At 44.4% G+C, this 576716-nt stretch overlaps 2 protein-coding genes and 1 pseudogene across 4 annotated transcripts; 1 reads left to right on the top strand and 2 right to left on the bottom strand.

Moving 5' to 3' along the window:
- Positions 1-70138: 70138 nt before the first annotated feature.
- Positions 70139-72525, top strand: LOC309550989 (ubiquitin carboxyl-terminal hydrolase isozyme L1-like; annotated as a pseudogene). Its single transcript, XR_014226180.1, has 2 exons — positions 70139-70256; positions 71801-72525. The product of XR_014226180.1 is annotated as a ubiquitin carboxyl-terminal hydrolase isozyme L1-like (transcript).
- Positions 72526-101477: 28952 nt separating this feature from the next.
- On the bottom strand, positions 101478-354014 carry NCK1 (NCK adaptor protein 1). Of its 2 annotated transcripts, XM_082249625.1 has the most exons (5): positions 353787-354014; positions 260229-260272; positions 208440-208683; positions 130172-130881; positions 101478-102733 (listed from the first exon to the last, which is right to left on the bottom strand). In XM_082249625.1, exons 3-5 carry the CDS (start codon positions 208663-208665, stop codon positions 102539-102541), a joined length of 1131 nt encoding a protein of 376 aa, XP_082105751.1. In that variant the 5' UTR covers positions 208666-208683; positions 260229-260272; positions 353787-354014; the 3' UTR covers positions 101478-102538. The 2 variants fall into 2 exon arrangements, with proteins under 2 accessions (XP_082105751.1, XP_082105752.1); XM_082249626.1 differs by lacking the exons at positions 208440-208683; positions 260229-260272; positions 353787-354014 and adding an exon at positions 168800-168937.
- A 48778-nt stretch (positions 354015-402792) lies between these two features.
- SLC35G2 (solute carrier family 35 member G2) lies at positions 402793-467255 on the bottom strand. The gene is made up of 2 exons (XM_082251771.1): positions 466891-467255; positions 402793-404089 (listed from the first exon to the last, which is right to left on the bottom strand). The coding sequence occupies exon 2, from the start codon at positions 404071-404073 to the stop codon at positions 402838-402840; it is 1236 nt and encodes a 411-aa protein (XP_082107897.1). The 5' UTR covers positions 404074-404089; positions 466891-467255; the 3' UTR covers positions 402793-402837.
- Between the last annotated feature and the right edge of the window lie 109461 nt (positions 467256-576716).

Below are 576716 nucleotides of genomic sequence, written 5' to 3'. Positions count from 1 at the left end.
TCACTAATAGCAATGTAGCAGAGGAGAGGTTCGGCAAGAGCGGATGATCCGGTAGCGGGATACAGGGATCAGCGCAGCGTGGTTCCGACAGCGAGGTATGCTTGCAAGCATGAGAGCTTCAAGACAGGTTAGCATCAAGGCACAAAGCAGTTTGAACGAACACATGTGAGTGAGAGCCGGCGATCTAAATAGCCATCCAGTCCGGCGCTCAGTGATGACAGCATCAGTCTTAAAGGTGTATGCGCACCTTACCAAAAGAGAATGGTGGGGCGCATACACTTATTAAAGAGTAATTAGGGTACCCAAAGGTAGCAGAACATTACATGATGCTGCACACCTGAATATATCTTTTACCTGAAGAGTTTCAGTCCTTGCCCTTGTGTTTGTGCTCCAAGGTGCATCTCTGCTAACAGTCTCCTGTTTTCAGTGTTCCTCTGTGTATGCCCTGGCTTGGCTGACGACTCTCCTGGCTCTCGACTCCGCACTATCGGCTTCTGGACTCGACCCTGGGTGACTACCCGCTTTTGGACTTGACCCCGGCTTGTTCCTGATCTCGCTTCCTCACTCTTGCTGTGCGTTTATTGTTGTTTGCTTCAATAAACTGCTTTATTTTACCTGCATTCCCGTGTGGTCTGGTTTCCTGGCGCCCTGACACATTGTTAACCAGGTTAAAAAAGACACAAGTTCATTTGTTCAACCATAAGAAAATACAAAAAAAAATAGAAAACCTCCATGTACACAATCCTATTCCCACATTTGATCTAGAGGAAGGCAAAAAATCAAATAAAGCATGATCCAATTTATTCCAGCAGGGGGAAAAAATGTCTTCCTGATTACCCAGGAGGCAGTTTGATATTTCTTGGATCAGTTATCCCTAAAGTTATTACCTATAAATGTTAATAGCCAGTTATATTTTGTGCATTTAGCAATGCATCCAGCTGTTTTTCAAAACAACTTTCTATGTTTCTAATTTACCGAGTTGGCCAGAACAAGTTCCTATAATTAAGTCTTAAGTTTATCAGTAGGGTTGAGCGGACACCTAGATGTCCGTGTTCGACGGGTTCGGCCGAACTTTAAAAAAAAGTCCGGGTCCGTGTCCCGGACTTTTACCGAACTTTTCCCGGACACCGAACCCCATTGAAGTCAATGGGGACCCGAACTTTAAGGCACTAAAATGGCTCTAAAACACCAAAGGAAAGGGCTAGAGTGCTGCAAATGGCAGCAAAACGTAATTAAGAGCATGGCAAGTGCTCTGCAAACAAATGTGGATAGGGAAATAACTTAAAACAACAAAAAAAAACAGAAAAATAAAACAATGTTCTTCTTCATCTCTGAAGGACGAGGCCCATATGGAGTAGGAGGGAGGTTGAGGTGGTGGTGGATGTGGCGGTGACATAGGCGTGTGCACAGGGTGTGCTGGGTGTGCCTGGGCACACCCTAATCACCTAGGGCACATAGCATTGCCAGTGAGGAGATGGGAAAGATCTCCCTGGGACCTGCTCTGCTCTATTTCTCCTTGCCTACAGGTACATGGCCCCGATACATTACTCTCCCTGCTGGCAAACACATGCATGTGTATTTCAACTTTGGGGTGCACACCTTAATGCAATAGGCTGCGCACACCTATGGGCGGTGTAGGTGGAAGCGGCGGTGGAGGAGGACCAGGGCCGGATTAACAGCATCATGGGCTTGGTGCTGAGGATTTTGAAGGGCCTTAGGGCCGTGCCTTGCCATGCACCCAGAGGAGGAAGGGTGCAGCCATGCATGCCTAATTCAACATGGGATGCTGTCTCTGAAGCCCATAAACACATCCATGCATCGCCAACTGTCCCTCCTTGTCCGGCCTTCACGCTGTGTGGGGAGGTTCTGAGGGTGCTGCCTGGGGAAGCGAGCATAGAAGCCAGACTTCTGTGTTTACAAGTGACAGAAGAGCGGTAACAGTGAATATGGCCAACCCGGGGCCTATATAAAAGGTAGGGGCCTGGAGCTGCAGCTCCAATAGCCCCTACATTAATCTGGCCCTGAGGAGGAGGACGAGGTAGCCAACACTGCTTCTTTTCACAAATTTTAAATGAGGGTACACCCCAAAAGAGTGAGAAAGAGCAAAAATGGAACAATGGGTGGGTAAGGTCGGTATCCATTGCTATTCTGCATAAGGTACGGAAAAGTCCCGTGGGATCCATGCCTGGTTCATTTTAATGAACGTGAGCTTGTCCACATTGTCTCTGGACAGGCGGCTGCGCTTGTCTGTTATAACGCCCCCAGCCGTGCTAAATACCCGTTCAGATAATACACTGGCTGCAGGGCACGCCAGCACCTCCAAGGCGTAAAGGGCAAGCTCAGGCCATGTGCCCAATTTGGAGACCCAGAAGTTGAAGGGGGCAGACCCGTCATTCACTACATGTAGGCGTGTGCACACATACTGCTCCACCATGTTGGTAAAATGCTGCCTCCTGCTAAGACGTTCCATCTGAGCTGCTGGTGCTGCTGTTTGTTGTGGCGTGCTGACAAAGCTTTTCCACATTTCGGCCATGCTAACCCTGCCTTCTGAGGTGCTGGCGGTGCCCTGGTTGCGTTGGCGACCTCCTCCTCCTCCTCCTCTGCCTTGTGCTTCCACTGTGGCCCCGCTGTCAGATGGGAATGCCAGCAGCATGGCGTCTACCAGCGTGCGCTTGTACTCGCGCATCTTGCGATCGCGCTCCAGTGAGTGAATTAAGGACGGTACGTTGTCCTTGTAACGGGGATCCAGCAGCGTGGCCACCCAGTAATCAGCACAAGTTAGAATGTGGGCAACTCGGCGGTCGTTGTGGAGACACTGCAGCATGTAATCGCTCATGTGTGCCAGGCTGCCCAGAGGCAACGAAAGGCTGTCCTCTGTGGGAGGTGTATGGTCCGTGTCCTCTGTATCCCCCCAGCCACGCACCAGTGATGGCCATGAGCTGGCCTGGGTGCCACCCTGCTGTGAACATGGTTCCATCTCCTCCTCCAGCTCCTCCTCCTCCTCATCCTCCTCATCCTCCAGAACTGTGCCCCTGCTGGACAATTGCGTCCCTGGCGTTTGCGTGTGCAGGAACCCACCCTCGGAGCCCCTTGCGAATGACTGCCCTGAAAGCCTTGGAAATGTTACCTCTTCATCCTCCTCCTCCTCCTCATCCTGTGCCACATCCTCTTCCATCATCGCCCGAATTGTTTTTTCAAGGAGGCATAGAAGTGGGATAGTTAAGCTGAGAACGGCGTCATTGCCACTGGCCATGTTGGTGGAGTACTCAAAACAGCGCAACAAGGCACACAGGTCTCGCATGGAGGCCCAGTTATTGGTGGTGAAGTGGTGCTGTTCCGCAGAGCGACTCACGCGTGCGTGCTGCAGCTGAAACTCCACTATGGCCTGCTGCTGCTCGCACAGTCTTTCCAGCATGTGCAAGGTGGAGTTCCACCTTGTGGGCACGTCACATATGAGGCGGTGAGCGGGAAGGCCGAAGTTACGCTGCAGCGCTGCCAGGCGAGCAGCAGCAGGGTGAGAACGCCGAAAGTGCGCACAAACGGCCCGCACTTTCTGCAGCAGCTCTGACATATCGGGGTAGTTTTTAAGGAACCTCTGCACCACCAAATTCAGCACATGCGCCAGGCAAGGGATGTGCGTCAAACCGGCTAGGCCCAGAGCTGCTATGAGATTTCGCCCGTTATCGCACACCACCAGGCCGGGCTTGAGGCTCGCTGGCAGCAACCACTCATTTGTCTGCTGTTCCATGCTCCTCCACAACTCCTGCGCGGTGTGTGGTTTGTCCCCCAAACAGGCAAGTTGTAAAACTGCCTGCTGTCGTTTACCCCTGGCCGTGCTGAAGTTGGTGGTGAAGGTGTTACGCTGTCCGGATGAGGAGGCGGTAGAGGATGAGGAAGCGGAGTAGGAGGAGTTAGGAACAGGAGGCAAACTGAAGCGCCCTGCAATCCTCGGTGGTGGAAGGACATGCGCCAAATTGCTATCCGCCTCAGGCCCATCCGCCACTGCATTTACCCAGTGTGCCGTTAGGGAGATATAACGCCCCTGACCGTGCTTACTGGTCCACGTATCCGTAGTTAGGTGGACCTTGGCACAGATGGCGTTGCGCAGTGCACACCTGATTTTTTCCCCCACTTGGTTGTGCAGGGAAGGGATGGCTTGCCTGGAAAAGTAGTGGCGGCTGGGCACGACGTACTGTGGGACAGCCACCGACATAAGGTTTTTAAAACTGTGCGTCTCCACCAGACGGAATGACAGCATTTCAAAGGCCAATAATTTTGAAATGCTGGCATTCAGGGCCAGGGATCGCGGGTGGGTAGGGGGGTACTTCCTCTTCCTCTCAAGTGTTTGGGAGATGGAAAGCTGAACGCTTCCACGGGACATTGTGGAGATGGTTGTTGGTGACCCAGGTGGTGGTGTTGCTGACAGATCGTCTGTTTGCGGGGTGGCAGGTGCCGGTATCACTACAGATGTGGCTGGAGCGGCCGAGACTGCAGCAGAAGAGGAAGCAGGATGAGCCAGAGACGTTTCTTGGTTTTGAAGGTGTGTACTCCACTGCAGCTCGTGCTTTGCACTTAGATGCCTGATCATGCAGGTTGTGCTCAGGTTGAGAAGGTTCATGCCTCGCTTCAAGCTCTGATTGCACAGGGTGCAAACCACTCGTGTCCTGTCATCAGCACATTTTCTAAAGAACTTCCACGCTAGAGAACTCCTTTGAGCTGACTTTGGTGCGCTCGTTCCCTTGCTGCGTTGGGCAGTAGCGGGCGTAGTGTCTAGGGCACGGCCGCTCCGCTTCTGCACCCTGCTCCCTCTTCTGCTGTGCTGGTGGCTCTGTGCGACCACCGCCTCTTCCTCCAAACTACTCAGTTCACCTGCATGACGTTCATTCCATGTGGGGTCGAGGACCTCATCGTCCTCCACATCATCTTCCACCCAGTCTTCACCCCTGCCCTCCTTGTCGGTCTCCACAATGCTGAACGCCGCAGCAGTTGGCACCTGCGTTTCGTCATCATCGGAGACGTGCTGCGATGATCCTTGCATGTACTCATCTTGAGAAATAAGTGGTTGGGCATCGCTGCACTCAATCTCTTCCACTTCTGGGGCAGGGCTAGGTGGATGGCCCTGGGAAACCCTGCTGACAGAGTCCTCAAAAAGAATAAGAGACTGCTGTATGGCTTGGGGCTCAGACTGCTGGCCTGATTTGCAAGGGGGTGAGGTGAAAGACGGTTGGACATTGGCTGCAGGTGCCAACTCTGACCTTTCTGCAGTAGACTGGGTGGGAGACAATGTGAAGGAACTGGAGGCACTGTCAGCAGCAAACCAATCTACTATCGCCTCAACTTGTTCTGGCCTCATCACTTCTAGGGGCGTTTGATGCCCTACCAAATACTGATGCAGGTTCTGTCGCCTACTCACACTTGAGGAAGGTGTTTCACTTGTGCGTGTAGCTGGCACAGATCGACCATGTCCTCTCCTTGCAACAGGAGCTCTACCAGCAGCACCACGACCCAGGCCACGGCCCTTATTTGACGGTCTCCTCATATTTCTGTAATTTAAGATCTTGCCCTAGAAAGGTTTTTATTGAATAGCGGAATAGAAAATATGATCCAAAAAAAGTGTATGTATATCACACGTACACAACCACACTAGGCCCCAATTACTATTGTTTGTACCCCTAAAAGGCTAGATGAGGAGTAGGGGGAGTATGGAACAGGCAGCACCCTCAAACCTTCAGAAGTATGAGATGAACCCCAACAACTTGGAAAGGTGGATCTCTCTCACACGTACCGACACAGACTATCCCGCAATTCAATTGATCCTCAAAGGTTTTTATTGAATAGCGGAATAGGAAATATGATCAAAAAAAGTGTATGTATCTCGCACGTACACAACCACACTAGGCCCCAATTACTATTGTTTGTACCCCTAAAAGGCTAGATGAGGAGTAGGGGGGGTATGGAACAGGCAGCACCCTCAAACCTTCAGAAGTATGAGATGAACCCCAACAACTTGGAAAGGTGGATCTCTCTCACACGTACCGACACAGACTATCCCGCAATTCAATTGATCCTCAAAGGTTTTTATTGAATAGCGGAATAGGAAATATGATCAAAAAAAGTGTATGTATCTCGCACGTACACAACCACACTAGGCCCCAATTACTATTGTTTGTACCCCTAAAAGGCTAGATGAGGAGTAGGGGGGGTATGGAACAGGCAGCACCCTCAAACCTTCAGAAGTATGAGATGAACCCCAACAACTTGGAAAGGTGGATCTCTCTCACACGTACCGACACAGACTATCCCGCAATTCAATTGATCCTCAAAGGTTTTTATTGAATAGCGGAATAGGAAATATGATCAAAAAAAGTGTATGTATCTCGCACGTACACAACCACACTAGGCCCCAATTACTATTGTTTGTACCCCTAAAAGGCTAGATGAGGAGTAGGGGGGGTATGGAACAGGCAGCACCCTCAAACCTTCAGAAGTATGAGATGAACCCCAACAACTTGGAAAGGTGGATCTCTCTCACACGTACCGACACAGACTATCCCGCAATTCAATTGATCCTCAAAGGTTTTTATTGAATAGCGGAATAGGAAATATGATCAAAAAAAGTGTATGTATCTCGCACGTACACAACCACACTAGGCCCCAATTACTATTGTTTGTACCCCTAAAAGGCTAGATGAGGAGTAGGGGGGGTATGGAACAGGCAGCACCCTCAAACCTTCAGAAGTATGAGATGAACCCCAACAACTTGGAAAGGTGGATCTCTCTCACACGTACCGACACAGACTATCCCGCAATTCAATTGATCCTCAAAGGTTTTTATTGAATAGCGGAATAGGAAATATGATCAAAAAAAGTGTATGTATCTCGCACGTACACAACCACACTAGGCCCCAATTACTATTGTTTGTACCCCTAAAAGGCTAGATGAGGAGTAGGGGGGGTATGGAACAGGCAGCACCCTCAAACCTTCAGAAGTATGAGATGAACCCCAACAACTTGGAAAGGTGGATCTCTCTCACACGTACCGACACAGACTATCCCGCAATTCAATTGATCCTCAAAGGTTTTTATTGAATAGCGGAATAGGAAATATGATCAAAAAAAGTGTATGTATCTCGCACGTACACAACCACACTAGGCCCCAATTACTATTGTTTGTACCCCTAAAAGGCTAGATGAGGAGTAGGGGGGGTATGGAACAGGCAGCACCCTCAAACCTTCAGAAGTATGAGATGAACCCCAACAACTTGGAAAGGTGGATCTCTCTCACACGTACCGACACAGACTATCCCGCAATTCAATTGATCCTCAAAGGTTTTTATTGAATAGCGGAATAGGAAATATGATCAAAAAAAGTGTATGTATCTCGCACGTACACAACCACACTAGGCCCCAATTACTATTGTTTGTACCCCTAAAAGGCTAGATGAGGAGTAGGGGGGGTATGGAACAGGCAGCACCCTCAAACCTTCAGAAGTATGAGATGAACCCCAACAACTTGGAAAGGTGGATCTCTCTCACACGTACCAACACAGACTATCCCCCAATTTAACTGATCCCCAGAGGTTTTTGATTAAATAGCGGAATAGAAAATATGATCCCAAAAAAGTGTATGTATATCACACGTACACAACCACACTAGGCCCCAATTACTATTGTTTGTACCCCTAAAAGGCTAGGAGTAGGGGGAGTATGGAACAGGCAGCACCCTCAAACCTTCAGAAGTATGAGATGAACCCCAACAACTTGGAAAGGTGGATCTCTCTCACACGTACCAACACAGACTATCCCCCAATTTAACTGATCCCCAAAGGTTTTTGATTAAATAGCGGAATAGAAAATATGATCCCAAAAAAGTGTATGTATATCACACGTACACAACCACACTAGGCCCCAATTACTATTGTTTGTACCCCTAAAAGGCTAGGAGTAGGGGGAGTATGGAACAGGCAGCACCCTCAAACCTTCAGAAGTATGAGATGAACCCCAACAACTTGGAAAGGTGGATCTCTCTCACACGTACCAACACAGACTATCCCCCAATTTAACTGATCCCCAGAGGTTTTTGATTAAATAGCGGAATAGAAAATATGATCCCAAAAAAGTGTATGTATATCACACGTATACAACCACACTAGGCCCCAATTACTATTGTTTGTACCCCTAAAAGGCTAGGAGTAGGGGGAGTATGGAACAGGCAGCACCCTCAAACCTTCAGAAGTATGAGATGAACCCCAACAACTTGGAAAGGTGGATCTCTCTCACACGTACCAACACAGACTATCCCCCAATTTAACTGATCCCCAGAGGTTTTTGATTAAATAGCGGAATAGAAAATATGATCCCAAAAAAGTGTATGTATATCACACGTACACAACCACACTAGGCCCCAATTACTATTGTTTGTACCCCTAAAAGGCTAGGAGTAGGGGGAGTATGGAACAGGCAGCACCCTCAAACCTTCAGAAGTATGAGATGAACCCCAACAACTTGGAAAGGTGGATCTCTCTCACACGTACCAACACAGACTATCCCCCAATTTAACTGATCCCCAGAGGTTTTTGATTAAATAGCGGAATAGAAAATATGATCCCAAAAAAGTGTATGTATATCACACGTACACAACCACACTAGGCCCCAATTACTATTGTTTGTACCCCTAAAAGGCTAGGAGTAGGGGGAGTATGGAACAGGCAGCACCCTCAAACCTTCAGAAGTATGAGATGAACCCCAACAACTTGGAAAGGTGGATCTCTCTCACACGTACCAACACAGACTATCCCCCAATTTAACTGATCCCCAAAGGTTTTTGATTAAATAGCGGAATAGAAAATATGATCCCAAAAAAGTGTATGTATATCACACGTACACAACCACACTAGGCCCCAATTACTATTGTTTGTACCCCTAAAAGGCTAGGAGTAGGGGGAGTATGGAACAGGCAGCACCCTCAAACCTTCAGAAGTATGAGATGAACCCCAACAACTTGGAAAGGTGGATCTCTCTCACACGTACCAACACAGACTATCCCCCAATTTAACTGATCCCCAAAGGTTTTTGATTAAATAGCGGAATAGAAAATATGATCCCAAAAAAGTGTATGTATATCACACGTACACAACCACACTAGGCCCCAATTACTATTGTTTGTACCCCTAAAAGGCTAGGAGTAGGGGGAGTATGGAACAGGCAGCACCCTCAAACCTTCAGAAGTATGAGATGAACCCCAACAACTTGGAAAGGTGGATCTCTCTCACACGTACCAACACAGATTATCCCCCAATTTAACTGATCCCCAGAGGTTTTTGATTAAATAGCGGAATAGAAAATATGATCCCAAAAAAGTGTATGTATATCACACGTACACAACCACACTAGGCCCCAATTACTATTGTTTGTACCCCTAAAAGGCTAGGAGTAGGGGGAGTATGGAACAGGCAGCACCCTCAAACCTTCAGAAGTATGAGATGAACCCCAACAACTTGGAAAGGTGGATCTCTCTCACACGTACCAACACAGACTATCCCCCAATTTAACTGATCCCCAAAGGTTTTTGATTAAATAGCGGAATAGAAAATATGATCCCAAAAAAGTGTATGTATATCACACGTACACAACCACACTAGGCCCCAATTACTATTGTTTGTACCCCTAAAAGGCTAGGAGTAGGGGGAGTATGGAACAGGCAGCACCCTCAAACCTTCAGAAGTATGAGATGAACCCCAACAACTTGGAAAGGTGGATCTCTCTCACACGTACCAACACAGACTATCCCCCAATTTAACTGATCCCCAAAGGTTTTTGATTAAATAGCGGAATAGAAAATATGATCCCAAAAAAGTGTATGTATATCACACGTACACAACCACACTAGGCCCCAATTACTATTGTTTGTACCCCTAAAAGGCTAGGAGTAGGGGGAGTATGGAACAGGCAGCACCCTCAAACCTTCAGAAGTATGAGATGAACCCCAACAACTTGGAAAGGTGGATCTCTCTCACACGTACCAACACAGACTATCCCCCAATTTAACTGATCCCCAGAGGTTTTTGATTAAATAGCGGAATAGAAAATATGATCCCAAAAAAGTGTATGTATATCACACGTACACAACCACACTAGGCCCCAATTACTATTGTTTGTACCCCTAAAAGGCTAGGAGTAGGGGGAGTATGGAACAGGCAGCACCCTCAAACCTTCAGAAGTATGAGATGAACCCCAACAACTTGGAAAGGTGGATCTCTCTCACACGTACCAACACAGACTATCCCCCAATTTAACTGATCCCCAGAGGTTTTTGATTAAATAGCGGAATAGAAAATATGATCCCAAAAAAGTGTATGTATATCACACGTACACAACCACACTAGGCCCCAATTACTATTGTTTGTACCCCTAAAAGGCTAGGAGTAGGGGGAGTATGGAACAGGCAGCACCCTCAAACCTTCAGAAGTATGAGATGAACCCCAACAACTTGGAAAGGTGGATCTCTCTCACACGTACCAACACAGACTATCCCCCAATTTAACTGATCCCCAAAGGTTTTTGATTAAATAGCGGAATAGAAAATATGATCCCAAAAAAGTGTATGTATATCACACGTACACAACCACACTAGGCCCCAATTACTATTGTTTGTACCCCTAAAAGGCTAGGAGTAGGGGGAGTATGGAACAGGCAGCACCCTCAAACCTTCAGAAGTATGAGATGAACCCCAACAACTTGGAAAGGTGGATCTCTCTCACACGTACCAACACAGACTATCCCCCAATTTAACTGATCCCCAAAGGTTTTTGATTAAATAGCGGAATAGAAAATATGATCCCAAAAAAGTGTATGTATATCACACGTACACAACCACACTAGGCCCCAATTACTATTGTTTGTACCCCTAAAAGGCTAGGAGTAGGGGGAGTATGGAACAGGCAGCACCCTCAAACCTTCAGAAGTATGAGATGAACCCCAACAACTTGGAAAGGTGGATCTCTCTCACACGTACCAACACAGACTATCCCCCAATTTAACTGATCCCCAAAGGTTTTTGATTAAATAGCGGAATAGAAAATATGATCCCAAAAAAGTGTATGTATATCACACGTACACAACCACACTAGGCCCCAATTACTATTGTTTGTACCCCTAAAAGGCTAGGAGTAGGGGGAGTATGGAACAGGCAGCACCCTCAAACCTTCAGAAGTATGAGATGAACCCCAACAACTTGGAAAGGTGGATCTCTCTCACACGTACCAACACAGACTATCCCCCAATTTAACTGATCCCCAGAGGTTTTTGATTAAATAGCGGAATAGAAAATATGATCCCAAAAAAGTGTATGTATATCACACGTACACAACCACACTAGGCCCCAATTACTATTGTTTGTACCCCTAAAAGGCTAGGAGTAGGGGGAGTATGGAACAGGCAGCACCCTCAAACCTTCAGAAGTATGAGATGAACCCCAACAACTTGGAAAGGTGGATCTCTCTCACACGTACCAACACAGACTATCCCCCAATTTAACTGATCCCCAAAGGTTTTTGATTAAATAGCGGAATAGAAAATATGATCCCAAAAAAGTGTATGTATATCACACGTACACAACCACACTAGGCCCCAATTACTATTGTTTGTACCCCTAAAAGGCTAGGAGTAGGGGGAGTATGGAACAGGCAGCACCCTCAAACCTTCAGAAGTATGAGATGAACCCCAACAACTTGGAAAGGTGGATCTCTCTCACACGTACCAACACAGACTATCCCCCAATTTAACTGATCCCCAAAGGTTTTTGATTAAATAGCGGAATAGAAAATATGATCCCAAAAAAGTGTATGTATATCACACGTACACAACCACACTAGGCCCCAATTACTATTGTTTGTACCCCTAAAAGGCTAGGAGTAGGGGGAGTATGGAACAGGCAGCACCCTCAAACCTTCAGAAGTATGAGATGAACCCCAACAACTTGGAAAGGTGGATCTCTCTCACACGTACCAACACAGACTATCCCCCAATTTAACTGATCCCCAGAGGTTTTTGATTAAATAGCGGAATAGAAAATATGATCCCAAAAAAGTGTATGTATATCACACGTACACAACCACACTAGGCCCCAATTACTATTGTTTGTACCCCTAAAAGGCTAGGAGTAGGGGGAGTATGGAACAGGCAGCACCCTCAAACCTTCAGAAGTATGAGATGAACCCCAACAACTTGGAAAGGTGGATCTCTCTCACACGTACCAACACAGACTATCCCCCAATTTAACTGATCCCCAGAGGTTTTTGATTAAATAGCGGAATAGAAAATATGATCCCAAAAAAGTGTATGTATATCACACGTACACAACCACACTAGGCCCCAATTACTATTGTTTGTACCCCTAAAAGGCTAGGAGTAGGGGGAGTATGGAACAGGCAGCACCCTCAAACCTTCAGAAGTATGAGATGAACCCCAACAACTTGGAAAGGTGGATCTCTCTCACACGTACCAACACAGACTATCCCCCAATTTAACTGATCCCCAAAGGTTTTTGATTAAATAGCGGAATAGAAAATATGATCCCAAAAAAGTGTATGTATATCACACGTACACAACCACACTAGGCCCCAATTACTATTGTTTGTACCCCTAAAAGGCTAGGAGTAGGGGGAGTATGGAACAGGCAGCACCCTCAAACCTTCAGAAGTATGAGATGAACCCCAACAACTTGGAAAGGTGGATCTCTCTCACACGTACCAACACAGACTATCCCCCAATTTAACTGATCCCCAAAGGTTTTTGATTAAATAGCGGAATAGAAAATATGATCCCAAAAAAGTGTATGTATATCACACGTACACAACCACACTAGGCCCCAATTACTATTGTTTGTACCCCTAAAAGGCTAGGAGTAGGGGGAGTATGGAACAGGCAGCACCCTCAAACCTTCAGAAGTATGAGATGAACCCCAACAACTTGGAAAGGTGGATCTCTCTCACACTTACCAACACAGACTATCCCCCAATTTAACTGATCCCCAAAGGTTTTTGATTAAATAGCGGAATAGAAAATATGATCCCAAAAAAGTGTATGTATATCACACGTACACAACCACACTAGGCCCCAATTACTATTGTTTGTACCCCTAAAAGGCTAGGAGTAGGGGGAGTATGGAACAGGCAGCACCCTCAAACCTTCAGAAGTATGAGATGAACCCCAACAACTTGGAAAGGTGGATCTCTCTCACACGTACCAACACAGACTATCCCCCAATTTAACTGATCCCCAGAGGTTTTTGATTAAATAGCGGAATAGAAAATATGATCCCAAAAAAGTGTATGTATATCACACGTACACAACCACACTAGGCCCCAATTACTATTGTTTGTACCCCTAAAAGGCTAGGAGTAGGGGGAGTATGGAACAGGCAGCACCCTCAAACCTTCAGAAGTATGAGATGAACCCCAACAACTTGGAAAGGTGGATCTCTCTCACACGTACCAACACAGACTATCCCCCAATTTAACTGATCCCCAAAGGTTTTTGATTAAATAGCGGAATAGAAAATATGATCCCAAAAAAGTGTATGTATATCACACGTACACAACCACACTAGGCCCCAATTACTATTGTTTGTACCCCTAAAAGGCTAGGAGTAGGGGGAGTATGGAACAGGCAGCACCCTCAAACCTTCAGAAGTATGAGATGAACCCCAACAACTTGGAAAGGTGGATCTCTCTCACACGTACCAACACAGACTATCCCCCAATTTAACTGATCCCCAAAGGTTTTTGATTAAATAGCGGAATAGAAAATATGATCCCAAAAAAGTGTATGTATATCACACGTACACAACCACACTAGGCCCCAATTACTATTGTTTGTACCCCTAAAAGGCTAGGAGTAGGGGGAGTATGGAACAGGCAGCACCCTCAAACCTTCAGAAGTATGAGATGAACCCCAACAACTTGGAAAGGTGGATCTCTCTCACACGTACCAACACAGACTATCCCCCAATTTAACTGATCCCCAAAGGTTTTTGATTAAATAGCGGAATAGAAAATATGATCCCAAAAAAGTGTATGTATATCACACGTACACAACCACACTAGGCCCCAATTACTATTGTTTGTACCCCTAAAAGGCTAGGAGTAGGGGGAGTATGGAACAGGCAGCACCCTCAAACCTTCAGAAGTATGAGATGAACCCCAACAACTTGGAAAGGTGGATCTCTCTCACACGTACCAACACAGACTATCCCCCAATTTAACTGATCCCCAAAGGTTTTTGATTAAATAGCGGAATAGAAAATATGATCCCAAAAAAGTGTATGTATATCACACGTACACAACCACACTAGGCCCCAATTACTATTGTTTGTACCCCTAAAAGGCTAGGAGTAGGGGGAGTATGGAACAGGCAGCACCCTCAAACCTTCAGAAGTATGAGATGAACCCCAACAACTTGGAAAGGTGGATCTCTCTCACACGTACCAACACAGACTATCCCCCAATTTAACTGATCCCCAAAGGTTTTTGATTAAATAGCGGAATAGAAAATATGATCCCAAAAAAGTGTATGTATATCACACGTACACAACCACACTAGGCCCCAATTACTATTGTTTGTACCCCTAAAAGGCTAGATGAGGAGTAGGGGGAGTATGGAACAGGCAGCACCCTCAAACCTTCAGTATGAGATTGTGTTCACTGTACCCCACAAAGATTGAGTTCACTGCACCCCACAATGATTGTGTTCACTGCACCCCACAAAGATTGTGTTCACTGCACCTCACAAAGATTGTGTTCACTGTACCCCCCAAAGATTGTGTTCACTGCACCCCACAAAGATTCTGTTCACTGTACCCCACAAAGATTGTGTTCACTGCACCCCAAAAAGATTGTGTTCACTGCACCCCAAAAAGGATGTTGTTCACTGCACCCCAAAAAGGATGTTGTTCACTCCACCCCAAAAAGATTGTGTTCACTGCACCCCACAAAGATTGTGTTCACTGCACCCCAAAAAGATTGTGTTCACTGCACCCCAAAAATGATTTTGTTCACTGCACCCCAAAAAGGATTTTGTTCACTGCACCCCAAAAAGGATGTTGTTCACTCCACCCCAAAAAGATTGTGTTCACTGCACCCCAAAAAGATTGTGTTCACTGCACCCCACAAAGGATTTTGTTCACTGCACCCCAAAAAGATTGTGTTCACTGCACCCCAAAAAGGATGTTGTTCACTGCACCCCAAAAAGGATTTTGTTCACTGCACCCCAAAAAGATTGTGTTCACTGCACCCCACAAAGGATTTTGTTCACTGCACCCCACAAAGATTGTGTTCACTGCACACCAAAAAGGATTGTGTTCACTGCACCCCAAAAAGATTTTGTTCACTGCACCCCAAAAAGATTGTGTTCACTGCAGCCCAAAAAGATTGTGTTCACTGCAGCCCAAAAAGATTGTGTTCACTGCAGCCCAAAAAGATTGTGTTCACTGCAGCCCAAAAAGATTGTGTTCACTGCAGCTCACACACAGAAAAATGGATGTGGATCACTGACACCTGCCTATCTCCAATCCCACACCACACAGCAATATCGATTGTAGTTTGTAGAACACAGTTTCCCTAAAATTCAGCAGACTCTGTCCCTAACAGGATTGAGAAGAGATCGTAGATCAGGATTGAGTGCAGACCCCACCCCCCACACAGCAATATCGATTGTAGTTTGTAGAAGACACTGACCCTATATAATTCAGCAGACTCTATCCCTAAAATGCCTACAACTCGCCCTGCCTAAACACTCCGACCTGTCCCTCAATTCTATCCGGACACAAATGGTTTTTTCCTGCCTATCTTTCCCTAATCAGCAGCCAGCACGTTGATGTGTGCTCTGTCCCTGAATCTAAGCAGCATAATGACGCCGCTGCGGCTGCCTCGAACTTATAAAGACTTGGTCACATGCTTCAGACGGCCAATCACAGCTACTGAGACATTTGCAGCCATGGCTGGGATGGCTTAAGGCACACCAGTTAAACGATTGTTGATTGGCTGTTGAAAGCCCGCCATGAAAAGAGCGCCAAAGCATGCAAAACCCGGAAATAAAACGACCGAACACGGATTTTTACCCGAACATACAGTAAAGTGTCCGTGTCCGTGTTCGGGTACAAAAAATCCAATTATTCGGTACGAACACGAATAATACAGTCCGTGTTCGCTCAACACTATTTATCAGAACACCCAGATCCTTCTCAATCATTGACTCCCCTAGCTGTTAACCTCCTAGTTTTTATGATTCATGCATGTTTTTAGCTCCCAGTGCATAACTTTACATTTATCATAATAACACCTAATTTGCCACATAGTTTCCAATTAAATAGTGCATTAAGATCTGCTTGTAAACTGGAGACATCCAGCAAGGACATTATTCCATTGGATAGCTTGGTGTCATCACATAAATTGTACTTTTAATTCTAAACTCTATATCATTTATAAACTGGTTAAAAAGTAAGAGTCTCAACACTGAACCTTGTGGTTACACCACTAATAACCTTAGACAATTCAGAGTATGAATCATTAATCACTACTCTCTGAATATGGTCTGTTAGCCAGTTTTCTATCCATATACTGTACAAAGAGAATTTCCTAAGCCTGTAAGATTTAAACTGACACATTAGCCACGTGTAGGGAACTGTGTCAAACGCTTTTGCAATACCCAAGTATACCATGTCCACAGCCATTCCTTTGTCTAGGTTTTTGGTTGACAACTTCTGGAGGCTGTCTATTGCATAAAAATATGTTTTCTAGCAACAACTATTGTGGTCCTTTATAAGCTCTCTAGTATCTTCACAACTATAGAAGTTGAACTAACTGGTCTGTAATTTGTTTTCAATTTTTACAGTCTGTTTTGATTTCCTTTTTTACATAATCTGATATATTTGTTGTAACCGAAATGATGATAGTGTTGCTTCATATTTATATTTTTTAAATGTATATATTTTTTTATCCTTGGGCGAGAACCACATAGGTTTTTTTTTTATTGTACTGGAAGGAGGTGGTGCTGTGGCTTGGGGACATTACATGCATACAGGTAAAAAGTCACAGGGGCATGTGCAGTGTGGTGACACAATGGAGGTCCAAGCAAATTCACAAGAGTAGGTGCTGAATACCAGTTGCAAAACGACCCAGGCAGACCCATGTTGACCCCTGTGGGGAATGTAACTGTAAGAAGTATGCTCCAGGCATCCTTAAAAGGCAAGGCCCTTACTGCAGTGGTGATCCAAAAGACACACTGTGGCTCCCACAATGCAGAGAAGCTTAAGAGTGCCAGCCTTGATCCAAGGTAATACCATTCAGACAGTCCAGTCTTTGAGCCTATAAAGGCTCACTTGATTGTTCTCAGACCCTTACTATGGTTATATAACTAGGTTATACCAAAGGTCTCCTCTACCTTCCATTTCAACTGGGAATTGGTGCTTCCTACATTTCTATCTTCTTCAATGCTAGAGGAAAATCAGTAGTGTACACCAGACCTAGTATGCCTTATTTCAACTTGCCTATTGAGGTCAAAAGTCCTCTGGAAGTCTGATAACCCTTTGTGTTGCCTAGTGGGTCTAAGAAAGGGTTTAAGGCTCCATCTTGTTTTATTATCATGGATCATAAAGGCCTTTCAGTCTAAATAAAAGTTTCTGGGCCTTTTCCCCTCCTATTAAGTTAAGAATACATTCAGCCAGGGGTGTGGTGACATCCTGGGCTTCCTTTCCAAGGTTTTGGCAGGGGTGGTTTGTAAAGCTGCCAGCTAAAGAACACTAAATATTTTATTCAGGACTACTAATTGTCTAAATAATAAACTGTTTAGTTGTAATGATGGTGTGTTCTTTTCAGTGTTTGCCCCTGTAGTGAGATATTGACATTTTATCCACATATTTCATGCCAAAAAATGTAATGTAATCTAATGTAATTAGAATATGTTTTAGCATTATTATGTAGCAGTTAAATGGCTTACTATATAGAAATTTGTATTTTTATTATTTGAACTACCCTCACATATTATGGTGTATATTACCAGAGGAAACAAAACTTCACTTATAGAAGTCATAAGCACATATTCTGCTGGTTAAGGTAACAAGGGTTCAGTGATGGAAAGTCATAAACATGTTTTGGCATAAGAAACAATAGTTCCAAAGCCAAGATAACTGTCTTCTAACCTTGATATGAAGGAGGCTAATCTAGACAAAAAAAGCTGTCAAATGTTCCTGCCAAAGTCTAATAAAGGCTCTTGCACCCCGTGCAGTGCAGTGCTTTTTTCTGCATCAAAAACGCATGGAAAGTAGGTTATATGGGTCCCACTGGCATAGTTCACACCAGTGCAGTGCATTTCAGTCAGTTTAGTTCCAGAAAAAAAAGTACAACATGCTGCTTTTTTCCTGCATAGAACTGTACTGGGTCACGAAAAAAAGCATCACAAATGCATCAAAAACACCTAATTCAGTGAAAAAAAAAACAGGAAGAAAGAAGAAAAAAAGCTTCTGGAACACACCCTGAAATGCATCAAAACAAACAAAAAAAAAAAAAAAACAAAAGCACATATGTGAGAAAGCACCTAGAATGGATCGGGAGGATGTTTTTTTTTTTTGGGAAAATAATTTCAATTGATTTTGCACATAATGTTACAAAACAGTGCTTGCGAGTCAAACAAACAGCAATGCGCTGTCATTAGGTACAAAAATAAAAATATGTACAACCAATTTCACCTGTGACCTTTACAGCATGCTCCACATCCCATGGATAATCAAGGATAAACACCCTCCCTACCTGCAATACATCAAGATAGGCTAAGGTTCAGTTCACATTTATGCAAATTGGGTGTGTTTTAAAGCTCACCCGATTCGCATGACATGTGAACCGAATCGGCTTTCTATGGAGCTGGTTCACATATGTCTGGGCCAGCCGCAGTCCATTTTAAAAGAGTCCTGTGCTAGTCTGGTTCAAATGCGAATTCAAGTGTCATATACTTTTAAATTTGCACCTGAATAACACCCGAACCGGTGAATGAAACCACACTGGACTCCTGTGAAAAATCGCAAGGAAACCATGCCTGGACACATGTGAACCCACCCTAAAGGCAGACTCCACACATCGCTCATTACAATGTAAAGGTTTGCAGGATCACATATTCGCAGATAGTTAGCCAGAGCAAATTCTAGCAGCAATTCACTTAATTAATTGCAAGTAACTTGGAGATCTATAATCACAACAGGGTAGCAGCTAGTGAGAAACCATAAGTAGAGACTCAACCCATCCTCCCCACACGTTATCAAATTTCCGAGGTGCCCCTCTATTGGCCCCTCTATTGGCCCCCTATCGACTCCTCTATTGGCCTAGGTTGCTTTGTAGAAGTGAACAGCTCTATTCATCAGGCCCCCAAGAACAGCGCCACCGTTTTCTTTCAGGAAAGAATAATGAGTTTCCTGGTGTAATACAATAGGAGGAGTGAACACATAACTCTAGTCGGAGCCAGTCCATCTACTGAATTTAAAAGACATGTTGTGACTGAGGGTCTTAGGTGTATAGTGGTGACAGACTGGATACACTGAAGTATGTCCACCCAGTACACTTTGGTGGGCATTCACAAAGGATGTGTTTAAAGTCTGGTCTCTGGAAGAAATAACACCAGCATGAGAAGGAATTAGACTTTTTAGTACTCTGTAGTAGTAGTTTAGCTGGGGTTATCTAACATTCTGTGCAAAAATGTATAGTGAATGAAGTGGTCATAAATCCATACATCCTGCCAATCCTCATCATTCAAACCATATTGAGGAAGAGATATTTATAAATTGATGGACAAAGTCTTAGAAAGGTCGTCATCCCACAACAGATATTCCAATTCAAAAGGACAGAAGGAGGCCTGTGCAGGGCCAAATTGAGCATAATATGCATTTCTCAGTTGTAGATAGCCAAAACATTGAGAGTTTGGATGGCAATATAAAGATTTAAGATCATCAAAGGACTTTAACATACCATTATCAGTAATATCACCCAGTGTCTTTGAGAGTTTGGAAGGCAATATGAAGATTTAGGATTGTCAAAGGACTTTAACAAAGCATTATGAGTAATATCACCTAGTGTCTTAGCCCATATCTGGCCCACACTACTGGGTCCTCGTAAACATAAAAGTGAGAGAGTTTTGAATTCTTCCATAGAAGTGTGTGAGGTGACATACGAAACTGGCCCTCCAAACTCTATTCTGTGGGTCACCCCCCAGGACGTATGACAGATCTCATAGAGCTGGTCTGGATGTGAGGGGACTGGGAACCTCTATGCACTAAATGGGTCAATGCTTCATAAGAGCCTACTACAGCTGCTTCCAAAGGCACCGTGGCATCATTTGAAGAGCCTGTCAGCCACCTGTGTGCAAACACCAATTGCCCAGCGAGAAAATACTTGTAAACATTTGGGACTGCCAGGCCCCCCTCCCTCCAGGGTTGATGCAAGGCACTGAGGCAGATCCTTGGATGTGAGCCCTACCACAGGAAGTCAGAAATAAGCCTGTGAAGGTACTTAAAGACATTCTTGTGGATCCACACTGGGGAGTTCCAGGCAATATACAGGAATAGAGGCAAAAATGTCATTTAAACTCGATTCCTTCTCCTGATCAGCGAGAAGGGAATATTTCTACCAGCATTAATTTTATGTTTGAGATGGGCAATGAGAGGGAACACATTAGGTTGGATAAAATCCCAAAATACCTCCTCTGGCTTTAGCTGCTGTACCGTCCCCCTAGAGCGCAGGTCCACACAAATGACCGGCTCTCTGCTTCCTTTCCTCTGCCCTGGCTGTTGTATGCCTCAAGGCTGTCTGCTTTCCCCTAGCTTGTGTGCCTTAGCCTTGGTGCCACTGGCTTGTTTTGATTTGGGGGTCTCCTGAGGTTCGAGGCTTGCAGCTGGGGATGCTAGAGTAAAATATATCATTGTATGTGGATGACACCTTATTGTGCCCTAGTGATGTGGGCCCAACCCCAACGGTAGTGCTGCACATATTTGACACCTTTGGGTCCCTATTTCCTTTTTTCTTGAGGACGAAACATGTGTAAGCTCTTTTATATGGAATGGCTAAATCCACCCTTTGACTCCCCGCTAAATAGGGAGAGCTGGCCCTGCCTAATTTTCATGTTTACCACTGGGCGGCGATGCTATTTTCTGTGTATTGGTGGTTTAATTTAGTTTACAGAGGGCCCAAAGCCTACAACTTGGTTCCAGGTGTGACCCGTGCCACCTGAAGGGTAGGGGGGTTGCCCGCAGTCGTTTTTTGTGTCTGAACCAGTGGTCTCCTGCTCCTTCCCTTCTCCAGCTTCGTGCCATTCCTGATCCTCAAATCTGGGCACGTAAGAGCATAAAAACTCTGGCAGATATCATGCCCTCTGAGACTCTTTTGTCTTTAATGCATCTGTCCAGAAAGTTCTACCTACCAGTTTGGATGCAATTATGATACTACCAATTGCGTCACACTGTTAGGACCCAGTTCCCTAAGATGCCCCTTCTCCAGGCTGATCCAATGAGGAATTGCTCACTCAGGGTCATATTGATAAACCTCCTTCCACTATATAGGGGGCTCTCCCCTAAGCTACAGCGTGTATGGGAGATGTGGTGAGATGACATCCCTCCCCTGATAGGGAAAGCTGGGAAACTGTTTGGAGGGTGGTTTTAGATTGATAATTTCTTCCAGGGACAAATTGATCCAAGTCAAGTTTCTGCAAAGTGTTAATTACACCCTTGTGAGGTTCCATAGGATGTACCTGGCACGTGGCCCAATGTGTCCTCAGTGCCGTGTTCACCTAGGGTCCTATCTGCACATGTCTTCGGATGTTTTTGAATTAATTCATCTCAGGTGACAGTTGTCACTTCCTGCTTTCCTGGAGTTGGCTCTTCTGGGGATTCATCAGGATGAGCAGCTAATCTCTTATCTCCTATATTATGCAAAAAAGGAAAGCCTCCTTCAGAGGACTTCTTCAACTCCCCCTGTGGTGTACTCCTAGGAAGCAATGGTGGATGCAGCCCTGCCTATGTATAAAATTACCTATATCAATCGAGGTAGTCCCTGGAAATATAAAGTATGGTTTCTTTGGACCTCGAGTTAAGCTTTGCATAGCTATCCCTCCTGCCTCCCCCTAGTTCTTTTCTCCTTCCCCTTCCCTTCTCCTCATTCTTTCCCATTCTCCCCTTATTTTTCAAGACCCCTTATATTTTTCTTTTTTTCTAACCCCTTAATCTCCTGCTTAGATGGTCTAAGGATGGATAGTTCACCAGGTTTTTTTCCACATCTCATGCATTAGTGCTGAGACTCTCTGTTCTTTCTGTAAGGATATGTGGTATAAGCTCTACTGCATTTTATGTTTGGGTCTTTATTAACCTGTTTCTAATTGTCAGTTATGTATGGCACTCTAGATTGTCTATGGGACTATTTATTCTGTACTGCCCTTGTTCTCCAAAAAAGCACTGCTGATTTGTAAAAAACAAAAAAAACAAAAGTTGGATAAAATCTGACATGATTTTCGTAATATTGAGGCCCAGATATTTAACTTGAGATATTCATTGCAAGGGTGTAGCAGTAAGAGAGTTAGAAGGGTTAGTTTTATTAAGTGGAAGAACCGTGGACTTGTGCCAGTTTACTCGTAAGCCTGTAAATGAGGACTTTTGGTCTAGTAAGGCTAGGGCAGACGGAAGATAAAACTCAGGGTCCTCCACAAACAACACCATGTCGTCCGCATATAAGGGCATTCTTTCTTCAAGGCTACCCATCTGAATCCCATAAATAAAGTTGGAGGTGCTAAGGGCAAGAGCAATTGGCTCCATTGTGAGGGTGAATAGCCTAGGGGACAATGGGCAACCCTGTCCAGTATCCCAGCCCACTGAGAAAAGTAAAAAGATCCACTGAAGGAACACCTCTCTAAATCCCATATGGATCAAAACGTCCCTCATATACACCTAGTCCACTGAATCAAATGCTTTCTCAAGGTCCAGAAAGACCAAGGCGTAATTGTCAGGGTTATCAGAGTACAGCCTGGTGTTGGTGAAAAACCTCCTCAGATAGATGTCAGTGGCCTTGCTGGGCATGAAACCGGTCTGATCTGCAGAGACCAAAAGAAGAAGTATTTTAGTAAGTCTAATAGCTAGTATTTTCATGAGGATCTTAAAGTCTAGGGTAAGAGTAAGGCAATAGGCTTTGAGGATAGGATTGTAGAGGATCCTTATCAGGCTTAGCCAACAAAACGACATGAGCTTCATAAAATGACGGGGGAAGAGACTGAGATCATAGGCATTCCATATATAAATACATTAAACGTGGGGCCAGATCCTCAGCGTAAAGTTTGTACCACCCCTCCGGGAGCCCATCAGGACCCAGAGAATTACAGGATCCAATAGCAGCTAGGTTCTCCTCCACCATCAACGGGGCATCTAACAGTCTTAGCGTCCTCAGGGTGTGGGTCAATGTAAGATTATCAAGGAAGATATGGAGGGTATTGACCTCATAGGCTGGGATAGGAGAATACAGTGTTTCGTAAAATTCAAGGGAGTGATAGTCAGCATGAACTTGCGCACAACTGTGTTCTCTATCTTGCAACATCTTAATGGCCAAAATATGTGCTCCCTGCGTAACTGCCTTAAAGGAATCCCAAGACAGTTGGGGTGTGGAGGAGTCCAGATTGGTCAGCCAATAGGCAGTCTGTTTCACCATTAGCAGGATGAAGGCGCCAGATGGGAGGGCATTGGGTTTCTGACAGTTGCAACATTATTTGAAGAGTAGTGTGATCTGAAATGCCGCTACTGAGATACGTGGCATCTAGTATCCAAGGGAGAAGAGTTGCATTGGCATAAGCCATATCAATCTTAGAGGAGGATTGAAAAATGAAGGATAGGCATGAAAACCGTCGGTGAGTGTTGTGGAGTCAGCTCAGGAGATAAGGTCCAGATTAGGGGCCCTGGAGGGGCTGGACTTCTCTAACGAATATTTAAAGCCCCGTACACACGCAACGATTATCGGCCGACCGATCGTCCGTCTTTTGTCCAGAGTTGTGTTTTGTTGGTTGGAATGTGCCTAGACTGCACATGAATTTTCTCGCCCAACAAAATTCTACTTCAGAAGTGATGTCATGTGTTGGTTTGCTTTCTTTGTGTTCTTTCTTCTATGAACATGCCCAGACTTGCTCATCAGATTTTTCCCTGTCGAAATCTGTACTGACTGCACAAAAATCGGCCGTTGTGTTGACGGCCAACAAAAATTTTATAGTCTGCACACCAGATTTTTTTCGGCCGAAAAGTCGGAGTTGGTTGTCAGAAGCATCATACTAACAAGCCGAAAATCGGCAGATCAGTCGTCGGACAAAAATTCCCTGCCGATTTTCGATGCGTGTGTACGGGGCTTAAGGATTTTGTTAAACTCCCCTGCAATAAGAATTTTCAAAGACATAAGAGGGACTAGTTTGGTTAAAATTGTATATAAAACAGCACTTTGAAAAGGCGGTGGGACATACACATTGACCACCGCTAACACCATTTGACTTTGTCTTCAGGATGACAGTCATGTATCCCCCGTCGGGGTCAGTGAACACTTGATTAAAGAACAGTGGAAGATGTTATTGTGGTGTGAACAGGCACTAATAGTACAGGGTGGCATTTTTATATGCTTTTGGAGGTAATTCAAGTTAGTACATATGGTTTGTTGTTCAAAATATTATAAAAAAGGGTCTACAAGCCCATATTCTTTGAACTTGAATGTTCCCAGCCGAGTTCCTGCCCAATGTCAATCCTTTGTGTATTTTACTTCACCCCCTTAATAGATAAGGATATAGGGATTTATTAAAACAATATTTATTACAACTACGTAAAAACAAACCCAAAAACTTTTTCCCCTCCATGTTTGTGCATATGACGGTGGAAGGGGCAGCACTGGGGTACTGAGGTAAAATGTCTATAGGTGCTGGAAGGGTTAAAAAATGTGTCTTAATTCAATGTAAAAATTTGATTTAGCTACTTAATAAGAAATACCTCAAACTTAGGAAATACCTAAGGCAATAAAGTGCTTGTCAAAATGGGTTAACAATACACTGTCATCTTGCCCATGCAATGTCTCCACAAAAGGGCCTCAATCCCTTATACTCTCTAGTCTCTAAACTTTCCAATTTAAGGGTCAGTCTACTGCCCTTCAGACTTTAGGGGGGGGGGGGGCAGATTAGGGCCAGTTGGAATAGAAAATGTCCTGGCATCCAGTGGGAGTAAACAATGTCCTATCTTCCGTGTCAGTGGGAGGACTAATGCCCCATCGTTGGTGTCAGTGGTAGGAATAGTGCCCCAGCGTTGGTGTCAATGAAAAGAATTGTGCCCCATCATTGGTGTCAGTGGGAGGAATAGTGCCCCACTGTTGGTGTAAGGTATAGTGCCCCATTGTTGGTGTCAATGGAAGAATTGTGCCCCATCCTTGGTGTCATTGTCTACCTTAAACAGTACAGATGCAGGAATCCTGCCAGCTATTTTTAGACAGTTTTGGTTGTTTGAATACCCGAACAGTGACTGCATCTAATGCTGCTATGGTTTGGCCAATAATTTTCAACCAGCATAATAATTTTAGTTGAAGTTTGTCGCGCCAGCTTAACGTTTCCCTGCATGGGTAGGTGACAGCATCTCTTTAAAGTGGCACTAAACTCTGCAATACCTCCCTTCAATGGTTCAATGTCCCTCACTGGCACCAACATCTTCTGCCTAGCTTCCTAGCTTCTTCCAGATGCTGGGCTGCATTCGTCTTCATTGGCCAGCACAGGGTGACATCACTCTTGTGAAGGCGAAGGAGTCCAGTCATCCCGACACACAGGCACTGAAGACTGCAGGCAGGGTGTTAGGTTTCCTTTATTACAGAAGAGACTGCATGTCTCTTCTTTGGTATGTGCATAATATACTTTGCCTTTACACCCCCATGAACTTTAATGGCATTCCAGTCTTAGTCTGTAGGGTTCAATATTGAGTTGGCTCACCCTTTGCAGCTATAACAGCTTTAACTCTTCTGGGAAGGCTGTCCACAAGGTTTAGGAGTGTGTCTATGGGAATGAGAAAAAAAAAAAAGATCAATGTATGGGCTGCCTTTTGCCTGGTACACACAATGAGATAATGGACGAACGATTGCCGATCGCACGCATTTCAGTCGCACTGATATGCGGCTTTGAAATTATGCGATTTCACGTGAAGTTGCACGATTTCAAAGCCAAATTTAGTGTGAACCTAGACTTAGGCTGGGTTCACGCTTAGGCAGTGGCATAGCGTGGGTTGTCAGCGCCCGGGGCAAGGTAAGTAATTTGCGCCCCCTACACAAATCTATTAGACCATTACACAGACCACTACACTGACACCTACACTGACCTACCTGACCACCACAGAGACCTACCTTATACCTACACTGACACCCCCCTACACTGACACCTACACTGACCCCCCTAAAATGACCCCCTTACACTGACCCCACACACTGACCCCACACACTGACTCCCCTACACTGACCCCCCTACACTAAGACTTACACTGACCCCTACACTGACAACTACACTGACCCCACCCATACACTGACACCTACACTGACCCCTACACTGACACCTACACTGACCCCCCCATACACTGACACCTACACTGACCCCCCATACACTGACACCCTCTACACTGACCCCCCCCCCCATACACTGACACCTATAATGACCCCCCATACACTGACACCCCCTACACTGACCCCCCCCCCCATACACTGACACCTACACTGACCCCTCCATACACTGACACCTACACTGACCCCCCATACACTGACACCTACACTGACCCCCACTCATACACTGACACCCCCATACACTGACACCTACACTGACCCCCATACATTGACACCCCCTACACTGACCCCCCCATACACTGACACCCCCTATACTGACACCCCCATACACTGACACCTACACTGACCCCCCCATGCACTGACACCCCCTACACTGACACCCCCTACACTGACACCTACACTGACCCCCCCATACACTTACACCTACACTGACCCCCCCCCCATACACTGACACCCCCTACACTGACACCTACACTGACCCTCCCATACACTGACACCTACACTGACCCCCCATACACTGACCCCTACACTGACCCCAACACTGACCCCAATACACTGATCACCCATACACTGACACCTACACTGACCCCCCCCATACACTGACCCCCCCCCCATACACTGACACCTACACTGACACCCCCATACACTGACACCTACAATGACCCCTACACTCCCCCCATACACTGACACCCCCTAAACTGACCCCCCCATACACTGTCACCCCCTACACTGACCCCCCCCCATACACTGACACCTACACTGACCCCCCCATACACTGACACCTACACTGAACCCCCCATACACTGACACCTACACTGACCCCCCCCCCATACACTGACACCTACACTGACCCCCCATACACTGACACCCCCGTACACTGACACCCCCTACACTGACACCCCCTACACTGACCCCCCATACACTGACACCTACACTGACCCCCCGATACACTGACACCCCCTACATTGACACCCCATACACTGACCCCTCCCATACATTGACACCTACACTGACCCCCCCCCCCCATACATTGACATCTACACTGACCCCCCATATACTGACACCTACACTGACCTATCTCCCCCCCTCCCATGTCCACTTCCCTGGGCCCCCGGGGCAGGCAGCGCATCACTCAGCTCTTTCTGTGTCCAGACACTGGGGACTCGAGGAGGCGATCTGGAGCAGAGGAGAGACACAGCGTGTCAGCAGCAGCAGCAGCCAGCGTGGAGGCAGCCGCCCAGACAGCAGGGAGAGACTCCAAGAGCGTTGCTGCACATGCACCGAGCCACCGGCTGCCATCTTCACCCATGACCAGCCCCGCCCCCTGGCCGCAATTGACACCTTCAGCGTCCACCACTCGTCCTGCACAAAGAGACAGTAAAGGAGCCAAATGCAGGAAACAGTGGGCGGGCGGACCGCTGGACGGGGAATTGTCACAATAAAGGGATGGGGGACACTATTATCCCGCAGATGGCGGGCGTGGGATACGCCCCCTAAATGTTGCGCCCGGTGCCAGTGGCCTCCCTCTGCACCCCCCACGCTATGCCACTGCGCTTAGGCGATGTGGGGAACCACAGCAATTCATGTGCAGGTTCCCCCATCGCATGAGTGCACAATGCTCTCTGCGAACCGCTGCGGGTGGCAATGTAAAGTTAATGACACTTCCAAATCGGTTCGCAGAACACAGTGTGAACTGTGAAATAGGATGGAATCGGATCGCATGGGTCTGGACATCCATACGATCCAAATCCAGTGCGGACCCAAAAAAGAGTCCTGCATCATTTTGGTTTAATGCATCGCAATTTCAGCTGCATGGCTGAATTTGCATCACACCGACATTGCATGTGATGTGCACAGCAATGCAGTGCGAATCCCATGCGATGTCTGGCATCGCATAAGTGTGAACCCAGCCTTAGCAAGAGACTTAACTCTGTTAGAAAATGCTTTCTTTGCAATACATTGATATATAGGAAATTGGTCATTAAAAAGCAGATTTACTACTACAGGGCGGCCTCTGTGCACAGGATCACGTATATATATATATATATATATATATATATATATATATATGATCCTGCACTTTCAGTTAGAGAGCGCGAATGTGTGCCACCGGCGACTCACTCCTCCTGTGATTATACACAGCGGGAGCCGATCAGCGGGTACCGCAGACTCTGTGTCCACCGGGACCCACCGATCATCCTACACAGGGGCAGAATGGCAGTCTGCCTATGTAAACAAGGGAAATTGCTGTTCTGACAGGAGGGAAGGCATGGGTTCTGTGTCTCTGCAAAGCATGGACATGGATCCATGTCTTCCCCTAGTAAAAGCACCTCCCGCACTGTAATAAAACACTGGCTAGGCACACAGTTAACCCTTTGATCGCCCCCGGTGTTAACCCCTTCCCAGCCAGTGTCATTAGTACAGTGACAGTGCATATTTTTAGCACTGATAACAGTAATAGTGTCACTGGTTCCCAAAAAAGTGTCAAGTGTCAGTTTGTCTGAGGCAATGATCGCCACCATTACTAGAATAAAAAAAATATATAAAATTAATAAAAGTTTCATAAATATATTCCATAGTTTGTAGACGTTATAACCTTTGCACAAACATCAATATCCGCTTGCTGGGATTTTTTTTTTACCAAAATAGTGTAGCAAAATATATTTTGGCCTAAACTGATGAAGAAATTAGATTTTTTACATTTTTATTAGATATGTTTCATAGCAGAAAGTAAAAAATAAATATTTTTTTTTTTAAATTGTCGGGTTTTTTTCGTTTATAGCTCAAAAAAGCAAAACAAAAAAAAAACGCAAAGGTGATCAAATACCACCAAAAGAAAGCTCTATTTGTGGGGAAAAGGACATATATATTTTTTTTTTTTTAGGTGTAGCGTCGCACGACCGCTCAATTTTCAGTTATAGTAACGCAGCGCTGTATTGTAATCAAATGGCCCGGTCAGGAAGAAGGGTAAATCTTCCGGAGCTGAAGTGGTTAAAATTCTGCTGTGTAGTTAGAGCATTGTCCTCCTTTTTGTCTTCAGTGGTAGGCATGGCTATACACAGCGCAATCATTCGAGCCAAAGAAGATTCCTAGACAATAGAGAAGTGATCATTAAAAAAAACTGCTGTCAATCAGCTCCAAAAACTCCACACAAAAAAGTTTAGTGTAGCCTAAGAAGGGTTAAGTTACTGGTTACATTTCTGTAACCTGCTCACTGTATTTGTCACTAAAAGTCCTTCTAACTACTAGAATATAACTCATGGGTTAAAGTGTGTATAATATATTTATATAACTTTTATATTTATACAACTTTTAAAAAAGACAGGGTTTATTCAATGTAAGGATTTTTTTTAAATAAATAACTACAATTACCCTATCTTAAATGTATAATCAAAAAAAAAAAAAATCAGATGCATTGGCCGGGAATCGAACCCGGGCCTCCCGCGTGGCAGGCGAGAATTCTACCACTGAACCACCAATGCTCTATATATCAGCAATCACCTTGATCTTAGAATTGCTGTATCTTTTGGTATACGGCGGATAGACCGCAGACTATACTCAGAGAATATTCTGAAAATTCAAGTTCCCAGCAGCCCGGCTAGCTCAGTCGGTAGAGCATGAGACTCTTAATCTCAGGGTCGTGGGTTCGAGCCCCACGTTGGGCGCAAACTTTTTTTTTCTCTTTCTTTAAATGTTATCTGTTAGCTGAAGGTTTTGTAACATTAAACTAAATTATAGTTTGTAAATTCTGCTAAAGACCATATCTAATGTAACTTGTATTCACTCTCCCAGCATGAATGTAAAAAAGTTTACACTGTAGTAATGAAACTAATTATTTTTCGTTAGCCTGTGTAGGAAAAAAGTAAAATACAAGAACAGTTCCGCAAAACCTAAATGAAAACGCAATTCCACTTTTGCAGTCAAGTATGAAAAAATGCCACTAAATATTTATTATATTTCCCTATTTACACAGCACCTAAAAAAGCACCTATTCACCTAAAATAAAAATAAGTAAAAAAATAAAAAAATGTCGTACTTTTAACATAGGTGTCAAATTATTTCTGGACAGTCTCAAGTGTCTCTGTCCTCATACCATGCTAACACACAATGCAAAAGTGCGCTTTCTAAGGGCGCTTTCACATTGATGCGTTTTTTTTCCTGGCAAGAAAAACGCAGGAAAAATGTGTCCCTTTATTCCCTATGAGAATTTTCACACCCCTGCGTTACAGGTGCAGTGCGCTTTGAAAAGTCCTGCATGCTGCATCAAACCGCACCAAAATCACAGCTTCTCATTGAAATGAATGGAATTTGTGGTAAAATCATGGTTTGTCCATTTGATTCTATATTATTTGTATTTTACTTATAATTATTTAATTGTTATTGGTAGCTGTTGTTTCCCGCCAATAGATGGTGCCATCAGAGTCCTCTATTGCCGGTTATGGAGATGTCACATATTTATTTATTTAGGAATCCAAATCTGGCATACTATTCATTCTAGCCATTTTTTTGCTATTGGATTCTTTGTACTATATATTGGCTTTCGCTTTGATGCGGCGAGACCCAGTGTTTGTATCTTTATATATTTTTTATTTATTTTAATATTTTTTATGATTTACCGCTATTTTTGGCCTTCTTCATGGAACGCATTTGCATAAGTAACAAGGATGTTGTTGGGTCCTATATGGAACGCATTTATATGACTTCCGATTAAGGTGCTGGGACATGTTTGTCTACGGAATATCGTTACATTATTTCTGGTTCACCTGTGTTTACATCAATGCAGTATGCGGCGTATTTACGTAATTTCCGGGTTGGACGAGGCTTCTGGAACTGCTTTTTGTTGATTTGCTCTTGTTTCTCTATGAGTTGATTTATCATTTTTGGCCACTACCCTATACAATTATTGATGGTTGTGTACATTGCCTCTGATGATGTCTGTTTATGACAAAATGCATTGGGTGGAGCTAGGTCATGTGATGTTGCCAGGCTGGTTAGTAGACCATACTGTTGGGTGGAAACATCGGCTATCGTATGAGGACTTACATGCAGTTTTATGCTTCTGTTTGTGACTATTTTGGATCTTACCAATAAATAATTACTTATGAGTAATACTGCACAATGAGGTTCTTTTCTGCTTATCCCTACATATATCTATCATGAGAATCTATATATGGTGATATATGCCAGTTTATTCATGTGATATCACTATACTCAGGAGGAGTAGCAGAATTCGTTTTAGGGTGTATAGCATAAGAATGCCTATGGCGTGTGTTAGAAATCTTTTAACCACTTTAATACAGGGCACTTCCCTCCCTTCCTGCCCAGGCCAATTTTCCCCTTTTAGCGCTGTTGCATTTTGAATGACAATTGCGCGGTGATGCAACACTGTAGCTACACCAAATTTATGTCATTTTCCCCCCACAAATAGAGCTTTCTTTTGGTGGTATTTGATCACCTGTGCGATTTTTACTTTTTGGTAAACAAATAAAAAAAGACCGAAAAGTTTGAAAAAAAAAAAAGTTTTTTTGTTTATGTTATACAATTTTGTAAATAAATAAGTTTTTTCCTGCACTGATGAGCACTGATGAGACTGCACTGACAGGCACTGATGAGGAGGCACTGATGGGGTGGCACTGATGGGGTGGCACTGATGGGGTGGCACTGATAGGCGGCACTGATAGGTGGCACTGATAGGCACTGATATGTGGCACTGATAGGTAGCACAGATATGCAGCATTGGTGGGCACTGATAGGCGGCACTGCTGGGCACTGATAGGCGGCATTGATGGACACTGATAGGTGGCACTGACGGGCACTGATAGGTGGCACTGACGGGCACTAATGGGCACTGATAGGCGGCACTGGTGGGCACTGATGGGCACTGATGGGCGGCACTGACGGGCGGCACTGATGGGCACTAATGGGCACTGATAGGCGGCACTGGTGGGCAATAATGGGCACTGGTGGGCGACACTAAAGGATGGCAATGATGGGCACTTGTGGGCAGCACTGATAGGGGGGACACTGGTGGGCATCACTGATGGGGAGGGCAATGGGGGGCTCCCTGAGCCCTGATTGCCAACCCTGGTGGCCATAGTGGGCATCCCTGGGGTCATAGTGTGCATCCCTGGGGTCATAGTGGGCATCCCTGGTGGATCTAGTGGCATCCCCCCCCCGAGGGTCTGCACTGGTAATCAATGATCTGATTACCAGTGCCGACCCCCCCCCCTGTCAGGGGAGCCGCCGATCGGCGCTCCTTTACTCGTGCCTGTCAGGCACAAACTAAGGAAAGCCGATCAACGGCTGTTCCTGTTTACGATGTGACCAGCCGTGATTGGACACGGCTGATCACATGGTAAAGAGCTACGTCAGTAGTCTCTTTACCGAGATTGGAGGTGCAGACTGACACCTCGCATCACCGATCACCGCTCTGCGCGCCCCCGGGGGGCGCCCAGAGCTGTGTTATCCTGCCGCTGTCATATGACGTCCGGTCAGGATAACACAACCACATTCCCGCCGTCATTCTGTTATAGGGCGGGCGGGAAGTGGTTAATAATTGAAAACTTGTGTAAAAAATATATATTTTTGTTTTCTTTTCTGCATTTTCCAAAAACATGTGGCAAAAAATGACATTTTGTGGATGTTTCCACTGTTCTGGTGCTCCAGGGCCTCCAAAAGTGAAATTGGTAGTCAACAAATTAGATGCCTAATTCCTGCTCCTTGGATTTTGGGCCTCTCTATGCATCTAGGCTGTGAAAAAGTCTCACACCTGTGGTATCCCCATACACAAGAGACATAGCAGAATGTCTTTTGGGGTGTAATTATAAGTATGCCTATGCTGTGTGTGAGAAATACTTTGACACAAAAAATTGATAAGTTTGTCAATAAAATAAAGGGCTTATTTAATTTCCTAATTTTCTATAAAATTGTGACATAAATTACAACTTCAAATAACTTACTACACCTCTTATTAAATATACGTTGGACTGTCTACTTTCCAAAAAAGGCTCATTTGTGGGGTATTTGTACATACTGCCCTGGCATTTTAAAGCCTCAAGAAATTAGATAGGCATTTAGTACATCAGGATCGATCAATTTTCAAATATACTGTATACAGTATACCATAGTTTGTAGACTCTATAACTTTCACACAGATTAAATAATATACACTGATTTGGGGTATGTTTTACCAAAAAATGTAGCAGAACACATTTTTTATGAAGAAAGATTATTTATTTGCAAAATTTTATAACAGAAACAAAGAAAAAAACATTTTTTTTTTCTAAATTTTACTTCAATTAACCCCTTACCCGCTGGAGGATTTGGCTGCTAAAAGACCATTGCGCGGTCGTGCGACACTGTACCTAAACGAATTTGACGTCCTTTTTTTCCCACAAACAGAGCCTTCTTTTGGTGGTATTTGATCACCTGTGCGATTTTTTGATCATGCGCTATAAACAAAAAAAGAGCGTCAATTTTGCAAAAATAACAATATTTTTAAATTTTTTTATATGAAATTCCCCCAAAAAAATGTAAAAATCAAAATTTTTAACATTTTCGGCCAATTTGTTTTATGCTACATATGTTTGGTAAAAAAAATCGCAAAAAGCGTATTTTGATTGGTTTGCGCAAAAGTTATCGCGTTTACTAACAAAGGGAAAGATTTTTGTAATTTTTTTTGTTTTTTGTTTTAACGCGTAATGGCGGCGATCTGCGTTTTTTTTTTTGCGGTACTGCGACATTGGGGCGGACAGATCGGACCCTTGACTGACATTTTTGACACTTTTGGGGTTACCAGTGACATTTCTACAGTAATCAGTGCTATATATATGCACTGCTACTGTAAAATTACACTGGCAGTGAAGGGTTAACTTTATTTGAGAGGGAGGGGCTGTGTGTGTCCCTAGGGGCGTGCTTTCTACTGTGATTGGCTGTGGCTATTAGTGTAGGAACAGTGATCAACGGTCCTACATAGTAGAACCGTCTGATCACTGTTTCTACACAGGGGAGAATGACAGGCGGCTTGTTTACATCAGCCGCCTGACTTTCTCCCTCTGTACCGACGATCGGCGAGTGACCTGCTACTCTTTTAAAAAAGAAAAACTGAAATATCACATGGTCCTAAGTATTCAGACCCTTTGCTCAGTATTTAGTAGAAGCCCCCTTTTGATCTAATACAGCCAGGAGTCTTTTTGGGAAAGATGCAACAAGTCTTTCACACCTGGATTTGGGGATCCTCTGCCATTCCTCCTTGCAGATCCTCTCCAGTTCTGTCAGGTTGGATGGTAAACGTTGGTAGACAGCCATTTTTAGGTCTCTCCAGAGATGCTCAATTGGGTTTAAGTCAGGGCTCTGGCTGGGCCATTCAAGAACAGTCACGGAGTTGTTGTGAAGCCACTCCTTCGTTATTTTAGCTGTGTGCTTAGGGTCATTGTTTTGTTGGAAGGTAAACATTCGGCCCAGTCTGAGGTCCAGAGCACTCTGGAGAAGGTTTTTGTCCAGGATATCCCTGTACTTGGCCGCATTCATCTTTCCCTCGATTGCAACCAGTCGTCCTGTCCCTGCAGCTGAAAAACACCCCTACAGCATGATGCTGCCACCACCATGCTTCACTGTTGGGACTGTATTGGACAGGTGATGAGCAGTGCCTGGTTTTCTCCACACATACCGCTTAGAATTAAGGCCAAAATGTTCTATTTTGGACTCATCAGACCAGAGAATCTTATTTCTCACCATCTTGGAGTCCTTCAGGTGTTTTTTAGCAAACTCCATGCGGGCTTTCATGTGTCTTACACTGAGGAGAGGCTTCCGTCGGGCCACTCTGCCATAAAGCCCCGACTGGTGGAGGGCTGCAGTGATGGTTGACTTTCTACAACTTTCTCCCATCTCCTGACTGCATCTCTGGAGCTCAGCCACAGTGATCTTTGGGTTCTTCTTTACCTCTCTCACCAAGGCTCTTCTCCCCCGATAGCTCAGTTTGGCCGGACGGCCAGCTCTAGGAAGGGTTCTGGTCGTCCCAAACGTCTTCCATTTGAGGATTATGGAGGCCACTGTGTTCTTAGGAACCTTAAGTGCAGCCGAAATCTTTTTGTAACCTTGGCCAGATCTGTGCCTTGCCACAATTCTGTCTCTGAGCTCTTCAGGCAGTTCCTTTGACCTCATGATTCTCATTTGCTCTGACATGCATTGTGATCTGGAAGGTCTTATATAGACAGGTGTGTGGCTTTCCTAATCAAGTCCAATCAGTATAATCAAACACAGCTGGACTCAAATGAAGGTGTAGAACCATCTCAAGGATGATCAGAAGAAATGGAAAGCATCTGAGTTAAATATATGAGTGTCACAGCAAAGGGTCTGAATACTTAGGACCATGTGATATTTCAGTTTTTCTTTTTTAATAAATCTGCAACAATGTCAACAATTCTGTGTTTTTCTGTCAGTATGGGGTGCTATGTGTACATTCATGAGGAAGAAGAATGAACTTAAATGATTTTAGCAAATGGCTGCAATATAACAAAGAGTGAAAAATTTAAGGGGGTCTGAATTCTTTCCGTACCCACTGTATAATATTACTGTATTAAAAATACCAATTCTTTCTCTAGTGGATCTCATCTGTATTCTGTTGTAATCTTCGGAACATGAGGATTTGGTATTATGTGTTGAAACTGGGGTAGGAAGCCCCCCCCCCCCAACCTTCGGATATGGTCTGAATTTAGCAGAGGATGGAGGGAGATTGAATAGGAACCCTCCTTTGCCTTTTTTGAGGGAGCATTTCCTTTTGAGCCTTCATCAGCACCTTTACTTTGTAAGTGCAAATTATTTTTTTCTTACACTTTGGGAATCCCATCTTCCTATTCCTCAGAATGATCTCCAGGTTTCCAGAAAGGTTTCAGTTCAACAAAGGATAGCGCAAAGCCTGGACTTTGAAGAAGGATCTCCCGCCTTAGTTTTAAACCATACATCCTTCCTGAAGTTATTGATTAATGTTTTAGCCATTGTACACATTAACACTGATTAAGCATCTAGCCAACATCCAATGTACAGGCCACAAATGTGACTGCAACAGAAGGCTTGATCGCACTTGCGGTCTTCAAAAAAGCCTATTTTTTACATTGGATTGTGCAGGACTACCATTTACTCCAAAAATTAGACACGTAAAACTAGCCCACATCAGCAAAAGGAAACCGATTTTTACACTTGATGAATAAACAGGCATTTCTAAAGTTCCTTCCAATAACTGCCATCATCTCTCACAAGGCTTGGTAAATTGGGAGGAGCAACCCTCCTCCCGAAACCTCTAGTATATGTGGTCACTGGCACAGAAGAGGCTATTCTTTTAAAAGATTTGAAGAGTGGGTGGGACTCGGAGGTGGGCGACATTGAGGACGAGGACTGGTGTGAGGCCCTGGAGACGTGCCAGAAGGTGTCTCCTAAATTGTCAGACAGGCTTACCCAACTATTCATAGTCCACCGTACCTACCTCACCCCTGTTAGGCTGACGCGCTACAGACCCAATCTCTCTCAGGACTGCCCTATGTGTCACTTGACCCCAGGTACATTTTATCACTTACTCTGGCACTGCCCCCGGATACAGGTTTATTGGCAACAAATTGTGGCCTTCCTACATGACACAATGGGATCTCTTCTTCAGCTAGACCCCAAGCAATGTCTACTGGGTATATACCCGGACGAAGACCTAGATAAATTTACGAAGACCTTCCTTCAAAACACACTTTTTATTGCTAGGAAACTAGTGGCTAGGCAGTGGATGCGGGAGAATCCCCCTGATTTCCAATTATGGTTGAAAGAAGTTAACTCTATATTGCCGTACCACAAAATAATGTATAAGAACCGGGGATGTCCCGCCAAATACAATAAGATCTGGGACCGATGGCTCCAAAATTCCGACACCTGTGGCCAATGATTGTCAATATGTTGCTACGATTATGTCTTGTACTTAATTGGAATGTATGGACTGCATTATTTCTCCCTATGCATCTCGCATTTTATTATCCTCCATGCCAGCACCACAATGACTGTTAATGTTTAAGTTTGGATTTCCTATTTTTTTTTTTCAATAAAATCTCTGTTTTGCAAAAAAAAAAAGATTTGAAGAGTGCTTGTTTTTTTTTTTTTTTTACATCCACATGGACCACACATACTTTGTATGTGTGCTTTGTCCTACAGTTCCTACACCTTTTCTTTACAGATCTCTTACAGATCTCCCTCCTCAATTGAACTTAGGGGAATGACCTTGGATCTCTTTTCAGAGGAGCAGCAGTGCAGGCTGCACCTGTGAATAAGCCCTTAGCTGCATTTGGCTGCAGCACTCTTAGGGCTTGTTTACACATAAAGAAGAGGGGTGGAAACACCCTGCAGTTGAGTTACGATTTTACCACCCCCAATCCCTACCCCCTTTAGCTGCTGAGGTAGCCAAAGTTGTTCACATGCTGCAGCAGAAATCAAGCCCCCTATTGCTTTTAGTGGGTGCTACCACCTGCCAATTGTGACCTATTCAAGTAAATGAGGACACTCTGCAAGTGCCCTGCAACTGCATGCTTCCGAGGGGTCCAAGGGTTAAAGCAGGTGGTGAGAAGGCAACACAATGCTGCCTAATTAACCCCTTGTTTGCTGTACTACACAAGGTTGCAGGCAGGGCACTTGCAGAGAGGCCTCATTCACTTGATTGGGTTATGCTTTGTAGGTGCTAAACCCACCAACCATGACAGGGTGTATAACTCCTGCTGCGGCTGCAACATTGTGGCTGCAACACTGCTGTGGCTGCACCCCTGGTCACTGCAGCTAAAGGGGATGCAGTTGGGGTGGGGGTGAAATAAAAAAACACATCTTAACTATTGGGTTTTACCACCCACCCCCCACACAAACTGCAAATATAAATGAACCCTTACTGTTCTGAGTCCCCTATAAGGCTGCTTTCACACTGATGTACTGCGGTTTACCTGCACCGTGGGTGCAGTGTAGTGCATCTGCCACTTTCCTGGTTTAGCTGTGTTTTGCCATAGACTTTTATTAGATCCTGCAGGTATGGTGCACTTTCTGAAAGCGCACTAAAACTCTTGCATTCAGAAAGTGCACCAAACCCTCAGGATATAATAGATGTCTGTGGCTAAGCACAGCAATCCCGCAGTGTGGGTAAACTGCAGTAAATAAATGTGAAAGCAGCCCTGCCCTATACTATTATGCCCAGTGTTTTGCTTCACACACTGACTTGAAAATCTCTTCTTTCCTGCTGCTGGCACCACTCTGGAGACCACTAGCCAGGATAAGAGGGGGAGTGCAGTTGGTATCACTCTGTGTGAGACAGGAACCAGCACTACAGAGGAGGCATCGGGTTTTTTGGCTCTTGCTCCCTATTACAGCTCCAACTTTACAAGTAGTCCCTCTGTTTGGTGCTCTGAAATGGCGGGTCAGCAAGCCCAGACTGTGATCTACCAGTCACCGGTCTACGATCTACAGGTTGCTGACCCCCACTCCAGATTATGCAGTGGGAACAAAAAACTGGATTAAAAGGTAGTTTATGCCATAAATTATTAGAGAGCACTGTAAGTCACCATGAGGAGGACATAGGTTATTTAAAATATAATGCTTTGTAAAACCTGCAAAACTATTTTATATACTTTAAAAAAATATTTCCCCAAATTTAGTGTACTTTATTGAGATATTTCTATACTGCATATACTGTAGGTGCCATCCAAGAAAGTGCACTTGTTACTTTTTTATTACCACTTGGAGGCGCTGTGACATTGCCTATCGGTAAAAATTAAATTTCAGTTGATTAAGCTAGTAATAAAACTGAAAAAAATGCAACAAAACACAGCAGAGCACATACTCTAGTTTAAATAAATGTTTCCAAAATGATTTCCACTAGAGATAGCTATAAACTGGGAACTACAAAATCCAAAAATCCATCACACCTAAGGCTTTTTGGAGATTCCTGAATAAATGGTTACGTCTGTTTTGTTGGAGGCCATTTTTTTTTTTTTTTTTTGGGGGGGGGGGGGGGTTCCAAGACAATAGCGAATTAACCGTTTGTAATATAAAAATCATAGCGTATGAATTTCTGCCTAATGAAAGGATGGTTCCCTTTTATTTAACCGGTGACAGATTTGTAAGCCTGCAGAATACTGTATGTAATGGCCCGTACACACGATCCGAAAATCGGGCGAAAAATAACACTTGTGAAAAGATCGGACGATAATCTGATCGTTAGTACACAGCTTACGAGAGGCGATCACGACAGTTCGCCCGATATTATCCGGTCATGCAATCATAAAAATTTTGATCGTGTGATAACACATCGTACGATAATTGTATTATCAGTATGTTGTTCGTCCGAAAAAAATGGTGAGCAGTAGACTGCGCATGTGCGGAAACGAAAGATCGACCCGGAAGTAAACCAGGGAAAGAAGAAAAATCGTTTAAAATCACACAATGACATTTAATACGATTAAAATAGGAGGTTTTCTGTTCTTTGAAAAGCAATCCAAGTTGTAAACGCTAAAAAAGTTATAGATGGAAATTTGTGCAAAAAAGAAAATAATATATAAAGAAATGAACATATAAAAAAATATACACCTACATATACACACACACATATATATATATATGTTACGCATACCGGAAGCTAAGAATCATCGTCCGAGAAAATTCGTATCGTAAGTAACCTCTCCCGTTTGTGAATATTATTGAGAGTTGCTAGGAAACAAAAAAAAAATGGACGGAACGTCGTTCGATTTTCGGATCGTGTGTACTGGGCATAAGCAATTGTGTACACCTACAAAATTAAAAGAAACATTTTCTACGCAGGACTGCCCACCTACCCCTCAATGGTTTAGCAGGGAAGAAGTACAGAGGATGTAGGGGTGGACAGAGCAAAAAGAAAAAGAGTGTTAGAAGAAGGGATTTTAATCTGAGTGATGTATTGTTTACAGAAAAGGAACTTTCAGTATAGAATTTAAGAATAAAATTTGTCCTGGATAAAAATTGAATTGAACACAATTCAACAATCAATCCATTTTTAATCCCAAAGTGGGGGGTAATCACTTTATGGACGTTTTTAAGGCAATATTGGAATATGATATAAAAGGTATAACATAGAATCCAATTAGAGATATAAAGGAAGTATTGGCAGGCATTGGGGAATTAGAAGAGAGGAAAAACATTGTTATAAGACCGACGGACAAAGGAGGGAGAATTGTGGTCCTAAATAAAGTGGAGATATCAGTAACAAATATAAAGGAAACCTTGAGAAAATGATAAGGAAAGGCCAGAAAGAGGGCAATCTAATTCAGATTTTAGGGGTTGTACCCATCAAGGATGATTACATTTTGAAGACTGTGGACTCATTATATACTAAAATAAGGCAGTGAGACGCTCTTGAGGCAGTGAAATGGGCATTACACAAGTTGGGTTTCAAAAGCAAACTAATACATTTTATAATGGAAGCCTTGGAACTAGCTATGGGTAATAGATTTTTTTCTGGCACAATAAGAAACTTTAGGGAGAGAAGAAGGGCATTCACATGGAAGTCAAATATGCTCTCAGTGTTGCTAATATTTTTATGAGCAGATGGGAGTAGAAAGAGATCTATGGAAAAGCACGCCCACATCCAAAATATTACAAGAGATATATAGATGACATAGTCATCATATGGAAAGATTCAGTAGCATCTCAAGAGGAATTCATGAAGAAGATATAGTAAAAAAAGGTATGACATTTCCTCCACAGAAGGGTGGAATAGAGAAGATATAAACTTTATGGACCTGGTAGTATATAAAAAGAATGGCAAATTTGGTACCTACACTCATTTCAAAGAGATGTATTGGAATGGACATATTTCTACAGCAAGCTGTCTTTACCACAGATGATTAGGGGGAATGTCAAAAGGGCAGCTCATGTGGATTAGAAACTGTGAGGAATAAGAGGATTTTGAATTACAGGCTGGTATTCTATTAGAAAGGTTAAAAAACAAGGGGTACAAAAACTATTTCCTGGAAGATATAAAAAAAAAGAAGAATTCCTGAAGAATAATTTAGTAAAAAGGGATGATTATGGCATAGAGTTTTAATAAACATCCAAAAGAATTATAAAAAAAAAAAAAAAAAAACATTGGCCAATACTGCTTAGAGATGAAACGTTAGCAAATATTCTCCCTAAAAGGCCACAATTCATCTATAGGAAAGCCCCCATGTTGAGAACAGACATGTTCATAACCTTCCTGACACCCGCAAAAAAATTGTCACCTTGTTGGATCAGAAATCATTCTTTAGATGAAGGTGGTCTATCCCCTGTAGAACATGTACACATGTGGGAAGTGTATCCCCTTTAGAGTATGTACAGTGCCTTCAAAAAGTATTCATACCCCTTCACATTTTCCACATTTTGTCATGTTACACCCAAAAATGTAAATGTATTTTATTGGGATTTTTTTGTGATAGGCCAACACAAAATGGTACATAATTGTTAAGTGGAATGAAAATGATAAATGGTTTTCAAAATGTTTCAGCCCCACCAAGTAAATACTTTGTAGAATCATTTTTCGCTACAATTACAGTTGAGTCTTTTTGGGTATGTCTCTACCATCTTTGCACATCTAGAGAGTGACATTTTTGCCCATTCTTCTTTGCAAAATAGCTCAAGCTCTGTCAGATTAGATGGAGAGCGTCTGTGAACAGCCAATTTCAAGTCTTGCCACAGATTCTAAAAATGGATTTTTGTAAAATCTTACCGTAAAATCCTTTTCTCTTAGCTCATTGACAGACGTAGTCCTCGGTGATACAGCACCTTCGGGTTATGTTGCCTCCACAGGAGTAGGACTAGACAGGAAATAAAATGCTCTGGCCACACCCTAGGGGCAGTCCCAGAGGGTATATCCTCTCTCTCTCTGCCTCAGCAAATCAGTTATGTCATTAAAAGCAGTCTTTAGAGAATTTAACCCAACCCAACTCAAAAAAACAGAGGGGCGGGTACTACGTCTGTCAATGAGCTAAGAGAAAAGGATTTTACGGTAAGATTTTACAAAAATCCATTTTTCTCTATCGCTCATTGACAGACGTAGTCCTCGGTGATACAGCACCTTCGGGAAGTCCCAGAGCAGTATCACAAATGAGGGGTGGGAAAATGGAAATCAAATCCAAATCTAGAAGGCCCAACCGGTGCCAACTAGAAGTTTACAATGCTCATCCTTAATGATGAGACTCAACAAAAAAAATTTTCAAACAGAAAAAAACCCTCGAGGTAGACCACCGGTCTCCTCAAATTGCGGCCTGCAAAACCTTGCGGCCAAATGAGGCATCCGCCGATGCCATCACATCAATTTTATAAAATTTTGTAAAGGTATGTACCGACGACCAGGTGGCCGCTTTACATACCTGGACCACTGACGCCTGATGGCGAAAGGCCCAGGAAGTACTGAGCGCTGGAGTGAAGTGCGCCCTAACAGGGAACGGAGGATTCCGACCCTTAATAGAATAAGCCTGTACCACCGTCTGACTGATCCATGTAGATATGGTCGCGGCAGACACAGGCAACCCCCTTTAATGGCTATCCGTGATCACAAAAAGTGAGTCCGTCTTACGAAAACCACTTTAGGAAGGAAGGATGGATTCGGAAGAATAACCACCTTATCCCTATGAACCACCAGATCTGGGGAACGACAGGATAATGCGGCCAGTTCTGACACCCTGCGTAGAGAAGTAATGGCCACCAAGAAGGCCACCTTCTGGGAATGTAAGCAAGGGAATCTCCCTAATATCTTCAAAGAGAAGTTTCTGAAGAACCGACCACACTAAATTAAGATACTAGGCGGTAAGGGTGCGCGCACTGGCGGAGCCAGATGTCGCACCCCCTGGATGAAATTCCGCACCAAGGAATGATTAGCCAAAGGTTTCTTGAAAGAAGATTGCTAACGCCGAAAACCTGACCCTTGATCGTGCTCAAGGATAGTTTCTGCTCAACCCCTTGTTGCAGACAGACCAAAATTCGGGTCACTGAATAGGTCTGTGGGGGAAATCCAATAGATTCACACCATGCAATATAAGACTTCCATGTGCTGGAAGTCGCTTTCCTTGCTTTAACTGGAGGTAGGAATAACTGAAGCTGACACTCCCTTGTCCTTCAGTACCTGGGTCTCAATGGCCAGGCCATTAAGCCAGCGACTGTAAAGCAAGATGGAAGATGGGTCCCTGAGACCGCAAATCCTCCCTGAGAGGAAGTCTCCAAGGAGCGTCCGCGACTAGCCTCGCCAAGTCGGCGTACCAGGCTTGACGAGGTCAATCCAGAATAACTGGAATTCCCTCCACCTCTATCCTGCGAAGAAGTTCCCGCAGTAACTTGAGAGGATGGAAGGCATGCCGTAGCTGATACTGCCCCCACGGGGCGATCAGCGTTTCTGCTGCGTCCGCTAGAGGATCGTGGCGCGAGCTACAAACCTCCGCACCTTCCTGTTAGGCCAAGGTGCCAACAGATCCACATCCGGGATGTCCCAATGAAGGGACAGCTAGGGAAAAAACCTCTGGATGAAGAGGCCATATGCGATTGGATCCGAATCGGACTGCTCTTTAGCTGCTCGATCAAGTAAATCAGACAAAATCTGATCGCTCTCAGTTCCGATACCCTTATTGGTAATCTGGATACTATCGGAAGAAATGACTTCCCCTGGTTGAGCATCGGAGACTTCCTGGTCCGCTCGCTCAACCGGATCCGATTGTCCAGGGAATCGGAATTCTGATTCCATTAAAAAAGAATCTCCTTCAGGAGAATTCGGGTATGAGACTGGGTATACGGTACTGCCTCTAAGAAGGCCACCATCAGTCCCAGCCAATTGACGGACAGCAACATCCGAATCGTTGACTGAACCTTCTGGAGTTTCCCAGCAAGGAGAAACTCTCTTGCCCAGGATGTATCCAACCTTAGGCCCAGATAGTTCAGTCTCCTGGTGGGAACCAGGGATGATCTTTGGGAAAGCGAAAAAACGCTGATGTCCTGCGATGATGGGGATATAAAGATAGGCATCCTATATGTCTATGGACGCCAGGAAATCTCTTTTATGCAGGGAGGCCACCACTGTACGGATGGACTCTATTTCTTCCCAAGTCCAGATTTGGACGCACCTTGCCCTCTTTCCTGGGCATTGTGAATAGGTTCGAATAGAACCCCTGAAACCGTTCAATGTTAAAAGGGCAGAATCGCACCGGTGGAAGTGATCGAAACTCGATCCTGTGTCCTCCAGAAACCGGTGAAGACATCCCCCCCCCACCCCAGAGATGGGTAGGGGCGCATCAGGCTATATTCTTCAGGCTTGGCGGACTCTTTGTTTACCCGACCAGCGCCCTTTGAAACCCCTCTAAAGGGGCTTTGGAGGGTTTCGCCTTATCGCCCGCCCTCGCGGAACGAACAACTCTATATGAGCAGAAAAGGAAGGTCCTCGTTAGTTACGAGGTCTTTTTATCCTAACAGTCTGTGGCAAGACAGCAGGTGGTACCGTCTATCCTATAAAGAGGAATTCCTCAAACGGATAGCACCTAGCCATGCGTTTGGAAATAACAGGGGTTCGTTTCAAAACGACCCCATTTGGGTAAAGGAAAATCCTTCGCCCTTTTGGTAGGCTAACAAGTACCAAAAAGGAATCTCAGTCTCAGCTACCTCTGCCGGTGTAACCTCAAGACTAAAGGTTTCCCGGACGGACACAACTAGTGCATCCACCACTCTTGTGCTATGGTGGAGGCAGAAACGTGCTCCTCACTGCTGAGGAGATATTACCTGAGACAACAGCCCCCTAAGAGGGACCTGCAACTGCATTGACCAGTTCCGAATCCGTATCTGAAGTATCTGATAAACAAAAGGGGTAGGCGGGGGTCGCTACTTGACCCCCGTCCCTGACAGGCCACCTCCACCCGGGATACCAAAGACTCCAAAATTGCCGATAATGCATTAAAAACAAGTGGGGTACTGGAGGGTCCTGCGGCCACCTTGAGGGGATCAGGTGGGGATACCTATGCGGCAGGGTCAATGATTATACAAGACACTTGCCAGCGACAAAAAATGACAAAGTAAAAAAAAAAAAACTTTTTTTTTTTTTGTCCCCCAGTCGCAACAGCGCCCCTCAGTGTTACCTGCCTTTTTGGACCCCACAGAGAGAGAGACAGACCCCAAGGCTCATCCCTGATGCACAGAAGTTTTCATCAGCTTGCTCAGTGCTTGTCTTGTTACAGACAGGAAGTCTTTGGCCCTATTTCCTGGGTAAAAGAGGCGGCTCCGCCCCTTAACACGCCTGCCGGCTCCTCCCCCTGGCTCCATGAGGTGTTTGAGTCACCTCAAACATGGCCGCCCCCATGCTGGAGACACGAGGCTACACCAAAATGGCGGCCTCGTGCGATCTACCAGACAATGGCGGCGGCCTGCACAGAATAGCGGCATGTCTGCAGAAGGATCTCGGCCTCACAACCCTTCACCCTCATGGTGGTCAGCGTGGTCGGAGGTACCGGACCCTAGCGGGCCGTATGCGGTCCGCTGCTTAGCTGGAGGAATGATCTGGAATGCAGTATACATGTATAGACATCGCCCTGTGGCTACTGACAGGTAGGATACCTTATACTATCACAGTAAAGTTCTAGTACTGCCACTGACTACAATCATTTACACATCTTTACAATTAGATTGTCAGCTCCCAAACCAAGCCTCCTGGCTTCTTGTACACAAAAATCACACTCAATTAGGGGGATCTGTGACATGTTGTAGGATAGAGGGGAACCCATCCTTACCATTACAGAGAGGGGCCCGCGTTCACCACAAGACCCGTCAGGGGGAAAGGGGGAACATACTACTCACCATACCGGAACCAGGCGGGCGCCAACTCCTGACAGTACCCCTCTCCACCGAGGTAGGAGGGCTGTCGACCAATACGGGCGCCGTGACTCATGGTCTTTGGCGTTTCAGCGAGACGTTTAACTCGCAGGGTCAGTCCCCGTCCAGTGGGACTATGTCGCCGCCGACCCAGCGCGGAGCTATGGCCTGCACGCGCTCGTAGGCTGAACTGGGGTGACCACTGGATCTCAACATCCAGCCCGTCGCCCAGTTCAGCTTTCTTGCTTGAAGATCTCACAGGAACACTGGAGAAAAAAAGCTGTCTTAAAAAATTATTTTCTAAGAAAAAAATCCTGCCAGGACCGAAGATCCCAGCAAGGTATCTAGGTCCTTACTCCTGACTAGACAGAAAAAAACTGATTTGCTGAGGCAGAGAGAGAGAGGATATACCCTCTGGGACTGCCCCTAGGGTGTGGCCAGAGCATTTTATTTCCTGTCTAGTCCTACTCCTGTGGAGGCAACATAACCCGAAGGTGCTGTATCACCGAGGACTACGTCTGTCAATGAGCGATAGAGAAATTAGATTTAGCTCTGGACTTTGACTGGGCCATTCTAACACATGAATATGCTTTGATCTAAACCATTCCATTTTAGCTCTGGCTGTATGTTTATGGTTGTTGTCCTGCTGGAAGGTGAACCTCTGCCCCAGTCTCAAGTCTTTTGCAGACTCTAATATCTTCTAAGATTTCCCTGTATATGGCTCCATCCATCTTCCTATCAATTCTGACCAGCTTCCCTGTCCCTGCTGAAGAAAAGCATCCCCACAACATAATGCTGCCACCACCATGTTTCATGGTGGGTATGGTGTGTTCAGGGTGACGTGCAGTGTTCGTTTTTTGACACACATAGCGTTTTGCTTTTAGGCCGAAAAGTTAAATTTTGGTCTCATCTGACCAGAGCACCTTCTTCCAAATGTTTGCTGTGTCCCTGACATGGCTTCTAGCAAGCTGCAATGAAACGTATGGCTTTCTTTCAACAATGACTTCCTTCTTGCCACTCTTCCATAAAGGCCAGATTTGTGTCCTGTGGACAGATTTTCCCACCTGAGCTGTGGATCTCTGCAGCTCCTCCAGAGTTGCCATGGGCCTCTTGGCTGCTTCTCTGATTATTGCTTTCCTTGCCCAACCTGTCAATTTAGGTGGAAGTCCATGTCTTCAAAGGTATGCAGTTGTGCCATACTTTTTCCATTTTCAGATGACGGATTGAACAGTGCCCTGTGAGATGTTCAAAGCTTGGGATATTTTTTTATAATACGAACGTTTGAGATATGATCCTGAATATAGTGATGCCACATACCATAAATTAGGTAAATGGAAAAGGAGGGGGGGGAGGGAGATAATTCCATCCCCCTACAAATGGTAGGACTTTAAAGGCATACACTGATTAATCTCATAAAAAAAACGTACAATCTTGGGTAATATATATATATATATATATATATATATATATATATACAAATTAATTGTAAAACAGTATCATAAAAACCATCACATACTGCTCTATGACTATTTAATTACATTTGTGTGATGGTTTTTATGAAACGTTTTTACAATACATTTGTTTTTATATATATATATATATATATATATATATCACCCAAGATTGTACATTTTAATATGGGATGATTCAGTGTATGCCTATAAAGTCCTACCATTTTTAGGGGGATGGAATTATCTCCTCTCCCCCTCCTCATTTTCCATATTTTATCATAACCTAACCATGCTTTAAACTTCTCCAACTTTATCCCTGACCAATCTGGTGTGTTTCTTGGCCTTTATTATGCAGTTTGTTCACTAAGGTTCTCTAACAAACCTCTAAGGACTTCACAGAACAGCTGTATTTATACTGAGACTAAATTACACACAGGTGACTTCTGAAGGCAATTGGTTCTACTAGATTTTTAGTTAGGGTTATCAGAGTAAAGGAGGCTGAATATAAATGCATGCCACACTTTTCAGATATTTATTTGTAAAAAATTTAGAACACCATTTATCATTTTCCTTCCACTTCACAGTTATGTGCTACTTTGTGTTGGTCTAGCACTTAAAATCCCAACAAAATACAGTACATTTATGTTTTTGGTTGTAACATGACAAAATGTGGAAACGTTCAAGGGGTACGAACACTTTTTCAAGGCAATTTACAGTGGGTACGGAAAGTATTCAGACCCCCTTAAATTTTTCACTCTATGTTATATTGCAGCCATTTGCTAAAATCATTTAAGTTCATTCTTCTTCCTCATGAATGTACACATAGCACCCCATACTGACAGAAAAACACAGAATTGTTGACATTGTTGCAGATTTATTAAAAAAGAAAAACTGAAATATCACATGGTCCTAAGTATTCAGACCCTTTGCTGTGACACTCATATATTTAACTCAGGTGCTTTCCATTTCTTCTGATCATCCTTGAGATGGTTCTACACCTTCATTTGAGTCCAGCTGTGTTTGATTATACTGATTGGACTTAAATAGGAAAGCCACACACCTGTCTATATAAGACCTTCCAGATCACAATGCATGTCAGAGCAAATGAGAATCATGAGGTCAAAGGAACTGCCTGAAGAGCTCAGAGACAGAATTGTGGCAAGGCACAGATCTGGCCAAGGTTACAAAAAGATTTCTGCTGCACTTAAGGTTCCTAAGAGCACAGTGGCCTCCATAATCCTCAAATGGAAGACGTTTGGGATGACCAGAACCCTTCCTAGAGCTGGCCGTCCGGCCAAACTGAGCTATCGGGGGAGAAGAGCCTTGGTGAGAGAGGTAAAGAAGAACCCAAAGATCACTGTGGCTGAGCTCCAGAGATGCAGTCAGGAGATGGGAGAACATTGTAGAAAGTCAACCATCACTGCAGCCCTCCACCAGTCGGGGCTTTATGGCAGAGTGGCCCGACGGAAGCCTCTCCTCAGTGTAAGACACATGAAAGCCCGCATGGAGTTTGCTAAAAAAACACCTGAAGGACTCCAAGATGGTGAGAAATAAGATTCTCTGGTCTGATGAGACCAAAATAGAACTTTTTGGCCTTAATTCTAAGCGGTATGTGTGGAGAAAACCAGGCACTGCTCATCACCTGTCCAATACAGTCCCAGCAGTGAAGCATGGTGGTGGCAGCATCATGCTGTGGGGGTGTTTTTCAGCTGCAGGGACAGGACGACTGGTTGCAATCGAGGGAAAGATTTATGCGGCCAAGTACAGGGATATCCTGGACAAAAACCTTCTCCAGAGTGCTCTGGACCTCAGACTGGGCCGAAGGTTTACCTTCCAACAAGACAATGACCCTAAGCACACAGTTAAAATAACGAAGGAGTGGCTTCACAACAACTCCGTGACTGTTCTTGAATGGCCCAGCCAGAGCCCTGACTTAAACCCAATTGAGCATCTCTGGAGAGACCTAAAAATGTCTGTCCACCAACGTTAACCATCCAACCTGACAGAACTGGAGAGGATCTGCAAGGAGGAATGGCAGAGGATCCCCAAATCCAGGTGTGAAAGACTTGTTGCATCTTTCCCAAAAAGACTCCCGGCTGTATTAGATCAAAAGGGGGCTTCTACTAAATACTGAGCAAAGGGTCTGAATACTTAGGACCATGTGATATTTCAGTTTTTCTTTTTTAATAAATCTGCAACAATGTCAACAATTCTGTGTTTTTCTGTCAGTATGGGGTGCTATGTGTACATTCATGAGGCAGAAGAATGAACTTAAATGATTTTAGCAAATGGCTGCAATATAACAAAGAGTGAAAAATGTAAGGGGGTCTGAATACTTTCCGTACCCACTGTACTTCTAATCCAGCACCATAAGGAAGGAAAATTAAATAAAAGAGATTCCTGTGATAGGACTCATGTTACCTACCTGCTTGGAATTCCCTTGTGGGCTCCAGCATATAGGCATAACAACGAGAAAAATAGGGGCATATGTAGGAGAATATACAAATAATATAAAGAGGCTTCCATATTCCCAACATTTGTAAGCATTTTAGATTGTATCATAATAAAGACTATTATCCTTTTATGGCATTGACCAAATAGAGAAACATTGTAGGGGTACTAAATCTGCTGGATCCATAAACTGGGCACACGGATTCCTGAGGAACTGAATGTAGACAAAGACCTTAAGGCTCCATTCACACCTGGGCGTTTTCAGCTCCAAAAACGCTCAAAAGAAACGCTTCCAAAACGCCCAACAAGTAAAACCCCATTCATTTAAATGGCCCCTGTTCACATCTGAGCGTTTTGCAAAACGCCTGTAGCTGAAAAAAGTACATGAGCTTCTTTTTGGGCTGATTACCAGCGTTTTTGATAGATGTCAATGAAAAACGCCGGAAAAAATCGCGGTAAAATCGCGGTAAAAATCGCTGTAAAAATTGCAGTAAAATCGCGGTAAAAAAACGCTACGCTCAAGTGTGAATGCAGCCTAATTGTTTTATTTCCAAGTATTAGATTGATACACCTTATTTAGTCATGACCATTATTACATTTTTTTTTATTCTGCTGTTTTAATTCTAATAATAAAGGCATATAATATTGTGATATAATATTTTAGGTATTGTAATGTTATGGGACAGATAGCAATTTGTTACGTGTGCATTAGATTGCACTGTTTATAAGAAAAGTGAAGCTATCATTAGAGTACTTTATAGTCTAGTGTCATCTATCTATTTTAGCCCAATAGGTGTTAACAGGTCTGGTCAAATCAATTTTTAGTTATACTGAGGAAGAGAAAGAGAAATTACTGTCAGTTTTTAATGGTCTTAAAGATAGGGGGTGATAATTAGTCTCATTGGGTATAGTAGGTAGGGTTTTTAGCATATATAATATTGAGCAGAGGTGAAAATGGGAGTATCTGCTCTTGAGGATGTTGCATATTGATAATGAAACGCGTAGGTTGGGACTTCCAGGTGACGCCTCATTGGCTCAGTTGCACACACATTGAGTATAGTAAGAGTGGCGCTTCCTGCTTTACATGCGATCAGTGAGAATTTTTATGTAAGTGTATCGGCTTTTAACATTTTCATTAATAAAGTAGTTTTAACTAAAACGGGAGCATTTAGAATCTGGTGGAGCAATGCGTAGTAGACAATCTGCTTCTAACTTCAGCTTGTTCTAAGCACAGCTGCACAAGATTTTGCACTCTCCAGTTTTAGGAAATCCCAACTTGGTGTAAATTATTTTTTGTGAGTGTGGGGCAAAGTTGGGGAGGGTTTAAGAAGGCACACACATGGAAGACAATACGCGGATGAAATACATATGCTGCACTAATGTCGATGTGCTTTGGAGTGGTGGCACAAAACACTATCACAATTTCTGGACTTTGATCACTTTGATAAGTTGGACTTGGTTACAACATTATATGTACTTCACAAGTATTTATATTTGTTGGTTATATTTTATATTTTTAACCAAAAAGTGGAACTCTCTGCTCTTTTGTTTCCTCCCCTCTCCGGTGCCACATTTGACACCGTCCCTCGGAAGCTCGGCCCCTTCCTCCCTCCTCTGCCGCCGAGCATGCACAGTAAGGACCCGCCCGTGAAGCCGCAAGGCTTCACTGCTGGGTTCCCTTACTGGCAATGGCAACACCCGACAGCTGATGGAAACATCGGCTGCGTTGCCAACATCGCTGGGCTCCAGGACAGGTAAGTGTCCTAATATTGAAATTCAGCAGCTACAGTATGTGTAGCTGCTGACTGTTAATTTTTGGAGAGGGTGAAGGGGGAGGTGGAACTCCGCTTAAAGTTATTTTTACAGCTCTGTAACCTTTTTATTTTAGTGACTGACTACCATGTTTTGTTTTATTGCAATTATTTTTAATTCTACACTTTCTCCCAGCACTGTATTTTGCACCTTATATAGGGCTATATACAGGGCTTTTTTTTCTCAGAGAATAGGTGCAGGAACTCCCCCCTTATGAGTCACTTCTTGTCTTCACGCCCTTACCCACCTCTGAGCAACACCCCGTGGTTCCACCCCCTACCCACCTCTCAGTACCGCCCCTTTTAGAGACTACAGATTTAAGTATCATTTTGTGGTGATAAGTAATTTGTATGGAATTTGTTAATCATAGCAAGAAAAGCAGTACGGTAGATCCCCAGCAGCAATGGACTCTTCCCCATAACAATAGATTCCCCCAGCAACAATAGACCCCACAGAAACAATGGATCCCAACAACAAAAGACCCCGGTAGCAACAACAGTTTTCCTCGGCTCAGCATCAGTGGACTCTCCAGCAGTGAGCAACAATAGACCACTCCCTCAACAGTAGATCCTTTCCAGTAACAATTGACCTCCCCCCCAGCAACATAAGCCCAACCAACAACAATGGACCTTCCCCAGCAACAATAGACTGCTACGCAAATTTAGGTGCCCTCCAGTAACAATAGATCCCTATAAGCCAGCAGCAATAGACCCCTCCCTCAACGGTAGATCCCTTTCAGCAACAAATGAACCCTCCCAGCAACATAAACCCAACAAGCAATAGTTCCCCCCCACCAGAAACAAAAGACCTCCCCAGCAACAATAAACTGCTACCCAGACATAGATGCCCTCTAGCAACAATAGATCCCGCAACAGCAAGCGACAATAGACCCCTCCCTCAACAGTAGATCCCTTTAGACAATAACTTACTCCACCAGCATCATAAGCCAACCCCCAGAAACAATATTAGACCTCTGCCATGCAAAAATAGATCCCCCAGCATTAATAAACTCTCCAGCCCACCCTAGTACCCCTTGTCATTACACTCATTTAGTGCTGGAGGTGCCGAAACTGCTTTTCTGCAAAAAAAAAAAAACCCTAGTTATATATAACAAATTGATATTATGAGGGAACGCAACACACAGATATGCATAGTCCATCTCTCCATACAATGCCTATAATACTTTACTTTACAAGCTCAAATCCTACTCTCCACAATGCACTGCACTCCTTCTAGACTGATGGTCATATCCTTCAACCCACTCTCCAAATTGACAGCCATCAATCTTACTAGCCATGCACACTTAAACCTCAGCAAACTGCGTGAACCTTTAGATCGATGAGACATATAAATTTTTATATATACTCTTACTCACACACATTTATTTTCTGCCTTTTTTACTTCATTACAGAGTTGATCTGCACAGATTGCTTCCATAAGTATGCTGTGTTTTTTACCTTATGCTTTTTTTTCCCATGCTCTGGTCCCTACTACCCCCACCTTTGTGTTCACGCAAAGAATTTCAAAGATAAAAGTACACTTATTTTTCTTAGAGTGCTTTCCCTTCTTCTAGTATAGTTTAATCAAATCTGAAATGTCGCCATCCAGTAAGCATTACTGTATGACCTGCCCATCAGCTGGGCAGACCAAACAGCGAGGGTCACTGGGGAGCTGCACTGTAGGTCACTATGATACATATAACCAAAAATGCAGTGCAGACCTGTTTTTCACTGCCACAGTGGGAATCTGATTTAGGAATGCCTGCTTTGGTGCGCAAGTATAGCTCTGGGCTATAGTGATAAATGGGAGAACTGACAAGAAGGCAGCTCTCCCATTCATCTGTATAGCCCACACCTTAGCACTGAAGGTTGTAACCGGCCCTGCTCGTCACTTCCGGTGCAGGCGCGTCATTCCCTGCTAAACGGCTTCTGGGTATGCCCAGAAACTGTGCAGGGATGACGCGCCTGCACCGGAAGTGACGAGCAGGGCCGGTGCAGGGCATTCTGGGACTCCGACGTCCCCGAAGAGGACGCTCCGGCTTCAGCTGCCAACACCTGAGATGGCAGCGCTGGACAAGACATTTTCAAGGTAAGTATTTCTTCTTACAGGTAAGTGAAATGGGACAGTTCAGAGGCTGTCATTGCTTAAATGCACTAGCCCCGACTATCCCAGGGTTATTTTTATCTAAAAAAAAAATTTCAGGGTGGAACTCCGCTTTAAGAACATCTGCACTAAAGCAAGGTATACATGGGGAGTTTTCTTTCGTTCAACTAGCAGGTTGAATGACAAAAGGCTCAAAGATCCCCACATCCACACAAGTGATGCAGATGCCGGGATCTTCCCCCACAGCGCTATTGTATTCTGACATCAGGGGCTCCCCTCTCGTCAGAATACACAGATCAGCGATGCAGCCATTGGCAGCAAACACTGATTGAACACTAGTTTTCCACCATTACCGTTTGATGGAAGCGGGCTGTTAGTTTTCTGTTGAACAGACACAGAGAGAAATTCAGCCGGTTCCTGCTGAACTGGTTGACTTTCGGTCCATGTTTAACAGTCTTCAGCTTCACCTCATATGGCCCTATTACGAAACAATGGAAAGAACCACAGGCATGAGTACATACGCAATTGAAAATGGAGAACACATGGGTTTGAGAGTGTGTGTTCCAAAACAAACATCAGAGACAGTAGAAACTATTTGAGCACTGCATACAAAATGGGAAACTTGATAAATGAAAACTGGCTAAACGGTTTCTTACCTGCGTAAACATGCTCACAAAAGCTACTGCTCCACTTCAAATTTTAGTGTACATTACCAAAAATCAGTAACACCACCACACTAACCCACACAATGTCATTTGTAAGTCAGCAAGGATTCTTAGATTCGGTTTTAAATGATCAAGGACTTCTAGAACTCCCCTTAAAGAGGAACTGCAGTCTGCTCACATTATTTATAATAAAAACAATTTTACCATTCTGAAGCTTCCCTCCAACCACTTTGCATATTATTTTATATGTACTGTAATTCTGTACTTGCTAAATATGCTGCAACAATCTCCCTCTACTAAGTCTAGCTGCAACCATTTTAACTGTGGGCAGCTGAAGCTGCTGCCTGTTCACTTCCTGGATTTACACAGACACACACACACACACACACACATACAGCATCTCACAAGAGTACACCCCTAACATTTTTGTAAATATTTTATTATATCTTTCCATGTGACAACGCTGAAGAAATTACACTTTGCTACAATGTAAAGTAGTGAGTGTACAGCTGGTATAACAGTGTAAATTTGCTGTCCCCTCAAAATAACTCAACACACAGCCAATAATGTCTAAACCACTGGCAACAAAAGTGAGTACACCCCTAAGTGACAATGTCCAAATTGGGCCCAAAGTGTCAATATTTTGTGTGGTCACCATTATTTTCAAGCGCTGCCTTAACCCTCTTGGGCATGGAGTTCACCAGAGCTTCAAAGGTTGCCACTGGAGTCCTCCTCAACTCCTCCATGAAGACATCATGGAGCATGTAAATGTTAGAGACCTTGCGCTCCTCCGCCTTCCATTTGAGGATGACCCACAGATGCTCAATAGGGTTTAGGTCTGGAGACATGCTTCATCAGTCCGGCACCTTTACCCTCAGCTTCTTTAGCAAAGCAGTGGAGCTATGTTTGGGGTGGGTATCATGTTGGAATACTGGCCTGCGGCACAGTCTCTGAAGGGAGGGGATCATGCTCTGCTTCAGTATGTCACAGTACATGTTGGCATCCATGTTTCCCTCAATGAACTGTAGCACCCCAGTGCTGGCAGCGCTCAAGCAGCCCCAGACTATGACACTCCCACCACCATGCTTGACTGCAGTGCCAGGACAAGGTCATTCAGTGCCCAGGGTGAAGATGGAAAACTGTGACCCCCCCAGGTCTCCCCTGCTGAGCTGTTCTCTGACAGTGGGAGGCTCCCCTTGCCAGAACACTCCAATCAGCAATCTTCGTAATTGGGTAAGAGAGCTGACTGGGAGCCAGTCAGCTGCTGGTTTTCCATCATGCACGCCATACACACGGGCCAAATGTTATCTAGTTTTTTTTTAACTAGCCGTTGTTCCCTGATATTTGGTCCGTGTTTACTTGGCTTAACTGACACTTTGTGGGAACTGACTGACTGCCACGTCACCAGTGACACTAATACCGTGATAATATTATGCACTATCACTGTACTATTGACACTGGCTGGGAAGGGGTTAACATCTAAGGGTAATCAAGAGGTTAACTGTGTGCTTAACAATGTGTACAGTGTGCTGCTTTTTACTACAGATTGATTTGTTTATTTTCCCTCTGTAAAGAGCCCTGTATTGAATGTCAACACAGAGCTCTGGGATGTGATTTGACACAACTGCTCAACAGGTCCCAGCCATGAATCATTGGCTGGGATCTGCTGACAGTCTCCTGCTGTGTCAAATCACAGGGAAGTAGGTGGGAGGGGGGGTTCTATCAGAATACCGCTACCTATCAGATTCTGCAACTGGAAGTGACATCAGGCCGAAAACAACTTACTGCACATGCGCCATGCGTTTCAACATGACCGCTTAGCGTTCCAATAGGTTTCTTAATGTGACAGAACACAAAGCAGCGGCGGACACCTTAAACCCACGCAAGTCTTGTAACCTCTAGCAACCAGTCCGTGAGCAGTAAGGATAGACTGTATCCTCTGGCAACCAAATGCAATCACTGCATGATCTGCTGCAGTAAACTGATTTTGAGTCTACCTGCTATTTTTATGTATGTCCAAGAACGGAGGTGGGCCCAAGAAAACTTTTGCCCAGGGCCCAATCAATATTAAAGACGGCCCTTGTAATATAGTAAATATAGCGAGAAACCTGCAGGTAGAAGGTGGCGACGGCCATCTTGGTACACTCCGCACTGCTCAGCGACAAACTGATTATATAGTGAAATAGACTATTTCACTCGGTCGTGGTGAAATAGTCTATTTCAGTATACAAGGTGAGTTTACTGCTAAAATAAATGTAAAATCCAAGACTTGCATAGGTGTTATGCTGGCCATACACGCTCAGAATTTTGGCCGTTTGCAGACTGAACGATTATTCATCGGTCGAAAGCGAATTGGCCACTAAGTGACAGAATAAACTCTTTTACATAATTGTTTTCATGATCATAATGATCATAACTAATATTTCAAAGACATGCAAAATACGAGTCAGAATATTATTTTAATTTCAATTTTACCATACACGTATAAACTTTCGTTGAAACGATAAAAGTTTTTGCTACGGATCCATCGACATTAGCCGGGCACATGATCAAAATCATGATTTTCGAACGATCTTTCCTAAAATGACCATTTTCGGCCGAAATTCTGTGCGTGTATGGGCAGTATAAGATGTCCGCCGCTGCTTCGTGTTCTGTCACATTAGGAAACCTATTGGAACGCATAGCGGCCATGCGCAATAAGTTGTTCTCGTCCGAATGTCACTTTTCGGTTGCAGAATCTGATAGGTAGCGGTATTCTGATAGAACAGGGGCATACGCCAGAAACCCTGTAACAGGCAGCTACGTCCACCTGTTGCTGCCACCCTGTCGCAGTATATGTACTGTGACGGGTTGGCAAGTGGTTAATTACCAATGGTATTTATATTATGCAGCATGAGGGGGTTAATGTATTGCCACTGGTCAGTCAGGCATTAGTGACCGACCAGTGGCAGTTAATTAATCCCTTTGTGCTGCATTTGTGGCATCAGTGTCAGTGTTATTAACCCATCCAGCTTTGCAGCTCTCCTTCGCTGTCCTATGACTCACCCCTTCTCTCTTGCTGGCAAACTCTCACAAGAGTGAGAGAGGGAACTGTGCATCATGTCATTAGCCTAGGCTAATTACCAGACAAGAAAGAGGAAGTGGGCTGTATAAGGTATTTACTGGCAGAAAAAAATGTTTTACTATGCAAAGTTAAAACAACAAGAGCAGAAGATTTAATAGAGGGAAAGATGAAAAAATGACTTAAGGTTCGCTTTAAGGAAAAAAATGAAATGTAAATATTTCGTAGAGATATCTGTCCGGATTGGAAATTTCTTACACACTGCATACATAAATATCCTTGATACCTAGACAGCATACATTGGGAAACTAGGTATGTATTTTCATTCTTGGAGTTTGTACGTCTTTTGAATTTTCATCTATGTTTGGTCTCAATGCGAGTAAAACAAACATCAAGTGATACAAAGGAAAAAGAAAAAATATTTTTGACTTACCTGTAAAATGTATTTATTGAAGTACAGTTTAGGACACAGGCTTAGTTGTAGATGACTGGGTTATTTGCAGCTACCTCCAGGTGATTGGAACCTTGCAAACCTTGCTGCTAGGACCCCTATATAACCCCCCACACTATACAGAAACCCTCAGAGATGAGAGGAACCTGTTTCCTGTACTGTACTCCTTATGCTTGTGTAACATCAGGAAAGGTTCCTTACAAGACAGAGCTGCCAGTTCGGATACTCGCCTGGTGGAGGTGATAGTAGAGAAAACCACCTTGCGAGATCAACCAAGGGAATATCCTAGACTCAAGGGAGGCGGCTGACATGACTATATTGAGATCCCACTGTGTCATCAGAGAGTGTCTGAGGGAGCTATACGAGTGACAAAGGCATGAGAAGCCAGCGATTGCTTAAATAGAATGGCTAAAGTTGAAATCTGCCTTTTGAGGGTATTTGAGGCGGACCCATACTCGACTGGGGAAAAGCCAATATATATCCCATGGAATATCGTCTAGGATTGAACTCTGTTTAGACCACACAAATTAAGCCTTCCAGATGTAATGGTATATTTTATGAGAAATTGACTTCCGAACATGGTGAAACCTAAGATTACCAAATCTAACAAGCCTGTCTTTAGAGACCTGAGATTAACAGCCAAACTGTCAAAGCCAGCGACTGAGAAGGATGGTTGACTGGACCTTAGGGCAGAAGGTTTGAGCAATCTGTGCTGGTTTGGTCCCACAAGAATAACTGGAATGTCCTCATTGCTCCTCTCTTATTCAGCAGAACAGTCGTGAGAGAATCTTAGCATAGATCATAGAGAACTTATCCCACAAAGTCAAAAGCGCACCTACAGTGAATGTTTGGGGATCCCTGGATCTGGTGACAAATCTGTCCAGTTTATTGTTGAACAGGACCACAGCCAGATCCTGCACTTGAGAACAACAGCCTGAAACACCTTTGGGTGAGGGGATCACTCCCCCTTTTTCATACACTGACCATTAAGGAAGTCCATCTGCCAGTTTTCCTCTCCGGATCAAAGTACCATGGTCAGGGCCAGAATCAAGTCCATCACCCTTCGACTGACACAACTTCTTGTGCTCCCTTGATGGTTGATGAAGGACATAGCTGGCATTGTCTAAATTAACTCTCACTAAGAGCCCCCAAAATTTAGGAAATCCAAAGCCGAAGGAACAGTTGAATGGTTTCAAGTTTCATAATGTTGATGGGGAGCTTGGATTCCACTTCTGACTGAGTTCCCTGGGCCTTTAAAGTCTGAAGGACCCTCCTTCCCACCCCAGCAGACTGGCATCTGTCATGATTATCTCCCATAACATTGGAAAAATTACTTTTTTAATTTCAGCGCTAGCCTGGAAATCCACCACATCAGAGAGAATCGGGCTCTGAGAGACAGACGCAGAGACTGGATCTGCTTGTCCCATGCAGTCAAAGTACTAAGTTGTAGTGACCTGGAATGGAAGTGGGCATAAGGCACAGCCTACCATTAGCCCCAGCACCCTCATGCAAATATATACACATACCCCTTGTTCAGAGTCACCAGGTTTCTAATACCAATGTAATAATAGGGGATTGTAACTACAAGTATTACATTTGTGGACTGGCTTCATCAGATAGGCTACTGGGAATATGAAGCGTGAGAAACCTCATAACATCAGTTATCCAGCATCCACTGGCCAGAACTGTGGGATTTCGCTCTATAACAAAAAAACTACTGTGTAATGTGATATTTTTAGACAGGACAACACATGACCAGCAGTTTTACATAACATACCACAGAACACTGAGAGTTAAATGCAGAACAGTAACTGAAAGAAATACATATCCACAGTTAACGTGTAACGTCTCAGACATGCATGAAGGATGAGAGCAGCAACTCTTGCAGGCTTTAAACAGGACTGTTAACTTGGCTAAGAACTAAGAGCGACTGTGGAATCCAAAACAAGTTATACCTACTAGAAAGGTATATTTCCTTAGTCCCTTTATTAACTCACATTGCCATTGTGTCTTTTAGTGTTCTACACTAATTTAAAGTAAGTGCACTGTTGTAAACTAGAAGCAGCCATTAAATAAGCCACTATATAAGAAATAAGTAAGAAAAACAGCCTGTCAGCATACAAGGGAGGATTTCAGAACTTGCCTAAAGAGTTCTGTATTCCAGAGACCCGGTACAGTGCCTTGCGAAAGTATTTGGCCCCCTTGAACTTTTTGACCTTTTGCCACATTTCAGGCTTCAAACATAAAGATATAAAACTGTAATTTTTTTTTTTGAAGAATCAACAACAAGTGGGACACAATCATGAAGTGGAACGAAATTTATTGGATATTTCAAACTTTTTTAACAAATAAAAAACTGAAAAATTGGGCGTGCAAAATTATTCAGCCCCCTTAAGTTAATACTTTGTAGCGCCACCTTTTGCTGCGATTACAGCTGTAAGTCGCTTGGGGTATGTCTCTATCAGTTTTGCACATCGAGAGACTGAAATTTTTGCCCATTCCTCCTTGCAAAACAGCTCGAGCTCAGTGAGGTTGGATGGAGAGCGTTTGAGAACAGCAGTTTTCAGTTCTTTCCACAAATTCTCAATTGGATTCAGGTCTGGACTTTGACTTGGCCATTCTAACACCTAGATATGTTTATTTGTGAACCATTCCATTGTAGATTTTGCTTTAGGTTTTGGATCATTGTCTTGTTGGAAGACAAATCTCTGTCCCAATCTCAGGGTTTTTGCAGACTCCATCAGGTTTTCTTCCAGAATGGTCCTGTATTTGGCTTCATCCAACTTCCCATCAATTTTAACCATCTTCCCTGTCCCTGCTGAAGAAAAGCAGGCCCAAACAATGATGCTGCCACCACCATGTTTGACAGTGGGGATGGTGTGTTCAGGGTGATGAGCTGTGTTGCTTTTACGCCAAACATAACATTTTGCATTGTTGCCAAAAAGTTTGATTTTTGTTTCATCTGACCAGAGCACCTTCTTCCACATGTTTGGTGTGTCTCCCAGGTGGCTTGTGGCAAACTTTAAACAACACTTTTTATGGATATCTTTAAGAAATGGCTTTCTTCTTGCCACTCTTCCATAAAGGCCAGATTTGTGTAGTATACGACTGATTGTTGTCCTATGGACAGTCTCCCACCTCAGCTATAGATCTCTGCAGTTCATCCAGAGTGATCATGGGCCTCTTGGCTGCATCTCTGATCAGTCTTCTCCTTGTATGAGCTGAAAGTTTAGAGGGACGGCCAGGTCTTCGTAGATTTGCAGTGGTCTGATACTCCTTCCATTTCAATATTATCACAGTGCTCCTTGGGATGTTTAAAGCTTGGGAAATCTTTTTGTATCCAAATCCGGCTTTAAACTTCTCCACGACAGTATCTCGGACCTGCCTGGTGTGTTCCTTGTTCTTCATGATGCTCTCTGCGCTTTAAACGGACCTCTGAGACTATCACAGTGCAGGTGCATTTATACGGAGACTTGATTACACACAGGTGGATTCTATTTATCATCATTAGTCATTTAGGTCAACATTGGATCATTCAGAGATCCTCACTGAACTTCTGGAGAGAGTTCGCTGCACTTGAAGTAAAGGGGCTGAATAATTTTGCACGCCCAATTTTTCAGTTTTTTTATTTGTTAACAAAGTTTGAAATATCCAATAAATTTATTCCCAAGGCTAAACAGTAGCCAAACAGGCAACAGGAGCTCAATCAAAACAACTGGAGCCCACCTAAAAAAACAATACACCCTCAAAGAGGATCAGGTCCTCTCAACAGCAGCCTGCAAAACCTTTCAGACAAAAAAAAGCATCCGCAGATGCCAACACATCCACATTATACAAATTTGTGAAAGTGTGCACCGACGACCAGGTGGTCACCTTGCAAACCTCACTGATGCCTGACAGAAGGCCCAGGAGGCACTAAGCGGCCTAGTAGAGTGCACCTTAACAGGGAAAGGAGGAACCTGACTCTTGATGGAATAAGCTTGACTCACTGTCTGTCTGATCCATCTGGAAATGATGGCAGAAGAAGCGGACAACCATTTACGAGATCCATCCATGAGCACAAACCGTGAGGGACCCCAAGGGGACACGTTGGTCGCCCCTACTCTTTAGTGACAATCCTGTCAAAATAGGAGGGGAAAGGGAATACTTTTGCCGCTGGATGGCTTGTGAGTGCCAAAGGGAACCTGCACTTCCTTCGCAGCTGCGTCCTCCATCTTTAAGGTCTCACGCGCAGATACCATCAGTGCATCCACCAGCGCCTTTTCGTGCGCAGTTGCAGAAGTGGAGAAATCCCCCTCACTATCTGAGAATTCAGGGCGCATGGTCGCAGACCCAGCAGGGTGACCATGTCTGCGGCGGCCGAATTAGATTCAAGATCTGATGAGACAGATGAGGCAGGGGAAGGCTGGGGGCACTTTTTTCCAGCCCGTCTCCCAAAAGCCACCTCCACCTGGGACACAAAGGACTCCAGGACCACTGTCAGAGAGGGGATCAGGTGGGGAGATGTGCGCCAAAGACTCCATGAGTCACCGGGGGGACCCCCACCAAAAAAGTGTAAAACACAGCTAAGGGACAACTCCCACCGCTCTGGCAGCACCACCCGGTTGCCAGTCACAGAGTACCAATCGATCTTCAGCAGAGAGGGAGTGGACCCCCCAGACTCATCACCCCACAGAAACCAGGCACGGCAGCCACCAGGAGAAGCCACACTGCACGTGCAGCAATCAGGAAATGAAAGGATCCAGGAGTCAGCACCAGGGGATGAGGATGGGCTCCCAGCGCCGCTGTTTAATATGGCAAACCAATGCAAAATGGCCGCCAGATTATACAAACATGGCCACAGTGAACTGCAGCACAAGGCTACAACAAAATGGCGGCACCCTGAGGCTCCCAGGAGGGATCCCTAGGCCTCAAGGACAGGCACAGGCAGGACAGAGGGTCCTGGCAGGAGCCCCCACCAGGTACAGGCCCCCCTGCACAGCCAAACATCCGGTCGCCGGAGGCGCAACCCCCCATTGCCAGCATAACAGGAGGTGGACCATACCACCCACACAGCCCCAGCAAGGAATTAGGGGGGTAGGATGGGGGGACAGATGAGGGGGGTGCCAGACAGGAAGGAGGGGAACCCGGGGTCTGACCATCCCATGGAGGGGCCACATCCACCCCAAAACCATCCAGGGGAAGAGGGGGGACAGCTACTCACCATACCAATAACCAGGTTGGCACCACTCCAGACAGAACCCCCATCGAAAAGGGGGAGTGTGGTCAAGGTGGAATGCTGCAACTCGGGCCGAGACCCGGTCGTATGCGAGGTGTTTACCTCACAGACCAGCCCCCTTCCAGTGGGGCTATGTCGCAGCCAACCTAGCGTGGAGTTGATTGTAGATCTCACAGGAAAAAAAATCTATGTAAAAAGAAAAGATTTGCCAGGACCAGAGATCCCAGCAAGGAATTTGGTCCTTACTCCTGACTAGGAAGAAAAAAAAAACGTAGTACCTATAGCAGAGAGGGGGATTATCCCCCCTGGTACTGCTCATAGGCGTAGCCAGACTTTTTCTATGCCTAGTGTCCTACTCCTGTAGGGGCAGGGCCGGCGCTACCACTAGGCAAGTTAGGCAGTCGCCTAGAGCGCACTGCCGCCTAGGGCGGCAGGCCGCTGATTTCCAGTCTCTCCCTCTCCCCTGTGCTGTGCTGACTGTGCAGCCAGCCGCTCTGGTCTCTGTATCATCACTTAGTGATCGGCAAGTGAGTCGGGTCCACCGCTAACATTTTTTTGTGCTTCAGTCAGTCTGATGTCTGTCACTAGACCCTCTCTCACCCCCCTTCTCCCTGCAGATGTGACGGCTCGGTCAGCCTTGGCTCCTGTAGTGTAGGTCCGTCCTCTGTGCTGCGGAGTGATATCATCGGCATTGGTCACTGGGACTTGGAATGTCAGTGCTTGCAGAGGCCGCCCAGCGTGGGAGAACAGGCAGCCAAGAGGAAGCGTGGAGAAGTTAGTGGAGTCTATCCTGTGGAGGGAGGGAGTGTCAGTGCAGTGACTGAACCGAGGAGGAGAAAGCAAGAAAGGATTGGAAGGTGTGTGCTGGAGCCTGGAGGACTCAAGATCGTAATTTAAAATATGTTTTCTACATACAGAATCTATATTTCACTATTGGTTTAGAAGCGATCAGGGGGAGGGAGGGTGTAAGGTGGTTATTTCTGCTATTAAGTGCCAGTTCACACTATTGCGATGACAGACATCGCATGTGATTCAGAGCGCACTGCTCCTAAAATCAAATGCAATGTCTGTTAAGTGCGAATTCAGCCATACAGATTTTTTGGCTGAATTTGCATCTGAATCGCATTTAACTCGCACAGGACTCTTTTTTGCTCCTGCACTGTCAGATCGCACTGCGATATGCGATCTGATCTGGGGGTGTCGTTAACTTTGAATTGACACCCCCAGTGATTCGCATATGGCAGTGTGAACTGCCTGTGCTGCGATTGCGATGCAGGAACACGCTGTATATTCGCAGTGTTCCCGCATCGCAATAGTGTGAACCAGCACTAAGTTAGACATTTGATCTCAGTAAAGCTGGCCATATACAGTACTTAAAGATTTTTATTTGTTTAGCTTGCAGACTTAGTGCCAGTTCACACTATTGCGATGCGGGAACACTGCGAATCTACTGCGTGTTCCTGCATCGCATTTGCAGCACAGGCAGTTCACACTGCCACATGCGATATGCTGTGGGTGTTAATTCAAAGTTCATGACACCCCCAGATCAGATTGCATATCGCAGTGCGATCTGACAGTTCGCACAGAATCGGATCGCACTAGTGTGAACCACCATGTAATCAAATTCTGCTGCAGAGCAAAAAAAGAGTTCACTGCAATTCAGATGCAAATTCAGCCATACAATCTGTATGGCTGAATTCGCACCGCACAGACATTGCATGTGATTTTAGGAGCAGTGCACTCCGAATCACATGTGATGTCTGTCATCGCAATAGTGTGAACCGGCACTGAATAAAAAAAAAAATCTAAATTATTTCTTTATTCACTCAGCACCCACTCAGGGGATTTCGATCAGTGCATTGCCAGCTTTAAGTTTAATTAGTGAACATTTCCAAAACCAAGGGAAACACACTTGTGACAATCACAAGCGATCTCTACCCTGCGCCAGATCACAAATAAAGTATCAAATGAATGAATATGATTTATGCAAATTTATTGTGTTCCCAGGTATTGCAGACATCTCAAGTCTCCCGCATTTCGCTCTGCACTCAAGGACACCCACGAGGGCGATATCCCGGCAGGGCTGAGGGCAGCAATGTCAGAGGCGAGCTCAGCTGTCATGACTAAGAATGGAGCCGCTTTTTCCTCTGTAGTACCGGCTCACAGGCGGAGGGATATCAAGTGCACTTCGCTTGTGGGAGGAGGAGCCATACAGAGGAAGCACGTGGCTCTGCTCTCTACTGCAGCTGTGTGCTTCCTCTGTATGGCTCCTCCTCCCACAGGGGAAGTGCACTTGATATCCCCCTGCCTGTGAGCTGGTACTATGAAGGAAAAAAGCGACTCCATTCTCAGTCTTGACAGCTGAGCTTTGACAGTGCCGCCCACAGCCCTGCCGGGATATCCACAGCATACCACAGAGACCGGCACCACAGAGCCCGGCATACCACAGAGCCCGGCATACCACAGAGCCCGGCATACCACAGAGCCCAGCATACCACAGAGACTGGCACCACAGAGCCCAGCATACCACAGAGACTGGCACCACAGAGCCCAGCATAGCACAGAGACTGGCACCAAAGAGCCCAGCATACCACAGAGACAGGCATACTACAGAGCCCAGCATACCACAGAGACTGGCACCAAAGAGCCCAGCATACCACAGAGACAGGCATACTACAGAGCCCAGCATACCACAGAGACAGGCACCACAGAGACAGGCATACTACAGAGCCCAGCTATGTTTTGCATGTGAGAAAATGTTTACAATTAAAATCAACTATTTTAAAATTAGCTGGTCTAGCAAAGCGTTGTATTCAAAATGGTAGCAGTCAAAATGTTAAAAAGGTGGGGTATACATGTGCAGGACAAAGGGGGTGGAGTCAGGGCGGAGCCAAGGGGCGTTGCCAAGAGGGCGGCAAAATGAGGTTTCGCCAAGGGTGTCAAAAATCCTTGCACCGGCCCTGTGTAGGGGGCAGTATAACCCAATGGTTAAGAAGATCAGAAGCTGTGTCAATCAATGAATGAAAGAGAAATATATATTTTATACATTTACAAAATGCAAAGAGAGTGAACAGAAGCAAAATCTAAATCAAATTACTATTTGATGTGCCTATCCTTTGGCTTCAAGCCAGCATATGTTCTTACACTTGCATACTTTGTACACTAGCAAAAAGCCAGGGAATATTGAAGGATTAGAGTCAGGTTTATGATTAACCAAATAAACCAAGCAGATGTCAATGATCATTAATCCCATATGTAGGTTAAAACAGTGTCATTAACTGCAATAGAAACGGCTGTGTAGAAGGCTTAAAACTGGGTGAGGAACAGCTAAACTCTGCTGCTAGGGTAAGGTTTTGGAAGGAAGTTTCGTATCACAGGTCATACACCATGGCAAGGCTAAGCACAGCAACAAGACATGAGGTAGTTATACTGCATCAGTAAGGTCTGCCCCAGACAAAGATTTCAAAGCCGAATAAGGTTTTGATATGTGCTATTCAAGCTCTTTTGAAAATGTACAAAGTAATGGGCAACGTTGAGGACCGTAGACGAAGTGGTCGGCCAAGGAAACAATGCAGCAGGTGAAAGACACATCATACTTACTTCCCTTTGACATCGGAAGATGTCTAGCAGTACCATCAGCACAGAACCGGCAGAAACTAGTGGGACCCAGGTACACCCATCTACTGTCTGGAGAAGTCTGGCAAAGAGGTGGTCTTAATGGAAGAATTGCAGTCAAAAGCCATGCGTCCTATGTGGAGAAAAGGCTAAGGGACTCAACTATGCATGAAAACCTAGGAACTGGGGTGCCAAAAAATGAGGGTTTTGAACTGATAAGTCAATATTTGAAATATTTGGCTGTAACAGGAGGTAGTTTGTTCGCTAGAGGGCAGTGCAATGAGTGTCTGCAGGAAACAGTGAAGCATGGTGGAAGCTCCTTGCAAATTTGGGGCTGCATTTCTGCAAATGGAGTTGGAGATTTAGTCAGGTTTAATTGTGTTCTCAATACTGAGACATCTAGGCAGATACTTATTCATCATGACATACCATCAGGGCGGCATATCATTGGTTATTATTATTAGGACAACCACCCCAAACATACAGTCAGTGTCATTAACCACTTGCCTACTGGGCACTTAAAGCCCCTTCTTGCCCAGGCCAGTTTTCAGCTTTCAGCGCTGTCGCACATTGAATGACAATTGCGTGGTCATAAAACACTGTACCCAAATTACATTTTTATCATTTTTTTTCACACAAATAGAGCTTTCTTTTGGTGGTATTTAATCCCCACTTGGTGTTTTTTTTTTGCTAAACAAAAAAACAAAACGAAAAATTTGAAAAAAAAAAAAAAAAACAGTTTTCATAGTTTGCTATAAAATTTTGCAAACAGGTAATTTTTCTCCTTTATTGATGTGCGCTGATGAGGCAGCACTGATAGGTGGCACAGATGGGCAGCACTGGTAGGTGACACTGATAGGCAGAACTGAAGATGAGGCACTGACTGGCAGCACTGATCGTCACTGATAGGCAGCATTGGTAGATGGCACTGATGAGGCGGCATTGTCTATCACTGTTCAGGACCAATGTCCCTCTGACAGAAGCTGATTACCGGCTTGGTTTACATCACGTGATCAGTTGTCCTTGGCTGACAGCTGATCACTTGGTAAAGGGAACGGGATTGTGCACGGGAGGACGTACATGGACGTCCTCCTGGCAATTTAGGCCCGCGGTGTAGCCGTGTTTCAGCTATAGCGGGGGCAGGAAGAGGTTAAGAAATATCTTCAGCATATAGAAGAACAAGGAGTCCTGGAAGTAAAGGTCTGGCCCCCACAGAGCCATGATCTCAACATCAAGTCTGTCTGGGATTATACGAAGAGACAGAAGGATTTAAGGCAGCCTACATCAACAGAAGATATGCAGTTAGTTCGTCAAAATGTTTGGAACAACCTTCCTGCCAAGTTCCTTCAAAAACTGTGTACAAGTGTACATAGAGGAATTAATGCGGTTTTGAAGGGTGATTTAGATTTCTCGTCTGTTCATTAACTTTCCATTTTATTAATTGATAAAAAATTAATTAATAACACTTCTATTTCTAAAAGCATTCTTAATGTAAAGCATTTTTTTTTTCAAACTGGCTTAAATCTTTTGCACAGTAGTGAATATGTGCATTGTTCTTTTCTAGTTTGTGTCTGTACGGTAGGGGCCCACCGTACTCTCCTGTAACTTTTTTTTGCCAATATGGGACTTTCGTAAATCCTATTTAAGAATCTACTTCTTGGTGTGCTGTTTTTTTTCTTTGAAGCCAGAAGTAAAAACACAACAAAAATTTTACTTTTCCCCACCATCCTGAGGTTAGATTTTTGGCTGCCTTCTGAAAGTTAGACCTGTAGCATGCATGCAGCAAATAAGGTATTTTGACATTTTCAGGCTTTAAACTACTTCTAGATCAGTGATTTGGCATGACAGAGCATTAGCATTTCAGAAGATAGGCAGGATTAATTTTTCGCATTACAGGTTTCCTTTAATACACTGCATTATCGTGGCTGGTTGTTACCATTAGTTGGTTTCTTTGTGCATATAAAAGTACAATAAAGAATATTTCCTTTTAATAGTAAAAATACAAATCCACATTAGGCCATAGCAACCATATTTGTACAATACACTGCTACAATCTAATAAATGGCTTCCAAAGTCACTGCTTTTGGGAAAACTATTATAAAATTAATCAGGCATATGAAAAGAATAATGGAACTCTTAAAACAAAAAAACTTTTGTGCAGGTAGCAATGATATCTCAATTAAAAGTACTGCAGATCTTGCACACTGCCCCCCAACATTCACTATGTAGAGCCTGTTCAAACTGAGCAATGTAAATCCTGACGACACTTCTCGTACTGATCTGCAGAAAGGAGCTCTGAGAAGATTAATAGTTATTGGATGATTCAACAGTATTTAATATGTACTCTAATACATGGATTTTGTTTTTAAATAATTCCTCTAAGGGGTTGCATTGAAGTGTAAAAAAAAGAGAACCTTGCATTATTAAAAAGGAATACCAGAAGACAACATTATCATGAAAACTGAAACCACTTCTGGCATCCTCTGCTACATCATTATCAATCTTAATAACTATAAAATATAAAGTATAACCACTTTACTGCCAGCGCTAAACACAGCAATGAGCCATTCAAATAAAAACATAACAGGGGCTATAAATATCCTAAGCAAGAATAAACTCTGCTGCCTGCATATAAAATGTATACACATCACATGGGTTTAGTATTACACCAGTATTTTAATATAATCTTTGATGTGCAATACTTGTATCTGTTAGTGTCTCCCACTATTAAATATAAGATTTAGACTCCGTTCACACTAGTGCAATTTTAGATGCGTTTCGAGTCACTCAGAATCCTATAACAATAGAAATCCCATTCCGCTGTTTCGAAATAACGAGAAGAAAAGAAAGCAAGTGACACAGCATGGCTCTACCACCTACCGAAATCAACCCGGAGATGCTGAACAAACTTCTGGAGAAGTTTGGTGTTTTCAGCTGTAAATACATTGCTCAACAAAATTAAAGGGACACATTTTAATGTATAGCATCAAGTCAATTAAACTCCTGGGATTTTGATCTGGTCAGTTAAGTAGCAGAGGGGGGGGGGTTGTTAATCAGTTTCAGCTGCTTTGGTGTTAATGAAATTAAAAACAATTGCACTGGACGGGCAACAATGAGACAATCTCCAAAATAGGAATGGTTTTACAGGTGGAGGCAAATTACATTTTTTTCCCTACTCATCTTTTCTGACTGTTTTTTACTAGTTTTGCATTTGGCTAGGGTCACTGTAACTCCTGGTAGCATGAGGCGATACCTGGACCCTATAGAGGTTGCACAGGCAGTTCAACTCCTCCAAGATGGCACATCAATACATGCCATTGCCAGAAGGTTTGCTGTGTCTCCCAGCACAGTCTCAAGAGCATGGAGGAGATTCCAGGAGACAGGCAGTTACTCTAGGAGAGCTGGACAGGGCCGTAGAAGGTCCTTAACCCATCAGCAGGACCAGTATCTGCTCCTTTGTGCAAGGAGGAACAGGATGAGTACTGCAAGAGCTCTACAAAATTACCTTCAGCAGGTCACTGGTGTAAATATCTCTGAACAATCAGAAACAGACTTCATGAGGGTGATCTGAGGGCCTGAGTAGTGAGTCCTATGCTCACTGCCTGGCACCATGGAGCTGAATTGACATTTGCCATTGAACAGCAGAATCCAACACTGGCACACTGTGCTTTTCACAAATGAGAGCAGGTTCACCCTGAGCACATGTGACAGACATGAAAGGCTCTGGAGAATGTTATGCTGCCTGTAACATCGTTCAGCATGACTGGCTTGGTGGTGGGTCAGTGATGGTCTGGGGAGGCATATCCATGGAGGGACGCATAGATCTCTACAGGCTAGACAATGGCACCCTAACTGCCATTAGGTATCGGGATAGAATCCTTGGACCCACTGTCAGACCCTACGCTGGTGCAGTGGGTCCTGGGTTCCTCCTGGTACATGACAATGACCAGCCTCATGTGGCGAGAGCATGCAGCCAGTTCCAGGAGGATGAAGAAATCTATACCATTGAATGGCCCCCAGGCTCGCTTCACCTAAATACAATAGAACACTGCTGTGACAATATGTTTCGGTCCATCTGACGCTGCCAGGTTGCAACTCAGTCTATTCAGGAGCTCAGTGATGCTCTGTCCAGATGGGAGAAAATACCCCAGGACACCATCCTTCGTCATATTAGGAGCATGCCCATATGTTATCAGGCATTCAAACAAGCACGTGGGGCCCATACAAACTACTGAGTGCAATTTTGAGTTGCTACAATGACATTTCAGCAAAATAGACTAGCCTGCTGCATCATTTTTTTTCACTTTGCTTTTTGGGGTGTCTTTGAATTCAGCTCTCTGTAGGTCGATCATTTTCATTTCCATCAAATGATGTGGCATCCTTGCGTTCCTAACACATTACACAGTCCATATCAGTATAGATATGCAGCACGATATTTTCCCTATTGAGATCTGATGTGTTTTCCTTTAATTTGTTTGAGCAGTGTATGTGGATGTATTGGGTTTTGAACTGGACTATCTAAAAACTTTTTCCAAACCGGTTTGTGCTCTAGTCCTCACCTTCCCATAAAGGCTGAAGCTTAAAGAGCTCTGAAATAAAAAAAGCTGAGTAACAGAAGGGCAAAGAGCTGAACTCTGAAGTGTATTACTTGAAGCAGACACTTGAAAACTCTAGTGGACTTTGCGCTTTGATTCACACTGTAGCAAACAACAAGGATATTGTGAGTTTTGCTGACAATTCTTCACTGAAGAGCTATATTGATAAGTCTGCTGCTGCCTCACCTGAGGAAAGGAGAAAGCTGTTGGAGAAAAATGAGGCCTTGTCAGATTATAAGTCTGTTACAGCTGAGGGGTTTGTCAGGCCCGATTAAGGTGACCACTGCAATTCACTAGTGCTTGTTCCTGCAAATAAGCACCTAAATGAGATTGATGGGCACCTTGAAAGACCTATTGATCACAGTCCATTATGTGAATCCTTCCCAGAGAACGCAGTAAAAGTTTACAGTTAAAGTTTGTACACTGAGCAGGCAGAAGATGAAGTGCGTTTTTCAGATTTGGCTCTTGTCAAGGATGCATAATATTTTAAATGTCAGGCTTCCCATGGTTCTGGTAATAATGCACCTTTGTTTACCTGACACTTAAGCTTTTCAGCTAATGTTTTACTTGCTTGCCATTCCAACAAATCTTAAGTGCTTTTTAAACTGTTCACCTACCTACAAAAATGTGTCTCTCTTGATTACTTGTTTTGCACTTCTGTTCAGTCGTTCTGAATAAAATATTTTGAAAACTAAAAAAAAAACACTGAAAAGCTCACAAAAAACCTACTCCCATTAAACTCAATAAATGCTTTCACACTGGGGTGGTGCGCTGGCGGGGCGGTGAAAAAAATCCAGCAAGCAGTATCTTTTGAGCATGTTTGGAGGGCTTAAAAAAAAAAGCCTCCTCAAAAACACCCCTCTGGCCTTTTTGGCCCTATAGACTTCAATCCGAGTGCCAGTGAATGCATTTTCATCTGAAAAGCTTCTCTCCTCCCCGATCAGCATGCAATCATATTCATAAACAAAGTATCCCAGTGCTGCTGACTGATGCGAACCAATAAAAAATGTTCTGCCCTGGTCGATCCGAACTAGATGAAGTCTAAATCTACCAAAAAGGGAAATTCAATTTTTTTGTTGATTTGTTTTAACCACTTCCGGACCGGAAGGTTTTTCTATCTTAATGACCAGGCCATTTTTTGCGATTTGGCACACTGCGTTACTTTAAATGACAATTACGTGGTCGTGCGACACTGTACCCAAATACAATTTATGCACTTTTCCACGCAAATAGCTTTCTTTTGGTGGTATTTGATCACCTCTGCAATTTTTCTTTTTTGCGCTATAAACAAAAAAGAGTGACAATTATGAAAAAAAAATATATATTTTTCACTTTCTGCTATAGAACACTCCCAATAAAAAAATGTTTTAAAAATCGATTTTTTTTTTTTTTTTTTTTTTATCATTCTAGGCCAATTTGTATTCTGCTACATATTTTTGGTAAAAAAAATCCCAATCAGTGTATATACTTGTTTTTTGTATATTTTTTACTAGTAATGGCGGTGATCAGCGATTTTTAGCAGGACTGCGACATTTTGGCGGACAATTTGGACACCTGACTTTTTACACTTTTGGGGGGGGACCAGTGACATTACTACAGTAATTAGTGCTAAAATATGCACTGTTACTGTACTGACACTGGCAGGGAAGGGGTTAACACCAGGGGCAATCAAAGGGTTAAATGTGTCCCTATGGGGGGGGGGGGCTTTCTAACTGTGTGAGTGATGGGCTTATAGAATGAACACCGGGAATCAGTGTTCCTCAATGGGAGGAACACAGAAGCCATCTGTGTTCACTGCTGAAAGAACAGCGGTCTGCCATGTTTACAACTGCAGACCACCGTTCTGTCTCCATGGGAAGAGACTGTGGGTGCCTGGCAGCAATTGCGGCCGCCCGACCTGAAGATCAGCTTTCCCTCTGGCGAATGGGCACACATGCGTGTGCGCCCACCCCCACAAAGCGATGTATGGGTACATCTTTTCGTGGGAACCTGCCACAGTATATGTATGGTAGCTAGTCAGCAAGTGGTTAAACAAATCACAGATCCAGAAACAAAGCGAGAATGGCCATCATAAGACTTTCACATTGGTGGGCTAAAGCAATACAGGAAATATTTGTCTCTTTTTAACCCCTCTCTTCTGAAACCCACCAAACCCTCTTGTTAAAGCATATCAAGCAAAAAACATTGGTTTCCCCGCTGTCAGAATACAATGACCATTGCGGGCATATATAGCCGCCAGCAGTGACCGTACAAAAAAAAAAAACAGGCTAGTTGTACTGAAGCTGATCAATAGATCAAACAGTAAAACCAGCCTGCCCATAGACGGATCAAAATTCAGCTGGTACCTGCTGACTTAACTAAATTTGAAACTGTTTATGGCTGGCTTTACTTTCTTTCCTGCAGATAACAATTTGAGCAGACAGGAAATAAGGGACGATCTGCCAAAAAGGACACCAAGAGAAGTAAAATCTTACAGGGGTTTACACCTTTCCCAACTTTGCTAAACAAAATCATTTTAAATTCCCCTCTGATTTGTCCTTGTAACGTCATACTCATTTCCCATCTGCTAAAAAGCTGTCAGCAACAAAGGAAGCGAGAGGGGAAATCTTTCCAACTCAGCCTTAGCTGGCAGTAAAAACCTGACAGGAGTTTTAAACCTCCCCTACACTATTTAACCATCCTCTTATGTTAGAATTCTGTTACTATCCATGATGTTTAGGGTCGGTTTTGACCCGTGTTTTAAATCAGCCATAAAATACCCTCTGAATAATTATTTATCATCAAATTTGTTTCTTACCTCTTGGTTACCTTGTTAGGCTTCTTTATCCTTGAAAAGATTGGTTTTAATATTTTGGTGTGACCCCTAGACCTTTCTTTTGATAGCATACCTCTCATTTTCAAATTTAAAAAATGGTAAAATAAAGTCAGCAACTCTAAAATGAATTTGTCCTATGTTTCTTCACTTTATTTAGAGAAGCAGACAAGCAGGAAAAGAGATAGGCCCCTCCCTAACTACAGCTCACAGGGTTGAGAGGTGATTGGCTGTCAGTGTTACTAAGCAGTGAGAGTGTTTATGATTTCAGTTTTGGCACTTATTAGTGTCCTAAAATCCTATATTATAACTGGGTCAGAATTGACCCTAACACCATGAACGTCTTAATTTTCACCACAGTATTTTATAATTTAGTGAAAAGGATTCTTTTTCTATTACATTGTTTAAATAGAGGTTCCTGACAAAGTAAAAAAATCTTGATGCAATAAACAAATTTATGTGATACTTATAGACATTCAAAACCTGAAAACGGGTCAGTTCTGACCCTAACATAAGAGGAGGGTTAAAATGTAGAACCAAAAACTTTTATAGGGTCAGTCCAAAAAAATAAAAGTATTTTGGATCTGAACAGAAACCGGTGAACCAAATAATCCTCCCTCTTCATTTTATCTGTCCAGGACCTCAATGACAATATCTCCATACAGGATTTCCCACCTCTTTCAACCATGGCTTGGAGTCTCACTCGTTTTGCTGAAGCTAGAAGAGTTTCTCTATAATTTTAAATGCACAGTAAATCTAACGGAGGATGAGACCTCTCAGAGTCATAGGGAAGACCAGAAACTCGATTTCAATTCAGCACTGAAACCCACATAAGAGACAAAGTCAGAGGACAATACAACCTATAGCATATATCCAAAGCTGAAATAGGAGTATTCAGATAACCAATCCTTTAAAAGGGTTAGTCTACCTAAAAAAAAAAATTTTTTTGTTAGATGCTAAAAAATTAAACCCCCTGGCAGTTTCTCGACTCTCTACAGGATGCTATTTATGAGGTATCTGGGTCTAAACACCTGCTGTGGCCATTATGAGGCCCATAGAGACTGCTGAAGAAGGTGCTCAAACAGGCAAATGGGGAACCAAAGTTTGAGACATATCAGGAGAGCTCACTTTTGGCATTTTCAAAGCATTTAAAGTGTCAAACCCATAGTCACCCATGCACATATATGATAACATAAAACAACTAAAGCAAATATAATTAAACATTTCCTTGTAGCCTAAAATGGTTTAAAACCTTAAGTTTTTTTTCCCTAATGCATGCACTGCATTAAGTTAAAAAAAAAAAGCCTTCTTGGTCCAGCTTCCCCACATACTTACCTGAGCCCAATCTTATTCCAGCAATGTACATGAGAGCAGAGGCTCTCTCGCTACTCATTGGCTCAGACACAGTAAGGGGAGCCATTGGTTCCTGCTGCAGTAAATTGCCAGTGCAGAGTGAGCAGGGGCAGAGCTGAGCCACACTGTCTTATGGACACATACAGCCAGCATGCACGGGTACCCCAATATTCCCAGAGAAAGCTGCTTGCTATGGGGGCACTTGGCGAGAGGGAGGAGCCAGGAACACCGGTGGGAGACCCGAGAAAAGGAAGATCAGGGCTGCTCTGTGCAACACCATTGCACAGAGAAGGGCCAGGATGGCATGTGTGTTATTTAACCACTTTACGTCTGCTCGCGGTAATACTACTGCGGCAGAGTGGTTCGTTATCGTCTGACGACGTAGTATTAACGTCGTCAGACACTCCCCCTTCTGGGCGGCGCTTGCGCGCCGCCGGAGGCTCGCTCCCGCTGTTTTCATTCACAGCGGGAGTCGGGCCAGGGGAAGAGCAGCGGCGATCGACGCTGCTCTGCCCCGATCGCCGGGGATCTAGTGTGGAGATCCGCCCGCCTGTGTAAACACAAGCGGACGGATCTCCATAGTGACAGGGAGTGACAGATCGGACTGTTCAGCATAGCTGGACATCCGATCTGTCCATGACTCACTCAGTCACCTCCCCCCCTACACATCAGTAAGCACCAGGCATACATTAACCCCTCCCTCTCCAATAAAATTAACCCCTTCCCTGCCAGTGTCATTTTTACAGTAACAGTGCATATATATATAGCACTGATTACTGCAGTAATGTCACTGGTACCCCCAAAAGTGTCAAAAATGTCAGTCAAGGGTCCGATCTGTCCGCCGCAATGTCGCAGTCCCACAAAAAAAAAATCGCAGATCGCCGCCATTACGCGTTAAAAAAAAAAACACCAAAAATGACAGAAATCTTTCCCTTTGTTAGTAAACGCAATAACTTTTGCGCAAACCAATCAAAATACACTTATTGCGATTTTTTTTTACCAAACATAGGTAGCAGAAAACAAATTGGCCAAAAATTTTTTTAAAAAAATTGGTTTTTACATCTTTTTTGGGGGGAATTTCATATAAAAAATGTTAAAAATATTGTTATTTTTTCAAAATAAACGCTCTTTTTTTGTTTATAGCGCAAAAAGTAAAAATCGCACAGGTGATCAAATACCACCAAAAGAAAGCTCTGTTTGTGGGAAAAAAAGGACGTAAATTTCGTTTGGGTACGGCGTCGCACGACCGCGCAATTGTCAGTTGAAGTCGCACAGCGCCGAATCGCAAAAAGTGGCCTGGACGGAAGACAGCAAAATCCTCCGGTGGTAAAGTGGTTAAAAAAAAAAAATTGGATTTTTGTACTTACCGTAAAATCCATTTCATCGACGGACACAGCACTCCATAAATCATAACTAGTGGGTGATATTGCCTCCTCCAGAAGTAGGACTATGCCCATGGGCCGTCCTCAGCTGGTATATAACCCCCCTCTCTGCTCTAGGAAATCAGTTTAGTAGCAAGCAGTATTAGAAGTATCAGAATTCCAAAGAGGGGTGGGTGCTGTGTTCATCTATGAACTCAGAGAAATGTATTTTACTGTAAGTATAAAAATCCAATTTTCTCTTTCGTTCATCAAAGGACACAGCACTCCATAAATCATAAGTAGCGGGACATCCAAAAGCAGTTCAAAAAGGAAAATGGGGGGTGGGGAAAATAACCCAAGGCTAAACATAAGAGCTCTTAACCAGGACACAGGAGCTTGGTCTGAAAAATAAAGGTTTAAAGAAAAAAAAAAGCGCCTCTTAAACAGCAGCCTGCAAATCTTTGCAGCCAAAAGAAGCATCCGCAGATGCCAAAGTATATACCTTATAGAATTTTGTAAAGGTATGCACGGAAGACCAAGTGGCCGCCTTGCAAACTTGCGATATTGAAGCCTGAAGATGGAAGGCCCAAGAAGCAATCAGTGCCCGAGTAGAATGCACCATGACAGCATAAGGTGGAACCTGACCTTTAATGGAATAGGCCTGAGTAACCGTCCGTCTAATCCAGCTGGAGATGGTAGCCGAAGAAGCGGCCAGCCCTTTTCTCAGTCCGTCCATAACCACAAAGAGTCTGACCTCCGAAAAGACTCAGTAGCTGCCAGATACATCCGAACCACATCCAAGGTATGCAAGGCAAGTTCCTTGGGATGAGGCAGCTTGGGACACAAGGAAGGCAACACAATGTCCTCATTCAAATGGAAGTCAGAGACTACTTTGGGCAGGAATGATGGACATGGACAAAGAACCACTTTGTATATAAATGAAAAAGTGCGCTGATAAATGCGAGTGTGCTGCTACCAAAGGTGTATAAATGAAATAGTGTAAAAAAGTCTGGTGCGCTACTAAATTGCAATAAAAAAGCAATGTCAATCATGCATACAAAATAGTGTACAAACAATTTGAAACAAATGAAAATGTGAGTGAACAAAGTCTCTGGTTTCTCTTGCAAATCAATATAATGTGTTTTCTGTGAACAACTCCACCAGAAAAAAGCTAAATAGATGAATGTGCAAATGAAGTCCAGTGTTCATGAAAATTCCAAAAATAATCACTGGTGGCCGTGAGAAAACCAAGTGCTGCTGCAAAGCAATGAACGTGATGTGAAAATCCCATCACCTGGTGAATTCACTGCTTACCAGCTTTAAGTAGATTCAGGGCAGATAGACAGAATATGAATCCAAAGGGACCTCTGTAGATAACCAAAAGGGAGTGCTGTTTTGGAATCCACCCTCGTGTGGGACAGGGGAGGGGGGGGGGGGGGGAACTGCTTACCAGATCACACTGTTTCCAAACATATAATGAATGTAGACTCTCTCTGGATATGTAAATGAGGGACTCCTGGTGTTTCCTGGTTCTTCTCTAGGAATGACACTCATATAAGGTGCACCATAAAAATGAGGGAAGAGACTAATAGTGCATTACCTTTTATCACATTTATTAGAAAAGTAAAGATTGCACTTACAGGAAAAAACGAAGATACAAGTTCTGTCTGGAGAGCGGCGGCTGCCTGCAGTGGAAGCCGTGGCTATTGTGATTGACGGCGCGACTCCTCCTTCGCTCTGACGCGTTTCCTCCCGATTGGGCGTCCACGGAGATAGGAGGGGAGACTGCGATCCCAGGTGATGGGATTTTCACGGCACGTTCGTTGATTTGCAGCAGCACTTGGTTTTCTCACGGCCACCAGTGATTATTTTTAGAATTTTCATGAACACTGGACTTCATTTGCACATTCATCTATTTCTCTTTTTTTCTGGTGGAGTTGTTCACGGAAAACACATTATATTGATTTGCAAGAGAAACCAGAGACTTTGTTCACTCACATTTTCATTTGTTTCAAATTGTTTGTACACGGTTTTGTATGCATGATTGACATTGTTTATTTTATTGCAATTTAGTAGTGCACCAGACTTTTTTACACTAAAGAACCACTTTGTCCCTATGGACCACTAAATAGGGACTGCGACAGGATAATGCCACCAAATCGGATACCCTTGTGGGCCAAGGTAATAGCCATCAAGAATGTCACCTCCTGGGATAATGTAGGCAAGGGAATCTCCCAAATATTCTCAAATAGAGGTTTCTGGAGAACTGAAAGTACTAAATTTAAATCCCATGGCAGCAAAAGAGACCGTACAGGTGGAGCCACATGTCGAACCCCCTGAATAAAAGTACGAACTAAAGAGTGCATGTCTAGGGGTCGCTGAACGAAGATTGCCAAGGCAGACACCTGGACTCTTGATTCTTTGCAGGAACTGCGGAAGAAGCCTTAGCCGAGGATGATATTGACCTTACTGTGGCCCTTGGACGGCTGCGGCATCTATCAGTGAACCCCATGACCTTGTCATGAACTTCGGTATGCTCCTGTGGAGCCGAACCTGCTAACAAAGCTGCATGTAAGACTGTGCAAACAGAACGGTCTTGCAGGTGGATACCACTAGACTCTGAACCTGTATGCAAAATGGGAGAGAGAACTATCTGTGTGACAGCAGCCGGTGAATCACAGCCAGTGGTCCCTGAAGTTTGTGCAGAGGAAGGACCACCCTGGTCAGAAATAGAATCAGACCTACATAAAATCAATTCCCTGGACAGAGATAGGGTGGACCTTAGGTAGTTCAGATATCACCTGAACCTTTTCAGGAATTAAATCCACACAAGGAAACTCAGAAACTAAAAAGCCTGAAAAGGACAAGCTTTGTCCCCCTTTCTGGGTACCCCCAAAAATGGAATTTTTGGAAATTTTTCCTGTAAAATTCCTTTCTCTGAGTCCTCCGACAGTCACCGCCTCCTCTAAGTCATCACTGTTGGGTATTGTCTTCCTATCCGTAGGAATAGCTAGGCATATAGACTTAGTCCAAAGACAAAAGAAATTAGCATATACACACCCATGGGGCTGTCCCATCTGGTCAATACCCCCCTGCATCACCACTCCCAACTCAGTTTGGTAGCATAGCAGTAGGTAATAAGAACCCCAAAAGAGGGGCGGGGCGGCGACTGTCGGAGGACTCAGAGAAAGGAATTTTACAGGTAAGATTTTACAAAAATTCAGTTTTCTCTTATGTCCTCCAACAGTCGCCGCCTCCTCTAAGTCATCACTATTGGAATGTCTCAAAGCAGTATAGACATGAGGGGTGGGAGACGCAACCGTAGAAAAGGCAACGCAGTACCCACATCAGAGAAAGGAATCTTACATGCACTGTAAGAGAACCAACTGGGCAACAGAAAAAAACAATGCTCAACAGGAGCAACAGCCCAGGAAAGCAAATGCCAACAGCCAGGGACCCGGAGAAAAAATTCAAGGGTCCATCATGGCACTGCCGCACTGAGAACTTTGCGGCCAAAAGAAGCATCAGCTGATGACAGAACGTCTACTTTGTAGAACTTGGAAAAAGTGTGCACCGACGACCAAGTCGCCGCCTTGCACACCTGGGCCACCGAGGCCCGATGCCAATAGGCCCAGGATGCACTCAAAGACCTGGTAGAGTGCGCCTTAACAGGGAAGGGCGGAACCCGTTCCTTCAAGGCGTAAGCCTGCTCAATGGTCTGTCTGATCCATTTGGCAATAGTTGCTGCGGACGCAGCCATGCCCTTCCGAGATCCCTCAGGAAGGACAAATAGGGAATCCGTCTTCCAAAAGGATTCCGTAGACGACAGGTAAACCCTGATCGCCCTGACAACATCCAAGGAATGCAAGGCAATCTCCTTTGGATGTTTAGGCTTCGTACAAAGCGAAGGCAGGACAATGTCCTCATTAAGGTGAAATCCAGAGATCACCTTGGGAAGGAAGGATGGGGGTGGTCGCAAAACCACCTTATCCTTGTCAATTATCACGTAAGGAGAGCGGCAAGACAACGCCACCAGCTCCGACACTCTGCGAGCCGAAGTGATCGCCACCAGAAAAACAACCTTTTTTGACAGCAGCGGCAACGATATCTCCCTGATGTTTTCAAAGGGAGCACGCTGTAACGCGGACCGAACCAATTTCAAGTCCCATGGAGGTAAAGGCTCCTTCCTGTGAGGAGCCAGATGTCGCACATCTTGAATGAAAGTGCGCACCAAGGAATGAGACGCCACAGAGCGTTGGAAAAGGACAGCCAATGCAGACACCTGGCCCTTTATCATGGCCAGCGCCAGGCGCTGATCCACTCCAGACTGGAGGAAAGCCAAGATTCTCGACACCGAGTAAGAACGAGGGGAGAACCCCCTGGACTCACACCAGGTGAAATAGGCTTTCCAGGTACAGTAATAGATCTTACCAGAGGAGGATTTCCTAGCCTTGATTAGGGTAGGGATAACCTCAGGGGATAGACCCTTGTCCTCCAAGACATGGGTCTCACCAGCCAGGCCATTAAAGCCAGCGACTGTAAAGCAGGACGGAAGATCGGACCTTGAGACAGGAGATCTTCCCGCAGAGGCAGACGCCACGGAGGCACCACTGCCAGGTGAACAACGTCGGAGTACCAGGACCGGCAAGGCCAGTCCGGCGCCACCAGAATCACCATGTGCGGTTCCGAGACCAATCTGCGAAGGAACCGGGATAGTAACTGAATCGGAGGAAAGGCGTACATCAGCCGATACTGATGCCAAGGGGCCACCAACGCATCCGAGGCATCCGCCAACGGATCGCGCGTTCTTGCCACGAATCTTTCCACCTTTCGATTTAGCCGGGATGCGAACAGATCCACGTCTGGGGATCCCCACCTCGCACACAGCATCTGAAAGACCTCCGGGTGTAGGGACCATTCCCCCTGGTCCAGGGTCTGGCGGCTCAGATAGTCGGCCTGCCAATTCTCCACACCCGGAATGTGAACTGCCGAGATCGCCGGGACATGAGTCTCGGCTCAAGACAGAATGTCGGTCACCTCCCGGGCCGCTCGAGCACTCCTGGTGCCCCCCTGGTGGTTGATGTAAGCCACCGCGGTAGCATTGTCCGTCTGTACGCGAACAGGCAGGCCCTGGAGACGGTCCGACCACTGGAAGAGACAGAGTTTTATCGCTCGTAGTTCCAGCACATTTATCGGGAGGGAGGACTCCTCCTCCGATCAAGTGCCCTGGGCAGACAGGTTGCCCAGGACTCCACCCAAGCCCGACAGGCTGGCGTCCGTGGTAACCACTGTCCACACCAACGGACGGAAGGAAGGACTTGCCTTCCGCCACCGATGGGGACTGGATCCACCATAGAAGAGCCAATCTGGTCTGGCGACTCAAGGAGACATCCAGATCCAAGGACTGAGGAAGTCTGTCCCACCTGGCCAGGATCTCCGTCTGGAGAGCCCACGTGTGGAACTGGGCAAAGGGAATCGCCTCGAAGGCCGACACCATCAACCCCAGGCCCCGCATGCAGGTCCTGAGTGACGAGGACGGATTGTCCCTGAGGGACCTGAGTTCGTCCCGCAAAGTCCGGAGCTTGTCCTCCGGCAAGAACACCTTTGCCTGAGCAGAGTCCAGAACCATTCCCAGATAGGTAAGGCGAAGCGATGGAGACAACGCTGATTTTTGAATGTTGATGGTCCACCCGAACTCCTGGAGCGTCTGTACCGTGATAGACAGATCGCGCACAAGGTCCTGACTGGCACGCGATCTCAGAAGCAGATCGTCCAGGTACCCCAGGACCGCAATGCCCTGGGCCCGCAGCAGGCCCAGGACCGGTGCCAACACCTTGGTAAACACCCTTGGTGCCGAAGCGAGACCGAAAGGTAACGCCACAAACTGGTAGTGGTCCTCTGCGATAGCAAACCGAAGGTCCACTGAAGGAATTCGATCTTGTAACCTGATCGACGATTTCCTGAACCCACCTGTCCAATATCCGGAGCAGCCAAGGTTGGAGGAAACCGCGCAAACGTCCCCCCACCCCTGAAACGGGTGAGGGCGCCCCTTCAGGCAGAGGCGGATTGTCCCGCCGACCCGGGAATTGCCGGCCTTCTGCTTACCCGCCCAGGGTTTCTTCTGGTTGCCCTGGGCCTTGCCCTTGGATTGGTTCTGAAAGGCACGAAAGGACCCCTGATTGGATCTAGGCGCAGAACCCCGCTTGCCTCGGAAAGACTTGTTCTTCGGGTTCTGGGGCAGCATAGTGCTCTTGCCCCCCGTGACACCTTTCACCAGGGTATCCAACATCGCCAAAAAAGGCGAGAGCCAGCATAGGGAAAATCAGCAACTGTTTTCCGTGAGGACTGGTCGGCCGACCAGCTCTTCAGCCATATCAGTCGCCAGTTAAGTACTGCGACACTAGAGAGGCGAGCCACCAAGGGGGCCTCATTTAAGGCTGCATCACACAAATACATGACTCCTTGGTGGATCTGATCCACCATTTCCAGCCGGGCAGGCGGCACGTCATCAGACACGAGATTGCCTCTAAGCATCTTAGTCCAATCAGCCACCGCCTGAGCCACCAGAACGGACACGAAAACGGGTTTTAGCAACGAACCTGCCACCGTATAGGAATGGCGGGCTAGAGACTCCAACCGCCGGTCCGTGGGATCCCGGAAAACCGGGGTATCCTCAGTAGGAACCAAGGTAGCCTTGTTCAACACGGCCACAGTGTGGTCCACCTGTGGAGGCACACCCCAACGTGATTCCGTAGACGGCGCAAAAGGATAAAGCAATTTGAAACGAATTTCAAACGAGGACACAACGGCCCGGAGGACAGGGCTCATCCTCTAAATGCAAGGTTTCTTTAACAGAAACAATTAACTCATCCATGGTTGCCCGTTCTTCAGGTGACCCTGGGGAGTATGTATCAACACCCTCCAGTTCAGCCTCCCCCTCAGACCCCGGGGGGTCAAAGGATGAGCGGGACCCTGAAAAGGGCACGCTCGCAGCAGCAGCAGCCATATCCCCATCTGAATCAGAAGAGAGAGACAACCTGGGCCTCTTTCTCGCAGCCCGTTCAGACATCAGCATCTCCATATTTACCACCAAAGTCGCTACTACAGCAGCCAGATCGGGTCGCAGCGGGGCCACAGGAGAACTGGGGCCCCCCACTAAAGCTGGAGGAAACTTGCTTTCCTGAGAATCCATGGCTCAAGTTATCAGACCAAACTACAGTGCAAAAAACGGTGTACTGTCCCCTTTAAGAGCGCTGCGGTGTGCGCAGCCCACCGCTACTGTCTCAGTGATGAAAGACCCCCCAAAGGAGAAAAGAAACTGAGCCAGAAGCGATATACAGAGGGAAATTGAGAGTGATAACCTGCAGAGCCCACAGAGCGTTGCTACCAGTGTCCTCGCTGCTGATGGAAAGGAAGTGCTGCTGGAGAGGGCTGGACTATATGCCCGACCCCGGGAAAATGGCTGCCCCATAGGGATGCATTGGAGGCTACGCCAAAGTGGCCGCCGACATGCGGCCGGACCGATCGTTCCACCGCCCACAAAATGGCGGCGGATGGCGCCAAAATGACATGATCGCCCCAGAGGAGCCATACATGTGTGCCCACAGTAAAGATGGCGGACCGCGCGAAAATGCACCGCTGCGTTCACCGCACAAGCACAAAACGTCTGCACCCCCAACATGCACCTAAGGTGACACAGGGACAGGGACCCCCAAGGCAACATACAGATATGCACAAGTGAACCCCGCAGGGATCGCACAGGCACAGACACGGGGAACACACAGCAACACAGACTGCCACCCCAAACAGAGGCCCCACACAGAAAAGTACTTACCTGTACCAGATGGCGTGGGGAGCCTCCATGCACGGAAAACCTCTGTCCTCATCTGACAGGGAGTGCCGTGAGCCAGGGACATGACGCTGCAGCACCGCAGACTAGTCCTGTGAGGTAGCCACCTCACGGCTGCATCCCTGCAGCGAACAGGGATGGGTCGTTCGTAATGCCAGGGCGAACCATAGCTGAACGCTCGATGGCGGGCTGGGGGTCCATCTGACCCTTTTGCTCTGGAGAACCAGGGTGGCCAGTCCGAATCCCAGCACCGCATGATCCATCTTCATCCGAAGAGAAGACTAACACTAGAAGCTGACAAAATAAACAGCTAGTAAAGTAAGAGAAAAAACTGACATTTTCAAAGAAAATCAAATAAAAGATTAGGAAGGCTGAGACTGAAGCCCCAGCACAAGGTAAGCCTGACTATTCCTGACGCTAGGCAGATTAAAACTGAGTTGGGAGTGGTGATGCAGGGGGGGTATTGATTAGATGGGACAGCCCCCATGGGTGTGTATATGCTAATGCCTTTTGTCTTTGGACTAAGTCTATATGCCTAGCTATTCCTACGAATAGGAAGACAATACCCAACAGTGATGACTTAGAGGAGGCGGCGACTGTCGGAGGACGTAAGAGAAATAAACATTTCACAGATCTCCTTGACGTCCACAGGGCCGGAATTCAGCGAAGATGTCCCCCCACCCAATAATGGTGCTGAAGGAGTCGTGTCTGCTGGTCTGTGGAAGCTAGCTCTAGGCTTACCAGACCAAGGTTGCTTGGAACTTCCTGCGGAAGATTTAAAAGATCTATTTCCCTTAGTCATAGTCCAAGAAGCACGAAATAATTTTCTATGGGCTGAGGAGGGCCCCCGTCTGCGGCGAGGCTCATTCCCTTTCCTTGACTGTGGCAGGTAGGTACTCTTCCCTCCCATGTGACCCATAATGATGTCATCCAGGGTAGCCCCCAGCAATCGCCTTGAAAGGGAAGATCAGGGAGAGCTTTCTTAGAGGCTTGGTCTGCGGACCAATACTTAAGCCACAGCACACACCTAATCACCACCGCTGAGACAGAAAGTTTGGACAGCACAGGAGCTGTATCCAAAGCTGCATCACAAATAAACGGTAGCCCATGGACCAACTGGTCTGCTAAATCAACATAAGCAGCGGGGACCTGCTTATCCCCCAGGCCCTGGCGCAAAAGCTTGGCCCATTCATTTAGGGTCTGAAACACCAGTGCTGAAGCAAAGACTGGCCGCAATGCCGAACTAGCCATAGTAAACATGCTGTGTGCCACAGCCTCCGCTTTGTCAGCCGGGTCCTTAAAGGACGGGGATTCCTCGACTGGGATCATGGTTGCTTTATTCAACATGGAAACAGGAGTCCCCAAAAGGGTAACGTACAGCAAAACGTTACCCACAAAGGGTCATTTTGGTTGTTCCCATTTCTTACAGGAAACCCTGTCAAAATAAGACACGTAAAGAAACATCTTTGGAGTACGAAGCGACTTATGCGTACCAAACGACACCGCAACATCCGTGGCTACATCAGCCGCATCCTCCATCTTTAAAGTCGCATGCACTGCAGTAATAGGTGCGTCTACCAGTGGCTATTAATTCACTGCTCCGACAATGGAGGAATCATTCTATGGCATGGGTCAGGAGGTGTGATATTAGGTCCCCAAGATGGGCAGCATCCAGCTCAGAATCGGATGGGACAGACTTAACAGGGGAAGGCGGGGGATGCTTTCTTCTGGGCCTTTGCCACTTCCTCCTGGGATAAAGAATGCAGGACCGCCGTAAGTGCAACCATGGGAAGCTGGGGTTCCAAGGGACCCGCCACCTCCATGAGGGGGAGATGTGACCCTGAGGCTTCATAAGGAAAGGAAGACCTTGCCGTACAAAACAATCTTTTGGCACCACTAAAAGGATCCCCCCAAGGCTCAGGGTACCTATCAGCAGAGAACGATAACAGAGAACCCCAAAGACTCACCCTACTGACCGGAGGAGTGCCGAGAATTCAAACCCAGCGTCATCACGGACGCTATAACTGTTAATATGTCCCCAGGCACAGGAAGAGGAAACTAAGAAGGAATATGAGGAGCTTCGGCATCCCCACGAGGCTTCAGTTGTCTTCAGCATCTTCCAGACTAAGGGAAAATTTCCCCCGTGATATTATCCGGCTACACAAACATGGCTGCCAACCAGAGACCAACCAGGCTAAGGGAAAATGGCCCCTGAGACATCATCTGACTACACAAACATGACCACCAACCGGAGACCAGCCACACTAAGGGAAAATGGCCACCATCAGCTACAAACACTGAAGCATGCTGCCAGGATCTTTCCTGCACCCTCTGCAATGGGACCCCCCCTGAAGGTAGGACACAAATTTAGGGGAGACTCTGCTGTGCACTCTGCACTGGGACTCCCAGCACTATACCCACACTGCAAACAGCAGGTAAGGCACCTAGGGGTCTCCTACACTGGGACCCCTCCAGACCACCAGTGCAGGACACACACTATCCCAAAACCCTTACAGAGTGGGGATAGCGGGGGAGGCCCCAGGTGTGTCTGCTGCATTCTCTGCCCTGGGACCCCCACCAGACTCTAGGTCCAGACAGGGGGGAATGGGAGTGGGGGAAGCCCAGCTCAGTGAGAGATTTAAGGATGGGAGGAAGGAACCTGAAGGTAGGTCAGACTATCCCTGGAGGTTACCCGCCTCCACCGCCAAAGAAAACCACCAAAAGGGGAGAGGGGACTGTACTTACCCTGCCACAGTGCGGGTAACGCTCCAGACAGAACTCCTCGCCACCGAAGTAGGGGACCTGTCGGCAAAGGGACTGCTGTGACTCAGACCCAAGCCCAGTCGTATGCGACCCTGTGAGACATATGACTCGTGGGCAAGCCTCTGTCCATGAGGCCGACCTAGCGCGCAGCTGTGGTCTGCATGCACTTGCTGGCTGGGCTGGGGGGACCACTGGATCTAGATTATCCAGCCTATTGCCCAGCCCTGCAGTTAATTGTAGATCTCCCAAGAGAAAAAAAAAAAAAAAGATGTAAGGAAGGAGAAAATTGCTAGGACCAGAGATCCCAGCCAGGAGCCTAGGTCCTTACTCCTGACTAGACAGATTAAAACTGATTACCTTGAGCAGAGAGGGGGTTATATACCAGCCAAGGATGGCCCATGGGCGTTCTGTTGTAGTCACTTGGTTTCACTGAAAACAAACAGTACGGTACATTTCTTAAAAAAATAATTAACTACTAACTCTTAAAACCATTATTCATCCCAAATGAACAGCTTTAATACAATTCATTAAATAATATTCTAACCCAGCCTTTTTCAAACAGGGTGCCTTGGCAAAATGCCTAAATATTGCCCAAAAATGTATACAAGCCAGTAGGTGGATCAATCCCGCCATTTAGTTACACAAAGCCATAGGTTTGTATTGTGCACCATTTCAATCTTCAAGCCACCGGCATCCAATCAATGATGTCATCAGTGTTGATAAGAAGGGTATTGATCGCCTACACAGTATCCTTTTTTGCCCCTCCCCTGCCCCTCTCAGTCAACACATTAGCTGAGTGATGGCGTAAAACTGAGGGAAAGGAGAAAAACTAGAATACTAGTCGGTACCAGTGTGCAAAAGGGTATTTGCTTTGGAATAATAAATCACCTCTAATGTTGGGTGTCCTACGTGTGTTGATGCTGCCGCATGATGTAAAACTATTAGAATAGCTTTACTTTTTAGAATAGTGGGCCTTGTGACGGTTCATAATTTAAAGGGTGCCTTGAGATTGTCTAAAATTTTAAAAGGTGCCTTGACTAGAAAAACAGTTTTGTTTCAAAGCAGTGTCAGAGAAAAGCACACCAACCCACTCAAAAAATTAGAGGGGCGGTTACTGCGTCTGTCAATGAACCTAGGAGAAAAGGTCAGAAATCCAGTTTTCTCTATCGTTCATTGACGGACACAGTCCTCTGATGCATATCAGTAGGGACGTCCCAAAGCAGCACAAAGAAAAAACAGTCCCCAAGGCCAACATGGCCAACCAGGCATAAAAAAAAAAATTACTTTCCTGCCAGGACCAAAGATCCCAGCAAGGAACTAGGTCCTTACTCCTGACTGGGTAGATTAAAACGGACATCCTATGCAGGAAGAGAGGGTATACCCCCAGGGACTGTCCATAGGCGTAGCCAGAAATTATTTCTGCCTTGTGTTCTACTCTTATAGGGGGCGGTATTGCCCTACTGATATGCATCAGAGGACCGTGTCCGTCAATGCACGACAGAGAAAAAAAAAAATTAAAAATCTAATTTTTTTCATAATTTTAGGCCAATTTGTATTGTGCTACAGATTTTTGGTAAAAAAGAATCCCAATAAGCGCATTTTGATTGGTTTGAGCAAAAGCGATCACATCTACTAACTGGGGGAAAGACTTATGTCATTTTATTTACTTTTTTTATTTTTTTTACTAGTAATGACAATGATCTGCGGTTTTTAGCAGGATTGCGGCAGACAGATCGGACCCCTGACATTGACACTTTTGGGGGGACCAGTGACATTACTACAGTAATCAGTGCTAAAAAAATGGATTTTTGTAAGAACTTACCGTAAAATCCTTTTCTCTTAAGCTCATTGACAGACGTAGTCTTCTTGATTCTCAAGAGCTGGGTTATGTTGTCTCCGCAGGAGTAGGACTAGGCAGAATGACAAAACGTTCTGGCTCCACCCTAGGGGCAGTCCCTGAGGGTATATCCTCCCTCTCTCTGCTACAGGGAATCAGTTCTGTTTAAAGCAGTACAGAGAATTTAACCCAACCCAACTCAATGATAGAGGGGCGGGTACTACGTCTGTCAATGAGCTTAAGAGAAAAGGATTTTACGGTAAGTTCTTACAAAAATCCATTTTTCTCTATCGCTCATTGACAGACGTAGTCTTCTTGATTCTCAAGAGCTGGGACATCCAGAAGCAGTGCCACAAATGAGGGGTGGGATTGACAAAATCAAATCCAATCTAGAAGGCCCAACCGGTGCCAAACTAGAAGTTTTAAAGGCTCATTATAAACAAAGAATGAGGCTAAAGAAAAAATTTTCCAACGGAAAAAAACCCTCGAGGTAGACCACTGGTCTCCTCAAATTGCGGCCTGCAAAACCTTGCGGCCAAATGAGGCATCAGACGATGCCATTACATCAACTTTATAATGTTTAGAGAAGGTATGCACCGACGACCAGGTAGCCGCCTTGCACACCTGGACCACTGACGCCTGATGGCGAAAGGCCCATGACGCACTAAGTGCCCGAGTGGAGTGCGCCTTAACAGGGAACGGGGGCTCCCGACCCTTAATAGAATAAGCCTGCACTACCGTCTGTCTGATCCATCTGGAAATGGTCGCGGCAGATGCAGGCAACCCCTTTTTGGGTCCATCTGGGATCACAAAAAGTGAATCCGTCTTGCGAAACGAGTCTGTCGTTTTCAAGTATACCCTGATCGCCCGGACCACATCCAAGGAGTGCAAAGCAAATTCCCGAGGATGACTGGGCTTAGGACACAGGGAAGGTAATACAATTTCTTCATTCAGATGAAATTCTGAAACCACTTTTGGTAGGAAGGATGGATTCGGACGAAGAACCACCTTATCTCTATGAACCACCAGATATGGTGAACGACAAGATAATGCGGCCAGTTCTGACACCCTGCGTGCAGAAGTAATAGCCACCAAGAAGGCCACCTTCTGGGACAACGTGGGTAGAGGAATCTCCCTAATATCTTCAAAGGGAGGTTTCTGAAGAACCGACAACACTAAATTAAGATCCCAGGGGGGTAACGGCGCGTGCACTGGCGGAGCCAGATGTCGCACCCCCTGGATGAAATTCCGCACCAAGGAATGAGTAGCCAAAGGCTTCTGAAAGAAGATGGCTAATGCTGAGACCTGACCCTTGATAGTACTCAAGGCCAGTTTCTGCTCAACCCCTTGTTGCAGAAAAGCCAATATTCGACTAATCGAATAAGACCGAGGACGGAACCCCAAAGTTTCACACCATGCAATGTAGGACTTCCATGTGCGATGATAAATCTTTCTGGAAGTCGCTTTCCTTGCTTCAACTAGAGTAGGAATAACTGAAGCTGACAAACCTTTGTCCTTCAGCACCTGGGTCTCAATAGCCAGGCCGTTAAAGCCAGCGATCGTAAAGCAGGATGGAAGATCGGTCCCTGAGACAGTAGATCCTCCCTGAGAGGAAGTCTCCATGGGACGTCCGCCACCAGTCTGACCATGTCGGCGTACCAAGCTCGACGAGGCCAGTCCGGAGCTACCAGGATTACTGGGATTCCTTCCTCCTCTACCCTGCGAAGAAGTCTTGGCAGTAACGCGAGAGGAGGGAAGGCATATATTAGCTGGTATTGCCCCCACGGGGCGATCAGTGCGTCTGCGGTTTCTGCTAGAGGATCGCGGGAGCGAGCCACGAATCTCTGAACTTTCCTGTTGAATCGTGATGCCAACAGATCCACATCCGGGGTGCCCCACCGTAGGCACAACTGGTGGAAAACGTCTGGATGGAGGGACCATTCCCCCTGATCCAGGGTCTGACGGCTGAGATAATCTGCCTGCCAATTCTCCACCCCCGGAATGAACACCGCAGAGATTGCTGGAACAAATCGTTCCGCCCAGCGAAGAATGCAAGCCACTTCTTTGGCCGCTCGGACACTCTTGGTGCCCCCCTGATGATTGACATAAGCTACGGCCGTGGCATTGTCCGACTGGATCCGAACCGGGCTGCCCTGGAGCTGCTCGGTCCAGTGAATCAGACAAAGTCTGATCGCTCTCAGTTCCAATACATTTATCGGTAACCTGGATTCTTCCGGGGACCAAAGTCCCTGGACAGATAAATGACCAAGAATTCCTCCCCATCCGGATAGACTGGCATCCGTGGTCACTATCGTCCAATATATTGGCAGAAATGACTTTCCCTGGCTGAGCATTGGAGACCGAAGCCACCAAACCAGAGACTCTCTGGTCTGTTTGCTCAATCGTATCTGATTGTCCAGGGATTCCGGATTCCGATTCCATCTGAGAAGAATCTCTTGCTGAAGAATTCGGGTATGGGACTGGGCAAATGGGACTGCTTCGAATGAAGCCACCATCAACCCCAGAACCCTCATGCACGTCCGAAGGGAAGACCAGCTGTTGGACAGTAACAACTGGACTGCTGATTGAATCTTTCGAAGTTTCCCTACCGGAAGGAAAACTCTCGTCCTGACTGTGTCTAGAATTAGACCCAGATATTCGAGCCTCTGGGTGGGAACCAGAAATGACTTTTGCTGGTTCACCAGCCACCCGAATTCCTGTAAAGAAATCATAGTAATTTCTATGTTTTGTAGCAAGGTCTGAGGAGACTCTGCATGAAGCAGAAGATCGTCTAGGTAACCTAGAATCGATATACCTCTTTGGCGCAGAAGTGCCAACATTGGGGCCAACACCTTTGTGAAGACCCGCGGAGCCGTGGCGAGACCGAAAGGTAACGCCACAAACTGATAGTGGTTCTCCTCTACGGAAAAGCGTAGAAAACGCTGATGTCCTGCGAAAATGGGAATGTGAAGATAGGCGTCCTTGATGTCTATGGACGCTAGGACATCCCCTGGATGCAGGAAGGCTGCTACCGTGCGAATGGACTCCATTCTGAATCTTCTTATGTTGACGAAAGAATTGAGTGCTCTTAAGTCCAGAATTGGACGCACTTTGCCCTCTTTCCTGGGTATTGTAAACAGGTTTGAATAAAAACCTTGAAACCGTTCTGTCCAAGGAACGTGGACTACCACTCCTTGTTGTAGTAAATCTGTGACTGCTCTCCGCAGATCTTCTAAACGATCTGCGGATAGACGGATATTGGAAGGGAAGAATCGCGCCGGTGGGAGAGATCGAAACTCGATCTTGTACCCTGACCTTATGACTTCGCAAACCCATTTGTCCGGGATTCTGGAAAGCCATGGATCCGGGAACCGGCGAAGACGTCCCCCCACCCCAGTTATGGGTGGGGGCGCACCTTCAGGCTTTGGATGGTTTATCTTCAGGTCTGGAGGGGGCGGGCTTTTGCTTGCCCGACCAACGACCCCTGACGCCTCCTGCAGGAGCTTTGGAGGACTTCGTTTTTTCACCCGCTGGACAAAAAAACCTCTTGTGAGCAGAAAAAGAAGGCCCTCGTCTTTGACGAGTTCCTCTACCTTTAAAATTTTGCGGTAAAAAGGTGCTTTTTCCACCGGTGAGATCCTTAATGATCTCATCTAAGTTGGCTCCAAATAGACGCTCTCCTGAAAAGGGGATATTAGCCAATGCTTTTTTGGAACCTTGGTCGGCTAACCAACCTTTTAGCCACAGTGTACGCCTGAGAACCACTGCTGAGACTGATGCTCGCGCCATTAATGGAGTGGCGTCTAACGCCGCATCACATACAAACTGTAACCCCTGTATCATTTGTTCCAACAAATCTGATACCGCCTGAGGGACTTCTTCTAAGTCCCGGCGTAACCACTTGGTCCATTCAGTTACAGCCTGCGAAACCAGACCAATAGCAATTATTGGTCTGAAAGCTGATCCAATCAAGGAAAACATGGTGCGAGACATAGCTTCTATCTTGCGATCCACTGGATCTTTAAAAGACGGAGCGTCTTCTAAAGGAATAACCGTGGCTTTATTCAATCTAGCAATAGGTGAATCCACCACAGGTGGTTCTGTCCATTTCTTAATAAGGGTTTCCTCAAACGGATAACGCCTGTCAATGCGTTTAGAAATATTAAAAGTGCGTTTTGGCAGACGCCATTCTTCTTCGATTGGATTGCCAAAACATTTGGGCAATGGAAAAACCTTCGCCACTTTGATGCGCTTTTTAGTCCCAAAAGGGATCTCAGTTTCAGCTATTTCTGATGGAATACCCTGTAACCTTAAAGTCTCTTGAACAGATACAATGAGTGCGTTTACCAACGCTTCCTCTCGGGCTATGGCGGATGCCGAAACATCCTCCTCACTGTCTGAAGAGACAGGACCCGAGACACCAATACCAGATGAAGTACCTGCAACTGCAGAAATAGGCTCAGAGTCTGAATCCGAAGTTTCAGATAATAAGGGGTTAGGCGGGGGTCGCTTTCTTGCGCCCTGTCCCTGACAAGCCACTTCCACCCGGGACACAAAAGTTTCCATAATAGCTGACAAAGATTCAATTGTCAATGGGGTGCTGGAGGATCCCGCAGACCCCTCGAGGGGATCCGGAGGAGATACATGAGTGGCAGGGTCCATGTTAATAATACAGGACACCTTTGCCAGCAAAAACAAAAAAACTTTTTCCTTTTTTTTTTTTTTTTTTTTGTGTGTCTCCCCCTAGCGCAATAGCGCCCCTCAGAGTACCTGCTTCTCGATCCCAGAGAGAGAGAGAGGGACCCCCAAGGCTCACCAACCGATGCAGTGCAGTTTCCAACAAACTGCAGTCAGCGTCTGTCTTACACAGACTGGAAGGAGCTGTTTGCTTTTTCCCGGGCAGAAGGCGTGGCTCCGCCCCCTGTGTACGCCCTCCGGCGTTCCCAGCCCTCCACGAGGTAGCTGGGCTCACAAAACATGGCCGCCCCCATAGAAGAGACATAAGACTCCAAAAACATGGCGGCCGGCGTGACCTGAGGACATACATGCATTCGGTCTACGGCAAAATGGCGGCGGACCGCCGATATCGTCTTGCCAGCACATCCACCTGCACTCTGCTAAGAGGTGACATATGGATCTACAGAGATACACTGCACATAAGGTAGGATTATACCTCCTATGTCTGCTGTAATGTTACAGTCTGCTGGGTAGAGTGTTAGCTCTTGAACCAAGTCCACTTCCCACAAACACATGCTGTATTACAAGGGGGACTTGTAAGTATCAGATATATACTGACCATATATGGAGGGGCCCATAATATATACTGCCTCATAATGAGGAAAAAAGGGAACGTTTACTCACCATACCGAACCGACAGGCACCCTCTCTTCACAATACCCTCTCCACCGGGGTGGGGGTTTGTGTACGCCTCGACTCTCTGGTACCTGGCGTCCAAGCGAGCTTTTAACTCGCAAAGTCAGTCCCTTTACTGGGACTCCGTCGCGGCCGACTCAGCGCACTGGTCTGCACGCGCTCTTAGGCAGAAACCGGGGTGACCACTGGATCTTAACATCCAGCCCGTCGCCCGGCCCCGCATACTTACTTGAATATGTCGCGGCCGACCAAGCGCAATGCCATGGTCTGCGCGCGCTCGTAGGCCGGCTGGGGTGACCACAAGTGTCGCCCAGTCCGGCATTTTTGCTTGAAGATCTCACAGGAAAAAAACACTGGAGAAAACTACCTAAAAAATGTATTTTTCTTAAGAAAAAAAGTCTTGCCAGGACCAAAAGATCCCAGCAAGGAACTTAGGTCCTTACTCCTGACTAGACAGAAAAAAACTGATTCCCTGTAGCAGAGAGAGGGAGGATATACCCTCAGGGACTGCCCCTAGGGTGGAGCCAGAACGTTTTGTCATTCTGCCTAGTCCTACTCCTGCGGAGACAACATAACCCAGCTCTTGAGAATCAAGAAGACTACGTCTGTCAATGAGCGATAGAGAAATATGTACTGTTACTGTAATAATGACACTGGCAGGAAAGGGGTTAACGCAGGGGCGATCAAAGGGTTAGGGTATGCCTAGGGGGTGTTTTCTAACTGTGAGGATCACAGGCGCTCTGTGCTCATTCCAGAGAGAACAACGGTCTGCTGTGTTTACAACAGGAGACAGTCTTGTTCTCTATACGGGGAGCGATCGCGGGTGCCCGGCGGCAATCGCGGCCACCGATCTCATGGATCGGCTTCCCCGCTGCCTAATGGGGGCACGAGCATGCCTCCAGGGGTGTGTGCACTGCCCCCAGGAGAAATCTTGCGAACCGCCGTACAGGTATGGCGGTTCGCGCAGCAGAGCCAGCCTGCCGCAGTCAGCAATTGGTTAAAACGCATGAGATCTCAAAGAGGAAAAATATTATGTTGGAAATCTATACTAATATGGACTGGGTAATGTGTTAGGAATGAAAGGATGTCACATTGTTTGATGGAAATTAAAACTATCAACCTACAGAGAGCTGAATTCAAAGACTCCCCGAAAATCAAAGTGAAAAAAATGTTGCAGCAGGCGAGTCCATTTTGCTCAAATTGCATTGTAGCCACTTAAAATGGTTCTCAGTAGTTCGTACGGCCCCCACGTGCTTGCATGCATTCCTGCCAACGTCGGGGCATACTCCTAATGAGATGACGGATAGTGTCCTGGGGTATTTTCCTGCAGCTCTGGACCAGGGCTCCTGAACAGACAGAGGTGCAACCTGGCAGCGTCGGATGGACCAAAACAATGTCTCAGAGGTGTTCTATTGGATTTAGGTCAGGAGAGCATGAGAGCCATTCAATGGTATCAATTCCTTCATCCTCCAGGAACTGGCTGCGTACTCTCGCCACGAGGCCAGGCATTGTCATGCACCATAAGGTACCCAGGACCACAGCACCAGCGTAGGGATCTGACCATGGGTCCAAGGATTTCATCCTGATACCAAATGGCAGAATGCCATTGTCGAGCCTGTAGAGGTCTGTGCATTCCTCCATGGATATGCCTCCCCAAGCGATCCCTGACCCACCACCAAACCAGTCATGCTGAACAATGTTACAGGCAGCATGATATTCTCCATGGCTTCTCCAGACCTTCACCTCTGTCACACGTGCTCAGGGTGAACCTGCTCTCAGTGAAAAGCACAGTACGCCAGTGGCGGACCTGCCAATTCTGGTGTTTAATGGCAGATGCCAATCGAACTCCATGGTGCCAGGCAGTGAGCACAGGGCCCATTAGAGGATGTCGGGCCCTCAGGCCACCCTCATGAAGTTTGTTTCTGATTGTTTGATCAGAGACATTTACACAAGTGGCCTGCTGGAGGTAATTTTGTAGGCCTTGCAATGCTCAACCTGTTCTTCCTTGCACAAAGGAGCAGATATGGGTCCTGATGATGAGTTTAGGACCTTCTATGGCCCTGCCCAGCTCTCCTAGAGTAACTGCCTTTCCCCTGGAATCTCCTCCATGCTCTTGAGACAGTGCTGGGAGACACAGCAAACCATCTGGCAATGGCACGTATTGATGTGTAATCTTGGGAGGAGTGGAACTGCCTGTGCAACCTCTATAGGGGCCAGGTAACGCCTCATGCTACCAGTAGTGACACTGAGCCTAGCCAAATGCAAAACTAGTGAAAAACAGTTAGAAAAGATGAGTAGGGAAAAAAATGTCATTTGCCTCTACCAGTAAAACCATTTCTATTTTGTAGGTTGTCTCATTGTTGCCTATCTAGTGCACCTGTTTTTACTTTAACACCAAAGCAGCTGAAAATAACTAACAGCCCCCTCTGCTACTTAAATGATCAGATTAATATCCAAGGAGTTTAACTGACTTGATGCTATACACTCTGATTAAAAAGTGTTCCTTTAATTTTATTTTGCTCAGCATAAATGAGTACAGCCCATCAGATTTGTCTAGGGATGCACCGAAATTTCGGCCACCGAAATTATCGGCCGAAAATGAGCCCATCTAATTTCGGCCGATAATGGGTTAACATTGCCGAAAATAAATATGGCCGCCGTGGGGAAGGAGGAGGGCGCAGCGCAGGGCAGGTTTTAAAAGTCCCGCCTCTGGCCGGCCGTCCGCCTCTCAATGACGTCCCTACTACGATCTGTGCATTATGAATGGACATACCAGGCGGGGGGGCGGGGCGAGCAGCCGCTATAGATAGAACCATGTGAATTATCCCTGTCAGCTCAGCGCGACTATGTGTGAATGAGAACAGAACTGACCTGACACCGGGCGGGGGGAGCGGCCGCTATTAGCTGTAACTATGTGAGCCTTTCACTTCCTTGTCAGGCATGTATCTCCGCTGACAGGGAAGTGAAGCTCTCACATAGTTACAGCTAATAGCGGCCGCTCCGCCCGCCCCCCCCCCCCGCCCGGTGTCAGGTCAGTTCTGTTCTCATTCACACAGTCGTGCTGAGCTGACAGTGAAGGATCACATTAGTTCTATCTATAGCGGCCGCTCGCCCCGCCCCCCCCGCCTGGTATGTCCATTCATAATGCACAGATCGTAGTAGGGACGTCATTGAGAGGCGGTGCCGCCGGCCAGAGGCGGGACTTTTGAATGAAGGACACCCGAGGAGGGGGACGCTGAGGCAGTGGGGGTGGGGGGGAGATGGGGGAGAGCTGATGCAGCTTTCCAATGGTATTTGTATTATGAAGCATGAGGGGTTAATATATTGTCACTGCTGGTCACTCATCTATTAGTGATCGTCCAGTGGCAGGTAATTAACCCCTTTGTGCTGCATTAGTGCAACCAGTATCAGTGTTAATTAACACTGGTTGCACTGATACTGGTTGCACTAATGCAGCACAAAGGGGTTAATTACCTGCCACTGGTCGATCACTAATAGATGAGTGACCAGCAGTGACAATACATTAACCCCTCATGCTTCATAATACAAATACCATTGGTAATTAAATTAACCTCTTGCCAACCCATCACAGTACATATACTGTGACAGGGTGGCAGCGACAGGTGTACGTCACTGCCTGTTTTTGGTGTATGCCCCGGTTCTATCCATTTTAAATTTTTTTGGGGGAAAAAGTAATTTTCGGTTTTGGTTTTCGGCCAAGGGCATCCTGCATTTTCGGTTTCGGCCCAAAATTTTCATTTCGGTGCATCCCTAGATTTGTCAGAAAACCTTTACTTTTCTTTCAGAATTAAAATTTTCTATAGCACACTATACTAAAAAATACTCCACACAAAAAAAAAAAAAAATTCTTCCCTAACAAATTCATTCAAGACCATGTTGCAAAAATGAATACACCCTAACGAAAGTCTTAGGAGCAAACTAAATTTTAGACAACAAAACCCTAATTACCATGAATTCAACTACAATAAACATTTAATTATTCATTAAACAGGTGTCCAGCAGACAGTGGATTATAAAAGGGCGTTATTTAACAAACAAAAAAAACCCTTCCCATTTCATGCTGTCAGCAATGGCACCACATGTAATATAAATGTCACAAGGCATGAGAAAGACAATTTCTTTACACAAGAATGTTGAAGGCTACAATTAGATCAGCAAAGCTTTACTTATGAGTCAGAATACTGTAGCAAAAATGATACAAAAAGATGGAACTGCAACCATCTCACAGAGACGTTCAAGCAGTCCATGGAAATTAGCACCTCAACAGGAACGTCTTCTGATGAAAAGGGTTGAAGAAAAATTGCCATGCAAGTTTACTGCAGTTAGCAAAAGAAGTAGAAAGCCAAACTGGGGTGATCATTTCCCGTGACACAATATGTCGTACACTGCAGAGGAATGCATGGGTGTTGTCCACGAAGGAAGCCTCTCCTAAAGCCCATGCAGAAAAAATCCCGCCTAGAATTTGCCTGGGCCCATGCTAATAAAATAAGACGACTACGAGGACGTTGTATTCTGGAGTGATGAGACCAAGATAAATGTTTTTGGAACGGATGGCGTCAAAACTGTATGGCGTCGTAAAGGTGAGTACAATAAAAACAAAATGCATGGTGCCTACAGTGAAACATGGTGTTGGCAATGTCCTTCTGTGGGGCTGCATGAGTGCGGCTGGTGTCTGGGAGCTGCATTTCATTGATGGTATCATGAGCTGAATACCTATGGAGAATTCTGAAGAGACAAGTTGAGCATCACTTTCCATCCAGACTCTAAAAGAGGTTGTTCTCAAAGAATGGAAAAAGATAGATGTTGCAGTATGTCGCCAACTTGTTTATTCCATGCCTAGAAGACTTGGTGCTGTCCTTAAAAATTATAGATGTCATACAAAAAATAGCTGTAGTCGTTTTTGTTGTTGAGTGTATTCATTTTTGCATCAACTAATTTGAGTAAAACGGAAGATTTTGTAATCTAAACTATATCATTAACCTTACTTTCATGTAATGGAGCTAAACAAATGTACTATAACACTCAGTTTTGTCAAAATTTTGAGATATTGATTAAAATCTTACTTTTTAAAAGGGGTGTTATCATTTATGCTGAGCACTGTATATATACACACACAAATCATTTTTCGAGGTTTATTGACACTTTAAGAAGCCAAGGGCAAACTTAGCCTACTACGCTACACCAGTATCTTAACTAGAAATTTTGATGGACTGACACTTAAAAGGGCCACTAAATTTAAAATGGGTCACAATATGTGAAAGCGCAACACATTTCATTCATTACTACTGGTATAACATGGGTATTGAAAAAGCACACATTCCAAGTCCAAGGGTGCTGGTAAAGGCAAAGACTATAGAAAAGAGAAACGATAACTGCTCTCCAGTGAAAACGTTCAATAGAACTTCTCTTCTGTTATCAAGCACATGAAACCACTGAATAAGAGTTCTGTCAGAGTTGGACATCTGGTGAATTCTGTTGTTCATCCTTCTGCTTTACGCAAGACACACATTATGCAACAGGAAACAAAACACCAGTAGACAGTTTTTTTCTATGGCATTTACTGGACAGGAAGTCAGCCATGTCTCTTAAAATACTGATCTTAACAAAGTTACCTTCAGTTTAAGTGTTTTCAGTTCTAATAATATAAAAAAACTTTAAATATTTGTCCATGAATATTACTAAATTCTCATTTACATAAACAGCTAAGGAAAAATTTTTACAGTTTATGTATTGTGGCCATTTAAATCTCTTTGCTAAATCCAATAGCTCCTATTTTTCCTCCCTTCAATTTTCATAAATCAGTCTCTGAGACCTGTAAATCCAATAATCAATTACCAAAATGAAGCTAACTAAAGCAGACCTATAGTCAAAGTAAGACCCCACTGCCCACTGTCCAGCTTGTGCCGTTCAAAGTCCTAAAAGGTAGATAGAAGTAGTACTAAAATATTTGCCTAAGCTTCAGAAACCACTTCATAGGGATCACACCAAATCCAGTCTCAATATCGATCTTTGCTGAACAGGAAATTTGAAAAGGACAGGACTGGCTAAAGCTGGCGATACACTAGAATTTTATTAAAAAAGTTTTATCATAGCATTTGTTTTTCTTATCAATAGGGTCAAATCAATCTTTGTTTTCAGCCACAGCGACCGAACAGGATGGAATTTTTTTTCAACAAACTTCTAACAGAATATGATTTTCATTCTCAATTTAGTTTCGTTCAAAATTCGTTCCCAAATCGAATGTTAAAAGCAATCAAAATTTTCAAGTACTTTTGAACAACATTCGTCAAGTCATCAAATGTACCGATCAGAATTCTTGGACAAATGTTCGTTCAAAAATCTACTAGTGTACGGCCAGCACTACTCTTCTTTTCAGTAGCGGATGCAGGTATTGGATTGCAGAGCAGCAGATTCTGCTGAGACGGAAAGTACTTCTGATCCCTTTTATTACCTTAAATGAGCAAGTTGGACAGGGCAGCAAGGGACTTAATTTAATTATGGGTTTGCTTCAGGAGAAATCAACCATACACAGATTGCAATCGCATCGCAGTCAGCAGAAAAGTAAATGACTGATAGAATATGACATTTTATGAATAGGACAACATACAGCATTTGGCATGACTACTTGGTAAGTGGGTGCATTAAATATTTGAATATGCAAATAACCTGGAAGGCAATGAACATTTTGTAAACAAATAAATATGAAATGTCCCGGATAGGAACAGATGGAAACAATCAGTCATACACAGTGCCAATCTGATAAACAGCAAGTGCGACAAAGAACAAGGCTAACTAAATCCACAGTGAAAACAGCATTCAGTCCAGGCCACAACACACCTTTCAGATTCACAGTCCAAAGCACAGAGTGGACAACACAAAAAGCAGCACAAAGATGTCATTGTGGAGTTCTGGTGTCAGATGGTAAACCACAATCCCATCACTTAGAACCCCAAACGTAGATAAGAAGATACATGTTGTTGATACAAGTCTTTGATATGTTACAATAATAAGGCAGAATGTAGAAAATAAGGAGGGAGATGTACAGGGGTGGAAGTGTGTAAAGCAAATAGAAAATAAAATGATAGCATAATCCGATTCATAATGAGAGAAAGGTAACAATACAGGTAATGTCCTTCTCAGCAGGGCCAGGAGATGCCTTTGGTTCACTAGTGGGGTTACCAGTCTATACAAGTCCAGTCTTTTGGTGAATGCACCTAACCTGGAGTTTTACCCCTCACTTCCCACAAGTTGCTCTCAAGACAAAGGCTTGATTAGATAAAGTTTCTCTCCATGCTCGCTGGTAAAAATTGGAGCCTTTTTGTAATGTTCTACCAATTCCTCCATGGTGGTAAACTTGCGCTGGCCGATGCAATACACATTGTCTTTCATCTGTACTTTGAAATGCTTGTTCTTGCCTTGAGCTTTCAGTGACACAGAGAAGTCATTTGGCTTTAAAGAAGAAAGGGAAAAATATTAGAATATTCAACATCAACTGCAGGACATTTGTTAACATAAATCACTCAAAGCCAATAATAGCAAATAAAACTCAGCGGGATTCCCCTCCACAAATACATTTGTTTATCATAAGATTATTTGAATTGCTCAGGTTTGCAACAGTTGCTTTAAGGCCTTGTTCACACTATGTGCAGAGACATGAGTTTTTTTTAATGCGTTCTACGAGGGTTGAAAGAAAACCTTTGTTCTCTATGCGCCCTATTCACACCATAACTCTAGCATCACGCAGACTTATTCTATGCAGGAATCTGCAATGTGTACGCAGTTTTCTGCACAGGAAAAAAAGAAAACTGACATGACATCAACATTATGGTGTGAACAGTGCAGAAGTGCAAGTGATGACACACACATATGAAAACTGATGCCAAGGAGTATAAACACACACATGAAAACTGATGCCAATGAGTATAAATACACACATGAAAACGTATGTCAATGAGCAAAAAACCTCACTGAAATGTGCATGAAAACTCATGTCTCTGCAAGTGAAATCTGCAGTTTTTCCCATCAGTTTTTATGCACGTATGGTGTGGATGAGGCCTAAAACACTCATTTACATTTTGAATATTGATCTTAAAGCCCAACTCCAGGAAATTAAAAGATCTCCCTTGTAGTGGGGCTGCACCTGAACTGGTCTGGATGACATTAGAGACCATACACCACCAGCATGCAGGGAAGAACTATCAGAAGGGAGGAGCCTAAGGGAGGGGAAGATTAGGTAAAACTAGACAAACACACAAATAACCCTGGCAGTATAGGTGCAGCACCACTGCAAGGGAGGTTTTTGTTTTCATAGAGTACAGCTAAGTGGTTGTAAAGTCGAACATTTAAATCAGCATTCTCCCTTTTAATTTTGGGCTCTTATAGTGGCAGTGTTTTTTTTTTTTTTTTATTAAAGTGTCTAAATACCTTTTCCATGTATCCTGATATAACAGTCACATGATTTATTCTGCTCCCTCTCTCCAGCTGCAGGACTGATATGAGAGGGGCTGCTAGTCTTGTACTGAGAGGACTCCATAAACTTTGACCTTGTGTCTGATTGGCAGTGAGCCAATATAGAAGGAGATTCTGCACTCAAGATCCAGCTTGCAAAGACATGAAAGCAGTTAACCCCATAAATGCCGAGCAGCATTTGGGGCATTGGGGATGCAGCCAGTGGCGTACTAACGGGGGGGGGGGGGGGGGGGGGGGCCGTCCGCGCACTGGGGGGGTGTCAGGCTGCTCGGAATATCAGTCAGTGTGAAGGAGCTGCAGCTCCTTTAGTCCGCGCTGCTCGCGGGGGCGGCGGCCAGCGGGAAGAAGGTGAGCACTGAGCAGCCTCCTTCTGTGTGACTGTCTGGACTGGAGAGGAGATGGGACAGCTGGATATAGAGGGATTCATCTTTCCGTATTTTGCTGCCGTTGAATGGCCGATTCTCCTCTCCCATCTATATGCAGCTGTCCCATCCCCTCTCCTATACAACTTGCTGGCCCCCTAGTGCTCTCCAGCCCCCCCTCCCCTTGCTCTTAACCCCCCCGCTCTAAACACCCCACCCCCCTGCTCTAAACACCCCCCCCGCTCTAAACACCCCCCCCCGCTCTAAACACCCCCCTGCACTAAACACACCCCCTGCTCTTAACACACCCACTGCTCTTAACCCCTCAGTGCTCTTGCCCCCCCCCCCAGCGTTCCTTAGCCCCCCAGTGCTCTTCAGCTCCCCGCAGTGCTTTTCATCTCCCCCCTATGCTCTCTGGCTCCCCCAATGCTCTCCACCCCCCTGTGCTCCCTGCCTTCCCCCTCAGTGAGTTCCAGTTCCCCCCATGCTCTCCATCCCCCTGGTTTTCCCTGTCCCCCCCCCCCAGTGCTCTCCACCCCTGCGCCTTCCAACCCCCCTACAATGCTTTTCAAACCCCTCTTAATTCTCTCCAGTCCCCCTCCGCGCCCTTCAGCTCCTCCAGTGCTCTCTGCTTGCCCTGTGCTCTCCGGCCCCCCTAATACTCTTCTATCTTCTATCATGTCTGCAGTCTCTGACCTTCTTTTGTATCATGTCCGCAGTCTCTGACCATCTCTTGTATCATGTCCGCAGTCTCTGACCATCTCTTGGATCATGTCCTCAGTCTCTGACCATCTCTTGGATCATGTCCTCAGTCTCTGACCATCTCTTGGATCATGTCCTCAGTCTCTGACCATCTCTTGGATCATGTCCTCAGTCTCTGACCATCTCTTGGATCATGTCCTCAGTCTCTGACCATCTCTTGGATCATGTCCTCAGTCTCTGACCATCTCTTGGATCATGTCCTCAGTCTCTGACCATCTCTTGGATCATGTCCTCAGTCTCTGACCATCTCTTGGATCATGTCCTCAGTCTCTGACCATCTCTTGGATCATGTCCTCAGTCTCTGACCATCTCTTGGATCATGTCCTCAGTCTCTGACCATCTCTTGGATCATGTCCTCAGTCTCTGACCATCTCTTGGATCATGTCCTCAGTCTCTGACCATCTCTTGGATCATGTCCTCAGTCTCTGACCATCTCTTGGATCATGTCCTCAGTCTCTGACCATCTCTTGGATCATGTCCTTAGTCTCTGACCATCTCTTGGATCATGTCCTTAGTCTCTGACAATCTCTTGGATCATGTCCTCAGTCTCTGACCATCTCCTGTGTGTTGTCTGTAGTCTCTGACCATCTCTTGTATCATATCCTCAGTCTCGGATTTCTCTTGTATTGGGTCCGCAGTCTCTGACCATCTCTTGTATCATGTCTGCAGTCTCTGACCATCTCTTCTATCATGTCTTCAGTCTCTGACCATCTCTTCTATCATGTCTTCAGTCTCTGACCATCTCTTCTATCATGTCTTCAGTCTCTGACCATCTCTTGGATCATGTCCTCAGTCTCTGACCATCTCTTGGATCATGTCCTCAGTCTCGGATTTCTCTTGTATTGCGTCCGTAGTCTCTGACCATCTCTTGTATCATGTCCTCAGTCTCTGACCATCTCTTGGATCATGTCCTCAGTCTCTGACCATCTCTTGTATCATGTCCTCAGTCTCGAATTTCTCTTGTATTGGGTCCGTAGTCTCTGACCATCTCTTGTATCATGTCCTCAGTCTCTGACCATCTCTTCTATCATGTCTTCAGTCTCTGACCATCTCTTCTATCATGTCTTCAGTCTCTGACCATCTCTTCTATCATGTCTTCAGTCTCTGACCATCTCTTGGATCATGTCCTCAGTCTCTGACCATCTCTTGGATCATGTCCTCAGTCTCTGACCATCTCTTGGATCATGTCCTCAGTCTCTGACCATCTCTTGGGATCATGTCCTCAGTCTCTGACCATCTCTTGGGATCATGTCCTCAGTCTCTGACCATCTCTTGGATCATGTCCTCAGTCTCTGACCATCTCTTGGATCATGTCCTCAGTCTCTGACCATCTCTTGGATCATGTCCTCAGTCTCTGACCATCTCTTGGATCATGTCCTCAGTCTCTGACCATCTCTTGGATCATGTCCTCAGTCTCTGACCATCTCTTGGATCATGTCCTCAGTCTCTGACCATCTCTTGTATCACGTCCTCAGTATCTGATTTCTTTTGTTTTAGGTCCGTAGTCTCTTACCATCTCTTGCATCATGTCCTCAGTCTCTGACTATCTCCTTTAGCATGTCTCCAATCTCTTACTCAAACTTAAACACATTGATAATAGTATTAGCTATCTGTCTATGCCAAAGGTAGGACTGTGCAGGGGAGGCAGAGAGTGCAAAAGGGGAAACTGTGATTAGAGAGACAGGGGGGGGGGGGGCAGACTGCAAAGGGCACTGTGATAGGGGGGCTGGGAAATTTGTGCAATAAATATTCTTGGAGACATTACAAATTTTTTGCGGGTGTTTTTACATTTTAAAGTGTGGGGGGGGGGGGGGGGGAGGTGCCAGATATAGGATCCGCCCCGGGTGCCAAATGCTCTAGGTACGCCACTGGATGCAGCATTTCACAAGCAGGAGAGAGCAGAGTGACTGTCAGAAATCATTACAGAGCTGACACTTCTGGCTTATCTCTACTAACGGGTGGGGGAGGGAAATAGTGCCTTTCACTTTCATCATTGTCAACAGAGTCAGTGGAAGACAACACACAGATATAACCCCACAGCTGCTGGGGAGGGACCTGAGCAGGAGGATCACAATGAACCCCTCAATGACTAGGCACTTTCACTATGTAACCAGTAGCCACTCCTTGAAGCCCCTCACTTATTTTCAACCTGAAATTTCATAGATAAATACACGTATACATACATGCATGGGCATGCACAAAGCATACATGCATAAAAGTAAAAATGGCGAGGACCAATGCGCTACCCGGAAGAAAATCTGACCCCAAAAAACGCAGGTGGAGTGTAGATAAAAACACAGTAAAAATATATAACCTAAAACGATGTGCAAATCCGCAATCAGAACAAGCAGCCAATTCTAATCAGTGTCCCCACTGTAAATATCAATATATATAATATATAAAAATCGGCGCTAATTCAAATAAAAATCTTTATCTGGAAAAATGGTAAAAACTGTGTAAAAATTGGAGAGGACATAAATAGTGTTCCTAAAAAAATTCCATGCAGGTGGACAATTGTGTGCAATAAAATAGAAAAATATCTTCAACAATAAAATCTAATAAGAGAAGATATGAAGCAGAATAATACCGGATTATCCTAATACAAGTGAATGGTACAGATGGATAAATGGGTGAAGGTTGTGGTGAATAAACCAAATTATTATGTGTCCTATGTGCTGGTTAGAAGTGTAGAATAAATGGATCCAAACAATTAGTGCAAATAAGGGGATAGTGAAAATGTGTAAAATAAGATGTACAGATGGATAAATTCTCAAAAAATAAACTATTCGTACACATCCATAATAAATCGGTCAATCATAAAAACTTCAAATAAATAAATATAGTATGTAGTCCATAAAGTGAACAAACAAGTGATTTCCCAATACAGGAGACTAGAACAAATAAATCTTCGTGAATCCACACCCAACAATTCATGCAAGACAATGTCTGGTGATCGTGAGCTCAAATCCAACAAAAGTGTGCACTAGCCGCTCACCTCACTGCACACTCAACAGAGCGTGTCTGAGAATAATCTCATTCAGATAAAGGATTGCCTCCGGGATGGATCACCTCCGGATGGATGGACAAATGGATGGTTGTCACAAGGGATCCTAGCTTCTTAGTATATCCTCTCTTTCTCCTCTATGTGTCCTTCCAAGACAGCGGACTCGCTAATAATGATCAAATGGCTCCCATTCCATGTAAATACTCTCAGATAGGGGGATTTAAATAAATGCCATCATGGTGCAGTATGTATATAACAGACTAGTTTAATAGATAAAATTGCACTTACATCTGAGTAGAACATAAACAGCAATAAACGAAGAGACCGCGGATGCGTTGTCAAACACAGGATACCTCCGGCCGTAAACCGAAGTGACGTCACCTGGCTCCTCCCGACGCGTTGCGTCACCAACACACGTGACTTTATCAAGGGATCTTGATAAAGTCATGTGTGTTAGTGACGCAACGCGTCGGGAGGAGGCGGGTGATGTCACTTCCGGCCGTAGCCAGAGGTATCCTGTGTTTGACACCGCATCCGCGGTCTCTTCGTTTATTGCTGTTTATGTTCTACTCAGATGTAAGTGCAATTTTATCTATTTAACTAGTCTGTTATATACATACTGCACCATGATGGCATTTATTTAAATCTCCCTATCTGGGAGTATTTACGTGGAATGGGAGCCATTTGATCATTATTAGCGAGTTCGCTGTCTTGGAAGGACACATAGAGGAGAAAGAGGATAGAAGAAGCTAGGATCCCTTGTGACAACCATCCATTTGTCCATCCATACGGAGGTGATCCATCCCGGAGGCAATCATTTATCTGAATGAGATTATTCTCAGACACGCTCTGTTGAGTGTGCAGTGAGGTGAGCGGCTAGTGCACACTTTTGTTGGATTTGAGCTCACGATCACCAGACAACATTGTCTTGCATGAATTGTTGGGTGTGGATTCACAAAGATTTATTTGTTCTAATCTCCTGTATTGGGAAATCACTTGTTTGTTCACTTTATGGACTACATACTATATTTATTTATTTGAAGTTTTTATGATTGACCGATTTATTATGGATGTGTACGAATATTTTTTTTTGAGAATTTATCCATCTGTACATCTTATTTTACACATTTTCACTATCCCCTTATTTGCACTAATTGTTTGGATCCATTTATTCTACACTTCTAACTAGCACATAGGACACATAATAATTTGGTTTATTCACCACAACCTTCACCCATTTATCCATCTGTACCATTCACTTGTATTAGGATAATCAGGTATTATTCTGCTTAATATCTTCTCTTATTAGATTTTATTGTTGAAGATATTTTTCTATTTTATTGCACAATTGTCCACCTGCACGGAATTTTTTTTAGGAACACTATTTATGTCCTCTCAAATTTTTACACAGTTTTTACCATTTTTTCGGCTAAAGATTTTTATTTGAATTAGCGCCGATTTTTATATATTATATATACATGCATAAATACACATATATATGCATACACATACACACAAATGCATGTATACATACACGCATGGACATGCATACACACATGGACACACACATACATTAAGACACACATGTACACATTCACATAAGCATATATACACGCATTCACATGCACACATAAATATACATATACATACACACATACAAAGATACACATACACACACACACGTAAACCTATACATGCACGCACACACAAATGCACGCATGCATATATTCATACAAACGTGCATTCATAGATACACACATCACATGCAATACTCAGTATCAGTAGGACACATGGAAGGATCAGTAGGACACATGGAAGGATCCGTAGGACACATGAAAGGCAGGAAGGATCAGTAGGACACATGAAAGGCAGGAAGGATCCGTAGGACACATGGAAGGCAGGAAGGATCAGTAGGATACACGGAAGGCAGGAAGGATCAGTAGGACACACGGAAGCTAGCTGCTCTCTCCCTCCATATTACACTGTGTGAGACAATGCAGCTTTTACTACGAGAAGGGGGAGGAGCAGCTTCAGGTACACTATATAGTGAACGAAGGCAGTAGTAGAGCAGTGGAGAGGGGCGGGGCGGGCAGTGGATGACATCGTATTCCCGAAACGGACTACAGGGAGAGGCGCACCAAAGAGAGCTGCAATGACAGAGGCATGTATTCAGACCATGATTTCATAGCTCAGCAGCCATGATAAACATGATTAGCTCTCAGGGGGGAGGTCAGGACCAGGCAGGATTAACCAGGTATTGTAGAAGATAGAAAGGGGCAATTGAAAAAGCTAAAGCACTGTTCTATACAGCTTGTACTTTTAAAGGGACAGGAGCATCATTTTTTTTTTTTTTTTTTTTTGAGGGGTGTAACAATCACTTTAATGTAAGTATTGGCTGTGCAATGCTAAACATTTTAACAACAAGTGTAAAGCTACAACCACCAATCATACCTTTATTTAAAATATAACTAAAGGCAAAACTTTTTTTAAATTTTGAATAGAGTGGAGAGGGATTAGAACATCAGTTTTTATTGCTTGTCTGTGTCCCTATTAAAGAGATTCACCCTCCCTATTTGTCCTGTTTACCATTATCATTAAAGGGGAAAGTAAAAGAAAATCCCAAATTTTGGGCTGTCCCCAGAAAAGTAAGAGAGACAATCTTCCAATGGGGACACTAGTTTGTGTGACCTGGGGGTCTCCAAGGAATTCCCTTAATTTTGAGGGATTTCTGCTCACCTACTGTTTGGCTATGGGACAGGAAATGAAGGGAAATGTCCGCAATGGGACACAGATGGGGGGGAAAAAAATCTGACAGGGGTTATAAACCCTCCCTTACTCTATCCAAAACAAAAAAAAAATGTTTTGCCTACAGTTCTACTTTAAAAATCTCAGACTTAAGTTAAAGAACATCAGAGAAATTAAGAGTTCAAAGAAAGCCGCTAGAACCGCAGACAATTTGGAAAATCTTGCCAATTCAGATATATTTCAGCTCATATTTCAAGCTAAGAATAAATAATGCTCATGGCTACAAGGCTCCAGAATGATGTATTGAGATGCTGAACAGCCAGTTGCTCTTAACATTTCGAGAGCCTAGTCTGCTTCTAGCTGGAAAAAGACTGTAGTCAAATAAGATAATTTTAATGAAATGCTCCCTTAACCGCTTGCCGACTGCGCACAGTATATTTACTGCGGCAGTCGGCCCCGGCCAGGCAGAGTGACGTAGGTCTACGTCGCTCGCCTGTCACTCCTTCCAGAGCCAATAGCGGGCGGGCGCGCGCCCGCCGAGGCGCGCGCCCGCCTCGGCTCGTTCACGGAGGAGTGCGGGAGTGTGACTGGCGGACCCGATGTCCGCCGGTCACACTACGATCGCCGGTACAGCGGGAGAAAGACAGAGCGGCTTGTGTAAACAAGCCACCTGTCAGTTCTCCCTGTGTAAAAGTGAAGATCAAACAGTTCTACTATGTAGAACTGTTGATCTTTGTTTTTACACTAGTAGACCTGTCCCTACACAGTTAGAATCACGCCCCTAGGACACACTTAACCCCTCCCTGTCCAATACTGTTAACCCCTTCCCTGCCAGTGTCATTTTTGCAGTAACAGTGCATATATATAGCACTGATTACTGTAGTAATGTCACTGGTACCCCCAAAAGTGTCAAAAATGTCAGTCAAGGGTCCGATCTGTCCGCCGCAATGTCGCAGTACCGCAAAAAAAAATCGCAGATCGCCGCCATTACTCGTTAAAAAAAAAAACACCAAAAATGACAAAAATCTTTCCCTTTGTTAGTAAACGCGATAACTTTTGCGCAAACCAATCAAAATACGCTTTTTGCGATTTTTTTTACCAAACATAGGTAGCGTAAAACAAATTGGCCGAAAATTTTAAAAAATTTTGATTTTTACATTTTTTTTTGGGGGAATTTCATATAAAAAAAAGTGAAAAATATTGTTGTTTTTGCAAAAATTACGCTCTTTTTTTGTTTATAGCGCGTGATCAAAAAATCGCACAGGTGATCAAATACCACCAAAAGAAAGCTCTGTTTGTGGGAAAAAAAGGACGTGAAATTCGTTTAGGTACAGCGTCGCACGACCGCGCGATTGTCCGTTAAAGTCACGCAGTAAAAAATCGCAAAATAACCCCTGGTCTTTTAGCAGGAAAATCCTCCGGTGGTAAAGTGGTTAACATCAGCTACCCAGAAATAGGAAGATTCTTACTACACTGCAGTCATGATCCCAGTCCTTTTTTTTTTTTTTTTTTAGCCCCAGCAATTCTCTTTCTAGTAAAAGTCATCCATTGAATATTTTTTTTTAGGTGGCAGAAGGGCGTACCCTCTCCTGCTACCGCCTTTACTTATCTCTCTTGTCCAATTGGGGAGCCCACTAAGGATGCGACAGGCAGCTTCTAGTTCTGGGCACACAGTGAAAGGAAATTATGTTCCTCCCACTGTGTAAAGTCAGCAACTAGAAGCGACAAGGATTGTGTGACTTTCGGTTTCGGTCTCTGTTAACAAGCCATTACCAGTTGTGAAAGCATCTGATCTTCGTTTGATCCAATGCTTTGGAGGCCAGAGGAGAGTTCTGGGGTCTAGCGTGTCATGGGCTACCACAAGGGATATTGTTCATCCCTTGTGATAGCAATACAACATTTAATGTACAGTGTTAAACATTAAATAAAATAAATACTAAAATAAAAAAAAAAAAAAGATTAAAACACCCCCGTACAAAGGCAATTGCATGAGTTCCACACACATATGTAAGTGGCGATCACACCACACATGTGAGGTATCACCGTAATGTCAGAGTGAGAGCAATAATTCTAGTGCTAGACGACCTATGCACACAGGACAGACTCCGTAATCTGCATCACAGAGGATCGATCTGCTGAGCAGGTGAACGACAGGTCTGAGGTTCTCTATGGAGCGGTCGAATGGAAACTGATTAATTTGTCAGTTTCCATCCGCATGTCATCCGATCCACAGGATTTTTGTCAGACAAGATTGGATCCTGGCAACTGTTGCCGACATTCACCTCTCCATAGCAAACAATGGCTGGTCCAATCAGGTCAGCCTGGAAAACAGATGGACCTGATTGGACAAACATGCCTATACTTACCTGCTATGCGTAATGGTTTTGCATAGAGCAGCCCCGATCCTCCTCTTCTCTGGTCCCCTGCAGGCGTTTCTGGCTCTCCCATTCCCCTATTGAGTGCCCCCATAGGAAGCCACTTCCTACGAGGGCACCCGTGAGGACTTGCTCCTGAGCCAGGCTGTTTGGATCCATTCAAACAGACAGTCCAGCTCAGCCCCACCCTCTCCTCACAGGTTTTGACTGATGGCAGCAGGAACCAATGACTCCCACTGCTCTCAGCCAAGCCTGTGAGAGGGGCTGCAGATGGAAATATTGCTGGAGGGAGATCAGTATCAGGTGAATTTTTTTTTTTGGGGGGGGTAAAGGTTTTTCACTTTAAAATAGAACTATATCCAAAATTAAAATTAGTTTTTCCTAGAGTAAGGAAGGGTTGTAGCCCATGTAAGATTTTTATTTTTTTTTCACCATCAGTGTTCCATTGTGGAGACTTCCCTTCACTTCCTGACAAAACAGGAAGTGAGAGAAAATCCTTGCACCAGAACTAGTGTCCCCATTGGAAGATTTCCCCTTTATTACTTTTCTGGGGACGATTCCAAGATTTGGGCTTTTCTTTTACTGTCCGTGATAATGGTAAACAGGACAAAGAGAGGTTGAAACGAGGGCACAGACAGCAAAAAACAGACAGGCCTACTAATTACTCTCCACTTTATTCACAACTGAAAAAAAAAAAAAAAAAAAAGTTTTGCCTTTAGGTATACTTTAAGGCCACATGCACACTGGACATTAAAAAAAAAAAAAAAAAAAAAAAAAAAAAAAGCCAGTAGCATTAGCTGTAGAAAGCTGTAGGAGTTTTGCAGCGTTTTTTTTTTAGCAAAACTAGACTCCCACAAAAGCGTATGGCTCAAAAATACTCAACGCCGAATAGCTGCGTTTTTCTGAGTTAGAGCTTTTTTCCCATCTGAAAAACTCCTCTACAAACCCACTAGTAGTTTTTTTTTCCAACCAGAAAACAAAAACGCTTATAACAGCCTATGTGTGCATGGACACATAGGATAACATGCTGGGGAGTATACTGGCTACAGAAAAAAACTCCTGAAGCCAAACGTCGAGAGTGCATGAGGCCTAATGCATAGAATGGTTAAAATGGGATTTTTGACTTACCGTAAAATACATTTCTCTGATGTCCACTGACGGACACAGCTCCTGATTCTTAACTATTGGGTTATATACTGCCCCCTACAGGAGTAGAACACTAGGCAGAAAAAAGCTTGACTGCGCCTATTGGCAGTCCCAGAGGGTATACACCCACTCTCAGCTATAGGCACTTCGTTTTGTTACAAGCAGTGTCAAAAGAAAGCCAACTCCACAGAGGGGGTGGGTGCTGTGTCCATCAATGAACATCAGAGAAATGGATTTTACGGTAAGTCAAAAATCCCATTTTCGCTTTCATTCATTGATGGACACCGCTCCCGTTTTCTTCTTAACCATTGGGACATCCCAAAGCAGTGTTAAACATGAGCGGTGGGAAAAAACATCAGAAAAAAATTCCCAAGGCTAACCATAGCCAACCAGGTATTAATGGAGCTCAACCATAAACAACTGGAGCTCGCCTGAAAATAACAATACACCTTAAAAGAGGACCAGGTCCTCCAAACAGCAGCCTACAAAACCTTGTGGCCAAAAGAAGCATCCGCAGATGCCAACACATCCACTTTATAAAAACTTTGTAAAAGTGTGCACCGACGACCAGGTGGCCGCCTTGCAAACCTGCGTCACTGACACATGATGAAAGCCCAGGTAGCACTAGACGCCCTAATAGAGTGTGCCTGGACAGGGAAAGGAGGAACCTGACCCTTGATGGAATAGGCCTGAACCGCTGTCTGTCTGATTCATCTGGAAAGGGTTGCAGAGGAAGTGGACAACCCTTTGTGAGGTTTGTCTGAGCAGAATAATGAGTCTGATTTCCTAAAAGACTCCGTAGCTGCCAGGTACACCCTAATTGCCCGGAACACATGCAAGGCAATTTCCTTCGGATGTTTAGTCCTGGGACACAGGGAAGGCAACACAATGTCTTTAGTCAAAAGAAAGTCAGAGACCACCTTAGGAAGGAATGACGGACAGGGGCGAAACACCACCTTATCTTTGTGAATCACCATAAGGTGAATGGCAGGATAAGGCCGCCAGTTCTGACAGCCTGCGCGCAGAGGTGAAAGACACCAAATAAGATCCCAGGGCGGCAACAGAGCCCGCACTGAAGGAACCAAATGTCAGACACCCTGAAGAAAGGTACGCACCAGTGAATGTGTGGCCAAAGGTCGTTGGAAAAAAAAAAAACGTCAAAGCTGATACCTTGCCCTTGATGGTACTCAAGGCCAATTGCTGTTCAAACCCCCGTTGAAGGAAGGATAAGATCTGATCCACGGAGGAGCGAGGATGAACCCCAAAACTCACCCCACGCAATGTATGCCTTCCACATACAACTGTAAATCTTCCTAGAAGTAGATTTCCTAGCTTTCAACAGCGTAGGAATCACTGATTCAGACAAACCTCTATGCTTCAGCACCTGGGGTTCACCAGCCAAGCCGTCAAAGTCAGGGACTGTAAAGCAGGATGGAAAATTTGTCCTTGAAACAGCAGATCTTCCCTGAGAGGAAGTCCCCAAGGAGCATTGGCGATCAACCGTGCCAGATTGGCGTACTAACACCGGCAAGGCCAGTCTGGAGCCACTAGAATGACCAGAATCCCTTCTGCCTCGATCCTGCATAGGAGATTGGTGATTGACCGTAGCCTTGTCCGAATGAATTCCTACCGGAAACTCCTGAAGACAAATCATTCAATGAGCCAGACAAGTCTGATCGCTTGGAGTTCCAGTACATTAATTGGCAGTCTGGACTCTGCCAGAGTCCAGACCCCTGAGCACATCAGTGCTGAGGACGCCTGCCCACTGGGACAGGCTGACATCTGTGGTGACAACCGCCCTAAAGAGACCCCAGAAGCAATCTGGGGACAAGTGCAGGTTGTCCTGTACCAGGGAGGTCCATGGATCCGAAAAACAGCGAAGACATCCCCCCCACCCGAGATACGGGTGAGGGCGCCCCTTCATGCAGAGGCAGCCTTGTCCTCAGGTGGGACTGCTACAGGTGGGGCCGTCCACCTTTTAAGCAGGTAGTCCTCATAAGGATATCGCAAGGTAAAAACGCTTAGGAACCACTGCAGTTTGGACAACCCCACTGTTTTGTGACAACGTTGTTAAAAATGGAAAGGGGGGACACCCTTGCTGCTTTGAAGGGCCTGTGGGTGCCGAAAGGAACCAGCGTCTCTCACGCAGCATCAGCCGCAACCTCCATTTTTTTTTTTAATTTACGCAGACACAAAAAATTGATCCACCAGCGCCTTTTGATGCACGGCTAGAGAAGCAGAGGAATCATCCTCGCTATCTGAGCACTCGGTGCGTGGATGCAGACCCAGCAGGGTGACTTGTGTCCGCTGTGGTCAAAACGATTTCAGGATCTGATTTTACAACCGGGGGGGATGGCTGCCAACTGCAACCCCACAAAGGAGACGCCGACCGAGGGCCCACCAATGGACCACCTACTGGACTCCGCAAAAAGGGCACAAGTAGGTCGCCCTCTGCGCCCCTTTAAAGAGGCCCGCAAAATAGGAAATAGCCCCCTTAAAAGGGTCCGCCCCGCCATGACGTGGACGCGCAGGCAGGGTACCCTGATGGTCCCGCAGCACTAAAAAGGGGCAAGGTGCCCCACACAATAATGGCAGCAAGGCTGTCAAAAAATTAACTGACACCCCTACCAAGGGACACGCCAAGCTGACCTCAAGGCCTAGCAGACCGCAAGCTGCGGCCTAAATTTTCGTGGAGACCCAGCCGCAAGTGTACGGATCCAAGTTCGGCAGATGCCAAAAAAGGAAGAGTGGGGGCTTCAGCCAAACTCACTGGGGCCGCCCCTAAGGATGGTGCTCGACTCGGCCGCATGGCCTAGTAGGCCGCAAGCTGCGGCCTAAATTTTTGTGGCCGCTCAGCCGCCTGGACACGAGCCCCAGCGAAACCGACCACCCAGGGGCAGCAGAGGGAAGGGCGGATGCTCAAACAGAAGGCAGTGGCTATCGGAGGAAAGGCATAAATCAGGCGATACTGATTCCAAGGCACCACCAGCGCATCCGAGGCGACTGCCAGAGGATCGCGCGTTCTTGCCACTAACCTTCCCACCTTGTTGGTTAGCCGAGAGGTGAACAGATCCACATCCGGGGATCCCAGTCTCGTACACAGCATCTGAAAAACCTTCGGGTGTAGGGACCATTCTCCCTGGTCCAGGGTCTGGCGGCTCAGAAAATCGGCCTGCCAATTCTCCACACCCGGACTGTGAACTGCCGAAATCGCCGGGACTTGCGTCTCGGCCCAAGACAGAATTTTGGTCACTTCCTGGGCCGCCCTGGCACTCCTGGTGCCCCCTTGATGATTGATGGAAGCCACCGCAGTGGCGTTGTCCGTCTGGACCCGCACAGGGCGGCCCCGAAGATGAGCCGACCAACAGAGCAGGCATAATCTGATCGCTCGCAATTCCAAGATGTTTATCAGCAGGGAGGATTCCTCCTCCGACCAAGTGCCCTGGGCAGACAGAATGCCCAGAACGCCACTCCAGCCTGACAGGCTGGCATCCGTGGTGATCACCGTCCACAACAATGGGCGGAAGGATTTTCTCCCCGTCAGAGCCGGGGGACAGGAGCCATCAGAGAAGATCCTCTCCGACTTGGCGACTCAGAGATATCCTCCTTTCCAAGGATTGAAGATGCCTGTCCCACCTGGCCAAGATCTCCGCTTGAAGAGATCGCTTGTGGAACTGTGCAAACGGTATTGCCTCGAAGGCTGACACCATCAACCCCAGGGACCGCATGGAGGCCCTGAGCGAAGAGGAATCCTCGTCCCGGAGGGACCTGACCTCGTCCTGTAGAGTCCGGAGCATGTCCTCCAGCAGAAAAACCTTTGCTTGGGCAGAGTCCAGGACCATTCCCAGATAAGGGAGACGAACAGAAGGGGACAACTTCGACTTCTGAACGTTGATGGTCCATCCGAACTCCTGGAGCGTCTGAACGGTAGTGGACAGATCGCGTAAGACTCGGGCTGGCACTCGATCTTAACAGGAGATCGTCCAGATATCCCAAGACCGCAATCCCCTGCGCCCGTAACAGGGCCAGAACAGGAGCCAGCACTTTGGTAAACACCCTTGGACCCGAAGCGAGACCGAAAGGTAACGCCACAAACTGATAGTGATCCTTCGCGATTGCGAATCGGAGGAACCTCTGATGACCCGCGAACATGGGGATGTGTAAATACGCATCCTTGAGGTCGATGGAAGCCAGGAAATCTCCTGGACTTAAGGAGGCCACCCCGAACGGAGGGATTCCATGCGGAACTTTTGAACCCGCACGAAGCGGTTCAGAGCTTTCAAGTCCAGAAATGGACGTACCTTGCCCTCCTTCCTGGGCACAGTTAACAGATTCAAGTAAAACCCCGAAACCTGTCCCGATGAGGCACCGGGACGACCACCCCTTGGGCGAGGAGATCCTGAACCGCCCAATGAAGATCGTGCAACCGATCTGGGTCAAATGTAGATTTGAGGGAAAGAATCTGTCTGCTGGCTGCGAAAGGAATTCGATCTTGTATCCTCGGATCTAATGATTTCCTGAACCCACCTGTCCGGAACCTGGAGCAGCCAAGGATCTAGGAAACCGCGCAGACGTCCCCCCACCACCCCTGTAAAGCGTGAGGGCGTCCCTTCAGGTGGAGGCAGAAGGACCCGCCGGGCCGACGTGGGTGGATTTTTGCTTACCCACCCAGGGCTTCCTCTGACCACCCTGGCCCTTAAAGGGTTACCCCTTGTCCTGTGCTTTGAAGGCCCGAAAGGACCCCTGATTTGGATTAAAGGAAGGGCCCTGCTTACCGTGGAAAAACTTACCCCTTGGGGTTCTGGGGCAGCAGAGCGCTCTTGCCCCCAGTGCCCCCTTTAACCAACTCATCCAGGGAATCCCCAAAAAGACGATTCCCCTCATAAGGGATGTCAGACACCGTCTACCTGGAAGTCTGGTCAGCAGACCAGCTCTTCAGCCACATTAAACGATGGAGCAGCACCGTGACACCAGACAGCCGAGCTCCTAGAGGAGCCTCCTCCAAGGCCGCGTCACACAGGTACAAAAACCTGCCAGACGCATCTGCTCCACCATATCCACAGTAGTCGGAGGGGCGGAATCCTCCAGAGTGCGTTTGAGCACTGAACACCAAAGAATCCTAAGAGGGCATGAGAGTGGCCTTGTTTTACTTGTATACTGGGTGGGTGATCCACTTTAGGGGACATGGTCCATCGCAAATCCGTAGGAGACTCGAAAGGGCAACGGAATTGAAACCGTTTTGGTACCACAAAAAGGCGCATTAAATTACGCCATTGTTCGTTCACCGTTTCGTGAAACTCAGCGGGACAAGTAAACACCTGTGCCGCTATTTGGTCTCTGCGAGTCCCAAAGGAAGACTGCTTACCTGGTGGGTTGGGCTCATCCTCTAAATGTAGCGTGTTCTTTAGCCGCTTCAGGAGAAGGATCATCCTCCTCCTCTCCCTCCACCTCCACATCAGCATGAAAGGACTGAGACCCCTCAGGGGGTAAACTGTCCAGGGCAACCATATCAGACCCAGAATCAGAGGACATCAATAATTCCACCTTGAACGCTAAAGTCGCAAGTGCAGCAGCAAGAGAAGGTGAAGATTCAGGAGTACCTGAATCATTCACCAAGGCTGGGGGGAATTTGCAGTCCTGGGACTCCATGAGAAAAATACTATGGCGCTGGCCATTTAAGACACGATCGCGGCGACCCACCGCAATGCACCGCAAGGATTACACTAAGGTACCCCCCTGAGATGGGAAAAACACTGAAAACAGAAGAATATTCCCCAAAACCAGCAAAAAGAACCCCCAGAAGAGTTCCCACGCTGCTGGAAACGATCTCTGCATACAGGAAAGGAAGCGATGTTACCTGCTAGAGGCCGAACAGGAACTTGTCTAAGGGAAAATGGTTGTCAATGCATCTGAATGGGAGGCTCCGGGAAAATGGCTGAATTGGGAATGAGGCTAGCCAGGGGGTATTGGACCAGAGTGGCAGCCCCCTGTAGGTGTGTCTACGTAAATTGCTTTGTTTTTAACAAGTCTTATGCCTAGCTTGCTCCTGTGGATAAGAGGTCAATACCCATTGGTAAAGACTGTATGAGTGGCCGGCGACTGTCAGAGGACGTAAGCAAAAGACCGTTTCCAGCTCCGAAACCCTCGGTGCAGAAGAAAAAAAAAAAAAAACAACAACAACAAGAAAAGGCTACCTTCTGGGACAATGTAAGCAGAGGAATCTCGCAAATATTTTCCAACTACGGTTACTGAAGAACCGACAGCAAGTTGAGATTCTACGAGGCAAACAGAGACCGTACTGGGGGAGCCAAGTAGCGAACCCCCTGAACAAAGGTGCGGACCACAGAAGGCATTGCCAAAGATCGAAGAAAGCAAACCGCTAATGGTCAAACTTGGCCCTTGATGGTACCCGAGGCCAGGTGCTGCTCAACACCTCGTTGGAGGAAATCAACTCGGAATCACCGAAAAAGAGTGGGAGTGAGCCCCAGGGGATTCACATCCGCAAAATACGTTCCTCAAAGGTGATGGTAAATCTACATAAAAGTAGATTTACTAGCTTGCAGCAGCATGCCTTCAGCACTTGGCTTTGACAGCCAAGCCGTTAAAGCCAGCGACTGTAAAGCAAGATGGAAGATTGACCCTTGATCCAATAGATCTCCTCTAAGAGGAAGTTACAAAGGAACATCAATGACCAACCGTAACAGATCTCCGTACCAAGACCGGCGAAGCCAGTATGGAGCCTCTAGAACGGCCTTAATCCCTTCTGCCTCAAGCCTACGCAGGAATCTTGGCAGAAGTTCCAAAAGAGGAAAGCCGGATTTCAGATGCCACCGGCCCCAAAAAGGAGCCACCAGTGCATCTGTGCCTCAAACCCAAACACCTTCCTGTTGAAATGACAGGCCAAAAGGACCAACTCAGGAGTTACCCACCAGAGACACCACTGATGAAACACCTATGGAGGAGATGTCAGTATATCGATCGGTATTCTGGATGCTTCCAGAGGCCAGACCCCCTGAACACAATCAGTGTCAAAACACTCCCACCCGGATAGGCTGGCATCCATGGTGACCACCGCCCAAGTACAGAAAAATTCACCCTTTTGAAGCACCAGAAAGCAAGCAAAGTCACCAAAGCAGGGACCTTCTCATACCCCGGCTCAACAGGATTGTCTAGAGACTCTGGATCCTCGGTACACATAGCAAGTAACTCTCTTGCAGAGGTCTCGTGTGGACAGATTTTGGAACTCGTCGCATGGGAGGAACATCATGGCTGAGGTCATGTCCAGAACAGACCCAGATAGTCCAACAAGGTGGATGGAACCAAAGCCAAAAACTGGAAATGTTATTTGTAACCAACTCTTACAGAGTCCGGACAGGTTCTCCCAGTTGTCCGTCAGAACAGTAGGAACATTAGGAGACACTGCTCGTCGAACACAATCACCCAGGTACTCCAGTACCACAATCCCCCGCAGACGCAACAACACCAACACTGGGGCCAACTCTCGTGAAAGCCCGAGAGGCTGAGGTGAGACCTCGACAATGCTCCTTGCCTATGGCAAGGGAAGGAAGCGCAGATGACTGACATAACGCAAAGCCTTGTTAATAGCGATAGAGGCCAGAAGATCCCCCTGAAGTAGGTATGCCAGTAGCGTATGAATGGACTCCAATCGAAACATCTGTAACAGCACAAAACTGTTCAGAACTTGAGGTCCAAAATTGGACGTACGGCACTTTCCTTCCTAGGCTCTGCAAACATGTTTGAATAAAAGCCATGAAACAAACGTTCCAATTCTGAGAGCGGTAACAATCACCCCTTGTATTATCAAGTTTTTCACCGCCCCAAAGAGACCACGCAGCCAGTCTGGGGATAAAACGTAGGTAGAAGGAGAGAAGCGCATTAGAGGAGAAGATCAAAGACTCGATCTTGTAGTCTGGGTGATCAACTCATGGACCCACCCATCTTAATCAGGGAGGTCCAAGGGTCCGGAGGAAGCAAAGAGGTCTTCCCTCACCCCAAACATGGGTGAAGGCGCCCCTTCAGGCAGAAGAGGCCCTGTCCGCAGGTTTGGAAAGACCCGCTATCAGCATACCAGACCGGGTCCACAAAGGAACCTCCAGAGGAGGACCTTCTAGAGAGGCCCAAAAACAGGCCATTCCCCCCAATTCAAGATCACATAAGGCCTTCTAGACAGCCTGGCCCGCAGACAAGTATATTAGCCATAATCAAAAAGCCTGCCAGTTCCACAAAGGCAGGTGGTGGCTGTTCCCCTTTCCAGAACCTGGCACAAAAAAAAAAAAAAAAAAAAAAAATTGCCCATTTGAGAATGACAGGGACACCAATGCTATGGTGAACACCGACCACAGTAAAACATATGGCGGACCTAAATCTCGGCTCTCCTGTCAAAAGGGTCTTTTAGAACCCGGAGACTCCTACACCAAAATTATGGTGGATTTATTCAGCCTGGAGACCTGAGTCCCCCTTACAGGTGGGACTGCCCACATACTCAACAGAGACTCAAGGGATACTGACCATCGAAACACTCAGGCACCGCCATATTGCCTTTAGAATAACTCTACTGACTTGTGAAAAACTTGTCACAGTAGGTAGTGGGAAAAAACTTCTCCCGCATTAACGGCTGGATCCCAATATTTAAAATTACCTGCACTGATACATTCAGTGCATCCACAAGTGCCTTTGCATACGCAGTAAAAAAGGAATCATCTTAATCGTCAGAGCACCCAATGTGCGTGGACGCATACCCAGTACTCACCCTGAGAACATAACCAGCAGGGGAGGTCGCTGACCACAGTCCCGCAAGGAGACGCCGGCTAAAGGTCCACAAAAGGACCACCTACTAGGCCTAAAGGGTTGCCCTCAATAGAGGACATAAACATAATAGGACATAGCCCCCTAGAGTGGGGGGAGTAGCCTCACCCACACAATAATCGCTGATTCCCTGCGCTTAAAAATGCAGCCAGTTCAAGGGGAGCGCCAGGCAGACCATATGTACTACTCTGGAAAGTGATATTTGCATATAGCAAGGAATATCATTGCTATAAGCAAGAATTTTACTAAATGAAATTGATTTTAATTCAGTTTGTTTTAATGTAATTAGCTGTTATTGGCCAAAGCTGATCACATGGCACAGATAGGCTGTGATTAGCCCAGTCTGTACTATGTGATTACTTTGACCAATCACAGCTAGGAACAAAATTGTACACAACGGATGGCTTGAAAGGAAGCCACCCACCCATTGTTAACAACTCTCGTGACCTGCTGTGATTGGTTACAGTGGTCACATGGGACTGGCAGCGGACTGGTACAGTAATCAGTCATTGGCTGTATCTGGTGGACAAGTCCCGTGACAGTGTGCTGCAGTGCAGCCCCGCAGACGCCTGCGAGACACGATCCGGGAGATCATCATTTGATATCCACCCGGATGGACGAGATGCCCGCTCAGCCTTTGCCTATAGGCTGGCCGGGTAGTGGTTAAAGTGCCTTTTTAAAAAAAAAAAAAAAAAAAAAAAAAAAGAACTTGCATGAAAAAACTGCAGTGCATATACTAATAATTAAAAAAAGTAACGCCCACCATTGTATTCTCTAGGACCTCTGCTTAAAAAAAAATATATAATGGTTGGGGGTTCCAAGTAGTTTTTTTTTTTTTTTTTTTAGCAAAAAAAAAAAAAAAGCAGATTTGATCAAAATTGGCCCAGAACAGAAGTGGTTAAGATGTATAATTTACCACACATTATTAAATATTTAAACTGTAACATGGCCTGTCAGCTTTGTAAAACATCTCTAATGCACCAAAAACCTGAGCTCCACATAGCCAAGTTTGCATATACAAGCTCTAAGGGGATTTTTTCTGCTTTGCTTCTCCAAAAACTTGCCGGGAAGAATTAGTAGTAGGTGCCCTGATGTCTGGCTACTGCTGCTTCTTTTCCTGCCATTGCTGGCATTAAGTTGTTTTTTTTTCAAAATTAGAAGTGCTGGTTTCACTACAGATAGACAACAGATGCTTCGCTCTGAACAGAACTTCTGAATAAAGTTCATGAATGGGATCTACAGATGGGTGCTTTGGCTTCGATGTCCTCCAGACAAGTGAGAAAGCAAATCCAGTAAGCGAGCCAGCAACTCCAAATCCATATAGAAAATGTATTCGTTACATGTAAAGACTAAACACCTTCCTCCAATTGGTTTGCTCCCCCGACTTAGCTAGGGTTAGCAAAACCGAGCATACACAGAGCGCGAAGTGCGCAAGCCGTTATAGAAAACTTGGTAAGCACACTTGGATGGAGGTAAACCACACCTCCTGACCTTTTGACCCCTGAGGCCATACCTCCGGTCCGGGTTATGGAGGTAGTCCATAACCCTAATTCCAACCCTCCTCAGTGTCTGCACCGGCAAGAACCTTAACCCCTAACCTTGAACTTTGACCGTAAAATCAAAAAAAAAAACCCCAATTTTCCTATGTAAATCTCCACTTAGTGACTCTACCACCCTTAAACCCCTACCTTTCCCAGAACCCACTTGGTTTGTTGGATTGGGAGGAAAAAAACACTCTTGATCAAGGCGGTTTGCCGAAACAGGTTAGCCTTCCTGTAACAAATACATTTTCTATACGGTTTTAGAGTTGCTGTCTCACTTACTGGATTTGCTTGCTGGTTTCACTACTGCAAAGCAAAGCATACAAAAAGTTTGGCAACCTGTGCAGTGGATTTTGGTCTTGAAACGTTGTGACACAACAGTTGTCACTCTAAAAGACATGCTCTGTTGTCAGATAATTTATAAAATATATATTCAGCATTTCTGACATGCAGTGAACACTGCAATAAATATGATCTACTGCAACATGCAGAGAAATCTGGGTCCTTGAAACTGCGGCAGAAGGCAGTACAGAAGGGCATTATCTCAGGATTTGGATATCTAAATTTCCCAGCATGTAGTGAGGCATGATTACATAATCCCCTGTGCCTCCTGGGGACGTCAGAAGCCAGGTTCCCAGGTAAAGGTTTTCTTTCTTAAAATGGTGCGTTTTTGCCCAGTCTTCACAGTGCCTTAATAAAATATTCAGAAAAGGGAACGGCTAGTGAATGGAGGAAATGCCGGATAAGACCCACATCCCTAGTGCAAAGCAAAAAGAGAGGAGGGAACCAACACCCCCCCCCCCCCTCCACAATGGAAATTTAATGGTCTTTATCCTATTGGTTGTAAAGTGACCCATTGAGTTAAATATAGTACAAAAAGTAAAATGAACTACATATTTATTATTACAGACAGTGGTGTATTTAGGTTTTGTGCTGCCCTAGGCTGGACTAAACTCGTGCACCCCCTAATTTAACTATGACCCACCCCTTCCCGTTTCAGACCTGCCCTGTCATCTGTAAACCACACCCCTTCCTCTTTAGGCTCCACCTCTTCCTCTCTGTACATTAAAGTGGGTACAAAGTGCCTACTTGTATATTTTGTTGTTTTGCATCAGTACGTTGGTTTGTGGGAGCACTTCTGGGGGTCCCCACTAGGCAGCGGGGATGCCAATCCACGGGGCCAGCGGCCGCAATTGCCGCCGGGCACCCGCAAACGCTCCCCGCTGAGAGAGAACGATGGTCTGCTGTTGTAAGCACAGCTGACCGTTTTTCTTTCTGAAATGATCACAGAGCGCTTGTGATCCTTCTATATAGGAACACAGGTCTCTATGGTCATTTCACAAGCCCCTCCCCCATACAGTTAGAAAACACCCCCTAGGCTCACACCTTACCCTTTGATCACCCCCCCCGGGCTAACCCCTTCCCTCCCAGTATCATGATTACAGTAACAGTACATATTTGTAGCACTGATTACTGTAGTAATGTCACTGGTCCCCCCAAGTGTCAAAAATGTCAGTTAGGGGTCCAATCTGTTCGCCGCAATGTCGCAGTCCCGCTAAAAATCGCAGATTGCTGCTATTACTATTAAAAAAATAAAAATAAAAATGACAAATCTTTCCCCTAGTTTGTAAACAAAATAACTTTCGCGCAAACCAATCAATATACACTTATTGGGATTTTTTTTTTAACCAAAAATATGTAGCAGAATACAAATTGGCCTTAAAGGATGACAAAATTTGATTTTTAAACTTTTATGGGGGAATGTTATATAGCAGAATGTGAAAAACTATTTTTTTTCCCCGAATTGTTGCTCTTTTTTTGTTTATAGCGCAATAAATAAAAATTGCACAGGTGATCAAATACCACCAAAAGAAAGCTATATTTGTGGGAAAAAAAGGACATTCATTTTTTTAGGGTATAGTCTCACAGGACTATGCAATTGTTCTTTAAAGTAATGCAGTCCTGAATTGCAAAAAATGGCCTGGTCATTAAGGGGGAAAATCTTCCAGGGCTGCGGGAATGGTGCAGGGGCTGCGGGCATGGTACAGGAGATGCAGGCATAGTGCAGGGGCTGCGGACATGGTACAGGAGATGCAGGCATAGCGCAGGGGCTGCAGGCATGATACAGGAAATGCAGGGCTGTGGGCAGCATGGTACAGGAGATGCAGGGCTGTGGGCAGCATGGTACAGGAGATGCAGGGCTGTGGGCAGCATGGTACAGGAGAATCTCCTGTACCATGCCCGCAGCACCTGCATCTGCTGCGGAGGAGTCTCACTTACCTTGAGGCGCCTTAAATTTAAAAATGGCGCCGCCCGGCGCCATTACGTCACCGCGCATGCGCCGCCTTCCCGGGAATAGCCGAACATGTACAGGCTTTCCCGAGCCGCGGCGGCACATGCGCGGTGCGCATGTCGGGCCGGCCGCGGCCATTTTTTTTTCTTTCAGGTTTTAGCAGCGGATCAGGGTTTTTTTTCATGCGGGGGGCGCCCCCACAAAGTGCCCCCCTAGGCCTAGGTCTTGTCGGCCTAGGCCCAAATACAGCAGTGATTACAGAGGTACAATAAATAGAACATACAAAACAAAGATGGCAAGCCCTAAAAAGACCTCATCAAGGTTGTCAACCCAGACACGAATGCATAAATGTGCAAATAGATTACTCAGAGCAGCATAGCACAACTGACGCGTTTCTGGATATTATTCCTCCTTCCCGGGTGTATAAATGTTGTAGTCCAAGACACTTATGATGCAGAGAGTCACACAATCGCCAACATTAAAATAAAATCAACATATTGTTATACCCATCCCAGTAGACCGGAAGGAGTAGCAACCAAGACTGCGCATCCAGATGTCCCAGACAATGGAGCCCAACAAGACCTGGCAGAGCGCCCAAGCACAAACCGCGTGCAGAAAGAGCAAAACGCTCGGTACCAGGATAGAGACCCACAGAGCCTTTGGCCCCCATTGGACTCCAATGATGGCCGAAGGCTCTGTGGGTATTTATCCTGGTACTGAGCTTTTTGCTCTTTCTGCACGCCGTTTCTGCTTGGGCGCACTGCCAGGTCTTATTGGGCTCCATGGTCTGCGACATCTGGATGCGCAGTCTTGGTTGCTGCTGCTTCCGGTCTACCGGGATGGATATAACAATATGTAGATTTCATTTTAATGCTGGCAATTTTGTGACTCTCTGCATCATAAGTGTGGTCTTGGACTACAAAATGTATACACCCGTGAAGAAGGAATAATATCCAGAAACGTGTCGGGTGTGCAGCTATGCTGCTCTATCAGTAATCTATTTGCACATTAATGCATTCAGGTCTGTTAATATATTAGCAACCTTAATGGAGTCTTTTTAGGGCTAGCCACCCTTGTTTTGTATGTTATATTTTTTATACCTGTGTAATAATAAAAATAGGTTATTCATTTTACTTTTTGTACTATATTTAACTCATTAAATCACTTTACAACCAATAGGATAAAGATCATTAAAGTCCCATCAGGGGGGTTCCTCCTCTTTTTCCTAAAAAAGTATTCATACCCATTGAACGTTTCCACATTTTCTCATGTTACAACCAAAAACATAAATTTATTGGGATTTTATGTAACAGACCAACACAAAGTGGCACATAATTGTGAAGTGGAAGGAAAACGATAAATGGTTTTCAAATATTTTTACAAATAAATATCTGAAAAGTATGGCGTGTGTTTGAAATAATCCCCAGAGTCAAAACTTTGTAGAAGCACCTTTCACTGCAATTACAGCTGCAAGTCTTTTTGGGAAAGTCTCTACTAGGTACATCTAGAGAGTGACATTTTGAAAATAGTTTAAGCTCTGTCAGATTGGATGGAGAGCGTCTGAACAGCAATTTTTAAGTCTTGCCACAGATTCTCAATTGGATTTAGGCCTGGACTTTAACTGGGCCATTCTAACACATGAATATGCTTTGATCTAAACCATTCCATTGTAGCTTTGACTGTATGTTTAGGGTCGTTATCCTCCCGGAAGGTGAACTTCTGCCCCAGACTCAAGTCTTTTGCAGCTTCCCTGTCCCTGCTGAGGTAAAGCATCCCCACAACATGATGTAGCCACCACGTTTGACGGTGGGGTTGGTGTATAGAGTTAGTTTTCCGCCACACATCACGTTTTGCTTTTAGGCCAAAAAGTTAAAATTTTGGTCTCATCTGACCAGAGCACCTTCTTCACGTTTGCTGAGACCCCCACATGGCTTCTCGCAAACTACAAATGTGACTTCTTATGGCTTTCTTTCAACAATGGCTTTCTTCTTGCCACTCTTCCATAAAGGCCAGATTTGTGGCGTATACGACTAATAGTTGTCCTGTGGACAGATTCTCCCACTTGAGCTTTGGATCTCGGTAGCTCCTCCAGTTACCATGGGCCTCTTGGCTGCTGCCCTGAATAATGTTCTCATTACATGACAAAATGTGGAAAGGGGAATATTTTTTTCAAGGCACTGTATATGCCTTACCTTATATAGGTGTTGCAGGACTGTCATGTAAACTGCATTTACCCTTTTTAACTGCTTCCTGCCCTGCCTATACTAATATGACAGCCGAGCAGGAGCGCTGCTATCATGGGTGGATGTCATGACGTCCTCCCAGGATCCAACTGCGCTGTGGGGCCATCTTTCACCTGCTGTGTCCACCAGACACAGCAGATGACAGACTAGTGTAATGGGCAGCTGCCAGTACTGTGCAATCACTGTGACCAACAGCAGATCACTTGACAACTTTACACAATGCATGGTTTCCATTCATAGCCATACATTGTGCACGCTTGTGTAATTTCTGTGACTGGTCACACTGATCACATGGTACACACAAGGCCAATCACAGTGCATCTGTACCATATGATAGCTGTGGCCAATCACAGCTTTACAATAGTACACACTGGATGAATAGAGGTCATTCATAAAAAAATGATTTAGCTATATATACACACACACCATAAATTGTGGACTCTATAAACTTTCCTAAAAATTAAACATACTGATTTGGGTTATTTTTACCACAGAATTTTAGCAGAATACTTTTTGGCATATATTTATGAAGATAATTTATTTGCAAACCTTTAAAACAGAAACAAATTATTTTTTTTGTTTATTTAGCAAAAAATAAAAATCCCAGAGGTGATTAAATACCACCAAAAGAAAGCTCTATTTGTGTGAAAAAAATGATACACATTTCATTTAGGTACAGTGTTGCATGACTGCACAACTGTAATTCAAAGTGTGAAAGCACTGAAAGCTGGAAATTGATCTGGGCAGGAACGGGGTGAATGTGTCTGTTACTGAAGTTGTTCAGGGCCGCTTAATTTAAATTCATAAAAACTTTTTACTTCACCTCTAAATTATTATTTTATTTTTTAACCAATGGGCTACTAGGGCAAAAAAAAATAAAATAAAATGTTTTCTTTATTATTCCAGTGAGTAGAGTAGAAATCCATGAAGAATGCTTAAGCTAGTGAGAAAGCTCCAACAGCCAGAAGGCACTTTACAGAACCTGGTAACATGGGCTTTTAGCTTTATGAAAAAGCTTTTAAATTTGGGCTTCATTTGTAGTTCTTTAGGAGCTTACAGGCTTCCAGCAGTCTGTCAAGCTCTAATGAATACAGCATGAAAAGCAGATTGTTATTACTTACCGAAGATTCACTATCTCTGATTAAGAAGTCCCCCTCATTTCCTCGTTCATTGAGTGCCATTTCTGCCTGGTGCCGTGTAACTTTTCCATAATACCACGGATGGCCAGCAAAGCGTCCAGAGACAGAAGGCCCTATATAATCACAGCGGGGTGGCAATGGCTCATAACCTGAGCTGGGCTGAAAGTTCTGCATTATAGTGACGTAGTTCTTTGGTACAAGACCCACTAGGCCATTACTCTTTCGGCATTTCCACCATTCAGGATCATTCTCTGGCTTCTCAATCACATCCATCATTTCGCCTTTCTCGAAATTAAGCTCTTCCTCATTGGATGAGCTAAAAGGATACAAAGCCTGGACCACATGAAGTGAGCGACCATTGTTGAGATTGTTGACAACTGCTGCCAATTTTTCCGACAAAGTTCCTACTTGGTCACCAGAGGGGCTATCATTCTCCTCAGTCACGTAGTTGGAAGGGAACCAGCCTACACGTCCATTGTAACTGCCCCTCCACCAGCCATCACTGCACTTTTCCATTACAATCACCTTCGTGCCTTTCACTAAAGATAGCTCATCCTCTCTTTCGGCTGCGTATGTGAACTTAACATAAGCTGGCATGTTAAGGTCGTACAGACGTTCTGTATCTGAGAAGCTTTCATCTGCTGTGGAAGAGGAATCGGGCATGTTTGTTTTCCTCTTCACTTTTCCAATACCTGTAATAAACAAGATAAAATAATTCAGAACAATACTTTAACAAATGCTCTTAAATTATATCTAAAGCTTCACTTTTTTCTTATGTATACAGTAGGGAATTGGTAAAACCCGTCGGTTTTTTGGCCATAATTTTGGATTTTTAAGAGGGTAAATCCCCTAAGAGTGGAACCAACCCTCATCGAATTAACTGATCCCCAGTTACATTAAAGACATGCCATGAATAATTCACATAATATATTCACAATAATAAGTCACACGTGCTTGTGTGTCAACTGTCAAGTCATCAAAGTGGCTAATATAACTGATCACATGTGCAACACAACTAAACTGCTGATCAAACTGAGGCTAAGATGGCAGCTTCTTTGGCTGTAAATGAGAGGAAGGTTTAGTTCTGCTTTAACAGGGACAGAGACAGCAATACATTCCAAAAAATTGTTTTAAACCCTCAGCCCTCTATAGGAATCTAAAAGAAAATAAAATGGCTTTGGGTATACTTTAAAGGCAGAAGGTTTTTTATATCCGAATACATTCTTTGCATTAGGATAAAAAAAAAAAAACCTGTGTGCAGCAGCCCGCCAGCCCCCCTAATACTTACCTAAGCCCGTCTTTATCCAGCGATATTGCAGGTGTATCTCAGCTGCCCGGGACTCGACTCCTCATTGGCTGAGACCACAGTGTTGCGCGATTGGCTCCCGCTGCTGTCAAAGTCAGTCAGCCAGTCAGGAGATCGTGCAAGGCCTGGGTTGCAGCTCCGTGTCTGAATGGACACAGGGAGCGGTGACTTTGCTCGGGTGCCCCCACAGCAATCTGCTTGCTGTGGGGGCACTCAACAGGAGGGAGGGGGCAGGAACACAGAAAAGGGACCCAAGAAAAGGAGGATCTGGGCCACTCTGTGCAAAACCACTTCACAGAGCGTGTGTAAGTAGAACATGTTTGTTATTTATTTTTTTAAAACGAGACTTTACAATCACTTTAAACTATCCATCAGAATTGTAAAGCACAGTTATAGAGTGTGTTTAAACAAGGATTGGCTAAAAGTAGGAGTCTCTGGGCAACAGTAACATGGTCAAAATGTCTTCACGATTACCAGATAACACCAAAAATAAATCAAAAGTATTGGGGCATCTGCCTTTACACGCACATGATTTAATGGTATCCCAATCTTAGTCCATAGGGTTCAATATTGAGTTGGCCCACCCTTTCTTGCTATAACAGCTTCAACTCTTCTGGGAAGGCTGTACACAAGGTTTAGGAATGTGTCTATGGAAAAGTTAGACCATTTTTCCAGAAGTGCATTTGTGAGGTGTTGGACGAGAAGGCCTGGCTCGCAGTCTCTGCTCCAATTCATCCCAAAGGTGTTCTATCAGGTCGTGGTTAGGACTCCATGCAGGCCAGTCAAGTTCCACCACCCCAAACTTCTTCATAGAAGAATGGTCAAACATTCCCATAGATACACTCCTAAACCTTGTGGACTGCCTTCCCGGAAGAGTTGAAGCTGTTCTAGCTGCAAAGGGTGGGCCAACTCAATATTGAACCCTACGGACTAAGACTGGGATGACATTAAAGTTAACGAGTTTAAGGGCCCATTCATAATACAAATGTTAGCATTAAAAGGAAAGTAGGGGAATGTTTTTTTTTTTTCATTTATAGAATCATATTTGCCTAGCTGGATGCAGCACACTTGAACACTGGGCTGTGGAGGGGGCAGGAGTGCCTGGCTCAGGCTCTTAGAGGCTTGCTAAGGAGGCTGAGCCGGGTGCCGGACCAGGCATGTGGGCCCCGTGACATCCGGCTACACAAGCATGGCTGCCATGGAGACCAGCCAGACTAAAAGAAAATGGCCACCATCAGCTACAAACACTGAAGCATGTTGCCAGGATCTTTCCTGCACCTTCTGCAATGCTGCGCCCTCTGCAAGGGGACCCCCCCCTGAAGGTAGGACACATGTTAAGGGGAGACTCGGCTATGCACTCTGCACTGGGACCTCCCTGCACTATACCCACACTGCAAACAGCAGGGCATACACCTGGGGGTCTCCTACAATGGGACCCCTCCAGACTACCAGGGAGGGACACACACTATCCCAGGACCCTTACAGAGTGGGGATAGCGGGGGAGACCCCAGGGGTCTTCTGCTGCATTTTCTGCCCTGGGACCCCCACCAGACTCTAGGTTCAGACAGGGGGAATTAGGGAAGCTCAGCTCAGTGAGGGATTTCAGAATGGGAGGAGGGAACCTGCAGGCAGGTCCGACCATCCCTGGAGATTACCCGCATTCACCCCAAAGAAAACCACCAAAAGGGGAGAGGGGGGACTGTACTTACCCTTCCATGGTGCGGGTAGCGTTCCAGACAGAACTCCTCGCCACTGAAGTAGGGGAGCTGTCAGCCAAGGGACCGCTGCGACTCAGACCTAAGGCCCGGTCGTATGCGACTCTGCAAGACGTTTAACTCGCAGACCCGCCTCTGTCCGTGAGGCTATGTTGTGGACGACCTAGCGCATAGCTGTGGTTTGCACGCGCTCGCTGGCTGGCAGTTGATTGTAGATCTCCCGAAAGAAATAAAAAAAGTGTAAGGATCGAGAAAATTGCTAGGACCAGAGATTCCAGCCGGGAGCCTAGGTCCTTACTCCTGACTAGACAGATTAAAACGGATTACCTAGAGCAGAGATGGGGGTTATATATCAGCTGAGGATGGCCCATGGGCGTAGCTAGGCGTTTTTTGTTCTGCCTAGTTCTACTCCTAGAGGAGGGAAAATAAGCGACTAGTTAGGATTTATGGAGTGCTGTGTCAGTTAATGAACGAAAGAGAAATATATATATTTTTTTCAAAATTGTGTTTCTTTTTTTGTTTATAGCGCATAAAAAAAATAAAAAAACAGCACCAGTGGCGTCACTAGGGTTGGTGTCACCTGGTGCGGTAAAACATGGTGTCACCCCCCCCCCCCTATATTCGGGCCGGGCAGCAGCTCAGTGTTGGCGTTTTTTGAAGCAGGTTGCGACGGTCAATAAGGCCTACAGGATAGCAAATTGGGCACTTCCTAATGGCTCAGTCCCTAGGAGCAGTAACGGATAATGGCTGACAGGCCATCCTGCCAGACCTAGCAAAATTGCAGTAGTGATCCCTCCGGTTATACGTTCGCTCCCTCTGGGTTAACCAGGCTGACTTTGGTCAGTAGTGTATCCCGTCTGTACCCTGGCAGTGTCACAGTCTCTCTCTCTCTGGTGGTGCTGGGCAGTGTGGCTCTCTCTGACTTCCCCCCAGCACAGTCCTCTTTATGGTGGAGCACTCCCTCCCTCAGCTTTTTCCCAGGTTCCCAGTCCTCAATCTCTCCCCCCAGCAGAGTGCATTCTGGGGCTGTGGTCTGCTCCCTGTGGACAACAAATGGGGCCGCCAATCTTCCGGGACTACATGTCCCATGATGCCCCCTAGTCTCTTCTGATGGGCCCTCCGCGGTGGCCAGCGTGAAGGGAAACAGACCGGGCAGTAAGCTGGGCGGCAATCAGATGAGAGCCGCTCTCTCTTCTCCTGCACTACTGACAGGAGAAAAGAGGGGGGAAGTTGGGAAGATAAACTGACAGCCCGCAGCTCGCTACCTGTTCTCTGGTGGACTGAGCGAGGAAAAGAGCCTGCTGTCACCGCTTAATCATACCTCCCAACTTTTTAACTTCACAATGAGGGACACTGGAGGAGTGAAAAGACCTGCGGCATGCTAGCTTGCGGTAAATTGTGGGAGGGGCTTAAGGGATATGTTTAAACAAAACCCAGGCTTCCTTGTACCTATAAAATATGCTTCAATTGCTTTGTCTGAGCCTACCTAAAGAATAAATTCAATAAAATAGTCAGCGACTGCATAGCAACCAGCAACTGTTGAGACAATGAAGACTTTGGTGAGAAGTATATAATGTACAGTATTGTGTATATAGTGCAGGAGAGTGTAAAGCAGAACACAGGGGTTGGGGAGTGCTGCATCCAGTGACGGGTTTAGGATACATAGTGCAGGCTGCAGGGGTCCAGGGTGTGTAATGTAAAGGGTTCAAGATTTAGATGAATGTAATGCACAGAGGGCTATAGCCAGTTCCAGGTTTAGGAGTACATGATACACACAGAGAGCATGGTCCAGGAGTACATAATGCACAGAACGCAGGGCCCAGGAGTGTGTAATGTATAAATATAGGGGTGTGTAACTCACAGTGTAGGGGTAAGGAAAGGGCAAAATTCCTCCCACATACAAGAGATGGTCAGAGACTACTGACATGATACAGGAGATGGTCAGAGACTGCGGAAATAATACAAGAGATGGTCAGAGACTGCGGACATGATACAAGAGACTGTCAGGGACTGCAGACATCATACAAAAGACTGTCAGAGACTGCGGACATTATACAGGAGATGGTCAGAGACTGCGGACATTGTACAGGAGATGGTCAGAGACTGCGGACATTGTACAGGAGACGGTCAGAGACTGCAGACATAATACAGGAGACGGTCAGAGACTGCAGACATAATACAGGAGACGGTCAGAGACTGCAGACATTTTCCAGGAGACGGTCAGAGACTGCGGACATTTTTCAGGAGACGATCAGAGACTGCGGACATTTTTCAGGAGACGGTCAGAGACTGCGGACATTATACAGGAGACAGTCAGAGACTGCGGACATTTTTCAGGAGACGGTTAGAGACTGTGGACCTTATACAGGAGACAGTCAGAGACTGCGGACCTTATACAGGAGACAGTCAGAGACTGCGGACATTTTTCAGGAGACGGTCAGAGACTGCGGACATTATGCAGGAGACAGTCAGAGACTGCGGACATTATGCAGGAGACAGTCAGAGACTGCAGACATTTTTTAGGAGACGGTCAGAAACTGCGGAGACATTATACAAGAGACGGTCAGAGACTGCGGACATTATACAGGAGATGGTCAGAGACTGTGGACATTATACAGGAGACGGTCAGAGACTGCGGACATTATACAGGAGACGGTCAGAGACTGCGGACATTATACAGGAGATGGTCAGACTGCGGACATTATACAGGGGGTGTTGGAGATTGCGGACATTATACAGGGGGTGTTGGAGATTGCGGACATTATACAGGGGGTGTTGGAGACTGCGGACATTATGCAGGGGGTGTTGGAGACTGCGGACATTATACAGGGGGTGTTGGAGACTGCGGACATTATACAGGGGGTGTTGGAGACTGCGGACATTATACAGGGGGTGTTGGAGACTGCGGACATTATACAGGGGGTGTTGGAGACTGCGGACATTATACAGGGGGTGTTGGAGACTGCGGACATTATACAGGGGGTGTTGGAGACTGCGGACATTATACAGGGGGTGTTGGAGACTGTGGACATTATACAGGGGGTGTTGGAGACTGCGGACATTATACAGGGGGTGTTGGAGATTGCGGACATGCTTCTGTAGTGTACAAGAGACTGGAGGCATAGTACATGATATATTACAGCAGCACTCTCCTAAAACTTAAAATACTGTTGAAGTTCAATTTTTTGAAGTTAAAAAGAACATGGATGATCCCTTCCAGTGATAATGTGCCAGCAGTGGAAGGGTTACCTGCAATTTGTCTCGTCCTAGCTTCTCTTATCCTGATGGAGTCTGAATGCCATTCAAGCAGCGTGGTGTGGTGTGCCTCCTCCCCCCTCCTCCTCTGTACACTCAGTCAGGAAGTAAACATGATCACAGCAAGAAGAGGAGGGGCGGATTCAGTGAGTGAACTCCGTACACACAGTGACAGAGAAGACTGCAGGCAGCTGGAGAGACATCCCGGCGTGTAGACAACCCGCTGCCCGCACACGCTGCGGGCATTTCAGGAATGTTGGGACTCTTAGGCTTAGGTGGTGTCACCCCTCTGGCGGGTGTCACCCGGTGCGGACCGCCCTCCCCGCACTCCCCTAGTGACGCCAGTGAACAGCACAGGTGATCAATACCCCAAAAGAAAGCTCTATTTGTGGGGGGGGGGGAAGACATCAATTTTATTTAGGTACAGCGTTGCACAATCGCGCAATTGTCAGTTAAATCAAAGCAGTGCTGTATCACAAAAAATAACTGAATTTTTGTAAAATCTTACCTGTAAAATTCCTTTCTCTGAGTCCTCCGACAGTCGCCGCCTCTTCATATTCGTCACTAATGGGGTTATTGACCTTTGCTCCGTAGGAGTAGCTAGGCAACAGAATATATTAATATCAAAGCTTTTAGCATATCCCACCCCCAGGGGGTGGTCCCCTCAGTCCATACCTCCCTGCTTCCTGCATTTCCAACTCAGTTTCAGTAGCATAGCAGTAGAGTACATAAACAAACCCCAAAAGAGTGGCGGGGGCGGCGACTGTCGGAGGACTCAGAGAAAGGAATTTTACAGGTAAGATTTTACAAAAATTCCGTTTTCTCTTACGTCCTCCGACAGTCGCCGCCTCTTCATATTCGTCACTAATGGGGACGTCCCATAGCAGTGTAGACATGAGGGGTGGGAAAAAAGCAGCCGCGCCTTAAGCAACGCAGTACCCACATCAGAGAAAGGCATCTTACCAAAGTAAGAGAACCAACTGGGCAACAGGAAAAACGTGCTCAACAGGAGCAACAACCCAGGAAAAAACAAGTAACCTAGGGGTAAAAACACCCCAACAACCAAGGGCCCAAACAGGGGACCCTAAGGCACTGCCGCACTAAGAACCTTGCGGCCAAAGGAAGCATCTGCCGATGCCTGAACATCCACTTTGTAAAATTTCGAGAAAGTGTGAACGGACGACCAAGTCGCCGCCTTACACACCTGGGCCACAGAAGCCCGATGACGATAGGCCCAAGACGTACTCGGAGACCTGGTAGAGTGCGCCTTCACAGGAAAAGGAGGAACCTTCCCCTTCAAAGCATAGGCTTGCACAATGGTCTGTCTGATCCATTTGGCGATGGTCGCAGCCGACGCCGCCATGCCCTTCCGAGGTCCCTCAGGAAGGACAAGGAGAGAATCCGACTTGCGAAAGGATTTAGTCGAAGACAGGTAAACCCTGATCGCCCTAACATCCAAGGAATGCAAAGCCACCTCCTTCGGATGCTTAGGCTTCGCGCAAAGCGAAGGCAGAACAATATCCTCATTGAGGTGAAATTCCGAGATCCTCTTTGGAAGAAAAGATGGGTTAGGTCGCAAGACCACTTTATCCAAGTGAATCACCAAATAAGGAGATTTGCAGGACAAGGCCGCCAACTCCGACACCCTGCGAGCCGAAGTGATCGCCACTAAGAAGGCAACCTTCTTGGACAACAGAGACAACGAGATCTCCCTGATACTTTCAAAAGGAGCATGTTGCAACACGGACAGAACAAGGTTCAAATCCCATGGAGGCAAAGGCTCCCTCCTAGGAGGGACCAAATGTTGCACCCCTTGAACAAAGGTGCTAACCAAAGAGTTAGACGCCACAGGGCGTTGAAAGAGAACGGCCAGCGCAGAAATCTGACCCTTAATCGTGGCCAACGCCAAACGCTGGTCCACGCCCGTTTGAAGGAAAGCCAACACTCTCGACACCGAGTACGAGCGAGGGGAATACCCCCTGGACTCACACCAGGCAAAGTAAGCCTTCCAAGCACGGTAGTAAATCTTCCCCGAAGAGGCCTTCCTAGCCTTGATCAAAGTGGGAATGACCTCAGGGGAGAGACCCCTATCCTTCAGGACCTGGCGTTCAACAGCCAGGCCGTTAAAGCCAGCGACTGTAAAGCAGGATGGAATATCGGTCCTTGAGACAGGAGATCTTCTCGAAGTGGCAGACGCCACGGAGCATCGACCGCCAGATTCACGAGGTCTGCGTACCAAGACCGGCGAGGCCAGTCCGGTGCCACCAGAATCACCGTGCGCGGTTCCGAGGCCAACCTGCGAAGGAGCCTGGACAGCAGCTGAATCGGTGAAAAGGCATACATCAGGCGATACTGATGCCAGGGCGCCACTAACGCGTCTAAGGCGTCTGCCCGAGGATCGCGCGTCCTTGCCATGAACCTTTCCACCTTGTTGTTTAGACGAGACGCGAACAGGTCCACATCTGGGGACCCCCACTTCGCGCACAACATCTGGAAGACATCCGGGTGAAGGGACCATTCTCCCTGGTCCAGGGTCTGGCGGCTCAGATAATCCGCCTGCCAGTTTTCCACCCCCGGAATGTGAACTGCAGATATCGCCGGGACGTGCGTCTCGGCCCAAGACAGAATGTCGGCTACTTCCCGAGCCGACCGGGCACTCCTGGTGCCCCCTTGGTGGTTGATGTAGGCCACCGCAGTGGCATTGTCCGTCTGTACCCGAACTGGACGGCCCTGAAGCCTGTCCGTCCAACGCAGAAGACAGAGATTTATCGCCCGCAATTCCAGAATGTTGATCGGAAGGGAGGATTCCTCCTCCGACCAAGTTCCCTGGGCGGACAGAACGCCCAGAACACCACCCCAGCCCGACAGGCTGGCATCCGTGGTGATCACTGTCCACGACAAAGGACGAAAAGACTTGCCCCCCGACACCGCCGGGGACTGGAGCCACCACAAAAGACCCCTTCGGGTGAAATGGCTCAACGACAGCCGCAGATCCAGAGATTGCGGACGCCCGTCCCACTTGGCCAGGACCTCCGCCTGAAGCTCCCGTGTGTGAAACTGGGCGAAGGGAATCGCCTCGAAGGCCGAAACCATCAATCCCAGACACCTCATACACGTCCGGAGGGACGAGCACTGATTGTCCCTGAGGGACCTGACTTTGCACTGAAGTGTCCGAAGCTTTTCTTCCGGCAGGAAGACCTTCGCTTTAACAGAGTCCAGAATCATCCCCAGGTAGGGAAGACGAACCGACGGACACAACGTGGACTTTGGAAAATTTATCGTCCAGCCAGGCCCTGACTGGTCGCGGACCGAATCAGAATATCGTCCAGATACCCCAGGACAGAAATGCCCTGGGCCCTCAATAAGGCCAGAACCGGCGCAAGCACCTTGGTGAAAACCCGCGGAGCCGAAGCGAGACCAAAGGGTAACGCCACGAATTGGTAATGATCCTCCGCAATGGCAAATCGAAGATACCTCTGGTGACCCTCGAAGATGGGAATGTGAAGGTATGCATCCTTCAAGTCGATGGAGGCCATGAATTCCCCCGGAACCAGGGCAGCCACCACCGATCGCAGGGATTCCATGCGGAACTTGCGAACCCGCACAAAGCGGTTCAGAGCTTTCAAGTCCAGAATCGGACGTACCTTGCCCTCCTTTCTGGGCACAGTGAACAAATTGGAATAGAACCCCCGAAATCTGTCCCGATGAGGCACCGGGACCACCACTCCCTGGGCCCGCAGGTCCCGCACCGCCAGGTGCAGATCCTGCAAACGCTCTGGAGACAGCTGAAGATTTGAGGGGAAAAATCTGCCCGCCGGCCGAGAGAGAAACTCGATCTTGTATCCAGATCGAACGATTTCCTGAACCCACCTGTCCCGAACGCGGTCCAGCCAGGGTTGAAGAAAACCGAGCAGACGTCCCCCCACCCCAGAAACGGGTGAGGGCGCCCCTTCAGGCCGCATTGTTATGGGCAGCGGAACCGGACTGGCCGGACTTCTGCTTACCCGACCACGGCTTCTTCTGGGAGCCTTGGCCTTTGAAGGGCTTGCCCTTATAGTGCGACCGAAAGGCACAAAAGGACCCCTGAGAGGGCCTAAACGAGGCATTCTTCTTACCATGAACAAACATATTCCTGTGAGATTGGGGCAAAAGAGTGCTTTTACCCCCAGAAATACCCTTTATCAGAGTATCCAAAGATTCGCCAAAAAGGCGAGATCCCGCGTAGGGCAAATTAGCCAAAGTCTTGCGGGAAGATTGGTCAACAGACCAACATTTCAGCCATATCAGGCGACGGTTCAAGACCGCCACACTAGAAAGACGCGCAGCCAAAGGGACCAAATCCAGGTCCGCATCACACAAATACATGACACCCTGATGAATCTGATCCACCATAGCCAAAGTTGTCGGCAGGGCAGAGTCAGCCACCAGGGTACGCCTGAGCACCTGCGTCCAATCCGCAATAGCCTGGGCTGCCATAATGGAAGCAAAAATAGGCTTCATCATAGAGCCAGCAACCGTATAAGCATGACGGGCCAGAGATTCCAACCTCCTGTCCGTCGGGTCCCGGAACACCGGGCTATCCTCAGCAGGAATCGCGGTGGATTTATTCAAAATCGCCAACGCGTGATACACCTGAGGCGGCACACACCAATGCTCATCAGTAGCTGGTGTAAAGGGATACCGCAGCTTGAACCTACTCGGCACAGCAAAAGGCTTCTTTAAATTGTGCCATTGCTCATCAACCGCGCGCTGAAATTCCGTAGAGCAAGGAAAAACCTGCGATGTTTTGCGTTTCCTTTGCGTCCCATAAGAGGACATCAAAGCAGGAGGACATGGTTCATCCTGCAAATGCAGCGTTTGCTTGATAGAAGCAACCAACTCATCCATGATTGCAAGCTCTTCAGACGAGCCAGGGGGAGAATTATCAACCCCTTCCACCTCAGCCTCCCCGTCAGACCCCACAAGGTCTAGGGATGAGTGAGACCCTGAGAAGGGCACTCCAGCCATAGCAGCCCCATCGCCCTCTGAATCAGAGGAAATAGACACCCTGGGCCGTTTTGTGGATCGATCAGCCACCAGCATCTGCACTTGAGCAGCTAAGTTTGCCACAATAGTGGCCAGATCAGCCCCCTCGGGGGAGGCAGCAGCCCCTTGGCCCCCCACCAAGGTGGGAGGAAACTTGCAATCCTGAGAATCCATGCCCCAGCAAAATAATAAAGGGTACTGCCCCTTTAAGATCGCGGCAAGCGTAGCCCACCGCACCCACTGAATACACCGACCCCCACAGGGACACGAAACTGGGCAAGGAATACAGGAAAAATGGGAAGATAAAAACCTGGAGAGATCACACAGGCTGCTGCACCGATCGCTGTCCCAGAGCAAAAGGAAGTGATGCAAGACTGACCGCCCCTATGAAGCCTATGCAAGGCTACACAAACATGGCCGCTCGGCTGAGGAATCCCAGGGCAAACAGAACATGGTGCCGACATGTGGCCGGATCGATCGCCGCTCAATATGGCGGCGTTTGGCGCCAAAAACGCCGTGCAGTACCTCACAGGACCTGCCACCATGATATTGCCCCAAAAAAATGGCGGATCGCCATTTTGATCGCCTCACAGCATGCTGAAAATCTGACTGCTTCACAAAGACACCCAGCAGAGCGGGAGAGCCCCCCCCCCTTCACAGCCCACACACACAGGCAGCAAGTTCACACAGGAACTGACAGGGAGCACAGCAGCCACACAGACATGCAGGGTCACACAGTCCCAGACTGACACCCAAATAGACAGGTCCCCACATAGAGTTACACTTACCAGTCCGGATGGCGTGGGGAGCCTGCTCCAGCGACCAAACCACTGCACTGAGGACAGGGAGTGTCGCAAGCATGACGCAACGGAACCGCGGTGCGAAACCGCAATGGCGTCCAGTGAGGTAGCCACCTCACCGATAGCATCCCTGCAGCGAACAGGGATGGGTCGTTCAATGTGCCAGGGCAAAACCTAAGCTGAACGCTCGATGGCAGGCTGGGAAGCCCCTGGCCCTGAGCCCTGGGAACCAGGGTGGCCAGACTGAGACCCAGCACCACACAATCATCTTCATCAGAAGAACTAACGCTGAAAATAAAACAGCTAAGTAAAAGAAAGAGAAAAAACTTCAAATAAAATCAAAAAGAGAAAAGAAGCTGAGACTGAGAGCCCCAGCACAGGAACAGCCTGCATACTCCTGAGCTAGGCATAAGAAACTGGGTTGAAAATGCAGGGAGGTATGGACTGAAGGGACCACCCCCTGGGGGTGGGATATGCTAAAAGCTTTGATATTAATATATTCTGTTGCCTAGCTACTCCTACGGAGCAAAGGTCAATAACTCCATTAGTGACGAATATGAAGAGGCGGCGACTGTCGGAGGACGTAAGAGAAAAAACCTTTCCGGAGCAGGAGTGGTTAAAGATCTGAAAGTGGCTCATTAATTTAGTAATAGAAACTTAGCAGAGCTGACAACATTCAGTCCACAAAAAAAAAAAAACGTGTTGTCAGCCACCAACTTGGCTTTAGAGAGGAAGAGCTTTCAGAGGATATTTCTGTACTTGCAGGACGTTAAAGTGATAAAACAGAGGGAATGATGCATGTATTGACATACTGCCTATTTTTTTTTTATACACACTTTAATGACCTAATAGATACGCAACAAAGTGCCTCTACCTATGAAATCTATGCCAGCTCTGAAGCAATCCTCTCGAAGAGCCATTAATCCTGCCACTCCCTGACTTGTGATGACAGGACTCTCAGCAGTGTTCCTACAACTGATAATCGCACACTAGAGATCGTGCCTCCGTGTCTTAATGACGCCGGATGCATTTCAGCTGTTTAACATTGGGTTGCTGGAATTATTTCAAACATTCTTTCCTGAGACTTTAATGTCTTTTTCCTGTTGTGCACAGCAGCATCCTGCTAAAATCTTCTTACAAAACACCTCCTAAGAGGCACAGTCTTATTTCTAGCTTGCAGCTGAACCATGTAAATATTACCTTCTGCACATACAGTTTGAGAGAAAACAAAATATCCATTCCACGTTCTAAGTGACCATGTTAGGCCTCATGTACATTGCAGCTGCTAAACAGACGTTTAGGAGCAGTTGGGCATTTTTTCAGCAGCCCCTGAACTCTCCTCTATGTTACCTTATGTGTTCATGTACACACAGTCATTTATAATAGTGTAGAGGCAGTTCATGTTACTGGCAATTTTTTGAAAGCAGAAAAATCGCGTTCACAACTGTAGTTTACTGGCATTTCAAACGCCAAATGCTTGTAAATGCGATAACCCGCGTTTATGCGTGTTTGCGTTTAAGTGTTTTTAAAGAGGAAAACTTTTCTGACAATTTTTGAACATATAAAAATGTTGAAAAACACATTTCATCACATGCTGTTGCCTGTGTCAATGGATATGTTTAGTAACAATGAACTCTGGTCCTCTCACGCAGTTTTCTATGTCTTCTGAGCCTCAGCAACATCAGGAGCATTTTCTCACACATTCTCATGATGGAATCCATGGTGAAAACACAAAAAATAAGACCGCTATCTACAAGAACACTGCTCTCTCTGCTGCTGCTCTCAGAGAATAGCTGAAATAGTTAATAATTTACTTGTTTTTCACGCATTGTGGGCATTTGAGAGGGTCTCATGAGGTTATCTTTAAAACGCTTTTAACCTAAAATGCTCATAACTGCTGCTAAACTCAAAAGCCAGCGTTCAGAAGCGGTTTTCAACTGCCCTGTGTACAGTCTTTAGGACTTTTTCCACAATACCATGAATCTTAAAATCGCTGCATAAAATTGCCACTGATACAGAGGGGAAATGTATTTGATCTTTTGCAGATTTGGAAGTTTGCCCACTTTCAAAGAAATGAAGGTTCTATCATTTTTATCATAGGTGTATTTTAAATGATAGAGACAGAATATCAACCAAAAATCCAGAAATAAAACTATACAAATGTTATAAATTGAGTTGCAGTTCAGTGAGTAAAATAAGTAATTGATCCCCAAGCAAAACACGACTTAGTACATGGTGGGGAAACCCTTGTTGGCAAGCACAGAGGTAAGACATTTCATGTAGTTGGTTACCAGGTTTGCACACATCTCAAGAGGGATTTGGGTCCACACTTTACAGATCTTCTATAAATCCTTAAGGATTCTTGGCTGTCGCTTGGCAACTTAAAGTTTCAGCTCCCTGCATACATTTTCTATAGGATAGAAGTCTTTTTTCCCTCAAGGTCTGGAGACTGGCTAGGCTACTGCATGACCTTAACCACTTCTGGACCGGAAGGATTTGCCCCCTTAATGACCAGGCCATATTTTGCGATTCGGCACTGCGTTACTTTAACGGACAATTGCGCGGTCGTGCGACGCTGTACCTAAATAAAGTTGATGTCCTATTTTTCCCACAAATAGAGCTCTCTTTGGGTGGTATTTGATCACCTATTTGATTTTTTTTTTTTTGAGCTATAAACAAAAAAAGAGTGACAGTTCTAAAAAAAAAAAAAAAAAAATTATATTATATATATATATATATATATATATATATATATATATATATATATATATATATATATATATATATATTTCACATTCTGCTAAATAACATTCCAAAAAAAAAATGTAAAAAATCTATTTTTTTTTACATTTTAGGCCAATTTGTTTTCCACTACACAAAAAAAAAAAAAAAATCGCAATATGTGTATTTTGATTGGTTTGCGCAAAAGTTATTGCATCTACTAATTATGGGAAAGATTTAGGTAATTTTTATAAATTTTTTTTTATACTAGTAATGGCAGCGAACGGCGATTTTTTGCGGGACTGCGGCATTGCGGCAGACAGATCGGACCCCTGACTGACATTTTTGACACTTTTGGGGGGGACCAGTGACATTACTACAGTAATCAGTGTTAAAAATATGCACTGTTACTGTAATAATGACACTGGCAGGGAAGGGGTTAACATTGTGGGTGATCAAGGGGTTAAATGTGAGCCTAGGGGAGTGAATCTAACCGTGGGGAGGGGGCGTGGCTTGTGAAATGACCAGAGACCTGCGATCCTATATAGAAGGATCACAGGGGCTCTATGATCATTCCAAGGAGAACGGTCAGCTGTGTTTACAACAGCTGCCCGTCCTCTCTCAGCGGGGGAACGATCGCAGGTGTCAGATGGCAATCGGAGCCGCCTGCCCCGTGCATTGGCTTCCCTGCTGATGAGCAGGGGCGGGAGTGCAGCGGCGCGCTCGCCCCCTAGCTCCCTACTCACGCAACCGACATATACCTAGGGTGTTTTCACAGGAGCAGTTGCCTGCCACAATATAACTGCGGCGGGCGTTCGGTCGTAAAGTGGGTATTGTGCTTCTTCCTGAGCCAGTCCTTTGTTGGACTGACAATATGTTTTGGGTCATTGTCATGCTGGAAGACTCTTTGGTCTTGTCCATGATGGTGAGGTTTGAATGGAAGAAAGATTCTGTAGACAGGTGTCTTTTAGACACAACGAGTTGTCGTTAGGAACACCTTTTTAAATTGACAGGACTAATCTGTGTACCACATGAGCACATAGTGTAGCCAGTCTGTGGGAGCCAGAATTATTGTTGGTTGGTTGGGGATCAAATACCGTATTTATCGGCGTATAACACGCACTTTTTCCTCCTAAAAATGGAGGAAAAAGCAGCAGTGCGTGTTATACGCCGATATTAAAAAAAAAAAAAAAAACAGCCAGGAAGCATTGCCGAGAGCAGAAGGGGCGGGTCGGGCCGAGGAGAAGGAAGGAAGAGCCGTCATAAGAGCAGAAGGGGGCGGGCCGAGCCGAGGAGAAGAGAGAACGAGCGAGCGCAGTCATCGGAAGTCCCGCCTATGACAGACGTCACACGTCTCGGCAGAGGAGGCGGGACTTCCGATGACTGCGCTCGCTCGTTCTCCCTTCTCCTCGGCTCGGCCCGCCCCCTTCTGCTCCTATGACAGCTCGTCCTTCCTTCTCGGCCCGGCCCGCCCCTTCTGCTCTCGGCGCTGCTTCCCGGTCTTTTTTAAAACATATGAGGTCAGTTCCAATGGCGCTTGCGATGCTGCATATTTGGACATTGCGCTTGCTAGGCTGCTTATATGGACACTGCTGGTGGGCTGCATGTATGGACACTGCTGGTGGGCTGCATGTATGGACACTGCTGGTGGGCTGCATGTATGGACACTGCTGGTGGGCTGCATGTATGGACACTGCTGGTGGGCTGCATGTATGGACACTGCTGGTGGGCTGCATGTATGGACACTGCTGGTGGGCTGCATGTATTGAGGCTGCATTTATGGACACTGCTGATGAGGATGCATTCATGGGCACTGGTGATATCATTTGATTTAAAAAAAATAAAAATGTTCTGAGTTCAAAGCTGTTTATGTTAAATTTAAGCTTTTTTCCTAAAATTTCTCTCCAAATATTGGGGTGCGTGTTATACGCCGGCGCGTGTTATACGCCGATAAATACGGTACTCATTTTACTGTGAACATTTGAATCATGTGTTTTTTGTTTTTAGATGTTTGGCTGATATTCTGTCTATAATTTAAAACACACCTATGATAATTATGGACGCTTCATTTATTTGTAAGAGGGTAAACTTACAAAACCTACAGGGGATCAAATAATTATTTTCCCCACTGTAAATACCAATTATAAAATAATATATAACTTGTCCTCATTTTCCTAACCTGTTGGTTTTTACTCCTGGAGAGTGTGGTGCTTGTATAATGTCAAGGAAGCAGCACTATTTCCAGGGGTAATGTGATGATGTACCCTCTAGTGCAAGGATCCTCAAAACTACGGACCTCCAGCTGTTGCGGAACTACACATCCCATGAGGCATTGTAAAACTCTGACATTCACAGACATAACTAGGCATGATGGGAATTGTAGTTCTTGAACAACTGGAGGGCCATAGTTTGAAGACCTCTGCTCTAGGGTGTGTCTAGGACAGCCTGAGCTCATAGGTTGGATGAGAATGGACAGCATTCAATCTGGAAGAGGACTTGTGCTGGACAACAGAGTAGTGAGTCTTCAAGGGACAGGGGATTATTAGTTCACGCAAACAAGCATTTTTCACAATTCTGTATAAAAGGTACAAAATGGTATCTTCTTACCCGGCATTTTCTATGCAAAACTTCTGAACGCATAGGAACAAGTAGAGTTTTAGATACAATTTGGGTTAAACTCCCGCACCCAACCATTTGAGTAAAAACATTGAAAGCTTTCTACTGTTAGTACAGGGGTAATACAACTTTGATCCAGGAGCTGTTGGACATGAAGCTGGGAGGAAGCAGAGTGTGAAACTCCAGTTTGTGGCCCTTGGAAAGGACTCTCTGGACCCAGGCATTTAAAATATTCTGGGACCACAAGTCCAATAAACATCCCTTTACTTAGAGAAGGGAGGGTGATCCATCACTGTGAAGTGACCTTGGCACTAGCACTGGCTGGTTTAGCAGGCCATGTCTTCTTATGAAAGTATGTTTCCTGGCTTAAAGTGATCAAGCATTTTTTTTTTCTTTAAAAATAACAAACATGTTATACTTACCTGCTCTGTGTAGCGGTTTTGCACAGAGCAGCCTGGATCCTCCTCATTTGGCTCTCACGCCAGCACTCCTAGCCCCTCCATTCTGTTAAGTGTCCTCACAGCAAGCAGCTTGGTGTGTCCATTCAGACACAAAGCTGTGGTTCAGCCCCGCACCCCTCTCTCCTCATTTGCTAACTGATTGACAGCAGGGGGAGCAAAATGCACCACTGCTGTGTCTCAGCCAATCAGGAGGAAGAATCCCGGATGGCCAAGGCACTTCTGCACATCGCTGGATCCAGATGGGGTTCAGGTAAGTATTAGGTGGCTGTTAAACACTGAAGGTTTTTTTTTTATCTTAATGCATTGAGATAAAAGCAAACATTTAGCCATTAGAACCAGTTTAAGCAGTACTCGCCACTAGTTTTTTTTTTTTGTTCAACCCAGCCGGTTGAATGAAAAAAAAAAAAAACCCAAAAAACACTACACTGACAGCTCAGGTGAGAGCAGCTGTACTAATAATCCAACGTTGGTACAGCGATCTCCCCTGCTGAGCTATTGTGTTCTGATTGGGGGACGGCCCCTCCCGTTAGCACACCAGGTTGCCGGCAGACCTTTTTTTTTTAGGTGGCTTCTGTCAGACTGGCTGACATACACACGGGCTGAATTCAATAGGAACCGGCCGATGCCTGCCAACTGTTGGCCCATGTGTAATAGGCTTAAGACTCTACATTAGGCCTACAATTGCAGAAGTAATATCCAGAGTGCATATTCAGTGCTCTTATGAGTAGGGTTGAGCGAACCCGGACTGTATTGTTCGGGATCGTACCGGACTTTTGGGTGTTCGGTACCCGGACCCGAACATTTCACTGTATGTTGGGTAATTTATTTCCTGTTTTGGCGTGGTTTTAATGGCGCGGTTTCAACAGCTGCAAGGCAGCCAATCAGCAAGCGTTTAACTAGTGTGCCCTTAGAAGCCATCACAGCATCACAGACATCACTACTAATGGCATGGCTGTGATTGGCCAGTGCAGCATGTGACCCAGCCTCTATATAAGCTGGAGTCACATAGCGCCGCACGTCACTCTGCTCTAACTACTGTAGGGAGAGGTTCCTGCTGCTGCTGCTGAGGGAGAGATAGGAGATAATTGTAGGGGCAGGCTAGAGATTGCTTTCAGGGAAAGAATAGGAAGAATCTCCTTTAATCAGACAGCGATCTACATTGATTTTATTGTGTGGGGGTGCAGTGCACGATCTTTTTGCCCTGACCTGAGCCCAGTGAGGAGGGGGGAGAAAAAACGTTTTTTTTTTTATCAGTCTGTTAGGTGGGCGGCGTGCAGCAGCCATGTTATGCAAGCTCAGTGCATATGTGTCTGCTTAAACCGGATTTAAAAAAAACAAAAAAAAAAAACAAAAAAAAACACGTTTTTTCCTTCATACTTTACTGTGACTTACAGCATTTAGACACTGCAGTTCTAATCTGCTATTCAAAAAGCACCAATTAAAAGGGAAAAATAAACATTTTTCATTCATACGTTACTGTGAGATACACCCGTTGGATACTGTTGTTCTATTCCGCTTGTCAATAAAAACCCATTTAGGGGAAAAAAATTAAACTGCAGCCTAGTCTGCATTTGTTACAGTGAGGTACACCCATTGGATACTGTTTTTGTATTCCCTTTTTCAATAAAAACCCATTTAGGGGAAAAAAATTAAATTGCGGCCTAGTCTGCATATGTTACAGTGAGATACATCCATTGGATACTGGAACACAAAAGGATAGAGGAAAGTGGGGCTTTGCGGGCCAGTGGGAGTAGAAGGATCACGCATAAACCAATTTCTAAAAGTATTTTACATTTTATTAAACTGCCTCATAAAAACCATGGGCATATAAGCACATGTTAACACAAACAAAATAACATAGAATAATGTTGATAAAATAAGTTTTAGAAGAGTCATGATCCTCACAGGCTCTGAGGAAGCCTTGAGCGAAACGCATCAGCTTGCTGGGGACCTACATTGACCGTATTCCATCAGAGACCTACTCTTTCAATACTATACAGGCTCTTGGTTATTTCTCCCCTCTGGGATGTATTTCTATTAATGACTCTTCTAGAACTGATTTTATCAACATTATTCTATGTTATTTTGTTTGTGTTAACATGTGCTTTTATGCCCGTGTTTTTTATGAGGCAATTTAATAAAATGTAAAATACTTTTAGAAATTGGTTTGTGCTTGATCCTTCTACTCCCACTGGCCCGCAAAGCCCCACTTTCCTCTATCCTTTTGTGTTCTTATATCAATTAGGGGTAAGGGCCTATATGCACGGTACCTTTTGTCTTGATCCATTGGATACTGTTGTTATATTCCGCTTGTCAATAAAAAACCATTTAGGGGAAGATCCTAAATTAGAGAAATAGGAGGAGAAGGTCAAATAATGGAGGTGGCCTGGGTCGTGGTGCTGCTGGTGGAGCTCCTGTTGCAAGGAGAGTACGTGGTCAATCTGTGCCAGCTACACGCACAAGTGAAACACCTTCCTCAGGTGTGAGTAGGCGACAGAACCTTCAGCAGTATTTGGCAGGGCCTAATGGGCCTCTACAAATGTTGAGGCCAGAACAAGTACAGGCGATAGTAGATTGGGTTGCTGACAGTGCCTCCAGTTCCTTCACATTGTCTCCCACCCAGTCTACTGCGGAAATGTCAGAGTTGTCACCTGCAGCCGATGTCCATCAATCTTTCACCTCACCCCCTTGCAAATCAGCCAAGCAGTCTGAGCCCCAAGTCATGTAGCAGTCTCTTCTTCTTTTGATGACTCTGTTAGCATGGTTTCCCAGGGCCATCCACCTAGCCCTGCCCCAGAAGTGGAAGAGATTGAGTGCACCGATGCTCAACCACTTATGTCTTAAGAGGAGTACATGGGAGGACCATCGCAGCACATCTCGGATGATGATGAAAGACAGGTGCCAACTGCTGCGGAATTCCAAATTGTGGAGACCGACAAGGAGGGCAGGGTGGAAGATGATGTGGAGGACGATGAGGTCCTCGACCCCACATGGAATGAAGGTCATGCAGATGACCTGAGTAGTTTGGAGGAAGAGGCAGTGGTCGCACAGAACCACCAGCACAGCAGAAGAGGGAGCAGGTTGCAAAAGTAATATCCAGAGTGCATATTCACCCTAGACACTACGCCTGCTACTGCCCAACGCAGCAAGGGATCGAGCATACCAAAGCCAGCTGAAAGGAGTTCCCTAGCGTGGCAGTTCTTCAGACAATGTGATGATGACAGGACACGAGTGGTTTGCACGCTGTGCAATCAGAGCCTGAAGCGAGGCATAAACCTTCTCAACCTGAGCACAACCTGCATGACCAGGCATCTAAGTGCAAAGCACGAGCTGCAGTGGAGTAGACACTCTCAAAACCAAGAAAGGTCTCTGGCTCCTCCTGCTTCCTCTTCTGCTGCTGCAGTCTCGTCCTCTTCATCCACCTCTGTAATGACAGTGGCACCTGCCACCCCGCAAACAGAGGATCTGCCAGCAACACCACCTGGGTCACCAACAACCATCTCCACAATGTCCCATGGAAGCATTCAGCTTTCCATCTCCCAAACACTGGAGCGGAAGAGGAAGTACCCCCCTACCCACCCGCGATCCCTGGCAGTGAATGCCAGCATTTCAAAATTCCTGGCCTTTGAAAAGCTGTCATTCGGTCTGGTGGAGACGCAGAGTTTTAAAAGCCTTATGGCGGTGGCTGTCCCACAGTACATCATGCCCAGCCGCCACTACTTTTCCAGGCAAGCCATCCCTTCCCTGCACAACCAAGTGGGTGACAAAATCAGGTGTGCACTGCGCATCGCCATCTGTGGCAAGGTCATCCTAACTACGGATACGTGGACCAGTAAGCACGGTCAGGGACGTTATACCTCCCTAACAGCACACTGGGTAAATGCAGTGGTGGCTGGGCCTGAGGCGGATAGCAGTTTGGCGCATGTCCTTCCACCACGAGGATTGCAGGGCGCTTCAGTTTGCCTCCTGTTCCTAACTCCTCCTACTCCACTTCCTTATCCTCTACCGCCGCCTCATCAGGTCAGCGCAACACCTTCACCACCAACTTCAGCAAAGCCAGGGGTAAACGACAGCAGGCAGTTTAAAACTTGCCTGTTTTTGGGGAAAAACCACACACCGCACAGGAGTTGTGGAGGGGCATTCAACAGCAGACCGATGAGTGGTTGCTGCCAGTGAGCCTCAATCCCGGCCTGGTGGTGTGCGATAACTGGCGAAATCTCGTAGCAGCTCTGGGCCTAGCCGGTTTGACACACATCCCTTGCCTGGCGCATGTGCTGAATTTGGTGTTGCAGAGGTTCCTTAGAAATTACCCCGATATGTCAGAGCTGCTGCAGAAAGTGCGGGCCGTCTGTGCGCACTTTCGGCGCTCTCACCCTGCTGCTGCTCGCCTGTCAGCGATGCAGCGCAACTTCGGCCTTCCCTCTCAACGCCTCATATGCGATGCGCCCACAAGGTGGAACTCCACCTTGCACATGCTGGCCAGACTGTGCGAGCAGCAGCAGGCCATAGTGGAGTTTCAGCTGCAGCACGCACGTGCGAGATGCTGCAGTGTCTCCGCAACGACCGCCGAGTTTCCCACATTGTAACTTGTGCTGATTACTGGGTGGCCACGCTGCTGGATCCCCGTTACAAGGACAACGTACCGTCCTTATTTCCCTCACTTGAGCGTGATCGGAAGATGCGTGAGTACAAGCGCATGCTGGTAGACGCGCTGCTGGTGGCATTCCCACCTGACAGCGGGGGCACAGTGGAAGCACAAGGCAAAGGCAGAGGAGGAAGAGGTCGCCAACGCAGCCAGGGTACCGCCAGCACCTCAGGGGGCAGAGTTAGCATGGCCGAAATGTGGAAAAGCTTTGTCAGCACGCCACAAGCAGCAGCACCACCAGCTGATATGAAACGTGTTAGCAGGAGGCAGCATTTCACTAACATGGTGGAGCAGTATGTGTGCACACACCTAGACGTACTGAATGACGGGTCTGCCCCCTTCAACTTCTGGGTCTCCTAGTTGGGCACATGGCCTGAGCTTGCCCTTTACGCCTTGGAGGTGCTGGCCTGCCCTGCAGCCAGTGTATTATCTGAATGGGTATTTAGCACGGCTGGGGGCGTTATCAAAGACAAGCGCAGCTGCCTGTCCAGAGCCAATGTGGACAAGCTCACGTTCATTAAAATGAACAAGGCATGGATCCCACAGGACCTGTCCGTACCTTGTGCCGAATAGACATGTATACCGGCCTTACCCAGCCATTGCTGTATTTGATCTCTCTTAATCTTTTGAAGTGTACCCCAATTTAAATTTAATTAAAAACCAAAACTAGTGTTGGCTACCTCGTCGTCCTCCTCCACCGCCATATCCACCGCCACCTCAACCTCCTACTCCATATGGGCCTCGTCCTCCTCCAATATCATTCAAGATGATTCCTTTTTATTTTTATGTTTTTTTTATGTTATTTTAAAGGAGTAGTCTGAAGCCCCATTCCACAAAATGCCAGAATTTAGCCAATTGAAATACCTTTTCAATGTCGCCACTTTCAAGAAAATCGGCCCAGCGGTTATTCTTTTATTCCCTCCCGAAGTTTTCAGCACTTCCTGGTTTTCTTCTATCGCCGCCATGATAAAACTACCTCTCCCAGCATGCCCGCTCATCTCTTCCGGTAATCTCCTGCCCTCCCCCTGTGACTCCTCCGCTCGGCCCCTCCCTAAATTATAATATTACACGCCCCCAACATCGCTCCAATCGGCGTTTGCTGAGCTTAGCCAATGACAGCTCAGCTCAGCGCATATATGAATAAATTAGGTCAGGGGGAGTATTCGACTCCGGGCATGGAGGCCGGCGCAGCCCGCAGTGACTCCTGGGAATCGATGAGTCACCGGGCGAAGATGGCGGCGGATGAAGAAGAAAGAAGTCAAGCGTCACCAAAAGACCCAGCTTCCGGCCGGAGAGAAACACGAGGAGAAGACCAGGAAGAAGACCATAAGGAAGACGTGAGTATATTTGAATGTGTTATAACTTTGTGTGATGCTCTATTTCCCCCAGAAACACTTTGCTTCAGACTACTCCTTTAAGTTATTTCCCTATCCACATTTGTTTGCAGAGCACTTGCCATGCTCTTAAGAAGATTTTGCTGCCATTTGCAGCCCTCTAGACCTTTCCATGTGTTTTTTAGAGCCATTTTAGTGCTCAAAAGTTCGGGTCACCATTGACTTCAATGGGGTTCGGGATCGGGGTAAAGTTCGGGTTAAGTCCAGGTCACGAACGCAGACTTTTTTTTTTCCAAGTTCGGCCAGACCCACCGAACCCGGACATCCAGGTGTTCGATCAACTCTACTTATGAGCACTCTTTCGCACTAGTTCAAGGCAAAAAAAATTCCTTTATGCAAAAATGGAAATCATGGGTAGCAATATACCATCTACCTATCATCTACACAGAAGCTACCTTAGCAGCTTTGCGGGCAACAAGACCTAACAGGGTACCAATATTTTCCTATTGAGTACGAACCACTGTATTGATACTTTTTGGATTCTAAGAGGGTAACCCTCAATGTTACGACCTGTACCTTTTCATTGTATATCTTACTTTGATGTGAACTCTATGTACCGATGATCATTTTCTGTACTTGTTTAAAATTAAAAAAATAATTAAAGTAAAAAAAAAAAAAAAGACTGCATTGGAAGACTAAGAGGGGTGAAAGGAAACCTTCCTAATCTCAGGAGTAGAAGACCTACTGGTAGAGGCACAATCCATTTCTTCTGGGGGTTGCATGGCAAGACGCACCAAGGCAAGGATAGCCATAAGGTGGGCCTTATTTTATCTACCTTGTCTGAACAGGGGATTATTCTTCATGGGCTTGGTGTAAGCATCTGCGGGCTGCAAGTGTTGCTAGAGTAAACTGCCATCAATGTGCCCTAAGGGCAGGAAACCAGGAGATGTTTGGCCAGTCCAAAAAGAAGGAAGAGCACAAAAATGCAGCATCTTACACTAGAACAAAGCGGCACAGGTACCGAAGGAACGTTGGGCTGTGTAGGCACAGTATTGCTCATTCACTAAGGCTCAGTAATGCACCACCCATGGAGAGAATGGGGGTGGACAGGGGTTTGGTGTGAAAATGTTGATGCAATAACACCACATAAGGCGTGTTTCAAATAAAAAATAAATAATAATAATACGTTGCCAATACCACCATTAAGTCCAGGCATTCTGGAGCTATCATCACCTCCAAAATGGAGACAAATGGCCACCCTAAGATAAATGATTAAAAGGGCTTCTTCCCTGTGCTCACCATTCAGTAGCAGGAATAATTAAGGATAAACTCCTCCCTGGCTTCTCCCACCACGGAGGGTCTTTAGAGACTGGGCTCTGCACCAGACAGACCATAGTTCTGGACCTGTAAAGCACCTTGCTGCTAGCTCCAGATGTTACACTACAGATGAAAAGGAGTGCACACAGCAGGAGCCAATGCAAAACAACATTACAGGCCACCCCCACACACACACCTTGCATCCGGTGGGCGAAAGACTTAGCAGAGGACTCCGCCAGTCCAGAAGCTGTAGAAAAGCCAAGGATCAGCTTGAAATATATTCCAAAGAAAGGCAGAGTAGAAAAACCACTATAGAAGATGGTAAGCTTATTTTAGTTAAATGAAGAGGTCTATCACCTGAGGACACTAGTAAAAAACAGGCTAGCTGGGATTAGGAGGGGTTATATTGTGGGTATTCCAGCCTATAACCTAGTTGTAATGGTTTTAAGAGGCCTGTGCCCTGTGGTGTGAAAAACACAACCTCAGGATCTGAAGTTGCTCTTTGCACACTAGAATGGCCAAGCTTCAGAGATCCTAAAGCGGCAAGTGGTGTATATGCAGGAAACAATAGCTAGGAAAACCCAGCTTGGCCAATCAAGTTCATCAGATTTTAGATGCCCAGAGAGAGTCTGCAGAAGTCATTTAGCGGCCCACAGAAATTAAATTACTTCACCTGCAGTTTGCCTTTAAAGCGTTGTATATGGCCAGAATTTAAAATCACAATAATTTCCACATTATAATTCAATTTCTTATCTACTCCTATTAATATAAATGATCTTGAAGTTTGTAGACCAACTTTATAAAGACACATTTTCAACAGAAAATGTAATTGATATTTTTAATAAACAATGATGGTTCTAGTTTTTTTTTTGAGATACAAGCCAGAGAGTTCTGGAGAGCAGAGAGTCCATATAAGGAGGAGGCACAGAGACAAGTCTAAAGGTACTGAGGAGGTGTATGACCCCTTAAAAGGGGGAAAGCGATGTGTAAACTCCTCCACACAGGTCGAAGCTTTCAGGTTAGAGCAGAAGGTGATTAGTAGTGGATCACGTGGAATTCAATACATTTGGAATAGTTCATTATCACCGTGGATGAATGAAAATTGGGGGCGCTGTCACATTTTGCAAACAAGTGGGACTGATACATGGTACACACTGTGCTATTCATTTATATGAATGTGGTTAAAGGAGTTGTAAAGTCAGAAGGTTTTTTTTTATCTTAATGCATCCTATGCATTAGGATAAAAAGCCTTCTGTATGCAGCAGTCCCCCTCAGCCCCCCCAATACTTACCTGAAGTCTATTTCTGTCCAGCGATGTCCACGAGTGTCTGGGCTGTCCGAGACTCTCCCTCCTGATTGGTTGAGATACAGCAGCGGCGCCATTGGCTGCCGCTGCTGCCAAAGTCAGTCAGCCAACCGGGAGAGAGAGGGGGTGGGCCGGGCTGCAGCTCCATGTCTGAATGGACACACGGAGCTGTGACTTGGCTCGGGTGCCCCCATAGCAAGCTGCCTGCTGTGGGGGCACTCACCAGAAAGGAGGGGCCAGCAGCATAGAAGGACCTGAGAAGATGAGGATCCAGGCTGCTCTGTGCAAAACCACTGCAACAGAGCAGGTAAGTATACCATATTTGTTATTTTAATTGGAAAAAAAAAAAAAATGAACCTTTACAATCACTTTAATATCAGTGCATATTACATTTGCAGGTTTAAAAATTTTCCAGCATGGAGGTTATTTTTTAATAAAGATCTTTATTTATGGTTTGCTATATATTATATACACATACATATATTTGGTTTATGAATTGGATGATCATTACTGATCTATATTTGTAAGGTTGAGTTTTTTTTTTTTTTTTTCATTTTTGGGGGTGGGGGGTGGGGGGATTTTCTGTTGTCAATATATGTATTTCTGCACAGCACTATTTATACATTATCAGTTTGGTGGTGTGAACACATAACTGGGCAAGCAGCAGTTCAATATTAATTTGTGTCCTTCAAAGGATAGGGGGGATAACGGAGTAGAGGTTTTCTTGTCTTATTACTTCCACACATTACTAAGCCCTGTGATTAGGCACTCCTGTGTCACACAAATCACAGAGACTATGGAGGTGCTTGCAGGCAGTAAGGTATTATGGGACATGCAGGCCTTAGAAATTGAATGTAAACCGCAGATGAGAAGCTGCAAAGCATGCAGGGAAGTCATGGAAAGAGATCGCCAGCAGACTGGCAGCACCCACAACATGAAAAGCAATTTAAGTGAACATTGGGTTGTAAAAAATGAGTATGGCTTTTACAATGTTGATGTTAAAAAATTAAAGTGTATGCTGCGATCATAGAAACTCCTATAGGGCAGTAAAGTGTATGCTGCGATCATAGAAACTCCTATAGGGCAGTAAAGTGTATGCTGCGATCATAGAAACTCCTATAGGGCAGTAAAGTGTATGCTGCGATCATAGAAACTCCTATAGGGCAGTAAAGTGTATGCTGCGATCATAGAAACTCCTATAGGGCAGTAATGATACACATCTACTTCACCGTTCTTCACTATTCTGCTGCCTAGAATTTTTAACCTCAACTGCACAACAGCAGCTAAATTCTAGGTGTCCAGATGTAAAAGAAAATATTGAACTTGGGAAGAATTAGAACAATTCTCATATAAAAATCCCCCCCCCAAAAAAAACTTCATACCACATCACCATCTGAGTTCCTCATTAGAAGCAAAGCTCAGCAAAGATTGAATTATGGGAACTCTTTACTCCATCTGTGCTGTGGGCTAAACTGACATATGACCTCAACCACTGAGCTCCAAAGGATTAAAAGGGTACAACTTTCTCATGTCCTCTTGACAGTGTGCTGACACTGGGGTAAGCAGACTCTTTAGAAAGCCACTGGAACAACTTAAAGGAGGATTACAATTTTCTAACAGGGAAAATGTAAGGAAGCCAACAGAGGTTGACATAGCAATGTTTATAACCACAGACCCACCTGAATAATAAAGACTCATCACAGATTTATATTATAATAATGTTTATAACCACTTAAAAAAAGAAGAAAAGAGCCACAGACCTGTGGATATATATATATTATATATATATATATATATATATATATATATATATATATATATATATATATATATATATATATATATATATATATATATATAAAATTAACTTTTCAAATAAAAAGTACAAACAATCAACACAGAGCCTTAGATTTTTGTATCACAGGCAACAACATTCTGAAGATGATGGTAACCCTTGTGTCATAGGAACCTCTCTTCCCCAACTCCCTAACAGGTTGTTATGGAGGGTTAGGGAGTCTAAATTTCCCAATGTTACACTCTCAAAAATATTCAAAACTATCTCTGAACATTGAAAACACACAGTGGCTAAGCGGGTAGCACTTCCCCTTAGCAGCACTAGGGTTCTTGGTTTGAATCCCAACCATGGCACTATCTGCAGGGAGTTTGCATGTTCTCCCAGTGGGTTTTCCTCCCACACGCCAAAGACATGCTGCTGGGATGAGGAGGGATGGCCTTTCCAGTCGTTCACAAGTTTGACACTCTACTGCCCTGTGAGGATCCAAGATGAGCTTTCATTATTATTATTATTATTATACAGGATTTATATAGCGCCAACTGTTTGCGCAGCGCTTTACAATACGAGGAAAGAAAATACAGTTACAAAACAATTCAATACAGGAGGAATTAGAGGGCCCTGCTCATTAGAGCTTACAATCTAGAAGGGAGGGTCAATTGAAACAAAAGGCAATAATTGTGGGGGATAAGCTGATGGAGAAAATGGAAGTACGGGTCTTAGGTGTGGGTAGGATAGGCTTCTCTGAAGAGGAGGGTTTTCAGGGATCGTCTAAAAGCTAATAAGAGAAGGAGATAATCGGAGAGATTGGGGTAAGGAGTTCCATAGGATTGGAGAGGCTCTGGAAAAGTCCTGGATGCGAGTATGTCGGCCACAGAGAGCCGTCAGATCTTCTGCCAAGGCTTGTGAAAAGCTGCTACACTCCAGTATGCTGGTGCGATAGGGGCTGCATGATCATTGGATTGGCTATAATGTATTGTGTAATGTGTTTATCTAGTAATGTCTGGAAATCCTTACGTAAAAGCTGCAACTGTTCATTTTGAGGCACGTAGAGCTGCATATTTACTCCAAAAAAAGCGAGTTGGGATGTAATAAAGCCACTGGATACACAAGACAGCTAGCATTTTCCAGAGCAAAGCTTAGCAATGAAGGCCTACATTTTTAGCGTTGACAACATGGAGAGAACTTCTGGTCTACATACCTGACCCAAAGTATCGAAGTCACTGAGCCATCATGTCAGCCAGAAAACGTCAGCAACAGCAGGCACAGCTACAGTTGTGCTCATAAGTTTACATACCTTGGCAGAATTTATGATTTCTTGGCCATTTTTCCGAGAATTTGATTGATAACACAAAAACTTTTCTTTCACTTGTGGTTGTTTTGCTGAAGCCATTTATTATCAATTAACTGTGTTTACTCTAATAAAATCGTAATGACAACTACCCAAATGACCCTAAGACCCCGTTCACACTGGGGCGACCTGTCAGGCGACCTGGTCGCCTGACAGGTCGCCTTCCATAGAGAAGCTGCGGACCCGTTCTAATAGGAGCGACACAAGTCGCTCTGACTTAGAAAAAGGGTCCGGAGCTTCTTTGGAGCGACCCGGAGCGACCTGCATAGACTTCAATGTTATGAAGTCCGTGCCGGCCGCTCTGAGGTCGCCCGGCAAAGTAGCGTCGCCCCAGTGTGAACGGGGCCTGATCAAAACTTTACATACCCTGGTGATTTTGGCTTGATAACATGCACACAAGTTGACACAAACAGGTTTGAATGGCTATTAAAAGGTAACCATCCTCACCTGTGATCTGTTTGCTTGTAATTAGTGTGTGTGTGTATAAAAGGTCAATGAGTTTCTGGACTCCTGACAGACCCTTGCATCTTTCATCCAGCGCTGCACTTACGTTTCTGGATTCTGAGTCATGGGGAAAGCAAAAGAATTGTCAAAGGATCTGAGGGGAAAAGGTAGTTAAAACTGCATAAAACAGGAAAGGGATATAAAAAGATATCCAAGGAATTGAGAATGCCAATCAGCAGTGTTCAAACTCTAATCAAGAAGTGGAAAATGCGGGGTTCTGTTGAAACCAAACTACGGTCAGGTAGACCAACTAAAATTTCAGCCACAACTGCCAGGAAAGTTGTTCGGGGGGCAAAGAAAAACCCACAAATAACTTCAGGTGAAATATAGGACTCTCTGAAAACATGTGGTGTGGCTGTTTCAAGATGCACAGTAAGGAGGCACTTGAAGAATGATGAGCTGCATGGTTGAGTCCCCAGAAGAAAGCCATTACTACGCAACTGCCACAAAGTATCCCACTCCAAACAGCACAGAGACAAGCCTCAAACATTCTGGCACAAAGTCATTTGGAGTGATGGGACTAAAATTTAGCTTTTTGGCCACAACCATAAACACTACATTTGTAGAGGGGTCAACAAGGCTGTTGATGAAAGGTACACCATTCCTACTGTGAAACACGGAGGTGGATCGCTGATGTTTTGGGGATGTGTGAGCTACAAAAGCACAGGAAATTTGGTCAGAATTGATGGCAAGATGAATGCAGTATGTTATCAAAAAATACTGGAGGAAAATTTGCATTCATCAGCCCGGAAGCTGCGCATGGGACGTACTTGGACATTTCAACATGACAAGGATCCTAAACACAAGGCCAAGTCGACCTGTCATTGGCTACAGCGAAAGTGAAGGTTCTGGAGTGGCCATCTCCTGACCTGAATATCACTGATCCACTCTGGGGAGATCTCAAACTAGGGATGCACCGATCCGACTTTTTTGGACCTGATACCGATACCTGGCATTGTGAAATCGCTGATACCGATCCGGTAAGCGGCTGCAGTACAAAGCAAAGCCGCTGCTTCATGTGTGTGGCTCCTCCATTCACAGGCGGAGTGCATCTGATATCACTCCGCCTGTGAGCCGGACCTATACAGGAAGTAGCGGCTCCCATCCCATACTACTACTGCACCTAGTAAGGGATGGCTGAGCCGTTACTCAGCAAAAACCAGATCGGCCAGTGGATCGGTCAATGTTACCGATCCATCTAAAATGGCCATATCAGCGCCCGATTTCCGATCCGAATATCGGATCGGTGCATCCCTATCTCAAACGTGCAGTTCATGCAAGACAGCCTAAGAATTTAAAGGAACTGGAGGCTTTTTGCCAGGAAGAATGGGCAGCTTTACCATCTGAGAAGATAAAGAGCCTCATCCACAAATACCACAAAAGACTTCAAGCTGTCATTGATGTTATAGGGGAAATACACGGTATTAAGAACTGGGGCATGCAAACTTTTGATCAGGGTAATTGTAAACACAGTTAATTGATAAAAAATGGCTTCAGCCAAACACTAACCATGAGTGAAAGAAACGTTTTTATGTTGTTATTCATATTCTCTGAAAAATGGCCAAGAAATCATAAATTCTGCCAGGGTATGTAAACTTATAAGCAAAACTGTATCTTTCCCTGGTATACATGATTATTGTTATTTACATAACATGTAATGTATGACTGAATTTTGCAATGATTTTTTTATTTGCTTTACAGACTGCTCTAAACACAGTATGCTTAGACTGCACTCATAGTATTCATGTACTTTATAATGGCAATACCAAATGGATAACACAAATGCAAAGAGCTGACTTGATTAATAAGATCCAAGCACAAAGTGAAGTCCAAAAAATGTTGAAATTAAAAAAAGGTTACATTAAGAAAACTCATTGTAGTCATGTCAGACCTTCTGCTGCACTGTAAATACGAACCATTATTTATAGGCTATAAATGAAACTATTTTGAAGACTAGAAAACAAACTGAGCTTCTGTCCACACTCTGTAAATTGATGCTCAGATCATCATGAGGAAATCTATTATGTCATAATGGAGACCATTCTCAACAGAGGGGAGGAGGGGAATGGCTGTCCCAGCTGAGTGATCCCACATTGTAACTCCTTTCCTGAGACATACAGATGTTTCCTGTCACCTAGATAACCCATTACTGGTTACTTGTACCCAACTTAGGCTGTGCAACTGGTGGTGTGTTTATGCTCATGCCACAATTGATTGTGATAACGGAAGATACTACTTTAAATGGACCCATACTCAAAAAGTGAAGATATGCTGTCTTCTGGAGAACATCCAAAAATGTTATTGTGTCCAAACAGTTCCCTGCAACATATACCTTCGTTTCTGGAATTCCTCCTGAAAAATATAATTGAATTTCCTGTAGGCATTGTTCTTTGAGTCTTGCAGTTCAAGGTCATCTAAAAAGCTCTGCGGTTTCATGCTACTAGTTTGAGATTTGGTGATGTCACTACTGTGCTGACCACCATTTTCCTTGCTGGAAAGAAAGCTATACAGGAGTACCTGCAGTTCAAGGATCTCCCTGCTTCATCCATTTTGTAAATCTGTGCTTTCTGCATCTCTGCTGTCGCTTCATGAATGTTCCCTCACTGATCAGACCAGCAGTCATCAGGGGGCAGCTCTGATATGAAGAATCAAAGTCCCACTTCTACCAATATGGCCTCATTCACACAGACACAGTGCAAAACACCACCTGGTAAATCAGTAATATGGTAAGACCAAACGTAATACTGAGGACAAGACCATTCGCCCAGGCGTGCCTTTTATTAGACATATTGTTCAGAATTCAGTTCCTGTTTCAAGCGGAAAACCAGCTGATTCCTAACTAAGCTTAAATCTGTTCCTACCCCTTCTAAACCCTATTCTATCTACCCTGTGAAAGGAAGCTGTGTATACTTACTTATTCTGAGAGTGATCTGGTCTAGTCACATGATCAGCTGTCAGCGGCGGCTTCAGGGTAGACATAGCTCCCAACTGTCCCTGATTTTGAGGGACTGTCCCTCATTTGGAACAACGTCCATCTGTCCCTCCTTCCTCATTTTGTAATAATCTATATAGTTTTATATAAAATGCACTATTTATCTATCAAAAAATGTTTCTCAATGCTAAAACTTTCATCCAATTTCTAAATTGCTGCATTTGCAAATTTTTGCTCATTCTGTTGCCCTCCAGCTGTTCCGAAACTACAGTTTTGAAGTCCCATGAGGCATTGCAAGGCTGACAGTTACAAGCATGACGGGACTTGTAGTTCCGCAAAAGCTGGAGGGCCACAGGTTGAACACCCATGGAATAGAATTTTGAAGGGGGAGTAAACAGGTTTAATCTTAGACAGAAACATGATGGACTTAAACATCAGAGAGGAGCTTCAGGCTCCTTCAGAAAAAAATTAAAGTTAGCAGCTACAAATACTGTAGCTGCTGACTTTTAATATTAGGGCACTTACCTGTCCAGGCATCCGGCAGTGTCCTCTCCCAAGCCGATTCTTTAATCGGCTATTGGGTGCTAGCGCCGCCATCTTGACTAAGTGAAGCCTTGCAGCTTCACAGCTGGTTTCCTACTGCGTATGCATGAAGACCGCTGCGCTTTGTAAATGGGTGGCAGTCACCTGCGACCTGTGAAGTGCCCCAGAAGGCTGCATGGAAGAAGGGGGGTTAAAACTTCTAGCTCAGTTCACTGTGGCGACCTGTACCAGAAATGGGTACCTGTCAAAACCAGGTATCCGTCCCCCCAAAAAAGCACCAAATGTGGCGGCGAAGAGAGAAGGATGCAGACAAGCAGAGTGTCGCCTTTTTGGTGGAGCTCCACTTTAAGTATCAGGTTACTTTTAATAGCTAGGTAAGGTAATGTGCAAGCATAAAGCAAATACAACAAACTTCAGTTATTTCAAACTCAAACTGCCAAGCAAAAAGAGAATTACTTGGCTCAGCCATCAGATCACTCCTAAATCTACCCAGATCCCAGAAGTAACTTGTTGGTATGGCACAAAGGACAGTTCAGCAAGGAAACCGCGTTCAGAATGAGGTAGTGTTTTGTGACTCCTCCACTGGAGGAAAGCCATATGTTACAAATTACTAATCTGGTTAAAACTTCCTCACTGCAGCATGTATTATCATGAACTGGATGAAGCAGAGAAAGCCCTTAATCCTAAAGAGGCAGACACAAAAACTTGCTTAACCCCTTCTCTGTGCCTCTTAATCCTGCTTGGAGTTTTGACTTCACATCCATTTCCGGTCCACAACTGGTTGCCAAAAATCTACTGGAGCCTTGTGACCCAGCTTTGTTCATAGTGCCTGGAGTCTAAGTTTAACGGATATGATTAGACACAGCGTTAACCCCTGCAACATTAGCATACAGGCCTACCAAGCCTTGACTAATCACATGGAACCATTTCAAAGATTGCTTCAATTCGCTTTGACAACCCAAAAGGCCAACTGTACTTCTAGCACATGAAAACTACAATGCAATCCGAAAATTCTACAAATGAACTTGTCATTCTGCGTTTACAATGCATAAATATATTTTAAGGAAACTTTTCACAATGGAAAGGCATGAACAGACATGGCTTCACACTTTTCTGTCTTTGTAAATTTCCACTTTCATCCCTCCTCCTCCCTCACCCTGCTTATCCTTCTCCGGAGCCAGCTGCCACAGAAGCCATGAATGAACGAAGGCACAGCAGTCTCCAATGTCAGTCCTAACTATTGGTAAATCCAATTTGTTCCCATCTTCATAGAAAACAGAATGATTTTTGTAGTGCCAACACTAAATGTCACACAGAGCTGGCACAAGTAGTCATAGCAGTACCCGGCATACAGCCACTATTCAAAGGATGACCACAGCCCTACTCTCTAATATTCTCTACACTTCTTAAAGGGACAGTAAACTACATCCGTCTCATAAAAAATACACACATCTACTTAATAGCCCTGTAATCTATTTTTTATTAAATTGTTTTAGGTTTTTCAGCCTCCCTGTGAGGTCCACTTGAGCTCCCAGACCTCTCCTTTCCCTTCTAACTTTAATGTCAATATAACAGTTCATCTTGGGCCTCATTTACATTGACATTGCTCTGTACTCTCAAAAGTCTGTCTTTACTCGCACGGGAGGCATGGGTGTTTCGTGCAGCCAGCCTGGTAACGTCAGTGACAGAAGGACAGCTTCACCAATCTCCAAGCACATCCTGGAGCGTACATCCATACAGCACCAACACACAGATCAGAACTCAGACTTTGTGATCTGCATATTGCTCCTGCATGGATGTACACTTGGTAATCCATGCAGCCGTCCGTCTGTCACAAAGTTTATCAGGCTGCCTGCATGGAACATGTTCCTCTTGTGCGAGTAGAGAACCCTTTGCACGGGAGTACAGCACAGAAAGCCAGTGTGAAGCTAAGCACTGCCAGCTCCACAAGCCAAAATAAAGGCCTTATATTCCAAAGCAGCAAACTCAACTGCTGTTATTTCCCACAGCTTTTTCAATCAGTATTCTCATACTTTATCAAGAGTATGTGATTGGCTAACAACAGTCTAAGGCCTCGTGAGCATGGCGCACCAGTCCTTACAGAGGCATTTGCTGTCAGCAAGATCCTGCTTAAAAAACGTGCCTGTACCATGTACACATGTAACTATGTTAATCTGTATAATCCTCAATTGTGGATGTCTACATTCTGACTTTGAGCAGTGGCCAATGAGGTCCATGTACTGTATGCATGTAAACATTAGCACAAACTTTTACATCCATATAATTGGCAAACATGGGCCTGCGTGCATGGGTCTTTAGTATGCAATAGTGCTGTGTTAGTCAATGAAGACACTGTGGCTGTATGGACTAATCCACACCTCATGCAGAGACAGGTGCAAGGCCCCAGATGCATGTTGATGCAGGTTTGCGTTCGAATACGTACACCCGTCCCTATGTAGCTGTCAAACCCAGATGTGTCAGTGAGCCTGTATTGTCACCAAGTCTGCTCCAGACTCAAAAAGCTGTACAAGCCTATGTGCCCATGTGAATGGGCTCTTAGATAGAGGGAAAGGTTAGAACAGCGGTCAGCAACCTGTAGAGCACGAACAGGTGACTGGTAGATCATGGTTTGGGCTTGCTGAACCACCATTCCAAAGGATAAAACAGAGTGCAATGCAGACTACTTAGAAAGTTAGAGTTGTAGTAGGGAGCAAGAGCAGCATAAGCCGATGTCTCCTTTGTAGTGCTGGCTCCAGTCTCATGCACAGTGATACCAACTGTAATCCACTAGTGTGAAAGCAGCCTTATAGGGGGCTCAGAACAGTAAGGGTTAATTTACATTTTCAGTTTGGGGGGTGGTGAAACCCCATAGTTCGAATGTGTTTTTTATTTCACCCGCACCCCCTTTAGCTACAGTGGCCAGGGGTGAACACATGTTGCAGCCGCAGCAGGGGTTCTACGCTCTATCATGGTTTGTGGGTTTAGCACCAACAAAGCATGACCCATTCAAGTGAATGAGGCCTCTCTGCAAGTGCCCTGCAATCTTGTACAGTACAGCAAACAAGGGGTTAAAGCAGGCAGTGTTGTGTTGCTTTATCACCACCTGCTTTAACCCCTTGGACCAAGCAGAAGCATGCAGTTGCGGGGCTCTTGCAGAGTGGCCCCATTTCCTTGAATAGGTCGCAATTGGCAGGCAGTAGCACCCACCAAAAGCAACAGGGGGTTTATTTCCTGCTGCGGTATGTGTACACCTTTGGCTGCTGCCTTAACAGCTAATGGGTTAGGGATTGGGGGCAGTAAAACCAGGACTCAACTGCAGGGTGTTGCCACCCCACAACTTTGTGTGAATGAGCACTAAGGATGCCGCTGTGGAATGCAAGGGCTCATTCACAAGTGAAGCAGGCACTACTGTTCCTCTGAAAAGCAATCTGAGTGTGTTTGACAGGTGGTAAGGGGGGGGCGATATGTTGCCTCCACCACCTGAAATAAACCCATGATTGTGGTGAAATGCACACGATTATGACACAGTAGTACGGCAATTAGAGGTTTAAATCAGGTGTGAAGAGGCGACACTGTGCCCAGTTATATTTGACTTCTCCCATGTTGTTCAGGGAGATTGCCCCTCTTTAAGGTTGCCTACCCCTGGTTTAGAACCTCTTTCACAAGATTCACCTGCCAATGGAGTCATTAAAATAAAATCCAAGATAACCAAAATTTCACAGAGGTCACCAGAACAAGGATGAGGACATTTTTGTTTTCAATGGGGGCAACTGTGAGCAACAACTTTTTAAAAAGGGATTTTTTCCCCATTTCCTGTTGTGTTTTCCTGGGACAGGAAGTGAAGAAAAATCTCTCCAATAGGACACAGACGGTTAAAAAAACAGCCACACTCAGTGAATTAGATTGCCCACAAATTTAAAGACAGTATGCATATTAGTGATGTGAACACTACACAAAGTTGGCTTCTATACAAAATTCAGACTTATTCAATGACTGCAAAAGGGGCAGTATTACACCGCAATCACAGATTACTGTAGCATGACAAGAAGCATGCTTTGATGCCATGAATTAGGCTAGATTAGCAAAGTGAAAGGATAAATTCACCTTTCCTAACATGTTACACCCAATATTCAGGGTGTATTATGTTACAGGTTATGAAAGGACTTGTTCCCGCACATATGTTAACACACGCACCAATTTTGACGATGGAACATGCCAAACATATGTTTTAGGGGTGTCATTAAGGATAAATGGGACCACAATGCACATATACCCCCGCATTACCATGTGTTGCAGTAAATTGAACTTTGCTACCACAGACCTCTTGCTCGGTAGCTACAGGGTCACTCATTTACATTTTTGCGTTGCATTAATGTATGTTGCGTGAAAGCAGTGCCTTGAAAATACTGGGCTGCCAACACAGCAGAACGTCTCAAAAATTGTACGTCACAAACTTTGTACTACAATGCACTGCGACACACTATGGTGCATTAAGTGCCATTAATAATGAACAGCCCCGCAATGCATGCAATAGGCACTGCTGTTAATTACTGCAACGCATTCGTTTAAATGGGTCCCAACGTCAATTTATGAAATATGCCTGCTATTCATGTGGGCATGGATCTCTTCATACAAGTTTTAGACCAGTTTCTGTAGCTTATAAGGAAATACAAAGTGATCTGACAATTGAGTAAGAACCGTATCACTTCTACAAACACATAGAGACATGTTTAATAATTAAACGCTTCTCAACTACAAGTTGTTCAAACTTCCACCCTAAGTACCCAGGAACAGGTACAGAAGAAATGAAAGTTCACCTGCACTGGAGCATGCCACCCAGAGAGTGATATCCTGTGCAAAGCACTGAAGGAGGAGGAGGAGGGACTGTTCTCGGGGACAATGCACTGGGGAAGCAGAGATTAAAAAGCAGCATTGTCCTAGCAGAGGGAAGGAGACGAATACTGAGAACCATGCAGGACACACTTACTGAACCAGTGTCTGAAGAGGTTCCGAAGATCCATTCTTTTCATAGACAGCCTTGCTTTCTGGAACTTCTACCTCTCCGGAGTCCACCCTAAAATTTCCTGCCCCTATGGTGGGGGAAGCTGGATAGAAGGAGTCACATGACCGGGCCCTTCCTACGGAAACAAAGTCACTGCTTTGGCCAGTCCTCCCTGTTCCTTAACCCTTTGGATTCCAGAACAGCTAGCAAACCTCCCCACACAAAACAATGATTGGGAGCAGCAGGTATAGACCATCTGCAACTCATCCACAATTCTTTAATGCCTGAGGCTATGCTGGCACTAGTAGTTCCACACAATCTAAAAAGATTTAATTTATTTAGGTAGTCTGTCTAAACAGAACATGAGAGCAAAATCTAAAAACAATATTGTTGAAAGAGACAGGAGTCACCCAGCTGAGAAACCACAGAAAATGCATTTTGTATTCTGCTCAGCGCTGTAAGCTCACACATATCTGGTGTTACACAAGTATTCTGTGCAGGGACAGAGACCTGTATACACACACTGCTATATGGTACTAGCACTATTTCACAGAAAGGGTCTATTTTGGAATAAATTGGGCAATCATAAATGGTAAAAGGGCAGGTTACCTTGTTAAAACATATCTAGTTAGTTCAACATTATCTTGCCAGTAACCTAGTTCTGGTTGTTCACCCATGCACAGTACTACAAAATACCTTTCCATATGCTCAACTCCATATTATAGACCAGAGATAGGAGGGAATAATGCTAACTGATAACATTCAGCACCAGCAAGCACAGGAGGGTTATTATAAATTACATAAAAAGTCCATATGCAGCGCTAAAGCACATAAATGTACACAGTCCAAAAAGTCTACTGAAAGGAAGAGAGGAGACCCCCGCACCAACTTCCAGACTACTAGAAGGCAGCGCAAAAAGTCTACTGAAAGGAAGAGCTGAGACCCCCCCCCCCCCCCTAACTTCCAGACGGCAGCTCAAACAGGCAGTGTAAATAGTAGGGATGCACCAAAATGAAAATTCTGGGCCAAAACCGAAACCGAAAATGCAGGATGCCCTTGGCCGAAAACCGAAAAAGAAAATGACTTTTCCCCCCAAATAATTTTAAAATAGATAGAACAGGGGCATACACCAAAAACAGGCAGTGACGTACACCTGTAGCTGCCACCCTGTCACAGTATATGTACTGTGAAGGGTTGGCAAGTGGTTAATTACCAATGGTATTTGTATTATGCAGCATGAGGGGGTTAATGTATTCCCACTGCTGGTCACTGATGCATTAGTGACCGACCAGTGGCAGTTAATTAACCCCTTTGTGCTGCATTAGTGCAACCAGTATCAGTGTTAATTAACACTGGTTGCACTAATGCAGCACAAAGGGGTTAATTAACTGCCACTGGTCGGTCACTAATGCATCAGTGACCAGCAGTGGCAATACATTAACCCCTCATGCTGCATAATACAAATACCATTGGTAAGCTCGCCTCAGCTTCTTTCCCCCCCCCCCCCCCCACTGCCTCAGCTCCCCCCCCCACCCCATCCCAAGATTGCAATCTCCTTACTCTCACTCAGCTCCTCCTGTGTCCTTCCTTTCAAAAGACTCGCCTCTGGCCAGCGGCCCGCCTCCCGGTGATGTCACTACTACTACGATGTGCATGAATGAACTAACACACCGGGCGGGCGAGCGGCCGCTAATAGCTGTAACTATGTGAGCCCTTCACTTCCCTGTCAGAGGAGATACCCGCCTGATAGGGAAGTGAAGAGCTCACATAGTTACAGCTATTAGCGGCCGCTTGCCTGCCCGGTGTGTTATGCCCCATACACACGTGCAGATTATCTGCAGACTTTTGTCTGCAGACTTACCAAAACCATATAATATGAGGTCAAACCTAAACACTTTCAATTTGTATGCAATCCGGCAGGCCCTTGCACTACATAGAAAAGGTAAGTCTGCAGATAATCTGCACGTGTGTATGGGGCATTAGTTTATTCATGCACATCGTAGTAGTAGTAGTAGTGACATCACCGGGAGGCGGGCCACCGGCCAGAGGCGGGTCTTTTGAAACCTGCGCCCACGGCAGCCATCTTTAACCCATTTTGGTTGCCGAAATTTCGGTGCACCACTAGTAAATAGTATAGTGAAAGGAAGAGATGAGACCCCCCCACCAACTTCCAGACTACCAGAAGGCAGCTCAAACAGGCAGTCTAACAAGGATCAATGAAACATTGCAAGCATCCAGCAACGAGTGGATGGTTCCACAGCGTGATCAACCAGTGGAAAGGCTCTTACCAAGTCAAGGTTCAAATAGAAAAAAAAGATATATCCAATAATCGTCCTCCACTTTGCTCGAATCTCTAAACACAAGGAATGAACCCAAGTGACAAACATAAAGAAGCGCATAGTGAAGCACGTTTAAACAGGTTAAAACGTTTATCAAGAATGTACTTCCAAAACGTATAAAAATAAGCATGAATAAATAATATTTAACGAGTGCCATGGATCATAGCATGCTTGTGTCTCCAGGGAACCGCCTAATGCGTTTTGACCAATAGGACACTGCCAGAGGCGTTAGGAGGGTTATTACCTTACTGGATTTCTGGCAGGAACTACAAGTATTTATTTTAGTTATAGAACAGATAAAATAATTGTTTTTATTGGTATATTTCACAGACCAAACAAAAAGAGTAATGTACATACACTTAAGGCTTCGTTTCCACTATTGCAACTTGCTGTGCGACTTGACACATGTCAAAAGCCATTGATTTCAATTCGGCCCGTTTTCACTGCCGCAACTTGAGTTGCGGCGACTTCAAAAGTAGTTTGTGCACTACTTAAGGGCAGACTTCAGTGCGACTTCCCTCTATAATAAGGGACAAGTCGCACTGAAAGCCGCAAATAACTTTCACTACGAAGTCGCGCTAGAAGTAGCACGACTTTGTAGCCACGGTAGTGGAAACGGAGCCTAAAAGGCTCATTCACATGGACGTTCAGCCCCATGCAGCGTGTAGAGCAGTTTGTTACATTTTTTGTTCTATTGCTGAGCTGCACGCAGACAGCCCATAAAAAGTGAATAGACATGCATCAGTTGTACTGACTCCAACACACAGTGGGAATTAACCACTCGCCTACCGGGCACTTTTACTCCCTTCCTGCCCAGGCCAATTTTCAGCTTTCAGGGCTCCCACAATCTGAATGACAATTACTTAGTCATGCAACACTGTACCCAAACAAGATTGTTATCATTTTGCTTTTTTAAACAGATACAGCTTTCTTTTTGATGGTATTTAATCACCGCTGGGTTTATTTTTTGCTAAACATACGAAAAGGAAACGTTTTGAAAAAAAAAAAAAAAAAACCTATATTTAACGTTTTCCTTTTTAGTTTTGGTTATAACATTTTGCAAATAAGTATTTTTCTTCTTCATTGGTGTGCACTGATGAGGCTGCACGGTTAGGCTGATGGGCACTGATGAGGCTGCACTGATGATCAGTGTAAACCGCGTGCTGACAGCCTTGTCTGTTATCAGCGTTTCTTTTCTCCCACAGGCACAGCACGTGAGCAAAGGACTGTTGATACCAGGCAAGTTTGTTTACATGTGATTAGCTGAGATTTGACATAGCTAACTAATCACATGGTAAAGGACCGCAGTGATTGGCCCTTTACTGTGATCAGCTGTGACCCAAAGACACAGTGGTCACAGAGCATGCCGAGTGTGCACCCCCAGGGGGGGGGGGGGGATGTGGTACTAGGGGGAGGTCCATGGTTGCCCCCCCAAAACAAGAGTGGCGTGCTGTAGCAGTCTTTTGACTGGTCATGAGGTAGTTAAACATGCTACAGGTGGTTGCCAGCTATTACCTTGTAAATTTGTGAATTATTACCTTCAGGGCAATGTGTAAAGCAAAAGCTAAACATAGTGAAAACTTTGCTGGTGCTATTTGCATACAATTATTGATCTGCTTATTAATATGCTTTTACCGGCTATTACCTTGTAAAACTGAAATTCCAACATTAACCATAAATGTATATTAGCTTTAAATGACAATACATGCATGAATCAGTGCAGTACACCAACTACAAATCCACTTCCACCAGTCCATATTATAAAGTGCTTGTGCTATGTAAAACTTCAGTGTCCAATATATAAACAGTCCAAAGAAAGTGCTTTCATTATTGTAGTTGGTGTACAAACACTGCACTGAATCGAATACAGTATATATTGTCACTAATTGTATGCAAATTGCACCAGCAAGGTTTCCACTATATTTCTTAGGTTTTGCTTCACACATTACACTGAAGTTAATAGCTCACAATTTTACAAGGTAATAGCTAGCAACCACCTGTAGCAAGTTACATTTCTCTTACGTCCTCCGACAGTCGCCGCCTCTTCATATTCGTCACTAATGGGGTTATTGACCTTTGCTCCGTAGGAGTGCTAGGCAACAGAATATATTAATATCAAAGCTTTTAGCATATCCCACCCCCAGGGGGTGGTCCCCTCAGTCAATACCTCCCTGCTTCCTGCATACCAACTCAGTTTCATATGCCTAGCTCAGGAGTGCAGGCTGTTCCTGTGCTGGGGCTCTTAGTCTCAGCCACTTTTCTCTTTTTTTGATTTTATTTGAAGTTTTTTTCTCTTTCTTTTACTTAGCTGTTTATTTTCAGCATTAGTTAGTTCTTCTGATGAAGATGATCGTGCGGAGCTGGGTCTCAGTCTGGCCACCCTGGATCCCAGGGCTCAGGGCCAGGGGCTTCCCAGCCTGCCATTGAGCGTTCAGCTTAGGTTTTGCCCTGGCACATTGAACGACCCATCCCTGTTCGCTGCAGGGATGCTATCGGTGAGGTGGCTTTGTTGCTCCTGTTGAGCACGTTTTTTCCTGTTGCCCAGTTGGTTCTCTTACTTTGGTAAGGTTCCTTTCTCTGATGTGGGTATTGCGTTGCTTTAGGCGCGGCTGCTTTTTTCCCACCCCTCATGTCTACACTGCTTTGGGACGTCCCCATTAGTGACGAATATGAAGAGGCGGCGACTGTCGGAGGACGTAAGAAAACTGAATTTTTGTAAAATCTTACCTGTAAAATTACTTTCTCTGAGTCCTCTGACAGTCGCCACCCCTGCCCCTCTTTTGGGGTTTGTTTGTATACTCTACTGCTATTCTACTGAAACTGAGTTGGTATGCAGGAAGCAAGGAGGTATTGACTGAGGGGACCACCCCCTGGGGGTGGGATATGCTAAAAGCTTTGATATTAATATATTCTGTTGCCTAGCACTCCTACGGAGCAAAGGTCAATAACCCCATTAGTGACGAATATGAAGAGGCGGCGACTGTCGGAGGACTCAGAGAAAGGAATTTTACAGGTAAGATTTTACAAAAATTCCGGTTTTTTTTATATTCCATATTTTTGAGTTTAGTACATATTTTTGTTTAATGTTATGCACCAACGCAACTATATTTGAACTGATGTACATCATCCAGCCTGTTCCAGTTAGAGGCACACAGCACGCCACCAGACAAAGCGGATTGCGGATCCCCAATCACTATGTGATAACATGATTACAATGTCAACAAACCTGATATGAATGAATTTCTGAGTGAATTTTACAAAGTGATGTGGTGACTGGCCCACAGCTATCAAATGGTAAATGGTACCATATGATTTGCTGTAGCTAAAAAACTGATTTTTATTATTATTATTATATAGCGCCTACAGTTTACGCAGCGCTTTACTTGAGGGTAGACAGTACAAATACAATACAATTTAATACAGTAGGAATCAGAGGGCCCTGCTCATGATAGTTTAAAACGTTGTTACAGTGATGATCATCATTGTAACAGCACTCAAAGTGTAAAAAAAAAAAAAAAGGAATCCATGCCAAAGACATGTAGCAGAACACAATTTGGTCTAAGTGCCGGGTCACACTTATGCGAATTCGCAGCCTGTTCCCGCATCGCAAACGCACATCTGGCAGTTCACACTGCCATATGCGATACGCTGGGGGTGTCAATGAAATGTTAACGACACCCCCAGTTTGATCACATATCGCATTGCGATCTGACAGTTCGCACAGGATCGGATCGCACAAGTGTGAACCACTGTGCGATCCGATCCTGATGCGGCTGAAAAAATGCCTCGTGCGACTTTTGTGCGGGTGCAGTGCGAATTTAGCCATACAAAGTGTATGGCTGAATTCGCACTGCACATCCGATCGCATGTAATGAAGGAGCAGTGCGCTCCGATATTACATGCGATCGCAGCACACGCGGAAGTGTGAACCGGCACTAAATTTGTGAAAAACTTTGATTTTATTGGATACGTTTTATAATAGAAAGTAGAAAATATTGGGGGGGGGGGGTTTGTTTATATAATAACAAATAAACCTAATGGTTATCAAATACCACCAAAAGGAAGCTCTATTTCTGTGAAAAAGTTACATAAAATAAAATTTGCGTATAGTGTTGCATAACCACGCAATTGCCAGTAGAAAGTAGCACAGTGCTGAAGAGCAAAAAATGTCCTGGTCATAAAAGGGGTAAAACCTTAATAGAGGTTAAGTAGTTAACGAGACAATGCATGTATTGCAGAAATGTGCTGAAAGTGGTTTCTCCACCTTAATACATGTAAACAGCAGCAGTCAATTTACAAATTTCCCATCCCGTCCCAATATAAATGTGACATACTGTCATATTTTTTTCCCACAAGTACATGGAGACTTCGCAAATGAGCTAAAGCAGTAGTCTCCAAACTGCAGCACGGGGGACATATCCAGCTCTTTGCTTGCATTCAGCCCTTTGAGCACTATCTCATCCACTAACGCCGACGGGGCATAATTCCTCCCAGTGACATCAATAGGGCCTAATTCCAACCAATGACACCATAAATGGGGCACAGTTCCTCCCAATTCGGTAAACAAACTTGCGCTATGTGATAAAGGACCGCTCTGCAGAGTATACAATACAAGCCTCTTTCAGGTTCACTGCAACTTGGCGTGCGCTTCACAGATTGCAGAAGTGACATGATAGGGAACCAGAAATTCCGTCAACGCGTTTCTGCACGCCCACAGGGTGTTATCAAAGACCCAATGACACCAAAGATGGCGCACGATTCCTCCCAATGACATCGCACAATTCCTCCCAATAACACTAATGATTGGACATGAATCCTCCCAATGACACCAATGATGGGGCATAATTCCTCCCAATGACAACAATGGGGCACAATTCCACTCACTGACAGCTAGAGCTGCACGATTCTAGATAAAATGAGAATCACAAATTTTTTTGGCTTAGAAGATCCCACTTTTCTCACGATTCTCGGGGTAAAATCTTTTACATTATACAATAAATTGGGCTAACTTTACCGTTTAGTTTTTTTTTAAATTCATTAAAGTGTTTTTCCCAAAAACCTGCATTTGAAAGACTTCTGCACTAACACAGGGTTACATAAAATATTGCAATGGTTGCAATTTTATTCTCTAGGGTCTCTGTTAAAAAAAAAAAAATATATATATATATATATATATATAAATGTTTGAGGGTTCTAAGTAAAAAAAAAAAAAAAAAAGAAAAAAAAAAACGGAATTTTTGTAAAATCTTACCGTAAAATTCCTTTCTCTGAGTCCTCCGACAGTCGCCGCCTCTTCATAATCTTCACTAATGGGGTAATTGACCTTTTCTCCACAGGAGTAGCTAGGCAACAAGATTTGTTAATATCAAAGCTTTAAGCATATCACACCCCTAGGGGGTGGTCCCCTCAGTCAATACCTCCCTGCTTCCAGCATTCTCAACTCCGTTTCAGTAGCATAGCAGTAGAGTACATAAACAAACCCCAAAAGAGGGGCGGGGGGGGGGCGACTGTCGGAGGACTCAGAGAAAGGAATTTTACGGTAAGATTTTACAAAAATTCAGTTTTCTCTTACGTCCTCCAACAGTCGCCGCCTCTTCATAATCTTCACTAATGGGGACGTCCCAAAGCAGTGTAGACATGAGAGGTGGGAAAAAAAAAACGCAGCCGCGCATAAAGCAACGCAGTACCCACATCAGAGAAAGGAACCTTACCAAAGTAAGAGAACCAACCTGGCAACAGGAAAACGTGCTCAACAGGAGCAACAACCCAGGAAGAACAAGTAACCCAGGGGTAAAAACACCCCAACAGCCAAGGGCCCAAACAAGGGACCCTAAAGCACTGCCGCACTAAGAACTTTACGGCCAAAGGAAGCATCTGCCGATGCCTGAACATCCACCTTATAGAATTTTGAGAAGGTGTGAACGGACGACCAAGTCGCCGCCTTACACACCTGGGCCACAGAAGCCTGATGACGGTAAGCCCAAGACGTACTCCAAGATCTGGTAGAGTGCGCCTTCACAGGGAAGGGAGGAACCTTCCCCTTCAAGGCATAGGCTTGCTCAATGATCTGTCTGATCCATTTGGCGATGGTCGCAGCCGACGCCGCCATGCCCTTCCGAGGTCCCTCAGGAAGGACAAAGAGGGAATCCGACTTGCGAAAAGATTTAGTGGACGACAGGTAAACCCTGATCGCCCGGACAACCTCCTTCGGATGCTTAGGCTTCGCGCAGAGCGAAGGCAAGACAATGTCTTCATTTAGGTGAAATTCCGAGACCACCTTATCCTTGTGGATCACCAGGTAGGGAGAGTTGCAGGACAAAGCCGCCAGCTCCGATTCCCTGCGAGCCGAAGTGACCGCCACCAAAAAGGCAACCTTCTTGGACAACAGAAAACGAGATCTCCCTGATCTTTTCAAAGGGAGCCTGTTGTAACACGGACAGAACCAAGTTCAAGTCCCATGGAGGCAGAGGTTCCCTCCTAGGAGGGGCCAAATGTCGCACCCCCTGAACAAAGGTGCTAACCAATGAATTTGACGCCACAGGGCGTTGAAAAAGAACGGCCAGCGCAGAAATCTGACCCTTAATTGTGGCTAGGCTTGTGACGGTATCAGATTTTCATGCTGCGATTAATTGATTAAGGTTTTGCCACGGTATACGGTATTATCACGGTATTCTATTATTAAATTATTAAATTTCCACCTCACTTCAATTTCATTGCTGAATTTAGGGGCTTTGGTTCACTTATGCACATTATTATATAGTCAGTCAGTACAGACTCTGTGAACCAGGCCTAAAATAGGTCATCAAGCAGTGTCTGGCCTAACTGGTGATAACTGGTCCTGGCGCTCGGCTCTGATCCGATGGCCTGGTCATTAAGAGGGCAAATCCTTGTGGTCAAGAAGTGGTTAAACCTGAAGGAGGTGTTGTTAATAAATGACTTTACTATTGTTTTAGGCCAGGTTCACATGTATGCGGGTTGGTGGTTCACATGTATGCGGGTTGGCGGCCCACATTTGCACAGGCATAGCAGCCCATTGATTTGAACGGGCTGCTATGCCCTCATTTTCTGCAGAAAAAAGGTGCATGCAGCATTTTTTTAAAATTCAGTGGCCTTGAAATCCATCCTGCTTTTGCACCATGCGACTAACCTGCAGTTCCTGCTCTGGCAAGCTTTCTGCATTTTCTGTAGACACTGCTTGATGGCTATATAATAATGTAATGTGGGCTGCTATGCGTGTGTGTGTGTGTATATATATATATATATATATATATATATATATATATATATATATATATATATATTTATTAGAGCTGCACGATTCTGGCCAAAATGAGAATCACGATTTTTTAGCTTGGAATAAAGATCACGATTCTCTCACGATTCTCTGTGTAACAAAAAAAAAAAATTGGGATAACTTTACTGTTACGTTTTTTTTTTTTTTTTTATTCATTAAAGTCTAATCATTGCGTTTGAAAGACTGCTGCGCAAATACAGTGTGACATAAAATATTACAACAATCGCCATTTTATTCTGTAGGGTCTCTGCTAAAAAAAAATATATAAAATGTTTGGGGGTTCTAAGTACTTTTCTAGCAAAAAAAAAACTGATTTTAACTTGCAAGCAACAAGTGTCAGAAAAAGATCCAGTCTTTAAGAGGTTAAACTTCCTTTCTCCCTGGCAGAGGGAAGGAAAAGATACAAATGTAATCATTTTTGTTTATAGTTAGGAGACTTAATGCTGAAAGGCTTAGCTGTGTGAGTGAATGAGTCATCCAGCTCACTGAAATGTATCAATTCACAAGTCAGGCAGACTTGACAGAGAAACTCTGTATTTTAAAAATGCCACAATAACAATACCGTGGCTATGCAATACCGCGATGTATCGAATTACCGAAAACCGGCATATGTCTAATTGTGGCCAGCGTCAAACGCTGGTCCACTCCAGTTTGGAGGAAAGCCAACACTCTCGACATCGAGTATGAGCGAGGGGAATACCCCCTGGACTCACCCCAGGCAAAGTACGCCTTCCAAGTACGGTAGTAAATTTTTCCCGAAGAGGCTTTTCTAGCCTTGATCAAAGTGGGAATGAGACCCCTATCCTTCAGGACCTGGCTGTCAACAGCCAGGCCGTCAAAGCCAGCGACTGTAAAGCAGGATGGAATATCGGCCCTTGAGACAGAAGGTCTTCCCGAAGCTGCAGGCGCCACGGAGCATCGACTGCCAGATTTACGAGGTCTGCGTACCAAGACCGGCGAGGCCAGTCCGGTGCCACCAGAATCACCGCGTGCGGTTCCGAGGCCAATCTGCGAAGCAGCCTGGACAGCAGCTGAATCGGTGGAAAGGCATACATCAGGCGACACTGATGCCAGGGCGCCACTAACGCGTCTGAGGCGTCTGCCTGAGGATCGCGCGTCCTTGCCACGAACCTTTCCACCTTGTTGTTCAGACGAGACGCGAACGGTCCACATCCGGAAGACCCCACTTTGCGTACAACTTCTGGAAGACATCCGGGTGAAGGGACCATTCTCCCTGGTCTAGGGTCTGGCGACTCAGATAGTCCGCCTGCCAGTTCTCCACCCCCGGAATGTGCACAGCCGTTATCGCTGGGACGTGCGTCTCGGCCCACGACAGAATGCCGTTTACTTCCCGAGCAGCACGGGCACTCCTGGTGCCCCCTTGATGGTTGATGTAGGCCACCGCTGTGGCATTGTCCGTCTGAACCCGAACCGGACAGCCCTGAAGCCGTTCCGACCAATGCAGAAGGCAAAGTTTTATCGCTCGCAATTCCAGAATGTTGATCGGAAGGGAGGATTCCTCCTCCGACCAAGTTCCCTGGGCGGACAGAACGCCCAGAACACCACCCCAGCCCGACAGGCTAGCATCCATGGTGATCACCGTCCACGACAAGGGACGAAAGGACTTGCCCCCCGATACCGCCGGGGACTTGAGCCACCACAAAAGACCCCTTCGGGTGTGGCGGCTCAACGAAAGCTGCCGATCCAGAGATTGCGGACGCCCGTCCCACTTGGCCAAGATCTCCGCCTGAAGACCCCGCGTGTGAAACTGGGCGAAGGGAATCGCCTCGAAAGCCGAGACCATTAGACCTAGACATCTCATACATGTCCAGAGGGACGAGCACTGAGTGTCCCTGAGGGACCTGACCTCGTCCTGAAGTGTCCGGAGCTTGTCTTCCGGCAGGAAGACCTTCGCTTGAGCAGAGTCCAGGATCATCCCCAGGTAGGGAAGACGAACCGACGGACACAACGTTGATTTTGGAAAATTTACCGTCCAACCAAACTCCTGCAGAGTCTGCATCGTGGTGGACAGGTCGTTTACCAGGCCCTGACTGGTCGCAGACCGAAGCAAGATATCGTCCAGATATCCGAAGACAGAGACGCCCTGGGCTCTCAAAGCCAGGACCGGCGCAAGCACCTTGGTGAAAACCCGCGGAGCCGAAGCGAGACCGAAGGGTAACGCCACGAATTGGTAATGATCCTCCGCAATGGCGAATCGAAGGTACCTCTGGTGACCCTCGAAAATGGGGATGTGAAGGTACGCATCCTTCAGATCCATGGAGGCCACGAATTCCCCCGGACTCAGGGCAGCCACCACTGAGCGTAGGGATTCCATGCGGAACTTGCACAAAGCGGTTCAGAGCTTTCAAGTCCAGAATCGGACGTACCTTGCCCTCCTTTCTGGGAACAGTGAACAGATTGGAGTAGAACCCCCGAAATCTGTCCCGATGAGGCACCGGAACCACCACTCCCTGGGCCCGCAGGTCCCGCACCGCCAGGTGCAGATCCTGCAAACGCTCCGGAGACAGCTGAAGATTTGAGGGAAAAAATCTGCTCGCTGGCCGAGAGAGAAACTCGATCTTGTATCCAGATCGAACGATTTCCTGAACCCACCTGTCCCGAATGCGGGCCAGCCAGGGTTGAAGAAAACCGAGCAAACGTCCCCCCACCCCAGAACCAGGTGAGGGCGCCCCTTCAGGCCGAATTGGCATGGGCAGCAGACCCAGACTGGCCGGACTTCTGCTTACCTGCCCACGGCTTCTTCTGGGAGCCTTGGCCCTTGAAGGGCTTGCCCTTGTATTGCGACCGAAAGGCACGAAAGGACCCCTGAGAGGGCCTAAACGAGGTATTCTTCTTACCGCGAACAAACTTATTCTTGTGAGTTTGGGGTAAGAGAGTGCTCTTACCCCCGGAAATTCCCTTTATCAGAGTATCCAAAGACTCACCAAAAAGGCGAGATCCCGCGTAGGGAAGATTAGCTAGAGTCTTGCGAGAGGATTGGTCAACCGACCAACATTTCAGCCATATCAGGCGACGGTTCAACACCGCTACACTGGAGAGACGTGCAGCCAAAGGGACTAAATCCAAGTCCGCATCGCACAAATACATGACACCCTGATGAATTTGATCTACCATAGCCAACGTTGTCGGCGGAGCAGAGTCAGCCACCAGGGTGCGCCTGAGCACCTGCGTCCAATCCGCAATAGCTTGGGCTGCCATAATGGAAGCAAAAATAGGCTTCAGCATAGAACCAGCAACCGTATAAGTATGACGGGCCAGAGACTCCAATCTCCTGTCCGTAGGGTCCCGGAACACCGGGGTATCCTCAGCAGGAATCGCAGTAGATTTATTCAAAACTGCCACCGCGTGATCCACCTGAGGCGGCACACACCAACGCTCATCAGTGGTGGGTGTAAATGGATAACACAGCTTGAACTTACTTGGCACAGTAAAGGGCTTCTTTAAATTGCGCCATTGCTCATCAACAGCGCGCTGAAATTCCGCAGGGCAGGGAAAAACCTGCGCTGATTTGCGTTTCCTTTTCGTCCCATAAGAGGACATCAAAGCAGGAGGACATGGTTCATCCTGCAAATGCAGGGTTTCTTTTATAGAAGTAATCAACTCATCCATGAGTGCAAGCTCTTCAGGCGAGCCAGGGGGAGAAGTATCAACTCCTACCTCAGCCTCCCCCTCAGACCCCACAAGGTCCAGAGATGAACGAGACCCTGAGAAGGGCACTCCAGCCATAGCAGCCCCATCACCCTCTGAATCAGAGGAAATAGATAACCTGGGCCGTTTTGCGGATCGATCAGCCATTGGCATCTGCACCTGAGAAGCCAAGTTCACTACAACAGCAGCCAGATCAGCCCCCTCGGGGGATGCAGCAGCCCCTTGGCCCCCCACCAGGGTGGGAGGAAACTTGCAATCCTGAGAATCTATGCCCCAGTATCAACTGAAATAAAGGACTGCCCCTTTAAGACCGCGGCGAGCGCAGCCCACCGCACACTACTGTATGTACCGACCCCCGCAGGGATAAGGAGCACTGAGCAAGGAAATACAGGATAAGGAAGGTAAAAACCTGGAGAGAGCACACAGCTGCTGCCACCGATCGCTGTTCCAGTGAAAAAGGAAGTGATGCAATGACTGACCACCCTATATAGCCTATGAAGGCTTCACAAACATGGCCGCTCGGCTGAGGGAATCCAGGCAATAAGAAAATGGCGCCGACATGTGCTTGCAGGAGCGATCGCCGCCAAAATGGCGGCGTTTGGCGCCAAAACACTGCGCTGTACCACACAGGGCCGTCACCACAGTTGCCGAGAAAAAAAATGGCGGGCCGCATCAGCGGTCACCGCACAGCATGACTGAGCCCAGTCTGCCCCATACATCTCACACAGCAGAGCGCGGGAGAGCCCCCCCCCCCCCCCGAAGCCCACAGAGGCTATCACAGGAATCTGACAGGGAGCTCAGCACTTAGACATGCGGGTCACACAGTCACAGACTGACACCCAAACAGACAGGTCCCCACATAGAAATTTACTTACCATGCCGGATGGCGTGGGGAGCCTTCTCTAGCGACCAAACCGCTGTGCTGAGGACAGGGAGTGTCGCAGCCAGGACGCAGTGGACTGCGGTGCGAAACCCCAAATGGCGTCCGGTGAGGTAGCCACCTCACAGGCAGCATCCCTGCAGCGAACAGGGATGGGTCGTTCAATGTGCCAGGAAAACCTGAGCTGAACGCTCGATGGCAGGCTGGGGAAACCCCTGGCTCTCAGCCCTGGGATCCAGGGTGGCCAGTCCGAGACCCAGCTCCGCATGATCATCTTCATCCGAAGAAAAACTAAACTAATGCTGAGAAAAAAACAGCTAAGTAAAAGAAATAGAAAAATACTTGAAATAAAATCAAAAAGAGGATAGAAGGCTGAGACTGAAAGCCCCAGCACAGGAACAGCCAGCTACTCCTTAGCTAGGCAATTGAAAACTGAGTTGAGAATGCTGGAAGCAGGGAGGTATTGACTGAGGGGACCACCCCCTTGGGGTGTGATATGCTAAAAGCTTTGATATTAACAAATCTTGTTGCCTAGCTACTCCTGCGGAGCAAAGGTCAACTACCCCATTAGTGAAGATTATGAAGAGGCGGCGACTGTCGGAGGACGCAAGAGAAAAATTGAATTTTTAACAATGTAAAATCCATTTCTATGATATTCATTGACGGACACAGCTCTTGATGCTTCTTAACCATTGGGTTATATACTGCTCCCTACAGGAGTAGGAAACTAGGCAGGAAAAATTACCAGGGGGTATACACCCACTCTCAGTTATAGGCACTCAGTTTTGTTTCTTCTGACAGCAGTGTCAGAAGAAAGCCAACGCCACAGAGGGATGGGTGCTGTGTCTGTCAAACATCAGAGAAATGGATTTTACGTTAAGTCAAAAATACCATTCTCTTTCGTTCATTGACGGACACAGTTCCTGATGATTCTTAACAGATCCCAAAGCAGTGTTAAACATGAGAGGTGGGAAAACATCAGAAAAAAATTCCCAAGGCTAACCATAGCCAACCGGGTAACAGAGCTCAAACCATAAACTGGAGCTCACCTGAAAAACAATACACCCTTAAAGAGGACCAGGTCCTCTAAACAGCAACCAGCAAAACCTTGCGGCCAAAATAAGATGCCTACACAACTATTTTACAATGAACTTTGTAAAAGTGTGCACCGACGACCAGACGGCCGTCTTCCATCAATGACGCTTGAAGACGGAAAGCCCAGGAGATACTAAGCGCCCTAGTAGAGTGCGCTTGCAAGCCCGGAGGGATGACCGTCTGCTGAAGAAAAGAAGCTGAATTGCCTCCTGCAATGTATGGAGCTTTCTCGAGGAAAAAACACTCTGGCTGAGGCCAAGGCCAAAGTCAGACCAAGATAGTTCAGTCTTTGTGGACAGAACCAAAGCTAACTCCTGAATGTTCAGGATCCAACCAAACTCCCTCACAGTTCACAGAGCAATCTCCAGTAGTCCATCAAAGCAGTTGGAGACTCCACTCGCAGAAGATCGTCCAGGCACCCCAGTACCGCGATACCCTGCTGACTCAATGCCAGGACCTGGACAAACACTCCTGTGAAGACCCAAGGTGTGGAGGGCAGACCAAAGGTCAGCACCACAAACTGATAATGTTCCTCCTCCATGGCAAAAAAAGAGGAAGCGCTGTTGACCAGCACATATTAGAATGTCCATGTCGTCGACAGAAGCAAGAAGAAATCCACCTGAAGTAGGGACGCCGCTACCATGTGAATAGACTCCAATGCACAACTTCTGTACTCGCACAAAGCAGCTTAGCGCCTTGAGGCCCAGAATTGGACTTACCTTGCCTTCGTTCCTTGGGACTGTAAAGAGGATTGAGTAAAAACCCATGAAAATGTTCCGAAGTCGGAACCATCACCCCTTGAAGTAAAAGGTCTTGCACTGCCTCAAAGAAACCCCCGGAAGTGATCTGGGGACAAGTGAAGGTTGGAAGTGAAAAAACTTTTCCGGAGGACAAGACCGAACTCCATCTCATAGCCTGACTGAATACCTTTGTGGACCCACTTTTCCTGTACCAGGGAGGTCCATAGATCCGGAAACCACCAAAGACGTCCCCCCACCACAGATGAGGGTGAGGGCACCCCTTCATGCAGAGGCAGCCGCGAATGCAGGTCTGGAAGAACCTGCTCGTGGCTTGCCAGACCAGGTCCTCCTGGAACCTATGGTGAAGATCCTGACTTCTGATCCCTTGTCTTGAGACCAAGAGGCCGCTTAGGAGCCGAGCAGAATGGCAGACGTCTACGACATGGCTCCTAGCCCTTGGTAGCATGCAGATGAAGAGTACTCTTCCCCCCTGTGAGACACTTAAAGTCATCCAAGAATGCGCCAAACAGGCGACCCCCTAAAAGAGAGAGATCAGATAAGGCCTTCTTATGGAGTCTAGTTCGCAGACCAGCATTTCAGACAGACAAAACGGCGAAGGACCACTGCTGATACAGACAGCCTACAAATCAAAGGTGATGCGTCCAAAGAGGCATCACAGACAAACTGTAGCCCCTGGACCAAAGAGTCCGCCAGCTTCCCTAAGACAGGGGAAAGCTGTTCTCCCTCCAGGTCCTGGCGTAAAAGCTTAGCCTACTCGGACAGAGTTTGCGACACCAGGGAAATGGTAATAACCGGCCTAATTGCCGAACCTGCCACAGCACACAATTTTTGTGAAGCCCAGCCGTAATTGCACGGATCCTTAAGCCCGGCAGAAGCCCAAAGGAAGAGTGGGGGCTTCAGCTACACACACTGGGACACAGCTCCTGGTATTCATAACCATCGGGACATCCCAAAGTAGTGTTAAACATGAGGGGTGGGAATAACCAAAAATTTCTCAAGGTTAAACATTAGCCAACTAGGCAAAGGGAGCTCAACCAAACAACTGGAGCCCATCTGAAAAAAAACAATACACCCTAAAAGAGGATCAGGTCCTCTTAAACAGCAGCCTGCAAAACTTGCGAACAAAAGAAGCATCCGCAAATGCCAACACATCCACTTTATAAAACTTTGTAAAAGTGTGCACCAACGACCAAGTGGCCGCCTTGCAAACCTGCGTCACTGACGCCTGATGACGGAAGGCCCAAAGCGCCTTAGTAGAGTGCACCTTTACAGGGAAAGAATGAACCTGACCCCTGATGGAATAGGCCTGAATCACCGTCTGCCTGATCCATCTGTTAATGGTCGCAGAGGAAGCGGCCAACCCTTTTCTAGGTCCATTTGTGAGCGCAAATTGAGAGTCTGACTTCCTGAAAGACTCCGTAACTGTCAGGTACACCATAATTGCCCAGACCACATCCAAGGCATGCAAGGCCATTTTCTTCAGATGTTTAGGCCTGGGACACAGGGAACGCAACACGTCTTCATTCAAATGAAAATCAGAGACAAACTTTTGGAAAAGAAAGACAAACGGGGTCAAAGACCCACCTTATTTCTGTGAAACATCAGGTAAGGTGAATGACAGGATAACGCCGCCTGTTGCAACACCCTGCGCGCAGAGGTGATAGTCACCAAAAAGGCAACCTTCTGGGAAAGCGTAAGCAGGGGAATCTCCCGAAGATTCTCAAAGGGAGGCTTCCGGAGGACCGAAAGCACCAAATTGAGGTCCCAAGGCGGCAACAGAGCCTGCACTGGAGGTACCAAATGTCGGACACCCCGAAGAAAGGTCTGCACCAGGGAGTGTGTGGCTAAAGGTTGTTGGAAGAAGACCGCCAAGACCGACACCAGCTCTTGATGGTACTCAATGCCAATTTCTGTTTAACCCCCCGTTGAAGGAAGGTCAAGATCCGAGCCACTGAGGAGCGAGGATGAACCCCAAGAAACTCACACCGTGCAATGTACGTCTTCCACGTACGATGGTAGATCCTCCTAGAAGTAGATTTCCTAGCTTTTTACAATGTAGGAATCACAGACTTAGATAAACCTCTACCCTTCAGCACCTGGCGTTCAACAGCCAAGCCGTCAAAGCCAGGGACTGTAAAGCAGGATGGAAGATCAGGCCTTGGGACAGCAGATCTTCACTGAGAGGAAGCTTCCAAAGAACGTCAGCGACCAGCCACACCAGACTGGCGTACCAAGCCCGGCGAGGTCAGTCCAAAGCCAATAAGATGACCAGAATCCTGCGTAGAAATCTTGGCAGAAGCTTGAGAGGAGGAAAGGCATAAAATCAGACAATACTGACCCTAGAGCTGAATTGGTAAATATATTAGCAGATTCAGAACCACTAACAAGTTGAAGCTAAACTCCAGATAACACTTTATAATCAGTTACAGCAAATCTTCCTTTTGGGATAAAGGTTTTGCATAAATAAATAAAAGCTGATCATTTTGATCACCCCTGGCAGTGTTAAGTGGTTTGTCTCATCCCTGTAAAACTGATACATTGTACTGGAGAACTAGCGTTTTATTAAATACAACAGACGTGCTGGCTGGATCACTGGATGAAAATAAAAGAAAGCTTAAAAAAAATGCAGCCATCACATCTAAGATTTGGTAAGCTGCAATATAATGTTTTCTTTTGGGTTTAATACTGCTTGAAGGATACTGGCAGCACTGGTCTTATGGCACTGAAATACAGTGTTATCAAAGTAGCCAGCCATTGTACATGATCACCCCCAGAGCAGTACAGCGTCACTATGACGACAGTATGTTAAAAAAAAACCCCAATCCAAAAACAAAATCCAAGAGTAGTGGGGGGGGGGGGGGGGAAGGATGAAGAAAAGCACTACTTCCCTTTTCAGGCAAAGTTCTCCTTTAGACCGACATCAGTACTGCTGGAAACTTTCAATATGCGGTTACTTCATTGTCCAGCCACATACAGATGAATGGACACTATTTCCAGTGGCTGAATCACAGAGATGCCAATGCATCACTTTTATTCATTTATATGACAGCACAGGCACATTCCACAGCACTGTACACCATAATCTATCACAAGCTAAAATACATAGGACAGCATTTCTTGGTCACACCACATGCATACATTTAAAATCACATGCAAAGGGACCCATGCAACAGAGTGCACAACAACTCAAATGCATCGGCTATGAGAAAAGGCCCCTAAGTAATACGTTTTCAATCTAAAGCTGGCCATAGGTAGCTATAATCTTGGCTGGTTCAGCAGGAACTGGTAAGGCTCGATGTACCCAACGTACCCAAAATCAACTTTTAAATACTTTAAAGTGGTTCTAAAGATTCACACACACATATATATATATATATATATATATATATATATATATATATATATATATATATATATATATATATACACATACACACACACATACACACACCTATATCATACTTAACTGCTCTGTGCAGTGTTTTTGCACAGAGCAGCCTCGATCCCCCTCTTCTCGCATCCTGTTGTTGCTTCTGTCCCCTCTCCCTTGCCGAGTGCCCCATAGCAAGCTGCTTGCTCTGGTGGACACTTGTGCGTGCTCCCGAGCCGCCTGTGCGTGTCTTTGGGACACACATAGCATGGCTCAGTCCTGCCCTCCTCTACCGCCTCACTGGCTGTGATTGGCAGCAGTCAATGGCTCCCGCTGCTGTTTCCCAGCCAATAAGGAGAGAGACCGGGGAGAGCCTAGGCTCTCAAGCACATCACTGGATCAGGCAAGTATAAGGGGGCTGTAGGGGAGAGCTGCAGACTGAAGGTTTTTTTACCTTCATATATAGAATGCATGAAGGTAAAACCTTTCACCCTTTGCAAGTACTCCTGATAAACCAAAACAACATTTGCTCTGTGGGTGGTACAGGTAGCATCCTCCCAACAGGCATCCTTTGATTGAAAAAGCAAATGAGGCGGGCAGAAAACTGTACATGGAACATTCTCTGCATCCAATCAAATGGATGATTTTGTATTTTGAAAGCCAGTGGTATTGGCATCGGAATACGTTGTACAATAACCACAGCAGAAGACGGCTATTTAGAGTGGATGGAGGAATCTGTTAAGTGTATGGCCGGCTTTTAAACCAGCTTTTCAACACTGAAAAAGCCTTTATGGTAGCCATTCACAAAAATCTCAAGGGGGTTAAAGGAGAGAGTTGCCAAGTTCACAGGAAACTGCCCTCAAAGAGGTAGACTGAAGCTGTAGGTTGACTTGTGCTATCATGCATATAGGAGCTTGGATACACATGGCCTGAGGGGGTGAGCTCATTTGTCAAAGTCAAACTTACCATTACCAGAGGTCTGCCACAATCATTTACATAACTTGTTTGCATGAGGTCATCAAAGTGCACAGCTGATTTAAATGAGCACAATGAAGCATGAAAAACTAAAGTGATAATTTACTCAGCTGTTACCACAAACTATGTCCGGCTACACACATGAACTACTACTGAAGACCTAAAGTCAGGCTAGGGCTTGCTACCCTAGGCTTCGGGGACATCCATTTCTGAGGATGCATGCAGCATGAGGAGACTCCTTTGCAGTTCCAGCAGCGAGTTAAGTCACCGAAAAAAGAGGAACCATGGAAGTAAGCTATAGAAAAGCTGGAAATGAAAGCAACCACACATTTAAAAAGAAAATAAAGCAAAGGTGGTAAGTGCCAACGTCGGCAGTACAACATTTTTTTTCTAATTTGATTTGAACAACACTCTAAGGCTGAGTATTATCTGCTGATATTTAGTTCCCCTGCCCCTCAATACTTGCTAATGAACTTTTTTTTAACCACTTCCCCACTGGGCACCTAAACCTCCTTTCTAACCAGACCAATTTTCAGCTTTCAGTTCTCTCACATTTTGAATGACAATAACTCATGCAACACTGTACCCATATGGAATTTTCGTCCTTTTTTCACACGGAGCTTTCTTTTGGTGGTATTTAATCATTGGGTTTTTTATTTTTTTGCGCTATAAATGAAAAAAAGCCCAAAAAATTTGTAAAAAAATGCATTTTTTTTTCGTTTCGGTTTTAAATTTGTGCAAACTTAGTAATTTTTCTTCTTAAATGTTGGCCAAAATTGATACTGCTACATATCTTTAGTAAAAATAACCCAAATAAGTATACAATTTTTTGGTCTTTGTGAAGGTTATAGAGTTTACAAGCTATGGTGCCAATCACTGAAAAACTGTATCAAGAAGTCTGCGTCTGTCAATGAGCGACAGAGAAATTGACCACACCTGATGTACTGGCGGCCTATGTCATTTCTTGAGACCCTAAGTGCCGGTTCACAATAGGTCGCTCCGACTTCAGGGGCGACCTGTGAAGTCCCGTGCACCGCGACTTGCACAGACTTCATATAATGAATGTCTATGCAAATTGCTCCGAGGTCGCCCTGAAGTAGTACAGGGCCCTTTTTCTAAGTCGGAGCGACTTGTGTCGCTCCTATTAGAACGGGTCCTGTAGCACTGCATGGACTGTGACAGACCGCGACTTGTCAGGCTGACAAGTCGCCTGACAAGTCAAGGAAGTGTGAATGGACACTTGGGGTCCTTTCACACGAGCGCTCCGATCAGATCCGCCTGTTTTTTAGGCAGATCTGATTGGATGCTCCATGCATCCCTATGGGGCAGCGGATGTCAGCAAAGACATGTCCGCTGACGTCCGCATCCGATCCATGAAATCCGGACGGATGGAAACCCCATTTTCCATCCGTCCATGGGATCGGATCGGATGAGAGCGGACAGGCTGTCCGATCTCATCTCATTCCCCCATAGAGATGCATGGGGCTCTGACACCTCCCTCTCCGCACACAGAGCGGAGAGGGAGCTGTCACCTAGCCGGTTAAGCGGGGATCTGTGTTTACGATCCCCTGCTGAGCAGCACAGATTCGCCTACGGAGGCAGACCGTGTGAAAGAGCTCTAAGGCCCCTTTCACACAAGGTAGTCCGTTTGCGGAATCCATTTTTCTCAGTGGGGGAATCGATCCGCCAATACCCCGCTGAGCAGGCGGATGGCAGCTGTGTCTCCGCTGTGTGTGTGGAGGCAGAGCTGTCAGGTCCCCATTCTTCTCTATGGGGGAATCGGATGATAACGGACCGTCTGTTCATTCTCATACGATCCGATTCGCCAGATGGATAGAAAATAGGGTTTCCATCAGTCCGGATTTGACGGATCAGATGGGATGTCAGCGAACATGTCTCCGTTGACATCCGATGCCCCATAGAGATGCATGGGGCATCCGTTCAGATCGGCCTGAAAACGGACAGGCGGATCTGAACGGTCCCGCTTGTGTGAAAGGGGCCTAACAAGACAGTAAAGTACAAATACCCCCCAAATGACCCCTTTTTGGAAAGCAGACATTCCAAGGTATTTAGTAAGAGGCATGAGTAGTTTTTTGAAGTTGTAATTTTTTTCCACAATTTTTTGCAAAACTTTTTTTGTTTTCACAAAATGGTCATATTACCAAGTTATTTCTCACGCACATTATTGGCATACTTGCAACTACACCCCAAAATACATTCTGATACTCCTCCTGAGTATGGAGATACCACCCACATGTGTGGGACTTTTCCACAGCCTGTCCACATACAGAGGCCCAACACTCCATTAGCACCTCCAGGCATTCTAGGACCAAAAATTACACATATTTCCTGACAACCTATCACAATTTTGAAGGCCTTGGAGCACCAGGACAATGGAGGCGCCCACAAAATGACCCTATTTTGGAAAGCAAACACCCCAACACATTCTAGCAGGCATAATGCGTCTTTTGAACGTCATTTTTTTCCACAAGTTTTTGGAAAATGTGGAAAGAAAATGAAAACGCAATTTACTTTTTTTTTTTACACAAAGTTGTCCATTGATAAGATATTTCTAACACATAGCAAAAATGACACCCCAAAATACATTCTGCTACTCCTCCCGAGTATGGTGGTACCACATGTGTGACATTTCTACACAGTCTGACCACATACAGAGGCCCAACATTAAAAGGAGCACCGTCATTTCCTGACTACCCACTACAATTTTGTGAGGCACTGTAGGGCACCGATAAGCACTTTAGAGGCACTGACTTTGCACGGATGTTCACTGACGTGGCACGGATGAGCACTGACGTGGCATGGATGTGGCACGGATGAGCACTGACATGGCATGGATGCGGCACGGATGAGCACTGACATGGCACGGGTGAGCACTGACGTGGCACGGGTGAGCACTGATGTGGCATGGATGTGGCACGGATAAGCACTGATGTGGCACGGGTGAGCACTGACGTGGCATGGATGAGGCATGGAGGAGCCACGGATGAGCACTGAGGTGGCATGGGTGGACACATATGTGGCACGGTTAAGCATAGTTGGTGTAAAAGAGGCAGGAGGAGTGCAGCTGAATTTTCTCTCCTCTCCTCGCACACTGTACCGATCGTTGTGTAGCTTTCGCGAAGAGGAGAGAAATGAACTGGACAGGCACCGGTTTGTTGACAAAATGATCGCTTTGCAATCACGTGGTAAAGGGCCGCTGTCATTGGCCCTTTACCATGATCTGTCGGGTCCCAGGGGGCGCGCGGGAAGCGCGATTCTGGGAGGACGTCATTGTACGAACCGCGCTGTAGCTGTCATTCGGCTATGGCCAGTCGGCAAGTGGTTAATGAAGTCTATTTTTTTTCCCTGTGCTCCTCTATGCAATTCAGGCAGATCATGACTGGTGGGAGAGGCTAGTAAGGTGCTGCACAGTTTCCTGAAAAATATTACAGCACCTTGCCTCAGCAGTGGGCTGGCACTTCGGAGGTTTTATGTAAACATTCAAAATGCCTTGAAAGGTGGGTGTCGGTATGGAGGAGTGGGAGTTCCTGGGCAGGTGTATTAACATGTACACTGCCCTAGATAATGTCAACATGCAGTGCAGAGCATCTGAAAGCCAATGAATGAGAGTAGCAGGCCAGGACATTTAGACTGGGAAGGAAAAGGCAAGATGATGATGTCCACCAGCAAGGAAATGAGGTGGGCTCCATCGGACTTGCTGCAGCTTTTAAAGGTACACTGTGAGAAACCCATTAGCAACATCCTTCTACTGAAAGCAGGCACTGGTAGCAACACAAATACATCACCCTTTTAAACCCAATAACTACTGCACGGTAGAGCATTTGACAGACATGGATAGGAATGGCCGTGTAACAATGGACACCATATAGCCATAAGCCTGCAAGAAGTAATTTGCAGAGTCAAGACTTCTAAGGATGGCTATGAAGTAGATGAATGACCTTTTCAGCACTAGCACAAGAAATGCTGAACTGAGAACAATTCAGCCTCCACTACTGATTGCTGGAAAGTAAAAAAGAAAAAGAAAAAAAAAAAAAAAAAGCCATTACTGTGATCCATGCTGTGCTCTTCCCTACTAATGACAGGTAGGATATAGAGGAGAAGACTGATCACACAATCCTATGTGCTTTACATCTATTGTAGGCCTTGAATGGGATCCCCATCATCAACATCTACTTTTATAAAGCGGGGTTTGGATTTTATGATGTGAACAGTTTACGTGGATAAGGATATAGCACATAGTACCGTTCTGAAGATGGCTTCTTGCAGGGGCTCATTTTCAATATAAATACAGAGACTGTGTTACTATGACAAGTCAACAGATCCTTCTGGTTCCCCAGGTTTTGTCCAGTGTAGTTTTTTCACAAATGTAGGCCTGGCTCTATGAAGATTAAAAGACGGAAAAGTAGAAAAAAAAAAATTTACTACCTACAAAATCTCCTAGTGCAACGCAGACTGAGAACTAAAAAAAAAAAAAAAAAAAAATAAAATTTTAGGCCCCTTTCACACATGCGGACTGTTCAGATCCGCCTGTCAGTTTTTCAGGCGGATCTGAACGGATGCCCCATGCATTTCTATGGTGCAGCGGATGTCAGCAGAGACACGTACGCTGACATCCGATCCTGTCCGTCAAATCTGGACGGATGGAAACCCTATCGGTCCGTTCTCATTCGGTTCTCCAATAGGGGACAGCAGGGATCAGCGGATCGATCCCCCGCTAAGCAGAACGGCTCCGTCGACGAACCGAAGCCGTGTGAAAGTGGGCCTTAGTCGTGTAATGAAAAGTGGGTAAAATATCAAGAGTAATCTTGTCATATGGGAAGTTTTGTGCTTCCATCGCTAACCACCTTTTGAAAATGCAATTCACCTGTCTGATATGCTGACCCACCAGCTTCAGTAGTTTCCAAGTTACTGGTCTAGAGTGTCAGAGAAAAGTTCTTATCTGAACACTTGTTCCAGGTTAAGCAGCCCATAGATTATGCAATTTTCCTTCCTTCCACTCGTGGGGAATTGCTCAATTCCCCCTTCAATATAATCCCTCCCGCTGCGCTATTGGGTTCTGCTAGCAGAACACAATCACTTGCTGGCTGCTATAGCCATCGGCAGCGATTGCATGAAAAAAACCCAACAGACTGCTTGTACCAAAGTTAATCAATGAATCAACTTCAGTAAAACCAGCTTGCCCATAGATAGATATAAAGGGATCAAATATCAGCCAGTCCTGGCTGAACCAGCCAAGATTTGATCCATCTATGGCCAGCTTTAGTAGCACAGACAATATGACATTTTCAGAAGGAAGGGGAAAAAAAGCAGCCTTTAAGTCCAATACTGATATGAAGAAAGTGGTGGCTCTGTCACATCAATGGCGGGTAATGATTTACATAAGAGAAGCATCTCATAATGTATATCAGTTTCAGGTACTTTCAGGTACTGGCACAACTCATTCTTGATTCTGCAAGAGAAACATGGGAACTGCTATAAATTGTGACCAGCGCCTGTGGTGATTGGCTTTTGCGTGCTTTCCTATGCTTTCTTATTGACTCATCACTTTGATGGACGGCTCCACAGCTAGTTCAAATCCATGTGATAGGTTGATATGCACTGTCAACTTTACATGTGTTGAAGCATGCAACAGGACCATATTGGCAGCACTTGAAAATGTATGACTTTATATGCACAGAAAGGTGTTTATCAAGCCTAAGGCCTCATTCACATATGAAATTACCTACATGCAATTTTACGAAAGTTCTAATGATTTCAAATGGTTTAATACACACTGTCTACTTGCCATTTTCAATTATATTGAGCAAAATCAAGTTTAGAAAAATAAATAAATCTGTGCGTCCAGGGGAAGATTACACACATTCTGAATGCTTCTAAACTCATGTAAACACATGCAGGTAAACGCATGATAAAAGTGAATTTGGAGGGAAACTTCTAAACACACACAAGTTGATTTACATGTAAAAGCATCTACATTTTGCACATGAAGGCAAAACACCATACTACACCCAAAAACGGGATTTCACCATCGTCCATTGACAGACGCAGCCTCCATCTTCATCAGTTGAATGGGTTATGCTGCCCCCTGCAGGAGTAGTCTAGGCAGGAAAAGATTTACATGTACACGCCTACAGGGCTGTCTCCACATGCATAACCCACACACCCCCTCTGCTCTGCAAACCAGTTGGCTTCTGCCTAGAGAAGGTGTAGGACCTAGGTAAATCGAAATTTGTTTAAGTCCGTAAATTATTATTTTTTACTATACAATGGTTATTTTTTCCTGTACCTCTTCTATATTACCTGGTGATCCTGCCAGTTCCCCTCTTCCTGGTTGTAAACTGACCACAATAAGCGAGGAAGCCCACCTGTGCTAGCATGGTCAGTTTGCGCCCCTTCTGCCCTTGATCTTAAACACACCAAATATGAATGGAGTCTAAGTTCACACTGCTGCTTTTAAAAAATAGGGCCCCTTGGCATTGGTAAAGTCAACTCCACTGATTGGTTTCAGATACATTTTAAAAAACGCCAGATACTTGCTTATTCCAGAAAATCAACAGTCAGAGTTTTCACAGCTCAAAGGTCTTTTAGGTAGGGACATGCAAATGAGATCTTAGATCAGCCAATCATTTTCAATCAGGGTTCCTCCAGAGATTGTTAGGAGTTTCTTCGATTATGGCTAAATGAATTGACACTTGATGAGGTCTGCATAGTTTTAGGGTCAAAGCCACTTGGTAGAGCCAGTATCATAACACTATCTTTTTACTGTCTTCCCACTGACCCCCAACGTAAGGGAATTTTTCCCACCGACCCCTTATAGATTGGGGTTGGACAGGGGTACCCCAAAACTAAAAAATTTTAGGAGTTGCTCTGGGGGTAAAAGGCATGGTTCATTGCAGGCTCTTTGTTTCTAATTCCTTACCTAAGGTCTATGAGAGAGGTTTGCCACATTTATCATTGTTGTAGCTAGTTGAACTGAGTGGAGTGTAATTGGTGCCTTTTTCCATTTTGACTTGTCTCTTCTGCAATTGTTCATCTATAATTACTTTAATTAACCAGCTTAAGAATTTCCTATGGCTAGACATTAGCAACACTCTTCCAAAACAGGTTTTCTGTATGCATGTCCCTGGCACACTATTTAAATTGGCATGTTGTGGTTTTAAGGACAAAAAGGTTGTCTGATTCTTGGGGTGTGTACGCATTCCCCATCGTCAAGCAGATGGAAGAGAAACTGTCCCCTTTCATTTGTTTAGATGTGCGTGTGAAAGAGATAACTTCGTTATCTAACAAAAAAGTTGCTGATAGGCAACAGCTTCAGGTACCTACCTGCATATACAGCATCTGCTGTACCGTCAACAGCTTTGCTAGGCGGAATGCTGGGCCTTTCTGATTCAGCCAATCTACAGCACTTCTACTAGTGTTAAATCATGCCTACCCCCTCCTGCCTCCCACACATTTCTATTGGTCAGTGAGACAGCTGATCATAGTGATGTGCCAATTGGGATGTATAAGGCTATGTCCCCATACAGAGAAAGTAGGAAAGCCCTGGCACTACCAAGCAGATGGGAGGCTCTAAAAGCAGTTGCAAATATAGGTGCCTTCACTTTTACATTTCAGAAGAGACTTATTTAAATTTGAGGGATGCCATTAATGACCTTTTTATAGAAAACTAGTTTACTGGCTGTGCTTGCATTCATTACCTAGCCAACGTCAGAATTGTATAGGCACTCCAGGTCAGAGGGCTCAAAGTGTTGAAGCTTTTCAATTAACATTATATCCAGAATCTAGCATAAATATGAGAGCTCAGCCATAGCAGTCTACATATTCTCTGAGCATCTTTCCTTTATTCCAAACATTCTTGTCCATAGGCTCAATTCCAAAACCTAAACACACCAGAAGTATATTTACTCTCACAAAAGCTGACAAAAATATGAGATTTACAAAGTACAGTCACATTTAAAATGGATTCTTTAAAAAAATATGGCCAATTTTTTTTGGCTCTACTTCTCCTATGGACCACAGGAGTGCAGTTTCTTTTGCTCTTCTGACCTATTTTCAGCGGTCACTCAGCCAGTTTAGACTCTGGAGAGATCCTGACTATTATGTCAGGATCCCCCCAGATGCCTGGACCGGCAGCTGGCTCAGCCTCTCAGCAAGCCGCTGGGAGACTGAGTCAGCCGCTCCCACCCCCTCCACAGCCCAAGGCTCTAGGAAGCGCTGGGGAGGCAGAGCAGAGAGCTGGTGACTGACAGTTCTGGCTCTCTGCTCGGAGCGGAGGAGAGAACTGAGAGATCAGCGGTGTTTGATTGCTCAGTTCTCAGTTGACAGCCCACAGGGGATGCTTGCGAAAAACAGATTCATGATGCATCAACTCAGGTGGGTATCTTTTTTTTTTTTTTAAACCCCATACATCTTTTTTAAGCTCACAAATTCACTTGCAGCAGTCTCAAAAACACAATCTGCATTGAACTGATTTTCAGAAAGCGGTAAAGGAACTTTCAAAATGCCTCCAGAATGCATTTTTTTTTTTTGACAGTCAAATGGAGTGAACAATGCTGCAACAGCAACTACAAGCCTAGCGTTTGGATTGCCGCGCACCCCTATTAGCTTGAATGGGTTGCTTTTGCCACTGAATAAGTCAGGATATTATTTTTGTCCTTTCAGGTTCTTGATTACCATAAACGTGTAGAGAAATGCAAAATAAACTTAAAGTGAACAAAAGCCCATCAGCAGAGGTCCTAACAAATATGCATTACACTTGTAACTCAAATACACATCACACTTTTTTTAGGATTTTGAAACAAGTGCCAATACTTCTAAGAGTCCATTCAGACTAGCGCGACTTGTCAGCCTGACAAGTCGCGCTCGGTCGCTCGCCATTGATTAGCACAGGACCCGTTCTAATAGGAGCGACGCAAGTCGCTCCGACTTAGAAAAAGCGTCCTGTACTACTTTGGGGCGACCTGGGAGCGACTTGCATAGACTTCCATTATGTGAAGTCCCTGCAAGTCGCGCCTCTGTGCACTGCGACTTCACAGGTCGCCCCTCGAAGTCGGATCGCGCCAGTCTGAATGGGCTGTAAATCACAAAAAAAAACAAAACAAACAAACACCTGCAGTGTCCAGTGGTATTCTCTTTCTACTATAAAGAGGCCCCTTAGTGCTGCATGATAAAGCATGAGAGGAATTTTATTTCCACAAAGAATGGGGGAAAAAAAACGTCACGTCATCAACATCACACGACACCACACATGGAATGCCCTGTTGCTCGAAGATCTGAAGCCATACGGAAAGGCGATTAAGTCTGTTACCAGGGTTTTGAATTATTATGAAGAAAAAAATTGGATTTTTGTCTTACCGTAAAATCCTGTTCTCTCAAGTTCATTGAAGGATGCAGTCTCTGTTCTTCATAACAGTAGGGTTATACTGCCCGCTACATGAGTAGGACACTAGGCAGAAAAAAAGTTATGGCTACGCCTTTGGGCAGTCCCAGGGGGGTATACCCTATCTCCCGGCTATAGGATGTCAGTTTTGTATCAAAGCAGTGTCAGAGAAAACCATACCAACCCAACTCAAAATAGAGGGGTGGGTACTGCGTCCGTCAATGGACTTCAGAGAAAAGGATTTTACGGTAAGACAAAAAAACAATTTTCTCTATCGCTCATTGACAGACACAGTCTCTGTTCTTCATAACAGTAGGACGTCCCAAAGCAGTGCCATAAAAATGAGGGGTGGGAACAGCAGAAAATAATACCCAAAGGAAGAACCATTGACAACTAGGAAACATAGGACTCATCATAACAGGATGAGACCCACCTGAAAAAACATTAAACACCCTCAAGGGAGACTAAAAACACCCTAAAAACGTCAGCCTGCAAAACTTTGCAGCCAAAAGGAGGCATCTGCAGATGCCAGCACAACCCCCGTATAAATAAATTGTGAAGGTATGAACAGATGACCAGGTAGTCGCCTTGCAAACCTGAACCACAGATGCCTGATGGCTTATGGCCCAGGAAGCACTAAGCGCCCTAGTAGCCGAAACCCGACCCTTGATAGTACTCAAGGCCAATTTTTGATCAACTCCCCATTGAAGGAAGGCCAAGATCTATGCCACCGAGTAAGAGCGAGGGGGAACCCCAAGAGACTCACACCATGCAATATATGACTTCCACGTATGATGATCGACTTCTAGGAAAATCTCTTTCCTCGCTTTAAGCAGAGTGGGAATCACTGAAGCAGACAATCCCCTGTTCTGCGGCACCTGGCTTTCAATAGCCAAGCAGCCAAAGCCAGCAACTGTGAAGCAGGGTGGAAGATTGGCCCTTTAGACAGTAGATACTCCCTGAGAGGAAGTCGCGAAAAAACATCTGCGACTAGCCTGACCAGGGCATACATCAGCTGATACTGACCCTACGGAGCCACCAGCGTATCCGTGGCATCTGCCAGAGAGTCCTGAGAGCGGCCACAAACCTCTGCACCTTCCTGTTGATCCTAGACGCCAACAGATCTACTTCTGGAGTGCCCCAACAAAGGCACAACTGCTGGAACATGTCCAGATGGAGAGACCATGCCCCTTGATACAAAGTCTGTCAACTGAGGTAATCCGTCTGCCAATTTTCCACTCCTGGAATGTGAACAGCGAAGAACGCTTGAACAAAGCACTCGGCCCATCGAAGGATGGCTGCCACCTCCAAGGCAGCAAGGACACTTCTGGTGCCCCCTTGTTGATTTACATAATCTATGGCATTGCCCGATTGAATGCGCACTAGACAGCCCTGAAGGTACTCCGTCGAGTGGACTAGGCAAAGCCTGATCGCTCTCAGGTCCAGAACGTTGATCGGTAACCTGGGATTCTTCCAGGGACTAGATACCTTGAGCAGAAGACTTGCCGAGAACACCCCCCACCCGGACAGACTGGCATCCGTGGTGACAACTGTTCAATATAGGTGGAGGACGTTTTTTTTCTTGTTTGAGCATCGGGGCCGAAGCCACCATATCAGAGACCCCCAGGTCACCTGGCACAGCTGGATCTGGTTGTCAAGGGAATTTGGATCATTGTTCCATTTGAGAACTATTTCCTTCTGGAGCATTCTCGTGTGGAATTGAGCGAAAGGGGCCGCCTCGAAGAACGACCCCATTAATCCCAGAACTCTCATACAAACCTGAAGGGATGACCATTTGCTGGGCAGCACCTGCTGAATCGCAGTCTGGAGCTTTTGAAGTTTGTCCGGAGGAAGAAACACCCTGGCTGAGGACGAATCCAAAGTCAGGCCCAGATAGTCCAGTCTCAAGGAAGGAACCAGGAACGACTTCTGAAGGTTCAGAATCCACCCGAACTGCGCCTGTTCTCACGGTGATCTCCAAGTTTGTCACTAGCACCGTGGGAGACTCCGCACGGAGAACAAGATCATCCAGTTAACCCAGGACCGATAACCCCTGCTGGCATAACAAAGCCAGGACTGGAGCCAACACCTTTGTGAAGACCCGAGGAGCAGAAGCGAGACCAAAGGGTAACGCCACAAACTGATAGTGATCCTCTCCCATGGCAAATCGGAGAAACCGTTGATGTCCTGCACATATCAGGGATGTATACGCAGGCATCTTTGATATTTATGGAGACCAAGAAATCCCCCTGATGTAGGGAAGCCACCACCATGCGAACGGATTCCATCTTAAAATTTTGAACTTGCACAAAGCAATTCAGTGCCTTCAGGTCCAGGATTGGACGCACCTTGCCTTCCTTCCTGGGGACCGTAAACAGGATTGAATAAAAGCCTTGAAAACGTTCCGCACACGGAACGGAACTATTACTCCCTGTTGTACCAGGTCCTGTACTGCCCCAAAGAGCCTATAAGCAATCCGGGGTCCGTCTCACATTGAAGGTTAGAACCTTACCGGTGGAACGGATTGAAACGTGATCTTGTACCCAGACTGATAAAATGGAAAGAATAATATCAGCGCTTCAAAAAACTAAATACTAAGCAGCTATACACTCAGGTTCAATATAGAAAACCAGCATAATAACCATACAATCAATAGTGTAGCGCTAAAAACAAATATAAATATGAAATGAGCTATAAATAGAAAAAATCCATAGCAGATGAGGCTATAACAAGTCCATGCAGACAGCCCTCTGGTGCAAAAGATAATGGCACAAAGTCCTAATGTGGAGATACAGGCAATAACAGGTGCAGATAAAGACAGATGCTCGTCAGTGTAAAACACACAGCCCACCACCTTTTAGAATGGCCTCTCACCTCAGCCTGATTGAAATCGGGCAATGAAATCACCAATCTACTAACTCGGGACACAGAAGCAGGGACTCACAGATCATAAAGCCTCCGGACTCTCTCCACCATGAAACATGTGCGAAACAAAATACAGGCAGCCCATAGCGTGAACCTGATAAACTCTTTATTTATAACCAAGACAAAAAGCCTCTTACTCTGAATCAGATGATCGACAGCATTGTGTGTATGGCTCCGGCGGGAGCAGCGAGACCAGGTCGGTCCTCGCCGGAATCCGAAGTGTCAGCGGGTGACGTCAGACGCTACTCCAAAACCCCCCTGCACACGTATAGCCTCCGTGGGTGGAGGCTTCCTCAGCGGTATCTAGTGGTATTGTACCCAGACTGAACCCATTTGTTTTGTATCCGGGATAACCACAGGTCCGGGAACTGGCAAAGACGTCCTCCCACCCCATTTACGGGTGAGGGCGCACCTTCAAGTCCTCAGGTCTGGAGAAACTCGATTTTTGTTTGCCAGACCAGGGTCCTTTGGAAGCACCAGACAGGGCCTTGAAGGACTTCACCTTATCACTTGACCCTGAGTGACAAAAAAACGTATATGTGCTGAAAAGGAGGGGCCCCATCTGCGACGCATGTCATTACCCTCGTTAGCCCACAGGAGAAAAGTACTCTTACCCCCTTGTGAGACCTTTCTCCGCCAGAGTTCTCATGGTAATCTCCAAATTTGTCACCAGCACCGTGGGAAACTCCCCACAGAGAAGCAGATCACCCAAGTAACCCAGGACCGATATTCCCCGCTGTCGTAACAGCGCCAGGAGAGGAGCCAACACCTTTGTGAAGACCCGAGGAGCAGAGGCGAGACCAAAGGGTAACGCCACAAACTGATAGTGATCCTCTCCCATGGCAAAATGCAAAAACCGTTGATGTCCTCACATATTGGGATGTGAAGGTAGGCATCTTTGATGTCTATGGAGGCCAGGAAATCCTCCTGATGTAGGGAAGCCACCACCGTGCGAATGGATTCCATCTTGAATTTTTGAACTCGCACAAAGCAATTCAGTGCCTTTAGGTCCAGAATTGGACGCACCTTGCCCCCCCCCCTTCCTGGGGACCGTAAAGAGGTTTGAGTAAAAGCCCTGAAAACTTTCTGAGTATGGAACCAGAAGTATTACTCCTTGTTGTAACAGGTCCTGTACCGCCCCAAAGAGAGCCTTTAAGAAATCCGGGGACAGTCACACATTGGAAGGGAAAAACCTTACCGGAGGAACAGATCGAAACTCGATCTTTTAACCAGACCATATCACCTCGTGAACCCACTTGTCTGGTATCCATGATAGCCACAGGTCTGGGAACCGGCAAAGATGTCCCCCCACCCCATATACGAGTGAGGGTACACCTTCAGGCCAAAGGGGTCTTATCTGCAGGTCTGGAGAAACCAGATTCCTGTTAGCCAGACTAGGGTCGCTTGAAGCCACCCGAGGAGACTGTGAAGGACTTTGATCACTTGTCCCTGAGGGACGAAAAAACTCTATGTGCTGAAAACGAGGGACGTTGTCTATGACGAGGGTCCTTACCCTTGTTAGTCTGTGGGAGAAAGGTACTCTTTACCCCCTGTAGGACCTTTGATAATGTCATCATGGGTAGCCCCAAACAGGAGATTTCCTTGAAAAGGTAGATCAGTAAAGGCCTTCTTTGAGGTCTGATCCACAGACCAGCACTTTAGCCAAAGTATACATCGGAGGACCACTGCCGAAACAGACAATCGGGTCAATATTGGAGCCACATCCAGCGAGGCATCTCAAACAAATTGCAGCCCCTGCACAAACTGGTCTGTCCGCTCCAGAAAGGCAGGGGGGGGGGGGGGGGAGTTTAACCCCCTCCAGGTCACGGCGTAGTAACTTAGCCCATTCAGTCAGAGTTTGTTACACAAGGGCAATAGTAAACACCGGTCTGAGCGCAGACCCCGCCAGGGAATACATATTGTGGGTCACATACTCCGGGGAATCCTCCACTGGGACAGGAGGGTCCACTGTAGGTGGCACAGGGTACTTTTTACTCCTCAAATGGGTAGCGCCTAGCAATCCGCTTAGGCACCCCGGGGGGGACGCTTTGGGTGCCCCCACTCTTTATTGACCATGTTGTCAAACACGAGGGAAGGGGGAAAACCTTAGCCACTCTGGATGTCTTGCGAGTGCCAAACGTAACCTGCGCCTCAGTCGCAGTCACAGCGGCGTCCTCCATTTATAGAGTCTCACGCACAGATACAACTAGTGCGTCCACCAGCACCTTTTTTTTGTGCTGTGGTGGAGGAAGAGGTGTCATCCTATAAGAGGAGACAGGGCGCGAGGAGGTAGACCCGGCAGGAAGACCCATGTCTGCGGGGGCTGAATCAGATATAGAATCTGACACATTAGATGAGGCAGGGGTAGGTGGGGGGCGTTTTTTGGCACCTTGCCCTTTACAGGCCACCTCCACCCAGGACACAAAAGATTCCAAGACCGCCGACAGTGCATCTATAGATAGCTGGGATCCGGAGGGCCCTGCCTCCTCCTTGAGGGGGTCAGATGGGGAAGAATGTTCCGCAGAGTCCATGTTGCTCCAGGGGAACCCCACAGCAAAAAGTAAAAAAAACAAAAAAAAAACTTTTTTTTTAAACGTCCCACCGCGTTATAGTTCCCCCAAGAGGTCAGGCAGAATGCACAGAGACCACAAGGGGAGAGAGAGAGAGACCCCCCCAGACTCCCCACCTGCACCAAAGATGCACCAGGAAGGCCCAGAACATCTGCACAGCACGTGTCTGCAGCAATCTCGATCAGCAGAGAAAAACCTGAGTGTCTGCACTAGGGTATAGGGAGGGGCTCCACCACCACAAAAAATGCCTCTAGGGACTCCAAAAACATGGCCGCCACTGAAATTCAATGGAAATCCACCACAAAATGGCCACTTGGGTGTACCAAGATGGCCGCCGAACTTCCTCAGCGGCCTACGGAGCTTCTAGAGGCCCTTAAGAGCACCCAGCCTCCTGGAAGGGATAGACAGAAAAAAGGGCCCTGGAGTGACAGGTGAAACCCCCCTGCATGAACAATTGTCCGGTCGCCGGCGGCGCACCCCCCCCCTACCGCCGGCCTGTGCCCAGCCCCAGCCCCCAGGAGTAGCTCCAATCGCCCCAGTGGTGGGGGGGGACAGGTAAGAAGAGGGTGGGTAACAGGACAGAGGGGAACCTGAGAAAGTGAGAGTCAGACTGTCCGAAGGAGGGGCCCGCGTCCACCCCAAAACCCAAGAGGGGGGGGGGGAACAGTTTACTTACCATACCTGGAACAGGCAGGCGCCATCTCCTGAAAGAACCCCTCTCCACCGAAGTGGGGGGGGGGGGGCTGTCGGTCAATAGGAACGATGCGACTCAGGCCTAGACCCGGTCGTATGCGACCTGGCAAGACGTTTAACTGGCAGGACTAGTCCCCGGAGAGACTGTCGCGGCAAACCTAGCGCGGAGTTGGGGTCTGCACGTGCTCGCTGGCCGGCTGGGGTGACCACTGGATCTATATATCCAGCCCGCCACGCAGATCCAGAATAGCTGTTTGTAGATCTCACAGGAAAGCAATCGGGTGAAAAAACTAGCTAGAAAAAAAGGAAAACTTTTGCCAGAACCAGAGATCCCAGCAAGAAACTCCCTCTTGACTAGGCAGATTAAAACTGACATCCTATAGCAGGGAGAGAGGGTATACCCCCTGGGACTGCCCATAGGCGTAGCCAGAACTTTTTTTTTCTGCTTAGTTTCCTACTCCTGAAGGGGAGCAGTATAACCCTACTGTTATGAAGAACAGAGACTGCGTCCGTCAATGAACAATAGAGAAAAGGTAACCTACACTTAACCATTCTGTAGAATCATCATCCATTTCTACACCAATACACTCACAAAATCAATTCAAAGGCAGAGGCAAATTCCAGGGGCACTCATGGTCTTTTTTCATTAGGTTTTGTGTAACAAACACTTTTGTCAAGGTATAGCTATAATAGAGTTGGCTGGAAATTCATCCCCAAAAGCGTCCTTAGAGGTGGCGGGAAATTCATTCCTAAAAGCGTCCTGAAAACATGAGCATCATCAGTCTACTGCCTTCCTATGAGAAAATTGGGAGCATCTCACTTTTTGCAGCGAAAGGACCCTCCTCAATTTCTAACTAATATACCCTTTATGACAGTACTGTACATTTGTTCTACTTCAGCCTTGGCAATATAAACGGCACAGTGACTACTGAGCTCCCCACCGCTACATTCATTTAAAACGACACTTTAAAATGAATACATGCAACATTTGTACCACTTGACGAAACAAACAGCTATAGAGAATAGGGAAAAACGGCTGAACCAAGATAACCCCCAATGCCACTGTTAAAGGACAAACAAGATGTAAAACTGCCAAAAATGTTACTTCCTAGAAAACATTTGAAGATCAACACCAACCCATGCTCGTGTAATTGGATCAAAGCCACAGCCAGGAGTCTGAACCAAGTTTCAGAATGAATTACATGGTAACTTGAGGTCTGGAATATGGCATCTCAGCCAATGTCAATATGTTTAGTATGTTAATATGTTTGCTGCACTGCCAATTTCATTTTTGAAAGAAGCTTGAAGTGATTGTAAACAATCACCTTGTAAAACAACCCATTCAGTTTAAAATAGAAATGTAAGGTAAAACATTTTTCTATAGATATAAACAGATTATAAATACCTTTTTCCCTTTTTTACAAAGGATTGCATTCCTGTTCTCAGCTGCATAAGAGCTAGGGGGAGGAGAGGCAGCCGCACACTGAGCTTCCCAGTAAATGGCTGTGCAGAGGGGGTGTGTCAGGACAAGTCTGGTAATTGGAGGAGAGCACACTGAGTTCCCAACATAGCTAGAGAACTGACCATGGTGTTCCCTCCTGCTTAGTGTGGTCAGTTTTTAATAGGAAAGCAGAGGGACTGGCAGGAACACCAGGGATTTCACATAAAGAAAGCAATACAAAGATAAAAGGATACTTACTCATTCAAGTACATGGTACAGCAGGAGCATATCAGGAATATGAAGTGTTGGGGTAACAAAGGCTTTAATAATAGAAATATTGCATCTCTGAAATCCTAACACTAGGACAAAAATAAAATTGGCTAGATACCATAGAACTGTGGCTAGGCCATGGAAATTCAAACATGCGTATATTCTTAGCAAGCATAAAATAAGCTTCATAACAAGCCCTCACTGCCTCTGAAGGTACAGGCAAATATTGTTCAAGTTCACAAGACATGCCAAGTTCAAGCTCACAAAACATGTAATCCATGAGCAACAAGCTTCATGCAACACAACACTCAGGTGTGAGCAGACACTATTGAATAGAATTGGAATCTTGATGTGGAGATTTGGGAATCCCGCTTTAAATAGATCAGCTGTGAACTAGGTCTCAGTCCTGTCTCTGCACTTTTCTCTACCCTCCTCCAGAGCACCTACATCTTCCTTACATTAGGGATTAGAAAACTGGCATGCGGCCAGGTCACGCTGGCAGGGGGATCGAAACGGAGTTGCAGCATTAGAACTGAAAATCATTTCCACTGTAAACGTTGATGATCAGTTCCTCCATTGTGCCTAAAACTACAGAAGGCAGTCTCAGTTTGGCTTGCTTCTTTTGGTAAAGCAGAACTTTACCCGTAACAACTTGATAAAAAATGTTTGACATTACACATTATTAATTACGCCACCAAAATTAGTGTGTGCTGTAAATTGCCTCCAGCATAGGCTCCTGCTTCTCCTTGCTGGAGAATGACATTTTGCTTGAGCTCAGAGCCCCTGAGCAACTGTAAATCATAAAGCAGAACTAAACCCATAGCTTTAATGGTTTAAAAAAACAGTTACATTCCTGGAATGCTGGGATGGTCAATTGTAACATTTGCTTGTGTCCTCAACCAAACTTTCAAGCCATCAAATGGCTGGTGTCATAACTGATCGCATGTGCAGCACCATGGCAGTTGCAGATCAAACAGAAGCAGCTTCCTTGGCTGTAAAGGATAGGCAGGTTTAATTCAGCTTTAAGGCTGTCAGTAGATCAGTCTCTACAAACACAGCTGTGCCAAAAATGGAAGAGCAACTGAGCATATGCAGAGCAGGGTGCGACAGTGTATTACTGGTTTAGACACTTTTAATGTTTTACACAGCTATATCTGCAAACAGGGCCGCTGATAGGGGGGGACCACCAGCCCTCTTGTAGGGGGCCCGAGCACATTGGGTGGCCCACACAGAGAGGGGGATTAGTGATGGACAACAAATACAGAAATCTTCCTCCAGCACCTGAATCTGATCTGTCCCTCTCCCTGCTATCAGCTTTTATCTGTTGAGAAAGAGACAGTCGTCCCTCACTAATCCCCCTCCCTGTGTGGGCACCCCCTCCCAGCACTTATCTCTGCTCAGGAGTTTATTTGTAAATTGTAACTTTGTTTCTCTCTCTCTGTCTCTCTGATCACTGAGCTCCAACTGCCCAGCCTGTATATTTTTCTCATCTCATCTTCTTTTTTATTTAACATAGTTTTTTTTTAAGATTTAGCAGGAATTATGCGAGTTATGTTATATTTGTGTCTGATAACAGTGATTTTGTTGTAATTTTAGCTAAATATATCTTTAATATTTTCTTGGGGGGGGGGGGGGCCCTGCCAGGTAGTCTGTATGGGGCCCCGCGATTTCTAGCAACAGCCCTGCCTGCAAAAAGGGGCGAACCTGAAGTGATCTAGCAGGACTTGACTAAAGTTTCACTTTAAGAGCATGCCAACATTTGCTATGAGGATATCCTGCCCACAGTACTACTTTGAGAATGGAGTGCAAAATGTAAATCTTTTGGGGTTTTCAATCAATAAGACATCATCAAAACAAGCATTTGAGTTAAAGGTTTTGCAATACAAGCAGATGACCAGTCATATCTAAAAACTAAGGGATATCAATTAATGCAAAGTGCTTACCCAATGTGTCCTTTAGGTTCTTCACAATGGAGGCCTTTCGGGCACTGTTCTTTCTCTCTACATAGTTAGAGGGCACAAAGCCAGTCTTATTCATGGAATTGCGTACCCGCCACCAGGATTTTGAGTCATCTAGAAGCAGGAGTCGCTCATTCTTTTTGATGTCCAATTCTTGATCTTGCTGGGCCACATAGTCAAACTTGGCGACCACAACCACCTCTTCTGTCATCTTCTAGTCTTTTGGGCACTGTAAGACAAATCAAGCAAAAATGATGGGTCTGAGCTTTCTTTACCCTTCCAATACATGGTACACCCCAACTAGGAGACCTTTGCTTTATGCCTCACAAACCCAATTAAATACACTATAGAGTTTCACAAACTGGCTCAGTCATGCAATTCTAGCACTGAGTCCTGGATCAGAATTACAGACTCAACCCCCAAAAATTTTCAACACAATCATCCTATCCATTTTCACCTCCTAGCCACACCATTACTGATTTCTTCTCTGTAACCCAAATTAAATAGGGAGAACAAAATACCATTAAATGTCTATGCTAGGTGGGGAGACTTGGGCATAGATTCCAACATCTTGCATGTAAAGTAAGAGAACTGGGGACTCAACATGCAAACCATACACTATAATCTAGAATTCATGAGGTATGAAGCAGTGAAATTCTAGAAATAATTACTTAAAGAAAGCCGATGCTAAAAGAACCTCCTGAAAATGCTAATTGCCTGGATGCCTTTGACTTCAATGTCACTGAACCAAAACAAAAATGTAGCAGATGAAATCACAACTCTTGATCTGCATACTAGCTCCAAGTACTCAAAGTACCTAACAAAGTACTTACGTGAAGATTATGACAGAGAATAAGCAATTTTAGCAGAAAAGTAAGCAATGGCATCCTACAGAAGTTTTCAGCACAGGCAAGACAGAAGCAGGGAAGGCACGCTAAGGTCAAAAGGTACCTGGTATACACTTGTGATGTTTCATAATAATGGAACATAGATAATTAAAAAATACTGTGCTGCGCTAAAGCAACTGTAGTGCAAAGATTAGTGAAAGACCAAAGAAGTTTTATAAACCCTTGCCATCCGTATAACCTTATACGTTGGCAAGGTGGCACTGCTGAGCAGATCACGTACGTAGTACATGATCCGACACTTCCGGGTCTAAGGCATATGTGCATGCTGCCGCCAGCCCGCTCCTGGTGTGATACAGGGGGAGCTGATCTGCAGGTACCATGGACTCTATGTCCACTGACACCCGCCGATCATCCAGCACAGAGGCAGAACAGTGGTCTGCCTATGTAAACAAGGCAGATCACTGTTCTGTCAATAGGGAAGGTATGGATCCATGTCTTCCCCTAGTAAAAGCACCACATAGTAAACACAAACACTGGTCAGGCACACAGTTAACCTTTTGATCACCCCTGATGTTTAACCCCTTCCCAGCCAGTGTCATTAATACAGTGACCGTGCATATTTTTTTTTTTTAACACTGATCACTGTATTAGTGTCACTGGTCCCCAAAAAGTGTCAAAAGTGTCAGTTAGTATCTGTCTGTCTGCAGCAATATCTCAGTCCCACTACAAGTCGCTGATCGCTGCCATTACTAGTTTAACGATATAACTTTTGCGCAAACCTATCAATATACGCTTATTGCTATTTTTTTTTTTACCAAAAATATATAGCATAGTAAATAGTTGCCTAAATGTATTTTTTGCAATTTTTTTTATTGGATGGGTTTTATTACAAAGTTATATATATATATATATATATATATATATATATATATATATATATATATATATATATATATATATATATATATATATATATATATATATATATATATAATTTTTATTTTTTTCAAAATGGTCTGTCTTTTTTGTTTATAGCGCAAAAAATAGAAAACTGCAGAAGAAAGCTCTATGTGGGGGAGGGGGGGGGGGGGACAATTTTTATTTGGGTACAGTGTCGCACGACCGCGAAATTGTCAGTTAAAGTAATGCAGTGCCGTATTGCAAAAAGTGGCCTGTTCATGAAGTGGGTGGAAGAGAGAGTGATAAATCTTCCGTAGATCAAGTGGTTAAGTAATAAAAATTCAAAACTTATAAAAGTTAAATGTCTAATTGTAACCCAAAGTCCATGTGATGATCACATTCTTCACTGAGAAGCCAAATAAATCAGTGCATCCTCCACCACTGTAAAACAGTCAACAAAAATGAATGAAAAATGAAGGCTTACCAGCGTTCCATGACCTTCTAAATTAATAGGTCATAACACGCATGGATAGAAGCGCTCTGGCATAGGACACACAACTTAAAAAGGGTAAATTACCCTTTTAACATATAAAAAAAAAAAATGCACATCTTTTTCGTGGCTGCTGCTGGAACATGTTCCAAAAGATGAACTTATCCTTTGACCTCTTCCCGCCTGTAGGACTACTTCAATGCCTGTAGGCTGAAGTAGTATTATCTAAATGATGCCTGCGGCTACAGGCATCATTTAGATAACTTTTTCAGTCAGCAATTCCCTCTAATATCAAAGCCATTCAGCCGCTGGATTGCTTTTACAGGCAGCGGGAAGGGATGCCCCCGAACGATTGTGAAGGCAGATTACCATCGAGCTGGCCATGGACCGGATGGTTCCTGGCCAACTCGGGCCCTGAGAGGCCCGAAGCGACGTCATGACGTCACTTCCTGCACTGGCAGATGTAAACACTGACAGTTTTTTTTTTTTCCCTGGAAAGCAGAGATCGATTTTTTTTTATTCAACTTATTCTTTACAGGGTACAGGAGATATCGGGAGTCTCATTGACCCCAGATGTCTTCATAAAGAGGACCAGTCATGCCTTATTCCAATTACAAGGGATGTTTACAGGAATAAAAGTGATAAAAAAAATAATAAATGAAAAAGGGACAATGTATAAAAAAAAAATAAAAAAAGTTTGAAGCAGAAGTGAACGCATATGTAGGTTGCACCCTCATATGTAAACGGCATTCACACCACACGTGAGGTATTTTCGCGAATGTTAGATCAAGTGCAATAATTCTAGCACTAGACCTCCTCTAACTCTAAACTGATAACCTGTTAAAATTGTAAGTGTAGCCTCTTTAAGTATTGAAATTTGGTGCCATTCTATGAGTGTGCACAATTTTAAAGCGTGACATGTTAGGTATCTGTTTACTTTGCATACAATCATCTTTCACAATATATAAAAAATTGGAGTACATTTAGGGTGTTCTTTTTAATTCATGAAAATGTATTTTTAAAAAAAAAAAAAAACTGCGTTTGAAAAACTGCTGTGCAAATACCATGTGACACAAATAGCAACGATCGCCATATTATTTCCTAGGGTCTCTGCTAAAAAGATTGTTATATATATATATATATATATATATATATATATATATATATATATATATATATATATATATATATATATATATATATATATATATATATATATATATATATATAATGTTTGGGGGTTCTGAGTAATTTTCTAGCAAAAAAAATTGATTTTACGGTAAGTCAAAAATCCCATTTTCCCGTTAGTTCTTTGACGGACACAGCTCCTGATTCTGCTTAACCATTGGGACGTCCCAAAGCAGTGTTAAACATGAAGGGTGGGAAAAGCATCAGAAAAAAATTCCCAAGGCTAACCATAGCCAATCAGGTAACAGAGCTCTGCCATAAACAACTGGAGCTCCCCTGAAAAACAATACAGCCTCAAAGAGGACCAGGTCCTCCAAAACCTTGCGGCCAAAAGAAGCATCCGCAGATGCCAACACATCCACTTTATAAAAACTTTGTAAAAGTGTGCACCGATGACCAGGTGGCCGCCTTGCAAACCTGCATCTGACGCATGATGACAGAAAGCCCAGGAGACACTAGGCGCCATAATAGAGAGTGTGCCTGGACAGGGAAAAGGAGGAACCAGACCCTTGATGGAATAGGCCTGAACCACCGTCTGTCTGATCCATCTAGAAATGGTTGCAGAGGAAGCGGACAACCCTTTGTGAGTTCTGTCCGTGAGCACAATAGAGTCTGACTTCCTAAAAGACTCCGTAGCTGCCAGGTACACCCTAATTTCCCAGACCACATTCAAGGCATGCAAGGCAATTTTCTTCAGATGTTTAGGCCTGGGACACAGGGAAGCTAACACAATATCTTCAGTCAAATGAAAGTCAGAGACCACCTTAGGAAAGAATGATGGACAGGGGTGAAGCACCACCTTATCCTTGTGAATCACCATAAGGTGAATGACAGGACAACGCCCCCAGTTCCGACATCCTGCGTGCAGAGGTTAAAGCCACCAAAAAAGGCCACCTTCTGGGACAGCAAAAGTAGGAAAAGCTCCTGAATATTTTCAAAGGGAGGCTTCTGTAGAGCTGAAAGCACCAAACTAAGATCCCAGGATGGCAACGGAGCCCACACTGAAGAAACCAAATGTCGGACACCCTGAAGAAAAGTATGCACCAGGGAGTGTGTGGCCAAAGGACGTTGGACAAAAAGCGCCAAAGCTGATACCTGGCCCTTGATGGTACTCAAGGCCAATTGCTGTTCAACCCCCATTAAAGGAAGGTTAAGATCCGATCCACCGAGAAGGAAAAAAGGAGTGAGGATGAACCCCCCACCACTACGCAATGTACGTCTTCCACGTACAATGGTAGATCTTCCTAGAAGTAGAATTCCTGGTGTAGCACCCTACAGGTAGGTGCTAGGTAATTGTATAGTGGGACTTGTCTGCCTAACAGCCGGGCCATGATTTATTTTAGTTAGGGTGTCATGGAGTTCAGATGTGTTTGCTGAAGGGGGAAATCTCTCCACTGGCTCCTGTGAGAGGCTTCTCATAGGGTAGTGGAGGAAGCCCAATCAGGGGACACATTCAAGCTTGTAACTAACCCAGATGGCAGATTATGCCGCAAAGGATTCTGGGAGTGGATATAAGTTTGGGGGAAGTGCGTGACAGTGTCTTTGGCGGGAGCAGAGTCCCAGGAGGGAGAGAATGGCTGTCTCTCCTCCTGTCTGAGGAAGCGGATTTCGGTGTGTCGCCTGGGAATCCAGAGAGTGCAGAATAGAGCTGAGGGGATCCGGTGTGCCGAGAACCTACGGAGAGCGAGAGGGGTTCAGTCCCAGGAAAGCCTACACAGGTCGTGAGTACTGAGGATTGCCCCTGGGGGGTCTGCCTAAAGTCAGAGGTTCTAGGATCCAGGTTGAGGACCCTGAAGTTACCGAGAAGGTACAGTCAGTGAACCCCGAAGAGTTCAAGGATAAAGGGGGCACCTGCAGTTTGGGCCCTGGATTGTACAGAGTGTCAGTTGAGAGTTGCAGCCATACAGGACCCTACAACAAACTGCCACAAGCCAGTGCAAGGCTGGGGGGGGGGGGGGGGAGTAGCCAGTGACTTTGCAGTACCGCAGTGTCAGTAGTGCTATAATCCACAGTCCTGGATTTTCTGGGCTTAAAGTCGAGGATTCAGCACTTCTATCAAGTTACAGTGTGTTCTGAGAGTCAGTGAGCATTGGCTGGCATCAAGGGCGCGCTAACAGACATTTTTCCTGGATAAAGTCCCAAGTGTATTTAGTTGAGCCTAATGGGCCATACACACTATAAGATTTTCTGAAGACTTTCCTTTAGACTTACCAAAACCATATAATGAGGTCAAACCTAAACACTTTCAATTTGTATGCAATCTGGCAGACCCTTGCACTACATAGAAAAGGTAAATCTGAAGGAAAATGTCTTCAGAAAATCTTATAGTGTGTATGGCCCTTAAGGAGTATTCCACCCCTTTATCTACAATAAAACCACAAAACAAAGATGCCGGAGTTGTCAATGTCTCAGTTTTCACACCCAGGGTGGCAGCTAACATGGGCTGGAGAGGTAGGGACAGCAGATGCTCTGAGAGGAAATCCTCAAGGAGCATCGGCGACCAGCTGTACCAAATTGGCGTACCAAGATCGGCGAGGCAAGGCTGGAGCCACTAGAAGTACTGGAATCTATTCTGCCTCGATCCTGCGCAGGAGTTTGAGAGGACTGGAGCAATCGGCAGCCCACCTTTGAATGCTGACTACTTACCGAGCCCCACGACACTTCTTGTGCCCCCTTGGAGATTCACATAGACCACAGTCATGGCCTTGTCTGAATTAATTTGCACTGGACACCCCTGAAGACGAATTGTCCAATGAGCCAGACATGTCTGACCGCTTGGAGTTCCAGTACATTAAAATCGGCAGTCTGGACTCTACCAGAGTCCAGACCTCCTGAGCACATCTGTGCTGAGGACGCCTCTCCACCCGGAAAGGCTGGCATCCGTGCAATACAGGGGGAGAAGGATTTTCCATGTCGAAGCGCCGGAGAACTAAGCCACCTCTAGAGACCGTGGATCCTTGTCCCATTTCACCAGAATCTTTTGCAGAGATCTTGTGTGGAACTGTGCAAACAGACCGCCTGGAAGGTGGACACCATCAGGCCTAGCACGGGCATGCATGCCTGTAGGAATGACCGTCTGTTGAACAAACAGAAGTTGAATTGTCTCCTGCAATGTCTGGAGTTCTTCCAGAGGAAGAAACACTCTGGTTGAGGCCAAGTCCAGAGTCAGACCCAGATAGTCCAGTTTTTGATGACAAAACCAAAGAAGACTTCTCAAAGTTCAGAATTCAACAGAACTCCCACAGCATTCGCAGAGTAATCTCCAGATGTCCATCAGAGCAGAGACACAGCACATCAGAGACTGCGCTCGCAGAAGATCGTCCAGGTACCCCGGTACCGCAATCCCTCACTGAACCAAACAATGCCAGCACCAGGACCAACACTTTTGTGAAGACCTGAGTAACAGAGGCGAGACCAAAATGTCAACGCCATCAACTGATACTGCTCCTCGCCCACGGCAAAACAGAGGAAACGCTGGTGACCGACACATATTAAAATGTGTAGGTAGGCGTCCTTGATGTCGATAGAAGCGAGAAGAAAACCCCCTTATGCAAGGATGCCCACTACCATGCGACTGGAGTTCATGCGGAACTTCCGTACCCGCACAAAGCAGTTTAGCGCCATGAGGTCCAGAATTGGACGTACCTTGCCTTCCTTCCTTGAACTGTAAAGAGGTTTGAGAAAAAAACCCTGAAAAAGTTTAGAAGTTGGGACTGGAACAATCACCCCCTTAAAAGTAACAAGTCTTACACTGCCCCAAAGAGACCCTGTAAGTGGTCTGGGGAAAAGTGCAGGTTGAAAGGGGAAAACCTTTTCGGAGGAGAAGACCGAACTCTATCTTGTAGCCTAACTGAATAACTTTGTGGACCCACTCGCCCTGTACCAGGGAGGTCAATGGATCCGGAAAACAGCGAAGATGTCCCCCCCCCCCCCACCACAGATATGGGTGAGGGTGCCCCTTCATGCAGAGGCAGCCTTGTCCACAGGTCTGGAAGAGTCCGCTAGTGGCTTGCCAGACCAGGTCCTCCTGGAACCTCTGGTGGAGGCCCTGACTCTTAATTCCCTGTCTTGAGACCATGAGGGAGGAAAAAAACCTCTCATGAGCCGAGGAGAATGGCCCACGGCGACAACGGGGCTCCTTGGCCCTTGGTAGCCGGGGGAAGAAGAGTACTTCAAGGTCATCCAAGGAAGCCCCAAACAGGCGAATCCCTACAAGGGGAAGATCAGATAAGGCCTTCTCAGAAGTCTGATCCGCAGATCAGCATTTCAGGCAAATACAGTTGTGCTCATAAGTTTACATACCCTGGCAGAATTAATGATTTCTTGACCATTTTTCAGAGAATATGAATGCTAGCACAAAAACTTTTCTTTCACTCATGGTTAGTGTTCGGCTGAAGCCATTTATGATCAATCAACTGTGTTTACTCTTCTTAGATCATAATAACAGAAACTACCCAAATGACCCCGATCAAAAGTTTACATACCCCAGTTCTTAAAACCGTGTATTGCCCCCTTTAACATCAATGACAGCTTGAAGACTTTTGAAGTATTTGTGGATGTGGCTCTTTATCTTCTCAGATGGTAAAGCTGCCCATTCTTCCTGGCAAAAAGCCTCCAGTTCCTGTAAATTCTCGGGCTGTCTTGCATGAACTGCACATGAGATCTCCCGAGAGTGGCTCAATGATATTGAGCTCAGGAGACTGAGATGGCCACTTCAGAACCTTCACTTTATTCTGCTGTAGCCAATGACAGGTCGACCTTGCCTTAGGTTTAGGATTATGGTCATGTCCCATGCGCAGCTTCCGGCAGATAAATGCAACTTTTCCTCCAGTATTTTTTGATAACATACTGTATTCATCTTGCCATCAATTCTGACCAAATTTCCTGTGCCTTTGTAGCTCACACATCCAAAAAAAAAAAAAAAAAAATCGGCAATCCACTTCTTTGTTTCACAGTAGGAATGGTGTGCATCATTGGCCTTGTTGACTCCTCTCCAAAGAGTTCTGTATTTCACCTGAAGTTATTTGTGGGTTTTTCTTTGCCTCACAAACAATTTTCCTGGCAGTTGTGGCTGAAATTTTAGTTTGTCTACCTGACCGTGATTTGGTTTCAACAGAACCCCTAATTTTCCACTTCTTGATTAGAGTTTGAACACTGCTGATTGGCATTCTCAATTCGTTGGATATCTTTTTATATCCCTTTCCTGTTTTATACAGTTCAACTACCTTTTCTCGCAGATCCTTTGACAAGTCTTTTGCTTTCCCTATGACTCAGAATCCAGAAACGGCAGTGCAGCGCTGGATGAAAGATGCAAGGGTCTGTCAGGAGTCCAGAAACTCATTGACCTTTTATACACACACACACACACACACACTAATTACAACCAGGTCACAGGTGAAGACGGATACCTTTAATAGCCATTCAAACCCCTTTGTGTCAACTTGTGTGCATGTTATCAGGCCAAAATAACCAGGGTATGTAAACTTTTGATCAGGGTCATTTGGGTAGTTTGTTGTCATTATGATTTGAAAAGAGTAAACAGAGTTGACTTATAATAAATAGCTTCAAACACTAACTAACCACGAGTGAAAGAAAAGTTTGTGTGTTATCATTCATATTCTTGGAAGAATGGCCAAGAAATAATAAATTCTGCCAGGGTATGTAAACTTATGAGCACAACTGTAATACGCCGAAGGACCACTGCTGATACAAATAGCCTAGAAATGAAAGGAGCCGCATAAAAAGAATCATCACATATAAACTGTAGCACCTGGATCAACCGATCCGCAAGACGGGGGGGGGGGGGGGGGAGCGGTTTCTCCTCCAGGTCTCAGCGTAAAAGTTCAGCCCACTCGGTCAGAGTTTGCGACACCAGGGCAATAATAAATACCGGCCTAAGTGCCGCACCAGCCACAGCGAAAATATGGCAAGCCAGAGCCTCCGCCCTTCTATCAGCTGGATCTGTAAAGGCCGGGGACTACTCAAGCAGAATAAAGGTAGCTTTATTCAACCTGTAAACCGACACGTCCGCTACAGGTGGGGCCATCCACCTTTTAAGCAGTTAATTGTCATAAGGACACCGTAAGGCAAAACCGCTTAGGAATCACTGTGTTTTGGACAACCCAACTGTTTTGTGACAATGTTGTCAAAGCGGAAAGGGGAGGGCCTGAGGGTGCCGAAAGGGACCGACGCCTCAGACGCAGCATGAGCCGCAACCTCAATTTTTAAAATTTCATGCACTTAAACAGTGCATCCACCAGCGCCTTTTTATGCGTGGCTAGAGGAGCCGAGGATCATTCTCGCTATCTGAGCATTCAGGGGCATGGACACAGACCCAGCAGGGTGACTCGCGTCGGCGGCGGGCAAAATAATTTCAGGATCGCTGTATAAATCACCTCGCCCTGACTGGTTTAGTCAAATACGACATTTGAGTATTGTAATGCAACATTTGAGAGTGGCCCCACCCTGACCGGTTTAATCAAATATGACTATATGAGAATGTAATAAAAACTGTGGTATCTGGTGCACACCATGTGGAGCATGGGTTACCCTTTATGCTTTGCGTAGCAAGTGCAAGGGAGTTTGGGATCAGAGGAAGGCCTTTCAACCGACCCTGGGAGTCCTCTTTACCCTTAATGTAAAAACAATTTGACATCTTTGGGCGATTTGCATCTGATCTACCAATAAGTTGTGTGTCATATGGTATGCCAGGGAGCTTCTATTCATGCAAGTTTTGACCCATTAAATTAGAAGGTCATGCAACTCTGGTAAGCCTCTTGACATTCATTTCTGGTAACAATTTATTACACTGGTGGAGGATGCACTGATTTGATTTCTCAGAGAAGAATGGATCATTACATGAACTTCAACTTACAAGTGGACATGATTTCCACTTTTATAGGCTTTTTATTTTTTAATGTTACATAGTTTCTTAGGCAACATTAAGCCATTTTAATGTTACATAGTTTCTGAGGGCAACATTAAGCCAAAATCCAGTTAAGACCTTTGGAAAATGTTGCCGCCACTATAAGAGGAGAAGTGTCCAATGCTAGTTTAGGTGCTTGTCCAGATTGTTATGTCTGAAGAGCACATTGAGGGGCCCTGGATTATTGGCAGAGAGGGTTGGTTAAAAAGACTGAGTATTGTTTGCCGTGAAATAGAACTGTGAGCTTCCTGTTTCAAGGTCTAATCAGACAATACCTAAAACAGCTGCCTCAGGAAGTGGAGAAGCGGATCTTGAGCTTACAGAAAACTATTTTTACCTAATATCTGGAATAGGCTGCAGTTACTACTAAGTGAGCTGACAAGAAAAGACAAACTGAAAACAGTACATTGAGTTTTCTCATTTCTAAAATTCTCAAAAGGCGATTAAAAAAAAAAAAAAAAAAAGTTTGAAAAGGATAACTTGATGCAGAAAAAAATCAAATGATTAAAGTCCAACTCCGGGGAAACATGAAAATTCTCTTGCTGTGGGGCTGAACTCACACTGTTTGCTGCTGCTGCCCCTTCACAGCAAACAGGCTCCGATCAACCAATGACACTAAGGGGCAGAGCCTGATGGGCTGTGGGAGGACCCCAGAACCAATAGCAGGCTGTGGATCCCCATTAACAGCTGTGAATCACAAAGGAAGCAGACCTGATGGGGAATTAAGAACCCTGAATCCCCCCCCCCCCCCCCCCCGTCAGGCTCTGCCCACCCAACTATAAAAAACAAAAAAAAAAACTCATCTACCACTGCATTGTCTGCATGACATCTGCAGTGGCTATCCAGGAAACTCGGATGCCCTGAGGTTGGAGTGTTCATATGGACATTGCGGTCTTAGTGCACTTCCATGTGGTGTTTGCCCCACATTCATGTCCCGTTTCCAACAGGTATATGTATCTCTCACCTACAACAACATTTGACTGGCAGAGGCATGATGGAATTCTAGAGCAGAGGTCCTCAAACTACGGCCCGCCAGGGTCCTGAACCCGGCCCGCTGGGTTTGTCATAGGGCTGTCGGTCACTCACTGAAGCTGTAATATGCTTCAGAAAAGGGTGGACCCGGGGCGCAGAGCACTGCACCCTAGCCCACCCATTTGTGTGACAATAGTGAATAGAAATTCGCTATTGTCACATGGATCTGCCTCCTGGCCAATCAGATTGGCCAAAAGGCAAACCCATGCCATGGACCGAGGAGGAGACGGGAGGACTCGAGGAGATGCGGGGGACTGAGGAGAAGCCGCCCGCCACTGCAGGTAAGTGCACTGGTCTCTCTGGCAGTCTCTGCACGCTGGTCGCTTGGCATTGAAAGGGCGGCACGCTGGGGTCACTCTGGCATTGAAAGGGGGGCACGCTGGGGTCACTCTGGCATTGAAAGGGGGGCACGCTGGGGTCATATATATATATATATATATATATAAATAAATAAAACAAATATTGTATTGTTTCTTTGTGCACTACAAATAAAATATGCGCATTGGAATTTGTTCATATTTTTTTTCAAACTATAGTCCTGCCCCCAACAGTGTCTGAGGGACCGTGAACTCGACCCCTGTTTAAAAAGTTTGAGGACCCCTGTTCTAGAGCATGTCAGAGACACTCTTTATCAAGTCTTCGGTGTATCTCTTTTCCTGCTTCTTAGAAAGGTTATCCCCAAATATCCAAAATAGGCAGGCACGCACACCTTCGTGTACAATATAGACATCAGGTAAAGTCAACCCCATACTGGCACATTATGGCAAGGGTGCCTGGGAGTTACAAGACAGAGGACCACCAAGCTTTCGCTAAAGTTTGGAAGAAGTGAAAAAAAAAAAAAAAAGTTAAGGAGACAAAATTGATAATTCGTGATTTTTTTAAAAAAAAATTTTTAAGGGTTTGAGATTTAGTAAGGTTCTTGTGGATTTTTAAAAAGCGGTTTTCCGAACATGGTAAATATTATTTGGTATACGTCAGTCCAGGACTGCTTGATTTTAGGGCATGCTTGTCAGTTTTTATTGCGGTCTGTGTCCCTGTTAATGAGATTTACCCTCTATTTGTCCTTTACCATTATTGCTGAAAGTGAAAGTAAAAGAAAAACCCTAATTTTGGGTTGTACCCAGAAAAGTAAGAGGGGAAATCTTCCAATGGGGACATTAGTTCTAGTGACCTTGTGGTCCCAAAGGAATTCCCTTAATTTCAGGGTTCATACACATTTTTACCAATATAATTCTATGACCTAAAGTTTCATGAATGTCTATGTATACATGTTAAATAAGAAGAAAATCCATGTCACACCCAGCATATTTTTACTTAAATAAATGACAATTTTTTTAGTGTACAGTACCTCTGCAGTTAGGGTTTCGTTTCTGGATACAGCGTGACTCAAAATGGTCCCTTGTTTTACAGCGGATGAGATGGAAGCACCGCTGCCGCAGCTGGGAGCCGGTGTCACTTCAGGCGCACGGGTGAAAAAGCCAGCAATCGGATTGGAAGCTGTCGAGCACGCAGCTGCAGACTGGTGCTTTGCACCTTTAGCGTGGCTAGACAGCGCTGCCTCTTCCATGTTCGAAATGTCAAACGTTTTACGGCACAGTGTACATTTAGCACGTCCCGGTTCCTGATCTTTCTCCAGCCATCTCTCATACTTTGTCATGAAGCCATACATTTTAAAGCTGATATGAGAAGTGAATCGGCGCTGATTACCCACACTACTCCTAGTGGATGACAATATGCGATGCTGGAAACATGTAAAATCTAAAATCTTTATTGAAAACGCATGGGTGGAATATATAAATACAACTTGCGTAATTATGATGACGGATGAGTAGGGGATATGTCATCCAATGTATAAGAAACTAACCAATAGGGATAATAAAAAAGCCAAATGAGCAGGTCAAAATCTCATCATGCAATAAATAATTAATAAGTGGGATGGACTAATAAGCAATAGTTTGAATGTGTACCACATCAACGCTAAACAAAAGATGTGTTAAGTGAATATATACCATATGAATATAACAAATAAATATTCAAATAAAACTCATAAATAAGGTCCCAGTGCAATAATATGCAAAAAATGATAAATGACGTGAATGAAATGTCCAAAAATAGTTCATAAATAAATAAATATTGTGCAGATAAAAGCTTAAGTGCCGGTTCACACTAACGCGGCATAACTTCGGGGGCGACCTGTGAAGTCGCGACCTGTGAAGCACTGCGACTTCGGCGCGACTTGCACGGACTTCATATAATGAATGTCTATGCAAGTCGCTCCAGGTCGCCCCGAAGTAGTACAGGAACCTTATTCTAAGTCGGAGCGACTTGTGTCGCTCCTATTAGAATGGTTCCTGTAGCACACAATGGACCACGACGGACCGCGACTTGTCGCCTGACAAGTCGCGGTAGTGTGAATGGACATCAATAGTCCGTGAACATATAACTCCGCAGTAAAATTAAATTCTAGTGCAAAAAAATGGTGACTTTAAGTGGTCATATATGATCATAAAAAAATGAGGTAAGACCATGTGCAAACAAAGTGCAAAGTGACTGTTGGTGATTTCTTCTTAACAGTGTTAATTTTGGCAGCAAATTTCAATTTAGTTTTAGTCTTAGGCTGGCCATACACTATACAATTTTCTTATTCAATTTCCTTTAGATTTACCTTAAACTATGTAGTACAAGGGCCTGCCTGATTGCATACAAATTGAATGTTTGTAGGTTTGACCCTATATTACATGGTTTTGGTAAATCTAAAGGAAAGTTGAACAAGAAAATTGTATAGTGTATGGCCAGCCTAAGTCTTAGGACTAAAATGGCATTTTAGTTTTAGTCCCATTTTAGTCTTCTGCAAGTGTTTTAGTTTTAGTCGTATTTAGTCGACTAAAACTCCAGTATATTTTAGTCGACTAAATGCCCTACATTTTAGTCGACTAAAACTAATTTTAGTCATCTATAATCAAATGGGTGTAGTTCAATTGTAATTTGTAATGCATTATTTAAGCATTTCTCTACAATTTCCAAACTCATTATATACTACTGCTATTCCTGGAGTGAAAAATCGAATATGTTATTTATGGTACTAAGCTTTGAGCATGCACCAGTGTTAATTTTGGCAGTAAATTTCCATTTAGTACTAGTTAATAGTCTTTTGACTAAAATGCCATTTTAGTTTTAGTCGTATTTTAGTCTTAAGACTAAAATGCCCTTTTAGTTTTAGTCGTATTTTAGTCTTGAGACTAAAATGCCATTTTAGTTTTAGTCGTATTTTAGTCATCTGAATTATGTTAGTCGACGAAAACGTTTTAGTCGGTTTTAGTCGACGAAATTAACACTGCTTCTTAAAGAATAATTAATTTGAAGTGACTTATTGTGAAATCCCACTGATGTGATCCGGAGTGAGCAGAAAAAAGAAATATGTGCAATGGCCGCTCACCTCACATTGCACCATTAAGGCGCTTTAGTTGCTGATTGCCCCGGGATGGGGGAATGGATATCCTTTTTCTCCTATCGATTTGGGGTTGTGGTCAAGCTGACATCCAGTGTTAGAATAAGGGCTTTTCTAATACCCACTGTTTCCACCGAGAAACAATGCTTTCCATAGTGAAGTATGTAACCAAAGGGTATTTATTTCAAATTTACAAAATGACACTCACAGGAATAAAGCTAGTAAAAGGCAGCCGCAAAATTGCGGTGTACATCCAACACAGGCACTTTGGGCTTCGGCTGTAAACCGGAAGTGACGTCATCCCATGCGTTGCGTCACAAATCACGTGACTTTCTCAAGGGTAGTGCTAAGGGTGACGATCTCCGGGTTATCAGTGGGATTTCACAATAAGTCACTTCAAATTAATTATTCTTTAAGAAGAAATCACCAACAGTCACTTTGCACTTTGTTTGCACATGGTCTTACCTCATTTTTTTATGATAATATATGACCACTTAAAGTCACCATTTTTTTGCACTAGAATTTAATTTTATAGTGGAGTTATATGTTCACGGACTATTAAGCTTTTATCTGCACAATATTTATGAACTATTTTTGGACATTTCATTCACGTCATTTATTGTTTTTTGCATATAATTGCACTGGGACCTTATTTATGAATTTTATTTGAATATTTATTATATTCATATGGTATATTCACTTAACACATCTTTTGTTTAGAGTTGATGTGGTACACATTCAAACTATTGCTTGTTAGTCCATCCCACTTATTTATCGCATGATGCAATTTTGACCTGCTCATTTGGCTTGTTTATTATCCCTATTGGTTAGTTTCTTATACATTGGATTATATATCCCCCCACTCATCCGTCATCATAATTACGCAAGTTGTATTTATATATTCCACTCATGCGATTTCAATAAGGATTTGAGATTTTACATGTTTCCAGCATCGCATATTGTCATCCACTAGGAGTAGTGTGGGTAATCAGCGCCGATTCACTTCTCATATCATATTTCAGCAGTATTGGTGATAATACTAGAATTGGCTGCTGATGATCTAGGATTTTATCCTAATTTATTCCACTTTTATCCTTCTTTTATATACATTATATTTTATAATTTTATTACCTATTTGTGAGTTTATACTATTTCATAATATATCTATATGTCCCTCCGCTGGACTCCCTTCCATTTCTAATACCGGATTGGCAGCGCATAGATCCCCCTCTATATCTTACATTTTAAAGCTGCATTTCCCTGGCATTGCTACCCTGTGAACACACTAACTTTAGCTGATACTGTGTTACCCCCATAAAGTTAACTTGTAATTTGACCAATATACTGTAACTGGAAAAAGAAGAGTAATGGCCGCGCCTGCTTGGGGATAAAGCTTCAGTTCAGGCAGTCATGATTGAGGTGCACCCGGACTGGTATGGATGGCACAGTCAGATGCACAAAATGCGGCGCTTACTCTTTAGGCCCAAGCCACAGTCATGATGGAGGTGCAGGTGGACTGGTATGGATGGCACAGATGCACAAATGCGGCGCTTACTCTGGTCTATACTCAGGGGTCAAGTCCTGGGAAAAAATGGATTTTTGTAAAATCTTACCGTAAAATCCTTTTCTCTTAGCTCATCGACAGACGTAGTCCTCGGTGATACACCACCTTCGGGTTATGTTACCTCCGCAGGAGCAGGACTAGACAGGAAATTAAAAAAGCTCTGGCCACACCCTAGGGGCAGTCCCAGAGGGTATATCCTCTCTCTCTCTGCCTCAGCAAATCAGTTATGTGAAAAAGCAGTGCTTAGAGAATTTAACCCAACCCAACTCCAAAACAGAGGGGCGGGGACTACGTCTGTCGATGAGCTAAGAGAAAAGGATTTTACGGTAAGATTTTACAAAAATCCATTTTTCTCTAGCGCTCATCGACAGACGTAGTCCTCGGTGATACACCACCTTCGGGACGTCCCAGAGCAGTATCACAACTGAGGGGTGGGAAAATGGAAATCAAATCCCAATCTAGAAGGCCCAACCGGTGCCAACTAGAAGTTTACAATGCTCATCCTTTATGATGAGACTCAACAAAAAAGGAGAAAACAAAAATCTTTTTTTTTTTTTTTTTCAAACAGAAAAAAACCCTCGAGGTAGACCACCGGTCTCCTCAAATTGCGGCCTGCAAAACCTTGCGGCCAAATGAGGCATCCGCCGATGCCGTCACATCAATTTTATAGAATTTTGTCAGTGGTCCAGGTGGCCGCCTTACATACCTGGACCACTGACGCCTGATGGCGAAAGGCCCAGGAAGTACTGAGCGCTCGAGTGGAGTGCGCCCTAACAGGGAACGGAGGACTCTGACCCTTAATAGAATAAGCCTGTACCACCGTTTGTCTAATCCATCTGGCAATGGTCGCGGCAGATGCAGGCAAACCCTTTCTGGGGCCATCCGTGATCACAAAAAGTGAATCCGTCTTACGGAATGATTCCGTAGATTTCAGGTATACCCTGATTGCCCGAACCACATCTAAGGAATGCAACGCATGTTCCCGATGATGCTTGGGCTGAGGACACAAGGAAGGTAGTACAATATCTTCATTCAGATGAAAATCTGAAACCACCTTGGGAAGAAAAGATGGCTTAGGATGAAGTACTACCTTATCCCTATGAATCACTAGGTATGGTGACTGGCATGATAATGCAGCCAGTTCTGACACCCTGCGAGCAGAAGTAATAGCCACCAAGAAGGCCACCTTCTGGGATAGAGTAAGCAAGGGAATCTCCCTGATGTTTTCAAAAGGAGGTTTCTGTAGAACCGACAAAACCAAATTAAGATCCCAGGGCGGTAAGGGCGCGCGGACTGGAGGAGCCAGGTGCCGCACCCCCTGGATGAAATTCCGCACCAAGGATTTGGTAGCTAAAGGCTTCTGAAAGAAGATTGCTAATGCTGAAACTTGACCCTTGATGGTGCTCAAGGCTAGCTTCTGCTCAACCCCTTGTTGCAAAAAAGCCAATATTCGAGTCACCGAATAGGTACGTGGAGGAAATCCTAAAGATTCGCACCACGCAATATAAGTCTTCCATGTGTGATAATAGACTTTGCTGGAAGTCGCTTTCCTTGCTTTAATAAGGGTAGGAATGACTGAAGAAGACAAACCTCTGTCCTTCAGTACTTGGGTCTCAATGGCCAGGCCATTAAAACCAGCGACTGTAAAGCACGAAGGTAAATTGGTCCTTGAGACCACAGACACTCCCTGAGACGAAGTTCCCACGGAACGTCTGCGACTAACATGTCCAAGTCGGCCAGGCCGGCTTGAGGAGGCCAGCCTAGAATTTCTAGGACCACTGGCGCTGATTGGATCTGAACCAGGCGTCCCTAGAGCTATCTGGCCCCGACCATCCGAGAAAGTCTGGTCGTTTTCTGTTCCCACACATTTATCAAATACCTGATAGTTATCAGGAAAGGTGATCTTTTCTGGTTGAACCTCAGGGACCGAAGTCACCCGACTAGAGGCTACTTGGCCTATCTGGTCAACCAAATCCGATTCCTGTGAGGTATCGGGACTAATCTTAGGAAAAGGTAAAGGAAAAGATCTTTTCAGGGAACGGTAACTACCGCTTCCTGTGGTACTTAAATGTTGGAAGGGAAGAATCGCACCGGTAGTAGTGGTTGATGCTCGATCTAATGTCCTGAATACCGGTGAAAACGTCCCCCCACCCTGAAACCGGGTGGGGGCGCACCTTCAGGCTGTGTACTCCTTTGCTTCGGGTTTGGCTGGGTTGGTCCCCTTCTTGAACCCTCCTGGAGGAGTCTTGCCTTTCCCGCTAGTACCAGCCGGGCGCCCTTTATGGGCGGTAATGCATGCCCTAATAAGGGAGTAGTGTCCAAGGCTGCGTCACAGATAAACCGTAGCCCTTGTATGATCTGTTCCATCAAATCAGATGTCTCCTGGGGAATATCTTTTCCCCTAAGATCTTGGCGTACCATTTTCGCCCATTCCGTAAGTGTCTGGGAAACTAGACCAATAACGATTACTGGTCTAAATGCTGACCCTATCAGAGAAAAGATAGTGCGGGACTCTGCTTCTATCTTTCGATCCACCGGATCCTTAAAGGACGAAGTGTCCTCCACTGGAATAACCGTGGCTTTATTCAGCCTGGAAATAGGCGGATCCACGACTGGTGGTACCGTCCATTTCTTAATGATGGATTCCTCAAACGGATAGCGTCTAGCAATACGCTTGGAAATAGTAAAGGTACGTTTAGAATGCTCCCATTCTCCTTTAATCTGATTACCAAAACATTTAGGTACAGGAAAAGCCTTCGCCGTCTTGATGGGCTTATTAGTCCCAAAAGGCCTCTCTGTTTCAGTTGCCTCTGCCGGTAAAGCCTCAAGTTTTAAGGTTTCTTGCACTGCCACAACTAGTGCGTCCACCAATGCTTCTTCCTGAATTATAGCAAGAGAAGAAGCGTCCTCCTCACTGTCTGAGGGGGCTTTACCTGGGATAACAGCCCTTGCAGAGGAACCTGCAACTGCCGTGACCATCTCTGAATCTGAGTCAGAGGTGTCAGATGGTATAGGGGTAGGCGGGGGTCGCTTCCTTGACCCCCGTCCCTGACAGGCCGCCTCCACCCGAGCCACCATAGACTCCAAAATTGCTGTAAATGACTCTATACTCTGTGCACCGGCGGGTCCCGAGGCCCCCTCGAGGGAAACAGGTGGGGGAATATGTGTGGCAGGGTCCATAATAACTCCAGTTACTTCCTGGATAATATAATTCAAAAGTAAAGAAAAAAACTTTTTTTTTTTTTTTTTTTCTTTTCTGACCCCCGGCGCCACAAAAAAGCCCCTTAGTGTTACCTGCTTAGGGATCCCTATCGATCGAGAGAGAGAGAGATAGACCCCCAGGCTCACCACTTGATGCTCAGAGTTAAACTGCAACAGCTTACAGCGCTGTCTTGACAAACAGGAAGTCTTTTGGCTGGCTGCCCAGGAAGAAAGGAGGCGGCTCCGCCCCTCTGCACGCCTTCCGGCGCCTCCCCCAAGCTCCACGAGGTGTAGGATCACCTCAAACATGGCCGCCCCCATGCTGGAGACACGAGGCTACGCCAAAATGGCGGCTCGTGCGATCCTGCAAGAAAAAATGGCGGCGGCCTGCTGAATGGCGGTGTGCTGCAGGGCACACAACACTGTCTCTGCCTGGGGATATGGCGTGGTTGGCGGTATCGGCCCCTGGCGGACCGCATGGCCGTTCGGGAGGCCTGCTAATAGCTGGAGATCTGATTTGGAAGGCAGTCTACATGTCCGTGGCTTCTGACTGGTAGGTAGCTTATACTAAACCCATAAGATTCCCAGAATGCCACAGATTACATCTTTTAAACATGTATACAATAGATTGTTAGCTCCCAAACCAAGCCTCCTGGCTTTTTGTACACAAAAAAATCACACTCAAAATAGGAGGATCTGTGACATGTTATAGGACAGAAAGGACTCTTTCTTACCATACAGAGAGGGGCCCGCGTTCACCACAAAACCCGTCAGGGGGAAAGGGGGAACATACTACTCACCATACCGGAACCAGGCGGGCACCAACTCCTGACAGTACCCCTCTCCACCGGGGCGGGAGGGCTGTCGACCGATACGAACGCCGTGACTCATGGTCTTTGGCGTTTCAGCGAGACGTTTAACTCGCGGGTTCAGTCCTTTTAACGGGACTTTGTCGCGGCCGACCCAGCGCGGAGCTATGGCCTGCACGCGCTCGTAGGCTGAACTGGGGTGACCACCGGATCTCAACATCCAGCCCGTCGCCCAGTTCAGCTTTCTTGCCTGAAGATCTCACAGGAACACTGGAGAAAAAGCTGTCTAAAAAAATCCTTTAAGAAAAAATTCTTGCCAGGACCTAAGATCCCAGCAAGGTGTCTAGGTCCTTACTCCTAACTAGACAGAAAATAACTGATTTGCTGAGGCAGAGAGAGAGAGGATATACCCTCTGGGACTGCCCCTAGGGTGTGGCCAGAGCTTTTTTAATTTCCTGTCTAGTCCTGCTCCTGCGGAGGTAACATAACCCGAAGGTGGTGTATCACCGAGGACTACGTCTGTCGATGAGCGCTAGAGAAAACAGTGTGGGGCTGTGGACATGATACAGGAGGTGGTCAGGGGCTGTGGACATGATACAGGAGGTGGTCAGGGGCTGTGGACATGATACAGATGGTCAAAGGCTGCAGACATGGTACAGGAGATGGTCAAAGGCTGCAGACATGGTACAGGAGATGGTCAGAGGTTGTGGACATGATACAAGAGATGGTCAGAGACTGCAGACATGGTACAGGAGATGGTCAGAGACTGCGGACATGGTACAGGAGATGGTCAGAGACTGCCGACATGATACAGGAGAAGGTCAGAGACTGCGGACATGATACAGGAGATGGTCAGAGACTGCGGACATGATACAGGAGATGGTCAGAGACTGCGGACATGATAGAAGATCACTAGGGGGGCCGGAAAGCACAGAGGAAGCGGAGAGCACTGGAGGAGCTGAATGGCATGGGGGGGGGGGCTGGAGAGAATTAAGGGGGGGGGGGTTTGGAAAGCATTGCAGGGGGTTGGAAGGCGCAGGGGGGTGGAGAGCACTGGGGTTGGGGGGGAGCAGGGAAAACCAGGGGGATGGAGAGCAGAAGGGGAGGGGGGTCTGGAGAGCACTGTCTGGGGGGGAACTGGAAATCACTGAGGGGGGAGCCAGGGAGCACAGGGGGGTGGAGAGCACTGGGGGAGCCAGAGAGCATGGGGGGGGAGATGAAAAGCACTGTGGGGAGCTGAAGAGCACCGGGGGGCGCGTTAATAGCACTGAGGGGGGGGGGTAAAGAGCACTGAGGGGGGCCAGCAAAGGAAGTTGTATAGGAGAGGGATGAGGCAGCTGCATATAGATGAATTTAACTTTCCATATTCCTCCTGCAGAAAGCAGCCTAATAACCCTTTTTTTTTTTTTTAGAAGTGCTAATATGCCCTTTTTTGTATGCAAAGTTTTAATACAATTAAACTTTTTCTCTTCCAGCTTCTGCTGGCATCGCTCTCTAGGCTGCTAGAAAGGTCCCAGGAAAAGCGCACTTGGTATCAGTCACCTGAGACAAGAGCCAGCACTACAGAGAAAGCATTGGCTTATACAGCTCCTGCTCCCTCCAAGGACACCTGCTTCTTTCACTGCCTGTTAAGACTCCATGCACTGATGCTCTGGGATAGGATTCGGCAAGCCCAGGTTGAGATTAAGGATCTATTCTGGAACATAGGAATGCATTTCCCTGGTTTGAGGTCCTGGGCTGCATCAGAGGGCTCCTCAGGCCACATGGTAGAGCACCTTCTGTTTACTCCCACCTGTCCACAGGGCTCTTTGGAACTTCTGATCAGCTCCGTCTGAAAAACTTATAAGTGGACCTGATCAGAATGCCTGTGTAAAGGGGGCCTTAGATGTGAAGGTTGCATTAATTTTCTTTTCAACAGAAAACCCTGTCTTGCAGATGTAGCAGTTCGAGGGTGGAGACAAACCATTTAAAGCGGTAGTATACTCGCTATTTGACTTTTACCTACAGGTAAGCCTATAATAAGGCTTACCTGTAGGTACAATTAATATCTCCTAAACCTGCACGGTTTAGGAGATATTCATCCTGCATGCAGCCGCTGACGCATGCGCGGGAGTGACGTCATCGCATCTCCGGCCACTCACAGCGCCGGAGCCGCCGAACCAGGAAGAGACGCGGAGGGAGCATGACCGTGCCCCTCAGTGTTGTCCAGACGACCGTGTCGGGGCTTCGTTCTAAGGAATTTCATAATGAGCTAGTATGCAATGCATACTAGCTCATAAAGCATTTGTCCTGCAGGGTTTTTTTTTTTTTTTCATGAGTATACAACCACTTTAACACTGACAGGGGTGCTTACAAAGGTCAGATTTGTATTTATGCAAGACCTTCATCCCAAAAGGAACAAAAAACTGTTGCTGTAATTGCTAAGAAGGGGGGTGGGGGCTAAAAAAAAAAAAAAAAGAAGACAAATGCAGACAAGCATTGGTAAACTGCAATATATCCAATTTTTGGTTTTGGGTTTAATATCGCTTCAACTTCATACAAGGTATATGTCATCTTTAGTTTTCATACCTTCATTCAAACCTCAAGTAGCAAAGATGAGGATTTGAAACTCCTAAAACATTACAGCCCAAGAAATACTGTTTCCTCTATGTGACTACTAGCATGCTTTTCAGCGCAGACCTACAGCAAAAAATAACAAAATAAATAATGGTACTGAATCTAACAAGTTTGGTGCTCCTAAATCACGTTTTCTTCCCCCTCTTTGTTTCAAAGAAGAAGCTAGAAAAGCACACTGCTGTATCTAGGCATCTAGCCCACTGCACTACTACATATTGAAGAAGGCTTCCCCCATACAGGAGCTGATACTTTCTACAGTGCTCTTCACAAACCATGAATCCCTACTGTAGAAGGAAATGAATGTCCCACCACTTTGTCATGAAAACAACTGTGTTCTCTCCTGCAGTACTGTCAGAAACCCTGCAGATATGGCCGTTTTGACTTTTCCTGGTAATGTGTGAGCACCGCACCACACCCCACTATAATGGACAAACACATTGGCCTATAGGAATACAATTTTAAACACTATGAACAAGCATATTTGCAGGGTTTATGAAGCTTTAGTGGGTATGTGTAGGGCTCTTTCTACCTGCAGAAGGTTTGTCTGCTTTTTATCCTAAAAACAGAGCCTACTAGAAGAAGGGGTATGATGAGGATGACAGACACACAGGAGTGTCAGAACTTTGCCTGCTATAACAGCTGCATTTTTTTATACTAGTTTAGGTGAGTTTAGCAACGTTTGGGCGTTTATTTAATTGGTCAGTTTAACAGCATTCTTTTAGGTCAAAACTCTCTCTCCTGAATTTGATTTTATGGCGTTCAGAAAACATCCTTTAAACTCACCTGCTACTAAACTGCTAAAAACCGTCTGTGTGTGTGTGTGTGTGTATGGAGACATAGGATAAGAGTTCAAGAGCAGAAGGAAAAAAAAAATGCCTAAACTCACAAAAGCGTGAGTTTAACCTGTTGCCGCCCATGCTATAGCCAAATGACGGCTACAGTGGGGGCTTCATTTGCCGGGAGGGCGTCTATTGACGTCCTCCTGGGATTGCGCTTCCCATGGCCCGGCGGCGTGCTCAGAACTCAGCTGATCACAGATTGGGGTAAAGGGGCCCATCACAACGGCACCTTTACCACGCGATCAGCTGTGTCCAATGACAGCTGATCACGAATGTCAACACAGGCTGGCTTTTGGCTTTTTTTTCTCCTCACGTTGTCAGCTTGTGTTATAGGGATATCCGCACTGATGGGGCACTGATTATCAGCGCCTCATCAGCAGCCCATCAGCGCACATCTGTGAAGGAGAAAAATGAGCTGTTTGCTAATGCTCATTTTTTTTAAAAAAACCATGAAAACCTTTTTTCTCATTTTCATTTTTTTTTTCGTTTGTTTGGCGCAAAAAAAAAAAAAGAACCCCAAAAGAAAGCTCAATTTGTGTTAAAAGGGTGATACAAACTGTTTGGGTACAGTGTTGCATGACCGTGCAATTGTCATTCAAAGTGTGACTGCTGAACGATGACAATTGGCCTGGGCAGGAAGGGGGTAAAAGTGCCCAGTAGGCAAGTGGTTAACAGCAGCAGTGTGCATGAGGCCTTAAATTACTGAATATGATCAGAACCACCAGTGAGGTTGAATTTTCTTTAACCACTTCAATACAGTGCACTTTCATCCCCTTTCTGCCCAGGCCAATTTTCAGCTTTCAGCACGCTCATATTTTGAATGACAATTGCGCGATCATGCTACACTGTACCCATATGAAATTTGTATCTTTTTTTCACACAAATAGAGCTTCCTTTTTGGTGGTATTTAATCACCGCTGAGTTTTTTATTTCTTACAAAAAAAAAGAAAGAAAAAAATACAGAAAATGTTCTTATTTTCTGTGAGTAAATTTTTCTCCTTCACTGATGTGCGCTGAGGAGGCTGCACTGATGGGCACTGATGAGGTGGTACTAATGAGGAGGTACTAATATGCCGCACTGATGGGCACTGATCAGCACTGACGGGAGGCACCATCAGTGCCCACAATCAGTGCCCATTGTGCTGCCAGTCAGTGTCCATCAGTGCCTAGATGAGCAGGCACTAACTGGCAGCACTATGGGCACTGATGGTGGGCAATGTGGGCATTAATGGTGGGCACCGATTTGCACTCTATTTCAATTTTCTGTAATCAGAGCACTGATGATCAGTGCTCTGATTACATGGTCCTTGTCTCCCCTGTGAGGAGCCGCTGTTCGGCTCTCCTCGCCTCATACACACTGACAGTGTGAGGCGAGGAGAGCCGAATAACGGCACTTCCTCATTTACATGTGACCGGCTGTGATTGGACACAGGCTGGCATCCGTGGTGACCACCGTTACAGGAGAAGGAAGATTTACCCTGTTGAAGCACCGGAGAGCGAAGCCACTGAAACAGGGACCTTCTCGTACCCCGACTCAACAGGATCAGATTGTCTGGAGACACTGGATTCTTGTCCCACATAGCAAGAGGCTCTCTTTGCAGAGGTCTCGTGTGGGCAGATTTCTGAAACTTGACCTCCAGGGTGTTCCTCCCATGAGACAAGTCCAGAACAGACCCAGATAGTCCAACTAGGTGGACGGGACCAGAACCAATACCTGGAACTTTAATTTTCAACTAAACTCCTGCAGAGCCCCTACAGTAATCTCCCAGTTGTCCTTCAGAGCAGTCAGAGACTCTGCTCGCAGAAGAAGATAACCCTGGTACTCCGGTATCGCAATTCCCCGATGGCACAACAATGCCAACATCGGGGTAAACACTTGCAAAAACCTGAGGGGTTGAGATGAGACCTTTTGATAATGCTCCTCGCCAACAGCAAGCAGAGGAAGCACGGATGATCGACATTAATCGGAATATAAAGGTAAGCGTCCTTACTATCGATAGAGGTCAGAAGATTCCCCTGATGAATGCCACTACCGTACGAATGGACTCCATTTGAACCAACTGTACCCGCACAAAGCGGTTCAGAGCTTGGGGTCCAAGATTGGACAAACCTCGCTTTTCTTCCTGGGACCTGCAAACATGAAACAAACGTTCCGATTCGGAGACTGGAACAATCACCCCTTGTACTAGCGGTCTGGGGATAAACGCAGGTTGGAAGGGAGGAACCTCTCTGGAAGAAAAGACTGAAATCTCGATCTTGTAGCCAGACTGAATCAGCTCGTGAACCCACTGGTCTTGAATCAGGGAGGTCCACGGGTCCGGAAAGACATCCTCCCTACCCCAAATACGGGTGAGAGCGCCGCTTCAGAGGGAAGGGGTGTTTGTCTGCATGTCTGGAAGGACCCACTCTCGGTATAGCAGACCAAGCCCCCATGGAACGTCCGGAGGAGGTCTTTCCAGGGAGGCTTCAAAAGACGATTCCCCGCAAAGGAAGATCACATAAGGCCTTCTGGAAAGTCTAGTCCGCAGACCAGCATTTTAGCCATATCATGCGTCCAAGGATCATTGCGGTCACATACAGCCCAGAGACTAAGGGAGCCGCATCCAGATAGGCATCACTTACGAACTGCAACCCCGGGACCAACTAGTGCTCCGCAAAGGCAAATTGAACCCGTTTCCCCTCCAAATCTGCAACAAAGTTTGTTAATATCCCTGCAATTTACAGAGATCACCCAGAAAGGAATGTTTTTTTTTCCAACAAAGGTGGTGTTAAACTTTAAAGCGGAGTTCCACCCTGGGAATACTTTTTTTAATAAAAATACCCCCGGGACAGTCAGGGCTAGTACATTCCACAATGGCTAGCCTCTGATCTGTCCCGGGTTGCACTTACCTTTTATGACAAATAATTACCTTGAAAAAGTATTGTCCAGCGCTGCCATCTCAGGTGTGGGCAGCTTGAAGCCAGCGCGATCCTCTTCTGCGTCCTCTTCCGTCTTCTTCGGTCCCACGATGCACTGCACCGGCCCCGCCGTCACTTCCGATGCGCGTCATCCCTCCACAGCTTCTGGGCATGCCCAGAAGCTGTTTAGAAGGGAATGACGCGCACGCCCCGGAACTGACGTTGGGGCCGATGCAGGCGCAATGATTCCTGGGAGCGATGACGTTCAGCTCCCAGGAATCAGTGCAAAGCCAGGAAGTGACGACGGGCCGTGGCCACCGAGGGGAGGAAGAAGGAAGGTAAGTATATTTTCTTCTATACGAGGTAAGTAAAAAAAAAAAAAAAATGCGATTATCCATTTGTTTTTCAGGTGACCCGGAGCGAGAAGATGGAGGTAAGTATCATTTTAGGGTGGATCTCCACTTTAAGTATTTCTCAAGGTGGGCAGTACTCCGGGTGGTAGGGCAACTTTTAGCAAAAATGGTGGCCCAATAAAATTGCTGCAGCAATTATCTAGAGAGGGGTGACCTTGTTTCCCAGGCTTAAGTGCAGCTTTAAAAATGGCAGTTTCCAGTGTTAAGTCTAAGTCTTTAGAGTGCCTTTAAGTCCACAGAAATCAAGTTTGCAAAGCTATTTAATAGTCAAATGCCATCTAACAAACTGAATCCTAACACTTTATTATAAGAGATGAGAGGCTAATAGATAAGGACCTTTATTTTAGCTTATTTTTAAAGCTTATTTACAATACAAAATGTACTAGATTTGTAAAAATGAAAACACTAGCAAGAACATAGGTATTTCCAAGTCCCTGCCCAAATGTGTGTTGTACACCACACTTTGTTAGGTCAAGTGTCCTTTCTATTTGTAAATGTGCCATGAACAAGAGCTGCAATTCCACACTTTACATGCACCATCTAATGGTGAAATATGGTACTGCAACTCCTGAACTGAGCTAAGAGGATGTCTGAAAGCAAACCTATCATAACTCCAGGCAAGTGTACAATGCAAAGTTGACTAAAAACAAGAAGAAGAAACAAATTTTAATTAGTAGATTGCATTCACATGTCAATATCTGCTTTTCCTGTAACAATTGATTGGCAATGCTGCCCATTCTGTTAAAGGACCAATAGGGAGGTTTGGGAAAACAGTGGGGCCAAGCTAAACATAACAAAAGTCAAGATTTCCTTGATCTCTGAAACGGTTTTAACATGCAGGCTCCAATGAAAGCAAGCTCTGCTTGCACATTTTTAGATCACATGCTTTAGGTTTTTCAGGTTTGACAGTTTTCTCTATCGTTCATTGACAGACACAGCTCCATATTCTTCTTAGAGCCCACTCACACTAGGGCGACTTATGAGGCGACTTGTGTCGCCCCAGGTCGCTTGACATAACAAAAGCAATGTTAATCAATCAGTGCCGTCTTAATTGTCACTACTGAAGTCGCTCCGACTTCATAAAAGGGTCCTGTACTACTTTCCTTATCTTAATTGAAGCGACTTGTGATCCGACTTTCCATAAAAATGGTCCTGAACCAGAAAAAAAAAAAGAGCATTTTTCTTATCATTTTTATTAAAACATGAATATGTCTTCTCTCCACCTGGCCGTTTTTCTTGCAGGCATTTATCGGGCATTTTTGGAGGCAGGCATGACTTTTTTTGGATTAGTGTCGGGGGGGGGGGGTCTAAAAAGTGTACCTGTGAAGTTTCAGCTCTGTAGCATGTCCAGAACCCCAAAAAAATATAATTTTTCTTATAATTATTAATACAGCAGTGTGGCGGCTTCTCTACACCTTGCATTTTTTCTTGCAGGCATCTATCGGGCATTTTTGGAGGCAGGCATGACTTTTTTTGGATTTAGTGTCTGGGGGGTCCAAAAAGTGTCCCTGTGAAGTTTCAGCTCTATAGCATGTCCAGAACCAGAAAAAAAAAAATGGATTTTTGTAAAATCTTACCGTAAAATCCTTTTCTCTTAAGCTCATTGACAGACGTAGTCCTCGTTGATTCAACACAACTCGGGTTATGCTGCCCTCTACAGGAGTAGGACTAGACAGGAAAGAAAACATTCTGGCCACACCTTAGGGGCAGTCCCAGAGGGTATATCCTCTCTCTCTCTCTGCTACAGCAAATCAGTTATGTCACAAAGCAGTGTTTAGAGAATTTAACCCAACCAAACTCAAAAACATAGGGGCGGGTACTACGTCTGTCAATGAGCTTAAGAGAAAAGGATTTTACGGTAAGATTTTACAAAAATCCATTTTTCTCTGTCGCTTATTGACAGACGTAGTCCTCGTTGATTCAACACAACTCGGGACGTCCCAAAGCAGTACCACAAATGAGGGGTGGGAAAATGGAAATCAAATCCAATCTAGAAGGCCCAACCGGTGCCAACTAGAAGTTTTCAATGCTCATCAATCAAAGATGAGACTCAACAGAAAATTCCAACAGAAAAAACCCTCGAGGTAGACCACCGGTCTCCTCAAATTGCGGCCTGCAAAACCTTGCGGCCAAATGAGGCATCCGCCGATGCCATCACATCAATCTTATAAAATTTTGTAAAGGTATGTACCGACGACCAGGTGGCCGCCTCCGTGATCACAAAAAGTGAATCCGTCTTACGGAACGATTCCGTAGCCTTCAGGTATACCCTGATTGCCTGAACCACATCCAAGGAATCCAACGCATGTTCCCGATGATGATTGGGCTGAGGACACAAGGAAGGTAGTACAATATCTTCATTCAGATGAAAGTCTGAAACCACCTTTGGAAGAAAGGATGGCTTCGGATGAAGAACTACCTTATCCCTATGAATCACTAAATATGGGGACTGGCATGACAATGCAGCCAGTTCTGACACCCTGCGTGCAGAAGTGATAGCCACCAAGAAGGCCACCTTCTGGGATAAAGTAAGAAAGGGAATCTCCCTGATATTTTCAAAGGGAGGTTACTGCAGAACCGACAAAACCAAATTAAGATCCCAGGGCGGTAAGGGTGCGCGGACTGGTGGAGCCAGGTGCCGCACCCCCTGGATGAAATTCCGCACCAAGGAATGAGTAGCCAAGGACTTCTGAAAGAAGATTGCTAACGCTGAAACCTGACCCTTGATGGTGCTCAAGGCTAGTTTCTGCTTAACCCCCTTTTGCAGAAAGGTCAATATTCGGGTCACCGAATAGGTACGTGGAGGAAATCCTAAAGATTCGCACCACGCGATATACGTCTTCCATGTGCGATAATAGACCTTGCTGGAAGTCGCTTTCCTTGCCTTAATTAGCGTAGGAATAACTGAAGCTGACAACCCTCTGTCCTTCAGTACCTGGGTCTCAATGGCCAGGCCATTGAACCCAGCGACTGTAAAGCACAATGGAAGATCGGTCCTCGAGACCGCAGACACTCCCTGAGAAGAAGTTCCCAAGGAGCGTTCGCGACTAGCATGTCCAAGTCGGCCAGACCGGCTTGACGAGGCTAGCCTAGAATTTCCAGGACAAATGGAGCTGACTGGATCTGAACCAGGCTGCCCTAGAGCTATCTGGCCCCGGCAATCCGACAAAGTCTGATCGTTCTCTGTTCCCACACATTTATTAGACACCTGATTCCTATCAGGAGTGGTGATTTCTCCTGGTTGAACATTAGAGACCGAAGTCACCCGGCTAGAGGCTCCTTGGTCTGTCTGTTCAACCGGATCCGATTCTTGTGGGGAACTGAGGCTAATCTTTGGAAAAGGTAAAGAAAATGATCTGTTCAGGGAACGGTAATTACCGCTCCCTGTAGTACTTAAATGTTGGAAGGGAAGAATCGCACCGGTAGCAGTGGTCGATGCTCGATCTAATGCTCTGAATACCGGTGAAGACGTCCCCCCACCCTCAAGCCGGGTGGGGGCGCACCTTCAGGCTGTGTAATCCTTTGCTTCAGGTTTGGCTGAGTCGGTCTTTTGTTTGTCCGACCAGCCCTTCTTGAACCCTCCTAGAGGGGTTTTGCCCTTCCCGCTTGCTCCAGCAGAGCGAACGAACCCTTTATGGGCGGTAAAGAAAGGTCCCCGCTTGTTACGAGGTCCTTTAGCTTTAGCAGCCTGTGGCAAAAAAGTGCTTTTGCCCCCAGTGGCATCCTTAATGATCTCATCTAGGGTGGACCCAAATAGGCAATTCCCCTGAACGGGGAGATTCGCCAAGGTCTTTTTGGAACCTAGGTCCGCTGACCAGCATTTTAACCACAGCACACGTCTGAGGATTACCGCTGACATAGATGCATGCCCTAATAGGGGGGTAGCATCCAAGGCTGCGTCACAGACAAACTGTAGTCCTTGTATAATCTGTTCCATCAAATCAGATGTTGCCTGGGGGATATCCTTCCCCTTCAGGTCCTGGCGCACCAATCTCGCCCATTCCGTTAATGTCTGAGAAACTAGACCAATGACAATTACTGGTCTAAAGGCTGATCCTATCAGGGAAAAGAAAGTGCGGGACTCCGCTTCTACCCTCCGATCCACCGAATCCTTAAAGGACGAAACGTCCTCCACTGGAATAACCGTGGCTTTATTCAGTCTGGAAATAGGTGGATCCACCACTGGTGGTACCGTCCATTTCTTAATGAGGGATTCCTCAAACGGATAGCGTCTAGCAATGCGCTTGGAAATAGTAAAGGTACGCTTAGAATGCTCCCATTCCTCTTTAATCTTATTACCAAAACACTTGGGTAAAGGAAAAACCTTCACCGTCTTGGTGGGTTTGCTAGTACCAAAGGGAATTTCTATTTCAGTTGCCTCTGCCGGTAAAACCTCAAGTCTTAAGGTTTCCCGAACCGCAACAACTAGTGCGTCCACCAATGCTTCTTCCTGAATTATGGCGGAAGCATGAAAGTCCTCCTCACTGTCTGAGGGAACTTTACCTGAGACAACAGCCCCTGCAGAGGGACCTGCAGCTGCAATGACCATCTCAGCATCTGAATCTGAAGTATCAGATGATATAGGGGTAGGCGGGGGTCGCTTTCTTGACCCCCGTTCCTGACAGGCCGTCTCCACCCGAGCCACCAAAGACTCCAAAACTGCTGTAAATGCATCCATACTCTGTGCACTGGCGGGTCCCGCGGCCCCCTCGAGGGAAACCGGTGGGGGTACCTGTGTGGCAGGGTCCATGATAATTCCAGATACTACCCGGAAAAAATCAATTTGTCAAAAAAAAATAAAACTTTTTTTTTTTTCAGACCCCCAGCGCCACAAAGCCCCTCAGTGTTACCTGCTTTAGGAACCCCTATAGAGCGAGAGAGAGAGATAGACCCCAAGGCTCACCACTTGATGCTCAGAGTTTCAAATGCAACTTGTCTCAGCACTGTCTAGAACCGACAGGAAGTCTTTTGGCTGGCTTCCCGGGAAACAATGAGGCGGCTCCGCCCCTCTGCACGCCTTCCGGCGCCTCCCCTAGCTCCACGAGGTGTTTGGGTCACCTCAAACATGGCCGCCCCCATGCTGGAGACACGAGGCTACGCCAAAATGGCGGCCCCGTGCGATCTACCAGACAATGGCGGCGGCCTGTACAGAATAACGGAGTATCTCGACCTCACAAACCTTCACCCTCATGGTGATCAGCGTGGCCGGCGGTACCGGACCCTGGCGGGCCGTATGCGGTCCGTTGCCGTCGGGAGGCATCTGCTTAGCTGGAGGAATATGATTTGGAATGCAGTATACATGTATAGACATCGCCCTGTGGCTTCTGACAGGTAGGATACCTTATACTATCACAGTAATGTTCTAATACTGCCACTGACTACAATCATTTAAACATTTTTGCAATTAGATTGTCAGCTCCCAAACCAAGCCTCCTGGTTTCTTGTTCACAAAAATCACACTCCAATAGGGGGATCTGTGACATGTTATAGGATAGAGGGGAGACCCATCCTTACCATTACAGAGAGGGGCCCGCGTTCACCACAAGACCCGTCAGGGGGAAAGGGGGAACATACTACTCACCCTACAGGAACCAGGCGGGTGCCAACTCCTGACAGTACCCCTCTCCACCGGGGTGGGAGGGCTGTCGACCAATACGGACGCCGTGACTCATGGTCATTGGCGTTTAAGCGAGAGGTTCAACTCGCAGGGTCAGTCCTCGTCCAGTGGGACTATGTCGCGGCCGACCCAGCGCGGAGCTATGGCCTGCACGCGCTCGTAGGCTGAACTGGGGTGACCACTGGATCTCAACATCCAGCCCGTCGCCCAGTTCCAGCTTTCTTGCTTGAAGATCTCACAGGAACACTGGAGAAAAAAGCTGTCTAAAAAATCTAAGAAAAAAATCCTGCCAGGACCGAAGATCCTAGCAAGGCATCTAGGTCCTTACTCCTAACTAGACAGAAAAAAACTGATTTGCTGTAGCAGAGAGAGAGAGGATATACCCTCTGGGACTGCCCCTAAGGTGTGGCCAGAATGTTTTCTTTCCTGTCTAGTCCTACTCCTGTAGAGGGCAGCATAACCCGAGTTGTGTTGAATCAACGAGGACTACGTCTGTCAATGAGCGACAGAGAAAAGCATTTTTCTTATAATTATTAATACAGCAGTGTATCGGCTTTTCTACACCTTGCATTTTTTATTGCTGGCATTTATCGGGCATTTTTTTTGGCGTCTCTGGAGGCAGGCATGACTTTTTTGGACTTAGTGTCTGGGGTGTCAAAAAAGTGTCCCTGTGAAGTTTCAGCTCTGTAGCATGTCCAGAACCCACACTGAACCCACTCTGCTGTATTAATAATTATAAGAAAAAGGCTTTTTTTTTCTGGTTCTTGACATGCTATAGAGATGAAACTTCACAGGGACACTTTTTGGACCCCCCAGACACTAAATCCAAAAAAAGTCATGCCTGCCTCCAAAAATGCCTGATAAATGCCTGCAAGAAAAACGGCCGGGTGGAGAGAAGCCGCCACACTGCTGCATTAATAATTTTAAGAAAAATTATAATTTTTTTGGGGTTCTGGACATGCTACAGAGCTGATACTTCACAGGTACACTTTTTTGACCCCCCCCAGACACTAAGACATGCCTGCCTCCAAAGACGCCCAAAAAATGCCCGATAAATGCCAGCAAAAAGAAAAAAAAGGAAAGGGAAATTAGGTCACAACACATCATATTCTGATTGGCCAAATACAAAGTCCTACAAAGTCGTCTCGCGTAAAATAATTCACAAGTCGCGCTGAAGTCGCCCCTTATGAGGCGACTTTAGTGGTCGCGGCAGTGTGAACCGGCTCTTAACCATTGGGACGTCCCACAGCAGTATTTGCATGAGGGGTGGGAAACCAATGCAGAGAAAGAAAGAACATAATTCCCAAAAGGCTAAACTTAGCCAACCTGGTAAGATGGAGCTCAACCAGCAACAACTGGAGCTCACCTAGAAACATACACCCTCAAAGAGAATTTTGTTCTCTTTTAAACAGCAGCCTGCAAAACCTTGTGGCCGAAAGAAGCATCCGAGGATGCCAACACATCTACTTTGTAGAATTTAGAGAACGTGTGCACAGACTACCACGTTGCCGCCTTGCAAACTTGTATTACTGACGCCTGATGGCACTCAGCGCCCTAGTAGAATGCGCCTTCACAGAGAAAGGTGGAACCTGACCCTGAATACACCTGTACCACCGTCTGCCTGATCCATCTGGATATGATTGCAGCAGACACAGCCAATCCCTTCCGAGGTTCTTCCATGAGGATAAAAGTGGAGTCGGATTTCCTGAAAGACTCAGTAACCACCAAGCAAACCCTTATTGTCCAAACCACAGCCAAAGAATGCAAGGCAATTTACCTTGCGATGCTTGGGCTTAGGACAGAGTGAAGGCAGCACAATTGCTTCAATGAAAAGAAATCAGAAACCACCTTAGGAAGAAACGACTGATTAGGTCGAAGTACCACCAGAGAAGGAGAACGGCAGGACAGCGCCGCCAATTCAGAGACTCATCTGAGAGGGAATCGGCACAATCACCCTTTGCAACAGCAGATCCTGTACCGCCTCTCATAGATCCCATAACCAATCTGAAGATAGGCGTAGATTGGACTGGAAGAATCTGTCCGACGTTCGGGACTTGAATTTGATCTTGTAACCCGATCGGAGCAGCTCGTGGGCCCATTTGCCCTGAATCAAAGAGGTCCCTGGTTCCGGACAGAAAACGAAGACTTCCCCCCCACACCAGATATGGGTGTGGGTGTCCCTTTATGCAGGCGGAGATTTGTCTGCATATCTGGAGGGGCCTGTTCTTGGCTTACCCAACCATGTCTTCTTGGAACCCCCAGATGACCTAAATGGCTCCGGTCCTTTCTCCTGCGTGCCGAAGGCACAAAGGGGTCGCCTGTGTGCTGAAAAGTAAGGGCGCCGTCTATTACGCGGTGACTTGCCTTAAGATGATAGAGGAAGAAGAGAACTCTTTCCACCTGTGAGTCCTTTGATCAGTTCATCCAACAAAAGACCCAAATAGACGGTCCCCCGCAAACAGGAGATCCGATAGAGCCTTTTTAGAAGCCTGGTCCACAGACCAGCTTTTTAGCCACACCATGCGTTATTATTGCGTTTAGAACCACTCCACTGACTCGCAACAATTTTGTCACAGTAGGTGGGAAAAGGGAGTACCTTTGCCGCTTTTAGGGAATCTGCGGGCCCCGAGGGGACTGGCGTCCCCCATGTTAACAATTTTATGCACCGATACAATCAGTGCATCCACCATGTCCCTTGCATGCACATGTGCAATAAAAAAAAAGGAAGCATCCTTACCGCAGAGCACCCGAAGTGCGTGGACACAGACCCAGTAGAGTCGCTGTACGCTAAGCTCAAGCTGAGAACATAACAAGCAGAGGATATCACTGAACATAGTCCAGCAAGGAGACGCCTGCTAAAGTTCCATAAAAGGATCCCTATTAGACCTAAGGGTCGCCCACCATAAATGACATAGCCCCCTATAAAGGGGAAGAGGGGGCCCGCCATGACGCAGATGTGCAGGCAGAGTACCCCCACGGCGCACCCCGGTTCAAGGGGGATGCCAGGCAGTCCATATGTTGAACCCCCTGTGGGGTGGGGGCGGACGCCGTGGCTCATATTTAGAGCCCGATCCGGTTGCGAGACCGCCGTCAGCTCTGTCAGCTCGATCGGCACCTTGGTTAGGAGCTCTGACAGCCTCATCAGTCGCCCGGACAGCTTGGCCAGTCACTCAGACAGCCAACTCCATCGGCCACGAGTAGGCCACAAGCTGTGGCCTCAAAATTTTTGTCCCAATCCGGCCGCGTGAGGCACCCGACGGTCAGCGTGGTCAAGCACTCGGTCGGCTTGGACAGGTACCTGGACCGCTGCGAGTAGGCCGCAAAGCTGAGGACTACATTTTCGACCAGACACGTGAGGCGTAGACCCGTGGATGAAGAAACATCCGCTCTCCCCCACCACAGGGAGCCCAAAGTACATTTCTTCCGCAGTCACTAACCCCCAGGGGGCTGGGAACTTGCTTAAAGACCCCCGTGTGCGATCCAGACAGCCCTGTAAGCAACAATAGCATCCACCTACTGGAGCAAGTGGTAAAGCCAGCTCCCACCTAACCCTGGGAAGGGGTGCATGGGGGTAGGTTGAGGCCAAAAGACCACCGGGACTGTTAGACGGGCTTGGAGAAATGGAAGGGAACATGGGGGTCCAGCCATCCCAAAGGATGGGCCCACGTCCACCCCGAGACCATAAGAGCTATGGGGGGACACTACTCACCATACCAATGACAATCAGGTGGGCGCCACTCAGGACAGACAACCTCTCCACTCGAGGTGGGGGTGCTCTCGGCCAAGGGGTACGCAGCAACTCAGGCCGAACCAGGTGTGCGCCTCAGCGAGGTGTTTCATTTGCGGGCCAGCCCCCGTCTATTGGGGCTCTGTCGTGGAAAGGCCTAGCGTGGGGCTATAACCTGCACAAGTTTGCTGCCTGGACTGGGAGACCTTAAGAATCCAGGCTATTCAGTCCGGCTATTGATTGCAGCTCTATCAGGAACATAACTAGCTGAAAAAACATGATTTTTGACTTACTGTAAAATCCTTTTCTCTTAAGTTCATTGACGGATGCAGTTCTCTCTGATTCATATCAGTAGGTTTATACTGCCCCCTACAGGAGTAGGACACTAGGCAGAAAAAGGTTCTGGCTACACCTATGGGCAGTCCCGGAGTTTTGTATCAAAGCTGTGTCAGAAAGTAACCCCAACCCAACTCAAAATAGAGGGTCAGGTACTGCTTCTGTCAATGAACTTGAGAAAAGGATTTTACGGTAAGTCAAAAATCCAGCTCTCCATTGTTCATTGACGGACACAGTTCTTTCTGATTCATATCAGGGACGTCCCAAAGCAGTGCCATAAAATGAGGGGTGGGAACAGCAGAAAAGAACAAGTCCCCAAAGCTAAACATAGCCGACCAGGCAACATAGGACTCATCAGAACAAAAGATAAAAGATGAAACATGAAACAAACAGAAAACACCCTCAAGGAAGTCCAAAAGCCCTCCAAAAAGCAGCCAGCAAAAAAACCTTGCGGCCAAAAAAAGGCATCTGCAGATGCCAGCACATCCACCTTATAAAACGTGGTAAAGGTGTGAACAAACGATCAAGTAGTCGACTTGCAACCTGAAGCACAGATGCCTGTATGGCGAAAAGCCCAGGAACCACTAGGGACCCAAGTAGAAAGCGCCGAATCAGGGAAAGGTAGGACCTGACCCTTAATTGAAGAAGCCTGCACCACCGACTGCCCGATCCACCTGGAAATGGTCACAGCAAACGCAGGCAGCCCTGTTCTTGGGACATCCGTGAGCACAGAGAGCGAACCTGACTTACGGGAAGACTCGGTAGTCGCCTAGTACACCGAGTGCCCGAACTCTATCCAGAGTATGCAGCGCACACTCTGTAGGATGAGGGGGCTTAGGACTCAAGATGGCAATACAATGTCCTTGTGCAAGTGAACACTAGAAACCACCTTCGGAGGGAAGGACGGATCCGGACGAAGTACCACCTGGCCCCAAGAACCAACATATAGGGAGAATGACAGGACAATGTCGCCAGTGCCCTCACCCTGCGTGCAGAGTAACAGCAACCAAGAAGGCCACCTTCTGTAATAAGGTAGGCAGGGGATACCCTCGATAATCACAAAAGGAGGGTCTTGAAGAACCGACTGCACCAAATCAAGGTCCCCAGTTGGTGACGTTCGAACCAAGTGTCGCACCCCCTGGAAGAAGTTACGCACCAGAAAGGAAGAAAATAGCCAAAGCCAGAACCTTACCCTCGACAGTACTCAAGGCCAACCTTTGATCAACTCCCCGTTGAAGGGAGCCAAGATCCGGGCCACCGATGTAAGAGCGAGGGAGAGCCCACGCAACATATGACTGTCTCGTATGATGAAAAATGCACCCTAGAAGTCGCTTCCCACGCTTTAAGCAGGGTGGGAATCACTGAAGCAGACAACCCCCTGTCCTTCAGCACCTGGCTTTCAACAGCCAAGCTGGCAAATCCAGCGACCGTGAGTAGGAGGGAAGATTGGTCCTGGAGACAATAACTCCTCCCTGAGATGAATTCTCCATTGCGTGTCCGCAGCTAGCCTGACCAGGTCGGCGTACCAAGCTTGGCAAGGCCAGTCCGAAGCCACGAGAAAGACCGGAATCCCTTCCGCCTCGATCCTGCGAAGAATGCTTGGCAACAACTTGAGAGGAGAAAAGGCAGATCACAGCCGATACTGACCTTAGCCCATCCGTGAGCACTCTCACATGACCATGCCGGCGTCAGCCATGCGCAGGTGACCATGCTAAACTCCTCGGCATTGTTCAAGTTGAACTCAGTGAAAGTTCTTGCCCATGATCGAACCCATGGTGCCACCATTGCATCCGCCAGAGGGTCCCGGGAGCGGGCTACAAACCACAGCACTATCCTGTAGATGCGACGCCAACAGGTGCACGCCTGGAGTGCCCCCAACAAAGGCACAACTGCTGAAACACCTCTGGATGAAGGGACCATGCCCCTGCATCCAAGGCCTGTTGACTGAGGCAATCCGCCTGCCAAAGATTCCACACCTGGAAAGGGAACAGTGGAAAGAGCTGAACAAGGTGCTCTGCCCAATGAATTGTCACTTCCAAGGCCGCAAGGACAACCTTGGTGCCCCCTTGGTGAATGACAGAAGCTATGGGCGTGGCGTAGTCGATTGAAAGTGCGCCGAACAGCTGCAGGAGCCCGATCCAGTGAACTAGGCAAGTCGGATCACTCCAAGCCCCAGCACATTGATCGGTAACCTGGATCCTCCAGGGACCATACTCCCGATGTAGTGAACCTGCCGAGGACTCCTCTTCACCCGGACAGGCTTGCATCCGTGGTGACAATTGTCCAGTAAAAAGGGGAGGAAGGATTCATGATGAAGACTCCCAGTCATCTGGCTCAGCCGGATCCGAAAGTCCAGAGTTTGGATTCTAGCCCCATTCGAGAAGGATTACCTTCTGGGGGATCCCCAAGTGGGATTGAGCGAAAGGGACCGCCTCGAAAGACGGCACCATCAGTCTCAGAACTTGCATGCAGGCCAAAGGGACAACCATGTGCGGGACTGCAACAGTTGAACCGCAGTCTGAAGTTCCAAGAATTATTTCCCCGGAGGGAGAAAACACCCTGACTGAGGAGTCCAAAAGTCAGGCCCAGATAGTCCAGTCCCATTGAAGGGACCAGGGATGACTTCTGAAGGTTCAGAACCCACCTGAACTCCTCCATTGTTCTCATGGTTACTTCCACATTCGTTTGTCAGCACCGTAGGGGACTCCACACGGAGAAGCAGATCGGCCAGGAACCCGGACAGATACGCCCCACTGCCACAACAGCCGACGCCTCTGTGAAGACCGAAGACGGAGTACCAGAGACTCCACAAAAAGGGTAACGTCTAGCAGCCGCTTAGACACCCAAGGGGAACGCAGGGTGTCACCGAAACAACCCGTGCATCCACCAGAGCCTGAATCACGCACAGCAGGGGAGGCGAAATGTCGTCCTCATCCGAGGAGACAGAGAGCGAGGTACCAGACCCGGTAGGGAGGCCCACATCTGCGGCGGCTGGTTCAGACTCAGAATCCGAAACATAATGGGGCAGGGGTAGTTGGAGAAACGCATCAGAGCACCCCCACCTCCACTCGGGCACAAATGCTTCCCTAACCGCTGAAAAAATGCATTGGACAGTGGAGATCCGGAAGGCTCTGCGGATACATGACCTGTATGTTAGTAATACATGAATCATGCATCAACTCTGAAGAAGTGGCATTCTAAGTCCACGAAACGCGTCAGTCAATGGATGCTATGATCAAACTTACTACGAATAAACCAATTACTCATTTAGATTGTGTATTATGCCATGCTGGCTTGTTTCGAAGCTGCTTTAGGAATTTATTTCTTCTTTTTTGCCCATTTAGCTATTTGCCATTATGTATCATGTTTTATTATGTTTATCATGTTTGTATTTCATGCTACACCATTAAACATGATTTTTCAACTGTGCAAGCCTGGTCACTGCCATGTCTCTCATATAAAGTCCCAACCCTGTTTTTCTTTTTTGCAAATGAAGTTAGGGATGGAGACGCACGGCCAATCCCACCGTGCGCCTCATTTAAAGTCCCGCCCTCCCCCCCTCTTCCAAATGCAGATAAGGCTACAACAAAATGGCAGCCCAGCGCAGCAATAGGACCCCACAGGGAGACACCCCCCCCCCCGACAGCCCTACTACACCTTGCAGCCCTGGAGGGCCCCGACCGAGCCCCCCACACCATCGACCAGGCGCCGCGAGCGGCGTACCCCCTGGCCCTCCCATGCGGCCTGCACACAAGGCCCCAGCCTCAGGTAGGCCCAAAACAGTCCCCCACACGGGGGGGGGGTCACAACAGGGACAGAGGGGAACCCAGGAGTGTGAGGGTCCGACCATCCCAGAGAGAAAGCCCGCATAGTGCCCGTCCAGTGGGACTATGTCGCGGCCGACCCAGGGTGAAGCTAAGGCCTGCACGCGCTCGATGGAGAGACTGGGGTGACCACTGGATAGAGGGGTCCAGCCCGTTGCCCAGCCCGGCATAATTGCTTGAAGATCTTACAGGAAAAAACGTTCCGGACAAAAAAAAGACTAGCTAAAAAAAAAATGTATGTAAAAAAATTACTTCTATGCCAGGATCAAAGATCCCAGCAAGGAGCTAATCCTCACTCCTGACTAGGTAGAATAAAACAGACAGCCTATGCCGGAAGCAATAGGGTTTTTACCCTCCGGGACTGCCCATAGGTGTAGCCAGAACTTTTTCTGCCTAGTGTCTTACTCTTGTAGAGGGCAGTATAACCCTACTGATATGAATCAGAGAACTGCGTCCGTCAATGAACGATAGAGAAAAAATGGATTTTTGTAAAATCTTACCGTAAAATCCTTTTCTCTTAAGCTCATTGACAGACGTAGTCCTCGTTGATTACTAACAACTCGGGTTATACTGCCCTCTACAGGAGTAGGACTAGACAGGAAAGAAAACGTTCTGGCCACACCCTAGGGGCAGTCCCAGAGGGTATATCCTCTCACTTCCTGCTACAGCAAATCAGTTATGTCACAAAGCAGTGTTTAGAGAATTTAACCCAACCCAACTCAAAAACAGAGGGGCGGGTACTACGTCTGTCAATGAGCTTAAGAGAAAAGGATTTTACGGTAAGATTTTACAAAAATCCATTTTTCTCTGTCGCTCATTGACAGACGTAGTCCTCGTTGATTAATAACAACTCGGGACGTCCCAAAGCAGTACCACAAATGAGGGGTGGGATAACAGAAATCAAAATCCAGAAGGCCCAACCGGAGCCAACCAGAAGCATCAAGGACTCATCGAGCAAAAAGATGAGACCTAAGTGAAAAACCCAACAAACCCTTGAGGTAGACCAACAGTCTCCTCAGATTGCGGCCTGCAGAACCTGCCATCACATCAACTTTATAAAATGATGTAAAGGTATGAACCGACGATCAAGTCATCGCCTTGAAAAACCTGGATCGCTGACGCCTGATGGCGGAAGACCCAGGAAACACTAGGCGCCCGAGTAGAGTGCGCCTTAACAGGGAACGGAGGATTACGACCCTTAATAGAATAAGCCTGTACCACCGTCTGACTGGTCCATCTAGATATGGTCGCGGCAGACACAGGCAACCCCCTTCTAGGGCTTTCCGTGATCACAAAAAGTGAGTCCGTCTTATGAAACAAGTTCGTAGTAGTCAAGTGTACCCTGATTGTCTGAACCCCATCCAAGGAGTGTAATGCAAACTCCCAAGGATGGCTAGTCTTAGGACACGGGGAAGGTAACAATATTTTTATTCAGATGAAAACTCTGAAAACCACTTTAGGAAGGAAGGATGGATTCGGAAGAAGAACCACCTTATCCCTATGAACCACCAGATATGGGGAACGACAAGATAATGCGGCCAGTTCTGACACCCTGCGTGCAGAAGTAATGGCCACCAAGAAGGCCACCTTCTGGGATAATGTAAGCAAGGGAATCTCCCTAATATCTTCAAAGAGAAGTTTCTGAAGAACCGACCACACTAAATTAAGATCCCAGGCGGTAAGGGTGCACGCACTGGCGGAGCCAGATGTCGCACCCCCTGGATGAAATTCCGCACCAAGGAATGATTAGCCAAAGGTTTCTGAAAGAAGATTGCTAACGCTGAAACCTGACCCTTGATCGTGCTCAAGGACAGTTTCTGCTCAACCCCTTGTTGCAGACAGACCAAGATTCGGGTCACCGAATAGGTATGTGGGGGAAATCCAAGAGATTCACACCACGCAATATAAGACTTCCATGTGCTGGAAGTCGCTTTCCTTGCTTTAACTAGAGGTAGGAATAACTGAAGCTGACACTCCCTTGCCCTTTAGTACCTGGGTCTCAATGGCCAGGCCATTAAGCCAGCGATTGTAAAGCAAGATGGAAGATCGGTCCCTGAGACCGCAAATCCTCCCTGAGAGGAAGTCTCCAAGGAGCGTCCGCGACTAGCCTCACCAAGTCGGCGTACCAGGCTCGACGAGGTCAGTCCGGAATTTCCAGAATAACTGGAATTCCCTTCACCTCTATCCTGCGAAGAAGTTCCTGCAGTAACTTGAGAGGATGGAAGGCATGCCGTAGCTGATACTGCCCCCACGGGGCGATCAGCGTTTCTGCTGCGTCCGCTAGAGGATCGCGGGTGCGAGCTACAAACCTGCTCGGTCCAGTAAATCAGACAAAATCTGATCGCTCTCAGTTCCGATACCCTTATTGGTAACCTAGATACTATCGGAAGGAATGACTTCCCCTGGTTGAGCATCGGAGACTCCCTGGTCCGCTCGCTCAACCGGATCCGATTGTCCAGGGAATCGGAATTCTGATTCCATTAGAAAAGAATCTCCTTCAGGAGAATTCGGGTATGAGACTGGGTATACGGTACTGCCTCTAAGAAGGCCACCATCAGTCCCAGCCAATTGACGGACAGCAACATCCGAAACGTTGACTGAACCTTCTGGAGTTTCTCCGCAAGGAGAAACTCTCTTGCCCAGGATGTATCCAACATTAGGCCCAGATAGTTCAGTCTCCTGGTGGGAACCAGGGATGATCTTTGGGAAAGCGAAGAAAACACTGATGTCCTGCGATGATGGGGATCTAAAGATAGGCATCCTAAATGTCTATGGACGCTAGGAAATCCCCCTGATGCAGGGAGGCCACCACTGTTCGGATGGACTCCAATTTTCCCCAAGTCCAGAAATTGGACGCACCTTGCCCTCTTTCTTGGGCATTGTGAAAAGGTTCGAATAGAACCCCTGAAACCGTTCAATGTTAGAAGGGAAGAATCGCACCGGTGGAAGTGATCGAAACTCGATCCTGTATCCTGACCGTATGACCTCGCAAACCCCTTAGTCCGGGGTTCTGGCAAGCCATGGATCCGGAAACCGGTGAAGACATCCCCCCACCCCAGAGATGGGTAGGGGCGAATCAGGCTGTATTCTTCAGGCTTGGCTGAGCCAGACTTTTTGTTTAGCCGACCAGCGCCTTTTGAAAACCCTCTGAAGGGGCTTTGGAGGGTTTCGCCTTATCGCCCGCCCTCGCGGAACGAACAAACTCTTTATGAGCAGAAAAGGAAGGTCCTCGTTAGTTACGAGGTCCTCTTATCCTAACAGTCTGTGGCAAGACAGTGCTCTTGCCCCCAGTGAGATCCTTTATAATCTCAACCAAACTAAATGGCAACCACTGACCTAAGGGTTGACCCTATCAGGGAAAAAATGACGCGGGATTCCGCTTCCACTTTTTCGATCCACCGGATCCCTAAAGGACGCAGCGTCCTCCAACGGGATAACGGTGGCTTTATTTGGAAATTGGTGAGTCCACTACAGGTGGTACCATCTATCCTTTAAAGAGGGATTCCTCAAACGGATAGCGCCTAGCAGGGGTTCGTTTCAAAACGACCCCATTTGGGTAAAGGAAAATCCTTCTCCCTTTTGGTGGGCTAACAAGTACCAAAAAGGAATCTCAGTCTAAGCTACCTCTGTCGGTGTAACCTCAAGACTAAAGGTTTCCCGGACGGACACAACTAGTGCATCCACCACTCTTGTGCTATGGCGGAGGCAGAAACGTTCTCCTCACTGCTGAGGAGACATTACCTGAGACAACAGCCCCATAAGAGGGACCTGCAGCTGCATTGACCAGCTCCGAATCCGTATCTGAAGTATCAGATAAAAAATAGGGGTAGGCGGGGGTCGCTTCTTGACCCCCGTCCCTGACAGGCCACCTCCACCCGGGATACCAAAGACTCCAAAACTGCCGATAATGCATTAAAAACAAGTGGGGTACTGGAGGGTCCTGCGGCCACCTTGAGGGGATCAGGTGGGAATACATATGCGGCAGGGTCAATGATTATATAAGACATTTGCCAGCGACAAAAAAAAATGGCAAAGTAAAAAACTTTTTTTTTTTTCTTGTAATCCCCCAGCGCAACAGCGCCCCTCAGTGTTACCTGCCTTTTTGGACCCCACAGAGAGAGAGAGACCCCAAGGCTCATCCCTGATGCACAGAAGTTTTCTATCAGCTTGCTCAGTGCTGTCCTGTTACAGACAGGAAGTCTTTGGCCCTTTTTCCTGGGTAAAGGAGGCGGCTCCGCCCCTTAACACGCCTTCCGGCACCTCCCCCTGCTTCCACGAGGTGTTTGGTCACCTCAAACATGGCCGCCCCCATGCTGGAGACACGAGGCTACGCCAATATGGCGGCCTCGTGTGATCTGCAAGACAATGGCGGCGGCCTGTTAGGATAGCGGCGGCTAGCAGCGGCCTGCGGGATGCTGTATTCGGCCTAGCGGCCTGCGGGAGTGCATCGGCCCCACAAACTTCACCCTGGATGGTGATAAGCCTGGCCTGCGGTACAGGACCCTGGCGGGCCGCATGCGGTCCGTGCCACAAAACAGTGCTGTACAGCCCGTGGAAGCTGGAGGAATGGCGATCTGGACTGCAGTACTCAGGCATAGGCATCAGCCTGTGTGCCTCTGACAGGTAGGATACCTTATACTTCAATAGTAACGCCCTTTTAGTGCTGCCACTGACTTCAGTCATCCTTACAGTCTTACAATGACTTTAGATCGTCAGCTCCCAAACCAAGCCTCCTGGTTATTTTACACAAAAATCACACTCAAATTGGGGGATCTGTGACTTATTATAGGATAGAGGGGAGATCCATCCTACCATCCCATGGAGGGGCCCGCGTCCACCACAAACCCGACAAGGGGAGAGGGGGAACATACTACTCACCATACCTGAACCAGGCGGGCGCCAACTCCTGACAGAACCCCTCTCCACCGGGGTGGGGGGGCTGTCGACCAATATGGATGCCGTGACTCTGTTGGTCATTGGCGTCCAGGCGAGACGTTTAACTCGCAGGGTCAGTCCCTGTCCAGTGGGACTATGTCGCGGCCGACCCAGCGCGGAGCTATGGCCTGCACGCGCTCGTAGGCTGAACTGGGGTGACCACTGGATCTCAACATCCAGCCCGTCGCCCAGTTCCAGCTTACTTGCTTGAAGATCTCACAGGAAACTGGAGAAAAGAGCAGTCTAAAAAAATCTAAGAAAAAAATCCTGCCAGGACCGAAGATCCTAGCAAGGCATCTAGGTCCTTACTCCTAACTAGACAGAAAAAAACTGATTTGCTGTAGCAGGAAGTGAGAGGATATACCCTCTGGGACTGCCCCTAGGGTGTGGCCAGAACGTTTTCTTTCCTGTATAGTCCTACTCCTGTAGAGGGCAGTATAACCCGAGTTGTTATTAATCAACGAGGACTACGTCTGTCAATGAGCGACAGAGAAATTTAAATTTAACAAAGGTTCCCTATAAAATAAAAAAACAAGCTAAGACCGAAGTCCCAGCCGGGAACTAGGTCATACTCTTAAACTAGGCAGAAACAAACTGAATCCTATAACAGAGTGAGTGGGTGTATGCCTTCAGGGACTGCCCCATAGGCATGGTAAAGTCCTGCCTAGTGTCCTACTCCTGTAGGGGGTGGCATAACCCAATGTTCAAAAAATTGAAGTGTATTCAGCATGTGATTGAATGTTTTATCTTTACACCCAGTCTGCTCCTATAGTATTTCCAGCATAGGGCCTTTCAGTCCAGGTAGATGATGGAAACAACCCTCTGTTAATGCACAGAAAAGCAGTGGCTTAAGAAATCCTGCAAATGCTTTTAATTATCAGTCAAAGCAACTCAAGCCTCCAAATTCTAAAAAATTAACTGGTTATGCGCTTCCTCATTGCGGAGTTTCCCAGTTGCCTAAGTTTTATAATTCACTAACAATAGCTTGGTGATTAGGTATTTTAACTAATGTTGAAACCATATTTCATAAGAAGTAAACCGCGTTAAGCAATGCACCGCAGATTAGAGTAACAAAGTCAAACTATTGAGCAGTGACATCTTTGCCACATTTGGCTAGGTCTCCTTATAACCCGCAGACAGGCAAAATGTGGTCACTGCATTACAGCGCTGATTTTTTTTCTTGGTGATTTAGCAGTGGACCTTTGCCAGAAAGATTCTAAACAGCTCAGGGAAACTTTTTCAAAATACAAAAACCTCAATACCTATAAAAAATATCCAAGTTAATAGACAGGTTTATTTTATACAAAGATAATCATCAAATAAATCAACCTGCAAATACACAAATGCTGATGGGCACCTAAGACCTGGGGAGCTTTAATGAAAAAATCTCTACTTTTTTGGCAAAAGTCTACACCTGAACTGCCCTCTCCCAAAGTGCTGATTGGACACAGAGGAAGCCCATCAAACTAAAGAACCAATAGGCAGTTGTGGAAGGCCTTCACTTTTGCTGAGAATTGCATAAAAAAATTATTTAAATTTCCTAATGGTGCTTCCACTTCATTCAAACTGGCATCTAGCAGTCTTTACACCCGATCATTTTTAATTTGAAGGGTTGCTTTGCATACAGCCTCTAACAATCTAGTGCATTACAGGCAGGAACATTCCTATAGAGAGGGAAGCATGAGATCCTGCACACCAACCTAACAGAGGACTATAATTAGCTGCCAAAGAAAAATCAATCTTTCTAAACAATTCCTCCATAAAGAAATCTCAGCCATGCTAAATGGTGACCTACACATTAAATATTGCCATTACCAGTCTGAACGGGGAAGAGTTTCCCGATGCCTGAAGGCACTGCAGACAGATAAATACAGATGAGATAGCAATAGAGAAAGCTATTTTATCTGCCAAAGGATTTGTATTTTATTTGCATGCAACAGTCCTGACTGGCTCCCAGGCCTGCCCCTCACTCTACAAGTTGCATTGCATTGTTTTGCCTGCAATCCACATGCAACTCAATAAATCATGTGGTGTTTAAAGAAATACTATGTAAAGCAAATAGAACAGAAAGTCGCCTAAGAAATTGAGACAGGTAATACATTTTTTTAAGGGCTCTTTCACACGGGCGTTCCTTTTTTTTTGCCCGATCAGGTCCTTTTTTTTTTTTTTTTTTGTAACGGACACGGATGACACTTGTGTCATCCGGTCCGTATGTCCGGTTTTTATCCCATCCGTTTGCGGATGAAAAACTGACATAATGTATCTCTATGTAAATACGGATGTCTGCGGATGACACCACTGACATCCGTTTTTGCTTCCGTTCCGTTTTTTGAAAGGAAGAAAAAATAGGGTTCTCCTCCGTTCAAAAAAACTGAACTGAACTGAACGGACAAAAAACGGATGTCAGAGGATGATCATCCGATGACATCCGTATTTACATAGAGATACATTATGTCCGTTTTTCATCCGCAAACGGATGGGATGAAAAACGGACATACGGAACGCCCGTGTGAAAGAGCCCTAACAAAAACATTTTTTATTCATCTCAAGAAAAGCGCACATACACAGTCCAAAAAGAATAAACAATTATACAGAAACAAGGATTCCAGAGAGGGCAACATAGCACAACACCGGTAGTATCACAGCTAAGTATTAACAAGTGCATGATATAAAAGTCAAAAAAGGGGGGAATGGTAGCGGGGGGGGGGGGGGGGGGAAGAGGACCCGAAGAAGTAGAGCAGGATACACATTCTCTAACAAGCTACCGTTACCCTGGTCTAAGGCCCACCCAAGATCACCAAATCTTATCAAATTTAGAAGGACACCTTCTACCCATATATGTAAGTTTGTACAGAGGTAAAACTGAGTCTACCAGCGCCTGCCACTGTGAAACCGTTGGGGGGCCAGCCCGCATCCAATGAGCAAATACAGATTTCCTGGCGTCGAAAGCAGCGTAAAAAACAAAAAGGCGTACATAGGTGCTCGGATCAACATCGTCACAAATGCCTAGCAAAAAAACCTGGGGTCTAGAGGGATAGACAATGAGCCCACTACATTAATCACATCTCGCATATCCTGCCAGAATTGTTGGAGCAACGGGCATGACCAAACCCTATGTATAAAAGGTACCAGAGGCAGTCTGGCATTTAAGGAAGTTAACATGATTTAATTTTTAATAAATTAAACAATTAAGATTTGTTCACAATTATAACAGATAAACGTCAGCTTCATAATATAAAGATCCAGTAAGGAAACACAGGTATCTCACTCTCCGCAAGCTCTGCTGATCAACTCCACCCAGCATGGTAACGTCACAGCCCCGTCTGACGCATTGCATCCAATAGTACTTTAAGGAAAGTATTACACTATCCGCGCTCTTATTTCTGCATATATGAAAGTGGTAGTAAACACTCTATATATATTTTTAACTACAGGAAAGCTTTTAATAAAGCTTACCTGTAGGTAAGCTTATAATAAAGCCTACCTGTGTGTAAAATGAATATATCCTAAACGTGCACCGTTTAAGAGATATTTTAGTGAGCAGCAGCCGGTGACGTCACAAGCACGTGCTCTAAAAAGGACAGCTATCCTGTGCCGTTACTTCAGAGCTGTGAGCTGCAGCCATGACATAATCACAGCTCGGCCATTCAAGCGGCTGCAGCCCACAAACTCAGAAGGAAGACCGAGTGAAGATGGGAGCCTCGGCAGCTTGAACAGCTGGAGGGCTTAATTTCAAGGTAAGTCACAATGTGCTAGTATGCAATGCATACTAGCACATTATGTCTTTACCTTACAGGGAGTGTTTTTTTTTTTCACGGTTATTACCGTTTTAAACCTTACTGGTGGAGTGGAGATTATATTTCAGCAGTGTGAGTTTGGAGAAAAGATTGCCATTCTGCCTTAAAAACAAGTAGAGAAAACTGACAACTCATTTTAAAGCCATACTAGACCTCTTAAAGTATGGGGTCCACCTATTAACCACTTGCCGACCACCTAACTGTAAATGTACGTCATTACTTTACAGTTAAATACCAGGGTTATGGCTGCAGCTAGCTGCCATAACCCCGGAATCTTTTTTCTCAAGTGATCAGCTTTCAGATAAAAATGATCTCACCAAAAGATAATTTTTCCTGGAGCCTTCAGTAAGCCCGAAAACCGATCTGGTGATGGCTAGGCAGAAAGTCGAGTGAGAGCAAGAAAGGCCCAACTCTGCTCTACTCCTCCTGGAGGACCAGAGCAATGTCACTTCCTGTTCTAGGGCAGACAGAAAAGATTTTTTTTTTTTTTTTTTTTAATGGCAAAAGGTCTTTTTTTTTTCTTAACAGCCCTGTTGGGGGGCTTTGGGGAAAATTTCAAGGACCTAAACAGTGCTGGCACATTACACTGCACTTTAAAATGTATATACATGTTACATTTTTATTAAAATGTCACATCTCAAAGTTAGCTGGCATGCGGTGACTGCGCTGCTCGGGGGGGGGGGGGGGGTGGAGTACTGCGCACAGTACTTTTTTCAGCGTACACCATCTGCACAGTGACTGGAGACCAGGCATTTGCCTGGTCTTGCAGTGGTGGGTCTGCCCTGGAATAGCCACCCAACACAGTCCCACCGCATCTAGTGTGAATGTACTCTTGAATCCTATGCAACTCCTGAAATGATATTCAGGATAATACGACAAAGGTACAAGGGATGACAAAGACATAACTCCATACACATCACTAGTCTCCAGCACACAATCTTGTATGTGCTGCATGTTAAGTCGAATCATTAACTAGCTGCAGTGGGCATTATAAAACAGTCCAAACTAAGGCTTACCGTATATACTCGAGTATAAGCCAACCCGAGTATAAGCCAAGGCCCCTACTTTTACCACAAAAAGATGGGAAAAATCATTGACTCGAGTATAAGCCTAGGGTGAGAATGCAGGGCGGCGGGCATGGTACAGGAGAATGCAGGGCGGGGGGCATGGTACAGGAGAATGCAGGGCGGCGGGCATGGTACAGAAGAATGCAGGGCGGCGGGCATGGTACAGGAGAATGCAGGGCGGCGGGCATGGTACAGGAGAATGCAGGGCGGTGGGCATGGTACAGGAGAATGCAGGGTGACTGGCATGGTGCAGGAGAATGCAGGGTGACTGGCATGGTGCAGGAGAATGCAGGGTACTGGCATGGTACAGGAGAATGCAGGGTACTGGCATGGTACAGGAGAATGCAGGGTACTGGCATGGTACAGGAGAATGCAGGGTACTGGCATGGTACAGGAGAATGCAGGGTACTGGCATGGTGCAGGAGAATGCAGGGTACTGGCATGGTGCAGGAGAATGCAGGGTACTGGCATGGTGCAGGAGAATGCAGGGTACTGGCATGGTGCAGGAGTATGCAGGGTACTGGCATGGTGCAGGAGAATGCAGGGTACTGGCATGGTACAGGAGAATGCAGAGTACTGGCATGGTACAAGAGGATCCGGGGTTGTGGGCATACTACAGGAGATGCAGTGCTGTGGGCATGGTACAGGTGGACCATGCCCGCAGCACTGCATCCCTTGTAGTGTGCCCGCAGCCCTGCATAATGGCAGGTAGTGAAGCTGTTTCACTTACCTGTTCCAGCGGCGCCTTCATTTTAAAAATGGCGCCGCCACGTCATTGCGCACGCGCCGCCGCTCGTATAATTTCGGCTATTCCCGGCCTCTCCCGAGCGGCGGCGGCGGTGACATGTATGCGACGGGCGGCGCCATTTTTAAAGCTTAAACCCGTCGGAGCGGCCAGGGAATTCTTTTTTTTTTTCCTTGACTCGAGTATAAGCCGAGGGGGACATTTTCAGCACAAAAAAATGTGCTGAAAAACTCGGCTTATACTCGAGTATATACGGTAAGTTGCCATATCTAAAACCCGCTCTGCACTGGTTATCCCAAGACGACCTATCCTGATACTGGTGCTTTGTGTGGAAGCAATCCTGTGGGCACACAAACCACACTAGAACATACAGGTTGTGGACCTTTTAGTAACACTATGCCTTTGCGTGGCACCACTGGCAATTCTACACTGCAAAGAGTTACATCTGAAGCAAGAACATAGAAAAAATTAACAGCCAGCCACAAATAAGATGATGTCTCTGTAGAGAGAACAGTTATAGTTTTTGAAATTTAAAAACCACAGGTAAATACATACCTTCGCCACATCAAATCTTCTACTCTTCTGAAATCAAAGACCCACTGTAAAATAAAAAAAAAATCACAGTCAACATTTGCAAATTACTGCAATAGCTAGAGAACCTACTTATCTCAAAATCCTAAGAAATCTCCAACTTTGAAACTCTAGAACAGTGGTCCTCAAGGCCCACCAACAGGCCAGGTTTGCAAGATAACTGAAATACATCCCAGGTGATCTCATTTGCTGCTCAGTGATTGCAGTATTCTAGTCTGCATCTCCCCAAGGTAATACTTAAAATCTGGCCTGTTAGTGGGCCCTGAGGACCGGAGTTGAGGACCACTGCTCTAGAAGACTTAAATCTGTTGTAGCAGATACCTGGGAAGCTAGGCTTCACTACGGATTTTTTTTTAGACAGGCAGCTGAATTTAAATACTACACATTCTGTATTTGAGGCCTGACAGTCATACCCAACCTGAATTACATGTATAAAAAGGAGATTGTTTTGCCCATTATTATTTCACATGCACAGGACAGCTGTAGAGATGCAGGTTGAGTATACCTTGTAGGTTCTGTGTATGAGTCTGTTGGTCTACAGTAGTAAAAAGAAATGCTGTACACATTTAAAATCACACTATTCTCAATACTCTCTATACTCACTATTGGAGTGCCAGACAGAAAAAAAAAAAACTCACTTCTGGTCAATATAAAATGTGTGGCATTTGGCCCTTACTGACCACTTAACGTGAAGGTCACCCGCACAGGCCAACAGGGTTTTGCAGAAGCAGACAAGGAAGTTGCTAGTTAAACTGTGGTAAAATTTTCCATAATGAATTACTTTGGGTTTTTGGGCTCTTAAGAGTGCAGTGAAGCACACTATAAAGCCTCGTACACAATACAACCGCTGGGTTGAAGGGGGGGGGGGAAACTGACCTCTTAGGTCAGAGCTGCTGTACTGACAATCTGATGTTAGTTCAGCGATTTCCCCTGCTGAGCTATTGTGCTCTGACAGGGAGCGATAACCGGGAGCCGGTCGGCAGACCTTCTTCGGTCTTCTTCGGCTTCTGTCGGACTGGCTGCCATACACACGGGCTCAATGTTGACATTCGGCCCGTGTGTACTAGGCTTAAGTGTGTTACATGCAATAAAGGCACGTTTGCACTTTGGAGCCAAATGTATTGAAGAAAGTGGAAACCTTTATAGTTTACTTTTACAGGGAACTCCTACAGAACCATCTGTAAAAGTATCAGAAGCCCAGGAGCTTTTCAGCTTCTGTGTTTAGTGCTGAACGTGCCTTAAAGTAGAACTATAGGCTAAACTTAGTTTTTGCATTTTGGATAGAGCAAAGGGGGTTATAACCTGTCAGGTTTTTTTTCCCCATCATCTGTGTCCCATTGCAGAGATTTCTCTTCACTTCCTGTTCCATAGCCAAACAGAAAGGGAGAGGAAATCCCTGCAATTTAAGGGAATACATTGGGAAACCCCAGGTCACCAGAACAAGTGTCCCCATTGGAAGATTTCTCCTCTAATATTTTCTAAACAACCCAAAAATTTGGAATTTTCTTTTATTTTCAATTTCAATGAAAATAATAAGCAGGACAAATAGAGGGGGTGAATCTCCTTAAAAAACTGACGTGTTCTAATCACTCTATACAAAAAGTGGTAAATTTCTGAAATGTACTATTAATAGGGATACCAGATTTAAAAACCAGCAAAAGAAAAGAGAAAATACAATTGGGAGATATTTGAGGGCACCTGTCTTAAAGAGGAAGTAAACCCTCCTCTGACACTTTTACCTATAGGTAAGCCTATGATAAGGCTTACCTATAGGTACTGTAAATATCTCCTAAACATGTACCGTTTAGGAGATATTTACCTTACATGCAGACAGTGACGTCACTGGCGCATGCGCTCTGAAGGAACGGACGCTGGTGCCGTTTCTTCAGAGCCCCGTGCCGTGACTGTCGGCTCCCGCGCATGTGCGCGGGAGTGATGTCACCGCAGCTTCGGCCAATCAGATGGCCGGATGCCGCGATCCCGGAAGACGGGCGACTGGACATGTCGCCCGTCATACAGGTAAGCGGGCTGCACGGCGGGGGCTCGTTCTAAGGTAAGTATTGCATAATGAGCTAGTATGCGATGCATACTAGCTCATTATGTGTTTCTCTTACAGGTTGCCAAAAAAAAAATTGTACGGGTTTACAACCTCTTTAAGCATGACATAGCTGGGATAGTCTGAAGCAGAACAACACGTTTTTTAACCATGATTCAACAAGTCTGTGTTTCATTTGTCATTTAGCCCAGTCTAATGGAGGGGTAGGAACAAAAAGGTTTGTACGGTGTCAAATAAGGTGTCAGAATCTCTTGTCTGCCAATGCAAGGAAAGTTGGCAAAATCAATTTTTAACTTCAGCGTCCTGTTTTTCAATTTCCCGTGTGTACTCTACAAACCTGCCAATACTGGAATGTGTTCATACCAAAAGCATGATTTTACACTAACTTAGAAATTATTTTCACACTTGTACATAAGTTGAGTTGTATAAGGACTGAGCTATTTAAATATTAAGTCATGCGAGTGTAAAATATAACTAAGGGCCGATTTACACCATAAACTGCACAGAAATGCACTGTGTGTTCCTGCGTGATTCACATACGATCCAGGTACAGTGTGATTTCATCACCAAAAGAAATGCATGCACTACTTTTCAAAAAAAAAAAATGCACAGCAACCGCATCAAATGGTACTACAATACCATGCAACCTGGTGCAGGCAAATGCACTACACTTGTAGCCTGTGTTTGGGGTGTAATAATGACACCTGCTGCAAATTGCAAGTGCAGTGCATTTTGAATGCAGCCAGGCAAACACGTGCTCATTATGGTGTGTACATTAGGACGTGGTTTACTACTGCTTTAACCATCATCACTGAAAGGGAAAGAGAAAGAAAATCCCAAATCTTGATTTGCCACCTGTACCGGGGAAATATTCCAATAGGGACACTAGTTCTGGTGACCCTAGTGACAACCATAGCTTTCCTCATATTGGAGTGGTTTCCCCTCACTTCCTGTTTTGGCTACGGGACAGACAGTGAAGGGAAAATGGGATTTTTGACTTACCGCAAAAACCATTTCTCTGATGTTCATTGACAGACAGCTCCTAATCTTCATAACCACTGGGTTATACTGCCCTCCACAGAAGTAGGACACTAGGCAGAAAAAAAGTCTGGTAACGCCGATGGGCAGTCCCAAGGGGATATAACCCCCCCCCCCCCCCCCTCTGCTAAAGGTACTTAGTTTTGTTACAAGCAGCGTCAGAAGAAGGAAGGTCAAGATCCGAGCCACCGAAAAAAAAAAAAGATTAAGGATGAACCTCAAGAGACTCACCACCCAATGTAAGTCTTCCACGTACAATGGTAGATCTTCCTAGATGTAGATTTTCTAGCTTTTAACAATGTAGGAATCACAGACTCAGACAAGCCTCTATCCATCAGCACCTGACGTTTCAACAGTCAAGCCGTCAAAGCCAGCGACTGTAAAGAGGAGGTAAGAATGGTCCTTTGGACAGCAGACCCTCCCTGGGAGGAAGCTTCTAAGAAACATCGGTGACTACCTGCACCAGATCAGCGTACCAAGCCTGGCGAGGCCAGTCCGGGGCCACTAAGGTGACCAGAATTGCTTCTGCCACGATCCTGCGTATAAGTCTTGGCAGAAGCTTGAGAGGAAGGAAGGTGTAAACCAGACAATACTGACCCCACGGGGCCACCAGCGCATTTGTGACCATGACACAAACCTCTGCACCTTTCTGTTGAGCCAAGACACCAACAGATCCACCTGGGGGATGCCCCACCAGAGACACAATTGATGAAAACCTCTCCAGATGAAGGGACCAATCCAAAGCCTTCCGACTGAGGTAATCCGTCTGCCAGTTTTCACCCCCTGAAATGTGTACAGGGGAGAGGGCTGGATCGAACTGTTCTGCCCACCTTAGACTGCTAGCTACCTACAGAGTAGAGAACACTTCTTGTGGCCCCCCAGTGATTGCCATAAGCCCCGGCCATTGCACTGTCCGATTGAATGCGCACTATACATCCCTGAAGACAATCCGTCCAATGTTCCAGGCACAGTCTGATCGCTCCAATACATTGATCAGAAGTCTGGACTCTTCCAGTGTCCAGATCCCCCGCGCAGAAATTTTGCCGAGTACGCCTACCCAGCCGGACAGGCTGGCATCCGTGGTGAGCACTGTCCAATAAGGGGGGGGGGGGGGGGACCCTTTTGTTCGCTGGCTCATCTGGATCAGATTGTCCAGACACTGCGGATTCTTGTCCCATTTGGCCAGAATCTCCCTTGCAGGGACCTCATATGGAGCACTCTGGCTAAGGCAGAGTCCAGAGTCAGACCCAGATAGTCCAGCTTTGTGGACGGAACCAGAGAAGACTTCTGAAAATTCAGAATCCAGCCAAACTTCCTCATAGTTTGTATGGCGATTTCCAGGTATTCCACCAGAGCAGTAGGAGACTCGGCTCCCAGGAGGAGGTCATTCAAGTAGCCCAGTACCGCAATCCCCCATTGGCGTAACAATGCTAGCACTGGGACTTTTGTGAAGACCCGAGGAGCGGAGGCGAGACCAGAGTGTAATGCCACAAAGTGATAATGCTCCTTTCCCACAGCAAAGCAGAGGAAGCACTAGTGACTGACACATTGGAATGTGAAGGTAAGCATCCTTGATTTCGATGTAGGCAAGAAAATCCCTCTCATGCATGGAAGCCACCACCGTGCGAATGGACTCCATTAGGGATGCACCGAAATGAAAATTCTGGGCCGAAACCGAAAATCCAGGATGCCCTTGGCCGAAAACCGAAACCGAAAATGACTTTTTTCCCCCAAATGATTTTAAAATAGATAGAACAGGGGCATACACCAAAAACAGGCAGACGTACACTTGTAGCTGCCACCCTGTCGCAGTATAGTGGTTAATTTAATTACCAATGGTATTTGTATTATGCAGCATGAGGGGGTTAATGCATTGCCACTGCAGGTCACTGATGAATTAGTGACCGACCAGTGGCAGTTAATTAACCCCTTTGTGCTGCATTAGTGCAACCAGTATCAGTGTTAATTAACACTGGTTGCACTGCTACTGGTTGCACTAATGCAGCACAAAGGGGTTAATTAACTGCCACAGGTCGGTCACTAATTCATCAGTGACAATACATTAACCCCCTCATGCTGCATAATACTAATACCATTGGTAAGCTCGCCTCAGCGTCCCCCCCCCCCCCGCCTCAGCATCCCTCGCAATCCCAATGCAATCTCCTAACTCTTAGCTCCAGTCCTCCGGTGTCCTTCCTTTTAAAAGACGCGCCTCTAGCCGGTGGCCCGCCTCCCGGTTACATAGTTACATAGTAGGTGAGGTTGAATAAAGACAACAGTCCATCCAGTTCAACCTGCGTAGGTGTGTGCGGCTGTAATCATCTCACATACCCCTGAATGTTCCGATCCTTGAGATGTACGTCTAATAGTCTTTTGAAAGCCACCATACTACCTGCAGAAACCGCCTCTTGTGGTAGAGAATTCCACAATCTTGTAGCTCTAACAGTAAAGAACCCCCCACGTTGCCTGAGGTTAAAACGCTTCTCCTCTAATCGCATTGTATGCCCACGAGTCCTCATGCAATCCCTTCGACCGAACAGCTTTTTTTCTAAGCTGAGATCCCCATTGAGATATTTAAAAATTGCTATCATGTCCCCCCTCAGGCGTCTCTTCTCCAGGGAGAATAAATCAAGCGATTGCAGACGCTCTTCATAATCCAGGTCCTCCAATCCCCTAATCAGTTTAGTTGCCCTTCTCTGGACTCTCTCCAGCTCCAACACATCCCTCCTGAGGACTGGCGACCAGAACTGGACAGAATACTCCAGATGCGGTCGGACCAGAGTTTTATAAAGTGGAAGGATTATAGACTTATCTCTGGAATACATCCCTTTCTTTATGCATGCTAATATTCTGCTGGCCTTGGCAGCTGCCGCTTGACATTGCATGCTGTTGCCTAGTCTATCATCAACCAAGACTCCCAGATCTTTCTCCATTTTTGATTCCCCCAAAGGTTCCCCCCCTAAAGTGTATTGTGCTTTTATGTTTCTAGTCCCCAAGTGCAAAACCTTACACTTCTCCACGTTAAACCTCATTTGCCAAGTCGTTGCCCACTCCGTTATTTTGTCCAGGTCATCCTGTAGGATATCTGCTTCAGGCTGTGCAGTTATTGCCCTGCCCAATTTTGTGTCACTACTACTAGGATCTGTGCATGAATGAACTAACACACCGGGCGGGCGAGCGGCCGCTAATAGCTATAACTATGTGAGCGCTTCACTTCCCTGTCAGCGGAGATGCATGCCTGACAGGGAAGTGAAGCGCTCACATAGTTACAGCTATTAGCGGCCGCTCGCCCGCCCGGTGTGTTAATTCATTCATTCACAGATTGCAGTAGTAGTGACATCACCGGGAGGGGGGCCGCCGACCAGAGGCGGGTTTTTTGAAACCTGCGCTGCGCCCGCGGCGGCCATCTTTAGTATCGGCATATTTAACCCATTTTCGGCCGAAATGGAATAAGCCCATTTTCGGCCGAAAATTTCGGTGCATCACTAGACTCCATTCTAAACATCTGCACACGCACAAAGCAGTTCAGCGCCTTAAGGTCCAGAATCGGACGCACCTTGCCATCTTTCCTGGGGACTGTAAACAGGTTTGAATAAAAACACCTGAAAACGTTCCGAAGTCGGAACTGGGACAATCACCCTTTGAAGTAAAAGGTCTTGCACAGCCCCAAAAAAGAGCCTGTGAGCAGACCAGGGACAGTCACACGTTGGAAGGAAGAACCTTACCGGAGGGTAAGAACGAAACCGGATCCGCACATCTTCGTGGACCCACTTGTCTTGTACCAGGGATGTCCACGTGTCTGGGAACCAGACAAGACCATAAACAGGTGAGGGCGCACCTTCCTGCTGAAGGGGCCTTGTCCACGGGTCTGGAGACGCCCGCTCTTGTCTTGCCAGACCAAGTTTGCTTGGATCCTCCAGAGGAGGCCCCCCCCGAAGGGCTTCGATTCCTTGTCAGTCGACTCTGAGGGACAAAAAAAAAAACAAAAAACGTATGAGCCGAGGAGGAGGGCCCACGTCCTACGACGAGGGTCCTTGCCCTTAGTAGCTTGCGGAAGAAAGGTACTCTTCCCCCATGAGACCTTTACCTATGTTATCCAGGGTAGCACCAAACAGATCAGTCAGATCTTTTAAGAAGTCTGGTCTGCAGACCAGCATTTGAGCCAAAAGACACGCCGAAGAACCACTGCCAAAACACAAAGCCGAGCCACTAGGGGAGCTGCATATAAAGAGGCATCACAGATAAAACTGCAGCCCCTGGACCAGCTGGTCCGCCAGCTCAGCAAAGGCGGGGGGGGGGGGATCTACTCCCTCTTCAGGTCACAGCGCAAAAGCCTATCCCATTCGGTCAGAGTCTGCAACACCAGGGCAATGGTGAATATCGGCCTTAGTGCTGAACCAGCCAGGGTGTACATATTGCGGGCAACAGCCTCCGCCTTCCTGTCAGCCAGGTCCTTAAAGGCCGGGGACTCTTCAACCGGAATCATGGTTGCCTTGGTAAATCTGGAAAACGGAGGGCCCACCACCGGTGACAAAGTCCACTTCTTAAGAAAGGGCTCCTCATAGGGGTATCGCCTACCAACTCACTTAGGGACCCCAAGGAGACACTTTGGTCGTCCCCACTCTTTAGTGACAATTCTGTCAAAATGGGAGAGGAAAGGGAACACCTTTGCCGCTCTGGATGGCTTGCGAGTGCCAAAGGGAACCTGCGCCTGCATTGCAGCTGCGTCCTCCAACTTTAAGTCTCAAGCACAGATACAATCAGTACGTCCACCAGAGCCTTTTCGTGCGCGTTTGCAGAAGTGGAGGAATACTTCTCATTATCTGAGGATTCAGGGTGTGTGGTTGCCGACCCAGCAGGGTGATCTACGTACGGAACAGTAGAGACAGATGAGGCAGGGTAAGACTGTGGGGCGCTTTATTCCAGCCTGTCGCCCAAAAGACCGTCGTCAGTGCATGGATGGATGGATGGGACCCGGAGGGCCCAAGAGAGGGGTTTAGGTGGGGAGATGTGCTCCAAAGACTCCATGAGTCCCCAGGGGAACCCCACAAAAAAGTGTAGAGCACTGCTAAGAGACAACCCTCACCGTTCAGGCAGCACCAGCCGTTTGCCAGTCACAGAGCACCAGTCGATCCTCAGCAGAAAGGGAGAGGACCCCCCAGACTACACCCCGCAGCCACCAGGAGAATCTGCACTACACGAGCAACGATCAGAAAATGAAAGAATCCAGGAGTCAGCACCAGGGGAGGAGGAGGGGCTCCCACCCCTGAAAAAGCCACCCAGAAGGCTCTACAGACATGGCCGCCGCTATTTTATATGGCAGACCACCACAAAATGGCCGCTGGATTACAAAGATCAGGCGCTGTGTCCATCAATGAGCGAAAGAGATGGTTGCCCTAAACCAACTTTCGTACAGACTTCTGCTAAAATCAGTAAGCCAATTACACAAGAACGGAATTACATTTCTGGGTGGGTGTTCAGTATGTTACTCCAGGTTGCCATACTGCATTGAATTTTACAGAAAATTATAGCACTACACATTAAAAAAGGAAAAATTATTTTTAATAACATTCGATCCCAATAGGGTTTTTGGAGCAATTGCATATATATTATTTTCTATTTGCAATTTTTTTCCCTTAAAGTGGAGTTACCCTTTGAGTGCAAACATATCAAAACTTTATTTAACCACTTGCCGACCGCCGCACGACTATCTACGTCGGCGGTCAGCCCCTCACAGGCAAAGTGACGTAGGGCTACGTCACTAGCTTGTGAGGGTCTAGGGAGCGAGCGCGCGCCCCCGGAGGCGCGCTCCCGCTCCCGAGTGGTCACGGACCCCCCCGCGCGTGTGACCGGCGGACCCGATGTCCGCCGGCCACTCTGCGATCGGCGGGGGAGAGGGAGAAAGTCAGGCAGCTTGTGTAAACAAGCTGCCTGTCATTCTCCTCGCTGTATGAGAGCTGATCACATGGATCTACTATGTAGATCCGTTGATCACTCTGCATACAGCTGAAGCCCCAGCCAATCACAGTTAGAATCACGCCCCTAGGGACACACACAGCCCCTCCCTCTCAAATAAAGTTAACCCCTTCACTACCAGTGTATTTTTACAGTAACAGTGCATATGTATAGCACTGATTACTGTAGAAATGTCACTGGTAACCCCAAAAGTGTCAGAAATGTCAGTCAAGGGTCCGTTCTGTCCGCCGCAATGTCGCAGTACCGCAAAAAAAAAAAATCGCAGATCGCCGCCATTACGCGTTAAAAAAAAAAAAACAACAAAAATGACAAAAATCTTTCCCTTAGTTAGTAAACGCAATAACTTTTGCGCAAACCAATCAAAATACGCTTTTTGCGATTTTTTTTTACCAAACATAGGTAGCATAAAACAAATTGGCCGAAAATTTTTAAAAATTTTGATTTTTACATTTTTTTGGGGGGGAATTTCATATAAAAAAAAGGGAAAAATATTGCCATTTTTGCAAAATGGACGCTCTATTTTTGTTTATAGCGCGTGATCAAAAAAATCGCACAGGTGATCAAATACCGCCAAAAGAAAGCTCTGTTTGTGGGAAAAAAAGGACGCCAAATTCGTTTAGGTACAGCGTCGCACGACCGCGCAATTCTCCGTTAAAGTCACGCAGTGCCGAATCGCAAAATACCCCCTGGTCGGAATGGGGGTAAAATCTTCCGGGGCTTAAGTGGTTAAACTACAGTTTGAACTTCACAGTTATGTCAACAGTGTAAAATATGTTTAAAACCACAGGAACTCCCACTCTGCACCCACAAGCATGTCTATGATACAGGTGCAAAATTAAACACAGACTGGTTTCATAAATGCCTTATCATGCACCTGCATTTCACAGCTCAAATAGCTCATTTAAAAAAGAAAGAGGAGAGATCTATAACAGACAAAATAGTGACACTTCCTTTATAATTTTATCTCTGCACTCCAAGCCAGGAGGCAGAGTATGAGGGATTACATAAACTGAATTTCTGGTAAGGAGAACAGGAAATACCTGGTGTTACTAATAAATAACCGTACAGTCATTCTTCAAGAAGCAATTACATCATCATTAGTGGCTATGGGTAAATGTGGCTAGAACAAATGTCTAAATAAATTGGAGGAATTTTATAAATTAAAAAAATAAATAAAATGGTTTAAAAGCCACAAATATCATTAAGAATGTATTTGGATTTAATTTCAAGAAACAATTGTTTGCATCTAAAAGAATTTACTTAAAGCAAAACGTCGCCCTAAAGGGGAAATTACACTTTAAGTCGTCATGTGACTCAAAAACTGCATCAAAAACGCAACACGATGTGTTTTTGATGCATTTTTGTCACATTTTCAATGCATTTCAATGAGGACTGAAAATGCACTAAAAAATTTTTAAAAAATGTTTACACAAAAGCGCTTCATACTGCTCAGTGCAAAAGCAGCCTATCAGCCAAAAAGGTGCCGATAAATTCATATTCATTTAAATTCATGATGTGAATTAAAAAAATAGTAGAGATTATATAATAATAATAATATATTACACACACACACATATACATACACACACACTGCATCTCACAAAAGTGAGTACACCCCTCACATTTTTGTAAATATTTTATTATATCTTTTCATGTGACAACACTAAAGATATGACGACACTTTGCTACAATGTAAAGTAGGGGTACACTTAGGGGTGTACTCACTATTGTTGCCAGCCGTTTAGATAATAATGGCTGTGTGTTGAGTTATTTTGAGGGGACAGCAAATTTACACTGTTATACAAGCTGTACGCTCACTACTTTACAGTGTAGCAAAGTGTCATTTCTTCAGTGTTGTCACATGAAAAGATATAATAAAATATTTACTAAAATGTGAGCGGTGTACTCACTTCTGTTCGGTTTTCCTGAATTTCCAGTTTCAGACCAGAATTTTCATTTCGGTACACCACTACTAAGGGATTTGAACTTTTATTGTGTGCCATTCCTTTTCTTAGCAGGTCATTGCTGATCAAGTTAGAACAGAGAACAAGAAATCCCAATAAGCAATAGATGCCCTGTTGTGCCTGCTGCTGGTAAAGCAATAGGATAAAAAACAGGGACGGAAACACAAAATCTGGGTAATGATGCTAAATGAAATTAAGGCGATACCTGGGTATATTTTTTATCGATTTCAAAAATGTTTTTTTCAGTTTTGATAATTAAAAAAGATTTTCAAGCGCACAGATGACCATCTGTCCAAAACTCCTCTAATGAAGAACACCTGTAAGAAGAATCTCAGCCTCAAAATTAGGCTTGCAAACGACAGTAGACATCTGCACCAACATGGTATGTTAACCCAAATTTAGATAAAGCAATAAACATCTACAGTAAGTACATATTTTATGTCACAAAACTGTACAGCAACACCCTTTATTGCTTGAGTAGGTAAAAAAAAAAAAAAAAAGATATTTTGTAAGATCTTACCACACAATCTTTTTCTCTGATGTCCATCGACAGACACAGCATCATCTCTATGAGCTGAGTGGGTTATGCTGCCACCTGCAGGAGTAGTCTAGGCAGTACATTAGTACAAAACTTAACATGCACATGCCCACGGGGCTGTCCCTCCAGGCATAACCCCCCTGCGACAGCTCAGCACGCTGTCCCTCCAGGAATAACCCCCCTGCGACAGCTCAGCACGCTGTCCCTCCAGGCATAACTCCCCCTGCGACAGCTCAGCACGCTGTCCCTCCAGGCATAACTCCCCCTGCGACAGCTCAGCACGCTGTCCCTCCAGGCATAACTCCCCCTGCCACAGCTCAGCACGCTGTCCCTCCAGGCATAACTCCCCCTGCCACAGCCCAGCACATCAGTTTAGTTGCAAGCAGTGAAGACAAGGAAACTATCCCCATACAGAGGGGCAGGTGCTGCGTCTGTCAATTGACATCAGAGAAAACGATTCTACAGTAAGATCTTACAAAAATCTTAATTTTCTCTACTGTCCATCGACAGACGCAGCCTCATCTCCATGAGCTGAGTGGGGCGTTCCAAACCAGTATAGGCACGAGGGGTGAGAAAAACGCAACCAGATAGTAACGTCAACTCCAAGAGGCTAAACCTAGCCAACCGGGCAACATGGAGCTCAACCAAACAAACAGGAGCTCACCCAGGTAAAAGACCCCTAAGAAAATAACAAAAAAACATTCTCTTATGAAGCAGCAACCTGCAAAACCTTGCGGCCAAAAGAGGCACTCGAAGATGCCAACAAATCCACCTTGTAAAATTTTGCAAACGACCAAGTTGCTGCCTTACAAACTTGTACAAAAGAGGCCTGATGGCAAAAAGCCCAAGAGGCACTCCGAGTAGTAGTAGAATGCGCCTTCACAGGGAAAGGAGGAACCTGACCCTTAATCGAACAAGCCTGAACGACCGTCTGCCTGATCCATCTCGAAATGGTAGCAGCGGACGCAACCAAACCTTTGCGAGGACTGTCCGGAAGGATAAAAGAGTCCAACTTCCTGAAGAACTCAGTAACTGTCAGATAAACCCTTATTGCCCGAACCACATCCAGAGAGTGCACGGTAACTTCTTTAGGATGTTTAGGCTTAGGACATAAGGAAGGCAACACAATGTCCTCATTCAGGTGAAAATCCGACACCACCTTAGGAAGAAAGGACGGATTAGGTCAGAGGACCACTTTATCTCTGTGGACCACCAAATAAGGTGGACAGGACAGCACCGCCAACTCAGACTCTGCGAGCAGAAGTAATAGCCACTAGGAAGGCAACCTTCTGTGACAAGGAAAGCAGAGAAATCTCCCTAATATTCTCAAAAGGAGGCTGCTGAACAGACAAAACCAGATTAAGATCCCAAGCTGGTAAAGGCGATCTCAGCGGAAGAGCAAGATGACGCACCCCCTGAATGAAAGTGCGAGTCAAACCAATAGTAGCCAACGGACGTTGGACGTTAATAGCTAAGGCTGACATCTGGCCCTTGATAGTGCCCAACGCCAAGCGCTGCTCAACCCCTTTTTGCAAGAAGGCCAAAACCCCAGCACCAGAGAACAAGAGAGGGTGCAGCTGCAGCGATTCACACCAAGAAATGTACGATTTCCAAGTACGATGATAGATCTTCCTAGTTGTCGACTTCCTGGCCTTTAAAGGGGTAGGAATCACAAATCAGAGAGACCTCTATCCTTCAACACCTTGCTTTTAACAGCCAAGCCGTTAAAGCCAGCAAACGTAAAGCAGGATGGAAGATCAGTCCTGCAATAGCAGATCTTCCCGCAGAGGAAGACGCCATGGAGGATCCACGACCATTTTTACCAGTTCTGCATACCAGGACTGCCGAGGCCAGTCTGGTGCCACCAGAATGACCGTAACGCCTTCTATCATCACCCGGTGAAGAAACCTCGGCAGGAGAACGAGCCGAGGGAAGGCATAGATCAGGCAATACAGACTCCAAGAAGCCACCAGAGCGTGTGTGGCGTCGGCCAGAGGATTCCGAGACCTGGCCAAAAAACACAACCTTCCTGTTGAAGCGAAACACAAACAGATCCACCTCTGGAGTCCCCCACCGGACACAGAGGAGATTAAAAACCTCAGGATGAAGGGACCATTCCCCTTGATCCAATACCTGACAACTCGGGTAATCCGCCTGCCAATTCTCCACACCCGGGATGTGGAATGTGGAAAGACCCAGTACATTGTGCTCTGCCCATACTAGAATCTCAGCCACCTTCTTGGCCGGCAGGGCACTCTTGGTGCTCCCGATGATTGATGTAAGCCACGGCATTGTCCGACTAAACTCGAACCGGAGAGCCGCGTCGCCCAGTGAAGCAGGCAGAGCTTGATTGCTCTCAGCTTCAAAATCTTGATCAGCAAGAATGACTCTTCCGTCGTCCAAGTCCCCTGAGCACAGATCTTCCTCAGCACTCCACCCCAGCCTTACAGGCTGGTGTCCGTGGTGACCACTGTCCTAAACACTGGCAGAAAGGACTTGCCCTAGCACAGGACAGGTGACCGGAGCCACCAAGAGAGAGTCGACTTTGTGAGATGGCTCAACCGAATCTTCAGGTCCAATGACTGAGGATCCCTGTTCCATTGTGTCAGAATCTCTTTCTGCAACTATCTTGTGTGAACCTGAGCAAACTGGACTGCTTTGAAGGTCGAGACCATAAGACCCAGGGCCCTCATGCAGGCTTGCAAGGAGGACTGATCGGTCTCCATCAGCAACCGGACCACCCTTTGCAACTTCTAAAGCTTGTCCAAGGGAAGGAAGACCCTCGCCAGAGCAGAGTCGAGGATCAGGCTCAGATAGGTGACCCGTACGGACGGCGTCAGGGCAGATTTTTTGAGATTAGTCCTCCACCCGAAGTCTTGAAGGGTCTGAATGGTGATAGAGACGTTGTCCAGCAGATCCGAATGGAAGACTGGTCGCAACAAGGGATGGTCCAGATATCCCATGATGGAGATATCTCGTTGACGTAACAAGGCCAGCACAGGGGCTAGGACCTTAGTAAAAACCCTGGGAGCCGAGATCAAAGGGTAACACCACAACTTTAAAGTGCTCCTCTGCCACCGCAAAGCGGAGGAAACGCTGATGTACCTCAAATATGGGGACGTGGAGATACGCATCTTTGAGAACAATGGAGGTCAGAAAATCCCCCTGATTAAATGATGCCAGCACTGACCGAATGGACTCCTTTCAAAACTTCTGCACCCGCGCAAAGCGGTTCAGAGCCTTGAGGTCCAGGATTGGATGCACCTTGCCCTCCTTTCTGGGCACCGTTAACGGGTTTGAATAGAAACCTTGAGAGTGTTATTGCGGAGGAACTGGAACAATCACCCCTTGAGCCAGGAGATCCCGCACAGCCTCCCGCAGATCCTTCAAACTCTCCGGAGACAGGTGAAGATTTGACAGAAAGAACCTGTCCCCTGGCCAGGACCAGAATTCGATCTTGTACCCGGAGCAAATCACTTTGCGAACCCACTCGTCCCGAATGAAGAAAGTCCAGGGTTTCTGAAAGCAGCGCAGACGTCCCTCCACCTCTGAGACGGGTGAGGGCGCTCCCTCATGCTGAAGAGGACTTGTCAGCAGCACCGGACTGACCGGCCTTGGGCTTGCCAATGCTTTTTAGCTCCTCCAGAAACTCTGAACGTTTTACCTTTTTCTTGCGCCCCAGAGGAACAAAAAACACAGTGTATGAGCAGAAATGAGGGACCCCGCTTAGTACGGGGAGTCTTACCCTTGGAGGATGGAGGATGAATAGTACTCTTCCCCGCCACTCAGGCCCTTGATCAACTCATCCAATGAGTCGCCAAACAAACGCTCTCCCAGAAAAGGGAGATCAGCTAGGGCCTTCTTAGAAGCCTGGTCAGCCGACCAGCTCTTCAGCCAAACCATGCACTTAAAACAATGCCCACGGCCGAAACCCTGGCCACCAGGGGAGCAGCATCCATAGATGCATCACCTGGGGAACACCAGAGCCTAGATTACCTGGTCCAACAGTTCCAGCTGTTCTGGAGGAAGTCTTGGGGTCTGTCACCGTCTGAGACTAGCACAGCCACAAAAACCGGTTTCTCAATGGACCTCGTCAGCATGTGACGATAGTGGGAAAGGGATTACACCCGCCTGTCCACTGGATCCGTGAAGACCGGGGAATCCTCCACAGGCACAAGAGTAGATTTGCGTAATCTGGAAACAGGATGGTCCACTTTAGGTGGCACCGTCCAACGCTTTGAAACATTTTCAGCAGAAGGGTACCGGCATTTAAAGCGTTTTGGCACCACTAAAACGTGCTTAACGCGCCACCATTGGTCATTCACAATATCGTGAAAAGTGTCGGGACAAGGGAAAACCCTGTCAGTCTTAGGAGACCTCTGGGAGCCAAAAGGCACCCTCGTCCCTGCCGGCATGGGTTCATCAGCCAATTTTAAAGTATCCCATACTGAAATAATCAGGGCTTCCACCGAAGCGTGTTCCTGCGCTGCAGCTGAGCAGCACAGGTCCTCTTCATCATCTGACTGCAAGGACATCGACCCCACAGGTAGAGGAGCGTCCAGGGCGACCACATTAGTCTCTGATTCAGAGGACACCTCCATAGATGGAGAAGGCAGCGGCCATTTACTGCTATCGACCTTTTTCATGACTAAATCAACTTTAGTCGCCAGGCTTTCCGGGGCTGCTGAAATTGCGGCCAGCAACTGCGATCCGGACTGTCCGGGAGTCGCACAGAGTGGGTCTGAGCGTGATTGCATAGTTTTGGGAATATATATTGCAAGTAGCAAAAACCGGAGTACTGTCGCTTTAAGAGTGCTGATCGCGGCACCCACCACCGATCGCAGCGGTCTGCAGGGAACCCCTTCAAAACTAAACTGACAGCAGAATGTGCAGGAATTTGCCTGCAGGGACCCCCAAGTACTGTACCACCTCAGACAAACCGTCCCGATTCTTCCATCAGCATGGAGAGAAGACAGGAAATGACCTCGGCTAGCAGCAAGAAACAAAAGCACAGGAAGTAGTGTCGTCTGAGAAAGGTTGCGCTGCTCAGCATAGTACAGGGGCTACACAAAGATGGATGCCCATACATATTAATAGGAAGCCTCAATAGGCTGCCCCATAGAAGTCTATGGGGAAAAAAATTGATTTTTGTAAAATCTTACCGTAAAATCCTTTTCTCTTAAGCTCATTGACAGACGTAGTCCTCGTTGATTACTAACAACTCGGGTTATACTGCCCTCTACAGGAGTAGGACTAGACAGGAAAGAAAACGTTCTGGCCACACCCTAGGGGCAGTCCCAGAGGGTATATCCTCTCACTTCCTGCTACAGCAAATCAGTTATGTCACAAAGCAGTGTTAAGAGAATTTAACCCAACCCAACTCAAAAACAGAGGGGCGGGTACTACGTCTGTCAATGAGCTTAAGAGAAAAGGATTTTACGGTAAGATTTTACAAAAATCCATTTTTCTCTGTCGCTCATTGACAGACGTAGTCCTCGTTGATTACTAACAACTCGGGACGTCCCAAAGCAGTACCACAAATGAGGGGTGGGCTAACAGAAATCAAAATCCAGAAGGCCCAACCGGAGCCAACCAGAAGCATCAAGGACTCATCGAGCAAAAAGATGAGACCTAAGTGAAAAACCCAACAAACCCTTGAGATAGACCAACAGTCTCCTCAGATTGCGGCCTGCAGAACCTTGCGGCCAAAAGAGGCATCTGACGATGCCATCACATCAACTTTATAAAATGATGTAAAGGTATGAACCGACGATCAAGTCATCGCCTTGAAAACCTGGATCGCTGACGCCTGATGGCGGAAGACCCAGGAAACACTAGGCGCCCGAGTAGAGTGCGCCTTAACAGGGAACGGAGGATTACGACCCTTAATAGAATAAGCCTGTACCACCGTCTGACTGGTCCATCTAGATATGGTCGCGGCAGACACAGGCAACCCCCTTCTAGGGCTATCCGTGATCACAAAAAGTGAGTTCGTCTTACGAAACAAGTTTGTAGTAGTCAAGTGTACCCTGATTGTCTGAACCCCATCCAAGGAGTGTAATCCCAAGGATGGCTAGTCTTAGGACACGGGGAAGGTAACAATATTTTTATTCAGATGAAAACTCTGAAAACCACTTTAGGAAGGAAGGATGGATTCGGAAGAACCACCTTATCCCTATGAACCACCAGATATGGGGAACGACAAGATAATGCGGCCAGTTCTGACACCCTGCTTGCAGAAGTAATGGCCACCAAGAAGGCCACCTTCTGGGATAATGTAAGCAAGGGAATCTCCCTAATATCTTCAAAGAGAAGTTTCTGAAGAACCGACCACACTAAATTAAGATCCCAGGCGGTAAGGGTGCACGCACCGGCGCAGCCAGATGTCGCACCCCCTGGATGAAATTCCGCACCAAGGAATGATTAGCCAAAAGTTTCTGAAAGAAGATTGCTAACGCTGAAACCTGACCCTTGATAGTGCTCAAGGACAGTTTCTGCTCAACCCCTTGTTGCAGACAGACCAAGATTCGGGTCACCGAATAGGTATGTGGGGGAAATCCAAGAGATTCACACCACGCAATATAAGACTTCCATGTGCTGGAAGTCGCTTTCCTTGCTTTAACTAGAGGTAGGAATAACTGAAGCTGACACTCCCTTGTCCTTCAGTACCTGGGTCTCAATGGCCAGGCCATTAAGCCAGCGATAGTAAAACAAGATGGAAGATCGGTCCCTGAGACCGCAAATCCTCCCTGAGAGGAAGTCTCCAAGGAGCGTCCACGACTAGCCTCACCAAGTCGGCGTACCAGGCTCGACGAAGTCAGTCCGGAATTTCCAGAATAACTGGAATTCCCTCCACCTCTATCCTGCGAAGAAGTTCCCGCAGTAACTTGAGAGGATGGAAGGCATGCCGTAGCTGATACTGCCCCCACGGGGCGATCAGCGTTTCTGCTGCGTCCGCTAGAGGATCGCGGGTGCGAGCTACAAACCTCCGCACCTTCCTGTTGAGCCAAGGTGCCAACAGATCCACATCCGGGTGCCCCAATGAAGGGACAGCTAGTGAAAAACCTCTGGATGAAGAGGCCATACCCCTTGATCCAGAATCTCCACAAACTGTTCCGTCCAATGAAAGATGCTAGTCGTTTCGATGGCCACCAGGACACTCTAAGTGCCCCTTTCTTGACATAAGTCACGACCGTGGCATAGTGCGATTGGATCCGAATCGGGCTGCTCTAGAGCTGCTCGGTCCAGTAAATCAGACAAAATCTGATCGCTCTCAGTTCCGATACCCTATTGGTAACCTGGATGCTATCGGAAGGAATGACTTCCCCTGGTTGAGCATCGGAGACTTCCTGGTCCGCTCGCTCAACCGGATCCGATTGTCCAGGAAATCGGAATTCTGATTCCATTAGAAAAAAATCTCCTTCAGGAGAATTCGGGTATGAGACTGGGTATACGGTACTGCCTCTAAGAAGGCCACCATCAGTCCCAGCCAATTGACGGACAGCAACATCCGAATCGTTGACTGAACCTTCTGGAGTTTCTCCCCAAGGAGAAACTTTCTTGCCCAGGATGTATCCAACATTAGGCCCAGATAGTTCAGTCTCCTGGTGGGAACCAGGGATGATCTTTGGGAAAGCGAAGAAAATGCTGATGTCCTGCGATGATGGGGATATAAGGATAGGCATCCTAAATGTCTATGGACGCCAGGTAATCCCCCTGATGCAGGGAGGCCACCACTGTTCGGATGGACTCCATCTTTCCCCAAGTCCAGAAATTGGACGCACCTTGCCCTCTTTCCTGGGCATTGTGAACAGGTTCGAATAGAACCCCTGAAACCGTTCAATGTTAGAAGGGAAGAATCGCACCGGTGGAAGTGATCAAAACTCGATCCTGAATCCTGAACGTATGACCTTCCTTTAAAGAGGGATTCCTCAAACGGATAGCGCCTAGCCATGCGTTTTGGAAATAACAGGGGTTCGTTTCAAAACGACCCCATTTGGGTAAAGGAAAATCCTTCGCCCTTTTGGTAGGCTAACAAGTACCAAAAAGGAATCTCAGTCTCAGCTACCTCTGCCGGTGTAACCTCAAGACTAAAGGTTTCCCGGACGGACACAACTAGTGCATCCACTACTCTTGTGCTATGGCGGAGGCAGAAACGTTCTCTTCACTGCTGAGGAGACATTACCTGAGACAACAGCCCCATAAGAGGGACCTGCAGCTGCATTGACCAGCTCCGAATCCGTATCTGAAGTATCAGATAAAAAATAGGGGTAGGCGGGGGTCACTTCTTGGGCCCCGTCCCTGACAGGCCACCTCCACCCGGGATACCAAAGACTCCAAAAACTGCAGAAAATGCATTAAAAACAAGTGGGGTACTGGAGGGTCCTGCGGCCACCTTGAGGGGATCAGGTGGGGATACCTATGCGGCAGAGTCAATGATTATACAAGACATTTGCCAGCGACAAAAAAATGACAAAGTAAAAAAATTTTTTTTTTTTTTGTAATCCCCCAGCGCAACAGCGTTACCTGCCTTTTTGGACCCCACAGAGAGAGAGAGAGACCCCAAGGCTCATCCCTGATGCACAGAAGTTTTCTATCAGCTTGCTCAGTGCTGTCCTGTTACAGACAGGAAGTCTTTGGCCCTTTTTCCTGGGTAAAGGAGGCGGCTCCGCCCCTTAACACGCCTTCCGGCGCCTCCCCCTGGCTCCACGAGGTGTTTGGTCACCTCAAACATGGCCGCCCCCATGCTGGAGACATGAGGCTACGCCAATATGGCGGCCTCGTGCGATCTGCCAGACAATGGCGGCGGCCTGTACAGGATTCTATGTTCGCCTGCGGGAGTATCTCGGCCCCACAACCTTCACCCTGATGGTGATAAGCCTGGCCGGTGGTACCGGACCCTGGCGGGCCGCATGCGGTCCGTGGGCCGTCGGAAGGCAGCTCTTTGCCCTTGCTGGAGGAATGGCGATCTGGACAGCAGTGATTCAGGCATAGGCATCGCCCTGTGAACACCTCTGACAGGTAAGATACCTCTTGCTTCATTAGTAATGCCCATTCTAGTACTGCCACTTACTTCAGTCACCCTTACAGTTTTAAAATGACATTAGATAGTCAGCTCCCAAACCAAGCCTCCTGGTTTCTGTTCACAAAAATCACACTCAAATTGGGGGATCTGTGACCTGTTATAGGATAGAGGGGAAACCCATCCTACCATTTCAGAGAGGGGCCCGCGTTCACCACAAACCCGTCAGGGGGGAAAGGGGGAACATACTACTCACCATACCGGAACCAGGCGGGCGCCACTCCTGACAGAACCCCTCTCCACCGGGGTGGGGGGGCTGTCGACCAGTACGGACGCCGTGACTCTTGGTCATTGGCGTTCAAGCGAGACGTCGCAGGGTCAGTCCCCGTCCAGTGGGACTATGTCGCGGCCGACCCAGCGCGGAGCTATGGCCTGCACGCGCTCGTAGGCTGAACTGGGGTGACCACTGGATCTCAACATCCAGCCCGTCGCCCAGTTACAGCTTGCTTGTTTGAAGATCTCACAGGAACACTGGAGAAAAAAGCTGTCTAAAAGAAATCTTTCTAAGAAAAAAATCCTGCCAGGACCGAAGATCCTAGCAAGGCATCTAGGTCCTTACTCCTAACTAGACAGAAAAAAACTGATTTGCTGTAGCAGGAAGAGAGAGGATATACCCTCTGGGACTGCCCCTAGGGTGTGGCCAGAACGTTTTCTTTCCTGTCTAGTCCTACTCCTGTAGAGGGCAGTATAACCCGAGTTGTTAGTAATCAACGAGGACTACGTCTGTCAATGAGCGACAGAGAAATTCACATTGCCCACACTTAAGATGGTGGCGGCCATGGCGAGCCACGCGGCCAGGAACCAACACATGAAGGCCTCAGGAACCACAACAGGGACCAGCAAGACCAAGGTAGCAAAAACTGAGTCCCAGCAGGAAACCTAGGTCCTACTCCTCCTCTAGGCAGGAAAAAAAATTGATGTGCTGGGCTGTGGCAGTGGGGGTAATGCCTGGAGGGACAGCCCCGTGGGTGTATACATGTTTAAAGTTTTGAACTAACGCACTGCCTAGACTACTCCTGCAGGTGGCAGCATAACCCACTCAGCTCATGGAGATGAGGCTGTGTCTGTCGATGGACAATAGAGAAATATAGTTTTAAATTACATTTTGGGTTACATTATCAGACGTGACTAAGGCTCGCTGTAAGCAAGCCAATCTCATGCTCTAACAACTGGATCAATGAGGGAAACCCTTATTGTTCAACAATCAGTGCTTCCACTCCAAGTTATGACAGGACTAATCAATGTGGGTCCTGGCACCCACTGGAGTCATACAACAGGCAGATATCTCACCAACCCATGGGCTGAACCATTACCACAACGCTGTTCCCCAGCCTCTGCATGCATTACATACTTCTAGGTGTTAGAAATACTACTTTCTGCCCTTCCACATGCTTCAGTCCCTCCTGCAGGCTCGCATTTCACTACAAGCCGATAAAAGTAACTCCAGAGTGCACTGGATGAGCTTGTATTGGACGTTAAATACTTGCAGAAGCAAGAGAGCAGACAACACTCAAACTGATAGAAAGGCAAATGTAGGGCTTCTTCTTTTACAGGTAAATTCTTCTTTTTGGTTTGACCATGTCCTGTCTAGCCATGGATGTACAAATGGTTAGAGGCCATAAAGCAATGATTTGCATTGCTCAATCCACTTTCCTTAAAAGAGAAGTGGGGAATAAAATAATAAAATCCATACTACCCTACGTAGAAGATACTGCTGTTGTCCCTCGCTGGCTCTTTTTCAAGAACTGAGCGATCAAAGACTACTGATCGCTCAGTTCTTGGGTCCACACTGAGCACAGAGCAGTGACTGTCGGTCACCACATCTGTTCTGTCTCTTCAGCGCTCACTTGAGCCATGGGCTGAGGAGTGGCTGGCTCAAGCTCTCAGGGGTGCGCTGAGAGACTGAGCCAGCTGCCAGTCCAGTCAGGCATGTGGGCTGATCCCGACATTGTCGGAATCCATCGAATTTAGCCCATTGTTGGCTGAATCAGGGTCACAGGAGTGCAGAACTAAATGCACTCCTGTGATCCACAGGAGACGTATGGCCAAAAGAGCTCTGGTCATAATTCTTTATTAGGAGGAAAAACCCTTGTGTTGGGATTTTTTGATGGAAGTGAGACATTTATATAGCTTCTGTTTATTTAACACGGTTTACCTGTTAATACCTAAACTATTGCACAGATTTGTCTCATGAAAGCAGAAATCTCCTTTCTGATATGCAAAAAAGGAAAATTGGCTTGAAGTGAGACGGTTCATCATGGACACGTGGATATTTATCACAGCAAACAGTCTGACCTCACTAGGCCTGGAGTTGATTAGAGACTTAGTCACAGAGCAGCGCACACACACACACACACACACACACACAATCACAGCTTTGTATAAATCTATATTTATATATCAGATTTTACTTGGTAACAACGATTTCAAAAAGGGATAGCAAAGGGAATCTATGTCCAAAGCATACACTTTCATTTTATAACACCAACATTGTAACAATAACAATACAAATACTTATATTTTTGACAAACCCAATATAAGCGAACTTGAAAATTTTCCTTTTACGTTGTGAGTGCTGCCTGTCTGCTGGCCATCTCTTTCCACAACTTCCTGGATTCCCTGCTTGCTATACAGCCTCTCCTGTGCGGTTTACTTTAATTTTTGAGGGACTACATATCCCATGGTACCTTGCTGGCTGCGATTCCTGTACTGACGACTCCTCCTAAAACTCCTCCCCTCAGAATTTGTTTAGTGCAGAAGACACAGCAATGCCTACTCACAGAGCACAATATCACAGATTTAATACTAGTAAATGTGGGGGGAACTTCGCAAAGCAAGTTTATAAACTTCAAAATCCATCAGTTTAAGGCCCCATTCACACTTGCAAATGTGGCCATTTGTGTAAAGGCCAATAACAATCACTGCATCAGTGATTACATGTGAAGCCCGCAAATAGATGCAAGCACTGTTAGGCTCCCATCACTTTGAACATGGTTTTCCATCTGCACCTAATCATAGATTCCCCAATGAGGTACCACCTCTGTAGTTCAGAAGACAGGATCTAAAATGTTTAACAGCAGTGTCTACTCACAGGGTATAGTGAATGAGTCACAAAATTCAGTTTTGCATTGTATGTGCAAGATGAATCTTTCCAACATGGCATAGAAATTTTTGCAAATGCCCATTTACACCTTTGGCAATGCAGTAATGCACATTATGTCCATTGGTGAGCTACTGTGCCATTCATTTTGAATGTTATCCCAACACACCTCCATAATATATATGCCTGAATTGTGCTCAGCACAATGCACAGAAGGTGATTTACTGTGCTGCAGTGTATTGCAGTCCATTTGCATTCTGAAGAGGATTCAGAGTGCCATATTCAACAAATTGCACTGCAGCGCACCAATACACTTAATGCAAGTTTCCACTGGCTACCACAACATTACCGAACATGGTGTGAAAGGGTCTGTAGGGTTGCTGTGGAATGTCCTCCCCTACAGCATGGTAGTTCGCTTCGTAGAAAAACACACATTTACACATAATATACAGAATAATGTACATACCAGTTTAGCAGATGCAGTCAAAGCTATACTAACATGGACATACTATGAACTAGTGTTATAATACATTTCTGGTGTGCCAAATCCAAAAATGTTGTCAGGGTGGGACACGTCAACAAAAAGGTTGAGTCTATATCACACCACACAAAAGGACAGACAGCTGAAATATTGCTCGATTTCATTGACATTTTACAAAAAGGAGTACTTCAGAGTGCCAAAGCCAGTGGAGCTAATGATACGTTTAAGAGGCGTGCCATTTTTTTTTTTTTTACAGGTATCAGTAAGAACGGAAACACAGGCGCCCCCAGAGAGGCGATTACAGTACCTCCCCTAATAAAATTCACTTTTTTGAAAGGCTGACAGGGTTGCCCTATCATCTAGCCCCTTAATACAAACACATACATAGTGAATACACACAAAACTATTTTTCAAAAACTAAGTTTTCTTAAGAATGGGGAGGTTGAGTTACTAAAGGAACATAGACTGTACACTACAGACCCCCAAAAGCTGCGCAGTATCATAAAGCAGGCAATGACGAGTGTTGGATGGTCATTGTGGGCACATGATCACACGGACCATTTAAAATGTCTGATGAACCTTCTCTGCCAGTGCCAGTTTCCTGAGGATAGAGGATATTGTCATTGGTCAGCATAGTCATGTGGCCTCGTTGACCAATCAACTCGTCACTGATGGCAGCGGTGGAACCATGTCACCAAAGCAGTTGGTGCAGCAGGGATCTGGGCAGTGGGAATGATTTGTGGAGTTTTTTGAAAACCTAAACTTAACCATTAAATTTTCCTTGCACACAATTGAGTATTTAAAATGAACACAGGCTTCAATTACTTACTAAGCTCTGAGAACATTAACTTTCCCACATGAAAATTAGCTTTATCAAGTTAAAGTGGTTGTAAAGGCAGGTGTTTTTTTTTACCTTACTGCATTCTATGCAGTAAGATAAACAAACAACCTTCTGCATGCAGCCCACCCCCCCAAACCCCAACACATACCTGAGCCTAATCTTTGGCTCAGATACCATCGGCTCATGCTGCTGTCAAACAGAGCCAATGACCAGGGAGCGTGGAGCACACTTGTGGACACACTGAGCAGGGCTTGGGACCGAGCATGCACAAGCGCCCCCATAGCAAGTGGCTTGCTGTGGGGTTACTCAGCAGGGGAGAAGAGGAGGATACGGGCTGCTCTGTGCAAAACCACTGCACAGAGCAGGTAAATATAATTTTTTATTATTTTTTTTTTAAATACTTTAACAGTCTTGGCTTCCTTTGTTAATCTGCTCCTCTGTCTTTAAAGAGGTTGTAAACCTCAGAAATGTTTTTTTTAAAAAACGAACACCTGAAAGACAAACACATAATGAGCTAGTATGCATCGCATACTAGCTCTTAATGAAATACTTACCTCAGAACGAAGCCTCGCAGTGCCGACCACTCACCTGTCTCATGGGTGACATATTTGGTCGCCCTTCTTCCGGGTTTGCATCCGGCCATCTGATTGGCTGGAGCCGCGATGACATCACTCCTGCGCATGCGCAAGGGAGCCGATGGTCACGGTATGGGGCTCTAAATGGCACGAGCGGCCGTTCCAGTGATGTCACTGGCTGCATGCAAAGTACATATCTCCTAAACAGTGCATGTTTAGGACATATTTACAGTACCTATAGGGAAGTCTTATCATAGGCTTACCTATAGGTACAAGTTGCAGAGGAGGGTTTACTTCCTCTAAGTTCTGGTTTACTCCTCCTGTAAATGGTGACTGACAGTTGTTTTTGTTTGGGTATGAGAATACACTGGTAATGTGTGTGTTTTATGTGGAATCTGCACAGTAAGCATTCTGAAAGTGATAAAACAAACATTTTCTCTGTAACATGAAATTACAGGGAGTAAGCCCATTACAAACACAGCTATTAAAAAAATATACCCATTCAGCATTGCGGACTATGGCATCGAGGACACAAATAGGGAAATAAATGAAAGGTGCTGCTTAGTGGTTTATTGGAGGAAATTATCAACAATGAAAGTTTCCAAGCCTTATTAAACACACACTGAACAGAAGTGTGCATAATGTAAGGAACTGAGGAACCAAATTATGTCAATAACACAATGTTTAAAAGGGACCTCAAAGAAGACTTATGCAGACCATATATATGCGAGTTGAATTCCGAAAAAAAATTTCTTTTACAAATCAGAGGTTTCTTGCGTTTTGTGATCCGATGGTGCCACCATTGATTTTGAAAATTGATCAGCCAAGCCCTCAATTTCACTTCATGCTGCTACATCGCCAGGAATTTTGTTTTCTTTCCATAATATTTCTTGTCTTTCGCATTTCTTTTTTTTATTATATTTCTCACACGATTCTCACATCATTGATTATATTAGTTTGTTTTTCAAAAAACTTCCAACATGTCTATCACTCAAGTTCAATGGCTACATTAAAAATCAGCTGTTGCTGCAGCCCACCAATGGTGCGAAATTCGAATGAAAAGTCTTACAGAAGATTTTCGAAAGAAAATAATTTTTAAGTTTGTCCCATGTGTGGCCCCGCCTAAGAGCCCTTTCACACTGAGGCGCTTCTAAACTGCCAGTAAAACGCGGAGCGCTTTTGAAGAGCTTTTCAGGTACTTTCAAAGTGCTTTTCAGGTGCTTCCCAATTATTTCAATGGAGAGGGGCGATTTTGAGGTGCTTTTTTTAGCACTCCAAAAATACTGCTTGCAGGATTTTTTTTCACCGCCCGCCAGCGCTCCTAGTGTGAAAGCATTAATTGATTTTAATGGGAATAGGTTTTTGTGAGCTTTTCTGGCGCTTTTTTGTTTAGCGCCAAATTGCTTGAAGAGTGCCTCAGTGTGAAAGGGTCTTTAAGTTGTTGTAAAGGCTCAAGGTTTTGGAGGGAGAGGGAGATGGAGAGAGGGAGAGCGAGAGAAATAGGGTTGAGCTGGGCAATGGCTCTGTGTGTGAATAGACATGCAGACCCAGAGAAGAGGAGGATTGGGGCTTCTCTGTGCAAAACCACTGCACAGAACAGGTAAGTATAATATGTTTGTTATTTAAATAAAAGCCTTTAATATCACTTGAAACTAGTGATGCACCGAAATTTCGGCCGAAAATTTTTGGGCTTATTCCATTTCGGCCGAAAATGGGTTAAATATGCCGATACTAAAGATGGCCACCGCGGGCGCAGCGAAGGGTTTCAAAAAACCCGCCTCTGGCCGGTGGCCCGCCTCCCGGTGATGTCACTACTACTGCGATCTGTGCATGAATGAATTAACACACCGGACAGGCGGGCGAGCGGCCGCTAATAGCTGTAACTATGTGAGCGCTTCACTTCCCTGTCAGGCATGTATCTCCGCTGACAGGGAAGTGAAGAGCTCACATAGTTACAGCTATTAGCGGCCGCTCGCCCACCCTCCCGGTGTGTTAGTTCATTCATGGACAGATCGTAGTAGTAGTGACATCACCGGGAGGCGGGCTGCCGGCCAGAGGCGGGTCTTTTGAAAGAAAGGACACCGGAGGACTGGAGCTGAGAGTAAGGAGATTGCATTGGGATTGTGAGGGACGCTGAGGCAGGGGGGGAGGGACGCTGAGGCGAGCTTACCAATGGTATCTAGTATTATGCAGCATGAGGGGGTTAATGTATTGCCACTGCTGGTCACTCATGCATTGGTGACCGACCCGTGGCAGTTAATTAACCCCTTTGTGCTGCATTAGTGCAACCAGTAGCAGTGCAACCAGTGTTAATTAACACTGATACTGGTTGCACTAATGCAGCACAAAGGGGTTAATTAACTGCCACTGGTCAGTCACTAATGCATCAGTGACCAGCAGTGGCAATACATTAACCCCCTCATGCTGCATAATACAAATACCATTGGTAATTAAATTAACCACTATACTGTGACAGGGTGGCAGCGACAGGTGTACGTCGCTGCCTGTTTTTGGTGTATGCCCCTGTTCTATCCATTTTAAAATTATTTGGGAGAAAAAAGTCATTTTCGGCCAAGGGTATCCTGCATTTTCGGTTTCGGCCCAGAATTTTCATTTCGGTGCATCCCTACTTGAAACCCTTTCCATAAAATCTCCAAAAACAATTTTCACAATTAAAACTTATTACAACCACTGTTCGAGCCCTTTCACTCTGAGGCTGCCAGTAAAAAACACTGAGCGCTTTTGAAAAGCTTTCCAGGAGCTTCTCAATTATTTCAATGGATGGCGTATTGGAGGAGCTTTTTGAGCGCTCCAAACATGCACCAAAGATGCTTCTTGCGGAATTTATTTTCACCGCCCCGCCAACGCATACCCCCCCCCCCCCCCCGTGTGAAAGCATTCACGGATTTTAATAGGAATTTGTGAGTTTTTCAAGTGTTTTTTTTTTAGCGCAGAACCACTTGACAAGTTTCTCAGTGTGAAAGGGATCTTATCTGTAAAAAAAAAAAAAAAAGGCAACTTGTCTTTCATGGTGTCCTCGCCACAAAACACCAATTCGACCACTAGAAGTGATCCTCTAAAGTCCACTGGGAAACGGACACTTTCATAAGTGTCGTTCTCCGTTGTTCCCCACAGCTCTTACTGGTTCCTTTCCAACCTCACATCACTGAAATACAGTGATGTGAGGTTTTATGGAACCAGGGGAATTGACACTCCTGCAAGTGTTAGTATCCTAGCAGGCTTCAGGGGACCAGTTCTAGTGATTCGATCAATGATCTGCTGCGCAGCCACTGGGAAATGGGAGTAGATTTAGCCTTGTTTGACAGATAACAAGTGTTCTAAATTTTTTTTTCTTTTTTTTTTTGCAAAAGGATTGCCCTCGCCTGGTAATGTCATTTCTAAAATTGTCTTCAACCTTTTTAAATCTGAAGCTTTCATTAAAGAAATATCTGGTTCTACTCCTTTGAAGTCGCTTGTGCAGGCATTTCCTGTAATAGGGTGACAACTGTGTTGCAATTCTGTTCCTGCATTTTGTGAAAGTGTACACAGACGACCAGGTAGGCGCCTTGCAACCCTGCATCACTGACGCCTAATGGCGGAAGGCCCAGGAGGCACTAAGCGCCCGTTTAGAATGCGCCTTAACAGGGAAAGGAGGAACCTGACCCATAAATGAAAAGGCTTGCACCACTGTCTGTCTGATCCATATAGAAATGGTAGCAGCAGACGAGGCCAACCCTTTGAGGTCTATCCGTAAGGACAAATAGTGAGTCTGATTTCCTAAAAGACTCCGTAACCGCCAGGTACACTCTGATAGCCCCAACCACATCTGGGGGAATGCAAAGCAATTTCCTTAGGATGCTTGGGCTTAGGGCAAAGTGAAGGCAGTACAATGTCTTCATTCAATGGAAATCAGAAACAACCTTAGGGAGGAACGACTGACAAGGGAAAAGCACCACAATCTCTGTGAACCATCAGATAAGGTGAACAACTGGACAACGCCGCCAGCTCCGACACCCTGCGCGCAGAAGTAACAGCCATCAAAAAAAGGCTACCTTCTGGGACAGCGTAAGCAGGGGAAGCTCTTGAATATTTTCGAAAGGAGTTTTCTGGAGAACTGACAGCACCAAATTGCAACTTGCGAACCAAGAAAAGCGTGGCCAATGGTCTTGGAAGAAGAACGCCAAGGCCGAAACCTGGTCCTTGATGGTACCCAAGGCCAGACGCTGTTCAACCCCTCGCTGGAGGAAGGCCAAGATCCAACCCACCGAAAAGCAGCAAGGATGAACCCCAAGAGACTAACAACCCGCAATGTACGTCTTCCAAGTATGATGGTAAATCTTCCTAGAGGTAGATTTCCTAGCCTTTACCAGTGTAGGAATCACTGATTCAGACAGACAAACCCAAATCCTTCAGCACCTGGCTTACAACAGCCAAGCCGTTAAAGCCAGCGACTGTAAAGCAGGACGGAAGTTTGGCTATTGGGACAGCAGATCTTCCCTAAGAGAAGGAGCATCGGCGACCAGTTGTACCAGGTCGCATACCAGAACTAGTGAGGCCAGTCTGGAGCCACCGGAATCCCTTCCACCTCGATCCTGCGCAGGAGTCTTGGCAGAAGTTTGAGAAGGGGGGGGGGGGGGAGGCATAAATCAGACAATACTGACCCAAAGGGGCCACCAATGCGTCCGTAGTGTCGGCTAGAGGATCCCGAGATCGAGCCACAAACTTCTGTACCTTCCTGTTGAGACGAGCGGCCAAAAGGTCCACCTCAGAAGTTCCCCACCGGAGACGCAGCTAGTGAAAATCTGGATGGAGTGACCATTCTCCTTGGTCCAACGCCTGATGACCGAGATAGTCTGCTTGCCAATTTTCCACTCATGGAATGTGTACCTCAGAGAGGGCTGGAATGAAGCATTCTGCCCACCTTAGAATACCGGCTACCTCCTGAGCCGCCAGGGCACTTTTTGTGCCCCATTTGTGTTGACATAGGCCATGGCCGTGGTATTGTCCGATTTAATCCTCACTGGACACTCCTAAAGGCGATCGGTCCATGAGCAGGACAAATCGCCCAGAGTTCCAGTATATTAATTGGTAGTCTGGACTCCTCCATAGTCCAGACCCCCTGAGCACAATCCAAGCCAAGAACGCCTCCCCATCCCGATAGACTGGCATCCGCGATGACCACCTTACAGCACAGGGGAAAGAAAAGACCCCCGTTCTTTCTAAGCGCCGGAGAACAAAGCCACCAGATCAGGGATCCTCTCATACGCCGGCTCAACAGGAACAGATTATCCAAAGACTTTGGATTCTTGTCCCATTTGGCAAGAATCTCTCTTTGCAGAGGTCTCGTGTGAAACTGTGCAAACATAACCACCTTGAAGGTAGATACCATCAGGCCCAGCACCTGCATACAAGTCCTGAGAGATGACCGACTGCTGGACAACAAGATCCAAAAAGCCACCTACAGCTTTTGGAGCTTGTACCCTGGGAGAAACCACTTGGCTGAGGCCGAGTCAAGAGTCACACCCAGATAGTCCAACCTGGTGGACAGAACCAGAACAGATTTCTGTAGATTCAAATTCCATCCAAACTCCTGCAGAGTTCGCACAGTGATCTCCGGGTTGTCTGACAGAGCAGTCGAAGATTCCGCTCTCAGAAGAAGGTCATCCAGGTATCCCAGTACTGCAATCCCCCGCTGATGCAGCAATGCTAACACCGGGGCCAACACTTTTGTGAAGACCTAAGGAGTGGAAGCGAGTCCAAAGGGTAATGCCACAAATTGATAATGCTCCTCTCTTACAGCAAAGCAGAGGAAACGCTGGTGACCTGCATATATTGGGATATGAAAGTAAGCGTTCTTGATGTCGCTAGAGGCCAGAAGATCCCCTAGATGTAGGTAACCCACCACTGTACGAATTAACTCCATGCAAAACTTCTGTACCCACACTAAACGGTTTTAGAGCCTTGAGGTCCAGAATTGGACGTACCGTGCCTTCCTTCTTCGGAACTGTAAACAGGTCGGAATAAAATCCTTGAAAACTTTCTGAATATCGGAACAGGTACAATTGCCCCTTGAAGTAAAGTCTTGTACGGCCCAGAAAAGACCCCGCAGGCAGTCTAGGGACAGGCGCAGGTTGGAGGAAAAGAACCAAAACTCGATCTTGAAGACGGACCGAATAAACTCAGGGAGCAAATTGTCTTGAATCAGGGAAGCCACGGATCTGGAAAAAAGCGAAGACGTCCCCCCACCCCAGACGCAGGTGAGGGCGCCCCTTCAGGCAGAAGAGGGCTTGTCTGCCGGTGTTGTAAGAGTCATCGGTCCCGAAGAGGAGAGGGGCATCTGTGTCCACCAGTGCCACCTACTAGTGCCTACCTGTGCCACCTATCAGTTCCCACCAGCACCAATTAGTGCCCACCAGTGCCACCTATCACTGCCAATTACTGCCCCATCATGAGTGCTGCTCATAAGTGTCACCTACCAGTGCCTATCATTGCCCATCAGTGCCAATGAGTGCCATCTATTGTTGCCCTCCATTGCCACCTACCAGTGCAGCCTTATCAGTACCCATCTGTGCAGCTCATTAGTGCCACCTCATAAGTGCACCTCAATGAAGGAGAAAAAAATAACATGTATGCAAAAGTTTATAAAACTATAAAAAAAATTTTTTTTTGTTCAGCAAAAAAATAAAAACCCCCAGTAGTGATTAAATACCACCAGAAAGTTCTATTTGTTTGTTTGAAAAAAAAATGATAAAAATTTAATTTGGATACAGTGTTGCATGACCGCACAATTTACATTCAAAGTGCGACAGCGCTGAAAGCAGAGAATTGGCCTGGGCAGGAAGGGGGTTTAAGTGCCCAGTAAGCAAGTGGTTAAACACCGGAGACTCCTCCACCGGAATTAGAGTGGATTTATTCAGCCTTGAAACTTGAGAATCCACTACAAGTGGTACAGTCCACTTTTTTTAAAAAGAATCCTCAAAAGGATATAGTCTAGCAAAACGCTTAGGCACCGCCACATTGCGTCAAGGACAACCGCACTGACTCGCGACACCTTTGCAGTCTTTGAGGCTTTAAGGGTACCAAAGGATACCTTTCCCTCCGACGCAGCAGCAGCATCCTCCAATTTTAAAGTTTCCTGCACCAAAATCAGTGCATCCACCAGTGTCTTTTCATATGCGGCTGTAGCAGAAAAGGAATCATCCTCACTATTAGAGCACTCAGGGTGCTTGGACACAGACCCAGCGTCGGCGGCAGAATCTGAGGAGACAGAGGAGGCAGGTGAAGGCGGCAGAATCTGAGGAGACAGAGGAGGCAGGTGAAGGCGGGGGATGCTTTTTGCTAGCCTGACTGGTCAGGACCGCCGTCAGTGCAGACAGGGATTGTTGGGCCGCAGAGGGGCCGGCAGCCTCTGAGAGGTGGCAAAATGTTCTCCAGAGACATGAGTTAACCAGGGGAACCTTACAGTTAAAAGAAATAGCACTGAATGTGACCCCCCCCCCCCACCACCACCATACTAGCGACACTACAGGACCCAGCACAACCAGCCGCTGCCAGAGCAGTGAGAGGGAGAGCCCAAGTGCACCCACAGGGACTTACCACCGGTCAGGCACAGACAAGGCAGCAGAATACTGCACACCAAGCGGAGATCCATGGAGAAAGGAAGTTCTAGAGTTAGCACTAGATGCAAAGGAGGGGCTCCCGCAGCTGAATTCACCGCCCACATGGCTCCAAGAACATGACCACTGCTGTTACTAAAGGGAAACCACAAGAAAATATTTGCCGGTCTTCACAAACATGGCCTTCGATCTACATAGCCAGCCATCCACGGCAAATTGGTGGCTCCCACGGCACCCACACAGCTCCTGGGGCCCACAGGTGACACTGGAAAACAATCCAGCAGCAAGGGGGTACCCCCAAATTGTGCGATTTGCTGACGGCGGCGCGTCTCTCCACCCCCCCCCCTCGCCTGCTAGACACCACAAAACCACACCTGGACAGGTATGAGCCCCATAGGGGTGGGAGGGATGGGGGAGCTCGGTGTAGGCAGATGTGGGGTGGTCCCAATGGAACCCCGACATGTGAGGGGAAACGCTAGCGGGAAGGAGGGGAACTCGGGGGTACGACCATCCCAGGGAGGGGCCCATGTCCACCTCAAGAGATCACCAGAGGAGAGGGGGACACTACTTACCATACCATGGGACCGGGTGGGCACCACTCCGGACAGATCACCGCTCCATCAGAATGGGGGTGCTGTAGGCTAGGAGGCACACTGAGACTCAGGCAAAGACTAGGTCATATGCGCCCTTGCGGGATGTTTAACTCGCAGGCAAGCCTCCGTCCAGTGGGGCTATGTATGTCGCAGCTGACCTAGCATGGAGCTGAGGTCTGAGCGTGCTCGCTGGCCAGACTGGGGAGACAGTAAGAATCTAGATTATCCAGTCCATCGCCCAGGCCGGCAATTGATTGAAGTTCTCAAAGGAAAATAATAAAAGAAAAAAAAAATCCTGTTTTTAAAAAGGAAAAAAAAAATGCTAGGACTAGAGACCCCAGCTAGAAACTAGGTCCTTACTCTTGACTAGGCAGAAATAAACTGAATGCCAGTAGCATAGTGTGGGACTGCCCCATAGGCGTTTTAAAGTTTTTTTTCCTGCCTAGAGTCCTACTCCTGTAGGGGGCAGCAAAACCCAATGTTCAAGAAGATTCTGGAGCTATGTCCGTCAATGAACGAATGAGAAAAAAAGGAAACAAATTTAGTTTGGTTACGGCGTTACATGACTGCGCAATTACCAACTAAAGTAGCGCAATGCCAAACAGCAAAAAAATGGCCTGGTCATGAAGGGCATGTGCTTAAACATTTGCATTTTTCATTTCAAAAGGTCAAGGAAAAACTTCCAAAATAGTCAGCATAAGGCTTGCCAAAAAACAATGTGTGTTTGGACGTTGATTTAGGTCTGGCATGCCAAACTGCAGTTGTGCTAGGTGTTATCTCCACGTTGCCCGTTTTGTACTGGGGAATCAATTTAAAAATGTAGGATGCCTAAAATGCTTCTTTAGGAAAGCAGAACAAAATTTCCAACTTCCTTTTTAGATAAAAGTTTCCTAAAATTAAGGTTCCTCTTTTTTATGTTATTTTCTCCGAAACATGCACGTGACTAGAATATTATACATACAGAGAATTTAAAAGCCATAGCCAGACAGGACCTTAGGTCATAGATGCAAGCGCAAAAATTCTATAGATGTTTTTTAATCCCATCTTAGACATTTTGAACTGCCATATAGAAAAAAAATTAAAATCTCAAACCGCAGATAATGCTACTGGCAACCTGAGGAATTAAAGAAGTGATTAAAAATGCAGTACCACTCACACACAGACTGTCCTTAAAGACCACCATCTTGGGCTACATGCACAGAGATGTATTTAGGCATTAAAGTACGCCCAATTTTAACTATCAGGAAGCCGCAGGTGGTACATTCAACCAGCCACGGTAGTGAATGGCTGTATCTCTTTGTACTAGGATATACCTTGAAGCTTTAGGGCATCAATTTATATAATAAAATGCCAAAGTTTCACCACCTGTGGTTTTCCCAGGAGTGTAAAACGTTATGATGTTACTCTAAACTGTAAAAATATGTTTTAAAAATAGTTTCATGGACAAAACATCTGAGCAGATTTCCTTACAATGGTTTGGGAGCTGCTCCTGGTGGTGCTCCTGCCTACCTTGGTGGTGGTGGTGTGTGATCCTTACGTGCCTCACGAGAGCGGTTCCTGACCACCTTGGTGAAAATGGCTCAGCTAATACAGAAGTGAAAGCTTAGGCAGTGCGTAAGAATTAAAGACACTAGAATCAGAGCTATCCCTGACAGCTGCACCCTCAACAATATTTTCGATCACTTCTTAATAGCTTTGTCCTTTGGGGCACAGTTGGTGCACCGAATATGCTGGACAGTGGACATAATAAGATGATCTAAAACAGCGCTACCAGGCATAAAAATATCACAATTATAATATAAACAATAAAGTGTACTAGTGCTCAAAATTACAATATGTACAAATATCCAATTCATTCAATAGTGTTAAATAGGTAATTAATAAGGTGCACTAATAATAGATTAAAGTGCATTCACAATACATTCAAGTGCAAAAAGTGCTGGATAATGTGCAGTCCAAAATTAATAATGGTACACTTGAAATAAAGTTAAAGTGCAGAATAAGGTGCTGGAGGTGTTCCACACAAGTGCCAAGGTGCTTTCAAGGAAACCCCTTTTGGGGATGCACTCACCAGACTTAAAATGTAATAAAGCCTCAGATATGCAGTGATTTTCCACAGGATGGCCAGTGGGGATGGATGAGTCAGCACAGCCTCCAACACACCTCCAGCATTCTCTATAATCTCCCCTTGACCAAATGCTCATAAAGAAAGGGAAGGAGCCACATATAGTGAAGCCTGTAAGGTATTTATTAAATTAAAATATACTAAAACTACTCACAGAAGTGCAGCATGTAACAGCGTTTGTATAAAGCAATAATCACAACGAATCAATACACTTCCGGCGTGCATTCCATGGTGGCTTGAGGAAGTGATGTCGTGTGATGATCGTCTGCCAGGAAGTACGTCGATGTTTTTCGCCCGCCTACCATGGGCATTATCAAAGACATCTTTGATAACGTCTTTGATAACGCCCATAGTAGTTGGGCAAAACGCGTTGACGTACTTCCTGGCAGAGGATCATCACACAACGTCACTTCTTCAAACCACCGTGGAACGAACGCCGGCAGCGTACCCGGAAGTGGATCGATTCGTTGTGATTATTGCTGTATACAAACGCTGTTACATGCTGCACTTCTGTGAGTAGTTTTAGTATATTTTAATTTAATAAATACCTTACAGGCTTCACTATATGTGGCTCCTTCACTTTCTTTATGAGCATTTGATCAAGGTGAGATTATAGAGAATGCTGAAGGTGTGTTGGAGGCTGTGCTGACTTATCCATCCCCACTGGCCATCCTGTGGAAAATCACTGCATATCTGAGGCTTTATTACATTTTAAGTCTGGTGAGTGCATCCCCAAAAGGGGTTTCCTTGAAAGCACCTTGGCACTTGTGTGGAACACCTCAAGCACCTTATTCAGCACTTTAACTTTATTTCAAGTGGACCATTATTAATTTTGGACTGCACATTATCCAGCACTTTGCACTTTTTGCACTTGAATGTATTGTGAATGCACTTTAATCTATTATTAGTGCACCTTATTAATAATTACCTATTTAACACTATTGGATATTTGTACATATTGTAATTTTGAGCACTAGTACACTTTATTGTTTAGATTATAATTGTGATATTTTTATGCCTGGTAGCGCTTATTTAGATCATCTTATTTTCTTGGTTTTTACCTTAGTGAGCAGCAGCTGCAGGAGTCACTATTATATATTTTTTATTTTAGCGCGGGTTTTAAAACATATATTATTGGACAGTGGACATGCCCACATACGTTGTTCCCTCTTTTCTTTGTCATCTTGGACTTAATCACTATAAGAAAATCAGGCTAACATTTTCGTCCAAAGAATTTCCGTACAATTTTCGTCTAGTTTTACAGAACGTTCTACAGACGATTTTGAATTTTCGTACAAAAATTCTCGAAGGGACAAACTCCAAAACTTTTCTCGTATGGGAAAAAACAAACGATTTTCCTTTAATGTGTACCATTTTTGTACAAGAAAAATCAGAAAAGAAAGACTGTGCATGATCAAACAAAAAAAAAAAAAAAAAAAAAAAAAAAAAAGATTTTTTCACATGAGAATTTTCGTACAAATTTACGTTCATCCGTTCCGATTTGATGTGAAACAACAAGGAAAAAATCAGACGATCGTTTGCCAGATTTTCTTAGGCTGGCCATACACTATACAATTTTCTTATTCAATTTCCTTTAGATTTACCTTAAACTATGTAGTGCAAGGGCCTGCCTGATTGCATACAAATTGAAAGTGTTTAGGTTTGACCCTATATTACATGGTTTTGGTAAATCTAAAGGAAAGTTGAACAAGAAAATTGTATAGTGTATGGCCAGCCTAAGTGTGTGTACCCCACTTAAGGATGCAAAGAGTCTAGGCATATGTTTAGGTCTCAATACAGCAGTGTGCATTTAGCCATAAAGTGGTTATATACCCCGCTTTGTTATTTTTACCTACGGGTAAGCCTATAATAAAGCATACCTGTAGGTACAATGAATATCTCCTAAATTTACACCGTTTAGGAGATATTCACCCTGCATGCAGCCGCTGACGTCAGTGGCGCATGCGCTCTAAATGTCCAACATATCGTGTCAGAACGTCTTGCCGGAACCGAGTCCTCCCGCATGCATGCGCAGGAGTGACGTCATCGCGGCTCTGGCCACTCACAGCGCCGGAGCCCGCGAAAACGGAAGGAACGCCGGGGGAACATGTCAGCTCCCATCAGCGGTGACCGAGCGCCGCTGTGGGGGCTTTGTCCAAGGTATTTAATAATGTGCCAATATCAGATGCATACTAGCACATTTATATTGTCCAGCAGGTTTTTTCTCTTTTTTTCTAAGGGTATACAACCGCTTTAAAACAAAAGAAGTTCAGGGGGAAGAAAAGTTTTATTTTTACTTTTATTATGCACAAACATTTTACCTCTAATGATGCTAAACCCAGGGTCAGATTACTGCTGTGCAAGGTAAAAATCATAGTTTCACTCAATCCAGACAAGTACGACTAGCACTGTACTTGTGGAGCTGCAGCTCTCATACAGGGAAGCAATTCTGTTACCCCTTCCTGCTGTCTATTCATAAACTATAAAGGCACTCTCTGAAGCTCATGAAGTGAAAGAAGCCTGTCGTTTACCTGCCCCTCCTCTCGTCAATTCACAGAATACAAGGCTTCCTGTGAATGGAAAAAGGGAGAGGCAACAACAGGATAGTTTCCCTGTACGAGAGCCACTCTTATAGCCACAGAGTCAAGTGGAATAATAGCTGTACTTTCTGGCATGAATAAAACTATGACTTCTACCTTACACAGCAGCAATCTGAACCTGGGATAAAGATTACTAGAGATAACTTGTTTGTACACATTACATGTTACAAAAAAACAATTTCCCCTGGAGTTCCACTTTAAAGTGGTTGTAAATCCTCACATATATCCAGTGAAGTTACTTGCCTCAGGTGAAACACAGAAAAGAAACAAATCCTCTTACATAAGTTGTACATGTTTATCTGCAATCCTCTTCTGTACATCGGTTCAAAATGCTGAATTATAAAGCTTACCTGAGCTTTCAGGAAAAAAAGGGGACAGAGAGCTGAAGTTACACTGAAGCTACAAAGCTCAGTAAAGAGAGGTTCAAGTGCTGATTGGAGGGAGGGGAGGCCGAGGTTGTCAATCAGCTGGAGATTCCTCCCCTTTCACCATTTTTCTCTTGGTGTCAGGAAAACTTGCCAGAATTGATTCATGCTGATAGAGGGACAAATATTATGAATTTAAATGAATATGAATGGCCATTATTTTCACCTTCAGCACACGAAAAGTTTAAGAAAAATGTATCCCATTAAAAATTCTATGTATGTCTTCACACTGGTCTGGTGCGCTTTCATTGTGGTGCTAAAAATCCTGCTTGCTGCATTTTTGGTCAGTCAAAAAACAACACACCAAAAAATCAACGCCCTGTTGAAATGCATTGAAAACGCAGCAAGAATGCATCAATAATGCACCAGTGTTAGGTTTTTGGCACATTTTCTGAGTCACATGACCTATGAAAATCAAACCAATAAGCACAACTAAATCACAGCAACATCACTGTAAATTTGCAGCAAAATTGGGAGGGTTCTCGTGCCATTATTGGCACCTTTTTCTCTCATTGGCAAAATGGCAACACCACCATTTTCGGTGCATGTCTAATTGGGTGTACACAAAGTAGCTTAAGAGCCCATTCACACTAGCGCGACTTGTGAGGCAACTTGTGTTGCCCCAGGTAGCTTGACATAAAAGCAATGTTAATTAGTGCCGTCTTAATTGGCACTACTGAAGTTGCTCCGACTTCAGAAAAGGGTCCTGTACTACTTTGAGGCGACCTGTGATTGCCTCCTTATCTTAATTGACACGACTTGTTATCAGACTTTCCAGGAAGAAGAAAGAGATTAGCCAGGCATTCCCAACAGACAAAGTCGCCTGTCTCTTCAAAGTAGTGAACAAGTCTCTAAACAAGTCTCTAAACAAGTCTCTAAACAAGTCTCTAAACAAGTCTCTAAACAAGTCTCTAAACAAGTCTCTAAACAAGTCTCTAAACAAGTCTCTAAACAAGTCTCTAAACAAGTCTCTAAACAAGTCTCTAAACAAGTCTCTAAACAAGTCTCTAAACAAGTCTCTAAACAAGTCTCTAAACAAGTCTCTAAACAAGTCTCTAAACAAGTCTCTAAACAAGTCTCTAAACAAGTCTCTAAACAAGTCTCTAAACAAGTCTCTAAACAAGTCTCTAAACAAGTCTCTAAACAAGTCTCTAAACAAGTCTCTAAACAAGTCTCTAAACAAGTCTCTAAACAAGTCTCTAAACAAGTCTCTAAACAAGTCTCTAAACAAGTCTCTAAACAAGTCTCTAAACAAGTCTCTAAACAAGTCTCTAAACAAGTCTCTAAACAAGTCTCTAAACAAGTCTCTAAACAAGTCTCTAAACAAGTCTCTAAACAAGTCTCTTCAAGTCACGGGGCGACTTTCTGGTAGTGTGAACCAGCTCTTATATCCTTAGTTCTTTTGATCAACAAATCTAAATAAAGTTTTTTGTGGCAGAAGTTCAGCTTAAGGCCCCTTTCACACTACGTCAGTTGTCATCCATTTTTCGTCAGTTGTTATCAGTTTTTCGTCAGTTGTTATCCGTCTTTCATCCGTTGTCATCCGTTTTTACATAGAGATGCATTGATGTCCGTTTTTCATCCGTCAACGGATGGATGAAAAACTGACAAACTGACAGCGTGTGTGAAAGGGGCCTTAAGCAACTGAATAGATACAGCAGTTGGTCAGCTGTGGCTTGAGCTAATGATCTCTGTTAACAGGCTCCAAACAGCAGCTTGGTAAGCGTCTCTGGAAAATATGCTTAAATGTGCCCAAAGTTAAAAACTAATTCCAGGCATGCTATATTTTTACATGGTTACATTGGTCCAACTTGGATCAACATAACTATTACTATAGTCTACCTGGCAAATGTGTTTGGAAACTGGAAATCACTAAAATAGACACTGCGGCTTCAGTAAACTCAATTTGCTTCTAATTTCTGTGCCAAGCAGCTGGTCAGCTGCTTGGCATGGGCACCATTCAGAAAATGCTTTTTCTCTAGTTGGACCAGGTAATGTCACCACCCCACCTCCTCACCTTCTCCAACCAGAGAACGCTTTGCATTTATTCAGAAAACGCAAAGCATTCTCTGAATGGTGCCCACACTAGGCAGTCGTCCTGTATTCACAATGCATCAGGCTGGCTGCCCAGCACAGGACTGGGAAGCTAGTGGAGATTAACTGAGTAGTGGTGTCTACTTTAGTGCTTTCCAGCTTCCAGGGACATCCGCTAGGTATATTATATACATATTTATGGACTAATGTAACTATGTAAAAATATACAATTTCTAGAATTAATCTTTAACCCTGCTGCCTAAAAGAAAATTATAATTTTTGCATTCCCAACATCTTTTGCTGTATTTGCCCTCAGACTACCTGTCCATTATAGGGCATTACAGCTGGTACATAATAGGTGCAAAATATGCTTCCAGCTGTAAAGTACCTATAAAAAGGGCTGATGACAAATTTTGCCTGCTCTAAAACCTAAAAAGGATCTTGGTTTCTTGTAAGTATGCCATGATGATGAAAGCAAGATTGCACAATTAAAGGGGAACCACAAAGGAAGCGTCTGCAGAAGTTTCTCTTTAGCTTAACATTTAGGACATCATTGATTTCCAGGGAATTTAAAAAAAAAACACAAGACAGAATGGCAAGTTGTCGTCTGCCTTTCCAATCCGGAAGGAGACGAGGCAGGGGTGCTCTCTTTCCCCTGCCTTGTTTGTGCTGGCCATGGAACCGTTGGAAGAGGCATTGAGGGCATCTGATAAAGTAGCTGGGATTTGTGTGGGCTCCATTGTAGACATGGTAGCGCTCTATGCAGATGATTTAATTCTTTCTACGGGACTTTTGCCCTTCACTTTTTAGAAGCACTACGGATCCTGGACCGCTTTACGGCCCTTTCGGGTCGACATACTAATTGGAGTAAATCCCTTGTATTACCGATTGATCAAGGGGCTAAAAGATTGGCTGACCCCAATTCTCCTTTGCAATGGGCAACAACTTTTAAATATTTAGGGATCAATATATCTTCCAACACTAAGGATTTTAGACATCTTAATTTGTCCCCAACTCTTCAGTGGTATAAACAGATTGAAAGCCTGGTCACGTTTCCCTTTCTCCCTTATTGGGAGAATTTAATTAAAATGAAAATCCTTCCAGTTCTATTTTACAGACTTAGGCACACCCTAGAGTGGCTACCAAAATCCTTTTTTAAACAATTAGATTCACTTATAGGCTTCTTATGGCAGCCAGCTAGATTTAGCAGGAAAGTTTTATGCAGACCTTGGACGCAAGGGGGCTTTGCTTACCCAGACTTTCATACCTACTACTATTTGGCGGCCATACTTACCCCACTCTCATAACTGGCTCATCTCTGATGACACAAATGCCTCAGTAGTATTAGAAGCTGCACATTCAGGATCCAGAGACCCTCCATAATCTCCTCTACTGGGGTCTTAGAGTCTCTCACCTCCCCCTTACAGCTGCTATGAGGACCTGTTATTAAGGGCTGGCATGCTGTCATTACTAAACCCAATATAGTGAAGGGTAAAAGGTCCCCATCAACTCACCTTTGGTTCAATCCAATGCTACCATAATTTCATTCCTTACCAGACCCCGGTCTTTGAGGTGTTAAAGGAATCAGATACCTTTCAGATATTTGTGATGGGAGTGCACTATATACGTTTGAAAGGTTGAAAGATAAATTTACACTGCCTAATGTGTTGTTCTTCCAATTCCTGCACCTCCAACACGCCTATGCAGCGCAATTTGGGGTCCTCCTTGTTTCGATTGGAGCAGGATGAAATGGGAGGTTCTCCTCCGGGATGACGCTCTAAAAAAAAACCCTGGGATCTACAAGTCACTACTTCCCTCCATTCAAGTGAGACTAGATGCCCTGCTAACTGCATGGCATTTCAAGGAGCAGGACTTGGGACAATGAAGACTGGGAAGTTCTCATGGACAGCCCATTTCAAGCACTAATATGGACTAAAGACCGGCTGATCCAAGTTAAAATAGTGCACGGAATTTTTTTTACACCAGGACTAAATTGTATATACCCCAAATTCCTCTTCTTGCCGTTATAGATGCTCTAGTGACCCTGCTGGATTTGCCCATATCGTTTGGGAGTGCCCTCAGATTAGTAGCTACTGGCGGAAAGTGACCCAGTTTATATCTACTCTGAGTACTATACAGGTCCCTGTAAAAGTGGGTGTTTGGCTCCTGGGGTTAGTTGACCCTCTGGCTGTTAGTAAGGCGATGCGTACTCTTTTGGGTGTCTTATTATTTTATGCCAGAAAGGCGATAGTGCTCAAATGGAAATCAGATACAGCCCCTTATCTTCCCTTCTGGAAGCGTTTAATCAATAAGGTTTTACCCCTATACAAAGCTACTTATTTACCCCGGGGTTGCCCTAGAAAATTTGAGAAGGTCTGGCACTTGTGGACAGATTCGGAGTGTACAACAGATGATCAGGAGTCCACAGACAATTAATCCCTCCGTGATAAGATTTAGTTTAGGATATGAACAAATGTATTCCTCTGCAGGTATATCTTAGGTAAAGGACGGCCTGCAACAAAAACTACAGGAAAGTGACAAGCAAAACTAGAATAAAGTCTCTGAGGTGCCATGGTGCTTTGTAGTTAGACACATGAGACATTTACAGATTCATGGCTACAGCAGGGCTTGAAAAATTTTCCTGAAATCTAGGAGCCAGCTAAAAAAGTTAGGAGCCAGTGTTTTTTTTTTTTTAAACAACAACAAGCTTTATTTCCAAAAAAATAACATACTAAAATTTACACATAAAGACGACTAGAACCCCACTCTCCTCTATAGCGCAATCGGATGGAAACAGACTGTTTGTCTGTTTCCATCCGATCCGATCCACGGGATGGATAGAAAATAGAACCACCATCCATCTGTTTTTGGCAGATAGGATCAGATGGCGGCAGATTACTGCTCCATAGAGAAGACTGAAGGGTCCGATCAGGTCTGCCTGAAAAACTGACAGGCAGACCTGATCAGACAGCCCGTGTGAAAGGGGCCTTCGGCTGTGGCATTGCGATGAGGAAAAAAAAAAAAAAAATGAATATAATATATAATTTTTTTTTTTATAATAATTAAAAAAAAATAGAAAAATAAACATTTTTTTATAATTGAAAAAAGAATAAATTTTTTTAATAATAATTAGAAAAGAAAAATTATTATTATTTCTTTTAATAATCTAAAAAGAAATAATTAAATAATAATAATATTATTATTATTATTATTATTATTATTAACAACCACACTCCCTGTCCACTTAATTTGTAAGAAAAGGTAAGTGGACAGGGAGATGAAGCCTGCAAAAACTTCCCTCACATCTCCTCTTGGGGAAGGAGAGTGGCAGGCATTGAGGACAGGCAGGGGAAACAGCCATTAGTTACTGCTTGTCAAAGTCACGGCCACCACAAGAGGGCGCCAGTTCCCCGTTCTCTCACTGAAGAAGGCCAAAACGCCGCGGCCTCAATTTTCGGACGGCGCGGTAGTCCTTGCACTAGGTGAGTGGTTGGGGGGGGGGGGGCAAAAGGGACAGGACACCTCTTGCAGTGCACCCCAGGCGCCAGGTCGCTAATTCTAGTCGCCAATGCGACCTGGCGCCCAGGGTTTGTTGAGCCCTGGGCTACAGCATAGAATAGTTGTGTTACAGCAGTCCTTGAAAGCAGTAAACCAGCACAGAATACCCTTAATATATTAAACCCCTTTTTTTTTTTAACTCCCTTCATGCCGACAGAGCGCAAATATTCAGCCTCGGCTTCAGGGGGTTGTACCGGGCCGATACCTGCAGCTAGAGGCATCACAATGGTACCGTTGTTTAGATCAGACGGTCGGCTTTCTTTTAACGTCAACCGATGCGGGTAAGCAGCTGCTCGATTGTCATTACAAGGAGCGGAAGTGGATGCGCCCCTCCTGCTGCCTTTCGAGGCTCGCCTGGGTCTCCCGTCCCACCAGGAGACCCGAGCAATCAGCTGACACGAACAAAGGCGCATTCGGCTCTGATCGGGTCTCTGAAGTAAAAACCCAGAAGCGATGACATGACATCACTTCCAGGTAAGAGCCTTAAAGGCACCAGATTTTGAAAAAAATTACAGCATTTAAAAACAGTCAAACTTGGCCTTTTGAATGTTTTCAAGTGCAGAGAAGGGGTTTGGGGTCTTTTAGAGTATCTGTCACCATTACTTTAAAAATAAAAAGATAAAAGCACTCCCGCCCTCCGTGCGCGCACGTAGGAGCGAATAGATATACAAGTCCCGCCCACATATGTAAACGGTGTTCAAACCACACATCAGGTATTACCACGATTGTTAAAGCGAGAGCAATAATTCTAGCACAAGACCTCCTCTGTAACTCTAAACAGGTAACCGTTCATTTTTTTTTTAAAAAGCGTTGCCTCTGGAGATTTTTGCCGTTCCACGACTGTGCGCAATTTTAAAGCATGACATATTAGGTATCTATTTACTAGGCCGATCATCTTTCACATTATACAAAAAAATTGGGCAAACTTTACTGTTTTGGTTTTTTTAATTCATGAAATTGTATTTCTTCCCAAAAAATGGCCGCTGCCTAAATACCGTGTGATAAACTGTTGCCACGACCGCCATTTTATTCTCTAGGTTCTGTGCTAAAATACACACACATACACATATTATATATATATATATATATATATATATATATATATATATATATATATATATGTTTGGGGGTTCTAAGTAATTTTCTAGCAAAAAATACTGATTTTTGACTTGTAAGCAACATGTCAAAAAAAGGCTTAGGTCCCAAGGGGTTAACACACTTTCAGCAGCCAATTTAATCACGGAATATGCAGCATCATCTTTTAACCCTTAATTAGGTTTCAGCTTAAGCTGGTGTCATGACTGCTGTCCCAGGATTCAGGGTGACTCCTTTCAAAAGAAATACACAGTAGCTTAGGATGGCAAGGCCCACCACTGCGCGCCCTCCCAAGATAACATACTGACCATATGTACAGGGAAACAGCACAGAGAGAGAAGAATCAAACAGCATAAAATTGTAAGCTACAAGTGCTGGGGTAAGAATTACCAAAATAGTTCACTGGGGATTGTCTAATTTATTGTGCTTAGTGTTTTAACCTAAAAAACAATGAGGGTTAAATACTACTTAAGGCTCCGTTCACATGTTAGCGTATGGATCATGGGCAGAACCGCTGCGGTTCCGCCCGCGATCCGGAGATTATTGCAAATCGCGGGACGCCTGTGCGTTGCCCGTTGATTTGCAATAGACCCCCAAACGCTGAGCGATGTTGCCGCGATTTCCACCTGCCGAATCGCGGTAACATCGCGCAAAAAAAAATTGCGGGACGCAATACGATCTTGTACTTTTTTGGTCGTAATGCGTCCCGCGATTTTTTTTTGCGCGATGTTACCGCGATTCGGCAGGCGGAAATCGCGGCAACATCGCTCAGCGTTTGGGGGTCTATTGCAAATCAACGGGCAACGCACAGGCGTCCCATGATTTGCAATAATCTCCAGATCGCGGGTGGAACCGCGGCGGTTCTGCCCGTGATCCATACGCTAACATGTGAACGGAGCCTTAGGCAAGACACTTCCATCTATATGAAGCTGGAGGTGTACCTTATGTACTGGTAAGTCCAAGTCTAAGCAGGTTACAAAAAATTTATATTTGCAACAAGCGCACAGGCACAACCATGCCCACGCTATGTTTTCAATAAAAACTACCCTGTTTTGATACATTTTGAAAAATTAAAGTTCCATAAAGCAACAAGGTTTGTTTTGTTTAGCGGTCCTTTAACCACTTCCTGACCACCCGCCACCTTTTTACTGCGGCAGGGTGGATCTCCTGTGCAAACTGACGTATGTCTACGTCGGTCGCAAGCGGGAAGCTAGGCGGCACGCTCCCGCCCCGACTCGGCAGCGGGGAAGCCGATGCATGGTTTAGGCGGCTTTGATTGCCGCCTGACACCCGCGATCTCCCCCCGCTGAGAGAGGAGGACGGTCAGCTGTTGTAAACACAGCCGACCGTTCTTCTCCCTGCAATTACCATAGAGCCCATGTGATCCTTCTATATAGAATCGCATCTCTATGGTCATTTCAGAAGCCAAGCGCCTCCCCCCCCCCCCCCCAGTTAGAATCACTCCCCTAGCGACACATTTAACCCCTAGATCACCTATACTGTTAGCCCCTTCCCTGCCAGTGTCATTATTACAGTAACAATACATATTTTTAGCACCGATTACTGTAGTAACGTCACTGGTACCCCAAAAAGTGTCAAAAATGTCAGTTAGGGGTCCGATCTGTCTGCCGCAATGTCGCAGTCCCAAAAAAAAAAAAAAAAAAAAAAAAAAAATCGCACATCGCCGCCATTACTAGTTAAAAAAAAAACAATAAAAAGGACATAAATTTCCCATAGTTAGTAACTGCGATAACTTTTGCACAAACCAATCAAAATACGCTTATTGCGATTTTTTTAACATATGTAGCAGAAAACAAATTGGCCTAAAATGTTAACGTTTGATTTTTAAATTTTTTTGGGGGGGAATTTCATATAAAAAAATTTGAAAAATATTGTTATTTTTTCAAAATTGTCGCTCTTTTTTTGTTTAAAGCGCAAAAAGTAAAAAAAAAAAAAAAAAAAAAAAAAAAAAATTGCACAGGTGATCAAATACCACCAAAAGAAAGCTCTATTTGTGGGGAAAAAAAGGACATACATTTAATTTGGGTACAGCGTCGCATGACTGCGCAATTGTCCGTTAAAGTAACGCAGTGCCGAATCGCAAAATATGGCCTGGTTAGGAATGGGGTGAAATCTTCCGGTCTTAAAGCTGTTAAAAATATGCTCATTGAGAATTTTTTTGTCAAAGACATGTAGCTAAATACATTTTGGCCTAAATATATGACAAAAATTGAATATATTGGATATTTTTTAACTGTCAAAGCAGAAAAATAGTTATTTTTTTCAAAATTGTTGCTTTTTTTTTTAATTAATATCGCAAAAAATGAAAAGCGCAGAGGTGATCAAATACCACCAAAAGAAAGCTCTGTTTGTGGGAAAAAAAGGATGTAAATTTAGTTTGGGTACGGCGTTGCATGACCGCGCAATTGTCAGTTAAAGTCGCACAGTGCCAAGTTGCAAAAAGTGGCCTGGACGTAAAGCAGGAAAATCCTCCGGTCCTAAAGTGGTTAAGAAGATCAGGAGCTGTGTCCGCCAATGAACAAAAAGGGAAAATATGTTTTTCCCTTCAACCTACTACTTTTAAGCAAAAAGGCCAATAATATTCAAAGTTATCTCTACTCTACCTTTAGTAACTTTTCTTACCAGGTTATATTGACATTAAACCCCAATGCTGAAGTGACTAATTGTCTGCGTTAATCTTCACACCACTATGTCCTGTAGTAACGTAGAAGTGTGTGGCTGGGGATGCCGGCATCTGAGACACGGAAATTGTGTTGGATGCGAAAAACATTAGTTTACAGTGTCAGGCCTGGGTGACTAGATCCTATGCATGCACAGGAGTAATGTCGACAACCACCCCCCCCCCCCCCCAACCGGCCAATGAACTATCTGTTGAGTTTAACCACTTCAGCCCCGGAAGGATTTGCCCCCTTTCTGACCAGGCCCTATTTTGCAATTCGGCACTGCGTTACTTTAATGGACAATTGCGCAGTCGTGCGGCGCTGTACCCATATGAAATTTACGTCCTTTTTTCCCACAAATAGAGATTTCTTTTGGTGGTATTTTGATCACCTGTGCAATTTTTAATTTTTGCGCTAGAAACAAAAAACAATATTTTTCACATTCTGCTATATGACACCCCCCCCCCAAAAAAAAAAAATATAAAAATCAAAATTTAACATTTAAGGCCAATCTTTTCTGCAACATAATTTTGGTTTAAAAAAAAGAAAATATCGCAATAAGCCTATTTTGATTGGTTTGCGCAAAAATGGATTTTTGTAAGATCTTACCGTAAAATCCTTTTCTCTTAAGCTCATTGACAGACGTAGTCTTCTTGATTCTCAAGAGCTGGGTTATGTTGTCTCCGCAGGAGTAGGACTAGGCAGAAAGACAAAACGTTCTGGCTCCACCCTAGGGGCAGTCCCTGAGGGTATATCCTCCCTCTCTCTGCTACAGGGAATCAGTTCTGTTTTAAAGCAGTACAGAGAATTTAACCCAACCCAACTCAATGATAGAGGGGCGGGTACTACGTCTGTCAATGAGCTTAAGAGAAAAGGATTTTACGGTAAGATCTTACAAAAATCCATTTTTCTCTATCGCTCATTGACAGACGTAGTCTTCTTGATTCTCAAGAGCTGGGACATCCAGAAGCAGTGCCACAAAATGAGGGGTGGGATTGACAGAATCAAAATCCAATCTAGAAGGCCCAACCGGAGCCAACCAGAAGTATCAAAGGACTCATCGAGTAAACAGATGAGACCTACCCCACAAATCCTCGAGGTAGACCAACAGTCTCCTCAAACAGTGGCCTGCAGGAACCTTGCAGCCAGAAGAGGCATCTGACGATGCCATCACATAAACCTTATACAATATTGTAAAGGTATGAACCGACTACTAAACAGTCGCCTTGAAAACCTGAACCACTGACGCCTGATGGCGGAAGGTCCAGGAAACTCTAAGCGCCCGAGTAGAATGCGCCTTAACAGGGAACGGGGGATCCCGACCCTAGATAAAATAAGCCTATACCACCGTCTGTCTGATCCATCTAAAGATGGTCGCAGCAGAACAGGCAACCCCTTCTTAGGGCCATCCGTGATCACAAACAGTGAATCCGTCTTACAAATTGAATCCGTAGTATTCAAGTATATCCTGATCGCCCGAACTACATCCAAGGAATGCCATGCAAATTCTCGAGGATGATTGGGCTAAGGACATAGGAAGGACAATACACTGTCCTTAATCAATGAAACTTTGAAACCACCTTAGAAGGAAGGATGGATTCGGATGAAGAACAACCTTATCCCTATGAACCACCAGATCTGGGGAACAACAGGATAATGCAGCCAGTTCTGACACCCTGCGTGCAGAAGTGATAGCCACCAAGAAGACCACCTTCTGGGATAAAGTAAGCAAGGGAATCTCCCTGATATTTTCAAAGGGAGGTGTCTGAAGAACCGACAGCACCAAATTAAGATCCCAGGATGGTAACGGCGCGTGCACTGGCAGAGCCAGGTGTCGCACCCCCTGGATGAAATTCCGCACCAAGGAATGAGTAGACAAAAGCTTCTGAAAGAAGATAGCAAATGCTGAAACCAGACCCTTGATAACACTCAAGGCCAGCTTCTGCTCAACTCCCTGTTGCAGAAAGCCAATATTCGGACTACCGAATAAAGATGTAGATGGAACCCAAGGGATTCACATCACACAATATAAGACTTCCATGTACGATGATAATCTCTCTGGAAGTCGCTTTCCTTGTTTTAACTAGAGTAGGAATAACTGAAGCTGACAATCCCTTGTCCTTCAGCACCTGGGTCTCAATAACCAGGCCGTTAAAAACCGGCGATCGTAAAGCAGGATGGAAGATCGGTCCCTGAGACAGTAGATCCTTCCTGAGAGGAAGTCTCCACGGGACGTCCGCCATCAGTCTGACCAAGTCGGCGAAACAAGCTCGACGAGGCCAATCCGGAGCTGCCAGGATTACTGGAATTCCTTCCTCCTCTATCCTGCGAAGAAGTCTTGGCAGTAACCCAAGAGGAGGGAAGGCATACATTAGCTGGTATTGCCCCCACGGGGCGATCAGTGCGTCTGCGGTTTCTGCTAGAGGATCGCGGGAGCGAGCCACGAATCTCTGAACTTTCCTGTTGAATCGAGATGCCAACAGATCCATATCCGGGGTGCCCCATCGTAGGCACAACTGGTGGAAAACGTCTGGATGGAGGGACCATTCCCCCTGATCCAGGGTCTGACGGCTGAGATAATCTGCCTGCCAATTCTCCACCCCCGGAATGAACACCGCAGAGATTGCTGGAACAAATCGTTCCGCCCAGCGAAGAATGCAAGCCACTTCTTTGGCCGCTCGGACACTCTTGGTGCCCCCCTGGTGATTGACATAAGCCACGGCCGTGGCGTTGTCCGACTGGATCCGAACCGGGCTGCCCTGGAGCTGCTCGGTCCAGTGAATCAGACAAAGTCTGATCGCTCTCAGTTCCAATACATTTATCGGTAACCTGGATTCTTCCGGGGACCAAAGTCCCTGGACAGATAACTGACCGAGAATTCCTCCCCATCCGGATAGACTGGCATCCGTGGTCACTGTCGTCCAATATATTGGCAGAAATGACTTTCCCTGGCTGAGCATCGGAGACCGAAGCCACCAGACCAGAGACTCTCTGGTCTGTTTGCTCAATCGGATCTGATTGTCCAGGGATTCCGGATTCCGATTCCATCTGAGAGGAATCTCTTGCTGAAGAATTCGGGTATGGGACTGGGCAAATGGGACTGCTTCGAAGGAAGCCACCATCAACCCCAGACCCCTCATGCAAGTCCGAAGGGAAGACCAGCTGTTGGTGGACTGCTGATTGAATCTTTCGGAGTTTCCCTACCGGAAGAAAAACTCTTGTCCTGACTGTGTCTAGAATTAGACCCAGATATTCGAGCCTCTGGGTGGGAACCAGAAATGACTTTTGCTGGTTCACCAGCCACCCGAATTCCTGTAAAGAAATCATAGTAATTTCTACGTCTTGTAGCAAGGTCTGAGGAGACTCTGCATGAAGCAGAAGATCGTCTAGGTAACCTAGAATCGATATGCCTCTTTGGCGCAGAAGTGCCAACATTGGGGCCAACACCTTCGTGAAGACCCGCTGAGCCGTGGCGAGACCGAAAGGTAACGCCACAAACTGATAGTGGTTCTCTTCTACGGAAAAACGTAGAAACCGCTGATGTCCTGCGAAAATGGGAATGTGAAGATATGCGTCCTAGATGTCTATGGACGCTAGGACATCCCCTGGATGCAGAAAGGCTGCTACTGTGCGAATGGACTCCATTCTGAATCTTCTTATGAAGACAAAAGAATTGAGTGCCCTTAAGTCCAGAATTGGATGCACTTTGCCCTCTTATTGTAAATAGGTTTGAATAAAACCCTTGAAACCGTTCTGTCCAAGGAACGTGGACTACCACTCTTTGTTGTAGTAAATCTGTGACTGCTCTCCGCAGATCTTCTAAACGATCTGAGGATAGTCGGATATTGGAAGGGAAGAATCGCGCCGGTGGGAGAGATCAAAACTCGATCTTGTACCCTGACCTTATGACTTCGCAGACCCATTTGTCCGGGATTCTGGAAAGCCATGGATCCGGGACCCGGCGAAGACGTCCCCCCACCCCAGTTATGGGTGGGGGCGCACCTTCAGGCTTTGGACGGTTTATCTTCAGGTCTGGAGGGGGCGGGCTTTTGCTTGCCCGACCAACAACCCCTGACGCCTCCTGCAGGAGCTTTGGAGGACTTAGTTTTTTCACCCGCGGGACGAAAAAACCTCTTGTGAGCAGAAAAAGAAGGCCCTCGTCTTTGACGAGTTCCTCTACCTTTAAAATTTTGCGGTAAAAAGGTGCTCTTTCCACCTGTGAGATCCTTAATGATCTCATCTAAGTTGGCTCCAAATAGACGCTCTCCTAAAAAGGGGATATTAGCCAATGCTTCTTTGGAACCTTGGTCGGCTAACCAACCTTTTAGCCACAGTGTACGCCTGAGAACCACTGCTGAGACTGATGCTCGCGCCAATAATGGAGTGGCGTCTAACGCCGCATCACACACAAACTGTAACCCCTGTATCATTTGTTCCAACAAATCTGATACCGCCTGAGGGACCTCTTCTAAGTCCCGGCGTAACCACTAGGTCCATTCAGTTACAGCCTGCGAAAACAGACCAATAGCTATTATAGGTCTGAAAGCTGATCCAATCAAGGCAAACATGGTGCGAGACATAGCTTCTATCTTGCGATCCACTGGATCTTTAAAAGACGAAGCGTCTTCTAAAGGAATAACCGTGGCTTTATTCAATCTAGCAATTGGTGAATCCACCACAGGTGGTTCTGTCCATTTCTTAATGAGGGTTTCCTCAAACGGATAACGCCTGTTAATGCGTTTAGAAATAGTAGAAATGCGTTTTGGCAGACTCCATTCTTCTTTGATTGGATTGCCAAAACATTTGGGCAATGGAAAAACCTTCGCCACTAGATGCGTTTTTAGACCCAAAAGGGATCTCAGTTTCAGCTATTTCTGACGGAATACCCTGTAATCTTAAGGTCTCTTGAACAGATACCATGAGTGCGTTTACCAACGCTTCCTCTCTGGCTATGGCTGATGCCGAAACATCCTCCTCACTGTCTGAAAAGACAGTACACGAGACACCAATACCAGATGAAGTACCTGCAACTGCAGAAATAGGCTCAGAGTCTGAATCCGAGGTTTCAGATAATAAGGGGTTAGGCGGGGGTCGCTTACTTGCGCCCTGTCCCTGACAAGCCACTTCCACCCGGGACACAAGCTTCCATAATAGCGGACAATGATTTAATCGTCAGTGGGGTGCTGGAGGATCCCGCAGACCCCTCGAGGGGATCCGGAGGAGATACATGAGTGGCAGGGTCCATGTTAATTCAGGACACCTTTGCCAGAAAACACAAAAAAACTTTTTTTTTTTTTTTTTTTAAATAAAAAATACCTCTTTTTTTTTTTTTATGTGTCTCCCCCTAGCGCAATAGCGCCCCTCAGAGTACCTGCTTCTCGATCCCACAGAGAGAGAGAGGGACCCCCAAGGCTCACCAACCGATGCAGTGAAGTTTCCAACCAACTGCAGTCAGCGTCTGTCTTTACAGACTGGAAGGAGCTGTTTGCTTTTTCCCGGGTAGAAGGCGTGGCTCCGCCCCCTGTGTACGCCTTCCGGCGTTCCCAGCTCTCCACGAGGTAGCTGGGCTCACAAAACATGGCCGCCCCCATAGAAGAGACATAAGACTCCAAAAACATGGCGGCCGGCGTGACCTGAGGACATACATGCATTCGGTCTACGGCAAAATGGCGGCGGACCACCGAAATCGTTTTCCCAGCACATCCACCTGCATCTCTGCTAAGAGGCGATATATGGATCTACAGAAGATACACTACACATAAGGTAGGATTATACCTCCTATGTCTGCTGTAATGTTGCAGTCTGCTGGGTAGAGTGTTAGCTCTTAAACCAAGTCCACTTCCCACAAACACATGCTGTATTACAAGGGGGACTTGTAAGTATCAGATATATACTGACCATATATGGAGGGGCCCATAATACATACTGCCTCATAACGAGGAAAAAAGGGAATGTTTACTCACCATACCGAACCGACAGGCACCCTCTCTTCACAATACCCTCTCCACCGGGGTGGGGGTTTGTGGACGCCTCGACTCTCTGGTACCTGGCGTCCAAGCGAGACTTTTAACTCGCAAAGTCAGTCCCTTCACTGGGACTCCGTCGCGGCCGACCCATCGCGGAGCTCTGGTCTGCACGCGCTCGTAGGCAGAAACCGGGGTGACCACTGGATCTCAACATCCAGCCCGTCGCCCGGCCCCGCATACTTACTTGAATGTGTCGCGGCCGACCAAGCGCAATGCCATGGTCTGCGCGCGCTCGTAGGCCGGCTGGGGTGACCACTAGTGTCGCCCAGTCCGGCATTTTTGCCTGAAGATCTCACAGGAAAAAAACACTGGAGAAAACTACCTAAAAAATGTCTTTTTCTTAAAGAAAAAAAGTCTTGCCAGGACCAAAAGATCCCAGCAAGGAACTTAGGTCCTTACTCCTGACTAGACAGAAAAAAACTGATTCCCTGTAGCAGAGAGAGGGAGGATATACCCTCAGGGACTGCCCCTAGGGTGGAGCCAGAACGTTTTGTCTTTCTGCCTAGTCCTACTCCTGCGGAGACAACATAACCCAGCTCTTGAGAATCAAGAAGACTACGTCTGTCAATGAGCGATAGAGAAAAGTTATTGCATTTACTAACTACGGGTAAGATGTCATTTTTTTTTTTTTTTTTTTACTAGTAAATGGCAGAGATCTGAGATTTTTTGCGGGACTGCTACATTGCGGCGGACAGATTGGACCCCTGACTGACATTTTTGACACTTTGGGGGGGACCAGTGACATTACTACAGTAATCAGTGCTAAAAATATGCACTGTTACTGTAATAATGACACTGGCAGGGAAGGGATTAACCCTATGGGTGACCAATGGGTAAAATGTATGCCTCATGCTTACCGACGTGTGTGTGTGTGTGTGGGTCTGTGACACAGACTCTCTGTATATGCTGAATCTAGTGATCTCTCCCTGTCCGTCACTGAGAAGACCCGCCTGCTTTGTTTACATAAGCAGGCGGGTCTTCTCACAGTTTCCCAGACGATCAGGGAAGGGAGGCGGCAATCGCCGCCTCTCCTCCTCCGGCCCGACTCCCGCTGTGTCTCAACACAGCGGGAGCGCACCTCTCACTAGGAGTCCAGTGAAGTAGGCACTGGCAGTAATATTACTGTTGGCAGTCCACAAGTGGTTAATATACACAAGATGGCTTACAGACAGATCATCTCTAGGTCAAGTGAGATGCACCTTTTTGTATAGTTATTTCATGCTGTGCCAACGTCCTCCTTCAGATATTATTATTATTATTATTATGATACAGGATTTATATAGTGCCAACAATTTGCACAGCGCTTTACAATAGAAAGGGAGACAATACAAAAGAACTTCTCTAAGCTGATAAGGCATCCTATAGATGGCAGTCTGGTGAAGCAGTGGCCTGAGTACTCTCCTGTGGAATGATCACACATGTTCATTATCAGAAAGACTAGGAACCTTAGGCCCCTTTCACACATATGGCCGTTCAGTTCAGTCACGTCAAAATGTATCAGTTTTTCATCCGCTTTTCGTCAGTTGTCACCCGCTTTTCGTCAGTTGTCACCTGTTTACATCTGTTTTTCGTCCGATCAGTTTTTTTACGGATGAAAAATAGGGCATTCATCCGTTCAAAAAAACAGACATTGACGGAAGCGGATGAAAATGGATGTTAACGGATGATCATCCGCTGTCATCCGTTTTTACATAGAGATACATTGATGTCCGTTTTTCATCCGTCAACGGATGGATGAAAAACGGACAGCATGTGTGAATGGGGCCTTAGGCTCCATTTACACTTGGGCGTTCTTAATTAGGCCCATTTCACAAATGCGGACCATTCATTTCATCAGTTCAGTCATGTTTTTTTCAAAGACAAAAAGGATGAAGTTTACATCAGTTTGACCATCCACTCCCAATGCAAAAACGGACCGTTTTCCCGTGTACATCAATTTTTCGTCTGTTACGTTTTTTTTTTAACGGAATGGATGAAAAATGGACAAACGGTTCCCATATGTGAAAGGGGCCTAACAGGCACAATTCTGCAACACATGGTCCAATGACAAACTGCACAATGGAAATTTTAGGTTGCATTCACCCCTGAGCATTTTGAATACTGGGCAAAAATGACAAATTGTGCAGCGCAAATTTCAGATGCCATTCGTTTTAATGGCACCTAAAAACACAGGTTCTGCAGTGGTAATTGCGCTGCAATCACGGAAAACCACAGCGCATGACGCCTCAAAAAAGGTTTAGGAGCTTCTTTTGGACAACAAGCTTTGCACAATGCCATTTGCCACAACAATAACGGCAGAACCGCATCGCATTTTTAGGTGCCATTGAAATCCCAATCGGAATCTGAAATTTGCATTGTACGATTTGCCATTTGACAGAGCATTGTGAAATCGCCCAGGTTATGAAAATGCCCAGGTGTGACTACAGCCTAAGCTCACCGAATAAATGGATTAGATAATCCCAGAACATCAGGTTACCAGTGGTGAGAGCAGACCCAGATAGATAAATGTAAACACCTGGGCGAACAAAATATCCCCACATGCATTGCTATGGAGATTTGTTTTGAGATTCCCCAGTATTTAAGAATAAGGCTCCATGTACACGGGACGCTGGAAATGGCCGTTTAGGAGCAGTTGGGCGTTTTTTTTAGAAGCCCCTGAACCCATCTACATTTTATCTTATCTGTCCATGTACACCAGGTCGTTTGCGGTCGTTTGCGGGCAGTTGCGTTCAGGGACTGTTTTTAGAATGCAATTATTTGCGTTCGAACGTGTGTTTCCCGGCGTTTCAAACGCAAAAACGCGACCGAACGCGTCCGAACGCGATGACCCGCGTTTGGCGTAAGGGTTTTTCCATTTTAAAGGGGAATAATTTTTTTGACCTCTAGGAACGGTTCTAAACGCAAACGCCCGCTAAACGCGGGTACAAACGCGACCGAACGGACGTTTCAAACGTCCTAAAAATTCCAGCATTCACGTCCCGTGTACATGGAGCCTTAGTAACATGCTGTTTCAACAGCAAAAATTAGTGTCAAAGAAATGTGACAGTGGCATCAAAACTCAAATGCAAGAGTAATGCAGGTAGTTTGTTTTTATTCAGTGGAATATGATTTGCAGTTTGATTATTAAAGGTTAGTAATGTAAGGAATGTAAAACAGCAAAAAAAAAAAAAAAAGAAGGATGAAAAAATTGTGCAGTTTACTTTAAAAGAATAAACCGTGATAGGCAATGCTGTCCAGCAGCCTTAAGATTTTTCCATTGGCTAAAGCTTAACTACCCCCACTGGAAAACTGCACAGATCCCACAGCTCCCAAGAGCCAAAATAAAAATAAACCTGACAAATCTCAGCTGGCTGAAGGCAGAAGAGGCCCTGAACCTTCAGTTATTTCTAATGCATTTAGTTTCTATCCAGATTCTCTCCGCCCAATGACACTAAATAGTGAATACACAACACTCAAAGTTAAAAAAAGACATCCAAAAATATTCATCAAAAAACAGTTTTATGTAGCACATTTTCATACAGGTCCAAATATGCGGCAGAAAGGCAATCAAAGTAAGCGTGTCAACTATAAATATGGCTGTAAACCATGGTGGGACAATTTTCTTTTTTACCATTATTCAGGAGCCACAATTTCAGCTACACAGGAGCTTCATGGAATAACAATGTGGTATCATGAGCCTTGCTGCAAATGCTTCTCGCCATATCGCCTTTCCTCTGGAGGATACATACGGCCGCATGTTCCGTGTTTGGGAGGTCCAAAACAAATTCCTTCATTAGAAGAGAACATAAGGGCAACAAAACCACAAAAATGTTGGTGTGGATAATGGAAAACTAAGGGGACAGCATCTGTGGAGGAGAAAAACCTTGAAAAAGACTAATGCCCCATACACACGTGCAGATTATCTGCAGACTTTTGTCTGCAGACTTACCTTTTCTATGTAGTGCAAGGGCCTGCCGGATTGCATACAAATTGAAAGTGTTTAGGTTTGACCTCATATTATATGGTTTTGGTAAGTCTGCAGATAATCTGCACGTGTGTATGGGGCATAAGACATCAAAATCATGCCCCTCTGCCTCCTTACTTGTACTAGAGATAGGGGTGGAGACATCAAAACAATGCCTCTCTGCCTCCCTACTTGTTCTAGGTATAGGGGGGCTCAGACATCAAAACCGTGCCCTTCTGCCTCCCTACTTGTTCTAAGTATAGGGGGGCTCAGACATCAAAACCATGCACCTCTGCTTCCCTACTTGTTATAGGTAGAAGGGCTCAGACATCAAAATCATCCCCTCTGCCTCCTTACTTGTTCTAGGGATAGGGACGCAGACATCTAAACCATGCACCTCTGCCTACCTACTTGTTCTAGGTATAGGGGGGCTCAGACATCAAAACCGTGCCCTTCTGCCTCCCTACTTGTTCTAGGGATAGGGACGCAGACATCAAAACCATGCACCTCTGCCTAACTACTTGTTCTAGGGAGAAGGGCTCAGACATCAAAACCGTGCCCTTCTACCTCCTTGCTTGTTCTAGGGATAATAGGGGTTCAGAAATCAAAACCTCTGCCTCCTTACATGTTAGATAGGGGCTAAAAAAAAAAAAACTGACTGGCGGATCTGATCGGATCGCTCGTGTGAAAGGACCCTAAGGCTTCTTTCACACGGTCCGCCTCTGTAGGCGGATCCGTGCTGCTCAGCGGGGGATTGATACACAGATCCCCGCTGAGCAGGCAGGGGACAGCTCCCTCTCTGCTCTGTGTGCGGAGAGGGAGGTGTAAGAGCCCCATGCATCTCTATGGGGGAATCGGATAAGAGCAGACCGCCTGTCCGCTCTCATCCGATCCGATCCCCTGGACGGATGGAAAAGAGGGTTTTCATCTGTCCGGATTTCACCGACCGGATCGGATGCGGGTGTCAGCGGACATGTCTCCGCTGACATCCGCTGCCCCATAGGGATGCATGGGGGATCCAATCAGATCCGCCTAAAGACTGACAGGCGGATCTGATCGGATCACACGCCCCCTGGCCGGCCGCAGCGCCGCTTGAAGCATTGCCGGCCGGGTGAAATCCCCCCCCCCCCCAGCTCCGTCCACACCAATGTCGGAGACAAGAGGTGAGCGCTGACCGTCTCCAGCACCCTCGTACTCTGCCACAGCTTCTGCCGCAACACATTCACCATCCTCCCTGATCACCCAGCTACTTAGAGATGTCACATGTGCGACGCTACACCGGCTTGTACTGTACTGTGGTGACTTGTAATGGTCTGTACTAGGTGGGAGAGCTTACTGAGGGGTCTGCACTGGGAGGAGGGGCTTACTAAGTGGTCTGTACTAGGTGGGAGGGCTTACTAAGTGGTCTGTACTAGGTGGGAGAGCTTACTGAGGGGTCTGCACTGGGAGGAGGGGCTTACTAAGTGGTCTGTACTAGGTGGGAGGGCTTACTGAGGGGTCTGTACTGGGGGGGGGCTTACTAAGTGGTCTGTACTAGGTGGGAGGGCTTACTAAGTGGTCTGTACTAGGTGGGAGGGCTTACTGTGGGGTCTGTACTGGGAGGGGGGCTTACTGAGGGGTCTGTATTAATTACAGGATTAATTAGCTAATCAAAAAAACACTCAATTAAGCAAAAAAATAAAATAAAAATAAATCGATAGATTAGTCGACAGACAAATTAATCGTTAGTTGCAGCCCTTGATCGGATCGCTCGTGTGAAAGGACCCTAAAAAACTGGGGACAAGGCTAGATGGATGATTCTAGAACTAAACTCAAGGCAGATAAGAAAAAAAAAAAAAAAAAAGTAACTTTTTTATAAAAAGGTTATTAAAAAGGGATCTGGTAAAAACCCCCAGATTGGCATAGCAATGCGGTGCAAATCACATGTGATGTACGGCAACGCACCAGTGTGAATCGGCCCTCAAACTGAGTGGAGGGGGGAGGGAGGAATACTAGGAGTCAATTAGGTGAGCTGCATGCATGTCTTTTTGTCAGAAAATACATGAAAATTCACTGAGGCTGGGTTCACACTATTGTGATGTGGGAACCAGCACGATTCCTGTGTGGGTTCCAACATCACATGTCTCTCGCAGGCAGTTCACACTGCCCTATGCGAACAGCTGCAGGTGTCAATACAAAGTTAATGACAACCCCCATATTGGTTCACAGATCAGAGTGCAAACAGTGAAAGGATGCAGAAATTTGATCACATAGATGTTAACACCTAAGTGACCCGATTCCAGAGTGGACCAAAAAAAGGGTCCTGCACCATTTTGGTCCGAATGTCATGCCAATTCTGCCATATAATCTGTGTGGCTCTATTCGCATTGCACAGACATTGCATGTGATCTTCACAGCAATGCGGTGCAAATCACATGCACTGTCTGACATTGCAATAGTGTGGATCCAGCCTAAAGCCCCGTACACACGTACCGATGGTCGGCTTACAAATGTTCCTCTTTTCTCCCCGGGATGTCGGTGTCTGCTGAAAAGTGCAAAGACAGCACAAGGACAGCACAAGAATTTTGTCCGCCAACTGCAGAAGTGATGTCATGTAATGGTTAACTTTCCCTGTGTTTTCTATTTTCTGAGCATGCCCAGTCTTGCAAATCTGCGGTCTGTCGGCCGAATTGTGTACTGACAGGCGAACAATCGTCCGTTCTGGTGTCGGCATACAAATATTTTCATGTTTGCACGAAAGACTTTTGTCCGCGGATTGTGCGCAGACATCTGTCGGAGGCACCATACTAACACGCGTACAATCGGCAGATCCTTCGTCCACCGACGTTTGTATGCCGACGATCGGTACGTGTGTACGGGCCTTAAGCCTCCATTCACACTTGTGCGACTTGCCATGCAACCCTGGACAAATAAAGTCGCAGCACGTTGTTTTAATGGCAACCATTCTGATCGATGCGACAAAGTCACGGCAACTTTGAAAAGGTGTTTGCACTACTTTGATGTTACTTCGTGTCAGAGTCTGTAAAGTCACACTGGAAATCATGCAACTTTGAAGACAGCAAAGTGTAAATCTAGCCCAATACAAAAAATAAAACCTAGATTTTTTTTTTTCATTGTGTGTGCACACTGCATGGCGCAGCTAAAACAATTCCCTCCATCAACTAAGGATTGGAAATATGGAAAATGGAATATAAAGTTGGTTGAAAAAACCTTACTGTCCCTAGAAAAGCAGTTTGATCAATTTCCATTCTAGTTTTTATCAATTGCTTGCCTAAAGCTTGGAAAACTTTAGGATGGGTTCACACCATTCTGCTATGTCTAGACACGTTAATGTGCATTGCATTAGGTGCATGTGCTAACACAACAAACCACTGTAGTGCGTTATCGTAAGTTGCTGTGCACTGCAAAAGTCATGTTGTGGCAAGATGCCTGGGACTGCGTTTAAAGCAGAACTTTAAGCATTGACTATTTGTAATGCTTTGCTGCTAGCATTAGCAAATCAATTGGAAAGTAGATCGTCTTTACTTGTTTTACACACACACACACTATATATATATATATATATATATATTTCTTTAGTTCCTTCCCGTTTCCAAGCCTAGGTAAATGCTGTCATATCTCAGGAGTCTTCAGAAGGGGGTTTTCTCAGCTATGCACTCCCTCCTGTCTGTGTTCTGTCGAATAATGCCTCCCATCGAAAAATACATCCGACAAACTAACCATGCGCAGTACATGACGTCACGCCAGCTGATCGCTCGATCAGCTAGCGTGACGATTACACTGCCATGCGCAGTTTGTCGGATGCATTAGCCGACGAGAGACAGAGCGTGGTGGGACAAGAATCTAATTGTAAGATTCTGCCTCGCTCTCTGCTGTATCTGCGCATGCGCGCGACAAACTATTCTTATTGGGTGGATTGTTCTTAAAGGGAAATGGCGGGAATATTGTCCCGATTACAGAACACACAGCTCTGACTGGGACGCAATGCATGTAAAGAAGGACCTCTGACGGAGACACGGAACTTGGGCTGCATGACGGCAGGGGACACGGGCCGCATGACGAGGCACGCATGGGCATGAATGAGGCACAGGTGGGCATGATTGAGGTACAACATGAATGAGCCACAGGTGGGCATGAATGAGCCACAGGTGGGCATGAATGAGTCACAGGTGGGGCCGATCAGTGTGTACAGCATGCAAGGAGAGAGCTGAACTGGACAAGCAGTGGTTTGTTGACAAATTATCGCTTCGTCATTAGATGAAGCGATCACGTGGTAAAACGCCCGTCGTTGGCCCTGTACCACAATCCACGGGAAGCGCGATTCTGGGAGGACGTCCCTGTATACCCCTCCCAGAATAGGCTGACCGCGCTGTAGCCGTCATTGGGCTATGCCTCAGTTGGCAAGAAGTTAATCCCCATAGTCTTAGCTATCCGATAGTACCCGTGAAGTCGGGCTTTGCATTATCTATGTTCCGCAGTATTTGGCCAAAAACCATCGCCATGCCAGTCCTTGTGAAAATTAGGCATTGCCCCCAAAAAATGTGTGTGGCTACTGGAAGTCCCCTAGTATAAGTTTGCCAAGTATGGTGCCCTGAATCCCCATGGTTTGGGCCCTACATTTATAGTAGCTTGGCCTGCTATGTTAATCTATGGTAGGGTCGTAGTCTGGAAATTTGAGGGGCTACAGCTTGGACCCCAAATTAACCTGGGGGGCCCATATTTGGCACAGAGGTAGGGGAGGCCTTCCTTTACCACCCCAAACATTTTGGGGTTTGTTAGCCTAAAATTTCCTGGTCAACTTTTTCTAGGGCCCCTAGAGTATGTGGCCCCAGGCTGTACGGCACAGCAGGGAGTGCTGGATACCGCAGGAATCCCTTGACTATTCTGTGGTGGTCAGCTAAAGCCTACCCCAATGCAGGTCCATGTGAAAATTAAGCATTGGCTTCAAACAAAGGTGTGTGGCTCCTGGGGATCATATAGTATCCCTGTGCCAAACTTGGTGCCCCAGGGCACTGTGGTTCGGCTACTACAGGGCCCTACATTGAGGCTAGCCTGGCAAGCTATGCTAATCTATGGTGAAGCAGCGATCTGGAATTTGAGGGGCTACAGATCGAGCCCCTAATGAGTCCAGGGGCCCAAATTTGAAACAGAGGTAGGGAAGGTCTTCCTTTAACACCCCTAAAATTTTGAGGTCGCTAGCCTGAAATCGTATGGTCAACTTTTTAAAGGGGCCCCGTGGGAGTGGTTGGCCCTCGGACGCTACTGCGGAGCTGGGATTGGCGAGTACTGCAGGGATCTCCAAACTCTTCGCTATTTAACAGTATTTGCCGAGCGGGGCTCTGCAGTTCCTCTGTCCAGTGGTGGTTGGGCAAATTCCACCCCCATGCAGGTCCCCGTGAAAATTAAGCATTGGCCCCAAAAAATTTTGTGGGCCCTGGGGATCCTCTAGTAATCCTGTACCAAGTTTGGATCCCCTGGGCAACATTGTTCCACTTCGGCAGGGCCCTTTTAGGCTAGCTTGGCCTAGCCTAGGTTAATATATGGCGGAGTGGGTAATTTAGAGGGGCCACAGCTTGGGCACAAAACATGTCCAGGGGCTCAAGCAGTGGGAGCCTGGACTCTTTCATGGCCCGAGCTGTGGCCCCTCAAAATTTCCAACCACGACCGAGCCATAGATTAACATAGCGGGCCAATCTACCATAAATTTAGGGCCCTGTGGTACCCAAATCACGGGGGTTACGGGCACCAAACTTGGTACAGGGATACTATATGACCCCCAGGGGCCACGCACATTTACCCAGCAAGTCCCTGCTCCATGGTACTGCCCAAAGGCCACACACTCCCAAGAGGCCCCTGAAAAGTTGACCAGGAAATTTCAGGCAAGCTACTCCAACATTTTAAGAGTGGTAAAGGAAGATCTCCCCTACCTCTGCAAAATATAGGCCCCTGGACTTGTTTGGTGCCAGAGCTGGGGCCCTGCAACTGTGCCCACTCAAAAATTGCCATACAGTACCAAGCTGACTTAAATTATGACCCTGATGGCTAGGGGCCTCAAAATTGGCTCAGAGATACTATAGCAGTGATGGCGAACCTTGGTACTCCAGATGTTTTAGAACTACATTTCCCATGATGCTCATGCACTCTGCAGTGTAGTTGAGCATCATGGGAAATGTACTTCCAAAACATCTGGGGTGCCAAGGTTCGCCATCACTGTACTATAGGATACCCAGGGGCACATGCATTTTTCGGGGCTGATGCCTAATTGTTACAGGGACCTGCATAGGTTTAGATTACTTTCGATTTTGTGTGTCCCCATCAGAGTGCCCTTTTATGTGCCTCGGTCAGAGCTTTGTGTTCTGTAATCACGACAATATTCCCGCCATTTCCCAATAAGAATCTCAAATACGAATAATCTGCCCAATAAAAATTGTTTTCCATCGAGCGCAGGTGCAGATACCGCAGAAAGTGAGGCAGAATCTGACATTTAGATTCTCGTCTCGCCGCGCTCTCTCATCGGAGAATGCATCGGACAAACTGCACATGGCAGTGTAATTGTCACGCCAGCTGATGGAGAGATTAGCTGGAGTGACGTCATGTACTGCGCATTCGCAGTTTGTCAGATGCATTTTTTCGACGGGAGGCATTATTCGACTGGACACCTGAATGCCAGAGCCAGATACAGGGGCAGAAAATTTCCAGGAAGTAAATCTATATGAATTATCTTCCTTTACTCAAGATAGCCACGACCAGAAGTGCTAGAGGATGTTTTTCAAAGTGATAAAATAAAGCATGGAAACGGATGGATGGGAGAGTTCGCTTTGAATATTAAAAATTAATTCAATAGAATTTTTAGTTGTGATGCTCAGATGTACGAAGGCACATGCTACCGCAGTGCAGTAATGTGAACCCAGCTTTTTAGGCCAAAGCTGAATTAACATAATATTGTCAGGTATAGGAGCATCACAAGGGTTCATGTATCCTAAGGGTGGCTGCTTCATTATAATTGGTTCTCACAATAAATCATGCCGTTACTACGGTAGACAGAGAATCAGCATGGCTGAAACTGGGGTGAAGGAATATACCTTTTCCCATCTAATAAATAGTTATTGTGCGACTTTGGAGACGGGCAAATGTGAACCCAATACGAAAAAAAAAAGAAAAAAAAAAAAAAACCACAATCACACACACACACACACACACACACACACACACCTTTCTTCTAATTTTTTATTTTGTGTGTGCACAGCATGGGGCAGCTACAAAATTTCCTAGCCGTCATCAAGAATTGGAAATACTGTATGTCTCTTTTTTAAGGCTTTTCTTCTATTTTCATTTGGGGATCCAGCCAGTAAGTCTGTCTAGCAGAATGCATCAGTTACAGAGATGAGACAAACCATTTACCACTGATAGGAGTGCTTACTGATCAGCTTTTATGTAAAACCTTTATCCCAAAAGGAAAACAATGATTTGCTGTAACTGCTTATAAAGTGTTAGCAGGAATTGGGCTTCAATTTGTTAGTGTATTTAAATCTGCAAGTACATAACATTTATTTCTTCAGACTGACAATGCTGCTGTCCAAAGGTGCCCCTGTGCCCCTTTATCCATAGTGGGGGCACTCTAATACCGGAGGTGTGTTACTGGCCAGATCACCAGGTGAACACAGAGTGGGGGGGAAAAAGCCAAAGAAAAGAAAACTAATGCAGCCACCACATCTAATGATTAGTAAGCTGCAATTAAAGGAGTTGTAAAGTTTCAAGGTTTTTCACCTTCTTGGTTGCAGCTGCCCACCAGACTCCCCATTATTCCTAGCTGCACCCCAACGTTCCAGCGACAAGCACATGCCCAGCAGCTCCAGCTGCTGTCTCGGGTCCTCACTGGATAGAATGATGGCAGCAGCAATCATTAGGTCCCGCTGCTGTCAATCGAATCCAGTGACACGAGAGCAGGGGCGGGACAGAGTCCTGTTGTCTGTGACAATAGACGCAGCAGCAGGACTCGGGAGCGTGCCCCCAATGGAAAGCAGCTCTCCGTGGGGGCACCCAATGAAGGAGGAGCCAGAAGCGCCGCCAGAGCACCCCAGAAGAGGAGGATCGGTGCTGCTCTGTACAAAACCCTTGCACAGAGCAGGCAAGTATAACATGTAATTAAAAAGAAAAAAAAATAAACAAACATGTTATACTTACCACTGTGCAGTTGTTTGGCGCAGGGCAGCCTGGATGCTCCTTTTTCTCGGGTCCCTCGTTGCTGCTCTTAGCCCCTCCCTCCTGTCGAGTGCCCCCACAGCAAGCAGCTTGCTATGGGGGGCACCGACCTGAGCTGCAGCTCTATGTGTCCATTCAGACAGGGAGCTGCCGTTCGGCCCCGTCCCCTCTCGCTCTCCTGATTGGCTAACTGACTTTAAATGACAGCAGCGGGAGTAAATGGCTCCGCAGCTCAGCCAATCATAAAAGAGAGCTCCAGACGATCGAGAGACTCGTGCACATCGGTGGACAGAGATAGGACTCGGGTAAGTATAAGGGGGGTGCTAGGGCGGCTGCTACACCAATGCATTAAGATAACAAAAAAAAAAAAAAAAGACTTCTGACTTTACATCTCCTTTAAATTACATTTTTGGTTTTTACACAGCTTTAATTATCAACACAGATAGCAGGCACAGTGTAAAGCCCCGCACACACGTACCGATTGTCGGCCGAAAATGTTCGGCCGCCGAACGATCGGCCGATTTTCGGCTTGTTAGTATGATGCTTCCGACAGCGCATTTTCGGCCGAACAGAATCTGTCGTGCAAGCATTAAAATTTTTGTATGCCGACACCAGAACGGCCGATTGTTCGCCAGTCAGTACAGATTTCGGACGACAGACAGCAGATTTGCAAGACTGAGCATGCTCAGAAAAGAAAAAACACAAGGAAAGTTAACCATCACATGACATCACTTCTGCAGTCCGCTGTTGTTGGCCGACAAAATTCATGTGCAGTCTTTTGCAGTTTTTAACAGACAAGAAATCAGTAAATGAAAAAACAATCAGCGCAAACAGGTAAGTGTAGCTAAACTAGATGGAAATGCCAGCTGAACACCGACCCAGGACACACAGCAAAAAATCCCAGAGAGATATGACAGACAAAATGATGCAGCGCAAATCCTGTAAATAATGGCATAAGAAATAAAGAGTCCCAGAAAGATGAAAGAGACAGTTCCTTAGGTCCAATCTGTGTTGAAAGAGGATATAGGAGACAACGACTCCACACAGTGATCTCCCTCCACCATAAAGCACACTGATGCCCTCACCTCATGATTCGACCACTGTGTTACCAGAGGTCAAAAATCGCAGTGTCAATCCACATCAATAAGCAGGCTTCAGGTACATTCGTATACATCGATAAGACTTCACAGACTTCACAGCCCACGACGCTGAAGTCTTATCGATGTGCACCTGTACTGATGTGCCTGTGTTTATCGTTTACCATGTAAGTGCATACTATATTTATTAAAGGAAGTTTAGTACTGGCAGTCTGCACTTAGAGGTTTTCTTCTTTCATTTATACCTCGGAATGTCTACATTTGGGGAATCCGGTCTGTGAGTCCTATCTGGTCCTTAGTTATCAAGGAGTGTATACGAATGTACCTGAAGCCTGCTTATTGATGTGGATTGACACTGCGATTTTTGACCTCTGGTAACACAGTGGTCGAATCATGAGGTGAGGGCATCAGTGTGCTTTATGGTGGAGGGAGATCACTGTGTGGAGTCGTTGTCTCCTATATCCTCTTTTAACAGACAAGACAGCCCTCGGACAAAAGACGGCCAATCGTTCGGCCGACAATCAGTACGTGTGTACGGGGTTTTACACTTGCCACATGTATTAGAAGGCAGAAAGACTCATGTACATGGGCATACAATGTTTTGTGTATAAATCCATCATTTATACAGATATGCACACATTAGTTCTGTATTCTATAGGCCTATGCACACTGTAAAATCTGTGTTCAAGGTCTTACGTATGGACTATATTTTACGCTGTATGCCTGTAAATGATTGAGCCAACAATTACAGGTGTATGTGGACCCTTCTGATTGCAGCTGCTGCTCAGGGCTGACATGCAAAGGTCAATGTGTAGCTAGCAGCATTCTCTGCCAAAGATTATACACCATTAATGCTTATTCTTCCCCCTGAATGGGTCATTCATGTAACCATGCATCTGCAAAATAACATGGACCTTCAGTCACTCAGACTCAACCACAGTGATACTGTGCATACGCGGATGCATAAGTGACTTCGTTATCAGAGAAAAAGGTTATCAATTGTGTGGAATCAGTGGATGCACAACTGTTGGCTACACATGTACATATTAGCCACAAGCACTGACCAACTCTGAGGTCCATATATGCTGTCTGCATATAAACATTAGAAGAAAATAACAGGCATACAGACAATTTTACTGCCAGTAAATGCAATATGCCTGGCCATGTTGTAGACAATGGTGAAGGAAACTGCACCCAGAATGGGAAGGGGGCAAACGTGCAGTGACCACAACAGTGGATGAGGAGGTATGTACACTAAAGCCCCGTACACACGTACCGATGGTCGGCATACAAATGTTCCTCTTTTCTCCCCGGGATGTCGGTGTCTGTTGAAAAGTGCAAAGACAGCACAAGGACAGCACAAGAATTTTGTCTGCAGACTTCAGCTGACTGCAGAAGTGATGTCATGTAATGGTTAACTTTCCCTGTGTTTTTAATTTTCTGAGCATGCCCAGTCTTGCAAATCTGCGGTCTGTCGGCCGAATTCTGTACTGACAGGCGAACAATCGTCCGTTCTGGTGTCCGCAGACAAAAATTTTCATGTTTGCAAGAAAGACTTTTGTCCGCGGATTGTGCGCAGACATCTGTCGGAGGCACCATACTAACACGCGTACAATCGGCAGATCTTTCGTCCGCCGACGTTTGTATGCCGACGATCGGTACGTGTGTACGGGGCTTAAAACGGATTCCCTACTGGGATCCTGTAACCTTCTGGCTGTAATCTTAAGATTGAATTAGAAAGAAGGCCTTAGCAGTGGGCACATTTTGTGCTATTACTCTCTAAAAAAGGTTATAGCATCCGAAGGGACATACCTAGTGCAGAAAACAAACCAAATAGGAAGTGATGAGTTATGCCAAAAGTGATTTCTTAGACAGCTTGCAGCACTTCCTACAAAGATTTTATTAATCAAGCATGTAAAATTTATAAAGGCACAAAAAGGAGCCTGTAAGAGAAGACTTCACAATTTAAAAAAAAAAAAAACAAACTATGATCAATGTACATTGAAAAGATTGTTAAACTTTGTAGCGGATTCCTATCTTTTTATGACCTGAAGAAATTTGTTCATTTCATAAGTCCTTTCCTCACCAAGCATGCAATTCATAAATTTACAAGGGATGCCTAAAGTTAAACTTGTTTTAACATGCAAAAAATAACATTTCTGGGGGCATTCTGTACATCAAAAGCGTACATGACACCTACAAGTTGCCACAATACATTTATTCTTTGAAAAATTTTCAGCAGCTAAAAATTGAAAGGGAAAGATCATATTAAAATATCATTAAAACATTGAATAGGAATATATATTATACACAGTGCTCAGCATAAGTACACAGATTTGTCAGAAAACCTTTCAGAATTAACTTTTTATTTGGGACACTATACTACAAAATACTCCCACAAATCCGGGCCATTGATTGCAACCAAGATTTGTTAACTTACACACACAAAAAAAAAAAAAAAAAAAAATTCCTAACAAGTTTATTCAATACCATGTTGCAAAAATGAATATACCCCAATGAAAGTCTTAGGAGTAAAGCAAAGTTTTAGGCTGGCCATACATGGGTCGAATTTCAAAAGAATCTTCATTTGAAAATCAGAAGTTTTGTGATTCGATGGTGCCACCGTTGATTTTGAAATTCAACCAAACAAGCCTTAAAATTTTAACTCCTTTTACTACAAAAAAATTTTCGTGTCTGGGAATTTTCTTTTCTTGCAATCATGCGCATTTCCTTTTCGATTAGATTTTTTGCACAATTCTCCCATCATTGATTGGAAAATAGTTTTTCAAAAATTTTCCAACATGCCGATCACTCAAATTTGATGACCGCACGAAAATCGGCCGTTACTGCAGCCCACGAATGGTGCAAAAATTATTTTCGAAATTCGAAACATGTATGGCAAGCCTTGGATAAAAAAATCCTAACAAGAATTCAACTACAGGTGAGTCCAAGTATTCATTAAACAGGTGTCCACCCGACAGTGGATTAAAAGGGCGTTACTTTTAGGGCTCTTTCACACGGGCGTTCAGTTTTTTATGCCCGATCAGTTCCTTTTTTTTTTTTTTAAACGGACACGGATGACACTTGTGTCATCCGGTCCGTATGTCCGTTTTTCATCCCATCCGTTTGCGGATGAAAAACGGACATAATGTATCTCTATGTAAATACGGATGTCAGCGGATGACACCACTGACATCCGTTTTTGCGTCCGTTCCCGTTTTTTGAACGGAAAACTGAACTGAACTGATGAAAAACGGATGTCAGCAGATGATCATCCGCTGACATCCGTATTTACATAGAGATACATTATGTCCATTTTTCATCCGCAAACGGATGGGATGAAAAACGGACATATGGAACGCCCGTGGGAAAGAGCCCTAACAAATAAAACCCCTTTCCATTTTCATGTGGTGCCATTGCTGACAGCATGAAGAGATATGTCACAAGGCCTGAGAAAGAAAATTTCTTTACACAAGAAAGGTGAAGGCTACAGGAAGATTAGCAAAGCTTTACTTATCAGTCAGAATACTGTAGCAAAAGGGATACAAAAATTTAAGATGGAACTGCAATAATTTCACAGAGACTTCCAGGCCATCCACAGAAGTTAACACTGACAGGAGCATCTGATGGAAAGGGTTGAAGAAAATCACCATGCAAATTCACAGCAGTTAACTAAAGAAGTGGAAAGTCAAACTAGGGAGATTGTTACGCGTGACACAATATGGCGTACACTGCAGAGGAATGGCATGCATGGTTGTCGCCCACAAAGGAAGCCTCTCCTAAAGTCCATGCACAAAAAAGCACGCCTAGAATTTGCCAGGGCCCATTCTGCAAAAGAAGACTACTGGGACTCTGCACTCTGGAGTGAGGAGACCAAGATAAAGGTTTTCGGAACTGATGGCTTCATAACTGTATGGCGTCACAAAGGTGAGGAGTACAAAGAAAAATGCATGGTGTCTACAATGAAACATAGTGGTGGCAGTATCCTTCTGTGGGGCTGCATGAGTGCTGCTGGTGTTGGGGAGGTGCATTTTATTGATGGTTTTATGAATTCACAGATGTACTGCTCTATATTGAAAGAGAAGATGCCACCATCACTAAGGGTCGTTGTGTACTTTTCCAACATAATAATGATCCAAAGCACACATCTAAGGCCACTGTTGCATTTCTGAACAACAGGTTGAAAGTGATTCAGTGGCCAAATAGGTCTCCTGATCTGAACCCAATTGAACACCTATGTGAAATTCTATAGAGACCAGTTGCGCATTGCTATACATCCAGCATCCAGGCTCTAAAAGAGGTCGTTTTTGAAGAATGGAAAAAGACAGATGTTCTAATATGTCGCCAACCTGTAAATTCCATGCCTAGACTTGGTGTTGTCCTTACAAATCATGAAAGTCATATGACGAAACACGTCAGTACCATGCCAAAGACAGCCTAATTTGTATGTCCATAACGTGTTCATACCTCTGGATATCTGTAAGTGTATTCCCTTATTTTGTTCAATACATTTTTTAAGTGGATTTACACTATGTCTGCTCCATTTGGTTTATTCCTTTATGTCAGCAATTGAACGGGTGCTTCCTTCCTTCTTGCGATTGCATACTGGATTATAAGAGGATGCAGCACAGCTTTGGAGACCCACCTTTTACCATATTAGCCCGGTTGACCCATTTACTATAGGGTAGTTTGGGTCCACTTCTTCTGGTGAGTGCATACAACTTTTTCCTGTTGGTTTATAGGTATACTGAGATCGAACACATCACCCTGGATAATATACTTCACCATTTGCACTCGGGACTTAATTTTGTGTTCACTTTTTCTTTATTATGTATTTGTACATTTGAGTGATTCATCATTTGTTTTCAGTGCTGCACTTTTTATAAACTTTTTACATGCAAAATACTAGATGGAAGTCGTTTTTTTGTGGGTCGTATTCATTTTTGCATCAACTAATTTGGAGTAAAACTGAGAATTTTGTAAACCAAGTTGTATTATTAACCTTATTTTTATGTAATGAGCTAAACAAATGTTTTATAAAACTCATGCCCAGTACACACGATCCGAAAATCGGGCGACGTTCCATCCGTTATTTTTCGTATTCTAGCAGCTCTCAATAATATTCGCTAACGGGAGAGGTTACTCACAATACGAATTTTCTCGGACGATAATTCTTAGCTTCCGGTATGCGTAACCACGCTGTAGCGTGTGAGGGGAAAATGATGTCTACTGCTCATGCGCTGTCTACTGCTCACCATTTTTTTCGGACGAACAACATACTGATAATACGATTATCGTACGATGTGTTATTATACGATCAAAATTTTTATGCTTGCACGACCGGATAATATCGGGTGAACTGTCGTGATCGCCTCTCGTAAGCTGTGTACCAACGATCCGATTATCGTCCGATCCTTTCACAAGCGTTAATTTTCGTCCGATTTTCGGATCGTGTGTACGGGCCATCAGATTTGTCAAAATTTTGGAAATTGTTCTTTTTTTCATTGAGATATTGATTAAAATCCTACTTTTCAAAAGGGATGTACTCATTTATGCTGAGTGCTGTGTAAAATGTATTTATATATAACACTTTTTTTTTTTAACAAAGTGCAATTCTTTCGGCTCGACCCCATCCCCTCTCATTGGCTCGCTGGCTGTGATTGACAGCAGCGAGAGCCAGTGGCTCCCACTGCGGACTCAGCCAATGACGAGTGAGAGTCCCGGAGAGCCGAGACTGTCGTGCACATTGCTGGATCGTGATGGGGCTGAGGTAAGTATTAGGGGGCCGGGGGCTGCTGCATGGAGAAGGTTTTTTACGCATAGAATGCATGAAGGTTAAAAAAAACCTTGAGCTTTTACAAAACACATTAAGGTTTATATCAAAGAAAAAAACCGCAAGGAGTGGTAATCATGTTTTATTGGGGTCCTACTGGGCAATAACTTGGACAGCAGCCCACATCCCTTTACCCAATAGCAAAAAAGCTATGATTGAGTAAAATTTGCAGCTGTTTAAAAGAGTAAATATATCTGTTTCTAAATGCAATCAATGCAACTACAGATCTCCGTCCTCTGAACACTGAGAAACTGTGGGATGTGGTGAGCAGACCCTTTAGGGCTAAAAGGGGTTCCAAACAGACTATTAGGCTGGGTTCACACTTATGCCAATTGGATGCGGATTTCCGCACATTTCAATTCGCATGACAGGAGACTGACCAGCTCTCAATGGAGCCAGTTCACACAGCTCCAGGGCAGACGCTGTCCACACTGGGAAAGGGTATTGTGCATCTTTGTCTCCTTTTTGGGTCCGAATTCCGGCAAAAAAAAAAAAAAAAAACGATTTCGCACCTGATGCACTGGACCCCCTACTGCAAGCTGCTCCACAAACAGTGTTAAACCCGGCCTTAGGGTATCACTCCCAACAGCATCTCGCTTTGTTATGCCTCATTCGCAGGGCACACTAAAGCATACGTCTGTGGAGGGCTGTGTTTACCTGTATGGGGATCGGAATGCGTTCTTTGCATCCCTGTGCAGGTAGACCCATTGATGTCAACGAGCGTAGAGTGTGCGAGTTCGGGGACCCGCACCCGCAGAGATGTCAAATTGGAAGCAGAGGCTGCCTCCATGTAGCCGCTGCAGTCCAACTGACATCAATTCAGTCGTGTTTTTTTTTCTGCCTAGCGTTCAGCTTTAGTCCAGCTCTACATGGATCATGCTGTGTTTCAAGGCAACAGAAATAGAAAGACTATTACAAAACTGCTTTAAAAACAGACCTCCACTTCACATCACTATTTTTTCAGCTGGCAATTGGTTTTCATGTAAAGATGATCTGGGCAGCTTTACAGTGCCAAGAAGGGGATGTCCCCTGCTGGTGCCGCCCACCGTGCTTCCCAGGCTCTAAACGACATCAGGATGCCAAGTGGGAGGAGATTAAGGAACATCCTTTCCCAATCTCCCCTGCACATTAAAAAAAAATAAAATAAAATAAAAAACACACACACACAGTCAATTCAGGTTCAGAGCTATCATTTCCCCAACTACTGTGGTCAGGGAAGCAGCCACCCCCTCCCCTACACGCATACAGTATCTCACAAAAGGGAGTACACCCCTCACATTTTTGTAAATATTTTATTATATCTTTTCATGTGACAACACTGAAGAAATTACATTTTGCTACAATGTAAAGTAGTGAGTGTACAGCTTGTATAACAGTGTCAATTTTCTGTCCCCTCAAAATAACTCAACACACAGCCATTAATGTCTAAACCGCTGGCAACAAAAAGTGAGTACACCCCTAAGTGAAAATGTCCAAATTGGGCTCAAAGTGTCAATATTTTGTGTGGCCACCATTATTTTCCAGCACTGCCTTAACCCTCTTGGGCATGGAGTTCACCAGAGCTTCACAGGTTGCCACTGGAGCCCTCTTCCACTCCTCCATGACAACATCACGGAGCTGGTGGATGTTAGAGACCTTGCGCTCCTCCACCTTACATTTGAGGATGCCCCACAGATGCTAAATTGGGTTTAGGTCTGGAGACATGCTTGTCCAGTCCATCACCTTTACCCTCAGCTTCTTTAGCAAGGCAGTTGCTAAAGAGGCTTCCTTCTGAGACGACAGCCATGCAGACCAGTTTGATACAGGGTGTGGCGAATGGTCTAAGCACTGACAGGCTGACCCTCCACCCCTTCAACCTCTGCAGCAATGCTGGCAGCACTCATACATCTATTTCCCAAAGGCAACCTCTGGATAGGACGCTGAGCACGTGCACTCAACTTCTTTGGGTCGACCATGGCCAGGCCTGTTCTGTTAATCTGCTGTATGGTCTTGGCCACTGTGCTACATCTCAGTTTCAGGGTCTTGGCAATCTTCTTATAGCCTAGGCCATCTTTATGTAGAGCAACAATTCTTTTTTTCAGATCCTTAGAGAGTTCTTTGCCATGAAGTGCCATGTTGAACTTCCAGTGACCAGTAAGAGAGTGAGAGCAAGAACACCAAAATTTAACACTGCTCCCCATTCACACCTGAGACCTTGTAACACTAACGAGTCACATGACAGCAGGGAGGGAAAATGGCTAATTGGGCCCAATTTGGACATTTTCATTTAGGGGTGTACTCACTTTTGTTTCCAGCAGTTTAGACATCAATGGCTTTGTGTTGAGTTATTTTGAGGGGACAGAAAATTTACTCTGTTATACAAGCTGTACACTCACTACTTTACATTGTAACAAAGTGTCATTTCTTCAGTGTTGTCACATGAAAAGATATAATAAAATATTTACAAAAATGTGAGAGGTGTACTTACTTTTGTGAGACACTGTAAATGCCAAGGCACATTTATGTAAACAGCATATGAGATCACCACGTACGGTTATATAATTCATGATTAAACAGTAAACTGACAACCTGTAAAGGCCTTTAAAGTGTTGCCTATGAACAATGTTGGGTATTGTAGTTTCTTCCCATTTAATGGCCATATCCATTTTTAAAAGAAAACACAAAACATGGGGCACATCTAGAAGCATCAACAGATATAGGCATTTGGAATTGTTCTATGTAGCTCACCTTGGAGTGGCTGAGAAAACACCAATAAGTGTCCCAGCTGACAAGCTTAAATTGCAGGAAGTCATAGTAAATTTCCAAGATTGGGTGTACCATGCTCAACATCATTACTGCTGAATACTGGGAGGCCACAAGAGGCAGAGTGAATCATAACAGATAAAAGTCCTAAATTAAATCAAATCAATAACATTAAAATTTCCAAGGATGGAAAGCTCCCTGGAGGAGCCTGAAAAGAAGTATAAACAGTCATATTTCCCCACACAGGAGTCGGGGGGGGGGGGGGGGGGACTGGTTTAAGGTTAGTTAGGTAGACAGAATTCCACTTCATAGCCCACCCTCTTTGCCACAACAAATGTGTTGTGTGGGTGGCAAGAGGTTAAAGATAAATGGCAGAGGGTGTTTTTTTTTAACTGAATTTTTTCTGTATACATACATTCCCAACATGCAGCAAGTAGTTATTGAAATGTTCACTCAAAAGATCACTAATAAATCATGTAGTTGTAATCCCTACTTACACAGCATTTGCAAAATCTTTTAGCAATGTTCCTTTGAACTTGCTAGGGAATTTAACCAGGAAGATCAGTTGACTAGCAGGGTCACAGCTCCTCCTATGTCATAAACCTAAACCTCCATCCTCTTCTGGGAGTATCCATTTGCTGTCTGTGCTGGCCCAGCTCTTCCACCGCCTCACCTCTTTACAAAGGAAGGGAGATACTTAGAGTGCCAACTGTGTGACAGCTTTGGGTTCGCTGACATCACATCCACGGCAAAAGCGACCAGTGGCAGTCCGAGGTCCGCACATGGGAGGCCTTTTCAGGCAAATGACATACAAGATAAATAAGTTAAAAGAAAATGTAAATCTTAAAAGAAAGACAAAATGTAGCCACCCACCAAAACACTTACTTTTACCTCCTCCCCGAGTTCTGCGCGTCCCTGCCTGACGTAACAACCTATGCAAAAGAAATTCCAGCTATATCCGCCTACTGTGCAAGCACACTCATTCATGCCTTTGGCGGCCAATAGCCATTCAGTGGGAGTACAGCCCATAGCCAACCAAAGGAGTAAGGCTCCAACCACAGGAATGAACTGGGTATGTGGCATGCATGAGCAGTAAGAGGTGGACTGGGCTGGGACCTCTTTCTACAAAGGTAGGTATTTAGTTACCACTCAGGAAGGTTGACGGAATATAAAAAAGACAAACTCAGTAAAAGTCGTCTGGCTGTAGACGTGACTTTCCATGACTTCTCCCTCATCTCCCAGTGCTCACGTACGAATAGGAGTGTCAGTCTCTGCATCATTCTCCTGTGAGCCCAGACACTTCCCCAGAAAGAATGTCCATGATGACCTTGGCTCAAGGGAGTGAGTGAAATGATGCTGGGTGTCAAACACACAGGAAGAAAACCGATGCTGGGCCACAAAGTGGAGAGTCTATGATTACATGGTGCTCTCTGATGTTGGTGGGTGGCATACCAGGAGGTAAAAATATATAGAAAGTAAAAAATGGGTAGAAAAATATAAGGATGGAGGTGGAAGGGGGGAGGGGGCCATGAACAGAGTCTGCCAGCTGGAGCAAGGAGAGGCTCTGGAGGAGAATAAACAGAAAGAAAGCAGCGTCAGCTTAGTGAAGCGTAAGGTTTTTGATACAAAAAAACACGTAGCGACTTACTCTTAGGTAAGTAAAGGCTGATACTGTAGGTGAATGGGATCATCCATCTTCTTGTCCTGGATACCGTTGCAGAAAGGAGGGGTGCGGGGTGCCGGTGGTGCGTGGAGGCTGTTGTCTGGCAGCCTGTCTGATGGTGCTGTGGTGGTGGAGGACTCTCAGTGGGGCGGTCCACCTAATGAAGGAGCACGGATGCTCCAAAAGCTAGCAACGCCCATCTTTCCCTCCGCCTCACAGGAAGTGATGTCGACCTGACCGGAAGTAGGAAATGGAGTCCCACTGAGAGTCCTCCACCACCACAGCACCATCAGACAGGCTGCCAGACAACAGCCTCCATGCACCACCGGCACCCTGCACCCCTCCTTTCTGCAACGGTATCCATCCAGGACAAGAAGATGGATGATCCCATTCACCTACAGTACCGGCCTTTACTTACCTAAGAGTAAGTCACTACGTGTTTTTTGTATCAATAAACCTTATGCTTCACTAAGCTGGCGCTGCTTTCTTTCTGTTTAAAGTGGAGAGTCTGCAGGGGTACATATACACAGGAAGAAGGCAAGGTATTTGTGTCTTTTTAATTTAACACTATTTACTAGAGCTGCATGATTAATCTTATGATAATCACAATCTCGATTCACCCCCCCCCCCCCCTTGATCTCTCAGTGTTATATGTGTCTGGGTATGACACAGCCAGACATCCCATGTCTCTGGCATGCAAGCTGCAGCTGACTGACACCCAGGCAATATCTTGGCTGTCTGTGTCAGAGCTCAGCTGACAGAACGGAGCCAATGCTTCCTGTGTAGTTCTGGCTCCATGCTGCCACAGGCGGAGGGATATCAAATGCACTCTGCCTGTGAGAGGAGACCGAGGAGAGCATCAACTCTGTGCCGCCTGTCACACTTTGCCAGCAGTACCCGCCAGCCAGTAGTGCCCAGGTGTAATCCATGACAGAGGAGGGGGAGGAGGGGGGGGGGGAATCCTAGTCACAGCTCTATTTCAAATGGTTAATAAAAACAATATTTAAAATAAAAAAAGATTTTATTTTGAGAATCATGAGAGAATTGTGATCATCATTGTTAGCAAAAAAAATGTGATTATCATTTTTGCCAGAATCGTGCAGCTCTACTATTTACTATGCTTATTAAAATTCGTATAACAAAAAAAAAAAGTTAAAAAAAAGGTACTGTTGTTGCACCAAGCAGAAAATGAACAGGAAAATCTATCTCTGGAAGATGACAACTGTCACAAGGACATAGCAGCTTGGAACTCAACAGGAGATTTCCTAGATGGCCATATGTCTGTCTATTTATTACAATTTTAGATGCACTATAGCGCATTGTGCTGTGTCATTTTTTGTTGTTTCTAAGGTTACCTCAGGTCAAAAGTTCAACACAGTTAAGGTGAAATTGCAAAAAAGTGCAATGGTTTTGCAGATTTTCCATATGCTACCAACGAATGCGTACAAGAGTAGACAAACAATTTAAAAAAAAAGCATATGCTGAAGAAAAAAAAAAAAAAAAAAAAAAAAAAGGCCACTAGAAGTTTATCTTCAGTGAAAACTGCAAATCAAAACATCAATAGATCCAACAATACAGGTTAACTAATATTGCAGGCAAATCTTGAGTTTCCCCATAACGTTTAGGGTCTGTCATCAATAGGTAGGCAAACTTACTTAGCAGTGAGAAGATGCGGAAGGAAACAGAACATCCCGTGTCTATGATGGTAGATTTCACAATTTTTGCGCCAAGATTTGAAACTCCAAAAGTACTCAAAAAGTCTTTCAGTACTTTCAAAGAACCAATAGTTTTTCTCAAAGCAAACCTCAACTCCTGAAGCTTTAAGTATAACTAAAAAGGCACAATTAATTTTTTTTGGTTTTGGATAGAGTGGAGATGGATTAAGAACACCTATTCGGTTTTTATTGCGTTTATTGGTTTTAACATGTGGAAACGCGTCGACCTGGAGAGTACGTGTGACATCACCGGGCCTAGCTAGATGGGTGACACCGCAGCTAGAGATAATGACTCATGCTTTAATATTTTAACCTCCATGTAAGTCTAACCTTTATTGCTTTTAAATAAATATTTGGCTGATTTACACTATGAGGCTTCTCCCTGTTTCATATACAATCTCTGGATAAATGGAGCCTATCCCTGCAAGGTTTTGGAGATTTGGTTTTTGAATTATCTGCATCTATCGTTACTTTCTCCTAAGCAGCTTTCATCTCTGTAATAGGGATCCATTGTGTCTAATAAGAGGCCAATTTTTCAAACTTTTGAGCACTGGTGAACACGGAGCAGAATATTCAACATCTATGCTCGTTTTTATCGGATATGTGCACTTTCACAAAGCTGTGGACTTGATTTTTCGTATAGTGCACTGAATTTTGATTATTTTATTCATGCACATTTTTAGAATATCGTACATAAGTTTTATATATTGGTTTGTACACTTTGTGGTTTACACTTATGATCAAAGTTTGATGCATACATTCAGCTTGCATGAGTCAATTCATCTGTACTTGGTTTGATTCAGCTGATAATTTTTAATTCCTGTTATAACAATTCGTTACGATTGTTCACAATTTTTTTTAGGAACAGTACACCATTATTTTTTTAGACAGGTTTTTATTGCTGTCTTTGCCCCCGCCCTCTCTATTTGTCCTGTTTACTTTTATCTTTAAAAGTCAAAGTGAAAAAAAAAATGTGGGTTGTCTTTGGAAATATAATAGAGTGGAAATCTTTCAATGGGGACACTAGTTCTGGTGACCTGGAGGTCTTTAAGAAATTGCCTTAAAGCAGAGTTCCACCCTGGTTATACTTTTTTTAATAAAAATACCCCCGGGACAGTCAGGGCTAGTACATTCCACAATGGCTAGCCTCTGATCTGTCCCGGGTTGCACTTACCTTTTAGGAGAAATACTTACCTTGAAAATGTCTTGTCCAGCGCTGCCATCTCAGGTGTGGGCAGCTTGAAGCCAGCGCGATCCTCTTCTGCGTCCTCTTCCTTCTTCTTCGGTCCCACGATGCACTGCACCGGCCCGCCGTCACTTCCGATGCGCGCGCGTCATCCCTCCACAGCTTCTGGTCATGCCCAGAAGCTGTTTAGAAGGGAATGACGCACGCGCACCGGAACTGACGTCGGGGCCAGTGCAGGCGCAATGATTCCTGGGAGCGATGACGTTCAGCTCCCAGGAATCACTAAAAAGCCAGGAAGTGACGAATCGCCGTGGCCGCCGAGGGGAGGAAGAAGGAAGTAAAGTATGTATATTTTCTCTACAAGGTAAGTAAAAAAAAAAAAGAAAATTGCGAATATCCATTTGTTTTTCAGGTGACCCGGAGCGAGAAGATGGAGGTAAGTATAAATTTAGGGTGGAACTCCACTTTAAATTTGCAGGAATTTCCCTTTCACTTCCTGTTTGGCTATGGGACAGGAAGTGAAGGGAAATCTCCAAAATGGGACCCTGGGGAAAAAAAAAAAAAATCTTACAGGGGTTAACCCTTTTTTGCACTATTCAAAATGACAAAAAAAAAAAAATAAAGTTCTACTTTAAAGGGGGTTTCAAAGGTACTAGTGTTGCACCGATACCGGTATCAGTACTAAGCATATGCATAAGTACTTGATACTAAAACCAATACCTTCGATTCACATATGAGTGGGTGGTTTGCAGTGATATTTTGTTTAGTGGTTTAGGTGATTCCAATGTGAATTTTAGTGTATGAGATTAGCAAGCACACCTGAACCAGACTGAAATCTTTTTTTCAAATTGCACTGCGACCGGCCGCCCTTATGTGAAAAGGCTGCATTGGCGAGTACTTGGGAAAAAGCACTCAGTTCTTAACTGGTATCTGTGCATCCCTAAATGTACATTTATGATAAACATTTCAACCTCATGTTGTAAAGCGCTGCGCAAACTGTTCATGGTATATAAAGCCTGTAGAATAATAATAATAAATCTTACCTGCTCTGTGCAATAGTATTGCACAGAGCGACCCGATCCTTCTTTTCTGGGGGACCCTGCTGATGCTTGAGCTCCCTCCTGAGCTGGGCTGTGTGTGTCCGGTCCCACCCCCAACTTTCTCCTTACAGGCTGTGATTGACAGCAACAGGAGTCAATGGCTCGCTGTCCAGTGGGGAAAGAGAGCGTAGAGAGCTGCTTCTGTTGGCACAGCGCTGGACTGAGATGGGGCTCAGGTAAATACAAGGTGGGGCTGCACACAGGTTCTTTTTATCTTAATACATAGTTCTAAAGTTTTTTTAAGGGCATCAGAACCTAAGGGAAAATGTTATTTTCTACAACTATAAACTTTACACAACGATCAGAGTAAAAAAAAATGTAAGTTATTTCATGTCTCGAGCGGTTTCCTGCCTCTAGGGGAAACAACAATGCTATACTCTTCCTCTTCTGAGTACAGTAAGGGCAGTCAACTCTTGTGAAATTATGCAGGAATTAGGGAGAGGACAATTGCTACTCTCACAGGGCACAAAAATCACAATTTAGAATCTTTGTCAACAAATGGAAACACTTACAAACAACATTACAAGTCTGGTATGTAGGCTACGTGACTGGTGTGTGCGTTAACTGTAGTTTAAAACATGCACAAGATCGACCTGCAATGCATCCTTAATTGGCAATATAAAACACAACACAATGCCATGCAAACCAGTACTCAGCGCGGCACTACACAGGCAACACTATAGCAATTAGCTACCATCTATCATTTTTAACAACACCTTGGTGACACCGCTTGTAGTCCTGATTGGCCGCTACAAGTATGTCAATTGTAGAAATTCTTAACACGAATAGATGTCATTTATCACAACAAACAGCAACAGAGACCTCAGCACAATCTTCAATGGCAAGTTCAAGCCAACAGAAAACCACCAGTGTGATTCAATTTTCTATCACCCCTTTTTTTCTACTGCCCCCCAAGAAATAAAGTGTCTATAGCCATTTGTCCCATGTTTTTAAATCTGTCCTCCACAATACTTCTGACTATGTATCTAGCAATGAGACAAATATTAACTATGATTGACAGTGCTTGGCTCAAGAACCAGGGGCTTCCCAAAAGGAAGTACCAAAACTAGGTATGCAGGGGGAGAAGGCATCAGTTCCCCTGCCCCTCCCCTCTTTATTGGTTGCTAGGACACAGGCAGTCGGCAGTACCATAAGAACCAAGGATTCTGCGATTCCCAGCAACTTACATCCTAGTAACACAAAAAGACATTGGGAGTGGTGCAGGGGGAACTGGATGGGAGCCTCTAACAAAGATGGCCCCACTCCCTCAGATGTAATCACTATACAGGGGGAAATGGCACCTGAGTTACAGGTTAGTAATGCCCACAAATTGGACTTCTATTAAAGGATGGACAAAAAAAAGCTTCATTGGAGCAGTTAAAGTGGAATTTCAGCCCAACACGAGGGAGAGCTGGAGCTGCAGGATCACAGGACTGGAGCAGAGGGGAACTAAAAGTAGGTATGTATACACATTTTTTTTTTTTATTATTTTTTTTTTTTTTTTTTTTACACAGCTTGGGCAGGATATGTAGCAGGATGGGGGAAGGGAATATGTTTAACCACTTAAGCCCCAGAAGATTTTACCCCCTTCCTGACCAGGCCCTATTTTGCGATTCGGCACTGCGTGACTTTAACGGACAATTGCCTGGTCGTGCGACGCTGTACCTAAACAAATTTGACGTCCTTTTTTTCCCACAAATAGAGCTTTCTTTTGGTAGTATTTGATCACCTGTGCGATTTTTTGATCATGCGCTTTAAAAAAAAGCGACAATTTTGAAAAAATAACAAATATTTTTCCCATTTTTTTATATGAAATTCCCCAAAAAAAACTGTTGTAAAAATCAAAATTTAACATTTTTGGCAAATTTTTTTTCTGCTACATATGTTTGGTAAAAAAAAAAAAAAAAAAAAAAAATCACAATAAGCGTATTTTGATTGGTTTGCGCAAAAATTATTGCGTTTACTAAGGGAAAGATTTTTGTCATTTTTGTTGTTTTTTTTTTTAACGAGCAATGGCGGCGATCTTTTTGTTTTGCGGGACTTCGACATTGTGGCGGACAGATCGGACCCTTGACTGACATTTTTGACACTTTCGGGGGTACCAATGACATTACTACAGTAATCAGTGCTATACATATGCAATGTTACTGTAAAAAGGACACTGGCAGGGAAGGGGTTAACTTTGGAGAGGGAGGGGTTAAGTGTGTCCCTAGGGGAGTGTTTCTAACTGTGCAGGGATGTGGCTTTACATGTAACAACAGAGATCTATGGTCCTACAAAGCAGGACCGTATGATCTCTGCTGTTACACAGGGAGAATGACAGGCGGCTTTGTTTACATTAGCCGCCTGCATACCTTTCTCCCTTCACAGCGGACGATCGCAAGTGACCGGCGGACATCGGGTCCGCCGGTCACACGCGTGGACTTGTTAGGGAACGAGCGGGGGCGGGAGCGCGCCTCCGGCGGCGCGCGCTCACCCCCTATTGGCTAACATGCTAGTGACGGACCGGTACGTCACTTTGCCTGGCCGGGGCTGACCGCCGCAGTATATGTAGTTGCAGCGATCGGCAAGCGGTTAAGCATTGTTAGTCTAAAGTCTTTAAAGCGGAGTTCCACCCAAAAGTGGAGTTCCACCCAAAAGCTTTGACAGGTACCCGCTCCCACTTCCGCTCGGAGCGCCGCGGCGCCCTGAGCGGAAGTTCTCCTTTCTCCCTCCCTGCAATCTTCTGGGACATGTCAGAGGTCCCAGAAGATTGCCGGCCAATCACGACACGTAGCACAACTCGCGCATGCGCAGTGCGTACCCGGCTGTGAAGCCGCAAACTGTCACAGCCGGGTGCCCACATCAGTGATGAGGGCGCCGTGGAGCAGAGAGGGAGAAGACGGCGCATCGCTGGACCGTGGGACAAGTGAGTGTGCAGTTAGGCTGGAACTCCGCTTTAAGTCCACTTGGATACAGGTATTTAGAGATGAATGTATGAACCTGTAATTGAATTGTAAAGCTCTTGAGAGTTCTTCCTTAAGCCACTATTTTTTTTCCCCAGCCAAGGGATCTTGCATTGACTACTGTGCTGCAACCAATAGCCAAGAATTTGACTCATTGTTCTGGGTTCGTCTCATTGCATTCAATGGACAAGCAGTGCTGCCTGTGAAACTCAACAAGCAGACTTAAAAAAGCAGCACAACGATGCTTCTCATTGTGGCAATGTGTACTCACCCGAGTGGCCGCCACATTTCTCTGGAGGTGGGTGGTTGAAAAACAAAACTGAGGATCAACAGCCAATGTGTAGGAGACCAAAACGCACACACAAGCATACATATACACACAAACCCTATGCACAATTTTCCCGATAACCCTGCCCACGAGGAGGAGGGAGGAGAGCCTTAATTGTATGACCACTGATGATCTTGTTACAATAATATCTGAAAGTTTGTGGGATATATTAGGCAACGAGTAAACATGTCCCTGAAGTTGATGTGTTAAAGGAGAAATTATGGCCATCGCAGTGTGTTGTGTACAGGGCTACGTAGCTGTAGACAGGTCAGAGTGCCCATGTTGACCCATGACTACAACCAAAACAGCCTACAATAGGCACATGAGCATCAGAACTGAACCACTGAGAAATAGAAGGCAGCGGTATGGTCTGATGAGTTATGTTTTCTTTTACATCATGTGGATGGGCAGGTGTGTGTTTGCTAACCTGGGAAAGAGATGACAGCAGGATGCAGTATGGGAAGAAGGCAAGCCAGCAGAGGCAGTGTGATTCATTGGCCAATGTTCTACTTTTAAACCTTGGTCCTGCCATTCATGGTGATATTACTTGACATGTGGCACCTACCTAAAAATTGTTGCTGTCAAAAGTACACCCCTTCATCATGGAAACCGTATTCCCTGACAGCGGGGCTTCTGTCAGCAGGATAATGCACCATGCCACACTGCAATAATGGTTTCAAAATGGTTTGAAGAATATAACGAATCTGAGATGTTGACTTTGCCTCCAAATTCTCCAGACCTCAATCCATATTGAATGTGCTGGAAAAACAATCCCGATCTACAGGGGCTTTTACCTTGCAACTTATAGGACTTAAAGTGATTATAAAACTTTTTTTTTTCTCTATACTTACCTGCTCTGTGCAGTGGTTTTGCAAAGAGCAGCACTGGTCCTCCTTTCCTGCCCCCCCCCCCGCCCCCGGGGTGCTTCCGGCTCGTCTTCCTCAGGTGCCTCCATGGATGCCGTTTTCCATGGGGGCACCCGTGCAAGCTCACTCCCAATTCCCCCAGCCCCCATTGACACAGACAATGTGGCTCGGGCCAATGGCTCCTGCTGATTTTAATCTGTCCAATGAGGACAGCAACAGCAGCAGGAACCGCTGCGCTTGTGCACATCACTGGATCAGATCAGACTCGGGTTAGAAAAAGGGGGGGGGGTGTTAGATGAAGCACAGGAGGTTTTCACCCTAATGCATTCTATGCATTAAGGTGAAAAACCATAAAGGCTTTACAACCACTTTAAACGTGGGCATGACAAATTTGCATTGAAACTAGGAGCCAGCTAAAAAAGTTAGAACACTTTCTTTTTCTTAACAAATCTTATGGGTGGAACATGTTCCCGAAGGTGAACTTATCCTTTAACAGCCAGAGCCATTTTTGCATTTTCTTCACACGTGTAAAAAAAAAAATATAATAATTTTGGGCCTGAAGATTACATAAAACCCCCAAACACACTGAAAAAAAAATTATAAATGCAAAACTTGTTTTTGCCCCCCCATTTTTCATAAGTTGAACTCAAAGATCTAAGACTTTTTCCATGTACACAAAATGCCTATTTCTTTCAAATATTGTCTACAAATCTGTGTAATGCCTCGTACACCTAATCAGATAATCATACGGGAAAAAAAAAAAAATAAATAAAAAAAATCGCTTTCGAATTGATCGCACGATAATCTGATCGTCAGTACACAGCTTTCAACAGCCGATCACCACATTTCATCCAACAAAATCCGAAGGGACGAAAACGAAAACTTTTGTCATATGATAGCCTAGCGAACGACAATCGTTTAATCCGTATAGTATGCGTCCGCTAAAAAACGATAGACAAAAGACCACGCATGATCAGAAACATGAAAATAACCCAGAAAAAGCATGGCTGCCATCGATTGTTTTGCACTATCCAATACGTACCTACGCAACCAGGAAGATTTTCCAGAATCGTACAAAAAAAAAAAAAATCATAAGTTTAGTACGCATTGTTGAATTAGATATTAGTATCATGCAACAAAATGCAAACAATAAGGGTCCTTTCACACGATCGCTCCGCTGCTTAAGTCCGCTGCAGGACTTTTTTTTTTTCACGGATCGGATGACATTTGTGTCATCTGCTCCCTGTGCCCGCATATCATCCTATCAGTTTGCGGATGATATGCGGACATAATGTAAGTATATGGCACTGCGGATGTCAGCGGATGACACCGCTGACATCCGATTTTCCTTCCTTTCCGTTTTTTACACGGAAGAAAAAATGGGGTTCTGTTCCATTCGAAAAAATGGAACAGAACTGACAGGAGGAAAATTGGATGTCAGCGGATGGTATTCCGCTGGCATCCGCAGTGCCATTCACTTACATTATGTCCGCAAATCATCCGCAAACGGATGGGATGATTTGCGGACACACAGAGCGGCCGTGTGAAAGGACCCTATGTCGTCTAATTATCTGATCGCGTGTACGAGGCATTAGTGAGCACTTCTTTGCCGAATCAATTCATCCACCTCACAGGTGTGGCATATCAAGATGCTGATTAGACAGCCTGATTATTGCACAGGAGTGCCTTATGTGGGGTACACACTAGTAGAAAATCTGCCGAAAACTCCCGTCCGAGGTAAAATCGGCCTACACAACTTTCAGCAGCCGATGCCGACATTTAACGAAAAAAAAAATGGAAGGACAAACACCAAAATTTTTATCGTCCGTCCCCAGACTACCAATTTTCGTTTAATGTGTATGCAGTACGTCTGCGAAAAATCGGATAGGAAAGACAGCGCATGATATGAAGTTGCTGACTACCCGGAAGTCTAGGAACATATGTCCCAAAAAAAAAAAAAAAGGGACGAGAAATTTTGTGAACATTTATGCACTGTCCACTAAAAACGGTAATGAACGCTGAGCAAGAGAGAGAAAAATTAAAAAAAAAAAAAAAAAAAAAAAAAAAAAAAATCGGAGGATATTTCGTCCGATATCCGTCAAGTGTGTACGGGCCTTCAGGCTGGCCACAATAAAAGGCTACTCTAAAATGTGTAGTTTACTCACACAGCACAATGCCACAGATGTCGCAAGTTTTGAGGGAGTGTGCAATTGACATGCTGACTGCAGGAATGTCCACCAGAGCTGTTGCCTGTGAATTGAATGTTCATTTCTCTACCATGAGCCGTCTCCAAAGGCATTTCAGAGGATTTGGCAATACATCCAACCAGGCCTGACAACCGCAAACCATGTGTAACCACACCAGCCCAGGACCTCCATGATTGTCTGAGACCAGCCACCCGGACAGTTGATGCAACAATCGGTTTGCATAACCAAAGTATTTCTGACAAACTGTCAGAAACCGTCTCAGGAAAGCTATCTGCATGCTCCACATCCTCATCAGGGTCTCAAACTGAAGGCAGTTTGTCATCGTAATCGACTTGAGTGGGCAAATGCTCACATTCCATGGCATCTGGCACTTTGGAGAGGTGTTCTCTTCATGGATGAATTCCAGTTTTCACTGTGCAGGGCAGATGGCAGACAGCATGTATGGCATCGTGTGGGTGAGTGGTTTGCTGATGTCAAAGTTGTGGATCGAGTGACCCATGGTGGCGGCGGGGTTATGGTATGGGCAGGTGTATGTTATAAACAACGAACACCGATGCATTTTATTGATGGCATTTTGCATACACAGATACCGTGACGAGATCCTGAGGCCCATTGTTGTGCCATTCATCCACGACCATCACCTCATGTTGCAGCATGATAATGCGCAGCCCCACGTTGCAAAGATCTGTACACAATTCCTGGAAGCTGGAAACATCCCAGTTCTTGCATGGCCAGAATACTCACTGGACATGTCACCCATTGAGCATGTTTGGGATGCTCTGGATCGGCGTATATGACAGCCGTGTTCCAGGTCCTGCCAATATCCAGCAACTTTGCACAGCCATTGAAGAGGAGTGGACCAACATTCCACAGGCCACAATCAACAACCTGATCAACTCTATGCCAAGGAGATGTGTTGCACTGCGTGAGGCAAATGGTGGTCACACCAAATAAGGAATGGTTTTCGGAATCGGACACCCCCCCCCCCCCCCAAAATACAGTAAAACTGCACATTTTAGAGTAGCCTTTATTTTGGCCAGCCTAAGGCACATCTGTGCAATAATCATGCTGTCTAATCAGCATCTTGATATGCCACATCTGTGGGGTGGTTCGATTATCTTGGTAAGGCCCCTTCCACACGGGCGCACCGCCTGGCGGAGTCCGTTTTGCTCAGCAGCGGATCGATCCACCGATCCCGCTGAGCAGGTGGATGACAGCTCCGTCTCCGCTCTGTGTGCAGAGACCGAGGTGTCAGATCCCCGCTTTCCTCTATGGGGAGATCGGATGAGAATGGACCACCTGTCCGTACTCATCCGATCCTCCAGATGGATGGAAAATAGGGTTTCCATGCGTCTGGATTTCACGGACAGGATCAGATCGGATAGCAGCGGGTGTCAGCAGAGATGTCACCGCTGACACCCGCTGCCCCATAGGGATGCATGGAGCATCCGATCAGGTCCACCTGAAAAACTGACAGGCGGATCGGATCACGTGTGAAAGGGGCCTTAGTCAGTCTTTCAGGCGGTCCTGATTGGATGCTCCATGCAGCCCTATGGAGCAGCAGATGTCAGTGGAGACATCTCCGCTGACACCCGCTGCTATCCGATCCTGTCCGTGAAATTCGGAAAGATGGAAACCCTATTTTCCATCCGTCTGGATGATCGGATGAAAACGGACAGGTGGTCCGTTCTCATCCGATTCCCCCATAGAGGAGAGCAGGGCTCTGAAAGCTCCATCTCTGCCCAGAGAGCGGTGACCGAGCTATCATACGCCTGCTCAGTGGGGATCAGCGGATCAATCCCCGCTAAGCAAAACAAAGTCCGTTGGGTGCACGGCCCGCGTGAAAGGGGCCTAAAGGAGAAGTGTTCACTAACACTGATTTAGACAGATTTGTGAACAATATTTGAGAGAAATAGGCCTTTTGTGTACATAGAAAAAGTCTTAGATCTTTTGAGTTCAGCTCAAAAAAATGGGGGCAAAAACAAAAGTGTTGTGTTTATAAATTTGTTCAGTGTATATATTTTCTGAAAGAAAACATCCTAGAGAAAAAAATAGTGATAATTCCAATGTTTTTGTCACACGATATTACCGCAAAGGTCTAAGAAATAAAATTTCAATTAAAAAAAAAAAAAAATGAAGTGTATTTTAGGGGGCACAAAAACACAAGTTGCCCAATTGTTTTTGGGTAAAACATAAAAGTCAAGGCTGCACCGAGTAAACAGATAACCCACATGTCAAACCTTAAACATGTCAGTACCCTATATTTTCCATAGACGATGCTTTAAGAGCCCCTATATGTTATCAATTTAGTGTTAGGAGGTCTGGTGCTAGAATTATTGCTCTCACTTCAGCGTGCGCGGCGATGTGTAACATGTATAACGCAATCCCCGTTTTCAGGTGTAGGTGCCCCTGCCACGCGAGTTTAAATTTGTACCTATATGTGGGGGTCCTCCATTTTTTGGGGGGGAGGGGTTCAAGTGCTTGGGTGTACCTCATTTTTTTTTCCCCACAACATTTTTTAACAACTTTTTTTCCAATAATATAGGGGACAAAAAGTCCTCTGTGTGAGGATTTCTTTTTCGTAGCAGGTTCTCTTTAATGAGTCGTCCAGGGTGTAGAAGAGACCCTGCATGTCTTCCCTGTGCTCCAGTAAATGTAATGCAAATCGCACTGCATTACATTCTTTCCCAGTCTCAATGGCCGGAGAAACAGAAACCGTCAACGGGGACTAAGAAGTGAAGACACATGCCACTTCTGGGTCAACAACTCGAAGGGGAGGAGAGCAGACATGTGTCTGCTCTCCTCCCTCCCCTCTACCCAGATGCACCCGTTATACCGGCCCTGGACTCACAGATGGGAAAGGGAAGCCTGGGATACATAGCGGGGGGGAGCATTCACAGGCGCCTGGAGTTTGTTGGGCCCTGACTTAGAGTATCTGCTACTCATGGCTTGGTGTCATCAAGGAGGTGATTAATAATCCAGTGCAATGTATACTTATTGTATACATATGATGGGCAATAAACCATATATGCAAAATATATAGTGCTAAATAAAGGTGCAGGTAAAATACCATATACCACCCAATATCGCTACTACAGAGTGCTCAATGTTTCCTCAAAATGATAGTAGAAGCACTTCTATCACTCCATAGTAGCGATATTGGGTGGTATATGGTATTTTACCTGCACCTTTATTTAGCACTATATATTTTGCATATATGGTTTATTGCACATCATATGTATACAATAAGTATACATTGCACTGGATTATTAATCACCTCCTTGATGTAATTCTAATATCCTTGATTACACCGAATCCAGCACTGATTGCACAGCACTTTAAATGTATACACTATTTATTTACATTGTATATTGTTGTATGATGTATGTAGAAACATTTAGCACAGCTTATATATATTTCTTTGTGTATTAACCAGGAGCAGCACCTCATTACATACATCCGCACTCTATATTCAAGTATTTATCACTTGAATTGAAGACAGTTCTACACAGGGCACCCGGACCAAACAAGGAGAGGCACCATACCCTTTATTTCTTTACAGATACCACAGAATACCTTCAGAGGTCTAGTGGGGTCCATGTCCTGACCTGGCTGCTTTGGTAGCAAACGTGGGACCTACTCATTATTAGGTGGGTGGTCATAAAGTTATGGCTGATTGGTGTGTGTATATACACATTTATGTTACTACTACATGTCAGACTTCGGCTTACTAAAGACATTCAAGTCGAAATGAAATGTGGGTTGTTGTCAGTCCGTCTTTCTCTCTGCATGTGGCCAATTATGACTTCTTAAAGTGGAGCTCAACCCAAAAGGGGAGGCTCCACTTGATTGCTTCCCCTCCCCCCCAAAAGGTGCCATATGTTGCATCGGAAGGGGGGGGGGGGAAGCAATCAAGTGGAGCCTCCCCTTTTGGGTTGAGCTCCACTTTAAGAAGTCATAATTGGCCACATACAGAGAGAAAGACGGACTGACAACAACCCACATTTCATTTCGACTTGAATGTCTTTAGTAAGCCGAAGTCTGACATTGTAGTAGTAAAGGGCCATACACACTATAAGATTTTCTGAAGACTTTTCCTTCAGATTTACCATTTCTATGTAGTGCAAGGGCCTGCCAGATTGCATACAAATTGAAAGTGTTTAGGTTTGACCTCATATTATATGGTTTTGGTAAGTCTAAAGGAAAAAGTCTTCGGAAAATCTTATAGTGTGTATAGCCCATAACATAAATGTGTTTTTGACAGGTACCCATCCCCACTCCCAGGTGATCTTGTCGCGGCGAGGTCTCCCGGAAGTTCCGCCCCCTCCTCCTTCCCCCGCCATTGGGCCATTCTCAAAGAGCAGCATGCTTCGCGCATGCACAGTAGGGAAGCGGCTGTGAAGCCGCAAGGTTTTTACTGTAGTTTTCCACTACAAGCAATGGCGGCGGCAGCACCCGAGAGCCGATTGAAAAATTGACATTGCAGACTCTATGGTAAAGGTCCTAATATTAAAAGTCAGCAGCAACAGTATTTGTACATCATTTTTTGGTCTGGAGTTCAACTTTAACAAGAAAAGTCAACTTGACAACTTAAATGATAATAAAAAGGTCATTCTATCTGTATAAGGGAAGGTGGATAAATGAGGCAGATAGAGACAGCATGCCATGAGATGCCATTCACATCTGCACAACAGGATGCAATTTATTCACACATTTGTCATGTGACATAACAGGGCATCCCATTCACATGAACAGGCCGTCCTTCAGCTCCTGTACCCCTTTTTTCATTGCAGTGCTTGGGGTACCATTAGGAAATAATCCCATTGTACGGGGCCTTCCTCTACACCAGGGACAGCTGTCACCCAAATAGTGTATTGTATACAGACCAATCAGCTTCTAGCTTGAGCTTGTTCTGTTAAGAATGACACTATCCGATTGGTTGCTATGTACAACCCCCATTGTTATTGCCATTCAACCCCAGACTATGCACACACTGTGAAGGGAATCTAGCCAATCTGGAACAGCTGTACATGGCAACCAATCAGCTCCCAGCTTTCAAATCTAAGACCTAACTGAAGAAGCAGAATATAGAAGCTGATTGGTTGCTATGGCCAGCTGCTGCAGTTTTGCCCTGTACATACACACAGATATATAGACTATGCTTGGTAGGCAGTGTCTCCTGTAGTAAGGGGCTCCTGCCCTGTCAGCCCCCACAGGCCTCACGCACAGTATTGTAGGAGAGTCTACCCTGTGGCAGGCTGTATATGAAGTAGGTAGGTTCTGGCACTTACCTGCAGGCTCCCCCGGCTCCGTCCTATGGTATGCTCGCCGCCTCCAGCGCTCCCTCCTCAGCCACACACCGCCCGGAGCGCCCAGCTCAACTGACCACAGACAGCCGAACCAGCCTCGCCCCGCCCACCCCGGCAAGCGCAGCCACTGGACACGCCCCGCCAGCGACTCAACTCAATCACCACGCCTTAGATCCAGCCACGCCCCTCAGTATAGCCACTCCTTCTCCTCTCATTCTTCAAAGAATGCGATGGCGTTCTCGTTGCTTCTGCGGAAATCAGTGCGGCTCTGGAGAGCAGCCAGTGACCGGGTACATCACGGCGTGATCTACTACGGCGGACCGTGCAATGTCAGTCGTTCCTTGGTGATGACGTTGCACGGCTGGTTCCGCCGGCCACCCCCCTGAAGGCGGTAATTTAGGAAGGAATGCTGGGACGACGTCACCGCTCGCAATGCGCATGCGTGGAATGTGAGCGATTGCTGCATGTGTGTGCTGTGGAGAGGATGGCTTCTGAGGGCATGCTGGGCTTTGTAGTGTCATTAAAGGTGAAAGGCTTTGGTATAGTCCTGTGTATTGTATTCTCAGAACTCTACTTGCTGTTTTAGTGTGATCCTGAGTATTTCTCATGCAGGATAAGGAATAGGCGCTCCTTTTAACCACTTAAGCCCCGGAAGATTTTACCCCCTTCCTGACCAGGGCCTATTTTGCGATTCGGCACTGCGTGACTTTAACGGACAATTGCGCGGTCGTGCGACGCTGTACCTAAACGAATTTGGCGTCCTTTTTTTCCCACAAACAGAGCTTTCTTTTGGTGGTATTTGATCACCTGTGCGATTTTTTTTTTTTTTTTTTTTTTTTTTTTTTTTTTTGGATCATGCGCTATAAACAAAAAAAGAGCGTCAATTTTGCAAAAATAATATTTTTCACATTTTTTTTATATGAAATTCCCCCCAAAAAAATGTAAAAAATAATTTTTTTAACATGTTAGGCTAATATGTTTTCTGCTACATATGTTTGGTAAAAAAAAATCGCAAAAAGCGTATTTTGATTGGTTTGCGCAAAATTTATTGCGTTTTCTAACTAAGGGAAAGATTTTTGTCATTTTTATTGTTTTTTTTTTTTTTTTTTGCAGGACTGCGACATTGCGGCAGACAGATCGGACCCTTGACTGACATTTTTGACACTTTTGGGGTTACCAGTGACATTACTACAGTAATCAGTGCTATACATATGCACTGTTACTGTAGACACTGGCAGGGAAGGGGTTAACTTTATTGGAGAGGGAGGGGTTAAGTGTGTCCCTAGGGGCGTGCTTCTAACTGTGATTGGATGTGGCTGTGTGTGTAACAGCACAGATTTACGGTCCTACATAGCAGGACCGTTAGATCAGTGCTGTTACACAGTGAGAATGACAGACGGCTTTGTTTACATTAGCCGCCAGCCTTTCTCCCTCTCCACCCGTCCACCCGATGATCGCGAGTGACCGGCGGACATCGGGTCTGCCGGTCACTCGCGGGGGGGGTCCATGAGCGAGCGGGAGCACGCCTCCAGCGGCGCACGCTCGCTCCCTAGAGCCTCACAGGCTAGCGACGTAGTACTACATCGCTTTGCCTGTGAGGGTCGGACCGCCGATGTAAATAGTCGTTAGGCAGTCGGCAAGTGGTTAAAGCATACCTAGCAATAGAAATGCAAAGGTTGCTGACAGTGTTCTCCCTGACTCAGCTTTTTTATATATACACGCACCGGCCACTTTATTAGGAACACCTTACTAGTAGAGGGTTGGATTTTCCTTCCAAAATGCCTTAAATACTTGCCGACCAGCTGCCGTAGATATACCTTGGAAGGTTCCAACGAAAACGACATACCCGTGCGTCACTTCGCAGGAGTGCTCCTGGAGGCGCGCGCCCATTAGCCAGAGAGGAGCTGACCTGGGGGGCCAGCAACCACAATTGGGCATCCGCCGGGCACCCGCGATCTCTCCCCGTGGAGACAGAACAGCGGTCTGTCGTTGTAAATACAGCAGACCGCTGTTCTGTCAGCTATGAACACAGGGATCCTGTGTTTCTTTTATTTAGGATCACAGGTCCCTGTGTTAATTCCATGTCCACCCCCCCCCCCCCACAGTTAGAAAGCACCCCTTAGGGACACATTTAACCCTTTGATCGCCCCGTGTGTTAACCCCTTCCCTGCCAGTGTCATTATTACAGTAACAGTGCATATTTTTAGCACTGTAGTAATGTACCTGGTCCCCTCAAAAATGTCACTTAGGTGTCCGATCTGTCCGCTGCAATGTCGCAGTCCTGCTTAAAAATTGCTGATCACCACCATTACTAGTAAAAATAAATAAAAATGACAAATCTTTCCCCTAGTTTTTAGACGCGATAACTTGCGCAAACCAATCAATATGCGCAAACCAATCAATATACTCTTATTGGGATTTATTTTTATAAAAAATATGTAGCAGAATACAAATTGGCCTACAATGATGAAACATTTTGATTGGGAATGTTTTATAGCAGAAAGTATAAAATATTGTTTTTTTTTTTTCAGAATTGTTGCTTTTTTATTTTTTTTTTGCTTATAGCGCATAAAATAAAAATCACACAGATCAAATACCATCAAAAGAAAGCTCTATTTGTGGCAAAAAAAGGACATCAATTTTATTTGGGTACAGCGTCACAATTGTCAGTGCCGAAATGCAAAAAATGGCCTGGTCATTAAGGGGGAAAACCTTCCAGTCCAGAAGTGGTTAAAGTGATTGTAAAGTCTCGTTTAAAAAAAACAACATGTTATACTTACCTCCTCTGTGTAGTTGGTTTTGCACAGATCAGCCTGGATCCTCCTCTTCTCGGTTCCCACTTTGCTGCTTCTGGCCCCTCCCTCCTGTTGAGTGCCCCCACAGCAAGCAGCTTGCTATGGGGCACCGGAGCCAAGCTGCAGTTTTGTGTATGTATTCAGACATGGAGCTGTGGTTGGGCCCTGTTCCCGCTCTCTCCTGATTGGCTAACTGACTTTGATTGCTAACCACGGAAGCCAATGGCCCTGCGACTGTGTCTTAGCCATTTAGGTGGGAGAGTCCCCAAGGGACTCGTGGACAGAGATGGGGCTCAGGTAAGTATTAGGGGGTGCTGGGGAGGCTGCTACACCAAGAAGGCTTTTTATCTTAATGCATAGAACACATTTAGATAAAAAAACCTGCCTTACCTATAGGTGCTATAAATATCTCCTAAACGTGCACCGTTTAGGAGATATTTACAGTGCATGCAGCCAATGACGTCATCAGCGCATGCACTCTGAAGAAACGGCCACCCATGCCGTTCCTTCAGATCCCAGTGCCGTGAACAGCGGCTCCCACGCGCATGCGCAGGAGTGATGCAATCGCACCCCCGGCCAATGGCCGGAGGAAGAGATCCAGGAAGCAGGACGGCCGGATATGTCGGCCGTCCTGTCGGCACTGCAGGGGCTTCGTTTTTAGGTAAGTACTTCATAATGAGCTAGTATGCGATGCATACTAGCTCATTATGCCTTTGTCTTTACAGGTTTGTTTTTTTTTCACATTTTTTTAAACGGGTTTACTTCCTCTTTAAGTCTTCATGGCATAGATTCAACAAGGTGTTGGAAACATTTCTTAGAGATTTTGGTCCATTTTGACATGATAGCATCACAAAGTTGTTGCAGATTTGTCGGCTGCACATCCATAATCTGAATAAATAAAACGGTATGGAGCGGCGTTATGTCAATAATACAATAGTAAAAACAGATTTATAACAACATAATATATATCTCGTGCTTCAACACACATAACAGGCATGTAAAAAAATAATTGATGAATAGAAAGTGCATGTGCAAAAAAGCTTAACATCAATGAGTGTTGCACACCATCCAATGATATATCCAAGTCCCAAAAAATACACACTGCTCAAAAAAATTAAAGGAATACTTTGAAAACACATCAGATCTCAATAGGGAAAAATATCATGCTGGATATCTATAGTGATATGGACTAGGTAAAGTGTTAGGAATGAAAGGATGCCACATTGGTTGATGGAAATGAAAATTATCAACCTATAGAGGGCTGAAATCAAAGACACCCCGAAAATCAAAGTGAAAAAATGATGCAGCAAGCTAGTCCATTTTGCTGAAATTTTATTCCAGCAACTCAAAATGGAACTCAGTCGTTTTTATGGCCCCCACCTGCTTGTATGCATGCCTGACAACATTGGGGCATGGTCCTAATGAGACGATGGAAGGTGTCCTGGGGTATTTCCTCACAGATCTCGACCAGGGCATCACTGAGCTCCTGAACAGAATGAGGTGTAACCTAGCTGCGTTGGATGGGCCGACACATATTGTCCCAGAGGTGTTCTATTGGATTTAGGTCAGGAGAGCGTGGGGGCCATTCAATGGTATCAATTCCTTCATTTTCCAGGAACTGTCTGCATACGGTCACCACAGAAGGCTGGACATTGTTGTGCACCAGGAGGTATCCAATAGTAGATCACAGGCCAGGGCTGCAAAGGCAGCCAGGTCTTTCGAATGATACTCTGCAGCACATTTTTATGTGCAGGGATGTGGCCAGTGTCTTAGGCTACCATTACCTGTTATAACTCGTTACCTCATACCTGGCTTGGGTCGTTATGGCACTATATCCAAATATAGTCTATTTGCATCCTTTTATATGTAACTTTTTACTCTTAAAAGGTAAGGGGGATAAAAAATATTTTCGCAAATTAAATGGAAGTCCTGGGGCGCAACCTTCAGACAAGCCTCAGCTATCTGCAAGGACTTGGGGTTAATCACAAACATACAAAAGTCCCAATTAGTCCCAAGCCAATCGGAGGTGTACCTGGGCTATATGATAGATGCCAAGGAAATGAAAATCCTCCTAACCCAAGACAAGGAACACCTAATGTTCAAATACAGTCCGACAAGGAAAATGGAATTCCCAGGGGAGGCGAGCCTCCTTGAACATGAAAGAGTTGAAAGTGGTGGAACAAGCCCTGAAGTCTTTGATTTAGGCAAAGATGTTACAATAAAAAGTCTGACAATGCCACCACTGTAACCTATTTCAACAGATAGGGAGGAACAAAGTTCCCTCGTCTTATGACCCTGGCGGATACAATACTGACTTAGGCAGAAGCGAACATAAAGCCTACTTTGGCAGTACACCGGAGGGGGGTAGTATAAACCTTTGCAAATGATTTAAGCCGGAGCGCAGTAAAGCAGACAGAATAGTCTCTAGATCAGTTGACTTCCACCTTGATCACCCAAACGTGGGGGACACACAAGGTGGACCTGTTTGCATCAAGGATCAATGAAGACTGGTCTTACCATCTATGCTACGCCTCTCCTCCTGCCATCCAGATTCCCACTGTGATTCAAAAGATTAAGGGGGGAAAAAGCAACGGTCATCCTGATCGCACCACACTTGCCCCAAAGGGCTTGGTTCAGCCACCTCAAAAACATGAGAATGCAACCACACCTGAGTTTACCAGACATACCAAATATCCTTATACAGGGTCCATTCAGCCACCCAAATATCAAGTTGATGAAACTTTCCGCCTGGTTGTGGAGAGGGTAATACTGCAGAAAAAGGGCCTGTAAGATAAGGTAGCAAACACCATATTGGCCAGCAGGAAAAAGGTCACCAGGGCTATAAGCGAAAAACACGGCAAAAAGTTTATTGGCTGAGGCAAAGACTTAGGGGGAACAGAGCAGGGAGTTGTTCCCACAGTCTTTGGAGGGGACGGGTGAAAACCTCTCGCATAATACCCTAAAGATTCAAGTAGCGCCCCTTTCCTCCTTCGACATTAAGTAAGCAGATAACCCACTCATAAAACGGTTCCTTTACTCCATAGGGGCATACAAACCAATAAGGAACCATAAGTGTCCAGTATGGGACCTATCTAAGGTCCTGAAAGGGTTCCCTTCAGGCCTGTCTGAACAATTACACGAATGCCTGGTCAAGACCCTCACATTTAAGACGGTACTGATAGTGTCCTTGGTATCAGCTAGGAGAGTGAGCGAGATCCAGGCATGATCTACGATCGAGCCATATTGCTCAATTCAGCTAGACATAATTGTTCTTTTTCCAGATCTGGCTTTCTTCTCTAAATCCCCTTCTGACTTTCATAGGTCACAAAATATGATCATTCCCTCCCTTCTGGCCTCTAGAGACAGCAGGAAAGTGATAATATACTCCAAACTGGATGTCAGGAAGATCCTCATAGCTTAACTAGAGAAAACCAAGGAGTGGCGGAGACCAGCGACCATGTGCTATATTGGCAAAGGAACTCTCACAACATATGCAATCATGCACCATAAAAGAATTCAGTAACACAACCTCAATTGACGACCAAATAAATAAATATATATAGATTGTGCAGAAAATCCTAAAAACTTCATTAAAAAGTCCATGAAAAGGAGTCCATCAACAGATAGGATGTAGAACCCAAAGTGATTGAGAAAACAAGACACCGCCAGATCCACCGCCGATATGTGTTCACACACCCAATTCCAGGGCCATTCACCAGAACATATTGCCTACCATTCTCATGGAAAGGCAAACTGCGCTCAATATTATCTTTCTGATCCACTAAGCAGCTGGTGAGATCTCCTCGTCGTTATCCACACCACGGTACACCAGGTCAGATGTATATGAAATAAATGAATCTCACGTAGTGTAATAACATTTAACACTTGATGTTTATTTAAAGCATAAGTAGATTACACTCACATTTAAAACTTTCATCTAGCCCTAATAGGACTTTCTAAGGTACTGCTGCATCGACCGCCTGTCCAGTCAGGATCAAACCTTTGGTAAAAAAGTGCTCCAGGCTTTGACCCCTCCCTAGTAAATATTGCTTGATACATCCTCTCAGATGCTGCTCTGAAAGACAACTTGAGAAAACGGAGTTCGGTACCTGGAAACTCTTTTACTAGGAGTCAATTGTGTCAATTTAAATCAGAATCTAGGCATTTAGGGTACTGGGCAAAAAAGAGAGCAGACGCCCCTCTGCCTCCTGGCCCTGCAGCAATGAGGGAGAGACACTCAGGGCTCTATCAGACCGATGCTTGCAGATGGGGGGACTGTTGCTTACCACCAAGTAGGGGCTTGCAGCAATGAGGGAGAGACACTCAGGGCTCTATCAGACCGATGCTTGCAGATGGGGGGACTGTTGCTTACCCCCAAGTAGGGGTGATTGGTGACCCTCTGGAGTGCCTCCAATTACCCTTGTCCTGAAGCTGCCTAACCTCCCTTGTTGCTTGTAGAGGCAGTCAGACAGGGAGACCCCTGTGACTAGCACAGAGCCTAGAAGAAAAACAACTGCTTGCAGCTCCTGTTGGTCTGGAGGAAACACTAGAACTGAGGCATGCAGGTGGGAGTGAACTTTTTATTATGGTGGACAAATGTGTTTCCTGTTTGCAGGTAGAAGGAACCCTATCTCTCAGATGCTGCCTTACAGTGCTGGACCTTCAGAGCCGTAACCGGCGGCTCCCAGGCGCATATGCATAAGTGATGTAATTGCGCCCCCCGGCCATTTATGTAGCTGGAAGCCACCAACCCAGAAGGAATTCCGGGGGAAGATGTCAGCTCTCTCAGCAGTGACATAATGGCGCAGGAGTGCTTTGTTCTAAGGTAAGTCTCTCATAATGAGCACATTATGACATTGCCTTGAAGGGATTTTTTTTTTTAACCACATGCCGTTTACTACCGCTTTAAGTTTTACATTTCAGAGGGGGAGAGAAGGGAAATGATGCCTAGTGCATCCAATGGGTAAAGTTCCTCTTTAATTGGCCTGTAATCAATTTTTCATGATATCGTGTATTTCTGTCTTTTCCTGCCTCCTTGTAATGTCCTCTGTGAGCTCCTGAACCACTCTCTCTCTCTCTTTTCCCCTGAAATTCTGTTGGTTTGGCACAAGCAGTTCACATTAGTTGTGGTCATGTGCATTGCTCTGTGCACATTACAAATCCCATTGTGCATAGTGCCAAGTCCTCTGTGGAGCCTCTGTGGACAGCCGCTCATGGGTCAGTTTTCTTATAGATTATTTTTTTTTTCTATCCAATTTACATGATTCAGATCTGGGATTCTTCTTTGGACAGAAATACACATTTGTGTTTTATTGGAGGGGGGGGGGGGGGTGTGCTCTCTAAAGTTCCACTCCATTTCTTAACACTGTGCATTTTATTGTAGACTTGAAAAAGGGTAAAGAATTAGGACAATGACAGGTGTGGGTCAGTGCTTTTACATCTATTGAAGCACCCCTGTCCTTAATGCTGGATATACACTGTTCCATGTGTGTTGCAGCATGCTTGGCAATTGCCAGACTGCGTCAGCTTCTGTCATCTTTGAACAGATTGGCTTCCATGTACTGATAATCGGTCATTTTCATTGGTCTGGCTGAGATAACGCCACTCCCACGCATGAGTTCTTTCATCGCGGCATTGCCAAAATTTGTACACTGAGCTGTGCATGTGTACAGGAATTTTAAAACAGGAGAAATATAGTATGTTGCTTCCGCATTAAAATCCTGCCTGTTTGCCAATTTTTTATTCCTACATGAATTTGCACTTAAAAAAAAAAAAAACAAAACAAAAAAAAAACTAAAGCTGTCATCACACAACAGTTACATGTTTTGCTTTTGGGTAACATGTTCTATCAAAACTTGTAGATTTTAACGTGTGTCAAAAATTTAAACAATGCCCCACATGTCCTATAGTATTTCTTTTGGATACATTTTTTTTTCCACCACAATTGTCTCTCTTTCACAATTGTTGTATTGATGTATATACAGTAAAACCTTGGATTGCAAGCATCATTTTTTCCTGGAAACATGCTTGTAATCCAAAGCACTTGTATATCAAAGCGAATTTCCCCATAAGAAATAATCAAAATTCAGATGATTCATTCCATATCCATTTATTCATAAGTCCTTCAGTTTATAGTCCATATAAAAAGATTATAGCAATGTGATTGTTGTGTAACTATACAATGTCCATCCACAAATGGAAGCCTCCACAAAGGAATTAGAATCAAAATCTAGCAGAAGCTACAGAGTATAAAAGAGGAGAGAGGCGCCTCGAAGTGCAGCAATATGTTTACATTTAATGAAGATACAACATTTAGCAACTCGCATGGTTTATGATTAAAAGAGGCACACCTAAGTATGCAGTCATCCGGGTAATGCTGTGCACATAGACCATCCTCCGCACCGCCGGGTCTCACCGCTGTCAGTCTGCAGTCGTGACCGGGAAGACTACCCTGCAGTAGAGCGACCTGAAACGAGTCTTGGAGTTCAGTGTGGAAGGGATGGCGTCCATGGTGGTGGAAATGCGGAGGATGGTCTATGTGGACAGCTTTACCCCGGATGCATAATTAGATGTGCCTGTTTTTAATCATTGACCATGGGAGTTGTTAAATATTGTACCTATATTAAATGTAACCATATTGCTACACTTAGAGGCACCACTCTTTTCTTTTAGGCCTCTTTCACACTTGTGCGGCTTAAAAATCCTGTGATTTAGCCAGGATTTTGCTGAAATTTTTGTGCCAGGAATTTTCCGAGAATTTGCTGTGATTTTGACTGGACTTGAAGCAATGTCTGTGTAATATTTAGGTCTATGGACCTCAAAAAGCATTAGAATTGGACCAAAAAAAAAAAAAAAAATTGGACCAAAGTAGTGCACGAACTACTTTGAAGACGTTGCAAATCGAAGTGGCGCAGATATGAATGGTACTCGTGGGAAATCATGAAGTACGACTTGTCATGCGACTTTGCAGTCCCATTCACACAAGTGTATAAGGGGCCTTATACTCAGTTGAGACATGACGCTGCTTGTGTATTAGACATCGCTTGTTTATCAAGTCAAAATCATTTTTTAAAAATTTTGCTTGTCTTGCAAAATGCTCTCAAACCAAGTTACTCTCAATCCAACTTTTTAATGTACATTATAATGATGCCTTTTTAACCTGGTGACACGCTAGAAGTGCAATTGTGGAGAAAAAGGTAGCAGCCAAGAACCATGCCTGTAGCTTCTGTAGGAAGTCCTGCTGTACACGAGTACTGAGTGTGAGTTTTTGCTATAGGGGAAGCTGTAGAGTGTGACCTTTAGCATGAGACTGCTTGATGATTTAAATGTGTGGATGACAGCCAGCATTACTGTAGGTGCAGAGAAATAGAATAAGCAATACCAAGAGATAAAGGGAAGTGATGTCCCAACAATATAGTCTCCCAACTCCACAGAAACTGCCTGTAGGTGTATATACAGTAAAACCTTGGATTGCGAGCATAATTCGTTCCGGAAGCATGCTTGTAATCCAAAGCACTCTTATATCAAAGCGAATTTCCCCATAAGAAATAATGGAAACTCAAATGATTCGTTCCACAACCATTTATTCATAAGTCCTTCAGTTTATAGTCCATATAAAAAGAATATAGCATTGCGATAGGTTGCATAAAATGTCCATCCACAAATAGCCACTTCCATAAGGGGATTAGAAGCAAAATCCAGCAGGACCTATAGAGTATCAAAGAGAAGAGAGGCGCCTTTAAGTGTAGCAATATGGTTCCATTTAATGAAGGTACAACAAGTAGCAACTCACATGGTTGATGAATAAAACAGGCACATCTAAGTATGCAGGCATCCAGGGTAAAGCTGTCCACATAGACTATTTTCTGCACCGTCAGCTGGCAGTCTGTAATCCTGACCGGGAAGACCACCATGCAGTAAAGCATCTGAAAGCGAGGGGCAGCATGGAAGGGATGACGTAGATGGCGGTGCGGAGGATGGTCCTATGTGGACAGCTTTACCCCGGATGCCTGAATCCTTAGATGTGCCTGTTCCAATCATCAACCATGTGAATTGCTAAAAGTTGTACCTTCATTAAATGTAACCATATTGCTACACTTAGAGGCGCCTCTCTTCTCTTTTATACTCAGCTGTGACTTGAGGCTACTTGTATATCAAGACATCGCTTGTATATCAAGTCAAAATTTATTTGAAAATTTTGCTTGTCTTGCAAAGCGCTCTTAAACCAAGTTACTCTCAAACCAAGGTTTTACTGTATCTTATTTGACATTCCTCCCAATTTTCTGTGATGGGAAAACAAACACCTTTTTCTTCAAATATATATGGACACCCAATGCACCCTTTTCACACTTCTGATCATGTACTTCGGAGTCATGGTGCCCAACCTGGGGTCTAGGTACCACATATAGCCCTTTGGCACTTATTGTGTGGGGCTTTGGGGCACTACAGACAGTAGTCTGTGTTTATCTAGGTTCTTAAAATGGAACATACTGGCCCCTTTTGCAGGTATACCTATGTAAATATAATATATAAATATAAAAAATAAGTATGAAACAGGAAGAATACGGATGGCTGCACACCAATGATCCACTGTTATTGAACAGTTAAGACCAAAATGACAGGTGGTACAGGTAGAGTAGAAGACTCACAGGTAAACGCATTTCATGCTAAAGACTGCTCTTATTCGTTACCCCATTAATAAGTTCCTATACTGTTTAAAAATCCAGTAATACCCTGTCTCCCCCTGCTCCGCACATGCTTAGTCACTCTCTTTTTTTTTCAGCATTGTGCCAAATTTGTAGAGTTCGATCTGCTGCAATCCTGAAGATTAAAGCTGAACGAAACCCATCGATTTAACAAATTAAAAAAACGGGTACATTCCCGGAATTCCAGGAATGCTAACTTTTACATTTGTTTGTGTTCTCAACCAAACTGCTAAATCATCAAATGGCTGGAGTCATAACTGTTCACATGTGCAGCACCAGGTCAGTTGCAGATCAAAGAGATGGCTGTTTTCTTGGCTGGAAAGGGAAGGTGGATTTAGTTCCTCTTCAACTGATGCTTAGGGCTCTGGGCTTCAACAAAATGGCGGCTTCCAGCAAGAAGAAACAGGAACAGTGCTGGAGGCAATTTACAGCATGCACTCAGTTCAGTAGCATAATTAATAATGAGGAATGTATGTTCCTTGCTAAAGAGCATTATATTTTATCAATTGTTATGAGTAATGTTCGGCTTTAAGTAAACCATTATAAAAATGACTTATTTACACTGGGTTCCTCGTAGTTAAACGACTATATTTATTTCTCTCACGTTCTTGTTTTTTTTTTTTTTTTCTTTGATGTCCATCCCTTTTCTCTCCAAATATTTTTACAGTATATAATGGTTCTTGGTGAGAGAAATGCCAATTGTAGTACAAGCAATTTTTAAGAGAGCTGTAGGGAGCACAAATGTGGAAGCACTGAAATGTAGTGTCTTTAGCAATCTCAATCTTCAACAATTCCTACAGTCTTCATTAAATCCTTCAGTAGGTTTGCAGTCTTGCACCATCATCTGCAGCATGTCTGTAGTCTCTAACCATCACTTGTAGCATGCTCATAGTTTTTGACCATCTCAGGTTTTATGTCTGCATTGTCTGACAGCTTTCTGAAGAAAGAAAGTTGGCCACAGCTGATGTAAACCATGAAAAATCCATAGGAAAAGTACAAATTTCCATCCAAAAGTAAAAAAACAAAACAATTTGATGTTTTTTCCCCACTGTATTCATACATTTGATTATCTACTACAATTTAGAAAGTTTAGTTTACTTTAGAAATAAGGTCTGGTACAGGGCTGGATAATTTCTGGTCGCCAATGTGACCTTGATATTGCTGTTAGGGAGGGGAGGTTAGCCACGATACAAAAAAAAACTCTAGGTAAGATCAAAGATACGGAGAGGAGCATGAAAAGTTAGAAACTTGTATCAGGCCAGACGGGTGTGCGGGGGGGAGGGGAGAGCACCCAGAACAAAAGATAGCAGGGGCTTGGTGGGAGATAAGACGATCTTCCTCTACATGAAAGTAATGGAGGGTGGCTTGGCTGGTAATGCATGCAGTGACTTCTCTTGCTTTATGGTGGTGTGGTCACACAGTAGCAGTGGCGCTCACACTGCAGGAGATCCTTCACCCGTTGTACAACCAGCCTGGAACGCAGCTTCTCTATAGCAGAATTTGTTGTGTGGCACTGGCATTATATATTCTGTATAGTCTATGTCTTAGTCCCTGGTACCTTCTAATCTGTCATGCAACTGGACCTCTAACTATCAAGTGGTCATTGAATGTCTAACCTGGCTCTAGCCTGTGCTGGTTATTGAGCCCTGAGCTAAAACTAGTTATAGAATCCCAGACCAGAAAGAACTGGGTTAACTAAAATACCAGGAGCTGCATATAAACTCTATGGCAATAAACAACTTCATCCACTAATGTACTGGAAGGTGACACACATACAGTAACACAGACCAAGCTAACTGGCACTGTAAATGTGAGCTAATAACAGGACAATGATACATCTGTTACAAGTATTCAGAAACAAATTAAAAAAGCTATGAATATTTGCAATCAAACTACTAGATCATAAGAATACTTGTCTAATAGTCTCTGCTTATCGTCTGGGTGAAATTCAAGAACAATAGGAGCTTGTGTGCGTATGGTGATGAGGCTCAGTTCTGTTTTTACGTCCTGGAAACTCCCCTTTAGATATACAGTACAGTATATCACAGTCCTCCAATCAGAGTTTCTGACTCAGCTAGCAGGGATGGTAAGTATCTGTATATAACAAACTAACTCTGTGGTATATAACAAATAACCGCTATTTATAAATACAGACATAAAAGGGCAGCAGATCCCTACACAAACAATAGTTTTTCAGCCACATGGAAAACACATGGTTTAATGCGTTTCTGTGTACGATATAACACACTGTGGTTTCCAATGCATTTTTGTGCACGATATAACACACTGTGGTTTCCAATGCGGGGGTGACATTAGGAATTAACAGCACCCTCACACATCTGCTAAACAGCAGCACATTTTTGATGCAGGGGCAAGAATACGTGCAATTTACACACATTTCTGCACTCACATAGATGTAAACCTAGTCTTAACCTTTTCGCTGCAAGCTGTTTTTGCACATATGTTTAACAAATAATTTTAGGCCTGAAGATTACATAAAACCAGGGGCGTACCAAGCGGTTGGCGAAACCGGCCACCGCCAAGGGTGCAGGCTGGGATGGGGTGGGGGGGGGGGGGCGCAAAAATCGGTTGAGCCACATCACGTTTATTCAGTGGCGTAACTATAGCAGTCGCCAGGGTCGCGACCCAGCCCCCGTGCTTCAGGGGGTTCGTGCAGTTCCCCTGTCACGTTTGTCTAAACCTGTGCCTGAGCCGGAGTCAAGGGCAGAGCTGGGAGGCAGTCCTAGGTACGAATAACTGCTTGTCACTTGTCCACACTGTGGAAACAGCTGGAAGTAGGGTATATAGGCGGGTAGGAGAGGCGGCATATAGGAGAACCAATCTCCTCCATTCTCCTCAGTAGGGATCAGTTCTACTATATGCCGCCCCATCAGGCCTGCAAGCTGTATTCACAATGTTAACAAGTGACAAGCAGTCATCCGTACCTAGGACCGCCTCCCAACTCCACCCCCGACTCCCGCTTCTACTCCCGCTTCTTGTCTCAAGGTTGTTCCTGCCGCTGGGGAAGGTAGGAGAAATGCTCCATGCCCCGAGGCTGCTCCGGTCTAAGTAGATAGAAACACAATCTCTGCCACAGCAGAGTGTAAGAAAATACACTGCCCAGTGAGTATAGTGTTTCAGGTGTCTCTACTGTCACTTTGCTCCCCCCTGGCCCCGTACTGCCCCCCTCCCATCATGCTGTCCCCCCCCCATACTGCCCTCCTCTGCCCCCCTCCCATCAAGCTGTCCCTCTCCCATCATGCTGCCCTCCCATACTGCCCCTGCTGGAACACTGTCCCCCTATACTTTCCTCCACTGCCCCCCCATACTGCCCCCCTCAGATCATGCTGTCTCCCTCCCATCATGCTGCCCCCATTTAGAAAATTGGGCAGACTGGATGGGCTAAATGGTTATTATCTGCCGTCACATTCTATGTTTCTATAAATAGTCAATGAGTTTGTTAGCTCTCAAATGGATGCACTGAGAAGGCTAGTTACTGAGCCATGGGGAGCAAAAAAGCACTGTCAATAGACCTGCGTAACAAGGTAATGGAACTTTATAAAGATGGAAAAGGATATAAAAAGATATCCAAAGCCTTGAAAGTGCCAGTCAGTTTGTTGCCATGCTTTGTTTTATGATTGTACCATTCTGTTATAACCTACAGTTAAATATGAATCCCATAAGAAATAAAAAAAAAAAAAATGTTTTCCCTGCTCACTCATGTTTTCTTTAAACATGGTACATATATTACCACTTCTCCAAGGGTATGCAAACTTTTGAGCACAACTGTATGTAAAGTTTATTTTAAGCATCTCTATTTCAAGCCTGTGTAAAAAAAATGCTAATGCTGTTTTTCTCTATGCTGTTATTTATGTCAAATTTGGCATTACTTGTCCAGTGTATACAGTTGTGCTCATAAGTTTACATACCCTGGCAGAATTTATGATTTATTGGCCATTTTTCAAGAAAATAAATGATAACACAAAAAATGTTCTTTCACTCATGGTTAGTGTTTGGCTGAAGCCATTTATTATCAATCAACTGTGTTTACTCTTTTTAAATCACATTGACAACAGAAACTACCCAAATAACCCTGATCAAAAGTTTGCATACCCTGGTGATTTTGGCCTGATAACATGCACACAAGCTGACACAAATGGATTTGAATGGCTATTAAAGGTAACCATCCTCACCTGTGATCTGTTTGCTTGTAATTAGTGTGTGTGTATAAAAGGTCAATGAGTTTCTGGACTCCTGACAGACACTTGCATTTCTCATCCAGCGCTGCACTGACGTTTCTGGATTCTGAGTCATGGGGAAAGCAAAATAATTGTCAAGGGATCTGCGAGAAAAGGTAGTTGAACTGTATATAACGGGAAAGGGATATAAAAGATATCCAAGGAATTGAGAATGCCAGTCAGCAGTGTTCAAACTTTTTATTATGAATACTTGGAGAGTTATTCATAATTGATAAAAAGCATAACAAAAAAAAATAATATTGTTTTCATATAATTTGAATACAGATTCTTATATATTTTATTATACTTAGTACCTTTAAAAATGTAAATTTAGTTATATAAGAAAAAATAAAAAACCTATTAAGGTTTTATATTTCTTCTGAATGTGATACCACATGTTTAGCCTAAATCTCATTACTATGCTTATATGGAATATCTGTTTTTGAGTCAAAACAATTGAAAAGAGACTGTATAACCTAAACATTATCTTTAATGGATATGCAGACAATTAAAAATGAATGGAAAGTGATGTAAAAGAACAAACAACCAACTGAAATTTTAACTCCTTAATGATTTGGGGGGGGGGGGGGTGCCAATACAGCTTCTCGCCAAGGGCGCTGGAGACCCTAGGTACGCCTCTGCATAAAACCTGCAAACATTATATATTTTCTGAAAGCAGCCACTCTAGAGAATTAAATAGTGGTCATTTTAATGTATTATGTTACTTGATATTACCGCAAAGGTCTAGGAAACACAAAATTTCAGTAAAAAACGCTCTAGGGTAAACACATGCAATAAATGACCCAAATTTTTGGTAAAATATAAAAAGTTGCACCGAGTAACTAAATGCCCAACATGTCAAACCTTCAATTTGTGTGCGCCCTTGAAATGGCAACAAACTTCAGTACCCTATATTTTCTATACCCGAAGCTTCAAAAGCCCCCTATAGGTCATCAGTTTAGTGTTACGGAGGAAGTCTGGTACTAGAATTAATGCTCTCACTCCGGCATGTGCAGCGATATGTAACTTGTATCGCAATCAACATTTTCACACGTAGGCGCCCCTGACGCATTCGTTTATATGGGGTTGGGGGGGCCTCAAAAAAAAAAAAAAAAAAAAAAAGTTGTGATGACTCTGCATGTCTCCTCTGGGCTCCACTGAATGTATTGCTAAGCAGATCGCATTGCAATATATCACTTACTCCAGTCCCAGAAGCCGACTTGTTAGTGGAAACGCGTCGGGGGGAGCTAGCCGTGTTGCCATTGATCCCGGACCACTGCAGAGGTCCTCGATCCAATATATACATATGCTGTTTTTTCTCCTGAAAATGTAAGTGTTACTCTTTCTTATTGGTTCAATAAAGTGAGGTAATGCACTATAGTCCCCTTCTCTTCCTTGGGCATGTTCTTGGTGGCGATATCCCCTTGAGTGGAAGCCTCTAGATCCCCACATTTTGGAAGCAGATGGTCGCTTCATTCCTCTTGTGAATTGTCTCCTACAAGCTGACCTTAACGGACTCCAGGGTTATACATTATATGTTTGCATCTCTCCATCATCTGGTAAGAGTCCCTTCTTAACACTGGGTGCATCACGTGTACATTAGAGCACTGTCTGGATCACCATTTGGGAAGAGGTTACCCTTATCCTCCATCACTCCCCAACCTCACTATATTCTTTGGATTTTCAAGACCTTTGCACAGTCTCACCATTTGGAATATAGACTTTGTTTTTAGCTGAACATCAGCAATCACCATTTTTGTGAACATTTGTGTTCCATAATTTTTAGCGCACTTTGTAATTGATGTTTTTCATTTGTTACAACCTTTTCAAATATATCACTTACTGGCTATGCTAACCGGGGACACTGAGAGCCTGACCTGTAAGTGAAGTCATACATGTCGCTTTCCGGGTCACAGCAAGAAGGGGAGGAGAGCAGACGTGTGTCCACTCTCCTACTTCCCCTCCACCCACTGGCACCCTCCATGTTGGTCCCGGGCCTGCAGATGAGCATGCGGAGCCCGGAATACATGGTGGAGGCGCTTGGGGGGGGGGCAATTGGACCGTAGTGCAGCCACCCGAATGCATCCACCTGACAAGCAGGTGTCTGTCAGTTTTACACACAATCCCGGTGGCTGCAGCCACTGGATTGTGTGTGAAACCCCCCCGCTGTCAGGTCTGTACGATGTACGGTCCTAGCAACGAAAGAGCTAAGGGCCAGTTCACACCATAGAAATGCATACCAGATGCATATCTGCATGCACGTTTTTGACCCGTTTTTGATGCCTTCCTATGCATTTTTTTCCCCTCTTTTTTTTCTTCACCTTAATCAGGAACATGTGTGTTCTGATGCGTTTTTAATGCGTTTTACCATGTTCCACTATAGTTCAGTGCAGAAAAAATGCAGCACTTTCTCCTTTTTTATTTTTTCTGAAACTTTAAGGCCCCTTTCACATGGGTTTTCCGATCAGGTCCACCTGTCAGTTTTTTCAGGCAGACCTGATCGGATGCTCCTTCCCCCTTTATGGAGCAGTGGGTGGCAGTGCTGACATTTCCGCTGACACCTGCTGCTATCTGATCCTGTCTGTCCAAATGGATGGAAACCTTATTTTCCATCCGTTCGGAGGATTGGATCAGATAGGATTGAATGAAAATGGACAGGCGGTCCATTTTCATCCGATCTCCCATAGAAGAGAGCAGGGATCTGACAGCTCCGTCTCTGCAAAGTAAGCCGAGACAGACTTGTCATCTGTCTGCTCAGCAGGGATCAATCCCCTTCTAAGCAAAATGGAGTCCACCGGGTGAAAAGCCAGTGTGAAAGGACCCTAACGCACTAGAACTAACTGCACTGGTGTGAAATATGCTACTGAAAACCCTATGACCTACTATCCATGCGTTTCTGATGCAGAAAAAAACGCACTGGACTGCCTGTGGTGTGAACCGCAGGGAGGAGCCGGACACCTCCCTGTTCGGTTCACACCAGAACATCTCGAACAGGGAAAAACTTTTAGTGAACATGCAAACTCTATTAAAGTCTATGGAACAGGAACATGAAAAATCAAAAGTCCTAATTTTAAAGGCTTATATGCAAGTTATTGGCATGAAAGGTGTATGGGGACCTGGGTACTGCCCTGGAGGACATGTATCAATGCCATTTTTTTTTTTAAAACAATTGTTTTTAAAGGAGCAGTGATTTTAATGATGCTTAAAGTGGAACAAAAATGTGAAATTCCTTTAAATATCGTGCCTGGGTGGGGGTCCCCTTAGTCTGCCTGTAAAGTGTCGCATCTGTATGATGTATAGAGCATGGTGCAGCAATACTGACATTTCTCAAGGAAAAAAATGTAATTTAAACTTGCTCACGGCTGTAATGTATTTCCGACTCCCGGCAATACAGATAGAATTTTTTTTAAAAATGGCATAGGGTTCCCCCCCCCGCCCCCCCGTGTCCATACCAGGTCCCTCGGGTCTGGTATGGATTTTAAAGGGAACCCCACACCAAAATTGAAAAAAGAAACGGTGTAGTGTCCCCCCTCAAAATCCATACCAGACCCTTATCCAAGCATGCAGCCTGGCAGGTCAGGAAAGGGAGGGGACGAGCAAGCCGCCCCCCCCCCCCTCCTGAACCATACCAGGCCACATGCCCTCAACATGGGGGGTGGGTGCTTTGGGTGCCCCCCCCCCCCACCCCAAAGCACCTTGTCCCCATGTTGATGGGGACAAGGGCCTTTTCCCGACAACTCTGGGCTGTGGTTGTCAGGGTCTGCGGGCGGGGGGGTTATCGGAATCTGGAAGCCCCCTTTACCAAGAGGGCCCCCAAATCCTGCCCACCCTTATGTGAATAGGTATCGGGTAAAAAAATTGTAAAAAAGTAGGAAACACAGGAAACAGTTTTTGCTGACAGTGACAGTGACTGTTTACTAAGTGATCGGCTGTGAATCCATTCACAGCCGATCACAAAATGTAAACAAAGAGCATAAACTGACTGTTACTAGCTCTTCTCTCCTCATACAGTTTCCAGTATGAGGGGAGCAGAGCTAGAAATAGTGAGTTACTGCTCTGTACACCTGTAAAAAAGTAAAAATCACAAAAATAAAATGTCCCCACACAGTCCTTAGCCCCCCCCCCAATGTCACCTGTCACCCAACAGTCACCTCATCAGTGCCCAGAAATTGACACCCATAAGGCTACGTTCACATGTGAGCGCAACGATCGCGGGCAGAATCACCGCGATTCTGCCCGCAATCCGGAAATCATTGCAAATCGCGGGACGCCTGTGCGTTGCCCGTGATTTGCAATAGCACCCCAAACGCTGTGCGATGTTGCTGCGATTTCCACCTGCCGAATCGCGGTAACATTGCGCACAAACATTGCATGACACCCAAAAAAGGTACAAGAGCTTCTTTGGGGCTTTATGCGTTGTTTGCGTGATGTTACCGCGATTCGGCAGGTGGAAATCGCAGCAACATCGCACAGCGTTTGGGGTGCTATTGCAAATCACAGGCAACGCACAGGCGGCCCGCGATTTGCAATGATTTCTGGATCATGGGCAGAATCGCATTGATTCTGCCCGCGATCGCTATGCTCACATGTGAACGTAGCCTAAAGTTCACCGGTCACCAGAGACTGCCATCAGTACCGCCGTGCACCATCGCCCGTCACCTGTCACCCATCGGTGACCATCTCCCGTCACCTGTCACCCCATCAATCACCGTCACCCGTCACCCCATCAATCATCGTCACCTGTCACCCCATCAGTCATCATCATCTGTCACCCTATCAATCATCGTCACTTGACACCCCATCAGTGATCGTCACTTGTCACCCCATCAATCATCGTCACTTGTCACCCCGTCAGTGATTGTCACCTGTCACCCCATCAATCATTGTCACCTGTCACCCCATCAGTCATCATCATCTGTCACCCTATCAATCATCGTCACTTGACACCCCATCAGTGATCGTCACTTGTCACCCCATCAATCATCGTCACTTGTAACCTCATCAATCATCATCACCTGTCACCTCATCAATCATCATCACCTGTCACCCCATCAGTCATTGTCACCTGTCACCCCATCAGTCATCATCACCTGTCACCCCATCAGTCATCGTCACCTGTTTGCCATATACATGCAATCACTTACTGACCGCCTAATGACTATATGCGTCGGCCATTAAAAGCTAAATACTGGGGTTATGGCAGCAGATAGCCCCCATAACCCCGGTATTTTTTGAAACGGCGGGCGGTCGGCTTTCAGATAAGGGTGGTCCCAGTGGCGGAATCGCCGCGGAATTACCCTTACGGTGCAGGGGAAGAGGTGCCCCCCCCCTCCTGCCGCGTCCCAGACGTTTTCCCAGCTTACCGGACCCGCCGGCAGCGGGGAAAACTATCCGGTCCCGGATCCTCAGAGACAGGAAGTCGAGTGAGGGCAAGATGGCCCTCACTCGACTCTATGGTCTTGGAGGACCGGAGCTACGTCAAAAGACTTTGCCTAGCAACCGGTTTAAAGGGCCGCTTTTTTTTTTTTTCCTCTTTCAACAATTTTTTTTTTTTTCTTTTTTAGTGTAGGTGTGAGGTCTTTTTGACCCCAGATCTCACAATAAAGAGGACCTGTCATGCCTATTTCTATTACAAGGGATGTTTACATTCCTTGTAATAGGAATAAAAATGATCAAAACATTTTTTTTTAAACTGTGTAAAAATAAAAAAATAATAAATAAAATAAATAGGAAGAAAAAAAAAATTAAAGCGCCCTGTCCCCGTTAGCTCGCGCGCAGAAGCAAACGCATACGCAAGTCCCGCCCACATATGTAAACGGTGTTCAAACCATACATGTGAGGTATCTCCGCGATTGTTAGAGCGAGAGCAATAATAATCCTCTGTAACTCTAAGCTAGTAACCTGCAGAAATGTTTAAAATGTTGCCTATGGGGATTTTTAAGTACCAATGTTTGGCGCCATTCTGTGAGCATGCGCAATTTTGAAGCATGACATGTTGGGTATCTAATTACTCGGCGTAACATTATCTTTCACATTATGGAAAAAAATTGGGCTAAATTTACTGTTTTCTTATTTTTTAGTTCAAAAAAGTGAATTTTTTTCAAAAAAATCGCATTTGGAAGACTGCTGCGCAAATATGGTGTGATAAAAAATATTGCACGATCTCCATTTTATTCTCTAGGTCTCTGCTCAAAAAAAATATATAATGTTTGGGGGTTCCAAGTAGTTTTCTAGCAAAAAAAATTATTTTAGCTTGTAAACACCAAGTGTCAAAAATAGGCCCAGTCTTAAAGTGGATAAATGGACAACTTTGTGTAAAGTGCTACTTGGATGTTAGGCCTATGTATGTGGCCAGGCTGTGAAAAAGTGTTACACGTGGTATCGCCATACTCAGGAGGAATAGCAGAATGTATTTTGGGGTGCAATTTTTGCTATGTACATGCTATGTGTTAGAAATATTGCATACATGGACAGCTTTGTGTAAAAAAAATGTGTTTTCATTTTCTTTCCACATTTTCCAAAAACTTGTGGAAAAAAATGACATATTCAAAAGACTCATTATACCTCAAAAATTATAGGTTGGGCTGTTTGCTTTCCAAAATGGGGTCATTTTATGGGGGTTTCCATTGTCCTGGTGCTCCAGGGCCTTCAAAAGTGCGATAGGTTGTCAGGAAATTATATGTGTAATTTGTACTCCTAGAATGCCGGACGCTGCTACTTGGATGTTAGGCCTCTGTATGTGGCCAGGCTGTGAAAAAGTCTCACACATGTGGTATCGCCATACTCAGGAGGAGTAGTAGAATGTGTTTTGGGGTGTAGTTGCAAGTATACATGTGCTGTGTGAGAGAAATAACCTGTTAATACGGCAATTTGTAAAAAAAAAAAAAAAAATCTTCATTTTGCAAAGCATTGTGGGAAAAAATTACAACTTCAAAAAACTCACCATGCCCCTTATTAAATACATTGGAATGTCTACTTTCCAAAAAGGAGTCATTTGGGGGGTATTTGTACTTTCCTGACTTTTTAGTGTCTCAAGAAATGAGATAGGCCTTCAGTACATCAGGTGTGATCAAGTGTGATCAATTTTCAATGATTCGCACCATAGCTTGTGGACTCTATAACTTTCACAAAGACCAAATAATATACACTTACTTGGGTTATTTTTACCAAAGATAAGTAGCAGTATAAATTTTGGCCAAAATTTGTGAAGAAAAATGACTAATTTTCAAAATTTTATGACAGAAACAAAGAAAAATGCGTTTTTTCACAATATTTTCAGTCTTTTTTTATTTATAGCACAAAAAATAAAAAACCCAGTATTGATCAAATACCATCAAAAGAAAGCTCTATTTGTGTGAAAAAAAGGACACAATTTTTGTATGGGTACAGTGTTGCATGACTGAGTAATTCTCAGTCAAAGTGTGAGAGCGCTGAAAGCTGAAAATCGGTCTGGGCAGGAAGGGGGTGAAAGTGCACTGTAGGCAAGTGGTTAAAGCGTTACTTTAATTTTTTTGAGCAGTTGTATGTGCTCCAACTCAGGAGACTCTAAAAATTATAGTTAGGACACTGGGGTGTTGTAACATGGCCACTGCAGCTTACTCATGTATTTGCAAATGTGTGCAAACTAAACTTTGGTTTTAATGGGAACTGTTAGAGAGGGTCAATTTGGTTTGTTGCAGGCTGGCTGGTATGTGAGCTAGAAATTTTTGTTTGCTGCTTTTTGAAATGTGTTGCCCTTCTATGTGCTCCTTGCTGCAAAGGCCAGTTATAGGTTGGGGGGGTTGCCATTTGTTTGTAAGCATAACGGTAACCTGAACTCAAAAATAAAGGTGTTGGGAACATCTAGATATCTGTGCTTCCTCACCTGTCCTGTTTCTTTTTGAATATTCCTCCATCAGTCATCAGATCACCGTTAATAGGATGGCAACTCTAACATTAAGAAACAAAGCCCTGCTCTTCTACGAAAATGGCTGCTTCCACTCAGAGACAGAGGAAGGCATGGTAATTCATTAACAGTAAGGCCCCTTTCAGACGGGCAATCCGATCCGACCCGCCTATCAGTTTTTCAGGCGGACCTGATCGGATGCTCCATGCATCCCTATGGGGCAGCGGATGTCAGCGGAGACATGTCCGCTGACACCCGCTGCTCTCCAATCCGATCCTATCCGTGAAATCCGGGCGGATGGAAACCCTATTTTCCATGCGGATGGGATCGGATGAGAACGGACAGGCGATCCGTTCTCATCCGATCTCCCCATAGAGGACAGCAAGGATCTGACAGCTCTGTCTGCGCACACATAGCGGAGACGGAGCTGTCATCCGCCTGCTCAGTGGGGATCGGCAGATCGATCCCCCGCTGAGCAGAACAGACTCCATCGGCGGTGCACCGTGTTAAAGAGGCCTAAAAAAGATAGGCTCCAGAGAGCCTACAGGTAATACTAGTGACTAATCATTTGCCCTCTGCTCGCCTTTTGGGTACAGATGCTGCCGATCAGTTCCTCCTTAAGTAGTTAAAAAGCATATTTGTTTATAGAGAGATCTCAAAAATCACAATTAAATCATAACTATGCCTTGACTATGAATATTACAGTTTCATATATTCTTAACAAGCAGTAAAACAGCTTTAAAATAAGCCATCAATAACTTTTGTAGCTCCATCTATTATGAAGTAATTAATCCTCAATGATCACAATACAGACTCTGAAGTTAGGTTTTAGTCTATTTATAGCAACTTTGATTTTATGTGATATTATTTCATATATACAGTATGAGCTTTATTTAAAGGGATAGTGCCTTTTTTTTTTTTTTTTATATATTTTTTCTTTGAGGATTATGCACCCCAAATAGGCAGCACCACCTATACATCTCCCTCTACATTTATTGCTTCGGATTTGTGTCCATGTCTCCCCGAAATACAAAAACTCTGGGAACCTAGGACCTGGATATAGACTTGAGGCATCTGTGCCCAAACCAGCATTAACTGCTTTACACCCCCCTCTCTTAGACTCAGAGACTTAGAGCAGATGTTAACTATTTACTAAAGTGTCTTTCTTTCTCTCATGGTATAATTCCCCCATTGTCTTCTAGATGTGAATTCCCATTGTTAATTGAGTCACCTAGTGTTTCTGTCTGTCTGCTATTCCTCTTGGAGATATGACTAGTATCGTATCCACTTTATCTTGTTACTAAACTTTTGTGGGATGCTTATATGTTTATATTAATTAGATTACTGTTTGTGTTTATGGTAGGTGTTCATTAGATTTCCTGATATTACTGTTTACAGTTTGCATTGCTTAGGGTAATGTGATCAAGCTCTTACCTGATCTTGTGTGGTATATATTCTGTGTGAATTTACAACAAAGTCAGTTCCAGTTTGCACCTAAACTAGTGTCGTCTAGTTCTTGGATGCAATGCTTAGCTATAATACCTGGTTTCCTGGTTCCAGAGTGCAGGAAGCTGTATCTTGACCAGGTAGTCCATCTCAGAGAGTATCTCACCAATACTTACATCTTACAAATTAGCCAATTACACCAGCAGGGGATTACATTTTTGGAGCCATTCTGTAAATCATCTGTGTTACAGAAAATTACAGCAGCTGAAGATTGAAAAAGTAAAAGGAAACTAGTTTTTGCTTTTTTCTCCATGAAAGTGGAGGTTACCCATAAAATGTAGAGCTGTACATTAACATTATTTGCCCCCCATACTACCGTTGTTTACTTTTTGGGTACATTCAGAAAACTGTTAGGATCTATTCAGCTCATTGTATAAACAGAGCTGTGATTTTTACATGCAGCTCTTAGGCCACATAGAGCCTGCCAGAATCTTTTTCAGGTCTGAGGTATAGTGAGTACAATGACTACCAGTGAGCTGCCATCTGTCACAGGCAGTACAGGTCTACCACTTAACCCCAAAACTGAAACAGCTGTTCCTGGGCTGCTTCAGCAGCTGTGTGTTTTAACCCATTGGGGATTTTTAATACAAGAGGTAAGTCCCAAAAGGCTTCAACAAAGTTTCTAAGATGCATCTCTTGCTCCTTTCCTGCTGCTGCTGTTCCCCCATCGCTGTTAATGGCAATTATTGGCTGTAAAAATTACAGCGGGGAATTGCTTTGTAGTACACAGCAGGAATGGGTGCCAAAATGTAGCTTCTCCTGAATAAGTCTAGGTTCATACATCTGAAGATCATGCGGTTCAGGTTTGCAAGGGCACCTGCGGAGGCATGTGCGGGAAACGCAGGGAAAAAGTCCCCAACCCTTTTTGTAAAAATGTAGCAGCACGGAACTGCATGGTGCTACTGCACCATGCTATTTTGCACACCCAAAAATGCACCCCTATGCGTCTGCAAAAGAACAGCATGTTTGGTCAGGAACACATACGATTATGTATGGGTTTCTGACCCGCACAGATGTGAACCTAGCCTAAAATGACAATTGCAGACTCTGCAAGTGTAATTGAGTAAATACAATGTAACAAGGTATTGTTTCATTGTATTTACTATTTCATTCATTCATTTCAATTGTATCCCTATTTAACCCCTTATTAACACTTAAGTAACCCCAGTCTAGGGTCCTGTCGTCATCAAAACCAGGGTCCTGTATTGGGCATGAGGTCGCCAAGGACAGTTCACAAAGCAGATCATATGGGTGCGCTGCCTGCCAGGGGAGTGGAAAAGGGTTAAGTAAAACTGTTTTTCTCTCCCCTAGGCAAAACAAGCAATTATCCATTGCAGTGCAGCCTCACTGCAAGGGATAATATTTTATTTGCCCAGATTTGGGCTTTAACCACTTAAGCCCCGGAGGATTTTCCTGCTAAAAGACCAGGGGGTATTTTGCGATTCGGCACTGCGTGACTTTAACGGACAATTGCGCGGTCGTGCGACGCTGTACCTAAACGAATTTGACGTCCTTTTTTTCCCCACAAACAGAGCTTTCTTTTGGTGGTATTTGATCACCTGTGCGATTTTTTGATCACGCGCTATAAACAAAAAAAGAGTGACAATTTTGCAAAAATAACAATATTTTTCACATTTTGTATATGAAATTCCCCAAAAAAAAATGTAAAAATCAAAATTTTTTAACATTTTTGGCCAATTTGTTTTATCCTACCTATGTTTGGTAAAAAAAATCGCAAAAAGCGTATTTTGATTGGTTTGCGCAAAAGTTATCGCATTTACTAACAAAGGGAAAATTTGTTGTTTTTTTTTTAACGCGTAATGGCGGCGATCTGCGATTTTTTTTTGCGGTACTGCGACATTGCGGCGGACAGATCGGACCCTTGACTGACATTTTTGACACTTTTGGGGTTACCAGTGACATTTCTACAGTAATCAGTGCTATACATATGCACTGTTACTGTAAAAATACACTGGCAGTGAAGGGGTTAACTTTATTTGGGAGGGAGGGGCTGTGTGTGTCCCTAGGGGCGTGATTCTTACTGTGATTGGCTGTGGCTCTAGCTGTAAGGACACTGATCAACGGATCTACATACTAGATCCGAGTGATCAGTGTCTGTACAGCGAGGAGAATGACAGGCAGCTTGTTTACACAAGCTGCCTGCCTTTCTCCCTCTCCCCCGACGATCGCCGAGTGGCCGGCGGACATCGGGTCCGCTGGTCACACGCGCGGGGGGGTCCGTGACCGCGCGGGAGCGGGAGCGCGCCTCCGCGGGCGCGCGCTCGCTCCCCAGACCCTCCCAGGCTAGTGACGTTAATTAACGTCACTCTGCCTGGCAGGGGCTGACCGCCGCAGTAAATCTACTTGCGGCGGTCGGCAAGCGGTTAAAGGTCATTGAGACTTTGGCATTGCATTGTAGGTACAGGCTAGAAGTAAATATAAACATGGGTAGTTGGGCACTGCCAGATGGAACATGCACCAATGTAAAAAAATATTTACAAAATACTGGAGCAGGTCTCTTAACCACTTCTGGACTGGGAGGTTTTAACCCCTTAATGACCAGGCCATTTTTTGCGATACGGCACTGCGTTACTTTAACTGACAATTGCCCAGTCGTGCAACACTGTACCCAAAAAAAAAGATTTTTTTTCCCCCCACAAATAAAGCTTTCATTTGGTGGTATTTAAACACCTCTGCGGTTTTTATTTTTTGCGCTAGAAACAATAAAAGACGACAATTTTGAAAAAAAAAAACAACAATATTTTTTTACTTTCTGCTATAAAACATATCCAATAAAAAATTGTAAAAAATCTAATTTCTTCACCAATTTAGGCCAATAGGTTCTCTGCTACATATTTTTGGTAAAAAAAAAATCCCAATAAGTGTATATTGATTGGTTTGCGCAAAAGTTATTGCATCTACAAACAATGGGATATTTTTATGACATTTTTATTTATTTTTGTTTACTACTAATAGCGGCGATCAGCGATTTTTGGTGGACAAATCAGACACCTAACTGACACTTTGGACACTTTTTTGGGAACCAGGGACATTATTACAGTAATCGGTGCTAAAAATACGCACTGTTAGGCCTCATGCACGCTGAACGTTTTTGGAGCTGCTGTTAGCAGCGGCAGACGTTTTTTTTTGCAGCTGCAGAACGCCCATCCATGTTATTCTATGGCCTCATGCACACATAGAGCTTTTAGGAGCTCCAAGTGGCATAGGCGTTTTACAGCTCCAAAAAAACCCCAATAACTGTGCGTTTTGGAGCTGCAGCGTCAAGCTGTAAAAACGTCTGATGCTGCTAAAGGCTGAATAACGTGGCTTAACGTGCGTTAAGCCACGTTATACATTTTTTTTTCTTCCATTCAAAATCAATGGTTCCCTATGGGAGCCTATTGATTTGAATGGAAGTCGCACCGCAGGTCGGATCAGGGTGATCCGACTTGCGGCGCGACTTGCGCTGTGAGAATCTTGAGGGGGAACTCCACGCCAAAATGGGGAAAAAAACGGCGTGGGGTTCCCCCCCAGGTTCCAAACCAGGCCCTTCGGGTCTAGTATGGAATTTGAGGGTAGCCCCACGCCAAAAAAACGGCGTGGGGTCCCCCCCAAAATCCATACCAGACCCTTATCCAAGCATGCAGCCCGGCATACCAGGAAAGGGGAGGGGACGAGCGAGCGGCCCCATCCCCCCTGGATCATACCAGGCCACACGCCCTCAACATGGGGTGGTGTGGGTGCTTTGGGGCAGGGGGGGCTCTGCACCCCCCACCTCAAAGCACCTTGCCTCCATGTTGATGAGGACAAGGGCCTCATCCCCACAACCCTGGCCGGTGGTTGTGGGGGTCTGCGGGCAGGGGGCTCATCGGAATCTGGAAGCCCCCTTTAACAAGGGGGCCCCCCAGATCCCGGACCCCCTCCCTATGTGAATGGGTATGGGGTACACTGTACCCCTACTCATTCACCACATAAAAGGCAGTGTATGGAAATAACGACAGGAGACGTTTTGGAACGTTTATTAAAAATCTTCATCCGGCTCTTCTCCTCTCCGGGGGTCTTCTGCTGTCCGCTCCTCTCCGGGGTCTTCTGCTCTTTTGCTGTCCGCCCTTCTGCTGTCCTCTCTTCTTATCTTCTCCTCTTCGGTCTTCTGCTCTTTTGCTGTCGGCTCTTCTTCTTCCTCCGGTCCTCCGACGACGACGTCTCCAGCGATTATTCCGGTCTCTGGTCTCTGCAGCTTATTATATAGCCATTAGGGGCGTGGCCGCCAGATGACATCATCGGGAGACCCCGCCCCCTTGTGTCACATGTGACGTCATCTGGCTCTCCCTGTCACCCCTCCAGATCACTCTGCTCGGTTTTGAGGTGACAGTGGAAGATCAGGGTGTTGGGTTGAGGGGTAGTTGCAGTGTATCAACAGAGAGCCACCACAGAGCAATTCCTGCAGGAGTCTACACACTTCTCCCTGACCCCCTCCCCGCCCCCTTCCATGACCTGCACACACCTCTCCTCATCAGATGCCGGAGCTTGTGTGAGAAAATTCCTCCCTGCTCTATCATATAGGAGGAGCAAGGGAAGAGACTCGCTCCCACACTGATCTCCAGCTGTCAGTGTCACTGAAGCCTCGGGTGGTGCAGACTCAGTGGGGATGCTGTGGCTGTGCGGGACAGCGCTGTGTCTTACTGAGTCTGCACTCGGTGCGGATCGCACCTCACTCTTTATAACTCTTTCTGTGTACTGTGGGAGAGCAGATATAGTGAATGCAGGTTCTGGGTTTAGTAACACTTTAAAAGGAAACATAAAAATAACACTACGCATTTAAATAATGCGTATGGGGAATGCCTAAGACCTGATCATGAATTTGTGCACCTGTAGGATGTACAGTACTCCAGCAAAAGTGACATAATATAAAAAAAAAAGCTGTTTCCGGTAAGTTCAGATCATCAGACAGTTTGGTTGACTGTAAACAAAGTAGCCAGACAATCAATGACATCAGCCAACATAGCTGTCATCTGAAGCGATAGTCTGGTGTTTGAGATCATGTGGCCTGGTATGGTTCAGGAAGGGGTCTTGAATGCTCAATACTCCTTCCTTTCCTGGCCAGGCTGCATACCTGGATAAAGGTCTGAAATGGATTTCTAGGGGGGACACTGCATCGTTTTTTTGTTTTGTTGCATGCCCCCCCCCCCCCAAAGTCCATACCAGACACCTATCTAGGAGAAGGGTATGGTATGGGTTTTGAGAGGGGGACCACGCCATTTTTTTCTTGTGTGGGGCCCCCAGTCAAAACCCAAACCAGATCCCTACCCAGTCATGCAGTGGAAGTGACCAAGAAAGGAGAGGGCAGCGAGCATCCAGCTCCTCTTCCTAAAATGTAGCAGGCCACATGCAAAATGCATTCCAGACTATAAAGTGGTTGTAAACCTCAGCAATGAAATATGAACAAAGCATATCCTTCTATAGTGTGCACTTGTCTCAATTGAGAGCACTTTGTTTCATTTCTGTCTGCTGCTTCATTCCTCTGCTATCTGTGTGAGTCACTTCTGATAAGTTTTCCTGAGACCAAGAGAAAAACGGTGACAGGGGAGGGAGCTCCAGCAGATTGACAGCCTCAGCTCTGTTCCTGTGTGCTGTGTAGACGGGGAGGGGGTGTTCCTTCCTCTCCAATCAGCTCTCAGACCTTTTCTCACTGAGCTCTGCAGAGTGTAACTTCAGCTCTCTGCCCCCTTTTTTCTGACAGTTTAGATTTAAATATTCAGCACTAAACAGATGTAGAGAAGACTGCAGATAGACCAGTACAACTTATGTAGGAGGATTTGTTTCAGCTCTGTGTATCACCTGAGGCCATTTTCTGGGTATATGTTAAGGTTTACAATCACTTTAAGCTGACCATAAATGTATCAATATTTAGAAAGTTTAGCAGGGACCAAATTTCAATCCATCTATGGCCATTCTTGTTTGAGAGGAGCCAGTCTAATGATAAACTGCTCTCTAACAGGACAGTTGGTAAATTTTTGTTCAATCAGTGCTGCAGAAGGATTCACCACTGTCAGATTACAATAGCACAGCGCGAACGATTGCTCCATCCACCTCGCTTGTGTGGATGAGGGAACCCATGCAGATTATTTTGATCAGCCATTTTTACTACTTCTGCCAGGTCATTCCCCACAGTTACAACCTTTTGTACCACCTGCCCCACCCTATTAGATTGTAAGCTCTTCTGAGCAGGGCCCTCTTAACCCTTTTGTATTTAATTATATTGCAACTGTATTGTCTCCCTTTTTATATTGTAAAGCACTGCATAAACTGTTGGCGCAATATAAATCCTGTATAATATTAATAATAGTAATAATCTGCCCACTGGCTGATCAGGGGGGAAAAAAGGAGTCACCTATGGCCAGTCTTATTCTAGATAAGGGTCTGGTATGGATTTTTAAGGGTGACCAAAAAAAAAAAAAAAGGGACATAGATTCCCCACCATAATTCAGATCAGACACTTAGCCTAAATAGGAGTCTGGTGTAGATTTTAAGGGGGACCCCTAAAAAAGAAAAGTGTCTTTAAATGTCACTTTTAAAAGACTACATCATACTGTTCTGTAACACCATATGCAGCTTCAATTCTTTCACTGCCAAATACATTGTTTAATCTTTTGCGTGTGTAAAAAAATTAACATTTTAGGTCTGAAGATTACTTGAAACCCCCAAAATATTATACATATCCTGGAAGCCTAGACCCCCCCTGGAAAAAAGTTGTGGCAGTTGCAATTTTTTTTGGCACATGATTTTTTAAGTACAGTTTATTGAAGATATATTTTCAGGAGAAATACACTAAAATAGATTTTAGTGCACAAAGACAAAATACGATACCCATTATTTTGGTATGATATAAATGATGGGGTTGTGTCAAGTAAATTGATACCAAACATGTCCAATCTCAAAATTGCACAGGTCAGTGAAACAATGAAAAACTCCAGTATTCCAAATTGTCCGTAGGCAATGCTTTAAAAGTCTTTACAGGTCAGCAGTTTAGAGTTGGCCATAAATGATGATGGTCCTAGAATTATTGCTGTCACTCTGGTGTGTGTGTGGTGCAATCATCATTTTTGTACATGTGTTCACATGAGGCACATGTTTGTGTTCTTCGGAGCATGGGGCTTTAAAAAAAAATGTTTAAGGTTTTTTAACTTAACTACTTCTATCACAAGAGAGCTAATTAACCCCCTAGATGATGGAATAGTGCAGGTCACAGGTTTCTTTAGTAGACATCAGTGGTCTTTTAGAGACCCCTAATGTAATCCATGCACTCTGTTGTATATACTGTATGTTTAGGAATATATGGAAGTGATCGGGTGCCTGTAAAGCTACCAGAATCACTTCTACAGTACTAGAAAGCCATGTCCCCAATGGCAGTGATCAGGTCCCTGTGCCCTTTTTAACAAAAACTTGCCTATTAGCCTTGAAAAAATATATTTTTCTCCTATAGATTTGAGTGGGGTCTTGGACTAAGGTTGAGGTATGCAGACATCGCTATGTTCACCGAACATCCCTAATAATAAGTGGAAAAAAGCAAGTTTGGTACTCTTCCCTCTCTACCTTGTTTCTTTGCAGAACAATGCTGCATAGCAGCTGGTATTCCTGAGTTTACTAATTATAATTTTTTAATAAGAATTCTATTTAAAGCTTATCCAAAAGAGATTTCTGCACAGCACACCCACAGTTTGGCTTAATATCATAGCAGCTATTGACCCCTAAGCTATTACACATTCATGATTAGCATAGGCTATTGTTAGTTTTTGTATTCTCTAGAAAAGTGTTTAGTACAGCAACATTTTGTATATTACATAAACAATATGTCATTTAAGGACAAAGCAAAAGCCAGGTAACTGCCTAAGTGAATCTCAAATGTCATTACTTAAGTTTAAGCACCCCAGGTGCTCAAAATTTCTGGGCTCGTTGATTCGCACATACTCCTTAGGTTAAGAACCTGGCCTGTCCTCTTCCACCTTCTAAGCCTTACTATTGTGCTGGGTGATCACACTGGTCAATATTGAGGCATACAAGGTTTAGGGGGCATGGGACCAGTCTATTAACCCAAGAAACCTGTAGTTATCAATGTACCCAAAGCCATATTTCTATTTGTTGCCTCTCTAGACCACCTGTATACTACCCCTTCTATCTCAGTCAGCTAGCTATAATAAAGTAGACTCAAACTAAAAAAGTGAAAATTTGTTACATTTTAGGGAATATTGAGAAATGTTAATTGTGCCTGAGTAGTACAATCAAAAATGTATCTCTTGTCTTGATTTCCTTCTGAAAAATAACAGTGCACTTTCTGGTATGTGAGGGTTAGTAGGCACTTCTGTGCCTACAAACTCATTGCTTTTGAGATCTAAGGCAATTACTGTATGTCTATAAATGCTAGTCTCAGGAGGTTTGGTGTAAGATTTGGTGATGTCACTACTGTGCCTCAGAGGTAAGATGGCCGCCAGTTCTGAGACTGGAAGTGGTAGCGTGACATCAGCTTGTTACTCTGTTCTTACCTCTGGTTATTTATGCGCTGTTTGCTGCATTGAATCTGGTGAGTGCGGCTGTGGTGCTGTTCAGAAGTGGTGATTTGATTTCTAAGAAGGTGGAAGTAATTTTACACAATCTTGTCTTTAAAGAATCTAGCCACCACTGAGGACTGTAAGAATCCTGGACTTCTTCTTAATTCCGGGCTTCCTCTTCCTGTTTGCGTTCCACCTCTCGGTCAGGTGGAACACATGTTGGCGGAGTGACGTTGACGTCGTGCGTGATGTCATTCTCGGCCGCCGCTCACGGCGCCCATTTCAACTAGCGGTTTGCACAAACAAATTGTTCGTGCAACCGCTCATAGCAGTCGCCTTACCGGATGTCTCTACTGTGCCGACCCAGTGACCCCGCACCTCTGACTTACTCATCGGACCGGAGCATCTCTTACCAGCTGCTGCCAGTCTCCTCTCCTGAACCCTGCTTGCCGCTGCCTCTGAAAAGTTGCTACTACTGATAAGTACCCCACAGGGGACCTCATATCAATACCATTGTTTCTACCATCATTATATCTCTACACTGCTCATATGCACTTTGCACTCTAAGAAGGATACATTCCCCTGTAATGTCTGCTTGCTAATTTCTGTGCATTAACTACTAGGTTGTATTACTAACCATTACTGCCTGCTAATCACACTGCTGCATATTATCTACCATTACTACCTGCTACGCACACTGCTGCATTTTATCAACCATTACTACCTGCTAATCACACTGCTTCTTATTATCAATCTGCTGTGCTTCTGCTAGCATTTGTGCTTTGTGTGTCCAGAAACTGTTTCCAACCACTGTGATGAGTAAAGAGAGTTAGGTCGGGTGACTTAACATATTCTCTGCAATACTACTGAGTGGTTTTCTGCAGCTGAAGATCCAAACCCCTAATTATAGATAGCAGAGCATTACAGATTGCACAAGCCTATAACGGATCCAGCAGATATGGCCACTCATGTTATGCAATTAACTCAAAAAATGGAGACACTTGTACAGACTGTTACAGAAGTACAAAGAGAGAACCAGACCCTAAGACAGCAACTTGCTCGGGTTTCACAGCTTACTGCTGTTCAACCCCGTGAACCTAAAATAAATCCTCCACAAGTATTCACTGGTGATAGGAAGAAATTCCGTGAATTTATAAATGCATGTCAGTTATTGTACAGTCTAAAACCCCGCACTTATAACACAGACCGCATTAAAGTCTGTACCACTATTTCTTACATGTCGGGTGAACCACGCACTTGGGCAGACTCCTTTCTTGAAAACGATGACCCAGTACTTAATTCCTACACTGCATTTATAGCAGAATTCTCTCGGTTATATGAAGATCCTAATAAACAAAGTAATGCTGATAGTCATCTCAGAGCATTAAAACAGGGTAGGAGACCTGTTGAGGACTATGTTGTGGAGTTAAAAAGCTGGACCCTTGACTCAGGGTGGAATGACGCATCTTTACGAACACAATTCAGGCTTGGGTTATCTGAGGCTGTTAAAGATGAGCGCGCCCGGGTTGATTTATCTGACACCCTGGATGCATTAATTCAGCTTAGTATTAACATTGATAGACGATTGCGAGAAAGGAAGGCTGAAAGAACTGGGGTTTTACCACCTTATCCACCTGGCTATACAACATCTGCACCTACTCCTATGGAGGTTGGCATCATACGCTCTCCATTAACATCTATTGAACAGGCTAGACAGAAGTCTTTAAATCTCTGTATGTATTGTGCCTCTGCTCTGTTCTTACATACTTTGGTGGGGGGCTTAACGATTCCATCATTTAACCCATACCTTTTCGTTCATTTAACTTTGCAGTGGGACCAAAATAGGATCACAACCAAGGCTATGATTGATTCCGGCTCTTGTGGAAATTATATTGATAGTACCTTTGTTTCTTTAAATAAAATACCTGTTACTGCAAAACCTTCACCAGTTTCAGTTAGTTTAATTACTGGAGTTCCATTATCCTCTGGTCCAATAACAAAACAGACCCAAGCACTCCTAATCACTGCAAACGACATTCATACTGAGACAAACACTTTTGATGTGCTCCCTTCACCACATTTTCCAATTATCCTAGGACTCCCTTGGTTACATCTGCATCAACCTAAGATTGACTGGAACAAACAAACATTATCGTTCCCCTCCCACTACTGTGAAACCACATGTAAATTCCAGTCTTATCCAAAAAACCTCTTTATGGTATCTAACCAAATTACACCACCCTCATGTTACCAAGATTTGGCTGAGGTCTTCCTAGAGAAAAATGCTCAGGTATTACCTCCACATAGAAATTATGATTGTGCTATTGATTTAATTCCAAACAGCAAATTACCATTCGGTCATGTGTACCCCCTGTATCAGGATGAACTTTCTCATCTTAAACAATATTTGGAGGAAAACTTAGCTAAGGGTTTCATCAGACCCTCTACATCTCCAACAGCTGCAGGACTTTTCTTTGTCCGCAACAAGGATCAAAGCCTCAGGCCTATCATTGATTATAGGCAATTAAATGATATCACCGTGAAGGATCGTTATCCCTTACCCTTAATACCTGAATTAATTGAACAGGTGCGTGGAGCCAGCTACTTCTCCAAACTGGATTTAAAAGGTGCATATAACCTCGTCCGTATTTGTGACGGGGATGAATGGAAGACAGCTTTTAGAACCAGGTATGGGTTGTTTGAGTATTTGGTAATGCCGTTCGGTCTGTGCAATGCCCCCGCAGTGTTCCAGCAATTCATTAATGATATTTTCAGAGATTTGTTGGATGTCTGTGTAGTGGTATATCTGGACGACATACTTATATACTCTCAATCCTTGCCTGAACATGTGAAACATGTACGCATAGTCCTTTCCAGATTACTGACTCGCAACCTTTATGCAAAATTGGGGAAGTGCCTGTTCCATATGGAAGAAGTCCCATTTCTGGGATATATCATATCCAAAAATGGCATCAAGATGGATAAAAGTAAGATCTCCTGCATATTGGATTGGCCTACACCTACTACACGTAAAGCATTACAGCGGTTCCTTGGCTTCTCAAATTTCTACAGGAAATTCATTAAAGATTTTTTTACCATAGTAAGACCATTACATCAACTTACTAGTATGAAGAAAACTTACAGTTGGACTGAAGAAGCTAATCGAGCTTTCTGCTTGTTAAAATCAAGATTTACCTCTGCTCCCATACTGCGTCACCCTGACCCAGCTCTGCAATACATCTTGGAGGTGGATGCTTCTAACACGGCTGTTGGCGCAGTCCTCTCCCAAAGGCCAACAAGCACATCTCCTCTCCATCCAGTAGCATTCTTTTCTAAAGCACTAAGTGCTCCTGAGGTCAACTATCCAGTGGGTGAGAAAGAATTACTGGCCATAAAATTGGCCCTTTAAAATTGGCGACATCTACTTGAAGGTACTCAATTACCAGTGATTATATATACTGACCATAAAAATCTTCAATATCTACAAACCAACAAGACCCTTTCTCATCGCCAAGTTCGCTGGTCCTTGTTCTTCCTATGGTTTAATTTTCTAGTAACGTACAAACCAGCAGAGAAGAATAAAAAAGCTGATGCATTATCCCGTTTGGCTGAAAATAGCTGTGTAGATTTCCCTCCTCGGTCTATAATACCTCAAGATCGTATTGTTGGGGTCGTTCGATCTTTGAAGGATGAAATCCTACACAGCCTAAAATCGGATTCACCACCACCCCAATTACACCCTGATTCGGATGGATTTCTTTATCTTGGTACTAAGCTCTACATACCCCCATTGTTCGTACAAGAATTTTAGAGCTAACACATGATGTACCCATGGCAGGACATATGGGGATGACCAAGACATTAAACCTCCTCACTAGACAATTTTGGTGGCCTGGTATGAGAACAACAGTGCAACAGTTTGTTTCCTCTTGTGAAACCTGTGCTAGATCCAAGTCTGACACTACAAAACCATTCGGACTACTTTGTAGTCTACCCATACCTACGGTTCCATGGGAGGTATTATTCCTCGATTTTATAATCGAGTTACCTCCTTCTAAAGGTTTCACTACAATATTAGTGTCTGTAGACCATTTAACCAAGTTGGCACATTTTGTTCCTGTTCGGAGGTTACCCTCCTCTAAGGAGACAGCCGAATTACTCGTAAAGCATGTATTCAAATTACATGGTATTCCTAAGACTCTTATTTCAGATCAAGGGTCACAATTAATTTCAAAATTCTGGCAATCTTTATGTCGTATCTTACGCATTGAACGGAAATTAACCTCACCATACCATCCACAAACTAATGGTCAGACTGAGCGAGTTAACCAGTGCATAGAACAGTATCTGCGTTGTTATACCTCATACCTGCAAGATGACTGGGCAGATCTTCCCCCTTTGACAGAATTTGCCTATAACAATGCAGTTCATAGTACTACCAAGCAAAAACATTTCCAGTGGCTTGAGTATATTGGTATTGTTTTTATCTATTAAAAAGTCCTATGGGGAGAGGGCTTGGGGGTCCCTGACATTTTGAAATATTTTTGAGCAGCACAATTGGCTCAATTGGCCTGCTTTTATACACACAAATCTATACTACCTTGAATGTAAATAGAATAAACAGCCACGGCCTCAAGTTCACCTAGCCACCTGATGTGGCTGCCATTCAAGGCTAGGCCCCCTGTTTTGTGCCCCAGTCTCTCTTTTTCATTGAGCTTATGGGACAGACTTAATGTATCATATTATCTTAAAGCCACCCATAGCCCCCTAGCTTCAAAATTAACTAATCCAACCTTCCCCCGGGCCTCACCCCCACTATGCAAATAGTAGAAAAATAAGAGAAAGGAATTTAACTGATGGCTGATTTTTGTACTGGTGGGGGTGTTCTCTTACTCCAATTTCTGTGTGAAAAGCACCAACTTCCTGATAGAGAACTGTATCGCTATACACAGTTAACTCACTTTATACAATCCTTACAATGTCAGGGAGATAGCTCTACCTGGACTGCCTTATGGGATCTAACGTAGTCTATGTTCATTTTCTTGCTACATACTCAGGAAGCCAAGTTGATTTGGCTATGTTAGTGAAGAAGTTTGTATTTCCTCCTATTATTCTTATTTCCTCCTTCAACCCTGTTACCACTGAGGAAGTTGCCAAACTCCTTCCCATGGCCCACCTCTCCATCTGTCCCCTTGACCCTATCCCCTTTGCAACTACTGTGACCACCTTATTTCTCTATCCTAAACTCTCTAACCCACATCTTCAACCTCTCCCTCTCCTCTGGCACCTTTCCCTCCCCACTCAAAGATGCACTGGTTACCCCCATACTTGAAAAACCCTCACTTGACCCCCACCTGTTTGAATAACTTAAGGCCCTATCACTCTGCTCCTGTTTGCCTCCAAGCTTCTTGACCGCCATTTCCTCAATCGTATGAGCTGCTACCTCACTGACAACAACCTTTTCGATCCCCTGCAGTCCGGCTTCTGCCCAAAATATTAGACTGAAACTGCCCTACTAAAACTCACCAGTGACCTATTTACTGCTAAAACCAACAACCAATACTCCATACTCATACTCCTGGACCATGCTGCTGCCTGGACCTTTCACACTTGACCACCCACTCCTCCTCAGTAAACTCCACTCCTCTATGACTCTGCTCTTTCCTGGTTCTCCTCCTACCTATCTCAGTGCACTTTTAGTGTCACATACAACACCATCTCCTCCACTCCTTTTCCTCTTTCTGTTGGAGTACCCAAAGACTCCGTTGTTGTGCTCCCACCGTATTCTCTCTCAATACCTCTTTCCTGTGCCAGTTGATAACCTCCCATGGCTTCCAATACCACCTCTATGCTAACAACACCCAAATCTATCTCTCGACTCCTCAACTGACCCCCTCAATCTTCTTCTCAGGTCTCAAAAACTTACTGAGTGACATATCAGTATAAATGTCACATCACTTACTCAAACTCAATCTTTCTAAAACTGAGCTTTTAATATTTCCTCTTCCTCAATTCCATCCCCATCACCATTGAGATCAATGGCACAACCATTAGTCCCTTCACATATTCCAGGGTGCTAGGTATAATCCTAGATCTGACCTCTCCTTCAGCCTCCTTATCCAATCACTGACAAACTTTTGCTGCCTTAAAGTCTGCAACAGAATTCACCCCTTCTTGACTAACGACACCATTTTATTTCCCATCTTGACCGCAACTCCCTCCTTACTAGCCTATCTTTACACAGGCTATCCCCCTTCAGTCTATTATGAATACTGCTGCCAGACTAATACACCTTACTAACTGATCCATGACTGCTTCTTCTTTCTGCCAATCTCTTCACTGGCTTCCCCTACCCCATCGTAAAAAAAATTAAAAATCCAAGGTCATCCACAACATTGCTCCCAGCTACATCAACCAGCCTCATCTGCAGATATCACCCAAATCGTCCTCTACATTCCTCCCAAGACCTCCTGCGCTTTAGCTCCCATGTTATCTTCTCCCATGCTCGCCTCCAGGACTTCTCCAGAGCTTCTCCAATGCTCTACTCCCTGCCCCAGTATGTCCGGTAAGCTCCCACCCTGTCTGCCTTTAGGCGATCCTTGAAAACTCAATAATTCTGGGAAGCCTAACTCCCCTCCACCTAAGAACTGTATACGAGTCACCTCCTTTAGATCATCCCCTACAGCTTCAGTGTTACCTTTTGTACCACCTCCCCCTCCCTTTAGATTGTAAGCTCCCCCCTCCCAATAAAAATCCCCCTAGACCACCACTCTTAGTACCCCCCTCCCAAATTTCACCTACTGGGACAATACTTACCCTCTGCCGCTGTCCCCCCAAATTCTCCCTTTCAACACAAATCCCCTCCCCTTAATCTCCCTGTGGCTCTGCCCACCTCACAAGATACCACAGTGCCCAGGGAGCTGCCCTCCTGCCCACTCTTTGTCCTGGCCCTGGTAGTGCACAGAGAACTACGGGATCACTAGGAGCGAGAAATATTACACAGAGACAGACAAGAATCCCTAGAAGCACTCAGATGTGCACAGTGACACAGAGCAGGAATCAGACTAAGAGGCTAGGAGTACACAGAGACACACTGAAGCAGGCTGGAGACCAGACAGGCAAAGGTGCTGGTAACAAATAACAAGGTAAAACTCACAGGGAATAACACGGGTGCAGGAAGTCTGGGAGCAAGCAAGTCACACAAAGGAAGGGCCTACTTTACACTTGCAGTTGGGGAGTGGTAAAAATACAGCTGAGTTTTTACCTCCCCAACTGCTGCCCCTTAAGCTGCAAAGGCAGCGGATGGGGATGTACAGCTATGGAACTACATGTACTAGCATTCCTGCTGATCTTTGGAAATAGAGGTGATACAGTAGATCAGCAGCGAATATGCAAATATAACAAACCAGGAGTTGCACCCTAAATTACATCACTTTTCACTAAAAGATTTATTGAGCCAGAGAAAGCATGAAATGTGTCAGAGAGGGATGGATCTCCGATGGGGTTTTCAGCATGCTTTTTAAAAGAAGGGGCATCATCAGAGTGTGGCCTGGTTTGTTACAGTAACAGCGCACCGACTATAGACAGGCTTCCTAGCCCAACACCTGATACGTCTCTGGCTGGAGACAAAAAGTGGAGCCTTGACTAGTGCCGTTGTTTAGATCCTACATAGTATAAAAGGCTACTAATTTGAGCAGAGGTCAGCTGTCATCTGAACATGTCTCTATCTGGACTATGAAATTGTACATTTTCTTAATCCAATCAGCTGCGGGACAGGCCATTCCCTGTGCGGCACCACACGTATCGTGGTGGGATACTGATGATGTCGGTGCTCTTATATGGGCACATGCCCATATTTTTAACCAATGACATTGAATATAATAACCAAATGTGTCCATATAAGGGCACAGATTTCATCAGCATCCCTCCTCTTTGTTTATGTCTGCTGCAGGGTCGGTCATAACCCATCCCACATCTGATTGGATTTAAAAAGTTATATTTGATAGTTCGTATAGAAAAGAGTTCAGAGAACACCCACGCTCATCTCTACTGCTAATAGTTATACAGTAGTTATACAGTTTTCTTGGGCTAAGGGATGTTTTACCTGTTAGATCAAATTGGACAATGCTTTATAAGGGTTTTTGTCTTCCATTGGATGAACTGTGGGTTAAGGGTTTTGAGGACACTTTCTTTCAACTCCCTTAAATGGTAACTCCACTTTTGTGGGGAAAAATATAGCAAATAAAGAAAAAATAATATAGCGTATAAAATTGCGACACAAGTCATATTGTAATTGAATGCTATTAAAAATGACCTTTCCTTTTTAATCTGTACCTGCTGTCGTTTTCAGAAATGAGGTTTTCTGTACACAGAATGTGTACTGAACACACCCTAGAAACATAATTTCCTGCTTGCATGATTGGCTCACCAATTTTCCCAGATGTCTCTCCAAGATACAAGTCAGATTTCAGGCATCACCTGGAACAAAAATCTCATTTTTGGTGAGATACTTCCAATAGGAACACGCTTAAGGGATGCAGGCCAAGCAGATTTCCTCATTAGTGCTCTGCAGCTGCACAGCTGATTGATAATTATGAAACCACTCCCATTAGACTCACTCAGTACAGGGGCACATAGGAACAAACAGTGATTTATTCAGAATAACAATAGGAATCTGCAACAAAGATTGTTATAAACCTTGCAATGTACATAGATCACCCAGAGGGGAATGTTTGTTTCTCAACAAAATTGAAGTTATGCTTTAACCGGTTGCCGACCGCCGCACGACTATACACTGCGGCGGTCAGCCCCGGCCAGGCAGAGTGACGTATCGGTACGTCACTCGCCTGTCACTGACTTGCGAGCCTATCGCGGGCGGGCGCGCGCCCGCCGAGGCGCGCGCCCGCCGCGGCTCGTTCACAGGCAAGTCAGTGCGTGTGACCGGCGGACTCGATGTCCGCCAGTCACACTGCGATCGCTCCTGTGAAGGGAGAAAGACAGAGCAGCTTGTGTAAACAAGCTGCCTGTCAGTTCTCCCTGTGTAAAAGTAAAGATCTGACCGTTCTACTATGTAGAACGGTTGATCTTTGCTTTTACACCAATAGGAATGTCCCTACACAGTAGAAAGCACGCCCCTAGGACACACTTAACCCCTCCCTGTCCAATAAAGTTAACCCCTTCCCTGCCAGTGTCATTTTTGCAGTAACAGTGCATATGTATAGCACTGATTACCAGACTTGTATAAAGTACTCGAAATTTCTACTTGAGTAAAAGTACAAGTGCTCGATCAAAAAATTACTTGAGTAGAAGTGGAAGTGCTCGCAGAAAAAGTTACTTAAGTAGAAGTACTAAAGTATTCAACATTTTTTTTACTTAAGTATTGCAAGTAGTTTTTTCAAAAAATTTGCTACTTAAGTACTAAAAGTAAAAAGTACCAGTAGTTTTGAAAAAAAATTTCTACTCAAGTACTGAAAGTAGAAGTACAAGTACTGTGTTATGTAGTTATTAAAGAAAGTAGTCAAAAGTATGAACATCATATTGTTTTTATTATTTCAAATGATTTATTCAAATGATTAACCTGTGTTTGTTAGTAGTTTCTTGATGCACTTTAAGCGCTGTAGCACCATTTATTTGTTTGTTTCATATTTTCTTTTTATTGGAAAGATTTGGTATAGCAGCTTTTATTATACACAGCCTTTATTTTCGTATGCGCTGATTTACAAATGACATTATACACATTTTTTTGAGCTTTATGCAACCTGCCATCTACTGTTCTGGCAGTGGTAATTTTTTTAAAAGTAACGAGTAACTATGCAGCACAAAAAAAAAATACTTGAGTAGAAGTATCGAAATCATCGAAAAAATGTAGTGAAGTAAAAGTAGAAGTAGGAGAAAAAAATTCTACTCTAGGAAAGTACAGATACCGCATTTCGGTACTTAAGTACAGTACTTAAGTAGTTCTACTTCGTTACTATACATCTCTGCTGATTACTGCAGTAATGTCACTGGTAACCCCAAAAGTGTCAAAAATGTCAGTCAAGGGTCCGATCTGTCCGCCGCAATGTCGCAGTACCGAAAAAAAAATCGCAGATCGCCGCCATTACGCGTTAAAAAAAAAAACACCAAAAATGACAAAAATCTTTCTCTTTGTTAGTAAACGCGATAACTTTTGCGCAAACCAATCAAAATACGCTTTTTGCGATTTTTTTTACCAAACATAGGTAGCATAAAACAAATTGGCCGAAAAATGTTAAAAAATTTTGATTTTTACTTTTTTTTTGGGGGAATTTCATATAAAAAAATGTGAAAAATATTGTTATTTTTGCAAAATTTACGCTCTTTTTTTGTTTATAGCGCGTGATCAAAAAATCGCACAGGTGATCAAATACCACCAAAAGAAAGCTCTGTTTGTGGGAAAAAAAGGACGTCAAATTCGTTTAGGTACAGCGTCGCACGACCGCGCAATTGTCCGTTAAAGTCACGCAGTAAAAAATCGCAAAAAAAACCCTGGTCCTTTAGCAGCCAAATCCTCCGGGGCTTAAGTGGTTAAGTCACTGAACTAGAGCTCAGATTTATAAAAGGTCCACTTTACTGCCAGCCTCACCTCCCCAGGATCAAAAAGAAATACCCAGTACTACGAGTTCTATAGAGAGTATGTGACTTGCCCACCTTTCATAAATGCTGCAACACTATTTGCTTGAATAACCAATTTCTAGGCACAAGAGCTGTCAAGTAGGGAGGCGACCAGCAGTTAAGTGAACGTATTGCTTTGCCTTTCCTGGGCATATATATAAATATGTATTGTATACTACATATACAAATGAGATGAGACAGATGAGTAGATAAGTTCCTTTTTTTTTCTATGTGATGGCGACCCCCTGAGTACTGTTTTGCAAATTGTCTTGACCAGGTGCAAATTTCCCTGTTTGCTAGTTTCAAACAGATCAAAATGGCCGCCATTTTTAGGATTTGGCACACACACACTTAAAGTTTTCAGCTGCCCTGTATCTGGGCTTCTGGCCAGATGAGCATTAATATATACAAGTATGTTTACTTGTTCCCATGTTTTTGGGCATTCACAAGTCAACCCAACCTTTTTTATTTGTTTACTTTTTTTTTTTTTAATTAAAACTTTACTCAGCACTTTTAAGTATTTTTTTTATTGTGCAGTTAACACTCATAGACAAAAAAACATGGCACTCCTTCACTAGAACTTTAGAAAAATACATTGCAGATTGGTGGAATGTTGTCTTAACATGGCAGTGAGCTGGAAGTTTTCATCTTGTCCTTGTGATCTCTCTACCAATACAATATGGTTTGGGGATGTACAAGCATTTCCTCAGTCTTTTACTCAGTTAAAAAGCACCTTTGTTTATGAAAAATGCAGCACTTGAATGAACAGAGGATTCCCAGGACAATGAGCTTATATAGATTTCTTATGAGCCTTTACTTGTAACACTTCCTTTTCAAAAGCACGTTGCTAGGAGGGATTCTTTGGGGGGAAAAAACTACACATAGAATAGTTTGATTCTGAATAAATAGGTGGATAAAGTATAAGCATACATATTTTATCAACCAAGCAAATATTTTCAGTAATGAATATATTACTGAAAATAATGCTTTAAATCATTTGACATTAAGCTATATTCATCTACTTTGTGCTAAACCTTTAAAATATCTTTGAATATTACCTGTAGTATGGGCCAATGCCATGACTAAGACCTTGTGAACACTGGGTGTTTAGCTCTGGTGCATGAAGCTTTGGTATTTAGGCGTGGGTGCAAGGTACAGGCACACTGTCCATCCGCACTGCCGGCAGCCTGTCAAAGTCTTCGGGAGGCTGACAGCTGCTGAAACTGGATGGTGCACCAAACGGTACCTACATTTTTTGTGCAGTATGGTCCGAAGGAAGAATGCGCGGAATGCAGACTTCTTGCATTTTGGCCATTCGTCCCTGGGCGCATACTACACTAAATGTAAGTACTGCTCGGTGCACTGTCTAGTCTCAGCAACTGTCATCTTCACATAGACTTTTTCAGGCTGCCAGCAGCGGGACTGGACAGTGTGCCTGTACCTTCCATCTACGCCTGAATGTTGGAGCCTCATGGGCCAGGGCTAAATCCTCAGTGTGCATGAGGCCTTCAAAATAGGAAACATAACTGTAAAAGGCCATGGTGATCCATAGAAAAAACAGATGTTATTATGTAAGCCTTGGGTGCTCAACCTGTGGCTTTCCAGCTGTTGCGAAATTACAAGTCCCATTATGCATCTGCCTTTGGGAGTCATACCTGTAACTGTCAGCCTTGCAATGCCTCATGGGAGTTTTGCAACAGCTGGAGGGCCACAGGTTGAGTACCCATGATGTAAGCTGACAACCAGCTGATAATAGAATTTTCTCATGCTCATACTCCCTGGTGCTGGGCAAGAAGGAATCGACTGAGCTGAATTATTCAGTACAAACAAGAACTCTGCATAATGATTGCATCACTATGTGCTACTGTGTTGGTTCACAATGAAGGTGGTCATAGTGTTTGACTCTCCAATTACTTCCCTTTTAATTTCTTTCTACTTTTACAATACCTCCAGACTAGGAAGGGGACACCAAGGAGAGACATAAATCACAGGTACGCGGTGTGTATCATTTTCTCACCTGTGTGAGTGTGCCTTTCAAATGTGCTTTGAGAAATGATTACTTTGGGGAAAATATCCCTTCCATGCATCCCAAGCTGTAAGACATGAACCATTGATGATAATCATCTATACTCTGTATACTGCTTTTGGAGTTTAAGGAAGGGCCAGGCAGTGCCTGTGAAAGTGAACATTTCCAGCCTGTGGTTTTAATCAGCAAATCTATTTCCTAGATGTGATTACAATGAAAGAAGTATATGACATCTGCCTAGCGCTAACGTGGGCATCCTGAGTTAAGACCCAGACAGGAGTTGTTTTATTCTTTGTCAACTATTTTTATGTGGGCATATCAAAGTAGGGTTCTTCATCCAAGGCACAGCTACAAGATATGGCTGTTAATGTGTAAGTATGGTAAGTATCATGCATTACTTAATAGTGGCAGGATCACAGGTAGTATTTAGACATGATACTGAACATGCCAATGACACACAGTGAAAGCTTAGCACACATTGCATAATCATTGCTCATTGACTTTTTTTTCTGTTTGTTGACTGCTTGAAATAATTTAGTGCCCTCACTAGTCAGAAAAATGATCAGTTTGGTTAGCCTGGTGGATCACAGGATTCCAGACTAGGATTCTAAACTTTGCAATGGTGGCTCCTCCATTTGGGCATATCAGAGAATTATCAGCTTCACTGTATGTGAATGGGCAGATAGTCTATCATAATTGCATGAATTGCAAAAACAACAAGGATATACAGTTAATTACAAGTCTGGTTTGGAGGAACCCTCTATGTTTCATACTAGAGGAACATCTTCCTAGTGCTCAAGATCATGATGCGCCTACAAATGTCAGGGGTCAGGGCTCCCAATCTGTAATAAGTTTAGGGGACCTATAAGGATAACAACATCCAGCTGTAAGTTATACCCACAGTGACACCTTCATCTGAAGGTCAAGGCATGTTTAAAGATCTAATGCTAATTATAGGAGGATGGCCATCCAAGAAAGCTTTTCATGGCAATATCTAGCATTATATACTGATAGTATTCACGAAAGACTCAAAGGAGGGTTGTACTGCATAGAATCTTTGCCTAACTGGCAACATGAGATAACACTAATACCAATCTATTTTTTAAAGCCACAATGTGCAAAAAAAACACTTTCCTGCTTTTAAAAAACACTGTTCCTAAAATACATCATATAAACAACATTGCAATGTGCCTTTTCGGTATGGCAGGAGACAAAGACATAAACCTCTAGTCAAGTCTGCCATCCATGTGTGACAGTTGCTATTTGCTGAGCGCTCTGTATTTCTGAGAAATAAATATGTTTGGCACATCAAATATTTTATGGATGAATCACAAATGTTTCCCCACTTTGGTTTTTGGAAAGGAAATACAAAAACGTTATCTGCTTCATAAAATGGAAAAACAAAGCTCTGAATGAAGCCAAAAATTAAACTCTTTAGGATTTTATATATTAAACTATACTAACTATAACCATACAATAAACAACACATTTTATGTGGAGTCTGTGTATAAAAGTCAAAAGGGGTTGTGTGTGGTGGCTTATTTCTTGAAGATTCCATTAACAGTATTAAGGAATCTATGAAACTGCAATAAGGGACTCATTTGATGAGAACGTCTAAAAAAAAATGACGTGCAATAGCAACAAATCCGATTCAATTGTTTGTGGAAACTCCAGCCTGATTAAAAAAAAATACATCATAGTATAATTTCAAATATATGATGTAATTGATTTATTGATATTTAAATGTACATTTTCAATTCACTCTATAGCTAGCTATGATGTTCTGTAACTGTTACATTTTTTTTTCCTTGCAACCAGGGCAACAGTAGTCAGACTAGATGGCACCGTGTTCCAACCCAATCATGTAATTCGTTTACTAACTTCCTGAAAGCTTTTTGACTGTAATTTAGAAGATAGTCTTGCAATAGCTAAAAGTGAAGCTGTTGTGAGAAAAATATGAAGGCAGCAATGGCTGACCTCCTCCTGAAAATGCTAGTTTCTTTCAATTTTGCTGGCCTTCCTATTTCAACAATTTCTAGATCACTTGCTTGAATATAGTATGGAGGTTGGTTAATGATATGTCTAAAGTTCTTATTCACATATGTTCTGGGATGGGGGTTCAACATTAAAGTAGGAAAATAAATGTGACAGCCAGGTAACTGGCATTTTCAGTAGGACAGCTCTGCAATGGCAGCCTCTGTGGTTCCCGAATGTCAGGTTTCTTTTAAGAAGCTAGCAAGCCCCAGGAACCCACTAAAACCTTTTAGTGCTGTCTGACCTGCATAGAAGCTATCAGGAATAAAATATGTGTTCCGACTATAAGGCAATTTAGGAAAACAACCATAACGTTTATAAAATGAGTGAGTTTGTGATATTAAATAACAAATTATATGCTCATTATGTCAACCTAAAATACCCTTTTTTTTTTTTTTTAGCAACTGACCTCATCAAGATTTAATGCCCTAAAAAATTACATCATTCTCCTAAATGAGGCAGTTAATACAACTATTTGTTATAATAGACTAGTAGTATGTAACAGAAAATAAATTATGTAAAATATATTTTAATATCTATATTTGTCTTTTTTCATTACTGCCTCCACGTTTGCAGTAAAATCTCAGGATTGGTCACTTCATTGGTGGAATGTATAGTAGGCAACATTGTTACAAATACAAGACAGTCAACCAAAGAAATTGTCCCTCATTTAATAGGAGAGTCTAGAATTTCTTGATAATCTTGTCTACCCAATCTTCCTAAGTACAGTTTGTAGCCAGCCAATGCAAACACGCTGACTATGATGACTGCTCCACCTATTAGGTCGTAAGCACTGGGAAACATGCGTAGGACTAGAAGTTGTAGGATCATGGCTACAACAATCTCTAAATGCTGCACTGTGCTGACCAAGGCTGGGTGAAATTTATATAAAGCATAATAAACACCAAGAAATGCCACAGTAGAACATAGACAGATTGCAAAAAGGTAGCCCCAGGTTTCTCCATCTAAAGGAATAATAGGCTCTTGAAGGACAAACATCGTGCAGGCTCCCCAAATACTTCCAGTCCACCCAAAGGTGAAAAGAGCAGTCCACATGCTGACCTTCTCTTTGATGGACCTGTAGACTATCATTGACAGTGCTGTTGTAAGTCCAGCCATTACTGTCATAGTATAACCAAATGCTTCTTTCCAGACACCAAGAAAGGAGTTCTCTTCATTAACAATATTTGGAATCATAACCAAACATGCCCCAAACACACTGCAAACAACAGTGATCAAGTCTACACTTGGCATGTGTTCATCCAATAACAAGAAGGCCAGAACAGCACTAAAAACAGTGGTGGTTGCTCTCCACATGATCGTGCCATTGCTTGGAGGGACAATAGAGAACGAGGTGTAGGCACAGGTAATGGAAATAACATTGCATACACCATAGAATAACAACCTCAGTCTGTACCCTGGAGGTCCAAAAGGAGCCTCTTTATAATAGCACACCATGATTACAGAGAGGACTTGGATGACAGAACGAATGAATATTAACTCCAGAGATGGCACTTTGGAACGATCAGAAACCAGTCTAGTAATAAGTGCTACACATCCATGAGCCAATGCTGACCCAAAGAGTACTGCCCACATTTTCCGAGATTGAAATATAGAGCTGTCTGCAAAGCTTTGTAACTGCTGAGCAAGAACATTATCAGGATCTTGCATCTGTTTAGGGCGAGCATCCATAGTCCCAAACAAGGTTCTTCCTTTCTTCTTTGCATCTCCTAGTAATCTTTTCTTGGGGTTCTCCTCTACAAAACCATTTTCTTCACTAGTATCTTCATTTCCCTCATCTCCAGGCTGTGGATAGTGGGATGTGTATTTAACTGTCACAGTGTTGGGGTGTATTTTTACCCTTTTCTTGGATGAGTAAGATTTGGATGGAGATCTATCCATGTCTTCAAATCTTTGCCTGTAAATTGTACAAAAAACAACACAATTATTTTAAACAGGTATTGGAACGATGGTAAATGTAAAAAGATTACTTATCCTAAAGTAGAACTTAAAGTGTTTGTTACCTCAACACTTAATATTCCTGACATGTGCCTGCTGTACCACGTACTTGTATGAAAAAGTATCCTGTTCTCTTTGTATTCCTTCCTTTGTGTGAAATCCCTTGTGTTCCTGCTAGCCCCCTTGCTTACCTAATAAAAACTTACCACACTAAGCAGAATAACACATTATGGTCAGTCCTCTAGTCTGCTCTGCTCCAATGATCAGACTTCCACTGAGACCCACACTGGGAAGCTCAGAGTGCTATGGCTTCTCCTCCCCCTAGCTCTTAGGCAGCTGGGACCAGAGGGAATGTGATAATTTATAAAAAAAAGGGCAAAAAAGCTATTTATAATGTTTTTTTATATCTATACAAAAATTTTTTGCCTCTCATTTTCTTTTTTTAAATGCAATCAGGGTGACGAAAAAAGACACATAGAAGAAGAGAGTAAAAAAAAATACCAATACATTTTTTGATATTTTAACAGTAAACAGTAAAAAAGAGAGGACGATAAAGGGAAGATGGTTACAGATGACAAGGAGAAGGCAACTGTACTAAATGCTTTCTTCTCCTCAGTTTTTTACACAGGAAAGGAGGGGTATAACGACTATGACTGTATTCTTAGTAACACGTCACAGGATGTACTCTTGTGGCTTACAGAAGCCAGTGTCCAGAAAAGACTAGAAAAGCTTAACATAAATAAGTCATCAGGACCGGATGGCTTACACCAAAGAGTCCTCAAATCTCAGTCAGGTTATAGCCAGACCATTATTCCTAATCTTTATGGACAGCATATTGACAGGAATGGTACCAGCGGATTGGAGAAAAGCCCATGTGGTACCAATATTCAAAAAAGGGCAGAGATATATACCTGGAAACTACAGGCCAGTCAGTCTAACATCAATAGTATGTAAACTATTTGAGGGGATGTTAAGGGACTATATCCAAGAATTTTCTGATCAAAACAGTATAATTAGCAGTAATCAGCATGGGTTTACAAAAGGTCATTCCTGCCAGACCAATCAGTTAACATTCTACGAGGAAGTGAGCTACCATCTAGATCAGTGTTTCTCAACTCCGGTCCTCAGGGCACGCTAACAGGCCAGATTTTAAGTTTTACCTTTCAGTTTTCTTGCAAACCTGGCCTGTTAGTGTGCCCTGAGGACCGGAGTTGAGAAACACTGATCTAGATAAGGAAAGGCCTGTGGATGTGGTGTATGTGAATTTTGCAAAAGCATGTAATACAGTTCCCACTTAAACGCTTAATGTACAAACTGAGGTCTGTAGGCAAATACCATAGAGTTTGTTTGTGTATTGATAGAAAACTAGTTACAGGGGCATGTCCAAAGGGTAGCAATTAAAAAAGTGTACTCAGCCTGGTATGGAGTGGTAAGCAGGGTAACCCAAGGATCTGTCCTGGGACCAATTCTGTTTAATTTATTCATAAATGACATAGAGGTCTGTATAAATAGCTTAGATCTCAGTTTTTTGCTGACAACACAAAAAAAGCAATGCAATAACTTCACATCAGGACATAGAAACTTTACAGGGAGACCTAAATAAAATAATGGGGTGGGCAACTACATGGCAAATGAGGTTTCATGTTGAAAAGAATAAGGTAATGCACTTGGGGGATAGAAATATAAATGCAAACTAGTCACTAGGGGGAGAACCTCTGGGGGAATCAAGGATGGAGAAAGACCTAGGGGTCCTGGTAGAAGACAGACCGAGCAATAGCAGGCAATGTCAAGCTGCAGCAAGCAAAGCCAATAGACTATTAACATGCATAAAGAAGAGAATTTACTCCAGAAATAAAATTATAATCCTGCCACTTTATAAAACTCTAGTTCAGCCAGGAATATTCTGTCCAATTCTGGTCACCAGTCCTCAGGGAGGATGTGCTGGAGCTGGAAAGAGTCCAGAGAAGGGGAAAAAAATGAATAAGTTCTCTGGAGGACCCTAATTACGGGGAACAACTGCAAGCACTGGACTTTTTCTCTCTGGAGAAGAGACGCTTGAGAGGAGATGTGATAGTAGTATACAAATACCTCAATAATGATCCCAGCGTAGGAAGAAAAAGTTTAAGGGAGTGTAAGAGGACACTAGACCACACAATAAGACTGGAGGAGAAGTGGTTTAGACTTAAGCTGCGTAAGGGGTCTTTCACTGTCAGAGCGATAAGAATATGGAACTCTCTTCCACAACTGGTGGTGTCAGCGGGGAGTATTAATAGTTTTAAAAGACTCTTGGACGTGCACACAACAAACAGGGATATGGGAAATGATTATCAACATTGACACACATACACCTACAATGGTTGAACTGGATGAACTAGCGTCTTTATTTAACATTACCTACTGTGAAACTATAATACTGTACATTTGAGAACAAGGTTTATAATTTTTACAATATGTGTTCATTTTTGCTCACAGTCTTACTTGGCATGGCAGTATTTTGAAGTCTGCCATAAAAATATTGCTTTATTAGTTACAGTGAATATGATGGTTTAAATTAAATATATTGCTTTGTTTCCATGGAGTTTCATACCTCAACAAAAAATAGAATCCTATAGCTAAACTCTTTATAATGAAAAAATGTGTTATCAAGCGCCTTGGATGTTGGCTTTGGACAAGATAATTTACATATAAAATCAATTTGCATATAAGTGGGGTCAATAAAAAATGCTGCTGGTTACCTGTAGATAAACTACATAAAAATCGAAGAAAGTTATATAAAACTAGCGCAGATTCTGTTTAGACCCAACTCAGGCTCAAATATTTCTTTGGATGGACTCATTTGATCAGACTATAATAATTTTAAAGTGCCAGTACGTCTATAGGTATTAGTATTTATCTCCACATCTAGCATAGACGTACTGGCACTTTAAAATTATTGTAGTCTGATCAAATTAGTCCATCCAAAGAAATATTTGAGCCTGAGTTGGGTCTAAACAGAATTTGTGCTAGTTTTATATAACTTTCTTTAAACTCTTTATAAAAACATTTTTTCTGTAAAGTTTATACTCGTGAGTCGTGACGGTAAATCCATTTTCAGTTTTTATCTTTTATTCTTTTACTATGTTCTATACGATAATAAACGAATGTGGCTTTTAATCTTAGCCAAATTTTTGCATAGCCAGCCAGTGCAATCTGTCAGGTCCTCACAGTATCTTTCTCTGCATGGTTTGTCCATTTTCTTTGGTAGATCCGTGAACTGTGCACAATTCACCCACTGAGAACCGCTCTTATACCTTCTAAGTGTACAAAGGCAGAGCAGGTAATCTGTCTCTATCTGCCTCCAACCTCCTTGTGTCTTGTATGGTTATGATGTCTGTTTTTATTAGTGTGATGCTAGATTTATATAGTTATTTGGGGTAGACCGTGGGCAATACAGGTTAGTTGGCCTAAAAGGAAGGAAGTGTAATAGTGGCCCTACTTTTACTGTATGTTATCATAAGCTTCTTCTGTTAGAATATTTTGATTACTTATGTACTTATAGTGTGTACTTGTATAGTGAAGTTTACCTTAATCTTTAATAATTTGTTTTCAGTGAATATGTACTGTATATATTTGAAGCCAGGCTAGTTGGAAACATGCCCGTGTAAACTAACAGAATCTCCATTTGTGCTATTTGATAAGTTGGATGTAGATATACACTTTGGTGTAGAGATCTCTCAGTTGGAGTTCCCAAGAGATACTGTATAAAAAACAACCGCAGGGTGTATCAAAGCAGCAAAAATAGATTTGGGTTATCATACAGATTGGCGAAGATATTTTTAATCAATGTCAGCAAAAAAAAAAAAACGTTACAGTAACTGTTCTATAATTTTCAAACCTAGAGATTTTTAATTTTTGCTAAAGCAAAAATGAACCTTTTTCTTTAAAGAGGAATTTCAGTCAAACTTTATACATTTCTGAAAAAATGCACGCAACATGTAAAAAGTTTGATTATGTGACATTTTTCAATGAAAAAGTAGGCTTTAACTGCACTCACCCAACAGTATGTCACTGCAGTCATATTAACTGAGGGCAGCTGAAGCCAGCACCCTTTCTTTTCCTGGGAATTCACCCGCTTATCCACCCTCCACAATCCTAATTCTCGTGCATCCACACTACAAACACAGTGCTCCATATTGGCTGGCTCTTTCTCTGATGCAGACAATTGTCTCCAACTGTCTCCGCCCCCCTCCAGCCATGCTCCGCCCATTCAGCCCTTCTCCTCCTGTTGTCCCCTTCCCTCCTCCACTTTTCTCTCCCACAATCTCATGATAAAAAAAAATAAGAAAGAAAATTTGGAAAAAAAAGCTTGAAGACTCCTGGGATTTGTGATGGATTTTATCCCAGGAGGCAACAAGAATAGAGCGTTATACATCCATAATGTAAGGGAATGAAGCAGGAAATGTAAAGGACATATTAACAACTTGCAGACCTCCCAACTGTAATGTACTGAGGATGGGCGGCCCACACAGGCAAAGCGACTCCTGCCTGCTTCTGGGTTTTCAACACAGGGTTTTGTACAGAGGGAACGATTTCCCTGTTTCTTATCTCTGCAAAGCAGGGATAAGAAACAAAAAGATCTGTAGCAAAAAACAGCACACATTACACATTGTTAGGCACGCATTTAAACCCTTGCTTGCCCTAGATGTTAACCTCTTCCCAGCCAGTGTCATTAGTACAGTGACAGTATATAGCATTATCACTGTTTTAGTGTCCCTAGTGATAACAGTGGCAGTTAGTCAGTCCCCCCTCCCAGCCTCAGATTGCCTGCCGCATTATCGCAGTCCCAATATAAGTCGCTGATCAACACCATTGGTAGTGCAGTATATAAAAAATTCCAGTATATATACCATAGTTTGCAGGCACTATAACTTTCATGCAAACCAATCAATATACACTTATTGGTATTTTTTAAATCAGTGGCATGCAGAAGAATACATTTTGGCCAAAAATGTATGAAGAAATTACATTTTTTTAAAAATTTTGAATATGTTTTGTAGCATGTCCATTCTTTTTTAGTTTATATCACAAAAAACCCCGATGGTGAGCAAATACCACCAATAGTAAGCTATTTTTGTGTAAAAAAAAAATTATATAAATATTATTTGTGTACAGCGTTGCATGACGGCGCAATTACCAGGTAAAGTAGTGCAGTGCTTAATAGAAAAAAATGACTTGGTAATGAAGGCGGTAAAACCTTCCGGAGCTCAAGTGGTAAAAAAAAAAAAGGTGTTTGGAGATAGAAAATTCTAGTTTTTGCATTGGCAGGCTAAGAAGGGGAGAGGATGCTGAGAGAAGCCAGTTTAAAAAGACACTGAAGGTCCGACTTACATTCAAAATGCAAAATGCATCCTGCTGACATTCTATGTGAGTTGAGATGTGAATTCATATGTCTCAGGGGTTGTGCTATTGATATTAGCAGCATGAGAGTATATTAACAGTTGCTGCAATTAAAGGCATTGAATGGCTGGCCCAGGTAATTGTGCTTATATCTAGTTATTGAAGTGTACCATTACCAGCTATAAATGTCTAAGCTGAACTATCTGGGAGATAGTAGTCCCAATACAATTTTTGTTGTGCTGCCGGGGACCAAAGATGTTCCTATGCAAATAGTGGCATTCTGAAAATGGTACTTAGAGAGCCTCCCCGCCACTCAAGTGTGCAAGTGGGAGTTGTGTCTGGAAATCAGAGTATTTTGGGGAGCTCTGGTGGCTTAATGAAACAGAATATTTTAACACTAAATGTTCTGACACTTTACAGTTTCAGCTACCTGCAAAGTAGCTTATCTTAGGTAGTATAAATAGAAAGGCATGGAACGGCGCTAAAGCTACTGATATAAAGTAGAATAAGTAATAAACCAGCATAAATAATTCTCAAATTGTGCTCAAATAACTACCAAAAAAAAATTAGAGAATTAAGTAATTCTAACGGTGAAAGGAAACACAATATGTACACAAATGTGCAAAATAAACACAATAATAATATATATAAAATATATATAATTTAATCGTCAACAAGTGTGACAAATATACATCAAAGTCCAGTGCAATATGAAAAGAAACATTAAGTATCCAAATCCAGTGCAAAAGAATAGTGAGAACCAAAAAAAAAACGATACGTTCTGTGATCCAGTGAAATTCAAGATAAATAATGATTAAAACAGTGCTCTATCCCAAAACCGACATTCCACCAATGTGTGCAGTGGCTGCTCATCTTAAGACAAATGATATTGCGCTTTCAAAGGATCAATCCTCATCTAGTGAAAATCATTCGGTGGCAGATGAAACTCAGCTCACACATGAAATGAGAATGAGGTTCTTCGTAGTGTAGTATATTAAAAAATTTTATTGGAACAAAATAGTCTGTCACGGTTCTCGCCATGGTTTACAGACAGCCAGGCGTGGTCGCCGTTAAGTACCTGACATCGGATTTGAACCTGTGTACTTTGACATTCTGTCCTGTTAACCTGCCTCTGAGCCACACTTCAGCTCATATGGATCCAGTCTTGTTAATCTGGTATTCCCTTCAGCATTAGGGGGCTGGACTTCACCTGAGTGTGCTCTTGTCTCTCATTGACCACCTGAAGCTAATTGCTCAATTAAGCAAGCTATAAAACACTGTCTCTCACTGAGAGCATGGTCAGTTCATTGCTGATCCTTCCTTGTTCCTGTGTTGATGATCCATGTTCCAGACCGTGTTCCTGTTTCCCAAGCGTGTGTTCCAGACTGACTCCTGCTTCCATCCTTACCTTGTTGTTCCTGTGATCCTTATCCGGACTCCTGTCTTCCAGTGACTTCTGTTATTCCTGGACTTCCCTTCCCATTGCATTCCTGCCGGTCTTGCCTATTGGAGCACCGTCCCTGCCAAGCCCCCGTGCACAAATTCACAGCACCAGGTGGCTTTCTTACCTGGTCACCCTGGACTGTGGATATCTGCAAGGGTGAGCGTGCATCTCTGCGTTACAGACTCCAACAAAGGTAAGCCCCGTGACATAGTCACTTACATTTAAAATTACGAAGATGTATGCAGAGGGGCGTGACCGAGGAGGGTCACACAATAATACAGCGTTTAAAAATTCAGAACTTCCGGTCTCAGTCATAACCCGGAAGTGACATCACCTGACTCCTCCCGACGCACTGGACTTTGATGTATATTTGTCACACATGTTGACTATTATATTATATTTGTAGCAATATTTCCAGGCATTGGGCCTAATATGGTTCTGCCATTATTACAGGTAACACTTCCAACACATTTAAGTTGAAAACATAAGTGTGAGAGCTGAGACAATGACCATTCCGACATCTTTGGTTTATTTTGTTTATTTTGTGATTAGGAATGGGAGAAGGGAATCAGTGGGATACTCCTCTGGCTCAACTAGGTTCAACTGGGACACTGTACAGAAAAATGCCCGTTAGCGATGTTTTGACACCAGCTGAATGCCGGCCAACGCTCCCTGGCGCTTGAAGATACTGTTCTGCTGAACTGTGCTGAAACTTCGACTTTAATACTCAGATTAACTCAGAAGATCCAGGGCTGTAAGACATTTGACTCCTGACACTCTGTTTAGCTCAAAAGTCCGGTGAACAGCCCCTCCAGCCCTTCACTGACTGAGGTAGCTCCTTGTAACTGCTTGTGCTGCTGCAACTTTTAACACTGCACACTTCACACTGTACACTTAACTCTTCAGGGCCCAACCGCTGGTGCCCCCTCTACACTTCAGGGTCCTCTCGCTAGGCACTCCCTCTAACACTTCAGGGTCCTCTCACTAGGCACCCCCTCTGATACTTCAGGGTCCTCTCACTAGGCACCCCCTCTGACACTTCAGGGTTCTCTCACTAGGCACCCCCTTGACACTAGCTGGCTCCTGGATCCCTGGGACTTTCACCGGATTGGTCCCCTCTACACTTCAGGCAGACCCTCAGGGGCAATTCGCAGTACTCACGAAGTTGGCATGCTTTCTTGGAACTGAACCCCTCTATCTCCACTGGTCCTCGGCACACCGGATCCTCTCTGCAGCTCAGCTCTCTCTCTGGACTCTCAGGCAGCCACCCGAGACACCCAATCCATCTGACAGGAGGAGAGACAGCCGTACTCTCCCTCCTGGGACTCTGCTTCCCACCAAAGACGCTGCGTTATGCGTTCTCCTCAAACTTATACCCACTCCCAGAATCCTCTATGACAGAATATGACTTCTGGGGTAGATACAAGCCTGAATGAACCACTGATTGGGTTTCCTCCACTGCCCAATGAGAATCCTCTCATGGAGCTAGTGGAGAGACTCCCCTCTCAGCAGCCACACCTGGGAGAAATGACAGCCAGCTGAAATCATGGCCCTGCTGTTAGGAAGCCAAGGCCCACTATGCTTTTACCTAGCACCTACCTTGTAGGGTGCTACATATATATTTTAATATGGTATTTATAATGCACATTTGTGTTCATACTGTTTTCTTTCACAGTTAGGATTACTTGATTCCCTATTTTTTATGTTTTCAGTTATTTGAGCACAATTTTTTTTTAAATATTTATGCTGGTTTACTACTTATTCTGCTTTATATTAGTAGATTTAGCACCGTTCCATGCCTTTCTATTTATATTTTCAGTGTATGTGTTGATACCACAGGGATTGGCAGCTTTATCTTAGTTTTTAATTAATATTTACACTTATATTATACATCTTTTTTTCTTCTCTCACTCACACTTGGTAGCACATTGGTACTTCTATTACTCTTATCTTAAGTAATGTCAGCTTTTATAGACTGTACAAATTTGTTTGTACAATTCTTGGCAAAATGGCAAAAAAAAAAAAAAAACTATTCAGTGCATCTCTGCTATACATGCACATGTATATTGTGCTGTGCCCAGTGTTGGATTAAACTATGTGCAGGCCCCTGGGCAGTCGAAACCTTGGGGCCTCCCTCACAGGTTTCTGGAGGATATTTGTGAGCTCGCTATAGTGGGATAACATTGAACCAAGTAGTGTGCTTGTTGGCCGCTAGGTCAGTGATAGCGAACCTTGGCACCCCAGATGTTTTGGAACTACATTTCCCACGATGCTCAACTAAATACACTACAGTGCATGAGCATCATGGGAAATGTAGTTTCAAAACATCCGGGGTGCCAAGGTTCGCCATCGCTGCGCTAGGTGAAGAAGACCATGACTACTGTACATTATAGTTACATAGTCAGGTTGAAAAAAGTCCATCTGGCTCAACCAATAAAAAACAAAAAACGGTAAAGAAAACACAGCCATACAATCCCATGAACACAATTCTATATCCGCAGTTGATCCAGAGGAAGGCGAAAAACCCCAGCAAAGCATGAACCAATTTATTACAGCAGGGGTGAAAATTCCTTTCTGATCCCCTGAGAGGCAATCGTATATTCCCTGGATCATCTTTACCTCTAAATATTAGTGCCTAGTTATATTATTTACACCTAGGAAAGAATCCAGGCTTTTTTAGAGCAATCTAGTAAGCTAGCCAGAATAACCTCTGGAGGGAGTCTATTCCACATTTTCACAGCTCTTACTGTGAAGAAACCTTTCTGTTTTTGGGGACAAAATCTCTTTTTCTCTAGACGTAAAGAATGCCCCCTTGTCCTCTGTGATGACCCTAAATTGAATAACTCGACACCAAGTTCACTATATGGATCCCTTATGTATTTGTACATGTTGATCATATCCCCCCCCCCCCCCCCCTTAATCTCCTCTTCTCAAGATCCAATCTTTCCTCCTAGCTGAGCTCCTCCATGCCTCTTATCAGTTTGGTCGCCCTCCTCTGCACTTTCTCCAGGTCCCCGATATCCTTTTTCGAACTGGAGCCCAAAACCAAACTGCATATTCCAGATGAGGTCTTACTAATAATTTGTACAGAGGCAAAATGATATCTCTCTCTCTGGAGTCCATGCCTTTGTTAATACAAGAGAGGATTTTGCTTGCTTTGGAAACCGCAGCTTGGCATTGCATGCTATTATTAAACTTATGATCTACCAGAACACCCAGATGCTTCTCTGCTATGGATTCTCCCAGTTCTACTCCCCCTAGTATGTATGATGCATGCATATTCTTAACCCCCAAGTTCATAACTTTACATTTATCAACATTAAACCTCATTTGCCGCATAGTTGCCCAATGAAACAGTGAATTGAGGTCGGCTTGTAAGTTGGAGACATCCTGTAAGGAAGGTATTCCACTGCTAGGCTTGGTGTCATCTGCAAAGACTGAATAATACTTTTCTAGTAGTACTAATAGTACTAATTCCAGACCCTATATTATTTATAAAGATATTAAAAAGTAAGGGTACCAAAACTGAACCTTGGGGTACACCACTGATAACCTTAGACCATTCAGAGTAAGAATCATTAACCACTACTCTCTGGTTACATCACATGGATGCAGGTTGCACCGAAATCTTTTACAAACTGACAGGTAAAAGAAGAGCCAAACTGTAATGTGAGCCTGATGTCTATGGTTTATGTACTTAATGTGCTTAAGTTGTTATTGGGTACATTACACTTTAAGAGCAGGCCTTTTCCTTGAATTTGTTGTTTACAAGTATAAATCAGTATTTTTTGCTAGAAAATTACTTAGGAACCCAAAACATATCATATATATATATATATATATATATATATATATATATATATATATATATATATATATATATATATATATATATATATATATATATATATATATATATATAATATATTTTTTTTTTTATAGCAAAGACCATAGGAAATAAAATGGCAGTCGTTCTGTGTCACACTCTATTTGCGCAGCAGTCTTTCTTGGGGAAAAAATTAATTTAAAAATAGTAAAGTTAGCCCATTTTTTTTTGTATAATGTGAAAGATGATGTTATGCAGAGTAAAAAGATAATCAGAGTAAATAGTAAATCAATTTTTTCATCCTTTTAGGCCAATTTGTATGTTGCTGCATAGTTTTTGGTACCAAAAAATCAAAATAAGCGTATTTTGATTGGTTTGCGCATAAGTTATCGCGTTTACAAATTAGGGGAAAGATTTATCTAATTTTTATTTTGTTTTTGTGAAATGATCATAGAGATATGTGATCCTATATAGAAGGATCACAGGCACTCTATGATCATTTCAGATCTGCAACAGCTGACCGTCCTTCTCTCTTAGCGGTGTGCGATCGCGGGCGCCTGGCGTCAATTGGTTCCGCTGGTCCCCTGGATCTGCATCCTCGCTGCTTAGTGGGGGGTGAGAGCGTGCCCACAGGTATGGAGATTCGTGCAGCCGAGCCAGCCTTCCGCAGTATATATATATGCGGCGGGCAGTCAGCAAGTGGTTAATGTAATAGTAAAAATAGTACAGATCAGGAATATAGTCAAAATATAAGCCAGGGTTCGGAAGCCAAAACTGGAAGTCAGACAAGCCAGTGATCAGGAAGCCAGAAATCAGTGTAGTTAGAAGAAGAAGGTTGGGATCAAGAACCAGAAGGGATGTCAGCTGTGACTGTCTGTGCTGTGACTGTCTGTGCTGTGACTGTCTGTGCTGTGACTGTCTGTGCTGTGACTGTCTGTGCTGTGACTGTCTGTGCTGTGACTGTCTGTGCTGTGACTGTCTGTGCTGTGACTGTCTGTGCTGTGACTGTCTGTGCTGTGACTGTCTGTGCTGTGACTGTCTGTGCTGTGACTGTCTGTGCTGTGACTGTCTGTGCTGTGACTGTCTGTGCTGTGACTGTCTGTGCTGTGACTGTCTGTGCTGTGACTGTCTGTGCTGTGACTGTCTGTGCTGTAAATGTGTGAGCTGTGACTCTGTGCTGTGACTCTCTGTGCTGTGACTCTCTGTGCTGTGACTCTCTGTGCTGTGACTCTCTGTGCTGTGACTCTCTGTGCTGTGACTCTCTGTGCTGTGACTATGTGCTGTGACTATGTGCTGTGACTATGTGCTGTTACTCTCTGTGCTATGACTGTGTGCTATGACTGTGTGCTGTGACTGCCTGTGATGTGACTGCCTGTGATGTGACTGCCTGTGATGTGACTGCCTGTGATGTGACTGCCTGTGATGTGACTGTCTGTGATGTGACTGTGTTCTGTGACTGTCTGTGCTGTGACTGTCTTTGCTGCGACTCTGTGCTGTGACTGTCTGTGATGTGACTATGTGCTGTGACTGTCTGTTATATGATTATGTGCTGTGAATGTCTGTGCTAATTGTCTGTGCTTTCCATCCTTGTGTAGGCTGTGTACTGTGACTTAGTCTGCTGCCCATGTGTTGAGCAGTCTGTTGTTTTATGCTGTGAATGAATGCACAATCTGTCCCTTGTTTGTGACTGTATGCACTGTGCCTGTGTGTAGTCTATCTGTGTGTGGTTTGTCTGCTTACAGTACTGTGCCATTTTTTGTTCTGTTCGTCTGCTGTGACCAAGCTTGCGGTCTGTCGTGTTGTGACTGCGTGTGTTCTATAGGCTGCCTCTGGCTACATGTGCATTGTCTCTGACTGTATCTGTTATGACTGTGTATATGTACTGCTTGTAAATGTGTGTGCACTTGATTTGCTATATGCTATTACAAAGAATGGCCCACTGTCTTTACTTCCTGGATATGCATGACTTGGGTAGTTCAGATCCCACCTGTTTAACCATAATACTTGGACCAATATCCAACACCACCCCCCTTTACCTTTAAATGACAACACTAATTCAGCATTGGGATTAAATGGCCGGTTCGGCCTTTTATGAAATAAAACCATAAATAAGAGAAAAACATGAAATAGTCAACCAAACCAGATAATAGAATGGTTGCATATCCTTGACGATACCATCTCCCACAACTTTGGGGTCTGTGGTACCATGAAGTTAGGTTCTGTTCCCAGCCGCCAAAACACCGCCTCAAGGACTATCCTAACTGACCACAGACCCCTACCAGCTTACACTAGTCAGTAGGTCTAGACTGAACCAGACCAACCATAGGATTCCATATCTGAGATGGGTCCCACCATTTTATCGTTCGACACCATGTTTTGGACCCTCTTCAAGGACCCCAGAAAAACTACATCAATGTGTGGGAGCTGCAGAGAAAGGACCAGCTGCAGCAGAAGATAGTGTGCCCAGGGGCCAGTCACATGTCTGACGGCCTCTTCTAGTGGACTGTACTTGGCGGCGGGGATTGGGGAGAGTATCTACTTGTGGGAGGTTTGTACAGGAAATCTCCTTGCCATTCTCAATAGTCACAACCAGGATCTGACCTGTCTCACGTTCACAGATGACAGCAGCCATTTTGTGTCTGGTGCAAAGGACAGCCTGGTCCTGGTGTGGAACCTTTTCACTGTATTGTAGGCTGAAGGATCTGAGGGCCTGAACCCAGACATATGTGGACCCAACACACACTGCCTATCACAGATGTACAGTGTGGTTCTGGAGGCCCTCAAGCTCGGGCAGTAACTTCCTCTTTGGACCAGACTGTTAAGGTTGTGCTGAGCTCTTTACACCGACAATCTTGTGATTGGCTTCCAGTTTACCGGACCCACCTCTACTAAGGAAACATTGCTTTCTTTACTCATTCATAAGGTGAGAGGCCATCTTGTGGCTATTGGTGGCGGTGTCACGAGCACTTAATGGATGGAGACATCTATCAAGCACTCCTCCCCTGCAATTGAAGCCCCTTCACTCCTCCCCTCCAACTTTTTTTTTTTTTTTTTTTTTAAATTCAAAGTTTATTAGGAGAGGAAAAGGCACACAATACAGGCAAGATCAACAGTACAAGTCTATACACATCAAATACAGAGACAAACAGCTCAGAGTCTGAAGCATAAAATAACAGCAAAAGCCGCCTCTCAACCAGAGGGCAGTGATATCAGACGTCGTATCTAACCGCCACAGGGGAATAGGTCCCCGGGGAGGCCTCCCCCTCCACCGGCATCTGTCACATGGCCGGACTATGGAGGCGGAGAAAAGACAACCCCGGTGGGCCCATCCCCCCGCAGCCAGCCATGCGAGACCCATGCATGCATGCCCATGAGGGAAGGAGCGAGGAACAAAAAAGAAAAAGCAGGGTGATTAACATTTCCCTTCCTCTCCTTTTCCTTTTTTAATATTGTCCCAAAGAGGGTGGGGAGATCCCACCAAATGAGAGAGAAAGACAGGGGGGTGAAGACAGTAGGGGGGAGAGGGGGGTGAGATGAGGGAGGAGACAGGGGATAAAAAAAGGGGGGGGGGAGAGAGAGAGATGGCCACCCGATCCGCTAAAAAACGAGCTAGATCACCAGGTCTTTGTATTCCGCAGAAAAACTGAACTCATGCCAGTAGAACCATCTTTTGAGGAACTTCTCCCTCGTGCCCCGTTCAGCGGCCACAAGATCCTCCATTTCATTAATGCTAGCTACCTTCCGCAACCACATAGCAACTGTGGGTGGCTGGGACTGCTTCCAGAGAAGAGGGACACAGCTTTTGGCAGCTGTGAAGAGCAGCGGCAGAATGGATTTTTTGTAGGATGCTCGTGGGAAACTGTTGTGGTGAAGGAGAAAGAGAGCCGGATCCAAAGTGAGGGCATGGTCTGAACTTTTGTGCGATGCGTAAAACCTCAGCCCAAAAGGGTTGCAGGCGGCTACAGGACCAAAAAATGTGGAGAAGGGAACCCACCTCCTCACCACATCTCCAGCAAAGGTCCGAGCAAGAAGGGAACATTCTGTGTAACCTGACCGGAGTGTAGTACCACCTGGTCAGCAGCTTGTATCCCGCTTCCTGATATTTGGTACAAGTGGAAGTTTTGTACGTGAAGAACATAATGCGATCAATCTGGCGGTCCGTGAAAGAGAGGCCCAGGTCGCGTTCCCACCTGGCAAGATACAGGGGGCGGGAGGAAGGGTCATCCAACAGCCCCGTTAAAAGGCGGTATATCAAAGAAATGGTATGTCGTAATGGAGAGGTCGACGCACATAGTTCCTCAAAGGGCTTTAGGCGTCTATTAAATGAGGTTGCAGGTGGAAGGGACTGTAGAAAATGTGCCAGTTGCACTTTCTGCCAGAAGGATAGAGCCGCAAAGGAGTTACTGGAAAAGAGAGCCTGACGCGAGACCCATTTCCCTTGAGCAATGAAGTGCCTAGCCTGGTGGAAGCCGTCGGACTTCAAGACGTGGAAGCCTTTATCCGTCCTACCTGGGGAGAAGTGCTGATTTTCGAGCACCGGGAACAGAGGCGAAGGAAGAGAGGCAATTAGGCCTGCCTCGCACATCCTACGCCCTAGCTTAAGGGTAGCTCCCACAGTCGGATGTTCTAACACATGTTTAGGCAAGTCGGAAGCACCCCACAGGAGGGAGTCCGGAGGGGGATCCCCCGGACCTCGCTCGATCCTGATCCACTGTTTTAAGTGACTATGAACCTGCCAGTCCACAATCCTGGTAAGGTGACATGCTTCGTAGTACATCGTCGCGTCTGGAAAGGCCATACCTCCACAGAGCTTGGGCATTCGGAGAACCTTGAGGGCAAGGCGGGGGGGGCCCCTCACCCACAGAAATTTACGGAAGGTCTCGTTGATTTTGCGTCCCCTCCAACTTTTCTCTTTCCTGCTCCTCCCCATCACCTTGTCTGCTCTGCCAATAAGGTAAGAGTCCTGACCTCTAATATCCCAACAAGTAATTTATCCCCCTACTGCCTGCTTTTCCTTCCATCCTGTCATGTATGCCCTATTATCTTTTCCTTCAAGCCCCGGGCATGTCTATCACTCCGGAGTCTTTGTACTCCAACAAAGGCACAGGATGACCATAAAGAAGTAGAGAAGCAAATGCAGTAGAAAAATTTAACATTTCTAAGGAGAGTGTGTCAAAGGAATGGGCATGACTGGGACTAGGGATGAGATTGGAAAGAGAGGCTGTGAAGGATACAAAAGTTTATAAAGCTAATGGTGCGCTAGAACCCTCCAGAAAATAGCAGGTGCCCTTTTGCAAAGAGGAGCTGAGAGAGGTAGGTGAACACTGAGGACGACAGCAGAGAACGACAGAAAATATACTTATTGATGGTGTAAAGCTGAAAGGGTAAAGGGAGCTTCCAGTGCTTGAAAACAAATAATGAGTCTTTTAGGTTACACAGAAAATGGTTTGTGTACGATCTTTATTTTCCACATGAACATTTAAAGTAGAATTTCATGCTAAACTTAACTAATGTTAAAAAAATTCTGCCCCTCCCCAACACCTATTCCGACTAACTTGTGTAAGAAAGATGTACTGTATATGCTACCTCCTTTTTTTTTTTTTTTTTTTTTTTTTTTTTTTAGGCCGTTCCAGTATGGTCATGTGATCCCCTGTGTCAGTCAGTACTGGGTACAGGGGAGAAGAGCGAACGCTCCAACAATGAATGGTAAAGCCTGTAGTGGGGATTTCATCCATGGGCTTACTTTTGAGCACCCATTGTCAGCGCTCCCTCCTCTTCCCTGCTACTGCCACTGACTGACACAGGGGAGCAGGATCATGTGACTGGACTGCAGTGGGCTGAAAAAAGGTAACTGTATACATCTTTCTTGCACAGGAGAGTCAGCAAAAAAAAACCAACTCCCAAAAAGTTGGGAAGCTATGTATAATCTACATTATAAACAGAATGCAATGATTTGCAAATCTCATAAATCCATATTTCATTCACATTAGAAAACATAATAAATGATTAAAGCGGAGTTCCACCCAAAAGTGGAACTTCCGCTCATTTGCTTCTCCCCCCCCTCCGGTGCCACATTTGGCACCTTTCAGGAGGGAGGGGGGAACGGGTACCTGTTTTTGACAGGTACCTGTTCCCCACTTCCAGGAGACGGCCCCGCAGCGCTGTCCCTCGGAAGCTTCCCTTGGAAGCTTCGCGCATGCGCATTAGGGACCCGCCCGTGAAGCCGTAAGGCTTCACTGCCGGGTTCCCCCACCGACAATGGTGGCGGCAGCCGACATCGCTGGACTCCAGGACAGGCATGTAGCTGTATGTGTAGCTGCTGACTTTTAATTTTTGGATGGGGAGGCTGGAGGCTGGAACACCGCTTTAAACTGAGGAAATATACCATTTTAAAAATAAGGTAGTTTTGAAATTGCTGGCAGCAACGTGTTTAAAAAAAAAGTTAGGACATAGCAACAAAAAGCTGGCAAAGTAAGTGGAACTACCAAGGAAGAGCTGGAAGAACACTTTGCAACTAATTAGGTTAATTGGGAACAGGCTAGTAACATGATTGGGTATAAAAGGGTATCTTAGAGAGTCAGAGTGTCTTAGAAGTAAAGATGGGCAGAGGTTCAACAATCTGTGAAAAGCTAACAATAGTCGAACAATTTCAGACTAATGTTCCTCAATGTAAAATTGCAAAGACATTACATACATCATCAGCTACAGTACATGATATCATCAACAAGTTCAGAGAATCTAGAAAAAACTGTGCACAAGGGACAAGGCCAAAACACAATTTTGTATGCCTATGGTCTTCGGGCTCTCAGACGGCACTGCATTAAAAATAAGCATGATTCTGTGATGGACATTACTGCATTGGAATACTTCCAAAAATAACTGTTGTGAACAGGCCCGGACTGGTTAAAAAAAATAGGCCCAGGCATTTAAGACTTAGCAGCCAATTATTTTTTTTTATTTTTTTTTTAAACCAAAACCTTAATGTGGGAGGAGTACCAAGACCCCTGCAGGCTTATTATAGGGTGGCAAACCAGCACAGCACCAGAGAAGAAGAATAAAGACAGTGTCTGGCCACTGTCTTTATAGTGTATCCTAAACACGTTGCGTATACCTATGCGATGTGCATAACCGATTCATCTTGTTTCCTCTTCCGCAGTTTGCCTAGACTACCAGCCTACTGTCCCTCCCTGAACGCTGGCATCCTCTACTGAGTGCCAGCATCTCTATCGAGGGTCGCATCCCCAAAAGTAATGACTATAAGTCCCAGCATGCACCCCTGAAATCTAAGGATGTGACCCCTTAGATCTCAGGGGTTCATGCTGGGACTTGTAGTCCTTCACTCTTTGGGGGGTGTTATGTCCTCACCTTTGAGGGGTTCATTCTGGGACTTGTATCTTTCACTTTTGGGAGGTCACATCCTCTGTGATCTAAGGATGTGACCTCCTCTTTCCCTTTTTATCCCTCTAAAGGTGTCATCTGCTCAGCTGCCATCCTCTCTGTCCCTGCATCTCTGCCCAGCTCCCTCATGACAGCCAAACAGGTTCCAACCCCAGCTTCACCTCAGACTCTCATATCCACTTCCCTTCCCTACTCTTTTTTTGAGCAGGGGGCCACCGCCGCAGAGGCTGGAGGAGGTGGATGGAACTAAGCACTAGGAGGAGTAGGAAGTTACATCCTCCTCCATTTTGAATGCTGGATCCTCTCTCTGCATTACGTGACTTCACTGATTGCTAGTAAGTGAAGCAGCAGCCTTTTTTTTTTTTTTTTTTTTTTTTGAGCATCAGAGCGGTCCAGGGGGAAATTGGTATCCTTCCCCCCCCCCCCCCCGACCCAGTCCACCTCTGATATGTGGCCCAATGGCCTCAGCCCACCAGGCAAATGCACGATGTGCCCTATGGCCAGTCCGGGCCTGTCTGTAAACATAGTTTGCTGTGTCATCCAAAAGTGAAAGCTTTATCATGCAAAGAGAAAGCCATATCTGAACATGATCTTCACTGGGCCAAAGCTGATTTAAAATGGTCTGTTGAAAAGTGGAAAACTGTTCTGTGGTCAGAAATGTTGAAATGTGACATTCTTTTTGACAAAAATGGGTGCTGAGTGAGTCCTCCAGACTAAAGAGGAGATGGACCATCCAGCTTGTTATCAGCGCTCAATTCAAAAGCTTGCATCTCTGATTGTATGGGGGTGCATATGTGCATATGGATGGACAGCTTGCACATCTAGAAAGGCATCATCAATGCTGAAAAATGTATATCCAGGTTTTAGAGAAGCATATGCTCCCATCCAGATTACTTTTTCATGGAAGGCCTTGCATATTTCAGTAGGATAATGCTAAACCACACACTGCATCTATGTAGAAGCGTCCGGGACGGTGCTTAACTGGCCTGCCTATAGTCCAGACTTTTCACCAACTGAAAATGTTTGGTGCATCTTGAAATGAAAAATATGACAAAGAAGACTGGTCTCCTCAGTTCCCAGACTTTTACAGAGTATTGTTAAAAGAAGAGGGGATGCTACAACTTTGGCCCTGTCCAAAATTGTGAGACGTGTTGCTGCCATCAATTTTAAAATGACCTTATTTTATTTTCCTAAAATTGTAAATTTTCTTTGTTTAACCACTTCCCACAAACCAACATACCTGTACATTGGCTTGAAAAAGTGGTTGTACCGGGGGGGTGCCTGCAGGTGCAGACATCAACTTTGTACCATTTTTTTAGAGACTGCGGTCGGCTTTCTGGTGATTACAAACCGTGCGGCTCAGCAGCCGCTCGGCCGTTATCCCAGTGAGGAGGAGGGGACAACCCCCCCCCATTCCGCCACTCTGCCCGGATCTCCCGTTCCACAGGGCGACTCAAGCTATCAGCCGACACGTCCACTGACTGGTTGGAGTCCCAAACGAAGCTGGATTCGGCTTCAATCGGGTTTCAGATCAAGTAACACAGAAGCAACTTCCGGTTTACTAGGCTGTCACGGCACCGATTTAAAAAAACTGACAGTATTCAGTATGCATATTTCAGCGTTTTGAATACTTTGAAATGCAGTGGAGGGGTTGGGGGTCTTTTAGACCACCGATCCCTCCATAAAGAGTACCTGTCACTGCCTATTACTATCAAAAGGGATGTTTACATTCCTTGTGACAGCAATTAAAGTGATCTGATTTTTTTTTTTTAAAGGAACAATGTTAAAAATTAAAAATAAAAAATAAAATAGGAAACAAAATAAAAAATTTAAAGCGCCCCGTCTCTGTGATCTCGCACACCAAAGAAGACGCATACGCAAGTCGCGCTTATAAATGTAAATGGTGTTTAAATCTCACATGTGAGGTATTGCCACGATCGTCACAGCGAGAGCAAAAATTCTAGCAAAAGCCCCCCTCTGTAACTCCAAACTGGTAGCCGTTAAAATTTTTTAAAGCATTGGCTATCGATATTTTTAAGTACCGAAGTTTGTCGCCATTCAGCGAGTGTGCGCAATTTTAAACCATGACATATTAGGTATCTATTTACTCGGCGTGACTGATTCTTTCACAATATACAAAAAATTGGGCTAAATTTACTGTTTTTTTTTTTCTTTTAATCAGTGAAGTGTATTATTTAAAAACAAAAATGCATTTGAAAGACCGCTTTATTTTCCAGTCTTTGCTAAAAAATATATATAATGTTTTTGGGTTCTAAGTAATTTTCTAGCAAAAAATACTGATTTTTAACTTGTAAACAACATGTGTCAGAAATAGGCTTGGTACTTAAGTGGTTAAACATTTTATATGTTTTCTATTGTGAATAAATATTGGCTTAAGAGACTTGCAAGCATGTAGATTTTACAGTGTCACAACTTTTTTGAAATAGGGGTCGTAGGTGTTTGGAGTGGGTAGAGTATTTTTAGGACTAGTTAGATTTATCCCAGAATTCTACTTTATTACATGACAAAGGACTCCTCAAGCACTAAAAATTATCTAAAGAGAAAGCACAGCTGGAGTTGCCTCTCTTTTACATTTTGAAAAGAGCCATTTACTTTGACAGGGATTGAGTCAGGGCCAGTTCACACTTCTGCGAGTGTGCCGATCGCATGTAATTCAGAGCGCACTGCTCCTTCATTACATGCGATCGGAGGTGTGGATGCAAATTCAGCCATACACTTTGTATGGCTGAATTCGCATTGTATCCGCACCAAACACGCACATGACCCTTTTTTCCAGCCGCATCAGGATCGGATCGCACAGTGGTTCACACTTGTGCGATCCGATCCTGTGAGAACTGTCAGATCGCACTGCGATATGCGATCAAACTGGGGGTGTCGTTAAGATTTCATTGACACCCCCTGCGTATCGCATATGGCAGTGTGAACTGCCAGGGGTGCGTTTGCGATGCGGGAACAGGCTGCGAATTCGCAGCCTTCCCGCATCGCACAAGTGTGAACCGGGACTTACTGTCCTAACTCATTCATTTGCATGTGTACATTTTACCTTACATTATTGAGCTTTATAAAAAATATTAAATTTTTCTATTGACCATAATTAACCGCTTGCCGCCCGCCCGCGGAGCGGAGCAACCATTATCCTGGGCCGCCGTCATATGACGGCGGCACTTTAAGCAGGGCAGGTGCGCGATCGCGTGCGCGCCGCCCTGCACTGCCGGTGTCGGGGTGTCCCCGGGACACCCCCCGTCACCGGCAGGGGGGAAACAGCCAATGGGCGTGGCTGTTTCCCACGTGATCGGCTGTGTTCCAATGACACAGCCGATCACAATGCAGGCGCCCACAAGATGACCGCGCATGCGCGATCGGGAGCGCGCAGCGCGGTCATGTCGGTGGCACTGTGTTCCGTAGGAACACAGCTGTCACCGGCAGTAGTAAACAGTCACTGACAGTGACTGTTTACTATGTGATCGGCTGTGAATCCATTCACAGCCGATCACAAAATGTAAACAAAGAGCAGTAACTCACTGTTACTAGCTCTTCTCCCCTCATACAGTTTCCAGTGTGAGGGGAGAAGAGCTAGAAACAGTGAGTTACTGCTCTGTACACCTGTAAAAAGTAAAAGCACAGAAATAAATGTCCCCACACAGTCCTCAGCCCCCCCCCCCCAATGTCACCTGTCACCCAACAGTCACCTCATCAGTGCCCAGAAATTGACACCCATAACGTTCACATGTGAGCGCAGCGATCGCGGGCAGAATCACAGCAATTCTGCCCGCGATCTGGAAATCATTGCAAATCGCGGGGTGCCTGTGCGTTGCCCGTGATTTGCAATAGCACCACGAACGCTGTGCGATGTTGCCGCCATTTCCGCCTGACGAATTGTGGTAACATCGCGCAAACAACGCATGACGCCCAAAAAAGGTACAAGAGTTTCTTTGGGGCGTCATGCGTTTGCGCGATGTTAACGCGATTCGGCAGGCAGAAATCGCAGCAACATCGCACAGCATTTGGGGTGCTATTGCAAATCACGGGCAACGCACAGGCATCCCGCAATTTGCAATGATTTCTGGATCGCAGTGATTCTGCCCGCGATCGCTACGCTCACATGTGAACGTAGCCTAAAGTTCACCGGTCACCAGAGACTGCCATCAGTACCGCCGTGCACCATCGCCCGTCACCTGTCACCCATCAGTGACCATCGCCCGTCACCTGTCACCCCATCAATCACCGTCACCTGTCACCCCATCAGTCATCGTCACCTGTCACCCCATCAGTCATCGTCACCTGTCACCCCATCAGTCATCGTCACCTGTCACCCTATCAGTCATCGTCATCTGTCACCCTATCAATCATCGTCACTTGACACCCCATCAGTGATCGTCGCTTGTCACCCCATCAATCATCGTCACATGTCACCCCGTCAGTGATTGTCATCTGTCACCCCATCAATCATCGTCACTTGTCACCTCATCAATCATCGTCACCTGTCACCTCATCAATCATCGTCACCTGTCACCCCATCAATCATCGTCACCTGTCACCCCATCAGTCATTATCACCTGTCACCCCATCAGTCATTATCACCTGTCACCCCATCAGTCATTATCACCTGTCACCCCATCAGTCATTATCACCTGTCACCCCATCAGTCATTATCACCTGTCACCCCATCAGTCATTATCACCTGTCACCCCATCAGTCATTATCACCTGTCACCCCATCAGTCATTATCACCTGTCACCCCATCAGTCATTATCACCTGTCACCCCATCAGTCATTATCACCTGTCACCCCATCAGTCATTATCACCTGTCACCCCATCAGTCATTATCACCTGTCACCCCATCAGTCATTATCACCTGTCACCCCATCAGTCATTATCACCTGTCACCCCATCAGTCATTATCACCTGTCACCCCATCAGTCATTATCACCTGTCACCCCATCAGTCATTATCACCTGTCACCCCATCAGTCATTATCACCTGTCACCCCATCAGTCATTTTAACCTGTCACCCCATCAGTCATTTTAACCTGTCACCCCATCAGTCATCGTCACCTGTCACCCCATCAGTCATCGTCACCTGTTTGCCATATGCATGCAATCACTTACTGACCGCCTAACGACTATATGCGTCGGCCATGAAAAGCTAAATACTGGGCTTATGGCAGCAGATAGCCCCCATAACCCTGGTATTTTTTGAAACGGCGGGCGGTCGGCTTTCAGATAAGGGTGGTCCCAGTGGCGGATTCGCCGCGGAATCACCCTTACGGTGCAGGGGAAGAGGTACCCCCCCCCCTCCTGCCGCGTCCCAGACGTTTTCCCAGCTTACCGGACCCGCCGGCAGCGGGGAAAACTATCCGGTCCCGGATCCTCAGAGACAGGAAGTCGAGTGAGGGCAAGATGGCCCTCACTCGACTCTATGGTCTTGGAGGACCGGAGCTACGCCAAAAGACGTTGCCTAGCAACCGGTTTAAAGGGCCGCTTTTTTTTTTCTTTTTTTTTCCTCTTTCAACAATTTTTTTTTTTTTCTTTTTTAGTGTAGTTGTGAGGTGTGAGGTCTTTTTGACCCCAGATCTCACAATAAAGAGGACCTGTCATGCCTATTTCTATTACAAGGGATGTTTACATTCCTTGTAATAGGAATAAAAATGATCAAAACATTTTTTTTTAAACTGTGTAAAAATAAACTAATAAATAAAATAAATAGGAAAAAAAAAAATTAAAGCGCCCTGTCCCCGTTAGCTCGCGCGCAGAAGCAAACGCATACGCAAGTCCCGCCCACATAGGTAAACGGTGTTCAAACCATACATGTGAGGTATCGCCGCAATCGTTAGAGCGAGAGCAATAATTTGAGCCCTAGACCTCATCTGTAACTCTAAGCTAGTAACCTGCAGAAATTTTTAAAATGTTGCCTATGGGGATTTTTAAGTACCAATATTTGGCGCCATTCTGTGAGCATGCGCAATTTTGAAGCATGACATGTTGGGTATCTAATTACTGGGCGTAACATTATCTTTCACATTATGGAAAAAAATTGGGCTAAATTTACTGTTTTCTTATTTTTTAGTTCAAAAAAGTGAATTTTTTTAAAAAAAATCGCATTTGGAAGACTGCTGCGCAAATATGGTGTGATAAAAAATATTGCAACGATCTCCATTTTATTCTCTAGGGTCTCTGCTAAAAAAAAATATATAATGTTTGGGGGTTCCAAGTAGTTTTCTAGCAAAAAAAATGATTTTAGCTTGTAAACACCAAGTAAAAATAGGCCCAGTCTTAAAGTGGATAAATGGACAACTTTGTGTAAAGCGCTACTTGGATGTTAGGCCTATGTATGTGGCCAGGCTGTGAAAAAGTGTTACACATGTGGTATCGCCATACTCGGGAGGAATAGCAGAATGTATTTTGGGGTGCAATTTTTGCTATGTACATGCTATGTGTTAGAAATATTGCATAAATGGACAGCTTTGTGTAAAAAAAAACGGAAAATTGATATCAAATACTTACCGTAATTTTCCTTTCCTGATGGACTCCATGGCAGCATACGTTCGGGTAGGCTCCGCCTCCTCTCCTACCTCATAGGACCCCACTCCCATAAATCTTTGCTCCCTTTCAGCATCAGTGTTCTGTAACTAGCCTACTCAGGAATTGGGAGGGGACTCCTGCTGCCATGGAGTCCATCAGGAAAGGAAAATTACGGTAAGTATTTGATATCAATTTTCCGTTTTCCTGACAGACTCCATGGCAGCATACGTTTGGGAAATAACTCGCTATACACTCCCGGGTGGGAAGATGCTGAACAAAGAAACTTTAATTGGCACTGTCAACTGACAAGACTTGAACGCCAAAATTAACGGAAGATAAAGCAGCAGGTTCAAAACAATAATGGGAAAGGAAAGTATTAACAGATGACCAAGATGCTGCCTTGCAGATCACGTCAGGTGCAACGTGCTTGGAAGCTGCCCAAGACGTAGCGACGCCTCTTGTAGAGTGAGCTGTAATCGCCTCTGGAGGAGCCAAGCCCTTTGCTCTATACGCCCATTGGATAGCCTGAACGATCCACGCAGCCACTGCTCTGGAAGATGCACGCATTCCTTTCTTTTTGCCATGTTGCAGAACAAAAAGGAAATCCGATTGGCGGAAGGAGGATGTGGCCTCCAAATATTGACTTAGAGTGTTGCCCACATCTAGAGGATGGATTGAAGAATTCTCATCAGTTCTGAAGGTGGGAAGAACTATCTCAGCATTTTCGTGGAAGACAGAGGTCACTTTTGGATTTGACCCTAGCATAGGGATAAGGACCACCCTGTCTTGAAAAAAGGTCAAAAAAGGTTCTTTGTGACCCAGATTGTGTATCTCGGAGACCCTCTTAGCAGAGGAAATAGCCACCAAAAATGCTGTTTTCAACGTAAGTTCCTTGATAGACATGGAAGCAACATCCTTTGAAGAAAAAAAGTCCAAAACTAAAGGAAGATCCCATTTTGGGAATCTTGGCCTTCTGAGGCCTAAGCCTGACTGCTCCCTTAAAAAATTGCTGGATCAGATGATGACTTGCCCACTGAATTCCGGTAAAGGCTGAAATGGCAGAAACTTGCACCCGGAGAGAACTAACCAAGAGGGGCAGATCCAGACCAGACTGCAAAAAACTTAAAATCTGCTGAACAGTAGGTGTACCTACTGGACCTGACCCCTGGGCCCGATGACTCATGAACCTGGCCCATATCCTTTCATATACCCTGTTGGTGCTGGGCCTTCTTGAACTCATGAGAGTCGGAATCACCTCCTCTGGACATCCGAGAGCTTCCAACCTCCCCCTCTCAAAAACCAAGCCCTGAGGTGCAGCCGTGCAGGGCATGGGTGCAGAGTAGGACCCTGAGACAGAAGGTCCGACCTGAGAGGTAGAGGGATTGGATCCCTGAAGCTCAGAAGGGACAGCAGGGGAAACCATGGCCTGTTGGGCCAGAAGGGGATTATTGCCACGATCTCTACTTCCTCCATCTTCAGTCTCCGCAGGAATTGGAGTACTATTGGCACTGGTGGAAAGGCATAAGCAGACTGGAAGTTCCACCTGACCGTGAGGGCATCCACTCCGAAAGCTTGAGGATCTCTGAATCTCGTGTAGTACTTCCGAAGCTTCCTGTTGCGTGGACTCGCAAACAGATCCACTTCGGGTGAAATCCCCAGAGATAACACCCAGTTGAACACCTCTTGGTGGAGGGACCACTCGTTGTTGTCTAGTTGGAAACGAGATAGGAAGTCTGCCTCCACATTCAACACTCCCGGGACAAAGACCGCTGAGAGATTGGCCAGATGATGCTGAGCCCATGTCATGATCGGTTCTGTTTCTTGGAGGAGAGACATACTGCGTGTTCCTCCCTGCCTCTTGACATAAGCCACTGCCGTGGTGTTGTCCATCCTTAACAGCACTGAAGCCCCCTGTGTTAGATGGTGAAAAGCCTGGAGTGCTTTGAGGGCGGCTCGAAGTTCTAGAACGTTGGACACTACTCCGTGACCTGGGAAGTTCCATCTGCCTTGTGCCACTTCGGTCAGACAGTGGGCTCCCCAACCGGTATTGCTGGCATCGGAGGTTATCGTTACCCAGGAAATCGGAGCGATTGAGTGGCAGTTGGTCAGATTTGTACGGCGTAACCACCAGGGAAGGCATCCCTTCATGAATGGAGTCAGGTGAATAACCTGTGACAAATTCTCCGTCGTCCACTGTTGGAGAAACCCCTTCTGGAAGGGTCTCAGCTTCCACATAGCCCACTTCACCATAGGCGAGGTGGCTACAAGCGTCCCTACTACCTTTAGACACTGACGAGCAGTGAGACGAGAGGCAGCGAGAGCGTGAGACACCCTGCTCTGGACTACAGGAATTTTCTCTTCTGGCAGGGAAATGGTGCACTTCACCGTGTTGAACAGTGCCCCGAGAAACACCAGCGACTGCGTAGGCACCAGATGGCTCTTTTCTAGATTCAGAATCCAACCGAATTCCTGAAGCGTAGATGTCACTTGCTCCAGATGTAAGAGTAACTGATGCTTGTCCTGGGACAGAAGGAGGAGATCGTCCAGATAATGATGCAATCTGATGCCTCTGGTCCTGATGAGAGCAACAACTGCCAGCAAGGTCTTCGAGAACGTGCGAGGCGAAGTTGAGAGCCCGAAGGGAAGACACGTAAATTGCATGTGAGCATGACCTACAGCAAACCGGAGGAACTGATGGTACTCTTTTGCCACAGGAACGTGGAAGTATGCGTCTTTTAGGTCGATCGATGCCAACCAATCTCCTGGGAGAATCGAATGTTGAATGGTGACTAGGGACTCCATTTTGAACTTTTCTTGATGGATCGACCTGTTGAGATAAGTGAGGTCTATTACCGGACGCCAGGTGCCGTTCTTCTTCTGGACGAGAAACAGAGGTGAATAGACTCCGAAACCTCGTTCTGCCTCTGGAACTGGCACAACAGCTCGCTGAACCAGTAAGGAGTCCACGTAGGCAAGAAGAATCTTCTTTTTCTCTGCCGAAGGAGGAAGTGAGGTTGCGACAAACCTGGATTTGGGAGCTTTGTCGAACGCCCACGAATGTCCCTGGGACACGATGTTTAACACCCAGGGATCCTGAATCGAGGCCGCCCAGACATCCCGAAATTGGAGCAACCTGGCCCCTACCGGGAAGGCCTGGACGGGCCCAACCTCAAAAGGATTTGGTGGCCTCCCGGTCACCGGACGAAGAGCCTTTAGAGCCTTTCTGGAAGGTGGATTGCCTTGACTTCCAACCTCTACCGAAGGACTTGCCTGGCTTATAGCTGCGTGCTTCTCTAGCACGATTGGCAGTTTGTCTTCTCGGGAAAGAGCGCTTCTGAGCGCCTGGGCGTTTATCCTGAGGGAGGAAACCAGATTTTCCACCCGTGGCCCGAGTTATGGCTGCATCCAACTTGTTCCCAAAGAGGGAAGAACCCTCAAAGGGAATTCGGCACCATGCCTGTTTGGAAGCAGCATCAGCAACCCAAGGCCTAAGCCAAAGGGCGCGTTTAGCCGTAACCGAAGCCAGCATAACTCGAGCCAAAAGGCGAATGGTGTCTAGAGACGCCTCCCCCAGAAAACCCGCAGCCATCTTCAGCTCCTGGATTGGGGAGCTCTGGAGCACTTCCTCCGAAACTCCTCCAAGGGTGCCCTCGAGGGCATTAATCCAGACTTCCATGGCCTTTGAAATCGTAGCCAAAGCCAAAGCTGGCTTACAGGCCATGCCGGCCGAAAGATATGCTCGTTTAAGATCAGCGTCGATCCTCCTATCCAACGGATCCCTAAAAGAGGCTGTATCCTCCATTGGAAGGGTGACATGCTTGACCAAACGCATCACAGCTGCATCCACACTTGGGGAAGATTCCAGGTACTTCACCTTATCTTGTTTAAATGGATACAGCTTTGCCATTTTTGTGGTCAGAGAATTTTTCCTTTCCACTTTGCTCCACTCTTCTGTAATTATATCTCCCAGTTCCCCTAGAAATGGGAAGTCCAAGCGCTCTTTGCATAGCTGCTTGAAAAATTTTCGCTGTTTTGGGGAGGAGACAGCTGGGTCCTCCCATTCAAGAGCTTCTCTCACCACCTTCACAAGAGGGGAGACCTGGCTGAACTCAAATCCTGAACCGGAGTCATCTGAATCAGATTCGGACTCTGACGGGAGGATAGAAGGATGGCTGGGTTGAGAGGACTCAAAAGGATCCTGAACCAGGAGATCTCTTTCCGGAGAGCGGGATGGCCCTGCAGAAGTACTCGGCCTCTGTAACTCAGCTAGAGAGTCTTTGAGGACTCTGCGCACCACTTCCTCAATATGATGGTCCGACTTCTCCCTTTCACCCGTGGCTTGGGCATAACAGGGTTTACACAGAGAGGAACCATCCGTTACTATGGTACCACATCCCCAGCATTTCTTCCCGTGTGGGTGTTCAGAACGGCCATGATGTGTTGAACCAGAAGTTTTGCCATCACGTCCCCTATTATGGGGGGAGTTACGCCTGGACCTAGATGAGGAGTGTCGGTGATGCGACTTTGAACGTCTGTCATCACTGCGTGCGCTAGGCTGCTGATCAGACCTAGAAGAGCTGGAGAGAGACATATATAGCGATATATAAAAGAAAACAGAGAGACCTTCTCCCCCCCCCTTAAATGCCCAGCACATACCTGGTATGAGCGGGCTGGCCACTAGGGGGCGGAGAGGCATCCATGATCAGAATAACAGAAGGCGAAAGGAAAACTCTTCCACAGCTAGATATAAAGGAACACACATTGTACCAAGTCTTTCAAAAATGGAGCAAAAACCGCCAATAAATCCTTTAAAATAAGGTTCTTACCTTGAAAACGCCAGTCAGAGTCTGGGGGAGGCTGTATGTATGTGCCGACCTTCCCACCAGCTCTGACATACAACAGGCTTTTAAATGTGCCGCCTCGCGGCCGCCGAACGCAACTGCGCATGCGCGAGTGACGTCACTCGTCATCCCCGCGCATGCGCACCAATCCTGTGACCGGCGGCTACCGCGCATGCGCAGAAGCGCCGCGCAACCCGCAAGCGGCGGCCGCGGCGAGACCGGGAGTCGCCGGACACCGATAGCAGAGAAACAAAGCGAACTGCAAAGAGATAAAACCCAGCTAAAACCGCACACAAGACAGTGAGTAAACATAAGAATAAATGAAGTAAAAAAGAGGTCCCATAACAGGGCTTACCACCCTGCCCCGAGCAGAGAAGGGTCCCAGAGGCGCACCACCGATCTGCATTTTCAGGCAAAATTAGGCCGCCCGCGGCAGCAGGGCTCTCTCGGCCAGACCCCCAAGCTCCTGCAAGGGGTCTCTTCTATTGCCCCCTCCATACCCTGCTAATAGCCAGGGCTTATCGGAGACTCCACGACCCCTTCGGCTTCAGAGTATAGGACTAAAATAGTAGGAACATAACACCGTATGTATGAGGAGGACAAAAAAAGAACACTGATGCTGAAAGGGAGCAAAGATTTATGGGAGTGGGGTCCTATGAGGTAGGAGAGGAGGCGGAGCCTACCCGAACGTATGCTGCCATGGAGTCTGTCAGGAAAATGTGTTTTCATTTTCTTTCCATATTTTCCAAAAACTTGTGGAAAAAAATGACATATTCAAAAGACTCATTATGCCTCAAAAATTATACGTTGGGCTGTTTGCTTTCCAAAATGGTGTCATTTTATGGGGGTTTCCATTGTCCTGGTGCTCCAGGGCCTTCAAAAGTGCAATAGGTTGTCAGGAAATTATATGTGTAATTTGTGCTCCTAGAATGCCGGACGCTGCTACTTGGATGTTAGGCCTCTGTATGTGGCCAGGCTGTGAAAAAGTCTCACACATGTGGTATCGCCATACTCAGGAGGAGTAGTAGAATGTGTTTTGGGGTGTAGTTGCAAGTATACATGTGCTGTGTGAGAGAAATAACCTGTTAATACGGCAATGTGTAAAAAAAAAAAAAAAAATCTTCATTTTGCAAAGCATTGTGGGAAAAAATTACAACTTCAAAAAACTCACCATGCCCCTTATTAAATACCTTGGAATGTCTACTTTCCAAAAAGGGGTCATTTGGGGGGTATTTGTACTTTCCTGACTTTTTAGTGTCTCAAGAAATGAGATAGGCCTTCAGTACATCAGGTGTGATCAAGTGTGATCAATTTTCAATGATTCGCACCATAGCTTGTGGACTCTATAACTTTCACAAAGACCAAATAATATACACTTACTTGGGTTATTTTTACCAAAGATAAGTAGCAGTATAAATTTTGGCCAAAATTTGTGAAGAAAAATGACTAATTTGCAAAATTTTATGACAGAAACATGCGTTTTTTCACAATATTTTCAGTCTTTTTTTATTTATAGCACAAAAAATAAAAAACCCAGTATTGATCAAATACCATCAAAAGAAAGCTCTATTTGTGTGAAAAAAAGGACACAATTTTTGTATGGGTACAGTGTTGCATGACTGAGTAATTGTCATTCAAAGTGTGAGAGCGCTGAAAGCTGAAAATCGGTCTGGGCAGGAAGGGGGTGAAAGTGCACTGTAGGCAAGTGGTTAATAAAGAATTAAAATATATAAAACAACAACAAATTCCCTTGAAGCGGGAAATACCAATCACAATTTCCAATTTACAGATAAGTAAAGAGGATAGTAACAAATCTATAAAGAAAGTTCAATAACCAAAATATGAACTAGCAATCCAATAAAAATAAAGGTCTCGACAAAATTACTTTCACATAAATGTCAGCTCACTAAAAGTTTTTTCCCTTCAATAATAAAACGTGATAGGTGTACAGAATGAAGGGCAATAGAACAGGCGCACACGTTTAAACTAAATCTAGCTAGACATAAAGTGAGTGTCACAATGTGAGTTATTCTGGTGTAAGGGCTCTTTCACACGGTCCGCCTCCGTAGGCGGATCCGCGCTGCTCAACGGGGATCGATCCGCCGATCCCCACTGAGCCAGCTGATGACAGCTCCGTCTCCGCTTGCAGTGCGGAGAGGGAGGTGTCACAGACTCCGCTGCTCTCTATGGGGGATCGGATGAGAGCGGACCGCCTGTCCGCTCTCATCCAATCCGATCCCTGAAGAGATGGAAAAATAGGGTTTCCATCCGTCCAGATTTCACGGACAGGATCGGATACGGATGGCAGCGGGTGTCAGCGGAGGTGTCTCCGCTGACATCCGCTGCCCCATAGAGCTGCATGGAGGATCCGATCAGATCCGCCTATAAAACTGACAGGCGGATCTGATCGGATCGCCCGTGTGAAAGAGCCCTTATTGTGTAATGCCCCGTACACACATGCAGATTATCTGCAGACTTTTGTCTGCAGACTTACCTTTTCTATGTAGTGCAAGGGCCTGCCGGATTGCATACAAATTGAAAGTGATTAGGTTTGACCTCATATTATATGGTTTTGGTAAGTCTGCAGACAAAAGTCTGCAGATAATCTGCACGTGTGTATGGGGCATAAGAGAATCACATTGGGGGAGATTTACTAAAACTAGTGCACACAGAATCTGGTGCAGCTGTGCATACTAATCAGCTTCTAACTCCAGCTTGTTCAATTAAGCTTTGACAATAAGCCCATGTTCACATTGGTCTGTTTTGACATGGCAAATTGCATGTCAAATCAGAGCCAATTGCCAGCAATACCACCGTCCGAATCGCCACACCCATTCCCAAAAGTCGTTTCTTCACTGCTTTTGGCGACTTCGGGGGGCCGATTTCAATAGACATCTGTGCAGGAACCCACACAAATATCTGTGAAATAGCCCCTGAAGTTGAACTGAAAAATTGTGCAAGTTCAGCTGGACTCGCACAAATTTAAACTGGCCTCAGTGTGAACCTACGATTAGACCCCGTTTACATCGGCGTGATTTGACATGCGATTTGACAGGTCAAATTGCATGTCAAATCGCAGCCTACTTTTGGCATTTTCTGGATGATTTCAATAGACACCTGTGCATGAACCCGCACAGATGTCTTTCAAGTCGCCCCCGAAGTTGAACTGAAATGCAGCTTTGATGTGTACGAGGGCTTAAACCTAGAAGCCTATTGGTTACCATGCACAGCTGAGCCAGATCTGTGTGCACCAGTTTTAATAACTCTCCCCTATTGTATACAAACAAGAAGTCATAACAGACAATAGAAAACTTGCTGTTTTGCATTCTCATTTGTATGGTTGCCACTTAAAGTGGTTGTAAACTCTTCAACCCAACTTCAGAACATTCTAATCCTCATTACTGAAGCTACTGATTGCTGACTGCTGAAGTCACCGATGCATGTGCTCCCCGTCCTTTGAGAGTGTGCCGTCTCCCCAGTGACAGTATGCTGTGTCCACGGCTTCCACTGTCTGGGCCCAGCTGTGAAGACTCGTGAGCATGGGCATTTATTCACAGCTTCCTGGTTCTCCCCTTGTGACCATGTGACGTCACACAGGGAGTAAACCAGGACATAGAGACTCCTATAGCGGTGGAGCTTTCAGCCTGACAGCTGCAAAACACTAGAAAGGTGAAGGCAAGAATAACACAGGGAAAATGTATATCTTCAACGGCATTAATCACAGAACGAACGGAACAAATTCATTTAGTGCATTCGAGATTGAGAAAGAGGCTTGGTATGGTAATACACTATCGCGCATGCTCGAAATTACAACAGGGGAAAGCAGGAAGGGCCGAAGTGAGGTACACAGCCGACTCAGAAAACAGTACCCAAGATGGCGCTGCTTCATTACAAATTTAACAAAAAAAATATTAGAATCGTTACTGCATACGATATATTATATAAAGATTACAAAGAAGAGTTTATAACTAACTAGATGAAAAACGCAATAGGGATAGCAGAGTTTACTTCCACTTTAATAACCTTTCTACCTGTGCCCCTTTTTTTAATCGGAGTCCTTGAACATTAATTTGTATTTAACACTGGTCTTAATGCACAGTATTTTCCTACTCACAGACACTGGTATCACAGTGGTGCTATATTGCAATATATTGGAATTTTTTCTTTAAGGTGACATTGATTTTGTGAGCTTAATATTTTATATATTGTTTCTTTATATTTGGTTAATATTGTTTGTTCCTTATGTAGCAGGATTCCCAGCCGTTTTGCTGAATATGAGTCACCCAGGGTAACCGCTAGCAACAGTAGCACAATTAGGCATATTCTCCAAGTGTGAGCACTGAGACAAAAAATCAGTCCAGTATCTTTGGGTTTTTTGGTTTATTGAGAACTTGGATGGGAGAAGGGATGAGTGGGATACTCTTCTGGCTCAACTATGCACAATAATAGGGGACAACTGAAAAAATGCCTGCTGACTCTGACTTGACGCTGGCTGAATGCTGGTCAATGCTGGTTGGCGTCTGTTAGCACTGAACTGACTCCTGTCACTTTCCTGTGGCACAAAGTCCTTGTAGAAGCTCCCTTAACACTTTCCTTTGATGTAGCTAGTAGCTACTTGTACATCTGCTGCAACGCTTAACACGTCAGGGCCCGCACCAGCACCCTCTTTACCCACACACTTCTCTTCAGGGCTTAGACTCAGGCACCCCCTTTCTAATCTTCCTCCTGGTTAGCTGGCTCCTGGATCTCTCTGATCTTCTGGAGTGGTCCCCTATCCTAGGCAGACCCCTGGGCATTTTACAGTACTCACGACACTGCTTTCATTGAAACTTCTGCCCCAGCAGCTCCACTCGGTCCACAGCACACTGGATCCCTCTCTGCAGCTCAGCTCAACCTTCTGTCCTCTAGGCCAACTGCCAAGGACACCTTTCCTGACGCTGACAGGAGGAGAGACAGCTGTCACCCTCCTCCTAGGACTCTGCTTCCTGCCAAAGACACCCTGTCATGTGCTCCCCCCAGACTTATATCCCCTCCCAGGATGCACTGCGGCAGATTCTGCCCTCTGGGGTAGACACAAGCCCTGGTGTGCTATTGGCCAGGTTTCCTCCACTGTCCAATGAGGGCCCTCATTGGATACAGTGGGGAGACTCCCCAAGCTCAACAGTCACACCTGGAAATACATGACAGCCTAGCTGAACAATTAGCCCCCCCCCCCCCCCCGATAAGCAGGCAGGGCCTCCCTTATGGTTTTCCTAGCACCTACGTAGGAGGGTGCTACACTTACCATAAGACACATGTGTTGAACACAAGCCCCGCAGGCCGAATCTTGCCCTCCAGGCCATTTCATGTGGCCCTTGCACCTCCCCTGCAATTTTGGCACCCTCCTCGTCTCTGCCCCCACCTTGTCTCAGCAATCAGCAGCAGAGTTATTGAAAGAATCCTCTGCCAGATTCTGGGCTTCTCTGTACAGCTGTAGAGAGGCTCATCTAAGCAATCGGCAGCAGAGAGGAAAACAGATCTCCTCCTACACATCATGTGCCTCTCTGTACACCCCCTTGTCTCTGCCTTCCCTGATCTTTCAGCAGCATTCAGCAGACTCCAACCCTATTCTGGTCCTCCTCCAGACCCTGCACTTTCTACTTCCCAGCTTCATCTTCTTCCCGGCAGCAGCACAAGGTAAGGGGGGGGGGGGCACTGTGATGTAAGGGAGGGTTAAGGACTCTTGACTTCTGATGGGGGGAGGGGGCTTGACATCTGTTGTGGAGGGGAAGAGGGTGCCCTGGAAATCTAGTCTTACAGATACAACTGGCCCTTTGAAGACAACTATAACGCTGATATGGCTCATAGTGTAATTGTGCTTGACACCCCTGCCATAGAGGTTTCACATATAGTCTTCATACAGTGTGGTATTACAATATTCAGGAGCACTGCATTATCTATACTTTAACTATTTACTATACTTTAATATTACTTTAAACAATGCAATCAGGAAATGTTTTAGTATTACAGAACCCCCTCTCTCTTACTATGGAGATGAGGCGAGGGGGAGATGCTATGTAATTCTAACATGATTCCTGTCCTAGGGTAACAACATTGCTCCTCCATAGGTACAGTTTGGTGCGTAAGTATTGTCACTGTAGGACAGGAAGTGTGTTCCTGTAAGGTTTACTGAACCAAAAAGTAAAGTAAAATTAAAGGAATTCAAAGGAAAATGAATGCAGCCATATATATGAACTAGTAGGCTGCAATGTATTTACATTCTGTTAATGGATCACTTACACTTTAGGTTGGACCTGCATTTCACTGCATTTGTGAAATACACCCAACAATAGATGTGTGTTCTGAGTGAAAAGGACATTTGCCAGGAACCTAACTGGAACACATCATCAATTTCCCCTTTTATCTTGCCACTTTTAAATAAAAATGGATAAGTATAGATTTTCAACGATATGCACTGTATATTGTACTCATCTTATCTTTTTTTCTTCTCTTTTGCATATCCTACATCAAGTGCCGATCAATATTTCATGTGATACACTTGGTATAAATGTATAATTCACACATTTCAGCTCTATTCAGTACAAAGCCACACTTGGCAACGAGCCCTATTTATTTTCTCAAAGGATTTACAGCACAAACAATGCAGAGAAATAATTGCTGTGATATAGTTATTTCTGACAAATAGTGTGATTTTTGAGATCTCTGACATAGAGATAGCAGGACTAAATAAAAGCCTTCCTTTATATTATAAGGGATCCTTCAAGGCTTTGCTACATGGCCAGTTCACATATGGCACTAGACCAAAAACCACATTTCCACAAAAATGATACAGCTTTAGAGCTGGCAACAGCCATTGGGTTGAAAACTCAATTGCAGTTTCTGTCTGATTAGACAATTTCTATCACAGTCAATTTAAACAAAGTGAGTGAAAATGTCCTCAATAGCTCAAAAAGCTAAGATAAGTTCTAATCATTCCCAGAGCTAACCAAAGTTTAAAATAAGTTCTGATTTAATTTGGGCTTTAAAGGCAATTCAGAATGTGTCATTGTGGTCATACCAAATGAGCAAATAACCACAAGTCTATACAAATCAAACAACCCCTTAGAGAAGACATTCTCAACTAGGGTTCCGTGAAATCCTAGGGACCCTAAAAAAGTTGCCAGGGGTTTATTGAATTGTGGCTGATTTACCTCCCATCTGAGTGTCTGCATAATTCAAGGTCTAACACCACTTGACAGATATTTTTTAGCAGTCTGTAAGAGTGGCATTCTAAGCCCCATACAGGGGTATAGCACCCTGTCCTAAACAGGCGCTATTACCTACATTTAATCTTTGGTTAGATGGTAGTCAGCCCAGACTGATTTGTATAGTTTTTACTTAGTCTTTCCCTAAGCTCAGTAGGGTTGTGATTTATCACTGCTGCCATTAGGTGTCACTGGTTCCACTGGCAATAATGAGATTTCATACCAAGACTAAGCTATGAATATTTATATTTTCCTTCAGCCAACCCATTAGGATGAGGTTCAGGCAACTGGTGCATGGTGGGGGAGGATATAAATATCAGGGGCAGGCCTTTTTATCTCTCTCTGCCTTCAGGCTGTGTCCTGGGGAGGTGCTGCTGGACTAACCCATCTATTAGACCTAACAGCCTGAGTGCTCCAGAGGTGAAATCGTCCTGCCTGTCAATGGTGAAAGCTGAGCCAAGAAGAAGGTCCAGGGGAGGACCCTTTTTGTTGCAGGGACCTGGTGACTCACTTGGAGAAGGCTGCAATAAAGCCTAAGGAACAGAGTAGAGGGCATTAGAACAAGCAAGTGGGAGCAAAGTCTTTGGACCTGCTAGAATGCTGTTTGTAGTGTTGCCAGATTGACTTAAAGGCCCTGACACCGTGAAGCTGGACATGGACATTGAAGAGTCTGTAAGTGATCTACTTGGTTGACTGGGGGCCCTAACACTTACAGTACCTCCTTGTGTTCTGTCCAATAAATTTTCTAAAATGTGCTGGCACCCAATGTTCTTTCTCAGTCCCCCATCTTAGCCATGGACTTAGCCCTGGGGTGAAATGCTGGCCCACCCCTGCCTCTAGAAGTGCCACTATGCTTTTGGAGGTCAGGGGGGCTACAGGGATATTCTTGCCACTTGCAAATGCAAGAGATATTCCTGATTAATTCATTTTAGCAGGGGTTTCATGAAACCTGATTTTTTTTCAAGGGTTTCTCTGGGGCAAACAGGTTGAGAAAGGCTGCCTTAGAGGATTGGTGGCTGTTATTTGAGCTTTACATTTTTCTAGCAAAAATACTAATTTTCACTTGTAAACAAAGAGTGTCAGAAGAAGGCATGGTTTTAAAGTGGATAATGCCTGAAGGTGCTCCTTGGATGTTGCGCCCCTCTGTGGCTAGGCTGTGAACAAGTCACTCACATGTGGTATTAACATACTCAGGAGTAGCAAAACATATTTTGGGGTGTAGTTGCAAGTATGCCTATGCCGTGTGTGAGAAATAACTTGAAAACAAAATGAAATGAAAGGCGCACGCACCTAGTGCATTACCATAAAATATTTAATCTACCCCTAGGTGCCTTCCATTTTATTTCGTTTTCATAGTATCAATCACCCCCCCCCCTCCTTCGGAGGGCAGCATCTGCTTAGGTCTTTGGTGTTACCATTTTCCTTGCTGTTCTACATTACAGAAGACCTCATAGTGCTGGAAGTGACTTCTTGCCTTTGTACACTCTACATTTGAGAAATAACTTGTTAATATGACATTTTTGTGAAAAAATAATTATTTAATTTCTTTTTTTTCCAAATAATTGTGGGGAAAAAATACAATTTAAAAAAACTCACCATGCTGCCTACTAAATACCTTGGACTGTCTACGTTCCCAAAATTTTTTGTAGTAAATGAGAAATAAGATAGCCCTTCAGTACATCAGCATTGATCAATTTTAAATGATTGGTACCATAGCTTGTAGACTTCATAACTTTCACATAGACCAAGTAATATACACTGATTTGGGTTATTTTTACTAAAGAAATGTAGAAGTTTACATTTTGGTCAAAATTTATGAAGAAAAATTACTTATTTGCAACATTTTATAACAGATACTAAGAAAAACTTGTCTTTTTCAAATTTAAATCTTTTTTCATTTATAGTGCAAAAAAATAAAAACCCAGCGGTGAATAAATACCACCAGAATAAAACCCTATTTGTGTGAAAGAAATGCTAAAAGTTTCATATGGGTACAGTGTTGCATGAGTAATTGTCATTCAAAGTATGAGAGGCTGAAAGCTGAAACTTGGCCTATGCTGGAAGGGGGTGAAAGTGTCCTGTATTGAGGTGGTTAAGTACGGTAAATCAAACCCAATGATTCTGTGTTTTTCCATATTTAGTTTTCTATCCATTACTGTTGAGAGAACTAATCCAAAAAGGAAAAGACTTCTCCAAATTGGCTTTAATATTTTTCACATTCCTTAAATACTGCATGCCTCGACCACTACTTATTTATTAATAAATATATTTCCTTTAGTGAATTGACTTTAACACCGTTTTATGAGGTTTTTATCAAGTTTTTTTGCTTTTTGCGGTAAATATTACATAAGAAGATAATGAATTGACATTTTCAGCATTGCATTAGATAATCAGAAAAAATGTGCTACGTGATTCAATTATCTCATGCAATATTATTGAATTGAGCCTTCTGTTCCATAGCCAAAACAGGAAGTGAGAGGAAATCTTTCCAAATTAAGGGAATCCCTTTGGGACCTCCAGGTCACCAGAACTGGTGTCCAAATTTAAAGATTTTGCCTCTATTAGTTTCACTAGTAATGATAATGGTAAACAGGAAAAATAGAGAAGGTGAATCTCCCTAACGGGGGGCAAAGACAGCAATAAACACTGACAGGGGTTCTTACCCCTCTTCCCTCTATCCAAAAAATGTTAAAACAAATTTGCCTTTACTTATACTTTAAGCAGATCTTCTCTCTAGGGTGCCCATCACTACCTTGGTATTATCTGAAATCACTGGTGTAGTCAACATACCTTGCCACTTAACCCCCCTGCCCTACCCACCTTAACAGCTGGTCCCACACCACTGTGCTTGTACTCCTTATGTATTTATTCTACTACCATATCAGAGTCTTCATTCCCAAATGACTGTTGTCCCCGCCTCCATATGCAGCCAAACTTCATCTCCAGGGCAGAATCAAGCCTCCTTTGTATGGGCAATTACCTGCACACACCAGATTCCAGCAGCAAGAATCAGCGGATTATTGCAACTGGGATGACAGGTGTATGTGAATAGTGGTGGCCGCTCAGCCTGTATAAAGTAATGACTGAAAGGAGCAGTCGCTGTTCGCATGCGTCTGCACACCAATGGTTACCTGAAGTTAGGGACAGATGTCCAGGCCTGGATGGAGATGTTGTCTATACTTTGCATAGGCTGAGCCACCACCGCTATTCACATACACCTGTCATCCCAGCCGCACGAATCAGATGATTTTTGCTGCTGGAGTCTGGTGTATGCAAGTAATCACCTGTGTGAAGGAGGTCTAAAAGTCAAAAAGTATACCATCTATTAATATGGCTATAGATGGTTTGAAACGTATCTGGTTCAGCAGGGACCAGCCCAGATTTAAACCATATATGGGCAGGCTGAATGCACCCAAATTGATTGATCAATCAACTTGGGTACAACCAGCCTGTTGGATTTTTACATGCGATTATTGCTAGAAGCTAGCAATAATCACTGTGTTTTCCTGGTGGGGATGGCTTTCCCTCCCCTCCTGCTGGGAAAACACAATGGCTCCACAGGATGGATTATCCATCAACACTGACCATGTTGATGGAGGAATCGAGAAATTTTCTTTCCTGCAACCCTTGGTTGTAGGAAGGAAAATCGCTCCATCTATTGAAAGCTTTAGAGTGCTTCTCTTCTTATATAACACATGGAAGTTGATTCATTACAGCAAACAGGCTGTTCACTTTCCAATGGAATTTTTCCCAGGGCATAGTGTATAAGGGGGCCACTTACAAAGATTACCTAATCATTGCACATGGTTAAATGATGGAAGTCATTAGAGCTCCACCACATTCAGTAAGATCTGGGGAAAACTCCTTTGCAAAGTGCAACTTCCTTTACAAAGTTAACGGTCTATTGGCCTTTAGTGAATCAACCCAATTGTGTCTTTTTCCATGTAGTTAGATCACTTTGCATTCAGTGTGATTTTGTTTTTCATACCAATAATTTATTATGGTGTTAGCCACAATCAGTTTGTGCTTTTTTTATTATGATTTATTCTTTCACTGTTGCATAATAAGTATTTTAGTTTTTATTTATTATTCATGTACAGTATATAGCAAAAGAGTTTAAATATACAAAGTATTTATTATTACAGGTATTTATACGGCACCGATAATTTATGCAATGCTTTACATAAGGTATATTCACATCAGTCCCTACTTTTAAGGAGATTACAATCTAAGGTCCTTACCTCACATTCAAACCAATTTGGAAATAATCAATTAACCTGCCAGCATGTTGCACAAGTATGGGGAAAACTTGCAAACTCCATGCAGGTAGTGTCCTGGTTGAGGTTTGAATCAAGCACCCTAATACTGCAAGTCATATGTACTAACCATAAGCCACTGGGCTGCTAAAAATCTCTGTATTTTATCCCTTTCCCCCATACACGTTTCATGCAATTTATATAGCATAAACAGATGTAGACAAGTTAGTGTCGCTGATGCTGCCATAGCCCACCGAGGCTGCACAGTGTTTACATTCTGCGGTTCTGCAGCTGTGCACTGTGCTATTGCACATACAGTATTTCAACTTGTGTCATCGTGAATAATTGCCAGGTCCCACAGTGTGACAGCCCCAGCCCTCTCATAGCAAGGGTAAGACAGTGCTATGTAAATCAGATAACTGCTTAAAGGAGAAGTATAGTCAAATCTTTTTTGGCTGTACTGCTCCTATGAATTACAGGATGGATGGATCACAGGATGGTAGTTTATTCTGTACTCCTGTGACCCGTTTTTAGCTGACAGTTGATGTCACAGAGCCGGCCCAGGCTCTAAAAAGAACCTAACCATATGCTTGGGATCCTCCGAGACCTGGACCAGCAGCTGGCTTAGCCTCTCGGTGAGCCATTGAGAGCCTGAGCAAGCTGCTTCCTCCCATCCACAGCCCAGCGCTCCAGTGAGCCCTGGAGGGGCAGAACAGAGAACTGCTCACTATCAGCAATAAGCTCTTCAGTCTCCAGTACTTGGTAACCAGCATGTTACATGGCCACAAATTTAGTTAGGAATAAGATGCTTTAAGGTAGAGCTTTTAATGTAATAAAACTTGTAGATTAGTTAAAGGGAATGAGGTGAAAGTTTGTTTCTCCCACTCAGAGATCAGTGGAAATAGAATAATGTAGACTGCCATTACTGACCTTCTAAACATAATAGATGCCTGGCTGTCACGCTGTCAGTTTATTCAGTACTTTCTGAGTCACTCATCCAGAACAAACATGCAGCATGTAAAAGCAGAACCTTTCCATTATTGTTCTAGGTAAGTGTCTCAGAGCATTAGTAAGCCATTGGATCATAATGGCACCCAGAAAAATAGCTTCATCAAAGGTCACAAAAATAGCAGCCCTTGAGGTCAATTCACTAAACTTTTTGAATGCGGTACAGGTATCATGTTACTCATTTGCATAAACTACTGCATGCAGTAAATAAAGTCCAATTCATTAAAAAAAAAGATTTTGTCATAAACAACGAAGAAAAATATTTGTCGGTAAATATCGCTAAAAAATCATGAGGTAATCTAGTAAATCCAATTCACAAACGAAACAGGAATTAAAAAACGGTGCAATATTTAACACCACTGATAACCAGTGCGGTACCAGAAAGAGGGGCCTATTCAAACTCTCAGAAGGGGCATTCCACCCACTGAAAGCCTAATTCAACCCACAGAAGACTCACAGAAAGAGGCCTAATCAGGGCCGATCCCAGGGTCACAGACGCCTGGGTGCAGAAATATTTCTGGCGCCCCCACATGGGCGTGGTCATCTTACTAACTCCTCCTCTTTACAAATGTTTCTATGGCAACGACTTAAACACAGAGATGCTACCCTAAGAAGTCTTCCTTACCTCGGGACCCTGCCACGATCTCTTAACAGTAAACAAATTACAGGAAGAGAAGCAGAGTACTCTAATAAGACCTAGAGGGGGGTCTCTCTAATGGACACAGAGAGGGCCTTTGTTAGAGAGTCTGTTAGACAGAGCCCCCAGACATACTATAGGAGATGGTCAGAAACTGCAGACTTGATACAAGAGATGGTCAGAGACTGCGGATATGATACAAGACATCAATGTATCAATGCAGCCTCACCAGTGCCCATCAAATGCAAGCTTATCAGTGCCCATAAAATGCTGCCTTATCAGTTCTGCCCACCAAATGCAGACTCATCAGTGCTCACCAAATGCAGACTCATTTGACTGGACTTCTACTTTAAGTCTTAACTTTTTAGGATGTTTCACTTTAAGTCAAGTTAAAAATATGGTGCCTTCTAGGTGTAATGTGAGGAAAATATCTTATCTGCCTTGTGGGCTTTTAGTTGTATATTCTGTAAGGAAGTACCAGGGTTGTATAAGGTCTGCAATCTACATTATAACAGTTTTCCTACTGTGTACAGGATCAGCGTGGGCCACAATGTGGAGGGCTTATCAACTGCCCTTATGGCATAGATAAACACCGTCAGTATGGAGCTGTTCTGGGCATTTTGTGGGCTTACTGTGTTACTTATTTTGGAAAGGCTGGGTGGTATGCCTTCTAGAGATCCACATTGGAAGCAGCTAGTCACATAACTACTGTGAAGGGGCAGTTAAAAATAGTACAAGAAGACAGATAATGCACAACATCCACAAATGAAGCTTATTATATATATATCTTAATACAATTTTAAAGCCATCTATAACTCTTTTACACACCTCATGACCTTTACCCTATTGTCTTACAATTTTAATAATGCATCTACAATATTAACCGCTTGCTGACTGCGCACAGTATATTTACTGCGGCAGTCAGCCCCGGCCAGGCAGAGTGACGTAGATCTACGTCGCTAGCCTGTCACTGGGTTTTGAGCTAATAGCGGGCGAACGCGCGGAGGAGTGCGGGCGCATGACCGGCGGACCCGATGTCCGCCAGTCACACTACAATCATCGGTAGAGCGGGAGAAAGGCGGGCGGCTTATGTAAACAAGCCGCCGGTCATTCTCCCCTGTGTAAAAATGGAGATCAGACGGTTCTACTATGTAGAACCGTTGATCTCTGTTTTTACACTACCGTAGTAGCCATGTCCCATCACAGTTAGAATCACGCCCCTAGGGACACACTTAACCCCTCCCTCTCCAATACAGTTAACCCCTTCCCTGCCAGTGTCATTTTTACAGTAACAGTGCATATGTATAGCACTGATTACTGTAGTAATGTCACTGGTAACCCCAAAAGTGTCAAAAATGTCAAAAATGTCAGTCAAGGGTCAGATCTGTCCGCCGCAATGTCGCAGTACCGCAAAAAAATCGCAGATCGCCGCCATTACTCGTTAAAAAAAAAAACACCAAAATGACAGAAATCTTTACCTTTGTTAGTAAACGCAATAACTTTTGCGCAAACCAATCAAAATACGCTTTTTTTTTTACCAAACATATGTAGCAGAAAACAAATTGGCCGAAAATGTTAAAAACATTTTGATTTTTACATTTTTTTGGGGGGAATTTCATATTAAAAAAAAGTGAAACAGATTGTTATTTTTGCAAAATTGTCGCTCTTTTTTTGTTTATAGCGCATGATCAAAAAATCGCACAGGTGATCAAATACCACCAAAAGAAAGCTGTCAGGGAACTAGCCGCATGAATACGCACGCACGTATTGCAAACGCACGTCCGCTAGGGCGAAGACGTGTGCGTGCTGGCCCACAAAGTGGATGTCCAATCCCAGCACCCTCTGGCCTTTAAAAGGATATCTGTGGCACATGAACATTGCTGACTGGTCTTCAGCTTCCTGTTTCCTGTTTCCTGCTTCCTGTGTTTGTTGCTGCTTCTGATCACCTGTTGACAACCCGGCTTGTTCTTGGATTCCTCTTGTCTCGCTCCCAGCTCTGACCTCGGATTGTTCACGGATCTTCTCTTGTCATCTGCCCTGTATATGACCCCGGCTTGCCTAACCACGACTCTGCTATCTGATCTGCTGACCTCTGGCTTACTGACCTCTGCTTCTGTCCCCGACTACGCCTTTGGCTGTGCCTTGTCTGCTGTGATCTGCCTTGGTGCCCACCTGCTGTACCCAGCCTGCAGAACCTGCTTCCAGTACTTACCTGTTGATCCTGCCAGCTGCACTCTCCATTACAAACTACTTCCAGCCGTGTGCAGTCTGCAACTACCACAGCACTCCTGGGTCCTAGTGCTCACCTCCTCTGGTGTTCACCTGCAGAGATATATTCCTACCATCAACCCTCATCTGGGGCACAGCTGGCAATCCCTGCTACTTTGGGCTTCGTGCTTCCTGTTACCACCTTCAGGGACACCAAGCACTCAGCCGCAAGGAGAGCCCTCTCGGCATTTCGGCTTCAGGACCAGGTACGTGACAGTACCAGTCAGCCATAAAATGTCTGAAGCCGACAGAGGTGCGTCTCCGCTAGAGGCTTTGTGCCAACAAGTTACAGCCCTCACACAAGCCGTACAGAATTTACAAGAAGGCTATATGCAACTAGAAGGTCGCCTGCACAGCATACCCTCTACGTCCTTTTCTGCTTGCCAGAATACCGCACATGAGGTCTCTGCTCCAGCCTCTGCTGTTTTTGAACGCACCGCTGTCATACCCACAGTAGTGGTACCTCCACCTGAACCAAGGGTCCCCATACCCAAACGTTTCTCCGGGGACCGAAGAAAATTCAGAGCGTTTAAAAATGCTTGTCAGTTATACCTAGCTCTGCAGCCACGGACTTTCTCCCTTGAAACTGTCAAAGTCGGTTTCATCATCTCCTTGCTGACAGAAGAACCTCAATCCTGGGCCCATCATCTTATGGAACAAAGTAACCCAGTCCTAGACTCAGTTTCAGCCTTTTTTGAAGCCATGGCACAGCTGTATGATGACCCCCAGCGAATGGCTTCGGCCGAAGCGGCCCTGCACACACTCCAGCAAGGGAATCGGCCTGTAGAGGACTATACGGTTGAATTCCGCAAATGGTCAGCAGATACAGACTGGAATGAAGCCGCACTCAAGTACCAGTTCCGGCTTGGTCTGTCCGAGGCGCTCAAAGATGAACTGGCCCGGGTGGAAGCTCCCACTACCCTTGAACGCCTTATACAGTTGGCTATACAGCTTGACCGCCGATTACGGGAGCGGTGCTTTGAACGGACTCAATCTTACAAACCTCCAGTAACCACCACTACACCCATGCAATTCGGCCTGTTGCGGCCTTCCCTGACCCCTGAAGAGAGGATCCGCCGGCGGCAAGCCAACCTTTGTCTATACTGTGGCGGTACGGGACATTTCCTTCGAAACTGCCCTGTGAGACCCAGTAAGTTCCTGTCCTCTCGTCCCACATATGCCTCGGTCGCTGGATCCTCCCCCGCTCATATCATCTTGCCTGTCTCACTGCAAGTGGCAGCAGGGGAAGTCAAATTCCGAGCCATTGTTGATTCAGGCGCCTGCAGTTGTTTTCTGGATCTTACATTAGCTAAGAAATTACAGATTTCACTTAGACCTAAAAGACTGAGTCTTACTGTTCACCTGGCAGACGGCACCATTCCCAAGTCGGGGCCCATTACCCAAGAGACTGAACCAATTCTAACGATTACTGACTCTGGACATCAAGAGTTCCTATGTTTCGATGTCCTCTACTCCCCCTTGTTTCCGGTAATACTCGGCCTTCCCTGGTTGAGGGCCCATAATCCCAAGATTGACTGGTCTAAAGGGGAGATCATGTTCCCTTCAGCCTACTGCCAGCAGCATTGTTTCGCTCCTGAACCATTGGACTCTCCCAGCTGCCTGACCATTCAGGCAGTCTCAGATATCGGTCAGTATGTGCCTACTAGCTATCATGACTTCCTGGATGTGTTCGATAAGAAGAAAGCTGATGTGTTGCCACCTCATCGCTCTTATGACTGTCCTATTGAACTACTTCCAGGTGCAGAAATTCCTTTTGGTCGGATTTTTCCATTATCAGAAATAGAGCTGGAGGCTCTACGACTCTACATAAATGAGAATCTGGAAAAAGGATTTATCCGTCCATCCTCTTCCCCTGCAGGAGCAGGAATCTTCTTTGTTCAAAAGAAGGATCATACACTCAGACCTTGTGTAGATTACAGGGAATTGAATAAAATTACGGTCAAGAACCGCTACCCGCTACCTCTCATACCAGAACTGTTTCAACGATTTCGAGCTGCTCGAGTTTTCACTAAACTGGATCTACGAGGTGCATACAATTTAGTCCGAATTAGAGAAGGCGACGAGTGGAAAACGGCCTTCCGAACCCGTTTTGGACATTTTGAATACCTTGTGATGCCTTTTGGACTTTGCAATGCCCCAGCCACTTTCCAACACCTTGTAAATGACATCTTTAGAGAATTTCTGGATTACTTCCTTATAGTCTATCTTGATGATATTCTCATTTTCTCTGCATCTCTTGAATTGCATCGTGTGCACGTAAAGAAAGTCTTGTCTACCCTCAGGAAACATGGACTCTACGCCAAGGCAGAGAAATGCGAATTTGAGAGACAAACCATCCAGTTCCTAGGATTGATCATATCCACTGATGGTATCGCTATGGACCCCCAAAAGGTGTCTTCCATCCTGGAATGGCCTGCCCCAGTGGATAAAAAAGGAATCCAAAGATTTGTGGGGTTCGCCAACTTTTACAGGAGATTTATTAAAGGGTTCTCATCCATTATTGCTCCCATTACCCAGCTCACACGTCAACATTCCCGATTTCAGTGGTCCCAGGAAGCCCAGGCGGCCTTCAATAAACTGAAAGCTCTTTTCACCTCCGCTCCAATACTTCGGCACCCAGACCCTGCTCTGCCTTATGTCTTGGAGGTTGATGCCTCCGAGGTCGCCACTGGGGCAATCTTGTCACAACGTATGGGGTCTAAAGCCTTGCTCCATCCGGTAGCTTTTTTTTCTCGGAAGCTGAGTCAAGCAGAAAGGAATTATGATGTCGGTGATCGGGAGCTACTGGCTATCAAAACAGCCTTAGAAGAATGGCGATATCTTTTGGAAGGAGCTGCCCATCCAGTGATGATATTTACAGATCACAAGAATCTGGAATATCTTAGGACTGCTAAACGCCTTAGGCCTCGGCAAGCACGGTGGGCTTTGTTCTTCTCCCGATTTAATTTTCATATCACCTACAGGCCAGGGTCAAAAAACGGCAAGGCCGATGCACTTTCACGAATGTTTCCAGAGACCCCTGAAATAGCCTCCTCCAGTACCATCCTTTCACCACAACTTTTTGTTGTTGCAACCTGATTTAAAATCAGCCATCCAGCAAGCTTCCACTCAGTGTCCGGAGTCTGAAGTTTGTTCCTTGAAAAAACAAGACAATTTTTTCTGGCAAAATAACAAGATCTTCGTTCCACAAGAAGCAAGGACCCTAGTCCTGAAGGCATGTCATGACCATCAATTAGCGGGTCATTTCGGGGTACACAAGACCATTGAGCTCATTCAACGATCTTTTTGGTGGCCAGGCCTGAATCAGGACTGTAAGGATTATGTTGGCTCCTGTACTACGTGCCTTCGTAATAAGGGAAGTAACACCAGAGCCTGGGGCCTGCTAAGGCCGTTACCAATTCCTGATTTGCCCTGGAAGATGTTGTCAATGGACTTTATAGTGGACCTGCCTCCGGCTGAGGGATTCACATCCATCTTTGTAGTCATTGATCGATTATCTAAGATGTCGCATTTTGTGCCTATGGTGGGCACACCTTCAGCCACAGACACGGCTCAGGCTTTTATTAAAGAAGTAGTGAGACTTCACGGCTTGCCCAAAAGCATTGTATCAGACAGAGGTGTGCAATTTACCTCCAAATTCTGGAGAACCCTTTGCAAAGCTTTAAATATTGATGTCTGCTTGTCCTCAGCCTACCACCCACAAAGCAATGGTCAGACAGAGAGGACCAACCAGACCTTAGAGCAGTATCTTCGGTGTTTCTCCACCTTTTCACAGGACAACTGGGTATCTCTGCTCCCCTGTGCTGAATTTGCCTACAATAACTCAGTGCACGCGGCCACCAACCAAACCCCATTCTGGGCTAACTATGGCTTTCATCCATGCTTTTTTCCAGATTCTCTGCCAGAAACTGATGTGCCCGCAGTACAAGATAGATTAACCTCCATCTTTACGAATTACCAGACCCTGCAGGAGGCAATACAAAAGGCCCAGGATGACTATAAAAGGAATTATGATAAGAAGAGAAGGGAGAACCCGGCCTTCAAGGTTGGTGACAGAGTGTGGCTGTCTACGGCCAACCTAAAACTCCCCTGTCCTTCTCGTAAGCTGGGACCAAGGTTCATCGGACCTTTCGGAATTAAAAGAATCATCAATCCTGTGGCTTTCGAACTTTCTCTTCCGCAATCTTACAAAATTCACCCAGTCTTCCATGTGTCTCTTCTTAAACCTGCTGTTCCAGATCGTTTCCCAGGACGGGAGAACCCACCGCCACCTCCAATTACTATTGGCGAGGAAACTGAATTTGAGGTGGAAGCAATACTGGATTGCAGAAAGCGAGGAAGACATATTCAGTATCTTGTTAAGTGGAAGGGATATCCACCTGAGGAAAATTCATGGGAGCCTGAGGTAAATATTCATGCCCCCAGGTTACTACAAGAATTCTTCAACAGAAACCCTGAGAAGGTGTCACGTTTGGGCATCCGGAGGCTGCCCATAAGGGGGGGGCACTGTCAGGGAACTAGCCGCATGAATACGCACGCACGTATTGCAAACGCACGTCCGCTAGGGCGAAGACGTGTGCGTGCTGGCCCACAAAGTGGATGTCCAATCCCAGCACCCTCTGGCCTTTAAAAGGATATCTGTGGCACATGAACATTGCTGACTGGTCTTCAGCTTCCTGTTTCCTGCTTCCTGTGTTTGTTGCTAATGTGCAAATAAATAAAGTGCATAAATTGCATAAATAATCCAAAACATGCAACTAAGCAAGAACAGAGTCCTTCAAAAGTCTTTGTTTATGTAGTGCCAGAGCAATACACAGTGCCTTTAATGCAGGGTCATTGGTGTCAGTTATAGGAACCACCGTACAATGTCACCACCACCAGCTCTGGCACTACATAAACAAAGACTTTTGAAGGACTCTGTTCTTGCTTAGTTGGGTGTTTTGGATTATTTATGCAATTTATGCACTTTATTTGCACTTTATGAAAGGAGGGTAACACCATCCCTGCGCTACTGAAATTCTAAGAAAAATAATCATTTTTTTTTTGTGATGAATTTTAATTTATGTATAGTTGTCACTGAGGCTCTATCAACTGTGCGATGTGAAAATCACCTTCAAGACGCACACTGCTATGCGACCCAAAGTTGTCGCTAAATAAAGCAGATGTGTGTGACGCAGAGGAGCAGAGCCTTTTGCAGTGGACTTAACGCTTACAACAAGAACAGCCGTTAAGTTGTCACTGAGGCTTTGGCAACTCTGCGTGGTGAAATTCACCTGCAAAACGCACACTGCTATGCGACCCAAAGTTGTCGCTAAATAAAGCAGATGTGTGTGACGCAGATTAGCAAAGCCTTTTGCAGTGGACTTAACGCTTACAACAAGAACAGCCGTTAAGTTGTCACTGAGGCTTTGGCAACTCTGCTTGGTGAAAATCACCTGCAAAACGCACACTGCTATGTGACCCAAAGTTGTCGCTAAATAAAGCAGAAGTGCATCTACATACATCTTTTGACTTCTTGAAAACATTTGGTAATAATAGCCCCATTGTGAAAATACACCCGTTAATTATATCCACATTTAAAGAGACAGCACCTTTTTCCAAAAAAAAACTCTAATCTTGTTCCCAGTGCACTGCATTATGTCCCCATCATACACATTGGCTGTGCAGTTGATTAGGAGCAAAAGAAAGGCGCGGTTAAGCAAAAAAGTAATTTGTGAAGGTTTGGCATGCTATAATTCTGGTTCTGGACATGCTACAGACCTGAAACTTCACAGGTACATTTTTTGGACCCCTCTCTATCAAAAACGATAATTTTTAAGAACTTTTTTTGCCTGATTCATAGTCCCTGGGGCATGACCCAGAACCCTAGGCACTTTTTAGGGGCATTTATTAGGTTTCAGGGCTTCGAAATGGTGTTTTTTGATTCCCGAAGTTCGGGTCCCATTGATTTCAATGGGGTCCGGGAATCCGAACCGAACTTTCGGGAAATTCTGGTGTTCTGGTCGAACTAAACTTTTCAAAAGTTCGATCATCCCTACTGTCCACAAGGTTTAGGAGTATGTCTATGGGAATATTTGACCATTCTTCCAGAAGCACATTTGTGAGGTCAGGCACTGATGTGGATAAGAAGGCCTGGCTCACAGTCTCCGCTCTAATTCATCTCAAAGGTGTTCTATCGGGTTGAGGTCAGGACCTTGCTTTGTGCACTGGTGTGCAGTTATGTTGGAACAGGAAGGGGCCAACCTCAAACTGTTCCCACAAAGTTGGAAGCATGAAATTGTCCAAAATGTCTTGGTATGTTGACACCTTAAGTGTTCCCTTCACTGGAACTTAGGGGCCAAGCCCAACCCCTGAAAAACAACCCACACTATAATCCCCCCTCCACTAAATGCTTTGGACCAGTGCACAAAGCAAGGAACCCAAAGACATGGATGAGCAAGTTTTGGGTGGAGGAAATTGACTGGCCTGCACAGAGTCCTGACCTCAACCCAATAGAACACCTTTAGGATGAATTAGAGCGGAGACTGTGAGCTAGACCTTCTCTCCAACATCAGCGCCTGACCTCACAAATGCGCTTCTGGAAGAATAGTCAAACTTTCCCATAGATGCACTCTACATCTTGTGGACAGCCTTACCAGAAGGGTTAAAGCTGTTGTAGCTGCAAAGGTTGGGCCAACTCAATATTGAACCCTACAGACTAAGACTGGGATACCATTAAAGTTCATGTGAGTGTAAAGGCAGGCGTCCCAATACTTTTGGTAATATAGTGTATATCTCTTAGCACAGGTCTCCATTAAGGACAAGCAGTTGCAATTGTAAATTATTGTAAGTAATTCATAGGAAAAAATATGAAAGCTTTGATTATGGAATAGTAAACGTCAGTTATAATGAAAGGTTGATATGACTGATTATTCTAATTAGAAACAGGATGTTTTAAAGAGTGTACAGTGTGTTGGTATAGAAATATATTAGGGGTGCATACAGAAATATAAATATTAATCTTTCATTTAAAAGAGAATTCCAGTATAATGCGTGTTCTCATTTAATTAAAACAATTGCATAAACTACCACTTTAATTGTACATCATACTATACCCAAGGAAACAATAGCTACAATGGAAATCTCCAGCACTGGTTGGTTGGGTGCCTCTTATGGAACAGTTTACTGTATAATCAATCTGACAGGTTCAGTTTAAAGTATATGTAAAGCCAAAACTCCTTTTTTATTATGCCTAGTGTGGGGAATGGGTAAACTGTGGTTAAACCACAAAATAAAGTCAGAAAATAGATGTATTTGCTGACCTGTAGTCTATGCTTCTGGCACTACAGATGTTGCATGGCTTGGTGGCGTACCTGCTTTTTTGTCCACTTTCAATATACAAGGTGAACCTCCTCTAAACTGCAGTTAGAGTTGTCCACAATCTAACATATCATTGGCATTAACTTTTGTGACAGTAGGGATGTAACGATATCAAAGATATCGCGATATCGTATCGTCGTGGTCGTCTCGATATCGTCGTGGTCGTGTCTCGATATCGTCGTGGTCGTGTCTCGATATCGTCGTGGTCGTCTCGATATCGTCGTGGTCGTGTCTCGATATCGTCGTGGTTGGGTTACAATATTAAAAGGACAGGTGTCCGTCAAAAAGCAAGAGGAATAAACACAGTCCCGCGGAACAAATCATTGTTAACTACATAGACCAGAGTTTAAGGATTTTTTTTACTGGTTTTTTTTTTTTTTTTTCTTGCAATGTAGATATTTTGATCTTTCTGATGAAAAACGTGAACATAAGCTAAATGATAGGTCAGTGTTTTTTTTAAAGGCTTTTTGACTGACTATTTTTTTTAAGTTTAAGTTATGTTCCTAAATACCAGTTTTAAAAGGCTGCCTTTATTTGCCTTGCACATTTAAACCTGACTTAACTTGATCTTTGTTTGCACTTAAAGGGAATTGCCTATTGTTTGTTTACAATTGTTCTAGCTGCTTCTTAACTTGTACATTGCACAGAAGAATCAGTTATGCAACCAAATATTACTATACAGAATATTGATGTTCCTGACTACAACTTGCACTTTAAAAGCACTATGTGATCAGTGATTTATGTTGTCATGGATCCATAAATACAACAATAAATTGCCTGTTGACTGGCAAAAGCAGAATAAATGTCGGTATTTTTTCGCTATTATCATCACAAACACTATCATGAGCTATTTAACAATACCATGAGCTTTTCCACAATATCGCAATAAATATCGTACCGTGAGGTCAATATCGAAATTGTATCGTACCGTGAGATTTTGATATCGTTACATCCCTATGTGACAGTGTCTCTGGCTTCTGAAACTTTATATACAGTATATTCTCCCTTTAACTTAATTTTTTTTTAGAATAAACTCCTTTCTTTCGCGGTGGCTGTATTTACACATTTATATTAATGTTAAACAAATGCTAGACAATGCTGATGGCCAGTAGCCAATATGTCAAAAATAATAAAGACTACATCCATCGTCACATAACATTAACAAGTGCTTTCATTGGGTTATTTTGATGTTCTTGGTGGCAAATAGCTTAAAGCTCACCACACACATTACAAACTGGTTGTACTATTTCCTTTAAATCTACCAATAATTATGTAGTACATAATATCATATATCATAGTTTTGGCAAATCTAAAGTTGAATGTAGGGATAATTTGTAATGTGTATGGTGACCCCTAAATGAGAACCTTCTAAACTATCTATGAATGTATCATGGCCCAAAATAACATGACATACCTAGTATACTTAAAGTGTACAGTATGCAAACCCTATATTTATTTCTCAGTATGTTTGGCATTATTCCTCACCATATACAGTTGGCGATCATTTTTTGGCAGATCATTTTTTGTTACAGCTGGCAGATAATGTTTTGTGAATCTGTTGTAAAGTATCGTACCTAGGAATTCTGCCAGTAACAGCACCTTCCTGTTATACACTGACAACTTTAAACCACTGCCCTCCAATTAGCAGCAGCATTGTCAGCTTGGCTGCCTATCAAGTATGTAGGCTGCAGTACAAAATTAGAAGCGAGTAGACTATGATGAAAATGTTTCTCCTCCACAGATACTGTGCAGTAAGTCAAGAGGGAGTGGTCCAACACTAGGAATTGTAAACACCTCCATCCCTATTAGTTGCGAAAAAGAAGAAAAATAGCCCTAGCGGGACTTTGTATGAGGTGGATGCAATAGTCACTGGGAGTAAAAGAGTAGGTTTTATTCTCAAATTAAATTATATAATAAATATATGTACATGACCACAAACATAGTAACAATTGATATAGGGCATGTTGAATATAGTAGCAAAATGACAGCATGGTAGCATATTTAAACATAATAAAAGCATATCAACATCAATATTGCATGACGATAAATATTCTGTATTGGAAACTCTACGCGTTTCGTGGGTCCTTACGCCCACTCATCAGGAGTATACGAATAGATCTGTCTGAAAGTAATCAAAAGAGATGTCAGTGTCCGCTATATCTTATGTTGGCCAGTAAATGTGGAGTTTCAAAAGGTGTGTCTGTCCCAAATGGGGAAACTGCACTTACTTCTGGCTGCATCAGACTGGTGAACGCTACCATAAAGTGGGGGTAAATTCGTCTGATCCGGGAGCTGAAGGGGCAAAGATATGCCGCAGTTAAGCGGAGAGTCAGGCTAGGAAACACGTGTAGTGAAAGAGTGGATCAGAGTGGGTGACATGACACTGGCTGAGAACACACAAATAAATGAGTATATCATTATATCATAAGTATATCAGTATATCATAAGTATATCAGTAAATCATAAGTATATCAGTATATCATAATGTACAGGTATATACTGTATCCCAAGGTAATACCACAAAGGAAAGAGTATTTATGTATGAAAGTGTGTTCCAGCAAGACCAGTGTCAGAATCATGAAGAAGAGAAAGCAAACAAAAAAGGGAAAAAAGGAGAGAAGGAAACTAAAAACCCAAGAGAAAGTGCTGGTCTCTGTGCATCTGATGAACCGAAAAAATAGCAGAAGTGCTGTGTCACAAAAGATAGAGTGAAGAAGGTGAGTGGGCTAGTCTGGTTAAAAAGCATCAATGGATTGAGACATGTTTGGAGTTGCACAGGGATAATAATGATGCAAAGTAACAATGTTATGGAAATGAATTCAAATTGAAACAAATAAAGAAACCATGAGTCCCCGTTCACACTGGGGCGACCCGTGAGGCGACCTGGTCGCCTCACAGGTCGCCGTAGGTCGCCTTCCATAGGGAAGCTGCGGACCCGTTCTAATAGGAGCGACACAAGTTGCTCCGACTTAGAAAAAGGGTCCGGAGCTTCTTTGGGGCGACCCGGAGCGACCGTCATAGACTTCAATGTTATGAAGTCCGTGGCGGCCGCTCCGAGGTCACGGCGCGCTGCTTGCACCGCGACCTCGGAGGTTGCCCCGGGAAGTCGGATCGCCCCAGTGTGAACGGGGCCTGAGGGTATTGACATCATTGAGTAGTGCCTGTGCTTAGGCAAAAGTAACCAGAAAGAGTGAAAGTAACAGAGGGGAGTGAAAAATCAGTGAGTGAGAATGTCCCTGAGTCGGGAGCTCCAGACAGGGCAAGAGAACATGGAGTGGAAGGGACAAAGAGTGCCATGACCAAAGATGTGTCCAAGGGAAGAGAAGAAGAAAGAAGAATAGTGAGGAAGGCAAGAAGCATGAAATAGTGGGATGTGAAGAGAGGTTGTTTCTCACCTGACTGTCCGCACAGGCTGCATGCAGATCCCGTCCCTAACGCCATGTGAGCGGTAGGACAGACACAAACCATGGGCTCGTGTTAGTCAACATGGAAAGAGCCAGCAGAGGCTGGCAACCATGACCGCGGATTTGAAAACAACGCCAACACGTGCAAACGCCGCAGTAGCAGTGGTACACGTGATCAGCAGGAACATGACGCCGATATATAGGTGGCTCCTCCCGTGGGAGGGGAGGAGACAGCAAGGGAGAGCGATCTCCCTATAATATATCGCAGCTCCCGGAGCAGATCCAAACCCACCACTAGAGGGAGCGCATACACCAGTGAGATTGAATGTCAAATGGCATCTGCAAAAAATATGGTATGAGTTGATAGTATGAGTATTGTATATACATATAAATAAAGATAAAAATGAGACTTCTTGGATCCATACTAGAGTATTGTATGGGTCGGATTACAGCAGTGTAGGACCATAGGCGGGCAGTGGGTGTTTTCCACCCGGGGGTTAATAGTCAAGAGGGAGTGGTCCAACACTAGCAATTGTAAACACCTCCATCCCTATTAGTTGCGAAAAAGAAGAAAAATAGCCCTAGCGGGACTTTGTATGAGGTGGATGCAATAGTCACTGGGAGTAAAAGAGTAGGTTTTATTCTCAAATTAAATTATATAATAAATATATGTACATGACCACAAACATAGTAACAAGACATATAGGGCATGTTGAATATAGTAGCAAAATGACAGCATGGTAGCATATTTAAACATAATAAAAGCATATCAACATCAATATTGCATGACGATAAATATTCTGTATTGGAAACTCTACGCGTTTCGTGGGTCCTTACGCCCACTCATCAGGAGTATACCTGTAAGGACCCACGAAACGCGTAGAGTTTATACAGAATATTTATCGTCATGCAATATTGATGTTGATATGCTTTTATTATGTTTAAATATGCTACCATGCTGCCATTTTGCTACTATATTCAACATGCCCTATATGTCTTGTTACTATGTTTGTGGTCATGTACATATATTTATTATATAATTTAATTTGAGAATAAAACCTACTCTTTTACTCCCAGTGACTATTGCATCCACCTCATACAAAGTCCCGCTAGGGCTATTTTTCTTCTTTTTCGCAACTAATAGGGAGGGAGGTGTTTACAATTGCTAGTGTTGGACCACTCCCTCTTGACTATTAACCCCCGGGTGGAAGACACCCACTGCCCGCCTATGGTCCTACACTGCTGTAGTCCGACCCATACAATACTCTAGTATGGATCCAAGAAGTCTCATTTTTATCTTTATTTATATGTATATACAATACTCATACTATCAACTCATACCATATTTTTTGCAGATGCCATTTGACATTCAATCTCACTGGTGTATGCGCTCCCTCTAGTGGTGGGTTTGGATCTGCTCCGGGAGCTGCGATATATTATAGGGAGATCGCTCTCCCTTGCTGTCTCCTCCCCTCCCACGGGAGGAGCCACCTATATATCGGCGTCATGTTCCTGCTGACACTGGTCTTGCTGGAACACACTTTCATACATAAATACTCTTTCCTTTGTGGTATTACCTTGGGATACAGTATATACCTGTACATTATGATATACTGATATACTTATGATTTACTGATATACTTATGATATACTGATATACTTATGATATAATGATATACTCATTTATTTAATTGTGTGTTCTCAGCCAGTGTCATGTAACCCACTCTGATCCACTCTTTTTCACTACACATGTTTCCTAGCCTGACTCTCCGCTTAACTGCGGCATATCTTTGCCCCTTCAGCTCCCGGATCAGACGAATTTACCCCCACTTCACCAGTCTGATGCAGCCAGAAGTAAGTGCAGTTTCCCCATTTGGGACAGACACACCTTTTGAAACTCCACATTTACTGGCCAACATAAGATAGAGCGGACACTGACATCTCTTTTGATTACTTTCAGACAGATCTATTCGTATACTCCTGATGAGTGGGCGTAAGGACCCACGAAACGCGTAGAGTTTCCAATACAGAATATTTATCGTCATGCAATATTGATGTTGATATGCTTTTATTATGTTTAAATATGCTACCATGCTGTCATTTTGCTACTATTTTCAACATGCCCTATATGTCTTGTTACTATGTTTGTGGTCATGTACATATATTTATTATATAATTTAATTTGAGAATAAAACCTACTCTTTTACTCCCAGTGACTATTGCATCCACCTCATACAAAGTCCCGCTAGGGCTATTTTTCTTCTTCTTCTGTGCAGTAAGTGGGCATTGTCACCATAGGACAGGAAGTATGTTGCCAACAGGATCGCCAGATAAAAAAATAAAAGGAAAAAAAAAATGAAAAAAGACAAATTAACCACAATAAAGGTCCCATAGGCTGCACATTTTTTTTTAACAGTTTCATGGTTTAACCCCTTTTCTTGCCACCAATGTATGGCATAATTCAGTGGCTGCAAGGGGTTTTATAAATGGAAGGGGGGGAGGTTTACTAAGCTTCCAGGTCAAAGCTTAATTGAACTATCTAAATTTAGAAGCTGATTGGCTGCAATGCACAGCTGCACCAGATTCTGAGTGCTCCAGTTTTTGTAAATCCCCCCCATAGTATGTGTAGAAATCACAAGCCAAATGTAAAACCACCCGATCACTTTCATGGATCCTCGGAAATGTAATCACCCCCATCATGCTTGGCAGATGTCATCAGGTAGAGCGGAAGAAGATCAGAAAACATCCGTTGGATGGATCTCCCTTACCTAGTAAAAACCTGGAAGCAGCATGTATAATATCACTTCTACTTTCTGCTGTCACTTTCTGCTGTTGGTATAGCCGAGGAAAGTGACAGCGATCTGCACTCTATTAGCTTTAATGGAGGGCAGGTGAGACATCAGGGGTCTAATAGATGTCTCTGGATTTCTCATTACAGAGAACTTGTCACAACAACATTATATCATTATATTAGATAAAGGACTTTTGATCCACTATGTGCTATAAATAACGTTTTAGTGAAAAATGTGTTAAAAAATAGATTTACACCCAAGCACCTAAAATAAAAATGTGAGCACTCCTACCCCCTATATAAACATCCATGCATATGTAAATGTATACATTGGAGGCACCTACGTACAAAAGTACGTACAAAAATACCCTCAAATTAAAGCTGAAAGTCTGCAGTTAAAGCACATCTTGTTTGTTTCATTTCAAATTCATTGTGGTGGAGTATAGAGCCAAAAAGATTAGAATTTTGTCGATGTTCCGATATTTATGGACCTGGTTGTATGTCAGTGAACTGTGTTATTTTTTTTTGGTGGGCATCAGGTATTGTGATCTGAATTTACAATGTTGGATGACGTGATTGACAATGAATGTAGATCATGGGACTTTTTTTTCCAATTAAAGGTCTTGTCAAAAACACAAAGGGGTTGATTTACTAAAGGCAAATAGGCTGTGCACTTTGCAAAGTGCAGTTACTCCAGAGCTTAGTAAATGAGGTAGAGCTTCACTTTGCAAAGAATACCCAATTACGAGCAGGGAAAATATAAAAAAGCAGCATTTTTGCTTCCACATGATTGGATGATGAAAGTCAGCAGAGCTTCTGCTCATTTACTAAGCTCTGGAGTAACTGCTCTTGCAGGGTGCAACTGCACTTTGCAATGTGCACAGTCTGTTTGCCTTTAGTAATTCAACCCCAAAAGGTCTTATCTTTATACTTTACATTTTCACAATGTACTACTTATTCATTCACATGGGTGAAGCAATATCTGGGTGCCCCCATATTGTTAAAGGGGCTTTCATATTCTGATAAGCCCCTACCCACAACCTCCCACAATCACCAGACCAGTTTTATTCTCATCAACATGGGGACAAGGCACTTTGTTAGGAGATTTTCCCCTGGCAAGCTACAACATGGGGACAAGGCACTTTGTTAGGAGATTTTCCCCTGGCAAGCTACCCCCCCCCATGTTGGTCTGGTATGGTTTATGTGGGGGCGGGGGGGGGGGTTGCAAGCTCATCCCCTCACCTTTTCTGGATTTCCAGGCTGCATACTGAGAAAAGGTGTTCATTCTTTAAAAGGTGTGCATTCTTTAAAATCCCTACCAGACCCGAAGGGCCTAGTATGAAGTCCATGCTGTTTTTATGTTTGGGGTTCCCCATTAACATCTATATCAGACCCTCATCTAGAATAAGGTCTGGTATAGATGAAGGTAATCCCTGGCTGCTATGAACAGAATGAAGAGGCTGGGAGCTGTCATTTTTTCAACGATTCAAACACACTTTTTCTTTGGTATATCTACCTTAGCACAGTGCCCAACCCTCCATGCCATTTGTTTGACTATCCCTAGCATATTAACCCAGAAAAACATCCAGCTTCCATTAACTTTACCAAGGTTCAGATTCGACACCCGAACTGTAGTCATGTTCACTGAGCCAAACTCAGTTACACTCGGCCCATCACTAATGGTCAAGTAAGAGCAACAGGATTTTTTTCAAGCCCAACTGTTACTATATTTAATCCTCATAAATGTCATTTTGCAAAAGATGATAGGGTTAAGTCTTTTCTGTGGGCTCAATATTTTACAAACAGATATAGGCAAATAAGTTAACCATCAACTTCCTCTCCTGCTTGACCTACCACAGCAAACATTTTAAACTGTTTGCAATACTGTGACTGTACCATTTCACGTCATATGTGCAGCTGTGCGGAGACAATAACCATAAACACATAATGTAAAAGCAGATGATATCCACTCTCCTCCAGACTCAGCTTGTCATTTTGCAAACAGCTGTAAAACCTTATATGCTATTTGCTCATTGACACCCAGCATATCTCAATGTCTGCTGAAGCTGCTCTAAATTCTTTCTGCTACATTTGCTTTAAATCTGCATCTGGTCCCCATGGCCCGTCATGTCCAGCATGACTTTATGACTTAGACGGTTGGATATTGTGGGAAACCTGTACGTTACAGAAAATTTCAAGTCTGAGAACTGACAAAAGCTAATTTTATTTAAATTGATTGCAGTGCATCCGTATTGTGACATTTCTATCAGCATCTTGCATTTGATTCATTTGCAATGAACTGATTATCCAGAATGATGGGAAATATTTTTAACTGACCTATGGATTTGGGCATTAGTAGCACGTTGTATAATACATAGCATGTCTTTCATTACCACTATTCAAATCATTATTTTTCAGTGACGACTAGACTGCGTAACTAACGAGCAATAATGAGCAATTGCGATCATCACAAGTGCCTGTTATCAGACAATTTACAACTAAATGGAAAATCTCTGTTATTCATTTAGAATTGTATCCAAAGACAAAAAAGCAGCCTTCCCTATGTGTGTACCCTAAAAATCTGTACTGGCTGACGAAGAATCCGCCGTTCTGTTGACGGCCAACAAAAATTTTATAGCATGCACACCAAAATTTTTTTCTGCCGAAAAGTCGCAGTCGGTTGTCGGAAGCATCATACTAACAAGCCGACAATCGGCCGATCGGACGTTGGCTGAAAATTCACGGCCAACAATCGTTGCGTGTGTACGAGGCTTTATATGTCAATGTCCAAATAGAGAAACTGACATGGCTAGGGTGCAGTATTCACAGTGGGTATGGACACATTTTGATTTATCAATCTTTCTAGTGAGGGATCTGTGTGTGTATTGCTACCCTACGTTTGTATTCAATTTTACCGTTTCATGTTCAGACTTCAAACAACACAATCTATCATCGCTTCTACAAATCCAGCCCAAAGTTAATGACCATATGTTATTCCAACATATTGATTTTATTATGATTTACAAACTACACTGAGCAATGGCAAAAATGCTGTATAATTTACTTTTTTTTTTTTTAGATTAAGTTAATCCTTGCCCTGTTTTCCTCCTCCAACCTGGAAAGAAATGTCATTATTGTTATTATTCTAGCCTATGCAGCCTGCTTTGCTTCTAGCTGAAAATAATAACGTCAAAACTGCTTTATAGCCTCATTTGCTACACTAAATATTGAGATGACAGCAAAACCCAGAGAAAGCACATTCCAATTACAGCCTCATCCATTTTTTAAGGCTTGGTAAAAAAAAAAAAAAAAAACAGCACAGTGATTCATTCATTCATAAAAAAAACAGAGCAAGCAAGAACACACTCTGCAAGACCCATTTAAATGTAACTTATGTTAAAAATAATTGTGTGTTTAGAAATAGCATGGGTCGGACATCAGCAGTTTAATATACTATAATGTTTAACTATGATACCAAAATAAATGCAGTGTATAAATATTAAAAGCTAATTACACGTAATTTATGATAGGTGCACTACATCAATAGACCTGTTTAAAAAAGCCGTCTACATGGCAATGATGATGTACAAAGTGCAGTAACCATGGCAATCAATCACAATTTGCCTATGACCAAATCAGAACAGTAAAAACAGCATTTTTTAGGATAGGTTGGCACGGGTTACTTGTGCACTTTTCACACCATCCATTTCCTTATTAAATTAGAAAAACAAACGTCATCCAAAATATTATTTGGTCTTTGATAATTATTTGTATTCTACTTAACGGATGATTTAACGAGAGCTTAAAGTAGCACAGCTGTCTGCCCTTATATTATACAGCACTGCACAGACTGTTGGCACTATATACATCCTGTATAAAAATAATAATGTTATAATTTATAATGTCCCTTTTTTTTTTTTTTTTAACAGATTTAGATTATACAGAAAAAAATACCCCCCACACGCTGGCTGTGTATCTGCAGTGGTTAATGAAGGTAAGCTACCAGCACTGAGCCTTGAATGGGCGAGTAGCATTTCAGCACCATGGACAGCGGAGGATCAATATCAGCACCAAGGACATCGCTCATGTCGACCTCCAGCTTGGAGCTAGGTCCCTTTGGAGCTAACAGATTGTTCAATGTAGACTTGGAGAGAAATTTCTAAAGGGTCATTCATGCCAAGAATAAAAGGTTAATTGTTTAGCGCAGACATTCTTCCCATTATCTGTCCTATTGCAAAGGGTCACAGCATGCTGCCTGCCCTCACTGGAGAAGAGATTTTTTGGAAAGCATGCACTAAATCCCTACTAAACCAATGACGAAGCCTACAGCAAAGGATAATTACCTCTTATATCAGGTGTCGTTGCCTTTAGAGGTGTCCGGTGGCCTCACAAGGACGTGTTTTGATCGCAGTATAGGATAGGCATCTTCTAATGACTTTTTCTTAACGTCTTTTCTGGACCGGCGCAGTTTTTAGGAAGCCCACACTGTTTTCTCTATATGTCTACTGGGAGCTGCTGGTCTGGCTAAAGGAAAATGATGATTAGATGAAGGCAGTGAGTTCTCCCCACCTCCTACTCCCCCCTCCCTCAGCTTGTGTCTCTCTCGCTCTTCTTTCACATTGCATTTGTCAAACATACATGGGAGGAAATAGGGACGGAGGTTGCAGCTGGAAGAGGAGACTGAGACAAACCCATAAAGCTTTGTGGATGCTATCAAGGCACACTGCGCATGATCCATGGAGCTTGAGGGCATCTGGCACGCCTGCCATAAGCTGTTTGTTCCCTTATTGTCCTAATGTGCAGGGAAATGTTCTGTTTCCTTTAATTCCTCTTGTTCAGTTTTCAGTTTAACCCCTGATCACTAGTGACACATCAGATACATTCAGGAGAGCTCGTTTTTTGTAAAATGTTTTCTTTTGTGGATATTGATAGCAAAATGAGCTCCTAGTTAAACCCATGCAAATATAAACATGTGAAAATCATACCAGGAAATATTCAGAACATCCATCATAAATAAAATATAGTCCAAAAAAATTGATGCCGATATATCTTTAATAATTAATTTTTATTTTCTTTTAGGTTTATTAGTTGGTCGCAGTACATTCATTTTGTATTCTTTTGTGAATATTGTCATTTCTATATATTTAGTTTTCTGGTTACTGGTTGACTTTAAGTCTATATGTGGACAGTCATTTTCATGGTGGTTCTGAGCACACAACTCTTTTGAATTATAAAGGAACTTCAATAAAGTGTTACTCGCAGGAGACGGAAGCCGGGGCTCACAGAGGATCGGGAGGAAGCTCTGCCGCCGCACACCGCCCGCATACATCGCTGGATTCCGGTGATAAGGTAAGTAAAACCTCTACCAGGATACAGCGATCTTCCTAGCGGTACCCCGAGGGAATACCACTAGGAAGGTTAAAATGACCCTAAACAATATCCTTATTCTCCAAAAATAGCAAATAAACATACGCTATTTAATGGCCCTGTAATCTATTTTTCATTAAATTATTTCTTACTGTGTTTTTCTGCCTCCTAGCAATGTCCTCTGTGAGCTCTTGTGCATTTTTTTAACCCTCTCACCTCAGTTTGTTTGGAATGAGCCGTGCATGTTAGCTGCGGTCATGGGCACTGCTCTGTAAGTGCACTGCTTTGTAAGTGCATAGTCCTTATCCCATCTCGGGAGAAGGCAAGAGGATGTTTACATACCTACATACAGTGGTGCTTATATGTTTTAATTCATCTGCGATCTGCCTCACCTCAGGCAGGTGCAGGCGACAGGCAGCTATTCAGACATGCTCTGCTCTAATCCTGGCACAGACAGTGCCCATCCCTCACACCACGCTGTAGAAGATGGAGGGAGGAGGTGGGTGGAGCCTACATTCACTAGGTTCGGAGGAGGAAGAAGCTAAATCCTCCACCGCTTTGAATGCTGGGGCCTCGGCTTCGCTCTCCTCCTCATGCCGTCACTGGTTGCTAGGTGGCAGGCGATCCTAGTAACCAGTGAAGTAGAGGCCAGCAGTGCAACAACAAGAGGGTTTTGGCACCACTGCTGCTGAATGTAATTGAGTGTGCCACAGCTGTGGTGCCCCCGCCACCCACCCGCCAAGGATCGGCCCTGGGACCATGAAGAACAAACACAGCCACCTCTAATAGGAAGCAAGATCAAAGCAGCAAAAAAGAGGGAATCAACATATGTACTACACAGAAGGGAGGCCGTTTGATGAAGACAGGGTGGACAGTGTTGTGGTGGGACAATGTTCCATATGCATTTGGTGCAAACCCAATGCATCCATCTTGTTTTCTGTGCAATACAGCGAAGAACTTCATGCAGCTACTGCATCGTTCCCATGAAGGTCAGTCCGTGGGGGGATGGATCTGCTTTTACAGGTGAGTGGCAGCACTACATGAGGATCCTATTTAAAAATGGGAAAGTGTACACAAAGTTACACTTGTCCTTGAAAGCTGAAAAGGAAAATAGCTAAACTCATGGATTATACACTATACATACTGTATACTTATGTTCATCCAGTCCCGCAAAGCAGGCAGGCTGGCAACTTACTTTTCTCTGCTGCAGTTAGGCAGTACAGCCTGGTCACTGCTCTTCCTCCAGCTTGAAACTGGACAGTGAAGAAGCAAAGGCTGATAAACACATTACAATGCTTTCTCCTCCTGTCAGCATGTTTCTTGTTAGTATAATTGGAGACAGCAAACATAACCGACTCCTAGTTCTTCTGATCCTTCTCTTAGGGTTCTACTATATCGAGGATTACAGGAGCCTAATGCCTCATGCACACTGCAGCTGATAAACTCACCGTTTTGCGAGTTTGGGTGATTTTTACTAGCCCTTAAACTCCCCTCTGTGTTATCCTATGTGTCCACGTGTGCGTTTTTTTTTAAGTTTATCAGTCGGGGAGTTTATGGGCTGTGGTCTGAATGCTCTAAAATCGCGTTTAAGAACAATTCTTACGACCACAAAAATGCTGAACACTGAAAACGTGATTTTATCAGCGTTCAGCATTTTGTTATATTGCAGAGATGAATGTAAGCTGGTATAATTTTCCAAATAAAATGCTGATGCTCAAAAACACACATAAACATGATTAAATAACACTGGTAAAAAATAGTTTTTAAAGCAGCAGTTTCCTGCCAGCAATGTGATGTCCACAAATACTTTTTTAAACGTCATGTGTGCATGGAGCCTAATAATAATTCAGGTACTCAATCTTAGTGCTTTAAAGGATTTGTATTAAATAAATAACTGTATTGATTGGTGATTTTTCTGCCTAGAGTTCAGCTTTAAAATCAGATTCCATGTTTACTTTTACTTTAAATAGTTTGTTTGGGCCAAGCCTGACCAAATGAACTATTTCCTTTACTAATGGATGTGTCTGCTGTCAGCACTGTATAAACTGTAGCTACATACAGTATATAGCATTAAGTTCTAGCAGCAGTGGAAGACTTCCTGTCTGCTTCAAGAACAAAATTTAATCTGATTAAGCACTGCTCAGCCATTCACAAGAGGCCTTGTGTTTTATCAATGAATAAAAGGCTTCCTTTGATTGGCCAAGGTAGAGATTGTGACATCATCCGTCCACCTCTCCACTTCAGCCAATCAAAGGTAGCCCAAACAAACTATTTGGCCCAAACAAACTATTTAAAGCGGAGTTCCACCCTGGATTTGTTTTTTTTTTTTTAATACCCCCGGGACAGTCAGGGCTAGTGCATTCCACAATGGCTAGCCTCTGATCTGTCCCGGGTTGCACTTACCTGCAAGACGAAATACTTACCTTGCAAACGTCTTGTCCAGCGCTGCCATCTCAGATGTGGGCAGCTTGAAGCCAGCGCGTCCTCTTCGGCGTCTTCTTCCGCCTTCTGTGGTCCCACGATGCTCTGCGCCGGCCCCGACGTCACTTCCGGGTCGCGCGCGTCCACCCTCCACAGCTTCTGGGCATGCCCAGAAGCTGTTTAGAAGGGGATGACGCGCGCGACCCGGAACTGACGTCGGGGCCGGTGCAGGCGCAATGATTCCTGGGAGCTATGACGTCCAGCTCCCAGGAATCATTGCAGAGCCAGGAAGTGACGACGGGCCGCGGCCGAGGAAGGAGGAAGAAGGAAGTAAGGTAAGTATATTTTCTTCGCTACGAGGTAAGTAAAAAAAAAAAAATATGCGATTATCCATTTCTTTTTCAGGTGACCCGGAGCGAGAAGATGGAGGTAAGTATAAAAATAGGGTGGAACTCCACTTTAAAGTAGTAAAAATAAACATGAAGTTCAGCTTTGGAGCTCCTCTGCTGCTTTAAAACTAAACTCCAGAAAACTTGAGAATTCACAATTTCAGTGGGGCTGCCCCTGCATTGCAAGGGTTAACTGCTCATTTAGGTCTAAGGGACTTGGAAAAGTAGATTTACTTACCAGATCCTCCACTCCTCCATGCTGTAAGATTATTCCCCTCCCCTATGCTTCGACAGTCTAAGGACCTTAAGTCATCAAGACTGATGCAGGGTCCATAGCCTTGCATTGCATGTGAGGAAACAGAGGGACAATCTACCATGAGGGATGCTAAGAATCAAGTACCAGAAATTCATTTTACCATCCCCTGGACCAGTGATGGCGAACCTTGGCACCCCAGATGTTTTTGAACTTCATTTCCCATGATGCTCAACTAAACTGCAGAGTGCATGAGCATCATGGCAAATGTAGTTCCAAAACATATGGGGTGCCAAGATTCGCCACCACTGCCCTAGACTATACAAACATTTACCTTTGCAGTGCAGGCGCAGCCCCTGTCATGAATTGTACATGGTTCAAGGCAGAGTTGATGAGAGGGCTTCCCTTCTAACTTTTGTCCTGTTTCCCCTGGGGTTGATGACAGGTATAACAGGGCACATAATGTTATGGGTGCCTGTGGGAGATCCAGGCAGGGAGACCTTGTAGTAGATGCAGAACTGAAGGCAGTGCAGCAGGCAAGCTGGCAGATGCAGGATCTTAGATGCATCCTCAGGCAGGTAGAAGTTGGCAACAACCAGACAACTGACGTACAGAATCAGAAAGCAGAAGTGGAGTCAGGGCCAAGCCAAGGTCAGTATTGGGCAAGCAAAGCAGGTGACAGAACACCAGGCGGGAGGCAAGGTCATTGTACAAGTCAGAGTCAGCGACAAGGGTTCTGGAACATGTAGAGTCAACAAGTTAGGTCAGGAATGACTAAGGCCTTATAAGCCAAAACGCGTCAACTGATCTTATCAGCAGTTATGTTCTGTGGCTTTTGAATAAAGATGACGATTTTTAAGAGCAACTACGGATGTGCGGATCAACTTTCAATAACAAGCCAGGTCAGGAAACAGATATAAGCATGGGATCAGGTCAAGGAGTTGTCGACCACTCAGCAATAATCCCGAGTCCTGAAATGCTTTAACCACCTCAATACCAGACACTTTCACCCCCTTCCTGCCCAGGCCAATGTTCAGATTTCAGTGCTGTTGCACTTTAGATGGCAATTACTCAGGCATGCAACACTGTACCCAAATAAAATTGTTATCATGGTTTTGAGACAGATATAGGTTTCTTTTTGTGGTATTTAAGCACCGCTGAGTTTTTTATGTTTTTCTAAATAAACGCAAAAATAATAAAAGTTTTGAAAAATTTTTTTTCCTACTTTCTATCATAAAATTTTGCAAACAAATAATCTTTTTTTCATAAATTTAGGCCAAAATGTATTCTGCTACATTTCTTTGGTAAACATGAACCCAAATCAGTGTATACTATTTAGTCTGAAGAAAAGTCTGCAAAGTATTGTATGTACAGAGCCTTTAAAAAGTATTTATATCCCTTGAAATTTTCCACATTTTGTTATGTTACAACCAAAAAATGTAAATGTATTTTATTGGGATTTTATATGGTAGACCAACACGAAGTGGAAGGAAAAATATAAATGTTTTTCAAAATTGTTTACAAATAAATATGTGAAAAGTGTGGTGTGCATTTGTATTCAGCCCCCTGAGTCAATACTTTATAGAACCACCTTAACTGCAATTACAGCTGCCAGTCTTTTTGCAAGCTCTGTCAGACTAGATGGACAGCGTCTGTAAACAGAACTTTTTAAGTCTTGCCACAGATTCTCAATTGGATTTAGGTCTGGACTTTGACTGGGCCATTGTAACATATTAATATGCTACAATCAAAACCATTCAATTGTAGCTCTGGCTGTATGTTTAGGGTCATTGTCCTGCTGGAAGGTGAACCTATGCCCAAGTCTTTTGCAGACTCCAAAAGGTTTTCTTCTAAGATTGCCCTGTATTTGGCTCTATCTATCTATCTTCCCATCAACTCTAACCAGCTTCCCTGTCCCTGCTGAAGAATAGCATCCCCACAACATGATGCTTCCTACAACCATCACCATGTTTCATAGTCTTTTTATTTTCGAATGATGGATTGAACAGTGCTTTGTGAGATGTTCAAAGCTTGGGATATTTTTTTATAACCTAACCCTGCTTTAAACTTCTTCACAACTTTGTCTCTGAGCTGTCTGGTGTGTTCCTTGTCCTTCATGATACTTTTTGTTCACAAAGATTCTCTAACAAACCTCAGAGGGCTTCACAGAACATAAATAAATCACACACAGGTGGACTCTATTTACTAATTAGGTGAATTCTGAAGGCAATTGGTTCCATTAGATTTTAGTTAGGGGTATCCGCGTAAAGGGGGCTGAATACAAATACACGCCACACTTTGCAAATACCCCCCAAATGTGCCAGTTTTGGAAAGTAGACAGTCTGAGATATTTAGTAGGAGGCATGGTGACATTGTTTGAAGTTGTATTTTTTTTTTTTTTTTTCACAATTTATTGAAAAGTAAAGAAATTAAGTTGTCACATTTTTTATACTCACTGTCAATAGAGTAGTACAACATCATCATATGACGGGTGTGGGGGTGAACAGGGACACTTTGTCCAGAGCACTACAGTGTTACCATAGTGACACTGTACTACTCCGGGGAAGTGATCAGTATTTTTTTTTTAAACATACTATGATTGCTTATAACAGTGATAATCACTGTTATAAGCAATCATTTTCCTGAATGGCATCTATTCCAATCATTGTGTACTTTTGTGAAGCTGTAATTGGCCACAGCTATCACACGGTACAGATGCACTGATTCGCCCTGTCTGTGCCATGTGATCACTGTGACTAACACAACAGTACATAATTCATTGTGTACAACTGTCATGTAATCACTGTGATTGGTCACAGAAATTACATGGTACCGACACCGGGCCTGGAAATGATCTGTCATCCAGATTTTGCTGCAGTGTGGCCCCACGGTGTGCGTGAGGCACGTTCCTGGGAGGACATAATATAATGTCCACCCAGGATGGGAGAGTTCCTGCTAGGTCATCACTTGACAATAGGTGGGGCAGAAAGCAGTTAAATAGGCCACTGGGAACCAAAGTCCATTTAAATGTGCATGTACACGTGTAGATGTGCGCACGGTTCTAATTCAGTGGACAGTTCTGTGGACCATTCTGCATGCATACACATTTCTTTGAGCACTGCATGAGTTTGGTTTTTCTGACAGCCCCACTGCAAAGGAGAAATTTCCTGGAGTTAGGCTTCAAATAAAAACATATCACTACAAGGCAGAGGGTGTTCAGATTAATGTTAATATAAAATTCTGGACACAGCCTTTATTGAATAATTGTTGCTGTGTCAACCATGTGTAGCAAGATTTTCAGGCCTGTGGCCTGATGTGGGTCTGCCATTGTTACCGGTTACCTCTCCAGCCCATGTGAGCTGTGACCCTGGGTGTGAGAACTGAGACATGGACAACTCCGGCATCTTGGTTTTGTGGTTTTATTATAGATAAGGGGATGGGAGAAGGGAATGAGTGGGATACTCCTTTAGGCTCAACTAAGTACAACTTGGAACTTTATCCAGAAAATGTCTGTCAACGCTGCCATGATGCCAGCCTACGCTAGCCAATGCTCACTGACGCTTAGAACACACTGTAACTTGAAAGAAGTGCTAAATCCTCGACTCTAGGTCCAGAAGACTCAGGACTGTGGAGCATAGAACTGCTGACACTTCTGCACTGCAAAGTCACTGACTACTCCCTCCAGCCTGGCACCGGCTAGAGGTAGCTTGTTGTGAATTCCCGTATGACTGCAACTCTCAACTGGTACTCTGTACAATTCAGTGCCCAAACTGCAGGTGCCCCCTTTACACTTTTAGCTCTTCAGGGTCCATTGACTAGGTACCCCCTCTGCTACTTCAGGGTCCTCAACCTAGGTACCCCCTTTACAGCTAGCTGACACTGGATCCCAGAACCTACTCTGGAGTGGTCTCCTCTAACACTTCAGGCAGACCACCAGGGGCAATCCTCAGTACTCACGACATGTGTAGGCTTTCCTGGGACTGGACCCCTCTCGCTCTCCGCTGGTTCTCGGCACACCGGATCCCCTCAGCTCAACTCAGCACTCTCTCTTGATCCTCAGGCGACTCCCCGAGACATCTACTTCCTCAGACAGGAGGAGAGACAGCCGTTCTCTCCTTCCTGGGACTCTGCTCCCACCAAAGACCCCGAGCTATGCGCACCCTTTAGACATATATCCTCCTCCAGAATCCTCTGCGGCAGAATCTGCCTCCTGGGGTAGATACAAGCCTGAATGTATCTTTGATTGGGTTTCCTCCACTGCCCTATCAGAAGCCTCCTTTAGAGCCAGTGGGGAGACTCCCCTCCTCAGAAGACACACTTGGGAGTCCTGACAACCTACCTGACAAAAGGAAACATGGCCCTGCTGTTAGGCAGACAAGACCTACTGTACATTTACCTAGCACCTACCTGTAGGGTGCTACACATGGAACAGAGTTGAGAGCTCAGAATCCATTCAGCTTCTCTGCAGCATTCTGAAAAAGCTATTTTAAAATAAAACTTATTTTAAAAAAGCTTAAATGTCTGAATTGTCAGCTATTAGTAGTAGTGTAATGAAACACTGTAAATGTAATAATACCTGCATTATCTTGTTTTGCTTTATCTGACTGCCTACACAGCAATGTAATGCAGAGAGAAGGGTAGAGGCACATAATTCATGCCCAAACCCCCTTCATTTTAAGCAGCTTCTTGTACTGAGCAGCTCCAAATGTACTGAATAAAGCCCAACTCTAGCCAATACTTTTTTTCTTTCTTTTGAATAGTAAAATAGTTAGAACCTCTGTTTTTTTTGGGTGGAGAGCTTTACAAGAACACTCTTAATTGGCATGGTGACAATGTCTTTTTAATGTTTTCTAACTGCAAAACCAAAAACAAAACATTTGACTGAAGATAGGCCTTTAATGGTATTGGAAATTGTTAACCACTTAAGCCCCGGAAGATTTTACCCCCTTCCTGACCAGGGGGTTTTTTGCGATTTTTTACTGCGTGACTTTAACGGACAATTGCGCGGTCGTGCGACGCTGTACCTAAACGAATTTCATGTCCTTTTTTTCCCACAAACAGAGCTTTCTTTTGGTGGTATTTGATCACCTGTGCGATTTTTTGATCATGCGCTATAAACAAAAAAATAGTGTAAATTTTGCAAAAATAACAATATTTTTCACTTTTTTTATATGAAATTCCCCCCAAAAAAAAATGTAAAAATCAAAATTTTTTAACATTTTCGGCCAATTTGTTTTATGCTACATATGTTTGGTAAAAAAAAAAATCACAAAAAGCGTATTTTGATTGGTTTGCGCAAAAGTTATCGCGTTTACTAACAAAGGGAAAGATTTTTGTCATTTTTGGTGTTTTTTTTTTTTAACGAGTAATGGCGGCGATCTGCGATTTTTTTTGTGGTACTGCGACATTGTGGCGGACAGATTGGACCCTTGACTGACATTTTTGACACTTTTGGGGGTACCAGTGACATTACATATGCACTGTTACTGTAAAAATGACACTGGCAGGGAAGGGGTTAACTGTATTGGACAGGGAGGGGTTAAGTGTGTCCTAGGGGCGTGATTCTAACTGTAGTGGGACATGGCTACTAGTGTAAAAACAGAGATCAACGGTTCTACATAGTAGAACCATCTGATCTCCATTTTTACACAGGGGAGAATGACAGGCGGCTTGTTTACATAAGCCGCTCTGCCTTTCTCCCTCTCCACCGACAATCGCAGTGTGACCGGCGGTCACACGCCCGCACTCCTCCGTGAACGAGCCGAGGCGGTTGCGCGCTCGCCTGCTATTGGCTCAAAACCCAGTGACAGGCGAGTGACGTACATCTACGTCACTCTGCCTGGCCGGGGCTGACTGCCGCAGTAAATATACTGTGCGCAGTCGGCAACCGGTTAAACAATCTTTCCAAAAAAAGACTGTTTTCAGTCTTTCAGTTACCTGTTAAAGAAAAGTTGGTGTATGTGGTAACTAGGGTTGAGCGGACACCTAGATGTCCGTGTTCGACGGGTTCGGCCGAACTTTAAAAAAAAGTCCGGGTCCGTGTCCCGGACTTTTACCGAACTTTTCCCGGACACCGAACCCCATTGAAGTCAACGGGGACCCGAACTTTAAGGCACTAAAATGGCTCTAAAACACCAAAGGAAAGGGCTAGAGTGCTGCAAATGGCAGCAAAACGTAATTAAGAGCATGGCAAGTGCTCTGCAAACAAATGTGGATAGGGAAATAACTTAAAACAACAAAAAAAAACAGAAAAATAAAACAATGTTCTTCTTCATCTCTGAAGGACGAGGCCCATATGGAGTAGGAGGGAGGTTGAGGTGGTGGTGGATGTGGCGGTGACATAGGCGTGCGCACAGGGTGTGCTGGGTGTGCCTGGGCACACCCTAATCACCTAGGGCACATAGCATTGCCAGTGAGGAGATGGGAAAGATCTCCCTGGGACCTGCTCTGCTCTATTTCTCCTTGCCTACAGGTACATGGCCCCGATACATTACTCTCCCTGCTGGCAAACACATGCATGTGTATTTCAACTTTGGGGTGCACACCTTAATGCAATAGGCTGCGCACACCTATGGGCGGTGTAGGTGGAAGCGGCGGTGGAGGAGGACCAGGGCCGGATTAACAGCATCATGGGCTTGGTGCTGAGGATTTTGAAGGGCCTTAAGGGCCGTGCCTTGCCATGCACCCAGAGGAGGAAGGGTGCAGCCATGCATGCCTAATTCAACATGGGATGCTGTCTCTGAAGCCCATAAACACATCCATGCATCGCCAACTGTCCCTCCTTGTCCGGCCTTCACGCTGTGTGGGGAGGTTCTGAGGGTGCTGCCTGGGGAAGCGAGCATAGAAGCCAGACTTCTGTGTTTACAAGTGACAGAAGAGCGGTAACAGTGAATATGGCCAACCCGGGGCCTATATAAAAGGTAGGGGCCTGGAGCTGCAGCTCCAATAGCCCCTACATTAATCTGGCCCTGAGGAGGAGGACGAGGTAGCCAACACTGCTTCTTTTCAAAAATTTTAAATGAGGGTACACCCCAAAAGAGTGAGAAAGAGCAAAAATGGAACAATGGGTGGGTAAGGTCGGTATCCATTGCTATTCTGCATAAGGTACGGAAAAGTCCCGTGGGATCCATGCCTGGTTCATTTTAATGAACGTGAGCTTGTCCACATTGTCTCTGGACAGGCGGCTGCGCTTGTCTGTTATAACGCCCCCAGCCGTGCTAAATACCCGTTCAGATAATACACTGGCTGCAGGGCACGCCAGCACCTCCAAGGCGTAAAGGGCAAGCTCAGGCCATGTGCCCAATTTGGAGACCCAGAAGTTGAAGGGGGCAGACCCGTCATTCACTACATGTAGGCGTGTGCACACATACTGCTCCACCATGTTGGTAAAATGCTGCCTCCTGCTAAGACGTTCCATCTGAGCTGCTGGTGCTGCTGTTTGTTGTGGCGTGCTGACAAAGCTTTTCCACATTTCGGCCATGCTAACCCTGCCTTCTGAGGTGCTGGCGGTGCCCTGGTTGCGTTGGCGACCTCCTCCTCCTCCTCCTCTGCCTTGTGCTTCCACTGTGGCCCCGCTGTCAGATGGGAATGCCAGCAGCATGGCGTCTACCAGCGTGCGCTTGTACTCGCGCATCTTGCGATCGCGCTCCAGTGAGTGAATTAAGGACGGTACGTTGTCCTTGTAACGGGGATCCAGCAGCGTGGCCACCCAGTAATCAGCACAAGTTAGAATGTGGGCAACTCGGCGGTCGTTGTGGAGACACTGCAGCATGTAATCGCTCATGTGTGCCAGGCTGCCCAGAGGCAACGAAAGGCTGTCCTCTGTGGGAGGTGTATCGTCCGTGTCCTCTGTATCCCCCCAGCCACGCACCAGTGATGGCCATGAGCTGGCCTGGGTGCCACCCTGCTGTGAACATGGTTCCATCTCCTCCTCCAGCTCCTCCTCCTCCTCATCCTCCTCATCCTCCAGAACTGTGCCCCTGCTGGACAATTGCGTCCCTGGCGTTTGCGTGTGCAGGAACCCACCCTCGGAGCCCCTTGCGAATGACTGCCCTGAAAGCCTTGGAAATGTTACCTCTTCATCCTCCTCCTCCTCCTCATCCTGTGCCACATCCTCTTCCATCATCGCCCGAATTGTTTTTTCAAGGAGGCATAGAAGTGGGATAGTTAAGCTGAGAACGGCGTCATTGCCACTGGCCATGTTGGTGGAGTACTCAAAACAGCGCAACAAGGCACACAGGTCTCGCATGGAGGCCCAGTTAAATTAAATAGCGGAATAGAAAATATGATCCAAAAAAAGTGTATGTATATCACACGTACACAACCACACTGGGCCCCAATTACTATTGTTTGTACCCCTAAAAGGCTAGATGAGGAGTAGGGGGAGTATGGAACAGGCAGCACCCTCAAACCTTCAGAAGTATGAGATGAACCCCAACAACTTGGAAAGGTGGATCTCTCTCACACGTACCAACACAGACTATCCCCCAATTTAACTGATCCCCAAAGGTTTTTGATTAAATAGCGGAATAGAAAATATGATCCAAAAAAAGTGTATGTATATCACACGTACACAACCACACTAGGCCCCAATTACTATTGTTTGTACCCCTAAAAGGCTAGATGAGGAGTAGGGGGGGTATGGAACAGGCAGCACCCTCAAACCTTCAGAAGTATGAGATGAACCCCAACAACTTGGAAAGGTGGATCTCTCTCACACGTACCAACACAGACTATCCCCCAATTTAACTGATCCCCAAAGGTTTTTGATTAAATAGCGGAATAGAAAATATGATCCAAAAAAAGTGTATGTATATCACACGTACACAACCACACTAGGCCCCAATTACTATTGTTTGTACCCCTAAAAGGCTAGGAGTAGGGGGAGTATGGAACAGGCAGCACCCTCAAACCTTCAGAAGTATGAGATGAACCCCAACAACTTGGAAAGGTGGATCTCTCTCACACGTACCAACACAGACTATCCCCCAATTTAACTGATCCCCAAAGGTTTTTGATTAAATAGCGGAATAGAAAATATGATCCAAAAAAAGTGTATGTATATCACACGTACACAACCACACTAGGCCCCAATTACTATTGTTTGTACCCCTAAAAGGCTAGATGAGGAGTAGGGGGGGTATGGAACAGGCAGCACCCTCAAATCTTCAGAAGTATGAGATGAACCCCAAAAACTTGGAAAGGTGGATCTCTCTCACACGTACCAACACAGACTATCCCCCAATTTAACTGATCCCCAAAGGTTTTTGATTAAATAGCGGAATAGAAAATATGATCCAAAAAAAGTGTATGTATATCACACGTACACAACCACACTAGGCCCCAATTACTATTGTTTGTACCCCTAAAAGGCTAGATGAGGAGTAGGGGGGGTATGGAACAGGCAGCACCCTCAAATCTTCAGAAGTATGAGATGAACCCCAAAAACTTGGAAAGGTGGATCTCTCTCACACGTACCAACACAGACTATCCCCCAATTTAACTGATCCCCAAAGGTTTTTGATTAAATAGCGGAATAGAAAATATGATCCAAAAAAAGTGTATGTATATCACACGTACACAACCACACTAGGCCCCAATTACTATTGTTTGTACCCCTAAAAGGCTAGGAGTAGGGGGAGTATGGAACAGGCAGCACCCTCAAACCTTCAGAAGTATGAGATGAACCCCAACAACTTGGAAAGGTGGATCTCTCTCACACGTACCAACACAGACTATCCCCCAATTTAACTGATCCCCAAAGGTTTTTGATTAAATAGCGGAATAGAAAATATGATCCAAAAAAAGTGTATGTATATCACACGTACACAACCACACTAGGCCCCAATTACTATTGTTTGTACCCCTAAAAGGCTAGATGAGGAGTAGGGGGGGTATGGAACAGGCAGCACCCTCAAATCTTCAGAAGTATGAGATGAACCCCAAAAACTTGGAAAGGTGGATCTCTCTCACACGTACCAACACAGACTATCCCCCAATTTAACTGATCCCCAAAGGTTTTTGATTAAATAGCGGAATAGAAAATATGATCCAAAAAAAGTGTATGTATATCACACGTACACAACCACACTAGGCCCCAATTACTATTGTTTGTACCCCTAAAAGGCTAGATGAGGAGTAGGGGGGGTATGGAACAGGCAGCACCCTCAAACCTTCAGAAGTATGAGATGAACCCCAACAACTTGGAAAGGTGGATCTCTCTCACACGTACCAACACAGACTATCCCCCAATTTAACTGATCCCCAAAGGTTTTTGATTAAATAGCGGAATAGAAAATATGATCCAAAAAAAGTGTATGTATATCACACGTACACAACCACACTGGGCCCCAATTACTATTGTTTGTACCCCTAAAAGGCTAGATGAGGAGTAGGGGGGGTATGGAACAGGCAGCACCCTCAAACCTTCAGAAGTATGAGATGAACCCCAACAACTTGGAAAGGTGGATCTCTCTCACACGTACCAACACAGACTATCCCCCAATTTAACTGATCCCCAAAGGTTTTTGATTAAATAGCGGAATAGAAAATATGATCCAAAAAAAGTGTATGTATATCACACGTACACAACCACACTAGGCCCCAATTACTATTGTTTGTACCCCTAAAAGGCTAGGAGTAGGGGGAGTATGGAACAGGCAGCACCCTCAAACCTTCAGAAGTATGAGATGAACCCCAACAACTTGGAAAGGTGGATCTCTCTCACACGTACCAACACAGACTATCCCCCAATTTAACTGATCCCCAAAGGTTTTTGATTAAATAGCGGAATAGAAAATATGATCCAAAAAAAGTGTATGTATATCACACGTACACAACCACACTAGGCCCCAATTACTATTGTTTGTACCCCTAAAAGGCTAGATGAGGAGTAGGGGGAGTATGGAACAGGCAGCACCCTCAAATCTTCAGAAGTATGAGATTGTGTTCACTGTACCCCACAAAGATTGAGTTCACTGCACCCCACAATGATTGTGTTCACTGCACCCCACAAAGATTGTGTTCACTGCACCTCACAAAGATTGTGTTCACTGTACCCCCCAAAGATTGTGTTCACTGCACCCCACAAAGATTCTGTTCACTGTACCCCACAAAGATTGTGTTCACTGCACCCTAAAAGGATGTTGTTCACTGCACCCCACAAAGATTGTGTTCACTGCACCCTAAAAGGATGTTGTTCACTGCACCCCAAAAAGATTGTGTTCACTGTACCCCCCCAAAGATTGTGTTCACTGCACCCCACAAAGATTGTGTTCACTGCACCCCAAAAAGATTGTGTTCACTGTACCCCCCAAAGATTGTGTTCACTGCACCCCAAAAAGATTGTGTTCACTGTACCCCCCAAAGATTGTGTTCACTGCACCCCACAAAGATTCTGTTCACTGTACCCCACAAAGATTGTGTTCACTGCACCCCAAAAAGATTGTGTTCACTGTACCCCCCCAAAGATTGTGTTCACTGCACCCCACAAAGATTCTGTTCACTGCACCCCACAAAGGATTTTGTTCACTGCACCCCAAAAAGATTGTGTTCACTGCACCCCAAAAAGGATTTTGATCACTGCACCCCAAAAAGGATGTTGTTCACTGCACCCCAAAAATGATTTTGTTCACTCCACCCCAAAAAGATTGTGTTCACTGCACCCCACAAAGATTGTGTTCACTGCACCCCAAAAAGATTGTGTTCACTGTACCCCCCAAAGATTGTGTTCACTGCACCCCACAAAGATTCTGTTCACTGTACCCCACAAAGATTGTGTTCACTGCACCCCAAAAAGATTGTGTTCACTGCACCCCAAAAAGGATGTTGTTCACTGCACCCCAAAAAGGATGTTGTTCACTCCACCCCAAAAAGATTGTGTTCACTGCACCCCACAAAGATTGTGTTCACTGCACCCCAAAAAGATTGTGTTCACTGCACCCCAAAAATGATTTTGTTCACTGCACCCCAAAAAGGATTTTGTTCACTGCACCCCAAAAAGGATGTTGTTCACTCCACCCCAAAAAGATTGTGTTCACTGCACCCCAAAAAGATTGTGTTCACTGCACCCCACAAAGGATTTTGTTCACTGCACCCCAAAAAGATTGTGTTCACTGCACCCCAAAAAGGATGTTGTTCACTGCACCCCAAAAAGGATTTTGTTCACTGCACCCCAAAAAGATTGTGTTCACTGCACCCCACAAAGGATTTTGTTCACTGCACCCCACAAAGATTGTGTTCACTGCACACCAAAAAGGATTGTGTTCACTGCACCCCAAAAAGATTTTGTTCACTGCACCCCAAAAAGATTGTGTTCACTGCAGCCCAAAAAGATTGTGTTCACTGCAGCCCAAAAAGATTGTGTTCACTGCAGCCCAAAAAGATTGTGTTCACTGCAGCCCAAAAAGATTGTGTTCACTGCAGCTCACACACAGAAAAATGGATGTGGATCACTGACACCTGCCTATCTCCAATCCCACACCACACAGCAATATCGATTGTAGTTTGTAGAACACAGTTTCCCTAAAATTCAGCAGACTCTGTCCCTAACAGGATTGAGAAGAGATCGTAGATCAGGATTGAGTGCAGATTCACCCCACCCCCCACACAGCAATATCGATTGTAGTTTGTAGAAGACACTGACCCTATAATTCAGCAGACTCTATCCCTAAAATGCCTACAACTCGCCCTGCCTAAACACTCCGACCTGTCCCTCAATTCTATCCGGACACAAATGTTTTTTTCCTGCCTATCTTTCCCTAATCAGCAGCCAGCACATTGATGTGTGCTCTGTCCCTTAGCTAAGCAGCAGAATGACGCTGCTGCGGCGGCTGCCTCGAACTTATAAAGACTTGGTCACATGCTTCAGACGGCCAATCACAGCTACTAAGACATTTGCAGGCATGGCTGGGATGGCTTAAGGCACACCAGTTAAACGATTGTTGATTGGCTGTTGAAAGCCCGCCATGAAAAGAGCGCCAAAGCATGCAAAACCCGGAAATAAAACAACCGAACACGGATTTTTACCCGAACATACAGTAAAGTGTCCGTGTCCGTGTTCGGGTAAAAAAAATCCAATTATTCGGTACGAACACGAATAATACAGTCCGTGTTCGCTCAACACTAGTGGTAACTAATAAGTATTTTTAACTTAAATGCATCTCCCATTGCTAGAAAATTCTGCAAATATACAGTGAGGGGAAAAAAGTATTTGATCCCCTGCTGATTTTGTATGTTTGCCCACTGACAGAGAAATGATCAGTCTATAATTTGGTAATAGTAGGTTTATTTTAACAGGGAGAGACAGAAAAACAACAACAAAAGAAAAACGCATTTCAAAAAAGTTATAAATTTATTTGCATTTTAATTAGTAAAATAAGTATTTGGCCCCTTTGCAAAATATGACTTAGTACTTGGGGGCACAACCCTTGTTGGCAATTACAGAGCCCAGATGTTTCTTGTAGTTGGCCACCAGGTTTGCACACATCTTGGGAGGGATTCTGTTTCACTTCTCTTTGCAGATCTTCTCCAAGTCATCAGGTTTTGAGACTGACGATTGGTAACTCGAACCTACAGCTCCCTCCACATATTTTCTATAGGATTATGGTCTGGAGACTGGCCACTCCAGAACCTTAATGTGCCTCTTATTGAGCCACTCCTTTGCTGCCTTGGCCGTGTGTTTTTAGTCATTGTCATGCTGGAATACCAATCCACGACCCATTTTCAATGCCCTGGCTGAGGGAAGGATGTTCGCACCCAAGATTTGATGGTACATGGCCCCATCCATCGTCCATTTTATGTGGTGAAGTTGTCCGGTCCCCTTAGAAGAAAAACCTCCAAAGCATAATGTTTCCACCTCCATGTTTGCCAGTGGGGATGGTGTTTTTGGGGTCATCGGCAGCATTCCTACTCCTCCAAACACAGCGAATTGAGTTGATGCCAAAGAGCTCTATTTTGGTTTCATCTGACCACAACACTTTCACCCAGGTCTCCTCTGAATCATTTAGATGTTCATTAGCAAACTCCAAACAGGCCTGTACATGTGCGTTCTTAATGAGGGGAACCTTGCAGGCGCTGCAGGATTTATTTTCTTCATGGCGTATTGTGTTACCAATTTTTTTTTTTAGGTGACTCTGGTCCCAGCTGCCTTGAGATCATTGACAAGATTCTCCCATGTAGTTCTGGGCTGATTCCTCACCATTCTCGTGATCATTGAAACTCCACGAGGTGAGATCTTGCATGGAGCCCCAGACCGAGGGAGATTGACAGTTATGTTGTATTTCTTCCATTTGCGAATAATCGCGCCAACTGTTGTCACTCTCTCATCAAGCTGCTTGGTGATGGTCTCGTAGCCTATTCCAGCCTTGTGTAGGTTGACAATCTTGTCCCTGACATCCTTGGACAGCTCTTTGGTCTTGCCCATGGTGGAAAGATTGGAATCTGATTGATTGATTACTTCTGTGGATAGGTGTCTTTTATACTGGTAACAAGCTGAGATTAGAAGCAATCCTTTTAAGAGAGTGCTCCTAATCTCAGCCCCTTACCTGTATAGAAGATACCTGGGAGCCAGATTTCTTGCTGATTGATAGGGGCTCAAATACTTATTTCACTCATTAAAATGCAAATCAATTTATAACTTTTTTGAAATGCGTTTTTCATATTTTTTTTTTTTTTTTGCTATTTTGTCTCTCACTGTTAAAATAAACCTACCATTAAAATTATAGACTGTTTTGGTTGAGTGACTTAAATAGAACTCCTCAAAACCTAACTAAGCTTAAACCTACTCCCACTCCCATTCTAGGCCCTATGGTAAATACACTGTAAAGGAAATATATGTATACTTACCTAAACTAATGGCATTGAGGTCAGGTCCCATGATTGGGTCCTAGCACTGGCTTCAGTGTAGAGAAAGGACAGCAGACAACAGGTGCCCCATAGTAAGTCTATGGGTGATGTCACCACCCTGGCATTGCAGCCTTTGTCGATGCTTTTTCTTCTCCCCTGAACCTGGCCGCTGGGGAGATCATGTGACCAGATCAGAGCACCCTTAGATTAGGTAAGTATACACATCTTTCCTTTACAGGGTAGTTAGCATAGGACTTAAAATGGGGGGGGGGGGGCTTAAACCATAAACGTTAGTGACAGCCAGGTAACTAACATTTTTAGAAGAAGATCAGCAGTGGGGAGGGGAGGGGCTATATTCAGAATACTTTATTTATCCCAAAGGGAAGTTAATATACAAAGGGAATTATATATTTAATGACATGTTTGCTTTTGCTCAGGTAGCAGAATATGAAATACACAAGACCCAGTCAGGCTTACTTAGTGGACACAAAGGCAAATTGCAAAGCACAGCAGCCCATAAAAAGCAATCAGATTTCAAATGCAGTGATCTGATGTCAGTAAATGGAGATTTTATTGGTTGTTATTGGTTAGAGATTATTTTACAGTTCTTCACTTCAATTACCTAATTATGTGTAGATGAGTTTAAGCCCAGCTCCAGCCAAAGCTTTCTTTTTTTGTTCCAAAAATAATGGGTAATAGTAAAATCCTCTGCAAGGTCACTGAATGCTGTGTCCCCTCACTTCCTGCTTTGTCAGACATCCTTCATCTATACAGGAAGTAAGTGGAAATCTACTCTAAGTCACACACCATACAGTTCTGTTAACCACTTCTTTTTATTATTTTCTTAAAACCCTTGTATACAAGTTTGAGGATCTCTATAGGCAAGTTCACATATGGCACAAGACAAAAAAAACACACACACACTTCTACATGGCTGATACAGCCGCAGGGGTCAGAATCTCATTCCTTTGTTTATTGAAGCCACTCATTCATTCTTCCAACTCAGTTATGCCTAATTTCATTCAATTTGCCCCACACCAGTTTGCTGTATTTATTTTATTCAATTACAAATACAGTTTCAATTTATTTCATTTGATTGAATTTTTTTCTTAATACTGTAAAAAGATCAATGTGGAAAAAGAATCGAATAAAGATTGTGCTCTACAACCCCAACAAAGGAAGCTAAGATTTTACAAATGGTTCCATTTTTTTTTTTTTTGAAACGTTATGTAATGTTCGTATCATTTTCTATTAATAATTGTATTAAAAAAATCTTTATTTAAAAAAAAAATTAATACGTAAAACATTTTTAAAGTGGTTGTAAAGTCAGAAGGTTTTTTTTTTTAACTTAATGCATGGAACAGGATCTTTTTATATAACCTTAAACTTATAATAAAATTTTTAACCACATGCTACTTATAAAAAGAAGACAAAGACTTCAGACTTGGCTTTAAAATTGGCCGCGGCCGTTTATTACTGGTTAAGCAATAAATAATCAATAAAATTTTATTAAAACTCCAGACAACCCAGCCACAAAGCTCAGGCTGCATTAATAAATAAAGCAATTTCTTCTTCAAAACAAAATCCCCATATTCAATAACATACTTGTCCACCCTTGCATAGTTGCAAGAGCGACCCTCCACATAATAAACAGCCGCGACATAGGGGGGGGGGGGGGGGGTTGGCAAACTTCAATCTTGAGTGCTGTGAGGTGAATGAGCCCCTCAGGTAATGCCAGCTTCTTATATAGCCTACTAGGATATTCTAGAAAATTCCTGAGGTGCCTTCCCACTTTCCTCCTAATTGACCTATCAACTAACAGCTGCCTAAACTCCACCCTTAATTATAATATCTCCAGGCAGGTTACCTGAGGTAACTTCTACCTGCTATCTTCCCGCCTAAACCTGACTGAAAATATAATGACCTGCCACTTATCCCATGAGAAAAAGGGGGGCATATAAAATGCCCCTTTTTCTTTCATTCTATGTAATAAGATAAAGAGCCTTCTGTGTGCAGCAGCCCCCCTCAGCCCCCCTAATACTTACCTGAGCTCCATCTCTATCCAGTGATGTTGCAGGAGTGTCTCTGCTGCCCGAGACTCCCTCAGGAGAGGGGGATGGGGTCTGAATGGATGCAGGGAGCTGCTGCTTGGCTCAGGTGCCCCCATAGCAAGCTGCTTGTTGTGGGGGCACTCCACAGTAGTGAGGGGCCAGGAGAGTCGAAGAGGGATCCAAGAAGAGCGGGATCTGGGCCACTCTGTGCAAAACCAACTGCAAGCTGGAACCAGAAGATGATGTAGTGGACTGAGGAAGCTGCAGCAGGTTGGAATAAATAAAGTATTATAATAATAATAATAGACAAGCTATGTGTGAGCTGGATCCTGTGTCACATGAGTCAGGTCAGTAGCAGGTGGGCAGATCAGGCATAGAAGACAGACAGCAGAGTAGTCAGGTCACAACAATGTCGGCAAAGGAGAATGGATCAAACAAGAGCAGAAGGCAGAGGCAGAATCCAGGGACAAACCAAGGTCAGGGCAGATAGCAGACAAGGAAGGTCAGGAGCAAGCCAGGTCAAGATCAGAGGATGGGCACAGTAATCAGGAACACACTCACAGAACACTGTGCACCAAACAAGAATTAGCCAGTACAGTAGCCCAGTTTAAATAGGCTGTTTGGTGCCATCATTGATGACAGGCACACACCTCTGTGCACATCTACTTGGCCGTTCCTAGCCGACATGTGTGTGCCTCAGAATTCTATCTGTACTATGCCAAAGCTTTTCCTGACAGCGTCCTTGTCACTTTATCCAAGCTTATCTAAAGCTCTATTCTGCAAACTACTAACTGCTTTCCATGTAATGGAGATGAAGACATCAGGACATGTTTGTAGTCCATATCCTGAGAGAAGTCTTTGTGGCAACCGTGGCCTGTTTCATGATACAGTAGAGTATTGACATAGCAACCCAAGGATAGGAAGCATGGTATTGGTAGGATTATCAGCAGGGTTGCCAGCCTCCAGCAGCATTTTATTACTGACAAGACATGAGAAATTACGGACAGAGCACATTTTTTTACTGTCACCCTGAAAAAGGCTAGAACTCCTATTAAAAACTAATACAATCAATATTTAAAGAGTAACAACATAATATGGAAACACTGACAAGACACATAACAAGTAATTTGCCTGATTTACACTTACAGTCAACAAAGCATGACAAATTATCAGCCCCTAATATTTACGGACAGTTGTAAAAAAGTCATTGATTTTTACAAACTTTCAGTAAATTTACTGACGGTTGGCAACCCTGATTATGAGACAAAAAAAAAAAATAATAGTGCAGCCACTACATCTAAAAACTGGTAAGCTGAAATGTGTTTTTCTGTTTTTTGGGCTTAGATACGCTCTAATAGAAAGTAAACCAATGACACTTGTTTTGCAGAGCATTTTGTGTTTTATATAGAGAAAGCACAGCAGTAGCTTTTACATTATGAATGTCTAACTTAATCTGCATAAGCCCCATCTTTCACAACTCTTAGTCCCGGTTCACACTGAGGCGACCTGTGAGGCGACCTGGTCGCCTCACAGGTCGCCGTAGGTCGCCTCCCATAGGGAAGCTGCGGACCCTTTCTAATAGGAGCGACACAAGTCGCTCCGACTTAGAAAAAGGGTCCGGAGCTTCTTTGGGGCGACCAGGAGGCGACCGCCATAGACTTCAATGTTATGAAGTCCGTGGCGGCCGCTCCGAGGTCGCAGTGCGAAGTAGCGTCGCCCCTATGTGAACGGGGCCTTAATATATCGGCTGTGAGTAATTTAAATGTAGCTATTTGGCTCTGTAAACAATTGTTTTCTTTTCACCAAGCTATTTTCACGTGGACTATTTTCTATTAACCAACCATAAACCCAAAAATATGTTTAAAGGTTCTATTCTAATTCTGAATCAACAAATAAAAAAAATAAAAAAAAAATATATATATATATAATGTATAATGTTTGGGGATTCATGTGTGATTAAATCTCCTAAAGATAAAATTTCTATTAAGTGCTTCTCCAGGAGATTTTGGGGCGATGGCTGAGAGATTAGTTTTCTTAGATTGATCTTGATCATACAATGGATCTCAGAAATGAGCAATTGTTGAGTGATTAATCTCTTCTCCCAATCATGTCTATGGAGCAGAGGAGATTAATTGCAAATACTTTCTTTGAAGCAGCAGTGTTGAGCCATTGCTTGATTATGAGAGATTGGTAACTGCATTGCACAGATACAAATCTCTTGTTTAGCAGCTCATATTAAAAAGTGATCTAATACAAAACTTCCAGTCATTGGCATATAATTTTATCTCTACCGTTATGTTTTACATTTGTAGCTTTAGACTTCTGGAAGGTGAGGTCACGCAAGCTGCTTTTTCCTCCTGTAAAAAGCTCCTGTTTAATAATTGTTACATTATGGCATGCCACGCTGACCTTATCATATAGGCCACATCCACACTGGTGCTAACACCCTTATTGCAAAAATGAGGCACTTTTATGCTTCGTCTCTGTATGGACGTCATTGGGAATGCTTCTGTCAAAGCAGCTGCATTGTTTGGGTGAAGACTGCCCTGGACAGTATCACAACCATGATTCTACTGACAGGAAAAGCTCTCATCCAACACTGCACTACCAGAATAATGTTCAGTAACACTGTCATCATCAGCAGCATCTTACGTAAATAACAGAGAAAAAAAAAACGAATACAATTCTGCAGTGACACAGTTTTTTTACATAGACATCAATGTATAAGCAATCTATTCCTTTGGATATCATCATAAGGAAGAGTCATTTTGGCAAAATTGTCAATTTTTCTTGTTGAGCTCTTTAAGTGAAATTTGCTTGAATGAAAATCATTTTTTTTTTTGCATTTGCATTTGTTTCTTATTTGCATGTATTAGTTTGTTGTTTGTGTACAATCACTTTGACATAAAGGGGTTTTGTGAAGTTCTTGATTCCCATTTCCTTATTAAGCACTGTCTGTATTACGTACTTCGCATATCAAAAGTTTCATTTTTTTCTTTCTTTTTTTTTGTGACTAATGACACTGTAGATGTATATCTATATGATTGTGCCTTGTGTATGTTTCTGTAGTATTTTTCAATAAAGAATTATAGGTACATTTTACTTTCACTGTCAGTGTTTTCTTTCTTTAAAAAAAAAAAAAAAACTCCTGAGGCTAATGAAACACTTTTTTTGCTAGAAGAACAAAGGATAGGTAAACTTATCTACCATAACTTTCAGCCTTACATACTTACTTCATGTTTGCTCATTGACTTCAATGCGTTCACCAAAATCTCAAATTTTTCAACAATATTTTGGCCAGAAGAAAGCTCTTCGTTTTTTTCTGATCTAATAACCACTTTTTTAAAATGCATTTTTGTGAGACTCGATTCACACTGCCGCGACTTGTCAGGCAACTTGTCAGCCTGACAAGTCGCGGTCCCTCGCAGTCCATTGACTGCTACAGGACCCATTCTAATAGGAGCGACTTGCATAGACATTCATTATATGAAGTCCGTACAATTCGCGCCGAAGTCGCGGTGCACGGGACTTCACAAGTCGCCCTCGAAGTAGTACAGAGTCGTGTCGCCATAGTGTGAACCGACTCTAAGAGTAATTTTAGGAGAAATCAAAATGTTTTTTCATAACATCCTTACAGTATTATTATTATGTATGTACTGATATAAATGTACTGTATGAGCACATCTCAAAATTGTAAAAGCAGACCTTGTTACAGATATATATTTTTTTATGTGAAGTAATGAGTAAGGTCGGCCATAGATCCAGCAATTTTCTTTCCTGCAACCTCTCTAAGAGATCACAGTACTCCCCCCGGCAATGTCTTCATATGTTTTTATCTCCAAAAAAATGGAGTCAACTTTGTTCAGCGGCATCTACTTCCTAGAATGAGATTCTAGATCAGTCCCCTATATTGGTATATATTACTTAATTGCTTATATATTACTTTTACTGAATCAGAGGATGAGACTAACATTGCACAAGTTAATCTGCTGTCTGATGGGAACTGTTGTGCTTTCTTCAAGGACTGTCTTTATATACTGTTGCTAAGTAAATGCAGTTTAGTTCTGTTAATTATGGTTATTCAAATTACTCCAGATGTCGAACCATACCTCTCAAGGCCCGTACACACGTACCGATCGTCGGCATACAAACGTCGGTGGACGAAGGATCTGCCGATTGTACGCGTGTTAGTATGGTGCCTCCGACAGATGTCTGCGCACAATCCGCGGACAAAAGTCTTTCTTGCAAACATGAAAATTTTTGTATGCCGACACCAGAACGGACGATTGTTCGCCTGTCAGTACACAATTCGGCCGACACACAGCTACAAATCCCAACACGCATGATCAAACCAAATGAGTTCCCGGAAGAATTTTCTCTAGTAAACTCAACATTTTATTCAGAAAGAACTTTCGGCTCGCGGAAGTCCAAGAAATAGGTGAAATGCGGAGCACATGCTCATCTTGATAAATGTGAGAAGAAGGAAGATGCTGCTCATAATGCCATACTTTTCTAATAAAAAGGCATGTGTTCTGTTATGATGAAGATAATGTTTGTCTATTCTATCTGTTCTATCAAATTTTATAATTAAATAATTTGAACTCTTCACCATTATTTTTGTATTTTCACACCAAAGATCTAACTATTGATATGACCCTTTATTCTTGTATGAATTAATGTCTAAAACATATTTTTCAGGTTATGCACAATATTAAACATGTTAACAAATTCAGATAGGCCATTTTTTATTTTCATTTTCTTTATTTTTTGGATCTCAGCAAAAAAAAAACAAAGCAAACATCAATACTTTCCGTATAATAAACTAAACATAAAAAAGGTCCATTTGGACAAAATTAAACTAGAAACTGGCAAACAGGGGTAAAATAAATAATAGGGGGTTACAAAAATTAAAGTTGCTGGTAACTGAAATCAGGTTGCCATGAGGGCAGGTTTGGATCCTGCTGGCCATATTGCCACTGGCCATGTGGCATTTGGCGAGGTGGTGGGTGTTGTGGAGGTGGAGGTGGAGGTGGAGGTGGAGGGCACGGGTGCTCCTGGCATGCATGGCTGTGCTCAGTAAGTATGCCGTTTTCAGCCTTTTGCAGCACATCGAGGATGATTTTTCTGGCATACTGACACTGCCGGAGGTCCACCTTATCCAAAATTTTTGCCGTCATGTTGCCGAAGGACTCATTGGCCTCCGGTTTCCGACGTAGGGCTATGGTGGCCTCCTGGATAAACTCGTCGGTGATGTCATCCACGTGCTTCCTCTTTTGCCTCCGTTTGGCAGGAGGAGGTGGTGGTGGAAATAGTTCCGCAGGCTCCTCAGGCTCCTCAGGCTCCACAGGCTCCCCAGGCTCCTGGCTGCAACCTGGCTCCTCCTCAGTGACACTTCCCTGTTGATGAAATGAACAATTGATTAGAATGTTATAGTGTATATAAAAAGTCATGTTTGTTATATTATTGTGAACAAATAGCAGACTTTACATACAGTGGCGTATCTAGGGTCTCCAGTGCCCTTGTTGAGGAGCTGTATTTGGCAACAACCCCCCCCCCCCCCCCAAGATCAATGTAAAACTGTAACCCACCCCCCCAAAAAAAAATTAAAGGGCATTAAAAGTTTCTAATTTGCCCCTTGTTTGCCCAGTGTAGAGCTCTCTAGTGGGCAATCATTGTCTCAGGTGTGAAAAAGAAAGAGAGGGTTGAGAGATAGAGAGAGGGAGAGAAAGAGGGGGTGTGAGAGAGAGAGGAGGGGGTTGCAGAGAGAGAGGGGCCTGAACTTGCAGAGGGCTTGATGTAGGGCATTGAGGGTGAAGCAGTGCAGGGAAACATGAATAAGGGAGCCACCTGCCTTGCTGACCCACAGTGAGAGACCAGAGACATGGAAGCAAGGATGGATGGATCATTTGCAGGAGCTGTTAGTTTTGTATTAAAAAAGGTTGAGCCAGAGGAATGCTGAGGCTACAGCAGTGTTTGTTAGGACCAGAGGTGTGCTGGGGATGCAGCAGTGTTTGTAAGACCGGAGGGGTGCTGGGGATGCAGTGAGAGGCAGTCTCAGTCTCCTGGTCTTTTGGCTCAGCTGCTCTCAATGTTTTACACCTGCATGAATCCGCCTGCAAACTGGGGGTTCTGGGGTGTGCAGGCTGAGTGGATTGTTAAAATAAACAATAAAACAATGCCAATGTTTTTGTGACCCACCCCCCTTGGCCTGCGCCCCTGGCGGTTGCCTGTCATGCCAACCCCTTGCTATGCCCGTTTACATAAAGGGTCAATTATGGTTTAGCTTATAATTTTGTTACATGATTACATTTTAGCAGACAATATATTGTGAAATGCCATACCTGAGTAAAACTCTCCTCCAGGAAATCCTCATCCTGGCTTGGATCAACCGACACTGAGCCCTCTGCCGAAGTAGAAGGCAGTGTTGAAATTGACGGCCTGGATTCCATGGTGTCTGCCAGGAATCGCATGTTATCATAGTACCACAGCCGTGGTACATATACATTCCGTGCACCTGCTCCAGACTGGGTGGACTCCTCTATTTTTTTTAACTCCCGCCTGTAGGCAGTGCGAATACTGTTTATTTTTTTGCGGATATAAGTAAAATTTGCCCCAGGACAGACGGGCTTGTAGAAGGCCACCAAATGTTCCATGGCCTGTTTTCTGAGTTTTCTATTTTTATAATCTGCGGACTTGACTTGCCACAAACACGGCAGTTGCCTGAATTCATCAATGAAACTGATGAGAAAGTTGTGGGTGGTGAAATTGTCCACCATATTGCAGGACAGTATATGCCTGCAAGACACAAAACAACACAAAACATATTAAAATAGCATGTATTTTGGCACATAATAAAGATATTCCTAATAAAAGCTGTATAGGGCCCAAAACACACACTTTCTATTAAAAGAGTCGTACCTTTGTTTGTGGGGAAAAGTCGTGATTCGCCGCTCGATCGTGCTCCAACTCTCGATATGTCCGCTAGCGAATCGTCGGCCGAACGATCTGGCGTCCTTTAAATACAGCGCAGGCGTCAACTCCTCCTCCAGTGGCGGGCTTGTGCAGGGGTGTGTACGTGCCGAAGATCAGGCCTACATGCGGCACTCACACCTGAGGCAGTGGAATAATCATTGTTTAATTACGAACCATGTCTCAACAATCTGGGAGCTCAATTAGTGGGGGCCGAAGTGATTGGGCCACCCGAAAATCAAGGGCTACACCCATGTCAAAGCCAGAAATGGTGGAGATGGTCTCCATTTTAGAAAAAATGGATTACGATGGAAAGTTGGCAAATTACGATCGGCCCAATGCCAGGAAAGATGGCATCATGGACAAGGTGGTGGCCTGTTTGGTCAAAAAATTCGGTGTCGAGCGATCGAAAGATCAGATTCGGAAACGGTGGTCTGACCTCAAACACCGTGAGCAGGATCAGCTTTCCCAAATCCATCGGATTTTGAAAAAAAGTAAGTTTTATTTTTTCTTTATTTTTTTAATCATGCAATATGTTTTTTATAATTTGGTGTATGTTGTATTAACATGTCTAGATTATAATGTCTATGTAAAAAGTTAGATTACTCATTTTAGTTGTCATGTCGTGATTTGATCGATCTATTGTTGATGTTTTAGTATATGACATTAAAAGTCAGGAAGCCATAGTTAAAAATATATGTATTGTGTTGCAACGAACGTTCTTTCCTGCACGAATCTTCTCAGCAAACATTCCTATTAATCACAGATTATTATTCAAACCTTTAAATAGGAGAAAAACGTAAACTCCGTGCCAAACTATGGGAAAGGAGGAGGAGAGGTTTGGCAGCTCCATCGGCAGTTGTGGAAGAAGAGGAGGACATGGGCCCAGATGGTGGCACAGATTCCACTAAAGGTAATTGGTTCCTATGCACTGTCAAACATTAATGTACCATATTTTTCGTAGATAACCATGTACATGTCTTCATATTTGTTACTAAAAGAGCTATCAAGCAGGGCACCATGTCCTAACAAATGTACCTCTTGTGACTTTTATGATATGGCCAATGTTTTGTATTATGTAGATGAAGACATTATGCCTGAGGTGATTCTGGTGGAGCCAACAAGTGACCAGACACCAGAGCAACAAGAAGGTTGGTAGTCACAGATTTTTGTGTAGTGGGATCATAGAAATATGTGTATTTGCAATGATTGTTTAACCTTATATTCTTGTATTCCCTTACAAATTTACATTGCAGATGTTGCATCATGCCAGGATGTGGCATCCCCAGCCATGTCAGAACCCCGATCTCCTGGCAACTTGCCAAGCAGCATGGAAGCCACTTCCGAAACTGTGGAGGAACCAGGACCAAGTGTCCAAGAGCCAATTGTGTGCCCACGTAGGTTTTTTCAGAATGATTTTTATCAGTGTTATTTTTAGCCTCCAATTTACAACACTAGTTCCCTATGGGAGCCTCTTTATTTGAATGGAAGTCGCACCGTAAGTCGGATCAGGATGCTCTGACTTGCGGGGCCACTTGCGTTGTGAAGATTTTTGAGGGGGAACTACACCAAAAAATTGAACAACCCACCGTGGGTGTCCCCCCAAGTTCACAACCAGGCCTTTTGTGTGTGGTATTGAGTTTGAGGGTATGCCCACAACAAAAAGACAGCGTGGGTTACCCCCAAAACCCCTACCAGACCCTTATACAAGCATGCAGCTTGTCAGGCCAGGAAAGAGAACGAGCAAGCGGACCAAACACCCCCTGGACCACAGCAGGACACATGCCCTCAACATGGGGGGGTTTTGTTGCTTTGGGCCAGGGGGCCTCTGCACCGCACACCCAAAAGCACCTTACTCCCATGTAGAGGAGGACAAGAGCCTCATCCCCACAACCCTGTCTGGTGGTTTTGGGGGGTCATGCGGCCAGGGGGTTCCTAGGACTTTGGAAGCAACCTTTAACAAAGGGTGGCCCCCAGATCCCAGATCCCAATCACTATGTGAATGGGTATGGGGTACATAGTACCCCTACACATTAACCACATAAATGGAAGTGTATGTGAATAACGACAGGAGACGTTTATGAAATGTTCTTAAAGATCTTCATCCGGTCTTCTCCACTCTGCTCTTTGGATCTTCTCCTCTCCAGTCTTCTGCTGTCCAATCTTCTGCTCTTATGTTGTCTGCTCTTTTGCCCTAGGCTCTTCTTCTTCCTCCTGTCCTCCTCCAATGCTGTTGCCGTGCATTCTGCCCGTCTCTGGTCTCTGCATCTTAATATATATACATTACAACCATGCCCTCACAATGACGTCATCATGCGTTCACACCCCTAATGAATATATAGTAAGCTCAGGAGACCGGCAGAATCATCAGCAACAGCATTGGAGGAGGTCAGGAGGAAGATGAAGAGCCTAGGGCAAAAGAGCATAAGAACAGGGTAGGTATTAACTCGAGAGGAATTTAAAGATTACCTGCACACCAAATGTTTCTATATTATGACCTCATGTAGGTGATTCACATTGACTCCGTTGTATTTTATTTTCCAGATCATGTATTACATACTTGCACATTGGCCAAATTGACCCGTGAGGCTCTTCAATGCTGCTCAGACCTCGAGCAAATAAAAGAGACTGCAACGGCATTGCAAGGAAAGATGCGTGATTTTGTGGACATGCTTGCCAAATTTTAAAAAAAATTATTTAAAAATTTTTTACTGTTTGTATTGGGATGTTCCCATTTTTATATAATATTTTATGCCAGTTTTATGACACTCAGATGTTAAAGAGTGTACCCAAGTTTGGGAAAAGCACTTTCCAACACCCTAACCCTAACCCTAACCCTAACCCTGTGAATGTTTGATACTAAAACATTTTTACATTCAACAATGTGTGTTCAATTCTTTATTAGACTTTCGTTGGGGGGTCGAGGTCTAAAGCTGTGTAAAGAAGCACTAAATGTATGATGGCTGTCCTATTCACATATTTACATGTTAATGAAAGCATTTTGGACACTGCCATATGCAAGTTGCTGGAGGTGTCAATGAAATGTTAAAGATACCCCCAGTTTTAACGCATATCACAGTGCGATCTGACATTTCACACAGGATCGGATCACACAAGTTTGAACGACTGTGCGATCCTATCCTGATGCGGCTGAATAAATGCATCATGTGCGACTTTTGTGCGAGTGCAGTGCAAATTGAGCCATACAAACTGTATAGCTGATTTTCGCATGAACATCTGATCGCATGTAATAAAGGAGCAGTGCGCTACGATATTACATGCCATCAGATGTGCAGTGTGAATTGAGACATACACTTTGTATGGCTACATTCGCACTGAACACGCATACAAGTCGCACATGACCCTTTATTTCTGATGTATCTGGATTGGATCGCACAGTGCTTAACACTTGTGGAATACAATCCTGTGGAAAAAGTAAGTGGCGGGTCACCCTTATGCAATGCTGGAAGGCTGCAAAGTCGCAGACTTCCCGCATCGCATAAGTGTGACTCAACACTCAAGGTACTAGCAGTCCTAGGATTCAATATGGCATTGATATTGCCAGTAGCAATCAGTGTAGGGAGATCAGTGTAATCTATAGTGTATTGCTTGTTCGTTGCTCTAGTTCACTTTCCATTACCTATATATATATAACACTTTGAGATGAACAATGATCAAGTTTCACATAACACTGACATATCCTAACATTGGTGGGCAGTGAGAAGGATGTCATAAATGAACACAACATAACAGGTGTAGGTACTTTGTTAATACCCTAATGTATTATCTGAAATATATAGTATGGGCAACTTCTGGACAATGAACACCAATATAAGGTGACATTAGATGAACCTTGGGTGTGACCTAGTTCTCAATGTGACAGGGTTTGTGTACATTTTGTGGGGTGCAGAAGGCCCTTGTATTTACACCACTGGCTAAAAAATAACACATGGCCATCATCACTTTGGATCAGCTGGTGAGAGACTACAGTCAAGAAACACACTGATGAATGTATTAACCCTTCCAAAGTCACACATATATAACACATGATTAACCCAAATAATTGTGTTTGGCATATGTGCCCAAATGATTATAATCCACAATACAGAATCATTGCAATTTTTGTTTAATGTGTTGAAAAATAATATATCTCTGACATTTATCTTGTGTGTCCAATCTTTAACAAGATTAATGTGTTTGTGACAGTGATTGCTGCCAGGACACAGCTCCTCTCCCCACGAAATAGTCCAGATATTCCTGGCGGATCTGACGGGCCCTGTGTGATGCCAATGCTGACCGTCCAACTTCCATTGACGGCATGGACTCCACTTGGTTAGAAGGTTGGGCCTCTCCACTTGTACCTGGCATAGCAGGGTCAGTATCCAGTTGCTGCAATACATAATTTTGTGCATTCCTGCGTAGGAAGTTGTGCAAAATGCAGCAACACAAGACCACATTATCCACTTTGTACAGTGCCAGGTTTATGGACGTCAGGAATATCCGGAACCGGTTGGCCATTATCCCGAAGGCATTCTCCACAACTCTGCGAGCTCTGGACAACCGGTAGTTGTAAATCCTTTGGTCTGGGGTGAGGTTCCTCTGAGGGTAGGGCTTCATGAGATGCTCCCCAAGCGCAAAAGCCTCATCTGCGATAAACACAAAGCTCATACCCTCAACAGTTTGCTCCCTGGATGGCAGGTTCAGAGTGCCGTTCTTTAGACGACGAGCGAACTCCGTCTGATCAATAACTCCCCCATCCGAATTGCGGCCATTTTTGCCAATATCCAAAAAAATAAACTCATAGTTTGCATTAACTATGGCTAGCATGACTATACTAAAAAAACCTTTATAATTATAATAAAATGTGCCGGAATTCGGAGGGGGGACAATGCGGACGTGCTTCCCATCAATAGCACCCCCACAATTGGGAAAATTCCACTTCTCCAGAAATTGATCAGAAATCTCCAGCCATTGCTCTGCGTTTGAAGGAAACTGTGGGGAAAAAATAAAAAAAATAAAATTAGTGCTTGAGCACATCACATTATTAATTACACACACAGTTGTCTGTTAAATGCTTATGCAACTTGCTAAAAAAATATACAACAGGAAGGCAAAGGTTTGGATATGGGGATGTAACATCTACATACATTTATTTTCAACCTCCTATTGTTCTTATATTGTAAAGGGCCATACACACTAGAAGATTCTCTGAAGACTTTTTCGTGCAGATTTACCTTTTCTATGTAGTGCAAGGGCCTACCAGATTGCATAGGATTTGAAAGTGTTTGTTGGACCTCATATTATTTGGTTTTGGTAAATCGGAAGGATAAATTGTTCTGACAATCTTCGAGTGTGTATGGCCCATTATACTCACCAGCTAGAGCTGAGATTTACAAACTACGGCCATCCAGCTGTTGCAGAACTACACATCCCATGAGGCCTTGTAATTCTCTGACATTCACAGACATGACTAGGCATGATGGAAATTGAAGTTCGTGAACAACTGGTGGGCCATAGTTTGAAGACCTCTGAACTTGAGCTTTGGTATATGCTGACTTTGAGATTTAGCATGTGGGTGGGGGATGGGTAAGTAAAACTGGGCATTTATACATCAATAAGGGCTTGTGGTCAGTGAAGGTTTTAACATCATTACATAAACATACAGAATCATAGGTGGGAATGGATGGACTGATGTATTTTAGATAAATCATTAACTAGGTACTAAAACATTGGCCAAGGAATAATTGTTTGAGGGAAAGCAATAAAATGACCCAAATTCAAAATACTGTTAACAGGCAATGCGTTTAGGGACACATAGGAGAGAATGGTGGGGTGGTTAGTGGGTAATTTTACAAATGGTTAAAGATAATCTACATCTTTACTACTATGTGCATGCGGACAGAGGGTAGTTTACAAATAATGGCCTGTGTCAATTGCTGTACATCCAAAAACATCATAATTCGGGTGAAACTAGTAATACATGTAATGTAATGTAAAAAATCAAACATACCTTGATATAGTCCTTCTGCAAGACCTTGATGATGGCAGAGCAGGTCTCAGGGATGATGATACCAAGTGCTTGGGGGGAGATGCCTGTGGTGAACTTCAGATCCTGCAGGCTTCTCCCTGTTGCAAGATACCTCAACGTCGCAATTAACCTTTGCTCAGGAGTAATTGCAAGCCGCATACAAGTATCCTGCTTCAGAATATAGGGGGACACCAGGGCAAGAAGACGGTAAAAGATGGGATCCGTCATCCTCAAATAATTCCTGAAGTCATCAGGATTATTTTCCTGGAGCTCCCTCAGCAAGGACATATGAGAAAATTGATCACGGTTAAGCAACCAATTTTTCGTCCAGGAGGTCCGCTTCTTCTTCCTATTGCTCGTACGTCGTCTCAGAGCCAAAACTCCAACACTAACGACAGCAACGGACGAATTCACGGTCGCCATAATAAATTCTCGAACGATGTCTCGGAAAATAGCGAAATGTCGTCAACCAAACAAATGCTACCGAAATCAGCGCGAGATGCCCAGAAGGGTCACGGCCAAACACTCACTTCCTCTTTTGTAGCGGCGAACGTGCGTGGAACGTAGTGACGTCATTTTCTGTCGGAAGACAAATGTCCTGGGCAAGTTTAGAGCACTTTTCAACAGACAAACAACAAACACACCAGCCGCGAACATTTGTAGGACGTTCTGTCGGCCGACGATCGGTACGTGTGTACGGGGCTTCAGAGTAACTGAGACAGAGTAACAGAGTGCTGGGTGAACAAGGTGTGTCATCTTCAGGTGTAGGGAGAAATCACAAAACAATTCAGTTTTAAGACGTATTTTTAAATAGAAAGTCTGATAGTGCTATCCAATGGTGAGCAATCAATAGTTAAAAAAACAAACAATAGTAACTACCATAAATAATGAGTCATCAAAAACAAGGGGAGTTTAGCACACACACATAATGAGGAGCACAACATAATCAAGAGGGAGAGGGGGAAAAGAAAAGAAAAAGGGAAGGGAAGGGAAAAATAATTTTTTTTTTTTGTTTTTTTTTTTGTTTTTTCCCACGATATACATACTTTTTGACACATAGGTAAATATGAGGGACAAGCCCCTCCTTAAGAATTTTTGGGGATAAATCAATTTTTTTTTTATGTACAATATACATATTTTTTGGCACATAGGTATATATGAGGGGTAAGCCCCTCCTTAAGAATTTTTGGGGATAAATTATTATTCTTTTTTTTTTTTTTCTCCTCCCCCTTTTCAAGGGGCGAGAATGGAATATAGATCTTTAAAATTTACAATGAAATGTAACGGGTTGGCTACTCTGCTCCTTCCCCCTTCTCCTTAGATGATCTTTGAAAGATATGAGAAGGTGGGAAAAATGGGTATCGGTACACATAAATAAGGATAAAGTACGGGATAATTAAGTGATTAGATAGAATCCTATATAAATGTATAATGTGTTATGGCCTACCTCTTTCCCCCCTCTTCCTCTCCCCTTCCCGCTTTCGGCTCGCCCTGTACCTCTAACCCCCTTTTTTCTTCTCTTTTTTTTTTTTTTTTTTTGTCCTTTCCCCAGGTCTTTATTCCCTTTTTTCTGCCCTTCCCTTCCCTTCCCTTCCCTTCTCCCTGCCCCTTTTGTTTGTCTAAGTTTATTCTTTGCTGGTATATATGGGGGGGGGGGAGTGATTTGGCTCCTTTATTAGTTATACAGATCGGGGGGAGGGACAGACCCCCTTAATAACCTGTTGGGGTGAGGGGGAATAGGAGTCCCCCTTTTTTCTTTTTTTTGCTAACATTATGCCTTTCTTTTCTGGTAGAATTATTATGAAGAGAGTCAATTTGTTATAGGTGGAGAGTAGGAGAGCTTGAAACTGTTATTTGTTTAGTGAGGGAAGGCATATCTAGATATCAAGGCTCCGGAGTGGGGGGTGGGGGGGAGGGGGGCGAGGAGAGGGGGAGGGTGGTAGGAAATAGGAAATACAAAGCATTTAAACAGGGAGGGGAGGGAGGAGCGAGGAAGTTCGTGATTGCCCCGGGCACTTACCCCTAGGAAATCAAGAACACACTGTGGCGGTAAAACGCCGTGTGTTAGAAGGATTTATAATCCGACCTGTGGAACACAACCAGGGTGGGTATTGAACTCCCCCTGGAGGGGGGGGTCCCACAGGGAAAGGAGTGAAAGAGAGAAGGAAGGTAGTGTGTTGAGAGAGTGTGAGGGTGAGACTGGGCGGTGAAGAGTGAGTGAGTGAGTTCTCTGTGGAGTGAGTTGTCTTTTCTTTTTTTCCTTTTTTTTTTTTGGTCTTTTGGGACTCTCCCCCCCCCTGTTCTACTCAATATCTGACCGAGGTAATCAGGCAATCTAGCTTAGCCCCATTATGGAAAATATAAAAATAGTCTCCATAAATGTAAAAGGCTTAAATACCCCAGAAAAAAGAAGGATATTACTAGCAGAGCTCAAACGTGTGAAGGCAAATATAGCGCTAATACAAGAAACGCATTTTAAAACGGACAGGCTACCATATTTGCAAAATAATGCTTACCCATTTATATATCATGCAACATATACACAGTCGAAGTCTAGAGGGGTATCGATATTAATTGACAGTAAAATACCATGGCAGCTTGAGGAAAAAATATGTGATGACAATGGAAGATTTCTCTTCTTAAAAGGAAAAGTGGGGGAAACCCGGATGACGATAGCAACTCTCTATGCTCCCAATAAACAACAGGATAAGTTTATAACTAAAACATTAAACACACTTAGAGACTTCTCTCAGGGACAACTGATATTAGGCGGGGACTTTAATATGCCACTGTCTCCTTTGATGGATGTATCCAGAACTAAAACAGTGCCTTCGGAGAGGAAAGGTAAACGGATAATAAGGATGTTACATAAGGAGCAATTGATAGATGTGTGGCGACTTCAGCACCCGACTGAAAAAGAATTTACATTTTATTCACACCCACATGGAAGTTATTCGAGATTGGATTTTTTTTTGGTACCCCATGCTTATCTGCAGGCGGTAATATATTCAGGTATAGATAGCATTTCGTGGTCAGACCACGCAATGATCACTATGATATATAGTGCCGCCTCAGCTGAGTCCAGAAAACAAAGATTCTGGAAACTTAATGAAAGCTTGCTTCAGAGAGAGGAAGTAAAAACGGAAGTGCAGAAGGAGCTTAAGGACTACTTTAAAAATAATGACCAACCAGGGTGCCCCATTGGTTTACTGTGGGAAGCACACAAGACAGTAATAAGAGGAATACTAATTAAGCATGGGGCGAGAATAAATAGGGAAAGGAACAAACAGCTGCAAATACTATTGGATAAACTTAAAGTATTAGAAACAGAACATAAAAAAAAAAAGGAAAACGCAACATTAGGGGAGCTGAGTATGGTAAGAAAACAAATATTAGATATATTACAATACAGAGCGAAGGCCGCGATACAAATATCAAGGAAGACAGCTTATGAATCAGGGAACAAGTGTGGGAAGACCTTGGCAAGATCTATCCAAAGTCAAAAAATAAGATCATATATCCCACAGATTATGTCACCAGAAGGAATCAAAAAGGTAATACCAGAACAAATAACGGAAGAATTTAAGAACTTTTATGCTAGGCTCTATAATCTACCAGAAATAGGAAAAACGCAAAAGGAAAGGGAAGAGTATTTAGCTAAATCTGGGTTACCGAAACTTACAGAAGAGGAGAGAGAAGATTTAGAGAGGTATATCTCAGGGGAGGAAATAGAACAGACTATAAAGAAGATGAAAAAGGGTAAAGCTCCAGGCCCAGACGGATTGACACCACAGTACTTCCATGTATTGGCCCCCATATTGGGACCATACATGGAAAGACTGTTCAACCAGAGAGGGGTGGAGGGAGCACTATAAAGAGACACGCTAACGGCATATTTAACATTGATACTAAAAGAGGGAAAAGACCCAGCGAACTGCGGCAGCTATAGGCCTATTTCACTCCTAAATACGGATTTAAAAATCTATACAAAAATCCTAGCAACCAGATTGGCAAAGGTAATGGCAAAAATAATACATCTTGACCAGGTGGGATTCATGGCATCGAGAGAAGCCAGAGATAGTACCAATAGAGTTCTAAATCTGATATAGCTACCAAATCGGGTACCCCGTGTGTTATACTGAGCACCGACGCAGAAAAGGCTTTTGACAGAGTCGAGTGGGCCTTTATGCAGTCGGTGCTCAGACACATAGGAGTAGGGGAAGTGATGCGAGAAAGGATAGCTAGAGTATACTCTAATCCAACAGCAAGGGTAAAGGCAAATGGGACATTATCAGAACCTTTTAGTATTAAAAATGGTACAAGGCAGGGGTGTCCTCTATCCCCCCTGCTCTTTGCATTAATATTAGAACCATTTCTGAATAAGATTCGACTAAACCCAGATATAAAAGGCATCAAGGTAGGGAAAGAACAATACAAGACTGCAGCATATGCGGATGATTTATTGTTCACATTAACAGAACCAGAAATTTCTACTCCGGTACTTTTGGAAGAATTCAAACAGTACAGTGAATTATCAAATTTCAAAATAAACTATGGGAAGTCTGAAGCGCTAGGTTTAGGAATAACAGATGTAAAAAAAGCTAGATTAAAGAGCAATTTCAAATTCGCATGGGTAGATAAGGCTGTAAAATATTTAGGAACTCATATAACTGCAGATCTGGCCCAGCTATATGAATTAAATTTAATCCCCCTGATGGAAGAAACAAAAAAAACATTGGAGCAATGGAGAGGGGGCCTCCAATCTTGGTTCGGTAGAGCAAATTTAATAAAAATGAACATCCTACCAAAATACCTATACATAATGAGGGCTCTTCCAATTAAAATTCCAAATAGTTTCTTTAGAATAATAAATGGATTGTTTGGGAGATATATATGGGCCGGTAAAAAACCACGCATAGCCCGTAACAGTTTGACATTACCAAAAAATATGGGGGGGTTAGCAGTGCCTGACCTCCGCAGATATTACCACGCTATTCATCTGAATCGAATATTAGATTGGTGGCATCAGGTAGATTCAAAAAGATGGGTCCAATTAGAGCAAGCGCAGACATTGGTAGCATTAAAAAGAGCGATTTGGTGTTATAAGACACTTCCTAAAACCCTGAGGACACATCCGGTAATAGGAAATACGCTAAAAATAGGTTACCAGCAGTCCCTGAGACAAGGCCTTACCACAGCAGAATCCCCACTGTATCCGATTTTGGGGAATCCAGAGTTTGTACCTGGACTAAACATCCAACATTTTAAAAAAATAAGGGAAACAGGACAAGATGATGTTAAATCATACATAAATCAGCGGAGGTGGCCCCCAATATCTAAGTTAATAGAGAAGGAAGGACCATATGGTCTTTGCCTATGGGAAGCTCTTCAACTCCGACATTTTTTTGAATCTCAACCAGCTCTGGAAAAATTTGAGAGGCCTTTAACATCTTTTGAAAAGCTATGTGAGAAAATAGGAGGAATAGAAAGACCCCTATCCTTCCTATATAAAATGTTGAACACACCTGCAAATCAACCAAGATTAGGATGGCTAGAAAAGTGGAAACAAGAACTAAACATAGAAATTACAGAGATCCAAAGACAGAGAATGTTTAGGGCAATATTTAGACCAACAAAATGCACTAAAATTCAAGAAATAATTTACAAGATCCTAACTAGGTGGTATAATACACCAGACAAGTTACATAAATGGTACACGCAGGAATCGGACAGGTGTTGGAGGTGTGAAGAAGGAGAAGGTACATTGCTTCACATATTTTGGACCTGCCCAGAGATAAAAAAATATTGGATAGAGATAGGACAAATAGTACATAAAGTAACAGGGTATAAAATTGTGGAAGATGCGGCTTTTTGTCTATTGCATATATCGGAGTTGTCAGTAGGGAAATATGAAAAAACAATTTTGCCTCACATGATGAACGCTGCAAGAGCGTGTATACCATTATTTTGGAGAAAAAGACAAGCCCCGTCGGTATCTGATTGGGTTAGAAAGCTAGAATATATCAATAAAATGGAAGATTTTGTGCTTTCGGCACAACATAAACAGGATCAATATAAAATGATATGGAGAAATTGGAATCTGTTTATGAGCTTAGAGGAGGGGAGGCAAATGTTAAGGTCTCCACCTCAGAATGAGGAAATTATGTGCTAGACCTGGAGGAGAGGGAGTAGAGGGGAAGAGGGGAGTTTCCATTCCTTCCCCCTCCCCTTTTATGGGGTATCCCCCCTTTTTTTTTTTCTTCTTTCTTTCTCTGCTTTTTGTGTTGATGGGGAATGATAGTGGAGTATGTTTGAGGAGAAGAATGGGATCGAATGTGGAGTGTTAGGAATGAGAGGGGTGGGAGGGGGGGGGGTGAGGGGAGGGGGGAGGGGGGTTTAGAGGAAAAGGAGGAAAAGGGAAGATATGGTGAAGAAGATAAGGGGGTTATAGATGAATTGAGGACCTAAGTAGTAATTGAGATAAGAATAGAAAGAAGGAAGGTAAGGATAAAATGAACAGGAGCAAAAAGGAGACTTGCTAACTGGATATTGCCTTGCCTTAGGGATAATATTGGTTAAGTGATAGTAAATGTTTAGATTGAAATTTACAGAAGACTAGAATAGTCCTCTGAGAAAAGCTTAAGTATATGATGATTTGTTAGATACCCAACTTTGTTTTATGTAATATAATGTACATGTACCGATTTCCCTTGAAAACAAAATAAAGAGATAAATAAAAAAAAAAAAAAAAAAAAAGAAAAGTAAAATGCATAAACACATATATGTTGAATTATATATTCCAATATATAACCTGAGGCTGCTGCTATCGCTAAATGTGTTCCCACATACTGGGCAATAGGTTATATTGAAAGTGTGATAGGACTGCCCAATGTGAACAATCAATAGTTAAAAAACCAAACAAACGTAACTATAAATATTTATCAAATAATTATCAAAAACTACTTTAACCACTTCATTACTGCACTATAGCCAAAAGACAGCTACAGCCCGGCTCTGTTGTTACATGAGGGCATTCATGGACATCCTTTCAGAACCAGTCAACACCCCCCCCCCCCTGTATCCGGCGTGCTCTGTAATTGCTGTGTCTGCACCACAGCTGACTACAGATTGCGTTAAATGGCTAATCACAGCGACCTTTTACCATGTAATCAGCTGCGTCCACAGTCACAGCTTTCCTAACAGCATGAGGAAAGCAGAGCCGGTAACTGGCAAGTATGACAGGGGGCATGTACAGAAATAATCAGGGCACTGATTATCAATGCAGCCCCATCGGTGCCCATCAGTGCTGCCTGTCTATCAGTGTCCATCAGTAATTTCTCATCAGTGCCACCTACCAGTGCCCATCAGTGCCGCCTATCAGTGTCCATCAGTGCCGCCTATCAGTGTCCATCGGTGCTGCCTATCAGTACCCATTAGTGACGCCTATCAGTGCCCATCAATGCCGCATATCAGTGCCTGCTCATCAGTGCTCATAAGTGCCACCTCATCAATGCCCATCAGTGCAGCCTATCAGTGCCCTTTAGTGCAGCCTCATTAGCGCACATCATTAAAGGAGAAAAATCACCTATTTGCAAAATGTTATAACAGAAATTTAATTAGTTACAGATATACTGTATGTTGTGGTACACAGTCTGTATTAGTGGGTGTATTCTGAACGGAAGAGGTAAATCAGCATTGCACCATGGAGCCTGCTTAGCCATTAATTCATTATCTCCATGATGGCAGCAATCTACGAGTCTCTATAGGTGCATTATTGATAATATTTTTGCAAATCCGGGATTGCTAACCCCCTGAACTGCCTTGGCAGGGTGAGAAGCCTACAGTGAATCTGGGGTCTCTCACATACCCATATAAAATTCTAAAGGAGGGCTTGAGCCTGTTTGAAATAAATAGAGGGGGATGCAGATCAGTAAAGCTTCAAATAGATAAACTTTAGTGGATTGCACATTTTCACAATATTTTCACGATATTACAGCGCCCAAACCAAGAATGAAGGCCGCGGTGCCAATTAGCCAAAAGAGAGCGAGCCTTCTCCAGAAGTGGAGGGAAGTTCAAATCGAGGGTGCTGGGCAGCTGCAGAGGGATCAAAGTGTCTAGATATTTCAGGGCTATAGCTGTCCACTTAAATTTAGCCTGCAAATTTTATTTTAACCACATCTGATATTTTATATTGAAATATATTATATTCCATGCAGATCCACGTTTGCTATATTTGCAGTATACAAGATAGATAAATCTCTAGTGTGTGAGATGTGTTTAAAATGAACTGCTAGACTGGCACTTTACCTAGCTTTGGTTCCCACAGTAGATAACCCTGTTTTTGTAAGAAGCAAATCTGACATTCTTTTATACCATTAAACCTCAATAATTACCCCCCCAGGAGAATATGACTCTTGGCTCATCAGTTTAACTCTTTGCAGTTCTTCCACATTACAGACATTTAGAATAAAAATATAAAGTGCCCACTGGGAAATAAGAGCCAGTTTAACACAGGCTGTGCTAAGGTTGGTGAGGCGAAGTGACATACATTTGAATGATAGAGACATTTTCATACTACTCTGATTAGGTCAAGCGGCGGTAAATAGAATTACATTTTAAATTAGTTAATTCATTCATTCATTAAAAAAACAGAATGCATTGATGTATTGATAAAAAACACACACTTTTACTATTGAACTGAGATATTTTGATAGCCTTTTTTTTACTGTGTAGAACTGTAAGAAAAGGAAACATTTATTTTTGAACCCATGACCCTTATTAAGTGACCAGAAAGGGGTAATCCTTGGGTATTAGCTTCTAGAGAAAGAAGCATTCAGACATTTGGGGAACTTTATAAGATTTAATATTACCCTTCAGTAAACCCTGGAATTAATGGAGGTAAGTGCAAAATGGAACAACTGACATCACAAAATAAATAACGTGAGAGAAAGATGAAATCACATGATTTGCTGCCTGCAGGCTTGACTGGGATGGGATGGAATGGGTTTTTTTTTTCTCAAGTGCACCAGTGGTCTAACTGGATCTCACGCTAGCCGGTGAATGAGTTAGGACTAAAGACTGCCCCTTTATAGCTGCTACACAGAGACCTTTACCTATTGCTTATGCTAAGAGGTACATCTCAGGAGACATTGCACCATATCCTGAGCCATTATTTTATAGTGCACTATAGACTAGTTATAGTATTATTATTATTCACATTGCAGTTAATGCTTTTATGCACTTTATTTTGCTGACTTGCTGATTTTTGAGTTGATTCTGGTCCAGCGGTACAGAACTCTATTCTAAATTACTTTGGCATGGTGATTATACTATCTAGCAGACTGTGTCTGAACCTACCTTCTGTATGCTCATTTATGCTTAACCTACCATATACAGTGGGTACGGAAAGTATTCAGACCCCCTTAAATTTTTCACTCTTTGTTATATTGCAGCCATTTGCTAAAATCATTTAAGTTCATTCTTCTTTCTCATGAATGTACACATAGCACCCCATACTGACAGAAAAACACAGAATTGTTGACATTGTTGCAGATTTATTAAAAAAGAAAAACTGAAATATCACATGGTCCTAAGTATTCAGACCCTTTGCTGTGACACTCATATATTTAACTCAGGTGCTTTCCATTTCTTCTGATCATCCTTGAGATGGTTCTACACCTTCATTTGAGTCCAGCTGTGTTTGATTATACTGATTGGACTTGATTAGGAAAGCCACACACCTGTCTATATAAGACCTTCCAGATCACAATGCATGTCAGAGCAAATGAGAATCATGAGGTCAAAGGAACTGCCTGAAGAGCTCAGAGACAGAATTGTGGCAAGGCACAGATCTGGCCAAGGTTACAAAAAGAATTTCTGCTGCACTTAAGGTTCCTAAGAGCACAGGGGCCTCCATAATCCTCAAATGGAAGACGTTTGGGGCGACCAGAACCCTTCCTAGAGCTGGCCGTCCGGCCAAACTGAGCTATCGGGGGAGAAGAGCCTTGGTGAGAGAGGTAAAGAAGAACCCAAAGATCACTGTGGCTGAGCTCCAGAGATGCAGTCAGGAGATGGGAAAAAGTTGTAGAAAGTCAACCATCACTGCAGCCCTCCACCAGTCGGGGCTTTATTGCAGAGTGGCCCGACGGAAGCCTCTCCTCAGTGTAAGACACATGAAAGCCCGCATGGAGTTTGCTAAAAAACACCTGAAGGACTCCAAGATGGTGAGAAATAAGATTCTCTGGTCTGATGAGACCAAAATAGAACTTTTTGGCCTTAATTCTAAGCGGTATGTGTGGAGAAAACCAGGCACTGCTCATCACCTGTCCAATACAGTCCCAACAGTGAAGCATGGTGGTGGCAGCATCATGCTGTAGGGGTGTTTTTCAGCTGCAGGGACAGGACGACTGGTTGCAATCGAGGGAAAGATGAATGCGGCCAAGTACAGGGATATCCTGGACAAAAACCTTCTCCAGAGTGCTCTGGACCTCAGACTGGGCTGAAGGTTTACCTTCCAACAAGACAATGACCCTAAGCACACAGCTAAAATAACGAAGGGTTGGCTTTACAACAACTCTGTGACTGTTCTTGAATGGCCCAGCCAGAGCCCTGACTTAAACCCAATTGAGCATCTCTGGAGAGACCTAAAAATGGCTGTCCACCCACGTTTACCATCCAACCTGACAGAACTGGAGAGGATCTGCAAGGAGGAATGGCAGAGGATCCCCAAATCCAGGTGTGAAAGACTTGTTAAATCTTTCCCAAAAAGACTCCTGGCTGTATTAGATCAAAAGGGGGCTTCTACTAAATACTGAGCAAAGGGTCTGAATACTTAGGACCATGTGATATTTCAGTTTTTCTTTTTTAATAAATCTGCAACAATGTCAACAATTCTGTGTTTTTCTGTCAGTATGGGGTGCTATGTGTACATTCATGGAGGAAGAAGAATGAACTTAAATGATTTTAGCAAATGGCTGCAATATAAGAAAGAGTGAAAAATTTAAGGGGGTCTGAATACCTTCCGTACCCACTGTATTCTAACTTGTACCAATACATTGAGTTCATTTACCACTATACAGTCTTGTGTCTATTTACTGATACTAATTCACTAATGAGTAAAAAGGTATTTACACTTCTGTTCCCATAAGTGCTTGCAGTAACTTTCACTCAACCAAATGGCTGAGGTTGTTCTTGGAGTCAAGGTGCAGAACAGAAAACCAAAATAACCAAATTACCAAGTGGCTCCTTCAAGGGTAACACTACACTCAGTAACCCTTTAAGTCCCAGGAGCAGACACATACATTACTTAGAACATAACAATACAGTTTTCATAGTATACCAGAAATAAACATACAAAACAGCAGCATTTGTAGACCCTGCCTACAAGCTGACTATCAGAACAACTCATACAATAAAGACAACAAGCAGCCAGAAGACTGAAGGTGGTTTGTTATCTGTTATGCTGCATACAACTAAAAACTACAATTGTAGTTCAGTGAAAACTTCCATATTTCTATAAAATAACGACTTGCACACAATCTCCACATGGGCAATTAGGGGCATACACTGGATTCCAATGGCAAGCATCAGCAGATTTAATGACAGGAGCATGCAAACAGCAGCAGCTGCTCAGCCTGTACTAAGCAATGACAGGCTGAGAGAGTGCTGTTCTCATGTATCCACACATGCAGCCATTCCCTGCTGTTAGGGATGGATTTCTAAACTTTGATAGATCTGTCTGCATCCAGCGGAAATCATCCATCCCTAACCGCAGGTAACCTCTGCATGTGTGTTTACCCATGGACAGCCACTGCCACCAACTTGTCATTCATTCACATGGGCAGAAAGTCCTCAGGTACTAGTAAACACCAGTGGGTCCAGCAGCAGGGATCCACTGACTCTTGACCCTTAAATTTGCAGACCAACTCTAATTACCAGTGTCAATTATGCTTAGTTTTACATTTATTTTCATTTATTTTTTCTTGCCTAAGATATAGTATAGTGTTACTGTTTACAGCAAGCAGTTGTGACTGAAGCTAGAGCCTACAAAGCAATACAATGGAACCTGACACTGCAGCTGTTACTATAGTTGAGTGCTTGTTGTAGTCCTGGCAATGCTTCTTTCTCTAGGACTAGCACATGTCTATATTTAGTTTTAGAGCTCCATCATTAGGATACTTCATACACCAGATTCCCAGATGAAATATAATTGTGCTTTGTATTTATTGATTAGCTCTGATGCTCTTGAGAGAGCTTGGGTGGTAAAATCGTGGCTTCATGAGTTTTACTGTATATAGCTATAAATATTACACTGAGTGAATCAATGTCACCTTCCAATGTATCAGTCTAATGATGGGAGGTTTAAAGCTGAAATCCAGGCAAACAAGTAAATACACTGACCAGATACAAATATTGGAGCTAGTTTTCCTGTCAAAGGATTTAAATTTCCGTCCATCCAGTTCTGAGATATACACAGCTCGGCCACCAGCACAGTCCTTTCTGGAGGAGGAGAAGACATGGTTTTTATCCTATTAGCATGTTTCCTCATTAGCACATGAGCATTGCTAATGGCCGAAATACACAATAAGAATATCGGACGAAAATTTCCGTTCAGCGAGCGATCGGCCGATATTCTACTTGTTAATGTCCAACCATCAATGAGCGATATCGATATTGTGAACGAAAAATACAGTTTGAAAAACCCGAAAAATTCTGTCGTCTCGTTTGCGAAAGAACGATATTCTATACATTGATGTTGAGGTCGTTCAGTTTAACCTCATCACGCATGTCCGAAAATATTTTCCCGGAAATGTTTGTTGACCCGGAAGCATTGTACAATGTCAAGAAGTTTCGTAAACACGAATGAAAAAAGCTAAAGAAGTCCTCTCAGCCAAGATATAGCATGGAATGTCAAATAGACATATGCCATGTATGTTTTTAGCAAATCTATTGGTAATGTATTCCCTATTTAAATAGTAAAGGACTTTTTAAAATAAAGCATTAATCAACATTGTCCGATATATATTAAATGCATGATAAATTCCCAAAGAAAATCTAAAGAAGACACCATAAATGCGTAAACAAATTTTTTTATTGATTTTGTAACCAAATAAAAATATATATTTATATATCAAAAAAAACATAAAGATGTGGGTTTTGTATAAATAATACAAAAAGATCTTTGACAGATGTTCACATAGTGCCAATGGAGACAAAACATACACAACAAATAACAGGTTGCCAAATAGTGCAAATTGCCCATATATGCAAGTGCAAGCATGATCAATGGGAAATGGACTTATGGTGCAGGTATTGAGTATTTGTAGGTTGTCCTTGCAGGTAATTGTTGTGACATCTGTATGCCATAATGCAACATAATTTTAAAATATAACAGCCACTGAGAGGTAAGGGGGAGCAAAATCCAAATCAAAGACTTTCTCTTTTTTCAGATGATTATGATTGTTCAACAGTATGCATCAAGGACACTGGAAGACCGTAGACTATAATAGGCAACCACTGCATGCGCTGATCAAACACAGAGGAGGATTCAATTTTCCAAACAGACATTGGTCCCACGCTCGTTCGTGCTAGGCAGTCGTTGGTGCTAGGAGGAAGTGCGTGGCTCTAAGGTCACACGCACATTACATCACTTCCGCTTAAACGTGAAACGTGAGGATTACGTATCTAATCGATTGGTCTGTAACGGTTTTTTTTGGATCGTTAATGTTGGCAACGTTTTCGACCGACGAACACTGTTTCGATAGTCGGCGGGCACCGGTCGGGCGATATTCGGGCCGTGTATGTTGGCAACGTTTTCGACCGACAAATACTTTTTCAAAAGTCGGTGGTCGAATGATCGGGCGATATTCTAATCGTGTATTCCGGCCATTAGAGAGAAGAGAAGTGCTGGAATACTAGTCAGTACCAGTATGCAAAGGTGTATTTTCTTTGTAAGTGTAAATCCCATCTAATGTTGGGTGTACGACGTGGATGAACCTTGCTGCATTAGGTAAAACTGTTAGTGTAGGTTTTTACATTTTGGAATGGTATGTCTCGGGATTGTACAGGATTTTAAAGGGTGCCTCGACTGAAAAAAGGTTGAGAATCACTGGGTTAGGACCTGTCAGGTTGTTATTGCTGTCTGTGCTGCCGTTGGGTAGATTTACCCTCTCTATTTGTTCTGTTTACCATTATCAAAAATGAGAGTAAAAGAAGATCCCAAATCTTTGTTTGTCCCCAAACAGGAACAGTGGGGATATCTTCAAATAGGGACATTAGTTTTGGTGACAACCAGGGATTTCCTCACTTTAGAGGGATTTTATCTCTCTCTCTCTTCCTGTTTTGGCTATGAGACAGGGAAATCCCCCAACGTGGTTACAGATGGCAAAAATAAACCTTACAGGGGTTATAACTCATCTTTACTCTATCTAAAATGAAATAAAAAGTGTTGCCTTTAGTTCTAATTTAATGTAACCACAATATTTTCCTGCTAAATAGATAAACTAATAAAGTTGGTGTAGGAATCTCACATGATTCCATACTTTAGTACTATCAAACAGAAGGATTCATAGTCACTGCCTTTCCAGTTTTTACCTTAGATGGGATTATTTCAAATAGAAAAACCCAAAGGAGAACCAGTGAAAAATGAAGATCACTGAAGATCACCAAGCTGGACCAATGTAACTATGCAAAAATATCCATATATAAACTTCAAAATTTGGTACTACGTTGAGAACTGGAGGTTGAGAAAGAGAAAATATCTGTACGAAAGACAGGCGAGTTTTACACAAACTGGTCAAGTCTGCTGACCCATTACTACATTATCATATATGCCTGAAGCAGCTGACATACCTTGGCCATCCTGTTCAGCAGCCATAAAGAAGTGGCACCTTCCCAAATCAGTTAAAACACGAGTCATACTAGAAAAGGGCCAATTGTACATGAGCCTTTCTTTTCAGAACCAGATTAATCTATAGCATTGTGCCAAAAACTATGCTTCCCCAACCCTTGAAACAAATCTAAAGGGTTTTATTGTAAAAAAAAAAAAAAAAAAAAATCTACTTAAAAGCTTGTTTACATGTATCCCCCATTATGTGACAGGCTTGGTCCAAGGTCTTTTATGATCTGGTAGGGTCCTTTTTGCAGTGCCTATGTAAATCCCTGCTAATGTGGACACTATCCATTGGCTGTCAAAAGAGTAAATTTGCAGGGTCCTCCCAGGGCTCTGTAGACTTTCAACAGCGGCTTCATCATGCCATGATGTGAGGGGTAGCAACTAGACCTGTCATGGACCAGGAATTCTAGATTTTAGTCTCTAATCTCAGAAGAGGTGCTATAAAAGGCCATATGACAGAAGACTTCAGTAAGTAATAAAATGGTCTTAGAAGATGTTTTTTTTAATTTGTAAAGGGTATAAATGGGTGGGGGTGATCAGGTGGGATTTGTTTTGCCTGCACATGGGCTTTAAGTGAGGATCCCTAACATTTTAATGCATTTTCTCTTATGATTAAGAGTACAAGTGTCACATAGAAACATAATTTTTTACTTTAAACTCTCACATATACCCAGTGAAGTCACTAGCATCAGGTAATACACACAGATAAAACAAATCCCACTAATTTAGTTGCACCTGTTTATTTGCAGCCCTTTCTCCTCTATAGCCATTCAAAGTGCAGCATTTATAAAGCTTGTCTGAGCTTTCAGAAACAGGGGGCAGGGACCTGAAGTTACACTTTGCAGAGCTTAGTGAAAGTTTTTAGAAGGGACGGGAAGGATTCCCCTTCACACAGCACACAGGAACAAAGCTAAGGCTGTCATTCACAGGCTGGGTGTTGAAGCTGCCTTCCCTGTCACTTTTTTATCTCTTGGTATCAGGAACATACAGTATGTCAGAAGTGCCTCATGCAGACAGAAGAGGAACAAGGTAGCAGACAGAAATTACACTTAGCACTCTTAATTGAGAAAAGCACACACTATTGTCAGAAGTCTGTGATAGTGAGCCCTTGTAGTTTGCTAACTCAGGGTTCCCCAGGGTGTGGCGTCTAAGCCCCAAAGAAAAGGATATAAATCCACAGTGAAGAGAGAAGCCAAACATCACATGTGAAATTGAGTTGCAGATCTAGCAGAACACTGCAGCAAGGAGGTAAGAATTTCACAAACAGAAATCTACAGGCTTGACCATGACATCTATAAAGGGATATGCTTTGTTCATACTTCATGTCAGAGGTTTACAACCACTTTAAACGCTAAGTTCACCTTTAGGAGCATTTTACTCTTGTAACATGCCCTTAGTGACCCACCTACGGTCGCCAGCGCTCTCAGCTATTTGACTGCGGGCGGGGGATCTTCTACCTGCACCGGCTGCCACAACTTGAAAACAGTGCGGCCATGTAAGACTTTTCCTGTGAATGAGTTCAAACCTATGTGGTCGAAGACTTGTAGTTCTCGATGATCTGCGAGGGCCCTGGGGAGCGTCCTCAAAGTCCATTGATTCTTCCTGGCGTTCAATAACTGCCTGCCCATATTGGAGGTATGGGCAGACAGCTTACTGAGTGTCTGCGGGATCCATGCATTGCATCTATGATCTGCTGATTGTGGGTGCAATGCTTTAAAAGAGAAGTATGGCTTCTTTAGAAAAAAAATATATACTCACCTAGATGGATTCAGCATCAGTCCTATGCTGCTTCAGTCTTCAGTAAGAAGACAGCCAGTGACTGTCATTTACTTGCTTTCTGCTCTCCCCTTCCAGCACTCACTGGAGCACTGGGCTGGGGAGGGGCGGTAGCAGCTGGCTCAGTCTCCCAGTAACTTGCTGAGAGGCTGAGCCAGCTGCCAGACAAGGCATTGGGGTGGATCTGGGCTGTACATTCGGGATCAATCCAGAGCTTGGATCGGCTGAGGGATGGCCATTCCTAATTTTGATGTCAAATTTCGATTTAGTTTAGTCAGTCTTTTGACTAAATTTGCCATTTTAGTTTTAGTCACATTTTAGTAATCTGAATTGTTTTAGTTTTAGTCGTATTTTAGTCGACTAAAATCATCAGTACATTTTAGTTGCCTAAAATGTAATGGGTTTAGGTAAATTGTAATGCATTATTTAAGCATTTCTCTAGAAACTCATTATATACCCTTTGAGTAAAAATCTAATAGTATGTTATCATTTATGTATTCAGGTTTGAACGTGCACGTGCAAACAAAGATTTATGCTGGCCATACACATATAGATTTTTGTTGGGAAATTTTCATTTTAAGAAAATTTGTTTGATTTTCTAATCGTTAGTGGGGTCAAACCGAAGTCCGTTTTAGACTGCAGTGACAGGAAAATTCGAAGGGGCAGGAAGGAAAACTTTTCTCGATCAACAAATTTTCAGGCAGTGTATGTAGTTATCGCTCAGAAATTACATTCATTTTAAAATTAAATGCTAAAAGCAAAAGACAATTTTCAAATGACATTTGTTCATTAATTGAATGTTTAAAGAATTTTAGTACGAATATTCTCTTCCAAAAATCTATACATGAATGACCAGCATAAACCTTTATATAATGTCTTTATAAATAAAATCAAGCTTCATAAACAAACAAAAATATTGGTTTTTTGACAAACAGAAGTGCAACTTTAAAATATAAAAAAATAGAAAGAAACTGTAAACTCTATTTGCTGTAATGCTTTTGCAGATATTACCTGAATATGTTACCAACGTTAAATATTAAGAAAAAAAATAAGAAAAGCCTTTTTAGTGTTTTTTTTTCTTTTTTTCTTTCATCAGCTTAGTGGCCTTCTATTTATTCCTATGTGGCAGCGCAGTGTTAATTTTGACGTTAAATTTCTATTTAGTTTTAGTTGTATTTTAGACATCTGAATTGTTTTACTTTAAGTCCTATTTTAGTTCACTAAATGAACAAAATGAACACTGGTGAGGGCTTTAGCCCACTGAAAATGGGTTACTGGAGTGACGGCTGAAAATGGGTCACAGGAGTGCAGAATGAACTACACTCCTGTGATCCATTGGAGAAGTAGGGCCAAAAAAGCTTTGACCATACTTCTCCCTTAAATGCTGCAATGTATAAAATAACAACTGCACATTTTTTTTTGCTTGCAAAAAGATGTGCATTTGTTATTTTTATTTACAAAAGGTAAAATTATCCTTTAATATAAATGACCGCTGCTTGTGATTTCAGAAAACTGAAACAGCAACAAGACAGCATTTGATATTCTCTCTCTGAAGATAACACTGTTTTGGGAGATGTAGCTTGTGCATTCTTTTCTGATGATAAACTGTATAATGAAGGAGGTACAAATGAAAAAATCATAACCACTTGCCAACCGCCTAACTGGGAAAATTCGTCATTTGTTTGACATTAAATACTAGGGTTATGGTTGCAGCTAGATGCCATAACCCCGTTATTTTCTTTTCCCTCAGGCGCCTGAATTTCAGATAAAAGTGATCCCTGTAGTGGATTCACCACGGGATCACTTTTTGAAGCGGCAGTATGGGTGCCCCCCCCGCTGCTTCCCGGTGCCGGAGGTTCCCAGGCTTATGTTGCCAATCAGGAACCGGACCGGACCACCAATGGAGACAGATGAGTAAAGATAAAGGTAAGAGGGTGACTCAAGACCTCCACTTCACACCCAAGGTAAATAATCAAAATCCGCTTATCAGATAACCCAGACCACTAGATTATAGGTGGTCAAGAGGGCTTTAGTAGCAGAGCTTTCCTAAATAGGATCTTGCATATGGCGGGCGTATAGAGATTCCCAATTCTTAGATGTGATGACTGTGTGTGTTTTCTTTCTTATGCTTTCTTTCCTTTATTTTCACCTAGTGATCCTGCCAGTTATCCAACCAGCAGAAACAGGCACCTGCAGCCACCAGGATAGTCTGCACTCCATGTGCACATCTTTCGTCATCCGGCATCCTCACGGAGTGAGTGAGTGTATGCTATTATTGTCTTAAATAAACTGGCACAGTTTTATGGATTTACGCTATGTGGATTCTCCTTTCTTCCTAAAACTCTATACCGCCTATATATCTCTATGAGAAAGTCTGGGCAAAAAAGACAGGAAGATCAACAATAGGGTATGAGCCGGTCTGCTGGACAATGTATTGAAGCTGGTTTATAATTTTACCACCCACTCCATCTGGTGAGTCAATTTGGGATGATCGGTGGAAGGATTGCACTGGGTGATTACACAGATTTGCTTGCTGAAGATTTTGCACAATGTTCATATGCATGTTTTTGGTTTCTTTTTTCTGGGACTTTATGAGAAATGAGATAAACAGTATTTTTTGGCTGCTGATTTTTGGATCATTTTACAGCGACATTTGGTTTTTGTAGTTCACAGTATATGTGTTTTTATGCACTATATGAATTTGTAGTTCATAATTGTACTTATTTTTCATGTTGCCCATTTATGTGGAAGTGATTGTTTGCAAGATTGCACCAGCACTTTAGGGATTGAGCAAATACTGTAGTTTTTGACACAATAGGGGATAATTTGTAGTTTTCCCCACTTCATTAGTTAAGGGAGTGTAGATCTGCGCTGACTGATTTTTTTTTATCATTCTGATGCTTGGTATACCTGCTGATAGTTATCAGCGGTCATAATAAACCCCTTTTTTTTATTTGATTGTAACCATTGTTAACCTGTGCGCCAGATCTTTTTCTTGTGTTACTAGGAGAAAAATGGCTGGCATCGGTGGTCAGTGCAAGGCAATTCTGGCCAAGCATCAGTAGGAGGAAAAGAACATCCATATCAGTGGTCTGTGAGAGGAAATAATGGCCCAGCTTCAGGGGAGAAAAAAAAAGTCCAGGGTCAGTGGGAAGTAAAAAATGCCTAGTGTTAGAGGGAGGAAAACATAATAGGCAATAATAGTAAGTGGGAAGAAAATGATCTGGCTTCAGTAGTCAGTGGAAGCAAAAAGGCCCTGATATCTGTTGTTAGTGGGAAGAAAACATATCACTCGTATCAGTTAAAGAAAAAAATGGCCAGGGTGTTGGTTACTAAGAGCAAAAATATCCCAATGCCAATAGGAGGAGAAAAATGCCAGACGCTGGTGGTCAGGGGGAATGGAGATAATAGCCTGGCATCAGTAGGAGAAAAATGTCTCTTTCCTGACAGACTCCATGGCAGCATACGTATCGGGTTTGGCCCCGCCTCCAAACCTACCCATAGGACCTCACTCCCATAAATCTTTGCTCCTGTTCAGCACACGTGTTCTTTTTTTGTCCTCCAAAGGATTACCTGATATCCTACCTGAAGATGGATTCCGGGTGATGGATGGCTCTACCAGTCGGGTATTGAGCTCTCCAATAAGCCCCAGCTGCTGCGGGGTATGGAGTAGGGGCGAAGATGTATGCAGCCTTGGCCAAAAAGCCCAGCTGCTGCGGGTGGCCGGTACCCTAGAATGAGATAAGTTCGGTGTGTGCATCCATCCCTGGTGATCTGCGGTTTGTGAGTACAAAGTCCTCCATGGCAGCTATTTGTGTATTATTTGCTCATATATAGCCTTTTTTGTTCTTACCTGGTTTTTCCTGCTTTCCCTGGTGGCTAGTGGTCCGGGGCCGGTCAGCGATTCACTTCCTGACCGGCCGCCGGTGCGGTACGCTACTGCGCATGTGCGGCGCCTCGTGAACGAGGCTTGGCTCTCGCGCATGCGCAGTAGGAGCACGGCGCATGCGCAGTAAGCCGGCGTCGGTGGCGATGATGACGTCACCAGGCGCCATATTTAAACCCCAGAACTGTCAGCAGTGTTGTGTTTATACACACTGCTGATACTGGGTGTAATTTATACTGCAGCCGATCGGTTTTGGACTCCTGCTGTTCGCTGCCACTCTGCCTGGTATCCTCCTGGTTCCTGGTGAGTAACTGGCCCCAGTTTGGGAGCGCCCCCCCCCCCTCTTTTTTCTTCATGGTTTCTGACATTGCTGTCTGGCTCATCCTTGTAGGTCAGCACCAGAATGGAAGCTACTTTGCCCTCCGGTGGTCAGCCCGCCCCTAACAGGTATTGGGGGCTTCTTAGTGGGGGTGTGGGTTATAGGGGGTGGGGGTTGGAACTCAAGTGTTCCTAGCTTCCTGTCTGTTTTTTCTTTGTTTCTTTTGTTTTCAGCCCTCCTCGTTCAGAGACTAGGCACTCTTCTCAAAGAAGTGAAAGGCGTTCGAGTTCTCGCCACCGGCACTCTACAGGGAAATCCCGTTCGGGCTCCCATCATCGTAAGGCGTCCACTTCAGCCAGCCACGCACGGAGACCTGACAAAGCAGGTTGCAGGGGCTGTGGCGCTAGTGTCCCGGAAAGGAAGTCCTTCTGTGACGGATGTTTCTCCCAGGCTGCGGGAGAAAGGGATACTTCCGATCAACGCATTGAGGCTTTGGTCAAGAGGGTAGTGAAGGACTCTTTGGCCGAGATGGGTGTCAGTCGTTCTCAAGACACTGCAACAGCTTCCCCAAGCCCTTCCCCTGTAGCACTTCAAGTACAGAAAGATTTTGAGTCGGCCCATACAAGCCATCAGTCGATGCTCTTGTCAGGTAGCGACTCTGAAGATGAGGATCCCTGCCTGGGTTTTGAATATGCTTTGGTGCCTTCCCTGGTTAAAGCGGTCAGAGAGACCTTAAACTGGGAGGAGTAAGCTGTTCCCCCTCCCAAACAAAAGAAGTACTTTAAACAGCTCAACAAGGAGCGTGTTAATTTTCCCTTTCTGGGAGAGTTGGGAGAAATTATTTCGGAGGAGTGGAGAAAGTTGGAACGAAAGAATTCCTTAGTATCCAAGATGGCGAAACTTTACCCCTTCAAAGAGGAAGATGTGAAACATCTTGAGTCTCCTCCTCTAGTTGACGCAGCAGTCATGAGACTGGTCAAGCATGTGACCCTTCCCTTAGAGGATACGGTCTCATTTAAAGACCCGTTGGACCGAAGGATGGACTCTGATTTGAAAAGAATCTACCTCACAGCAGGTATGGCCTGCAAGCCAGTCCTGGCTTTAGCCGCTCTATCCAAGGCTATGGAATCTTGGGCTGATGTGGTGGATGAATCGGTCCGATCGGTGTCGGAAGAGGTGGCCAGAAGTGCCCCAATCCAAGAGCTTAGGCTGGCCTCGTCGTTCCTTGGGGAGGCTTCCATAGACCTGATCCGTCTATTGGCAAGAGTTATGCTGTCCTCGGTCACAGCTAAGAGAGCCCTTTGGCTCCGCCCTTGGGTTGCGGATCCGGCATCAAAGCAAGTTTGGTGCCGTATCCCCTTTGAGGGGTCCTCCCTTTTCGGGAACAAACTTGATGAGGCCATAACCCGGGCTACGGGCGGTAAGTCTGGGTTTCTTCCCCAGGATCGGCGCCAGTTCAACATCAAGAAAGGACAGCCTAGTAGGAAGTTCGTTCCCGATCGGGCCAGGGAGGCTCGTTCTTATAGACCTGGTCGTGAATTCAACCGAAACTGGAGATCCAGACAGTCTTCCAGGAAGACGACGAAGAATGTCTCCTCAGGGGACCGCGAGCCCACTAAGTCTTTTTGAAGGTGGGCCCGCTCAGGCATGTCAAGTGGGTGCGCGTCTACGCTCCTTCCGTCATGTCTGGGCGGCTTTGATTCAGGACCCCTGGGCCGTCAGGACGGTGTCCTCAGGCCACAAGTGGGTCTTCAAGGAGATGCCAGGCTCAAGGTTCCTGCCTACTGCCATACCATTCCTAGAAGAAAGGCGTCAGATTTTATTTTCTTACGTCAAATCTCTTATTGTCCAAGGGGCTGTCATCTCCGTTCCAGAGTCCGAGCGAGGCCAAGGAATATACTCTCCGCTTTTTCTGGTCCAAAAGAAAAACGGATCATGGAGACCAGTCATAGATTTGACCTTTTTGAACAAATTTATAAAAAAGAAAGGTTCAAAATGGAGACCCTGTTGTCCATACAGCAATCAGTCCAGCCGGCCGATTGGATGGTGTCCATCGACTTGAAGGACGCTTACTTTCATGTCCCTGTGGCCGAAGATTTTCAAAGGTTTCTCCGGTTCGAAGTGGGAGGATTACATCTTCAATTTATCTGTCTCCCATTCGGGCTCTCAACATCTCCATGGGCCTTTTCAAAAATCCTATTGGCCGTGGTAGCCCTGCTGAGATTGAGAGGTATCCGACTTCACCATTATTTGGACGATCTCCTCCTGTTGTCCCAAGACAGAGATCAACTATTAATTCATCTGGAGCAGGTTGTGTCCACTCTCCAGAAGTTTGGATGGTTACTCAACGAGGAGAAGAGCCACCTGATTCCAACTCAGTCCCTGATCTACTTGGGCGCCCTGTTCGACACAGAGAATGCGACTATCTCTCTTCCAGAGGAGAAAATAGGGACACTCCGAGACAGGATTCGCTTTGCCCTCTCATCCTCTCATCTTCAGGCACGTCAATGCCTGAAGGTGGTCGGGACTATGGTCGCAGTAGTCCCCATGGTGAAGTGGGCCCTGTGGAGGATGAGACCCTTTCAGAAGGGATTACTACAGCAATGGGATACGTGGCATCTGGATCAACGCATCTTCCTAACCCCTTCCATGAGAGCGAGTCTCCCCTGGTGGTTATGCAGAGACCACCCGCTGAACTGCCACTCTCTGAAGCCAGCTCCGTGGGTAGTGATCACCTCGGACGCCAGCAACATAGGCTGGGGTGCCCACTGTTTGTCGGAGGTGGCGCAGGGCAGGTGGGAGTTTTCCACTCGGGGAATAGTGTCCAACATACTGGAAATCCGAGCAGCATTCCAAGCTCTACGAGCATTTTCTCACCTAACAAAAGACCAACCTGTCATGCTACGTCTGGACAACACCTCAGCAGTAGCATACGTCAGGAAGCAGGGGGGAACGCGCAGCTGGTCCCTATTGAGGGAAGTGGAACCGATTATGTCCTGGGCACAAAGAAATCTCTCGAATCTTTCAGCGGTTTATGTTCCAGGAGTCCAGAATGTCAAAGCAGACTTCCTGTCCAGAGTAGACCTGGACAACAACGAGTGGTCCCTTCACAGGGAAACATTCGACTGGATCCTAACATTGGGGTTCTCTCCAGAGGTAGACCTCTTCGCCTCCCCCTGCAACTACAAACTGCCGAAGTACTATACAAGATTCAGAGATCCACAAGCATCAGGGATGGATGCACTCTCGGATCAGTGGAGATTCCACAGGGCATACGCCTTCCCACCAATTCCGATTGTGTTACAGTTTCTTCGGAGACTCAGGTCGGAGCCAGTGGAGGTAGTGGCGGTGATTCCCTTCTGGCCGAACAGGCCATGGTTTCCCCTTCTGACGCTACTCAGTGTCCGAGACCCAATCCCGCTACCCTTCAGACCGGATCTGTTGTCCCAGGAGTCTGTACTCCATCCATGCCCGGCCCGTCTACATCTGAGGGTCTGGATGTTGAAAGGAGGAGGTTACAGGCTTTAGGCTGTCCGGAAACGGCGATTTCTACGTTGCTTAGTGCCAGAAGAAACTCAACGAACAGAGTTTATCAGAGAATCTGGGAAAAATTTTCTGCACAGTTGGCTGCAAGGCCTGATCCTCAATCTTCCATTAAGATCCAGGATGTACTGAACTTTCTGCAATCAGGATTGGATTTGCCGCTATCGGTGAGTTCGCTCAGAGTCCAGGTTTTGGCTATTTCCGCTTTCACTGGGATCTCCTGGGCCAGTCATGCCTTAATACGTCAATTCTTTAAAGGAGCAGTTTAATCAGACCTCAAAGAAAACCTAGGTTTCCCAAGTGGGATCTGCCTCTAGTTCTGGATTTCCTGTCGGATCGGATTCAAGACATGTCCGAATCCTTGACCATAAGGGAACTTACTCTGGTAACAGTATTTCTGGTAGCTGTAACCTCAGCGAAAAGAGTGTCAGAAATTGGGTCCTTCGGGGCACAAGAGCCTTTATTAACATTTTTTCCTGACAGAGTGGTGCTCATTCCCATGCTGGATGCAAGACCAAAAAGGACTTCTGTCTTCCATGAAAACATCGAAACAGTATTACCGACCTTTAGACAGGAAGAAGAATCCTCGGTTCATCCGCTGGATGTTGGGAAGTGTATTAAGAAATATTTGGAAGTCACTTCTTCTTTTAGAAAATCGGAACATCTTTTCGTTACCTTCTATGGTAAAAACAAAGGTTCAAGGGCCTTGACGAGATCCATTTCCTCTTGGATCATTCAGACCATCCAGTGGGCTTATAGGGCTAAGGGCTTGACCCCTCCAGCAGTAGTTACAGCTCATTCGACGCGGAGCATCTCTACTTCCTGGGCAGTTTCCAGACATGTGGCTCCTGAAGTCACTGTAGAGCAGCGTCATGGTCCTCTATTAACACGTTTTTGTCCCATTACTGTGTTGAGCCAGCGGCTCTTTCGTCTGTGAATTTTGGTTTGCAAGTCCTGTCTGTTTGACAAAATGCATTAAACTTTTCTGTTCAGCACCTGCCCACCCTGTGTGTACGGCCAGTTATTTCCCGATACGTATGCTGCTATGGAGTCTGTCAGGAAAACGGAAAATTTATATCAAATACTTACCGTAATTTTCCTTTCCTGATGGACTCCATGGCAGCAGGAGTTCCCTCCCGGATTTCTGTGGAGGATAGTTACAGAACACGTGTGCTGAACAGGAGCAAAGATTTATGGGAGTGAGGTCCTATGGGTAGGTTTGGAGGCGGGGCCAAACCCGATACGTATGCTGCCATGGAGTCCATCAGGAAAGGAAAATTTCCGTTTTTTCAGGGCTCATATCTAGGGACTTCTAGAAATCTGTGACATGACAGAGGGAATAATAAAAAACTTGCAACAGTCTTTATGCACAGGTATTGTAAGTAACATTGCATGACAGATTTTAATACTTAAAGTGGAGTTCCGGCCACAAAATCGACATAGTCGATTTTGGGCCATCCGCTTACTATAGCTCACCTGAAAAAGAAATGAGTAGTTAGGATTTTTTTTTTTTTTACTTACCTTGTAATTGCAGAAAAAAAATACTCACCTTCCTTCCACTTTCTCCCTCTGCTGCACGGCCCGCGCCGTCACTTCCGCTTTGCAATGATTCCTGGGAGCTGAACGTCATCGCTCCCAGGAATCAATGCGCCTGCACCGGCCCCGACGTCAGTTCCGGTGCAGGCGCGTCATACCTTGCTAAACAGCTTCTGGGCATGCCCAGAAGCTGTGCAGGGATGGCGCTGCAGACCCGAAAGTGACGGCGGGGCCGGCACAGTGCATCGTGGGACCGAAGAGGACTGAAGAGGACGCGGAGGAGGATCGCGCTGGCTTCAAGGTGCCCACACCTGAGATGGCAGCGCTGGAGAATAAATTTTAAAAGTAAGTATTTCTTCTAAAATGTAAGTGCGAACCGGGACAGATCAGAGGCTAGCCATTGTGGAATGCACTAGCCCTGACTGTCCCGGGGGTATGTTCATTGAAATTTTTTTTTTGTGGCCGGAACTCCGCTTTAACCACTTTAAGACCGGAAGGATTAGCCCCCTTAATGACCAGGCCCTATTTTGTGATTCTGCACTGCATTAATTTAACGGACAATTGCACGGTCATGTGTCACTGTACCCAAGTAAAACTGACGTTTTTTTTTTTCCCCCACAAATAGAGCTTTCTTTTGGGGGTATTTGATCACCTGTGCAATTTTTATTTTTTGCGCTATAAACAAAAAAAGAGCGACAATTTTGAAAAAAAAACCAATATTTTTCACACTCTGCTATATGACTTTCTTAAAAAAAAAAATAAAAAATCAAAATGTTTTAACATTTTAGGCCAATTTGTTTTCTGCTAAATATTTTTGGTAAAAAAAAATCGCAATAAGCGTATTTTGATTGGTTTGCGCAAAAGTTATTGTATCTACTAACTACGGGAAAGATTTATGTCATTATTATTATTATTATTATTTTTTTTTTACTAGTAATAGCGACGATCTGCGATTTTTTGCGGTACTGCGACATTGCGCCGGACAGATCGGACTCCTAACTGACATTTTTGACACTTTTGGGGGTACCAGTGACATTACTACAGTAATCAGTGCTAAAATTATGCACTGTTACTGTAATAATGACACTGGCAGGGAAGGGGTTAACAGTATAGGTGATCAAGGGGTTAAATGTGACCCTAGGGGAGTGATTCTAACTATGGGGGGGGCATGGCTTCTTAGATGACCATAGAGGCATGTGATCCTATATAGCAGGATCACATGAGTTCTGTGATCATCCGAGGGAGAAGAATGGTCGGCTGTGTTTACAACAGCCGACTGTCCTTCTCTCTCAGCGGGGAGCGATCATGGGTGTCAGGCGTCAATCAGAGCCGCCTGACCCACGCATCGGCTTCCCCGCTGCCGAGTGGGGGTGGGAGCCCGTAGATCTACGTCAGTTTGTGCAGGAGAGCCGCCCTGCCGCAGTAAAAAGGTGGCGGGTGGTTGGGAAGCGGTTGAAGAGAAACTGCAGTGCTCACATAATTTGTAATAAAATAATATTTGCCATCCTGAAGCTTCCCTCCAACAATTTTGCATATTATTTTATATATACTGTGATTCTGTACTTGCCAAATATGCTTCAAAAATCTCCCTACATTAAGTCTGGCTGCAGCCATTTTTCCTGTGGGAAGCTGAAGCTGCTGCCTGTTCACTTCTTGGGTTTACACAGACACACACATACACATATATACAGACACACACATATATACAGACACACACACACATACAGGCGGTCCTCGGGTTACAAACAAGATAGGGTCTGTAGGTTTATTCTTAAGTCGAATTTGTTTGTAAGTCGGAAGAGGTACATTTTTTAAGTGCAGTCCCATCCAAGAGAATATTTTTTTACGTTTTTTGGATAGCATAGGGAATTGTTAACACCCCTGTATCATTTGTTTTGCTGTCTGTACCCCTGTTCAGAAGATTTCACCTCACTTTCTGTTCCTATGACAACTGGATTTTGAAAATTTTGGGCTGTTGTGAAAACAAGGATTAGTGATAAATCTTCAGTGGAAACACCTGTTTCCCATGAGAACTATTACAGGAGTGAATTTCCCTTCCTAGGGCTAGATTTCTCCTGACTGCCTGTTGTCTCTCTGTTTGCAAGTAGGAGTAATTTGTAAGTTGGATGTTTGTAAACCGGGGACCGCCTGTACACATATATACAGACACACTCACACCACTGCTTGCCTGCACATTTCTCCTCTCTGGATGAATACTTGTGGATCTCTGCAGTCTCCTGTTATCTCCACCCTCATCCAGCCTCCTCCAGCTCTCCCTTGCTGTCCTATGACTAATCCCTCCCTCCTTTGCTGGCAAATTCTCACGAGAGAGAGAGCTGTGCATGAGGTCATTACCCTAGGCTAATTACCAGACAAGAAAGAGGAAGTGGGCTGTATAAGGTAGTAAGTTTAAAGCAACAAGGGCAGACGGTTTAATTATTATTATATAGGATTTATATAGCGCCGACAGTTTACGCAGCGCTTTAAAACTTGAGGGTAGACAGTACAAATACAATACACTTTAATACATTAGGAATCAGAGGGCCCTGCTCATTAGAGCTTACAATCTAAGAGGGAGGGTCAAGAGATACAGGAGGTAATAATTGTGGGGGATTGCCTGATGAAGAAAATAAAAGTACAGTAGTTAGGTAGATGTCAGATAGGTTTCTCTGAAGAGATGTGTTTTCAGGGATCATCTGAAAGTAGACAAAGTAGGAGATAGTCGGACAGATGGGGGTAAAGCATTCCAGAGGATGGGAGAAGCTCAGGAGAAGTCCTGAAGGCGAGCATGGGAAGTGGTTACAAGGGAGCTAGAGAGCAGGAGGTCCTGGGAGGAACGAAGAGAACGAGTTGGTTGGTATTTTGAGACCAGATTAGTGATGTAGCTGGGCGCCAAGTTATGGATGGCTTTCTAAGTTATGGTTAGTAACTTGAATTTAATTTGTTGGTTGCGTGGCAGCCAATGGAGGGATTGGCAAAGAGGGGTAGCAGAGTGGTTTGCAAGCTGGATGAGCCTGGCAGCAGCGTTCATGATGGACTGAAGGGGGGATAGTCTTTTTAAAGGTAAGCCAATGAGAAGGGAGTTGCAGTAATCGAGAAGAGATGACCAGGGAGTGGATTAGAAGCTTTGTGGTATCATTGGTTAGGAAGGGACTTATCTTGGAGATGTTGCAGAGGTTGAGGCCGCAAGCTTTGGACAGTGACAGTGACTGGATGTGTGGCCGAAAGGATAGTTCAGAGTCCAGGATTATACCTTGGCATGGGTGGACGGGTTGATAGTTGTGTCGTTGATGTTGACAGAGAAATCAGGGGAAGAGGACCGTGGGGGAGGAAATATCATGAGCTCGGTTTTGGATAGGTTGAGTTTGAGGAAGTAATGTGACATCCAGGCTGATATGTCTGTTAGTAAGCTGGTGATGCGTGAGGAGACTGATGGAGTGAGCTGAGAGGTGGAGAGATAGATTTGGGTGTCATCAGCATAGAGATGATAATGAAAGCCATGGGAGGCAATCAGCTGACCCAGGGAGGAGGTGTAGATTGAGAAAAGGAGTGGTCTAAGGACATAACCTTGGGGGACCCCCGACGGAGAAAGGAAGAGGAGAGGAGGTAGTAGAGTTGTAAGTAGCACTGAAGGTGCGTTGGGATAGGTAGGATGAGAACCAGTGAAGAGTACAGTCACGGAGCCAAAGGAGTGGAGTTTTTTTGAGGAGGAGGGGTTGGTCTACTGTGTCAAAGGCAGCAGAGAGGTCCAGGAGGAGTAGTACAGATTAGTGTCCATTGGTGTTTGCTGTTAGTAGGTTGTTTGTGAGTTTAAGGAGAGCCGTTTCAGTGGAATATTGAGGGCGAAATCCGGACTGAAGGGATCAAGAAGATTGTTCTTAGTCAGATGGTCGCTCAGTTGGTTGTAGACCAATCGTTCAAGGAGTTTGGAAGAGAAGGGGAGTAAGAAGATGGGGCGTAGATTGTGAAGGTCGGTGTGGTCCAGTGAGGGCTTTTTAAGGATGGGAGTGACTAGCGCGTGTTTTAGAGAATTAGGGAAGATGCCAGAAGAGAGGGAGAGGTTGAAGATGTGAGATAGAGAGCGTAGAATAGAGTCAGAGGGTGAGCATAGCATGGGGGAGGGAGCAGGATCCAGGGGGCAGGTGGTTAGATGGATGTTAGATAAAAGTACAGCAACCTCTTTAATACTAATAGGGTAGAACGAGGGAAGTAATCATTGTACCTGTGGATATGGGTTGTTAAGTGGGGGAGGTTTCTGCACAGTGGAGATCTCCTCACGAATTATATCGATCTTATTTTTGAGGTAATTGGCGATCTCCTGGGCAGTGAGCAAGTTAGAGGGTGGAGTTGGTGGAGGACAGAGTAGAGAGTTAAAGGTAGAGAAGAGATGACGGGGACTAAAAGAGAATGTTTGGAGGAGCGTGATAAAATAGGTTTGCTTGGCAGTGAGGAGGCAGGAATAGTATTTTAGAAGGGCAGATTTATATTGGTTGAAGTCTTCCAGGGACTGTCTTACGCCACAGGCGCTCAAAAGCGGGGCTACGTTTAATAGATGGAAAGATAGATGGATAGATGTAAAAATTACTGAAGGTCCACTTTTTACATAGTTATTATTTTTGCAGATGAATACAGCAAAAAGGTAAATCTTTTAGATCTGGAAATATTTGTCAGTAACAATAAATTATTGACTAAAACTCATTTTAGGGAAAACGAGCAAAACATGCATATTCTTGTAAAAAGCTGTCATCACATTAAATAGATCAAAGTGGTACCTAAAGGGCAGTTCTTACAGAAGAAATTGTTTCTAATTGAAGAATACAAAATACAAAGTGATCTAATAATGCACTACTTTGTGCAGAAAGGCTTTCGTACAATATATCTAAGTACACAAAGCGGTTGAAGTGGAAAAAAGATGAAATTAAAAAGTTAGAAATATATAGAATTTATACAAAAAGTACAAATACACAAGTTTGATCTACCGTTTATTTACAAAGTTTGGAGTTCAAGCACAACAGTTAAAAGCTGACAATTAGCTGATCCTAAGGAACACTGCTGTACAAGGTACAGTATATTACCAAAAAATAGGAAATTGCAGAAATTCACATAAAACGTAAAGTGAACCTGGATTAAAAAATACTGAACATCTAGATTTGTTAATTTTGCTGTAAAATATACTTTTCCTCTATTTCTCTACTTCTGATATACACTGATAAGCCATTATGACCACTCACCATAATATTATAACGACCCACCTAATAGCAGCTCTGACCCATCCAAGCATGGATTCCACTAGAAAAGTATCACACTGCCTCTGCTGGCTTGTCTCTTCCCATAGTGCATCCTGGTGCCATCTCTTCCCCAATTATGCAACGCACACGCAACGCAACCAACCTTTAACTTGATGTAAAAGAAAATATGTGATTCAGCAGAACAGGCCACCTTAATTCATTGCTCAATGGTCCAGTTCTAATGTGCAGGTCCCCATTGTAGGCACTTTTGTCTATAGAGACGGGTCAGCACCCAGATTGGTCTGCAGCTATGCAACATACTGTGATGCACTGTGATGCAGAAGCTTATAGAAACAATGCCACAGCGAATGCGTGCTGTAATCAAAGCTAACGAAATATTAGAGTGTGTGACCTTTTTTTTTTTTTTTTTTTGGCCAGGCAGTGTATAATGTTTGAACATGAAAAATGAAAAAAGTCTGGCGTTTAGAAAAACTCCAGAACAGTCAAAGTTAAGTCTGAATTTTTAGCTCAGCCCTAATCAAAGTGAAAGTCAAAGGCACTTTGAGAAGATGAGAAGATATACAGTAATCCCCCGCTCCATCGCGGTTCAGTTTTTGCGGTCCCGGTAATTCGCGTTTTTTTTTGTAATGTTATTTTACTATATAAATCATTAAAAATGAAATATTTTTGTGTTTTCCATAGCTCTTGCTATGTCTCTTAGTATCTTTTATGTGTTTAAATTAGTTTCTATTGTTTTAAAAGTGTGTTTAAAGACCTTAAAATGCTTCTACACGTACAGTGACAGTAAAATAAACATGCCTACAATGCATTTTAATAGGGTTTTTCTTTTTCGCGGAATTTCACTTTTCGCGGCTGGGTCCGGAACGTAACCCCCGCAATGGAGGGGGGTTTACTGTACTGTTTTCCTGCTTTTCTAATTCTTCAAAATCATGGGGAAACCTTTTAAGGTGGTTAAAAGTTATTTATAAAAGGTCAAAGGCCCTGAAAACATGGGGAGAAGCCAAGAAAAAAAAGTTAGGAATTGTTTCTTCCTCTATGGGTGAAGAATTTAAAATAAAACAGTTCATGTAATACTCACTTTAATGGGTTTGAGAATGAAGAACGGACTGTGTAGGGACATTTTTTTCTTTTAAAAGCAAAATAAATATGACAGGCCATTAGAAGATCACTTCATAATACTTTCATCTCCAGTAAATGAATAATTTGTAATCATTAAATATAAACTGTACATTAGAATAGGACAACGGCTGAACATGATTTACCAACTCTTTAAATCTTCACCTCAGCCAGATAATTTACTTCTAAGATTTGTCTTAATCAAACACTAGGTAGAAGTGAAAGTCGGTAACATTACTTCCAATTAGCACAGAGACACTTGTGCCCGAGATGATTAGTGTTGTGGTTTTCTGCCTTCTCAGCAATTACACTGAGGAATGTGCGTCAATAAGCAGAGAAACCATCTCCCCAGCATTCTGATGAGAGCTCAGAAAAAATAGGACACAAGGCATGTTATTCTTTTTCAGTAATTCTTCAAATGAAGGAAATTTCTGTTCTAAAAGGGAAGCTGCCAAAATTAGATGTGCTAGATATAAACTCAAATTAAGATGTTTTCAACTATAGGGTTTAAAGAAGAACAGAACCCTCTATAGTTTCCTTTCACATCACCACTTGTTTGAATCTGAAGGGAATTTAGGACAGTGACCAGATGAAAATATTGTAGTGTTTATTGTAGTATTTTTTTGTTGTAATGAACTGGGCATGTACAGTAGGTAGCTGACACTAGGGGCTGGTTCCCACCACAAAAGCACACTTTAGATCCATTCCAGAAACATTTCTGCATGCATGTTTTTAACGCTTTTTTGATGCGCTTTTTATGCCTTTCCTGGTGCATTCCAGATGCTCTTTTTCTTATTTTTTCCTGTTTTTTTTTTTTTACCATTGTACTGGGACCTGGTGTGTTTGTGATGTATTTTTGATGTGTTCCAGTGTAATGTGGTGCATTTTTTATATGTTTTAACTCGTTCCAGTACAGCCTAGTGAAGGAAAAATGCAGCATGTTCTATTTTTTTTTTTTTCTTGAACTGGAACGCCCAGGTACTGACCCCACCGGTGTGAACTACGCCATTGGAAACCATTCAACCTACTTTCCATGCATTTTTGATGCAGAACAAATGCACTGGACTGCATGTGGTGTGAACTGGCCCTTAAAGAAATAAAAACGAGTTGCCATTTCCCACCAACCACCAATTGGGTCACATAAATGAACATGCACTGGACAAGAGAAAAAGTGTTTTGACGTAAGTTTATTACCAAACTAAACTATTACACCCTGAGCCTTCATAATTAATCATGGTAACAAATTCACATTTGTTAGCATTATTGTTTGAGCTAGATGGATTTGTGTCTTTTTCCAATCAGACTAACTGTGTAACACAGTAGATTTTGTTTTTCCATAATATCATGTTATTACCTGTTGATCCCTCCAGAAGATCTATTATCCCACTGCAAGGAAGAATTTTTATATTTTCTGGAGTTCAAATCTTCAAAAGTGTTTTTTTTTCCAGTTCAATATGTGCTCAGAAATACTTGTTGATCCTACCAGAAATCCAGTGTTGCCTTGTGCATTCTGCAATGTTATCTTATCCAGGGTTAACAGCAATGCCCATGGGCCACAAAAACTCCCCATATTGTAGAGAGGGGATATTTTCTGTTGTCCACATCAGGAGCAAGTAATCTAGAGTGACAACTCTCCTCCTTTATACTGTAGATCCAGAACAGCAAGTGAGCATTGGTAAATTAAAAATGTTACTGGCAATATCATTAGGTAACAGAAAAGATCAAAATAAAACTAATGCAGGCACCACATTTAAGGACTGCTAATAACAATAACGAGATCTGATGAACCCCAAACTAAGTAAAGAGAATGTGGGTTATACCGAACACAGTTTACCCTCTTTTCTCTAAAATGGCCAAGTTAGGGGCAAACGACTAGACTCTGTTCACACCATACAGGTGCAATGCAGAGCACTCCATTTATGGTGCTTAAGATGCAGTATGTACATGGGTTAGGAGAGACTACGATGGTCTCACCCTCCAGAAGCAGATTCCAGTGAGCAGCAAAACCGGTCACACTTTTTTAAGATTCTGCCCTCTCCAGCTGCTTGATAAGTAGCCTATCGATATGCTACATTATATTAAAACTTCAGAGAGTTGACTTTATATTTATTTTGTTGATGCTGGGACTTGTGGTACACATCCATCAGACTTTGGATGTTATAATTAATGTTTGGACATGCAATTAGGATTTTAATGCAAATCCCCTGGCTTCTGTGGTGGAGGTGAGTGGGGGTCTTGAAAAGTGTATTCTCAGGTTAGTTTCATATTTTCCTGGAGTAATTGTTCAAAGAACTATTATTATTCAGTTTGGGAGGGGTGTTTTTGTTTTTTGTTTTTTTGGAGAGTAAGGATTATAATTTGATACTGGAGATCTGTGTATTATACTGGAAGGAGTAATAAGTGCAGTTTGTTTACAAGACTTTTTTTATCCAAATGGGATATTATCCAGAACCATTCAAGGAGTACAAACAATAATTAGTGTTGGCAACAGCTACAATACAATAGTGTGGCAGGCTCCCTCCTGGGAACGAAGGAGTGTCTGCCATATGGTGTCTTTTCTCCTAATATATGAATATAAGGATAATTGAACCTTCTCTTAAATATATAAACCAGCTTCCAATGCCCTATGCCCTAAAACAATGCATGGATTTTAAATAAGTAGACATATATATTTGGATTTACAAATATCTTCATCGGAGGTGATTTCACCATTTTGAGGAATATTCTAGACATTGACGTTGATTTTTCAGTGGTAGATACAAGTGAATGCCCTTTATTGCACTTGGACACTTTTTGGAATATAATGAGTATATGTAAAAGATATAATACACACTTGTGATATTGTATTCCAATGTGATTTTTAAGTAGAATGTTTAGTGATTTGCAGTGCAGAACATACGTGTTGTGAGTGGTAGCAGTTCTTAAATAATTTCAGGGACGAAGATAAGGGGGGGGGGGGGTCTGGGGGGTTCAAACCCACCTCCAGAGCATCCTATCAAAAATCAACTGCATGGCTGAGCAGACGGGGACCCATCATGCAGTTGATTTCTGTCAGTCAGAAGCACTGTGGCACAGTCAGTGTAGTTGTGCTTTAAAGTTTATGCTTGTGGTATTGGTGGCCTTGGCTGCACTGTGAGCATCCGTGCATCATTTCTGCACTCGGTTGGCACTCTGCTGTGCTGTTACCCTACCAGGTGGGCTTGCCTAACCGGTTGTCAGGCTTGGCTTGGGCTGAGGAAGGCTGACATTGTCTTCTCACTGCTCCGTGTCTATCCATACTCCATAGAGACCTATTACCCAGTCCAGCTTCCAGGACAGGTGGCAGCACTGAGCAGAGTGGTCGGGGCTTGTCCCACCCACTGCTCTATTCCTATTGACTCCTTGCAATGCCACTTCCCGCCCTTGGCTGCCATTTCGAGGGTGCTGTGTAGCCGCTGGCCTGTCACGTGGATGAACTTCTGCAGTGCTGGCTGCTGCTCTCTGTTCCAGTCCACTCCAAGTGTGTCCCTCTTTTCTTTCTGTCCTCCTCAGGCTAGCTTAAAACTCTTGTTGAATTTCCTCCTGTCATTCATACTAGGTATTTAGTCAGTCTGAGACATTGTGGCAACTGCTGGCAAAGTTGGTGATTGAGGCTTGGCTTCCATTGCTGTTGTGTTAGGTCCTGACTGTTCACATGTAACGATTTGGGATCATGGGCAGAATTGCCTTGATTCTGTCCCTGATTCCTAATCGCACTGCAATACTGGTAAAATACAACATGCACATTTGTGTTCTATTCATTTTTAGTGGCACCAAATTGCAGTGTAAATTTGCTGTAAATGTTGAGCGATTTATCACACAACAAGCATCCCTAACCGCTACACCATTTTGACGGCACTAAAAATGAATGGAAAACAAACATGCGTGCTGCGTTTTGCCAATATTCCAGTTTGATTTGGAATCACAAGGAGAATTGAAGCAATTCTGCCCACAATCCCAAATCGTTACATGTGAACAGGGCCTTGATAACAGTGACTGGGGCTGGGCTGAGATTTATATTGCTGTTGTGTTATTGTTGTGTTTCCCCGCTGTGTCACATTCTCAGTATCTCCTCTTTTTCTGTATGTTTAGACTCTGCATAGTACCACTTCTCTTGTTCTGTATGCTGGCTGTAATTCTCAGTATCTGTTCCTATTCTGTATATATGGACTCTACATGCTACCACTTCTCTTGTCTTGTATGCTGGGTATAATTCTCAGTATCTGTTCCTATTATGTATATATATGGACTCTACATGCTATCACTTCTGTTGTCTGGTATGCTGGGTGTAATTCTCAGTATCTGTTCTTATTCTGTATGTATGGACTCTGCACAGTACCACTTCTGTTGTCTGGTATGCTGGGTGTAATTCTCAGTATCTGTTCTTATTCTGTATGTATGGACTCTACATGCTATCACTTCTGTTGTCTGGTATGCTGGGTGTAATTCTCAGTATCTGTTCTTATTCTGTATGTATGGACTCTGCACAGTACCACTTCTGTTGTCTGGTATGCTGGGTGTAATTCTCAGTATTTGTTCTTATTCTGTATGTATGGACTCTGCACAGTACCACTTCTGTTGTCTGGTATGCTGGGTATAATTCTCAGTATTTGTTCTTATTCTGTATGTATGGACTCTGCACAGTACCACTTCTGTTGTCTGGTATGCCGGGTGTAATTCTCAGTATCTGTTCTTATTCTTTATGTATGGACTCTGCACAGTACCACTTCTCTTGTCATGTATGCTGGGTGTAATTCTCAGTATCCGTTCTTATTCTGTATGTATGGACCCTGCACAGTACCACTTCTGTTGTCTGGTATGCTGGGTGTAATTCTCAGTATCCATTCTTATTCTGTATGTATGGACTCTGCACAGTACCACTTCTCTTTTCTTCTATGCTGGGTGTAATTTTCAGTATCTGTTCTTATTCTGTATGTATGGACTCTGCACGGTACCACTTCTGTTGTCTGGTATGCTGGGTATAATTCTCAGTATCTGTTCTTATTCTGTATGTATGGACTCTGCACGGTACCACTTCTGTTGTCTGGTATGCTGGGTGTAATTCTCAGTATCTGTTCTTATTCTGTATGTATGGACTCTGCACAGTACCACTTCTGTTGTCTGGTATGCTGGGTGTAATTTTCAGTATCTGTTCTTATTCTGTATGTATGGACTCTGCACAGTACCACTTCTGTTGTCTGGTATGCTGGGTGTAATTTTCAGTATCTGTTCTTATTCTGTATGTATGGACTCTGCACAGTACCACTTCTCTTTTCTTCTATGCTGGGTGTAATTCTCAGTATCTGTTCTTATTCTGTATGTATGGACTCTGCACGGTACCACTTCTGTTGTCTGGTATGCTGGGTGTAATTCTCAGTATCTGTTCTTATTCTGTATGTATGGACTCTGCACGGTACCACTTCTGTTGTCTGGTATGCTGGGTGTAATTCTCAGTATCTGTTCTTGTTCTGTATGTATGGACTCTGCACGGTACCACTTCTGTTGTCTGGTATGCTGGGTGTAATTCTCAGTATCTGTTCTTATTCTGTATGTATGGACTCTGCACGGTACCACTTCTGTTGTCTGGTATGCTGGGTGTAATTCTCCGTATCTGTTCTTATTCTGTATGTATGGACTCTGCACGGTACCACTTCTGTTGCCTGACATGCTGGGTGTAATTCTCCGTATCTGTTCTTATTCTGTATGTATGGACTCTGCACGGTACCACTTCTGTTGTCTGGTATGCTGGGTGTAATTCTCAGTATCTGTTCTTATTCTGTATGTATGGACTCTGCACGGTACCACTTCTGTTGTCTGGTATGCTGGGTGTAATTCTCAGTATCTGTTCTTGTTCTGTATGTATGGACTCTGCACGGTACCACTTCTGTTGTCTGGTATGCTGGGTGTAATTCTCAGTATCTGTTCTTATTCTGTATGTATGGACTCTGCACGGTACCACTTCTGTTGTCTGGTATGCTGGGTGTAATTCTCCGTATCTGTTCTTATTCTGTATGTATGGACTCTGCACGGTACCACTTCTGTTGCCTGACATGCTGGGTGCAATTCTCAGTATCTGTTTTTTTTCTGTATGTATGGAATCTGCACAGTACTACTTCTCTTGTCTGGTATGCTGGGTTAACAAAAAATCACTGAGTGTGCTGCCTCCCTTAAGATGGTGCCCTTTGCACCTGCCCAGTAAGATTGGGGATTACAGTGCGTGCACCACCCTGTGATAGGCAAAGCAATGGCTGAGAGCACTGACCACTGTGTTCTGGTGTGGGGGGGGGGGGGACATTGCTATACTAACACCGCATGTTAGTACAGTGGTCTAGTGAAATAGTATATATTCAGTGCAAATACATCCTCCAGTCAGTGCAACTAGTAAGTGATATATAACATGTTATAATAACCAATGGTCTATGCTTAAGGCCTACTGTGATTGCTGCCAACACTTATTAGAGCATAAAACACTAAATGTGGCGCTGAAACCTAAAACATGATTCATAAATTGGGGAAGCAGTCCATGCAGATGTATCTTCACTTTTAAAGAGGCAAATCCAGAGTAGAACCACCACCAGAAGAGCACTCAAAACACCACCACTCCTTACCAGATGTCGTTGATCCCCACAACAGAGATCAAATGCACATATCTGAAAGATCAAGGATTTCCCACTCAGGTATCCAATTCACAGGCTCGAAGATAGGCACAGGCTCAGAAATGGTGTGTGTTGATAGGGAAAAAGAAAGAACATCACATAGCGCAGACTGCTTCATAAAAGTTTATTCCCACTAAATATGCCACTTACAGAGTCCAGAAGTTAACCTCGCGTTCATGACAAGAGTTTCCCCACTGGTCTATAGGCATTCCTGCTGTCAGGCACTCGGTCTGTAGCCACTCTGTCTCCTCCAAGCTGCGGCACACGTCGCCTAGCACGCCACTTTTATGAAGCAGTCTGCGCTATGTGATGTTCTTTCTTTTTCCCTATCAACACACACCATTTCTGAGCCTGTGCCTATCTTCGAGCCTGTGAATTGGATACCTGAGTGGGAAATCCTTGATCTTTCAGATATGTGCATTTGATCTCTGTTGTGGGGATCAACGACATCTGGTAAGGAGTGGTGGTGTTTTGAGTGCTCTTCTGGTGGTGGTTCTACTCTGGATTTGCCTCTTTAAAAGTGAAGATACATCTGCATGGACTGCTTCCCCAATTTATGAATCATGTTTTAGGGTTCAGCGCCACATTTAGTGTTTTATGTGTTTAAATCTGCAAATTTCCAGGTTTTGTGTGGCTGCTTTACCCTAGTGATTTGTGATCAATCACATTGCTTTCTTATTTGTTCCTGTAGCGCAGCAACATTGTGTTTTTATACTTATTAGAGCATGTCCACTGGTGACTCTATAATCTTCAAAACTAATAATATAAATGTTAAGTGCAGCGCAACTGTGAGTATTCAAATTCAAATCATTAATAACAAATCAAATCATAAGTCCAATGTGCATCAGTGACAAAAAACATCCCAAACTGTCCAAACAGTCCAAACTTCTTCAGCAGGAATGCTTACAGGTGGGAGGAGCCAATTCCCAGGACATTTTGCACGCTTGTATCAGCATTGTGAGCTAATGATATGCTTCCTATTCACTTTTTTATGTGTTTTTAATCCCAGTGTTTTGTTTTTAATAAATGATTTTTAGCAGAGAGCACTTTGGCTTTCCATTTTGTTTCTATGGTCGTGTATCGATGATTGCGTACTTAGAAGTCGAATAACGTTACTCAATGGCGTTCTCTACAGGAGTGTTCCAACATCATCCTAAAAGACATTGTACCAGGTGTACCAGGCGATTGTTACTCTGTTATGGGGTCATAACTGGGAGGTGAGCAGGCATTCTGTCTATAGATGGTGCTCACTGAACAAACTGGACTAATAAATGTAACTGTCACGTGGAGTTATCATACAGGTGGAGCAGACATCTACCGTTTGGACTGTTTTTTTGTCACCGATGCACACTGGACTTATGAATTCATTTGTTATTAATGATTTTCATTGATATACTCACGGTTGCGCTGGGCTTAAAATTTATATTATTAACACAGTGATCTGTCAGTTTTTTTTTTGTTTAGCCCAACAAAGCATACAGTGTGTACTAGGGTTGCCACCTCATCCCTTTAAACCAGGACACATAATAATTACACAGACTCTGAGGCTAAAATAATGCACATAAGGCACTAAGTGAGATTAATTACCACCTTAATCAGCCACAGAACCTGTGTAAATGTGTTTCCTGGTTTAGTCACTTTCCGCCTGCCAAATAGCAGAATGACGGCCGCAAAGGGGTTAAGTTATCCTGACTGGGGGTCATATGACATCCAGCAGGATAAGCCACTCATGTGCGCTCGTGACACTCTGACACACCGCATCTCCGATCCCAGTAAAGAGCCTATGACGTAGGCTCTTTACCATGTGATCAGCTGTGACCAATCACAGCTGGTCACATTGTAACCAGGAAGTGCCGTTTATCGGCTTTCCTTCATTCGTGCTGACAAGGCGCAAGTAGAGGCGAGCCGATCGGCGGCTCTCCTGACAGGGGGGTCAGCGCATTGATTATCTGTGCAGACCCATCAAGGATGCCCACTAGAGCCCACCAGGGATGCCCACTAGAGCCCACCAGGGATGCCAACCTACAGCCACCAGGGATGCCAATCAGTGCTCATTAAAGATGCCAATCAGTGCCCATTAGTAATGCCTCATCAGTGCGGCCTATTAGTGCCATCTATCAGTGCCGCCCATCAGTTCCCATCAGTGCTGCCTATGAGTGCCCATCAGTGCCCATTAATGTTGCATATCAGTGCCACCTATCAGTGCCACCTATCAGTGCTGCATATCAATGCCGCTTATCAGTGCCCATCAGTGTTACATATTAGTGCCTCATCATCAGTGCCCCTCAGTGCAGCCTCATTAGTGCTCATCAGTGCAGGAGAAAACATACTTATTTGCAAACTTTTCAACGTAAACAAAGAAAAACTTTTCCTGACAGACTCCATGGCAGCATACGTATCGGGTTAAGCCCCGCCTCCAAACCTACCCTATAGGACACCACTCCCCTAAATCTTTGCACCTTTTCAGCACACGTGTTCCTTTTTTGTCCTCCAAAGGATTACCCCATCTGGCTGCAAGGCCTGATCCTCAGTCTTCTATTAAAATCCAGGATGGACTGAGTTTCCTACAATCTGGTTTGGATCTCCCTCTTTCGGTGAGCTCTCTCAGAGTTCAAGCTTCAGCCATTTCAGCCTTTACGGGAATTTCTTGGGCCAGTCATACCTTGGTACGCCAGTTCTTCAAGGGAGCAGTTAGAATCAGACCTCAGAGGAAGCCAAGATTCCCCAAATGGGACCTCCCTTTGGTGCTGGATTTCTTAACGCATCACATTCAAGATACATCTGAGTATCTTACCATCAAAGAGCTGACTTTGGTTACAGTCTTCCTAGTAGCCGTGACTTCGGCAAAAAGAGTGTCTGAAATTGGGGCCTTGGGGGCACAAAAGCCTTTTCTGACCTTTTTTTCCAGACAGAGTGGTACTTATTCCTATGTTGGATGCAAGACCAAAAGTTACCTCTGTCTTTCATGAGAATGCTGAGATTGTGTTGCCTACCTTCAGGCAGGAGGAAGGCTCTCCAGTCCAGCCCTTTGGACGTAGGTAGTTGCATCAAGAAATATCTGAATGCCACGGTTCCCTTCCGAAAGTCGGAATACCTTTTTGTTGCCTTTCATGGGAAAAATAAAGGCTCAAGAGCTTCTTCAAGATCCATTTCCTCCTGGATCATTCAGCCCATTCAATGGGCTTACAGGGCAAAGGGCTTGACTCCTCCAGTGGCGGTTACGGCTCACTCGACTAGGAGTGTTTCCACTTCCTGGGCAGTCTCCAGACACGTCGCTCCTTACGTAATCTGCAGAGCAGCATCCTGGTCTTCTATAAATACCTTTTTGCCTCACTATTGTGTTGAGCCAGCGGCTCTTTCTTCTGTTAATTTTGGTTTACAAGTCCTGTCAGTTGACAGAGTAAATTAAACTTTTTTGTTCAGCACCTGCCCACCCTGCTGTGTACGGCCAGTTATTTCCAGATACTTATGCTGCCATGGAGTCTGTCAGGAAAATGGAAAATTTATATCAAATACTTACCGTAATTTTCCTTTCCTGATGGACTCCATGGCAGCAGGAGTTCCCTCCCAGATTCTGTGGAGGATAGTTACAGAACACGTGTGCTGAACAGGTGCGAAGATTTATGGGAGTGGTGTCCTATAGGGTAGGTTTGGAGGCAGGGCTAAACCCGATATGTAAGCTGCCATGGAGTCCATCAGGAAAGGAAAATTACGTTAAGTATTTGATATAAATTTTAAATTTTTTTTTCAAAATTTTCATTTTTTTTTTATTTCTTTTGTCCAAAATAAAAACCCAGAGGTAGTCAAATACCAACACAAAAAAAGCTCTATTTGTAGGAAAAAAAATGATAACAATTTTGTTTGCGTACAGCGTTGAATGACCGCGCAATTATCATTCAAAATGTGACAGTGCTAAAAGCTGAAAATTGGCCTGGGCAGGAAGGGGGTGAAAGTGCCCTGTATTGAAGTGGTTAAAGGGTTGAGGTGACAACCCTAGTGTGTACCAGATTTTGGATTTTTGCTGGGCAATGTTCATAAAAACTGGAAGAAGGTAACATTGAAGTCAGGTTACATTTTCAAGAGGATCTGAGAAAATAGAATAAAGGATGTGATTGCTTACTATGAGCAACACATAGTTTTTCCTTTTTCCAGTCATTATGAATTGGGCACAATTTGTTTTATTTAAAAGACTTTTATTTTGTTCCTGCTGGTGAACTCTCCCAGAACAAAAAATTATCTACGACCCTGACCACTTGCAGACCACCTAACTGTAAATATACTTTGAGGTCAAATTCCGGGGATATGGCAATAGCTAGCTGCCATAACCCCCAGCATCTTTATTTACAGTGGGCAGCTGGCTTTCATATAAAAGTGGTCCCAGTGGCTGATTTGCCACGAGATCACTTTTATAGGCAGCAGGAGAGGTGCCTCCCCCCCCCCCCCTTCCTGCTGCTTCCCGGTCCTCTCTGAGCTTATTGGGGCCACCGGTAAGCCCGGAGCCGATCCAATCCATGGGATGCCTGGACAGGAAGCCGACTAAAGACAAGACAGCCCCCACTTGGCTCTATGCCCTTGGAAGACCGGAGCGACGTCTGATGTCACTTCTGCCTCTTGGGCTTAAAGGGATTTTTTTTTTCTTTTAGAAGTCAAAATAACATTTTATTATTATTTCTTTTTTTTTTTTGCTTTTAGGGTAAATGAGGGATCTGGGGTTTTTTGTACCCCAGATCTCTCAATAAAGAGAACCTGTCATGCTTATTTCTTCTACAAGGGATGTTTACATTCCTTGTAAAAGGAATAAAAATTATCAAAAAACAACTGAAGGGACGGTGTAAAATTAAAAATAAAAATAATTAAGAAAAAAAAAATGTAAGTGCCCCAATCGTCTAAGCTTGCGCGCAGAAGTGAACACATACATAAGTCATGCCTGCATATGTAAACAGTGTTCAAACCACACATGTGAGGTATCGACACCATTAGAGCGAGAGCAATAAATAACAGCTAACCTGTAAAAAATTTTAAAGCGTTGCCTATGGGGATTTTTAGGTACCGTAGTTTGTCGCCATTCCACAAGTGTGCGCAATTTGAAAGCATGACATGTTAGGTATCTATTTACTCCTATTTATTTACTCTAATTTATTATAATTTACATTATACAAAAAATGGGTAACTACTTTTTTTTTATTCAATAAATTTTATTTTTTCCAAATAAATTGCGTTTAAAAGACTGCTGCATAAGTACAGTGTGACATAAAATATTGCAAATATTTTATTCTCTAGGGTCTCAAAGTCCTTTTCTAGCAAAAAGTACAGATTTTTACTTGTAAGCAACAAATGTCAGAAAAAGGGCTGGTCTTAAAATGGTTAAAGTGATTGTAAAGTTTAGTTTTTATTTTACTTAAATAGCAACCTTCTCTGTGCAAGGGTTTTGCACAGAGCAGCCCCGATCCTTCTCTTCTAGGGTGCCTGGCATCACTCCTGGCTCCTTCTCTTCATCGGGTGCCCCCATGGAGAGCCGCTTTCCATTGGGGAGTCATGAGTCCCGCTGCTGCGTCCATTGACATAGACAGCAGGACTCGGTCCCCCCCCCCCCCCGGCCCCTATGTCACTGTATTTGATTGACAAGCAGGGGGAGCCAATGGCTCCTGCTGCTATCAATCTATTCAATGAGGACCCGAGACAGCGGCTGGAGCCGCTGGACTCGTGCTCTTTTCTGGAACGATCAGGTAAGAAAAAGGGGGGGGGGTCTGGGAGGCAGCTGAAGCAAAATTTTTTTTTTTCAACTTAATGCAGAGAATGCATTAAGGTGAGAAACATGACGACTCCTTTAAGTGCTTTTATGATCATAGTTCAATAAGCATTTATTTTGTACCTTGTTTGTAGACTTCCCTGTTCAAAGTGTTTTTACCATGTATGATATAGCGTATACGTCGCAATTCCGGTCTACGCCATAGCGATACGTCACTTCCGGTGCGGTGGAACGCACGCCGCAACCACGGGGCGTTCTAGCGGCATCAGCTATTAGGAAGGACGAGATCTATTTCAATATATGCCTTATCAAGAGCTACGAAATGTGAGTTTGTTTTTAACATTTGCACAATAAACACTCATTTATCGGATTTACACTATGTGAGCATCCTTTTTCTCCAATACATGTATCGGGATATTTACATCTGTGGAGACACATTTGGCTTGGAGGAGTCTGAAAGTCGGTTCCTTACTAGGACAAAAGCTTTGTCGATCTCCATAGCTATATAGCATAGGGGTCATCGTTGTCCGGTAAGTGAACACCCAAAGGGGGAGAACCGGCACTTGCTCACTGCACTGGAAAAGATTGCATGATTGTGCACCTTTCTTCCTGGCACCCCAGCACTGTTGTGGGACCCATCTGTGGGACTGTTCACATCTTTTTCATCTATTGAGATCTTAGAAGAACTAATTTATTTGGACTGGCATTTTATCATATCTTTTTATTTTATTATAATTTTATATAATTTTTATATTGCTTATGTTCTTATGGTTTCTACACTTCAGCCTCCTCTGCACATATTTGCACGGTGCATTTTATGAGCCTTTTAGGTGGCAAAGAGTAGTATGAATTCCAGCAAAGGGTCAGTAGTAGGTGAATCCATGCAGTAGGGCAAGGCAAATAGGAAATTACTAGGCAAGTGTAAGGAGATAGGTAGCCAAAAACAGTACTTTTACAAGCTTAGAGCCCTGGGCTTGTGATGTCTAAAAAAAAAGTGCCATAGTGCCAGAGCCAATCAAGGTAGGAAACCAGAGGGTGGAGCTTTGTGGCCATAGGCCAATCAATGAGAGGGCTAAAAAACCAGCGAGGATGCCTTGCAAGGTTTGTGCTGCAGCCAGCCAATTCAAACAGAGGAGGGTTTGTTTCCATTGCCCGGCAGGAGATGAAGGCAGAGCAGAGAGTGGCTGGGTTGGCTACATAGTAGGAGCATGACCGCATCTTGTGTTTCGAACAGAACAAAGCAGAAAAATACTCCTAGGATTGTTGTCAGTGCAGCAAAAAAAAAAAAAACAAGGCTTGATGTTAAGTGCAGCAAAATACCCCCAAAATTGGTGTCAGTGAAGCAAACTCCAGGATTAGTGTCAGCAGCATAACAAACAGCTGGACAGAGCTTGTTCTCACATGAAGATACTATCTCCGAATAAAGCCATGTTTCCAAAACTGGCCTAAACCAAATAAATTTGTTTGCTGTTACAATAAAGACTTCACACTGACCAACTACAGAAGGAATCTTCAGGCCACTAGGATGAACACAGTTACCTGATGTTCTGGATAGAGTGGTAAACTGCCATAGGTTGCCAACCTTTGGCCTACAAGGTTTTATTGGTGTTTCTGTGAGAAAAGAATTGTGAATTGACATAAGCATATGATTTCATTTTCAGCATGCTTACATTTATTTTAGCTACTTTAGATCCAACAACTAATTCTTTAAACAAATTTGTAGCTGGGGAGAATTAAGTGTACCGACCTATCATTCTTCATCATAGTTGGGGGTATTTGATGTTTTTTCAGCCATGGCGTAGGGTGAGCATTTCATAGTCCAGCTATGATATATACAGTGCCTTGCGAAAGTATTGACGCCCCCTTGAACTTTGCAACCTTTTGCCACATTTCAAACATAAAGATATAAAACTGTAATTTTTTGTGAAGAATCAACAACAAGTGGGACACAATCATGAAGTGGAACGAAATTTATTGGATATTTCAAACTTTGTTAACAAATAAAAAACTGAAAAATTGGGCGTGCAAAATTATTCAGCCCCTTTACTTTCAGTGCAGCAAACTCTCTCCAGAAGTTCAGTGAGGATCTCTGAATGATCCAATGTTGACCTAAATGACTAATGATGATAAATAGAATCCACCTGTGTGTAATCAAGTCTCCGTATAAATGCACCTACACTGTGATAGACTCAGATGTCCGTTTAAAGCGCAGATAGCATCATGAAGAACAAGGAACAGACCAGGCAGGTCCGAGATACTGTTGTGGAGAAGTTTAAAGTCGAATTTGGATACAAAAAGATTTCCCAAGCTTTAAACATCCCAAGGAGCACTGTGCAAGCGATAATATTGAAATGGAAGAAGTATCAGACCACTGCAAATCTACGAAGCCCTGGCCCTCCCTCTAAACTTTTAGCTCATACAAGGAGAAGACTGATCAGAGATGCAGCCAAGAGGCCCATGATCACTCTGGATGAAATGCAGAGATCTACAGCTGAGGTGGGAGACTCTGTCCATAGGACAACAATCAGTCGTATACTGCACAAATCTGGCCTTTATGGAAGAGTGGCAAGAAGAAAGCCATTTCTTAAAGATATCCATAAAAAGTGTTGTTTAAAGTTTGCCACAAGCCACCTGGGAGACACACCAAACATGTGGAAGAAGCTCTGGTCAGATGAAATCAAAATCAAACTTTTTGGCAACAATGCAAAACGTTATATTTGGCGTAAAAGCAACACAGCTCATCACCCTGAACACACCATCCCCACTGTCAAACATGGTGGTGGCAGCATCATGGTTTGGGCCTGCTTTTCTTCAGCAGGGACAGGAAAGATGGTTAAAATTGATGTAAAGATGGATGGAGCCAAATACAGGACCATTCTGGAAATAATACCCCGAGAGACTTACAGCTGTAATAGCAGCAAAAGGTGGCGCTACAAAGTATTAACTTAACTTAAGGGGGCTGAATAATTTTGCACGCCCAATTTTTCAGTTTTTTATTTGTTAAAAAAGTTTGAAATATCCAATAAATTTTGTTCCACTTCATGATTGTGTCCCACTTGTTGTTGATTCTTCACAAAAAATTACAGTTTTATATCTTTATGTTTGAAGCCTGAAATGTGGCAAAAGGTCGCAAAGTTCAAGGGGGCCGAATACTTTCGCAAGGCACTGTAGATAGTGAACTTGTGGCTTTGATTGATAACATGAACCAATTTGAGGAATTTGTAGAAAACAAACAAGGGAAACAGTTTTACATCTTTATCACTGTGAAAGTGAGTTCCTGGATCTGCTAATCTAAACAAGAGGGTGGGAAAGGAATAAATGAAACATTTAGGTAGCATATCATTGAAAATATATCCTGCGCCATCATATAATCCACCATCTTGGCTCCCAAATGTATTCAGTCATAGCCGGTGTGTGCAGCCTATTGCCAAAGCTCAAACACACATGCCTTTCTCTGCAGCTTCAGCTGTTAGTCCACCGATGCAAAGTGCTCTGTGCTGAGTGACATCCTGTACATTCACAAACTTAAGCATAGTAAACACAGTTTACTATGTCTCAGTTATAAATGTACACAGTGAGCGAGTGTGTTCATTTAGAAAATGAACTATTTACTAGCCCCTTCCCCTGCTCTCCATCCTGAAACATCCCATGCAGCATGCATGTCGGGTGGAGAGGAGAGGAGGGAAACCAGCCGCACTGCAGGGTGGTGGAGCCAATAGGGGGGAGCCTGGGAAGTAGGGGAATCGGCAACACACACCTGGCATACCCCCTGCGCAAGTCTATGTATTCATACAGCAATTATTAAACATTATAACAAAAGGCAGTTATTAAAAATGTGTATAAACTGTTTGAAAATTAAGGATGCATGGCGAATGCAAAAGAGGTGTCATTGTGTTTAAATCAAGTGACTACTCACAAAACATAGGTAGATTTTGTTATATGCGGGGAAGGGAACACAAGGATCTCTGAAAAGATAAGCAAAAAAAATGGATACCAATACTAATTATAGTGTACAGTTCACATTAGTAGTCCTTGAGCAAGATTCTGTATATCCATTGTCACACTTTACTGGCTGAATTGTAGAACATGTACCTGGACTAATGGTCAACCCTTCAAGCACCTAGTGACAAAATATTTATAATGTCTATAGTCTAGGCATCATCCAAGATCACCTGTGTTGGATGTTAACTTGCAGAAGGTGCAACATCAAAAAATCCATGATAAAATGGCTAACGTTTACTAACTTGGATGATTCCAAAGAGTGTACTGGAAATATGCAGAATTAATAATTCAGTCCTTTAAAAGTCCATAACTCACAGTGTATGGTAATGAATGAAATAAAAATACTAGAAAATCCAGTCCTTTAAGAGTTCATAAATCACAGTAAATGGTGATGAATGAAATAGAAACCAAAAGTCCCTCAAATGCCCCAATTAGGACACAAATCACACAAAATATCTGAAAGGGCGATAAACCTTCATCTGCCGGTGCGTTAGAAAAGCAGTAATCCTCCACCAAGCACATATATATGCTCCCCAGATTTACTAAGGAACCAAGCCTTGAATTAAATTCCAGTAGATGAGTGCCCCTTAAGGATAAAAAGACATCCTTGTCCTCAGAATGGTGGATACACTAAATAAAAGCTCACCACATGGAGAAGCTTTTATAGTGTATTAAATGTATTCAAATGGATGATAAAACATATACTGTACATGTTTATGAACAGTAAAAACAAAACTCACATCAGATGGTACGCCGCTCCACTGCAGGGATACGGCGGACAGACACCAGAGTGTAGGCCTGATCCTGGACGCGTTTCGTGTTACGTTGTCAACAGGGGTTAGCCTTATATTATAAAACAGAAATGGAGAAACCATAGTGCTCTCTATAACAAAATGTATTTATTGATAAAAATGGGACAAAAACACTCAAAAAGGTTTAAGTACAATGCACATATCAGCTCACCACACTGATACAGATTTGGTGAAATGGCATCAAGAACAATGACTCCTCTCACCCGTACACATTACACTCAGACCATGAGCTTCCTCAGCCGGTTATTGAGCCATTGATAAACACACCTTTATATAATAGTCTAAGTAATGGACCTTAACTCTTGCTTGTATGGGTTGTCCTAATTTGATAGGATAAATGGGCAGGGCCTCGTAGTGACTCCTATAATTGTGTCACGTAGTATCACCCTGTTTCGTTCCGGCTGTGTGTACAAGACATGACACTTACGCGTTCTCGTGTACAGCACTAGGGAACACCGTCTGACCAGAAATGACGTGTTCACTGGATGCCCTGTCTGTGGGGCTACTTCCGCCGTCTCCCCATTATTTCTAATTACAAAGAGTGTTATATAGAATAAATAGAGTACACAAATGAGGGTAAGATACATTTCTAAGGACAGGCAACCTACTTAACTCTCTCCGAGCACAAAATCAGATAAAAAAAATATATATATATATATATTTATATATAAAACAGATATAAAAATGTCTTTAAAAATGATTATGCTATAGACCATAAATTTAATACTGAGACTCTTCACCTCTTATTTAATATAATATCACTAATTTATAACTAATGAAACAGTTTAAATCAAAACCAGTATTCATCCTCGAGGGGCCAGAACTTTAGTTTCGTAAATCCAGAAGGATTCACGTTTACCTAATTGTCTGATAAAATTACCTCCTCTCCAGTTTTGGATGACTTTTTCTATTCCCCAAAATGAAACGCCTGATGGGTCTTTGCTATGTTCCATACTAAAATGTTTGAGGACACTATGTTCTTTTTTACCTTTCTTAATATTAGTCATGTGCTCCCTCACTCTTACCTGTAACTCTCTGGAGGTCCTACCCACATATTGCATGCCACAATTGCGTTCCAACATGTAGATGAACCCTTTAGTGGAACAGGTAATAAAATCCTTAATGATATAAGTTTTGCCCAGGGCAGTGACCATGAGTTATTTTTACCTCCTAATATTACACTTGGAAGTATTACGTGGCCTACATCTAACACAAGCATGAAAACCAATCATAGAAGGAAAACGTTGATTACCTCTGGACAGAATGGGGGGAATCCACTACTCCTGGGGCTAAAATATTTCTCAATGCAGGGGCTTTCCTATACACAAATTTAGGGGCAGGGGGTAAGACCTTACCCAATACCTTGTCTTGTTGTAGAATACCCCAATGCTTCCTAATTATACTCTCTACTTTTTTACTTTGAGCATTAAAATCTAAAATAATTCTCAATTGCTCATCCTTCATGCGTCCCTCCTTTCTAGACTCTTTCTTGCTGATCAGAATATTCCTATCAATATTCTTCATTCATATATTCACCCTTTCTATATCTTGTTTAACCACTTTATGCTATAGCCCCGTTATGGTATAAGTGGATTAATAAACTTATGTTAATATACAGTAAATGCTGAAAGGAAGATTTAAGAAAATTTTGATTTTGAAAATCTGAGAAATACATTTATATGTGACTATAGAGAAACAAGAAGATAACATGCAGATTCAGCCTAATGTCGATTTCTTCAAAATATAAAATGTAGAGAAAGACAATATAAATAATAATTCAGTAATATAAACATGGTCTACATTTCAACTATAAGAACTTGTCCCCAAATGTCTAAGTTGACAAAATAAAGCCTTCGTCATCATTAGGGATGATCGAACGGTTCGGGTCGACCATCGGTTCGACCCGATCATTGACTGTTCGAGGTTTGGCCAAATTCCAAACTTTTTGCTAAAAAAGTTCGGAATTCGGCAACCAGAACCGACCAAAATGCAATGGGACAGGAAATGGGCTTTAAAAGCCCGTGATTGGACCAGAATCATCAGTAAAAGCCAATTGAGGGGGCAGGAGAATGCTAGGAATGTGATTGTAGTGACTAGGGGGTCCAGAGGTCAATCATTAGTGAATACGCCCCCCAGTATATAAGGTAGCCCTGCCAAATTCCTAGCATTGTAATACAGGGACGTGGAAGAGAGTGGAAGTAGTTCTGTTACTTCTGCTTCAAAGTGTCATTTAGCAATTATTAGTGTGAGGAAAGGGATATCTAGTGTAGTTAGGGTACTATTTTCCACTATAGTTAGATTTAATAATCTAGTTTCTGTAGGGAAAGTGTTAAGTGTAAGGGGACTGTATTGTAGTGTAGGGTTAACTGACTCTGACTGCTATGGCAGGATGATAAAACCCTTCCATGTCAGGGTGACCGCTATAGAGAAAAGATTGTTTCTCTTAGAACACTTATAGAACAGGGATATGGCTTCGTCCCTGTCACCCTGCTTTTTGCTGCAGGCGTTTATAGGGCTTTTTTGAGGACATGTTTGGAGTCAGGCATGACATCTGAACTTCTGTGTAGGGGTATAGACACACACACACATGTATGTATATATACGTATGTATATATACACATACACACATATAGGTGTGATAGGAGCAGAAACCTATGCTTGCGCTAATGAAATAATTAACACCCATATGGCTTCTCTGCTATAACACCTATATGTGTGTATGTGTATAAATACATATAAGTGTGTGTGTATATATACCCCTATACAGAAGTTCAGATGTTTTGCCTGCCTCCAAAGACCCCAAAAAATGCCCAAAATAAATGCCTGCTGCAAAAACACACCTGGGCGTTTTTGTAGCTGGCGTTTTTTTGGGCATTTTTTGGGCGTCTTTGGAGGCAGGCATAACATCAGAACTTCTGTGTAGGGGTATATATACACACACACACATGTATGTATATATACATAATAAACTTAGACTGAAATATGGAATGTGACTGATGGGTAATGCAAACCTCAAACAATTACAGATGAAGACAAATTGACTTACATTTGCTGCATATACAATGACTATACAGAAAGGGAGACTAAGAGACATTGACAGACAAACAGACATACCCAGATGAACTCCAAGGTAATCTTGCACTCTATCCTATATATTACTGTATATATATAACAAGGTACACCCATCTCCAGTTTTGCTGAACATGGTCCTTCAAAGTTTCCTAGCAAGATTTACAGTAGTTGCCATTAGAAGAGATGTATGGGTTTCTTTCTTTTTAAGAATTATACTTACCTAGGTGTATGCAGCATCAGTCCGATGCTACATCTGTCCCCCGGCCCCCTGAGCGATTAGTCTAGTACTCACAGCTCCATGAGCAGAGAGTTTGTGTCTGTCAGTCACTGGCTCTCTGCCCTGCCCCCCCCCCCCAGTGCTCACTAGAACGCTGGGCTGTGGAGGGGGCGGGAGCGGCCAGCTTAGGCTCTCAGCGGCTTGCTGAGAGGCTGAGTCAGGTGCCAGTCCAGACATGCAGATGGATCCCAACTTCATTATTGTGATCTTGGCCAAGCCTGGACTGGCTTTGTGACGTCAGCAGACAGCAGACTTCAGCCCGCTGCCTGCTGAAAATGGGTCACAGGAGTGCAGATCGAACTGCACTCTTGTGATCCACAGGAGAAGAACAGCCAAACAAGCTTTGGCAGTAATTCTCTTTTAATAACAACTCATCCTAAAGTCTATCAATAGAGGAAAAAAAACTGTGGTTCAGTCCATTGGGAGCATATGCCCCTACATGGGCACTTTTATTCATATCTTTAAAATGTTGAATGTTTTTTAACAAGTTGTTCTTTAATAAAAAAAAAATAATAATAATAATTTTAATTGAATCATTGTATGTTGCGTCTATGGTGGTACCAGGAAAATCCATATTTCCCCAATATATTTTTTGTCCCTACAATGGTAGATAGGAAAGAGAATAATACTTCAAGCTGTAAAAGTCTATGTACAGTAAAGTGGTTAAGAATATGGGTATTTGGCGCTGCCTATATGACATATTAACGTATGAATCACAACGTGATATATGTGGATATAAGTGAAAGTGTCTGTGCAAGTGTCAGTATGCACAAATTAAATAAATAAATAAACCCACATATAAAAACAGAGATAAAATAATAAAATCAACATGTACAAAATGGGTAATATATCCCAGTGATAAAAAAAAGTGCAAACCAGTGATATATGTGAAACAATTAAATAAATAATATAAGCAATATAAATGCCAGGTGACAGATAGTGCTAAATCACGTGCAATAGGTTAATTGTACTGGGAAAATTGCAATAAATGCAATATTGTGCAAAATAAAAAATGGTATATAGTAGCTAGCAAAATATATAACATAAATAATATATAATAGCTAGCTTAAAAATATATATATATATATATAATCCAAATGGCCAATGATAATGACAAATCCGTGAATAAAGTGCAAAAGGTGCCAATAATGTGCAAAGAAGCAATAAATAATATAGTGACTAGTTAAAAATTAATAAAAGTCCTAATGGCCAATTTTGGTGATAAGAAATAGTCCAAATATAAAAGTAAGATCCAGAAGAAATCGGTGAAATGGATAAAAAGGATCAGTGGATGGATGAAAAACAGGTTTCAGGTGACGCCGTGGTGGGCAACTGGCGAGGTGCAGGGGGATCCCACTAGTAAATAACCTACTAGCCAGAAGTACCCACCCCACACAGGGGTATAGGGCGGGTATTAAGCTGTAGCTTGGACTCCTTCCCTTCACTCCTAGCTTCTTAGTGGGTCGAGGAGGTGATGGAGGCCGTCCCTGGGGGTCCCGGGTGTCACCGAAGGAAAAAGGATCTTTAGGGTCCTCTCCAATGGGCATGTTAGTATGTACGAAATCCGTGGGTAAAGGCCGGCCACTCAGCAGTAGAATATACAGGGCAAAAGAAACGACTCGATAGTGTGATACCGTATATTATGTATAAGCTATTAGCTATTGATTGATCGATTAACTTGGGTTCAACCAGCCTGCCGGATTCACTTGCGATTATTGCTAGCAGCTGCTATAGCCCCTAGCCATAATTACTGTCTTTTCCAAGTGAAGATGGCTGCTACAACCCGCTGATAGGGGAATCTGTGGTTGCAGGAAAGACATTTGCACTGGTAAAAGGCTTGCCATAGTGTGCTGGACCAGTCAAGCTGTAGACAATCAGTTTCCTCCTGTATGTGTCAGACCTCCTCTCATGCTGGAGCAGTGTAACTGTTATCAGGTAAGTGTTGCGACAGTGGTAAATGCTGTCATAGTGTTACTGCAGCTATGCTCTAATCAGACCCCCAACCATCATGATTTCTGCAGGATTATCCTGGAGTTTCATTGAAATCTCTGGGTCCGCTGTCATGGCACATGTCCCAGCATTGGGTGCTGAAACACATCAGGGTGACCTCCTCCAGACATTGTCTGCATAGTTAAGGTGCTGAGGTCATCTGTTATCCTGATATGCAGCAGCACATGACTGGGAGTCTTCCAGTCAGGAAAGTTGCTTATGCTGGAAGCTGGCAGTTACTATCATGGAATGATGATTGATGATGGGTTACATTTTAAAGATTTTCATATTATTTATGTATTGCAAGCATTTGGGCTGTGTAACCACATATTGTTTTTGTATTTTGCACTTTCATGTGGGAACACACATGTAGTGGTTGCAGCAGCTAATAGTTATTGGAGCTAGGTGGTAGTGTGCAACATTTGTATTATATATGCTGGAAGACAGTTGTTTCCTTACTACCAGCAGTGCTAAGGGGGGTTCCCTACTAACACCAATGCTAGTGATGTATTTTCCATCTAGGGGGATTCCCACTGAGCACTTTTCGTTTTAGGGACACCAATCCCAATGCATTCTTCCTCCCATGGACACAAATGCCAGGCTCTACTAAGGCTGGCCATACACTATACAATTTTCTTGTTCAACTTTCCTTTAGATTTACCAAAACCATGTAATATAGGGTCAAACCTAAACACTTTCAATTTGTATGCAGTCAGGCAGGCCCTTGCACTACATAGTTTAAGGTAAATCTAAAGGAAATTGAATAAGAAAATTGTATAGTGTATGGCCAGCCTAACTCTCATAAACACAGTCGCCAGAGCAGCCTTTGCAACACAAAGGAATCCCTAAAATAACTTTCCGGTCACAGGGAACCCCAGCTAAAAATGACTAATTCTACAGCTCATGATACATTAGTGTAATAGTCAGTGGTAACAATGCTCCTTACACTTGAGGTCATTCGGAAGAATTATCCTTTTACAGACAGTTAAAAAGATCAATGGTGTCAGTAAAAACTTATCAGACAGGCAGAAATTGCTCTTTGCTCAAGGAACCCATATTAGCTTCTGGAGAAACCCTAGTTGAGAAACCCTGCACCAGAGTATATTTTTTCCACAGACAATGATGCTGGGCAATTTTCATCCTACTAACCACAAATGCCCTAGCATCTAGCATCCTTCCTCCCACAGACACCAATGCCAGGCCGTTTCCTTCCTCCTGACGCCAATGTCCCACTACCAAATGATTGGGTCAATCTTCCTCCCACAGCCAATGACAACCTTTGAAGCCACACCCAATTTTCAGCACCTTACAGCCATGCCTACCTTTCACCGTGACAAGCGGATTTGAGTGTATTTTCTCTGGGCATCAATGTGTTCTTCTTTCTCTAGTTTAGGGTTTGGGATGTATGCTGTATAAGCAATGAGATTGTAATTGTATCATTTGTTAAGTGTAAAAGGTACATGTGATTTTGTTCAGCTCAGGTTTCTGGCGGCTTGTCATCTCTATGTGTACTGTGTGTGCCCCTTAGAAGGGGTACTTTTAGTTCCAGTCATTTGGCAATCATCATCTGGTTTAAGTGACTTCTTTTTGTCACTCATCATGTATTTGATAACTATATTTCATGGGAAGTGTCCTGAAAAATGAAAGGATTCCAATTAAATCATTAACATTCCAACTGTCAAGTTAAATCAATCCATTTAAAAGAATGTAAAATCACTTTTAGTAGGCACACTGCACATTTTCTATGTGTTTAGATAGCTCAGAAGGTGACAGAATATTCTATAAAAGTGTTCCAAGACTGCTCTGACAGTAACTCCTTTGGGTATCACAAGTTTTTTTTAAACATTTTCAAAACCTTACATACGAGTAAACTGTTTGCTTGTGCATACAATGACAAGCATGGACTGTAGGGTGGTAAATTTACATTGTTAAAGTATTTGTGCAGAAGGTCAGGCTTAGGGCCTAATTCACTAAGAAGAAGGAGAAGAAATGGTCGCTCTACATTTAATTACTCCCGTTTAGAGAAATTGAGACCTCAACTAGGGAACATGCGAACGAAGAAAGCGTGTTGAAATCCACACAAATTCAACAGTGAATGCCGAATCGGGATAGTCACGGTAGCTATGATTATTTGTGTATATGTATGCCATTAAGCCATTGCTATATGGGATGAGTTACAGTATATTTCGTATGCAGCTATTTGTTTTGATTACAATTATTTTGTATATTTTGTTTTCTTCTTTTGCTAACGAATGCTTTTCTGAATGATTATTTCAGAGTTATGTATGCTATTCTATAAGGGTACATGTATTTTTTATTAATAGTTATGTATCTGTTATGTGTTTTAACTTTTAGATTTCCTATTAGGAGACTATAGAGTTCTCTAATTATCTATGTTCATCATACTAAAAATTTAGGCATGTCTAATTGTACTCAGCACATTGGCATAGTGGTCTGCGCTCATGGACTACTTAGGTCATGTGTTCTAGCCCAAACCATGCTAACACCCTGCATGTTCGCTGGGGTGTGATTATTTTATTTCCACAGAGTAATACTTTTGCTAAATCACATACAATTGCATGCACATGAGCATGCAAATTAGGGAAACATCCATGCAGATGTGCAATGGCAATTAGGCATTCGCCTAGTTTCAGCATTTACAGCTGACTAAAATTTAAGTAGATGATGGCACCCACCCAACAGCACTCAGGTCACTGGTTCGAATCACAACCATGACATCACTTGGATGAAGTTTCAGGAAGACAGTTTTTTTTGGGGGAGAAACCTAGCCAACTATGCATTACACAGATAGCACAATCCAAATTTCTAGTGTATGGACATGGTAATACGTATTTTGAGCTGCATTAGTTAAGACCTTACATTGGATGGAGTAGTTTATTAACACAAATCAAATATGGTCTGGTATTTAAATGTGAATTTTCCTTACAAACAAACCTCAAATATGTAGTCTAAGTGCATTGTCTCTGGAGAATCTAAATGAATTAAAGTATTGTTTAGCCATGCCCTCATCTTACAGTGTTGGCCTACATGTAAAGTTAAAGGCACAGGCATTGGCAGCTTAAGTCTGTGAAGTAGAATAAAGAGATGACATACTTGTTTAGTTGCAAACACTTGTCTTTATTTTGGAGGTTTTGAGGGAGGCAGCAAGGTCAAATTTACAGTGTCAAGGCCCTGCTCTTCACCAGCCATTGGTAAACATGGGGGACTCTGAGGTCTGGTGCAGGTTCTTTCAGAAACGAGAAGTGATTATGCACCTCCACCAGCAGCATACAGGAAAGGCATGGCCAGGTTGCTGTTCAGTCCAAACTGTCCCTGTGCCAGGGTGTTTAGCCCATTTCTGGATGCCACTTCTTGCCTTGTCTCACAAAATAGCCACTTTACACTAATGAAGTCGAGTGGAGGACATGAAAATGGCTTTCTCCCACCTTGAACTGCAAGCAGGACCACTCCTGTAAAATGAAATCAAAGGATAAGTGACATTTCATCACGACAATCACATCTTAGTGCAGGCTAGCTCGAGTTTTTGTTTCAGTCTTTTGCAGATCAAGAGTGAAGTTATACATTTTGGGCATATTTCCTTTTTTCCCACAGCATAAGTGTATGTACCTTCATGCCTTCTATGTATGAAAGCAGAAAACATTCTCTGGCCAGCAGCCCCCACAGCCACTCCAATACTTACCTGAGCCCCATCATAATTCACTAATGGGCACAAGAGCCTTGGCTGTTTGGGTACTCTTCCTCCTCATTTCCTGTTACAGCAATGGCTACTATTGGCTCCCACTGTATAAAGTGTGGGGGGAGGGCGGCAGAGTATGACTGTGTGGGATTGGGCATCCACAGCAGTGGCTCATGAGCAAGGCTGCTAGGGTCCCCACAGAACAAGATGCTTGCTCTAGGGGCACTTAATGGGAGGTATGGGCCAGGAACTCCAGTGTCAGCATACAAAAAAAAAAGGGTCAGGTATGTTCTGTTGCAAACCACTGCAGCGAGCAGGTTATTTAAACATGTCTCTTATTTTTGCAAACCCTAAAACATATAGGATAAGATTTAAATACACACCTGTGATACATGACAGTCCATCAACACAGGCTTTCCAGGGTACATGCAATGCTTTACACCCAATATGTTAATTGGCTGAAAAATATATATTAATTTAGATACCTAGCAAAGGTTAATGTTCCTACTAAATATACAGGTGGCACAGACACAAGTAAACACCTGCCAAGTGTTCTACTCCCTCTCCACTCTTTGAAATTGCCAAACAGTTTGAGTTTAGTGTTATTGGCCAAGCAAACTGTTATGTTGACTACACACTGGCTAGAGGGTCAAATGCAACTGTCAGATGTTTATTAGCATCTCTGTCCCTGTGAGTGATAACCCCGCAAATTAGGAATTTATTACACATTCTCTATCTCTAGCTATGTTGTAATACATACATGTAAAGTACCCAGAAACCAGCTGATTCCGGGTGGCAATCCCAGCTTTGGTGCTCTGTTGTCTGGGGACTGGCAGCTGACAGACCTGTGGCTCCCTCTCCTCAGTCAGCTCCCAGGAATCATCCCTCGCTACGCACATGTTGTGCAAGACGCAACATGCAAGGGTGATCCTGGAAGCCTTCGGAGGAAAGTACAGGAGCCTCCCCCTGGGCTTGGCCAAGCAAAAGAAAGAGAAAGCGGGACTTGAGCAGGCCAATAGTAAGCTCTACAATGGCCTGGCCTCTCTGCAAGGCACTATTATAGTGATGCTGTGTCTGGCCCTGGGGGTACCTGATTGGAGCCATCAGCCACGTCAGCTGTGGATAACCATCATCCCCTGGAAAAAAAATACATTAGTTCTTCCCATCATGTGACCTTAAATGCCTGTAAACAAACTGGGAGACACTGAGGAATGTATTGGCCCAACCTGGTCATCTGGCACATCTAGGTGTGTGCCTAAATCAGCCTAGACATTTCTTTGGTAACATATCTTACACTATGTTGAGCCAAAACAAAAAGTAAATCATTCCTTAAAAGAACTCCTTGTTGATGTGGTAATAACATTGTAATGACTATTGTGTTTAGCTTGTGTGGAGGGGGAAAGCCTTTACAGCTTGGGGTACAACATGAATTTTGTTGTCTTTAGCCAACCTCTATAATGTTCCTAGGATGAGCTGACAGACTGCGTGCACACAAGCAGATTCACATCTAGGCTTGTATTCAACCAGAGTGGACATATGTTGATTCTAAATCTGTTTCTTCCTGCAGAATCACAAAATTAGCAAATCATGCCTGTATGTAACCTTACAGTTTATGTTCATTCCAAAAAACAATACTGTACCAATAAGCTACCTGGGTGGCATTTGCCCACTTTAAAACTTCTGGAATAGGCCCCTCTGCTCAACGATGAAGGCATCATGGCATGACCCGGGGAAAGTCGCCTGAACACTCATAATACGCTGTCTGGTATCACACACAATTTGGATGTTGAGGGAGTGGTACTACTTGTGGTTCCGATAGTCTGCTGCGCATCTCTTGGGGGGCCTGATTACCACGTGTGTACAATCAATGGCCCCCAGGATTTGGGGCATTTGTGCCCGGTGGTAAAAAGCCACCTTCATGTCATTCCACACGTCTTCATTTTTTGGCCAGTGGATAAATTGGGGCATAAGGTCAAGAATGGCATTTATGATGTTCATAAACACCCTGGACACCATGGGTTGGCTTACACCCATAATATTTCCTGAAGTGGCTTTGAAACTGCCACGACCCAAAATGTACAATATTACCAGCAACTTAACCATGCCTGGCACAGCATGACAGCGCCCTGTGGAGGGTGAAATTTTATCCTGTATGAACTGATAGAGGTGGAGAATTGCTTCTCACTCTAAGGGAAACCTGCTACGGATATCAAAGTCCCGCATGTTTTCCAAATATAACCTTGGGCCACTAATTTGTGGCTGGCGAAGGCAAGCCACAGACATATCAATCTGAGGTGGTGCCTCCTGTGCTGCTTCCTGTGCTGCCTCCCATGCCACCTCCTCTTCTGCTACTTCGCAAAAGGCAGCAGCAAAAACCACCAGCCCCATAAGTAGGACATCCTCAACCTCTGCCTTTTTGTGATTAATGGAGCTCACTAGCACACATGCACGTATAAATATGCAATCACAAACAATTAGCAATGCCCAAGTGTGCTATAAATTGACCACATGGGACAGTGGGCTTTGTGTGGAGGGCGGTTGTTGGTTCTGGTCTGGTCTCTGACTTTTGCTTCTCTGTTTACTTAGTAAGCCAATTGTACTGACATATTTGTCTATTAAGGTCCGGGTATTAGTTAATGGAATTTAGTCACTTTGGATTATTGTTTTTTTTAAATGCTTTATGTAAATTAACATTGGCTTTTTTGTTATGAAAGATTTCTGTTCAAACTAGACTGTTCCAAGTAGCTTAGTGGGCTGAACTAATACTTACCAAGACTCAGGTCCTGGGTTCAAAACCTACTTTAGCATAAGCATTTCTCTATTCGCCATTGCTACTTTACACATGTGGTGACATATGTGACGTTATTCACTGTCACTGGAGGTGAGGAGCAGATACTTAATGGTTTGAATTACCTCAGATGGGACAGTAATATTTGTCAACCATATCTTCATATAGAAATATGAAGATTTAATACCACCGTACACAGTGTATTCCATGTGCTTGGCTGTGAGAGAGACACACAGACTGTAATTGGCAGACTTTTCTATTGTTTGTGTATTGGGAGGGAATGTGGATTGTGCCTGTCTCATTGATAAATATTAATGACCTCACATTGTTCTGTCTGCCTTAAAATAAGCTTATTATGGGATGTATATGTGTATGTGGATTGGCTGCTAAGGGGGGGGGGGGGGGTTGTCCCACAGTGTATATATTTGTGTACACTGTAAGGGAGTGTAAAACTCTGTTTTCATTGGATTGTGAATGTCAGGGCCTGTTTTCAAAAAGGGTCCACCTGGGCGGTAACCTTGTGGGGGAAAACTGTATAAAAGTATGTTTCTTGTTCAATAAAGTTGAGTTATACTTCACCCTCAATCTAAAGCCCTGTCTGTCATTGGGGGGAATATTCTACAAGGGTTTGCTATGTCCTCCATACTCCATTGGATAATCACTAAGCTCTTGTAAGAGCTTGTGTAAGAGCTTGTTCCTGCTGCAATCTCTGGGGAAAGAGAGGTTCACCCACTGGAACCTGGAGCCTTGTTGTAGGTCCAGGGTGGGTAGGAGACGGCGAGATCCTAACCAAGCTGGTTCATGGGGTCTGAGGTGTTGATGGTGTCTGGTAGAGTGCTTGGAGCCCTACAAGCATCCGTCAACGGAGGTACCCAGTCCGGGGTGCCGATTGATCCGTTACAACATACAATTACATATTATCTGAAGCTACAAAGTGAATATTAAAGAATATGTGTCATGTAATTGAGCTATAACTGGAAATGTTTAATAGATGTAACACTGCGGAAGTGCAGACATTACTCAGTAATACTCACAAAGAAATGTTTTTGTTGAACATGATTACAAAACACAGAGGTAAGGCATACAGTATAACATTCTAACTAGCAGCTAAAAATCAACAGCATAGTTATGTTGCTTATAATATTCCTATGTTGCACAGAAATGCACAACTGCTAATCAGCATGCATATGCATAGCACACACAATTGTGATATATATTTGACACTTTGGATTGAGAACACAGCAGCAAAAGATGAACGGAAAAGTGTAACAATGTAATGCATGTAGAGATCAGCTTATACTGGTACTATTTATAATTTATATAACCCATGATTTTAATGTACCCTGACATGTGTCTCTCCAGATGCTATTACCACATACTTAAAATCTCTCAAATGTCAAGACATGTCATCTACCCTTTAAGTTGCCTCTGATTTTTCAGCTGTGTGCATGCAAGCACACGTGTACACTAATACAAATGCGATTCCACTTGCATGTATATCAGGTTCACAACCTGTCAGGTTGCTGTCTCCCAGTTTGCAGCTTTCCTATTTGCAGCCCCTTCCTGTTCCGGGTCATCAGTTTTTTAACCTATGCTTGCCAACTACCACCTCTCTCACCCTGATACTCACACAAAAAGCTTGATCAACATCTCTTTTAACTTAAAAAAAAGTTCCTCTTCCACCTTGAGATTCTGTTCACACATGCCAATTGGATCTGGGGTTCCCAGCATCCAATTTGTATGACAGAAGAGTGTGACTGGCTAACACACCTTTTGAAATGGTCAGTTTCATGTGCAAATGATTGACAAAATACACACTTGATTTGCACATTAACCAGAGAACAGGGAGGCACTGGACCCCATGCTGGTAGATGCCGCCACAGCAACAAACTCAATTTACACTTGTGCGACTTGGCATGCAACTATAGACCTAAATGTAAGATAATGCAACTGTTGTCCATTATCACTGGGCAAAGCCAAAGTCATATCCAAGTTGCACACTTCCAAAGATGGCTCAAAGTTGGCCCAACTTTGGAGTCAGGAAACTGTAAAAGAAGCATGACTCTTGGGTGTGTGCATTTCAGCTGGCTTATTTGCAAATGCCTGCAGCTTCTGCAGTTGATAGCAGACAAATTACTGTTTTTTTTTGTCTTCCACACACTATTTAGTACTTCCTCTTGGCCAAAAAATATGGCCCTCCCCTTGTTTTGGTGTCCGTTTGTTGGCGTGTGTGCTTGTTAAGTGTCTGAGTTCCAATGTGCACTGTGCCCTTTTAAGTGTGGCTAATGACTTTATTCTTTTTCCTTTTCAGAGTCCCCCCCCCCTTCTAGTCTCTCCTTTCCTCACTCCCTTTCAACACCTTAATCCTCCATATACCTTCTCCTTTTCCATGTTTCCACAGAGGTGTACTGCTTGTATTGATATGGGGTATACTCCCCGGGTTATCTTTGTTCATTCGAAAGTTACTCTCTGTATATTGTATAACTCAAATAAAATATGTTAAAAAAATAAAACATTCACATTAAACAGGAAGAAAAATAAGGCTGATAAGAACCATGAAACATTTTAGGAAAAAAACATCAAAAGTTTAAGTGCAGGATAAGCAAAACAGACAAAATAAATTCTAAATCCAAAATCGGGCAACGTAAAAAAAAAAAATACACATACATTTATGGCTAGGGTTAGCAGGAAGTTTCCTTTCCATCTAAACGGTAACATTAACTAGATTAACATTAGGAATTGTAAGTCTAACATGTGGGGTTTAAAAGTAACTAGAAGAAGATATGGGTCCACAGAGGCTCACACAAGTACACATGGTCAGACTTGAAAAAGAAACACAATTTTGAAACCATGCCCACAAAAATAACCTTTTGAGGGCCAAAATGCAAAACTATTCCAACAAATGGATCTAACAATCATCAAACCACAGCCTTAGTGGGGTCTGGGTCAGTCATTATGCACACTATCTCTATCCCCCCCCCCAAATCCCAATTTATAACAAATACAAGTCTCTTCTCAGCCAAATAAAACCACACTACTGCAGGCCTTTTTATAACATAGGTTAGATTGATAGCACATCTACACCCACCCAGTAAATAACACGTCCACCAGTGTAATTAATAACATATCTTCATGCCTTAAGTTCTCACACCTGTGGACCAGGAACACACATCATTAGCAAATGAAAGAATGCAACAGCATATGTATCTGTGCAGGGTAAACAGAAAAAAAATGTCCAAAGCTTTGACCATGATCAGTGATATCAAAAACAAAACTATTCAAGTTGGAAGTTGTTGGGCATGTGGAGGATACGAAGCAGGAAATGACAACTTAACACAAATTGTTGACAAAACACATTTGTCATTCATCATCAGCATACAATATTAAAATATGAGTTACACCATACTTATACATCTATATCTGCCCCCAAACACACAGTTCTAGATTTGGTGCAAAACCACAGTCGCTTTATTTACAATGTCATTTCTTTAGTTTCCATTATATGAAACCTGTGAGAAATATAATACCTTGTGAAAATGAAACCAGAACACCAGACAAACTTCTAACTAGGTAGTAGAATGTTTGTGATTCGAACCAACAACCCCGGTGCTCCAAGGCAGATGTGCTAAACAGGTGGTTCCCAACTCCTGTCCTCAGGACCCACTAACAGGCCAGGTTTGCAAGATAACTGAAATACATAACAGGTGATATCATTTGCTGCTCAGTAATTGTAGTATTGAGTCTGCATCTCCCCAAGGCAATACTTAAAATCTGGCCTGTTAGTGGGTCCCGAGGACAGGAGTTGAGAACCATTGTGCTAACCAGTTAGCCACTGTGCTTCCACATGCATGAAGCCTTGATCGTTGTAGTGTTTAACAGCCCTAAGTCCCTGGGGTTCAAAAAGTTAATCAATGCACATGTACCCTGGAAGTCCTGATTGTCATTGACCAACCTGTTTCTGTGACATGCCATCTGGTTCCAAAGCTGGGTATGGCTGATTACTGTTAGCATGCTCCTATAGGACCATCTATAGTTTTGAAGCTTTTTGCTTGGTAAGAGGCTGCAATTGGTGCTGGTGTGCAATTCTCAAGGCTGCTTCTTTTCCTTCCCCGTGAAACACATATGGCAAGATTTGCAATGGTGGTGGAACCCTCCTACACAGAAAAAGTACATTTCTTTGGGCATTTACCTATAGGTGGTGGAATTACATCAGTCAGGAGTTCTGTTTCTTGGTTTATTCTGTGATACTTTTTGTTTATTGGTGTGTGAGTGTAGAATAGCAGTGATACCCTATGAATTTGAGTAATGACATTTTGATTTGGAATAATGATGTTGGTACACATATTACATTTTTGTGGTAAAAAAGCTTATAATTTGGAAATAGACTACACACAAAATTGTTACTCATTTTAAATTTCCATCAGCAATGGTACTGTGTGTGGTTTGTAAAGACAGCTGTGAGAGTTTTGGTTAAGACTTATGTAAGATGGAGAACAACAAGTGCATTATCTACCATTTACTTATCAGATGTCAAACAGCAAAGTGTCTGAGCACGCTCAGTGTAACCAGAGATATATCCCAAATGGCAAAGTGGTTGCGCATGCTCAGTGCAACAAGAGATATATCCCAAATGGCAAAGTGGTTGCGCATGCTCAGTGCACATGGCAGTATCTCTCTCTCTCTCTCTCTCTCTCTCTATATATATATATATATATATATATATATATATTGTGACAGGAAGTCAGGTAAATCTGTGAATGTAGTCACAGACAGGAGCTACACTTCCACCTGGGTTAGACAAATCACCAATTACTATAGGGTGTCGGCTGCAGAGGTAGCCAGAACTGTCTAAGGAAGTTGAAAGGCCTTCAGCTGTTCAGAATGAGGAAATGAAGGCCTCTATAATTTGTCCTAAGGAAGTCTAATGGATTGCTGCCTCCTGTCGCCGTGTGGGCTGGGAGAGGAGGACAGACAGATGAGTGCCTCCCGACAAGCTGGTGAGCATGGGAGAAGACCCCCTGAAGTGATGTGCGCTAAGGAGGGTAACCAGTTGTGAAGACTTCTCAAGGTAAATAAACAAACTATTTCTATGTGGAAGAAATAAAGGAATGTTTGCCAAGCAAAGAGAAAAACAAAGGGACAGCTTAAATGAACATGTGCTGTGGTGGAGAGATAAAACATGGACTATTGAGAGTCTGCTGTATGACCAGCCAAGTCTGCCCAACAGTAGGTTGGGGACAGACTTCATTAGATAGGTTCCAGTGTGTGAGAAGGTAGCCGCCCACAGTGGCAAGGATTTATTTTATTTATGTTTATTTTGAATTATGCTGTTTTTGGAGCTTGCAATTGTGTGAAATAAATTGCATGAATAAATCAGTGTTGTTTGCAACCACTGCTCGGCTATCTCTCTGTGAAAACGCACCCCCAAAGGGGTCATCCACGCCTACCACCGAGCTAATCCCTCACATATGGTGGAGGATGCGGGCAGAAGCAGAGATCCCTGCAAGGAAGTGCATATGTTTGAGGAACTTTGTCTGGTGCATGAGATTGCACAATCTATGTGTGCAGGAGAGAAGATCCTGAAAGAAAAAAAACGTGTTTTAAAGAGACAGCGGTCTCAAAATTTTTTGATGAACTTTGTTGTGTCTGGTGCAAGGGACTGCACAAACTGTGTGCGCAGGAAAAGAGATCTTGCAAGAGAGAGAAAAACTACATGTGTTAAAGAGACAGTGGTCTGAAAATTTTTTGCTGGACTGGGAAAAATTTGTTTGTGGAGTTATTGAAGATGGGGCGATCAAAACGCCTCAAAAATGCAAAGATAGATGAAATGAGAGACCGGATTCTATGGATGGAGGGGATGTTACCGTCTGAACGAGCCCCATCCCTGCCTAAAGAGAGTCTACTAAAGAGGAAGGTTGTTGTCCCTAGCAACACTGATGAAACTGCTATGGAGACGCAGTGTGCTCAGATGAAAAGTAAACTCAAAATGTAGGAGATGTTGACACAACTGATTATATCAAATGCAGCTCAACAGCAGGCAAATGCAGCTCAACAGCAGGCAAATGCAGCTCAACAGCAGGCAAATGCGGATTTTCAGAGGAGCTTTGCAGCTCAACAAAAGGCTCATCAAGAGAGCATGGCAGGCTGGAAACAGAGACGCCAGCAGCAAATGGAGGCCATCGGTATGGAGGAAACCGAGCATGTGTGCAGGGCTGAGCTGGATGTCGTGCAACGGAAAATGGAAGAAAAGGAACAACCCCTGGGGGTACAGTTACAGTGGGAAGAAACCACTGCTCTTCTTTTTTCCGAGTTGAAAAACCCTAGAAAGCCTATAATGGAGAAAGATACCATCCTCATGGAAAAGACTTTGCAGAAGCAAAGTATGTGTGAAAGGTTGGAGTTGCGTAATTAGCTGGAAAAAAGTCTTCAGTGTTTGGAAGCTACAAAAATAGACCTGCAGGGGGCGCAGGAACAGAATGTCGCTCTGAAAACGACATTGTCTCTCAGCGACAATGAGAAAAGTGAAAGAGAGGCTAAATTACTGAGTACTGTGTATGAGCTCACTACTTTGAGCAATGTGGTAGATGAATTGCGTGCGGACTGTGAAAGTTGGAAAGGGGAAGCCCAACGTGTCCAGCAGCAGTTAAAGGAGAAAGAAGCCTGTGTGGCAGAATTACATTGTTATTCCCAGATGCTAGCCAGTGAGGTGAAAGCTCTTCTGCAGGGAAAAGGAGATTCTGAACACAAGAGAAAAAAAGTAGAGGCACAGCTGCAGGAATCGCAAGTCAAGGTGTCAATAGGTGACCGAGTGTGTGCTAAGCTGTCAGAGAAGGCAAACCGATTGCAGGTTGAATTGGACAGTGTCACAAATCAGCTTTCTCAAGCAGACAGCAAATCTAGAGAAATTGCAGAAGATTTTTCTATCTTGAAATTGCAGCTGCAAGACACGCAGGAACTCTTACAGGAAGAGAGGTGTCAAAGGCTGAGTTTGAGCACAAAGCTCAAACAAATGGAAGATGAGAAAAATGGCTTCCTGGAACAATTAAAAGAGGAGGAGGAAGAGGAGGAGGAAGCAAAGAAAAACCTATCAGAGCAAGTCGTAACATTGCAAGCTCAGATAGCGGATGTGAAAAAACGCATGGAAGAAAGCGTTGGTTCATTAGAAATTGTTGAAAATGTGAAAAAGAAGTTGGATCAGATGCTTGGTGAAGAGAAGACTGTGTCTGCAAAATATGCAGAAGAACGCGACTGTGCAGAGACGGAGGCGCGTGATAAAGAGAGCAAAGCCCTGTTCTTGGCTCGCTCTTTGGAGGAAGCTCTAGAGTGTAAGGTTGAACTAGAAAGAGTTAACAAACAGCTGCGTACAGAAATGGAAGATTTGGTCAGCTCCAAGGATGATGTTGTGAAAAGCGTTCAGGAGCTAGAAGTGTCTAAGCGAGCCTTAGAACAGCAAGTAGAAGAGATGAAGATTCCGTTGCAGGAACTGGAAGAGCAATTACAGGCAACAGAGGATCTGTCCCAAAGAGGGGATAGTGTGCCTGATGCAGTTTTTAAAAGGATCAGTGTTTTGGGGTCTGTCCTGAGTGAGCCTCAGAAATGTGATGACATGTGGCTTGAATCACCCCTTTGGAATAAACCGTTCCTTCAAAAACTTCAAGCATTGGAAAATGTATCATTAGAGCTTCAGCAAACAAAGGAGCTGTGTAAGAAATGTGATGATTTCTCAGTTCAGGCTGAAAACCTAGTGGAGAAAACTAAAGCGGAGAAAACTAAAGCAAGTGATATAAATCTGGGAGAAAAAAGCAAACGCCACCTAGTGGAGAAAACTAAGGCTATTGGTGAAAACGTGAAGCAAATGAATAAGTGCCTTTCAGGGAATATTTCCAAAATGGAACTGGTGAAAGACAGGTGGCAGAAGTTCGAGCGTGATCTTGAGATGCATTCCATGTGGAATTCAGATAGAGAAAAGGAACTAGGTGACCTTGAGCGGTCAAATAGTTCAGCAGAAAGTGCATTGAAGAAACCTGTAAAAGAATGTGTTGCAGTTCCATGCTTCTTCACTGATGCAGAGAGGAGGTCTATAATGGATACCACCCAGATCGCTGGGTTCAACTGTGTTGTTGCCTTTGACCCATATGTTGGTGGAAGGAAAGTTGGTGATGTCTCTGGAAAAATGAACAGGGGTCACTTTGAAGAAATGTGTGACAGCCTGTTGTGGCAAATGGAAGGCCCTCTGCACAGCATCTTAGAGCAAGCTAAGCTCAAGTAACAAAGAGTCAATGATTGTGTACAGCGGTATGGAGAGGCAACTCAAGTCACAGAGGGACGTCAAGAGTCCCTACTTGGAACAAAGCTTAGTGAAGCAGAGGTTCTCAAAGTTTTGTGGAAAACATTTATGGATTGCAGAGAGAGGCGGCTCAAGAATGTTGAAGACATTAAGACTAGCCCAATTGAGTTGCCTATGGATCACGGTCCTCCATGGTGGATTGGACAGACGGTTATGAGGGACAAGCTGTCTGACATTTATGAGAAATCTGTCAATGAAGATGACAGAAACGAGAAGTAGCAAAATGATGCCAAAAATGCAGTTGAAGAATGTGTATATGAGATGAGAGACAAACTGTGTGGCATTTATGAGAAATCTGTCAATGAAGATGACTGAAACAGTTTCATCCGGAAGCTTGAGGATACTAGGAGGCTTATCAGTGAGAGTCAAGAGAAGTGCCTGACACATGCGTGCCTGGAAAACTGTGTCCCAACCCTAGGGTTGAAACAAGAGGGGGGGGTATGTGACAGGAAGTCAGGTAAATCTGTGAATGTAGTCACAGACAGGAGCTACACTTCCACCTGGGTTAGACAAATCACCAATTACTATAGGGTGTCAGCTGCAGAGGTAGCCAGAACTGTCTAAGGAAGTTGAAAGGCCTTCAGCTGTTCAGAATGAGGAAATGAAGGCCTCTATAATTTGTCCAAAGGAAATCTAATGGATTGCTGCCTCCTGTCGCCGTGTGGGCTGGGAGAGGAGGACAGACAGATGAGTGCCTCCCGACAAGCTGGTGAGCATGGGAGAAGACCCCCTGAAGTGATGTGCGCTAAGGAGGGTAACCAGTTGTGAAGACTTCTCAAGGTAAATAAACAAACTATTTCTATGTGGAAGAAATAAAGGAATGTTTGCCAAGCAAAGAGAAAAACAAAGGGACAGCTTAAATGAACATGTGCTGTGGTGGAGAGATAAAACATGGACTATTGAGAGTCTGCTGTATGACCAGCCAAGTCTGCCCAACAGTAGGTTGGGGACAGACTTCATTAGATAGGTTCCAGTGTGTGAGAAGGTAGCCGCCCACAGTGGCAAGGATTTATTTTATTTATGTTTATTTTGAATTATGCTGTTTTTGGAGCTTGCAATTGTGTGAAGTAAATTGCATGAATAAATCAGTGTTGCTTGCAACCACTGCTCGGCTATCTCTCTGTGAAAACGCACCCCCAAAGGGGTCATCCACGCCTACCACCGAGCTAATCCCTCACAATATATACACTTGTTTTTATATATCTTACGCACATTTTTACGGCCGCATTTTTCACGTTTGCAAATTTCCGAATTCACTATAATGCCTGGTTAAAATTGACAAGACGTAGGATTGTAACTATTTTTCTGGTCTGGGCATGCGCACATGACCTGCTTCATAGTCGTAGGCCGAGGGAGAATTTATCTCTTCTCAGACTTTCAATCAAATTTCTTTTTAAACATCAACTTCTTAAAAAGTTTCAAAGCAGATCATCTCCAAACAATATACCACATCTTTAAGAACCATTTCAGCTATGATATCATGCTCTAAACATTATTTCCATGTGCACTTTTACCACGACTACTGTTTTAGTTGGTCACTGACTTCTGTTACCTATAGTGAATTTGCTTTCGCGACTACGTTTTCCCGGCGCTATACTGAATTTGGTTTAGCAGTAAATCTACACGTATTCTGCCGATTGAAACTAAAAGCACACACGTTCGCCTACTAGGCATTATAGTGAATTAGGCCCTTAGTATCATTGCCAACCAGTATGGAATGTAAGGAATCTGTACTAGCTAAACAAAGTTGTGCTTAATAACGTTTTCAATACATGGTGTTCCTGGAACAATCTTCAAAAGTATTAAAAGCATAAATAGACAGCGCTAACAGGTGACAAAATGTAAATGAATTATAAATATATATAAATGTGCTACAATAATTAATTGGTGCCCTAAAACATTGATGCTCTAAAAAATTGGTACAACCAAAAAGTGTATATATAAACAATACATATATAATAAATACTAAAGTGCTAAGATTAAGTGTCCATAATATAACCATTAAAGTGCAAAGTGATTTGTTAAGGTGCAGTCCAAAAAATGCTTCTTCAACACAAAACTAAAGTGCCAAACAGGTGCTCGAATCCATAAAAGTGCCCAAGTGCTCTTCAGGAAAAAGGCCCCCAATGGGGATGCACTCACCAGATTTTGGGTAAAAATGAGCCTTGAACATGTATAATGTTCCTTGATCGGATCACAGGATCAATGCAGCTACCCTAGCATATGAGATATCCCTCAAACGGATGGATGGATGACATGCACCTCATAGACTGGCTCCTTAATAATTCGTCTCCTCTCTCTCTCCCATGTGTGTTTCAAATATAAAGAGAGAAGCCGTACATAGTGAAGCCCGTAATATTTATTTAAAACAGAATGGTAAGAATAGTACTCACAATGTATCTTTAAAAAATCGGCATTGAACAGCATTAAACAGCCTAGCACAGTCAATCCTCCAATTTCCGTGTCGCTGCCGGCGTGCGTTCCACGGTGGTTAACAGGAAATGACGCTGCAAAAGCTCCGCTGCCCGGAAGTGCGTCGACGCGTTTCGCCCGCCTTAATGGGCGTTATCAAAGACATCACTTCCGGTAAGGCGGCTTGTGTTTTTATACTTAATTGACTCTACTCGCAGCCAATCGAAGGAGAAAAGGGGGGTGGCATATACTCTATCTATCAACTTCCTGTTGACAGTCTACTATTAAGCGTGTCCCCACGGTGCAAATAGCAACTCGATCCGCAATATTTATTTGGGTGAATAAAATAAATTGATGAATATATGCAAATCTATCGAATATTAAAATCACCACCTCATTTCCTGTTGCCGATAACTTATTATATTGTTAAAAAACTTTAAAATTTATTACACTTCATAAAATTCATAAATACAAATCATACATATCAGCGTTATTCAAACAATCTTATTTGTTAAATAAAACAATTCAAATGAGAAGGTCGATATTTGTAACAAGAATATATATTAATATCTATTATTTACAAAATCCCGAGAAAGAATAAAAAACGAAAAAAATATATAAAAAATATAAAAAATATATATAAATTATATATTAAAAAAAAAGTGTAAAAAAATTATAGAAATGAAAATAATAATAAATAAAAATTTAATAAAAAATAAATATAAATGAAAATAAAAATAAAAATAAAAATAAAAATAAAAATAAAAATAGAAATAAATATAAATAAAAAATAATAATGATAATAAGAAAAAATAATAATAAAAAATAAAATAAAATAAAATAAAAGTGAAAATAATAATAAAAATAAAAATAAATAAAAATAAAAATAAAAATAAAAATAAAAATATAAATAAAAATAAAGATAAAAATAAATAAAAATGAAAATAAAAATAAAAATAAAAATAAAAATAAAAATAAATATAAATAATAAAAATAAAAATAAAAAATTTTACTTCAACAATATGGGATTCAAAATAATCAAAATTATGCCTCAGCCTTAGAAGAAAAAACAGAGAAGGGGGAAGGGGAGGAAAAGTTTTTTTACCAATTAGACAGAAAACAGTTCAGATCCAATTCTATATTGAGACCCCGGGGCTGTAAGGTCCCGAGGCGATGAATCCATTGAGTTTCATTTTTTGAGATTGCTCTCTTTAGATTACCCCCCCTCCAATGTGGTTCAACCCTATCTATACCACAAAATGCTAGCCCTCTGGGATCACTATTGTGGACCAATCTGAAATGATTGGATACGCTGTGGTGACGAAATCCCTTTTTGATGTTAGTCACATGTTCCCGTAATCTTACTCTGAGTTCTCTCGTTGTTCTACCCACGTACTGTAGCCCACATGGGCACGTCAACAGATACGTTACATGGGTAGATGAACACGTGATAAACTTGTCTATGGTATACTGTTTCCCATCGACAAGGGACCTAAATTCAGAGGTTTTGCGTTTCCTATGCCTCGAAGTTTTACATATTGCACATCTTCCACAGCTAAAATAACCGACTTGATCTAAAAATGTACATGTTTTAACTGGAGGGTTTACCACATTATGCGCCAGTTTCAATCTTAAAGTGCTTGGTTTAGTATAGACGAATTTAGGCCTTGAAGGTAAAATCGTTTTTAAAATGTCGTCCTTTAAAAGCAATGGCCAATGTTTTTTTATAATGTGTTCTACTTGTTTATATTGCCTAGTGAAACCTGTCATAAAAGCCAAACCATAGTTGTTAGAATGATTTGAATCTTTTGTTTTATCCTTCAACAGCTCTTTCCTATCAATCCTCCTGATGTTTTCTTTGGTGTTGATAAGTTCCTTGGAGTTGTAACCTTTTTCTTCAAATCTTTTTATTAACAAATTGGCTTGCTGATCGTAGTCTTCTTCCCGGTCACAGTTCCGTCTTACTCTGAGCAGTTGGCTCTTAGGCACAGAGCTAAGCCACTTGGGGTGATGGCAACTCCCCGTTGGAATATAACCATTTCTATCAACATCTTTGAAATAGGTCCGTGTAAAAAGTTTTCCTTCAAATTTAAAAATCTCCAGATCTAAAAAGTGGATGGATTGGTTTCCTATATTTTCAGAGAAGGAAATGCCATATTTATTTCTTCCCATGGACTCCAAGAAAGCCCTGAGAGAGTCATGGTTCCCATTCCACACCATAATTATATCGTCTATATATCTGTAGTAGAGTTTCAGATAAGCTGATTGACTTTTAAGGATGGTCTCTTCTTCCCACTTCCTCATAAAGATGTTGGCTATGGATGGCGCATACTTTGCCCCCATAGCCACACCCCTTTTTTGCCTGTAGAATTTCTTATTGTGCCAGAAGAAGTTGTGGCTCATGGCTAAATCAAGGGCCTGAAGCAAGAATTCTTTCTGTTTTTTCTTTATCTGGGTTGTATCAAGGACCCATTTAGCAGCCTCCAATGCATGTGTTTGCTGTATATTCGTGTACAGTGAGTTCACGTCTACACTCACAAGCAAATCATCTTCTTCAATTTCCAACCCATTAAGGATCCCCATTAGGTGTTTGCTGTCCCTCAAGTAGGCCTTCCCTTGCTGGGCCAACGGTTGGAAAAAACAATCCAGATATTCACCTACCCGGGAGAACAAGGAGTCAACTCCGCTTACTATAGGTCTCCCAGGGGGTTTTTTGTTGTTTTTGTGAATTTTTGGGAGCTGGTAAATAACCGGAACCCTCGGTGCATCTGGTATTAAATATCTACTTTCTCTCTTGTTTAAAATCTCATCTTTAGTGGCTTTCTTGATCAGTTTTGTTAATTTGGCTTTGTAGAGGTTACTAGGATTCCTTCTTAACTCTTCATATGTTTCTGTATCATTAACCAACCTATCTAGTTCGTCTAGATAATCTTGTTTATTTAAAACCACCAAACCTCCTCCTTTGTCAGCAGGCCTGATTACTATATTTTTCTTGTTCTCAAGTAATTTCAGGCCTTTCTCTACATCTCTCTTTCTTCTGGAGGGGCGGGCTTTTAATTTATCCAAGTCGTTTTCTACTAAAACTTTAAAAACATCTAAAAACTGATTATTTTTGGGCTTGGGGTTAAAAACAGAATTATTTCTTAATTGCGTGTGCGCATATTCTTCCGATCTTGTGTCTCCCTTAGGAGGATTCTTTGCATAATGCTTTTTAATGTTGATCTTACGAATAAATTTTTGGAGGTCAATAAAAGTGTCGAACTTGTTGATATTTTTATCTGGCGCAAATTTAAGACCTAATGCTAAAACCTGTAATTCCTCGTTGGTAAAAGTGACATCGCTTAAGTTAAAAATTCCTTCTGTTAATTTTCTCTTTTCCTTTTTCCTCTTCCCTCCTCTGCATCCTCTGGTCTTTCGTTTTGAACCCCTCTCTCTTGTGCATACGGGGGTTCGGTGGGGAACCAAGGTCTCCAATCTTCCCTCTGTTCCTGTTGGTAATAATTGTTGGAATTCCCCCTTCCTCTGGGGTTGGATCCTCCTCTTCCTCTCCAAGGGGGTCTCCCTGATCCCCTCCTGTGAAAATCCCCTCTTGGATAATTATTTTGGTGTGGGCCTTGATATTGTCCTCTTCCACCTCTGTATCCACCATTTTGATACCCCCGTGCACCTCCTCGTGGGCCCCTGGGATGGTATCCCTGGTTGAATCTTCA

This window comes from Pelophylax lessonae (assembly GCF_965119305.1).
Source record: "Pelophylax lessonae genome assembly, chromosome: 3".
NCBI classification, from domain to species: domain Eukaryota; kingdom Metazoa; phylum Chordata; class Amphibia; order Anura; family Ranidae; genus Pelophylax; species Pelophylax lessonae.
This window is presented reverse-complemented; position numbering and strand designations above follow the sequence as displayed.

Coding starts and splice junctions, on each gene's coding strand:
- SLC35G2 (XM_082251771.1), bottom strand. CDS start 404,073: ATGGATAGATCTCCATCCAAATCTTACTCATCCAAGAAAAGGGTAAAA.
- NCK1 (XM_082249625.1), bottom strand. CDS start 208,665: ATGACAGAAGAGGTGGTTGTGGTCGCCAAGTTTGACTATGTGGCCCAG. Junction 130,882..208,439: donor GAACCTAAAGGACACATTGG/GTAAGCACTTTG, acceptor TGTTTATTACAG/GTATTGGAAAAGTGAAGAGG. Junction 102,734..130,171: donor TCAGAGATAGTGAATCTTCG/GTAAGTAATAAC, acceptor TCTTCTTTAAAG/CCAAATGACTTCTCTGTGTC.